Genomic DNA, 528,492 nt, shown 5'->3' with positions numbered 1-528,492 from the left:
TGTTCTACCAGTGAACTGCCTGCTTGCTCTTTTTCTATTTCTGTCTTCATAGTGTCTTGATTATATTAAAGTTGAACCTAAAACTCTTAATACTTTGGAGGAGATGGGCAGCCACTCCAGGTGGGTTCAGCACCTGCCCTGGTTTTATGTATCTTTGAATCTCCCCTTAACTGTATTCACAGCTCTGATTAGTCAGAACGGATCAGAGAAGATCTCTCTGTAAATTTTATTCCATATAAATATACATGAATACAAACAATACCTATTTTCTCTGATGTTGCTTTTCAAGAAATGTCCTCTACATATTGTTTCCCTCTTTCCTCTTTTCCCCCCTTTATTCTCCCTGTCCGTTTTTAATTAAGAACTAGGTATCTTGGGGCACCTGGGTGGCTCAGTCGGTTAAGCGTCCCACTCTTGCTTTCAGCTCAGGTCATGATCTCATGGTTTGTGAGATCGAACCCTGTGTTGGGCTCTGTGCTGACCATGTACAGCCTGCTTGAGATTCTCTCACCCCCCTCCCCTCTTTCTCTGTCCTTCCCCACTCATGCTTGTGTGTGCGCTTGCTCGCTCTCTCTCTCTCTCAAAATAAACTTAAAAAGAACCTAGGTATCTTTTCATTGCTGTTAGTATCTACCTAATTTCATTAATCTTTATGATCAATTCTTAGCTTTTACTTCATACAGTAAAAGGTAAGTGGTTTCCGTGACTTTCCATTTCTGACAGAAGAGGGAGAGGCAGAAATCCTAGCATAATCAAGACAGGCTCTGAAGGTACAGACCCCAAAAAGAGGGGAGGGAGGGAGGGAGGGAGGGAAGGAAGGAATGAAAGAAGGAAAGTATGTACTTATGCCTTTCCTGTTAAGCTGGTTGCCAGGAGAGGTGTCAAATCGTTTCAGGTGTCAGAGTCTATCTGCCGCAGAAAGAAGACGAATTTTCCATCTGTCTCCCTTTTGCTAGGAAAGATCTTTGTCTTAAGGATGACTTTCCAGTATACTTCATGCTCCAAACTGTGATTGTAAGAAAGAGAAGGAGAAAAGCAGGCTGGCAAAGATGGAAATATCCATGGGCCCCTGGAGTCAGAAGGCCTTCTCAAGAAAACTGTCCTATTGTAGCCCATGGGTCCTTCCAATGATCCAGTCTCTGAGTAGGTGATGGTGACAGTCCTTTCCTAGGAGCCCAGTTCCATGTTGGTGTAACTGCTCTGCAGAGCAGATCTGACAACTGTAGGTCACTAAAGGGGGAGAGGCTGCAATGCCAATGAGTGGATGGGGAAGAGCTGCTTAGAGAACCAGAGGATCTCACCTAGGGTTTTTCCATCAGCCGGTAGCTCAAAGACCGCTTTCTACAGGAAGGTTCCTCCATCCCCATGTGCATCAAGCTTCAGCAGGCACGTCTTCTCCATCTGTCCTGTGTTTCATGGGCACGGCTATGTCTGTTTCACCTCAGGACCTTTTGGAACCTGGATCCAGTGACTCTCTCATCCATTTCTCAGGTCCACTGGGGCCCCTTTCCCATCCAAGTACTAACCACACCTGACCCTGCTTAGCTTCCAAGATCAGACGAAGTCTGGCATGCTCAGGGTGGTGTGGCCAGAGACTGGGGCCTCTCTAATTTTTGCTGGTTGGGTACATGCTATCTTACTGCACTGTATACAGTGCATTGCCTTCAGCAAGAGAGGAGTAGTCAGCCTGCAGTGTAAAGTATTATAAAAGATCAAAACAGTTAAAGGTTCGTTACTGGCATGCAGCCAAAAGAGAAGACCTATTAGAAAAAGAATCCGTTAGAAGCGCTTTATTAGACCAGCCAATTAGACCTACAAGGTAAGAAGAGACCAGAAGCTTGATGACAAGAAGTGAAGACTAGTCGATACGAATTAAACATTCTAAATCCTGAGTTAGAAAAGTGAATAATTTGAAAGAAACACAATATCGGCTGTACTGAATGTTTTTTGCAGAAATAAAAAAGGAACCAGAGAATGTTCCAAAGATAGGCCATTGTTGAATATCTTACTTAACTGTACTACTTGGAAAATGAATAAATAGAAATGGAGGCTTCAGACACAAAATTAGAAGATCTGAGAAAACCTAATCCAATGCTTCTCTAAAGGAAACGTCAACACCGAAGCAAAACAAAAACAAAAAACTCTCCTTGTAATGGGTCTTGGAACGTGTTCATGGAGTATGATTTAGGAGTTTCACTGGCTACAGTACTATGAGTGCAACTGTTGACAAAAAAAAAAAGTTCTAAAAGGAACAAGAGCAGATTTACTCTACCAGATTCCTGCAGGCATAGAGACACACAGGCCAGCCTGTATCCACACAGGATAGAAAAGGAATCAACGTTTGCATATTTGTGACCCATTGAGCTCCCAGCCTCTCTGGTTTGGTTAGGCAGCGCTCCCTGACACAGCCCAGCGTCTCTCCATCCCCCCTGGGCCGCTGAAGATGTGGCTTCTGCCCTGAAACTCAGTTTCTCTAAATTCCTGTTGGAACCAGGAAGCTGGGGCCTGGGCAGAGCACACAATGCTCAAGAGGCACCAAAGCCACACTTGGTCTTCCAGAAAATTTTGCTTCCAAGAGAAGGGACCTAGATGCCCACTGCCGTGGAACTCCCTGGTCTTTGGGTACTAGCTGATTGCAAAGAATCATTTGCTCTTTGACCCAAAGGAGCACGACTGAATAAAGACAAAGATCTATAACCGCACTATTATGTAGATAATACAAGTTTACACAATTCATAAGACTACGGGGAAATAAATAAATACACAAGTGTTGGACCACTTACCTGGCGGGGGACAAGGTGGCAAGGGGAACACAGTGGGAGGACAGGAATGAGGAATAAACGCGTGAAACCAGACCAGGGACTGGAAAACCTAACGATGTAAAACGTGCCATGAACTGAGGAGTGCAATTAACTCAACTTCCTGCATCTGAGGTTAAAAATAAAAAGATAATAATAGTTATTAACACTCCTAGATCTTCCACATCCTTTCAACTGTGAAATATTGGAATACCCTTCAGATGGCACCCTTCTTGAACTTGCTCAGGCAGGGGAGCATTTCTCTCCGGCTTTCTGGGTGATTTAACACATCGGGGAACCAGTAGATCAAAAGGCACGGTGCTCTCCTGTGTAACCATTCTGGACTTCAGAGCTAAATTGCTGAAGTCGGTTCTGCACATGTGATTTCATCTATGAAATTAGGGCAAGGTGGGAAACTGACACAGAAAAATGATTTATTATATTGTTACTATCCCTCATGAGTAGAGGGTCACGTGCCTCTTTTTTTGCCCATTAGTTTAAGGCACAATCAACTTAATGTGGCTATTATCACATCCCTTCAAAAGCCCCCTCTCTGGTCCAGGGTCTGTGGGAGCCGCGCACCTCGCCCACCTGCAGGGACAGCGTGAGCGACCGTGGCATCTTGACGCTGCAAACTTTTGCAGTCAGCTAGCTCCGTGCTGACACAGCAGAAGGCCATGGATCGAGAAACGTTTGGATTTCAAAGGTAACGGAAAGAGGCTGGAAAACAACTACTGGCCAAGCCTGAGAGGTTTGGTGGAGGCGGGTGCTGAGCTCCACTTTTCTGCCAGCTGAAAATGAGCCTGCCTTCAGGGCAGGGTTCTCTCTTCCTTCCTCAAGGTTACCTGCATGTCTAACGATGGGCTCTCTCGGGAAAGCAAGAAAATGGATACGGGGGTTTAGGTGCGTTGTTGTTCCATCATGCGTTGTGGGACTGAAAATGTATCCCGCCGCCACCACCACCACCACCACCAGCAAGTTTTCTGCTTGTAAGTTTTCCTGGCACTGCACCAGACCCTCTGGTACTGGTACTGAGCTGAACAGGCACTTGGCAGCTCCCGGAGGGATCCTGCTTTGCTGCATCCCACACGAGGGCCGCGCTCTCCTTGGACCAGACCTCTCCCCTCCAGCGCTTTGCCCACAAAGTCCTGTCCCCATTCGTGTCTCTCCGTCTCTGCCAGCCGCTGCCTTTAACAGCTCATTCTGTTCAACTTTGTCGCCCTATCGGCGGCATCACAGATACTCGTGTGTGTGTGTGTGTGTGTGTGTGTGTGTGTGTGTGTGGTCAGTCTGTGTATACAGACATGTCAGAATCTGAGAGAGGGCGTACAATTTGAAACCAAAGCAGCACTTTGTCCCATGGCCTTGATTTCAATCACAATATTTAATGACTTAGATTAGAAAGAACATTCAAGGGAGGATATAAAGTCTTGTGCTCATCAAAGAGGATGCAAATGTTTAAGAAAGTCTAAGAAACCTGTGTCTAATCTGTATATAATAATTGTAAGGGTTTAGCCCCCCACCAGGGATAAGCTCCCCGCCTCTGCTATTGGTGTTTCTCCGTGTCTCCTGTGCTCTTCCTTTCTGATTTCACCTGCTCGGACTGCTTTCATTTTTACTTCCATGTGAACACATCCTAATTCTCTGGTCCAGAGGTGTGCACCCGCTCTCTGCTGGCAGATGCCATGGTCCTCTGTGAGCATCAGTCTCCTAATTAAGAGCATGGGCTCTGGAGTCACGCGGTGTGGGGTTTGAATCGTAGCTCTGCACTAGTCAGCTGGTGTAACCTTAGGCAAACGGCTCCATTTCTGGGCCTCAGTGTCCTCATCTGTAAGATGGGGATGATGGTACTGAACTTACAGGGTTTCTCTGAAACTTAAATGGGAGTAACACTGTGCCAGACATGTAGGAACTGCCCACTAAGGATTTGTTGGTTTTCTTTTTTTTTTTTAACTTAATGTTTTATTTGAGAGTGTGTGCGTGCGCACAAGTGGGGGAGGGGGGCCGAGAAAGAGAATCTCAAGCAGCCTCCATGCTTACCATGGAGCTGGACGCAGGGCTCGATCCCACAACTCTAGGATCACGATCTGAGCCCAAAATCAAGAGTTGGATGTTCAACTGACTGAGCCACCCAGGTGCCCCAGATTTGTTGGTTTTCTGGTCTCTTTTGTGCACACCCAACAAATATTGCAAATAACTTTGGGGGTTTTCAAGATTACTAACAAACTCCAGCTCTCCAGGACCAATGACTGCCTCTCTGTTGGTCTTATTAGTTCCCTCAGCAGCACTGACCAGTCCCTCCTTGAAGTACTTTACCCCTCGATCCTCAAGATCCCATGGTCCCTGGGCTTTCTTCCTACTACATTGGACTGATGTGGAATGACTAAGGACTCCAAAGCTGTCTAGCTTCTCCATCTATGCATGGAGATGACCTAGATGCTGACCTGATCCCATCCCTTGGTTGTAAACACCTGTCATACACAAGTATCTCAGCGCTTCCACCCCCATATCTCTCTTGACAGGAGTCAGAGGAGTCTGACTATCAAGTCGTGAATATCTAACGCTTCACTTCTCAAGCAAGCATATGCACAACAGTGTCTCACTCTCCTCTGCACTTTCACGCCTGTTTCTCCCCCAGTCCCTCCTCTGCCAGTTGTGCAGAGAACAGACTTGTGCAAGAGAGAGAAGGGAACCCACGGCAGGCGTGCAGTCAAGACAGGTGTGGAGCTTGGACTGAGTTGTGCCATGGAAAGATGGCCAACAGGAATGTCCCCAGATTGTCCCAGCAGGTGACGGAGCCAGCAGGAAGGTCGCCCTGGAGCCAGGTGCCAAAACTCAATGCCCGTGACACAGGCAAGGTTAAGAGAGAAAGGCAGAGCACATGAAAGACTGTTAAGACAAAATAGGGAAGGTCCTGGGCATCCAAAAGAACATGTGTTTGGCTGCCTACCGTTGAAAAGGTGTGTGAGAAAGCAGTCCCTTTTCATAAGGAGATTTTAGAGAAGCCACGTTACAGTGAAAGTGAATAGAATACAGCAGGAAAAGTCATCCTCACAGATCCTTACAGCCAGCTGTGATTTCCCACGTCTCTAAACTCCATGGTACCACATACATACAGATCCCTCTTAAGATGTTTCTTTTTTTTCTTTCATTTCTTTCCTTGTAGTAATCTCTATACCCAACATGGGGCTTGAACTCAAGAGATTGACTCACGTGCTCTTCCAAATGAGTCAAGCAGGTGTCCACAAAATGTTTTGAAATTATAAGATATTTCAAACATGCAGAAAGTTATTGTAGACTAATGTTATAAATATGTTTATTCCTACACCCACCTTTAATGTATGTCCTTTGTTAATGGTACGTTCTACGTCCTAATCGTGTTTTTCTTTATTCACCTTATTTCCTTGTATTATAGAAAAAATACTGTGAGGGAAGGGGTCACTCTCCCCTTTGTATCTTAGAAGCATCTTACATCGTGACTTACAGTAGGTCCCCTTAATATTTGCTGAACTGAAAGATTCCATGTGTTCTGGCAAGATCTCAGAAACCTTCAGGAAAAAGGAACGTGTGGCAAGCAGCATATCCCATTCTTACGGATTTGAGGAGCTGCAGCTATTTTAAGGTATATTAATTCAGAAGGAATTACTGTAAGTGAAAACGGGACAGGAGCTGCGTCTCGTGGCATAGAACAGTGAAAACCTACTTCATTTGCGGACATCCTTGGCTAATGTTTCTGACTCTGGAATCAAAGTCCTAGGCAACCCAAATCCCAGCTCTCCCAGTGGGCAGTCAATTCCTGTGCCCTCGTACATACTAAGTGCATTTTATTTATTAAGAAAGATGTTTAGCCGATAACCATAATCTACCATCAGCTGGAGCAGGTTTATCAGACAATGTTTACACCCTCTGTTAAGTCCCAGTTGCTTTGTCTTCTGTCCTAACATGCCTCTTACCTGCCACAAATCCGGAAAGCATAGCATTGCCTGATGTATTAGAATTCCCACCAGATCAGAGGCTCCTGGGTGGTTCAGTCCGTTAAGCATCTGACTTTGGCTCAGGTCATGATCTCACAGCTTGTGAGTTCAAGCCCCACGTCAGGCTCTGTGCTGACGGCTCAGAGCCTGGAGCCTGCTTGGGATTCTGTGTCTCCGTCTCTCTCTCTGCCTCTCTCTCTCTCTCTCTCTCTCTCTCTCTCTCTCTCTCTCAAAACAAACGTGAAGAAATTTTTAACTAAAAAATAAATATATAAAAACAAAGAATTCCTACCATATCAGTCTTTGAAACAGAGCTACATCAATGACTTACCAGAACTTAGGATTCCCAAAAGAATTTGCTATAGATTATGGTAAATGAGACTTTTAATGGTAGTGGTGAACTTCCCAGTTAGGGTGACAATGGCATCCAGTTTGTCCTGGATGGTCCCAGTTTATGCCTGTTGTAGATCAAGTAACATCTCCTAATTATCTAGCGTTCCCCTCTCAATCTCTGGGTTTAGATGATAAGGTATACGGTCATCCTATTAATCTCTCCACCTAAATTTTTCACATCACCTGACTGCCCCATGTGGATAGACTTCCTTTTTTTTTTTTCATTTATCCAATGTCCTGACGAATGGATTAAATAAAATCCTTTGCTTTGTTATAGAGAGCCACGCTAGACCTCACAAACAAGTCTCTGTTTTTGACAAGCTTTCTGAACATAACACGAACTAAAATAAATCCATTCACCCAGCTGTTACCATCCCAAATTGTGCTGATAACACAGCTGCCTTTCCATGGGGAGAGAGTAAACCGTCAAAAACAATAGGAACTAAAACTTAAATTACATAGTAAAAATGTTCAACATTTAAAGTCAAGGACTCTGCTTACTGAATTTAAGTCAAAACCAGCTTAAATTTTAAAAACAAAAATCCAGGATGGCTTCTTATTAGACACAAGCTCTCTCCCTCTTATTTCATTGGCATCAGTTCCGAAAAAGGAAAAAGGATGATACAACATTAGAATAATATGTAGTTATAACTATATCTTCAGCCCAGCAATTCCAGTCCAATTTCCAGCAGTAATGTTCATTAGAATCAAACATTTCCTAGATGGTTTAAAAACACAATGAATATCTGGCACTTTGGGAGCTTATGTGAATACAGCTTTAACTTATTTTCAAAGAAAAATGAGATTTAACATTAAGAAAAAGAAATAAAGCAATGTCCCCAAAGCTTCTTTAAAAAAAAAAATAAAAGGAAACTCAACTTGCTGTACACATTAAATAATTCAAATCAATGATCCTTTTAAGCCCTTAGCAATGCATGAACCAATGGGGGCAAGCAATCTAATACTTCATGCATTTAGGGGATTGCATTAGAAAGACTTTTAGTCTGTCTCTGCTTTTATAAATGCAAATGTATGCAGAGCAGACAGACGGGGATCTGTACAATTTAGCAATGATCAAAACTTGTAATTTTTGAAAATGGGACAGATGTCCAGACTAGTTTTATTAAGATGCTTCTTATTGAAGAAGAAACCAAACAAACAATCCAATTCCGCCGCCTCCTTAAAAAGGAAACAAACAAACGATGCTACCACAAATTAGAATAAGTTACATATCATCTTGTTTCTTTCATACTACAGACAGGAAAGCAGCCTGCATAAGAAGTAAACAGTCAGTATATATGTGCTGAATAAATAAATGCCTCTTTATTCACTCAAACTTGTTGAGTGCCTACCATCTTCTCCTATGTGGAACATACTAGCTCCCAAGGTTTATCTGATGATAATGAGCACCTAGACTGTATCAGGCACTGGAGAAATAGAGATGAAAACATAGCATGTGCTCTCAAAAGGCCCACTTGGGGCTGGGGGGACAGGAAAATGTATGATTAAAATGGGGTGCTAAGTACAGTAATGAATGTATATAGGAGGTGCCATGGGAACCGAGATGCGGATCGGTTAATTCGGACTGGATGGTCAAAAAAGACTTCATTACGATAAACTCTAACTTGAGTCTTAAAAAAATTGCTGGGTGGACAAGGGAAATAGCCATGTTCTGGGCAGAAGTTAAGTACAAAGACACGGAGAGGCGACTGGGAGCAGGGGAGGCATTGAGGCTGCAGGCATTTAATCAGCCCTTCATCGAAGAATGTCTACAGGCCAGGCAAGGTATGCAGTACCTGGGAAATAGTAAAAAAAATAAAATAAAATAAGATACAGTCCTTGTCCTGCTTTACTCTGTGAGTGCTAAGAATTTAAACAGAGGAATGACCCAATCAGCTGTGTTTCAGAACCACCACTCTGGGGGGAAGGTGGAGGATAAAGGCATAAGAGACTGGAGCTGAGGAAACCCAATGATAGCTACTTCAATAGCTCCAGGAAGAAATGATAAGGGCCCCGGCCAAGATAATGACCCTGGGATGCAGAAAGGACGTCTGGTCATGGGATAGACTCTACCAAATACGTCTGCCATTCAGCCTCTGCTTCATTTTCAGACAGCCCCAGTGGTTACAGGGTCCATGTTTACACCGAGCTGGAATCAGCCTCACTCCAACTGCCATTTGTTGGCCTACTTGTGCACTCTGGAAAAATTCAGACATGACAGGTCCTCAAATACTGGGTCTGTGTTCATGCTTGATTGCCACCAGTGAAATTCAGATAAAATATTTATATTCCTCTACAAACAAAAGAGCAGAGTGAGGGCACACATTCCAAAAGCATCCTAAATCTCTGGCCCTAAACATTCATATCTGCCTAGAGAAGCCACAGGAGAGAAGATGGTTTTTTTAAATCTTTTTTTTTTTAATTTCCATTTCATAGATGATTGGTTTTGAAATCTTTCACTTTACCTTATGAATTACCCCTCTTTTTGTTTTTCAAATTCAACAAACGAAAGGCAAAGTGTTTCTTCATTCAGGAGGATAAGATTTGGTCATCCCAAGGCATGTAGACCTCTACTCAATAGCCAGTATTTTCTGTGAACAAGAGACAGAAGAGGTCGGTTGCTAATGGTTCAACAATCCAGCTCTCTGTTCTTGCATCTTAGAAATTCTACCTCCTGAAGCTACAACCAGAGGCCTACAATTCTAATAATTTTCTTGGATTTACTATCTACAGTTTTAGAGTCCTTCAGTCCACTCAGTCCGCAATGCCAGAGCAAGATGGTGGACACACTTACCCCTACGTTGCAGGCCTTGGTCAACCAGAAGTCTGCCTGCCTGTGTGGCAGGAAGGCCTTTCTATTAAAGGAGGCCAGGGGTTCATACGCTACCAAGTTTTGTTCAGAAAAACAGAATTAAACATTTTTATTATGAAAGTTTTCAAACATATGTAAAAGCAAAGAAAAAAGTAAAATGAACTCACCCATTGCCTTCCTTCAGATTCAACATTATCAGCACTTTGACATACTTGCTTCATCGACTCTTTTCCTTTGATCTTTCTCCCTCCCTCTCTTCCTTTTCTTTCTTCCTCCCTCTTTTTCTTGATGTTTTTAAGCAAATCTCTCCCATCATATTATTCTCCTATATTTCAGAATAACTCTAAAAAATGCCATTTTCTTATATTACTACTATTGCTGTGGTTATACAATAGTACTACACCTGACTAAATGAACAACGATCCTCTGACGTCATGTAATAGCTAGAAGAAGGCCTAAGACTTGAGATTTCTATTGCTTCTCTATGGAAAGGCTATGCCACAGATAGTCTTCATCGGTTATCAAACAATTTTCCTTTATACTTTGCTTAAATCTTCATCCTATTGCATATCATACTCATGTATCACGCTAAATAATCTTCCTTTTTAATGTTTACACACTTCAGATATTTGTATACATTTAGCTTGTTTTGCCTTCGTCTTTGCTTGGCTGAGCTATACATATCTAATACTTTTAGTCTTTCCTTATTAATCAATGCCATCAGCCTCTTAATCATTTCGGAGCTTGGCTTTGAACTTCGTCCAGCTGGTTTCCATAAGCCTAGTAATGAGTAGCCCAGAACCAGATGCAGCGTTCCAAGGGCAGTGTCACCCAAATCAAACCACTCCCCATTTCTTCTCTGAATGCTCAGTCCCAAACCACAAGGGCCTTATTTTCTGTCATATTAGAACAGAAACAAATGTCTTATTTTCTGCTTTTGTGCCCAGTTATTTTTTGGCATTACTGCATGCGCTTCATTCCTCCCACTAAACATCTGTGCTTCAGATCACTTTTCTCCAGATGTAATAGAAACAGTATTTTGGAACCAGAAGAGTACAGAGACCCAGCTCTGCCACGCTGGCGATGTGACCCTTGGCAAGTCACCTAGTGCTCAACGCGACTCCAAGTTCTTCACCTAAATGACAAGTAAAGACTGAGCCTTCCTACTTCACAGGACTGTTGGAGGGTCACATATGACGACAGAAATGCAAAAGATTTATTGACTTTAATGGCATGTATGTTTGTGTGTGTATGTGTGTGTAGATATATCTACACATATTTAGTATGCTTTAGTACACTTAATATACAAGAGGTAAACATCTACATTCTCTAACAACTTTTTCTACTTGCACCAATGGCCTATTGCACCATTTAATAATCTGTGTTGCCAGGAGTTCTTTGTTTCAACTCCGTTCTTCCTATCAAAACAATATCTTATAAAGCATGGTTGAAGTGTATACTTTGAACCATATGCCATGAGAATTTCAGGTTTATCCTTACGTATCAATCAGGTATATGGCATTTGCTTCTGTTTTCTATTTACTAAGTTCTAAGAGTCATACTAAACACTTAACCTGAATGACCCAATTGAGACTTCACAAGTCTACGAAGCAGACACTATTAATACCCCCACTTTACAAATGAGGCAACGGGAGCTCAGAGAAGTTAATTAACTTGCCTAAGGTTAATAGTTGGTGAAAAGCAGTAGAGCTTGGAAGAGCTACAACATCAGAGCCCATGTTCCCTACCACGAGCATGACTTAATATTTCAAATAATAATTGGGAATCTTTAACCATAGATTAAATTCAACAAACCTACTATGTGCCAGACACTGGAGAGAAGTGAGGAGGTGTGGTTCTTTCTAGGAGGCTCTTTGGTTAGGGGAGAACTATTAGTGGTTTCAAAAGGAACAAAGCACAATAGCTGTTGTTAGCATAGATGCCTCTACCGATTACCCGGCACCCAAGAAAATGCTACTCTTCTACAAAGATTCAATTCATTCCCTTTAGATACAGTATTTGATGGCTATTGCTAATCATCTTGTCCTCCAATTCCCTAACCCTCAACTACCTAATAAGTCATTGAATAAGGTCAATTTTCCTTTAAACTGTCCCTTTGAACATAGATTAGCTGATGATACTCTAGTTTGGAGTTTTTTGTCTCAGTCCTGAATCCGTGCACCCAATTCCATTCAAACTGGGCTGTCTGCTTCCTGTTTCAACCTCTTCAGCTCTTGCCACACATCACTACCAGAGTAATCTCCTTAAAATAAAGCACCCATGTAAACCAGTCCCTCCTCTGGAGCTTTAGTCATTTCTGGCTTCCAAGGTTCCAAATGACCTAATGCCAGTCTGCCTTTCAGACCACATCTTAATGCAACTGCTCTTCTCCACCTGGACCTTCTCTTTCCTGACTGAATAGGCCCGGTACACTGCCCTCTTGGCTGGAACTACTCCCCCCTCCTTTCTTAATGCTTTGAATATTATCTACTGTTCAAGGCCCTCCTCCTTGATGCACCTATCGTCATCGCTAGATAGGTGATCTCCCTCCTCTGTTCTCATTTGGAGATCAACAGATGTTTGCAAAACCAATCATTGCTCCACGAAACATCATTAGCACTTTTTGGCAAATACCAATACTCATGGGTATCAGTATTGGACCATACTCCTCTTTTTATATGTAGGGAGTAAGTGAACTAAGTGAGTGAAAACCTCTTAAAGGCTTGGACTATATCTTCAAGACTTCTTTTGTATGTTATATATGGTTTTCCCATGCAAAAGTAGTCATGAATATTTGACAATTGACATATTTAAATTGTATAAAATAAAATCACCTATTCGTCACCTTTAGGTTCACATGGTCAATTCTGTGAACCAAAAGATTATTAATGACTTAAGATACCTGGTCTCTAAGTTCTGTTCTGACTAATGCATTAATTTGGAGTTGAGAAAAGTTACTTTTCTACGCCCTAATTTTCTCACTTATACTGGAAGAATCAAAAGTCATATGATTTCAAAGCACCTTAAACACATGAATGCTAACTTATGACATGCTCTGCCATGAGTCAATGGAGCAACATATTTTCTAAGGATATAAAATTAACTACAACATTAGAGTTTTGCAACTCAGGTAAGCTCATCAAAGCAGGTAAGAGGAAAACAGCTGAAATTGTAATAAATTCTTGAAGGCCAAGAATGACAATTAGGAATTTGGAGAGTTCCAGACAGAAAGGAAGTCTCTTTCTAGTTCTTTTCCATGGGTCTCCACTTGGTGCACATAAGAAAGATTGAGGGCAGGGCAGGAGTCCTGAGAGAGACCCTGTGGGTAGCATACAGGCACGAAACCCACCCACTACATGAACCCTTCCCTTATAAGAAGAAAAACCATAAACTTTGAGGGGAGAAAAAAGAGGCCCAAGCAAAGATCCATTGCCTTTGGTAGAAGGGCAGAAGCAAAAGCTGCCCGCCACTTCCGGAAGGGTAAAAAATGAGCTTGGCTCAAGATCCTGCACTGATACAAAGTGGAGATCTGTTACTACTGGGAAAGGGCAGAATTGCTAAACAACAACAACACACACACAAAAACAAAAACCAAGAAACAAAACCCCAAAAAAACCCACTCCTGAAGTCCAAGAGCACAAGACTGAGGCTGGAGTGAGAGAACCAAGAAATCCCTCCTTGAAGCCCACCGAGTAACCAGCAACAGCAGTTCACCCCTGGGAGAGGTGAAAAAGCATAGGTCACACTCCTTCTGTGGCATAGGTATGAAGGACTTGTTGAAATGTGAGCATGCAGGGAAACACTGAGAAAAATCATCCCACGGTTCACGACTCCACTAAACACAGTGGCAGCAGCTTACTCACCTCTATAGCAATTAGAAGTCTGGTACATTAATGGTAAGAATAACAACAAACCCAAACCCATTTCAACCATTGATTAGACTGCCCTAATGTCACACACTAATGGCTGGATAGAGGATGTGTGCCCATTTCCAGATGTAAATACTATTTACCTCAGTCCACTTTATGCACAGTACTTGGCATTGAATCAAGAACTATGAAACACACACACAAGAAAAGAAAAAGACTTTGATGAAACAATCAGCAGAACTAGACTAAGGTATGACCCAGATGGTAGCACTATCAGGCAAAGACTTTAAAATAACTGTAATATGTTAATGGACTCAGTGGAAAAGGTAGACAACGTGTATGAACAGAAAGGGAATTTCGGTAGAGAGATAAAAACCAGAAAAAAAGGAACTGAATCAAAATGTTAAAATTAAAAACATGCTATCAGAGATGAATTTAATAGGTGTATCTACACACTGGACTGAGGAAAGAATTAGTGAACTTCAAGACAGGTCACTAGAAGTTACCCAAACTGAAATCTAAATTAAAAAAAAAAAACAACAGAGCATCCAATAGCGGCATGCCAATCTTACTTAAATGGTTGAATATAATAATAGTTTGAGTCCCAGGAGAAAAAAGAGAGCATGGAGTAGAATAAATATCTGAAAAGAAAATGGCTGAGAATTTTCCAAAACTGACAAAACAAACTAAAATGCAAGAAATTCAGAAGCCCCCAAAAGGGCAAATACAAAGAAAAATACACCTAGATCCATCAGGGTCAAACTGCTAAAAATAAAAAATAAAACCTTATAGACAACAGAGAAACTACACAATTCAGAAGATCATTAAATGACACCATTTAAGTGCCGAATGAAAAAAAATGTTAACCAACCCAGATTTATATACCCAGCAAAAATCTTTCAAAAATGAAGATGAAATAAACATTTTTCAGACAAAAGCTGAGAGAATTCATTGCTCTTAGACCTGTGCTAAAAATATATTAAAGGAATTTACTCAGGAGGAAGGAGCATGACAGCAGAAAGAAATTTGGTTCTGCATAAGAAAAATGAAGAACACCAGCACATAGATAAATATACTTTTTTTTTTTTTACAATTTTTAATCTTAAAGATAACTGTCAGACTAAAGCAGTGGTCAGCAAGCTACAGTATGAGGGTAAATATATTTTATTGGAACATAATTCATTTACGTGTATTGTCTGTGGCTGCTTTCGCGCTAGTGGCAAAGGTGAATAGCTGCAAGAGAGAGAAACCATACGCCTGCAAACTCTAAAATATTTACAATTGACTTTTACAGAAAAGGTTTGCTTGAACCATGGTCTAAAGAGATAAAGTAAAAACAAAGAACAACAAAAGCCCAACATATTATAGGGTTTATATGTTAAAGTAAGATATATGAAAACAGCACAAAAGACTGGAGATAAGAAATGGAAATATACTATTATAAGGTGTCTACATGATAGATGAGGTGGTACAATGAAGGGAATTTGTGATAAGTTGAAGACGTGTATCATAAATCCTACGTCAAACACTAAGACATCTTTTAAAAGAGGCGGAAGTAGCAAGCCAAAATTGAGATAGAATGAGTAAGATATAATGGAATACTAAAAAAAAATACCCAAAGCTGAAAGCTAATAAAGTGCCTATCATTCAGTACAATGAATAAAGGATGGTATATTCACACAATGGAATACTAAACAATAAGGAGAATAAATAGCCTACAACCATAGGCAACCAGATGGCAGAATCTCACAAATGTAATTTTGAGCAAAAGAGGCCAGACATCAGGTGAGAATGCAAACTGGTGCAGCCACTCTGGAAAATAGTGTGGAGGGTCCTCAAAAAATTAAAAATACAACTACCCTACAACCCACCAATTGCACTACTAGGTATTTATCCAAAGGATACAGGTGTACTGTTTCGAAGGGGCACAAGCACCCCAATGTTTATAGCAGTGCTATCAGCAATAGCCAAAGTATGGAAAGAGCCCAAATGTCCATCAATGGATGAATGGATAAAGAAGATGTGGTATCTATATACAATGGAGTATTACTTGGCAAGCAAAAAGAATGAAATCTTGCCATTTGCAACAACACGGATGGAACTAGAGTGTATTATGCTAAGCAAAATAAGTCAGAGAAAGACAAATACATGACTTCACTCATATGAGGAATTTAAGATACAAAACAGATGAACGTAAGGGAAGGGAAGCAAAAATAATACAAAAACGGAGGGGGACAAAACAGAAGAGACTCTTAAATATAGAGAACAGAGGGTTGCTGGAGGGGTTGTGGGAGGGGGGGATGGGCTAAAATGGGTAAGGAGCATTACAGAATCTACTCCTGAAATCGTTGCACAATATGCTAACTTGGAAGTAGATTAAAAAATACATATAAAAAGCCAGACATCAGAGTATATATTGCATGCTTCTGTATATATAAAGCACAAAAGAAAATTAATAATTTATAATGTTAGAAGTGATTACCCTTGGTGGTAGGGTGGGGGTCAGTGGCTAGTGACTGGAAGAGAACTTCAGGCGCCTTCTGGTGGGCTAGTAATGGTCAGTTTCTTGATTTGGTCACTGGTTACACGTGTGTTTGCCTTGTGAAAATTCATCAGGCTATACATTTATGATATGTGCAATTTTCTGTATAGATATTTTCAGCAAAAGTAAAAAAAAATACCTATTTAAGCTGTACTTAAATATATATATATTTAAACTAAAATCTGATGAAAGAACAAGACGGCACACAAGAGGGATTTTGAAAGAAAAGATATTCTAGAAATTTTCTAAAAATACAATAATCCTTAAAATGAATATATTAAGCAGTAAACTGAAATAGCAGAAGGGATTCATTACGTGCAAAAGATTCAAGAAAATTCCCCATGCTACAGCACAGAGGGCAGAGAGAGAAAATATGAAAGAGTAATTAGACACATAAAACAAAATGAGAAGATGGGACGTAAATCTAATACAACTGGATGGAAGAGATGCACTATTCAAAGTGACAAAGGAAGAGAATTTAATGAACAACACAAATTCAGGTTATGAGTTTCTGAACAGAAGAAATACACATTTATTTTGTACTCAGAAGCCTACTATTTTAGAGATGGAAAAGTTCTTAGAGATGGACTGGTCCGCCCCCTTTGTTTCAAAGATAAGAAAACTGGGGCCCTGAAAGATTGATTTGCCTGGATCAAAAAGCTGATTAATAGTGGAGACAGAAACTATCTTAATGTTATATTTTAAGAGTCATGGGTAAGAAGAACAAAATAGTAAATTCTGACTTCAACTTTCCTGCTGGTATCACCATTTATAACAGCAATCTGAAATATTCCTGTTCATCAAGAGAATTGAACTCAAGTTGAAAATATGAGGCATTATTGATTCAAATGCCATATAGTAAGTGTTTAACAAATGATACTTAATGATTAGGCCAGGCTAGGGCTGCCCACACATACTGTAAGGAAATAGTGTCGGACAAGTCTTCTAAAGATTTGACTACAAGGCCATCATAATGATTTCAATACATAAGCTATCTATTATATTCCTCTCTTTAAATTCTTTTCAACATTTTAGAGTGCCTCTTCAATGACATTTTCTCTATTATATACATAATGACAGAAGGTAAATTACTTTCTTCCTTTGAAATAGAACTCACAATCTAAATGAACCTCTAAGTGCCCATTTTAAGTCTGACACAAATTTCAAACTGGTCAGAGAAGTATAAAATGCACTGAAGACCTGATATATAAAGCACTATTTTTTTTTTTTTTACAAAATTAATCATTTCTGATGATGGATCAGTAGCTTGTATTAATTCAAGTATTTAAGAGGAAAAGATCTAGTCAGCATAAGAAAATGTGAGCTTAGCCCTTATTCAAATTTTATGATTTTGAATTAGAAAATCTGTATTATTTTAATGCTCATAAATTTCAAAATCATACATAAAACAATCCTATGACTACCTGTGATGACTTTTAAGACGAAAATATTTTTCAGAAATACAAAAAAATCTGAAGTGTAGACAGTAATTTGGTATGTTCCAGGTTGAAACATTTTCAGGAAGAAGTTCTTACAAGTAAAACAACTTTACCATGTCAGTAAATTTAGGCCTAGAACTACATAATGAAAAAAAACAAAACAATCAGTACTTAAATTCATTTTCTCCTGAGAGTCTAGTATTTATCGATGAGTTTGGAACTTTTCAGAGCATTTTGATCAGTTTCAGCTGTGTATGAGTTAAGAATACTTTAAAGTTAAAATAATTTTAACTATTCATATATTCATATATTCATAAATCTGACCACTATAAGAGGGGAACAGTTATTAACATTCGTAAATCTAGTTAGCAAAAATGAAAAATGAAATGAAAATTAAAAAGACAACAGGCCACGAAAATACTTGCTGCCAAGTGTTTACTGCAGAAATAACTCCTACAAATGTATAAAGAAACCATTAAGACATTTACTTATATAAATGAACAAAGTATACAAAAAAGTCACACAAAAGCAAATTAAGAGCAGTTTTGAACTCTTATACTTACTACCTTAGCAACAACATATGAAACATCCACCCAAAGCTGTAAACTTTTAATGAACGGAGATACTTAAATGGTGCCAGTGTAAAATGTTATAACTCTTTGGGAAGCAATAAGGCAAACATACGAAGAGCCATAAAAGTGTTCTTATTCTGCCAATAATCCCACTCCCAGGAATTGATCCTAGTAAAACTGAAAATAACTTCAGAGTTCAAGGATTACGATAATGGTTTAAGTAAACTGAATATGAAGTGATATGATTAAAATAATAATTATCAAAAGTAAATACAAGGCATCTCAGAACATGAAATGAAAAAATAGTCGATTAGAAAATATAGGTGTCTTAAGACTGTAATTATGTAAACCAAAAAAGGGGAAATGGTAATACAAAATTAAAGTTCTGAAGTCCCTGCGTCAGGATGGTGAGGATTGTGGGTAATTTTTCTATTTGGCAAAATTTTCTTCAATGTTTTCAATATTAAGAAAAAGATACATAATCTCTACTCTTCTCCACCAGTAAATTTATACATGGCAATTTTTAAGTTGAGAAATAGAGCAGAAATGCCCCAACTGTTTCCTAAAACCTAAATTTCCCTCTATTTGGACCTTAACTGGCAATGCCTGACGACCTATCACCTGGGCCACCCCAGCAGACAGGCGGACTCCACTTCTGAGTGGGACAAACTGCGGGGCACAAGATAAGTAAAGTTGTAAACTTACAAATTTGTGTGTTTGGTATTTTATGTTAATGCATTGAGATAGCAAACTCTTTTCCTTACAGTTTTGTGTGTCAGAATTACTTTTAATATTTTCATTTAAGATACCTTGCCAATGTGATAAAACGCTCCATATATAAAAAGCTATATAGGCTTTATAAATTTTCGTACTGAATTTATATTCAGTTAACTACAAATAAAATCCCATGATTTTACAGGTTTGAAATTTTTGGAGATTGCAGACAGGCAACTACTTTTAAAAGAGAGGCAATCCATAAAAATCTAGAAACATCTGATTTATGAAATTTTAAACTATTCTTCCTTTAGGAACTATATTTATCTGAATAAATGAAGCAGAATTTGGACATTTCTAAAGACTGGCCACATAATATATTGCTTTCCCATAATAAAAATATGAAGGATTCGTTATATGTGAAACGTACCATTTTGTGACTACATTTGCAAAATTATGTTAAAAAGGGTTAGGGAACTTTCAGTAACCTACTTGAATGAAAATGTTGGAGAATAACTTTAAAAATATGTAGAGCAGAAGGGATTAGCTAGACATGTATGGCAGCTATCTCGACGTCTATAAATATAATTTGAAAGAGCAAACTAAAGAAAAAAAAAACAGTATCACAGGGATTAATGCCCTGTAGAGGTATAAATAAATACTAAAAAATAGACAAAAGAAATTTTAAACTGAAGACACATTCCTTGGCTTACTTTTTAAAAAATTATGCTATTTAGTAACTTGGTACAGGGCGGTTGATTGTATGGATGAAATCATCAGGAAAAGATCACGTAGCTGCCAAATATAAGCCACGGGGCTGTCCTTTGCACTCATGGTAGACGTGAATTTAACTAAATATTTAGTCTTCTTACATTCTGTTAGTGGTAGCAGCAACAATTTGGTTTATTTACAAATATTTATTATAAAAGTTTATTCGTTTCCAAGAGCTAAACAAACATAGCTATTACCAGGTTAAGTACAAGTCTTGTCAAATAAATGTTAATAACTGTAAACTCCAAAATGTAAGTTAAATAATGGTCTTTTCAAACATAAGAACTTCAAAATAATAGAGCCACTAGGAAGCCAAAATAAAGTCAAAGTTACATTCAGTCTTGTGACACCAAAGAAACATATAGCTTGTATTTCTTTTTCTTTGATTAGAAAAAGACTCTGAAGAAAGATCAAAATCAGAAGGTTGATTTTCCTGAATCCAACTGAACAACATAATAACATCCTAAAACAACATTTCACAGTGAGCCAAAGAACTGAATAAGTCACTGCAAAGCTATTTATAATGTAGAGCACATAAATTGTACACCACGGAAACTGTCAATGATGGACATTTTTCTTCATGCGAAAAAAAAATCATGCGGGAAGAAAAAAAGAAACAGTTGTTCATCTCTTGCATGTAGCTTGCCATTCTGTACACAGGACTCAAATGTCAACCAAGAAATGACGACAACCCCAAGCCAATCTTAAGAGGCCTTAATTATATCCTCTTCTCCCTTTGTCTCATTTAGGGTTATATATTCACAGCTCAAAACTTGTTCATTAGACTCCTCAGGTTTTGACTTTTTAAGTGCCAGCTCTGCCGGGAGAAGAGACGAGCAATGTTCCAGAGACTGGGCGATGTCATCAATTGTCCACTTGTCTTCAGGAAGGGCATGCTCTTCTAGCGTAAACGGCCCCTGCTTGGTTCGGGTCAGCTCTAGGACGTTGGCACAGGAAGACAGTTCTACGGCAACAAAAGGCGAAAAGAAAATCCACAGGGTCAACGATTCAGTAGTCCACAGTCATCATAATTTTTCAAATGACAGAACACCTCGGATTCCAACCTCTCAAAACCACCCCAAATGTAAAACTGTAATGAGCTAATCTAAGATCCAAGAGCCTTGACAAATGACGAAGTAGCAAAATGGTATTTAGTAACTCACCTTATAAACTGCTTCAAAGGCCACAAGGAACTTACACAGACTTTTCTTACTTAACCGTGAAGCAAGCCCAGGAGGGAACTATTAATCTCATCTGCAGATGAGGTAACCTGACCTGTCCGGTGCCACAACCGCCAGGAAATGGCAGGGCCAGGACTGCAACTTTCTAGCTGTTTGTAGGACTATGCCTTCCAGTTTCTAAAAAAAAATGCTACTTGCATCAATGAAAGTAACTTTTAGACGGATCCATCTTTTTATCTTATCCCATTTGAGTTAAAATCTTTCATACTTGCAATTATGTTGGCTCTTGCCTTCATTATTCCCATCTTCATTTTCTCCTCTCTCTCTCTGTCTCCTGTTGTTACAAGCATCTCACTGCAGCTGCTGATGCTGATAATTGTATGCCATAAACCTACAATGCTTTTGAAGCTGGAGGCAGCAAGGGTACAGTTCCCTAAGGCCGGCACTCAGAGATAGGAAAAATAGAAAATTCCCTCTTCCCATCAAAAGCGAGTATTACTCTCTAAATGATAATTCATAATTCATCTTTATGCTTACCTTTGCCAATGTCACTGACCAAGCTTCTGATATAAAAACCTCCTCCACATTCAACATCTGGAATGTTAACAGTGACATGGTAAATTGCTAACCTCCCATGAAATCCACTTTACATAGAAATGATGCCCCTAAACAAATGTAAAAATGCACTATGCAAACAATCGAGTGATAAAATATTTATGTGCTAAAACATAAATTATTCATCCAATAGCATATGTGTTTGTGAGATTGAAAAGTCAGTGTGGAGAGAGCAAACAGCAGAACCTCACCAACACATTTTTAAAAAAACTGGCAAGTTACACCACGTAATTCCTTTAGCCTTGTTCCTTTAATAGGTTTTAAATAGTGAGGAGTCTCAGCTTTGATATTATGAGCTGGACGCTTAAAAAAACATTTTCAGATTTCTACACCTTTTCCATTTTGTCGGTTTTAAATAGGTGGGACATCTCAGCTTCGCTATCAGAAACTGTAGATTTTTAAGATATTGTCAGATGGGTACACTCAAAAAATACAACAAAAACCCCGTATCAGGGATGGTAATTATGTTTGGGAAAATATACTACATGGAGAGCTCAATCTATGTAAATGTTCTCTTGGAAATATTCCTGAAGAAGTCATAAAATAACTAAAACTACACAATGTTCCAGAGTGACTGCATATGTAAACATCTCCACAGTAGATTATGTGCTTATTGGTTAAGAGCAGGGCTCCGGATTATTTTCATTCGTCCACAAGACATCCTGAATTTCCACACAAAGAACTACATTCCTGGTGCTTATAGTCTTATCCTACAAAGAAAGCCACTTGAGGGAATTAATCAAAACTCACTACCTGGGGATTTTCTTTTTTCTTCCCCATCGGCTCAAGGTTGGGGACCACAGCTGAGATTAAAAAACGAGCACGAGGATCAAAGTAGGTATATAATCGCTCTTGCACTATATTTGACGTTGGTGAAAAGACAACTCTTTGGGCCTATTACAAAATAAGTGAACATAATAACTATTTACAACTAAAATGCAATCAGAAAAATTCAAGCTTCTCCTCCTTTCATAGATAATATCTACCGTGCCGACCCAGCTGCTTTGTTTTCATGGAATGAGGTATTTTTTAGTATGTTTTTCTCATTATTTGTCAAATATTTTAGAATCAGGAAACTAAAGAAGTGACTTCACTTTTTTAACTGTACAAAAACCACATTCTATAGGAACTTGATACACCTTAAATAGTATGTCAAAGCAATAGAATATAGGGAAAAAAAAGTTTTGGGAAATTATTTCTCAAGGGAATCCTAGTTAGTAGTCACTGTGAAATTAAGAAAGAGCAGGATCAGTTTAAGGAAGCCTGAGAATTCAGAAGAACCACAGCTTTCAATTCTTCACAGCTCATAGATGTTCGTGGCTTCAGCTACTACTTTCTGCAACTAAGAGATCATCAAATTCCCAAACAATAGAGACAAACGTTTTGGTTTTTAAATTTATTTCAAATATAAATTGTAGACACATTCAAATTGATAACCTGAATTAAAATGTACCCCATGTGTAAGCAAACACTTGTGCCTTACCCATTGTCTCCATATTGTCAAGATCTTTAGCAGTAACTTGCAGGTAACAAAGAAGGGGGAGAAATAATGACTCTATCCTTAGAATTTCTTGTCCAAAAACTAAAAATGCTTTGTTTTAAAGGACAAATTAAATTTTAAAGCTGAATGTAAACTACCAGGTACTAGCCAAAATGGGGGAACAACCATCCATAATAGAGTAAAAACACAAGATATAAAATTTTGAAAGTGTATATCCCTTACCTACTCTTTGCCATTAGAGATCGAAGGTATGTTTATTTCCAACTTTATAATATAATAGGTATATTACAATGTAGAGATATTTATATTATATATAAGATAATAAGAAAAGCATTTAGAAAAGCATTTGTGAACTTCCATGTAGCTATCAGTATGTTCGTCAAATGTGTTTTCGAAAAGGTATTAACAAGTCCTAACCTTACCTAAATTCAAGTTTAAAAAAATCTCCAATATCGTAGGGATCCATTAAACTACACGAAAGCAGCCGAATGCAAGATAAAAGTACATGTAACTAGCTACACATGATTTCAAGTCTTTCCACCTTACCTAATGTGAAAAATGGTGGCTGGAATTTCTGAAGGGAGAGACTGTACACCGTAACTGGCCTGGCAGGTTTCGCTTCTACTATTTCACCTCTCTTCATCAAGGTTGAAAGTCTCTGTCCGTCTTTCTTTAATGCAGAATAGCTTGCAAGATGAGGGAGAGAGACAGAGAGGGCGTGAAGGAGAGAGAAAAGGTTAAGAAAGAATGAGAGAGCATAACTCCAGATTACAGCATGGAAAGAAAGGATGACGAGCGGCACTTAAATGGAAAATCTCTCTAACAGGCGGACTCCTTTTTTCCTTCCCATCTGTTCCGTGATGGTGCCAGGGACGGAATTCCTAAATATCTTAGAAGCGAAAGCTTAATCTGGTACCCAATGAGCAATATTGTCAATTTTACCCTTCCACCTTCTCTGTGGAGGTGGTCTATACAAATGTTTGTTCATTGGTCCGGGTTCTGGGTCAAGGACACGGTGACAAGGCCTCTGGTCACAATGGTCTCAACTATGTTTCCTTGAAACAGTTTCCATTACAATAATATTCATTTTCACATACGAGTTGTCAAAACATTTCAAAATGCAAAGAAGCAGATAATCTACTTAACAGATCTTAGCTTTGTGTGATAAAATTTTATTAGACTACGAAATCCTTGGAACAGTCCCGGGAAGAAATTTCTAAAACTGCTCTTAAAATAAATTAAACATACTTATATTTTATTTATAACAATAATGATCAAAAATAACATTTATCCATATCCTACAAAATTTTTAAAACTTTCATTTGAAGCAAAATTATGAAGACCCATTTCCCTGTTAGATATTTCAGCGATCTTGAAAAAAATCAAGATTTTAAAATAAAAAGTACTAAATGCTAAAAGAACTGTCAGTAACTTTGCCTGACACATAACGATACAGCCATTTTTTAAAATAAAAAGCAATTTGCTTGAAATAGTAATGTGCACAAAAAATATGGTTAAGTGGTAAATCAATATTCTTATACTTTTAATAAATTGTAACTTTCATCTGTCTCATTTGTTGCTGAGAAGTGTGAAGCATAAGATTCTGGGCCCACAGGAAATGGTCCCGATGCCTGAACAAAAGTAGCCACTGGATTACAAATCACAGCTCTGACAGCAGCACTGGACAGGACCGGGCCCCTCGCAGCAGTTCGGGGAAAACTGACCTCTCTGCGCTCCAGACCTGCCCTGAGGCGTGTGGGTGCAAATCACAGAAGCCCATCAGCACTGGACCGGCACGGATGTCAGGCCGTGGCAGCATCCAGGGCCAGAGGAGACGGCATCGCGCCGCCCCAGAGAGTGCCGGAAGCTCTGCAAGCTGCCTAAGTCAGTCCCACCTCTACTGGAGCAGACGCTGTGTCGGATCAAAACGTGCTTCACCATACACAGAAAGAAGGAAGCAGTTTTGTTTGTTTGTTTGTTTTCTCATTAAAGTGATGTTAAACACTGAAAAATAAAAATTAAACATTTCTTCAAATTCAGTAAGTGAACTTACAGGGGAGGTACCTGCATTATATTCCCAGTAAATTTCTGCAGAATGCCTTCAATATCTTCTTGTGTTATTTTATCTGCCAAAAAATGAAAAAGATAACAAACAACTACAGAATATGTGCTATTTTCACAGCATTGAACGCTCTGAAATTTCAATTAATTTTTTTTTTAATTTTTTTAATGTTTATTTTTGAGAGACAGACAGAGCACGAGCAGGGAAGGGGCAGAGAGAGGGGGAGACACAGAATCCGAAGCAGGCTCCAGGCTCTGAGCTGTCAGCACAGAGCCCGACGCAGCTCAAACCCACAAGCTGTGAGCTTATAAACTGAGCCGAAGTCAGGTGCTTAACTGAGCCACTCAGGAGCCCCGCAATTAAAAATTTTCTATCAACACATATTTGTAGGCCAAATTCTACCTTGTTGAGATGAATAAAATACACATTAATGAGATAAGAGGGGGAGAAAGTCTTATACTGTCTAATATTAAGACTAAATTTCCTTTGCTTCAATTTTTTCTCCAATAAATGACTCCATCATCTTATATGCATTTAGCTGGTGCTTACTACAGCCTTTAGAAAAGCTGAGAAAAATGGCGCATTAGCTATAGAAAAGGTACCGCAGCATTAAAAAATGAGGGGATCAGAAAACAAGTAGAAAAATTCATATAAGTTTTTTTTTTTTAAATAACTGAAGTATAATTGGCATACGATGCTAATATTAGCTTCAGGTGTGCAATGCAGCGATCTGACATATACATTACACAGTGCTCACCACGGCAAGTGGTAATGAGCAAAATAGGTGAAGGGTATTAAGAAATACAAGCTTCCAGTTATGAAATAAGTAAATTACGGGAATGAAATGTACCGCATAGAGAATAGAGTCAATAATACTGTGGTAACTTCGTATCATGACAGATGGTAAGCATTGTTGTGCACCTGAAACTAATGTAACACTGAATGTCAACTAAAAAATCAATTTAAAAGTTTAATTTAAAAATTAAAAAAAAAATATGCTTAAGTTATCTAAGTTTCTCCAGGCATCAAATACTATAAATAATGTACACGGTATTGAAGATTATTTTTTTCAAGATTTAAAAAAAAAAATTTTTTTTAATGTTTATTTTTGAGAGAGAGAGAGACAGAGACAGCATGAGTGGGGGAGGGGCAGTAAGAGAGAGGGAGAACACAGAATCAGAAACAGGCTTCAGGGTCTGCGCTGTCAGCACAGAGCCTGACGTGGGGCTCGAACCCAAGAACTGCAAGATCATGACCTGAGCTGAAGTCGGATGCTTAACGGACTGAGTCACCCAGGTGCCCCCAGTATTGAAGATTATTAAGTAGCAACCACATCAAAAACTTTACCTGCTAGTTCTACGGTGGAATAAAACTGACACACTTACATTCAGTTCTGTCCCCAAGAAAACTTGTATTTGTCTCCTTCCCTCCTTTCACTGTTTTTGGAATTTCTCTGTTCTTTTTCATCAAACACTCTTAGGAGTCTGACTTTTGCCTCAAAATAAGCCAGTGTGAAAAGACAATATACACAGCAAGGATACCATGATTATTAAGCATTTTTTAACAATGATTTTAGAAAATTTGAATGAAGACATACAAGTTTTCGGTAGGTTACTTAATCATGTTTCCAGCCTTTAATACTCTTTCACACAAAATATCAACTGTATTAACTATAAAATATTAGTACTATAATATTATAGTTCTATAATTTTAACAAATGAAAACTATAACACATTGAAACTCAGTATTTGGGATTTTCGTATTTATAGATGACTATGTATATTTCATATTCAATAATTATAGAAATAGTCTATAACTTGTTTAGGTCACAGTCAATGGAAGGAAATTACAGAGCTTCTTTTTCACTTTGTAGGACGTTTATTTCAACTTTTTATTCTGATACATAGTTACATTTGATTTTACGAAATAACATTAAGCAAAACCTAATTAATGTGCCTTGAATTATCACTGTATCACCGGAAAAAAAATTAAACAACAGCATGGAATACTGTGTCCAGGTTTCAATATCAACACAGCGAGACAGTCTTAACCTCGGTGTGACCTTGAGTCTCAGGTTAAACAAAAGACCAGAATCTACTAGACTCACACAGAGAAGAGCCACAGAACTCAAAAGAATTTCTCCAACACCTAACAGTCCAAAAAGACAGTTCTCAGATGGGTATTCTGTTCATACTGTTTTTCAAACAGATGTAGCTCATGACAGGGTAAGGATTTTTCCGTGAGAAATTTTTGCTCTACCGCAACATTAAAACAATTACTGGTGCCACCTTAGTGACGCAACGCTTTCAAATCTAGGCGGCCAGTGCTACCACCAAGCATGGCTGCTGAAGAAATGTCACTGCTGATACCACTGCAGAGCAATTGCAACGTACTGTTAAGTTCATGGCTTAGCCACACATCTTCAAAATAAGACTAAATGAAACTGAAACGGCTCTCTACTTCTGCTAGGCTGGCCTCTTTCCTAACATTCCTGTGAATGTATACTCCTTTTCCTGCTTCAGTTGTTGTCTTTTACTCACACTCCCCAACATAAGATGACAAGACGTGTTCTTTGTCATTACTTCTGCCAGGGTCTCTTTCTCTGACTTAACATCTCAGGCATTTTAGGTTTGTGCTGTTCATTCTGCAATTAACCATACACAATTTGTAAATGTTACCTACTATACATAGGCAGGTATTATCTCACCAATTAAATTCCAAGGCCCTTAAAGGCAAAGGCAGCTTTTCTTCTTATATAAGGTACACAATTACAGTGGCACTCAAGACATTCTTGCTGAATCAGCTGAGGAATAATAGAATCTCAAGGTCAAAAGGACATTTAAAAGTCACCCAGGCCAATGATTCTTCTGAAGTTTGAATCACCAGACGCAAGGTCTATGCAACAAGTTGTTTTACAATAAAGGTGAATATACTATTTTAGAATAAAATAAGTATTTTTTTATCATATGATTATTATGTTCACTACGTGAGTATGTAGTGAAGCATGCTGGCTATCTCTAAATCTTGCCATTAGTCCAATCCAAACAATAATTATTAAGAATAAAGACTCTACCTCCAAAGGATTTAAAAAGAAATGGAGAATAAAATCTCTAAAGCAATTATATCCAATAACTATCCAAGAAATACATTTGGTAAAAGAAGATGGGTATGATAAAAGTGTCATAGGACTTGGGTAATTATTCTTTGTTTAGAATCATCAATGTGCCAGCAGTATTCATTTGAAATTAATATATTTTTTTTAATGTTTATTTTTGAGAGAGATACAGAGCATGAGCAGGAGGGGCAGAGAGAGAGAGGGAGACACTGAATCCGAAGCAGGCACCAGGCTCTGAGCTGTCAGCACAGAGCCTGAAGCAGGGCTCAAACTCACAAACTGTGAGATCATGACCTGAGCTGATGTCCGACACTTAATCAACTGAGCCACTTATGTACCCCTGAAATTAATATTTTTTTTTTGAGAGAGAGAGAGAGAGATAGTGAGCAAGTGGGGGAGGGGCAGAGAGAGAATCCCAAGCAGGTTCCATGCTGGGCATGAAGCCCGATGTCGGGCTTGATCCCACCATTGTGAGATCATGATCATGAGCCAATATCAAGAGTCAGACACTTAAACAACCTAGCCACCCAGGTGCCCCTGAAATTAATTTTAAGAAGTCATTCTCATAAAATTAATATATGTAAGATCATATCACATATTATTTGCTTAAAATCTGTTGACTCTACCTGTGAACTTACAATAGTCGATACTTAACTATGGATTTAAAAATAATATTCAACCATGACAGAGTAACTGTTACTGGATAAGTCCTACCACTATAAACTGTTTAATTGGGAAAATACATAATACACAATTGTTTTCAAACCTTAGACAACAGACAGCTGGGACTATCATCCCTGAGAGAAGAGAAAGAAACAGGCAGGGCCTTTCTGAGGATCACTTGTTTTGCTTGGAGGTACTTTCTGAACTGTGATGTAAGGAAGGGAATCCCAAAAGAGCACTGTAATCTTGCTACTGGAGGCAGCTAGACAGACCTGAGCAGGAGGGGAGAAAGGAGGATGGCAGGTAGGAAACTGTCAGGGACTACCCAGTCTCTGCCCAGACACCGCATCATCTCGCGTAGACCAAGCTCTTTTGCTACCTTTCTGGAGTGTACTCTCCCTTTGCTAAATAAAACCTTTGTTTAATTCTCTATGGAGTCTCTCGACTGAATTCTTTCCTTCAAGAAGACAAGAACCAAGGAATTTTACAATCCACCAGCCAGTAACAATCTCACTGAATAAAAATCAGAATTTGGGGAAGCAGCAGCAACTGGAATTTGGGAGAACCAAACAGAGAAGGAGATGTCTACAGGGGTCCACTTGAGCCCAGCTCAATTCCAAGCTGCACATAAGACAGACGCCAGAAAATTAACCAAAGAACTGCCACCAAAGCTCTTGCAAGCTCTTATAAGGTTGGATGAATTCCAACCATCCAGAAGGAAGAAACTTGGCTGAACACACAGGGAATGTGACAGGGACCCCAGAGAAGCCGTGTCTGAGGAGTAGAACTAATGGAGACCTGGAAAAATGTCTACTTTAGATCCACACTAACAAGGAATCTACACAAAAGTGACTCAAATTAGTGAGGTTAGCAAGGGCAAATGACATAAGACCAATATTTAAAAATTAACTCCATTTCTCTATACTAAGAATGAACTATCAGAAACTGAAATTTTTAAAATTCAACTTATAATAGCATTCAAAAATATGGAGTATTTAGGGATTTCATATACAAAAGAAGTGAAAGATCTACATACTAAAAACTACAAAAATATGTCTGATATCATTTCAAAATAAAAAGGTCATAAAGGAACGTTATAAACAACTCTATACCAATAAGTTTGAAAATTTAGGTGAAATGGACAAATTCCTAGGGAAAACATTATCTAGAATGACACAAGAAATAAAAAAATACTAAATTTTATATTTAGAAAAGAAATCCAATCCATGATTAAAACCTTCCTAACAAAGAAAACCCCAGATGTCTACCAATAAATTCTACTAAACGTTTGAAAAAGAAATGATGCCAACCTTACACAAATTCTAGAGAATAAGAGAATACCACCCCCCCCAACCTATTTTATGAAGTCAGCATAACTCTGATATTAAAACCAGTCAAGGACATTAACAGGAAGGAAGAACAGAAGGTAATCTCATTCACAGACAAAAATGCAAAAATCCTAAACTAAATATTAGCAAACTAAATCCAACAATTTATATAAAGGATAACAGATCATGATCAATTTGGGCTTACTCTAGAAATGTAAAGTTAGTTTAATATTTGAGTAAGGAGAAAAATCAACAGCTAAAGAAAAAGTATTTGATAAAATTCAATGTGTGCTCATGATATAAAAAAATAAATAAACAGTTGGGGTGCCTAACTGGCTCAGTCAGCAGAGCATGTGACTCTCGATCTCAGGATTGTTGAGTTCAGGCCTCACACTGGACATAGAGCTTATTTAAAACAAACAGAAGCACCTGGGTGGCTCAGTCAGCTAAGCATCCGACTTCGGCTCAGGTCATAATCTCATGATTGGTGGGTTCGATCCCCACGTCCAGCTCTGTGCTGACAGCTCGGAGCCTAGAGCCTGCTTCAGATTCTGTGTCTCCCTCTCTCTCTGCCCTTCCCCCTCTGGAGCTCTAGCTCTCTCTCTCTCTCTCAAAAATAAATAAAACCTTAAAAAAACTGTTTAAATAAAAAAAATAAACAAAAAACAGTAAGTTAGGTACAGAAAGCAACTTTCTTACTTTGAGAAGAAAGCTATAAAAAACCTATAGGGAAAATCTATAAAAAATCAGATAGACTTGCTCTTTCAGATATCAAGATCTAGTCTAAAACCATAGTAATTAAGATAGTTCAGTGTTAGCACAAGAATAGACAGACCCGTGTGACAAAATGGATTCCAAACAAACCCATTATCTATGAAGTGCGTGACGGTGACCAAAGAAGCAATGCAGTAGGGAAAAGTGCTGGGCCATACAGGAATATGCATACAAGAGGGGGGAAAAAGGTGGATCATAGATGTAACGTGAAAGGCGAAACAATAAAGCTTCTGGAATACAGAAAAATATCTTCATGCTTTTGGGGGAGGATTTTTTTTTTTTTTAAGTGGGTACCAAAAGGGCTGGACTAATCACAAAGGGAAAGACTTAATAAAGTAAACTAAACTTGAGCTAAAAACTTCTGTTTTCCATGACACAATCAAGAGAGGTAGAAAATATGCCACAGGGTAGGAAAACACACGTAACAAAAGAAGAACACATACCCAGAGTATACAAAGATCTCATACAAATTACAATTTTTAAAAAGGCAACTCAATACAGAAAGAAAAAAAAAAAAAACCAAAAAGCAAATGGGCAAGAGACCTGAACAATACACAAAAGAATATGGCTAAGAAGCCAAAACACACGATAAAGTGCTGAATCCCATTAGTAATCAAATTAATACCACAATGAAATACAACTACACATTCATCAGAATGGCCAACATTAAAAACACTGTTAATGCCATGTGTTGCCCAGGATGTAGAGCAAGTGAAACTCCATTTATTGGTGGTAAAAATCCAAAGTTACACAATTACTTTGAAAATCGTTGATAATTTCCAGTACAGGAGGATCGCCCTATGACCCAGCAATTGCACTTGGGTGTCTTTCCCAGAGAAATGAGTACAAGTCCACCAACAAACAGGCACAAAATACACATGGCAGCTTTATTCATAAAGTCCAAATGTCAACAGAAGAATGTGATATATGGAATGCGGCTCGAAAGGAGTTTCTAGGAATCTTCTATTTCTTGACTGGTAGCTGCACTGAGGTTTGCTTCGTGATAGTTCACTGAGCTGTAAATTTAAGTTTCGCTCACTTTTCTTTATTTGTGTAATATTTTGTAATAAAAAGGTTTAAATACAAACAAAAGGCACCACAAGATGACTGATACTTATCTACACAGCAGCCGTACTAGAGCGTGTGCCCTAGTTGTTTAAATTGCAATCTGAGATCCAATTCAACTCCTCAGCTTCCTCCAGGAAGTGTGGGCAGCAAACCACAGTCCGAGAAGAGCCACTCCCATGAGATACATTAGCTGCACCCACTGGAAAAGACCTTGTAACATCCTATCTTGGGACCTAGGGGTTGCAGTGTTTAGAACAGAGGATTAGCATGAGATACCACTTTCCTTTCACCTTTCTTGCCTCCCAATAAAAAAGCCACAAGAGAGAGAAACCTATTCTTCTCACAGGAGCAGTCAGGCCTTCCCAGAAGCTTGGCTCACATCTAAGATAGCCCGGGAAGCCATGGTCCTCACGCCCTGAGCTCACTGAAGAGCAGATCAACACAATGAAGCCAAGTGTCCTCAGGCCAGCAATTGTGCCCAAGACTCAATACCTGGATGGGGATAAGAAAAGAGCAGCACAAGGCAGGAGGATGCTCTGCCTTTTGTGCGACTCGGCTGCCGTCTTGCCGTCCTCTATTGCCTGCCTTATTTATCCGTACACTGTGCTTTATTCTATATGCCACACGTTGTCCTAGACACCAAGAATATAGTGAGGACCAAAAGAGATAGGTCTCAGCCCCACAGTTTCGGGATTGACACGCAAATGTGTATTTACAAACAGTCAAAAGCTATTTAGGGATAAAGGAAGGTGCGTGAAAGAACAGAAGGGCCCTATTATTAATATAGTTTGAGCTTTGAGTCTACTGAGCCACACTTCTTTTCTTATTCTTCTGAGCGAACTTTCAGGTATCTGAAACAACAGCTAAAAATAGCATTTGTCTAGATAGAACAAAAATGACTTAAGAGCATTCATTTGCCATTTACTGCATACTGTCTTAGCTACCTGACCTATATGTCAGCTGTTCTCAAAAGTCAATTAAAAACTGCATTTTTATTGTTACAGTGATGTGGGAGGGTGGCAACATCAGCAGCATTTAATATTCGAGGACCAGGGATGCTGGATGTCTCACAACATGCAGGACAGGTAGCACGATGAATTGTTCTGTGTACTAGATCACTTCTGGATGTCTGCCAGATAGTCATGTGGGTGAAAACCTGTTTAGAATCGCCTGAGGCTAGAATCTAAGACCATTTTCCATTTAAACACAAAAGTTCTCCATAGGACACAAGTTCCTAAAGAACACAGGCTAGGTCTCATTTACCTTCCCCTTGGTACCTGTTTAAGTTTGTACCTGTTTAAGCTTAAGTAGATAACAAATATTTGCTAATTTATTTAAATCACAAAGAAAACTCATGTCAATAAGCAAACCCGATGAGCTGTCATTTTTTCTGGGACTACAAATACTATTCAATAAACTACAGGGAGGTCTCCCTTTCAGGGCCTGAAGAAAGTTACTTAGTTTTTCCATGACTTAGTTCAACATATATTCAGATGATTTTAACAAACTAAGTTTTCTTTAAAGTAAGTAAGGTTACAAACTGCACAATACAAAGAAGAGGTTTTTTTAACTCCAAAATGCTTAAGGGCAGGGAGAAAGGGTATGTTTAAGTACAGCTAACTCTTGAACAACACAGGGGTTAGGGTTATGGAACCTGCATGAAGTAAAAAACTTATGTATAACTTCTGACTCCCCCAAAACTTAGCTACTAATAGCCTGTTGACTGAAAGCCTTGCCAATAATATAAACAAATGATTAACATATATTTTGTATATTATATATTATATATAGCTTGTAGTAAGCTAGAATGTTTCTAAGGAAATCATAATGAAAACATGCACAGTACTGTATTGTATTTATTTTAAAAAATCATTTATAGGGGCGCCTGGGTGCCTCAGCTGTTTGAGCATCCAACTCTTGATTTCAGCTCAGGTCATGATCCCAAAGGATTGTGGGATTGAGCCCCACATCAGACTCTGTGCTGAGTGTGGAGCTTGCTTAAGATTCTCTCTCTCCCTCTATCCTGCTCTTACACTTTCTCTCTCTCTCTCTCTCTCTCTCAAATACATAAATATATATCTAGGTATGAGTGGACCCACATAAGACAAACCTGTGCTATTCAAGGGTCAACTGTATTTTCATCACCTTGGTCCTATTCTAGTATCCCCTACTCAATGAACTGCTCCATCACATGACCAGCTTTAAAACCTAGAAACCTAGGTCATGGTTGACAACGTCCTCCCCTTCACTACCCCATCCCATCAAGAAGTCTTATCAACTTTACCTTCTCACCATTTTTATGATTATATAGGTACTTTATATACTCTGGAAATCTCTGACATCATCCTATTGCCCTGTGCTTTTTTAAAAGCATTCTGGTTGAAAATTATGGTTGGGTTTCCATTAAGTGAGGGTCTGCTATTTCCTAATAATTTCAAGGAGAATTCAACATCTGTTTCTTTAAAAAATCAACATAAATCAGTGATTTGTCTTTTGATTATGTTGCTTGATTTATCAAGTAGGATCCTAAGTTATATATAAATCTTATCAGGACAAGTGAAGCTACTATGACCAAGGAGAAGGTTGGCCTAAGTACTGGGGCAATACATAATATATAGTAAGTGCATTCGACACAAACACAGGACAGCCAGATGGCTAAATTAAGAAGGGGTAACATTAAACACAAGCAGAAAACAAAACAAAAAAACAAACCCAACACAGCAGAAAGCCTACAAATAATTCACGACTGATGACATTATAACGTAGGTGAACGGACTGTACAAAACGTCAAGGGCTGCATTACGAATAGCGCTGCACTCTGAGAGTTGCTAGGAAACCATCTCACTTATCTATCCTTACTTAAAGGAGGAAAAGAAGGAATGGTAGAAAAATTAAGGTGGGCCCCAGTGAGTTGTGTTTTACTTCCAGAGAAATAGCTTTCCCTCTGTCATATTGTCTTATATGCTGCAAAAGCACAGGAACATAATTAGTTGTAAAGCACTAAACTTGGTGCATTTCAAAAGCTAAGAAATAACTGCAAAATAAATAAATAAGCCATGGGAAGGCACAGGTAAAATCTAACAAGATAGTGTCTCCGCATTTTCGTTTACTAGGGAAAATGTCCTAATTCCTAGCTATAAATCGTTTTTTGGCAAGAGAATTATTTGGAAGAATTCCAAACACTAAAGGAAACTGATTATAGGAAAAGAGGCAATTATGACAAATGATAAATCTTTAGAAACAAACCCATACCAAATAAGCAACAATGTGATCAAAACTGTCAATTTTATTAACCCAAAGAAATGTACTAAAAGCTATCATAATCACTGGTAACATCAGGTAAGAGATTTATTTTTAAAACTCTGAATTCACAGGGGCACCTGGGTGGCTCAGTCGGTTAAGTGTCTGACTTCGGCTCAGGTCATGATCTCACGCTTTGTGAGTTCAAGCCCCACATCAGGCTCTGTGCTGACAGCTCAGAGCCTGGAGCCTGCTTTGGATTCTGTGTGTGTCTCTCTCTGCCCCTCCCCTGCTCACACACTGTATCTCTCTCTCTTAAAAATAAACATTAAAAAAAAAAATTCTGGATTCACAGAAACTTTGTCTAAACGTGAACGAAGAGGACTACGTTAGACGAACGTCATACCGTAAGGCTTTTCTTCTGTTACTTTGCCAGTGGAATCTAGCGTGTCAGTAGCTTTCCCCAGCTCCCCAATGGCGGTGTACCTCTAGAGGAAAAGAAGAAGCGAGGGAGAAAATAGGTCATCAGGTAAAGAAAAACTTACGCACGTCTTAAAGCTTTACACAGAATTTTACCAATCCTACCAACTTGAGACAAAATAAAGGCAAAAATAAGCGACTGCAGCTGTTTTGTTAATCTGTGACACGTGGGAAGCACTTATGTAAACTGAGGAGTGCTCACGAACTTCCCACACCAGCCCACACGACACACAAGAGCCGGATTTTACTGACAATTATGGCTCATAAACATACGCTTGTTACAAACCAATTTCTAAGACCAGTTCTGGGAACTGGGAAGTTTTGATTCTGGAAGAAAAATTTCAGATATACCTACGAGTAGAGAGAATGGTACAATGGCGTGGCCAATGGTATGTGGCCATCAGAAGACTCAACAATTTTACCACACATACAATTAAAATTAATTTTTAAATATGTCCATTTACTACTTCTTACAGGAAATACTAAGACTAATCTTAGTAGCCTCGTTAGATGTTTAAACAAAAGCTAAATATGCAGAAAGTGAGCCAAGCTAGTACAGCAGAGCTGGTGTCCTTAATATTACATGCGTTTTCTTAAAGAGAAATAGCTACTTCTCAAGCTCTCTGAAAGGAAAAAAGTCACATCTAAGAACTGATCATTCACAGTTAACTGAGGACTATTTTCCTCCTCACCTCAGGGCACATTTGTATTATATACTGTTTACACTACTTTCTTTTGGTCAAATTCAAGTTTTATTTGGAACAGCTCATGAAGCAGTGAGAAAAATGCCAGGAATATAATTCCCACTGAAAAGATTCTGTAGTTATGTGGACGACTGTTTAAAGAGGAAGCTCAAAGTACTTTGTAGAAATATAAGTTTATTAATGACAAGTTTATTATGTTAGCAAAGGAACCAGAGACAAAAATGAGAAAAATACTAGAACTTCAAATTGCCACGAACAAGCATTTTATACCAGTCCAAGCTGCCCGTGGATGAAATCGTCTGCTATTACATAGCTCAAAATAATGTTTTCAAACAATGTAATATAGGGGGAATGTTCTAATGCATTTGAATTAACTTTTTAAAAATGTCAGAGAAAGACAAATACCCTGTGATTTCACTCATATGTGAAAACAAAACAAATAAACCCGGGGGGGGGGGGGGGGGGGGAGACAAACTAAAAAACAGACTCTTAAATACAGAGAACAAACTGGTGGTTACCAGAGGGAAGGTGGGGGCGGGTATGGGAGAAACAGATAAAGGGCATCAAGAGTACATTTATCATGATGAGCAGAGAGATGTACAGAATTTTTGAATCACTGTGTTGTATACCTGAAACTAATATAACACTGGATGCTAACCACACTAGAATTAAAATAAAATTTTAAAAGTTCAAAAAAAATTTTTCATTAGTATCGACAAAAATTAGTTTCTTGTAACTAAAGAAACAGTCTCATCACCCGAGATGCTCCACTCCTGCTTCCATGTTTTACAACAGTCAACCTGGATTAAGCAAACCATGGGGAGAAGTATATACAGCAGGGTGAATGGGAAGAATGTGGACTCAAAGGGTTGAATCCTGATGCCATCACAAAAAGTAGATTAAGTGAGCCTTTCATGCTGGAGCCTTGTTTTCCTGATCTTAGAATGGAGATGATAATAGTACCTCAGGAGGGCCGAGTTTAGAACAGTACCTGGCCACAGTAAGCAACAGAAAACAATACTATTATCATCATTATTATTTAAAAAAGAAAAAGAGCGAGAGATACAAAATGATTCACAGTAACAGTGGTTTGAGTGACTCATCTGGTTACAGTGAGTTCCCATAAGAAACAGGAAAGCAAGAAAATGCTCTAATTTTTGCCTTAATCATCTGGTTGCATAAGAAAAACAGTGCAATCTATATACATCACTAGAAATCATCACTGTTTTCTGGTTTTCCCTGAACCTTGAAATTTTTTGCATTATTCTATGTAACAAGTTTTAACCAGGCACCTTTTAATTCTGGAACATGCTTTCCAAGCATGCAATGCTCACTCTAGTCTCTGAGCTCCAGGGATGCTTGGCACATGCAATTTCCCTAGCCTTGAGCTTCCTCTCTTCTCCAGCAATCAAACCCTAAACCCTGTTATCTTTCAAAGCCACTCTATTAATTTATCTCAACTTCCAATCGCTCACCTGGCAGCAGAGCTAAGAGTAGGTGTTCAATACATAAGAAGAATGGAGGCCTATATCAAGCCCACATTGTATATTCATTCATTCACTAGTGTATTCATTCAGTCAATCATGTTTAAGGATTGTGAATGTACCAAATATTCTCCTAAGTGCCTGTGAGAGATGCAAAGATATATATTGACCCTTATCTTCCCCAATTACAAACTGTTAGCTTGGATTTTGCAATGCTGTTCTATTGTGTTTCTCACTAGACGGAAACATGGTAGCAGCTTAATAAAAAAGTTGTTGATAGAATTATATACATGCTGGAGAAGTTCCTATCTGTGCAATTCACATTTCACCACAGTTTTGCACATCCACATGGTACCTGTCAAGTTTCAAACCCTTTCAGGTTCTGCAGTTACACTGAATCTGGCTACATGTTGGATTCTTCTAAAGGGAAATATTACTTAAACCAGTAATTCTCAAACACTGTGGTTTTAGAACCCTTATAAACACTTGGAAGTTACTGAGAAACCCTGGTGCAAGTGTTTTTTTTCATATGAGTTATATCTGTTGATACTGACTGTATTAGAAATTAAAGCTCAACAATGTTTAAAACACTAAAATACATGCACACATTCCATTAACTATCAGACCCATGCTACCATCAGGTAACCTCTGAAAAACCACAATATACCTGTGTGATGGCAAAGCTCTGAGGACGGTTTTGACCTCAACAGACCACCCCCTCAGAAGTCCCCGGAACACAGTTGGTGAACTGCTCATCTAAATTATAGGTGTTTTCTAGTTTTCCCTTGTCTTGGCGTCTAGTGATAATTATCTTTTAATTCTAGTCAATGGTCCACAAGCTACTTAGTAAAATCCACCCGGACAGTTAAGCCTCCTAGTGAAACAAAACCTTACCACCAAAAAGATATGGGTTAAAAGGAAAAAAAAAAACAAAAACAAAAACAAAAAACATGGCAAGGTAGATCTATAATGCTACCATTTTATCCTGTGGGATCTAAAGTATTTCTATTCACTGGCCTAAATTCGACACAGACACAGGATGCATACCTGGGAATTCTGAAATCTATTAACGGATACGTTACAACATAATTTGACTACACGAAAATGGAGGTCCTGTGGAATTTTTAAAGAGGTTTCCACTGAACTGTGTGCTCTTTGAGATTCATGGTTTCTCACTGATACTAGCACTACTCTCCTCTCTCCTTCACCCCTCTTCAAGCTCCCTGAACCCCCCAGCAAGACACTAGCTAGACAGCTTAAGAGCTAACCGGCTTCTGTACTCTTCAGAAGAAAGGAAACTGTTTTTGTATTACAGAAAGATAATCATTTCCATCTCAACTAGGCAACTGCTTTTTTTGAGGCTTATTTTGAAAGCTTGTGATTCGAAGTTTCATGAACAAACAAAGGAATATTATTTACGATGAGGAAGAACATTTTTTTTTTAAATCTACCAAACCAACAACATGTGACTTTGAATGTCTTCATTAAAAAGGAGTAGCTCTTCATAGATCCTAAGTGGAAGCCCTTCAAATTTTCAATATAGTACTTATGGAATATATGAATATTAATAGACTGTAAAGACAAGGTACAAATTGGACCATGCTCTGGAGAAAATGAGGGAAATGCACAAGTCCTGGAAAGTTGGCTTATGTTTCATAGGAGCAATAGTGACATCACAGTTCAGAGTTGTCATTGATTGGTTAACCTAAAAATGCCACTGTATACTTGGGGAAAGTTACTATCCTTTGAACACATCCAGGGTGGAAAAGTTTGGATACCCCAATAATAATACTTGTTCAATTGTTGGAGGGATACAAAGCTGCTTTCTGAGGAAACACTGGCTTTGCCTACAGGTACCACTTCAGTTTATCTCCACAGTGATAGGAAAATAGTCTTACCTCTGGATAATGCCAGTTAGTCTTTAAATGGCACCAGTGATTTCAAAATAGGACAGCAATCTTCCACCTGCTCATGTGGTTTCTAAAGCACATATATAAGTAACTGACTTTAATTAGCAATACAGGATGCTAATAAAGGTAATACTGCAAAACCTCATCAAAGTCCGTTACTTCAAAGTACATCTGCTACCCAGCTTCTGCTCAATGATTGGCTCAAAGAAAGTATAATTTAGGGAAGCTAGCAGAGGAACATGCACGCGGCCTTCTAGGCACTTAGATCAAGTGAGGCCAAAAGGACACATGAGTCTAACCTCTCTCAGAATCATTTTACCTAAGTTACATTTTATATAGATCCACTTCTACATCTGTTGTAAAACTATATTTGAGAACCACGGTCTATCATGCGATATCCCTCACAGTAAGAAATTTCTTTCTCACTTTAATGCCCAGAGCTGGAAGCTGATGCTGCGTCTTTCTGATGAGTGCCACGTTTTGCCTAGGCTACCAGAAATCAATGATAAGGAAAAGGAATGAAATTAACTGTACTCAAGGTCTCCAACAGAACTTGCTCAGATAAAATAAATGTCAGTGTCTATGGGACATATAGTTAGAAATCCAACAGGCCTGGAACTCAGGAGAGAGATTTGGGGATTCGTGAAATACTTGGGAACAGTAATATTAATCACCCTTGAATAACAAGGGTTTGAACTGCATGGGTCCACTTACATGCAATTTTTCACAATATAGTTCTATAATGTATTTTCTCTCCCTTATGGTTTTCTCAATACCATTTTCTTTTCTCTAGCTTACTTTGTATATGTATTTTATACTGTATTATTAAAGTATGTATTAATCAACTGTTTATGACATCACTCAAAGTTATATGGTGATTTCTGACTGTGTACGGGACCAGTGCCCCTAACCCCCACATTTTTCAAGGGCCAACTATAATAGGATTTATTGATCAACTTCTGTATGCAATGCATTATTTGGAAAACCTACAGGCTCTGTATACACACTAGACATGGAATCCAAAAGAGCATGCAGTGAAAGCAAAAAAGGACTCAAGAGAAACATGATCATTGGCAAAGCAAAGAGCACCATAAGATAGGAGAGGAAGCAATGAAGAACACAGAGAGGGACCCTTAAATCTTACACTGATCTGAACTGGAAGGAATGCAAGAAAGAAACTGGGTGGTCTGAATGGTCTCTGGTCTTCAAAGAATGGGAGGAAAATAATCTGATGGCATAGAGATTTTATTTAAAAGGTCAGCACTCCACCCATTAAATGAGAGTAGCTGTATGAAGTGGCACTGTGTTGAAATGGATTCGAAGGACGTGCCTCGGTTCAGCAGGGAAGAGTGTTAGGCCACGTTCACTTAACAGTATCTCTGATCATGACTGGATGGCGAGGGAAGGATGAACAGTGATACGGCTGTCATGTGAACATCGAGTATCTGCCATCCAAGAACCAAGTAATTCTACTCTTGAGGTAACTCCACCCTACCCCTACCAGAAGTCTAATTTTTCTAGTAGCGTTGTGATGTGAATAGGAAGTGGAGAAAGAGAAAGCATTGGGTCAAACTGCAGGTCCGTGCCTAGCTAGGCACAATCTGCAGGCACCAATTATTTTTAATGAAGTAGAAGGACAAATATCAAGAGGACATCATACATAGAGTTACGGCTGTTGGATGAAACTCTTGTTTTTTATACATGGATGTGTATAGAGGGCCACAATGTAGAATGAATTTCTTACTATGGGTCTTGGGAAAAAAAGTTTAAAAGCCATCTCTGGAATCGCTTCCAGTGATACAGACAAAATCTATTTTTAAAAAATTTATTCATGGAGCACCTGGGTGGCTCAGCCGGTTGGGCTTCCGACTTCGGCTCAGGTCATGATCTCACAGCTTGTGAGTTCAAGCCCCACGTCAGGCTCTCTGCTGACAGCTCAGAGTCTGGAGCCTGCTTTGGATTCTATGTCTCCCTCTCTCTTTGCCCCTACCCTGCTTGTGCGCTCTCTCTCTCTCTCTCTCTCTCTCTCTCTCTCGAAAATAAACATTAAAAAAATTTTTAATTTATTAACAATTTTTAACTACTTTTGATAAAAAATGTAATATTCCACATAATTAAATTTAAATGACTTATCTTTTTAACAGATACATAACCTAAAATTAAAAGTATAAAAAAACAAATAGCTAATAAGATAATAATGCCTACTTTTGAAATGTGAGGCACCCAAGAGCTAGGTTTCTGTAATAAGATGCACCTGGGATTTTCTATTTGGGATACAGTCATCTGAGGATCAGCAATTTCACTGTATGACATTCTGCTTTCTAAGCTGAATACCAAAATGCTTTGTGATAAATAAAGCTTAAACCAGAGCCAATGATGTATTTATATTTCCGGTCATATTTCTAGAAATATGCCTGGAATTTTTATGTAAAACCTTTCAATACTGTGTTGTATTTGTAGTTTCCAGAGGAGGGGAGAGGTGAATAATGAATATTCGAAAAAGAACAAATCCTTAATGCAAACATATCTTTTTTGTTATTATAAAAGTGACTTCTTCATTGTAAAGATTTGGGAAAATACTAAATAAAGTGAAAAAAGAAAAGAAAAATCATCCATAATCCTGTATCAAAGTAACCACTTAGATATTGAAGAAACAAATATTAAGCAAACGGCAAAACCCTGTATCAGAAACAAATTCTAGACTTCATGTGGAGGTATTTAAGCACAAAGGTACAAATTTAGCAAAACAGTCAAACTCTGCCATTGCAACACAATTTTGGTATTCTGTGATTTTTCAACACCAACATTTTAAAGGTTACACAGCAAGCCACACTGTAATGTTTACACTTATCTGAGGTATTAAGATCCTTTCCAACTGAAAGATACAGGTTTCTATTCCAGTTGATAACTAAAAAGGGGCTATCAAAGACCGTGTGTTCTCCAGGGCTTTTATTTTAAGAAAAGCTTACTTAGGCCGCTGCCACTCAAAGTGTGTCTATGATGAGGTGAGTTCAGAAAACGAGGCTGCTGAGAAACGTACTTAGCAATCTGACATTGCTATAACATTTAAATTATATTTTACAAAAGTCATCAATTAGTCTGCAACAAACTGGAAGCTTTTTTTTAAAACAGTCTTTGACCATTATAGATATTTTAAGAAGCAATTGTGACAAATTCACCTTACCAACTATTAAATAAAAGGTTAGTCTAGGGACTTGCCGAAATTCTTCTCCACCTAGCAGCTTATTAATCTTCCCTCCAAAGGCATTTTCACTGGTCCTTAGCCCCAATTATTATAACCAGCACCTCACTGCTAATTAGGACACAGATACTATTGTCTCTTTCAGAGCTGGAAGAGACATGTAGAGGGGATCAAATCATTCTTCCTAATGAAAAACTGAGAGGCTCTGAGAGGTTAATCCCTTTGACACGTTGACTCCTGTTTCAATGCTCCTTCTGCCCTGAGGTTTTGGGTTTTGCGTGAGGATTCTCACTGAATGCCTGAAGCGACACACAGATTTACAGCTTTTCCTGCCCCTGCATAACGCTTCCTCTCTCTCCCATCAAATGCCTCAAAATGTGGTTTTGGATTTAGTCAAGGTAACGCTCACAGATGAATGATGTAACTTATCATCCTAAAGAAGCCTCACTTTTCTTTAGTAAACATTTTCTAACCATTAAACAAAGCAAGTCTTTTGTTGAAACGTGCATGGGAAGGGCGCCTGGGTGGCTCAGTCGGTTAAGCATCCGACTTCGGCTCAGGTCATGATCTCACAGTCCATGAGTTCGAGCCCCGCGTTGGGCTCTGTGCTGACAGCTCAGAGCCTGGAGCCCGCTTCGGATTCTGTGTCTCCCTTTCTCTCTGCCCCTCCCCTGCTCATGCTCTGTCTCTCTGTGTCTCAAAAATAAATAAAAACATTAAAAAAACATTTAAAAAAAAGAAAAGAAAAGTGCATGGGTTACAAAGTGGTATTGTTTCTATAAAAATTCCAAGGTTAAAAAAAAACCCTACCAATAGAAGTTAGGATCTGTAAGTTCTCTTGCATCTAAGAAACAGATTTATATAAAAAGTATAATTTTTAAAACTTATAGGCACTGCAGAATTTTTGCTTCTATAAATCAATTTGCTTTTCAATTAAGATCTTCCAACTTATAGGGGTGCCTGGGTGGCTCGGTTGGTTAGGCATCCAACTTCAGCTCAAGTCATGATCTCATAGTTTGTGAGTACGAGCCCCACATTGGGCTCTGTGCTGACAGCTCGGAGCCTAGAGCCTGCTTTGGATTCTGTGTCTCCCTCTCTCTCTGCCGCCTCTGCTCCCACCCCACCCCTGCCTCGCTCGCACTCTGTCTCTCTCTCAAAAAATATACAAACATTGAAAAAAAAATTTCCAATTTATAGTCTCAACATTTCAAATCTCAGATATCATGACATGTAATTAATGTTCAGGAATGACACCTATAAATGCACACAGTTTATTTTTTAATTGATCAAAATCCAAAACATAGGTCATTAAAAACATTCAAGAAAAAAGAAAAACAAAGGTTTTCCAGTATTCTTACCTTGGACCCTGACAACATACTGGTCAACATTTTTGTTCCCCTTCCGATTCCAACCACTATAAACCAAAGAAAGAAATATTATGACACTCTATTCTGAAAACTAGGTTTTTAAAATATCTATATATTTTGGTCACAATTTCTTGGCACGTATAATAAAAAGTTGGAGGGAACATCTATTTAGCATAATTAGAGGGCTCCTCTTACTCCAATCAGTTTAACCTGTCATGCAACTTAGACATTCTGAAGACACTATGGGAGACACACGCTTTTCCTCTCGAAGTGTTAAACGTGAGAGAAGACTCAACCTAGACAATTAGATAATGAAGTTTTAGAAGAATCTCCAAAGACTCACTGGAATTTTATATGGGCATCAGTGAAAAATACATGGCACAATTTAACCACGGTATATAAAAGCCTTTTGACAGAGTTCATTACCAAGCAAACCAAAAGCCATCATCATAGCTAATGAACCATTTAGAGATGATTCGTGTCCAGTAGTATACAATCAAGAAAACAGAAACATAACAGATCAACCAAACAGGCCCAAACAACAATGGCCCACCTATCTCTTCAATTTCAAACATTATTTATCCTTATGACAACACATTTCACCAGGTGAGAATGGGAGTTTACGATGATTTCTGCACTTAAGAGCAAGAAGCTTTTGTAAGAATTGAAGTATTTCTCATTAATGGATGTGACTTTGCAAAAGAACACAATATAAACACCACAATTCAGAATTACAAGAAAAAACAAGGAGAAATGCCTGGCAAGCTGAAAGAATTATTATGAATATTTACAGTGGATATCATTCATTGAGTTTACCATGTATCAAATTCCACTCTAAATGCTTCCATTTGTTGGCTCATTTAATCCTTATAACAATGCTAAAAAATAATACAATTATCCCTATTTTATAGATGAGGAAACTGAGAGAGAGACTCTAAGAACGTTGCCTAGAATCTCACAACTAGTAAATAGTAGAGTTAAAATTCGGATCAGACTCTCTAACAGCGGACCCCCTTCCTTTTCATCCTTCGGCTACCTGACTCATCTAGACTTTCTTCCCACTGTCATGAGCCTGAATTAGCCTAAACCAATACCAGTCTGTTCTACATTCTATCCCTTTCTCTTCCAATTCATACCATTTCATAACCACCTCCGATAACCTGTACTGCACACTACAAAGCCCCCACAAAAATACTCAATTGGGTCCCAACGTCTACGGTACCAACACTTTTTTATTCAAAATTCATCCTTCGAAACCTAGCTCAAATCTCAACCCCTATACAAAATCATCCCAAACCCTCTCTAAGCTTCTACGGTAGAATCATACTAGTTCAAAGACTAAGATAAAAAACTGTATGCCTTTAGTATCTTCTGTTGAGCACAGTGCTCTCCAGATGACAGCTGCTGCCGTCCAGGCACAAACTTTGTAAAATAACAACAAAGATCCAGCGCACCGGGGTGGCTGGTTAAGCATCCAACTTCGGCTCAGGTCATGATCTCAGGGCTCTTGAGTACGAGCCCCACATCGGGCTTTCTGCTGTCGACAGAGCCCACTTCTGATCCTCGGTCCCCCTCTCTCTGCCCCTCCCCCACTCACTCTCTCTCAAAAATAAATAAACATTAATAATAGTAACAACAAAGATCCAATCCAATTTTGTTCCATTCAAGAATCCCCAATCAATATTTCTGGGGCAGCTACTATGTACTATGTACACAGTCCCAAGAACAACACTTCGATGAAACAGAACATTTCCTGACTTTGAAAGAGTTTATAACCTTATGGGGAAAATAAAATACAGATAAGAGAAATTGCCAAGTGCTCAAAAAAATGGTGCATAATGAGTGAATAACACTAAACAGCAGTATGATAATATATGATTAAGAGTCAAAATGAACGCAGCATAACTGCTGTAGAAGGTCAAGGAAGGGAATACTCTGAACTGCTAAAGAGGCCAGATAATGCTTCTTTCAAGCATTTCAAACAGAGTTTGAGTTGCCTTAAAGGATGTTTAGAATTTGAACATACAGAGAAGAGAGAAGTACATTCTAAAAAAAGAACAAACTGCACACATTCTCAGACACAAGGATGAGCACAGTGGCTTTATCAACCACAGTACAGGTGTCTCAGCGTAGGCTGACATGTTTGACTTTACCATGGTTGAAACGCTGATGTCTCTGCTAGTTCAGTGATCCAGAATGATAGAATTTGAAACAAGAAGGCATCTTAGAGTTATCCAGCTTAACCTTCTTCTCATTTTATACCCAAGAAAACCAAGGTCCACAAGACCTTTGTGATTACACTGGGTCCACCTGGATATTCCAAGATAATCTCTTTACCTTAAAGTTAGCTCATTAGCAACATTAATTCCATCTGCAATTTTCATGCCCCCCCCCTGTGATAGAACCTAACATATTCATAGATTCTGAAGATTATGACATGGGCATATTTAGGGAGTCATTATTCTATTTACCACAGGATTTTTGAGAATCTTGCAAGCCTTCTTTATAGAATTATGTGTCATATATACCATATATAACATAGGTTAACAGAATTATAAACCTAAATTTCAGGTTATATCTTAAATTGTCAGCTAAATTCTTAAATCTGTACCATTAATATTACAAAGGAAAAAAAATAGCAAAAAACAGTCTTTATGTTGAAAGTAAAAGTACATTTTTTCACACAGGTTCAGTTTTGTTTAAAAAACGTTTTATAAAGCACTTTACAGAGTACAGCATACATCATTATGTTATGAATATTTTGTATGGTATTTCCATAAATCTGCTGAGAGTTATGGTAGATGTTACCCCTTTCAAGAGATAAACAAATGGAGATTCAGAGAGATTATAGGTTTTCCCGGGGTGTGTGTACTTAGTAAATAAAGCAGCTAGTTCACAGACTCATGATTAGAACCCAGTGTTTATTCTACCATATAACAAAAATCAACTTCTAACAGTCTCCAGAACTACTAGTTTAGACAATGAATATCCTTTATTCTGTGACTAAATACCTACCTTTTTTAAACTTTATTCCTCATTGGGAACTACAGGCATTAGAAGAAAAATTAATACATTTGACACATGTACAGATTATATCATCATATAAATCCCTGGATGATCAAATATAAATTAAGCCTCCAGACAGGAAATTAATTCCAATGCAACTTCTTCCACTCACACAAATCTCAGCCAAATACCTGTCCTTCATAATTCTAAAATGGAAATTTCAACAAGATCCCTTAGCTTAGGGTAAAAACTAAACTTATTTATTCACTGCCTTGAATGTCATCATCTTCTGCATACCAATGAGTAAAAACCACCAGAAACTAATACAATTGGTCCATTCGTAAATACACAGCAGACCTTATCATGTCTCTTCTTATATTTTGGTGCTGTACCTTGGAAAACAATAGAACAGAATGGTTACAGCAAATAGGCTTCAACTCATGGAGTGCTGAACTGATCAAGAACGGAGAAGCCAGTTGTAGGACCAATCGCTAAGAATGCGGTGACTGATCAGTAATCCTGCAACAGGATGGGTGAAGGGCCAGCCAGGTATCTGCCATGCCGGGTTAGGGCAGAAGCTTTGGAGCTGAGCACATCTGAGTCGAAATCCTGACTCTGCCAAAAACTATGACCATGTATGACTTCTCTGTGTTTTCATTTCTTCTTCTGTAAAATGACAAATAATAACATCTACCTTATAGGACTACAATAGGATTAAAGTATATAATTTATGAATGTCCTAAGCTGAAGACTTTACACATAGTAAGTTGTTCAATAAATGATTATCATTAGTTATGGCAAGAAACAATAACTGTCAGAATTTGCCTATTCAAGTTCTCTAATTCAGGAAAATGGATTTCCTAGTGTTTTAAAAATCTGTTTACACCTTCAGTAAAGATATTTTTGCCAATGTGAATGAAATAAAAACTGTAAGTTTTGAAAGTGCAAACTCCTACATTGTTTCTAACTTTCTTGAAAAATAGAATTTTCTTCATCAATTTTATTCTTTTCTCCTAAATAAGCATTCATTTCCTTTGGATAGCTTAGATTGGGTTTATTGTTTGTATCTAATTTTTTAGCTCTAATAAAATGGATTGGACACTGTAGCACAGTATTTTATAAACCAGTAGGCACAACCCATTAGTGTATTGTGAAATCAATGTAGTGGATTACCAACATTTTAAAAAATGAAACAATATGGCACAAAAACAGATACTCAGATCAATGGAACAGAGTAGAGAACCCAGAAATGGACCCACAAACGTATAGCCAACTAATCTGTGACAAAGCAGGAAAGAATATCCAGTGGAATAAAGACAGTCTCTTCAGCAAAAGGTGCTGGGAAAACTGGACAGCGACATGCAGAAGAATGAACCTGGACCACTTTCTTACACCGCACACAAAAATAAACTCAAAATGGATGACAGACCTAAATGTAAAACAGGAAGCCATCAAATCCTCGAGGAGAAAGCAGGCAAAAACCTCTTTGATCTTGCCCACAGCAACTTCTTACTCAACACGTCTCCGGAGGCAAGAGAAACAAAAGCAAAAATGAACTACTGGGACCTCATCAGAATAAATATCTTCTGCACAGCAAAGGAAACAATCAGCAAAACTAAAAGGCAACCGACAGAATGGGAGAAGATATTTGCAAACGACATATCAGATAAAGGGTTAGTATCCAAAATCTATAAAGAACTTATCAAACTCAACACCCAAAAAACAAATAATTCAGGGAAGAAATGGGCAAAAGACATGGATAGGCACTTTTCCAAAGAAGACATCCAGATGGCCAACCAACACGTGAAAAAAATGTTCAACATCACTCATCATCAGGGAAATACAAATCAAAAACCGCAATGAGATACCACCTTACCCCTGTCAGAATGGCTAACATCAACTACTCAGGCAACAACAGATGTTGGCAAGAATGTGGAGAAAGGGGAACTCTTTTGCATTGCTGGTGGGAATGCAAGCTGGTGCAGCCACTCTGGAAAACAGTATGGAGGTTCCTCAAAAAATTAAAACTAGAACTACCCTACGACCCAGCAATTGCACTGCTAGGTATTTACCCAAGGGATACAGGTATGCTGTTTCGAAGGGACACACGCATCCCAATGTTTATAGCAGCACTATCAACAATAGCCAAAGTATGGAAAGGGCCCAAATGTCCATTGATGGATGAATGGATAAAGAAGATGTGGTATGTGCGTGTGTGTGTCTACACACACGCACGCACACACACACACACACACACACACACACACACACACACACACTGGAATATTACTCGGCAAGCAAAAAGAATGAAATCTTGCCATTTGCAACTACGTGGATGAAACTAGAAGGTATTATGCTAAGTGCAATTAGTCAGAGAAAGACAAATATCATATGACTTCACTCACATGAGGACTTTAAGACACAGAACAGATGAACATAAGGGAAGGGAAGCAAAAATAATATAAAAACAGGGAGGGGGGCAAAACATAAGGGACTCTTAAATATGGAGAACAGAGGGTTACTGGAGGGGTTGTGGGAGGGGGAATGGGCTAAATGGGTAAAGGGCATTAAAGAATCTACTCCTGAAATCATTATTGTACTATATGCTAATTTTGATGTAAATTTAAAAAATAAAATTAAAATAAATAGAGATTCAACAACCTCAAAAAAAAAAAAAAGAAACAATAAAATACAAAACACGAGACCACGTAAAAAGTAAATACTGTCCTATTGAAGTTTTTTTGTAGGATGTAGGGATAGGAATCCTAACTTATGTATTTTTGTGACTATGGACATAGTTATACAAAAAGTTTGTACCACATAAACTATGTGGATACACACTTTAGCAGTCCATGAAGGTAAACTTTAGAACCTCAACCAGAGGCATAAATAAATAAATAAATAAATAGGGATAAATTATTTTTCTCCCATTAATCAATTCTACCAATCTGCCTCAACAAACAATAAGATGCTCACTATATCTCCAAAAGAAAGTGTGACTTCCTCTCAGGAACCATAAGGCTCACTTTCTCAAGAGAGCTGTACTCTGAGATTAAATGTGATATAGGCAGAAAAAAGAGCCAAATGTCTTATCAGGAATCCCCATGACCACACCCCATGTTGGAAGATCCATACATGGCTAAGACTTACAATGTAACATAGTAACGTTACACGGCAGGATCAAATGGGAAAAGGACACCAGAGAAATTCATGCATGGGTTTCCTTATTCTCTCTTCCTCCTATGAGCGGGACACTTGAGCATGCTCCTTCCTCCAAAATGTAAACAGCAGTAACATGTGTGCGATGTTCCCACTCAGGGAAGCCTGCTGGAAACTCAGCACCCAAAGTTCTTATTGGAGGGGATGAGAGGGATGGTTACTCAGGCACATCTGCCTGAGTGGAAAGACAAAACTCCAGACTCCTAAAAGGAAAGCAGGTGTTCAACATAAACCACACTGTTCACACCAACAGCCGAGGGACAGCAAGCACCCTTATCAGATAGAGAAGGGAGGGAACACTCTCAAAATCCAAGTTCCCAGATGCCTTCCAAGGGCAAGCCTTGTAAGCAGGCCTTTCTAAACACAGCGATTTCAGACCTGCTATGTTACATGTTAGCTCTTCTTCACAGATACAACACCCTTTTTCAAAGTCCCATCCACACACAAAAGTGGCTATTTCTAAAAGTTTCTAACAGTTTGTACCAGTTCAGAGCTTCTTTAGAAGACGGCATTATAAATCCAGTGGATCTAAAATACTCCAAAGCAGACTGGAAATGGCACAGCTTTAGTCAATCTTATCTGTTCTCAATCAGTATTTCCTTCTTCTTTTTTTTCTTTAAGTTTATTTATTAGAGAGAGAGAGAGAGAGAGAGAGAGAGAAAGCACATGTGTACACGAGAAGGGGCAGAGAGGGAGAGAAAGAATCACAAGCAGGTCCCATACTGTCAGCGCAGAGCCCACATGGAGGCTTGGTCTCGTGAACCATGAGATTATAACCTGAGCTGAAAATCGAGAGTTGGATGCTTAACTGACGGAGCCATCCAGGCACTCCGATATTTCTTTCTATAATAAGTGATAGTTACATCAAACTTCCATTCACATCTCTTACCCAGAACTCCTCGGGCAGCACTGTCTAGTGTCCCTCCATGTCCAATTTTCAAAGTCTGCTTTTTCCTTTTGGCCCATTCTGGAGAAGGCATTCCAGCTTCTATGAAAGTAATTGAGATGAGAAATAGCAATTAGCAAGAAAAATGAAATAGAATCTCTATAATAAGGGGTGAGGGTAGATGGAATACTCAAAACAAAAGTACTACAGAAACTTAACAGATTAAGATGATAACATTACTAGCAAAGAACATACTTAAAAATGTACAGACACTCCCTAAATTACAAAGAAATAGTATCCCAAAATTAGTTGTTTAGAATCTAGAATTCATTTCTGAAGGGAAAAAAAAATTTTTAAACATGAGCAAAGATCCAGGCTAACGCTGAAACACCTAGTAAATTCCTAGTAATAGTGAGCTGTTGGAGAATGATGAAAAGAAATTAGTTCTTACATAGGCAGCTAGTTTTACAGGTCCTCAATTTCATTTCTAATTCTCTCGTTTCCCGGTATTCTTTGCTGGTGCCCCCAGTTACCTAATGTCGGGAGTACCTCTCACACGGCTACTTCTAAGAATGCTAAGTTCCCAAAGTATCTTCATTGCCCTTTGCTCCAAATCAAAATCCTCACTATTCCTTCAAGAAGCTAATCTCAACAAAAGGTTATGTGGGAAGTGGGTAACAGTTAGGTTGCCTCTCAACCTCTGAAGCATTGAGACTTAAGAAAATGCCAACCCAGCCCCTCTCATCCTCCTAGTGTGAAGATACACTGAAATCATGTTATCTGACAGTGCTTTGGAAACCACAAGACATTCTGACAATAAATTATTACTATTTTCAGCAGTATTATTGTTATATATATCAACATATTGATAGAATATTGGCTACTAAAGTTCAAATGAGAAAGGGCAGGAGCAGAACAGCTCTATTGATCTCCATCTCCCAAACCCATCAAACTTCCCTTATAACCACTGACACCAAGAAGATAAAAAAGAGAGCCAAAGAAAATGGAAAGAGGGAACAGAGAAAGGAAAAGAACGGAAGCTGAACAATAATGGAGAAGCCAGATTAGATGGCCAAAAGATGTGCTGGGCTGCTCAGCCTGACCACGTAATTACAGAACACAGTGTGTTAGAACACAGTCCTAAGGCCCCTCTCTGATTATATCACCATGTTTGGAAAGGCATGGCTGCTGCTGTAACACAAACCCATAAGCCTAGGTCCAGGTTTCGAACCCTTCACCTTTCACTCGTAATGCATTATGGATTTCTCATCTATAAGTTTATAGAAAACTTTTGGAGAACTCTTTGGATTTTTCAACTTGACACTCCTTCAAGTAAGAAGGCCCCCAAGTTTGCTTCTTCCCTTTGTGTCCAAATTTGCCTCTTTCAAGTCCAAAGACACACCACCTCTATTGGAATTTTGTTCACCTTATCGGTAACATTTATGGAAGAATATTTGTTAAGGTCTTTCCCAATGTTTTGGGCCTTGAAGGATTCAGATAGACAAAGAAGAGGAAGGACTTTAGTATAATATGAATCACTATAGGGAAAGGCCAGAAATGTTAATAGAGGCGATTTCCATTAACGGTGGTCTAAATGAGCGGGTGTCAAACCTGGCTAGCATCAGAATGTGGTGCCTTGGAATCTGTGTCTTTTAGAATCTTACCAGGTAATTCTGACAGCCAGTTACAATGGCATTTGGGAAAGCCTGGTCTAGCTAACATAAATACAGAATAGACCAATCAAAGCAATATAGAAATGGAGTAATGAGAATATCTGCACCCGAGTGACAGGCTTCTGGAAGATAGCCTAGCCGCAGTCTTGAAACAATGTTTTAACCAAGTTTCAACAAGAAACTTCAGTGGCTTGGAGGCAGATTCACCAGAAGGCAGGGGTATGGCTTTGATCATATGAAAATCTGTCTGAGTCGCAGTGTAGCTAACAAATCAGGCCAAATGAAAGCAATTCTATGAGGGAAACAACCCTATGATGACACCACAAAGCTTGCTCTGGATGCATTTCCTTCCTTCAACATTCCCTGTTGAAGGACCCTTCCTTAACATTCCCTGTTGTAAGACCCATTCTTACAGGTAACAAAGTGCAAGGAAAGTGGAACAAAAGAACGAGTAGATAGAACACGGCAATTAAACATCCTCAAGAGTGTACCTACTGCCATTAAACATCTGAATCTGGAGTGTGTCCATTTTAATTAACAAATTCCTATAAGCATAATGTTTTTGCATCAAAAAAAAAAAAAAAAAAGTATAATAAACTTTGCCCAGGGACTCCAAACAATGTTAAGAAGAAAGTTTCCCATGTGCAAAGACAGGCCAGAGCCAAATTCAGGACAGCCTTGAATTTGCCACATAGTTTTATCACCAAAGGCTGCAGGAATGTCTATGCTTTGAGCACAGCTAAGAGAAAAGACAGGTATCTTTCACCTTCACTTCTCTATAGGCTAGCATAGATCTGGCTTAATGTAGGTGTCCAATAAATCTAAGGTTCCTGGATGCCACTGTCTGAAATAATCTACTGGGCTGATGAACTGAGAGATCCTGCAGGCTTTTCTGATATTCCCTCAGTGCGCGTGAAGAAACAAAAAGAATGCTCTTAAGTTATGGTGTTCCTCAAAACGCGGTCCGCAGACTACCTACAACAGAATCACCCGGAACAACACTTTAAAAATGGTTTCCTAAAAATACCCCAGAACCTCAAAATCACAACCTCTGGGTTTCAGGAATCTGCATTTGTACAAGGGACTCCAAATAATTCCTATGCCCACTATGTGAAAACCACTGCATTAAAGCCTTGGTTAGTTAAGTGATATATGCATATCCAAACTATTTTTAAGGATGCAACTTTGGCAACTTTGGGGGTAGAGAGCCAGTTCTGCCTTCAGGAGAGGTTCATCAACGTGAACCAAAGAAAAGGCTTCTGGGCGATCAGATCACAGAATATTGGCCGGCCTGCCCAAGGGAAGAGATGTGTTTGTGTAAGTGTGGGGTTTTTGTGTTCTGTTTTTTGTTCTTCCCTTGAGAACGACAACTGCCAACCAGGCTACAGGAGTTCACGTCAGGGCAAGTCCAAGCTCGAGATGCCCCAGATGTCTGTCCAGGGCTAATTCAGTGGTCATCCTACCCTTTACCCTCCTTTTATTTCTTGAGGCACAAACGCGCAAAAAAAAAAAAAAAAAAAAAAAAAAAAAAGCCCATTGGCTCTCTACGGCTTCCGCTCTCGCGACGACCGCCTCAGCCTGGTCCCCACCCGGGCTGCGGTACCTGCTAGCAGCTTCTCCTTCAGCCGATTCAGCAGCTCGGCTGAAGTGGGCCCTTTGGGCTTGTGCACGGCGAACACGCCGCTCAGGGACAGCAGCTTAGTAGCCAAAGCGGCCTTGGAGGCCGTGGCTTCGGATCCGGTCCTGGCGGCGGCCGCAACCGCCGCGGCTGCAGCCGTCGCTGATGAGGTGGCGGCCGTTGCTGCGGCTGCTCCTGCAGTTTCAGGGACCCGGGCCGTGTCTGTTTCCAAAGATGACGATACCACCGCCGCCTCAGCAGCTGCCATACTTTTTCAACCCAGACCAGTTTTGTAGCTGGAGTCGCACGCTAATGACGCAACAGGAGTGCGCCCGACGTTCCTCCATCTTTCCCATACTTCGAAGCTGTGCTGACGGGAGGGGCAGTCGCAAGGGCATGTGGGAATTGTAGTCCATGGCCTTTTGCTGCAGGCTGGGGGTAGCTGCTCCTTCCCGGGGCTCTCATGGAGTATTTTTTTCTCCTGTACTCCTATGTGTCTCTTAGGTCGGGTTAGTTCAGAGCTGCAGGTGTGATTCGGAGTTCCAGTCCCAAACTGCTGAGCCCAAACACAAAGTCTGTGTATATATTCGACGGGCAATCTCTTTGCATCCCACCTGCCCAGAACTAGTAAGAGGACCCAGCTTCCAAGAATAGAAATCTTGAAATACTGTTTTTGCTGCAGTTTGTGAAGAATCATGGCTCCTTGGGATCACTGCTTCATTCGATGTATGGTGCTCTAGGATTCACGATTCAGAATTAAAATACACCTAAATGTAAGCTGTATTAAAGAAAGGAAACTATTCACCTGTTCACTGTTGTATCCCCAGTGCCTCACACAGAGTAGGCACTTAACTAAATATTCGTGAAGGAATAAATGGATACGAGTTCTTCAAATTCCCAAAAGAAACTTCTAGGCCAAGCCAGTGCTAAATCACTTGGGCTTATTTTGGTGCCCTCCTTCCTGTCCACCTTACCTTGCCCCTTATCACCCCCACTGTAATTCGTAATAATTGTAAGATTTTTAATACTAACTCTTCTGTGGATTGCATCCCTGAGTAATACACGGCTTAGATATCAAAAGGCATTATGGCAATTCATAAAATTAAACTTTACTTTTGATTTGAGACTTTCTCTCTGAAAGTTATTTACATATCCATCAAAATGCAGGAACGTTGTTCTGATCCTGGCACAAGGCAGAGTGGAGAAAAATTCTTCATGCTACTTCTGCTTCAGATACATTAAATGGTATTATGAGTATTGTGAAACAGATAAAATTTGGCTCTGTTGTTTCCCCAAGTTTCACATTAATTTTCTTTAGTTTCTCCAAGTTTCTTTACAGCCACCCTTTCTCCTCATCATCCTCTTATACCATAAAACCTAATATACTGGGGTCACATGGGTGGCTCAGTCAGTTAAGCATCTGACTTTGGCTCAGGTCATGATCTCACGGTTTGAGAGTTTGAGCCCCGTGTCAGGTTCTGTGCTGACAGCTCAGAGCCTGGAGCCTGCTTTGGATTCTGTGTCTCCCTCTCTCTCTGCCCCTCCCCCGTTCATGTTCTCCAACCCCCGCCCCCACCGACCTCTCTTAAAAATAAATAAGAACCTAGTATACTAATAATGCCTCGTTGCTACTGAAAATTAGCAATTATGGAACTTGCCCCATTCACTCAACAAGTAATGAAAGAACAATGTTTCAAATAAAGTATTTATTTCTATTGTCATTCTTCCCCATTTCAATCACCAGAATCTCTTAAATCTTTGGGGTACACAACAATGCAAATGTACTTAATGCCGCAGAAATGTACACTTACAAATGGTTAAAGTGGGAAAGTTTCTGTTATGTATGTTATGCCACAAATGGAAAGGCCAAAAAGCTCTTTGGGGAGTTTTTGCAAGGTGGAAAGCTGAATTGGAAGTGGGAGTCACTCTTATGGTCTATTCAAAAGCCTAAACTGCAAGAAAACATGCCTGGGGGTGCCTTGGAGGCCTGAAGAGAATAGAGAGAAACGGAATGCTTTACAGGTCCCATGATTACCCGACTGGATACTTGAGCCTGCTTCACGAGTTTTCCTTTTCCAGAAAGATACCACAACTTCAGAAGGGTTAACTACACCCAGGGAGCAAAGCTTCCTTTAACCTCAGCACAGATTTCTGTACTCTCCTCTTGGCAAGAAGCAGAGAGTCAGGGACTTTAAGAGAAAGTATAAAGCAGAATTGAACAATAACAACTTGGAGATTACAGAGCCTTTCCCCAGTGGTCTAGACATGAGTAAGCTTCCCTAATTCTTTTGTGCCTCCAGGGTGGAGAGAGTGGAGGGAGGACAGAAGTAGAGGTGAAAAATAATGCTTCCATTGGAATTTTCCACAATGCCAGTGCAGACTCAGACTTAATTTGATTAAAGGAAAACAGAAAAGTGGACATTTCTTGCACATTTTATTTCTGGAATGCTAGGGAACAGCACAATTAATTCTATTCTGCCATCAAATCTGTGTCCTTGTCATCAGAAGCATCGAGCTCTAATCTTCTGAGGTAACCAACATCTCCCACATTGGGGAAGCCTTGAATTTACAAGTTATGTTACTTAATATGGGTGTGAGTTAGGATCCTTTAGGTGGGAGAGACAGAAACTGATCCAGTCTAAAATTTATCAAAAGGCTTTTAGAAAAAGGATTTATAGTATACAGGGACATTATGCAGAACCTGAAAAGTTCTCTCTTGGGTTCTCTCTCTCCACCCACATTCTCTTTTTCTGCCACATTTCTCTCTTGTGTCTTCATGCTTCCTTTTGCTTCTAAGAGGCTTTGGGTTTTTTCTACTCCTCATTCCACAGTCTTAGTTTAAACCATCCTGTTTTTATCTAATTCCAAAAACTTCCTGGATGAAGTCCCTCCTGGCCACCTACAGAACATAGTGCCTCTCTCACTCTGTGCCTTACTCTTTCCTTGTTCACGTTCCTGCTTAATTTTTCTCATAGCACGTTTTATGCGACATACCAAATATTTACTTATTGTGTTTAATGTCTTATTTCCTCCATCAGAACGTAAGCTCCATGAGGAATTTTTTGTATATTTTTTTCATTGCTATGTCTCCAGAGCCTGGAATAGTGTCACATATGGCACTCAGTAAGTAGTTGTTGAATAACTGAATGAATAATCGTGGTAGCTCCAGCAGAAACCATGTAGGTACAGGGGAGTGAGTGCCAGTTTCCAGAAAAGTAGAGTGTTGAACACATAAAATAGCTTACCTCGAGTGTAAAACAAGCATAGCTTACCTCAATGCTTTTATCTCCATTTTTGCGTGTGTATGGAACTGATGCAAAGAGAGAATACAATCACTTCATGCTATTTCATAAGACCCTAACTTTCTAAACCAGCTTCTATGCTGCCCTCAACCCAGTCACCTCTCCAAGGATTGTTAAATAATGGGACTTAAAAATTGGTAACACTTTCAGGTTCGATTCTAAACCTCCCACGGGCTCCACCACGGTTGCCTTCTTGGGACACTTCTTTGCTCCTTACCATATGCATGTATGCCTGGGAAGGCTGTTCTTTACAAAGACTTCTCCAATTGTTCACCTGTACAAGTTCCTGTAGATAGCAGACTCCTAGAAAAATAGTGCTTGATGAGAACTTATAGACCATATAGTGCAAGACCCTCATTAAAAAACTGAAACACAGGGGCGCCTGGGTGGCTCAGTGGGTTAAGCGTCCGACTTCGGCCCGGGTCACGATCTCATGGTCCGTGAGTTCGAGCCCCACGTCGGGCTCTGTGCTGACAGCTCAGAGCCTGGAGCCTGCTTCGGATTCTGTGTCTCCCTCTCTCTCTCTGCTCTTCCCCTGTTCATGCTCTGTCTCTCTCTGTCTCAAAAAAAAATAAATAAATAAACATTTAAAATAAAATAAATAAATAAAATTAAAAAATAAAAATAAAATTAAATTAAAAAACTGAAACACAGGGGTGCCTGAGTGGCTCAGTCAGTTGAGCGTCCGACTTCTGCTCAGGTCATGATCTCACAGTTCGTGGGTTTGAGCCCCACATCAGGCTCTGTGCTGCCGCTTGCTCAGAGCCTGGAGCGTGTTTCGGATTCTGTGTCTCCCTCTCTCTCTGCCCCTCCCCCACTCACACTTTGTCTCACTCTGTTTCTCAAAAATAAGTAAATGTAAAAAAAAAAATAATAAAAACTGAAACACAAAAGGGTGTTCCTGGTAACCAAAAAGAGAAAGCCAGAGATGCTCCAATCCATATCATGGCCTTGAGAAAGGCATATTTTTTTTTAAAGTTCAGGAAACAGATGGGCATGTCTCGTAGCATGAGATTTGAGAGACCTGGAAAACTCACCAAACACAGACACACACACACACACACACACACACACACACACACACACCTTCTGCCATTTCAAATTATCCTACTAGAGAAGAAAATTATCCTAATAAGGAAGGTAATTAAAGAAACCAGTGGTTGATTGGACTCTGCTGTGAACTGAGGTATCTAAAGGAAATATATTTGTGGTTTCTTTAGAGGCAGAATTCTGAAACACAGTTTTATTTTCTAAAATATTTTCATAAATATTTTAATGTTTTAATTTTGATCATAAGTTTCTTTAATAATTAAGGAAAAATAGTAGTAATAATTTAAATTTTTAATTAAGCAAAGAATTTTTTTTAAAGAAGGAGCAGATAATAAAAGACTAATACGAGACAGTATCAAAAATGTGCAGGAAGGAGTAAGGCCAGAAAAGTCCAAATGATTTGGGAAGGGAAGGGAAGGAAGGAAGGAAGGAAGGAAGGAAGGAAGACTGAAAGAAAACAAGAAGCTTTTAGAGAAGATCAAGAAAGTTGCATGAAAATGGGAGAAGTCAGCAACTGGTAAGAGGAGAATGATGTTCCTGAGAGCTGAAGAGTTTGGAAGAAGACATTGCCACACTAGTTGAGGTTAGATCTCCTAGTCCAGAAATTATATCTTGGGGTCAGCTTGCGAAAGAGATTGCTTAAGAGAACTCACTTTTGTTGACTATACTTATACTATGGGCTGGCACTTTACATTTTCCTGGAATTTCTAGAGTAATTCTTAAGGGATGCTTATGGAGAAAATAGAGTACTGATGAGGAAAATAAAACTAAATGAGGTTAAATCATTTGACCAAGGGTATATAGCTAGTATAGCATAAATGAATGTGTGTGTGTGTTGGGGGGGGGGGGGTGGGTCCCTAAGACCAACCTCAGAATGGATTCTCTGGAAGGACTCACAGAATTCAGGAAAACTGTGATACTCATGGTCATGGTTTATTACAGTGAAAGGATATAGATCAAAATCAGCAAAAGTAAAAGACACTTAAGATGGAGTCACCAGGAGGGGCGCCTGGGTGGCGCAGTCAGTTAAGCGTCCGACTTCAGCCAGGTCACGATCTCGCGGCCCATGAGTTCAAGCCCCGCGTCAGGCTCTGGGCTGATGGCTCAGAGCCTGGAGCCTGTTTCCGATTCTGTGTCTCCCTCTCTCTCTGCCCCTCCCCCGTTCATGCTCTGTCTCTCTCTGTCCCAAAAATAAATAAACGTTGAAAAAAAAAAAAAAAGATGAAGTCACCAGGAGAAACCAGGCACAAGCTTCTAGTTATCATCTCCTAGTAGGGGCACAAGGACAACACTTAATTCTCCCAGTAATAAAATGTGACAACATGTGTGAAGTGTTGCCCCTCAGGGAAGTTCCTCTGAGCCTTTGTATCCAGGGTTTTAATTGGGGATCTGTCATATAAACATATAGTACCTGCATGACAGACCTCAGCTACACAGTCTCCAAGCCCCCAGAAATCCAACTGATACCATGTGGCCCAGGGCCTCAGGCATACAAGAATAGGCGATCACCCTAAGTTGTCTTGTTAGCATAAACAATCTTGTCCAACTGGTATGGTGTAGTCCAAGACCTCAGGCATACTAAAATATTCTTATCAGGCTGGATATGCCAAGGGTGAGGGGTTATCTCCCTGGAACCAGTCAAGGACTAGTTTTTTCTTTGGAATGTGCAGAATTAGCATAATAATTCATGTAACCCAGATGGAACTCATGTAATGACTCTGAGATGATGAGGTGATTGAGGCTCAAAAAGAGTAAGCAGTTTGCCAAGGTTCCAATAACCAATAAGTGTCAGTTAGAGTTAGTAGAATCCAGGTTTGCCTGACTCCAAAGTTCATAATCTTTTTTTTTTTTTAATTTTTTTTTTTTTAACATTTATTTATTTTTGAGACAGAGAGAGACAGAGCATGAATGGGGGAGGGGCAGAGAGAGAGGGAGACACAGAATCAGAAGCAGGCTCCAGGCTCTGAGCCATCAGCCCAGAGCCCGACGCGGGGCTCGAACTCACGGACCGCGAGATCGTGACCTGAGCCGAAGTCGGACGCTCAACCGACTGAGCCACCCAGGCGCCCCCAAAGTTCATAATCTTAACCAGTATTCAGTAACCACTAACCAGTCTATAGAGGCTGGAGAACTAAGCTGAATTTAAATGATTTTTATAGAGGTGAACATTAAATTCTAGATGTTAAAAACTAATTTTCAGGGACAGGTCAGAGAACACATGGCTTTGAATCAACCTGAATGAACAAATTTGGGAAATTTCTGTCCACACTGAGTCTTACATGAGTGCAATATAAACTTTACATGGATATAAAATAGCCATGTAAGACACACAATCTTGGAAGCAATAACAGAATTATTATGTCTAGAATGACAGAGGTGTCATGGGTCCTGATAACATGGCCAACTCTGGGCAACACTTCATACTCCAGATCTTTCCCTGTCTCAGAGGTTTCTTGTCCTCTCTCTTCTCAGTTTCGTAACAAGGTAATCTGATGAACTATCCCTAGGAAGGTCTGATGTTGAATCAAATAAAAGTACCACTTATGTAGGTGAAAACATTTAACTATCAGAAATTTTAATCTAATATCACACCTGATAATTGTTAATTATTTGCATTTCAGCAAAGGAATCCAAGAGACAACAGTCTAGGTTAGGAAAGGGAGAAACTCACAAACATGAAACATTCTTGATGTTTGCCAATCACACCATACCCAACCTACATTTTCCTGACAGCTCGTTCCATTAAGCTATACCAATACCTCTTTGTAGCATTGTCAACTCATGTCCATTCAAATAAACTAACGTTCCCATCTCAGCTGACTCACTTGGCAGTAAAAGCTAGTTCACCTGCCAGTGCATTAGCTGGCTCATAGGACCTCTCCATCAAGAAAGTATATTTTCACAGGAATAAGCAAAGGAAAATGGCAGTCCCCCTCTCCCCTAGTGTAGCAGTTCAAGTTAAACAATTGTGAAAAAATTTAAGGGCCAAGAGATGAAAAAGAGGGGACATGATACAGAAAGACTCAAGATGATAGGAATATTTTACAATGTTTAAAATAAAAGTACTTGACTTGTGTGTGTGTGTGTGTGTGTGTGTGTGTGTGTGTGTGCTTTTTAGGTCCATAAAGAGATCCCTATAATTACTCCTGAACTCTCAGAACATTCACTCAAGGGACATAATTGATTCCTACAATGTACACACTGTCATCAAGGTACATTAAGGATATTTAATAAATTCTAAATTAAACCAATATACACAATTATAAATATTGAATTTGTATTAAATGGCATTAAAATATAAATATTTATAGTCTAATGTAAACAAAATATATGTGATTATACATGTTAGGTAAATTACCAACACAATAGAATAGTCTACTCTAGGATTGGCCAAATGCTATCTTTAATGCTGCCAAAGTAACATAGTAGATTTGATCATTTTTATGTTTCTTCACCTTCATGTGTTCATCCATTTGTAAAACAAATGTTTGTTATGCATTTGCTCTGTGATAGGCACGTGAAATAACGTTCATATTGACCACTGGTGCAAATAAAGTCATTTATAAACACATGGAGAAAGTGTGATCAGTATCAGCTTTTAAGTAGGCTCTGAGGATTTGGAATATTTAAAACCATTCTATATTCACATTCCAAAGATAATGTACAAATTGTCTTCATTGATTAATCTGTGCTATCAGAAGCTGGGGAAATGTCATTCTGTAATTTCAGTTTTCTTTAAACATTTAATAATGGTCTCCACTTGAGGACGATTTTAAGGCTGAACTCAGAGGTGATGGATGTTTCCCATTAACAGGTTGAATGAAGAACCGCTTATTTAGCCTGGACTATGCTTAGAAGCTATCAGAGGAAGAAGGATTTATGCCCCCCGCCCCCCGTCATTTGTTATCTGAAAACTCCCGAAGGCTTCAACCTTTCCTATTACTACTTAATTGAATTTAGAAAATCATAATCTTCCTTTTAAATATTTTACAGGTTTTTAAATGTATGATTGATTTTTTTTTTTTGCCTGAAGAATGTTTGGATATATTCCTCCTAATCTGTGATTAACATCTATTCCACAATTTAAAAAACATCTGAATGTTTTGGCTAAGTTAGAAAATAAAAATATGTTCTCCTTTTGGAGCCAAGGCATATCTAAGTTTCTTGGTTATGCAGATATGCTTTGGCTCCAGAAATTTCTTGATTCTTGTGGTTAGTCTTAGGTAGGGACAAACATTTCAGAAAAAGTAAAACTTCAGTAGGAAATTCTAAAAGTACTTTTACTATTTGACATTGAATTACATATAATATGCTAGGCATTCATTACTCCATCAACTTTATCATAGGAATCTCAAGGGGTGCCTGGGTGGCTCAGTCGGTTAAGTGGCTGACCTCGGCTCAGGTCATGATCTTACGGTACGTGAGTTCAAGCCCCGTGTCAGGCTCTGGGCTGACAGCTCAGAGCCTGGAGCCTGTTTCAGAATCTGTGTCTCCCTCTCTCTGACCCTCCCCTGTTCATGCTCTGTCTCTCTCTGTCTCAAAAATAAATAAACGTTAGAAAAAATTTTTTTAATAAAAAATAAAAAAATTACAAAAAAGGAACCTCAAGAATAAGTTCTGACCTTCATCTACATCTTATACCAACAATAAATGTTATTTTTTTTCTTATTTTTTTTCTATTCTACCTCCCTACTTTGAACGAGTACTAATTAACCATGAACACCCTGGTCATTCTCTCCAAAAATAAAATTTACTTCTACTTTTAAACATTTCTGAAAGGAAAGAAGACAATTCTTTCTCAGTTCAGTTAAGGTCATACTCAATGTTGCTGAGCTTTGATCTGTTTCTTAAGCTGTAACGTGGGAACCCAGTTAATACCTGGTTTGTGAATTGACCATGACACCTTGTCAGTGGTTGAATTGACTCAGTTTAGCCTATCCTGCTAAAGGTTATATCCCACCTGTAGGGGAGGAAAAAGTTTTCCTTGATCCTATAGGGTTCCTGGCTGGATCTGAAAATTAAACTGACAGAGTAACAGGAAAAAAGCTTACAAATGGTACTGAATTTTTACATGTACACAGGGATCTTCACCAGAGAAGGAATACCTGAAGAAGTGGTCATAGCAGGAAGCTTTTATACCTTTCAGACAAAGAAACAATAACTTTGTGAAAAATTGACAAGACAAAGGGATTTGGTAGAGGTAGTAAATAATGAAGAAATAACTAGAAAGATAAGGCTTAGTTTAAGAGGGTTTGTTTGTACAGATTTCTCAGCCCCAAATTCTCTGTCTCTAGTGATAAGAATGTCTTCCTTCCTCTTGGTTCAGTGAGGGTACTTTTCACATGGGAGATTTATCTCTGGCTTTCAGGGAAAGAGAATGAGCAGGGGAAGGTCAGAGTGACCTTTCTGCAGCTGCCATTTTCTCAAATTTCTTCAGCTTAAGATATTCAATATGCCAAGGTACCATATTTTGGGGTAGCATATCCTGAACCCCATCGTAGCCAACAAATTTATCTTTGATAATAAATAACTATTCCAGGGGGAACATCTCCCCCTCCCCCTCCTCCTCCCTATATGTGTGTGTGTGTGTGTGTGTGTGTGTGTGTGTATCATTTGAAAAAATGAATTGAAATAATGAAATCCTCCTATCTATAGTATACAATACATATTCCATGTTTCATCAGGAAGCTGGGGTACTTACAGTGTTCGTAAAGTTGCCAGTCTGCGTGATTCATCAAACAGATGACCAAACTCATATATGAAATTGTAGCCTTGCTTCATTTCAGAGTCTAAAACAAGCCAGTTTGTTTTATTAAACGTATGTATCTAATATTTACATACATCCTAAACGTAAATTCTATTTTCTGAAATTACTATGAAGGCATACTTAGTAGACACTGTAGCGTATGACAGATGGGGGGGCCAGGTAAGAATTTTTAGATATGGTGTCATTTTATTAAGAGATACTTTCTCTTCTGATAAATGGCACTGAAAGCTGCTATGAGACTTTTCCTTTCCTCATCTCCCCCACCGCACGGAGCTTGTCAGTGCACCTTTGTAACCTGCCTGAAGAGAATTCTAATCTGCTCTGTGACTTTGTCTGCCATTACTCTTCCTCCCATTTTAGGGGTCTGAAAGGAGAAATCCCTAGAGCCTGTTTTCCCCTGGCCCCTGAGTCATCCCGTTAGCTTCCTTAGTCACGGATAAAAGAGCAGTCTTGTGCGCTCACTGCTGGTCTCTGGGGGCAGGGAAGCCACGCAACAACTCCATAGCTCAGATTTTTCCATGAAGGATTCATGCTTGTCGCCGGCCAGCGGAAAATCAACCCTATCAACTTCGGTTAAGGTGTCACTAGACGCAGAAGATGTTTTCATGGCCAGGACACTGCTCTGAAAATAAGGAAGTGACACGTGCAATTGAAGTCCTCAATATATTATCATTCGGGGTGTGGGGAGAGATTTCTTTTAAAAGCTTTCATAAAATAACACTTTCTGCCAGCAGCAGCATTTTATCACCAGTTGCAATAACCAAATCCTTAAATGCATGACTTCCCTTCAAAGTCATGAATAAGCCAATTCTGGTTCCTGGGTACATAAATTGTCCAGGATGTCCCTTCCAAGTACCAAATTATAGGTCTATATTCTGCCCACGGAAGAGCCCTGAGATCATCTTACAGCCTTGTATTATTCCCTGAAATACTCCACCGACGTGGGATGAAGAACACAACTGTGAATCCACCTAGTATGTCAATGGTACCACTTCAATGCGTCCTCCATGTCTGTCACTAAGTCCCCTGATCCAAATTGCTGGAAGGTTCACCGATATGTCCACACTTAATTCTTTTTTCCCCAAGAAATAGGAGTTAAAACTCAGAAGAGACTTTTTACCTCATGGGTCACTGGTCACTAATTGTTCCAGTCAACATTCATCAAGCAGCTCCTGAAAACCCCCTTGGTTCCAGGCACCTGCGAGAGGAGTTTGGGGACAGACATGCTCCTGAGTGGCCTGATCCTGCCAGATGCCACAACGGCAGGTCCAGTAGTCAGCTAGCGGTTTACAGTGCAGGAAGGAGAAAAGATCTATTCTGGGCTTCCTAGTGGTATGTCTGGAAAATCACACTGATAGGTTATTAATGGCATTTAAATTTTACTTACTTATATTCACAGTGACCTAACCCAGTGCTTCTCAAACTATGTGTGGTGAAGGACCGGTTTTTTTTTAATGGCCAATTTATGCAGAATAAGACTTTGTTAAAATACAATAAAAATGCAGTACTAGAAAAGATAAATGTTTTTTAAAAATCCCAAAATAGAATGCTACATTGTATTATCATCATCCTCATTACTGTATATTACTATGTCTTATTATATAATTATTAGTAGTACTCTCTCAAGTTGCTATAAAAGTTCCTAAACGCTTACTCCCAATTTCTGTATTTATCTCATCACAGACTGATAATACATAGTTCACCTGCCGGTGCTGGCCTGTAAGTCAGGCTTTTAAGTAGCACTGATCTAAATCATAGCCTTTGTGCTTTAAATATCCTTACACGCTTTCGGTGTATGCCTTTACGAATTGTAATCAAACTGTGATGCACACATTTTCAGAGAATCTTTCTGCAGAAGAGGGAAGATCACATGCTTGTTAGTGCAGTGGTAAATATCTCCCAACCCCCTCCCTAGGAAGAGAATATTATTGTGCAATAAACATTGGCCTTGGATCTGAACAGACCCGGTTTGAATCCCAGATCAGTCATGTATTAGCTGTGTGAACTTGGCGAGCTAATTAACCATGCTGAGCTTTTGTTCCTATCTGTAAAATGGGCTTGTCAAATGACTCCCTCCCAAGATGGTGGTGAAGATTACATGCAGTGATATATAAAACACACCTGGAATGAAGTAAATGTGCCATAGAGGGAGTTATCATTATTACGAATGGTAGCCCACGAAACCGGGAGCTCCTCTAAGCAGGTTGTGGGGGGAAAAGAAAAACACATCTCTTCTTTGTATATGCCTCAGTAGCTATCTCAATACCCGACAATAAATGCTTATGGGCTTAAATAAAAAGGAAGAAGAGGAGGTGAGTATAAAGGAAGGAAGGAAAAGAGGAAAACAGAAAGCAAAAGAGTAAGACACCGTCAGCAGTAGCAGATCAAGATTTCTCTCCCTTTAATGAGTTTCAGAAGGTGCTTTATTATAACTTGCAGAAATTGGAATGGATGAGACATAAATTCCTTGGTTTGCAGCCAGTGAGGGTTCAAAGGAGGGTCACTATCTTTCATTTGGCATCAGATACCCACTCCGGCTAATCCACAGTGCAATCATTGAGCAATCTATCAGTCAGTGGGTACTTACTGAGCAACGTACCCAGCATTACGCTAGGCATGCAGAACAGGAAGGGGAGTGACTTTGGAACACATCTACTTAATTGGGGAGAAAAAGACGATACAACTCGGTATCATCTTGAAAACTGGAAATTAACCATAGCTTCAAAAAGAGACCTACTTCGCCCCTTTTTGTGTGTGAACAAATACAAAGAAGGTGTATCAGTGGTTTCTCAGGTGTAACTGGAGGTGCGTGTCATTATTCAGAAGGTTGATCTAGTGGCGGAGAGCCTGCTTCACAGACAGAAATGGCAGTGTGGGCTAAGTGAAGTTATTTATAACTGCCACGGTTCAGGATTGCTGATGGAGACAGCAGAACATTATTTCTTTTTGCAGATGACGTCACTTATTTTGGTGTGTGTTCTTGGAACGTGGTCTTTTCTAAATGGTTGTTAACTGGCCGCAGCTGTTATAGGAAATGATATTGGTCTTTGGCCTTTTGTGATTACAGTAATAAAACCTGTAACTGGGTATTAGTGTTCAGTGATTTATTTTAAGACTACAGCCTTTTCTTTGCTCCTCTTTTGTAGGGAGGAACTACATTTTAGTCTTCCCGAGAAGGAACCACCATTTTCAATAGTCCCTAGAATTATATAACACAATGTCTTTTTTTTCTTGCACTTCACACACACACACGTACACACACACACACACACACACACACACACATTTCCGTGATTGTTTTAACTACTTAACGTGGTACGTCCAGTAAGAATAAGATTTTAGTTTTTACCGAAGCTAACGTAAAATATTCACCTGTCATCAATACTGCCATGTTCTATGCTGTAAGAATACTTAATATGGTATTTACTTCTCTGGATAGAATTGATAATGGCCTCTTTTCTCTGAAGTGATTCTCTTTTATCAAGGGATGGGTAAAGGGAAATATACAGGCTTGCCAGGTCACTAAAGAATTCGTCTCCATTCCTACAAGAAATTCTCATTTTCATCCTGTTGAGTTTAGGAAGTTCTTTAGTTGCCTTAGACTTTGATTTTTAAAACATTAATTCTTCAATTGAATAAATTTTTCTCAATTAAATCCGAGAGGGTAAGTCCTAGAAGCTGATAAGTGAAATAAAGGCCTTAATAAAGGTCTTTTCCCCTTCAATGAATTAAACGTTTGTAAGCATCAAAATTCTGTGTGTATAATTAGTAATGTACAATGTAATGCCTCATCTTGAATATCCACATCCTTCAAGCCCGTTACAACGAGAGAACAGGCAGAGCCTGACTCTAGAAGAATCAGATTGCCCAGGGGAAAATGATGAAATACATTTTACAGCCTTTTGATTTCTTCCTAACTCAGTGGGTCTTTGATTCCTGGTTTAAATTTATAAGATTTATTATCATTCTACTTGCAATAAAAGTATGTTCATTTTTCAAGTGGCAATAGTCTAATTAAGAGTCGAGGAAGAAATTACTGTAACACAATGGAATCTGGAGCTTTAAGGGCTTTCAAAAAATTACCCGTATAAACAACTGGCTAGTTAGGGTCGATGATGGATCTTCTTTTGTTCTGGCAAGATATGAGGGAGAAAAATGATTCCTATAGTTATCTTCCTTTGTCAGTGATAAACAAAGATGGAGATTAAGACCTATCCTGGCATGTATACGCGCCATTCATAGTGAGAGTCATTTATGCGAACCCTGGAGCAGGATCTAGCTGCGAGTTGAAGCTGTGATGATCCCCAGCTAGGTCCCTTAAATCACCTAAGGAAGCAGTGTTTAACACTGTCTCCCAGTTTTTTTTTAATTTTTTTTTTCAACGTTTATTTATTTTTGGGACAGAGAGAGACAGAGCATGAATGGGGGAGGGGCAGAGAGAGAGGGAGACACAGAATCGGAAACAGGCTCCAGGCTCTGAGCCATCAGCCCAGAGCCCGACACGGGGCTCGAACTCGCCGACCGCGAGATCGTGACCTGGCTGAAGCCGGACGCTTAACCGACTGCGCCACCCAGGCGCCCCTGTCTCCCAGTTTTTAATGAGATCTGGAGACACCCAGATCACACCCTCTGGATTTGTCTCCAGTGACACTCTCCTGCCTTTCGGTCCTGATTTAAGTCTTCAAAAATGAGAGGCACTCAAGTTGATTTCATATTGTGTGTCAGAAGATGCAAGCTATTTCTCTTTATTGCCTTCTACCTCTCTGAGACAAGGGCCTGGCTGTTTCATTGTCTCAAGAAGTTGAATACTTAAAGGGTATATTTTCATGTATATTTTTAAGTTTGTTTATTTTTTTGAAAGAGAGAGAGAATGCATGAACAGGGGAGGGGCAGAGGGAGATGGAGAAACAGAGAATCCCAGGCAGGCTCTGTTGTGTCAGTGAGGATCCTGACACGGGGCTTGATCTGATGAACTGTGAGATCATGACCTGAGCTGAAATCAAGACACTTGACTGACCGGGCCACCCAGGTGCACCTCTCTTCATACATTTTGTTTCTTTATAAGCTCAGTGCAAGGCCCTGGAGAATGGCGGAGCTGAAGGCTTTTGAGTTTCTCTCCACTGCAGCCTGCCCCTTGGCCCTTCGGGGTTAGGTCCCCTTGCTCTTGAACGTCTCCTCATTCCCTATCAAACTTTTCTTTGGATCCTCATGTATACTAAGGTTCACATTACTGTTAACAACCTAAAGCGATGGTTCTTAACCCACAGTGCACATCAGCATCACATGGGGAGGAAAAAGTCATGTGGCTGGTTCTACTCCAGACTTAGTGAATCAGTATTGCTAGGAATGGAAACAGAAATTTTTATTTTTTAAAAGACTGTATTCCTGATTAAGAATTACTGACCTTTCACTGAATCTGCATTTTAATAGGTTCAAAACCTGCAACTAAAGCCACTCTGATCGACTAGAGAATTTTAAGCAGCCGTGGAAAGGAAATGCAGAAAGCCGAGAATTCCCAGGACGTATGGGTGGAGGACATTGGCTCCAAATTCCTTGTTTGTAACAACTACATTTTTTGAACAATAAAAATGTTTTTATGAAGTCTTTTTTCTGACTAAAAACTGCATGTTTTTTATAAGAAACATGAAAAGATTATAAGGAAGAAAATTAAAACTGTAAGACAGAAAACTTTTAACATTTTGGCTTATTTCCTTCCATTTTTAGGCAATTATTTGTATTTTTTGTTTATTTAATTATTTATTTTAGAGAGAGTGAGCTGGGGAGAGGGGCAGAGGGAGAGACAGAATCTTCAGCAGGCTCCAAACTCAGTTCGGAGCCCAATGCGGGGCTGGATCCTGCCTGAGCTGAAATCCAGAGGTGAATGCTTAACCTACTGAGCCACCCAGGCACGCTCTCTATTTTTTTATTTTATTTTTTTTTTTAAATCAGCCTTAGCTTTTTCATTTTCTTTCCTGCCAGTAAGCATTCATTTTGATCTATGAATATAGAGTCTATATTTGATCATTTCTCTCTCTTTACTCTCTCTCTCTCTCTCTCTTTCTCTCTCTCTCTCTCTCTCTCTCTCGCACACACACACACACACACACACACACACACACACAGTGCCTAACATCGTGTCTCTACTGTTTTATGCACTCAATAAATATGTTTGGACTGAATGTATTTGGTGACCCAGTTTTGGACTCCTTTCTGGGCATTCACAGAAACATAGTAACAAGTATTATAAGGATCTATCTCTATTCCTTGCTTTCTCGATTAGCTCCAAAAGAAAATGTTTTTTTACGATAGTTGTGTAAAAAATATATAATCAAATTATTAAATTCAATTTGAGTGGCTCTTTTTTTTTTTTTTTTTTTTTTAAATTTTTTTCAACGTTTATTTATTTTTGGGACAGAGAGAGACAGAGCATGAACGGGGGAGGGGCAGAGACAGAGGGAGACACAGAATCGGAAGCAGGCTCCAGGCTCTGAGCCAATTTGAGTGGCTCTTTGATCTTTCAAAATAACTGGCAATTTCTTAATTTGAAAAAAATCTGTCTGCCAAAAAAACCCCTTCTGCATCTCAATTTCTTTCAGAAAAGTTTCACTTTTAACGCCATCCAGCAGCTGCAACATTAGAATTAGGCTTGGTTGCATATTCGTAATCCCAAATAATAATGGGTTAAACAAAAAATCCAAAGCTAAATAGTCCAATACCAGCATGGCATTTCTGTGGTCAGTTTCTTCCTTCTCCTCTATCATTTGTATGTGTCTTGCATCCTTAAATAGTCTACCCAGGCAAGAGGGGGCACCTGGGTGGCTCAGTCCGTTGAGCATCAGGCTTCGGCTTAGGTCATGATCTTGCGGTTAGTGAGTTCAAGCCCCGCATTGGGGCTTGCTGCTGTCCAGCATACAGCCTGCTTCTGATCCTCTGTTACCCTCTCTCTGCCTCTCCCCTGCTTGCGCTCTCTCAAAAATAAATAAACATTAAAAAAAAATTTACCCGGTCAAGTTTGGCTATTAGAGTACCACCCTTTACATCCATATTCCTGGCAAGGAGAAAAGGGGAAAAGAGAGCATCTGGACTGAGTTAGTGCCCGTTAGGGAGCAATCCTAGAAGACACACCCATCAACTTCAGTTTACATCTCAGATAAGCCCTAGCTTCAAGGGAAGCTGGGAAATGTGGTCAGCTGCTACTAAGAATACAATCCCAGTTCTGTTAATAAGAAACAATGGACAGCAGATATTGTATAAGCAGCTAGCCCATAAGAGACCACAGCAAACTCTTTTTATGCCATTCACCAGTCAAGGTGCAAATCACAAAACACCTGTCAAGAAGGAACCTACACAGTAAATGCTAACCTACAAATTTAGGATGGTTCAGAGTTGTTTCAGAAGCTCAAGGATGTTATCAAGGTCTGGGCACCTTCCAACTTTCTGCTATGCCATTCAAAAAGATATCAACAATGTCTTTCTCTCTGTGGCCAAAAAAAACGGCTGCATTGTGTCTTCACATTACAACATCCAAACCCTTGAAAAGGCAAGTTTTCATCTGTGTCCCTTCAGGGAAGAAACCTCCCAGCTAACTGGGCATCACATGCCCATGTTTACACCAATCATTAGCGGGAGTAATAAAATTACAGCAGGCTTACAGTAATGAATCAGTGATTCCCTCCTGGGGCTGAGTATGCGGGAAGGTAAATATTTGAACAAAACCAGGGCTCAGCTACCAAGGAAGAAAGGAAGTAGTCAAGGTGGTAGGGAGACTGGCTTTTGGAGAGATAACTATTCATGTCTGCCACACTTATTCTGTGTTTTATAAAACACAGATTTACAACTATTCTGAGTAGTACATACTTAGGAAATTCCATGATACCTCATTTATTACTTAATTAGCATTTCCTTTCAAAAGGGCAAAACACAAGCCTGAGATCAGACAATGAATCATTAAACATTAAACCACACGCACAGATTTCTCTTTCTATAGTTGGATAAAAATAAAAGGAAAGGTACCTTTTGATGGGTAGTATCAGGACTCAATTAAGTGTTATACTTTTAGCATTGCAATGGCACTGGGGAAAAGAAAAAAGTCCCAATTATTCTACACTTCAAATAATCATCAAATGATTTGCATTTCTCCCACATAGATGAAAAAATATTTTTGTTGGATGTTCCACTTAAACTGCTAAGGACATTAACTGATCAATGTAAAATTTTCCTTTATTTTCCCCCCAAATAATAGCATTGCTTGTGTGCTCCCGTGTATGTGTCCCCACCTCTATTGTTCCAAATAAAGAAACCCAGGCTTGTATGTTGACGGTTTGAATTTCCTTAGCTCTAAAAGGAAATATTTGACTTGAATTCTTGAAACGCCGGGGCGCCTGGCTGGCGCAGTCGGTTAAGCGTCCGACTTCAGCCAGGTCACGATCTCGCAGTCCGGGAGTTCGAGCCCCACATCAGGCTCTGGGCTGATGGCTCAGAGCCTGGAGCCTGTTTCCGATTCTGTCTCCCTCTCTCTCTGCCCCTCCCCCGTTCATGCTCTGTCTCTCTCTGTCCCCAAAATAAATAAACGTTGAAAAAAAATTTGAAACGTAGGCCCATAACTGCTATGTTCCTGGGGGGCAATGGTACCTGCTTCTCACACGTGTGGCCAATGAGAGTAAAAATAACTCACTGAGAAACACTTTGAAAAAAGTTTCTTTGCTCTTTGGGCCTTCTGTTCTGCTGGGAATGAGGAAATTATCCAAGTCATCTTTTAACCTGGAAGTTGGAAGCCACTCACTGAAGATTGCAGAGCAGAAATAAAGGAGGTGCTTCGGTTCCTGGGAACTCCCTGGAGCATCCATGCCAGCTCTGGGCTGCCTCCATCTAAAATTCTACGTGAGAAATTAACCTTTATCTTTTAACATTGTGTTTGGGTCCCTGATGTCGGCAAAAGTATTAACACATCTTAACCAATTCATATAACTGTCACGACCACTTTGTAAGTATTATTATGACTGATCTCACCTTTTTATCATGATGAGGGACTGATAAATTACGGGCTCAAAATTAAAACACAGTTTTGTCTGGCTCTAGAGTACATACATTCTGGTCAACCAAGCTAAGATGGTCTATCAGTTTAGGCAGGGATGGAGTGGGGGAGGTGCAGTCGAAAACACCAGGGAAAGAACCGGGTCACCAGAAATCAGAGGAAAGAATCCTTGAGGGTGGATGTGTGTGTGCACGGTAGTAACAAGGCCCAAGAAATATACTCATGCTGATGAGCTCTGCCTCATCTGCTTTTTAGTCCTGATCATTGCACTGGAGGTATTTCTGGGCCAGAAACCTGAAGTCAAAATAAAACATATACCGAACAGTGAGATCCCTAACTGAGTTAATGTAGATGCCGATCCTGATGAGTCAAATCCCGGAGAAGAAATTTTGATCTGAATTAAGCAGTTTAATTGTCTGTGAAATCAAAGTTGACCAAATAATTGCAAGTCAATCCTCTCATTTAATGCTGTGTGGAACCTCCCACTCTGATTGGAAAGGTGCTATTCGTCTGCTTAGAGTTCTCTGCCTGTATGCAACAGGTGTGCCTCCTCTCACTAGTTTGGGGGACGAATGCCAGGGGACATTTGGCAATGTCTGGAGTCATTTTTGGTTGTCGCAAACGAGCGATGTTACTGGCATCTAGTGGAGAGAGGTCAGGAATGCTGCTAAACATCAAGTCTCAGGACTGCGCCCTACCACAGAGAATTATCCAAGCCAAAATGTCAATAGCGTTGCCCTTGAGAAACCACGCTGTAGTCAAACAATACTTAGTGAGGGGAGAACTAGGCACTTAGACCTGTTAATGACAGTCCAATCAGTGATTTCTGGCTCCAAAGTAATATTTAAACCTGGCCTCTTGATTCATCAAATTAAGCAGGTAATTGATCATACTCTATTGCGTGTTTCCCATTGTAGATGCAGCCAAAAAGTGCAGCTGATAGGCTCCTAAAATCCTTCATCCTTTATGTTTCAAGTCTTCGTGTTTACTGGAAGGTCATTAAGTTGCTTTGCTTTTGAAGTCCATTTATTACTTCTAAATCTAGTGCGGTCTATTTAGTCTTTCTTAATGCTGTCTAGTGAAACATTAATGAGGAGCTCAGGCATAGTCATAGAATTTGTCTGATTACCTCATTTATTTTTAATGAGCTTGCTGCTTACACTTCAGGATAACCTAACAGAAATTGGATAATGTAATTCTCTCTAGGTGGAGTGGCCCTAAATTTGGCTCTAAATTATTAATCATGTACGCTGAGGACATTAAAGAGTCTTTTGCCCATAAATTTACCTAAACCTTTGACTACGTAATTCTATCAATATATTCTCTTCCCAGAAATGTCATTTAGCCAATTATTGTGGCTGAAAACATTCAATTTCCTTCAAAGTGAAGCCCTCGGAATTCAAAATCTGAGAAATTGAACTTCATCGTGAGGTCCAAGCTTGAGCCCACTGTTAAGCATTATAATCACATCAGTTTCTTAAGAAGAAAAGTGAATCGGTATTTTAAATATCAATTTGTGGCTTCTAGAATTGAAGTAACATCTTTAATTCAAGATCATCTAAGCTTGTTATACGTGGTTTTAAAATTCTCAACTTATGGATTTGGGCACAAAGTTTCATTAATTTTCTACCAGCTTTACATCTATTGAGTAATCTAAGTCCCATGGTAGCAATGATTATAAGATTACTCAGCCAGTAAAAGTTTATTTGATAACTGGAGACATCTCAGTACAAAATAGGTGAAATCAGTTGTCCCTATCAATAAACCCAAAACTTCTGTATCCCAGCCCTTTTCTAAGAATGGTACTATTTCTTTCCAACAGAGCAAGAGTAATAATGAAAATCAGACTGCAAATGTTACAAAGACTCCTACCTGTATAATCCTCTCTACCCATCCTAACTACCCCATCCTGAAACAATTTGTGGGAGCTAGAAATCAATTCAGGCTGTGTTCATGTGTTTAGCCTAGAATCCTTACAAAACATGACAAAAGAAACCTTCTACTGAATGAATCAACCTCAGCTCATCAACACGAGAGTACAGTGAGGATGACAAACCCTTCCCACCAACATTTCTCTCAGCCCAAACCACTTGGTTTGACTGAGAGCTGCAGGGATAATGTTGTGGCGAGTGCATCGACCCTGCAGCGTGACTTTAGTGGAAACACCACAAATAGGGCAGTCATGCCGGTCATTTTGATCATGGAGATTAAAGTGTTAGGGCTCCAGCGGGCTAATTGGTCTTATTCTTTTGCTGAATCGGTTCAGAAATATACCCAGAAGTCAAATGAAGATCAAAATATGAAATTTACTGCTAGTAAAGCTGGGCCAAAATAAGCTGCTTGCACCTATGACAAAGTCAGACTTCCCGTTCTTTCCTGAGCTGCACACTGAGGGAGGACCCTCTGCAAGGCAAGGTTTGTCATCTGAGGTTAAGAGTGCGCATCATTGGGGCTCCTGGCTGGCTCAGCCAGTTGGGCATGTGACTCTTGATCTCAGGGTTATGGGTTCGAGCCCCACGTTCTAAGTACCTATCTTTAGACAGGCTAGTTGAGAAAAGATGGCTGTCCATAGCTCAACACTCTTCTACAGATCCCACGGTGGAAAGAGCCAGAAAAAGAAGACAGACAGAAGCTTCTATCCAAAACTTCCGTGAGCCATGGCTGGAAAGCCAGGACAAGGAGAAAATGATCCCCAACTACCCAAAAATCCATTGCTTTGCAAAAACGAGGGGCTGAATTTTTCAGTTTTTAGTAGTCTTTAGGTATAGAATCAGAAATTGTCTTTTTCCTTAAAACAGACTTTGTTTTTAAGATCATATGAAGTACACTATTCAATTCATGGCTTAGACAGTGTTGGATGAAACATTTCATTTCATCAACCAGTGCATCTTTGTGTGTGGAGATGACCAGATTATATTAACTTCAATTATTGAGTAAATCTCCAGTGTCTCTTTGATGATAAGGTTTAGATACTTACAGTGTGGTCCCCATCACAAGAAAAAACATTTTGTAGCTGTGTATGGTGATGGAGGTTTACTATTGTGGTGACCACTTTGTAACATATACAAATATTGAATCACTATGTTGTACACCTGAAACTAATAAAATGCTGTATGTTAACTGCACCTCAATTTAAAAAAAAAAAAGCTTGGTAAAGAAAGCTTGGAAATAATTTTGAACAGTGGGTTTTTCTTATTAATTTTTTTAATGTTCATTTATTTTTGAGAGAAAGAGCGAGAACGAGAGCGAGAGCATGAGCAGGGAAGGGGCAGAGAGAGAGGGAGACACAGAATCCCAAGCAGGCTCCAGGCTCTGAGCTGTCAGCACAGAACCTGACGCAGGGCTCGAACTCACCGACCGTGAGACCGTGGCCTGAGCCAAAGTCAGACGCTTCACCGACCGAGCCACCCAGGTGCCCCATGAACTCACGTTGCACTTTAGAATCACCTGGTGAACGTTAAAAGGTAAACATGAATGGCAGTCCCCATTCCCAGAGGTTTTCATCAAATTGGTCTAAGGTGTGGCTCAGACATCAGTATTCGAAAGTCCCCAGCAGGGTCTCCAAATCTGTAAAGGACTCTGTCCTGGCAGATGCCATCCCAAGCCAGGTGTCCAGGGTTGGCTCAGGCTGTGTTCTCTATCCCAACCCCTCAGCAGGGTATTTTTTGATCAGTATAAAACTGCCTGAGCATTCACGCTGGCCCTGCTCCTGAGGCCCTCCCTGCTCCATAGATGCGGAATGTAGAACCCTGAGTTGAGTATGTCTGGAAACGGAAAGGGAACTGAACTGAGTACAGCCATAAAGCCACTGGATGAGAAGCAGCAAATCCGGGGAGCTGGCCTGAGTCTGTTCACTTACAAACTCTTTAACCTCAGAGACTTCTGCTCTCTGGGATTCTGTGCCCTCCTTTGTGAGGAAGTATAACATGACTATGTTGAGTCTCTGTTTCAGCTATGGGAACTCTAGAGCTGGTTTTGTTCAATCTAACGCAAGTAGTCCTATAGGGACTGTATTAGATCAACAACTAGCTTTCTAACTCCAAAAGAGGGGCTAAAAGCAACCCTTCCCCTGAAATAAGTGGCTTTTTAGCCAGAGACACGTTCACAGAGCAAGGGGAAAGCAAAGCAAACTTTATCACTGACCCTCATCCTTCCGAACCCAGTGAGGAAGAAAGGAGAGGATCCCCGACCAAATATGGAGGTTTAAGGGGTACAGAATCTCACCACTCCTGGCAGGACTGGGGGGCATGCCCACGGTGGAGAAGCGAATGTGGGGGCTGTTCTACTGAGTCAGGATCCACGGGGAGACTAGCTCCTTTGCTCAAGGAGGGAATTTCCTTCCTTTGGTAGATCTCAGGAAACATAGAACTGGTAACCAGGCTTTCAGCTTTAGCCACCAGGTCTCAAAACTTAGCATGTGTCAGAATGACTTAGAGAAAGTGCTAAAACCCAGATCACAGGTCTCTGCGCTACCCCATGCCTTCCCCGAGAGTTTCTGATTTATTAGGTCTGAGATGGGGCTTACGAATTTACTGCTTCTGCTGGTCTGGGGAGCACACTCTGAGAACCACTGCTTCAGGCCACTAGGCTCTCATTTCTACAAGGCAGTTCCAATGCCTTTGGGCCACTGTTACCCTCTGAAAACTTCTGAATCCACTTGTGGTTTGGTTTTCGTTTTGTTTTTGGTGTGTGTGTGTGTGTGTGTGTGTGTGTGTGTGTGTGAAAGGTATTTCCAAACTTGAGATTTCATCAGGATTTTTGTATAATATTCTTGTTAACCACAGACAAATCTGTTCCTCCCTGAAGCTACAAATACAAAATATTCCCCCCACACACACCACTTGACCTTTTATTTGACAGATTAATATCACCAATAAAGATCACATGGAGATTTGCCTCTACATATCTTTTTTGATAGTTTTAAAAGTTCCATATGGTGACTATTAGTAAATATGCCCTTTTCTCCACCTGTAGCCAAGAGACTATTTAACTTTTTTTTTTTTTTACTATTACACATAACACCTCAATGAACACTATTTAATATTTTCGGCCAGAATTTTGGATTGCAAATACAGCTACTGTCCTACTGAGCGGAACTATCCTTCATGCACTGTATTAGCCTGGGTTCTCCGGAGAAACAGAACCAATAGGATATAAAGGGAGATTTAGGAAGAGGAAATGGTACATGCAATTATGGAGACTGAGAAGTCCCACCATCTGCCATCTGTAAGCTGCAGACCCAGGAAAGCCGGAGCGGTAATTCAATCTGAGTTTGAAGGCTTGAGAATCAGGGGAGCTGATGATGTAAATCCCAGGCAGAGGATGAGATGAGATGAGATGTCTCAGCTGCAGAAATGAGGCAGAAAAAAAAAGGGGGGAGGGAATCCTCTTTCCTCTGACTTTTGTTATTTTCAGGTCTTCCCCAGACTGGATGATCCCCAGTCACATTAGGGAGGCCATCTACTTTACTGAGTCTACCAATTCAAATACAGATCTCATCCAGAAACACTCTTGTAAACATGGCCAGAGATAATGTTTAACCAGATATCTGGGCATCCTCTGATCCAGTCACATAGACACACAAAATTAACTACCCTATTCACATTAAAAAAAAAAAATTCCTCAGGGCTCCTGGGTGGCTCAGTCAGTGAAGTGTCTGACTTCAGCTCAGGTCATGGTCTCGTGGTTCGTGAGTTCGAGTCCCACATCGGGCTCCACTCTGACAGCTCAGAGCCTGGAGCCTGCTTTGGATTCTGTGTCTCCCTCTCTTGCAGCAACTCCCCTGGTCATATTCTGTCTCTCTCTCTCAAAAATAAATAATAAACATTAAAGAAAAAAAATCCTCTTCCCAGAAAATTGTTCTAACTATCCCCTCAACTTCCAGTCCTGGGGCCTTTTTGGATCACAGCTGTACTAAGTATTCATTCAAACAATAGTTATTGGACACAAACTCTAGTTTTGTGCCAGATGCTGGAGATATAGTGGTAAACAGGACTGATTATGGTCTCTAATTTTATGGAGCTTACATTTTTGAGAGAGACAAAGAAGAGAGAGGTGTATGGGTATGGAGGAGGGGAGATAGCAAGTAATTGCAAGTTCTAGTACCTACTGTGAAAGAAAACATGAGGAGCTAAGATGATGATTAATAGACACGAGTGGTCACCAAGAAAGGCCTCTGCAAGCTAGGTGACTAGCTAGCCATGTTACTGTAGGTAGAAGATTCCAGCTTAAAAAAAATTGCATGTGCAAAGGCCCTGTGGTGGGAAAGAGTTCTAGGTAGAGAAACTGAAAGGAGAACAGTGCGGATAGAACCAAGCAACAGTGAGCAGAGAGAGGCAGGATACAATAGTAAAAATTTGGTAAGCCATTGTAAATATTGGGGTTTTATTCTCAGTGAATGGGTGGTTTTAAGCGGGGGAATTATATAATCAGTTTTTTGTTTTAAGAAGATCACCTTTGCAGGTGGATCAATCAGTTAAGTGTCTGACTTTGGCTCAGGTCATAATCTCACAGCTCATGAGTTCGAGCCCCACACCGGGCTCTGTGCTGACAGCTTGAAGCCTGGGGCCTGCTTCAGATTCTCTGTCTCCCTCTCTTTCTGCCACTCCCCCACTCATGCTCCGCCTCTCTCTCTCAAAAATAAACAAACATAAAAAAATTTTTTTAAAAAGATCACTTTTACTATTGAGTGAAGAACGGATTAGAGAAGGAAGACTGAAAGTGGGGAGACCAATTAGAAGGTTGTTGTGTTGTCCAGGCAAATGATGGTGCATTGGAACTGGTGAATAAAGGACAGAGATGTGGTAAAGGAAAGGTATTTGGTGCTAACCGATCCAGGATTTCCTAATACGTGAAGATGAGAAAGTGAACAAAAGGGAAAAATGGAGGACAATACCTAGATTTCTGGCTTAAGAAATGGAGTAGTTTTGTGAGTTCCAGCTCTGGGTAAGACTTGAGCAGTGAGGACAAGGTTGCCCATGAGGCAAGTGAAGGGATGATTCCTGTGTGGTTTTCCAGGAGGCCTTCTCAGGAAGCGGGCAAGGGGGAGACCGTGACACCATACCCTGATTTCTCTCTCAGATTTGTTTCCTTTGGAACTCTTCTCCCCAAACCAGGCTACAGGATGCAATGGTCTTCCCAGTTGCCTGAATCTCAGGCCCACAGCTCCTCCCATTTACTCTTTCTTGCTACTTTGTGGCTCTTAAAGGATTTCCCTGCTAATCACACACACACAACAGAGATCTTAAGAACTTTCAAATTCCAATTCCTGGTTCCCTTTTTCCAGCCAGTCTTGGTAAATTGAAGCCCAGATGGGTTCCTTGCTCTGAGATTTTACTTCTCAGAGAGGACTTCACCAACTTCTCCTCTTGTCCTCAAAGTTCTCCTTGGACCCACCCCTGGGTTTGATAGACTGTTTCCTCCTGGCATGCTTCACTTCATACACCATGGGCTTAAACGTGCATATTATTTCCTAGGACTGCCATAGCAAGTTACCACAAATTGGGTGGCATTACAACAAGGAAACTTCCTCTCTGATGGTTCTAGAAGTTCAAAATCAAGGTGTCAGCAGGGCAGTGTTCCCTCTGAAGTTTCTGGGGAGGGATCCTTCTTTGTGTCTTCCAGCTCCCGATGTTCCTTGCTTGTGATAACATCACTGCAGTTTTTGCCTCAGTATTCACATGGAAGTCTTCCCTCTGCATCCGAATGCCTGTGTCCAAATTTTCCTCTACTTCTAAGAACGCCAGCCATGTTGGATTAAGGGACCACCCTATTCCAATACTGCCTCATTTTAACTTAATATCTGCAATGACCTATTTCCAACTAAGATCACATTTTGAGGTACTGGGGGGGGGGGTAGGGCTTCAAGGTATCTTTGGGGGGGCACAATTCAACCCATAACAGGGTGAAACTTATGTTTCTTATGGTCACAGACTGCGTGACATCTATCTCTAGAATTTTCCTACCTGCTACTCATGGCAAACCACCGTGGGCTGTCCCATTGAGGCATTTCTTCCATATAAGCCTGATAGTGTCAGAAACCACATGGATATCCAGAAGTGACGTGCCCGTATCGCTGGCTCCACACTATCATATAATCAGGGCACCTGCTTCTACATTTTTAATATGAACAATAATCATTAGACATGCTGATTGTTTTGTCGGCCTGATCAATGCATCCTTCCCCATGTACGCAAGCTGCTGCATGGGAAATTGAGTCATCACACACTTTTTGGAAAGAATGGAATAAGCTGGATGGTGGAGGTTGGGAGGCAGAATTTACAATTTGCATATTTGGTGGCATCCACCCGGGACTACAATTAGAAGGCAATTAGAAGGGCTCCATCTACAATCAGTGCTTAGATGACACAGCTAGTCTTACCTCTGACAAGTGACTTCTACTTCCTTGGCTGAAAAAACCCTCCCCTGTCCCCATTATTTAAATACATATTAATATTTTCTGTATGATTAATGTCCATTCTTACTGCCTTGGGAACCATTTGGTCCCCAGTTAAGATACTCACTAATCTCTCCACTGATCCATTAGGAGTTCATTTATAGTTTCACTGTGAGAAGGCAACTTTATTCCCAAGGTTGTAAGGGACACGGTGACAGTCACACTAAAGAGATTTTGTTTTTCTTCCATGTCTTTGCCTTCACAAGAGCAGGGAACGTATACTCAGATGCGGCAGAGGGAAGGAAGGCAAAGGGCCCAGCAAAGGAGCTACCTTGTACAACATACTGCAAACCCTCAGGAATGTGGGGGACTAAAAGGAAGACTCTAAGGAAGTCTTGCCTGAGAGGCAAGGAAGAGTGAGACGAGAGTGGAGGCAGACGTCAACTTTGCAACTTTCCCGTAGAGCAAATTCTGACAGTATCTTCCCACCCTTTACAAAGAGCAACCAGTGAAAACTGAAATGACAACAGTATGGATTGGTTTTTTTCCTTGTAAGGCCGGGATCAGTTTGAGATGGAATATTAATGGCAAAAGGCTCAATATCTCATTACCAAACCCCATGGGCTTATAGTCCCCAGAAAAGATAAATATTTGAATAGATGATAATAATGTGTATGATAATTTGTAGTCAGCCTGCCACATGCATTTTCATTGAGTCTTTTATTTTAAACTAGTGGTTCTGAGTGAGATTTGCAATAATTAAAATCATATATATTCTGAATTCTGAGCTCAAGATTTGATGATCATGAAGCCCACACCAGCTTTCAAAAAGAGCAGCCTTCATATTGATTTACCCAGGACAGACAACACAATGTCTAGATTCTTTCCCTTTTTTCTTTCAGTTCATTGAGTAAAAATAGATTGAGGCTTACACCGGTTTCCTCAAAATTTTGTTTGAAGGCGAACCTGAGGTCACCTTAATAGCTATCAAAACCCTTCTTATTGTCAAGCTTGGGAAACTTTCCTCAATTTTCTGTTTGAAATTGGGTCTTTGGGAGAACTTTAACCTCCTTCTGACTTCTCATTAGCTTGCCTTCAATGACAAGAGTTCAGTGGGAAGTGAAAACAGTCGGGAGAGGTTGCCTGGGGCACACAGGTTGCAAAAGTAATGGGACTCCTTTCATGTCCTCTCCTGAAGCAATTCCAAGGATTAATATTGTTGTCTTTAAAGTAGGCTTTGGAACCAAGTCTCCCAAAGAAGGTATTGATATATACAAGCAGACACAATTCCCAGATGAGCCATTGGTTGATTTATGCTGATCCATGCATCTACACTGTCACAGATTTGTTTTCAATGACAACTGTTACAAGATGAGTCATTCTTCCATGGGCTCTTCATAGACAGCCTATTACAGATCCTTCCAAATCCCTGCAGTTAGTGCATTCAAGAGTCAAGTACTTTTCCATGAGGTGGGGAAATGGTTCTCAAGTCGAAAGGAAATCTTCCATTTATTTGGACATGAGTACGGATGGTTGGCCAAAGATGCTTTGTCTCAAAAGTCTCCACTGCAAAAGTTCTTTGCTCTATTTTCACATTACTAAAAGACCCAGCCAATTGATTGTTTTTTAAATAAAAAAGAAGTCTGTTCTCAAATATAAATGTATTTATCCTTTGACTCATTCAACAAATATTTACATTGTACCTACTATGTGTCAAGAAAAGGTGCTAGGTTTAAAGTAGGTTTAAAGATACAAACAAGCCCGGTCATTTCCAATAGTGATAGGTTTTGTAGAAAAAAAGAAATGAGTAGGATAATTGGATGTTAACTGGGAAAAGAAGCTTTATATAGAGTGATCATAGAAGGCCTCCCTGGGGAGGTGACATTTTGCCGAAACCTGAAAGATGAGAAGGAGACGGTCATGAGAAGTGAGAGAAAACTATTCCAGGCAGTGGGACCGTCAAGAACAAAGATCATGAAGCCAGAAAGAAGTGAAACTTTTAGAACATAAAGGAGTCAGCCTGCCTGGCTGAAGGTTAGTGAGGATTGAGATTTCTGGGAACTGACAGTGGGAGACCTAGTAGAGTATGGTCAAGACTGTGGAGTTTTGTAAGGCAATGAGGAGCCATTGGACAGATTTCAATCATGTGAGTCATGGGGTCTGATTGATAGGTGACCCATTCAATAAATTTACCCATTGACCAAAACCTTGTTTTAAAAAATTATTTATAGGGGCGCCTGGGTGGCTCAGTTGGTGATGCATCCAACTTTGGCTCAGGTCACGATCTCACAGTTTGTGGGGTTGAGCCCCGCGTCGGGCTGTATGCTGACAGCTCAGAGCCTGGAGCCTGCTTCCGATTCTGTGTCTCCCTCTCTCTGCTCTTCCCGCGCTCATGCTCTGTCTTTCTCTCTCGCTCCTTCAAAAATAAATAAACATTAAACAAAATAAAAAATTATTTATAAAAATTAGAGCAATACATAGTGGAATTTATCAGCCCAGTTTTGCAGCATCTCAAGTTGGATGTGATAGTTTTAGCATTTTTTGAAGATTTCTTGAAGTGTTGGTTGACTGGTTCTGTTTTGTCTCCATAGCAACATGTTACAGAATGGTCAGCTGGTCAACCACTCCTGATGTATACAGTGGTTTAGTCTTCAAGAATCCGTTTAATATCAAAAATTACCCGTAGCTGACCTTTCAACATTGTTTTATGCTTACATTGATTTCTAGTTCTTTTTAATGTCATTTTCAAAGTATAATTTTGTTTTTCTAATGTTTTTGCACTTTTAAGATACTTTCTCCATTATTTCAAGTAACAGATCAGTGTTTGGTAAATTCAACTATTTGTAGCTTGAAATTATTATGTTATGTGATTGCTGTTGTCACTTCCTGGTTTATTTCTCATTTTTAGACTTTTTAGGATTTTTAACCCCTTTTTAAATTCTTCCTTTACAACTTCAGGTTTATTTTTAAGGTAACTCAAGTTTGAAGTATTAATCATACAGTACATTATGCTAACTCCTTCTAGGCATTCTTTCCACTTAGTTAAATAATTTTCCTCTTACCACATTGAGTCTTTCTGCAACTGCTACCAAGTCAATGTATGTAATACCTTGTGGCTAGAAATAAAACTTCCAGCATTTAATATATGACACAATTGTATCATCCACTTCTAATTCATTTGGAATACACTTTAATTTTTTAAATTTTTTTAATGTTTATTTCTGAGAGAGAGAGAGGGAGAGGGAGAGAGAGAGAGAGAGAGAGAGAGAGAGAGAGAAACAGAGTGCGAGCAAGGGAGGGAGGGCAAAGGGAAAGGGAGACACAGAATCTGAAGCAGGCTCCAGGCTCTGAGCTGTCAGCACAGAACCCGATGCAGGACTCAAACCCACAAACCGTGAGATCTTGACCTGGGCGACATCAGACGCTTAACTGAGCCACCTAGGAGCCCCTGGAATACACTTTAATCTAATGTTAATTTAATCTTTGAGAAGTAAGAAATAATGTTGAAAAAATTTTTTTTATAATGTTAAGATGTTATTAACAATGTGTAATGTGCTATCATTGCTATCTTTGTTTTTTTTTTATTTTCAAGTTTATTTATTTGAAAGAGAGAGAGAGAGAGGACAGGAGAGGGGCAGAAAGAGGGAGAAAGAGAATCCCAAGCAGGCTCTGAGCAGCACAGAGTGTGGGGCTCTAACTCACAAACTGAGATCGTGACCTGAGCTGAAAGCAAGAGTTGGACACAACCAAATGAGCCACCCAGGTGCCTCAATATTGAAAAATTGTTACGTTTTTTTGATCAGTAAATTCAATACATTTAGAGGTGTTTATTTGGTAAATTGTCATTGAGCGTATTGGATTTCTGTGAACCAGCATTTGGCAAATGGATTTTCAGATAATTCACCCAGAAGTGGTTCAATTTCCATTAAAGAAGAAAGAACACTGACATAAATGTTGAAAATGTATATTGAATTCAAGCCTCTGCCTTTTGAGAAAAATACAACCTGCTTAGAGAAATAAACGGGTAATTTTTAAAGCTTCCAATGACCAAAGTTGCAAAAACTTTTGAAGTCCACTCCCAGCCAGGCATCTTTTATGTATGGTTTTAAGCATTTATAAAATGTCGTGTTTTCCACTAGACTTTCAGGGCAGACTTTTCAAATGCTCACCTTTCACGAAGAATCCTTTTCTGGTGTGAAAACTCAATTACTAAGGACAATAGATGGCTCCAGTCCAACAGAGACATGCATTTATGAGCGCTTCTCGTGAAATGTCTTCCTGGATTTTTTTCTCCAACAAAGTTCCTGGTATACTGCCGGATGATTACCCAAAATGCTGTTACAATTGTGGTATTTTATGATTTAAAAGTAATTTAAAAATCGATCCTCTTTGCCATTTACTTTAGGAGACACTCACTTACTTTGTATTGTTTTGAAATGTGGTCAAACGAAAGAAGCTCTCCCTGGCCCTCGGCGCCCTCTAAGTCGGAGGTTATTCTTTCCTCTCACTTAAGTTCCGTTTTAGGAGAATGGCAAATATTTTTGGTATGTCTTTGCTTTTTTTCCCTTTCTTCCCTCCCTTTCTGAAGCGGTGCGGAGAAGCTGCTTCTGAAGTTTTGTCTGCCTTCTATTCTGCATCTTGCTCAAATCTTTCTTTCTTTTCTTGTGCTTTATTTTACTTTTCCACACTGCTCAAAGGGCCGTGTACAACTTAAAGTGAGTATATTTTAAGCGAAGAATGAGCAGTATCAGTTCTGCAGAAGAAGCAAATGTGCCTCAAATCTTAGCATCCTTCCTCCCCCCAGGAAAAAACAGAATGACAAACATCTGAGTTAGAGATACTTCTGCTTGGAAGACAAACATTTCCATTAAATGGGTAACTTCAAAATTTTTTAAGTGAATGAGGACACTGGTCCAGTGGTAACCTGAATAATGGCCTCCCTAAAGGTGTCCATGTTCTAATCCCTGGAATCTGTGAATTTGAACCTTACATAGCAAAGGGATCTTGCAGGTGTGACGAAGTTAAGAAGTTGGAGATGGGGAAGTTACCCTGGAATAATCTGGGGAAGCCCAACGCTCCCAAGTGTCCTTAGAAAAGGGAGGTCAAAGTCAAAGGAGATATGGGGGTGTCTGGCTGGCTTAGTTGGTAGAGCATGTGACACTTGATCTCGGGGTCATGAGTTTGAGCCCCATGTTAGGTGTAGAGATTACTCAAGAGAGGAGCTATGATGATGAAAGGAGAGGCTGGAGTGATGACATTTCTGGAAAGGGGTCATGAGCCAAGGACTGTGGGTGGATTTTAGTAAACGGAAGAGGCAAGGAAGCAGATTCTCCTCCTAGAGCCTCCAGATGGAGGTAGCCCTTTACCCTCAGGAAGAGCCTCAGATGGTCAGGATTCTCTACCTGATGAAATTCTATCTTCATTCTATCATAGTCTGAGACCTCAATATGCCTGCTTTTTGTTAGTTTGGTTCTATAGTTTTCCATTAACCTTTACTACCGAGCATGGAAGTATCGAGAGGAATTCTAGAGAATCTTCTGGGTTCCAGACAGTCCTCCTCACCCACGCTGCGTAGCAGCAACCCAATTTCCCCTTGGCAATTGGGGTCAGTCATTCAGCCAGTGGAGCGATGTGTCTATCCACTATTTGGCCCAGTGACATACAGAGACCTGAGAGGCTAGGAGGCAGTCTCATCTTCCAGCATGGCAGTGAAGGGCGGATTTGGAGCTGAGAGATAATAACAAATTGACAAATGGCATGATTATCTCTGTTTTTCAAATGAGAGAAGGTTTGATTGATGTGCCCCATGTCACCTGCTAATAAAAGGCAGGGTCCCAGGTCCTCAGACCTCAGTTCTGAATGTTCCTTTGTGTTCTGCTCTTTTAGGTGTGGTAGTTCAGGCAGACTGGATCAACCACCAGACCTAGGTCTGAATTCTAACACTTTCTCACGGTGAGACCTTGGGCAACTCACTTACATATTCAGAGCCTCTGTTTTCTCAGCTGTAAAGCCAGGATAACGGTCCCCAACTCACAGTATTAGAAGGAGAATTGAATGAGTTAACGGTCTGTGAAAGCACTACGTAAATTCTGGCAGATTTTACAGAGGTAGAGTATCGTTATAAGGCATTGTACAGACTCTCCGTTTACTGCTCACCCTCTGAAGATTTTGATTAATTCCATAGCGCTTCATAGTTTATGAAGAATGACCTCTGTTACGGGGAGTTCCTGCCACCCTGGCAGCAAATGGGGGTAAATTCTAAAATCAGCAGGAAACCTAGAGCAAGTGGGCATAGTCTGGTGTGGAAGAAACTGAGAGAGTTCTTTGTACTAGTGGTCTCTGAATCTCAATTATTTTTGCCAAATATTTCTTTCAAGTCATTTGGGGAAGCGGCTCACTGACTTTTCCTATTTTATTAAACCTAAGAACCTCATTAAGTCAAACTATCAGTGATGCATTGTCAGCAGGAAGAAAATGGGGAAAATCCTCTTTCAGTGTTTGATCATGGAAACCTTTCTAACAAACCCAAGACAAACACATTCTCCTCCTACTGCCTATTCATACGAGATTAACTATTGTGCCTGTTCACAATATTCAATCATCATTTCTTACCCATTTAAGAGCTGCTTGCATGAATTAGGAGATGGAGACCAGCAGGCTCTGGCGAATCTTTCCACATTCTCAGCACCAGACATATGGCTTAATTAAATGCAATTAGGACATTGACACGGTTTTTATTAAGAAGCTAAAGCTCTCTTCCTCCAAAAATAAAGAAAAAGATAGTAGGAGAAATTACAATTTATTTTGCACTCCCTAATACTGCTGCCTTTTTAAAAAATTGTTCCACATTTCATTGATTATGATCCCCAGTCCTGTGTCTAACAAACCCTTACATTTCTCTTCTTGCCTTCACTTGCTTCAATGATGGTCCACACTAATAACAAGTGGCTGAACGTGTCTAAAGGGAAAAGCATTATTTCAGATGCTAGTGCAATTTATGAAAATGTCCCTTACCCAATGGCTTTCAGGGAAGGGTTACGTCATTAAAGTGGGACACTCTCTTAGTACCTGAGTGCCTAATTTGGTGTCCAGTGCAGAAGCATATAATGCATATTTGTTGAATGTAGGCCTTTATATTCATAACATGGCTTGCTTCCTCAATGAAAGAATCTTATCAAAAGGACTCATAAGGAGGTCCTAAACTTTCCAGATGGCGTTTAAAATTAACTGCTTTAGTGCTAAACCAAGATGTTATTTCTGAAACAATCTTCCTCCCTCACTGTGAAAAGTGGTAAAAGGTCATTGTAGACTTTTTGGACAATAAAAGAAAAAACAGAAAGAAGATAAAAATTACCCATAGTCTCACGACACAGATATAATCACTTTTAATATTTTGATGTGTTTTCTTTCTAGCTCTTCTCTCTCTCTCCCTCTCTGTCCCTCTGATTGGAATCATACAATACACAGTTTTGTATTCAGCTTTTCCGCATAATATATTTTGAACAGTTTTACTTGCCATCATAGAGTCTCTGAAAATAAAATTTGTAATGAATGCATTAAGCATGGAATGACATTCCATCATGTTTGTATATATGTATATGTGTGTGTGTGTGTGCTCCCTCAGTGTGAATATACACACAGACACGCATGTGCATGTGCACATACATACACACAGTTGAATTGACTACTATAGTAAGGTACACACACACAAAACACGGCACAATACAAAGCTGAATTTGTTGCCTACTGCAGTAAGGGACAAACGTGCTGGCCAGCCACAATCTCGAGGATCATAACAGACTGACGACTTCATACAGGGTTTCGGGGGAAATGTGGAGTTCAGGGATTGGCAGATTTTCAGGAGCATAAATAGGGTGACATCAACTCCAGAAAGTGACTATTCTAGGGAGACTACTGTTGATTGGTTGGTAATAAGAAACATAGTTATTGACCTAACGTCGTTCCTGATTGGCTGACTGGGATGCAAGAGACGGTTGCTTATTGGTTGGTTTGCCAGAGCACGTTCGTCTAACAGGTTGCATTGAATCATAGAAGGGATTTAAAATAGGGAATAGCAGTACTTGTTACCATGCGTACAGAACAGTAAGCACTTTCCTAGGGATATGAGATATATTTGTATTCTCAATACCGTAATTTGTTTAATCATTTTCTTATCGTGGAGTACTTGTGATAACTGTATGATTTACAATTTTCTTACTCTTATAAATAACGCTGCAGTGACCACCCTAACCAGTCTTTGAGCACACCTCTGGTTATTTTCTTCGGAAAGATTCCTAGAAGTGGATTGTTGATTCCACAGAAGATTTTTTAAAAAACAATCTTAATATTTATTTATTTTTGAGAGCAAGAGAGACAGAGCGTGAGTGGGGGGGGGGAGAGAGAGAGAGAGAGAGAGAGAGAGAGAGAGAGAGAATCTGAAGCAGACTCCAGGCTCCGATCTGTCAAGGTGCCGAACTGTCAGGGCATAGCCCCAGGCTGGGCTCGAACTCACAAACCTCGAGATCATGACCTGAGCCGAAGTCCAAGGCTTAACCGACTGAGCCACCTAGGCACCTGAGCAGAAGATTTTTTTTTTTTTAATTTATGGGGCACCTGGGTGGCTCAGTTGGTTAAGCAGGAGACTTCAGTTCAGGTCATGATCTCCCGGTCTGTGGGTTCGAGCCCCGGGTCAGTCTCTGTGCTGACAATTCAGAGCCTGGACCCTGCTTCCGATTCTGTGTCTCCCTCTCTCTCTCTGCCCCACCCCCTGCTTGTGCTCTGTCTCTCTTGCTCTCAAAAATAAATAAACATAATTTTTTTTTAATTTTTATAATAGTAATACAGGCTCATTATAGAACATTTAGAAAATATAAATGCATAAAAAGAAGGAAATTAAAATCATCTGTAAGCCACCCACCTCCCCACCATATCATCACTGTTTAATGTTTAGTGCTTACCCTTCTAGTCCATTTTCTGTGCTTCTGTAGAAGTATACAAACAAACACAAATAAGAATCCTGGTAGTTTCTTTCAGTTTGTTTCTTCACCTAATTAGTTGTCCTGGATATCTTTCCTTGCCATCCATACTAGAGTCTGATTTAATAGCCAAAAAATACTGTGTGTATCTGTATCTGTATGTAGTACAATTTCTTTACCTTTTATTTATTATTGTATACTCAGGTCTCCGTTTCTCTTTCTTGGTGTTCATACCTGCCTGCCTATCTTCCTGCTTTTCTTTTTATTTTATTATAATTAATATTATGATGTATACTTTAATGCTATGACTTACTGCACGTATTTGTAACTAGATGTTTGCATGTATCTCTGTGTATTGTCTTAAGATAGAGTCATAGAAGTTGAATTTCTTTTTTTTAAATGTTATTTATTTATTTATTTTGAGAGAGAGAGAGAAAGAGAGAGCACAAGCAGAGGAAGGGGAGAGAGAGAGAATCCCAAGCAGACTCCACACCCTCAGTGCAGAGCCCGACTCGGAACTTGAAGTCACAAACCACAAGATCACGACCTGAGCCAAAACCAAGAGTCGGACGCTTAGCCAACTGAGCCACGTAGGCACCTTATAGAAGTTGAATTTCTGAGTCAAGTAGTAGGGCAAAGTTTTAAGCCTTTGAATAAACATGTCACCGTCCCTGGGGAGTGGGGCACACACAATCGATAGCAGCTCGGTTACTAAAGATTTCAACTGTGGTGACCTGGAAAAATGTCCTGGTAGAAGGAACGAATTTTGAGGGTGACTGATGAGGTGACTGGTTTGGAGCCACTTTCTCAGCACGTGGGATTTAACGCCCGTGCAAGGTGTTTTATTTTTCTCTCACAACTGCTGTGATGCTCACAACACTTCTGACACTAGGTGTGTAGGTTTTCGGCACAAAGCGATTCTGTGACACCAGCTGGGTGTCCTATAAGTCAATGCGGTTCTGACGCTATCTACCTGGAGTTAGCATCAGATCCCACAAGACTGCCCCCCTTCAGACAGCAACCACCAGGTCGCAGGTTGTCACAGGTACTTCTGACTGATTGTAAATCACTTAGAGTTCCCGTGACCTTTTCCTGGGTTCAATAATTTGCTGGGCTGGCTCACAGCACTCAAGGAAATACTTACATCTACTGGTTTAGTATATAATAAAAGGTATGATAAAGGATACAGATGAACAGACAGATAAAGAGATACATCGGGCAAGGTTTGGAAGCTTCCTGAGCACAGGAACTTATGTCCCTGGGGTGTTGGAATGTCCCTTCCAGCACGTAGATGTGTTCACCAACTTGGAAGCTCTCTGAAGCCAGTGCTTTTGGGATTTTATGGAGGCTTCAGCATGTAGGCATGATCGATCATTTATTCAATCTCCAGCCTCTCTCCCCTTCCTGGAGGATGGGGCCGGGGGTGGGGGGTGGGGGGTGGCAGGCAGGGGACAGGGGGCTCCAAGTTCCAAGCTAGTCATGGCTTGAATTTTCTGGTGACCAGCCCCCCTCAGGTTATTCAGGAACCCAGCATGAGTTGCCTCATTATAACAAAAGATGCTCCTATCCCCCAGGAAATTCCAAGGGACTTAGGCACTCTATGCCAGGAACCGAAGATAAAGACCAAATACTAGGATGAAAGATGTTCCTAATGCTGTTATTACTTAGGAAATTCCAAGGGTTTGAGGAGCTCTGCCAGGAGCTGAGGGCGGAGACCAATATATATATTTTTCTATTATTTCACGACACCTAGCAAGAACCTCAGGGGATGGGGAAAACCCAGGGACGGGTGGTTCTTGGAAGCCTGGCAAAAGCAATGACCAACACTGAGAATGTGGAAATGCCAGAGCTTCCCTGACCAATGCTTGAGGAAGGAAGGAATGCTAAGGGACAGAGGCTAAGAGAAGAAGGCATGGCAGAATGGCTGCTAAGTGTAAGGCTAGCGGACCCACCTGCCGAGTGTAATCCTCAGAGGGCCAGAGGACATGCCATTTACCCAGAGAGCCAGAGGACGTCCCATTTACCAAACCCGTTGGGAATGTGCCAATGAGGGGACATGAGCATTGCTAACAAGTTCAGTGGTGGTGCTTCTCAGATGGTGGAAAAGATGGTCTCCAAGTTGGGCTTATAATATTCATAGGGGTGATGGGGCCCCCGGAGCTATTTAGGCTAAGTGGTAGCACTTATCCACCGGAAACTACGCCATAATTACTGTCATGACTAGTGATGTAGAAGGGGCGGCCAAGGTGGCTGGAATGTAAGGAATTGTGGAAATAACTAATAGGGCATGGCGTCTATAGGCATTTTATTTAAAATAAACAGGAAGCCAACAAGGGTGGTGTTTAACATCCATAACCAAAAAAAAAAAAAAAGCAAGAAGAGGGGGATAGTATAAGACAGTAGAAGAAAGGATCTATCTCCTGTCTCCTCATCAGAACTCAGTATTATTTTTAAATGGTATTTGCCAATAATTCAGGTGTGTTTTACTAAGGATTATACAAATAAAGGCAGGGAGCAAGGCTTCTTCTGTAATATTGAGCATTGATTGATTGCCCCTTTTTCCTCAGAGCTCTCCTTTGCTGATTCTTCGTGTCCAAATCATTCGTCCGAAATGAGCTTTGTTGGTCTCATCCATTATCCACGCCCACAGCTCTGTATCAGCAGTGGTATGTGTGGCCTCATAAATTTTGGAATCTGACAGAGCAATCCAAAATCTATGGCCAGATTACCCCCATGCTCTCCATGCCACCAGTCTCAGCACTTCATCTCCCTCAGCTTCCCCAAACACAATTCCAGAACTTCCGGTAAGTCATAGAGATTTTACTGAATGCTTTGTAAGGAAATGCAAGGAATGGTTACATGACAAACCATCGAGCAAAATGTCATCAGAGTCCCAGCCTTCATGATTTGAAACCTGCTTATGTAGGCTTAATTTTTTCTGCTCTCCATCCTGAACGGTATCTTGGAGCCACCTGTGGTTTTTTGGAGCGTCTACGCTCTAGCTTTCTTCTCTTTCCTCTTGCTATGCTCTCCTTTTCCAATCTGGATAATTCCTACTTGTCCTTTAGAAGTCATCTTAGGGGCACCTGGGTGGTTCAGTTGGTTAAGCGTTCCGACTTTGGCTCAGGTCATGATCTCACAGTTCATGAGTTTGAACCCTGCATCAGGCTCTATGTTGTCAGCACAGAGCCCGCTTCAGAACCTCTGTCTCTCGCTCTCTCTGCCCCACCCCAGCTTTTTCGCTCTCTCTCTCTCAAAAATAAATAAACGTTAAAAATAAATAAATAAAATAATCCTCTAAAAAAAAAGAAGTCATCTTAGATTTTACTTCTTCTGCGGAGCCTCCCTCTCCCTCTGAGTCTAGGTTAGGTACCTTTCTGTATGTTCCTCCCACAATATCCTCTGCTCACACCCGGTATCAGTCAGATTCCCTGCAGGAAACAAACGTACACTTGAAGAGCTAAGGAATCCAACAAGGGATGATAAAGCCACCCGTAAGCTCCTAGCCTTCAGCCTGAAGGAGAAAAGGGAGGAAATGGTGTTACAGGTGCCCCGGCAAGAGCTGGGCCATGGGAGAGTAGTCACCCAACAGAAGTTACAGCCATAGAAGGTCCTAACACTGCCAGAACTGAGGTCAGGCAGTGCTGGGTGGCTGGAGAATAAATATACTATCTTCTGTCTCCTTCCATAAGCTGTACCTAAAAAGAAGTCAGAGGGCAACAAAGCCTGGGTCCGTTTCCTGGGACATTGGGTTTGACGGAGAGGTGTAGAGAATAGGTGGGAAATAGGTAACAGCCAAATAGTGCTGCTATCGTTCTCCATCACATGTTGTTGTATTTGCTGAGTTGCTGATTTTAGCTCCTTGAAGTCAGGTGTTGCATTCCCAGGTCCTAGTACTGTGCCCCATATATGTAAATGCTCAATAAATACTTAGCTCATTCAGTACACTTATTAGATCACGCACTACACGTGATTAATTCTCATATTAATCTCCATCGCCTAAAGTATGGAGAGAGGAATGAAACTACCATTTCTGAGATAATTAATGAGAGGCAGTGTAGGGCATGGCTGAGAGCCCAGACTTTGGAGGCACACCGCCTGGGTTCAGGTCTGGCTTCTGCGTTGTAACTGGGCAGACTTGGGCAAGTTTTCTGCCTTTTGGTGCCTCAGTTTCCATTATAGAAATGGAAGTACTATTAGACCTACTTCATAGGTTTTTTTTAATCCCTTCATAGGGATTAAATGATTTAATACACGTGAAATACTTGGAACAGTATCAGTAAGCAAGCAGATGTGCATAGTAAGCATCGTGAAAATGCAAGGTGCTTATTAGTAATGAAATTATAATGCAAACATGTAAAATGTTGTAATTATTGGTATTGTTTTCTATGGCTGTGATTGTGGTCCATCTTGAAAAGGAACTGCTTTTCTAGTATTGAGGTGCTTCTGGATCTTTTGGCTGGTGTTTACACAGTCTAGTAATAGTGGCAATGTGCATATATAGAAAAGTATCTATTTAAGCTCGTGTCCTCGAAAGGACAGTGCTGTGAAAAGTTTACAGAAAATGGCTCCATGGTTTCCATCTGTGAGGCAAAGCCAGCAGCTGCAGGAAATGCATGGAATTATGGCCTTTGGGCCAGGCAGCCTTATGAGTATTCAAAGCCCGTCCCCACCTTCCCTACTAGCTATATAATCTTAAGAACATCCTTTCCTTCTCTGGTCCTTGGTGTCCAATGGACATAGAATAGCAAATAGCAGCGTCGCTACTTTGTAGAGTTACTCAAAGACAAAGCGAGATAAAGTTAACACGTTATGCCATATTTGATCTATGACAGATAATAAATATTTCCTTTCTTTCTTTATGAGAAAATGGTAAAGGACAGTTTACAGATAAAAAGAAAATAAAAAATAAGAATAATCCGTCAATAAGTATCTCCTAAATGTCTGCTGTCACGGATTCAAAGTGTGCCGCTGGGGTTGGAAAGCCAGGACTGCCACTGCGAAAGCTGGGTGGCCTTCGGTGAGCTACTCAACCTCTCTGTGTTTCAGTTTCCTCATCTGTACTGTGGGGATAATAACAGTATCCATGTCGTAGAGCTGTTTTGAAATGTAAACAATTTATGATATGCAAAGTGAGTAGAATAATGCCTAGCATCCCTAAGCACTTAGTAAGTGTTGTCTGTTCCTTCTATTATTGTTGTTGTTATTATTTGATCAAAGCACTAAATTAATCACTAGAGGAGATACTAAGACAATACCACTGGTAATCAAGAAGATTATTGTCTTTGACCTGAGAAGCCCCTCTCATGGAACCACGTCCATGCTCCCTTTCATGTTGCCAGGAAGGTTTTCTTTGACAACTACTAATGACAGGTAAACTACCAGGATAAACAAAGCCCTGAGATACCCCATGCACCATGGTAGCAAAACCCGATGCCTTCTCTACACTCTTTTTTGCCACAGGCTGTATGCAGGCCAGAGTTGAGGGAGAGATTGGGTCTTGCAATCCCCACGGCTATAGAAGAGAAAAATGGGGGAGGATTATTCCTGAAGGGGCTTCCGAAAGTGCATCAACACCATCAGTGTAAGGGCAACACAACAGGGCTAATTAAGTGGCATGAACAACATGGGGAATATGAACAAAGTGCACAGTGATTACATCTGAGACAAGATGGCAGCACAGCTGTTTGATTCTACCTTGGCTTCGTTGGCATAAAAATGTTTCGTGTCAAAGAGCTGGCACAACAACACCAACATCATTAATTAATATTGACTAAGCGTCCAGAGGCTGTTAGGTATTGCACAGCAAGAACAATTCCTGGCGTTAAGGTGAAAAGAGAATAGAGAAAGGTCACCATCTTGTCATGTCGACTTCTCCCAGGAAGGTGGGCAGTATTGGAAGCCAATGGACTCATTCAGGGGTATTCTTACAGGGAAATGGAAACAAGCATCAAAAAGATGATAACCACAGCAACATTTATTGAGCTCTTGCCAAAAGTGTGAGCACTTTCCACACACCGAGCCATTTAATCAGGTGGCTAATCCTCATTTCCTAATGAACAGAGAAATGGCACTAACATCTATTAAGCTCAGTAAGTCTCTGGCACTGTGCTAGGTTTTTTTAAATACACTCTCACTAAATCTTTAAATGGTCTTTTTTCCTTTTCAGCTGAAGAAAAGCACGTCTAGAGAGTTTATATTATTTGCTAAGGTCTCAGCACTAATAAGTAACAGATTAGTGGTTCAAATTCAGTTGTGTCTGACCCCAAAGAGTCATGCTCTTCCTTACCACACTGTGTTCTTCTGATAACGTTATGGAACAAGCCCCAAAGTTTAAACAGTAGACCCCTATAGTTGACATTAACTTTTTTTGTCTAGAGAAGACCTCCTTTTTCCTGAGAAGGGCTCGTTCTAACCGTGTGGGAGTCACCATCTTTATTCAGAGCCTACCTTCTTGGCCTTCCTCACCATACCAGGAATCTTCCTGCAAATTGGCTTTTTTCTTAGGGGAACTCAAGTTGAGTTTCTGACACTCGCAACCTAATGTATTCCAATTCCTTCCCCACTGCAATTTTAATGACGGGGTAGGGCATTAATTCATTCTTGGAATATTACACAGTAAGATGAACGTATTAATCTGTACATGACACAACCATAATCAGATAGATCTCTGTGTGTGAAGGGAACCAGTCTTTACACTATATAGTCACACGTTTCAGGGGGAAGTATAAGTGGACCTGTAGAATAAGAAAATCTATTGTGTAGTCCGTCAAGCTGGGATGGAATATTCCTTTTATTTTTATCCAGTTCAGACCAATCAGATGCCTGATCTTTACTACTCACAGAGAGAGGCATAATCAACAATTGCTTACACAGAGAGTAAATCCCTAGGGCTGTAGGGGGTGCATTTTGGGGGGAGAATGTTCTAAAGAGCATGACGTCTTTGAAGCCAAGGCATTACACCGTAGATAAGAAGATAAGATACACAGATATGAAAAGATGAGAACGGGCACAATTAGTAGAGACACCCTACAGCTTAGCAATTGGTTGGCGGTGTTCCAACTGTCCCTTGGGAAATAAACTGTGTGAAATTTGGACTATTTCCCCATAGGAAGAATGTTAAAGAAGGTCCTGCTGTTTCAAGTAGCATCTGCAAAAAAATGATTTAACCCTGTAATATCACAAAATGATCCCAAATCCTTAGCTTCCAAGGCCTTCCCCAGTCTGGATCCTGCTCTCCCTTCCAATCTCTCGGCTCTCTCCCTTACTTTGTCCACCAAGTACATCACGCTGAACTTCTTCGTGCCTCCAATGCTCTGCTCTGCTACAAGCTTCACGCTCCTGAGTCCTTCCCTTGGATCGTTCCTTCCTGCCCCATCTTTATCTCACACCTTCCTTATCCCTTAGTCATCCTTCTGAATCTAGCTATAAATGTGACTTTGACCTTCAGACCGAACCTTCCCTGTAAATACTACTGCAGCACCCCCGGCATGTCTTTTGTATTCCTTACTGCACGAGTAGGAATTTATTTCGTGTCTGTGTCCTCTCGCAGAGCCCGCGTCCTCATCTGGATGTTGGAAGTGTGCATCATGTGAGGTTGGTAACAGGATAGAAGGAAATAAGGCAAGTGAAGAGCGTGGCACATGGTAGGCTCTCCCACCCCGTGAGCTCCTCCTGTCCGGTGAAAGGAACAGCAATGCGGAAGCTGGGTTCTGTCTCCCCCTTTGCTGAGAGGTGCGTGGCTGAGTGGCTGCTGGAGCTTTCCTGGCTCCCTGAAGCTGGTGAGCGATTGCTACCCGGCTGAGGCTGCTCAGAAAAAGCCCACGAGCATCCCTTCTGTTCACGGGTGGGCAGACATGTGCACACAGCAGTGCGCAGTGCTGATTCCAGCCGGCGAGGCCTGGCTCGCTGCTTACGTTCGGGCCAGACAGGAAGAGCCGTAAACAGCCTCAGTAAGCCAAAAGACGTTACAAACAAATACACAAAAATACACACCCAGACACACACACGTGTGTGCTCACAAATACGATTCAATGACTAGGTCTTGACTGTTTTGGAAACTGACTGGCCACTGGGCTTTTAAGTAAACCTACAAATAAAACAGGTCATGTTTGGTTTTTCCAGGAGACAGAGAGAGAAAGAGAGAGGATGTGACCGTCTCTGTGTGTGTACATGTGTATGTATGTGTGTATCCGGCTGTGTGTATGTATGTGTCTGTTTGTGTGTGTGTGTGTGTGTGTGTGTGTGTGTGTGTCTAGCAGAGCTGTGAGATGCATCTGGGGAGGACCACTGGGCTGTATCTGGGCATCTGGGGAGGACCACTGGGCTGGCCATTCTCGAAATCTACTGATCTTCCTCCTTCTTCCTGCTGAAGCTCTGTGGAGCACAAGGCGCTGCCAGGTTAATTAGTGGCTCTGTAAACCCAGCCTCCGTGGCTAAACAGCTGGGACAAAAATCTTTGAAGTCTCCTACATCCTGGCAGGCTTCTCTATAATATTTATGGGAGGGAGGCAACATGGGAAGCCCACAGGCTTGCAGATCTGGGACGAAAGCCGAGGAGGAGGCTACCGCTGGCCAACTGGATAATGTTGGGCAAATCTCTTAACTTCTCCGACTCTCCTTTCTTCATCCATAGAAAGTAGCTTAAAAATCCCTATCAAGTTCATAAGATGATGGTGAGGAGCCACGATAGGATAGGTGTCTCAGCCCCTGGGAGAGTGAGAGACGAGCGACAGGAATTATTTTGCAAGTACTGTTCCAGTTTATCTTCCTTACCCTCGAAGGCTTCTGGAAAGCTCTTTAGAGGCTGTGACCTAGTAATCAACTGTATTTATTTGTTGGGAAGCTTCTGTAAGTCAGAGTCATAAAAAGGGACTCAGCTAAGGAAGCATTTCCGTTCACTGGGAGAATGAGGTTCAGGCCCAGGAAGGGGCGCTGGGAGGCTAAGGGGAAATTTCAGGCACCTTAAGCTCCCTAAACACTCACATCAGTTCAGGCACAATGATTGTTTGAAGTCCCTAAGCCACCCTCCAGCAAATCCGTAACATTCAGCGGGTCAGCAGTTTGCAATTGTTTCCAGGGATTTCTGTTATTTTTGTACTTGAAAGTTTCCTCTGGTCTCCGGAAGAATGGAATTTCCATATAGTAATTGAGGTGGCCTCGTACAGTCAAGTCCCTGTTGCAGGGACTGCAAAGAAAGAAAGACAGATTGACAAAGGGGAGTGTAGGAGCAAAGGAAGCTTTTGTCTGGTCTCTGAAACAGAACCTCTTATAGTGATTCCCTAATGCCTGATGCCCCACATGCAGAATCACCGGAGAACTTAAAACACAGGTACCTGGACCCCTTGCAGGATACACTGAATCTGAGAATGGGCCCAGGACTCTGTGTTCTTAACAAGCCCTTCAGGTGATTCAATTGCCCAGTAGGGCCAAAAAAACAGCAGGTGAGAGCTTTCCCTTGGATGTTTTGTGCTCGAAGGACCCTTGGCGACTGCTTGGGGTAATCCAGGGCTAGATCCACAGGGGTCCCGGCAAGATGAGTGTTTGGCCTCCTTCAAGCCAATGTTTTAAAAATATTGCATTCAACACCTGATTAGAGGAGAGACGCCTGTTGTTAAGTGGAGAAGACTTTCCCCTGCTGCCTGTAGCAAATCTGCTCTTGTCCCAAACTGGCAAATTTTGCTCAGCAACCACATATTGTATGTTTCCTTTTTGATGAAGTGTCCAGAATAGACAAATCCATACAGACAGGAAGTAGATTTGTGACTGCCTAGGGCTAGGGGTTGGGGTTAGGGGAGTTGGGGGGTGATGGCTAAGGGAAGTGGGGTTTCTTTCCGGGATAATGAAAATGTTATAAAGCTGTGGACATGGACTCACAGCCCTGTGACCATACTGAAAGTCACTGAATTATATCCTTTAAGTGGGTGAACTACATCTTGAGAAAACTATTGAAAAACAAACAAAATTTTGCTCAGAGAGACCAAAACCCCACAAGTTAACCATGCCTCCTGCTCCTTGCAAGGCAGGTGAGCAACCATCTCTGGATATTGGGGGGAGGGGGGGAGACTCCATTCCAGAGTTTCAATAAATCTCCTGTGGGGCCCAGATATCTGGGCAACTGCGTCTGATGATTCTCATGTAGGGAGTGTACCCACAGGTATTTGGGAATCACTACGAAATGCTCTAACTCAGAGATGTATTTTCCCATATCATTACCTTTCTAGAAAAGTGTTAGTGCTCCAGTGTGTCTGTGTGTTGTGTGTGTGTGTGTGTGTGTGTGTGTGTGTGTTACCATTCCATAAACAGTCACCTATGCTTTAGTCTCGAGCTAGTCTTTTACAGATGAGGTCAGTTTGCCTCTATAACATGATTTGGGGGTTTGCCTAAGCCAAATCCCGGGGAAGGAGATAAGATGGGAATGAAGAACAGGTCGCTACATAATTATGAGCTACTTGAAATTTCCTGGCATTATGGAAATCATGAGAGCACTGGCTGTCTGGCTTAAAATTCTGGTCTACACTTCTCTAAAGAAGACATCCGGATGGCCAACAGGCACATGAAAAGATGCTCAACGTCGCTCCTCATCAGGGAAATACAAATCAAAACCACACTTAGATATCACCTCACGCCAGTCAGAATGGCCAAAGTGAACAAATCAGGAGACTACAGATGCTGGAGAGGATGTGGAGAAACGGGAACCCTCTTGCACTGTTGGTGGGAATGCAAATTGGTGCAGCCACTCTGGAAAACAGTGTGGAGGTTCCTCAAAAAATTAAAAATAGACCTACCCTATGACCCAGCAATAGCCCTGCTAGGAATTTACCCAAGGGATACAGGAGTACTGATGCACAGGGGCACTTGTACCCCAATGTTTATAGCAGCACTCTCAACAATAGCCAAATTATGGAAAGAGCCTAAATGTCCATCAACTGATGAATGGATAAAGAAATTGGGGTTTATATACACGATGGAATACTACGTGGCAATGAGAAAGAATGAAATATGGCCCTTTGTAGCAACGTGGACGGAACTGGAGAGAGTTATGCTAAGTGAAATAAGCCATACAGAGAAAGACAGATACCATATGTTTTCACTCTTATGTGGATCCTGAGAAACTTAACAGAAACCCATGGTGGAGGGGAAGGGAAAAAAAAAGAAGAGGTTAGAGTGGGAGAGAGCCAAAGCATAAGAGACTCTTAAAAACTGAGAACAAACTGAGGGTTGATGGGGGGTGGGAGGGAGGGGAGGGTGGGTGATGGGTATTGAGGAGGGCACCTGTTGGGATGAGCACTGGGTGTTTTATGGAAACCAATTTGACAATAAACTTCATATATTGAATAAATAAATAAATAAATAAATAAATAAATAAATAAAATTCTGGTCTACCTTTAATAACTGTTACCTCTCTCAACCAAGAGGTTTGGAATATTGGTGCCTTGCCCATAGAATGATTCTGAAGAGGGGTGCCCGGGTGGTGCAGTCGGTTAAGCATCTGACTCTTGATCTCGGTTCAGGTCACGATCTCACAGTTCGCTAGTTCAAGCCCGCATTGGGCTCTGTGCTGTTGATGCAGAGCCTGCTTGGGATTCTGTCTCTCCTTCTCTCTGCCCCTCCCCTGCCCGTTCTCTCTCTCTCTCTCTCTCTCTCTCTCTCTGTCTTAAAATAAATAAACTTAAAAAAATTCAAATGATTCTGAAGAGCAAATGACATAATAAATATATATAACAGGCACAAAATATCTATCCAGTAAAAAGTAGCAAATGTTACTGTTTCTTAACTTCTCATTTCATACACCTTATGTTTCCTCATTTGGATTCTAACTCCTTTGAGGATAGTCCTTTGATCCCCACATAGTTCCTATTATAGTTTACATAGTTCCTATATAAACCTAATATGTAGTTTTATATATTCCTATTATGAGCAAAAGACAAGAGAGTCAAGGAGGAAGGACAGGTTATAGAGGACACCCCTGAGCCACTTGTCCCGGCTCTCCTTTCCGAAGGGTTACCCTGACCGCATCATCCATCTGGAAGGTTATAGAAGTGGGTTTCCAGCAGCTCTCATAACAGTGTGACCCCCTCCCCCCCTGCCCCCCCCCCCACCAACCACCAACTGTAATTGGTTGGACTAAGTGGGGACACTCAATCCACACTTGGCCAATGAGTCCCTGTCCTGGGACCAAAGGACTCTAGTCAGTGTCTCTGGGGAAGAGAATATGTAAACCTATGATAGTAGGCAGCTATTTTCTGCTAGAAGCATAAAAACAAGGTATGGGCATAACACAGACACTCTCGCCTTCCACCGCAATTGCGTGATTTGCCGTGTCTTCATCCATACAGTGTGATACTGGGCAACAATTCACAATGCTTGGAAAGAATTTTTTAAAGCGTGGGAACATGTTTATATTATAATGTAAAGGTGAAAAAGGATAAAACTAAATTTAGTAGCCCTCACAGCTTTAAAAAATAATACATGTGTGTAAAATACCGGAAATACCTACAAATGTCCATAGGAAGAGTGGGGTTCTGAATGATTTTATTTATTTCTTAATACTTTCTGACGTTTCAGGTTAAGTCTACATCATAGAGGGGAAGAGCGAATGTCAATTCTTCTTCCCCTTTCTCTTTAAAAAACTTACGCTCTTCTGGCCTCATTTCTATCAGAATCCTAGCTTTTGCGGTATCTGGTAAACTAATTTGCACATAGGTGTTAATAACTTATTAGCTCTCTAAGGGTGCTATTGAAAATGGCCTTCCAGGGGGTACCCGGGTGACTCAGTCGGTTGAGAGTCTTGACTTCATTCAGCTCAGGTCATGATCTCATGGTTCTTGAGTTCCAACCCCACGTTGGGATCACTGGTGTCAGCACAGAGCCTATTTTGGATCCTTTGTCCTCCTCTCTCTGCCCCTCTCTGACTCATGCTTGCTCGCTCTCTGTCAAAAAATGAATAAACTTATATTAAAAAAAGAAAAAGAAAATGGGCTTCCAGAGGCAAGAGGACTTCATACAGAAGTTCTCAACCACCGGTTCCTTCCAGGGCTCGGCTAAGCAGGTCTACCTCTAAAGTCAAATATCAGTAGTGATTTCCTAATGTGTGGAAGGAAACATGACAATTTTCTAAAGTTAACATTTTTTCCCATAGAGTTTCCCGCGATGCCTACTACCAATGTCTCAACCAGAATCTCTTAGAACGAACAGGAGAGTGACTGAGGATTTAAAATATGCAAATGCCCTTGCTCCATCTTTGAGAGATTCTGATTTAATTGGCCTTTTGTGGGCTCCAGATAGCTATGTTTTAAAACCTTTTTAGGAGATTCTAATCGTCAGGCAGGTTTGGGAACCGCTAACTGAATATCTAGTTGAATGCAAAATTCTATATTCAATTGTTTCGCTGTCTGAAACTTCATATATCCATATTTGTTAGGGTGTCAGAAGAAGCTTCATGGTTTTCAAACGCCCTACTAACTGAATGAATTGGGAACTCAGGCTGGAACCCACCCCCTGGGCTGCGCCTTTCCTGGTGGTGAGAGACTGTTTGGAGACATCGCCCTCCAGTGGCAGCACTTGGAACTGTTTAGCCAGGCCTGGGTTCACCCTTCCTTCCCATTGATTCTATCTCCAGGAACAGGCCCAAAGGTGGCTCTGAACCTTGCCTGGCACAGCCTCCCATCAGGTCTACGTCCCTTTCAGCCCATGACTGGCGGGGTGGGGGCCTGCCTTTTGCCAGCTCCCTTGAGTTAGTAATATGTTTTCCTCTTTCTGACATGTCGGCACCAGACTTGGAACCGTAAAACCTGGGACAAAATTTCCAGACTGGTCCTTAAGGGTCGGGATTAGCAGTTGCAGAAGAAAGCTGCAGAGTTGCTCTATGCAGAGCTGAGCTAGAACTATTCCTGTAACTTTGTAGGAAAAAAAATCACATCAACAGTTGTAGGGCATGGGAAGGAGGAAAAATGTAAATATTTAACAAAACGAACTCTTTAGAATGTTCAGTTTAGTTCTTTCCCTAGCGTGGGCTGGAAATGCGAGGTTGTTGGGGTGCACTGGAGGGAGGGGACAGCTGAGGAGAGGAAGTGTCACCACGATGGACAAGGACAATGGTCCAGGTTGCACACCTGGGGCGGGGGGGGGGGGGGGGGAGGGGGCGGAGATTAACCTGTGTGACAAAAACTTTATTACTAGAATCGCCCAGGAAGCTTGTCCAGAAGGCTTCTGAAAGGTCCATGCCTCCAGTTATGACTCCATTGGCCTAGGGATCTAAGGGGACTTTGAGAAGCAGTAGAGGGTTCCAGGCCTGGTGCCACAATGTTACTCCCTCACTGAGTCCTTACAACAACCCTCGGAGGCTTTAGGGAGGCCCAGGGAGGTGGCATTAGGTACCTGAAGCCTCCTAGCTGGGGCAGCGATGAAGCAAGCCAGGACGGGGTTGGGAGGGGGAGGAAGCAGATTACAGGAAGGAGTCACAAGAAAAAGCCAAATCCCTAACTGCCAAATGTTAGCGCAGGACCAAGGTGCGACCTGCAAGCTGGGGCCACAGAACTCCTTGGGGACTTTCTACTTTCCTTGAGGACAGGCCTGAGGCCTGGGGTGAGGCCACCCCTAGGTTGGTGGGGAAGAAAAAGCTGGGGTTGAGTTGGGGATGGGGGATGGAGGAGCAGAAGGTAGAGAGGAAGGGGAGGAGGCAGGGCCCAGAAACCAGGTACTGCAGAAATAACCTGGGGAGACCAAGCCCTGGCAAGCTGAGAGGAGGGGGCCTGGGGTCTCCCCTGCCTTCTCCCGCAGTCCTCTCTCCTCCAGCTCCTCAGCTCCCTTCTTTCTTCCGGATCTTTTCATGTTCCTTTCTTCTCCCACATCCTTTCTTCTTGTTTCTTCTCTTCCCCACAGAGGAGGGGTTTTATCTTCCCTCACAGACCCAAGGCATGTCCGCACAGCGTGTCCTCACAGGATGTAAGGGGAGAACAATCAATCGTTTAAGTAAAGAAAAACATCAAAATCAGTGCTGTCTGCATTCAAAGCCTGCACCTGCCTTCCTTCCCCTGGTGCGCCCAGCCTCGGCCTGGCCCCAGGCCCCCTCAGGGCCCTCCCCCCAGAGCTGAGATCATCGTGGCCTCCAAGAGCTGCCTACAATTCCCTGCGGCAACAGCACTTATCAGTGTCTCATGTTTAATGCAAGGGAGCTTCTGAGACAGAAAAGCTTTCAAGATACAGTTTAAGATACATAAATGCTGCCCTTTCCCGAACAAACACAAGTATACAAACCGAGGTGGGTTTTCCTATTTTACAATAATTGTGTTCTCATCTGTACAGATTTAAGCAAACCGGTTCTGTCAGAACAATGGAAAAAAATCCATAGACACATGAGCCCCTGTGGCCTAGAGAGGCCGCGGTCGCTTCCGTTTTTTTTTTGTCTCCCAGAAGTTTTAAAATGAAGGAATGCCAAGAGAAGGTCGTAAAAATTGTAGTGGGCTGTGAACGATTATCATTAGCAGTTTAATGGTTTTAACACAAAAGATATCAGGTAATCTAACTGTCGTGGTTACAGGCCACTTGCAGGATTTGTATGAAGTAATAATTCATAGTGCGCCACAGGAAATGGGATACAGGTGTAAAGTTGTATTTTGAAAAACTTCTTTTGCTCCTGTCAGTTTAGGATTCCTTTGGAAACAACCTAAGTCTAAAATCGAAATCATTTGTCGCAGCTATGTTTGCGCTGATAATGTCGGTGACTGTGGGGGTGTCTGTGCACTTAACATAAACACTCTCGTCCCCGAAAATTCTGCTCTTCTCACCGTGTCACCCATTCTGAACAGTTCTGTCAGTATATCAATGTCCTCTAGCCTGTCTTAAGAATGTTCGGGTTGGAAGGGCTTTACAAATACCACACAACCAGTCCCACAGACTTTCTTAGGCTATTTGGCCCCAGGGCACCATGGCGCGTCAGGGCAATTGCTGTAGAACTCAATTTTTTTAATGGCCCTGGTGCTCCTTGCAGAAACTGCTGATTCCAGGATTGGGGCAGGAAACGCATGAGATGAGCTTGGGGCCCCTTGCAGTGCCAGGAAGTAAGGACATGTTCAAAGACAAACAGAGGAGGGGCGCCTGGGTGGCTCCGTGGGTTGGGCTTCTGACTTCAGCTCGGGTCATGATCTCACGGTTCAAGAGTCCGAGCCTCACACGGGGCTGGCTGTTGTCAGTGCAGAGCCTGCTTGGGATCCTCTGTCTCCCCTCTCTCTCTGCTCCTCCCCTGCTTGTTCTCGGTCACTCTCTCTCTCTCTCAAAAATAAATAAACATTAAAACAAACAAACAGAGGGATGCCTGAGTGGCTCAGTCTGTTGAGTCTCTGATTCTTGATTTCTGCCAGTTTATGATCTCTGGGTCGTGGGATTCAGCCCAGTGTCAGTCTCTGGGCTGAGCACGGAGCCTGCTTGGGATTCTCTCTTTCTTTCTCTCTCTGTCCCTCCTCTACTCATGTGCGCTCTCTCTCTCTCTCTCTCTCTCTCTCTTTTAAAAAGAAACAAACAAACCAAAAAAAAAAAACAAACAAACAAACAAACAGAAGCCCTTTCCTTGTTGGGATATGTCAAAGGGGCATAGAAGCCAACTGAAAAAGCTCCCAATGGCCAGTCTGGAACAATTTAGGCCACAAAACCAATGAAGCTGTATTGGATTATAACCCAAAGTATAAACTAAATATCCAAGAGTTGATGTTGGTATAAACACTTGAATAAATTAAATGGAAGATGGGGATACAAATTTTCCTTAGGGAAGAATTCCAAATCATTTATAACAGCCTCTCCAGCCTCAAGAAGATAGAGTATAACTCCCTAGTTCTTAAGTATGGGCTCTGGGGGTACCTGGCTGGCTCAATCAGTGGAACACAGCACTCTTGATCTCGGGGTCATGAGTTTGAGCCCTACACTGGGGGGTAGAATTTACTTTAAAAAAGAAAAGTATGGGCTCTGCATAGTGACTTGCTTCCAAAGAGGACAGTATGGGATGAGGTGGGGTGTAACTTTACTGGGAACTTTACTGGGAGTCCAACGAAGATAAAATAGAACATTCAATCAGACCAAATGTACGGACTTGGATATACTTATCTGAATTTGGATTTAATGTGTTAGTTCACCTGGTTGGAAGTGGCCCTGGGGGTTTTCTTGGTTGATTCAATGAAATATATACTCATGAGTGGCCTACAGCCAATGAGTTGAGATGCCATAGTTTCCTGGTATAATGAAGAGAACGACTACAAAGATGTAGGGAGATACGAATGTGGATTTATGTGGGGCATGAATACCCAACCATATCTCCTGATAGGGTCCAGGTCACAATGTCCTCACCAAAGGATTAAGAAAGATATTAATGAGGGATCCTTGAAAGTTCTGTGGAGACTATCCTCCCTAGGCTGGGGTTAATAATGGAAGAAGCTTCCACTGAGATGGGTCCTGTCAGGAAAATAGAAACTATGTCATAGGCATTTCATCAGAGGGAATTTATTTATTTATTTTCTCTAATGTTTATTTTTTGAGAGAGAGACAGAGACAGAGATAGAGTGTGAGAGGGGGAAGGGGCAGAGAGAGAGGGAGACACAGAATCTGAAGCGGGCTCCAGGCTCTGAGCTCTCAGCACAGAGCCCTACACGGGGTTGGAACTCACAAACCGTGAGATCATGACCTGAGGCTGAATTCAGATGCTTAACAGACTGAGCCACCCAGGCCCAGGGTCATTTACTGAGTTCACCCAGAAATACTAACCCACGAAGCAGGAACCCGGGGCTGAGATAGCAAAAGGAAGAATCAGGGGTTACAGATCTGAAAGTGTGAAGGAAGCTCTGGCAAGCTGGGGCCCAGGCCCCTCACCAGAGGGTTGCCATGCTGCCTCTGGGAGCGCTTAAGGACTACACAGGCTTGGGGGCACCTGGGGGGTGCCTGGGTGGCACAACCGGTTAAGCGTCTGACTCTTGATCTCAGCTCAGGTCTTGATCTCACAGTTCATGGGTTCGAGTCCCACATTGGGCTCTGAGTTGATGACACAGAGCCTGCTTGGGATTCTGTCTCTTCTTCTCTCTGCCTCTTCCCTGCTTGTGCGTGCTCTCTCTCAAAATAAATAAATACACTTTAAAAAACTTAAAAAAAGGGGCGCCTGGGTGGCGCAGTCGGTTAAGCGTCCGACTTCAGCCAGGTCACGATCTCGCGGTCCGTGAGTTCGAGCCCCGCATCAGGCTCTGGGCTGATGGCTCGGAGCCTAGACCCTGTTTCTGATTCTGTGTCTCCCTCTCTCTCTGCCCCTCCCCCGTTCATGCTCTGTCTCTCTCTGTCCCAAAAATAAATAAAATAAAAAACGTTGAAAAAAAAATATTTAAAAAAAAAAAAAAACTTAAAAAAGGGGCGCCTGGGTAGCTTAGTCGGTTGAGCATCTGACTTCGGCTCAGGTCATGATCTCTCAGTCTGTGAGTTCAAGCCCCACACTGGGATCTGTGCTGACAGCTCGGAGCCTGGAGCCTGCTTCGGATTCTGTGTCTCCCTCCCTCTCTGCCCCTCCCTCGTTCATGCTCTCTCTGTCAAAAATAAATAAACATTAAAAAAAAATTTTTTTAACTTAAAAAAATAAAAAAGAATACAGAGGCTGAGACCAGCTGCTCCAAACCTAGTGCTGAGGAGACAGGTGAAAAGCAGCAAGCCAACTCAAAGAAAGAAATTCCTCCTCCCCTCTTCCTGTGTCCCCTTCTCACTATAGAAACTCCTAGCAACGAAACCGAGTAGAAAGCCAGCTAGTAAAGGAGAAATCTGGCTTGATGGATCCTAGCCCAGCATCATAAAACAGAATTTAGAAGAGTCGATTTGGAACTGGGGGGCGATGGCTCGATAACCTGCACAGAAGTTGCCTTATTCCCTCTACTTTAAAAAGCAATCCTCGGGGCGCCTGGGTGGCGCAGTCGGTTAAGCGTCCGACTTCAGCCAGGTCACGATCTCGCGGTCCGTGAGTTCGAGCCCCGCGTCAGGCTCTGGGCTGATGGCTCAGAGCCTGGAGCCTGTTTCCGATTCTGTGTCTCCCTCTCTCTCTGCCCCTCCCCCGTTCATGCTCTGTCTCTCTCTGTCCCAAAAATAAATAAACGTTGAAAAAAAAAAATAAAAAAAAAAAATAAAAAAGCAATCCTCTCAAAGAGAGGTGCTTTCTTGAAATTCCCCCCTCTTGCCGTAGCCAGACAGGATTTTAGTAAACACCGGTTGAGTTTCACGGATGGTGTTACTGTAATCCTGGGACAAACAATCCATTTTGGACCTCAGACCTCAACATTTATGAACATAGTACTCGATGAATGTTTTCTGTGTCTAGCTAGAAAGTTTTTTCCACTCGAAGCAGGATCGTTTGGGAAAGTCAGGAGGGCAGAGCTCTGTGTTTGTGTAAGTGGAGTAGTTCTTGCTGTCCGTGGCCTGATGAATATGAGTAATGCCTGTGAAATACTTTCTTCTTTTTTAATCATGGTAACAGGCAGGGATCAGCTTCCATGGTGATGTGGGGATTTCTGAAGCGTTTGCAGATAAAAATATAGTACAGAATCTGAGAAACTTGGAAGGTCTTTCCAAATATAATCTGGAAACCGGTAGAAAAAGTCAGCATTTACAGCTGTCCAACATCTTTCTTAACCAAAAAAAGGCGAATAGTGAGGATCTCTGTTCTAAGGAGGTAATGGCTTTAACCGAATGCGTGATCACATAGTTCACTGGAAGAAAGACCAAAATACAATGTTCTTATATCAGAAAGCATAGCAGTGGCACACTGTATGAGGACAAAGAATGGCCTCAAAATGGTGTTGATAGTGAAATGCTCAGCCCAGAATTATCTGTGTCAAATTAATTACATTTCCCTCATCTTTTTCTTTCTATTGAAATAAAAAATGATAATAAATGAGCAACACTACTTGGCAAGATATATATCAGCTTTTTCTTTGAAATACTCAACTCAATGAATATCAATTATGTTATACGCTATGCATGAAAAGACTCCAGCCATTAAGAACTGCAAAATTATTTTTATTTCAATGTCAAATTCCCAAGAAGAACATCCCGAAATTCCTACGCACATTTGCATTTACAGCTCTTATTATTTTTAGGATGTGGTTTTGAACCCAAGTTCCAATGAGTCATGTGCTTTTGTGAACAGTATTCTCAGGGAAAGATATACTTAGAGCTGCACCACATTGGATCATTTTAGGGAAAATGCAAGTCTTTATAAAATGGAAGCTCTTTGTTGTCAAGGAGCCCAAAGGTACCTGGACTATTGGGTTAATATTTATATCCTAAAAGTAGATGGTCTCTCCTCAACTGCCATTTCTGTTGGAGCCCACTACCGATTCAACTGAAATAAAAGATGATCTATTGTCTAATAGTTTCTAAAACAGAACGGAAATAAAGATTGTAGGGCACTCAAATAATTGAAGCAGGCAACAAAGATTTCAGAGCCATAAAATGCTCTGTGACTTGCTACCTTGTTGATAGGAGGAACAGGAAAAAGAGATTTAAGAAGGAAAGCATATTTTAAACACGGAAGAATAATGTTTAAGGAATGGCTAATTTGTTTCCCTCTAGAAATCTTCAGTACATGGTTCTCTGGGGAAGTCTAATCAATTAAAACCCAACATGCTATTCCATTTGTGAGGGGCATGAGAAATACATTTCTCGTGTTATTACATAAATGAATCTCATCTTCAGGGCTTTGAAATACAACTTCATCCAGACCGTAGTGAATTTGTATGCCATCTCATCTGTCTGCATTACAGTGAAATTGATTTTATGATTCCTTACTCATAAATTACAGGCCTAAGGCAGTCACAGACTTGGAAATGCCTTTGCTTTGTCTTTCCTAGTCTCACAGGCTGGGCGTGTCACTTGCTTTTTTTCTGAACTACATCTAAAACTCTTCCAGCTTGCAATTCAGGTTAGAGTTCTCAACCTTAAAAATGTGTTTCGAGAAACAGTGGTCTGCTAGACCCAGAATGTGTTCTTGCCTTGTTTGGATCCTCTAACCTACATGGTATCCCTGAAGGCTTTGGCACCTTATTGGAATTAAACCTTTTCTTAAGAATTAATGGAATGACCACCCTGCCATGCGAATGAACGCACCTAACAACATGGGTACCGTGATGAAACTAACAGCTATAGATGTCCAAGGATGTCTTCCTTCTTTCCTTGCCTTCATCTCCTCAACTGAGAGCAAAGTACCCCATGGTGGTGCTTGAGTTTCTGGCAGTCCCCCTGGGTCCTACTTTCATGTCAGGATCTTGTTAGTCATCAAGAGTCAAGAGAATTATTACCTAATGGCCCCTCCCCCACCTTTTTTAAAAGAGAATTTTTGTGGGTTCCTTGATACACTGACTAGTCTAGCTAGAGTGAAGAATAAGATCATACTATAAAACTATGAAGCATGCTGTATTTCCTTCAATTCCTCAGATTCACCCTTGGGAGATCAGGCTACCTCATGAAGACTGAGATGGGAACGGCAACAGGTCAGGGCTCTTCATGTTGCTCCCTGGCAGGCACGACCCCTAGGTTGTCCTGCCTTGCAGGCTGACCTCAGGCTTGAATGTCAGGATTGGAAGGGAGTATTGAACTGGGAACCAGTGAGGGTTTACACATTCTGTCTCTTCACACATATCCAGCATGTGGCTTCTGAATTCACCTCTCCTGTGCCCATCAACCCCAACTGCTTCTCAATGGGATATGTAGCCACCTTGTGCCCAGTAAAGAATGGGGATCAAGGGAGCAGTGTGTTCAAGCAAGGAGAAGAGTGTGGTTGTTTTACTCAACCAAATCTTACGCCTCATGTTTGGGTCATTTTTTTAAGCCTACTTAAATCTTTTGGTTTTAATATTTCAATGGACTTTTTGCCTTCTCCGTCTAGAATAGTTCTGGAAAGAGATCATTTAAATCAGAACAGTTTATTACTGGTCATCACCTGAGAAATTATGGGCCCGAAAGCACAATTGTGTGGGCTGGTGCTGTATACCAATCTCAAAATAAGAAAGGTAAGGCGAAACAATGGCGGTAAACATCACAGGAAACCGACCCATGTTTCATTTCTTGCTGACTTGACTTTATGGTCATGAGTTCTCAGAATATCCAGCACATCTCTAGGTCCAAGTAAGAATATAATTCGGTCAAGACTTGAGTTTTAGATTTTCCCTTTAGATGATCTGCAACACTACAGTGGACCCTTGAACAACACAGGCTTGAACAGCACAATGTTCACTTACATGCGGGTTTTTTTTTTTTTTGATATAGTGCAGCACTGAAAACATACTCTCTCTTCTTTATGATTTTCTCAGTAATTTTCTTTTCTCTAGCCTACTTTATTGTGACAATACAGTATATCACACACATAACATACAAAATACGTGTTATTGACAATTTTCGTTATTGGTAAGGCCTTCCAGTCAACAGTAGGCTATTAGTAGTTAAGTTTTGGGGGGGAGTCAAACATATACAAAGTTTTGACTTTGTGTGTTGGGCGGGGGCGGGGGTGGTGGTGGAGATCAGCATCCCTAACACTCTGGTGTTGTTCAAGAGTTAACACTACATCCTTCTCCCCGTGCTCTCACAAGAGTTGGGTACTATTTCTCTGACGACCTTCACCCATGTGTGTTGGAATTTATTTGTTGAAGCACAACGAGCCCTCATCTGTGACTGTGACTTCCTAAGGGCAGAAATTGCTTCTTGTTTTCCTGGCACCTTACAACCTGGCTCATGACACGCTCCCAACAAATATGTGCCGAATAAACCAAATTATCGTTTTGGTCTTGATGACATCACATTTCTGATACCTGTTTAGAAATGCTGTTATAAAAGACCTCCAGCGCACACAACAGTCAAACCGTACGAGGAGTGTAGGTAAAACAGACTTAGGTGAGTGTCCCTGATATGGATAGTGGGGTATAGATCAAGTAAAATCAAAAGCCAGCTTCCTAAGAGCAAGGGCCATGAGAAACAACATCCCCGCAACTACAAGTTCTTCCATTTCTTCCATCCATGGCTCCTTCGGCATCAAACTTTCACGCATTGGCTGCCTCTACCTGCTCATTTTTTTCCTGATAAAGAGTTTGAGTCACTCCTATAAAATTTCAACTTGAACAATTTTACATGAATTCTTTAAAGTCCCTTGAGATTAGTTTTCCAGATGAAACACTGCAAATTTCCTAATGAATGGCAGTCTGAACCAGGTTTTTGGTCTAGGGATTGGATTGTGCATTCCTCCAATGCAGTTTTCCTTTAAAGCAGCTCAAAGCAAGGAGGGTAGTTTCAAGTCTTCGATGCCTAAACTTACCTCACTACATCCTCTCAACCTGCTATCCTCTCTGTGTCCTTCTAAAACTGTTTTCAGTAACATTGGCTACAAAGAATCCTGGGTAGGTGGGATTAATAATCCCCTTTTTCTCTCGCTGGCTGTGCCGTGTAGTACGTTTCTTTCAGTTTCCAACTACAGCAATTTGGCAAAAATTCAAACGGATGGAAGAAGCCTAGAGTCTAATGGTCTCAGATGTCAGGGAAAAAGTTTTTATATGTGGTACAAATATATTAAGAAAGATTACTTATAATGAATTGTTTCTCTAAGACTTGTATAAACATCCCTTCCTTTGCAGACGTTATTATCAAGGAGATGGGTGGAGGATATACACTTGGGGGGGGGATTTTTCAAGCTATACATTCCCCCTCCTCAAACATTCTGATTCTATCCCTTCTTGTTCTCTCCTAGGAATCAATGCTATAGTGACCCATTAACTGGTGTGTGTGTGTGTGTGTGTGTGCACGCGCGCACACCTAAGAGAGCTCTACGCCCAGTGTGGGGCTTGAACTCATCACCTTGAGATCGAGAGTCACATCCTCCACTGATTTAGCCAGCCAGGCGCCCCAAGATGTGTCATATCCTTTTGTGTGTTACGAGCGATTGTTTCAGACTCATCAGTGAATAAAATGTTTTCAATTAGAATTCTATAAAAATATAAGACACTTTGCTTAAATTACATTATTTATTTTTAGATTATCCCTCTTAGTCCTGCATGCATCATCAGCACAAAAAGTTGAACTTGATCACAACTTCCTTTTGAAGAGATAGTAGGTACACGATCACCATCTGAAGACTTTTTCTTCATAGGTGGCCCAAGAATTCCAGGCCATGGTAACACTGTCAGTAACCTACACAATGTTTGATAGAAAAATTTACCAAATATCCGTTGTTTAATGTAAACAAGGCAGGAGGCCAAACAGAGCATTACAGTAACACTATTTTTACAGGGCCCAGAAATATGATTATGTTTTAACACATCGAGTGTCTCAATGACATGCATATTTTGATTAATTGTAAAACCCAAAATATAACTACCATATAACTTGTTGTTTTTTCACTTCACTGCAACTTGTCAATGCCTGTGAACTTCATAATTAAATGGTAGTTATATATTAATGCAATAATTTATGGAAATATGTCACCCTGAATTACAAAGTAATTCCATAATTTGTGCCCTGTAAAATGAAGTGTAACAATCTTTACACTAGCAACAGTGTAAGCAAGCTAAGGATTTTGGTCCTTTTATATATATATATATACACATATATATATATACACACACACATATATATATATGTACACATGTACACACACATAATGTACAATTAAACCAAAGTGCTATGAACCCTCTCATAGCTTCCATATTGCACAGACAGATACATTATGAAAACGTTACAGAGTTATAATGGGAGTACTACGTGATAACTGCCTAAGGACAAATCTGAGTTCTATCAAGTAAAGAACGTGGCTCATTACTAAAAACGAAATCAAAGACTCTCCTGTTAGAAGGTTAAAAGAAAACGTGCACACCCACTTCTATTGATATGAAGCAAGGCTAATGTTCGGCTTGGAACCTGCTACGGCGATCGGCTGTGAAGGTGGTACTTTCCACCCAGCACAGTGCGTTTGAGCCACTGGTTTGCAAGCACTGAGTAACAGAGATATTTGGCTTCCACAAGACAGTACGAAAAAGACTAGGAACGTAGCACATTGTTTCACTGACAAATCCAGCTCCCTGGGAGAACTGGCTGGCTCGAGGTCTGTCTGAACTAAATACCAAGAAGAAAGAAGGAAAAGAAACTTAGGAGAGAGACAACTTACACCTTAAGCTTTAGCTGACTACAGATCAAAATCATTACAATAACTTAGGAAAACAATTATGTTTTAAGAAGCAACACACACACACGAGTTAAAGCTTTTCTGAGCTTGGTGTCATATATTCGCTATAAGGTCCCATTGTGAAATCAAGAATAAAGTAGTATTTGGCTTTAGAGGTAATAGCATCGCTATTACATCCACTGAACACTATAAAAACATCAAGAAATATCTAGTATCTCTTCATGCCTTATTTTCAATACACCTACATCAAAGTAGACTACAACTATGTCTAAAAACAGAGATGCTGCAGTGTTCCTTCGCGGGGGCTGATCAATAAACACAGGGAACTGAACAACGCTTTCCCATCATTAAAAAATCATTTGAAGAAAATCATGCACAAAGTGACTATCTCCCACTTTTGCTTTTCCTTGTTTTGCTTAATAAATGTGCTTAGCCTGAGCTAACAAAGATCTGCATTAAATTAGAAATGTCGTCGTCTCGGTTTAACAGGGGTAAGCATTCTAGAGCCAAGAATATTCGTAATCTTTTGATATTCTGCTCTTTAATAAATAGCCAAAACTAACTAGAAAATAAATCAGAAACACAAATACAACAAAATTAGCAGGAGGGGTAAAACAGGCTTGGATGCACATGCCACGTGATGTTGTGTATTCGAACGTGCTCCATAAAACAGCAGGGAGGGCTCCTTCCAGGCTGGGAAGCCGGACAGTCCACTCCCTCAAAGTATCAGTAAACAGAAAGATAAAGAGCAAAGTGCTGCTGCTTAACATTTCAGGAAGAGGAGGAGGAGAGCAAGAAGAGGAAATTAAAAGCCGTATTTGAGTGATAAGCATCACTTAAAAGCACAGAAAGCGGATTAGCAAACACCATTTTGTACATCAAGTATAAGCACGCTGTGCACAGCGCAGCCTTACTGAACTGGTCCTTCATATATACCCAATTTGCCCAAATTCTTTAACATGTAAACAGGACACGCTGGTTTTCTTTTGAAATCTCTGTAGAATCATTGAAAGCGAAAGACTGAACACAATGAAAAAAATAAATGTAAACACTGAGGAGGCCACTGGCATTTTGATTGCTGCCTAAGAGTTATCAGTCAGTTCCCACCTATGTAGTTCAATAAGAAATCAAATTACAAAGCAATTTTATAAAGCAACTTTCAGAGAGGGATAGATAGAAGGAAAAAAAAAAGTTCTCAACCCCATGTATGTTAATTAGCCTAAAAAATACTATTTTAGCAAACATTACCAATGGTGAGCACAAATTCGACATTGTTGCAAAAATGACACGGTTTGAATACACTGGGACCCATACGTGAAAATCAATCGCTAACATGGCTATGTGCACAAAAGAGTAAAAGAACGTTTCTTTAAAAAATATATATATTATATTAATCAAGAATTTCTTCATCATATTAAATTGTTATTCTTAGAAAAGCTGAGGAAAGTTAATGGTGCTCTACACATTTTTATCTCCTAATATTAACTCAACTCACTCGATGGTTCCTGAATTGTATTTTTTCTCATCTACAGTTTTTTTATTTTTCATATTTTGTTTGATAAGAATTCTGACCTTAAAAAGTTATAAAATCAGTTTTGTTTTGTTTTGTTTTGTTGCTACTTATTAATCCAAAAGAACAGAAGCGTTTGAGTCCCAGAGTCAAAATGCCTTGCTACCTAAAAGGATATTAAAACAACAGAAATATCTTCAAAGTCGTGACATCAGAAATTTTGCAGCTTTTCACACAGGCATCAGAGATGCTTATTTCCTGAAGTTCCTTTGATTGTATCCTGGATTCAAGGATGTGCCATCTTATATAGAGAACCATCACGGTAACGCCAATGAAAACAACATTATACAACATTTTACTAAGAATGTCCACTCCATGTGTTCTTAAAGGTTCTGTCCAACTTATAGCAGTGCTTCATTTAAAAAGGCTTTTTTATCCTCTCGGCTGGGTGCAGCTGAGTCTTTTTTTGATGAAACGTGTACTGCAGTTCTGCTCCCTCTGTTCTTTGGAGGATGCTATTTACGGGGTGGAGGAAGCGTGGTATTTCACAAACGCGATGGCCGCCAGCTCCTTACAGAACTCCTCTAGCACGATCACACCCTCCAGCAATGTGATGTGGTCAATACTGGGGAAAGGAAAGCAAGCAAGAATCAAATCGTATCGGCAGATGATGAAGTTTTGGTGAAATTTTTAGATAAAAACATGTAAAACACTGGCTTACATAGGGCCTTCAGGTTCCAAACCAAGCAATCGCTTTCTGACTAACAGAAGCTTGGGAGTAAAGTCTTGAATACGCTGGATTCTAACCATGAGGTCTCCAACAACCTGCATCAGAGACAAAATGAACTGGGTTCTTGAGGTCAACCACCTAGGGTTTTTCAGGATTAAAAAACTGCCTATTACTCGATTTCCTATTACTAAATAAAAAACGTCACCTCTCACTATTCACATAACTGTCTTTGGCAAAGGAGTCCTATCTGTTCCCTAAAATATAAAAGTTACATATGGGGCCCCTGGGTGGCTCAGTCGGTTGAGCATCCGACTCTTGATTTTGGCTCAGGTCATGATCTCTCAGTTCGTGAGACTGAGCCCTACGTCGTCGGGCTCTGCACTGAGAGCACAGAGTCCGCTAGGGATTCTCCCATTCTCTCTCTCTCTGCCCCTCCCTGGCTCATGCTCTCTCTCGCTCTCTCAAAATAAACAAACTTTAAAAAAAAAAAAATCAGGGGCGCCTGGGTGGCGCAGTCGGTTAAGCGTCCGACTTCAGCCAGCTCACGATCTCACGGTCCGGGAGTTCGAGCCCCGCGTCAGGCTCTGGGCTGATGGCTCAGAGCCTGGAGCCTGTTTCCGATTCTCTCCCTCTCTCTCTCTCTCCCTCTCTCTCTGCCCCTCCCCCGTTCATGCTCTGTCTCTCTCTGTCCCAAAAATAAAAATAAAAACGTTGGAAAAAAATAAAAATAAAAATAAATAAATTAATTAATTAATTAAAAATTTTTTAAAAGTTACATGTATTATTGAAAAGAATAAACTGTCTTTTTTCCTCCACACACCATCGTACAACAATGACTTCTAGACGGCAGATGTAAAATCTTTTCCATCACGTGACACTAATGACATACAATGATAAGTAATGTTAATGGACATGTTGACCACGTCTATTAATCATCCACATGTTAAGTGGACAGGGTTGCCAATCCTAGAGAATATAGCAAAACTAAGAACTCACCCTGACGATTACGGAGAAGAGGGATCTACAGCCAGAAGCAAGGTTTACATAAGGATCCAAAAGGTACTCGTGTATGTGTGGATGAGGGAAGAGAGAAAGTCTAGATAACACGGAAGTGACTTGTAAATTTACATCATATGGCTGTGGAGAGGTAAAAAAAAAACAAACAAACAAAGACATTTGACATTGTTTATACATGTATATATACCTGAGCACTTCATTCACCATTTCAATTGGTCTTTTCAAGAAAGGAAAATATCCCATCTTATTCCTCCCTCCAATGAAAACAGTCATTAAGATCTTTTAAAATACGGTAGGCTCATTTTAGAAGCGATACTCTTCATCTTTTAGATTACTCAACTACCACCCATGATCAAGAGCCTGTACACAAAAAAATAAAGCCATATGCATCACCAGCCCAGAACCTTCTGGGCAGAAGGGAAGTATTTGGGGACAGAAATGACCACCAGAAGCCTCACAGCGAATGAGAAGGTTCAAAACAGTGATTACAGACAAGGACCATCTCCTTTATCACAAGAGCATTAACTCTCCCCAAATAATTATACATCTGTGTACAGTTCCTCATCCATTTTTTATATGTAGTATCACAATTTTACTTGAATTCGATTTTTTAAAATGTTTAATCTGTTTCCTCCTCATAGAAAATGGCTTGGAGGTGCTTTACAAAGCGCATCAAATTCAAAGAAAAGGGCACACTGTACAAAACGGTTGCTGTTACCGTCTCTAGAACTTTCAACAGAAAGTTTCCTTCTAGGCAGCCAAAGGAAACGGAGTGGCTGAGACAAAACTGGCTTCCGTGGGAGGGCTGGGGGCGAGCAAGGGACACACGCCAAGCCCAGGGAAAGGAAAAGGGATTCAGGACGAGTGAATGTTAACCATGGACTCTGCCTGTTTCGCTCCCATTCACTGAGCGGACGCTAAGCGCCTGACACAACGAACACCAACTGAGAAGGGAACGTCTGGCATTCGGAGGACAACAAGTGTGAGGGCATAGTGCCAGAAGACAGCAAGGTGCCGTCACGTGAAAAAAGACCTCAAGTCCTGTGTTGTGAGTCCAACTGCACCATTTTTGTTTTTAAACACGAGATCCACGAACATGGATTTTCTGAAAGGGCAGAAAACTATCCCTAAGTCTCTCTTATTCACAATTGGGCCTCAAGCAAGATAAATGAAGGGAGATACAATTCCTACGGAAGGGGAGTTTGGAAAGCATATTCTCCGACTTGATAATATCTGCAACAGAACAGCCTCCAGGACTCAATTCATAAGGAACAATGAACTCCCATTAAATTGTGTTTGAGGCACAAAGGAAACATTTTTGCAAATCCTTAGAAGAATGCATTTGTAAAGCATGTGAACAAAATCCTTTAAAATACAACTTAAGTACAGTTTCGGATGTGACTTGTTTCAGGTAGTTCAGGTTTTTAGGTCACAAATTCTTCCATTTGTAGGAGCTTAAAGAAATAAGTCAAAATTTGGCTTTCGGCAAGGATAGAAATTGCCACTTAAACTGTGTATTTTCTTCATAAGGTGTTACTTTGGTTTTTAGCTTTGTTTGAACAAGAGCTATGTTCTTGAACAAGAACCTATGTCCTACATTGTTTAAGCCGTTTAAGGCTGACTGAGATTATATTTTAACGTGAAAATGAAAACAAATCTCAGCTACATAGAAACTTACCTCTGAAATGGTCTCTACTTCACAATGGTAATAACTTTAAAACAAGTTGGCCTTTTTTCTTTAATACAAATATCCCTTTTTGGGGTTAGTAGAAGTGTTTATACCTATTTTGGACCTCTTTTCTACTTTGTACAGCATTCACCTGAAATTAGCGGCAGTCAATGTTTAATCCCAGACTGGTGAGCCCCGCCCTAGCAGAGATGTACACTAAGAAAATTACAAGCAAACATCACCCTCAGCGAAAACACATTCAAAAAAGAAAGAAAATGAAACGAAACCAAGCACGCTTGGCACGCCGGGGCTCATGATTATCTCTCAGATCTGACTGCATCAGGTTCTTACCAAAAAAGGCTTGGAAAAACCACGCGTTTAAAGACAAAAGGCTTGAGGCTGTGCCCCGCAGCGTACGAGCTTAAGTCACACGAACTGAAACTAGGGATTCCTCCCTGACAAAATTCGAGCAGAAGTCTGTCCTGCCTATCATTCAGGGTTCCGGAAGAATGGTGGAGACAGGGTGGATGAACCGGTTCTGCACCGTGACATGCGACCCGCTGAAATAAGAAAAACTCTGCAGCATTTCAGGATATTTTGTCTCCGAATACCCTTTTATATCGGCACTCTGCAAACTAAAGGGAAAAATACCCAAGATCCAGAGAAAGCCTAGCAAACCAGCTCAAACACCACAACGAACGATAAACCCCGCTTGCAAACCAGGAGGCTTACGCAGCCATCATGCAAACAGCACACCCACCAGATCTGGACTGAACAACCGACCCACCAAACCCGAGAAATACAGCACTTGCTATTAAAAGGTTAAAAGAAAAAAGGACTTACTCTATCTCTTTACTGATTACTACCAGAAACCGTCCTGTCTGAAGTGGAACCCAGTGAAATACTTCTTAAATTATAATTTCTTTATTTGGCTTTCTGGTTATTGAGGACAGCCTGCCTATGGAGTAAATTTCTTTTATTAACTCCCTCTGCTCACATAAATATTTAACTAAAATGCTGAAAAAGAACAACTACTTTAATATACAATTTTAAATTAGTTCCAAATCGGTGAAGTCAATTTCTGCGTTAAGGCAAGTACCATGCCAGGTGGTTTTATTTCAAGCGTACATCCCAGAGTGTAAGGCATTTCAAAGCTGCATCATCACTTTGTTCATTTTTCAAGGAGGGAGGGACAGAGGGAGGGAGGGACAGAGGGAGGGAGGGAGGGGTTCCGTAATCCCAAATTCATTTCTCCTGGCCGTCAGCGAGACAGAGCAACAGACCAGAGGATGCTAGTTTTTTATCTACCTTGGAATAAGTAAATTTACCTTTTTTATTTCACCTCCCCCTTCTGAAAATGAGTCTTATTCCTAAGTCCTTTGTCTGAAGAAGCGGTTTCATCTAATATTGTTCCGTAATTTTAATGAGACCAGAGTGCTGGAGATTCAATTTGAAATGACATTTAAGGTCTTCTGAATTGAAGGTTGACTCAATCTGTATCTGTACTAACTATACTAAAAGGCTTTCTAAGTTCATCGTAAAAGGAAAGCACTCTAATCACCTCCAAAATGTGTTAAGGATATTAAGACAACAGCCTATAATGAGAAGGGAAATATAGAATTTGACAACAGCCGTCAGGCCAAATGAAGGCTTTGAACATAACAAATGCATCAGAAACGCACTGGTTGTTGCCAGCTGAGCTTCACGAAAACAGAACTACTTTATTAAAGATCTAAACTAAGACTAGAGATGAATCCACGGTGAATAGTAACAAAACAATATGACAATTAATATTTTAAAGCTTATTACCTGATCGAGAATTCTTCCCATTCTGTCAAATAAAACTTTCAAAAAATGACCTTCAAAGAACGTAGCTTCTAAATTGCACTTTTCCAATGCTTTTGGAGACCCAGGCCACTCCCATCTTAAGCAGATAGCACAGTAGTCCCGGAACTAGGGAAAAGCATTTGCATCATTAAAGAACAAACCGAAACAAACGGAGATTAAACAGAAAGTATTTCCTCACAGAGGCATGTAAATATCCACCTGCGTGCCCAGCGTTCCCTGTGAGGCGCCCGTGGGAGAGGGAGGGCCAGACGACTTGGGTAACAACACTCTCACTAGAAGCACAGGTAAGACTATAACACCTGTACCAACATATGCTGATGAATAAATAGCATGTGTTTTCCTTTAGAGGAACGTAACTCTTTACTTATTTTTAATCACAGATTTAGAGAATATTTAAAAAGCAAAGTAAGTCCTAGCCACATTTTCAAATTGATTTGGAAACGTTGCATGCAAACGGATGAACAGATGTACGTTATCGGAGAAGGCAGGCTTGGCTTTCCCATGGCGCACCTACAGGGGGCGCGCTGTCACAGGACACATCAGTGCTGCGTGGAGCGTGCTCCGCAAATGGTTTGCTACCCTCACAGTGAAAAGGAGCTGAAAACCCAGAGTAAGCATTTAGACACCTTTATTGGGGGCGCCTGGGTGGCTCAGTCGGTTATGCATCTGACTTCAGCTAAGGTCATTATCTCCCAGCTCGTGGGTTAGAGCCCGGCGTCGGGTGGACAGCTCAGAGCCTGGAACCTGCTTCTGATTCTGTGTCTCCCTCTCTCTCTGCCCCTCCCCCCCTCACGTTCTGTGTCTGTCTCTCTCTCAAAAATAAATAAACATTAAGAAAAATTAAAAAAAAACCAAAAACCTTTATTGCATTTAACTGACTAACTGTTATGTCTGTTGAACATAAAATAATCAGGGCTGGTAGTTTATGTTTTTTCTTTTCACCTTTTTACCAAAGTGTTGGTAAATAGGCTGGAAATAATAAGGAACTGGCCCTTCACTCCTCAGTTTACCACTGGGATAAACAACATGGATTTTCATAAGCATAAGATCTCACATAATAAAAATAAATTTGAAAAGTCTTCCCCAATATACAATTAACTTAAGTTTGAACAAAAGACATTTAGAGCATAGTTTTCTTCCCCATTCTTTCACTTTTCAGATTCTCCTTATTCAATAAAGCGACATTACTTTGACCTCTCTGGTTTGGAAACTACCTGAATTTGAAACAAAACATGTCCTCACCATGAAGCACTAACTTTGATTTTTAAAAGAAAAACATATTTAAAACCACCAAAAAGCCAGCTTCTTCAGTATATTGTGAGTTTTAACTGATTTGGCTTTCAACAGACCATTTTCTATCCTTAACCACTCACCAACATTTAATTAAGCATTTTTCCATTAACATATCTGAAATTCTGACCTAGACAGCAATAGTTTAAAAATTGTTTATCTCTCTTGTCTGTTTTCTAGCACTTCTGAAATAATCCTAATAAGCACATTTGTAGAAAATGGAAATGAAACTTCACAGAAAGAATAAAAGCAGTTTAAACTTCCAGGGGATACTACTGAGATTGGGACCACTATTGTATTGCCTTCACTTTCTCGTTCATGAAAGTGCTAGCTTGATGTGAAATATCGGGGTTCAGGAGCAAACAGTCAAGAAGAATTCTTGAGACATCTTTGGTACAAAGAGGTGGTTTTATTAACGCATGGGGACAGGACCTGTGGGCAGAAAGGCTGCACTGGGGTTGTGAGGAGTGACTGATTCTATACTTTCAAGTTGGGAGCGGGTCAGGGACAGCGTTAAGTCTCTAAGGAATTTGGAAGCAAGGTTTCCAGGACCTTGATGGGGGCTAGCTGTTGTCAGGAAAAGGTCATTTACTACTGTCTAAGAGTAAAAGTTTAGTCACGAGACCCTTCAGATATATATTAGCGGGCCATATGTATGGAGGATGGTTGCTAACATATATTCTTGGGGGGCAGAGATGAAGGAAGTTTGTACAAGGATTTTTATAGAAGACTTACAGGATCCTGGAGGTTGGGATGAGGTTAAGCTGAGACCGCCTTTTGCCCCTAGCAAAGGGTCAACACCGAGGCAGCTGGGTTCCTAGAGGAAGGTCACTCTGCCTGTCTCAAGGACCTGCCGATGGGCTAGTAAGGGAGTTTACTTTTTTTTCTGTATTTCTTTTGCCTTTGTTCTCCACATCACTGGCTACAGAATTACTCTAGTTACTCAAGCAGTAATGTGGACTTGCATTCAGGCTTAAAGTACTGTGAATTAACTATAGGTGCATGCAAATTAATTATACATAACAGCACACTTCAATCTCAAGGATTTAAATGAAAATTAAATGTGCATTGTTCTGACTTGAGACTTCTCAAAACCGGGAATTCTGTGAAATGCTAGAGAGGGAAGAAGACTGACAGAAGGCTGTTTAGTTCACTTCTTCACAGATGACCTCTGAGAGGGTCCTTCCAGACAGGCAGAGAAATCCCGCGCAGGGGCAGGGCATGAGGGGGCGGGCACTTGTAAATAAATAACGGTGTGGGTGAGAACAGAGGTGGAGAGGGGGTCAGGGCAGTGCCTGTGGATTGAGAGCAAGGGTGGGTGGTAGATAGAAACATTTAAAAGTTATGTTTTGGATCAGCAGGGAAGAGGATTGGGGGGAGATACAATTTGAAGTATAGAAAGAAAGAAAAGGAAGGAGGGGTGAGAGATAGAGGGGAAGGGGAAAGTGGGGGGGAGAGAAAGACACAGGAGAAGGGGAAAGTGGGGGGAGGAAGACATAGGGGAAGGGGAAAGGGGGGAAGAGAAGGGTGGGAACGGGGGGGGGGAGAGAAAGAGAAGGGTGGGGACAGAGGGGTAGGGAGACACAGGAAAGGGAGAAAGGGGGAAAGGCAGAGGGATGGGGGGAGGGAAGCAAACATAAAGAAAGAAATCTTGGGGGCGCCTGGGTGGCGCAGTCGGTTAAGCGTTCCACTTCAGCCAGGTCACGATCTCGCGGTCTGCGAGTTCGAGCCCCGCGTCAGGCTCTGGGCTGACGGCTCAGAGCCTGGAGCCTGTTTCCGATTCTGTGTCTCCCTCTCTCTCTGCCCCTCCCCCGTTCATGCTCTGTCTCTCTCTGTCCCAAAAGTAAAATAAAACGTTGGAAAAAAAAAAAAAAAAGAAAGAAATCTTGGGACAGAGACACAGTGAGTAAAAGGCATAGTAAGGTCACCTGCCGGAAGTAATGTCACAGAGGGAGTTCAGGTCTTGCAGAGAAAGGGAAACCTCTGGAGAAATGACCGTGGGTAACAGGACAAGGTGTGTATATACACTCTTACTAGATTTCATGTCCAAAAATAACTACCTCACTTACCTGCCTATGAGCATCTCGGAGGTAGGTGTCATATCCAGTGCCCTCGACATGGTAGGATGATTTTGCTTCATCGGGTACCAGACAGAGAAAACTTCAACAAAAAAAGCCACAAGCAGTAACATAAATACTCTGACAATTCAATATCTTTATGTCTTAAACTATCGAGTGATATCTTCAGTTTAGCCAAACACTGATGCAAATGCAAACCCGAAAAACAAAATGACATAGGCATAAGTACTTAATCTTGAATCGGTTTTACTGATTACGCTTTCATTATCTCAAAGGTTTTATTTAAAAATCACTCATTTCACTTAAAGTAGAAGGAAGCCTAAGACGACAACTTCTTTCTCCATTACAGCACAATGAGAGACCGTTGTCATCTGCTCATCTCAGGAAACCGGCTTCGAAGTAATTGAACCTAAGATTTTTATGCACCCTAATTTTACATCTTGAGCCACAGGCAATCTCTCTAAAGTCACCTGCCAGAACCAGGCATAGCAGTGACAGCACTGCAAAGGCAGAAAGAGAACATCGCCACAGAAAGCGCACTTAAAAAAAAAAAGGTAAAAACCACAGTATCAAAAAGGTAGAGTCCTAGGCTTAGTGTAGGTCAGTACACGTGTACTAAGTACAATCTGTCAAACCGGAAATTCCCCCTGTTGTTCCAACTGGGAATTACTTGCAATGATTGTTATTAAAACAAAGTAGGGTACTCTGAAGGTTTACTTAACCACTATTGTTTTTGTTTCTATATTCAGACAGCTCTTCTCTTCTGCTATTGACTGTTGCCCCTAGGCTGTCACTTGCTACATAAACATGACAAAAAGCTGATATAATCTTTAGATAAAAGCAGGGAAAACTGAATTCACAATGTATCACTAGAACAACCTAAGAACAGAGCTATCATAGGTTATAAAAACAAGCAAAAGAGATGTAAGTCACATTAACATGGCAACTCACCTATTTACAATTTTATGGACTTCGGTTTTCCCATCATTTTTGGGGTGGTCTGGAGTAGCAGGAGGTGAAGAACTAAGCCACTCTTGATTTGAAAGAGTGTTATCTGGTGAAATGTCAGTAAATAACGGGTCTTCTTCGAGATCTCTACGTTTAATTTAATGATGTATTAAAAAAAAAAAGACGAAATTTTAGTACATTTTCTAAACCAGAAGATTGTCTACCATTCTCTTTTCTAATGTCTTAGAAAACATTACATAACTTTACCAGTAAAACAATTACATTTTATAGGGATCTTAGTATCTTACATGAGCATCAAACTCAAGAATGCGTTGATTTTGTTAAGTTTAATGAATACCACTTGTGACTTAAAGGGATGGTGCTATCATGGCATCTAAACTTTATGTTTGAAAATCTTGTAAACAGTAAGAGGTTTTTTTTTGTTTTGTTTTTTTATGAATAAGGGAGAGAAGGAGGAGGAGAGAGAAAATTGCGATTCAATATAAGATGCTGAACTTGCAGAGTTAGATGGGAACTTACACGGCTCCTGCTATCAATCCGTTTTCCACCACATCTTTATCTTCTGGACACACAGGCTTATATTCAGTATAATTTCTTTCTTCTAGGTTTCTCAGGACCAAGTTGTAAAGAATGTGCTCATTGGGTTTTTGTAAGAGATGTTCGAACATTCTTAATGTCATTATGCTTATCTGAAACCAAAAATGATAATAAAGGCTGAGAAGTATGTCTAAATACGTTACTCTTCTTGCCATCCTGTGAGTCATGCTTTCAATTTTCATTTACTGGTGTATTTTTAAATCATTTTTTGAAGTTTATGTATTTATTTTGAGAGAGAGCGAGAGCACACGAGCCAGGGAAGGGCAGAGGGAGAGAGAGAGACAGAGACAGAGAGACAGAGACAGAGAGAGAGAGAGAGACAGAGAGAGAGAGAGAGAGAGAGAATATAAAGCAGGCTCTGCACTGTTAGCACAGAGCCTGATGCAGAGCTCGAACTCACAAACCGTGAGATAGTGACCTGAGCCAAAACCAAGATTAACCCACTGAGCCACCCAGGCGCCCCGCATGCTTTCAATTTTTAAAGCCACGTGAAGAGGCTGCACTCAAAGCATCACAAGTACATTAAAGTCATATTTCCAAGAATGGAAGTCCAATTCTAAATCATTACATACATACCTCATCAGATATGTGATCACAATGTTCTATTAACCTATGTCTTAAAGGGTGTCTGCTAATTTCGGCCAGAGTTTCTGGTTCCCTCTGTTCTCCAAGGATAAAAAACACCATTTCTTGAAGCAAAACGTCAGAGGTTACTTGCCGAACAATGCGATGGAGCAGGGCAGTTGATGTCAGAATACCCATCTCAGAACTGGGCATAACAAACAGGTAATTAGTGGGCAAAAATAACATGAACATAGCAACGTTTTCTTTTTTTAATGGAAAAGGGCCACTCACGTTTGCATCAACTGAGGTTCCATAACGCCAATAAAAAATCTTTCATGAACAGCTTTGGCAAGAGCAACAGCAGCAGTCTAGAATATAGGAGGAGCATCATTATCTTCTTTTGTTTTCATGGAAAAGAGAGATTAATCTGTAACATCGACAAGCCAGTCTGCACCCTCCATCTGAATTAATGTGGAAAAACAAACTTGCCTATTGACCATCTTGTTGATGGCACATAAGCCTGGGTTAGATGTTAGCTACTTGGTCCTTTACATTTCATCTAAATTTCCAAGAACAAGACAGACAGGACAAAAATATTATCCCAATCACATTACAGTATTAACATCTCCCCAAGGAGGTGAAATGGTGGGAGGTCGATGTCACCTTATGAAGCTTTCCATTGTAATACTTACAGACATATAAGGTCAGAGCTTGAGCTGTGATTTATTCCAGAGTTGCAACACAAACACACACACACACACACACACACACACACACACACGTTTTTTTGTTTATTTGTATTTATTTTACTGTGCTATCCTAAGATAATTAAGATATATTTGGGGATAGAAACTGAGGAAATTTGACTTAATATACATTCACATTTAAAAATTATCAATAAATAACAAAAAAATTCACACCTTTTGTGCTTCCTTTATGAGTTGATCACAGTAATCAAACCAGGAAAGAAATGAAATTAAGGCTCGTTTTCCTGGAAATGCTGAAGCATCTTCTTTATGACTGTATGAGTCCAAGCTGTAGGACATGGGAGAGAAATGTTTAGTCCAAAGTTATCTGAAAGCATTCATCCAGTTCAGTACATATGGAAAGATGAAGGTATGTGAATGAACTTACACAGTAAGATATATTTACACAGGCAACACCGGATGACTGAAGAAAGCCAAGGAGAAAAGAAAACCTTTTAAATCAAAAGTTGTAAATACTTTCACTCATTAAGTGGAAACAGAGAGACTAACAAGAACGCAGCTGTGGAGGAAAAAAACACACAGACAGCTCCTCATGCTTCTGCCATAAATATGACCAAGTGGCAGGAATGAAGTGTCTGAGGTTCTCAGCCGCTGGGATGGAAGAAAAGGAAGGTAAAGGAAGGTGTGCAAAAAGAAACAAGCAGCCTGCTTCTCTTCCTGCCTTGCAACACAGTAGTAAAGTAAACCCATGGGTCTGCCCTAAGGATGTTGGCAGAATATCAGGGGGAAAAGACAAGTAGGGGGGTCTGGATAGCTCAGTTTATGGAGCGTCCCAATTCTTGATTTCGGCTTTGGTCATGGCCCCAGGGTCACAGGATGGAGGCCCACGTGGGGGTCAGCTGAGTATGGAGCCTACTTGGGATTCTCTTGCCCTCTCCCTCTGCCCCTACCTGGCTCACACTTGCTCTCTCTCTCTCTCTCTCAAATAAATATTTTAAAAAGTGAAAAAAAAAGACAGGTAAAAACCAAGGAAGAGTTAAAAATACACAGAAAAATTATAACAGGTTATTATACTAAAATATTAGGCTGCTTATAGATGATGGGATTAGGAGCAATTTTCCTCATGCTGCTTTATAAACTTACAAATGTTCTGTGATAATCACATCTAACAATGAGAATCAGGGGGAGCCCCAAAAGATGGGTAAAGGGGGTAAAAAAATAAGGGAGGAGGAGAGAGTCCATATACACAGGCCACCAAACATGAGACTCCCCTAGAGGCTGCAGAAAGTATTTATAAAAGGGTGTTCTGTCTTTGGGAGGGAAAAAAAAAAATTAGATACCGTTATTGGTTTTAATGTCATTAAGGTCTTAATTGATCAGTATAACGGAAAAATAACTACGCAGAAGCTCTATTGTTCCCATACCAACTCATTCCTGATTGGTAACAAATTTAAAATGGGTCTCCGAACATAATCCCATTTAATGATCGCAAGTAACGTCCCTCTTTCCAAAACTAAACGTTTATGTCACTGCAAACAGAAGTGAACTTAAAAGTGTAGGTGGAAGAAGCCACGTCTAGGGGAAAACACAAGTAACGGTGCTCACCCCCAGTTAATTGCCTCCACGGTCTCGATATCTAGCGGATCCACTGACTGAGGTAGGGCCTTGTACAGCGAGGCGAGTCTGTCGGTCAGCAGTTCGCACAAGCAAGTGCTCTGTGTGAGGCACCTGGCGGCCGCAGGCTCCGGCAGACTTACTAACAACATCAAGCCCTCGCAGGCTTTCACAGCTATTCGGCCATCCTGATGGGAAGAACACACACCCTTTCAATTTTTGAATTAGATGTATGTGAAGCAAGTTGCCTGGAAAAAATTCAACTTAAATAGATTTAATGTTTTACACGAAAATAAGGATCTATATATATGTATATATATTTTTTTTCTATTTCAAATGCATGTAACTGTGATCAGGATGTGGGGCGGGGGGTGGGGGGGAAGAGTAAAGGAGACTCACGGGACTTCTAGTAAGATTTAACAGGGAATTCACTAAGTTGTAATCCTGGTTGGGACGAATGACGGTGGCCTCCGGCAGTGAGGTGACGGTGAGATTATCCAGGCTCGTGGACAGGTCATCTAGCTGGTGAGGAGGCTCATCATCTAACTCTGCGTGCTCCAGCCCCGTGGCACCAGACAGTTCCTCTGGCTGACACGACTGTCCCGTGTCTGTTGACAAGGAATCCTGACCTTGACCTTTCGATGTGTCTTCTGAAATTACATCTGGTGTTCCTTTGGAAGCCAGTGATTTCAACTTATTCTGAAAGAGAATACATGTTCTGTAAGATTCCTTTCAAAACACTTATAAAACAGAAGTCACATTTTTATTGGTTTTTCTGTAATTAACATTCTATAATTCTATAGAATTACAATTCCATAATTAACATAAAGTCTAGCCAACGTAGCAACAGATAGAAGAAGTGTTAGAACAAATGAAAATATTCGGACTTCAACAAACTGTGTTTTAAATATTTTATTTTACTTACTTATTTTAGATTTTTTTTAATGTTTATTTATTTATGAGAGAGAGAGACAGAGGGCGAGCTGGGCGGGGGCAGAGAGAAAGGGAGACACAGAATCTGAAGCAGGCTCCAGGCTCCGAGCTGTCAGCACAGAGCCGGACGTGAGGCTCGAACCCACCAGCTGTGAGATCATGACCTGAGCCGAAGTTGGACGCCCAACTGACTGCACCACCCAAGCACTCCTAAATATTTTTAAATTGCAGAGGCATCTAGAACACTTTTCACACTAACTGCAGAATGTACCATGACCACAGCAATGAACAGTACTAGTGATAACTATTTGACTACTGCTACAAACAACTCATGTTAGTGGGGGAAAAAAAGAAGATTCAGGAGTTTTCAATTGCAATTAAATGTTTCCTCCTCACTGGGTTACTGAAAATACATAGCCTTCACATTGATTCTTTTAGGACTGGTTTTCTAAGATGATTTTTCTATGTTTTCCTTTGTTTCCTATGTTTACTTTAGAAAAAGGACTCAATATTCTCAGGACTTTTTTTTTTTTTAACATTTATTTATTTTGAGAGAGGGAGAGGGAGACAGAGAGACTCTCAAGCAGGCTCTGTGCTGTCAGCATGGAGCCCGACACCAGAACTCGATCCCATGGGCTGTGAGATCCTGACCTGAGCTGAAGTCAAGAGTCAGGCGCTTAACTGACTGAGCCACCCAGGTGCCCCTCTTCAGAACCTTTTTATTAGTGTTCTTGATGGAAACAGATTTACTGGACATGTCGGCCCCACCCCCCCGACACACACACCCAGACACAAAGAGAATCTCAACCGAAGCTAACCATTCGTTTCGAGGCAAAGAGTATTTTGTTTTCCATTCGAACACAAGAACAAAAATCAAATCACACACACAGGTTAGACGTCATCATAAACCAGCTTCTCCACCGGCCCGATCACCATTATTTCACCTAGCACAGAGGTGCATTAAATGCTGAATGAATTCAAAGTTCTATTTCCAAAGTTAGATGATAGCTATGATAAATCACTTTTATTACAGTTAACAACATAGTTTGGACCAATCTTCTTGAGAAATCGAGCCCGCAGCGCATGTTAAAAGAAAACGCTTCTGCAGAACGACAGAACAACCGTCCCGTTTCCTAGAAAACTGCGTATCACAATCTTTGTGAATGTAAAACATTCGATTCCATCTAAAATTCTACTAATATTGTTGGAAGTGGTATCTCAGATAAGAATGGCAAAGGGCAGAATACTCTTAGGACTGCATTCAATCCTTAAACCAGCGTTTCTCAAAGTAGGACTCAAGACTGTCAGGGTCACGGTCTTCTGTGGGGCTACAGAAAATCGCAGACTCCCGCGTCAGACCCAGACCTGCCGAATGGGAATATTCGGAGGAGGAGCCAACGAAGCCGCATTTTTATTTGTTTGTTTGCGTTACTGAGTATGGTTGACAACGTTAGATTCGTGTCAGTGTCCAACAGTGTGGTGGAACCCGCGTCTCTTAAAAGTTCCGTAGGCGATGAGGAAATGCTGCCTTCTCTTGCACTTTGGTTCTTCCCGAAACTTTCTGCTCTAGGGATCTTAACGACAGCCAAAGCACATTTATACACACAACCCTCAGATCTCCTGAACACAGACTTCTCTCCCAAATCGCAGGTTTGCGAGACCAGATACCTGCCAATTCTCTCCAACAGGACACCAGGAGGACTCGGAACCTCCAGAACCGTAATCACCATCTTTCCCCTCAACAGGAGCTCCCCCAGGGCTCCGTTCTTTCTGTCAGCGGCAGCCTTGCTGGTTCGGGAGTTCACACATTCGTCATCCTTTCTCTTCTTCCTGCACGAGACCCCACCGAACCTACCTCTGGCGTCTCCTCAACATATTCACTTCATTCCAACCCACTGCTTCCCGCTTACAGTCCATGTTACTTTTCGTTGGGGTTACTCCCCCAGCTGCCGAGTTAGTTCCTCTGCTTTTCCTCCTCCACTCAAAGGAACCCACTGTACAAGATGCTGCCGCCAACTGAACTTCAGGCACAGATACCACCGTGTAATAACATCCCTGCTCCAAAATCTTCAATGGCTCCCCAGTGACTGCAGGTACTCTCATTCCTCGTCCTGCCATTCAAAGCCTTTGACCAACTCCTTGTCTATCCCTTCAGGCCCTTCGCTTATCACATATCCTAAGTGTACTGTTTCTTGACCACACCACACACTTCTGTACCTTCCTTCCCTTACTTATGTTCATCTGTTCTTCTCTAAACAGCTCTCAAGGCTCACATCAAAGGTAGTTTCTTCCACGAAGTCTTTCCTGACCACCGAGAGCAGATGTAATCCTTTCAGCCTATCGAGGCTTAAGGTACTTTTACTTTGTACCCTTAGGATACTCACTTTACCTCAGATTATAGTCTGAGTATGAGCCTTACCCGTGTCACCAGACTATACGCTCCTTTAGGACAAAGACTGTTTCTAACTCATTTACCATATGCATTTAAATCACAGGAGATGTAAACTGTGGCCGATATAAATGAAAAGAGAGATTAGACTTCAGGGGACACATGCATGAGAATTATAAAGTACTTTTGTTATCCTCTACACTTACGAGTAATATAGCTGCATTGTTCTGAAGAGTCATTCATTCAATAGTGTTATTTAAGCAGTTATTATACATTATCCCGGATATTAGAGAAGCTGTGGGAACCCAAAGATTAATGAGACAGGGTCCTCGTCCTCAAGGAACTTATTGGCCAGCAGGAGAAAAGAAAATGCACTTAAATAACGCTAATGCCAGGGAGACTGTAAAAATTACATTAAAAGCTCATGAACAGTCTTGAGAAAATGAAGATACCTACCACCTCGGGCTGTGGAGAGGTATGTGCTATAAGACTGGCATATTACAGCAGACATGTCACTGATTCCGAAGGGGGTTCTTTGGAGAGAGGTCTAAATATAAACATTTCTCGGGGCGCCTGGGTGGCTCAGTCGGTTACGTGTCCGACTTGGCTCAGGTCATGATCTCACGGTCCGTGAGTTCGAGCCCCGCGTCGGGCTCTGTGCTGACAGCTCAGAGCCTGGAGCCTGCTTCAGATTCTGTGTCTCCCTCTCTCTGCCCCTCCCCTGCTCATACTCTGTCTCTCTCTGTCTCAAAAATAAATAAAAACATCAAAAAAAATGTTTATAAAAAAATATAAACATTTCTCTGAGGACAGGTAAATAAAGGGTATCTCACCATCACCTTACATATGCCCACAAATTTTCTCTGCTTCTGATCTAAGGCTGTGTACTTCTGAGTAAGTTGCAGAGATTCTGATAAAAAGTCCTTTTTAAAGCTTAAGGTCGGGCAAAAATCCATGCATTTAAGTAACTAGGGTATCTAAGAAAACTTTAGTAAAAGTGCACTTTGAGAAAAACATCTGACTTGGCCAGACTGAGATCCTTGATATATTTATATCGAAAACTAAAGGACTGTAATATCATTCTAATGAATAAGTCCTTGAAATCTGAACTCATAAATGTATTCCAGCCGTTTTGAAGCAAACTTTCAAAATATGAGGCGCATCACGAGAAACTGGCATTCACAATCCTCATCTTCAACCAGAAACTTAAATTCATGCAATGGTGCAGCTCGGCTGCCTGTCCGTCTTCATCAGGAGCGCAGAAGCGGATCTCGGGTGGCTTAGCTCCGTAAAGTGAGATAGAAAACAGACCCGCCCACTAGACTGGCTCAAGCTTTTAAAGACAAAACCAAACCCTGACAACACTCACTCTGACAAGGCTGTGGAAAACGGGAACTACTCTCATACGTTGTTGACGGGACGCAAAATGATAAGCCCATGTAGTAAAACGGTGCGGCAGTTTCTTACGAAAATCAGAATACACTTGCCACACGATCCCGCAAACCTACTCTCGGGTAGTGACCCAAGTGTGTGAAAAGCTAAATCCACGCACCAAAAAAACTGGGTGTGAATGTTCAGACGGGCTTTATTCATAACTGCCCCACACGGGAAACAACCCCAAGTCCCTCAACTGGTTGAATGCATGAACAACGGTGATGCATCCATACGATGGAATACTACTCAACAATATCAAGGACCAAACTCATCCACGAACCTCCAATGCATTCTGCCAAGGAAAAACAGCCAGACCCCAAAGGCTGATTACACTTCTGTGACTTTCTGTACAAGAGGAAACCTGGGACGGAGACACATCAGTGATTGCCGGGGACAGGGGTGGAGACAGGATGGCTACAAGGGACGTGCCGGAGGGCGGCGCGACTGTTGTGTAGCTCGACTGTGGTGGTGGCCACGTGACTGTGTGTCAAACTCAGAGAACTGTAGACCCAAAGAGGGGAAACTGCACTGTATGTAATTTATACCTAATCTAGGGGAAAAAAAAGAAAAGAGAGAAAAAGATTTTTTAAAAAACTAAAAAATCAAAACTGTTTTTTCTACCATATTCCTAATAATTTCACTGCTGAAAACAAAAAAAAAAGTTAATGAAAGAAGAAAGTACACAAAAATTGTCTGATTTAGGGGCACCTGGATGACTCAGTCAGTTAAGCATCTGACTCTTAACTTCAGCTCCCGTCATGCTATTACAGTTTGTGGGTTCAAGCCCCGCATTGGGCTCCGTGCTGACAGCATGGAGCCTGCTTGGAATTCTCTCTCTCTCTCTCTCTCTCTCTCTCTCGCTCTGCCCCACCCCTGCTCATATGCACACGCGTGCTCGTTCTCTCTCAAAATAAATTAACTTAAAAAAAATCGTCTAATTTAAAACTAGAAGTAAAACCCAAAATATCAGTTGATGTAATAAGTAAAGTATGATTCAATGACTATGGCTAAGAAAAGACAGTACGGAACATGAAAGCAATCCCAACTGTGATCCCAGGCTGGAGAGGTAACTCGTGACTTTGTACATCTGTCCAAATCTGCACACACCATCCCTGCCCCAGTCCGGGTCACCCATGCTCCACGCTAGAGCTTGCCTGGCTGAAAACATGATAGCTTATAAACTTCTGTGACTTCTCTCTCCCTGATTTCCCCCTTCAAGCTGCATTCCTGCTAAGCCTTGATTCTATGTGTCGAGACCCTGTGCTGCCCTATGTATCTGGCTCAACTATTTTCTCTGAAAATTGTTCTCCTCAGAAGATTCAAGTTAAAACAGTGATCTTAAGTGAAAAATAATTCTAGGAGGTAAAACAAGCCATATGATACCCACAAATGTAATTCCTTCTAATATTACTTACAGAATTCAATTCTCAAAATAATTTTAATGTAAGCATGCTTTGAAGGTTGACAAGAAGCGTACCGTACCTCCAGAAAAAAATTAACCAAGTAGGGATTTTGTTTCAGCTTTGCACACACGATACAGAGAAACTGGATTTCTTCATTTTCCGTTGGTGTTGCAAGGACTTCACCGCACAGTCGAATTAATTTCTGTCAAAAAATTTAAAACAAATTTTGGAACTTGGGTTACTTTTTACAAGTATGTAAACAGTCGTCTGTTTGCCTTAAGTGTATTTAAATTTTTCAAATAATGCAAATACCTTGCATTTTTCAGACAGAACGCTATTTAAAATCACCTATAACAAAACAGATTTACTAATTTTTCAATTGCCCTAAGAAAGCAATAAGGCGCACAAGAAACTCTCCTTGAGGTATCACAGAGGTAAGTTAAAGGAAAAATTGATGTATAAATTTTTAAGAGAAAAACATCAAGAGCATATATAATACCATGTCGGGTAGACAAAAAGCTCAAGGATTTGCTCATTTACATGTTATTTTGAGAATAACTTCATGATTTTTACTCTCAGAAAAATTGTATTAAATAATTTATACGCTCAAAGAAATCCAATCAAATTTAAGGGGGAGAAAATACCTGCACTGGCCTGTGTACATTAATGTGTGGGAGTAGTGGCTGCTGGATTCTTCCCAGAAGTTTAGTGTAGAATACCAACACCTGCTGTCTCATTCCTGGAGGACACTGGGTATGCGAAAAAAGAAACACGAACAAGAAGAAAACAGGCAATACAGACACACTCAAAAGCCTTTAAATTAAAGACGAGGAGAAATACACACGTGAATATATTTCACCCTCAAAAGCCAAGGCAATCGGCCAACTAATGAGTTCGTCAGAATCAAATTCTCAACCCAATATTAATGACTGGTATTCTGGAAATAAAATTACATCTGGGACTATAATATAGTTTATGGAACCACAGGCTAATGTAATTACAAGCAGCGTGATAGTAACACGTTGTTGAGATCAGAGCTGGTTCGGGCAACATCAACCTGTTTATGTTCTAAATACTACAGAAACATGAAACTACTATGGTCAAATCCACGGCTAAAGCAAAAGCAGAATCTTGTTACTTACACTAGTGATGGGTGATCAATAACCCTCCATCATAGAGATGCAGGAGTAAACAAAGCCTTCCAACACGTATATGTAAATAAAAGGAACCCTCTGGTATAAAATGCTGTGATTCATTCTAACAATGCTGCTTTACATTAGTTGCAAAATTATTTACATTAGATTATTATAAACAAGGAAGAAGTGTTTATGACATGCCAGCTGTTTTCGATCTTTGCTGAAAAGGAGGTAAATGATTACTTACTTGGTGGGTTAAGAGAGCACGAACTAACAAGGTTCTATGTTCTATGATTGACCTGCTTATGCTGCCTCGCAATGAAAACAGTCACAAAATGAATATATTTCCACAGCATCATCACAGACACGCTATCTGGAAACAGTATAAACTATAATCTTAAGCACAGTATTTTTTTTGATAGCAAATACCTTGCATTATTCAGATAAAACATTAATAATGTTTCAATCACCAATATAAAAATTAATTTGCCAGTGGTACAATCATTAACATTCACTCAAAAACCAATTAATCTATATTCAAGTTAGTGTTGCAAAGCCCCTCTCTCCACATGACAGGAGAAAGAAGGGAGGAAGGAAATGAATTGCAGGGCACTGGAAGCAGATGTCCTGTCTCTACAATATAAATTACATGAATTTAACTTAAAATGAATTGCGAGTATTACAGACTCGGTTAAAAGCAAACTGTCCTTAACACCACTGTTCGTGACTCTGTCTGGTGTTTCAAGATGTCTATTAATTTTTTCGTCAGTTGGATTTTCACACATATTACAGAAATTCACAGAACAAAACCCACAGGCTTTGAAACTTGCCTTCATACACAATTTGAAAGTTTCTTGGTAAAGAATATTATTTATACCATAACATCAGTTTTGCAAAGATTTCTCAAGATTCACGAGGCCTAAAAAGTTAACCTGGCTCCACTCATCAGTAGAGGTCATGTCAGAACAATCAGTGACATTCTCTTTCAGGACCGTGAAAAAGAATTCCTATTGTCATAACACAACGTTCACTGGGTTCCTTCTCGTGTCCTATGGCTCTGAGTGTGTGCACTTGACTTTATTTTCACAAATGTTTACACTGTAATTCTAAGCAGCCTAAGTACCCGTTGTTGTCTAGAGCATTTGGAGGCTTTGCTAGCTCTACGGAGAGTCACATTCGTACAGCCTGCATGCTTTCTGTTTTTCACAATCCTGACTTGAATCCCGCCATGCTTAATAAGTACCTCTATAATTAAATTTAGTACTTGGCAGCTTCTCTGTCTCTAAGACATTAATGCATGTATTACATGCCCAAGAACACGATGTGGATTAGGAACTTACGTCAGCTTTCCCTAAGGTATATAACGTTTCCAAGATCTTGTGATGAAGCAAATATTCCATGCATGGCCCTGTCACTCCGAATTCTCGCTCACGTTCTTCTTGTAGCAAAATACCTAACATCTGGTCCAGATGAGAAGGGATATTTGTATCTGTCACTGGGGCTTTATCATCTAAATAATAATAAAAAAAAAATTCATCAAACATTCAAACATTGTAAAACTGCATATTTGTACCCAAATACTCTTGATATTTCCCCTATTCTAATTCAAACTGAGAAAAATCTCAACTCCACACTTAAGTTTATATTCATGGTATAATTATCTTTGCCGGGATTCAGATGATTCTTTTTGCCATATTCTTACAAAAAAACTGAATCAATATTCTGAAATATATTCTATTAGCTAACGTCCATGCACGAGAATTCAAAATAAGAGCCATTTATATGGAAATGGGAACTTGACCAAGAAAAAATACATGTAAATCAGTATTTTGTATGCACTTGCAATTAAAGTTGTTTTTTTTTTTTCAATCAGCCAGTTCAGAAGATCTGAATTTTAAGTCTATATAGAAACAGGTTGGCCTTTAGATCTGAATTTTAAGTCTATATAGAAACAGGTTGGCCTTTAAACACTGAGCCGAATCGGGCAGGATGTGTAGAAAAGGCAGGTTCTGTTTTGGACTGCTACTGAATCACACCGTAACACTGGCAAGTCAGACATTTATAGCCCCTAATTAATCTCCATTTGTGAACGCATGAGGAGCTCAAAGAAAAATTGTGGACATCTCTCATTAACAGACAACTATTCACAAAGCTAAAGCTTCTCCTCAGGAGAGTTCTTATAAACCCTATTGATATTTTAAGATAAAATTTCATCGATACTTTTCAGAGTTCACAGTTCAACTTGAAAATCACATGGTTTTATCAACCTGTCCTTATTGTTAAAATTACTCTTAATAAAGGGGTTAAATTACTCTTAATAAAATGTGAAGTTTTCTAGAATATTGAAATGCAAAATATACTTGGAGGGGGGCATGGGTGGCTCAGTTAGTTAAGCGTCCAACTCTTGATTTCAGCTCAGGTCATCTCACAGTTTGTGAGATCAGGTCCTGTGGAGCCTGCTTGGGATTCTCTCTGCCCCTCCTCTGCTTGCATGCACGCTCTCTCTCTCAAAATAAATAAAAATAAATAAACATCAAAATATACTTGGAAATGCCAAGTTCTTACTTACATTTCTATTGTCATTTACTTACTACCGTCATAGTATGTACAACACAATCCTAGTATGCTATATATTTATTTGATGACATGTTGCTTTGTCTGTATGCGTGCACATTTTTGTAAACACACAGTTTAAACCATAACACTAAGCCCTACAGAGAAAACAATGGAAAGACAAGAGTCACCCTTGTTTCCAAGGAGGACATATGTACCACGTTTGATATAATATCTGGCAGGTATTAAAAGCATGGCACCTGGAGGGATACCTGGGTGGCTCAGTCAGTTCAGCGTCCGACCTCGGCTCAGGTCATGATCTCCCAGTTTGTGAGTTCAAGGCCTGTGTTGGACTCTGGGCTGATAGCTCAGAGCCTGGAGCCTGCTTCAGATTCTGTGTCTCATTGTCTCTGCCCCTCCCCCACTTGTGCTCTGTCTCTCTCTCTCTCTCTCTGTCTGTCTCTCTCTTTCTCTCTCAAAAATTAAATGTAAAAAAAAAAATTTAAACAAAACAAACAAAAAAAGCATGGGGCCTGGAATTAGACAACTTGCATTCAAATCTTGGCTCAGTCACTTGTAGTTGGATGACCTTGGCAAACTATTCAAGCCTCAGTCACCAACACCTGTAAAATGGGGCTAATCAACACCAGTAGGTGTTTTTGAATGATTTCAATGAAATGACGTGTGTACAGTTCCATGCCTTAGCACACAGTAAGAATTCAAGAAATGTGAACTTACGGTGTCTCATTTTGTATTCTTCTAAAGTGAGTAGTCTGGCGCTAATAGACGAGAAGTAAGTTTATTTGAAATCTATTTTTTTTAATGATTTTTCTCCTTTAATTGCTGACTTGATATAAACATTCCAGGGAAGAATGAATGTTCAAGCATCGTCTGTTTACAGTCATTAAGGGAGAAAAATGACCAGAAAGACTGTTTAAATCGAGAAGCAAATAAATTGTAAATTTGACTTGACAAATTAAAATCTTTGCTCCCTAGAAGGCAACACGTAGTTTCTGCCGTCTACCCTCATCCCTCCGAAGCTGTATGTAGGTCTCCGTGTGCCGCATTTGCTATTCCTTCCACCTGAAATGCCTTTGTCCTCCTTATCTATCTTGGAACCTCCTACTCATCCTTTAAGATCCAGGTTAGAGGGGCGCCTGGCTGGCTCAGTCAGCCGAGCGTCTGACTCTTGATTTCAGCTCAGGTCATGATCCCAGGATCGTGGGATGGAGCTCCACCCTGGGCTCTGCGCTGACGGTGCAGAGCCTGTTTGAGGTCCTCTCCCTCTCAAAATAAATAAATAAAAATTAAAAAATAAAATCCAGGTTCTAGACTCTGCCTCTTCCCATTTCTCCCTTCTTTGTTTTCTCTCTGTGCCTGATGCAGACGCGCTTGTCCCATACTTTATTATAAAGTACATACTTATTTCTGCTCCTGCAGTGTAAAAAAATCATTTAAAGCAAGAACTTAAGGGGCGCCTGGGTGGCTCAGTCGGTTAAGCGGCCGACTTCGGCTCGGGTCACGATCTCGCGGTCCGGGAGTTCGAGCCCCGCGTCGGGCTCTGGGCTGCCAGCTCAGAGCCTGGAGCCTGTTTCGGATTCTGTGTCTCCCTCTCTCTGACCCTCCCCTGTTCATGCTCTGTCTCAAAAATAAATTAAAAAAACATTAAAAAAATAAATAAATAAAGCAAGAACTTAAGGCCCTTCCTTTAAAGTATTTCCTTTAAAGCTATGGAGGGATGAAAACTTGGGCAAGAATAGTCATTTGAAAAGGCAGCTCCTCTCAAAAAAACTTTCCTATAGGTCTGCTGTCTAAATATCCAAATTAAGGTAGAGATCCCATTTGACATGGAAAGGTATACATATTTTTTGTCTAATTTTTACTTATTACACACCTGTAAAGGATTTTTTCCTTTAAAGAAGAATTACCTGTGACCCCATTGGCTTGCCTGAATACTCTATCGCAGGAGTTGCCAGACTTTGGCCTATGGGACAAATCCAGTCTTGCCATGTGTTTAAGGTGTATCGGAACAAAGGAAAGCTATTGTTTTATATATTGTTGATGGCTACCTTTGCATTACAACAACAGAACTGAGTCGTTGCAACAGAGGCCACAGGGCCCACAAAGCCTAAAATAGTTACCATCTGGCCCTTTACCGGAAAATTTGTCCACCTTTGACCTAATTTATTTCATATTCCCCTTAATCTCCATCCTTCCTATTCACTAAGAAAGACAGAAGCAACCAGAAAATAACTTTTGAAGACTTCGTACATCAACCACATCCACCCTTTCTGAATCTATACCTATATGTTCTGCTTTCTACCTTATTTAATGGATGGCCTGTCCACATGCCTATTAAGGCTAAGCCTGCACGTGTGCCCTAGACCCCATCCCCTTGCCTAGTTAAGGGTATTGCTCAGAAATGATCGCATCTAACTCTTGTTGTCCACCTTTCCCTCCCTGCTACATCATTCCAACAATGTATAAATTGCACTATCTTCCATCTTTAAAAACATATTTTAAGCCCTCTCTTGAAGGGCATCTGGCTGGCTCTGTTGGAAGAGCATGTGACTCTTGATCTCTGGATTGTGGGTTCAAGCCCCACATTGGGTGTAGAGATTACATACATACACACATACATAAATCCGTCTCTTGATATCACATCTCCCTCCGGCTACTGCTCCGCTTCTCAGCCCCCCTTTCCACTGACGTAACAGAGCAGTCCACACACATTGTCTACACAGGTTCTCTGCCCATTTTCTTTTAAACCTACTGCAATCAGGTCTTCTCTCTCCTCCTTGCTATCAAAATGCCTCTTATCAAGTCCACTAATGAGCTCCTCGTGGCTGAGTCCAAAGATCCTTTCTTAGACTTCATTACCCTGACATCACCGTCAATTGACATAATTAATCTCTCTCTTCTAAATCCCAGGACACCATTCTACCTTGGGTGTCTTCTACCCCATGGGCAAACGCAGTACCTTTTGCTATTATTCTCATCATCCTCACCTCTGAACATTGAGCCCCAGGGCTCCATTTCTGAACCCTTTCTCTCTTCCATCTATCCTTACTCCCTACAACATCTCATCCAATCCCAAGGCTTCAAACCCTACTTAAAGGTGATGATTTCAGTTTCACATCTCTGGTTTAGACCCCCACCTTAAATTCCAAATTCCTACTTCCAACTGTCTACCTGACACATCCAACTGGATCTGTAATTGGCATCTCAAATTTAACACGTCCAAAACATTCTTACAAACCTGCTCCTCCTACAGTCGGCCTGTTCTGCTAAGTGGTCTATTTTCCAACTGCCCGAGTCCACAAATTTGGAGTTTCCTTCACTCAGTCTCTCATACCCAACATTCAACCCATCAACAAAGCTTTCTGCAAAACAGATCCAGAATACCATCACTTCTTACCAGCTCCGCCCTGGCTTCAGCCACCACCATTGCTTACAGCATTCCAAAAGTCCCCTAAGGGTTCTACAGTTTCACCTCTGCATCCTTTCGATCTCATTTTTTTCACAGAAGCCAAAGTGGTCCCTTTACGATAGATTACGTTACACCGCCACTCAAAACCCTCTAACCCAAGCTTCCCACCTTGGAGTAAAAGCTAAAGCCCTTATAACAGCTTACAAGGCCCTTCGCAACGGCACCCGGCTCCTGTCTGATGTCACCCCCTCACACTTTTTTCCTTGTTCACGTTGCTCTAGCCACACTGGCTTCCTTGAGGTTCCTAGACTATGCCAAGCATGCTGCATGCTCCAGCCTCAGGGTTTTTGCATTAGGTCCTCCTCCTGAAACCAACCCCCCAGATTTGCTCTCTCTCTCCTTCCGATTCCAACTGAGAGGTCGGCTTGGGCAATGAGGCTTTCTCTAACCTACAATAGCCAGCTGTACCCTTTCCTCCCATGTATACACTTCTATCCTCTCAGCCTGCTTCATTTTCCCCTTAGTACCTACCATCTGACACACTATGTGTATTGGTCGAGTTATTGTTCGCTTCTACGTAGTCAATATATAAACTCTATTAGGACAGGGATTTTGCCTGTTTGATCTACTGTTCATTCTATCACCCAGTGCCTAGAACAATGCCTATGCATAGCAGGTGCTCAACAGACACATTTTTTAAATGAATCTAAAAGAGGAATTAGAAGTACAATAACTTGGCTATAACTTTACATATAAAACAACTTTGAAAACTAATTTGAAACGTATTTTAGTATTTCATAAATTTTCTGTTCAATTAACATTAGCTCTGTTTCTTACCCGAAGTCTCTATGTAGTAATGGGTAATTGCCTTCCAGTGATAAACAAAATCTTCTTGCAAAGGAAGAGAAGGTGCAAGCTGCACAAACACACACACACACACAAAAAGACCACAACGATTAAGAAAATGGCATGAAACGTTTCCTGTACAGTATAACTCTGTATTTGTCTACTAATAATACCAAAGCAGCATAAAAATAAAGGATGAGCTTTAATTCAATTCTATATGTCAGATATCAAAGAGAAACACAGTCAAGAAAGTAACAATGATTTATTAAGAACGAGGAAAAACACATTTATCACATTTATCAATATTATTATTAAACTACAAGAAGTGGGATTCTTTTTTTCCTCCCTGAAACTAGTAACTACGTACGGCTTCAAAAGTAACAGTGTGAAATGAAAAGATGCAATATCCTATTTAAATTATCAGTAAAATGAAATGATCAATAACCAGGGATCTTCGTACCCAGGACTTTGAAATGCAAAACTGTACAAGCTGCTGTGTAATTAGTTACACGTCACCATTACGAACACATATGCCAAAGTCAACCCTGTAATCAGATTAAAACTGTTCCCTACGTTCAGTGACACACAGATGTGAATCTTTTCAAGCCTGGATTAGGCAGCGCATATTTTTAGCAAAATACCTATGTGAACAAGACACTACCAATTTAAATTCCACAGAGCCATAAATGTTTTACATTTTGGCTTTAAAATTTACTTCAGGGGCACCCGGGTGGCTCAGTCGATTGAGCGTCCGACTTCGGCTCAGATCATGATCTCACGGTGCGTGGGTTCGAGGCCCGCGTCCGGCTCTGTGCTGACAGCTCGGAGCCTGGAGCCTGCTTCGGATTCTGTGTCTCCCTCTCTCTCTGCCCCTCCCCTGCTCATGCTCTATCTCTCAAAACTAAATAAATCGTTGGAAAAAAAAATTTTTTTTAAATAAAATTTACTTCAAATGTTTTTAAGACCAAAATTATATCCCTTTGGCCGTTTCACTGCAAACCTGCCAAGTATTTCAAATGTGTGTTAAACAGATGGAAAAAGACCTGGATGCACCTTCCACAACATTGTCTTTTCCTAAAATAGAGAGAATGCACCCCCACCCACCACCCCAGTCCTACTATCGCCCACAAATTTTGGTCAGAATGTTCACAGTTGCCCCGGCTTATTTAAAAACAAATGGGTTTCGGGGCGCCTGGGTGGCGCAGTCGGTTAAGCGTCCGACTTCAGCCAGGTCACGATCTCGCCGTCCGTGAGTTCGAGCCCCGCGTCAGGCTCTGGGCTGATGGCTCGGAGCCTGGAGCCTGATTCCGATTCTGTGTCTCCCTCTCTCTCTGCCCCTCCCCCGTTCATGCTCTGTCTCTCTCTGTCCCAAAAATAAATAAACAAACGTTGAAAAAAAAAAATTTAAAAACAAATGGGTTTCTATTCTGGGAACCTAAAACATGGCACAGCCGACTATCTTTCATTTCCATCTACTTCATCTAAACCGATGACCTAAGAGGTCATGTTACTCCTAGGTCATGTTACTCCTGTCCTACCTGTTCCGTTTTGATTTCTTGGTGGCCTCAAGCAGAGAGACCTTAAATTCTCTTCAAGTTCGAAATCCTGTCAAAACAACCTCAGAACTATTGGGCAAGTTATACACATTGGTCCTGGACACCTTCAGCGTGTCAACCCAGAAGATGAAATGTCTTTAGGAAAGAACATTTCTCGCCATCGCCAACGTTTTCACGCTCGCTCTCATGCTTGCCTGTGTGCACCATTCTGAATCGCGCTGGGTTAAGAGATGCACCTCATTTCCAAATGGAGAGCTGTGAAATTCTTAAAAAGGCTTTCAGATCTTTAACAAAAGGAATTTAAACCTTTGGGATTATTATCCCTGAAGAAGAACATGGGGAGGGACAGTATTTGGGAGACATTGAGAAAAAAATTAGAAAGAAAATTAGAAAGTGTGACCTTTGGAAAACAGAATAACGTTCCTGAAACTTTTAGATTTAAAAAAAAAAAATCTGTTTTAATCAGCTACTTGTTTTTAGGATCGTCTTCAAAGATATCAACACTCTCTTGTTTTGGGGGACCTGGTTTTTTATTCACCACCTTTTATAAAGTTAAATGTATTAACAGTTGGGACAAACTCAAATGAAATCTGGTGTTTCAAAAAAAAAAAAAGAAAGAAAAAACGTACTTAATTTCTTAAGTGTAAATATTGCGATCTGTTAAATTTTTCCAAGGGCATCTCCTTGGTATATAAGTAATTACAGCATCCTTGTTCCAGATTATTTTACCTGTGGGACTTAACTCCATTTCCAAGTCACTAAATCAGAGGATCTTACAGGATTGATGTTGCGACCTTTGTTGTTCTAGTCAAATTCAAAGCAGGCTAGTGTTGCTTACCTGTGACTCTCTCTCTCCCAGGAGTTTGATTTAAATAAGAAACCTATTTATATTTAAGTAGCCGGTGAGACAGTTCCAAACTGCTAATAACTTAGTTTAATAACAATCTTGTTACAACATGAATAAATTTCCTTATATATGTAAAACTTCCTACTAAAATTGTCTTTCACTACTAATTCTAACATGCAAATCACCTGTTTTACCACTATGTAAAATAAACATTTATGCAATGGGTAAAAATTTTAAAATTTAGAATCAGCATGAGGGGATTCTAATTTGCATTAACTTTTTACAAAACAGAGATCAAATTTTTGAAAATTCATGCAGTAACACTCTCGACCAAAACTTGACACGAAGGCCTACCTTGGACATGGCTTTCCCGGGGAAGCCTTGCCAGACTTCTGGCCAAGGATACAGTTCTCTGCACATGCTCTGTGGCACCCTCTCTGAGGCTCGCTCTCTCTTAGCCCTGATCCCACATCTGTCATTGCTGACTTCCACTGCATCGTCAACTCTACAAGGGCTGGGACCGCTTATGGCATCTTTTTCATCACTGAATTCCCGGTTTCCGACTCGTGGCACAGAGTAGGCACTCCATAGTATTTACAGAGTGAAGAAGCAAATGACACAGCAGTTGTTCCCATTTAATGAGCAGTTATGTGCCGGGCACAGTGCTGCAAAGTTTACACTTCCTAGATGGTCTTAAATTATCTTACAATAAACTCCGATTTTTTCCAAACCCCTATTAAGATCCAAAGCCAGTTCACTGCCTCACCCAAGGGAAACACTGCTTGTAACCAGACACTCAGACCATCTTTTTCCAAAAGCCGGAGCACACAGAAAGACCCACAGCGGTAACCCAGAGGAGAGCTCCCCATCTGCCACCAAAGCCCCATCTGCTCACTCTCCCACGTGCATCGTGAACACTCCACGCCCTAATCGTCTAAGTGCTTCTTCCTCCTAACCTCTTCCCTAAGGCCTCTCCTACCTTCCCTGCCTTTCCCAAGGCCAGCCCCAGCCTCCCTTCCTCCAGAGAGCCTTCTCCAAGCCCTGCGATCCTGTGTGCCCCCACAGAACTCCTTGGCTGAACAATCATCCAAAAATTAATAATAATGGTTCACATTTATGAAGCACGTACAATGTACCAGGTACCGCACTAGGCATTTCATATATATTGTCTCGTTTAAATTTCACAATAATCCCATGAGATAGGTATCATTATTTCCATTTTACAATGAGGAAGTTGAAATGTACAAGGATTAAGTAACTTGTCCTGCAAGGGAGGAAAGGGTCGGCCGTAGAACTGAGACCCTGTTCTATACAGCTCTAGGGGCTAGGCCGCACTCTTGTGCACTGTTTGATCTTTAATTTGTGTATTTGTTTTGTCTGCTAAATTAGACTGTAAGCATTGTGAGCAAGGACGCAGGTATACCTTCTTTCCTCTGCGCTGTGCCACGCTTTCATGGTAGGCTCATAAAACATCTGCTGAACAACTAAAGTTAGAGATCCTGTCAGAAAAGAATACGCCTAAGAAAACACTACAGATGTTTGATTTGAAGTTTTAATTGCCAGGGCAGAATAGTTTTTCAAAAATTACTGGTTTCAACAATCATCAACTCTTCACTCTACTTTGAAAAGATACACACCCTGAAAAATGACTTCCATTGAATTAATTAGCTAAAGTTGATAAAACTTCCTTCCCTTATCCTCTTGGAATAAATCTGCCCCCGAAAGGGTGAAACTGGCTGAAATTTAAAAAGAACCAGCCCCTGGCAGATTACCTAGGACAGACCAGGCCCTCAACAAACATTGAATTGTACTAAATGGAAAGTGTTTTACTTGTACTTTGGAGAAATTGGACTAGCATGATCCTGTCCAACCTCGGAACTAACTACCAGAGAGGCCTGATTTCACCCTTGTGACATGTGGCAACAGGCTAAACAAAATGGATTCACTGCAAAACGTACTGGCCGATCATTTTTACTTTGAGGGAAGATTCATTTCTGAAAAGGGAAGCAAGAGGTATGTTACAGTTCTTGTTTTTGATCAAGGTATGAATTTGTCTCCTAAACTCAAAATGCAGTCTATCCACTTAACAACTCATTTTCAAATATTAATCTTGAAAATACCTCATATATTTTTTCCTTACAATGTTAACAGGAAGCGAGGAGAAACCATTAAGTAAACAAAAAGGAAAACTCTGCCTGTAAACCTCATTTAAATGTTAATCTGGTCAACTCTAAAAAACCATTTGAAGGCTGAAGGCTGATCCAATTGAACAAAGAAACCTATAAAGTAATAATATCAAAATGGTTGAAAACAGCAACACAATTGAAAAAAAGGTCATGTCAGCATCTGCACAGAGGATAATGTCCCACCTCTGAAAAACAGGGATAATTATGTTAATTGCAAAACTGTTATCAGAAAATACTCATCGGACAGAAAAGAACATGCTAATTGGGCGTACAAATTAAAAGGAGTACAGAGAAAAGCTAGTGAAATGAACTGATGAGTGGTAAAAGTAGTTTATAGAAGAAAACGCCCGGCAAATAAAATAGAACTGAAAAAATGGAAACCAATCTTCGGCTAGGAAAAAACATTCTTCAAATACCACAAAGATGGCTTACTTATCATTATGTATGAGTTCATTCCCAAGAGGGAATGTAAAAAGGAAAAAGAAAAGTTAGTACGGCCAAAATGTTTTCAGATTTAACCTCCTATCAAGGTAAACTGGAAGGTATCACAGCTAAAAACATTAACTCTAAGAAAATAAAAACATTAGTTTTCTAAATGCAATGTATCAGTTACTAGGACTAGATGATTATAATCCACTCTTAACTTTTTCTCACTTCAGCAAAGTAGGGGAGCTGGATATTACAGAGCCAGTCAGACAACTGACATGCATAATTTGGTAGATGCTAGCATATAGTTACAAAAAGAAAACAAGGACAGAAAACACAGGCCTCGGGATAAAAATGACTCTTTACTGGGAGAATACGAAAACCATCTTTCTTTTTCTAACTACTTATTTCTGTAATAAGGCAGGATCAGCCTGATAGGTAAAGAATGTAAATAATGAAATACATTTTTTAATTCCAATTCCCATTTTTTAATTCAATATTAACCTGTATTCAATGTTAAAATTAAAGGATTCTTGGCATTTTAAGTTAAAAAATAATATAAAATGTAAATGTCACCGTTTTCAGAAATTTCGGTTACGTTCTTCTAACATAAAGGTGCTGCAGACTGTGTATAAGAAAGGAAAATTAAAAGCTGTCCTCAAGTCTAAAACCGTCATCTCCCTCAGTGTAATAACTGCTCTTCATTCAAGAAAACGCTTTCTTGATTTGATACACGTTTTCCCAAGAGCTTGTAGTAGAGCTTAAATGATTTTTAAACATTTCCCACATATCACTTAAAATAACAACTGTACTAAATTTGTTTTTGTTCTCATACTTAATTTAAAAAACCCACTTGATTTTTATCTGACCATAAAAACTATTCTATTGCAGTTAGTTTATTGTTTTTGTTTTTTAAGTTGGGTGAATTTTAGTGTGCTATATCACACACTCTAAACACAGAAAGAGAATGACATTTTTTTAAATTAGCAAAGTACTGCTTTCTCCCACAGGATGCATTTTTCAGTTTGGGCAACTCTCCCTGAGGAAAGAGAAACAACCAAAGTAGAGCAAACTGGACCTCTTATTATTAAAAAGGCAGCGAGACATTCATTTCCTCTTTAGTTACTACTCTTGGGTTAGGCTGTTAGGGTATCTGAATGTCTGTCTACGCTGGTGTCTAAAATCCTCAAAGGAGAGCGTCCAGGAAGAGAGAACAAGAAAGGAAACAGATGGCCTCGCTGCTCTGCGAAGGCTTGGAAGCGGTCTAGACCACGTACTCGACCAGACCCTCCAAACTCCCATTTCACAACAATCAATACGATGCAGCTGAGTTGGGCCGCGAGGCCAACGAAGGCAAGGCCGGCAGGATTAGGAAACCGGGTCCGCGGGCGGCCTCCTCGCAGAGTCGCCCCCCGCTCCCTCCCCCACGCCCCCGGCAGGGGCACACCTTCCTCCCCACCCCACCTTCCAAAGTCAACACGACAGCAAGCCAAACCCAAGCCTGAGCCGTGTCTGGCCGTTTCTTTTGTCCTGTTCCACGGTGATCACTTTTTTCCAGAGCAGGTTAACGGTCCGGGAGTCCTACGGGGTGCGCCCTACGGCCCCGCCAGGTGCTCCCGATCCCCCGGCCCATCAAGGAATCAGGCGACCCCGCTCCGGCCGGGGCACCCGCCCACCCCCTCCCCCGTGGACGCACAGGGACCCGCGCCGGCGCGGGGCAGGACGGCGAGGAGGGGGCCTGCTCCGAGCCAGGCCGCTCGGCCCGGGCGCCCCGACGGCCCCGCCGTGCCCCGGAGCGCCAGCCCCGGCCTCGCCCCTCCGCGGAAACCGGGCCGCCGAGGCCCCGGGCCGAGGCCGCAGGGAGCGTAGGCCGCCGCCATCCCCGGCCTGTCGTGCGCCCGCTGCCCCGCGGCCTTACCGCCTCCACGGCGTGCTGCAGGATGGAGGTGAACTTGGAGAACATCTTGTCCCGGGACTGCAGCAGCCTCTCCCGGGACGACCTGGAGAGCTCCTCGATCCGCCGCCGCCGCCCCTGCTGCGGCTGCCGGGGCCGCTCCAGAGTGAAGGCCGGTGCGGGCGGAGAGGACGAGCAGAGGGCCGAGGCGGGCCCGGGCCCGGCCGCTTCCGGGGTGTGCGGGCGGCGCGGCGGCTCCGGCGGGCGCTGGGACGCGGCGGGCGGCGAGGAGGGCGTTCGGCACGGACTCGGGGGTCCCGCGACGCTCCGGCGGCGGTTGCGGCTCCGGCTCGGACACGGTGGCAGCCCGGCTCGGGTTCCTTCCGCCCGCTCTGCCCGCCGCGGCCTGCAGGGGGCGCCGCCGCGGCCCGGGGAGGCCCGGACCGGGCCTGACCAGCGGCGGGGCGGCCGGACACCGCGGGGGCGGGGGAGGCGCGGGAGGCCGCGGCCGGCTGGGGGCGGGAGCCGGGCGAGCGGACACGGTCGTCCTCACGTTTGAAAAATTCAGCCAGCCTCCGTTTTGTTTCTCCAGGGGAAGTGGCAGGTGTATTTTGTAGGGAAACGTAGCCATACCCGTACGTAATATTCCGAGGTTCGTCTTTTAAGGGCAGATTTGGGAGACTGGTAAGAAACAGCAAAGTATTCCTAAGGCAAAAATGGACCGTGCATTTAAATGCTAAGAAGGAGAACAAATCAACTCATGTTGGTGAAATGGCTTTGCTGATTGGAAATTACATTATTGTTAATTGTTGATTATTCAACATTAAGACAGGAAGCCCCAAATGGACCCATAGTAAGGTGGTTCAGTTAATAGTTGGTAACATGTTTGATTGGTGCAGGGCATTCAGTATTGCATCTTCTATTCTGTTTATCAGATGAAACTGGAAAACAGGGAAAGAATCTGAAGGGCTTCTGTCTGCTAAATGCCTAGAACAGGTAAGAGGGGCTACGATGTAAGCACTAGGCTGGAGGTTTCTTAAAACTACCATGTGACAGGGTATTAGTCAAGCTCTGAAAAACACAATTCGGGCTGGTAAATTTTAGGTTGGGTTGATACAAGTTATGAAAATGTTCAGATCCTGGAGAACTTCCTGTTTGTTTTTGCTAGTATTGGTATTTTATCAAAAGGACCGTTAAGTTCTCGATAAGGTGAGGGTGGAGTAAGTTTTGCATAACCGGTGATGAAACTGTGTATTTGTAATTGAATTAGTTGAATAGGAAACACAAGCAGAAAAGTGGCAGCAGTGTGGAGTGGTGTTAAGAGCCAGTCTCTGGAGGCGAGTAGCCTAAATTTAAATCCCGGCTCTGCCACTCACCATGGCAAATTACTTTATCTCTATGCGCTTTAGTTTCTTCACCTGAAGAATTGGGGAGAAGAGCACCTATCACAGGAGGTTGTGTGGGATTTGTTAACATATGTAGGATGCTTTACGTAGACATGTCCAGTAAATAGCAAAGCAATACATTGGCATTTGCTATTACCATTATTAGTAGTAGTAATAGTAGTATTTAACAAAATAATATGACCAGAAATCAAGGTTAAGGAGGAGGTTTAACTACAGATCTCCCCTGACCTTCGGTGGGGTTATGTCCCCATAATTACATCCTAAGTTGAAAAGGTCTGAAGTCAAAATGCATTTAATACACTTAACCTACTGAACATCAGTCTGCCTACCTACCTGCCTACCTAAATGCGCTCAGAACACCTACGCCTACACCTACATTAACTACCCTTGGTCAAAATCATCTAACGCAAAGCCTGTTTTATAATAGTGTTTGGATACCTCATGTAATTTATTGAAAACTGTACTGAAAGGGAAAAGCAGAATGATTTTAAGTGCATCCTTTGTTTACTCTTGTGATCTAGTGGCTGACTGGGAGCTGCTGCCCAGCGTCCCGAGAATACCCTACGGCACGTCACTAGCCTGGGAACAGATCCACATAAGATTCGAAGTATGGTTTCTACTGAATGCGTATCACTCTCACACCATCAAAAAGTCAAAAGATCTTAAGTCTAACTGTTGTAAACAAGGGACTATCTGTAGTTTTGTCTTCTTTTCTCCTCTGTTTCTGTTGCTTGTATCCTTGCAGATAAATCTGACTTTAATTTTCTGTGTACAGGTCTCCAGAGTGCTGGAGGCATCCTCTGTCGTTTGCTAAAAATGAAAATGTGCTCCCTACCAAATTTTGGCTAATTGTGTCTGCTTCAACCAAGAGTGCATATCTTTTTTTATTATGCATACAGCTTAAGGTGGTTAGTCATATTATTAGCCATAATTATTTTCCTGACCTAATTGTCATACAGTTATGTGGTGTCTTGTATTTTCATAATGCCTCACAACCACTAATTGTATAAAGGGGTCTGTTTAACACAGGCTTACTTAGAGTTGTTTGGATTTGATGATGCCCGTCTTTCTATACTTATTATAAACGTAATAAAAAATGTTTTGTTCCAGATTAATATCAATATTTGGGATGATGATGTCTCTACCTGATTATCTCAGTTCCAAGACACACAGGTTGGGACTAGAATTGTCATTGAGCAGCATCCCTTACTTCTTCTCATCCTAGAAAGCCTATAGTGATGCCAACATTATCACCTGCCTTATGCATGGGCACAGCTGGACCTCCTTCAACAAAGTGTGATTTCAGGGAAGCATACAGGCTTCCCTGGCTTCCAAAACACTTAGAAATGGGAACTTAACGTTTCTTAATTAGAACTGTATTTCTTTATTCCTTTGGCTTAAGCCAGATAAGAAATTTAGTCCATGCTAAAAATTAAAATACTCTTGGGAGAGAGAACACATCAAATCCTATCATTCCTTACACTTCAGGATGAATGAACTTGTGAAGTTTTTTTCTGAATGATCAGTGAGGACACAGAAAAATCCACAAAATTGAAATGCAGGCTGAAGTTGAAAAAAGAGGAAGGAGAGTCAGATGATACCTACTTCCAAAGTTTGGCAGACTTCTGGTTCAGTTGAATTTAACAACATTTCTTTCCAAAGTGCCACTACAGCTACCATAAAGGGACTTCTCAGAGTATGAGCCAGACGAAGAACACACAAATTAAGACAGGAAATGGTAACAAAAAATTGAAAATTGGAAATTTATGGTAAAGGGAATAATTGACAGGGTACCTTAAGAAAGCTGAATCCTACGGCAACAATTAAGAAAACTAAGACCCAAAATGATATATTAACATATTCACAGAACCTCCCAATAGCTCTGAAATTCGTAGCAGTAAGAATCTCTGGAAATAGAGGTAAAAGTGAGACTGAATATAGCAGGATGGACTGAAAGTTTGTTTGGAAGTAGATCGATCCATTACCACTGCACAAGATTGCCCCCTTTTAACCCTAGTTTTAGATTTGAGACCAATTCCAGGAAAGATCAGAGGCTCCATGTTGACCAGGTGGGAGGGAAGAAGAGGGTGAAGTGAAGGTCGAAATTGTATATATTGAGCACACATCCCCAACCCTCATCCTCTTTTTGGCCCCCAGAATAAAGGCATCAGGCTGATCCCCCCACCGGAAGAAGATAGGGAGAGTCTTCTCTGGAGAATCTGATTTGTCTAAGGGAAAAGACCTAGAGTCTGAAGAGAACCCAGATAATTCTACAGTACAGTTTCCAGTTGACAAGCTCTGTATGCATGCTTGGAGCTCACACTGAGTTTTTTCATGCACTTCTCTTAAATGCAATCAGAGAGTCTGGGGTCCTCAACAGTTTGAGGAAAGTTAATGATAGAGAACAAAGAAAAGGTAGGACAAGGAAAAAACTCGGAAGAAACAGAATTGATTACACTCAATAGATAGAGATGGAAAAGAAAACTTAAAAAAAAATACATACGATCATTAATATTCTCAGATAAAAGATACAGCATCTGTAAAACAAGAAGGGCATTGCTATTTTTTAAAAGCAGCATTTAGAATACAAAAAAAGGAAATCTTAGAGATCAAGAATATGATAACAGAAATGAAAAATAACATCAAAAGGATAGAAAATAAACTTGAAAATTTTTCTCCAAGACTAGAGCAAAAATGATATGGAGATGAAAAATGGGAAATTTTTTCAAAAGTCAGACTGCTAGTTTAAAGGATCCAACATCTGAATAATTGTAGTCAAGAGACAAAATCATTGAACTAATAATTCAGTATAATTTTATAGATCTGAAAGACATGAATTTTCTTTTTTTTTTTAATTTTTTTTCAACGTTTATTTATTTTTGGGACAGAGAGAGACAGAGCATGAACGGGGGAGGGGCAGAGAGAGAGGGAGACACAGAATCAGAAACAGGCTCCAGGCTCTGAGCCATCAGCCCAGAGCCCGATGCGGGGCTCGAACTCACAGACCGCGAGATTGTGACCTGGCGGAAGTCGGACGCTTAACCGACTGCGCCACCCAGGCGCCCCAAAAGACATGAATTTTCAATTAAATACCAGAACGATGAATGAAAATGGACTCACTCCAGTGGTTGTTATTGTGAAATTCAGAACACTGAGTTCAAAGAAACATCCTACACGATTTCCAGTGACAGAAAAAAAGAAGTCCCTACAAAGAGTTAAGAATTACAATGGCATGACACTTTTCAACAACATCATGAGAAATGGGCAGGCATTGGGGCAATGCCTTTAAAATTCTGAGGTAGGGGCACCTGGGTGGCTCAGTCAGTTAAGCGTCCAACTTTTGGTTTCGGGTCAGGTCTTGATCACATGGTTCAGAGTTTGAACCCCACATTGGACTCTGTGCTGATAGTGAGGAGTCTGCTTTGGATTCTCTTTCTCTCCCTCTCTCTTTCTCCCCCTCCTGCTCTCTTTCTCTCTCTCTCGAAATAAATTATATATATATATATATTATATGTATATATAAATATATATATATATACACACACATACATACATATATATGTATATTTCTGAGGTAAAATAATTTCAATCCAGAATTCTATACCAAGAAACGGTCAGTGAAGTATGAGGATAAAAAATATCTTTTCGGACATACAAGTTATTGAAAATTTCTTCTACCTTGCAGTTTTTCTCAGGAAGCTATCAGAAGATGTGTTCCATCAAAACTCAGGGAGTAAACCTAAGGGAAAAAAAGATAAAGGAATCAGATAACAGAGCCCATCATAAAAGGGAGGCGAAGGAAATTCCTAGGATGATGGTGAAGCAGAATTCCAGCATGACAACTATGCATCAGATTGGGACAGCTAACCAACCAGTCCAGATTGGAGCAGGTCTGAAGGTGAAACTGATAGATGAATTGTCTATGTGTTTGAGGAAATTTACAAAATAGGAGAGTCTGATGTTGAATTAGTGATAAATACAACGAGAACCAAGCAGAGAAAAAAACTAGATCATTATGAACACGAAGAAAAATAAAATACTCTATTGGAATAAGTAATCATAGTAGATACATGGCTTAACTGTAAATACATCTGTATAAACATAGTAATGTAAACACTAAATTTATGGTGTTGCTGCCATATGTGGAAGATGAAAGAATGGATATGTGTTGAAGTGGGGGGGTGGGTAATGTGTGTGAGAAAGAGGTGGGGAGGGGAGAGAGAGAGGGAAGCTAAATCCTCATCATCTGTAGGGAGGAAACATTAGATATTGCTTAAAACTGAAATATCATGAAGTGAAATTACAGGCATATTATTTAAAGAAAGTAAGTAAATAATAAGAGTCTACTCAAGGTGTTGAAATAGATTGCCTCTCTGGAGCAGGAAATTGGGAATTTTGGAGGAAGGATAGGGGCTTTCAAAACAAACCATGTGAAGTTTCTTGACTAAACCATATCCTGGTGTGACTGATCTCCTCTTTGTTTGGCAAGGGGAGAAAGGAGAGGCAAGAGACCATTTTTCGTCCTTTAAAAAAGCTCGTACAAAATTATAAAGGTTAATTACTATACGAATAAAGAAGAGGGTACACTTGAAAGATGTAAGAGCAACCAAATTTTTGCAAGTGATTAAATAGGAGTGAAGGAAGAAGAAAGCAGAGATGTTGCTAGCTTGGAGTTTCTAGCTTGGATGAGTTAGGTGAAGATGCCATTAATTGAGATATAGAAAGATAATGAGTTTTGGTTTTTTTTTTTTTTTAGACATGTTAGATTTGCTTACCTATATGGTGAATCTAGGTGACCACATCTAGTACAGGATGATGAATTTGGGTTAGGAAGTCAGGAGCTCTGGACTGGAAATAAAGATTGGTTAAGTTCTCTTTATAGGTGGTAAATGAGATAGAGAAATAAGTGAGATATTTCAGTGAGATGGTACAGTGAAAGAAAAAAAGAATCAATACAAACTTGAGGACTCCCTGCAATTTAAGGGTTGCAATATAGAGGAGGAATTCATTGGAAAAGAGCAAAGAGATGAGGAAACATGTCGTGAAAAAGTTCAGGGAGAAGTGACCTTCTAAAACTGGGAATTTGGTTCAAGATAAAATGGTGAATTTGTCTAGGCTATAGGTTTCATTTCCTGAACTCAACCCTATAGCTGCCATAGAAACAAAAGGGAAGCCAATAGAGCTCAGAAAATCACATAGCAGCTGTGAAAACTCCTTGGTCAGAGCAGAGAGCTCTGGTATCTGGTGCCACATTCCCTTCGCCCATTTCTCATTGTAGTTGTAGCTGCAGTGGGCAGTTCTGTGCAACAAGCTCAGACTCACCTCGCGGGGACAGCATCTCATCTCGGTCTCATGACACCCTCTTTAGAATTTCTGCCACCGAAAATTCTGCATGGGGAGCTTGCTCCTTCCAAATGCATGTTGGAGAACCCATGAGGTTCTTAGCCGACAACTCTTAGCCGACAGGGGATGGGGTCTAGTAGATAAATACTCCAGTGCCCTGTCTATCTGGTGAGAAGCAATTTTAAGAGGTGTTCTGAGCACTTTTCAGGAGGTCCCAGTGAAATCAAGTACCCCACAGTAGTGACCTCAGTAGCCTTCTTATGCCTTTCTTCCTTCCTTCTTATTCTGTCTCACCCTCATTTCCCAAGATCTGAAGTCAACTACTTACAGTCAGGTCTTCGTCTCGGGCTCTGCTTTTGAGGAAACCCACCATGTGTGGGAATTAGAGTAGCAGAAGTCCAGAGGAGAAGGCCAAGTGCCATAAATTGGGTAAGGACCAAGGAAGATACACCTTCATCCCATAGGCTAGAAAATTAATTACAGTAAAGGCAACAATTCCTGGAATTGAGCCATGCCCTATTAGGTCCAGTGGCACGTGATTAAGAAAAAAAATCCCAAATAATAGCGACTTTTAAAGAAGTTTCTTTCTCGTTCAGGTGAAAGAATTTTGCCTGGTAGGTAGCCAGGACTAGTATCAGGACATTATCATGGAGAGACACACTCAACTGTCTGCGTACCACTCAGCACTGCCACACTCATGATCACTTCAGGGTCCCATGTAGGTGTTCCAGTTTCCAGTTTGGGGGAAAGTAGCAGGAGGAAGCAAGGGGGAAAGGGGAACCTCTTCCCTTTTAACAAATTCTTTCTGGAAGTTCCACACTTCTGCTTATATTTCATCAGCCAGAATTTATGTAACCACACCTGGTAGTTGGGAAATGTAGTGTTTAATTCTGAGTAACCACCAGAAAAATAAAGATGCAAAGCATAACTTTTGGATTCAGTACAAAAAATTTTGCTCAATCCAATGCTCAATATGGGAAAAAAGAAAAAAATCTATATAAAAGCATGAAAAAGAGAAAACATAAAATGGGCTTTTGTATTAATTATAATAAACATAAATGGACTAAACTCACCAGTTGAAAGCCAGAGACATATAGATTGGATTTTTGAAAATATCTAGTACTATGTTTTCTAGAAGAGGTATGTTTAAAAAAATTTTTTTTAACGTTTACTTATTTTTGAGACAGAGACAGAGCATGAACGGGGGAGGGTCAGAGACAGGGAGACACAGAATCTGAAACAGACTCCGGACTCTGAGCTGTCAGCACAGAGCCCGACGCAGGGCTCGAACTCACGTACCGTGAGATCATGACCTGGGCCGAAGTCAGCCGCTTAACCGACTGAGCCACCCAGCCGCCCCAGAAGAGATATGTTTAAAAAGGGAAGAGAAAGGCTGCAATAAAGGAATAGAAAAAGATATACCATAGAAATATGAATCAAAGAAAAACTAGGGTAACAACTATAGACAGAATTGAAGATGAAAATCATCACAAAGGTAAAAACAGATATAACGTATTGATAAAATAATAATGGATCAAGAAGACACAATGCTTATGTTCGTAAGTATACTTGATATAGACACAAAATATATAAGGCAGTAACTGACTGAACTACAAAGAGAATAAGCTAGAGTAAGGGGAGAGATGATTTGGGGAAGTCTTTCTTTTATTTTTTAAATGTGAATTTATTTTTGAGAGAGAGAGAGAGAGCCCTACGAGTGGGGGAGAGGCAGAGACAGAGGGAGACAGAAGCTCCAAAGTGACTTCTGCACTAACAGCAGAGAACCAGATGCGGGCTCAGTCAAATTCACAAACCATGAGATCATGACCTGAGCCAAAAAGTTGGACGCATAACCAACTGAGTCACCCAGGTGCCTCAGGGGAAGTCTTACCTTACATAAAGTGGCCAAAGAAGTCTTCTCTGAGGAGGTGCCATATGAATGAAGCAAGGGAATTAGCTTTGTGAATAGGAGAGAGAACATTTCTGGCGGAGAGAACAGCAAACGCCTTATGATGGGAAAGACTTTGTGGCATATGTGAGGAAGGCAGGGTGGCTGGAGTCCGTAGGTGATTGAGGAGAGGAAAATAGTTGAATATGCAATTAGGGAGGTGGCAGGGAGTCAGAACAGTAGAGTAGAGCAGTGATTTTCAATGCTGTCAAATCCAAAGGTTCCCCCCTTTCTTCATGCAAAAATGTTAATAGAAGTATAACAAACACAGAAAACTCAGATGTGTAAAACACAATGAATAATCACAAAGTGAACATCCAGGACCGTCGGCACCCACATCAAGAGAGAGCACTCCCTGCACTTCAGAAGCCTCTTTTTTTTTTTTCTTTTAATGTTTATTTTTGAGAGAGAGTGTGAGCAGAGAGGTGCAGGGAGAGAGGGAGACACGGAATCCGAAGCAGGCTTCAGGCTCTAAGCTGTCAGCACAGAGCCCGACGAAGGACTCGACCTCATGGACCACGAGATCATGACCTGAGCTGAAGTTAGCCACTTAACTGAGCCTCCCGGGAGCCCCTTGCTTCAGAAGCCTCTTAATGCCCATTTCCAACCATTAACGCTTGCCATGAGCTATCACTATTCTGACTTCTAACACCATATGTTAGTTTTGCCTCAGTTTGAACTTTACATACACGAAATAATGTAAGATATATTCTGTCATTGTTGGGTGTAGTGTTCTAAAAGTCAAGTTTATGGTTCTGATCTTCTATATCCTTAGTGGTTGCTTGTTGTGTCAGCTTTTGAGAGATGTGATGAAGTCATCCACTATGATTGTAGCTTTTTTTTTTTTAACTGTCATGACAATTTTTGTTCTATATATTTTAAAGCTATGTTATATGTATATTCAGATTTTGACTTTTGGTAACTTATTGATGGATTGACTCCTTTATCCTTATGCATGTCCCTTTTATGAGAATAATGCTTCTTGCCTTAAACTCTGTGTTTCATGTAAGTATAGTTGGTTACTGTTTGCATTGTGTGTTTCCCCATTTCATTACTTTCAAACTTTGTGTGCTTAAAAAATAAGATGGGTCTGTTAACAACATATTACGTTTTTTTTTTCCACCCAGTATGACAGTCTTAGTTCTTTACTTGGAATATTTAATCCTTTTAATGTAATTGCTGATCTATTTGGGATTTTTGTCTATCATCTGTTTTCTCTGTTATCTGTTTTTTGTTTCCTTTTCATTCATGTCTTACCTTCCTTGGATTAATCAAGACCTTTTTTTATTTCCATTTTTTCTTTTTGTTTGTTAATTTGTTAGTTATAATTATTTAATATTAATATTTTAATATTGTGATGTTTATGTAACAAATTAACAAAATTTGTTACTTATACTTTTTTCTTTTTCTTTTATTTTTTTTGTTCTTTTTTTAAAATGTTTATTTATTTTTGAAAGAGAGTGAGAGACAAGTGTGAGCAGGGGAGGGGCAGAGAGAGGGGAGACAAAGAATCCAATGCAGTCACTAGGTTCTGAGCTGTCAGCACAGAGCCCAACATGGGGCTCAAACCCATGAACCATGAGATTGTGACCTGAGCTGAAGTCGGACGCTCAACTGAGCCACCCAGGTGCGCCCCGAACTTTATGTATTTTTTTTTTATGTTTATTTATTTTTGAAAGAGAGAGACAGAGAGACAGAGCACAAGCAGGGGAGGAGCAGAGAGACAGGGAAACACAGAATCTGAAGCAGGCGCCAGGCTCTGAGCTGTCAGCACAGAGCGCGACGCAGGGCTCAAACTCATGATCCTTGAGATCATGATCTGAGCCAAAGTTGGTTGCTTAACCGACTGAGCCACCCAAGTGCTTACTCTTTTTCTTTTAATAGTTAGCTTAGAGATTATAAGATATATCTTTGACATATTTTAATATAAATTATTACCTTTGTCACTTCTATGATAATGCTAGGACCTTAGAATACTGTAATTTCACCAATTACCTTTTGGAATTGTCTTTGGATCGTTGTCAGACATTGTATACAAATATATATAGTTTAAACCATAAGACATTACTATCATTATTATGAGCAGTGAATATCCACTTATATTTACTATGTATTTATTTGCTCCTCATTCTTCCCTTCAATTCCTGATTTCTCTCTAGGTTATTTTCTTTCTACCCTAAAGAAATTCCTTGAGTTTTGTTTTTTGGGGTTTTTTTTTATTTTTTTGCTTGAAAACATCCTTATTTCACCTTTATTTTGAAGGATATTGTTACCGTTATGTATTATTTTGTCTTTATCCGTTTATTCACTTATTTCACTTTCAATGCTGAATAATATTTTGCTGAGATTTTTGATTGGTACATAGTTTTTTATTTTAGCATCCTAAAGATGTTATTCCATTTTTTTGACTTCCATTCCTTTTTTTGAGAAGTCAGATGTCAGTTTTACTATTGTTTTATTGAAGGTAATGTATCCCGCAGCATGATTTTGCCAATTTATAAGGAAACCTAGAGAATATGGGAATATTTTTATTTTTATTTATTTATTTATGTTTTAAAAAAAATTTTTTTTAACGTTTATTTATTTTTGAGACAGGGAGAGACAGAGCATGAACGGGGGAGGGTCACAGAGAGAGGGAGACACAGAATCTGAAACAGGCTCCAGGCTCTGAGCTGTCAGCACAGAGCCCGACGCGGGGCTCGAACCCACCGACCGCGAGATCGTGACCTGAGCCGAAGTCAGACGCTTAACCGACTAAGCCACCCAGGCACCCCAATTTATTTATGTTTTAAATATAATATATTGTCAAATTGGTTTACATACAACACCCAGTGTTCATCCCAACAGGTGCCCTCCTCAATGCCCAACACCTGTTTCCCCCTTTCCTCCACCCCTCCATCTACCCTCAGTTTGTTCTCTGTATTTAAGAGTCTCTTATGGTTTGCCTCCCTCCCTCTCTGTTTGTAACTATTTGTTCCCCTTCCCTTCCCCCATGGTCTTCTGTTAAGTTTCTCAAGATGAGAAACTTTCACTCGTATGAGTGAAAACATATGATATCTGTCCTTCTCTGACTGACTTATTTCACTCAACGTAATACCTTCCAGTTTCATCCACATTGCTGCAAATGGCATGATTTTATTCTTTCTCATTGCCAAGTAGTATCCCATTGTTATGTATGGAAATAGATCTTAAGGATGCAAGGTCAGGATGGAAGGAATATAAAGTTGGATGAGGCCAAATATTGGGCCATTAATGAGAGATTCCGGATTCAGTGTGTTGGATAAGCATGGAATAGATCTGATTATTTGGTTTGTTGGTTGGTTGGTTGACTCAAAATCTGGACCCAAAGGTACCTTCCATTAAATGAAATAGAAATGTCAAATTTCTTTCATATATTGTAGAGGAAGCTATTCAGGAAATTGGAAGGTTGAAGGAAATTGGAATACTAGTGGATTAATCATGTCAAAGCTGCTCACCCACCCTCCCATTATATCCAAGAGGACCCACAGGACACAATCTTTACCAAAGCAGTGAGAAATAGAGTCATGAGGGGAGACCCACATCCTTGAAGGGTTCTGTGGTGGTTCTTCTCTAGGCCAGTAACTGCAGTTGGGAACTACTAGCATCCCCTGAATGAAATGGGGATGATGGGATCTAGGTTGGCAGGCACCAAGTGCAGCATTTAATTACCAAAGTCAAGGTAGATGTAGCTACCATAATGGGCAACAGAGGGAAAGCAGTAATTACAGTAGCCTAATCTGAAGAGATGTTTGGCATTAGCTAGTTAATTATGGTGTCCCTACAGTTAAGGCAGATGGGTACCCCTACTAAGTCTTACTTGATCTCTTACTCAAAGTCTAATGAACAGAAGTCTGTCTTGAATCATCAAGACAGAGAGCCTCATCTCCTCAGTTGTTTCACAGATCTGAGTCATTTCCCAGACTTGAGTCATTTTACTGATCTGAAGTCACTTAAATGAAGGTGGCGGGGGGGGGAAGCCAGGCAGTCTTGAGAAAGGACCATGCCATGCTGCCAAATATTTATATTGTTGGTATTCTTTCTAACCTTCCTCCAAGGGATGTGTTTTCTTTCTAGCAGGGTGACTATGTGCTGGGGAAAGAGAAAAAGTAAGACTTAAAGGGATTACTAGATCCTAGCTCTGAACTAACACTAATTCTTAGACACCCAACAGACTGTAGCCCAACAGTCAGAGTAGGGCCTTAAAAAAAATCATTGTCATGTGATCAATGGATTTTTGGCTCAGGTTCTTTTCGTAGTGATCCCAGTGGGTGTCTGGATCTACCCTGTGGGTATTTGCTCAGTTTTACAATGCATAACTGGAGTAGATGCACTCAGCAACTGGCAGAATCCACACTGATTCCCTTATTCATGGAGTGAGTGCTATTATGGCAGAAGAGACCAGGTAGAAGCTACCAGAACTGCCTCTAGAGTGCCAGAGATTAGTGCCACTATTAAGGATTGAAAGGATGCGGTGATGGTGATTCCAACCATGTCTCCATTCAACTTGCCTATTTACCTTACAGAAAGCAGATGAAACTTATACAACCACAGTGGATTTTTGTAAACTTAATCAGGTGGTAACTCTGATTGCAGCTGTTGTTCCAGATGTGCTTTCATCGCTAAAGCAAATCAGTAGATCCTCTTGCACCTGGCTCACAGCTATTAATAAGGCAAATGTATTTTCCTCTATAGCAGAGATCAGCAACTTTTCTGTAAATGGCCAGATGGAAAATATTTTAGGATTTATGGGCCATAGATCTGTGTCACAGATACTCAAATCTGCATTGTAGTGCAAAAGCATCTATAGACGATATGTAAATAAACGGGCATGGTTGTGTTCCAATAAAACTTTATTAACAAAAACAGGTGGTGGGCCAGATTTTGTCTTTGGGCCACGGTTTGCTGACCTTTTGTAAAGATCAAAGTACGATCTGTTTTCAGCAGATAGAGCCAGCAATACACCTTCACTGTTCTAGCTGAAAGATATATAAACTCTCTACCTCTCTGTCATAATCTGGTGTGCAGAGACTTTGATTACCCCTCCATTCCATAGCACATCATGCTACTTTAATACATTGATGATATTCTGCTGACTGCCGAACAGCCAGTAATAACAACTTCATGCATATTGTTAGGATACATGGGAAATAAAGCCCCCCAAAGTGGAGAGGTTTGCCACCTTGGTGACATTACTAAGGAATCAGAGGTCTGGGGCACATCACGATATCTTTCCATGTGAAGAACAAGTTGCGACATCTGGCCCCATGCTACCAGCGATAAAGATGTAGAATGCCTAGTAGGCCTCTTTGGAGTCTGGAAACAATATACACCTCATTTTTGCCCACTACTCTGACCCATTTACTAAATGACCCAAAAAGCTGCCAATTTTGAGTTGGTCCTCAAACAACAGAAGGTTTGTAACTGGTTCAGGCTGTGGTATAAGCTGCTTTGCCACATGGGCCATAAGACCCAACAGATTCAATGGTGTATGAAATGTCAGCAGAAGATTTTTGACTGTATGGAGCATTTGGAAGGCTCTTATACATGAACTGCAGTACAGACTCTCAGGATTTTGGAGCAAAGCCATACAACATTCTATATATAACTATACTTTTTTTTTTCTTTTTAAGCAACTTCTTGCTTACTATGAGGCCTTAGTATAGACTGAATACTTGGCAGTGGACCACTAAATTACCATGAGATCTGAGCTTTGCTTTATGACCTGCGTGTTGTGTGATGCATGAAGTCAGCCATTAATTTGGGCATGCATAGCAGCACTCCATATATACAAGACAGGGCTCAAGAAGATTCTGAAGATGCAAGTTAAGTTGCATGAGGGAGTGGCCCAGATGACCACGGACTGACTTCAACGACAGTATTTTTTCCCATTTATTACTTATGGCCTCATGAAGAATTCTCTGACCAGTTTGCCAAGGAAGAAGAAATTCTGGTTTGGTTTACAGATGGTTTTACATGATACCACCTGACAGTGGACGGCTATAGCACTACAGCCCCACTCCAAGATGAGCCTGCAAAACAGTGAAGGGAAGCCTCATGGAGAGCACAACCTAGAACAGGACACCAGGTCGTTTGCTTTTCCTGAAAGTAGAGGTGGCCAGAGATATGGGTGGGTCTCCACTGATTCCTGGGTTTGGCTGCATGGTCAGAAACTTGGAAAGAACACGACTGAAAGACTGGTGACAAGGAGGACTAGACAAGAAATATGCAGAGAGAGCTCTCGAAAGGGGAGCAGAGTATAAATATATTTGCATCCCATGTAAATGCTCTTCAGAAGTAGCTGTACAGAGTTTTAATCAGCTGGAGAAGGTGATCCATTTTGTGGACATCAGTCAGCCTATGTCTCCAACCACTCCTATCGTTTCCCAGTGGGTTTACAAGGTGGCCACCTCAGCAAGGATGGGAGGTTAACATAGGATAAGAAACGTGGACTTCCATTCACCAAGACCAATATAGCAAAGCCACCGTAGCGTGTCCAACCTGCCAATAGCAGAGACCAACACTGAGTCCCTGATATAAACCCATTCCCTGTGAGCATAAGTCAATTTCCTGTGGCAGCTTGATTCAACTGCGCTATTTTCATCATGGAAGGGGCAGCATTTTGTGCCCACTGGAATGGACACTTGCTCTGGATATGGATTTGCTTTTCATCCCTCAGTGCTTTGGCAAGAACCATAATTTATGGACTTAAAAATCTATTTACTGTTATTGTGTTGCATACAGCATTGCTTCTGATCAAATAACTTATTTTACAGCAAATGAAATGTGGCAATTGGTCCACGCTGCTCATGCAATTCCCGGAGCTTACCATATTTCTTATAATCCTGAGGCAGCTGGCTTGCTAAACAGTGGTATCACATTTTAAAAGCTCGGTGACAGTGAAGTGACGGTGTCATGCAGTGTTGAGGCAGCGTGTTCTAGGATGCAGTGTATGCGCCAATAAATCAGCAATATTTGGAGCTGTTTCTCCTGGAACACGATTTATGGGTCTGGAAATTAAGGGTGGAAATGGGTGTGTAAAATTTGTTTTTCATCTGCATAACTTTAGACTCTGCTGGCTTAAAAGTCTTAGCTGTAAAGAGAGGAATGTTTCCAAAAAGGAGACACAATAGCAATTCCATTGACCTGGAAGTTAGGATTGCGACCTGCCCACTCTGGGTTTCTTGCCAATGAGTTAACAAGCAAACAAGGAGGGGATTGCACTGGCTGGGGTCATTTATCCTGACTCTAAAAGGAGAGTTGGGTTGCTACTACTCAGTAGGAGCAAGGAGAAATATGTCTAGAACGCAGGATATCCCCTGGGCTGCTTCCATGTCCTATGATAACAGTCAGTGGAAAATTACAACAATCAATTCAGGCTGTATTGCCAATGGCCCAGTCTCTTCTGGAACAAAGGTTTGAGTCAAAAGAAACCACAGCCAGCCTGAGGCACTTGATGAGGGTAAGGGAAATATGAAATTAGTAGTAGCAGGTGGTATACACAAGTTACAACCATATGACCAGTTGCAGAAATAAGGGCTAAAGCAGTGATGAGTAATTCTTCCTTATTTTTATATATATTGGTGCAGGTGTGTGGGTACCAAGAAGTTTTCTCCCCCCCTCTTATTCCCCTATCATCTCAGTATTTAAATTATAGCACATATATAATAGAGAGAGCATAAATTAGCTCAAAGAAGAATGAACATCACCCGTAGCCTCTCTGGGAAATATGGTTTATGTGGTTTTAGTTATATATGGGATAATTGTACATGTTAGGTAGAAACTCGATGTTTTAATTGTCTTCATTTGGAAATTGTAATTTAAAGAGATGTGTATGTGTGCTAAGGTGACAAGGAATCCATTGACTGCTGGAGGCTTTGTAGTGTGGGGAATCGGTGGCTGAACTACATCTCCCATAATTCCCTCCCTTCTATGTTTCCAGCTACGGTGTGCCACGAGAGACATTTTTGTGTGAGATTTGCAGGGCAAACGCACTGCAGCAGCCATGTAATTGTTTATGCTCAGAGGGTTGGGGAAGGGTCTCTGGGGGTGCTTCTGTAGCTCATGCACATTGTTGTTTACCTGCTGACTCACCTCCAGGGTGTGGGCAGCCAGGCCACGGCTGTGTCACCTCACCTGGATCTCCCCTCAGCTGGCTCCTCCTCCAGGTGTGCTTTCTATCTCTTTGACACAGGACGATAGCAGGGTACCCCCACCATTGGAATTGGAGACAGTGATTGACACAGGTCCCCGTCAGTCCTCATGAGTTCCCATTCATGTTCATGGGTTTCAGTTTGTCCCTGCTTGACATCCTTTTTCTCAACTGCCTGCCCTGCAGATTTCAAGCTCTAACATCAGATATGAAGACAGCCTTACAGACTGTTTTATCAGCTCCCACTACAGCATAAGGTCCAGTCCCTGAAATAAATCTGTGGGTATGTGTGTGTGTGTGTGTGTGTGTGTGGCATCCTAATGGTTCTGGACTTCTGATTGAATCCTGACTGATTCAGACCTACAGAAAATGCTATTTAAGGAAGTGTTATTTTTTCCTTCCCCTATTGTCCTCCTATTTTTCTCACTCCTGCTCTAAGAAACATTTTTATAGGTTTTTGCAATTTCGTTAAAGTTTTCTAAGGTACAACTTGAGAAAATGAAGCCGAGTTAGCAGTGATGAGGCTGTTTTGGGTCCCCGTATTTGTGGATTAATCAGACCTGTAGTTGTTGCAAGAACTGACTTGACAGCTGTGAACCGAGAAAGTGGGATCTACACTGTGCACCTTGACACTGACACTGTTTAAGGAGCCATGGTAGGGAAACAGAAGCAGTGGGTCTGCTACTAACAACACTGACCTTTAGCAGAAACTAGTCTTCCTAAGAAAAGTCCCTTTTAAGGTAAGGACCTCAGGGTGCCTGGGTGGCTCAGTCAGTTAAGCATCCAACTTTGGCTCAGGTTGTGCTCTCGCAGTTTGTGAGTTCACGTCCCGCATCGGGCTCCCTGCTGTCAGTGCAAAGCCCACTTCGGATCCTCTGTCTCCCCTCCCCTGCGCACGCACCTCCTCTCTCTCTCAAAAATAAATAAACATTAAACAATAAATAAGATAAGGACCTCATCCTGAAGTTTGTCACTATTGAGCGGTATCTGCCAGGTAACAAACTTAGTCCTGCATTTGGCTTAATCTGTGATTAGGGGTTTGAGTTTTCTGCCTTGTAATCATCAAGCAGTCAAGCAGTTCCAGCAGTGTGGTGGGAAGCTGATAGGTTTGCTAGTTTATACATTATCTCCAGAATCTCTTGCAAGGGCATTTGTATCAGTACATTGCCCTAATCCTATTTTGTATTCTTTCCTCTTTGGAGTAGCACTCTTCAAATCCATTTCCAATACATATTAGTTTTAGTCTTTACATGCATTACTTTTTATCTCTCTATATGTTAGAAAAATCTGGAAATTCTTGGAGAATATAAGCTATGTCATCCTAGGCCAAGCTTTGTATTCATGTCCTTGGAGTATGCTGAGATCTGACTATACTTTGGAGTCTAGAGTCATTCAGGGCTGGTCAGGGTGTCTTGAGAATGATAGGCATGTCTTTGCGAGGCAACTTCCCTAAGGTGAGGTTGCACAAGATCTTTGAGCAAATCACCTCTCGTCAGACACAGGAGAGCCGGCAAGAGGGACTGCTGTGCTGGCAAGAGGGACTCAGAGGGAATTGGAAGTTCAAATTCTCATCTTTGTTTGATTCCATCCAAGGTACCCATTTCAAGCATCAGGTCTGCTCCTTCTTAATGCCATCAGTTTAACATAAGAGGCATGCATAGTCTGTGAATTCAGCTCAAATTATTGTTTTACAACCCAGACAACTAAATTTTGGATATGATTTTTGACCCTGCAGCTATAAGAAATAGATTATCTTAGGGCCACCATAGATACTCTAGTTCCTTGGCTGTGATCTGAGATGAAAATTTAAAACCCTGATCTTGTATTTCCTTTCCATAAGCTCTCCAGCATGGTTAGAAGCAGCCATTGAGCCCACAGTTCTTGTAGTCATCATTATTACCATAGCAGTCACGTGCAACCACCACTTGGTCCTCCAGGCCACTTGTTTCAGTGGGCACTTTTTCACAGTCAACTATAGGTGACACGTTAGGTAATCATGATGCCTTGTATGACCACAGATAACCAGATCCCCACTTTTTATCAGCAAAGAGCTCAGCACTGATTGCAAAGCTATGAACATAACCAAACAATCCCAAATGCCATCTTTGAGGGTCTGTTTCCTGGAACCACTCTGGCATCAAGTATTCATGAGAATGCAGTTAGGAAAACAGAGACTACACCAGTCAGTTCAGCAGAGAGAATTTGATATAAGACATGTGTTGCAATGGAGCTTAGAGAACTAAAAAAAAAAAGCAAGCATTGAGGCCCAGATATAATAACCTGTCAGAGGAACAAAGAGAAGACACTGGTGTTTTCAGAGACTAGAGGCTTGGAAGAGAAGCCCCATACAGCTAGGGCTTAGATCCCTGAGAAAGAGGTGCTTTTCTGCTCATAACCAGTACAGGGGAACGCCTTAAGGTTCACTTCGGAAGTGCCAAGGAAGCGAAAGACTGTAGCCGAGGGCTGCCACCAGAGGGAAGCAGTGTTGTTGAAGTCGCAATGGCAGGAACTGCTCAGGACAGGAAGAGGCAGTCTCTTTTCTTCTTCTGCCTCTAGCATCCCCTGCTGGTAGAAGTGAAGACAGCGTTACCTGGAAAAGGGAAATGCAGTTTGCAAAGACCTACACCTATACCAGAAAGTGGAATTGAGGAGAGTGGGTTTGGACCAAATTTAAGAGGATTATGTGGGTCCTAACACATAAATGCAGAGACTGAATTACAATAGAGAACATGATAAAAGATGTTCATATCTACATGTGAAATCAGCGTGAAGATGATAGCTATAAATTTGTTCGGGTATGTTATACAAAGGACGCAAATAGCACACGGTGTCGCCAAGAATAATGTGATTCTGCAAAGTGGTGAGCAAAATTGTTGGTAATGTTCCAAACAAAATAATGTGCCACTTCCCCTTAATTTACAGAGCCGTGCATGCCTGGACATCTTATTACATATTAAGTACTCAAGTAATACTAAATAAGTTTTTCACCTGCATGAATATCCAGCCAGAAATTCAAGAATTCTATAGGACAAGAGACAATTCTTTCTTTTATGGGAATATCCTGTATATTGCAGGATGTCTAATACTGTTCCCCGCCATAGTCCTCCATGAATTTCCAAAACACCTGCTCAGTTATGGTAACACCTCTCAATTGGACCAACTGCCAGAGTATCTTAGCACAGGGCAAAGGCATAGGGATTTGGAATTTTATTTTGAGTGAAACTGGAAACTATTGAAGGGTTTTGAACAGAAATGTTTAACTTATGTTTTTAAAAAGATCTCTCTGATTGCTGCTATGTGGAAAATAGACTGTGGGGAAAGCAAAAATAGAAGCAGGGAGTCCAGATGGGAGGCTCACGTTATTCCAGTAGGAGGCAATGTGGCTTGAGTGGTAGAGGAAGTGTTGAGTAGTTGGACTTTGGATACATTTCAAGGGTACGGCAGACAAGATTTGCTAAAAAATTGGATATGGATGGGGGGAAAAGCAAGATCAAGGGAGGGCACCAAAGTGTTGGCCTGAATGACCGTAATAATGTGATCGTTTTAAAATATGGAAATACTGAGGGAGAAGTGGACTCTCATAGGAGGGGAATAAAGAGTTCTGTTTTCAGACTGCGAGCTCTCTAGTAGGCCTCCCAGTGAAGATGCTGCATAAGCAGTTGGAAATGTCAGTCTAGAGCTCAGTGGGGAGGTCAAGGCTTCCATGAAAATTTGAATACATGAATCTGGATGCAGTCACCAAGGGGATGTATGTAGATAGGGAAGAGAAGAGGTTGAAGAAACAAGACCAGAGCTACTACAAGATACAGAGTCTGGAAGAGGCAGAGGTGCTGACAAAAGATAATAACATCATGGGGTACCTGGGTGGCTCAGTCGGTTGAGCGTCTGACCCCGGCCCAGGTCATGATCTTGCGGTTCGTGTGTTCGAGCCCCGCATCGGGCTCTGTGCTGACTGCTCAGAGCCTGAAGCCTGCTTCTGATTCTATGTCTCCCTCTCTCTCTGCCCTTGCCCCGCCCATACTCTATTGCTCTCAAAATGAGAATAAACATTAAAAAAACAAAGATAATAATATCACTCATCTTGTACTGTTTTTTTTACCATATTGCAATAATATGATATAATAATATTATAATAACTAATACCAAGCCCAATTCTAAGCACTTAATATATACTGCTTTTAAAAAATATTAATAGCCACTCTATGAGTTAGGTTATGTCATTGTCTTTGTTTAAGGATGAGGAGACTGAGGCAAAGTTGAACATATCCTACCAGATATTAAAAGCAACTGTTGGGGCGCCTGGGTGGTGCAGTCGGTTAAGCGTCCGACTTCAGCCAGGTCACGATCTCGCCGTCCGTGAGTTCGAGCCCTGCGTCGGGCTCTGGGCTGATGGCTCAGAGCCTGGAGCCTGTTTCCGATTCTGTGTCTCCCTCTCTCTCTGCCCCTCCCCCGTTCATGCTCTGTCTCTCTCTGTCCCAAAAATAAATAAACGTTGAAAAAAAAATTAAAAAAAAAAAAAGCAACTGTATACATAGGGGTAGTGGTTGCATAACACTGTGAATGTACTGAAAGCCACTGAATTGTTCACTTAAAAAACTTTTTTTTAACGTTTATTTATTTTTGAGAGAGAAAGAGAAATAGAGTGAGAGCAGGGAAGGGGCAGAGAGAGGGAGACACAGAATCCCTGCAGACTCCAGGTTCGGAACTGTCAGCACAGAGCCTGACGCGGGGCTCAAACTCATGAACTGCAAGATCGTGACCTGAGTTGAAGTCAGACACTTAACTGACTGAACCAGCCAGGTGCCCCTCACTTTAAAATGTTTGATTTTCTGTTGTGTGAATTTTGCCTCAATTTAAAAAAACGAACTGTAAAGCCAAAGCAACAAGATTGCGTAGTTATAATGGAGGAAGGGCCCGATAAACCAATATAACAATGCAGACCATTAAAAAAATCTGTATGGCTATAAGGAACAAAATTGTGCTAAATCTCTTTATCACAACGTATATATAAACAAACACCAAATGGTTTAAAGGCATAGACATGAAAGGAAAATCTGTATAAACAAATGAAAGAAAATGTAGGGGACTATACAATGGGAAGATTTTCTTCAACAAGACCCCAAAAGTCAACATAAAGAGGAACATTGAGGGATTTTACCAGATCAAAATTAACTCTCTCTGTTCAGCAATAGACATAATGTACAAACTATTGGATAGGTAACAACTGTCAAAAGACTATTTAGAGTCTACCTCAAGAAGCACGAAAAATCTCAAACCAACAACCTAACCTTACACCTAAAGGAGCTAGAAAAAAGAGCAAACGAAACTCAAACCCGGCAAAAGGAAGGAGATAATAAAGATTAGAACAGAACCAAATGATATAGAAACTTTAAAAAAAAACAATAGAACAGATCAATGAAACCAGGGGCTAGTTCTTTAAATCCGACTTTGGCTCAGATCATGATCTCGTGGTTCATGGGTTTGAGCCCCACTTTGGGTTCTGTGCTGACGGCTTAGAGCCTGGAGCCTGCTTCAGATTCTGTCTCCATCTCCCTCTGCCCCTCCCCCACCCACGCTCTCTCTCTTTCTCTCTCATAAATAAACATCAAAAAAAATTTTTTTTTAATTTTTTTTAAAACGGAGAGGACCCTAATAAACAAAATCACTAATGAAAAAGGAGAAATAACAACCAACACCACAGAAATACAAGCAGTTGTAACAGAGTATTATGAAAACCTATATGCCAACAAATTGGGCAACTTAGAAGAAATGGACAAATTCCTAGAAACATATAACTTGCCAAAACAATGGCAGGAAAAAATGGAAAATTTGAACAGGCCAATTACCAGCAGTGAAATGGAATCAGTAATCAAAAAATGCCCCCAAAACAAAAGTCCAGGGCCAGATGACTTCACAGGCAAATTCTACGAAACATTTAAAGAAGAGTTAGTCCTAATTCTTCTCAAACTATTCCAGAAAGTAGAAGATGAAGGAAAAGTTCCAAATTCCTTCTATGAGGGCAGTATCGTCCTGCTACCCAAACCAGATAAAGACACCACAAAAAAAACAGAACCATTAACAATTAAAAAGAACAGAACAAAACAAAAAACAAACAAACAAAAAACACCTCTGCAAAGTAGGTCTAGAGGGAATATACCTCAACATAATAAAGATCTTATATGAAAAACCCACAGCCAACATCATACTCAATGGTGAAAAATTGAAAGCTTTTCTCCTAAGGTCAGGAACAAGACAAGGATGTCCACTGTCACCACTTTTATTCAACAGAGTACCGGAAGGCCTAGCCATAGCAATTAGACAACAGAAAGAAACAAGAGGCATCCAAATTGGTAAGGAAGAAGTAAAACTCACTATTTGTGGGTGCCATGATTCTATACATAGAAAATCCTAAGGACTCCACTATTAGAACCGATAAAGGAATTCAGTAAAGTCAAAGTATACAAAATCAATGTACAGGAATCTCTTGCCTTCCTATATACTCATAATGAAGCAGAAGAAAGTGCAATTAAGAAAATAATCCCTTTTACAACTGCACCAAAGACAATAAAACATCGAGGAATAAACTTAAGAGGTGAAAGACCTGTAGAACACTGATGGAAGAAATTCAAGATGACACATGGAAAGACGTTCCATGCTCATGAACTGGAAGAACAAATTTATTGTTAAAATGTCTATACCACCCAAAGCAATCTACACTTTTAACGTAATCCCTACGAAAATACCAACAGCATTTTTCACAGAGCTAAAACAAACAATCCTATAATTTGTATGGAACCATAAAAGATCTAGAATAGCCAAAGTAATCTCGAAAAAAGAAAAACAAAACTGGAGATACCACAATTCTAGATTTCAAGTTATATTAGAAAGCAGTAGTAATCAAAACAGTATTGTACTGGCGTAAAAATGGACACATAGGATACAAAACCCAATTACATGGTCAATTAATCTTTGACAAAGGAGGAATGAATATATAGTCTCTTCAACAAAGGTGTTGGGGAAACTGGGCAGCTACATGCAAAAGAATGAAACCTAACCACTTTCTTACACCATACACAAAATAAACTCAAAATGGATTAAAGACCTAAATATGAGACCTAAACCAATAAAAATCCTTGGAAGAGAGCACAGGCAGTAATTTCTCTGACATTGGCCATAGCAATGTTTTTCTAGATATGTCTCCTGAGGCGAGGGAGATAAAAGCAAAAATAGGGGCACCTGGCTGGCTCAGTCAGAGGAGTATGTGACTCTAGATCTCAGGGTCATGAGCACGAGCCCCACATTGAGTCTAGAGATTAAACAAACAAACAAACAAACTTTAAAAAAGGCAAAAGTGACCTATTGGGACTACATCAAAATAATAAGTTTCAGCAAAGGAAACAGTCCACAAAACTAAAAGGCAACCTACTGAATGGGAGAAGGTATTTGCAAGGGACACATCTAATAAAGGGTTAGCATCCAAAATATGTAAAGAAATGATACAACTCAGTACCTCAAAATCACATAATCCCAATTTAAAAAATGGGCAGAAGACATGAATAGACATTTCCCCAAAGAAGACATACAGATGGCCAACAGACACATCAAAAGATGCTCAACATCACTGATCACGAGGGAAATGCAAATCAAAACCACAAGGAGATATCACTTCACACCTGTCAGGATGGCTAAAATAAAAAACACAAGAAACAACCAGTGTTGGCGAGGATGTGGATAAGAAGGAACCCTCTTCCACTGTTCAAAGGAATGCAAACTGGTGCAGCCACTGAGGAAAATAGTATGGAATAAAAATAGAACTATCCTATGACCCAGTGATCAAACTACTGAGTATTTACCCAAAAAATACAAAAACACTAAATCAACGGGACACATGTACCCTTATATTTACAATAGCCAAATTATGGATGCAGCCCAAGTATCCATCAATGGATGAATGGATATGTAAGATGTGGTATATATATAATGGAATATTATTCAGCCAGAAAAAAGAATGAAATCTTGCTATTTGCACCAACATGGATAGAGCTAGGGTGTATAATGCCAAGTGAAATAAGTCAGAAAAAGACAAATACCATGTGATCTCACTCATATGTGGAATTTAAGAAATAAAACAGAAGGAAAGGGGGAAAAAAGAGAGAGACAAACCAAGAAACAGACTGTTAACTATAGAGAACAAACTATAGGAAATAGTTTGTGTGGGGCATGTATGTGGCCGGGGGGGGGGGGGGTGTTGAGTAAAATAGGTGATGGGGATTAAAGAGTACACTTATCATGATGAAAAAATTTAAAAGAAATCTGCATCTAGAGGTCAGAGTGATTCTCATGCTAGCCTGGAAGAATCAGATAGCCATGTTGTGAGAGGGTCCCATGACAAGGAACTTTGGGGGCCTCTGGGAGCTGAGAGCAGCCCCTGAATGAAAACCAGCAAGAAAGCATGGCGAGGCCAATGCCTGAGTGCAGTCTGCAAGACCCTGAGCAGAAGATCAGTCTAAACTAGGCCACCTCCTGGCCCACGGAAACTTTGTAATAATAAATGCATGTTGTTAAATAAAAAAGAAAAAGACTTCAGAATCTAAAATTAGTATGTTAGTTTCCTATTGCTGCTTTAACAGTTTACTACACACTCAGTAGCTTAAAGGAACAAAAAATTATTATCTTATTGTTCGGGAGGTCAAAGGTCTGGAAGGGGCTCCATTGGGCTAAAATTCAAAAAAGCCCTATGTTCAAATACCAGTAGCATCTGCAGCATTATTAATCTCACATATAAATATTGCACATAGAATAGTGTGCCATACTATGCACTGTATATAATATGGCGTATCATAGTATATGATATAAGTGAGATAAAGGATAAAATAGTCACTTCAGTCTGCTGGAAAAAATAGTCATTACATAGTTATTTACTTTATGAACACAGTTAATATAACAGATAACTAATTTTTTAATATTTTTTAATGTTTATTTTTGAGAGAGAGAGACAGAGTGAGAATAGGGGAGGGACAGAGAGAGAGAGAGAGAGAGAGAGACAGAATTTGAAGCAGGCTCCAGGCTCTGAGCTGTCAGCACAGAGCCCGATGCGGGGCTCAAACCCATGGACTGGACCGCAAGATCATGACCTGACCCGAAGTAAGACACTTAACTGACTGAGCCACCCAGGCACCCCACTAATTTTTTTCTTCATGAATAAAGATAGCATATTTTATGATGGGTTCAACTGTGTGACGAATTTATCTTTGTGCGTATATATATATATATATATATATATATATATAATATATTTCTGTATATATACAGAAAAAAAATGTTGTGTCATTCAGATATAGTAGACCAGATGACTTCATAATGCCAGATCAAAGAATAGAATATTTAGGAATTCGCCAGTCTAGCTCTCCTGTCCCGCTCGACTCCTCCCACCTCCCCAGAAAGTGATTATATATAATCAATATAGAAAGTGACTAAAGAGATAATGCACATTCTTTTCTTTTTTTTTTAATGATAAGTTTTTGAAACCTGGTGAGGATTTACCATTCGGGACTAGCTACTTGTGGCTAGTGGTACCATAACGGACAGTAGTTTTAGACAAAAGAGGAAGTCAACAGAATAAACTAAGAGACTACTCCAGGGAAGATGGGAGGGTGGAAGTGAGATTGCACCGGGTTAAAAAAGTCAGAGTTTCTGAGGAGGTGAGAGGGAATGGAGTTTTAGGCACCGGCAGAAGGACTGACTTCAGATCAGAGGTGAAGCTCCTCTTTCATTAAGAGGAAAGGAGGAAAGAGTAGGTCTGGACACAAAGAGTCTCAGCTCATGGATTCTCTTTTCTTTGGAAAGTCAAAATGCACATGAGGATGATGGGAGAGGTGGCAGAAGCAGATACGGAGTTTTGAGGAAAGTGGAGAGTATCTGAAAGAGCCTGTATGGAGACCAGAAAGAGAGAGTTGACTAGAGGACTTTGACTATGAAACTGGCGGACAACTTTGGAAGCCTGTGTGAATATGATAACCATCTATCCCGTCCACACTAGCATGCGATCTTCTCCAGAAGCCTTCAGTGACCTGGTTGTAGGTTATAGAGAAGATGTAAGATAATCTGTTGAAATCAATCAGAACTAAGGCTCTTCCAGGCAGATGTGAAAGAAAGACTGTGAGACAAAGGGTGTGAGGTATCTATCCAGAAAGTGGTTCATGGAAGGCCATGGGTCATCAAGGATGGGCCATCCATGAGGATGTGGCAGTCTTAGGATAATGTTAGGACTTGGAGTGAGAAGGACAACTGTAGGGCAGGTGCTAAGTTCCCGAGATGAAGGAGAGTGACCAGGAAGTCTATAAATGACAGCAACATGGACAGGTGGAGGTTGGTACAGCCATATGGCTTAAAGCTAAGAGGCTTAGCATTTTCTATGTGAGAGGTGAAAATCAAGGTCTGGGAGTGGCACTGGGGAGAGAGGAAGTCACTAACCTTCAAGATCATCTAGTTAGGGGCGCCTGGGTGGCTCAGGTGATTTCTTGATTTCAGTTCAGGCCATGATGTCATAGTTCATGAGTTTGAGCCCCACATCAGGCTCTGTGCTGACAGTGCAGAGCCTGCTTGGGATTCTCTCTCTCCCTCTCTCTCTGCCCCTCCCCTGCTCATGCTCTCCCTCTCTCTCTTTCAAAATAAATAAATAAACCTTAAAAAATCATCTAGTTAGAAGACCTCACTCTATAGATGAAGAAAATGAGATCAGAGAATGTGGTAGACAGCTTTCAAGATTCCCATCTTTTGTTGTTCACACCCTCATATAGTCCTCCCAGAGTGCACCAGGGTTAGCTTACGTGAGCGGCAGAATACAGCAGAATTGGTCGTAGTTGTTTCTGAGGTTAGGTGACAAAGGGTATCACAGCACCTGCCTACTTTTTCACTCTTGGGGTCACTCACTTTGAGGGAAGCCAGCTGCCATATAATGAACAACCCTATGGAGAAGCCCACACGGTGGGGAACTGAAGCCTCTTCCATCGGACATCTGAGTAAGTCTAGCAGCAAAGCCTCGAGCCCCAGGCGAGCCGTCAAATGACTGCTGCTCTAGCTGACATCTTGACTGCAAAGTCATGTGAATCCCTGAGCCAGAACCAGTGAAGGAACTCCAGAATCCCTCCCAGAAACTCGGAGATAATACACACTCGCTGTTGTTTTAGGACACTAGATTTGGGATGATTTGTTAACAACAGATAAATAATACTGAGAGTTTTTGTAACTTCCTCGAAGTCAGAAAGCTAGTTAGTGTCCAGTCTGAAATGGGAACAGAGGGCTCCAGACTCTCAACTCAATATTCGGTTAGATCATGCTGTATTCTGATATATCTTGGACTTCTTTTGCACTGAACACACACTGAACACACTGAGGAGTTGCTAGGAACTAAAAAAACCTCAATGGATCATAGTTTTGAAAATCAAATGAAAACTGGACGATGCTTCCTCCTGGAATGCAGAATAAAATTCAGTGAGGTAAATATTTTCTTCGTCTCCAGCATATAATAATACTTAAGCATTTCTAAAGCATACTCACATCTTTTTTGCCATCATTTTTGGAAGGATTGAGAGGACGAATTCAGATGTGTGCAATAGCTTGGCGATAAAACCAGAAATGCAATTTCTACTTGGCTTCTTTGAATCACTTGAAAAAATAGCATAGACTCCCAGTAGTAGTTATATCACTGAAATACTTCAGTAATTCTGACCTTCCTGTGCAGTGAATCAATGACAGGACCTAGAGTCTGCATTTCTGTCTGTTGTCTCTAAATGTGATATTCAGAAAAGGGCCGATTGCCAGAAAGGCACTTTGTGGCTTCTATTTCCATGCCATGGAGTCTGCCATTTGGATGCACATGACTATTATGTCAGAGAAATGTTGAGTCACCCATTGACTTACAGTTTGGGACTCAGATTTTCCAAGTGTGATTAGGTAACATTTTGATTTTACTTCTCCTTCCTTAAGACTATAGTTAGAAAAGTAAAATGTTAAAAAAAGAAAAGGAGAGGAAAAGGAGAAAAGTAGGGGAAAAGTAGAAAAATAGGTTTGGGTGTCATGAGAACACAGACCCTTTGAAAAATTAACCTCAAGTGTGTTCAAGACTCGAATTTCATTAAATCTCACAAAAATTCAGATATATTTCCAATTACTTCTCATTACAGTTAGTAAGTTAATTTGCTGTCATATATTCCCAGCATTAGGGAGATTTTTGAATGTTTTCCTATATATTTTTCTCTCTAGGCTTGAAAAAAAATAGATTTGCTAAATATTCCATGGTATCACTTATTCTCTCAAAAATCATAGAAAGACGTCTACTCCCTTGACATTTTAGCACTTCCCTGGTTATAATCCAGGTAATTAAGTATGGCTTGAGCTTGCTTGAGATAAAATACTATTTCATGTTTTACATTAAGTAGGTTAGTGATAAATGTGAAGTTTGAATTTTGTTTTGAAAAAATAGCATTGTTTTTTATAATCAGCAAGAAAAGAAAAGAAAAGAAAAGAAAAGAAAAGAAAAATGTGTGTCCTTAATTACTTATGGTACTAATTTTTCTAGTTGTGTTCTCATTCTTCAGAATATTCAGATGTTCCTGGGGTGCCTGGGTGACTTAGCAGGTTAAATGTCCAACTCTGGATTTTGGCTCAGGTCATGATCTCACGGTTCGTGAGTTCGAGCCCATATCAGGCTCTGTGCTGACAGGTGGAGCCTGCTTGGGATTCTCTCTCTCTCTCTCTCTCTCTCTCTTGCTCTCGCTCTCTCTCTTTTCCTCTCTTTCTGCCCCTCCCCAACTTTCTCTCTCTCTCTCTCTCTCTCAAAGTAAATAAACAGAAACTTAAAAAAATTGTTTTTAATGTTTATTAATTTTTGAGAGACACAGAGACAGAAAGCAAGTGGGTTAGGGGCAGAGAGAGAGGGAGACACAGAATCCAAAGCAGGCTCCAGGTTCCAAGCTGTCAGCACGGAGCCCGATGCGGGGCTTGAACTCATGAGCTGTGAGATCATGACCTGAGCCGAAGTTGGTCGCTCAACCAACTGAGCCACCCAGGCACCCCAATAAATAGAAACTTAAAAATAATAATAATAATGATAATAAAGAAAACTCAGATGTTCCTAATCAAACTTATGTTTGTAAATTCCTTTGGTTTTTATGACCCTACATGATTTTTAATAAGTTTATTATTCATTCAATAGAATTTATTAAGTACTTATATGCCAGGCACTTCTATTCGTGTTAGGGGTATGGGAGTGAATACCAAGTCTCTGTTTTCATGGCACTTGTATTGTAGTGGGGAGAGAGAGTCAGCAAGCAAATAAATAATCAAAATAGATATATCATATATCAAATGGTGATTAAATACTATGAAGGAAAAATAAAGCAGGATAAGATGATAGAGAGTGACAGACCTGAATGATGAGAAGGATCAAGCTATGTATATGTCTGGGACACAAGCATTCTAGAGGGAAAGACAAGTGCAAAGGGAAGCAAACTATACATAAAAGGTTAAGAATATCCAGGAGATTTGTGGGGCCAAAGCAGAGTCAGCAAAGAGGAGATGAGATCCATGGGGGAATCAAGGGCCAGATCTTGTAGAGCCTAGAGCCTGAGGCGAAGAGTTTGGTTTTCACGTGATCCCTTCTGGCTACTATGTGAAGAGACTGTCGGAGTGTAATTGTGGAAGCAGGAAGACCAATGAACAGCCTGTGAGAAGGCCTGTGAGAAGGCCTGTTGGGATTAGGTGTGTGAGAGATTCATTAAGAGGGACACCTGGAAGGGCACATGGAGAGGGGCCAGAATAGGCATTAAGAGCCTCCGGACTACAATGTAGGTCTGACCCAGGTCAGGGACAGAACAGGGCAGGAAGGTTAGATGGGGCAGTCTGAAACTATAGTGCAAATCTATGAAAAGTTGGCAAGGCCAACAGAGAGTCCTTGAGTTAAAGTCACCCATCAGGGAAACCCCCCATCTCCCAGGAATGGGCCAGCCCCAGTGCTCCTGACTGGCCAGAAGCTGGAAACAGTCTGTGGGAAGTGCGGCCTCCATGTGAACTCACTGATGGATGGGACCACCAATCAAGTATCCTTCCACACTGGGAGCTCTGAGAAGCATATTCTCATGATCACACAGGCTTTGCCATAATCCAGGTAAGAGAGATAATGGTGACTCGGGTTAAGAAAGGTAGATGGATTTTGGCTTTCTATTCATCTGGACATATTTTGAAGGTTAAATTGACCTCATTTGCCAATAGATTTGGCATGGGGTATGAGAGAGGGAGAAGAGATACCGATGGCTCCAAACGTTTTTGCTCTAACTGAAGAATGAGGTTGCCATTTTCTGAATGGGGAAGACTGTGGGAGTCTTGATGGGGGTGGGGAGTAGCATTTGTTTTGGCCATGTTTAGTTTGAGATGTTGAATAGACCCCAGATGGAGAGGTTTAGAAGGCAGCTGAATACATGAATCTAGAGTTCAAGGAAGTGTCCCAACCTGGAAATACAAATTTGAAAATCATCAACATATGGACAGCATTTAGAGTCATGGGACTGGATTAGTTTGCCTAAGGAGTATATATAGTGTATATAGTTGGAGAGAATAGGTTCAAGGGCTGACGGGGAGAAGGGGAGATTCCCACACAAAGACTGAGAAGACTCAGCCAGGCAGAGACAGGAGGAAACCCACCGAGGAGTGGTATCCTGGGAGCCGAGTGAAAAATGTTTTCTGGAAGGATACATTTTCAGTGTTCTAATTCTTTAATCTTCATACTGCCTAATTGGAAGCTCTATGAACTATTGATATCTAAGTGGACCTACTAAATAATGAGGGGGAAAAAAGCTTATAAGGAATATTGACTTTGTGGCCAGTGGTCCACCATTCACTATGTGTAACTGGGCAAGTTTCTTAACATGTTTGCTTCTGATTCCTCATTTCTACAATGGAGACTATAGGGTTGTTAAGAGGATTGAGTGAGTTAGGGTTGTAAATGATTATTGGGACAGTGCCCAATACATGGTAAATGTTGTATATTATAACACGAGAAATATTGCAATTAAAGATCAATTTTACTATCTCAAGCTTTCTGATGGCAGCAGCTAAGATGTAAGGGTTTAATGTAGATCCTTTCAGACTTCATTTCTCTGACAGGGACCCTGATATACCTGTTTATTCCTTATATTTCTCTTTTTCTATTTCTTTTCTATATTTTGAAATAAATGCAGTTTTAAAAATCTGCACCAATCCCTTTCATTTCAAAAACTTTAAACCAGTTACCAGCAGAGTTTTCTTTAAGCAGAACATGGCTGGCCATAGAGATAAAGCCAAAATAAAGAGAAATAATTTCAAAGAACAGTGGTTCCTATGTCCTTTTGGGTTATTTATCCCTTTGAAAATTAGATGAAAGCTCTTTCCTGAAGAATGCACATGTACACACACACACACACACACACACACACACACACACAATTTTGATTATAATTACAGGGAGTCTGTGGATCCCTAAAGCCAACCAATGAGTCCTCCAGGCTGCCATGAAACCAGGCCTTGAATTGACTGCAAAGTCCACATTGTTATAAGCTTAATTTTCTTCTTAATTGTCTCCATTTAGAAAGATCTCAAAACATCACAAACTTTACGTTACTCCTATACTTCTAGTTTAAGCAAAAAGGAACTTCCTTTAGAGAAATTTCCATTCTAAATACATTCAGATGGGGGGAAAATGCATATATAGAGCAGGTGACCTGACTAGTCAGGACCCTGCTCTTAGAAGGGTCCCATGCTTGAGTTAATGCTGAGCCATCACCATGCTGAAATTCTTAATCATTTTTGAACAAAAGATTCCACATTTTAATATTGCACAGGGATTTGCAAGTTATAGAGCCAGATACATACAAACATGCACTGTAAGTTCAATAGGACTTTTCTTTCATTAACATTTAAATAAGGACATGAAATTCTCTGGAGATAAAATATTTTCCAGCGTGTCTTTCCAAAGATACAGAAAAACATGACTTTGGAAAGTCACGCTGGAAAATATTAGTTTTTATCTTGGAGTATCGTTCAATCGTAATCTGCTATGATAATTTTGACATTCACTTAAGAAGTCCTGAGGTAAGATGTGACTACATAATAAAATTATCACAAGCAATATTAAAAGACAAACGAGGAACCTTTGTATTCTAAGCCACACAAGGTACCTAAGGAAAAGAAAGATTCTGATGTTGATGCGAAGCTTGTACTAGGGATAGAGGAGCAAAAATGGGAGCAGAGACAGGAATGTTCTTACATTAAGATGCTCCAACCCTCCCCTGAGGCCAATGAAACGTTTTATGCTGCAGGCAGAGTGTAGTCAACGTTATTATCTTTATTTTCAAAGGTTGCCAGATTTTGCAAATAAAACTACAGATGCCCAGTTAAATTTGAATTTCAGATAAACCGTGAATAATTTTCCAGTATAGATATGTTATAGGCAATATTTGGGACACACTTCTACAGAAGTACTGATAATTAACTGAAAGCAATTTTAAGTGAGAGTCCTGTATTTTATCTGGCAACCTTATGATTAATACCATTCCTGATACATGGTAGGTGATATTTCCGGGAGACTGTGCTTTTCCTGCCACCTGTAGGTGGCAGTCTGATCAAATCATTTCATGGGACCCGTTTGGCCAATCCAAGTGTAACACTGTATTGTTTGTCCATCTATTAATAAGGTTGTTTTTTAAGTAAAAAAAAACAAAACAAAACAAAAAAAACAAAAACAAAAACAAAACAGCATTTGCTTTTCATACAAAGTAAGTTTTCCTAAAAGAAAGATAAATTTTGAAGGTGCACAAACCTAAAGATAAGCCAGTCCTCACCCAACTTTCCCACAACTCACCATCAAACAGATTCAAATGCACAGGTGGTCTAATCCTAGTGGGTGACAGAGCCTTTAACACTTCTAATGATATTTTGAGAAATTTGTAGTTTTTCATGACACCATAAATAGGATCTTTTTCCCTTATATCTTCTAACACACTACCTCTGATGTGTAAGATAGGTATTGACTTCTATATGTTTATTTTTGTTTTAAACCATACTCTATAGTTCAAGTACTATTAGGGTAAATACTCTTGGATTTTCTAGTAGATGAATTATCAGCAAGTAATATACTTTTCTCTCGTTTAAAAAAATAGCACTTAATTTGTTCTTCTACTTAAAAAAAATTAATGTGGGGCACCTGTGTGGCTATTCGGTTAAATGGCTGACTCCTGATTTCGGCTCAGGTCATGATCTCATGGTTCGTGAGACCAAGCTGAGATGGGCTCCGTGCTAGTAGCAAGGAGCCTGCTTGGGATTCTCTCTCTCTCTCTCTCTCTCTCTCTCTCTCTCTCTCTCCTCTCTCTCTCTCTGCCCCTCCCCTGTGTGCACTCTCACTCTCTTTCTCTCAAAATAAATAAATAAACATTAAAAAAGCTAAATGTAATTCTATTAAATGTAGTATTAAAAGGAAAAGAAATGATTATATGGATGCTCCTAAAATCTATTCTATTATGAAATTTTACAGATGACGTATGTATGACATTATGTATTATGAAATTCTAGTATGACATGTTATATACACTCAAAATTATCGCCATAATAGTTTAATACTATAATCTAAAAATACAGCATAACCTGAAAGTTTGTATTTAGCCATGAATGATACAATATACAATTATAAAATGCAACTGCAATTGTTCCTTGTATCTACATCCTTGTCCCAACTCCCAACCTGGTCTAAGAATGCTTACCCTGATCACAGAAATCCATCTGATTGCAAAGCCAAAGGAAAAACATCCTCATGAAATCCAAGTCCCCAAGTAACTAATTCTAGAGAGAAATAATTATAATTTATTTTGAATTTCAATGCAAGAGACTTCAATTTTTTTACAGAAGAGCTACATCACTTTCTGGTTCCTACCATTATTCATTACCTTTTTCAGCTGTTGACAGTGTACTTAGCACTACACAAAACACAGGACACAGTCCTTTCCCATATCTAATGTGAAACCACCTAAGAATTAGAATCTATGAAATCATGAGTTTTGAAGGTCGCACCCTTAGGTATTTTAGTTCACAGATAGTTTAATGTGTTGATTTATAAGCCATAAAATGGAATCAAAGTTTAAATATTTATCTGAGAAGTAAGCTTTGCACTAGGTGGCATTGTTTGCTAATATGCTGTTTATGTTTAACTTGACTAACTAATGGTTTTCATATACTTTGCTGTATCTCAGTAGTTACTCTGCAAATATAAAATCCACTATCGTTTTATAAGAATTTTTATGATTATAAAAGTAATTTATTCTGGGGGTGCCTGGGTGGCGCAGTCGGTTGAGCGTCCGACTTCAGCCAGGTCACGATCTCGCGGTCCGTGAGTTCGAGCCCCGCATCGGGCTCTGGGCTGATGGCTCGGAGCCTGGAGCCTGTTTCCGATTCTGTGTCTCCCTCTCTCTCTGCCCCTCCCCCGTTCATGCTCTGTCTCTCTCTGTCCCAAAAATAAATAAACGTTGAAAAAAAAAAAATTTTTTTTTTAAAAAGTAATTTATTCTGTTAATGAAAAATTGGAAAACGCAGAAAAGGATTTTAAAAATCATCTATAATTCTATGGTTAGATAGCTTACGCACAACTTTTTTCTCTAAGGTCCAGGAATCTCCAAATAAGGCATAAGCTCTAGAGTCAAACAAAGCTGGGTTCAAATCCTATCCCCTTCACTTATGCCTATTTGATGCATTTTAAGGCAAAAATCATTAAAAAAATTTTTTGATGTTTACTTTTGACAGACAGAGAGAGATACAGCACGAGCAGGGGAGGGGCAGAGAGAGTGGGAGACACAGAATCCGAAGCAGACTCCAGGCTCTGAGCTGTCAGCACAGAGTCCAATGTAGGGCTCAGACCTGCAAACTGTGATATCATGACCTGAGCTGAAGTCGGACACTTAACCGACTGGGCCACCCAGGGGCCCCTATAATACTAAAAAATAAATAATTTAAGGCAAAACTCTTAATCTCATTGAGTTAAATTTATTTTTTTTATCTTGACTCCTCTTCTTCCTTTAGCTTCCATCCATTTCTTTAGGAAAGTGATGCACTGTCTTTCCTTTCTTACCTTCATCGTGCTCCTCTACCCACTTCAAACTGACTTCTATCCCCGGAATCTGAAAACGCCCCTTATTAAAGTCACTAATGACCTGCATTTTGTCAAGTTCAAGGCACACTTTCCTGACGGCGTCTCTTGCTCCTGCTCAGCGGCAGTGTTGTCCTGGAGCCCAGTAGTAACGGTACCTGACAGCTAATTCTGTGTGGCTTTTTCCAGTTCCAAGCTCAGCGGAAGACACGTTGGTAGTATGAAATTCGCCAAGATGAGTGTGTTCACATCACAGAAATCAGCAAATGTCACAAATCAGAGCCTTTCCTCCATTTGTTTAACATTCACCCTCATGCTGCTGCATATACGTGACCATTTTCCCTTTCATGGGACTCCCTTTTTTCTTGTCTACTCAGTACCACGTCTTCCTGGTTTCCTCCCATTTTAGCTTTTCTATCTTCTCCTTTGCTGGCCCTTCCTCTGTCTCATGACTACATGTTAGCATTCCTGGCGAGTCAGTCCTGGACCCTCTCTTCTTCCTTTCATACACTAGCCTCAAAAAATAATCTCTCTAATTTCCATGTATTTCAATACTACCATTATGCTGATCAGTTTCAGATTTGTATCTGCAGCCCAGACCTCCCGTCTAAGGTTCGAATGCAAATGTCATGCTACTTATTTAAATTTGTGCCGGATGTCTCACAGACATCTCAAACTCATGACCAAAACGAAGTTCCGGATTGAATTCCACACACCCTTCCCTTTCTTCTCTTCTCCATCCCAACATTCTCCATTTCAGTAAGTGGATCCACCATCTACTTGATTACTCCAACATCAACTATGGTTCTTCCACATCCATTCTTGTATCTGTCAATTCTGTCAATTCTAATTCCAAAATATCTTCTGACTTTTTTTATATTAAATATAATTTATTGTCAGATTGGTTTCCATACAAAACCCAGTGCTCATCCCAATAGGTGCCCTCCTCAATGCCCATCACCCACTTTCCCCTCTCCCCCACCCCCCCATCACCACTCAGTTTGTTCTCAGTAATTAAGTCTCTTATAGTTTGCCTCCCTCCCTCCCTCTCTGTAACTTCCCCCCCCCTTCCCCTCCCCCATGGTTCTCTGTTAAGTTTCTCAGGATCCACATATGTGTGAAAACATATGGTAACTGTCTTTCTCTGCCTGACTTATTTCATTTAGCATAATACCCTCCAGTTCCACCCACGTTGCTACAAATGGCCAGATTTCATTCTTTCTCGTTGCCAAGTAGTATTCCATTGTATGTATAAACCACATCTTCTTTATCCATTCATCAGTTGATGGACATTTAGGCTCTTTCCATAATTTGGCTATCGTTGAAAGTGCTGGTATAAACATTGGGGTACAAGTGCCCCCATGTATCAGCACTCCTGTATCCCGTGGGTAAATTCCTAGCAGTGCTATTGCTGGGTCATAGGGTAGATCTATTTTTCATTTTTTGAGGAACCTCCACACTGTTTTCCAGAGCAGCTGCACCAGTTTGCATTCCCACCAACAGTGCAAGAGAGTTCCCGTTTCTCCACATCCTCTCCAGCATCTGTAGTCTCCTGATTTGTTCATTTTAGCCACTCTGACTGGCATGAGGTGATATCTGAGTGTGGTTTTGATTTGTATTTCCCTGATGAGGAGTGACGTTGAGCATCTTGTCATGTGTCTTTTGGCCATCTGGATGACTTCTTTAGAGAAGTGTCTATTCATGTCTCTGCCCATTTCTTCACTGGATTATTTGTTTTTTTGGGTGTGGAGTTTGGTGAGTTCTTTATTTTTGACTCTTGTTTTTATCCCTCATTTCTATTGCCATCACATTTTGGGCTGCCATTATCTCTCAACTCAATGCCTGTGATGGCCTCCAAACTGATCTCTGAACTTCAATTCTCTCCCCTCCCCTCAGTTGATCTCCACATAGCAAAAAATGAGCATAAGAGGTAAATCAGATGACCATTTCCCTGCTTAAAATCTTTTAAGTGGTCTTCAATTACATTTAGTTTAAAAATCTGCTTTCAGAGCACTCTCAACAATAGCCAAATTATGGAAAGAGCCTAAATGTCCATCAACTGATGAATGGATAAAGAAATTGTGGTTTATATACACAATGGAGTACTACGTGGCAATGAGAAAGAATGAAATATGGCCCTTTGTAGCAACATGGAGGGAACTGGAGAGTGTTATGCTAAGTGAAATAAGCCATATAGAGAAAGACAGATACCATATGGTTTCACTCTTATGTGGATCCTGAGAAACTTAACAGAAACCCATGGGGGAGGGAAAGGAAAAAAAAAAAAAAGAGGTTAGAGTGGAAAAGAGCCAAAGCATAAGAGACTCTTAAAAACTGAGAACAAACTGAGGGTTGATGGGGGGTGGGAGGGAGGGGAGGGTGGGTGATGGGCATTGAGGAGGGCACCTTTTGGGATGAGCACTGGGTGTTGCATGGAAACCAATTTGACAATAAACTTCATATATTGAAAAATAAATAAATAAATAAAATAAAAATCTGCTTTCAGGTTTTTGAACTGGTCCCTGCTTACCTGTCCGACTTGAAGTGTGATCATTCAAGTTCATTATGTTCTGCTCAAGCTCACAGTGGTTACTTTTCTAGTCCTTGAATGGGCCAAGTACCCCTCCCACCCCCATACACCGCTTTTGTATATGTACCCCCTGTCTAAAATGATATTTTCCTGGGCCTCCTGGGTGGCTCAGTCAATTAAGCATCTGACTCTCGGTTTTGGCTCAGGTCATGATCTCATGGTTCACGAGTTCGAGCCCCGATTCAGGCTCTGCACTGACAGTATGGAACCTGCTTCAGATTCTCTTTCTCCTTCTCTCTCTGTGCCTCCCCAGCTTGTGCTCCCACCCCCCACCTCAAAATAAATAAATAAACTTTAAAAACCATAAAACGATCTTTTCCTTACTCTCTTTGTGGTTAACTCTGTTTCTTTAATTACAAATCAATTTAAATCTATCTTTTCATTGTTCCTTATCTTTATCTCAGCCCCTTATTTTTTCCATTTTAAGTTTATTTATATTGAAGGAGAGAGAATGCTCTCAAGCAAAAGTGGGGGAGGGCATAGAGAAAGGAAGAGAGAGATTCCCGAGCATGTTCTGCACTCTCAGTGCAGAGCTCAAGGTAGAATTCGAACTCGTGAACCGTGAGATCATGACCTGAGCCAAAACCAAGAGTCAGGTGTTTAATTGACTGAACCACCCAGGTGCTGCCCTATTTATTTCTTGGTTGAATGAATGAAGGAATCTACTTATATAAATAAGGATTCCTCTTACAGATATAAATAGTGAAAGAAATATTAAGTTCTTAGCATAAGGCCTGGTACAGAGTCTGGGTTAAATAAATGGCAACTTTTTTTTTTTTTTTTTAGAGGGGGACAACTGTTTTAAAATTTAATTTAATTTTCAGCATTTCAGAGTTCTGAATAAAGATTCATGTCCTGAAGGTGGCAGTATTAAGTCTCAGGATGTTCTTGCTTCCCAGTTGCACGGATGGGTAACCTTCCTTAAACAGAACATCCCTAGCATTTCTGCTTTGAATTACTAATGTGTACTTATGAAACAGAGAGCTAGAATTGCTGATAGGAATTGAAATATTTATGGTAACCCAAATAGGATAAGAGGGGGAAAAAACACCAATTAAAGAATTAGGCCATAAATACCTTTTGTTTTTCCCTGATCAAACACATATGGAAAGCGCATATTTGGATTTTGGCAATGTGATAGGTTAGACAGTGATGATGATATACTTTAGTTATATGATTACTAAATTAGTCATTTAGTTGCTGTCAGAGAGTTCTGCAGCTTTAGTCTTATATTTAAAATGCAGCGGGGCGCCTGGGTGGCGCAGTCGGTTAAGCGTCCGACTTCAGCCAGGTCACGATCTCGCGGTCCGTGAGTTCGAGCCCCGCGTCGGGCTCTGGGCTGATGGCTCAGAGCCTGGAGCCTGTTTCCGATTCTGTGTCTCCCTCTCTCTCTGCCCCTCCCCCGTTCATGCTCTGTCTCTCTCTGTCCCAAAAATAAATAAACGTTGAAAAAAAAATTTAAGAAAAAATAAAATAAAATGCAGCATGTTTAACCTTAGAGCATGCAGCAAACTCTTGCTGTATTTATAATTTTTTTTAAAAAAAAGGGCCTCAGAGAGTAATATCAACTCACTATACTCAGAGTAAATTCAAGTAAGATAAAATTAAAAATAGCATTGTAAATAATGTTTAAAATAACATAAATGACATCTAAAATAATACCAATACTTGCATCACGTTTTAAAGCCATTTAAGGAAAGATGTTTATTTAAGTATTTGTTGGTTGTGTCTCGTGAGAGGTGGTTCTGATGCCACCAAGAATCACTAGCCACTACCTCTGTGACTTTCCTAGAGTGGTGGACCCTCCAGGCAATTGCACACTATTTCTAGCCAAGTCCTCAGTCCTCTTCGTCTCTTGTCTCTTGCCATCATCTTCCTTAAGGGATTGGAGTAGAATTTTCCTGAACTGCTCACCCTGTGCTCTCTTCACCCTGCACCTTGCACCATCCAGTGTGACCTTTCAAGGGTAAAGGGACACGCTTTTTGTTTGGTCTCACCACACAGGTCACAAAATATAGAAAAGAGAGACTCAAGAGGAAAAAGAAAGCTTTGACCTACTTCATTTGTTTCCCCACAGAAAATTCACTTCCTTCTGGCCTGCCGCCTCCTTTTTTTGGGAATCCCATTGTGTGTTCTCAAGGACCCCATTTGTTCTACAACCTAGATCAAAACCCTTCCTGAAGATGAAGTTGTTGAGAGAAGACCTGGGCTTTCTTTCATGTATTAGAGACTGACAATGTTTATATACAGAATTGATTTCCTGGAAACACAGCAGCCTCAACCCTTTTTATCTGTGAATGACAAAGAATAACAGTTACATTCTCACTGGAGGGCTGCTTGTGAGTGGCCATTAAAAAAATGTTGACACAACCTTCCTCCCTAGCAATTTTATTTTTTAAGTGTTTTTTCTAGACATACACTTGCAAACAATTGTCAAGAAACGTGTTCAAGGGTATTCAGCTGCAGCACAGTTTGTAGCAGTGAAATTAGAAACAAAGGAGAAATGGTTGGGGTGCCTGGATGGCTCAGTTGGTTAAGCGTCTGACTTTGGCTCAGGTCATGATCTCCCAGTTCATGATTTCGAGCCCCACGTCCAGCTCTGTGCTGACAGCTCAGAACCTGGAGTCTGCTTCAGATTCTATGACTCCCTCTCTCTCTCTCTGCCCCTCTCTGGCTTGTGCTCTGTCTCTCTCTCTCAAAAATAAATAAACATTAAAAATTTAAAAAAAGAAACAAAAGAAAAATGGTTAATTGTACTATAATACATCCATACTAAAGAAGATGTCCACACTATGCAGCATTCAAAGAATGAGATAGATCTACAGATACTGACAAGGAAAGATCCTGAAGACAAATTGTAGCAATCTGTAGAGAAATATTTCTCTGTGTTTATGTAACACATATACACGATGTATATTTGTATGTAAACAAAGAAAAATGGCTCTAGAAGGACACCCATCAAACAAACAGCAGTGAGTACCTCTGCAGAAGAAATCTGGACTTCAGTAGAAGCTAGATAAAAGGGGGCTTTGTTTTTGAATTTTTCACACAATGAATGTACTAATGTACTATTTATATAATTTTTAAAAATTTTTTTAATGTTTATTTATTTTTGAGAGAGAGAGAGCATGAGCAGGGGAGGGGCAGAGAGAGAGGGAGACACAGAATCCGAAGCAGCTCCAGGCTCCGAGCTGTCAGCACAGAGCCCGACGCGGGGCTCGAACCCATGACACGTGAGATCATGACCTGAGCCGGAGTCGAGGCTCAACCGACTGAGCCGCCCAGGCGCCCCCATCCTATTTACATAATTAACATTTAAAAGAAAGAGGCAAGAGGGAAAGGAAGACAACAAAACGTGCAGTGCCGTGTAGTGGTTAATTTTACGGTCCCTGGAACCAGATAACCTACGTCCAGGTAGTAGCCTGCCACTTACTTAACCTCTCTGTGCTTCAGATTTTTCCTTTGAAAAATGGCAGTAACAAGAGTGCCAACCTCAGAAAGTGGCTGTAAAGAATGAAATAAGATGCTGTATGTAAAATGCTTGGCACCTTGTATGAGTGATGTAAGTGTTAGCTAGTGTTATTGATTAGGTAAAGAATAAGTCATTAGTTATCCCACTTGAGTCAGAGAGAAATTATTCCTTTCTTCATCTTTTGGCACTGCTGAGACCTCAGGAAATGTGCCTTTAAAAAATCAATGTCAAACGGCCTTGGAGATCAGGCTTCTAATGGCTTTGCTTTTGTCTAGTCATCCTGGAACAAAATGCATTATAGCCCAATCGACATTCACACCAACCTGTTCCACTGGGCGTTGGAGACAAAAAGACCAATGAGACAAATGTCCTCCTCTTAAGGATCCCACCTTCTGTGATGGGGGGTGTGGTGGAGGGAAGAATCAATCAGTAAACAGATCATTTCAACACAGTGTAGTGCTGTGCTAGGAGTTACAGAAGGAAGGAATGGCTGGAAACAAGGAAAGCTTCCAGTAAGAGGCGAAGCTTCTAGAAGGATGAAGAAGAGTTACCTTTGAAAATAAGGAAGAAATGGGCATTCTAGGCAGAGGAAACGCCATGATTTATCTGAGAGAACTACAGTGGTTTGGTTTTGCTAAAATGTAGTATGTGTGTTTGAGTAGCAAATGGATTGGGGTGGGAACGAATGGTTGGAAGAAGTGAAGAGTAACATATTTAGAAAGATGGTGACGACGAAAGGTGATCTTAAATATGTAATACCAGTGTGAAACAAGAGCAGAAAGATTGCAGTGGAAGGATTGTTGAAAACAACCTGCCTGTTCAGACAGATCAAGGGACTCTATGTAAGAGGTCTCAATTTTGACAAACTTTAGAAGAAGTATTATAGGCCGATTTCTGACTTTTGCGTCTAGATAGAATAAAATATGGCATTACAGGTCAGGGCCCTTGCTGCAATAGCTGGGGAGGGGGAAAGGATGTTACAAAATTCACGGTTTAAAAGACATCAGAGAGCTATGGATACAATAAGACTACGTGAACTAAAATTCCAGAGAGGGAAGAGCCCTTCTTAGGTGAGCTGACAATCTCTGGCCATTTTACTCCTCCGGGATATTGGCCAGTTCTAGGTGAGGAGTAAGAATCAGGCATGACCCCTCCAGAGAAAAGAGAAGGCAGTGGAGCTTTTGGTGGTTGCGTGGGGCTGGCTTGACAGACAGTAAACTAATGGAGCATTTGCTTATTCCTCGATACTGCAGGACTTGGCTGGGAGCTTCTAAAAGGCAGACTGAGGGGAGCCTGGGTGGCTCAGTCGGTTAAGCATCAACTTCGGCTCAGGTCATGATTCATGGTTCGTGAGTTCGAGCCCCGCATCGGGCTCTGTGCTGTCAGCTCAGAGCCTGGAGCCTGCTTCGGATTCTGTGTCTCCCTCTCTCTCTGCCCTTCCCCCACTCGTACTCTGTCTCTCTCTCTCTCTCTCTCTCAAAAATAAATAAAACATTAAACAAAATTAAAAAATAAATAAATAAAAAGGACAATGAAATATCCTGGTTTCATAGAACTTGGGAGACAAAGTCCCACCAGCAGGAGACATCGTCCTATAAATATACAGTCAAGTTACCCCCTTAAAACATTTGCTAAATATTGAAGGTGCAAGGGGTCAGAAGGCAAAAAGCTAAACTCCAAACCTCTAAATGGCAGAACTGATTCTGAAGAACTGATGAGACAGAGACCCAGTAAGTAGGCTCTCAATCAAAATCCAGGAGAGCCACACCTGAGGAATAAGGACAAAGATATCCCTATTTTGGGTGAGGTGATCTACCTGCTTAATCGAGGAGGACAATCTGAAGCCTCTGGATTCCTGTATACAGAGTCTGGCATACAATAAAAATTAGCAAACGTATGGAAAGACAGGAAAATATGGTCAATAACCAAGAGAAAAAATACAAGCAAAGCCACAGATGTTTATGTATTATGGTTAACCGACAAGGACATGAAATAGAATAATGATTAACAAGTTAGCAAAAATATGGGAAAATGAATAAAAAGATGGAGAAGTCCAACAGAAAATTGGACTCTGTAAGAAAGAATCAAGGGCACCTTCTAGAAATGAAAAATACACTACACGAAGTTCAAAACACTTTGGATGAGTTTGATAGGACAGAAGAAAGCAGAGTTTGTGAATTTGAAGACAGGTTGACAGAAATCATCTGAAATATATAAAGGAAAAGTTATAAAAGAAAAAGAGCAGGGCGTATGAGACACGTGGAACACAAATGGTCTGAAAACGGTCTAGCTTATTTATTACTTGAGAGAGAGAGAATAGAGAATGGGGCAGAAGAAATTTGTAAAAACATTAACCCAAAGATTAACAAGAAAGGTTACTGAACCCCAATAGGGTAAAAGAAAAGAAAATCACACAGAGACATGTCATAGCCAACCTGATGCTAACCAAGAAAGATAAAGACAAATCTTAAAAATAGACAGGAAAAAAAAATACATTCCCCTTCAAAGAAAACAACAGGAAGACTAATTGAAATCTTCTCAACAGAAACTATGGGGAAAGATAGTGGAATGGCTTCTCTTTTTTTTTTTTTAATTTTTTTTAACGTTTATTCATTTTTTGAGAGACAGAGAGAGACAGAGCATGAGTGAGTGGGGGAGGGGCAGAGAGCGAGAGAGGGAGACACAGAATCCAAAGCAGGTTCCAGGCTCTGAACTGACAGCACTGAGCCCAACGTGGGGCTCAAACCCACAGACCACAAGATCATGACCTGAGCCGAAGTCAGACTCTTACCTGACTGAGCCACCAGGGCGCCCCTGGAATGGCATCCTTAAACTGGTGGAAGGATGTTTTATAGGGTGTCTCGAATGATCTTACCTGCACTAACTATGGATTTGTTTCTTGTCCACCATCTCATACGTAGGACCGGTTATAGGTCCCCTGAAACTGAGTTACTTGGGGTCCCACCCTCTAAATATTATGTAACTTGGCCTTTTGCAAATGCGTGGCGCAAAGATCACCTACAGCAGGTTATGCAGACTGGAGCTCTATGCTCCTTTACTCTTGAAGTTCACGGGCTTGACTCCACAATCACATCATAGCATCAGTGTGCTCTCAGCAGGGGTGACATTGCTTCGACCCAACTAGCCAGACCTTTCTGCCTAGATATCAGGAATATTACTTATCTTGGAAGCGTTTATTCTGATTTTTGTAACATAGAACGTTGATTTTTAGTGATTAGGAACATTTTTTTAGGCCATTAAAACAAAAAAAAATCATTTCTTTTTCATGTTACTTAAGAATTTCCTACACTTGCAGTGTTATGAGCAGCAATGCCATCGTTGGGCTATAGGCTTTAGGCAAAGATTTAATGAGTCTAAACACTGACTGTGAGAGGGTGTGTAAAATGCGTGTCTTTAAAACTCCTATAGATGTGTTGTAAGTGAAGCAGAACAGTGAGAGCTTCCTGTGGCTAATGTACCCTTTCTGGCCTATCTATGGTGTTAGGAACGAGCCTCCAGTTACAGACTGTTTGGGTGCCTCCTCTCTTTTCTGGAACTAGCTAGGGGATACTAGTCCGCAGATGTGTAGCCCCTGATGGTTTGAATTAGCCAGTCACCACTCCCCACCCCTCAAATGTCCCATTCAGCATCCAGATCCCTTCTTGGGCTGTGTGAATACCTTGTTTCTTGTTGTGGGCTTTTTGGCTTTTTTCTTTAAGGACACTAGTCCCTGGGGTGGGTGCCTTTGGACAGCTAATACTTTTTTGCCGGTCTCCTGCTAAAGAATAAACTTTTTTCTTACTTCTACCTTGATTCCCTTGTGCTGATTTCCTTCAATGACAGAGCCTACATCTGAAACAGTTAACATCCCCACCCTGCTAAATAAACCCTGTCGCTGGCCCTCCTGCCTAAATTAAAGGCCCTTCAAGTTTCACGTTCTGGCTTGGATCTGGACTCAATTAGTCCTTCCTCTGTTTTGACTTTCTCTCCCCGTTTTTGGTCCAATTTCTCTCTCAATTTCCCCCCAGTGACTGTCAACTTATGCATAACTTTTTCAGCATGCTGCGTGACCAGCCTCCAATTGTCTGCTTCAAACTAACAGTGTCGTTATGGTAGGCCCCCCACATAATCAGAAGTAAAGCATTTACTATTTTACTGAATAGAACAGAGCCCATTCAGAACATAATTCCCAAGAAATTGGCTGATCTCAGACACAGCGATAGGCTTCGCATCCAGCCATTTTAAGCATGAGATCACTTAAGTTTCTGAAACGTGGGCAGTTAGAGGCTGAGATGAACTGAACAGAGATTCCAGAATGGAGTCTACCTAAGTAGACACTTAGGTTGATGTCTTCATGCATTAGTGCAGAAGCTCCCTGGGTGAAAAATAGGACTCTGCTGAGGGTATAGAGGGGTAAGATGCACAAAAAGTGCCCATTATTAACCAAGCAAATAATTACCATCTGTCCAATGGTTGATATGAAAAAGCTGTTTCAAATACATTATTGCAATTTCGGTTCCCGATAACCTTGCGAGGTGGATATTATTTTTATTATGTGCATTTTGAATTTTTTTCAACATTTATTTATTTTTGGGACAGAGAGAGACAGAGCATGAACGGGGGAGGGGCAGAGAGAGGGAGACACAGAATCGGAAGCAGGCTCCAGGCTCTGAGCCATCAGCCCAGAGCCTGACGCGGGGCTCGAACTCACGGACCGTGAGATCGTGACCTGGCTGAAGTCGGACGCTTAACCGACTGCGCCACCCAGGCGCCCCTATTATGTGCATTTTGAACCCAGCAAATAACAGCTAATTTTATGGAGTATTTACCATATACCAGATTATGGCAATATACTTAACAATGTTACCTCATTTAATCCATTAAAAATCCCAGAGAGGAAGCACCTAGTTTTCCAATGAGGAAACCTGAGGCTTACAGAGGTTGTGCCTAAGGAGGTGGCAAGTGAGAGAGAGCCAGAATTTAAAGATCCTAAGCAATTAATCATTAAGTTTGGAAGTTCAAGGATTTACCCAAGGTCTCCCAGCCAGGAAGCTTAAGACTGGAATTGAGCCCAGGGCTTCTGGTGATTTATTTCAAAACGGCTTTACTCACATACCATACAATTCACCTATTTAAAATGTAAAATTCATTGTCTTTTTGTATATTCACAGAGTTGTGTATCCGTTTTTAGTTAGCTCAGGCTGCCATAACAAAATACCACAGACTGGGTGGCTCATACCAAAGAAATTAATTTTCTCACAGGTCTGGAGACCAAAGTCCAAGGTCAAGTACCAGTATGGTTTATTTCTGCTGGGAGCTCTCTTCCTGGGTGACGGATGGCAGTTTTCCTCTTGGTTGGAGGAAAGAGAGGGCAAACTCTCTGGTGTTTCTTTTTATAAGAGTACTAGTCCTATCATGAGGATCCTACCCTCATGACCTTGTCTAAACCGAATTATCTCCCAAACGGCCCCTGTCCAAATACCATCACGCCGGAGACTAGGACTTTAACATCTAATTTGGGGGGACACAATTCAGTCCACAACACCTCACTTCTCAGGTCAGAGGCCAAACAGTAGAATAATGTGTCCTCTCTCCCAATCAATCTAAACTCTCTAGAGAGAGAACTGGATTGGCCCAGCCTGGGTCAAGTCTTCACTCCAGTCCAGTCAGCTATTATCAAGCAGACACTGCTACATCACTGAGTTATAGTGTGGTTTAAAGAATTCTCTTGTTTAAAAAAGTATTTACCATACAAGTATGTATTCCTAATGATACGATACATTTTCTTTTTCTTTCTTTCTTTCTTTTTTTTTTTTTAGAGAGATAGAACATGAGCAGAGGGGAAAGGGGCAGAGGAAGAAAGAGAATTTTAAGCAGACTCCACACTCAGCATGGAACCTGACGTGGAACTCAATCCCGTGACCCTGGAATCAAGACCTGAGCCAAAATCAAGAGTTGGATGCTCAACCCACTGAGCCACCCAGGGGCCCCTGGATGATACGTTTTCTAGTTTGGCTTGTTTCTAACATTATGTTTCTATGATCCAACCATGTTGTTGGGTACAGCTGTGGTACATTCATTATCATAAATGTATACTATTCCAAGATGTGACTGAACCATACCTTGTTTTACATATCTTCAAATTGGCTGATTCTTCAGATGTGTCCAATCTACTGATGAGCTCACTGAAGAAATTCTCATCTCAGATGTATCTAGCATTTGCATTTGACTTTTCTTATTGTTTCCATCTTGTTGCGGAAATTCCCCATCTCTTTGTACATGTTGTCTGTCCTTCTTTTCCACCGGATTCAGATTCATAGTTATTTTAAGGCCCTTGTCTGGTCATTCCAAAACTTGGGTTCTGTCTCAATCCGGTTCTATTGATTCTATTTGGTATTTTCTTTCTTCCTAAAGAACTTCAACATTCTTAGAGTACTGGTCTGCTGGTAATGCATTTTCTCAGCTTTTGTTTGTTGAAGAAAGTTTTTAATGTTATTGAAGAATACTTTTGCTGGACACGGAAGTCTGGTATGAGGGTTTTTTTTTCTTTCAGCACTTACAAGATTCTTTCCATTGTCTTGTGTGTTGCTTAGTTCCGTTATGTAGTCTGTTCTGCTTCTTATCCTTGTTGCTTTGCATATAGTTTATCTTTTTACTCTAGCCACTTATTTGATTTTCTCTTTATTACTGGTGTTCAGCAATTTGATTACGATATGTCTGGGTGTATTTTGTTTTGTATGTAGGTTTATGTTTATCCTGCTAGGGAATCCTTGAGTTCCTTGTAATTGTGGGTTTATTATTTTCTTCAAATTTGAGATGTTACCTGCCATTATCTCTTCATATATATTTTCTGCTCCTCTCCCTTCTAGGATTCAAGCATACATATGTTAGACCATTTGTTATTGTCTCATGAGTCACTGAAAGTCTGTTGATTATTTTTTCAGTGTTTTTTTTTTTTCTGTGTTTCACTTCAAATGGATTTTATTGACTACATGCTCACTGATGGTTCCTTCTGAAGAGTCTTATTTGCTATTTACTCCATTTGGTGAACTTTTTTAAGATACTGTATTTTCATTTCTAAAGCCTCAATTCATTTGTTCTTTAATCTTTCATTTTCCCTCTTGCCTTCTTCTTGTCTTCCTTTAAATACTGGAATGTAGTTAATATAGATATTTTAACATCTTTGTTAATTCCATCATCTCTGTCATTCTGAGTCTGCTTTAATGATTGGCTTTACTTTGAGTTATGGGCTACATTTTCCTGTTTCTTGGCATGCTTAGTAACCATTGACTGGATGTTGAACATGGTAACAATTACTTTGTTGAGTGCTGGATTTTGTTATCTTCCTTTAAGATTGTTCTCTCTTCTACAAGCAAGAGTCACATCCTCTTCTGACTGAGCTAGCCAGGCACCCCTGGTCCATAGCCTCTTTTGAACATCTTATCTGCCTGTAGTTAATTACCTCTTTCTATTTCTAATATTGCTTATTTATGCCTGCTTTTTTATATTAATCATTTTCACTAAATATTCTACATTTTCTTTATCTTTTAAAAAACTTTATCTTTTAATTTTTTATCCTAATTTTTTCTGTAAAATGTGTTAACAGTTAAATTTGTCTACATGTAAACAAATATTTTCCTCTCATTCTATCTCATACCTATTAACGGGGGTCATTTCTTTCTGTATGTATGTACTTACATTATATATATAATAATTTATGTATGTATATATAATAATTTATGTATGTATGTATGTATATATAATAATTTATGTATATATGTATATATAAGAATTTATGTATGTATATACTTACATTATATATATAATAAATATATAATTTCTTTCTGTATGTATATACTTACATTATATATATAACGTAGAATTACTTTAGTGGAAAAATAATTATTTGTTTAATCTCAACATATCTTTATTTTGCCCTCATTTTTGAAAGGTATTATTGTTGTTCGTGCAATTTTATTTTTTTAATTTTTTATGAAAAAAAAATTTAATCTTTATTTATTTTTGAGAGAGAGACAGCTTGTGAGCAGGGAAGGAGTAGAGAGAGAGGGAGACACAGAATCCGAAGCAGGCTCCAGGCTCTGAGCTATCAGTACAGAGCCTGACGCGGGGCTCGAACTCACAAACTGTGAGATCATGACCCGAGCTGAAGTCGGACACTCAACTGACTGAGCCACCAAGGTGCCCCAGTTGTTTGTGCAATTTTAAATGGCTAGTGATAGTCTAATCAGAATTTCATTGTCCTCTGGTTTTCATCATTCCCAGTAAGAAGTCAATTGTCAGTCTGTTATTTCTTTGTAGGCTATGTCTTTTCTCTTCGTCTTCTTTTCAGATCTTCTCTTTGTCTTTAGTGTTGTTCAGTTTCAAGACAATGTGTCTAGGTCTGGATTGATTTTTATTCATCCTGCTTGATATATGTTGTATTCCCTTAATCTATGGGATTATGTCTTTTTATAAAGTTCTCAGCTGTTATTTGTTCAAATGGTGTGTCTCCTCCAGGTTTTCTATTCTCTTGTAAGACTCCTCTTAATTATAAACAAGTATTAATTATACATTAGATCTTCTCATCCTATTCTCCATATATCTTAACCTTTCTTGTATTATCCATCTCCTTTTATTTCAGAGCTGTAGTCTTACTAATTTTTAAATATCTACTTTCCATTTCAGTAATTCTTCCTTTCATTCCAACTAACTTTCTGTTTTCCCTATCCACTGATTCTTTTCAAAAAAATCTAAATTGATATGTTAAATTTCAATTTGGCTCTTTTTGAAATTTACTTGATCATTTTCGATAGTCTCTTATGGGCTCATTTTTGTGGCATATCTTTTATTATTTTATTGTATTACCTTATATATTTCATTTCTTATTTTACATTTGTTATCTGGGAACTACAATATCAGAAGTACTTAGTATCTATAGCGGCTATTTGCTGTTTCTGCTGACTCTCACTCAGAGTGGCTTGTTTCCTTGTGTATTTTGTAATTTTTTATTCTGACCTCATTTTTAGTTGATCATCTGTGGAAGCCAGGGGGCCTAAATCGGAATACTGTTATCAAAATAGGATGGTTGCTTACTTCTTTTGAGAGCCAGGGATGCTCCTGCCCTTTAGTGGCCTGGTGTAATGAAGAGTCTTAGGTTTAGCTTCTCCAGTTTGTATATTTGTCTGTATATTTGGCTTTCCTACTAGAATGTAAATGTCATGAGGACAGGGACTTTGTCTAACTTGTTTGGCATACCTTCCCCACTGGCTTGTACATGGCAGATTTTACAAAGATATTTGCTAAAAAAATCATTGAGTAGCTCAGTCTGCCTTTTGTTTTTTACTTGAAGTTATGAAAAATGCAAAGTTATTCTCATGCTACTCATGAGACATGTAGGTTCAGAATGAGAAACGATGGTGAGTCAGCAATTGAAAAGCTGTGGGAGTGAAAATCCATACTCAATCATTTCAAAAAATCAATAAGGAAGACGGTTACCAGGTGGGGGGATCAGTGAACTAAGTGATGGGGATTAAAGAGTACACTTATCATGATGAGCACAAAGTAATGTATAGAACTGTTGAATCACCATATTGTACATCTGACACTAACATAACACTGTATGTTAACTATACTGGAATTAAATTCTAAACTTTAAAAAATCAATAAAGAATAGAAATTGCCGATAATGTACACTAACATTCCTTCCTTTAGAAGTTGAGAGGGTATTTTTGGGCAAGAGTCTAATAGTAACACCTTTTTTCAAACACAGACAGAAATGTGTGTTTTCCCTTTGGTCTATGTAAACTCCTTTTTTATAATCTCAACCAGCAGCATATACTATATTTTCTGATCTTAAAAAGTGGCGCTTAGAATTTCTCTTAAAATTCCTTGCAACTTACAGCTTGTTTTTACAATGATCTCTAAAGTATTATCAGTTATTTTAGATGAGGAATTTGTTGGAATGTTAAGCTACTAACAGGAACTTGGTTGCTGTATGGTTGGAAGAACTAGTTTCAGATTTCTAAGATTCTCTAAGAAGAGAAGAAACCATGACTGACCCTAAAAGGTATTTCAAAGTATCATAACTCTAAAATATAATCAAATAATACATAATTTAAAATCTGAACTGATACATAACCTGAAGGTTAAAGCTAAATTCATAGGGAAAACTTTATTTAGTCAAAGATGCTCTTTGATAATAGACTTAGTTTTCTAACCTGACAGTCAATCAGGTATTGAATTCCAGCGGTGTGCCTAAAAGTATTGTGTAAGGTGTCTTATTTCAGACTTATAGTTATATACATTGGAGTATGTTTTTGTTTTTTTTTTTTTGGGACAGAGAGAGACAGAGCATGAACGGGGGAGGGGCAGAGAGAGAGGGAGACACAGAATCAGAAACAGGCTCCAGGCTCTGAGCCATCAGCCCAGAGCCCGACGCGGGGCTCAAACTCCCGGACCGCGAGATCGTGACCTGGCTGAAGTCGGCCGCTTAACCGACTGCGCCACCCAGGCGCCCCTACATTGGAGTATGTTTTACAGGCATCTGTGTAGTCTAATATAAGCCCCTTAAGGATAAGAGTAGGATCTGTTCATTATGAGGCTTTTGCACTGTACCTGTATTTTGAGTGTGAGGTTATAAGGGCCAGAACTATTGTGGCAGTTTGATAAAAGGACTGGATATTAACTAAAGGATGAAGGTAGAAAAGCACACAGTCCTGGACCTCCCTATCTTACTAGTATGGTGTCTGCTCTAAAATATGGCCTGTAATAGACTTCCAGGACAAATTCAATTCAACAAGACTCTCCAGAAACTTACAACAGTTGGGGAGATAGGAAACACATATAACAAAACCATTAAGTAGCGACGCACAGCATTGCATTAAGTAATGCAGGCTGCAGAAGTTAAGAGAATCAGGAGATCAGTGTGGTTAAGGTAGCTGGAGAACATTTCATGAGGAGCCAATCTACAAGTTAATTTGGGGAAGAAGGGAATTTGGGAAGAGCAATAAGAATGAGTAATGGGAATGAGGGAGACAGGATATTATGATATTGAGAAACAGAAGGGATAGTATTCTGTCTGTGACAGTGTTTATTTAGGGGATTAGCTAGAAATGGTGTTGGACAGGTAGGAGAGCACAGATTACGGAAGACTTTAAAAATCTCTGTAGTCCTTAAACTTCATATAGACATTTCTATCTTGTTCACCATCGTAGCTCTAGTACTTACCATAGTGAATGGTATATAGTAGATGTTCAATTACATTCTATTGAATGGATTCAACGCATAGATGAAAACACTGCAATGTTGAGGCTTTATCCGGAGATCAGCGGAAATTCCCTGGCGGTTTTAGACTACGAAGATGTCAGAGTATAAATAGTGTTTTAGGAAAACTATTCTCAGGGCAATAAGCAGAATGACGAGAAGGAGGTGGAGGCTGGATGTAGGGAGAGAAGCTAGGCTACTCATGTACTCAGCCTTTGGGTGAGAAGGGTTAATAGTGGACTGAGGATAGCAGGAAAGAAGAGTTATTTTGAGACTGAACCAACTGGATTGTGATTTACTGGCAAATTTCTCACCTAGAAGACAGGGACAAAGATGCTGTCAAGGTAGATAAGTGAGTTAAATTTTGTAGTTGGCAGTTGCATTCGAGAACTTCTATTCTCGTTACTTCTCTTTTCTAGTATTTCCTTCTCCACATGATCATTTGGTTGGGCATTCTTTGATGATGCTCAATTATCCACCAATTCATTACTTTTCTAGAGCTATTATGTTCACCCGTTCTTTGAATACTTCTCGGTTGCCGGACGTATTATACGAAGTCTATCGCATCAGGATAGATTTGGGAAATGCCTACACAGGAAATAACTAGAATATCTGCTGTGAGAGTGTACAGAGGAACAGTTGCCAGAGAAGGGAGTGTGAATTCCTGAAACTAGGAATTCTTCCACCAGTCTTACAGGTTTGAGTGTTCTCAAAGCTTAGAATCCCACCTCTTCGGTTTATAGCTTGTGGATCTGGTGGTGGTTGTTAGGTTGCTTACTACCACCAAGCTCTATCATTGAGGTTTATCTCAGAACAGTAGGGGACTTAGTGTTTTTCTCGTTTTTTGTTTTTCACCCTGGTATATAGGAAACGTGTATTGGTTTGGAGCGTTCTCCCTACTCTCCAACCCAGCCCAGCCCTGACGCTTCAGGGTAGAAACCATGAATCAAATGTGTCTACTGACCTTAGTTGAGGGCCTGCTGACCTCAGATGCCAAGGGGGCTCAGCCCTTCTCTGCAGGGCTTACCTCTAAGGTTGCTGAAGAAAAGTCCCGCCCAGCCCCCCCAGACGACTTTGAAGGAGCTCCTTGGTCGCTAATTTGGCATTGACACCCCCAGCCCCACCCCCCCTCCCGTGAACTGCCCAAGGCCTTCTTCCCACTGAGGGCCAAGCCCCCTGGGGGCAGTCGTGGCCTAACCCTCCGGTCAAGGGCATCACTTAGGAGAGGGAGCAGAACAGCTCGTTCCCACTTTCTTTCTCTGGGACCAAAGCAGAAGGCTGGAAAGTCACTAATAATAGCAACAATATTATTACTAATTATTTTAAATTAAGAATTCCAGCCGGGGAGAGGGAAGACGCAGACCCTTACTGCACGCCCCACCTCGTCGGGGGACAAAAGCCCCGCCCGGCGCCGCAGCCGCTGGACCGGGTGGGCCCGGCCGGGAGGCGGGGGAGGCGGGGGAGGCCGGAGCGGCGGGCCCCGCCCAGCTCGGGCCGCTGGCTGTCAGCGTTGCCGCGCCCGGCGGCGGGTCCCCGCGATCGCCGCGTCCCCGCCCGCCCGCCCGCCCGCCGCGCTGCGCCCAGCGGGCGGCCAGGTGTCCTGCGGGCGGCGTCCCCGCGCTGCCAGCCGCCTCCCCACGGCGGGCGGCGGGCGAGGGCGCGCTGGTGTGCGTCTCGAGGATATTTTCCTCCCCACGCCCTGCCGGGCTCTCGCCTCTGCCCTCCCTGCTTCGGCTCCTGCCGCCTGAACCATGTCCGCAAGGGGTGAGTGGGGACCAGGTGGGCACCGTCTCCGGACCCCGCGCCAGGCCCGGCGGGGCAGGGCGCGGACCGGGGCGGGCCGGGCAGGTGCGGAAGGGCGAGGGGGCTGCGGGAGCCGCGCCGGCCCCGACCCGGCCTGAAACTTTGGCAGCGGATCCGTGGGCTCTGGGTGGCTGGGGGCGGGAGGGTGGAAGGAAGCCCTCGCCCTTGACCTTGATCCCCGGATGCGGGCAAAGCCTGAGGGCCGAGGTCGGTGCCTGGCTCACCTGTACCAGCTGTAAGGCGGGGCTGGGAGGGCGTGGGGGATGGGCTTCCCGTTGCCCGTCCTGCTGGGGAGCCGCCTGAAGGGCTGTCCAGGGGAGAGGAAGAGGTATTTTTTTCCTCCTTTCTTGTTACCATTTTGCAGCTCGGTTATGGAAGGAATCCAGGGTTTGATGCAGTATGATTTAAAGCTGCAGTGCTTATACCCCATTAAAAAAAAAAAAAAAAAAAGTAAATTCCCTACCTGTACTTCTCTTAGCATTAATCTTCGTCCGCCACCCATTTTTCTTTCGGGGGTGAAACAATCACTGCAGGTAAAACTGGGTGAAAGTAAAAAAAAAAAAAATCCCAATCGCTTTCCAGGCAGGAGTGAAGGGAATGTATTTCTTGCCATCTGGAGCCAGTGGTGATGCTGGGGAGAGTGGGTTAGTCATAGCTCAGTGGCTGCTACTATGAGTGAAATATTAAAGAGATCAAGTCATTGTGCACTTTGCCAGCTATTAAAATGAAGGGACTTGGTGGTTTTGCCATAAGCACTTAAGGAAAATATTGATTATCTTTCGATAGCGTATTTGCAAAGCAATGAGGACCACCCCCTTTTGATGCCCTAAAGCTTATAAGAGGAATTGCACACTTGCTTTTGTGTCTGTTTCTTTTCTTTTCTTTTCAACTCTGAAGGGTTAAAACGCTGCTTTTGGAGGGGGACAGTTTAGGAATTCAGTAACATCTGTTGGATAAGTTCGTGTTGCTTTTGAGGGTTCATTCTGGGGCATGTAATGAATAGACTAATTTCTAACGCTTAAATTCCTTTTTAAGGAGACTGGTCTTTGTCGATCTGGCAGTAAGGTTGGCTGGTTCCATACCTGGTGGTAATGACAGAATTTACATTTGTAAATACTGGGCTACCGGGGTGACAGGAGGCCCTGAGATACTACCTGCTTAATGATTTGTGATTAAAGGAAAAAAAAGAGGGTGGAACCGATATGATTATTAGGGGGCTGGGCGTGTAGATGGGATGTTTCAAGTGACTCCAGCTGTACAATCTCTGAACTGTGTTCTAACACTGAGGCTTTTGGTCCTGATCTCTGTCTTCGGTACCACAAGGAACATGTGAGGAATATCTCTCGTAGGTGTAAAAGCTCTCTGTGGTCAGAGTCCACTTCTGATCCAGCTTTACATCACCCAAACCCCTTAGTATAGTACCTTGCACACTGTAGGTGCCACGTGACTACCGGGAACCTGCTACGTTCTAGGGACCGTGAAGTTCATTAAGTACCGCCCCCCCACCCCCCACCCCCCACCCCAAACACACACATGTGGAAGTTTTACCTTGTCTCTGGCCCTTCTATTTCAGGATCTCTGTGCTTTATCTGAGGATATGAATGAGGATGGCCCCAGGGATTCAGAGGGCTAGAGCCCTGGGTTGGGCTCAAATATTTCTCAATGTTTCTCAAATATTTCTTCTTGAACCTGGTTTCAAGCAGGATGATTTGTAGTCGTAGACATGTCACTCAGTTGTCTTGTTTCCTTTTCAAACTATGTTGATAATTTTGTATTTAACAGTTTACAGGCTGGGGCACCCAGGTGGCTCAGCTGGTTGAGCGTCCGACTTCCATTCAGGTCATGATTTCATGGCTCGTGAGTTTGAGCTCCACATGGGGCTCACTGCTGTCAGCGAAGAGCCTGCACCAGAGCCTCTGTCCCCGCCCCCCCATCACCCTTCCCCTCTTCTTGCTCTCTCAAAAATAAATAAACATTTCAGAACAAAACAAAAAAGAAAACAGTTTAAAGTCTTAAGAATACTGCAGGGGCAAAACCGCATGATAATTAATATCAGTTATTGCATTCTTACCATGTGCCAAATACTTTGCGTGTATTAAATCATGTAAGCTTCAGGGGCGCCTGGGTGGCGCAGTCGGTTAAGCGTCCAACTTCAGCTCAGGTCACGATCTCGCGGTCCGTGGGTTCAAGCCCCGCGTCGGGCTCTGGGCTGATGGCTCAGAGCCTGGAGCCTGTTTCCGATTCAGTGTCTTCCTCTCTCTCTGCCCCTCCCCCGTTCATGCTCTGTCTCTCTCTGTCCCAAAAATAAATAAACGTTAAAAAAAAAAAATTGGTTAAATCATGTAAGCTTCATAATAACAAGATCAAGTCGATACTGTTATTACCTCCCCATTTCCCAGATGAAGGAACTGAGGTTTTGAAAGAGTCTGTAACTTGCCTGAGCCCAAACGGTTGGTAAGTGGCAGATCCTGATTTCCAGTCCAGGTCTGCCTGACTTCTGGTCACATCACTGGTCACATTTGAGATGTCAAAACTGTGAGCTTTGCTATGGTTTTCTAATTCAGTAACTACTTTCACCTGTACTCCTGAAAGGAGCGCTAAAGCTTCAGGGTCAGAAGGTTAATGTCTTTATTTAAATACCTAATTTATAAATAGGAAGGTCGTTAGATATTTGGAAAGATAAATTTCATTAATCTAAGAAATGATCTGCTTATTGCTAATATCTAGGCTTGTAGGTTATGGTAGGGGTGGGAATATTTTTTGAACATTGAAAACTGTTGCATTTCATTAAAAAAGTGAATTTATTAAAAAATTTTAGGGAGAAAATTACCATTATTTAATTCATCTGGTCTTTAAGATATAAATGGAGTCCTAGGGGCACCTGGGTGGCTCAATCAGTTAAGCGTCAGACTTGGTTTCAGCTCAGGTCATGATCTCCTGGTTCCTGAGATCAAGCCCTCCATCGTGCTCTGTGCTGACAGTGTGGAGCCCGCTTGGGATTCTTTCTCTCCTTCTCTCTCTGCCTGCTCCCTGTTCATGTTCTATCTCTCTCAAAATACATAAACTTAAGCAAAAAAAAACATAAACAGAGTCCTAAAATTTAATTCACTTTTCAAACTAACAATAAAAAGTATTCTTTAATTCCATGATACAGCAAGTTAAGACATTCCCATCTTGTAGTCTTTTAGAATATTTTCATCAAAGATTTTTAATCTGGTGTTGTATTTTTACTACTACAGGCCGAAATGGAGCTTCCATATCTTTGATTTTTGGATTGACGGCTAGAGGAAATTATAACACTTAGAGTAGAATTTCCAAAACTGGGGAGAATAGTCTAGGCAACCATTTAAAAATGTTGTTTCCCAGGATTCATTCCAGATCTAATGGCTCAAAAACTCTGAAGGCAGAGCACCCAGATCCATGTATGTGAAAAGCTCCTCAGGTAATTCTAAAAACCATTACAATACAGCAGGATCATAGGAATCACCTGGAATACTTAACTGTGATATGAGGGCTCTTTTTCAGATCTACTGAGTCAGAATATTCAGGGCCGGGCCTGGGAATCTGAATGGTTCATAAGCCCCCAGTTAATTCTTATGTATAGGCAGAGTTGGCAGCTATTAAATTAGAGCTTGTTTCCTCTAAGTCAGGGTTCTGTATTATCCAGCAAGTTTTGAAAAAAGCTGCTTATGAATTATGAAAGCAATATATTAGGATTCACTAGTGACATATTAATATCGTCAAAATACCTCCTATTAGCAAATTAATGGATATACTAAATGTTTAAGTTATAAAGTAATATAAACTCAAACAGAAATATATAAGGTTAAAAATGAAAATTCCCTATTTTTACTCTCTTCCTACCAAATCCTCAGAATTAAGCATGGCAAGCATTACATACTGTGCATACTGTCTGGAAGTTTCTCTCTAATTAGATTTGGTTAAATATAATAAATATTAAATACGTAGTATGTACAAGACACATGGCAGTGTAACGTAAGAGATCACTCATGAGCCCACTGGCTTTTCAGAAGCTTGAGTCTTGAAAAAAAAGATGCAGGTATGTGTGGATAGAGTCCATTGCACTGGGCAGGGAAATACCTCAACCTATGTGTGCTGTAGAAACGCTAGATCATTATCTTTGTTTTCAGAACTTCCATAAAACTGGAAGAAATATGAATGTCCATCCATTGGGGAATGAGTGACTAAGTTATGGTACATTCATACCATGGACTGTTTTGCAACTATTAGAAAGAATGAGTTAGATCCATAATGTGTTTGGTCTGGAGGGATGGTCATGATACACTGTCAAATGAAAAAGGGTAAGTTTTAGAATAAAGTGTATATAATACAGAATCCCAATTTTGTAAACTGAGAAAAATCCATATGTGTGCAAATGTGTGGGCTCTGTGGGCATAGAGAATATCATAGAAACAGTATACACCAAGGTTACCACAAAGGCAAGGGTGAGGAGAGGAGACAGCTGAATTTTCTATGAATATATCTTTGTGTTGTTTGCTAGCAGGTAGACATAGCTTTAATAGACTGCGAGAAAAATCCAGTAAAGAAAAAATGTATTGGGGCACTTGGGTAGCTCAGATGGTTAAGCGTGGACTCTTGGTCTTTGGCTCAGGTTATGATCTCACGGTTCATGAGATTGAGCCCCACAGCGGGCTCTGCAGTGACAGCATGGAGCCTGCTTGGGATTCTCTCTCCCTTTCTCTCTGCCCCTCCCCTGTTCATGCATTCTCTCTCTCTCTCTCTCTCTCTCTCTCTCTCTCTTTCTCTTCTTTCTCTCAAAATAAATAAACATTTTTAAGAAGTTTTAAAAAATGCATAGTGCCTCCCCATTTGTTCATTTATTTAAGTCAGGGACATAGGTTTTTATTCAATCATTCAACACAACTTATTGAACACCTGTTATGTACCAGCAATTGGTGAAAATAGGACCCAGTATATACCCTCAGGGAGCTCACAGTTTTGTGGAAGAAACAAATACATACATTCTTATAATAGGATATACTGAGTGCAGAGGGAAAGAGGGGATAACACGGGATATGTAGAGAGAGTCTTATGGTGATACAAAAGTGGCCCTGAACGCAGCTGTTGGGGTAAGGACCATGGGATCTTGAAAAAAAAAAGGGGGGGATTGTTTTCTTGGAGAATGAGTTGGATTCTTGGATGAGCCAGCTGACAGAAGATGGGATTGAGGAATGGGTTTTTTAGGGAAAGGGGCACAGAAAAGAAACAGTACAATGTGTGTTGACCTGGAAAGCATATTGGTGCCGGACGGCAGGCTTGCCAGGGAAAGGAGAGCCAAATCTGAGCTGAGTCAGGAGGTGCAGAGGGCACTTTGGGGAAAGGCCGACGAGGCAGGGAATTTTGTGTACAAGGAGCTGTAGTTCTAGACAGCACAGTGGAAGCTTGTGAGTGGTGGGAGATGGGCACAAGGGAAGAAGCACAAGGCAGAGAGAGATTAGAAGGGAGAGGAAATGAGCAGGGACGAGGGCTCTTCATAATTTCCAGGAGGCGGACTGCAGGAATGAGGGAGACGGTTGGGCAAGATTGGCCTCAAGTGTCCCCACTTTGGCATTAGGGACTTCGGTTGCAGACCGTGCTGAGTCGTGGGCAGCACCTGCTGAAGGCAGCGGGCGGTGAGGGCTGTTGTCAGCTTTCTAGGGTAGCAGCAAAGCCCTGTGCTGGACAATGGTTCTTCTGCAGGGGTGGGGTGCAGAGGGACTGTGAGAATCAGAGCTACACTCGTTTTCGCTGACTTCTTCGGCTTCCGTGCTTACAGCGGGGTTTACAGTGGGGCTCAGCAAACTTGCATCTGTTAGTTGGTGAAGGGGCCACTTCCATTTTTTCTGCTTTCTCTCTCTGACTTCTTCCTGGAACTGGATGGCTCTGGCTGTTATACTACCCGCTGCATTACTCAAACTTTATCGTTTTCTCTCATGGTGATGCTGCACAGATTAACGCACGGGGGGTTCTTATTTAGTGTTCTATGGGGCCCATTTCTCTGGCCTGTATTAGCTACGGTTTTTCTTCTCTTTGAGTTACAGAGCCTCAAGGAGTTTATCCAACTGCAGACAAGTGAGATATCTGTGAAAGCCAAGTTTAGCCATTAATAACTTCGATATGAAAAAAAAATTCAAAAGAGCAACACATTTCACTTCCTGGAAGTCTGTTTTTTTTTTTTTTTTTTTTGCCTTTAAAATAAATGGGTTGTAATTCAATAAATAGATTTTTTTTTACCTGAGAGAAATAATTTTTGACATCAAAATCAAGAATTATGTTTCAGAAGGTTAAATTGTTCCCACATTCTATCTATAAACAACATTACCATTTTTTAGTTTTGATTCTTCAGGTGGAGAAGTTTGATTTAATCGTATTTCTTTTTTTTTTTTTTCTTAAGATTTATTCATTTTTGAGAGACAGAGTGTGAGCAGGGGAGGAGCAGAGAGAGAGGGAGACACAGAATCTGAAACAGGGTCCAGGCTCCGAGCTGTCAGCACAGAGCCTGACGCGGGGCTTGAACTCACAAGCTGTGAGATCATGACCTGAGCCTAAGTTGGATGCTTAATCCACTGAGGCCCCCCAGGTGCCCTGAGTTAATCATATTTCTTAGCTTATAGCTCCCTCTTCTCTTCAGTTCATCAGACCCTTATCTCATCATCTTAGGCCTCACCTCAGAGGAATGTAAACTGAGTTAGGTGTGTGTGTGTGTGTGTGTGTGTGTGTGTGTGTGTGTGTGTGTGTGTGTGTATAAAGTTATGCACTCAGCTGACAGAATAGAATGTGACAAAGTGGTAAAGATGATCATCTAGGAATGATCATACTGATAAACTAATTGTGGCTGCTGATAACAAGGGCACTTTCACTTCAGGAAAGAGGTGGACTTTGAGTTGGACCTTGAAGGATGAGTGGGAATACAGCAGGTGGAATGCGGAGAGATGTGCTTTTCTTTCAGAAGGGACAGTGCAGGGGAGGGGTGGAAGTGCAGGGTGTGTGGGGAGGAAGAAGTCTGGGATATATGAGGGGGCCAAGATTTGCGTGGGGAGAGGAAGAACAGGAAGACAAGGGGAGACGTGTGAACCTAGTAAGCCTTTACATCAAAGTCTTTTCCTAAACAGAGAAACACAAAGGCAGAGAAGGGAAGTGGGAGGTCTGTTCTTGGTAACACTAAGAGTAACTCATCCCTGGTTGAGCAACTGCCCACAATACATATTAGAGATGGTATTTTATTGCCAAATAATGCTGCAGTGAGTTACGTTTCATCCTGACCAGCGTTCTCATGGAGGTAGAAATCTTGCCGAAAGCCTGCTCTTGTGTTTCCTTTCATATGGCAGATTAGGCTATCTGAGCCTTATCTTTAGCACCAGATCATCCCAGAACTGAGGATGCTGGCACCTGGGAAGGCTGAATACAGAATAGCCAAGCAACATGTTTGACTATAGCAAGAGGAAGGAGTGAGGCCATCCCCCCAGAGAAGTGTGTGTTCTTAACTTGATCCTATTTTTATATCCACATTACTAGTTCCCTCGGTTCTAGGGAAGAACAACACAGCACTAATTAATAGAGACTGTTAAAATCAAAGATGAAATTTTGTAGAATTTATGGAATATTTCCTCTGAGATGGTAAATTGGTCTTTATCTCCTTTTATGGGAGAGGTATTTCTTTTTCATGAGCCTGTAGTTTCAGGTTCTTCTCTATCTTGGTCTCTATTAGTATTCACTGATATAAGTAGTACTAATCACTTGATACAGTTTGATGTTTTCTTGTTCCGTTCACAAGATGCTGCTTGTTGAGACCTCAAGTGTACTTCACTTGGGGCTGCCATTTTCTGCTTAATCACTGGTTTCCAATGTACTTGGGTAGAGAAAGGGAAAAGGTTGTGAGTGGTTAGCGTTTCACCCTGGTTCAAGTAGCAGTCTCTAGGAATATCATCCACCTGTCTGTCCATCTATCCATCCATCCATCCATCCATCCATCCCATAGACATCTATTGAGCCTTCCTAGAGTTCACATTCAAACACATCATTGAAAATCCAGCTGTCTGTACTCATTGTATTTTATATTGTCACGAGGAGTTGACATGTTGCTTTCCCTCTACTGGTATTTGGGATTGTTCTCTCTCAGAATGTGCAGCTTGTGCCAAAAGAACCTGCTTTGTTCAGTTCTCTCAAGGGCTTTTTGAGAAGCATTTTGAAGCTTGGTGGTCTTCTCCTGTAGCCTATCTTGTCCACCCATCTTGGAGACAGCATGGCAAGTCTACATGGGTACCTGTGACTCTACCCTATGGAAAGAGCAATCCTCTGTTTCCTGCAGGCTCACCTGAGGCACTCCCATTCTTACCTCTTGTTTTCTCCCATGCAGGGTAGGGTATGCTCTTTGCTGCCTTTGTGAGTGCCTCGTGGTCTAGAGCACAAATGTCATCATTCTGTCACAGACAACAGCTGGAGGCCCAAACCAACCCATGTACAAACTGGAGAAGAAGCTGTTTTAAGGGTTAACAAGAGAGAGAGAGACAGAGACAGAGAATGAGGGAGGAAGAGAGAGAAGGAGAAGATATGAGACCGACAGAGGGATTAATGTCGCTCAAACGAGATTATTAAAAATTGAAAATAGATTGGATAGGAGTAAAAAAGTGTTTGCTAGTATAAGTTAATTGTTACCTTTGTTCTTTATTGAGAAGGGAATAGAAGCCCATGGAGTTGTAATTTATGTTCGTTATAAAAAGGATGCCACAATTCAGAAAATATATGCTTTCTTTTCTCTTCCACTAAGAACAGAAATGTCAACCATTTATCTGTAAATTTTTTCAGAGCAAGCAAGACAATTGTGATGGACAGTAGTTAATCTTTTGATCTTTTGACCTTTTCCACGGATACTCAATCAGATAATGTTCATTGAACCTTTTTCCTAAAGTAGCCAAATTTATTCCAATTCTCATCTATTTCTGCACCAATGATACTAATATATTAATTAATGAAGTATTATAGCAAATATTTATTGAACACTCTGGGGTGAGGATTGTCATGATTTGGAGGTGGAAAAATATTAAAGGATGTTAGAATTTGTGATTGAATGAGGCTTGGGCAATTAGGGGCTGATCAATGTATATTGCTTACATTTAAATATATAGTATATTTTGCATGTACCATATAGGTCATCCAAAGAGGGTATTTCTTTTTTTTTTAATTAAAAAAAAATTTATTTGGGGCGCCTGGGTGGCACAGTCGGTTAAGCGTCCGACTTCAGCCAGGTCACGATCTCGCGGTCCGTGAGTTCGAGCCCCGCGTCGGGCTCTGGGCTGATGGCTCAGAGCCTAGAGCCTGTTTCTGATTCTGTGTCTCCCTCTCTCTCTGCCCCTCGCCCATTCATGCTCTGTCTCTCTCTGTCCCAAAAATAAATAAACGTTGAAAAAAAATTTAAAAAAAATATTTATTCACTTTTTTGAGAGAGAGAGAGAGAGCAAGCAGGGGAGGGGCAGAGAGAGACATACACAGAATCTGAAGCAGGCTCCAGGCTCTGAGCTGTCAGCACCGAGCCCATCGCGGGGCTCGAACCCACGAACCATGAGATTATGACCTGAGCCGGAGTGGGCCAATTAACCGAGTGAGCCACCCAGGTGCCTCCAAATGGAATATTTCTGTCTAGGACAAATGCTAAACCTGATGGGATACTGGGACAATAGATTAATAGTGGAATTATCCCAGGCAAGTTGGAACTGTGGCTTTCCTAACTAATAGTTTCTGGCCAGAACATGCTTTGGTGGAAATGTATCCCTTTGTCTCAAAAGGTAGAATTTTGGTCAATTTCTGAATATCTATTTGTAGTATTAGCTACATTGTGTATTATCATCATCAACATTTAAATTAAATCCTAGGCTGGCTATTTCCTGCCCTTCAATACAGCACTTTTCCGGGTTATTTCCTCTCATGGGAACTTGGTATGTATATTCAGATATACTTACTACTATAGACAAACAATAACATTTAGTACAGAGTCAAACCCAAATGAATTTTTGGAGCGTTTGTGGGTTTTTTGGGGGGAGGGGAATGATAATTCACATTCTAAAATAGAATTCACCTTATATCGGTTAAACTATCTACTGCAAAGCTGTCGTGGAATGGAAATGTTTAGTTCGTAGTCATGTTAAATGAATGGCTCTGTTTCCTCCAGTTAATGCAGTTTTGAAGCAGCTTTAAAATGTTCAATTTACTTGTGGTTATTCTTGGGCTCACTAGATGATGACTTGATGACTCTGTCCAGTGTATCGGAGATGTATTTCCCCAACACACTGCATTATTTTATTGGGAAAATTATGTAATGTGCATTTACCACTTAAAGGAATTTGTCCATATTTTGTTTTATGATTATAGGATGGGCAAGTTCTTATTCAGTAAATGTACATATAAAATCCTTTGTCTTGGGACACCTGGGTGGCTCAGTCAGTTAAGCGTCCGACTTTGGCTCAGGTCATGATCTCATGGTTTGTGGGTTCAAACCCCGCATCGGGCTCTGTGCTGACAGCTCAGAGCCTGGAACCTGCTTCAGATTCTGGGTCTCCCTTTTTTTTTTTTTTTTGCCCCTTCCCCACTCATCCTCTGTCTCTCTCTCTCAAAAGTAAACAAACATTAAAAAAAATAATAAAATAAAATCCTTTGTCTTACTGAGCCCTCCATTAGAATAAAAAAGAAAGCAGGAGTTGTGGGTCAAGCACTCAAAAATTACTTGCTGATTGACTAGAGATGATACGACTTTGGTCCTTTGTTAGGTAATTTTTTTCAGGCTTATAAGAGGAAGCACTCTACCTATAAAATTATTTTTATTCACATTTTAATAAATTCTTGTTCCTGTACAGAGTGTTCCTTCTCCGGCTCTAGACTATCATTACCTGTGAAAATAATATTTGATGGTTATCTCTGAAACTGTTCGAGTCAGTTTATAGTTTTTCCTAAAGAAAATATCCTGTAATGGGTTTTGCCTTTAAGACTGGGTCCAAGGTCTTTACTCATGCTTTTCTTCTCCAACTTATTGAGAATTCATTTACAAAACACATCCACACCAGGGTAGCCACCGGAGAACTTTGTGGTAACAATGAAAGGAAATGAAGACAATGAAGTAAACAGCTATTCCTGGCTTTCAGCTCCGAATGGGAATGAACAGAAGGAGGGGAGTCCCAGAGTCTGGGGGGGAGGAGGGGAGAGGGGGAAAGCCATAAGCTTTAAATGTTACCAAAAATGTTGAAAAGAGATGTAGGTTGGCAATCTCTAATGGACTCCTGGGAGACTTTTGTTGTTGTTGTTCTGTGTAAAACAAGGACAGCTTTATTTTGATTCATTTAAGCAATTGGGTTAAGTAATGAGCGTGAGCATCCATGATGGTTCGGTTCTCTCACCAGCTTCTTAGGAGAGTCTATTCTGTAGATTCAGATACATTGTAGAATTGTAGTTGTAGATGATGTTTTCGTGTATCCAGTCATTCAGTAAGTGTTAGTTGAACACCCACTAAGTGCTCAGTTTGTGCCAGGTATTGGGGTAAGACAGCCACTTACCAAATAAATATATAATGGGACAGGTGGTGAGGAAGTGCTGTAAATAAAAATACAGAAGAACAAGTAGAAGAGAGGATGCTGGGCAGGTGGGGGACAGGAAGGGGCTATTTTACATGGGATGATAGTGGAAGGCCTCTTTGATAAACTGACATTTGAGCAGGGACCCAGTGGAAGTGAGGAGGGCCATGCAGGCTCCGGTGGAGGGTTTTCTAGACAGTGAGGTAAACAATGCAAAGACCTTGAGGTCTATCATGAGGACTCCCAGGGAGGCCAGTGTGGTTGGATCAGAGAGGACAGGCGAGAGGGTTGAAGATGAAATCGGAGAGATGGGGTGGGGGTGGGGGCTGTCATATTGATCCTTGCAGGTTACTGTGAGGTTTGCATCTAAGTGAGACTGACAGAGATAGGACATCCCTGGGATAGTTCTGAGCAGCGTTGTGACTTTATTTGATGTAGTGTGAAAGGATCCCTTGGTCAACAACGTGGAGAATAGACTGTAGTGAGCGGAAAGATTGGTTAGGAGGCTATTATAATGATCAGAACAAGAGAAAGTGGTGATTTAGACCAGATGGTAGGAGAGCAACTGGTGAGAAGTCACTGGGTTCTGGAAATATCTCAGAGGAGGTGCTTATAGCACTTGGTGGATTGGAAGCATGGAGGAAAAGGGAGAAAATTGAGGATGCTTCCTCCTTTTTTCTCTTCTCTTCTCTTCTCTTCTCTTCTCTTCTCTTCTCTTCTCCTCTCCCCTTCCCTCCACTCCCCTTACCTCCCCTCGTCTCCCCTCGCCTCCCTGCCCTCCCCTCTGCTTCCCTTTCCTTCCCTTCCCTTCCCTTCTCCCTTCTCTTCCCTTCCTTCCCTTCCTTCCCTTCCCTGCCCTTCCCTGCCCTGCCCTTCCCTCCCCTCCCCTCCCCTCCCCTCCCCTCCCCTCCCCTCCCCTTCCCTATCCTAGCACCTGGGAGAACAACATGTAATTTCCTGGGATGGGGAAGAGTGTAGGAGGAGCAGGTTTGGGGAGCGGGGAATCAAGCACCTTGTTTGGACATTTAAGTTGGAGGCGCTTCTTAGACATTCTATCATGAAGGTATTTATTGTGCCCATTTTAGAGACAGAGGAAATGAGGCAGAGAAGAAGTAACTTGCCTGAGTTCACCTAGCATAAGGGGTTGATCTAAGATTTAAATTCAGGTCTTGTTAATGCCGGAGAGTGCTGTACCCACCACAACGCTGCCTCTTTATATTAGGCTGAAATACATGCCAGGAAAATGATGTGTCTAACTTTTATTTCTTAATTATTTATGACTTGTCATTATGAGCTAATGTTTTTGCATTTTCAAGCATGGCTTCTATTTCAGGAAAAGAAACCTCATATCCCATTATTGCAAATTCTACCATTTATCAATATTATTGTTGTCACTGCAGAATTGCTACTGAAACATGTGAAAGCATATGGCATTCATTCATTCATTCATTCATTCACTCATTTGCCCGATGGAATCACTGAGCGCTTGCTAGGAGCCAGGCTTGGGGGTGGAGGGCGATTTCAAGCTCCTTCACTTGCAGAGCTCCCAGACAAAGCAAGGGGAGAGACCTGTGTACAGAAGTTGCAACCCACTGGGACCAGTGGTGTGATGGTGGTACACGCGAGATGTCGTAGGAGCACCAAGGAAGGGCAGCGGTCCCTCCTGATGGGTATTCGGCCAAGGAAAACTTTACAAGCGGGTCACATTGGAATAGGGCCTTGAAAAATGAGTGGCGTTTGCGAAATGGAGAAATGGTAGAAAAGCGTTCCCCAAACGGGAAACAGTGTGTTATTAGAATTTTTAAAATGCTAATGAAGTGTATTAAACATTAAGAGCACGTTTGAAGTGAAGTGTAGCATACGGGAATGCCATGAGGAGAGTTGAAAAACTACCTTTGGGAATTTGCAATGGTTAAGCCATTGGAGAGAGCCACCTTGCTCCTGGGCACCAAGCCGCCATATTGTAAAAATGTTCATTTCCTCTAAATCTCCCTATGAAAGAAGTGAAATCCTGAGTAAAATACCAACAGAATCTTTTTTTTAGAGAGATGGCATTTCGCACGATGAAGTGTGTGAAATTCTGAGACGGAAGTGTAATTAAGAGAGATGAGCCTAACTGAATATTAAAACGATAGGACACTGCAATAATTAAAACAATTTATTTTGGAGAAAAATTCGAGCAGTGGAAAAAAGATTAGTGAATTCATGGATGTGGAATTTGGTTAGAGTGAAGGGGCATTTTAAGATCTCTGTGAGAAGAGAGATTATTCCCTTAATGTTGGTACAGCTGGCTGTTTAGAAAAAAATCAACCTGGACCCGTTTCTGATCGCCCGCGCACGCAAAATTCCTAATGTATTAAATAATTAAGTGTAAAATAAATGAAGCGACAGAAGCCCTGGAAGAAAACACAGGTGAATTTATGACCTGAGAGCGTTAGAAGGTTCCTGACCTTTTCTACGGGATACCAAGCCTTAAAGTCATAAAAGAAGAGGGAGATAAATTTAGCTACATAAGAATAAAAGACTGTTGTGTGGTTAAAAATACCACATTCTTCCTTCTGGCTTGCAGTTCTCACAAGACCCCAGCAGAGCTGGCTTGAACCGGGCCTCCTGTACCAGAAAAGTCCAGCCAGCGGGGAGCAGGGAAAGAGGCAGAGACAGCCACAGGTACCACTGAGGGCCTTTTTGAAAGCTTGGCAAATGCTTTGACAGCGTTATTAGTCTTAGGGATCACCTGAGGGCTTGACTGAAGTTTTACTGTCTGCCCAAAGCAGGCTGCACAAGACTCGTAAGGATGGCCTTCACTTATTCATTCCACAAACACGGAGGGAGAGTTTGTAGCATTAAAGGGGATAGCAAGGGGTACAGCAGCGACAAAGGCACAGTCGTTGCCTCAAGAGGCCACATTGGACCAGGGATTGATGTCCGTGAATGGAAGATTATGGTCACTTCCACTCTGTCCTGACTTCCGGAACATTCACTCTCTTTAGGCTAGTGCGGTCTGAGGCCTTAATCCTTTTCCAGGCAGTTGTAGGAAGGAACCCTAGGGGTTGTCTACTTTAAGGTCAATATCAGGCTTCCCTGTGACCCTAGCACGCCTATGTCATAGAAAGAGAGGTAGCAAGGTGGGTATGCTCTACTCCTGGAACGTCGACTCCTAAGAAAGGTGACAAAAGGGGGGGGGGGGGTGGCGTTGGAGAGGTGGGGAGGACCGGCTAGAAGTGGCAGCCTAAGGAAATCATTTAGCTCAGCCTTTTCTCCTGCCACAGCCAAGCTGTCTGAAGGGGTAAAGGATATTTGTTCATTTGCTTTAAGTGAGTGAGCATCTTGTTAGTGTCTCTTGAAGATTAGCCTGCCCTGGTTCCCTGAACGCCCTTGATTAAATCAGGGCCTTGCTGCGGACACACCCTTTTGCCCTGATTTCTCTGCTAATACACATAACTTGAACTCGGTGGTATCATGGCTTATTTTCTGACAGCTGCACTTCCTCCCCGCCCAGGACTCTTACGTTTTTGTGTCTATTATGCTGACACGTATACAGAGTTCTCTAGGTGGCTGTACCCTCTGTGACTGTGAATTCCAAAGAGCCAGGAACCGAGTGGCACCTGCGTTTTTCCAGATCCTGGCCTTCCCAAGAACCTGAACCTGAGTAGACGTTTGATGAGCCGTCCTTGAGGGAACTGAGAGAAAAAGGGTTGCTGTGCACACAACCCACAGCCTGTCGGGATAGACACATGAAGGGAATGGGCAGAGGAGGTTTCATTCTAGAAATTTCTTAGTCCTTTGAGCTGAATTCTTCTAAGTTGGATGTGATTTGGAAGTTCGTTTGCTCGTGTGCCTCTGCCCTTATACCTGACCGAGGACACAGTTGTGTTTTTCCTACTTGAGTGAGGAGTGATGACACGCAGATTCCAGCCTGGCCAGTTAGGTTCTTGAGTGGGCTGCGTCCTACAAGGGGTGAGGCTGGGCACGGAGATGTGGTTGTCTGACGATCCTGCATTTCACCTCGCTATGTTACGGGTACTCCTGGCATCCTGAACCTCTCCCCTTGCCCCTGCTTACGCCCACGCTCCCCATTCCCACCCATCCGCAGGGTCCAGGATGTGTCCGTGATACTGGGGTATGCATTTGTTCTGTTGTTGTGGTTGGGACCCACTGCATTGCAGCTGGAGAGTAGCCCCTTGCTAGTGTCCCTCAGCTCTTTCTAAAAGATCCCTGAGGCACCGTCTCCCATATGTCTGGGAACGAGCTATGTTCAGACTTCCAGCTTAGCAGAAACCCCGCTGCATTGGTGTATACCACTTTCTTGGGAACTGCTGGTTTGCGGGGGCCTCTGGTCACTCCCCACCAGTCTGGCCACTAGTCTCCCTGAACTGGTTTGAGCCAAGCATGGCCCAAATCTCTTCCCTGTAGCATAACCAAGACTAAGGTATAACTTAGGAAAGGAAAAGGTTGTTTTAATCCTACAAGGTATAATCTTAACCATCCAGGGAAACTTTTTTTTTTTTAACATTTATTTATTTTGGGGAGAGTACAAGCAGGAGACGGGCAGGGGGGTGGAGGGCAGAGGATCTGAAGTGGGTTCTGCACTGAGAGGCTGACAGTGCGAATCCACGAATCCGATGTGGGGTCAAATTCACGAACAAACTGAGATCATGACCTGAGCTGATGCGGGACGCTCAACCAGCTAAGCCACTCAGGTGCCCCGGGGAAACTCTTTCTGATGTAAAAAAGGAATATACACATATACTTAAGTCCAAACAGAAATATTTGAATAACATAAATGAGAAGTGACAGGTTCCCATCCCCTGAAGTAACCACTGTTAACATTCTCTGGAGAGTCTCTTCTAGAGAAAAGTTATGTATATACTAGGACACTAAAGTCAATCCATCCATTACCTATAAAACTATGATCTGCCTACCAGCTTCCTTAAAAAAAACCCACTTTGCCTTTTTACATAATATATCTTGAGATTTTTCCATACCAGTACATACAGAAATAGCTCATTTTTTATGATTGCGTGTTCAAGCATATGGGTGCACCATACCTGATTTAATAGTCCTCTCTTGACAGATATACTTTGCTTGTTTGCTTTAATAGACCGTGCGACACTGAACATCTTTGTGCGTATATCTTGTTGAGATTTTAAGAACACAGCCAGAGGTATTAGACTGTAACTTTTAATGAGGCTTTGCTGATGGTTCGGAGAAACTGGAAAGAGAGCATGTCCAGAGAATACCTCAAATACTCCTCTGTGGTTGACTTGCCCTACACTCTTTCCTATGCTGCTTCCTGCCTTCCCTCGACTCAGTGTCTGCCCAGCGAGGAGGACCTTATTTCTTCGCACTAGAAAATGTTACAGACACTTCCTTCATTTATACCAAGGCACAGACCACTTGTAGCCCTGAGGAAAAGAAAGGATATTTATGACTCCTCACTTCATCGAAAGCCAGCCTCGTGGCCTGTTATGGGATTAATTTCCCCAGAGCGATTGACAGCAAGAGATCCATCGCTTTCAGGACAAGATAATCACAAAATAGTCTGGTGCTGATGTATTTCTCAACGGCTGGGTCCTTTATTCTTATTCACGGTCTCTTATTACATTCAGTTAAAAAAAAAAACCCCAAAATTAATTCTTTTTAAGGATGACTCCAAATGCGCCCCCTTAAAAAGAATCAAAATGTCAGGGGCTCCACAGCAGGTGTGGAAAGATTGGACGGTGAAGTGGGAGACCTGAGTTCTGCCTTGAGCTCTGCTCTCCTGCGATGTGATGCGATCACGGGCACAGCATAGGACAGACCCGCTCTTAGAGCCCCATCTCCTCTTGCCATGTGTTTCCTAGATAACCTCCCACTTGGCAAGTCCTGAAACCGAAAATGAATTTCCAGATCAGATGACTCCATATTACGTTGACCACATTCCTGTGATGCTTAACTCTCAGCTGGAGTTTCAGCAAACAGGGGCCAAGACTGGCAGCATCTTGTGGAATGCTACTTGGGCAAAGGGGTTGGGGAAGGGCCTGACTGTCATCTTGAGTCACAGCACTAAAGTTTTAGGCTGTTCATCACTTTTGCTTTTGCAAGAGGTGACTCCTAGTTTACCAGGAGAGCTGATAGAATTCCCGAGAAGTCTGGGATGTGTTCGATGCTGTCAACCCAACAAAAATGAAAATGAAATGTAAGGGAAATGAGAGCATCCTTCTTGAGTTTGGTTGTTGTGCACCATTTGAAATGATGCCCATGACATAGTCAGGTCAAGGAGCCCAAATATTAAACTAACAGAGAGCCTACTTTGATCTTAGAAAGGGTCGTGTGATGTTCATTAGGCTTGCTGGATGCATTCAATTGGGAGCATTGACTGATAAGACTTAATATAAGAATATCATATCTAACTTATAAAAGACTTTGAATGTCAACCTTTGTATGGAATAGAACCAGCAAAATGTCATTATCTTCTTTGTGTTTCTTTTTTAATTTTTTTAAACTTTTATTCAGTTTTGAGAGACAGAGTGTGAACGGGGGAGGGGCAGAGAGAGAGGGAGACACAGAATCCGAAGCAGGCTCCAGGCTCCGAGCTGTTGGCTCAGAGCCTGACATAGGGCTCGAACTCACGAAAGGTGAGATCATGAGGACGCTTAACCAACTGAGCCACCCAGGCGCCCCTTCTGTATTTTTTCCATTTTTTGTTTGTTTGTTTGTTTTTTTACATGCCTCCTCCTGCTGTTTTTGGTACAAATCACACAAACAAACAAACAAAAGACCAAAATTTTATTTGGCAAAGAGGAAATGCACATTTGGGAGGTGAGGGTCACCTGGTTGAGCGTCCGTTCAGAGCAGCACTAGTCTACCGTATACAGCCCTTTGACTTTGCAGTAAAGCGTCAGTGACTGAACATGTTTCTTTCTCTTCCTTTGATGAATTTATTAGTAAAGAGAGGTTCTCCATCAGCACTGCAGTCTTCAGGATCGTGGTAGTCAAATTATACAGCAAATTTCTCAATTAAGAAAAGGAAGCATTAATAGATAGGTGAGGGGAAGAAGGCTCCTGTACACTTGTTGACTGTTTTATAGTAAACACCACGATTTCTACCTTGGTATTAGCCATGGCAGGAGAAAATATTCCTCGTGAACTTGATGCTGGGATGCTAAATGTAACCTGTAAAATATGACGTTAATGCCTGTGAAGACGCATTTATTTTGAAAAACTATTTTTACTATCTTATTGACTAGGTCATAAAAAAGGGATGACATTTAGGGGAAATATATTTCATTAATAGAATGCCCGAAGAAAGATGTTTCATGGGAAATTGTTGTCACGTGTAATATACTTTTAAAATTCAGTAGAATGTTTCTGGAGCTTATGAATATTGATGATACGAACTATGGCTGAAGGGACGTACTCCGCCTTCCGCTTTGTTGAGAATATCAGCAACAACATTTTTACTTGCCTAAACTGTCTCTTTTCACATTTCGTTCCTAGTCACTCTTTGGGTTTTGTGTTCTGCTTAAACTAGATTATGCATATGTGTGCACTGACTATGGAGAGTGTTTATATTCGCTTCTTTAAAGAAGCTTTGATATTGATTTAATAAGGTTGACATCACCAGGCTGATGGAGACCCGAGTGCAGATAATTTGACAGGCTTGACTTTATTTGGGGAGCGATATTTGTGGATACTGTTGCCACCTGGATAGTAGAAATAATATCTTAATTAAACCTGTCTGCCCAGCACCTAGTACATTCACTCCGCAAATATTTATTAAGCACCTGCTATTCTGGAGCAGTAGAGGCAGCAATGCACAAAAGAGATTTAAGAAATCCTTACCAATGAGAACTTACAAGGGAGCATTACGTTTTGAGTTGTGTTATTTCATTTATGTAAAAACTACATGGAATATACGTAAGTAAGATGGGTAGCGTGTCATCTGGTGATAAGTGCTCTGGAGAAAATGTAGCAGGGGTGGTGATGGGGGCCGGAGGGGGCAGGACAGGGGAGATCAGGGATGGTTTTGTTGAGAAGGTGGCATTTAAGCAAAGAGAAGGGGAGAGCGCAAGCCATGTGAGTATGTGCAGTAAGGGTGTTCTAGGTGGAGGGAACAGCGACTGCAGCCCCAAGCAGGAAATGTGCAGGCAGGCACAGTGAGGCCGGTAGGAGGGGTGGTCAGAGAGGTGGTGGGGGCTTGGGGGACTGGTCATGTGCTGTCTTGTGACCCACCGTAAGGACTTTGGCTTTTACTCTGAGTGAGATGTGAACCATTGGAAGATGTTGAGTGGATGAACACACTCAGTTAAGCATTGACCTGAACTGAACGTTCCTTGTAAGAGCACATGAGAAACCCTGATCTGTGGCTTTAGGCTTATGTTCGGTCATCTTTGGTTTTTGTGGTGTGTGAATATGCATGCGCACAGAGCCAGGACGAGGGTGAGGGGAGTAAGCCATGACCCTGAGAATGATGCTTTCTTATCTTTCGTACTCTAGACCTCTAATTCCCCTCCCCTCATCCTACTCTGCCTGCCTGTGTGTGTGTGCGCGCGTATGTGTGTGTTGTTTTAATTTGTGAATACCTGTGTGAATAAAATTTAGCTCCGGCTACTGTTACAATTTGTAGCTAGCGAACAAAGCATATATCCTGTATTGCAAATCACTTCCATTGTGGGAGCAAGAAAAAAGCAAATGTAGCCAATGGATAATGGGTAGCCATTGCCTAACATTTGGCCGAGAGTGCTTGCTATAGTCCAGAAGAATAGCTAGGGGAGGAAGGCAAACCCCTTCCTTCTGTGGTTTCAGAAAGGAAAAGCTGTAAAACAAGATAACCATGCTGTGAAGGGTGTGACCAAGCTTAGAAATCAAGATGTGTGACGATAAATCATTATATTCTCAATGTACCCATGGATTTTGGAATGATATACATCGATGAAATTACTAGGCGGTCTTAATTCTAGCATGTGATGTGAGCTAGAGACTAATCCCCCGGGACAGAGATTACATACAGGTGTGACTGCTGTCAAACCTCTCAGCTGCCGTCCTTGCCTAGTCTTTCCTGATATGTACCAGGACGTTCCAATTTTTTTTTTTTTTTTGAAAGCAAACAAAACGGAGGGAAGAGGTGAATTTATCGGACATGCATACACATTGAACGGAGCCAGAGCTGGGCACACACAGCAGATAGGACTTCCGACGGCCTGGGGCTATATTAAAACATGCTCGGATAACATTGACGTTGTTGTCTTTGCATCTGTCTTTGCATCTGTCTCTGCATATCTGACAGTTGAAGCATGACTTCAGAATTGAACTACCTTTTTCCCTCCAGATCACTTTCGTATACATTGTAAGCTGGCCGGCCAGAGACAGTAGCTAATTCCGTGTCTGTTTCCTATTATGTGTGTTTTTTAAGAACTGAAGAAATAACAGATGAATGATAGCTAAACATAAAATCAGCCCAGCTCGCCAAACTTCGTCCGTGATTCCCATGAAAATGAAAGTTATTCAAGCACAGGATTTCCCATGGTTTTTCTCATTGTTTTGGCAGTTCAGTAGTTCAAGTGCTATCACGTCGTGGTTTTCAGTCTAATAAAACCTACTGAGTGATTAATTTCAGGTAATCGCTCTTCCTAAATTTTGAGAATGTGTAAAGAAAGCAATTGGAACATCCAGACCGCTGCTATCAATATCATTCATAGTCTCTTTCTATTTCATTATAGGTATCATGGTTATGAATTTCTTACAACTTGGCCTTGATTGCATGGCTCCCCCAGCAAAAGCTTTCATGACCCCAGTTGCCTCTTGAACTGCCTTTAGATTCCTCTCACATGGCATTCAAGGCTCTTCGTGGCCTGGATAGCCCACTTCACTTTTCTGTCTTTGAAACCTTTGCTTAGGAAAAGCTAGACTGTTCATCTTTTTCCATACACGACTAAGCTGTTGACTGTTTCCACCTGGAATGCCCTTTTTTCACCAGTTTCTGACAAAACGGTGACTAGCTTTTAAGGTCCATTTAATATGCTATAAAGTCTTTTCTTCTGAGAGAGATCTCTTCTGCTTTTTTTCATCTCGTGAGTAACAATCTGCTTTGCATCCTGAAGATTTGTGTGCTGGTTTTAATTGTATTCCTTGTATTTAGAAAGGAAACATTGTTACTAGTTATTGAGTCCTCACTGTGTGCCAGGCTGTGAGAGGCATTATAGCACTAGAGTTAAAACAAGTCTAGAGCCAGATTGCCTGGGTTCAAATCCCAGCACTGATGCTTACAGCGGGGTGACCCTGGACAAGTGCCATCACCTCATAAGTGCCTGTTTCCTTACAAATAGCAAGTGTCTCATAGGATTGTTGAGAGAATTACATGAATTCACACCCGAAAGCCCATTTAGGACAGTGCTTAGCGCACGGTAAACACTCCATTAATATTAGTGTTTGCAAACGTCATAATATTTCATCCTAACAAAAATTCTATGAGGTTTATAGTATCCCCGTTTTATTTATTTAAAAAAAATCTTTTTTTTAATGTTTATTTTTGAGAGAGAGAAACAGATTGTGATCAGGGGAGGGGCGGGACACAGAATCTGAAGTGGGCTCTAGGCTCCAAGCTGTCAGCTTGGAGCCTGACACGGGGCTCAAACCCATGAACTGTGAGGTCATGACCTGAGCCAAAGTCAGACGCCCAACCAACTGAGTCACCCAGTCGCCCCTATAGTATCCCCATTTTAAAAATAAGTGAGTGTAAAGATACAGCTAATACGAGGCCGAGCCAAGATTCAGACCTTGGTTTGTTTGACTTCCCTGTAGTTCCTGCCCTCACTTCCATTATTATTATTACTGTTATTATTAAATTATTGTCACTGTGTTAGTCAAGTTGAAATACCACGAGAGACATAATTCCAATAAGACTCATCAATCTTTCAGGAAAAAGAAATGCTGGTCATTGTTGTTTTAGTGATGGCCATGCAACATGAGGGGGGAAGTCTTCTGTTAGGGAGCACGATTTAGAAGTTTGGGGTTGGGCTGGCCAATATCCTCTTTCAAAATGCAGTGACACGGAAAGTTCCTTTCATCTGCTTGTTCTTCTTTTGACTTAGTTTAAATTTTTTTTTTTTTGCAACGTTTATTTATTTTTGGGACAGAGAGAGAGACAGAGCATGAACGGGGGAGGGGCAGAGAGAGACGGAGACACAGAATCGGAAACTGGCTCCAGGCTCTGAGCCATCAGCCCAGAGCCTGACGCGGGGCTCGAACTCCCGGATCGCGAGATCGTGACCTGGCTGAAGTCGGACGCTTAACCGACTGCGCCACCCAGGCGCCCCTTCTTTTGACTTAGTTTAAAGCAGCCAGCGCTGAGGAGAAATGAGCTTTAGTTTGGAGGAGGAAGCAAGAGGGAAACCGAGTTTTTAAGTTACAAGGAGAAACCTACACAGGAACTAAAGGAGGGGGCCTAGAAGAGGGATGAGAGAGAATTGACAGCCAGAGTAACCCTGCAATTGGACCATTAACCCTTACATAACATTTGACCGCAATACCGAGCTCCCTTTTCCACCTGATCCCATGGGACACATCCATCTAACAGAAATAGCTCCTCCCCGGGGCACCTGGGTGGCTCAGTCGGTTGAGTGTCCAACGTTGACTCAGGTCATGATCTCACAGTTTGTGAGTTCGAACCCCGCGTCGGGCTGTGTGCTGACAGCTCAGAGCCCGGAGCCTGCTTCCCATTCGGTCTCCCTGTCTCTCGGCCCCTCCCCTACTCATGCTCTGTCTCTCTCTGTCTCTCAATAATAAATAAATGTTAAAAAAAAAAAATAGCTCCTCCCTGTAATAGGGCCTTCAAGTATTCGTGAGTAAAATATGCGTCTCGCTAAACATTTGTAGCAACATGAAGTCGATGAAGTCTAGACTTCACTTTGATTTTTCTCTCACCTAAAAAAGAGCAGTGGAGAGTTTGGTTGTCGTCTTCGTCCTTCTTGGAATCCGCCCATTTTGTAACAATGCTGCTGTTATTCTACTCATCTTCACATTTCATATGGTGTCTTCTGATTTAACGTGTCAGGCGCCGCCTTTTACGAACCGACAGGTGCGTGTTTCCCTCCGTCTGATGTGCCTGTGGGTTGAAGAAGGAGAGCCTGGGCCCGGCTCTCTGAGTGTCTAATCGAGTTGCATCAGTCACGTTGCAATGCCAGGACTGGGAGGCCGAAATGCGATTTGTTGAAATACTGAGTCCTGCAGTCACAGTTTTCGCAAATGCTCCTAATTTACCATTCTCTCTTCTTTAGGCACGAAAAAAAATCAGCCAGTTTGCACAGATGCACGCCTGTGCCTTGTCTGCTGTAACCAGCAAGGGGACAACTCAGAAAGGCGTCAGCACCCCAGGGAATTTTTGAATTGTGACCATCGTCCCTTCTCTAATATGCTTGATGTATCCCTGTGTACCGCATTAGCTGGGGACTTCTAATCTTGTCTAATTCGCTAAAATTCACTCAAGTAAAATTAGTGATAAACACAGATTTATAAAAGTATAATAAAAATATACCAAAGGGCAAAGGAAGGATAGGTCATTTTAAGGGCGAGGTGTCACTGAATGAAGTAAGCTGGCCCTCGGTCAGATCTGTTCTGGAGGGTGGGCGGGATCAGGCGGGTTGAGGAGGGAAGGCATGAGTTCCTGACGTTGCTGGAGTGACACTATTACTCCTGGCTGGATGTAGTGATGCAATGCGATAGCACTTTGAATTTTATGAAAGGATGAATTGAGGAAACCGTAGAGTACACGTGTTCTATTTTCCCTGCTGCTTTTCATATAATTTAGATGTTGCAGAAAAGGGCATGATTGTTTATCACCTGTTTCCCCGCGAAGAAAGATTCTAAAATCGGAGTCCTATTTCTATATTGGCACATTGGAGAAAAACAGGAGGTTGTCAAGTAAGGTTCCTTCTAAATATAAAACTAAATGAAATCTCCGGGTTCTGTCCAGATGTCTGCAAACCTAGGATTTTAGTATGAAGGATGTATATGGGGCACCTGGGTGGCGCAGTCGGTTAAGCGTCCGACTTCAGCCAGGTCACGATCTCGCGGTCTGTGAGTTCGAGCCCCGCGTCAGGCTCTGGGCTGGTGGCTCAGAGCCTGGAGCCTGCTTCCGATTCTGTGTCTCCCTCTCTCTCTGCCCCTCCCCCGTTCATGCTCTGTCTCTCTCTGTCCCAAAAAGAAATAAAAACGTTGAAAAAAAAATTAAAAAAAAAAAAAGAAAGATGTATAAATGCAGATGCATTCCAAGTTCCCCCAGGGTCCACCAGCCTGCGAATCCAGCCTTATTTTCCACCCTGAATCTGTCTCCACTTTTTCTGTCCGAGCAAGGGGGTGTCTCCCCTGTGCTGTGAATGAGCTTACTCTCTTCTAGTGTAAGCTCCGTATTGCTGACCACTGCACACAGTGTAGGCACTGACCACTGACCACTGACCACTTTTTAGGCACCATCGACAGAATGTTCCCGCCAGGCCCCGTGCCCGGCACACATTATTTCGTTCATGAATGAATGAATTCTCACAGCCGCCTGGCAGGGTAGGCATTAGCATTTCTGTTTTACAGATGAAGAAACAGGCACTGAGATTAAAGACTTTTACAGGGTTCTTAAAGTGGCATTGGTCAGAATCACTCATTTACTGACGCAACAGATATTTTGGGGGGGAAACCAACCGTTCACGCGTCGGGCCGTAGCAGTGAACAGTGCAGGTAGGTGGGGGGGTCCCCTGTTCTCAGGTTTGTAACCGTTAGGGGGTGTGAAACAAAACGTGGAGTTTCAGACTGTGATGAGGGTGCAGGCGGGAGAGGGAGCGGGAGGTCATCTTACTGCCTTTTACAACAGTATCATTTGTCAGTGGATTGGGCCTCTCTGGAGGTGTCGGGGAAGCCGTTTTTGTTTTTGTTTTTTTTAAATTAAAAAAAAAATTTTTTTTTCAACGTTTATTTATTTTTTTGGGGGGACAGAGAGAGACAGAGCATGAACGGGGGAGGGGCAGAGAGAGAGGGAGACACAGAATCGGAAACAGGCTCCAGACCCTGAGCCATCAGCCCAGAGCCCGACGCGGGGCTTGAACTCACGGACTGCGAGATCGTGACCTGGCTGAAGTCGGATGCTCAACCGACTGCGCCACCCAGGCGCCCCGGGGAAGCCGTTTTGAGAAGGAGGCTTTGAGCTGAGATCAGAACGAGAAGAAGGAGCTCGCCACCTCGAGATCTGGAGAACCGTGCGAGAGGCCACGGGAGCGACGAATGTCAAGGTCCTGATGCAGAAAGGAGCCTGGTGTGTCAGGAACAGAAAGGTGTGTGTAGCCAGAACATTGTTGCCCAGGGGAATGAAATCAGAGAGAAAGCTGGAGGGAAGCAGAGCCCAGGCCAGGTCGGGTCTCGTGTGCCGTGGTTGAACAGACTTTGATTTTATTCGGCCAGTAATGAAAACCCACTGGAGGGTTTTGGGATCCGATTCACGACTCGCGTCTTAAAACTTCCCTTTGTGGATTGTCAGTTTCAGGTAGGCAGGAGAGAAATCGGAGAGAAGAGCTGCGATGCCTCTTCAGTGACGTAGGCGAGAAAGGATGGCAGTGTGGAGGCGGGGGCGGTGAAGGGAGGTCAAGCGGACAGATGGGTGGAATTTTGGAGACGGGAATTACCGACGGAGGGGGTTACCGTCTAGTGAGGGAGAGGGCACCTGGAGGAAGGAGGGTTCTGTTCAGGGAGAGGAGAGAACAGGTTTCCGGGTGGGGACAATATCGCGAGTTCTGGCAGCACGTTCATTTGAGATGCCCCGATTTCCACGGTCAGGCAGGTGGCAGGACATCGGAGTCTCCATTGTAGAGACGGGTTGAGGGGAGAGCTTTCAACTGGGGATTTATCAGCGTAAAGTTTGGGGACTATACCTAGGAAGGGCACGTGGATGGAGAACTACGTTCTCCAGAGCGACACTACTGAAAGGTGGCCCACCGCCCGGTGCCTGCCCACACCCTGTTTGTGGTCCCCAGTGGGATAAAAACAGAAGGAAGAGTAAATTTGGGGGACTTTTATAGCAGTTGCAGCAAAGGCCTGGTCAGTGGCTTCTATTCCGCATGACTCTTGGTTTCACTGTTTTGGTAATCTGTTTTTATCACGTTTTACAACAGCGTCAGCCTGCCGTGGATTGGAAATTGAAACAAAAAAACACCCGGCCCGTCTCCCCAGGCAGTTGAAAGACAGTGCTCAGAAATTTAGAAGTTGAGCAGAGAAGGGAAACACAGAAGCAGAGCCAGAGAATCGAAGGCCAGTGAGGCAGAAGGAAGACTGATTCTCCTTTGATTTGAACCCAATCTGTCTGTCTGCAGGGTGTCTGCAATTTTTTTTTAATGTGTATTTATTTTTGCGAGAAACAGAGAGACAGAGTGCAAGCAGTGGAGGGGCAGAGAGAGAGGGAGATACAGAATGTGAAGCAGGCTCCAGGCTCTGAGATGTCAGCGCAGAGCCTGATGTGGGGTTCGAACTCACAAACTGCAAGATTATGACCTGAGCTGAAGTCAGCTGCTTAACCGACTGAGCCACCTTTCACTGCAATTTTGTACTGCCTTCTTTCCCAGGCAGGGGCCGAAACGAGGCCCATGACACAACAACAGAGCTGTGAGCTCTGAGTCCATGTCCAGGTGATGTCTCTTGGTGTCCACGCTGGTCCTTCTCCCCACCTTCTTGTCCCCGCTTTGTCATGTGAGTCACCAGAGAAACCCTATTTAAACTTTAGGGTTTCTTAAATATTTTATAAAGTCCCTGAAGAAAGCAGCCTTTTTCTTCTCTTACATCAGCACTTGTGTTTATAGGGGTCAGACCCTGTCATTATAGCAGAGCTGAGCAACAGGGCATCCTGTCTCCTTTCCCCAGGACTCGTTCTCTCTCTCTCCTGCATATCAGCCCATGCGCATGAGGTCCGTGATCGGGAACAGGAGGCAGAGGCAGCTGGCAGCCTCGATCAGCCTGGCCTGATCTTTAATACAAACTCTAGGGTTTGTTTGTCTGTTTGTTGGTTTATGTTTATTTATTTATTTTGAGAGACACAGAGCACACAAGCGGGGGAGGGGCGGAGAGAGGGGGAGAGAGAGAATTCCAAGCAGGTTCCGCACTGTCAGCGCAGAGCTTGAGGCAGGGCTTGAACTCACAAACCGTGAGATCACGACCTGAGCTGAAGTCAAGAAAGAACTGGACGCTTAACGGACTGAGCCACCCACGTGCCCCGGGGTTTTGTTTTCTAAACGTATTATTGGCTAACGCAGTTACTTCCCTGAAATAGTTGTGACACGGACAGATTTGGTTTTTAGAGGTTTAAGATTTTCTCATGCTTTGGAAAAAGAAAAAATAAAGAGAAGCACGAAAAAGTGTACTATCTTATCACTTGCAGTGCTTAAAAATTTGAGTTTAAGACCATTATTATTTCACAGAAAGATCCAAGATGATTTTGTCTAATTTATGCAAGAAATCTGGCAGGGTGTCAGAGTTTGGCAATTTGAACTTAAAAAAGTACAAGTGGTTCTAACTATTGGCTTTTTAGTGTTCCTGAGTTCTAAAATATGGCAATTTAGTGGCTAATTGAGTCACTTACTCTGAGAGTCCTTCCTTACAGATGTCTAGGACATGTTGTCTACAACCTGAATACTATGTAGGCTTTCTTGCTCCTAAGTCAACTCCAATGGAATGTAAATCCTTAATTCTAGAAACGATTCTCGAGCTTCGTTTTTAGGCAAAATTACCTTGATGTTCCTTTTTCTAGTTGCTTTCCATGTGCTTTTACCACATGACTTCGATTACTTATATCCTCACATATAATAACAGTAATAATAACTTTAGAAGCATGCTGGATCTTAGTAGTTGCAGTAATGGTAATAATTGCAAACACTGATGTCAACTACGTTTCAATTAAAAAATAATTATGCAAACGAACGTTTATCTATTTACTTATTTATTCTGAAAACTAACATTCATTGAAATGCCAGGTGCCAAGCAAGGTTGGAAGATTTTTTACATGGGTTAATTTACAATCCTTGAGGTACGTCTTAGTCTGTTTGAGCTGCTGTCACAAAATACTACGGATGGGGTGGCTTATAGACAACTGAAATTTATTGCCCATAGTACTGGAGGCTGGGAAGTCCAAGATCAGGATGCCAGCATGGCCACGTTTTGATAAAAGGCCTCTTTCTGATTTACAGCCAGCCCTTTTCTTGCTGTGCCATCATAAGGTGGAAAGGAGTTGTTTGTGGCCTGTTTTATCAGGGCACTAATCCCATCGTGAGAATTCCACCCACGTGACCTAATCGGCTACCAAAAGTCCCACCTACTAACACCATCACCTTTGGGGGGTTAGCATTTTAACATATGAATTTGGGGGCCGGATACAAGCGTGTATACCTTGACAAGGTAGATACTATTATGGCCCCATTAGCCCAGGAATCTGAAGCATTGCAAAGTTAACTAACTGGCTCAAAGTCACTGAGTCAGGAGGAGGTTTTTTTCCATATTCACTTTGCTTTGCTGGTCTGGATGTTTTACTGTTGGAAGTAGGTCATATGTAGAGTGCAAATGATGGCATTTTTTGTTTTGTTTTGCTTGCTAATGCTTGGAAATAAAAAGTGCAGTGATGGGACACAAAGACAAATTGTACCTTGGGGCACCTGGGTGGCTCAGTTGGTTAAGCGTCTGACTTCAGCTCAGGTCATGATCTCAGGGCTTGTGAGTTTGAGACCCACATTGGGCTCTCTGCCGTCAGCACTGGCCCGCTTCAGACCCTCTGTCCCCCTCTCTCTGCTCCTCACCCCCTGGCATGTGCTCTCTCTCTCTCTCTCTCTCTCAATAATAAATAAACATAAAAAAAAAATAAGAAAAAATTGTACCTCTCCACATATTTCTTTTTTTTTTTTGGTGTGGGGCCCAATTGTACTTTTGGCAATTGTTAATCATTAGAGATACTAACATATTTTGCAATTAATTGATCTGAGAATGTCTAAAATAAAACAAACACACCAAATAAAAATATTCAAGGACTTTCACAGCATACTTCCAGCATTTGTTTTATAATGAGAAAAATAAAAACTGAGTACTGTCTTGTCTTAGAGCATTCATATTTCATAAGAAGGGAATCAGCTTGAGATGAGCAAGCTTTCTACCCAAATCTATGAGAATGATGGGTAGAAGCAATCTGCTTTGTCCTAATAGTAACCCGGACCATTGTTAGTAAGTGTAGAATGTCCACAAGTTATGAATCGGTTGTGTTTCGTGTATTTGACAAAAAGGTAATTCTCCCGTACTTAACATTTTTTTAATAGTTTTCCACACACAAGTGTACATGTGTATGAAAATTTCCACAGGATTCTTTTCATGACTGCATAGTATTGCAGTGAACGAATGTAACGTAATTTGAAGACATATTGCCATCTTGCAATATGAAAGGCTGTGTCATTTTAGGCTTATGCCAACAGTGTGTAATAGCACCCTCCCAGTTTCTGGCTTTTAACTTACAATAATCTCTGTCAGTTACTTGGAAGGGAATGAAAACAATCTTACTCGAATTTACATGATTTCGATTAGGAATGATTCTGACCTTTTCCCATATACTCTATTTAGTGAATTGGCTGCTTTTTTTTTTTTTATGGGGGGGCAGTTCGCAGAGGATGGGGGTGGAGACTGGGGATGTCTCTCCATTTCTCTTCCCAAAGATATTATTCATTTGGGGGGCACCTGGGTGGCTCAGTCCGTTAGGTATCCAACTCTTGATTTCGGCTCACAGTTTGTAAGACTGAGCCCCGTGTCGAGCTCTTGGAGCCTGCTTAGAATTCTCTCTCTCTGTATCTCTGCCCACCTCCCACTCACTCTCTTTCTTTCTCGCTCTCAAAATAAATAAATAAGCTTTTAATAAGTATCTAAAATAAAAAAAATATATTACCTTTTTTTCTGGTATACATGGTACCTATACCTTCCCATTTATCGGCAGGTCTTTTGATTTTAAGTCTAAGGCTCTTTCATTCTTTTAAAGGATTCATATTAAGAATAAGCCTATGGAGTTGTCTCCTAGGACTCATGAGGGTGACTCGAAAGGAGTGCACCGCTGTCGTGAAGCGGTTTCCAGATGGCTGAGACAGCATCTTCCCTGATTTGCCATCTGCACATCACCTCAGAAAGCAGAACTTTTCCTTATTTCAAAAGTCTGTTTCCATATCAGCTCTGTCCAAGAGACGATCCACTTCTAATCGGTATAGTACTAATTTTCTCGTAAATTTGAAGTTGAGGCTATAGTCACTTCCTTTCCGTACCCACAGTTTTCCATTTTAACAAGTCCCCCAGGAGGCTATGTAGGAATTGAGATTTAATCATGCCCGGGTAGATTTCCTCCTGGGTAGAATAAGAAGGATTTCCAGGGGAAGTGATGGCAGTCCCCGAGGATCGCTTATTTCTACACAGTCCCAAGCAAAGCAACAACAGATTTCCCTGAGAGAATGTAGAGAAGGGGTAAAGCTTCTGCTAAAACCTGGGACTGTCCATTTCTGTCAGCGTGCCAGCTTTTTTCTTCCATGCAGTATAAGCTACATGGATGAAAAGCCTAAAATATCCACTCTTAAAAGGAACTCTTATGAATAACTATACAAAATGGGTATTTTTATTTAAAAAAAATTTTTTTAACGTTTTTTTTAAATTTATTTATTTATTTTTTTAATTTTTTTTTTCAACGTTTATTTATTTTTGGGACAGAGAGAGACAGAGCATGAACGGGGGAGGGGCAGAGAGAGAGGGAGACACAGAATCGGAAACAGGCTCCAGGCTCTGAGTCATCAGCCCAGAGCCCGACGCGGGGCTCGAACTCACGGACCGCGAGACTGTGACCTGGCTGAAGTCGGACGCTTAACGGACTGCGCCACCCAGGCGCCCCTAAATTTATTTTTGAGACAGGGAGAGACACAGCATGAACAGGGGAGGGTCAGAGAGAGGGAGACACAGAATCCAAAACAGGCTCCAGGCTCTGAGCTGTCAGCACAGAGCCCGACGCAGGGCTCAAACTCATGGACCGCGAGATCATGACCTGAGCCGAAGTCGGCTGCTCAACCGACTAAGCCACCCAGGCGCCCCAAAATGGGTATTTTTAAAAATTTGAGGCACATCCTCGCATTTGCCAGGTTTAGTGAAGAATCATGTAAGTGTTTATTAAACTACTACATCATCAGGGGCTCTCCATTTATTGCCAGAAGCACGGTTAAATCATTTTGGTGACAATTCTTTCGGTGTGTGCCATAACCGCATTCTGTCTGCTCCGATCAGGACTTTAAAACACTGGTGCTACCAGATTTGCTGTTATTTTAGAAACAGCTGTCCTTATCCTCGCTGAAAATCGGGAGTCTGTCCATTATACTCAAGGCCACTGCATTTATTGCTTCTTTCTTTTTACTTTATTTTTTACCCATAGAAATAGGCCTTACCAAGAAAATATCTTGCTTGAACTTCCTCTGAGCCTGTTAGCCTGCATTCCGTTTATTTTGTAGTGTCGAAGCAACAGCCCCGTTGGCATTTGACCGTCTGCATTGACGTAGGAAATTGCCATATCCAGAGGATTCGTGTTTTTGATGGCAAAAATGCCTTCACTGTGCTAGTTGTTATGTAGATCGTTTTTTCCCTTGATTCTGTGAGTTAAGAATCAAGTAAGTATTATAAAAACAATGTATGTATAAGCAGAAAAAAAAAATCAAGCAATACTGAGTGGTATTAGGTAAAAAGAAAAAATATCCCAGCCCCATTGCTCTGCACATCAGAAGTTAACTCTTTAAAAACAATGTGTCGTTCTGGAGCGTAACATCTAAAAACCACGTTGCTCTTTTTTTCGTTCGTTAACTTTAGACTCCTCATTAAGAAAAGTAAAGATTTAGTATGCTTTGGGTGCCTGGGTGGCTCGGTCGGTGAAGCATCTGACTTCAGCTCACGTCATGATCTCACATGACCTGTGGGTTCGAGCCCCGCATTGGGCTCTGTGCCGACAGCTCAGAGCCTGGAGCCCGCTTCGGATTCCGTGTCTCCCTCTCCCTCTGCCCCTCCCCTGTTTGCACTCTGATTTTCTCTCTCTCTCTCAAAAATAAAATAAACAACAACAACAAATGATTTAGTATGCCTCTTATATGTCTACCTCTCTTTGCCCTACGTGGTATTTTATTATTTTTATAACATACATTATTTTTAATTTTAACAATTATATGTTAATCCCAACTTCCTGTGCTATCAACTCTAAACTGTGCAGACTCACTAGGTTGTAAGTGGGAGAACTAGTGTTTCTAAATCACTGTCAACTTTTTCACTCAACTCCTGAAATCTGTCAACTCTATCACTATTTTTACATTATCAAAATTTAACATTTACATTCTGATGTTATTCAACTTACCTTGTTTTGTCTATAGGCTCGTTCTACACATTGCAGCCTGGAGAAGGAAATGCAATTCCATGTAACCAAACCTGTCCTTCTTTTTTTATTTTATTAAAAAAAATTTTTTTAATGTTTATTTATTTTTGAGAGAGAGAGACAGAGACAGAGTGAGAGTGTGTGTGTGGAGGGGGGGGTGCGGTGCAGAGAGAGAGGGAGACACGGAATCCGAAGCAGGATCCAGGCTCTAAGCTGTCAGCACAGAGCCCAACACGGGGCTCAAACTCACAAACCGGGTGATCGTGACCTCAGCTGAGGTCAGATGCTTAACTGACTGAGCCACCCAGGCGCCCCCAAACCTGTCCTTCTTAAAGAATGTTCAAAGTATTAAGCTCAAACAGATTTCCTTTCCTTGCATTCCACAATTACTCAAAATCACATCACCTTTTTTATTGGTTTCTATTCAGAGAGGGGCTTTCTTGTACCTTCTCTGCCTCTTCCGAAGGTTTTAGGTGCCTTTCTTATTTTGTGATTAGAGAAGACATGTTGTGTTTTCCCCATACCCCTAAGATTTGGTTTCTTAATCCTATTCTCATTGCAAGAGAGTTGCTTCCCCTATTTGTCTTACACAGAGTATGTTCTGGAACATCCTTACAAAACCAGCAAGTCTGTCTTCCCTTCCTTTGTCGTCTGGCTGTCCCAATTTTCCTTACTGTGCTTTAGTTTCTATTTCTTATACAGCCAAGTAGGAGTTTATTCATGAAGTTGTTCTCTTTTCTTCCTTTTCGGTTTCCCACTAGTCAAGGGGAAGGGCCTACGGAAGACCCTGTCTATTCATGACAAGTCACCGAGGGCTGGTGGCCGTCTTCTGAACTTTTTGGAGGAGACTGTGCACCAAACCCAGAGAATGAGAGGATTTTGTAATTATTCTTTCTCTTTAATTGAAAGCCTGGAGGGGACAAAGTGCTGCATTAGATTTTGTCCACATTTGCACATTTTCCCCTGGATGCCCTATTTGGCTTTAAACAGATGACTTTATTTCTCCATATGCTTCAAATTTTCTCCCATCTCCAGTCTGGAAAGCAAAATGCTTTATTATTTTTTTTTCTTATTGGGATCTAATTTGCACTTAAAATTCACCCTTTTAAAGTATACAGTGTAGTTATTTTTGGTAAAGTCACAAGATTATGTGACTTAATTTTTTTAGTAAAATATTTTAATATCCACCAAAGTGGATACAGGAGTAGTGTGAATATGTATCCATTATCCAGGGATGAACAGCTATAATAGTATCTTTTTTTTTTTTTTTTTACTAGTTCTGAGGCTAGTAAATTTTTTGGAAAGAGAGAGAGAGCGAGTAGGGGAAAGGGACAGAGGGAGAGAGAGAATCTGAAGCAGGCTGCATGGTCAGTACAGAGCCTAACCAAGGGGCTCAGTCTCCATCTCACAACCGTGAGATCATGATCTGAGTTGAAATCAAGAGAGAGAAGCTTAAATGACTGCTCCACCCAGGCGCCCCAAAGGCTGAACTACTGTTGCGAACCATTAGCTTTTGAGAACTGCATTTCTTTTAAGAATGCAGAGTATTTTATTGTGTGGATATGTAAGTGTGAAATCACTCCATTTTTGGCCACTGTCTCCTAAGACTATAATCATTCAGATCTGTTTGAGTGTTCTCTGCCTTGTGTAGCAACAAGCTACACAACTGGGTGGCTTTGAACTCTATTTTTTTTTTTTAATTTTTTTTTTCCAACGTTTTATTTATTTTTGGGACAGAGAGAGACAGAGCATGAACAGGGGAGGGGCGGAGAGAGAGGGAGACACAGAATCGGAAACAGGCTCCAGGCTCTGAGCCATCAGCCCAGAGCCCGACGCGGGGCTCGAACTCACGGACCGCGAGATCGTGACCTGGCTGAAGTCGGACGCTTAACCGACTGCGCCACCCAGGCGCCCCTTGAACTCTATTTTTTGTGTGTGTCTTTAACACCTCATCTTCAAATGTGAGATAAAATTCTTAGAATAAAATTTTAAGTGATATTTGTATTTGTATGTGTTGATCATACAAGGGTAGAATCTTTCTTCATTTAGGGTAAGGATTCAGCAGGCTAGGAGTAAGCCCATTTACAGGGTTAGGATTCAGAGCCCTGGGGTGAGTAAGGTTCAGGTTAGGAGGAGTTTGGATTTAGAACTGCCATTGTGTGGAAATGGGGAAGTCAGGAAGCGCGGAGGATGATGCAAGTCGCAAAGATCAAGGTGAAGAGTGCCTGGAGTTCAAGAGGTCAGAAAAAGTGGCTCTCCCAAACTAATCAGGGACTGTCCACTTTCTGCCTTTTCACTTCGTGTGGATGGTAGCTGCCACTGTCCCACAGATGGATCTGGGACGTGCCAGGGTGTCTTCTTTTTCTGGAGTTACTAGATGTTCAGCAACGTATAGTCTGAAACTGATCTCAGATACCTATAGTGTAAGCATCACGGCATTAAATTGGCTTTTGAAAAAAGCACAAAGCAGTAAAATGATAGGTCTGTCTACGTGTCGGTCAGTAGATTTAAGGGCATTGTATATTTTTATAGTCTACCCTGTCCATTGTACTGTTAATCTCAAGATTGTCCCTGAATTTGTGTTCAGATAGCCGCCACTGGAGGTACCATTTACATATGTCCCAGCACAAATGTCTCCTTTATTATTTATAAACAGTGGTTAATGAAAGTGTATAATTGTCAGTTTTATTGCTTTTTAAGCAGGGACTAAAATGGTGATCTTATGGCTGTTTTTTTTTTGTTTTTGTTTTTGTTAATGTACAACCCAGTCAGCCAACACACCTTCATCTAATTCTTTGTTTGGCTCGGCTTGATAATCAAACCCCGAATGGCAATGAGGATTAAATCACTATGACCCATTCGTTACATTCTTATTTATGAGGTCTTTGCTTAACTGCAAGCACTATCTTTGTTTTACCTCATGTCCTAGGGCCAGGCTATTCTTTACAGAGGACAGAGAGTATAATAGTGGACTTCAGAACCCGTGTCTTCTGCTGGTTCCTCGGGGGGTCATCTTAGGCTTACAGAAATGGTTCTAGAAAACCACCACCTGTCAAAATCTCTTTTGCACAGAAACTCACACTCTCTTTGTGGGCGTATTATGTAAAAACATTCCTTTGCTGGCTACACTGCTCCACGGATGGTCAGGCAGGAAGCTCTCTGGCCCTCTGTTGGTAAAGGATGTGTGGTTTGATATTTTGAGGGTTATGAAGAGATTTGTGATTACCTGTCCATATTTCTTCACCTAGTCTTCTTAGCGACAGAGGCACACACATTGTGTTGTAATATTGGACTATTGGGTTCCTGTTTCAGCTTTGCAAGCACAACTTGGACTTGGCCACATAGCAGTTTTACTAATATGTTTTTTCGTCCCAAGGCCAATTACATATATTTATTAATATTGTAAAAACTATAAATGAAAAAAAATAGATGGGGCTCCAGTTGGCTCCCGAATCCTTGGAACATATTGAAAATGGAAATTTTTTTTGTTTATCTGTGTCCAAAGGAAATTAAGGACAGGACTTGATGGGCTCTACAGATAACAAAATAAATACTCTTAGATTCGTGGGAAAATCATTGCTCTTCAGGCTGAGACCATCCAGTACTACTCTAAGGAGCCTGACTGTCTCCCTTCCTGCCATTCCCTTTACCTGGAACATATTCTATACGGGAATTAAGTGGGGGCTTGAGCAAGCTTACTAGATTTCAAACTTCTTGAGGTCAGGGACTCAAGGACCTACCTTAGCTTTGTAAACCTTTGCAGTTTACAGTTGCATCAGCGGGGAGAGAAACAAAAAGAATCCCATGGGTGCCTGGGTGGCTCAGTCAGTTGAGTGTCCGACTTAGGCTCAGGCCATGATCTCACGGTCTGTGAGTTCCAGCCCCACATCGGGCTCTCTGCTGTCAGCACAGAGCCCGCTTCGGATCCTCTGTCCCCCTCTCTCTCTGCCGCTCCCCTGCTCATGCTCTCTCTCTCAAAAATAAATAAAACATTAAAAAGAAAAAAGAGTTCCAAAGCTGTACTTGCTAACTTGCCATATTTTATGCAGTCCCGTGAGCTGCTTTAAATCCCTTCCAGGGATTTAATCCCCATGTAAATAGCATGTCCTCACTTAACAACTATTCCAGGCAAGAACTTTCTTAACTTCTTGAGTAAATTTACTTCTTAGATATTTACTAAGTTTTTACTAGATGAAAGGCATACTAAAGGGACTTTGCCCTCAGGAAACTTACCATTTTGTTGTAAAGAGAAGACTTAACCCTTTTGAAAATGAAAGAATCCATGTAAAATGACTTGTTGAGAATTTGCTGCCATGATAAGTCAAGTCATAGACAGGAAAGCACATAACTGTATGATGTGCCCAGTGGTCAGGGAAGGCTTCCTCCCTCAGGGAGCCGAGCTGGGTGTCAATGGGTTGGATGGATTTGCAAGATGCAGATGTGAGGAGGGCCTTCCAGAAAAGGAAGATGAAGGGAGCAAAGTGTGGTAGTTGGGGGTGAATAGACAAACTGTTGAGGAGAACCTGAAGACCAATTTGACCAGAGTGGAGACTTTCAGAGAGGGAATCATGGTAGAAGATTGGAAAAGTGAGTCAAGAGTTATGGAGGTCCACGAGTATAAGGTTATGCTGTTTGGACTTTGCCGTGTAGACCGATGACCATTTTGAAGGTTTTTGAACAAAAGATTGATAAGCGAAGTGGTGTTTTGGGAAGATCTGGTGGGGAGCCAGAAACAGGGCAATTTAAATCAGGTGGCAGAGGTGGGAAGGATCAGAGGTGGGAAGACCAGTGAGGGTCACTGCACCCACCTCGTAAAGTCCCAATGCCCGGGGAACAGGGAGTTAGTGGTGAAGAATACAAAGGAAGAACGGGATGCCAAAACCATTTACTAGAACATGACACAGCAGGAGTGTGTTTCTGATACAGGTAGTATTTGGCAGAAATACCTGGTCTCCTACTTACTGGGAGCAAACGAGTCCTTTATCTAATTCTAAGGAGACTGGATTTGGGTGTTGTAAATCAGCTTTCCCATGCACCGCTTCTGTTCCTTGGGTCCTGAAGAAAATGGGGTGAGACATCTCTAAGGATTTATCTCAGCAGGCTCCAGTTCAGTACATAAATAAGTAACTTCAGCCCAGCATGCTACAAGAAGGCTGACTTCTAGATTGTTTAGTATGGCTGATTAAGTTAATCCCAGAGACTAAACTTTAGATCTTCAAAGAGCATGTTTTCGCTTGGGGTGCATCATTGCGGTGGCCGAGTTACGTGCGATCAAGCCGCGTGAGCAACGGGTTACAATATTTTTGTGCCAAAGGGCAATTCGTTTGACCGGCTTTGCATTGTTAGACAACTCAGCCAAAGGGTTCAGAACAGTTTGCGGTTTTCCCTGCAGCTCTTATTTAGGGCTGTCTTCCCTGTGTTCCCCACCTAGCTCCACACCCAACTAACACACCCTGTGCCTGGCAGCCCACCAGCTCTTCCTAAAACACCACAGAGAATGTGTCCCTCCCTCCCTCACGCAGAAACCTTCCAAATGGTTTCGTTTGCACAGCAAAGTCCCAAGTCTGTAACCTCACACTGATGGCCCTCTGCAACATGGTCCTCATCCACTCTTAGGATTTACAACATGAGATCAATGTTGCCTGCGTACTCTTAATTATTATGCTTATACTAAACGAACACAATAATATAGACTAGAGAATCTGAACATTAAACGAGGTGTATATCACCTGAAGTTCAACTGGAGCCCAAGGTCAATGTTAAAAATTCACTTTCGAGGCGCCTGGGTGGCGCAGTCGGTTGAGCGTCCAACTTCAGCCAGGTCACGATCTCACGGTCCGTGAGTTCGAGCCCCGCGTCGGGCTCTGGGCTGATGGCTCGGAGCCTGGAGCCTGTTTCCGATTCTGTGTCTCCCTCTCTCTCTGCCCCTCCCCCGTTCATGCTCTGTCTCTCTCTGTCCCCCCCCAAAAAATAAATAAACGTTGAAAAAAAAAATTAAAAAAAAAATTCACTTTCGTATTTGAGTTTTAGACTTTTTTAGTCTAAGTATTTGTCACAGATATTTTCCATATGTTAAAGTAATTAACATAGTTATCTCTTTCAGTGACTGTACCTTCTTAAAAATTTAATTCATTAACAGCTTGCTTTTTTCTTGAAGTAATTTAAGGTGGTTTGTAAGGATACACAAAATATACCCACATAGCATAATTTAAAGTAGGTGAGATAGAACATACAGGCATAAATCTTCACGACCTTAGATTGGGCAACAATTTTTTAGATATGACACCAAAAGCCTAAGCATCCGAGGAAAAATAAATAAAACGGACCGTATCAAAATTAAAATCATTTGTGTTTCAAAGCACATTATCCAGAAAGTGAAAACACAACCCACAAAGTGGGAGGAAATATACACAAATCATATATCTGATATGAGTCTATCTGTCAGAATATATAAAGAACTCTTAAAATTCAACCAAAAAACCCACAAGTAACCTCATTTTAAAATGCGCAAAGGGTTTGAATAGGCCTTTTTCCAAAGAAGATATACAAGTGGCCAATAAATACATGAAGAGATGCTCCACATCGTAGGCATTAGGGAAATGCAAATCAAAACAGCAAGATTCTACTTCACACCCACTAGGATGGCTATAATAGAAAAGACAGAAAAGTGTTGGTGAGGATATGGAAAAGTTGGAACCCTAGTACATTGCTAGCAGAAACGTGAAATGGTGCCGCGACTTTGGAGAACTGTTTGGCAGTTTCTCAAAAAGTCAAATACAGAATTACCATAGGAGACAGTGACGCCTCTCCAAGCTGTCTAGCCAAGAGGGCTGAAAATGTATGTTCACCCAAAAACCTGTACAGGAATATTCATAGCAGCATTATCATACTGGTCCCAAAGTGCAAACAGCCAAAACAGACATCAACTGATGAGTGGAGAAAGAAAATATGGCCTATCTGTACCACGAGATATTTTTCAGCAATAAAAAAAAAAAAAAAAAAGAATGAAGCACCGATACATGCTAGAGCATGCAGGAAGCTTGAAAACATGCTCAGCGAAAGAAGCCAGACATAAGAGGTGACATAGTGTGTAATTCCATTTATATGAAATATTCAGAATAGGTAAATCCATAGAGACAGACAGCAGACCAGTAATTAATTGCCAGGAGCTGGGGTGAGGGAGAAATGGGGGAGGGACTATAATAGACACAGGGGTATTTTTTGTTTGGGGTTTTTTTTTTCAGGGGTGTTTTTGGGATGATGAAAATGTTCTGAAATTACATGTGATGGGTGTACAGCTTTTTGACTATCCTAAAACCCACTGATTTATACACTTTAAAAGAGTGAATTACATACAGTGTGTGTATTACATCTCAAAACAAAGTAGGTGAGAGTATTGAAACAAGCATACAGACATCAGTTGGATCAGGGAATAAAACCGGTATTATCCTCTAAAGGTTCATATACTTACAACTGGTTGGCTACGAGCTTAGCTTTAATTTGTGTAAATTATGGATCAGATACATAATCCATAGTGTCATTAGTCCAGTGGCTCAGTATTTTATCACGGTGACCAATCAGCCATTCTACTCTAAGTGGAATTCTGTATTTCGCCAGAGGAAACAGCACTGCAGCTATTTATTTTCCACATTTTTCGTCAAGGAATATATTTTTTTGTTTACATGGTATTTTAGGAAAGAAACATAACCCAGCAGTATGAACAGCAGTGCAGTTTTTGAATGAAGAATGAAAAGCTACTGAATTAGGCTGATTTGTGTGCATGAAAGTTTACTGATAGAATAATACCTGTGTTCTCAAAATGTTTATGTTTTAGTGAAGTGGCTGAAAGAGAGGACACTGTTACTTTTTAATTGGCTGATAGTTTTACACAGTAATGGTGCTGACGGAGCCAACCGGCATGGCTTTTAACTAGAACAACAGTAGAACCTGAAGCAAAACAATCAGATCAGAAAAGAGTTCTGCAGAGCAGACCTCTATTCCATCAACTGGTGTCTTTTCCCTATTTCCAATAACACTGTACTACAGTCTCATTTTCTCAGGCCTGGATTTAAGAAACACCCTAGATTTGGGACATCTGGGTGCCTCAGTTGGTTAAGCATCCAACTTTGGCTCAGGTCATGATCTCAGGGCTTGTGAGTTTGAGCCCGCGTTGGGCTCTGGGCTGACAGCTGGGAGCCTGTTTTGCGTTCTCTGTCTCCCTCTCTCTCTAGCCCTCCCCTGCTTGCATTCTCTCTCTCTCTCTTTCTCTCTCTCAAAAATAAATAAACATTTGGGAAAAAAAGAACCACCCTACATTTATGTTTGGACTCTATTCCTTAGGCATGCCACATAGTTTCCTATGCTCTATGTTCTGAGAGCAGCTATGGACATTCACAGAGGACTTAAAAACTCCTTCAGCTCTTTCTTGTTTCGATTTGAGAATCAGACCCTGCAGAGGACTTTCTCCTTTGGTCTATTTTTATACCAGAGATAATTAGCTCTGGCCATGACAGAACAGAAGTTTTTAATCTTTTTAAAAAAGGATCCCCTTTTCCCTGAGGCATTGATATCACCCCAGAGCTTGATGGGGCGGTCAGCTTTGGGAGCAAGGCAGGTGGCACCGTGTTGAACAGAAAACCCTTGCCTGTTTGGGAGTTCGGAGTCTATCCATATCTTGAAACCTCTGGAGGCAGACAGGGAGTGCCTTGGGGAGAGCACTGGCTTTGGAGTCGCCCTGAGTTCTTGACTCCACTACTTGCTAGCTCTAAGGACTCGGTCAAGTACTTCCCCTAAGCCTCAGTTTCCTCACTAGCAAAATAAGGTAAATAACAGCATGGGAGTGAAGTGATGAGTCAAGGGTTAAACATGAAAGGTATTGAGTACAATGCCCGGCACACATTACACAGAGTGAATGATGCTGTTGCTGTACCTAGAACCGGGGCTTGCACATGCTCAGTGAGTAAGTGTTGAGTGAAGGCGTGAGTGGATGAATGGAGTCCTAACTACTGGTTGGGAAACATGAACACTTTAGAAAGTATTTGGCACATACAAAAAAGAAAGAAAAACCTAATATGCACACTGATGTATGGAGCTATATAACTTGGTTATACTTCAGATTTTTTTTTTTTAAGAAATCAAATGGCACAAATACAGGTGAGTTCCCCTAGGCACCCCTCTCAGACCTCTTTAATCCTCTCTCCCCAGAGATAAGTGCTATCACAAATGTGTTATTGTTGCCATCATGCTTTTACAGAGTTCCCGCGTATGTATGTAAATGAACAACATAGAACACAGCTTTGCATATTTCACTGTTTATATAAAAGCATTATGTACTAATCTGTAGCTTGCTTTTTTTTTTTTTTTTGGCTTACCATTAGGTCTTTGAAATTAATTCATGTTGATATAGGTTACTATAGTTCATTCTTTTTTTTTAAACTGCTTTATAGTATTTTATGATTATATCAATTTATCTACTTTTGCTGTTGCTGGATGGTTAGGCTCCCTTCTCCCCAGTTTCTTGCTATCATAACATTGCAATAAACATTCTTATATGTGTCCTGATGCAGGGTGCATAAACAGAAGAGGAACCACCAGGGCTTTGGGCGTGTGTATCTTCAATTTCAATAGATATTAAAGAAATGCTCTCCTCAATGCTCGTCTGGGTTTATATTACCAGCATTGTAAGAACATTCTTAGTTCTTCACAAATTTGCCAACACTTGTCATTGTCAGGCTGAGTGTGAAATAACTCATGTTAGTTTTAACTTGCATTTTCCTGATTAGTGATGAATCTGAACATTTTTCATACATTCATATAAGATCATTTGTTTTCCCTCCATTGTGAATTACCTGTAAATATATGTATCCATTTTTTCTGTGGATTACTATGTCTTTTTATTATTATTATTAATTTGTAGGTGTTGTTTATAAGTTCTGGGTACTAGTCTTTATCATATTTTTACAAATCTCTCAATTTGTTTTTATTTATGGTGTCTGGTTTTGAACAGAAAGTTTAAATGTTAATGTTTTTTAATTTAATTTAATTTAATTTTAATTTTAATTTAATTTAATTTTTAAATGTTTATTTTTGAGAGAGAGAGAGAGAGAGAGAGAAATAGAGTGTAAGCAGGAGAGGGGCAGAAAGAGAGGGAGACACAGAATCCGAAGCAGGCTCCAGGCTCTGAGCTATCAACACAGAGCCTGAGGCGGGGCTTGAACTCACAAACCATGAGATCATGGCCCCAGCCAAAGTCGGATGCTTAACCAACTGGGCCACTCAGACACCCTTAAATTTTAATGTTTTTTAAAGCTTTTCCTTTATGACCTGCGCTCTTGGACCCCTACTTAAGAAGTCCTTTCTAACCCCAAGCTCATTAAAACCATATTCTCTTGTAAAAGCTTTACAGTTTTGCTTTTATTATTAGGATTTTTAATCCATTTGGGGGATTTACTTGTGTATATATATAACGTAGGCATCTGGCTTTTTTCCCTTTGGGTGGGCATAAACCAACTGACAGGAGACCGCTTTATTGAACATTGAGGAAGTTCTCAGTTTGTGGATGGCAGATAGTAATACTTGTCTGCATTTGTTTTAGGTATTTGACAAGGTTCAGGACATGCTACCCCAAAATATGGCACCTTGACATATTGACTATTTTAAGCTGAAAAAATTTGAGAAATGCAGGTGCAGGAAGGACTTTCTGACCTTCCCTTGGAGCAGGTCACAAGACCTTCTTGTGAGAGGTGTCTTCCTCTGCCCAGAGGTACCTACCTGTTTCCGAGACCAGGGATGCTGAGAGTAATCTGAACGAACAAATCTTGCTGTTTCCTCATTTCCTACAGTTAGCTCATATCCTCTGTTCTATTTTCCCACAGCTTTCCACTCTTCTTCAAACCTAGCAAAAACACGGAAGTCATAAATACAGAGAGCAGATAGGTGGTTGCCAGGGGCAGGGAGTGGTGGGCGGATGAAGTAGGTGAAGGGGGTCAAAAGGTACCAACTTTCAGTTATAAAATAGTAAGTCCTAGAGATGTAATGGTAACAATAGTTAATAATACTGTATTATATATTTGAAGGTTGCTAAGAGAGTAAATCTTAAATGGTCTTATCACAAAAAAAAATTTGTAACTATGGACTTTTAACTAGACTCATTGTATGGGTCATTTCACAACGCATGCAAATACCGATTCATTATGTTGTACGCCTGAAACTAACATAATGTTATACGTCAGTTACACCTCAATTAAAAAGAAAACCTGCTGTAAAAAACACTCAGGTTTAACCGCTTTGCGGGGAGGTCTTCATTTCCTTATTGAAGGTTCCTGTGTCACGTAGAATTTCTGTCAAATGAATTTGTTCACTTTCCTCTGGTTCATCTGTCTTTTGTTATAGAGACTCAACCCAGATGAATAGAACAAAGGTGTTTTTCCTCCCCCACATATTCTGAAGTCCCATATTCTACTTTTTTGATATCATATCAAAACACAAACAGAAACTTTTGAATTGTCACTTGAAATTTTATCTCGTTCCTGGGGTGAAGCTATTCTTTCCTGGTGAGAGCTTTTAAACTATTCATCTGTTTTGATGGGGTGACACCATACTTTTATCTTAGTAGGCTATCACACTGGAAAAGACGGCAAGGCAGTGAAATGGGCCTGTTGATTTGTTTATGCCCTGGGACATGTCAGCCTCCCAAAGGGACATAAATATCTTTGATGATGACATTTTGAGATTCTTTAGAATTTGGGGTGTTGCTTTATCGCTATTATCTGTATGAATTCACATTTAACATTGTTTCTGCAAGGTAGACAGAGTTGATTTGCTAGAGCTCACAAAAACCTTTTGCCCACTGGCAAAATGAAGCGTTTTTGTAAAAACTGCAGAAAATAGCTTTCCCACATACTTGTAACAGCTGTTTTGTTTTGTAACCAGCACAACAAATCTCTAAGCCTGTTCCTTAAAACTCTGTACAAACCACACACTGATATTCTTTAGAGGTATGAAAAAATAGCAATTAAATATGGAAGGGCACAGAAGAGAAAATGAACTCAAGTCTCCCAGTCCAGATAATGCCTACGGATGTTTAAAAACAAGAAACGTGATAGACATGTATGACTTACATCTGAACAGACTTCTTCCTTTCCTGACATCCACTGTATTTCCACCGAGAGAGTTTTCTTTGTATTCTAAAAAGTAGTTCTGGGGATGCCTGGGTGGCTCAGTCGGTTAAGCGTCCGACTTCGGCTCAGGTCATGATCTCATGGCTTGTGAGTTCTTTCCCCGCGTCGGGCTCTGAGCCTGGAGCCTGCTTTGGATTCTGTGTCTCCCTTTCTCTCTGGCCCTCCCCTGCTCATGCTCTGTCTCTCTGTCTCTCTGTCTCTCTCTCTCTCTCAAAAATAATTTTTTAAAAACTACTTTTGTAGTCCCTATTGATGGATATTTAGGTGTTTCTAGGATTTTTCATTTTGTTTCTGTTTGAGTTTTGCTTTTTCCATGTCATGCTTCAGGAAACATCGTTGTACATGTATCTTCGACCCATCTTTTCTGGTATATCTGTACGTCAGTTGCTAGCGGTGGGATTTTTGAATTCTCCAGCGATGTGCTTTTGAAATTTTTCAGTTTTAATGCTGGAGATTGAAAAAAAATACATTCCCAAATGTTAATTTTGGATCGAAGGCCTGATGCTCATTGAGGAAGCTTTCTTCTTTTTTTAAAAAAACAAAACATTGAGTTATTTTGTGTGGTTAGGGGTGTAGGGAGAGAAGAGAAAAGAGAAACATAATTTTACTCATGGAGAATCTAAATATATGAAAACGTGAAGCATATTTTCACTTAATGTGCTTCACTTTGCAGTAAGGGCGCGCAGGCTCGTTTCCCAGCAGAAGCATCGCAGGCATTGAGTAGCTGGTGGCTGGTTTCTTGCGTGGCTCAGGAGCTCACTGAGGCCCAGCTGCCTCTCCCCTGGTGAGGCAATCGCCCTCACTGCCCCCCAGCCCGCCCAGCCTCTCCTTAGGGTTGGACGATGCAGGTGAGGGCCTAGCCCTAGAAGGTCTTTGTCAGATGTTCCTGCTGCGCTCTTGGAGGAAGGTGGGACTTCTCAAGGCTTCCTGGGCTCTATTCCGTTCATTGGGTGGGAATACTCTTCACCTTGGAAGGCCTTGAATGAGTTAAGTACAAAATAGATACCTTTCAGTGTAGTTTCCAGGCAAGGAAGGGAAGGAGAAGGGACCTGGGAGAAAGAAGGCCAGGCTTGATGCTAGGGAGTGTGTTGCCAAAGGCAATTTACCTCCTTTGTCCTTGGGCAGAAACAGAAGGGGGGTGGAGTTTTTCCAGTTTTAAGACTTCCTGACTTGCATAAAGATGAAGATGATGCCACAGGTCACGACTCCTGTTTGAGGTACTCTGCAGACTGGCTCACGCTTCCATACACATTTTCCTCGCATCCTCCCACTGACTCTGTTTTACGATGAAGAAACAGGGGCCCCAAGACGTCAACTGACTTAGTCAAGGACACACAACAATAAGTGGCAGAACTGGCAGGAATCTCTTATCGAGGACTCCTTCCACTGTGCGGTAATAAAGAATGCCCAATCTACCTATCATCAGGAACCCTCCAGATGTGAAATGGGGGGGGGGGGGGTCTTCCGGTTCAAAAGCAACTGAAATTTTGAGCAGAGGCCATAACAACTGTTAAAAGATCGTTTTCAGGAAAGGGTAAAATCGTGACCCTCCTACAGATATCACAACGAATACATGTCACAGGGTTTATTTTACTCATTAATCAGTGACGGAAGCGTGCAGATGTTATAACCAGTCTAAAAGAGAGTTGAAAACCAGATACGTCTCTGGATTCGGGAATATCGAAACGAGTATGTTAACGGAGGCGGACTGAGGTTTCCACCGGGCCGGAGGGAGGACACTTCAATCTCTGCCAAACAGCCCAAGAGATTGTGTGTCTCTTGGTCAGCTGTAACGCAAAAAAGTTCAGAAGGACTCAAAGACCGTGAAAAAGGCTGGAATCGAATAGCCCTCTTGCTCGTGATGTATGTAGCCAGTGCCTCAGTTTTACAGGAAACACTACAATTTCTGTAGGCGCATCAGACAGGCTGAAAAAGCAGAGTGGCCGCCTCCCTGCTAGATTGGCAGTAAGGAGGGTGATGGGCAAGACTCGGCCCCAGGTAGATTGATGATGCTTTTCAAGGCTCTGAAAAGGTCAAGATGCACGCTGACCTTTCCTCCAGGCCTTTCATGCTTGTCTGCTTCGGCCCTACAGTGTCATCCCGTCCAAACGTGCCCTCCCGGCTGGTGGCCTGTGTTTTCATTTATTCCTCTTTTCAGCCGTTAACATTTGCCGGCTCCGCATTCCATTTCCAGAGACCCCAGCTTTCGGCCAGCGTACAGCTTGCTCTTCGATAGAACCTGAGTGTTTTCAGTAGGGGCCTGTCCCCAACTCATTGCATGTCCCTCCTGGCACCACAGAAGTCCTGGGCCTGCTGTAGCCCTGGCCCCCTCCTGAGCTTGCCTCCCCTGGGAATTCCTGTCCTTTGGATCTGTCACTTTCTCTTCCTTGCCAAAATCTAAGTCAGACACTTGGAAATACTGAGTAAGCAAACCGTATTAGGTAAGCATCCATTTAGTCAACGGAGAGGGGTTCTGCCGCGCTGTGGCCGTGCACCGTCCAAGGTGCTGGAGGAACAAAAGCTAGGGCAGGGATTCATGGTCTGCTGGACATGGATTATTTACAGCTATGTAAATAATCATTACAGGACAGGGTGCTCCTCGGTATATACACCTCGAGCCATGATTACAGAAGAGGGAGGGGTGGGCTCAGCCTGAACTAGTCTTCAAGCATGAGTGGAATTTTGCTGGTCAGAAAAGGAGCTCCAGGTGCTGAGCTGACGGCCCTCCTAGCCTGCCAGTGACAGGCAGCCGGCCACTCCCTCAGTTCTGCAGCCATCTGCCCAGGCAAAGACAGAGCATCTCTGCGTAGAGAGGCCTCTTGGGGCACCAGTGGGATTCCTGTAAGCAAAATGATATGGAGATAAAAGAAATCCCAGGAAAACAAATTTTCTTCCTCCCCTTGTCCTGTGAAGTGCGTATGTGTGTGTGTGTGTGTGTGTGTGTGTGTGTGTGCGTGTAATATGAGATGGAGGCTGTGAGTAAATGACAAGTATTTTTTATTTATTTATGTTAAATTTTAACCTTTTTTTAATGTTTATTTATTTTTGTGTGTGAGAGAGAGAGAGAGAGACAGACAGACAGACAGACAGACAGACATGTGAGCAGGGGAGGGGGAGAGGGAGACACAGAATCCCAAGCAGGCTCCAGGCTCTGAGCTGTCAGCACAGAGCCTGACGCGGGGCTCGAACTCACCAACCGTGGGACCATGGCCTGAGCCAAAGTCAGATGCTTAACCGACTGAACCACCCGGGTGCCCCATTTTTTATTTCTTAATTAAGGCTAATCGATTAATTTAGAAGTTAGATCTCTGAAATTTTATCTCCAGAGCTGAGATCTCTGCAATTGTATCAGAAAAAAAAAAAAAATGTGACTGGACATTGAGATCTGATTACAAGACTTGAAAAGTCTCTTCTAAGTGCAGGTAGTTATTCTCAGGGCCTGCTGGCGCATTCACTGAGAATGACCCTCCACACTGACTTGTCTGCATCTAGTGGGGAGACATTGCTTAGACACCTCGGTAGACGTCAGTGCTCAGTGGAGTCAGTCCTCGGACCTGGCAGGGCCCACCAGCCAACGTTCCCGGAACTGTAGCAGTGCTTATTCCTGATGCCCAGATTTCCTGAGAGGAAGTTGCCCCAAAAGGGATCAGGCCAGTAACGTGCTTGGAGAAGAAACCGTTAATCCCCGTTGCCACCAAAGCAGATTTTGAAAAGCTACTTGACCTATTAATAAACAGTGTGGCATCCCTCCTTATCTTAACTGAGCACAATTTCCAATTAATTCCCCAAACAGCCTTTTGGAGGGTAATTGACTTGTGGTGTGACCAGATTTATCAGGTGGGCTGACCCTGGCTCAGGACTCTGGAGGAGCAGAGGAGGGACTGGGGACTCGGACATTCTGTGTTTGGTTTTAAGCCATGATGGGAAAAGGTTTTCATTTAGACACACTGTTTATTACCCTTGTTTGTTTCTTTGCACAGTGGGAACCGAAGACTGAAGGTAAATGACGGGCAAATGCCCAATAGAGAATGGGAAGGACTACGTTTTATGGTTCATGTTGTGTGGAAAGTGGACTTGGTTGTCTTATTGTCAGATCAAAGTTTTCATGCTTGTTGTTGTTGACCTGAATGCAACTCCCTGGCCTTGCCACCTCCTTAAGGGACTGGGAAGAGTGGTCAACAAAGAGGTTTCAGGATGAGTGAGCATTGTGATTCAGAGAGTACTAGAAGCTGTTCTTTCCTAAAGACGTCTCCCTGTATTTACCCATTGACCAGAGTGGCCTTTGAGTCTCCTAGAAGTCCTGTAACCATATATTACTGAAGAAGTGTTTAGTTGGACATGTGTGGATTTTTCACAGGCTCTTTTTTTTTTGTTTAAGTTTCTTTATTTTGAGAGAGGGGGGAGGGGCAGAGAGAGAAGGAGACAGAGACTCTCAAGCAGGCTCCACACTGTCAGTACAGAGCCCATCGCGGGGCTTCATCTCAGGAACTGTGAGATCACGACCTGAGCCGAATTCAAGAATTGGACGTTTGACTGACTGAGCCACCCAGATGCTCCTCATAGACACTTCTTCATGGCTTAGTGTATAGGATAAATTATTGGGAATTCCTCTGAAGGAATGGAAGAAAAGGCAGGTATATCTGTTTAAAAAATGGAGATTCTGAAAATGCTAACCATCGGGAAATAAGATCGTTCACAGAGGCCACGAGAATGCCAAAGCAGGGGGCCCCAGACTTCAGGCAGAACAGCCAGCAAAGAGCAGCTGGGATTGTCCTGCCGACGATGGGAGTATGATGAGCACAAACATAAGACTTTCTATTTCCTGCGGCCTGTCCTACCACATACAAACTTTGATGCAAAGGTGGACGCCCTCGTAACTGCAACACCTAGAATTAGATTGGGAGCCTGATTCCAGCCATGGGAAGGCCACTGATCTGTCAAATATATTCTAAGGAGCAGTGAGGTCAATGGCTTTGATAGCTTATGTTCACCCAGCCACTCTGAAGACGTGCGGTGAAGTAGAAGGAGAGGATTTGGCATCAAGCTCAAGGCTCACTGTGGCCATTTAACCAACTAAGCGACCTAGGGCAAAGTCCTGCGGCTCACATGAGAACAGAGATTCTGCTTCCCAGGGTTAAGGTTAAACTGAGCTCATTTGTGTGAACTGCCTAATATCATCATAGCGTGGACATAGCAGATTGTCTAAAATTGTTTATTATGCTTTTTATGGAGAACGTGTAGATATTTAATTTTCAGACACTGTGGAACTATAGCCAACAGAAATTCTGTCATTCAAAGCATGGTGATCAGGGCGCCTGGGTGGCTCAGGTCATTAAGTGGCCGACTTCGGCTCTGGTCATGATCTCACAGTTCATGAGTTTGAGCCCCCCGTTGGGCTCTGTGCTGACAGCTCAGAGCCTGGGGCCTGTTTCAGATTCTGTGTCTCCCTCTCTCTCTTCCCCCTTCCCTACTCGCACTCTGTCTATCTGTCTCTCTCTCTCAAAAATAAATAAAACATTAAAAAAAATTTAAAGCATGGAAATCAATGGCCTTTGCAGGGGGTGGGACAGCATGGAATCCATTGGTTTTCTATTATCTTTCCTACTTTTTATTATATCCCAGGCCATTGTTGCCAAGTTTGCCCCATGATGGTTGGTCATTATTATCTAATAGAATTTGCATGGGAACAAAAGTTCAAACAGCATGAAAGGCTGTGTGGTGGGTGAAATGAGCTTCCTATGACCCCACTTCTATTTCTTGGAGGTAGCCATGTTAACAGTTCCTTGTTTCCTTCCAAACATTTTTTCCCTTTATTTGTGCACATATGGGCCTCGTTCTTTATAAAAATGAGAGCAGCACAAACACTCCCTCCTCCACCTTTGCTTTTTTTTTTGTTTTGTTTTTAACTTTACAGTACTTGAATATTGTGTAACACAAAACTAGATTGTTTGGAAAATCTTGGGAAAAATGGGAAGAGAACGGAAGGTTCAAGGCAAAGATAAATATTGTTGAGAATCTAGGACTTGAGCACCTTTAAAACTGCAAGGGATTTAATTATATTCCTTTGGCTTCTAGTCTGATTCCCTCTGGAAGACCTTCTGGTTAATTATGGGTCCCAGGGACACTTGGCAGACACAGCTGCTGCTTTGCTGTTCCACAGAAGTAATTAATCATCCAGCCTGAATCAGGAGAGAATGCTCCATTCTTTGCCCTCATTACCAATAGTTTTTGGAGAAGGAAACTTTTCTTACAAAATGGAACCACATATGATTCTTTTTAGAATATGCAGCAGTTCATAATAAAGGTGTTTCCATATTGGGCTTCCTATCATAAAATAGAGAATAAAAAGTGTGTGGGGTAAGGTAACTCACTGGGATCATCTACTGATAATTTGGAAGTCTTATTCGATGGGACACTGTCTGCATTTTCCCTCTTTCCAGCCTCCTGCCTTTTAAAATATCACAAAATCCCTATTTCAAGAGATGTTGGTGATTATCTGTTTCAATGGTACTCAACTGGAGGCAATTTTGTCCTCCAGGTGACATATGACAATGAAGACATTATGTGCTTTCACAACTAGGGTAAGGGTGCATCTCGTAGGCAGAAGCCAGGGATGTAGCTTCATGTCCTTCGATGTGCAGACATCCCCCACAACAAAAGATTATCTGGTCCAAAGTGTCAAAGGTGCTAAGAGTGAAGACTCCTAGTTGATCGATCCAGTTCAGCGCTCTCTTTGCATGATTTCAAATTTGTTGTTCTGGAGTTTTTTCTTTTCTTTTTTTTTTTTAATTGGGGTGGAACTGACATAAAACATTACATTAGTTTCAGGTGTGTAACATAACGATTCGCTATTTGTATATATTGCAAAGTGATCACGACAGCAATTCTAGTTAATATCTGTCATCATAGCTAATTATAGAATTTTTTTCTTATGATGAAGGCTTTGAAGACCTACTTTCTTATGGTATTATTAACTGTACTCACCATGCCACAGATTACATCTTCATGACTTATTTGGTTCATAACTGGAAGTTTGTACCTTTTAATCCCCTTCACCCATTTCTCCCACCCTCAGCCCCCACCTCTGTCAACCACCAATCTGTTCTCTGTATCTGTATCTATCTCTTGTTTTGTTGTTGTTTTTAAATTCCACATATAAGTGAGATCATAAGGTATTCATCTTTCTCTATCTGACTTATTTCATTTAGCGTAATGCCCTCAAGGTCCATCTATGTTGTCACAAATGGCAAGATTTCATTCTTTTTTTACGGCAGAAGAGTGCCCCATTATGCATCGATCGATCAATGGACACGTAGATTGTTTCCATATCTTGTATTGAAAATAATGCTGCAGTGAACATGAGGGTGCGTGTATCTTCACAAATTAGTGTTTTCATTTTGTTTGGATAAAGTCCCAGAAGTGGAGTTGCTGGGTCATATGGTAATTCTGTTTTTAATTATTTGAGGAACCTCCGTCCTGTCTTCTATAGTGGCTACACAAATTTCCATTTCCATTGGGGCACATGGGTGGCGCAACTGATTGAGAGTCTGACTCTTGATTTCGGCTCAGGTCATGATCCCAGGGTTGTGGGATTGAGCCCTGCGTTGGGCTCTGCGCTGAGTGTGGAGCCTGCTTAAGATTCTCTCTGTCTCCCTCTGCCTCTCTCCCCTGCTCTCTCTCTCTCTCAAATAAAAAAAAAAATTACATTCCCATTGACAGTGCATAAAGGTTCCCTTTTCTCTACATCCTCAGCAACCCCCATGGTTTCTTGTCTTTTTAATAATAGCCATTCTAACAGGTGTGAAATTATATCTCATTGTGATTTTGATTTGCATTTCCCTGATGATTAGTCACGTTAAGTATTGTTTCATATACCTGTTGGGCATCTGTATGTCTCCTTTGGAAAAATGATTATTTAGATCTTCTGCCCATTTTTAATTGGATTGTTTTTCTTGCTGTTGAGTTGTATGAATTCGTTATGTATTGCAGCCGTTAACCCCATACCAGGTATGTAATTTGCAAATATTTTCTCCCACTCAGAGGTCACCTTTTCACTTTGTTGGTGGTTTGCTTTGCTGTGCAGAATCACTTTTGTTGTTTTTGCATATACCTTCGGACCGCAAACATTCCCTCCAGGTGTAAGATTCTCAGAATCTCTTCGTATCAGTAGATATAGACCTTAGGGCAGAGCACTTCACTTGCTCCTAACAAACATCGATGGAAAGAATTACCCTACCGGTGAATCGATCATGGATGAGGCTTCTCATCTGCTGTAATGTCCCCAGTGCCAGATCCTACTAGGGTCTCAGTAGTAGATGCTTTGGCATCAGCTGATGGGCTGGAGGCACTGACCTGAGTAGACATTTGGCACCTGCATACGCTTGGCTTCATGGTGACTGTGACTTCCATGACAGCTCTCTGTTCATCTGGTAGTTTCCGTTAATGGAGGTGACCATTTCTCCTTTATTTTCCTGCTGTTCCTGGTGATTAACAATTCCAAACAAGTGCAAGCAATGACAGAGGAAACGTATACATAACTGGCACCTGCAAAAGTAACTAACACATGATGAACTTGTTGTTGAAGACTTGCATAAAAACCACTCAGGAAGAAGATCATTTATTCTTGGAGGTTTAAAGGATTCAACTTTCCCTTGGATTCCCAAATCGTCGATATCACTTAAACAGGAGGATTCTAACTTGGACGATTTACATGATCTTAACAGTTAGCATATGTGTTCCAGATGAAGTCCGTCAACCAGAAGAAAAGGGATTATCCTTAAGATAATATAAATCCAGGAGGTGGGGGTCCCTGCGTAAGAAAATCAGAAGGACACGTTTGCCTTGGCATCATTTCTTTTTTTCTTTTTGAGACTCTGGGGACTTTTTGTTTGTCTGTTTGTTTGTTCTTCTCTCTTTCTACTAATTTTAGACCCTATCTGTGAATTTGCATACATCTACCTACCACCCTTAGTTACTGTAGCTGAAGAATGACAACCAGAGCTAGAGCAACAAACAATTTGAACACCATATGGCCATAAAAGATAGCAGGATCAAATTGTCTTTACATTGAAGGACATGCTGGATAATGATGAAATGTTCTGTGTTTTCTCCACTTCTCGTTGGATAGCTACCCCCCTGGCCTAGAGGACCCTAGAAGAGAGTCTAAGAGAGAATATAGTGACTCTTGGGGTAGGCAGAAAATGCACTACCAATGGCACCAGGGAGATTTTCTGCATTATCTTCACACTATCTGTGTGTGGAAACACTTGATTGATCGGGTTGGTAAACGGAGGGACGAGGGACAGATAGAACTTCTATGACCTGGCTCCAGATGGTGATATAGTAGAATTTGATTGCTCTGACCTGTGTACCTAACTCTTAGGACTAATTTTAAAGGTAGTCTATAACGTGTTCATTTTATTTATGTTTCTTTCCATATTATACTTCTGTTAACATTTCCTTATCCTTGGTATGTCGATGAAAGAATTCAGAAGTGGGGCACCTGGGTAGCTCAGTCGGTTGGGTGTCTGATTTCAGCTCAGGTCATGATCTCGCAGTTTGTGAGTTAGAACCCCGAGCCCCGCGTCGGGTTCTGTGCTGACAGCTCAGAGCCTGGAGCCTGCTTCGGATTCTGTGTCTCCCTCTTTCTCTGCCCCTTTCCTGCTCCGTCTCTCTGTCTCTCAAAAATAAATAGTACTGCTAGGAATTTACCCAAGGGATACAGGAGTGCTGATGCATAGGGGCACTTGTACCCCAATGTTTATAGCAGCACTTTCAACAATAGCCAAATGATGGAAAGAGCCCAAATGTCCATCAACTGATGAATGGATAAAGAAGCTGTGGTTCATATACACAATGGAATACTACGTGGCAATGAGAAAGAATAAAATATGGCCCTTTGTAGCAACGTGGATGGAACTGGAGAGTGTGATGCTAAGTGGAATAAGTCATACAGAGAAAGACAGATACTATACATTTTCACTCTTGTGTGGATCCTGAGAAACTTAACAGAAGACCATGGCGGAGGGGAAGGAAAAAAAAAAGTTAGAGAGGGAAGGAGCCAAACTATAAGAGACTCTTAAAAACTGTGAACAATCTGAGGGGTTGATGGGGGGTGGGAGGGAGGGGAGGGTGGGTGATGGGTATTGAGGAGGGCACCCGTTGGGATGAGCACTGGGTGTTGTATGGAAACCAATTTGATAATAAATTTCATATTAAAATAAATAAATAATAAATAAATAAATAAACAAACATAAAAGAAAAAAAGGAATTCAGAAGTATCATATTTGGTTGAAAATTGAAAATTAGTGTTCAGAAGAGTGTTTTAGATGAATGTACTTGAATTTTAAGCCTAACCAGCCCCCAAATTCTAAGTATTAAATATGTTTATCATGGAAAGGGAAGGTCAGAGTGAAGGTGGAGGTCAAGAAGAATGCGGTCCCCTCTGCACTGTGTCTTCCTGGGAGAACTGACTGTGTGTGACTAGCTGGGCAGTGCTCCCCACTGGGCTGAGTGGCCGAGCGTCGGCAGGTTAACCACGCTGTTAGCCCGGATCGCTTATCAGGGAGGAGGCATCATTAGGAAATACGTGTCTTTGAAGGAATGTAATTTGTTTTTTGTTTTGTTTTTCTAAATGTGTTCTTACTAGGGAAAGAGCAGAAGATTCCCAAATTCCCAGGCTTGTCCTTTTCTAGCAACTGATTTTACTAGGAAAGAATTCAAGGAAGAGAGTTAGATACTTATCCTAGGTGTGTTTGTAAAAATTAATGGTGTTTGGCTAGCTAATTAGGAGGAAAGGGCAATGCTCTGTAATTGCAGCTGCAAAGATGACTGGAATTTTCATTCTTGGCTCTCTCTTTCAGTTCCCTTGGCCTTCAGCCTGTCTGGGAAATCTTTTTGCCTTTTTCCCTTGCATCCCGTAAGAAAAGTCTGTGCTTCCATGAAAGTTAGTAAGTTTATTAAGAACAATATTATTTTAAACATGGGTAACTTTTCAAAGTATTGAAATTAGATTTGTTTATATATATATATATATATATATATTTTTTTTTTTTTTTTTTTTTTTTTTTTTTTGAGAGAGTGAGAAAGAGAGAGAGAAAGAGAGAGCAAGCCAGGGAGGGGCAGAGAAAGAGAGAGAGAGAGAAATCCCAAGCATGACCCTTGCCATCAGGGCAGAGCCCGATGTAGAGCTTGAACTCATGAACCGTGAGATCATGATCTGAGCCGAAACCAAGAGTTGGACGCTTAACCAACTGAGCCACCCAGGGGCCCCTCATAGTATTGAAATTTTAGAGGTAGTTTCAGCTTTGGCTTTTGTGGGTGTTTTCTTTCCTTTTCCTTTCTTTCTTTCCTCCTTTCTGTCTTTCTTTAGGAATACTCAAAGGTCTATGTTAGAATACTTTTGCCTTCAGAATAGGGAAGTAGAGAGAGGGAGGGAGAGAGAGGAAGGAGAGAGAAAGAGAAAGTCCAATGTTTTAAATTGTTTTATTTATTTATTTTTTTTCAACATTTATTTATTTTGGGGACAGAGAGAGACAGAGCATGAACGGGGGAGGGGCAGAGAGAGAGGGAGACACAGAATCGGAAACAGGCTCCAGGCTCCGAGCCATCAGCCCAGAGCCCGACGCGGGGCTCGAACTCACGGACCGCGAGATCGTGACCTGGCTGAAGTCGGACGCTTAACCGACTGTGCCACCCAGGCGCCCCTTAAATTGTTTTAAATAACAATCTTTTTTTCTATTTATTGTAAAAGTATAACGAGTCAATTTATTTACTTCTCGTTATGGCAGATGGATAATTGCCTTCAGGCTTTCCCTTCGTTTTCAGAATCTGAAATAGTTTACGTAAAGTCATCTACTATTGACTTCTGTGCAGGCTGCATTGAAACAAACCAAAACAAACTCCTCCAAGTGGATGTGAAATTCCAAGATAAACGGAAGGAGTGTTTTACATTCCGTGGGTCTGCCTCCTTGGGTTGGAGAGCGGCACAGTGTCAGTAGTTGTTGGACACATCCAGCTCCGACTCTGGGATCTTTGGGTAACATTAGTCACAAGGATGTCAGACCTCCAGAGTCCCCAAATCTTTGCCAAGTGCAGCTTTCAACTTCTAACGCCAGGATTGCCGGCTCCTTTCAAGGCTGGTTGTTGACGGCCTCTTTTTGAATGGCTGTGTTTGGCTAGGGACCCAGAAGTATTACATCAGAAAAAAGCGCTTGAGTCCATGTCCAAAGACCTGTGTTCCAGGCTTACTCTCATCGGCTGTCTGATCTGCAGCGAGTCCCTTAACTGCAGTGAACTTTGGTTTTCTCATCTGTCAAATGAGATGTAAAGTCCATGCTCCCAAATGGATGATTTCATGATCTAAATGAAGTTAATTAAAAAACCAGCTCCAATCCTGTGATTAATAAACAGGAAGAGAAGGCACTCGATCGCAGGCTAAACGTAACAGGAGGGCCATTCAAAGAATGTTCTTTTGGGAAGAATGTTCCGGAAAAATAAAATGTTTGTGAGGCCTGATTATGGTATATTTATTGACGTTACTCTGAGGCATTTCTGGGAGAGGAGTTTCAGGTCCATCTTGGTGTGTTGACCAAGTAAATGCAGCACCTTACGGCACAGAGTGCATTTAGCACAGTGTAGGGGGAAGGCAGCGTCCCATTTTTGTCCCATTTGAGTCCCTTCTAGTTGTCACTCAATCCATTGTGTGCATTGAAAAAAAAATGTTTAACGTTTATTTATTAATGAGAGAGAGAGAGACAGAGAGAGAGACAGAGCATGAGCAGGGGAGGGGCAGAGAGAGAGAGGGAGATACAGAATCTGAAGCAGGCTCCAGGCTCTGAGCTGTCAGCCCAGAGCCTGACGCGGGGCTCAAACTAGTGAACCGTGAGATCCTGACCCGACTGAAGCCAGATGCCCAACCGACTGAGCCACCCAGGCGCCCCAAGTGCATTTTTTTTAAAGCAGGGAGACATGGTGTTCTGTGCAATAGTGATACTTATCAACGACTATTGTTTGCACTTAGAGAAAGATGTATGTGAATTACTCACTGTTTTTATTACTTTTGCTGGAGGAGTATAATTTTCTTCAAAGCTGCCCATTGAGGGGAAACGATCCTGTTGAACGAAGCTGACTGGTTGGAACAGGAAACAAGTTATGACTCCCTGAGAGTTCTTTAGCATTACTAAAAAAAGACAGACAGAGATGTCTTTCCCTCTACGAGGTAAGAGAAGAACTGAGGGGTGCTTTCTTGACCATCTCTTTTTTTTAACCTTCCCTTTCTCTTCATCTTGCCCTTGAGTTTGATTTCTTTGAGACATGTAGTGTATTGCCAGATCTTATTTTGGGTACTTAAAAAACATGGTCCCTTGTTTCTTCATGACCGATTCAGAGTTTTATAACACCCCGCAAAGTGTAGAGGTTTTTAGTGGGCAGTCTTGGGCATTCCATCTGAAGGCGGTTGTTTCATACTAGTTCCAGAGCAGAGAGCTCACTCCTGTTCTTTGGCCATCCTTGGCAAGTAACCCGTGTGTCTCAGGAAGAGGCCGCCATAGGAGAAACTGGCTTCTTCCTTCCCAGGCAGTTTCTTATACCAGGAGAATGTATCCTCAGCTACTCTTCTCCTCCTTATTAAATCCTGAGTCATGTGCCAAAATGCTCTGTCCAGTCAGCTTATGAAAATAAGCGGGAGAGAAGATGTGTAGTATTTCCTTAGTGGATGGAACTGTTGGCAAGGGAGGCACTTCATTGCCCTAGGGTTTGATTGGTAATAAGTAAGGACAAACTATAAAATCACTGATAGTTTTGTTGAGCAGATTCACACTTGCCCTACATCCATTGCCTTATAACAACTAGAAATAAGATGATTTCTGTTACTCTTGTTCTTGTGACGGGTAAAAATCCACTTGTGACAGGTGAATATATGATTCCTTGGGGCAGAGACACCTTATAGGGACTAGAGACTCCAAAACGGAAGAAGAATTGCCTGAATATTATCATTATAATCACCGACTGGCCTTTTTGGGCTTGCATGATAGTTATGAGCTTGTAGGCCATCTTTGAGTAGGACACATCAGAATGTCTTTGGACTGTTAAGGAGTGGGTGAGGGACAAGCAAATGTTCCAGAACTTCACCTTTTCTACAGAGATGATGGAACTCAAACAGGATGCAAGTAATGGACCCATGTATTTCCTTCTGCAAAGCTAAAGTGTGTGTTTTGTCAAGATTGCATTTTCTTTAATACAATTCTGATAGTTTCCAAAGCCCTACTGACTCACTTAACTCTGGATCAGTTGGGCCATTGAATCTGTGAAAGGAGTGGATAGGAAGTCTAGTGGATATCCTTGACCTGGGTAAACCATTTGCTTCAGAGAGTCACAGATTTTAGTTACACGGTTTTTCTTGCCCAAGTAGACGTGTGCGTGTCTTGTGCGTGTGTGTGTGTGTTCATGTGTCTCCATATGCGTGGGCGTGGTGGGGATGATGCTATATGTCGTTATTTTTGCTAATTAGGGGCAGATGCAGGTTTTATGAAGCCTGAAGCTTATATAATTTGAGGAGCCTCCTTTAGGTAAAAGAATGGCAAATTATGAATACAAAAGTAGGCATAAAAGGGAATGTTTGTTCAGGATGAGGAAAAACAAATCACAGGAAATACCAAATATTTTTAAAGGCCAATGATCAAGTATCAGAAAACATAGAATAACAGACCGTGAATAATCATATGATGACGTGCCTTTATAATAATTTTCCCCCTCCATTTTCAGTGCATACTCTTTGATCACCTCTTCACGTGACAATGGTTTTCTAATATTTTCTGTGTGGAGAAAAGAAAAGTACGTTTGTCCTCCTTCTAACATAGTGTGTCAGCATTTGTGTTACTGCTAGCTGGAATACATAAAACGAGCAGTATCACCGCTACAGTTTGGGGTCTACAAAACCCAGAATTTTGGTCAATTCTATTTCACACAGTGCTCACTTAAAAATATCTGCTAGATTTCTAATTCTATCTGTTTCATTACCAAGTATATTCATGATAGGAGAGAACCCCTCTGCTTCTGACTTTACATGTCTGATTGCTGGAAGATTCTTTTCCATAGACCGTTTTTCTCCTTTGAACGATTCAACCTTTGTTTCCCTCCTAGTACCTGTGTCATTCTTGTGCTGGATGCCATGGGCCACTGGGACACATTTGTATCATATGACCACGGGTCTCACATCATCATGTCATGACAGGAGGTGAGTCAGCGTCACAGGTGGTGGGAGTGTTCCTGAAAGTCCTTCTTACACTTTGCAATAATAGCCAGCAATCGTGTGACCAAACCCAGAAGTGACCGTGAACCCCAGAGATATATCCCATGAAACCCTGAACTAAACATTTCTGACTCGGCTTCTCCACAGCCAGATTCTTCAAACATGGCCTGTGCCACGTCAGTACAAACCTACAGAAGGGGTGTGCACGGGGGTCAATGTGCAAAGAGATGACCGTCTTAAAAGAGTTTTTTTTAAGGATCCCGATTAAAATATCTGTGTGTGTGTGTGTGTGCGCGCATGCATGCACACGCACAAATTTGATGAACATGTGACCATATGAAAAATATTAGGGCTCCTCCTAGGACTTTGAAAGGTGTCCTTGCAAGGGAGAGTCCCTGAAGCTTAAGCATCATTAGCCTCATGGTAAAACCACTTCTGTTAATTATATTAGAAAGCTTGTGGGCTCCCTCACTCAACCGTGAAGAAACTGACCCTAGATTTTTATTATTACCTTGAGTTGACTTTTAGGATAGGTAGATTTTATGGCTTCCGTTCCCTCTTCCCTCCCACCCTCTTCCCTCACTCCTTCCCTCTCTCCCTTCCTTCCTCTCCTTCTTCCCCAAATATAGGGGAGAGAATAAGTGTTTCTTTTTAAAATTGATGCATCTGCTATGCTTTCCTTCACTTTTTTTTTTTTTTTTGCATTTTTTCCACTTTTCCTTCTCCCCTCGCTTGACCTCTTCTTTCACCAGAAATACGCCATTTTCATGTGTGTCACTTCTGCCTCTACTTACCAGTCCCATATGGTTCGGGGTCCCATGAAAGGAGGGTCCCTCACTCTTGCCTTAGGCTTGGCAAGATGTTTGCGGCAGAGAGAGTCCGGGAGAGGACTTGACAGGTGGGAGGAAACATTTTCGGGGAAGCATCTGCTGTTTTTTAGGCCAAGAGTTTTTGTGCCAGCTTCGGAGGGTGAGGCTGCCACCCCGTCACACGATGGCCTTGGGACGCTGCCCGTTGACATGGTTTTGCCGCAGAGCGTGCCCGCGGCTGGGTCACTTCTGAGATAGCTCAGCATGCTTTTCACCCTTGTCATCCTTCTCTTCGTCCTTCCTTTTGAAGACACCTTTTTTCCTGGTGGCTAAAGAAGCTTTTAATATGGTTTCCCGTCACCAACACAGTGGAGTTGTCCAAGTTTTGTCTGCACCACCACAGGTGGACCGATAACACGACCCGCCATCCCAACAGGCTTTGCAGACTAGCGATGAGCAAAAGAGCGTAGTGAGACCCGTTGAAACCTCTGTTGGTGATCAGTTGGCAGTAAGTGACTGGTATTCGGGAAGATTTGTCCTCGAAACCAAAACCAAATCCTAACAACTGGAGAACACTGAGGTATCGTGGCCTCTGACTGCAGTGGCCATAGAGTTGCCGTTAGCCATACGTGGCTATTGAGTATTTGTTGAAGAGACAGTATATTTTGATATGTTGGCTTAGATGAAGCGGTTGTTGTAATTAATCTCACTTGTGTTTTTCTTTTTAAATGCGGCTATGAGGAAAACTTAAATGACATCAGTGGCTTGCGTTAATTTTCTATCAGCAGAGCTGGCCTCCCATGTGCCATTCTGTATGTGTGAAAGTGTATAGGCTTCCTGGAAGTCAAGGGAGATGATGTTCTGGTTTTCCATGGGACTAGGCAGGGTTTTCAATCTTTTTTTTTTTTTTTTTTTTTTTACTGTTGGACAAAATTCTGAAACATTTAACAAATCAGAGTAGCAGGCCATTCTCTTTATATAGACTTAGGATAATGAAACTCCTTGGGGGATGTAGCAGGTCACGCAAGAGACCTTGTTCTGAAAATATTTCCCCTGAAGGTCATCTCTTATGACCTTTCTTCTGCCGATCCTAATTGAGCAGTTGCCTTGGATGTCTTTAGCCTCAGGCGTCATCATGTTGGTGTCTGTGTTTGCTTATCCCCAAACCACCCCCAGCTCCTTTTTCCTTCATCCTTATTCATCAGGTTCAACCTCTGTAAACAGTGTTTTTGGGAACCTTCCCTCCAGTTTCCACTATTCCAGGTCTTTGCCTTTCCCTCCTAGTTTGCATCCTGCCCACGAGGGACCTGTCGCCTGGCGAATCATAGCAAGATCCTCATGGGCGCCCACAGTTGACTTTGGGCTATAGGATGATGGCCAGCAAGCACACTTGTTGACTTCATAGCCTAATCTTAAGCGTTTGTCAATAAATTGCTGCTTTAAAACATGGCTCAGGCTGGTACGTTTCAGATACTTCAGTGAGCTCAGAAAGGTTTGGCACAATTACCCAATCCTTTGAAAAAGTCTTAAGACTAGTATACATGAAAGGAATTATAAAGCAGCTTTTCTATTTTGGCTTATGAACTCTTCATGAGTTTGTCTTTGAGAATCAGAACTCACTGAAGTTGGACTTGACTCCTTATTAGAGTCAGTGATCCACTAAATATTTATCCTTGGAAACAATCTGTGGATTCTCTTTGTAGAAATAGCCTATAACGAAGTGTACTTTCACTTTTCCGGGCATGCCAGAAAAAAGACATTGGACCCCACTGCCGCTCAGGATGGGGGAGACTGATTTGCCCTGCCATTAAGTTAATCTTTTTCCCCCTCAGAATGAGCAAAGGCAGGCTTTGCCGGTGAGTCACTTTATTGAAAATGATATGAAAAATAAATGGGCTATAATCAATTTAAGGAAAGCTTGAAATTGGGCGTTAGGAAATCTCTGCCAATATGTAATGCATATCCTAGCTTCTCATTTAGTAGCCGGCTACAGCAGCCTTATAGATAATCTCCTTTTTGAAAATATTCTACTGAGAAGCACTATCCGCTTAATTTTTCATAGGTTGTATGGTAACAATTTAAGCTCTCGTTACTCCAAGGTACCTTAGAGATGTAATGTTGTGAGAGAGAGTGTGTGTGGCAGAGGGAGACAGAGGGAGAGAGGGAAGGAAGAAGAGGGAGAGAGAGAGAGAGAGAGAGAGAGAGAGAGAGAGAGAGAGAAACTGTTCGAGTCATTGAGTACCTAGAAAAGTCAAACCACAGAAATGCCTGGTGAATCACAGGTAGCAGCCTGAATTTAGACACAGAGTCTCACAGGCATAGAGTGTCCCTATTCTTCAAAAGTCGGTCCTTGCTGATCCAACCACACTGTTGAGAAGTGGTTCATGTTTCATGGGAGCATAAGTCTAGTAGCTTTTGTCTTCCAGCATTCCTGGACACGGGAGTATACACTTCACACACTAGTTCTACAAAGAGAATCCACAGATTTCTCTGGGGATAAAGACTGAGTGAGTACATTGACTCTAAAAAGGAGTCCAGCTCACTCTGGGGAGAAGGCTTGCAAGTGTCATGTGACAAGCTGATCCTCCAGTAGAGGGTGGTAGTGGACCATGCCCCCAGCCCTGGTTTGGGAGCCTTCTGCGCTCTGCTTAAACGAGTGAACTGAGAAGCTATTTTAATTAAACATCTTATTCTCAAGGCACTTGATGTGAACGAAGACCAAATTCAACATATAGAACGTGTAATGTGTAAAGCACAGGTCAGGTACTTGGGAGGCAATGAAGAATGAACTCTGAGCTGCTGAGGCAGCTCAGAGGGCAGTCTTCCTGTGGTCTTTAAGAGCGCGGGCTTGGGACACAGCTTGTGCTGGGATCCTGGTGCTGCCACTGAAGGCTGTGGGACCTTAGGAAAAGTTGTTTCATCTTTCTCAGTCTTTGGTTTCTCGTCTGTAGAATGGGTACAATCATGCCTACCGCTTCTTCCACCATTCCTGAAAATATACATCCGTTGGAAGACACACACAGAGACAAGTGATCCTATAACGTAAATGTGCTACAATTGAGGTTAGATAAACCGCCATAGTGACAGAGGTAGAGTGATGAATTAGAGTAGGATCCAAAGGGACAGCTTCAAGGAAGAAGTGGTCATTGAGCTTTGTGTTGAAGGTGAGTAAAATCCTTTGGATCAGTAGGTAAAGAGTATGTCTGTGAAGGGAGTTGAAGGGCGTTCCGGGCTGGAGGCACATAGATGATTTTATTTTGTTGATATCTAAGATCGTCGGAATCATAGTGTTTCACAAAGGCGGTTCCATACATGGTAACTAACAAGTTTTACTCAGCACAAATTATATGTGGGAGAATTTCCCTATTACCGTTTACAAATGTCTGAATTAGTTTATCTAGATACTCCTCAAATTCGTGGGGCGCCTGGGTGGCGCAGTCGGTTAAGCGTCCGACTTCAGCCAGGTCACGATCTCGCGGTCCGCGAGTTCGAGCCCCGCGTCGGGCTCTGGGCGGATGGCTCGGAGCCTGGAGCCTGTTTCCGATTCTGTGTCTCCCTCTCTCTCTGCCCCTCCCCCGTTCATGCTCTGTCTCTCTCTGTCCCAAAAATAAATAAAAACGTTGAAAAAAAATTTCAAATTCATGTATTTAATTTTTTTTTAACGTTTATTTATTTTTGAGACAGAGAGAGACAGAGCATGAACGGGGGAGGGTCAGAGAGAGGGAGACACAGAATCCAAAACAGGCTCCGGGCTCTGAGCCGTCAGCACAGGGGCCTGATGCAGGGCTCGAACTCATGGACCGTGAGATGGTGACCTGAGTCGAAGTCGGCGCTCAACCGACTGAGCCACCCAGGGCGCCCCTCAAATTCATGTATTTAAAAGCAATAATGGTATCTGATATAATTTCTATTTAAGAAATTAACAAATGAAGTAATCATTTAAATACTATTATTCTTAAGAATGAATGGTTTGAGAGCTTCTGCATTTTAATTGGTGAGGGTGACTTACTATTTATGTGAACACTTTTAGTGATACTGAGTGTTATGCAAGTTTAAAGTGTTTTTACTTTTTCTTACGTACTCTTCAATGTACAGTCATGACAGATCATCAGTTAAAGGCAAGAAATATAGAAAACATTGATGTTAAAATACAAGCAGGTCATTTTTATCATTCAAATGTGTAATTCTGCAAACTCTATTCTCAAGTAGATATAAGTTGTACTCATCTAATTAAAAGTCTCCTATAACTCATTGAACTATCTATGGTATTTCAAAAGCCAATGTTTTAGAAAGGTAATATATTAGTGATTGTCTGCAATGTCTCTTTTTGATTACTAGCTATAAAGACTTCCTTCATTTACAATGTTGTGTTGAGAGAGAAAGCTTGAAAATAGAAGACTGAAATCTTAGTTTTTAGCTTGTCATTCAAACAAGAAAGCATAAAAAGAATAAAAATCAGCCAGTTGAATTTTTTAAGCTCAAAATATTAGAGTTCTAAACATCTGATCACGTTGCTGTAATATAAAGTTAAAATTCGGTGAACGTTTTTTACTCTGTATATGTTTGAAGATTTCTCTCATAAAAATAAACAAAATAATATATAATGACCCTCACATAGCCATCGTTTAGTTTCAACAGTCATTAATATTCTGTTCTTGTTTTATCTAAACTTCTACTCCCCTTATTATTTTTTTAGACTTTTTTTGATGTTTATTTATTTTTGAGAGAGAGAGAGCAGGGGAGGAGCAGAGAGAGGGAGACAGAGAATCAATTCCAAGCAGGCTCTGCACTATTCGCTCAGAGCTCGATACAGGGCTCGAACTCAGGAACCATGAGATCATGACCTAAGGGAAACCACGAGTCAGATGCTTAACCATTCAGGAGCCCCCCTCTATTGTTACTTTTTAAAGGTATAATTGATGGACATTGAAATGTACAGATCTTGCCTACACAATTTTTACAAATGGATACATCATGTAACCCATACTTTTATCACAATATTGAATAGTTCCGTATCTCTAGATAGTCCCTATGTCCCTTGGCAGAGAAGTCTCTTATTCCCAGACAACTACAGTTCTAGTTACATTTGCTTGTCTTAGAATTTCATATAAATGAATTCATACATTATGTACCATTTTTTGTAGGGTTCAGCATAAGGACTGTGTGATTCATCAACATTGTTGCATATAGAAATAGTTTATCCCTTTATATTGCTGCGTAGTATTCCACTGTAAAGCTATGCCACAGTTTGTTTATCCATACTATTCATAGACGGTTGACTTGTTTAATTTTGTGGCTAACGTGAGTAAAGCTGCTATGAACATTCTCAATGTCTTTTTGTGGATTTGTGTTTTCATTTCTCTTAGATAACCATACAGATGTAGAATTAGGTCAAAGGGTAGGTGTACATTTAACTTTATAAGAAAATTCCAAACCTTTTTTTTCCCCAAATTATCATGATATATTCTCATTAGCATTGTATTAGTGTTCTGGTTGTTTTATATCCTCACTAACATTCAGTACTTTCATTGGGTATAGTGGCATCTTATTGTGATTTCAGTTTGCATTTTACTGGTGGCTAATTATTTGTGAACTTTTTCATGTACTCAATGGTCATTTGCTCATCTATCCTTTTTTTTTTAGGTTTATTTATTTATTAAGAGAGAGTGAGAGAGAGCACGCACATGCACATGAACCAGTGGGGGAGGGGCAGAGAGAGAAGGGGACAAAGGATCCGAAGCGGGCTCTGTGCTGACAGCAGAGAGCCCAATGTGGGGCTTGAACCCACAAACCATGAGATCATGACCTGAGCGGAAGTTGGATGCTTAACTGACTGAGCCACCCATGCATTTGCTTATCTGTCTTTTGAAGTGCCTGTTCAGCTCTTCCCCCCCCCCCCCCCGCACTTTTTTGATTATGTTGTTTGTCTTCTCGCTTTGTAGGATTTTTAAAAAGCATTCTGGATAGAAGTTCTTTGTCCACATTATGCTTTACAAATTTTTTTCCTGGTAGCCTGCTGTTTGCCCATTTATTTTCTTAAGAGTGTCTTTTGATATAAAGAAGTCTTCATTTTGATGAAGTTTGATTTATCAACTTTTTATGGCTTGTGTTGTTTGTATCCTGTCTGATAAAACTTTGCTTAGCCCTAGGTAACACAGGCATTCTCTTTTCTTCTAAAAGGTTTACAGGTTTAGGTTTTAGGTTTCCATCTATGATCCAGCTTAGAATAATGTTGTGTGTGCTGTGAGGTAGGGATTGAGGCTCATTTTTCCCCCATGGATGCCAATTGCTTCAGCATCATTTATTAAAAAGACCCCTTCCTTCATTAAATCGCACTGGGGCCTTTGTGAAAAGTCAATTGATCATATGATATGCAATGAATTAACTTATTGCTTATACAATCTGGAAATGTATTAGGGAATCACTTATATGTGGAATCTAAAAAAAAAAAAAAAATCCAACTCATCAAAACAAAAAGTACATTGTTGGTTCCCGGGGGTGGGAGAAATGGGGAGAGATTGGTAAAAGAGCACAAACTTTCAACTGTAGGTTTAATAAGTTCTGAGGATCAAACATATAGTGTGATGACTGTAGCTGGTACTGCTGTAATGTATAACTGAAATTTGCTAAGAGAGTGGATCTTAAACATTCTCACTGGGGGAAAAAAAGGTAGCTATGTGATGTATTAATGAACTTGAGGGTGGGAATCTTTTATACACCATGCCATCCCGGTGTATACTTTAAATACCTTACAATTTTATTTGTCAATGATTATCTCAGTGAAGCTGGAAAAAGAAAAGAATAGATTAGCTTGGTAGAATCCTCTGGTAGAATTAAGAATATGATCACTCAGGGGCGCCTGAGTGGCTCAGTTGGTTAAGCTTCCGACTTCACCTCAGGTCATGATCTCGTAGTTCATGGGTTCAAGCCCCGTGTTGGTCTCTGTGCTGACAGCTCGGAGCCTGGAGCCCGCTCGGGATTCTGTGTCTCCCACTCTCTCTGCCCCTCCCCTGCTCTCACTCTATCTCTTAATAATAAATAAATGTTAAAAAAATATTTTAAAAAAAGGATATACTCACTTAAGTAACTTTTTTGCCTCCTTCTGTCTTGGAACTGGACAGCACCTTGCAACAATGTAGTAAAATATCACAACCAGTATATTGACCTTGATTCAGTCCAGACACAGAACAGCTCCACCACCGCAAGGATCCTTGTGTTTGCCCTTTTATAACATATGTAACTGTCTTGGACAAGTTTAGTTTTTACTCTCAGTGGGCACCACTGTAATTGTAATAATATTCTAAGTAACTCTTACACTTCTTTCAACAATATTTCTTAACTAGATTTAATACTCATGTCCAGAGTTTCATTAGTTTTAAATTTACGATTGGTTGTCTTTATACCTCTAAATGACGTGCTGGTTTTCTTCTGACTTTAGACAATACCCCTCGACTCCCTGGGATATAAAATGAGCGAGTTAGCCCCACTCCCTATCTCTTTTTCCTCCAACCCCCATTTGCCCTGCCTTCCCACTGCTCTCTGCTTACCCTGTCAAGGTTTATAATATTCGAAATCTTCTAACTTTTATGCTTTCTTATTCATTATAAGTTGATTTTTTAGCTCTGAAAACCAGCAGAAAGCATTTGTAATATTGAAATTTTGTAAATGTTCTTAACTTCAGAAGGGGTATGTGATTGGACCTGTCGAGAAGGAATTATAATTTTGTGCACTCAGTCTGTTTTACTGTGAGGGAATGTTCTGGCATTATTATCAAAGCATCATCATCAAAGTGCCCTTTTCCAAAATTCTTTTTTTTTTTTTTTGCTCAAAATTATGTTATTTTTTAGTTTGCTTCATATTTGGACTGTGATTTTCTTCTTCAGATTTTTAATTTACATACAGCTTTTAATTCCAGCTCTTGTTTCTTTTTGTAAGCAAAATGTATGTGTCAATAATATCACCACGATCTTCCACCCTCTTAATCATACTAACTTGTTGAATGAAATATACTTTCTTAAAGACTCTTTCTTGGAGCCCTCTGACCATGTTCTAATTTGGACTCACTGGCTTCTAGATCTATTGCAGAAAAGCCATTATGGGATTCCCACCCCTCCCCATTTGACTCTTAACCTAATTCTACGTTTTCTTGGAATTAGTAGCTTTATGTTTGAAGATTAATTTTCCCTTCTGTTTGAGTTAAGCTTCAGCTAATTTTTTCAGTAAGGGTGCGTGAGAGGTCCCTCGAATCCTTGCATGTCTGAAAATGTCTTACTTTGCCCACATGCTTGATGGACCTGGTAAAGATATCCAGATGCAAGGCTGTGTTTTCCTTAAAACCTGAAAGGCTTTTTGTTCTAACTGTCTTCTGACATCCAGAGACTCGGCCAAGTCTGGTGGCGGCTTGAATCCCTTTCTTTCTTGGTAACCTGATTTGGTCTCTGATAGATACTCTTGATCTCTTTGTAGATATTCTCTGTACCTTCAGAATTTTGAAATTCCACCAGGACCTGTCTTGTAGTTTATCTTTTTTCTTCATCTTATTTGGCACCTGGCTTCTCCAATTCTACGTGAAGACCAATGTCTCCAGGAGTGGGGAATTTTCTTTTATTATTTTCTCCCCTCTGCTTTGTTCTTTTTTTCTGAGACTCCTAATAAATGGATGCTATAGACACTGCTCATCTCTCTTAATTCTTCTTTCATATTGGCAATGCCTTTTATATTTTGCTCTACCTTGTTGGAGATCGTGACATTTTCTTTCTAGCCTGTCCATTGCATTTCTTTTTATTTTCATAATGATTTTTAATTTCCCAAAACTCTGTTTATCTCGGGCCCCTTTAAATTTTTCCCCATTTTAATTCCATGGATGCAATGTGTTCTCAAATACCTTAGAGGTATGACTTGAGTGTGAATTTGTACTTAGGTCCTCTCATGTTGCATAAATTGTATGTTTTCTCTAGAATCCTGTGGTTGTATTTTCATCTTGGTCCCACTTTGTGCTGTTTGTTTTCCTGAAACATCTAGTAATTCTTAGTCGTTTCTTCATCTGTGTTAATGAATTAATAAGGAAATTTCTATTTGGGGGATTAATTTTTTTGTTTCCTCACTGGTGTTATTTTCCCCTATAGTTGTGTGGGTCTGCATGTACAAGAGGTTTCTAAAATGTAATCTTTAATACATTTAATATATTAATCTAAAATAATTTTTACTTTAATTTTTTTTAACGTTTATTTTTATTTTTGAGAGAGAGAGTGAGAGAGCGAGACAGAGCATGAGCAGGGGAGGGGCAGAGAGAGAGGGAGACACAGAATCTGAAGCAGGTTCCAGGCTCTGAGTTGTCAGCCCAGAGCCTGACATGGGGCTCGAACTCACAAACTGCAAGATCATGACCTGAGCTGAAGTTGGACGCTTAAGCGACTGAGCCACCCGGGCGCCCCCAAAATGATCTTTTAAAACCCTAAGGAAGATTATAGCATTTTATATTAATATGAACGGGTTTTGAGAACCAACGTTAAAAATTGATGATGTAAAGAATGGCTGGATTACTGGGCCCCTGGGTGGCTCAGTCTGTTGAGCCACTGACCCTTGATTTCAGCTCAGATCATGATCTGAAAATCCCAGAAATCCTGAAATCCCAGAGTCTTGGGATTGAGCCCTGTGTTTGTCTCTGTGCTGAGCGTGGAGCCTGCTTGAGTTTCTCTCTCTCTCTTTCTCTGTCTCTCTGTCTCTCTCTCTCTCTCTCTCTCTCTCTCTCTCCTTCTGCCCCTGTCCCCACTGGCATATCCACTTTCTCTCTAGGAAAAAAAAAAAAAGCTGAATTACTAAAATTGAAATTTAGAGCAATCTAAGTTAAGGTTTATTAGATTAAACGATGCATGTGGGTTTTCTTTTTTCACAGCAAGTGCCACTCTTGCTTTTGTCTTGCTCTGTTCTTATTGCGTCGTGATTTAGGTGCCCACGAACACATAATGTCCAATCCGTTGTTAGAAGCCGTTTGCACACGCCCTGCATGAGCCCGGAACCTCCTGCCGTGCTCGCACCGGGTTGATTTTTTTCCTCCCTCCTACTGGCTGGCATTTGCTGGTGCGAGTGGGCCAGCCTGGGGCTGACTCTGGCCGCTTGGCTGTCCTGCTGTGCGGGACAGCTGTCCAGGAAGCCCAAGGTGGGGGCGCCGGCCCCCCAGGACTCACACACCCCCTGCTCCCCGGGGCACGAGAGGCCTCGCGGGCTGCCAGATCCCAGCCCTTCATTCCAGCGTGTACCGATACGTACTCCGGAGCAACCGTTCATCTCTGACCCAGACTGTTTTACGAGCAGCGCTCACACCGTTTAAAAACCCCCGTCAGCGTGACCTTCCATAAGCATGTGAGGAGAGGGGGTGGGGAAGAAGATAGGCCACATGGTAAACGGTGAGGCCAGGGATTGTTGGTCTCTGATAACACAGACCGGAAAAGCAAAGGTCTGGCCTGGAACCCTGTTCTCTTCTTTCCTCCTGCGGAGTGCTCCGAGTCGTGGGCCTGAGAGGTTCAGATCACTAGGAATTCATGTGCTTACTGAACCCAGACTGGGGGAGTCGGCCTCAGCGCAGCACTAGGGTTTGGTGAGAATGGACGACAAGGTCCCGTCGGCGTGTGTTATAAGCTGGATTGCGTCCTCCCCAAATTCACATACCGAAGCCCTTCCCCCACCCCAGTACCTCAGAATGTGGCCGTTTGGGGAAATTGGGTCCTTAAAGATGCAATTGTTAAAGTGGGGTCATTAGGGCGGTCTCTCGTCTCCCATGACCGGTGTCCCTGTAAGAAGAGGAAATTCGGACACAGGGAGAGACAGCAACTACGTGCCCTGGCAGAGCAACGGGCGTGTGAGGAGCCCAGAGAAGACTCGAGTCTGCAAGCCCAGGAGAGAGGCCTCTGAAGCCAAACCCGCCGGCCGACACCTTGACGCTGGACCTCTGGCCTCCGGAACCGTGAGGAAAGGCATTTCTGTTGCTTAAGAGCCCCAGTGTGTGGTAGGTGGTGGTCGTGACCCTCACACACTGGTACAGAATCCTAAGCCAACGAATCCTGACTCCTTTCCCTGCTGCCCTCAGGGATGAAGATGGAAAGTCTGGGGGGGCCTGGACGGTAGCCCCGACCTCTTGATTCTAAAACCGGTGTCTTTGGGGCACCTGGGTGGCTCAGTCGGTTAAGCGTCCGACTTCGGCTCAGGTCACGATCTCGCGGTCTGGAGTTCGAGCCCCGCGTCAGGCTCTGGGCTGATGGCTCAGAGCCTGGAGCCTGCTTCCGATTCTGTGTCTTCCTCTCTCTCTGCCCCTTCCCTGCTCATGCTCTGTCTCTCTCTGTCTCAAAAATAAATAAAAACATTAAACAAAATAATAAATAAATAAAACCGGTGTCTTTGTCTTTCCGATGCTGGCGCTATCAGGGAAAGATTCGGACGAATCTCGCCGAGTCCTCAGCGATTTGGGGTCAAAGATGTATAGAGCCGTAGCGAGGGAAATCAAGAGAGACCGTAATTAGAATTTCACGGGTGCGCGAGAATAATTGTGCGGGGTGTCAACTGAGAAATGCGACCAGTTGCCACAAATGATGGCGATACGGGGCGCCTGGGTGGCTCGGTCGGTTGAGCGTCCGACTTCAGCTCAGGTCGTGATCTCACGGTCCGTGGGTTCGAGCCCCACATCGGGCTCTGTGCTGACGGCTCGGAGCCTGGGGCCTGCTTCTGATTCTGTGTCTCCTTCTTCTCTCCGCCCGTCCCCCACTCGCACTCTGTCCCTGTCTCTCAATAACGACTAAATGTTAAATTTTTTTTTTTAATCATGGCAGTGAAAATCTGGATGTTCTGGTTTGCCAAAGACTCTGACACCCCAGTGGGCTACTGACCGCTGAGATGAAAATTGGAAGCCCTTTGGTTTGGTTGTGCAAAGCTTCCTGAATGGAAACTGTCCTTTTCACTTCATATGGGGTTTCCCTCCCCGTGTCTTCAGTGCCGTTGCATTATCGTTGGCATTTCTCGCAGCGGAATTCTTTAATTTGAAAAACCTGAACCCTCATGGACCTAGTTCCGACCTCAGTCTCCGGCTGTTGATTCTACATAGCTCTTGCACCCCGTGCTCTCAGTTTTCCTTACAGAAAAAGGGAGATACTTGCTACTCCCCATGTCACAGAGATGTGATTTGGATGTTGTAGGCATTAATTTGTAATAAGAGAGTGGACTTCAGAAAGGCCCTTTTCCCCCATCGAACTTGGCCTTGAGAAAGTGTGATGTTGCCTCCCTGAGCCTGGGTTCCCTCATCTGTGAAATGGGGATAGTCATGCCCACTTGGAAGGGCAATGCGAGTAACCCAGCAAGAACATATGGAAAGCACCTTGTGTTAATCCTCGCGTACGTAAGAGCTTGGTAAGCGTTAGCCATCGACCGATGATCATGATAATGACATTTTTAAATCATGGACATGATTAACAAGCGGTGACTTTGTGGCTCTGGATGCTGTCCTGAACTATCATTCTGTCCCATAAGAGGAACATCTGCCTTGAGACTCAGGTTAGTGAAACTAGGTAACATGAGGGCTAATGGACAGAGGTGTAGGATTTAGGATAATGTATGGAAATGTAACTATAGAATGAGGTCTTCTACCTTTCACCCACAAACGGTGAAATCACAGTAGATGCCATAAAGCAGCCTTTCGCCAGCTTTTACACGCATGTAAATTGCCTGGAGACCTCGTTAAAAGGCAGGTTCTGATTTGGTAGGTGGGAGTAGGGGCTGGTGCTGAGGTTGTACAGTTCTCGAGAGTTCCCAGGTGACGGCCATGCTGTTGCCCCAGGGGTCTTGGAACAGTAGGGCCCTAGAGTAGATGGTAAGGCTGACTAGGATCCCAGTTGGTTTGTAAACTCCACTATTATCAACCAATGGTTATTTCCTGTTGATTTACCTTAAACTTCAGAACAATTTTGTTTTCATTTCTCTTTTTAAATTGGCAGGGGTCTTGCTACTTCCTTGCCCTGGCCTCTCTGTCTAGTACTTAATTTAAAAAAAAAAAAAAAAGAATAACTACGATAATAACTAGTATTTATACAGAGGTCACTATGTACCAGGAACTGTTTATTTCGATTCTCAGAATACCCCATAAAGTAGGTGCCATAGTTATCCCCCATCTTACAGGTAAGAAAACTGAGGCACACATAGATAAAATAACTTGCTCAGAGCACTCACGTGGTGCATGGCAACCAGGATCATTTTGTGAGTTTATGTAAAGGAGCCCGGTGTAAATGAGAGCCCTTAGGAATAGCTGGAATGGTTCACTCTAATTTATCAGTTTTTGTGACTCCCACTTTGGTTTCCTCACGTTTTACAAAATGCACGTCCACCCTGCTAAAGCCAGTGACTGTGGCGTTTATTGGAAAGGCAATCCCAGACTACCTGCAGAGGCCTGGAATTGTGGAGGGCACCTGGGGCTAGACCCCACACCGTCAGCTCAGCTGTGGTTTGCCCAGTAACAAAAACTTTGAGCGTGAAGGTCACAGTAAGCAGGACAGATCCTGCTTCCACCTAATGTGAGTGTAAATTCAACCTTTATCAACGAAATGTGACTTCTTTTTTTTTTTAATGTTCACTTATTTTTGAGGGAGGGAGAGAGAGCGAGAGGGAGTGCGCATGCGAGCAGGGGAAGGGCAGAGAGAGGGAGACAGAGGAGGAGTCAAAGCAGGCTCTGCCCTGACAGCAGAAAGTCCGATGCCAGGCTGGAAATCAGGAACCATGAGGTCATGCCCTGACCCGAAGTCGGATGCTCAACCGACTGAACCACCCAGGTGCCCCCTCCCCAATATTATTTTTTATTGATTTCCATTAAACTTAAGAAAGTTTTCATTTTTCACTTTACATTGGCAGGACTCTTGCCACTGTCCTGCCCCCACCTCGTATTCTAAAAATGCCAAAGTAAGAATAAGAATACAGATAAATATTAGAATAAGAACAAGAGTAAGACCACCAGCACACCTGCAAGCCTGCACTGTAGGGCCGTGGGCGGTTCCGGCAAGAGCCGCAGCGGGCAGACCTGAGCGCATTCATGGACAAGGACAGGGGGCCTGTCAGTTGGGGGCTGTGCACTTGGCAGTTCGGGGATAGCACGTGCAGCGGAGAATGCTGCCGAGAGTCTGTGGCTGTTGTAACCCCTGCCTGAACCGCTCACTCATCCTGGGACCTGGGACGAGTCACTAACTCACTGACCTTCCTTCTCCTCCTTTCCAAAATGGAAAGAATTGACAGGATGTGCATTTTTCAAAGAGTATGTTTTGTTTTTAGCTGTGGAACCCTTTCTCCCAAGAAAGGCTCATCTGGAAGCTCAGAAAATGAAGCAGACGAGGGGCAGTTTCTTCGGTGCAAGTTGGGGTGGAACCCAGAATCAACCCTACACCCCCAGTCCCTCACCAAACCCTGAAAAGCCTGATTATGCATATATGAGCTTCAAAACACCCAGACTAGATGATCTAAAGGCCCCCCAAGTTCCACACCCTCTTGGTCTGTGTGCTTAAAGGAAGGGAACACGGGGTGTCCAGAAGCTTCTGTTTGCAAGGGATGTTTGACTGCTAAAGGCAATTTTGTCTTGACCCCAGAGGTTGGATTTTAGGAAGCCTAAAAACATTTAGCAAGGCATCCGCAGTGTTGGCTTATTTTGAAAGGCTTAATGCATGCCGTTGTTTTTGCTGCATCCTTAAAATGCCTAAACTAGACTTACCTCTTGAGTTTGGAACAGGGTGGAAAGATTTTTGTTTTGACTTTCGATTGTATGTGTAAAATTGTCATATCTGTAGTTAGAGACTTGTCCAACTCCCTTTGGATTTTCAAAGGAAAGTTGAAAGTGGGCAGAGACAAACCATTAAGACTTTCAAAAGTCAACGACTTTGACTCTCAAGGAAAGTCTTTGGAATAATTAGTCTGCATGAGACCATAAGTAAATGGTTGCTTGCATTAGAGACTAAGTATGAATGTTTTACTGTCAGTAAACTGTGAAGTAGGTGGGATCATACAGAATGTTAAATGAAATTTACAGTTCCCCACACTAAGCTGCGAAGTTGAATCAGAGCCAGTGGTTTGAAGAGGCGTTCTCATCCTTATTGAAATGTGGCGTATTTTCTCTTCCCACTAACTTTGAATGTAGCTTCCAAAGAGGTGGAGGACCAGCGCGGGAGTCATACACACGGTGGAAGGTATAGGTGAGATGGAGCGATGTAGTAGCATTGCCAGGGCAGGTATGTGTCTTTTGGGTGTTTATTCTGTTTTCTTATGCTCCAACAACAAAAAATGCTGCCTTCCGTGTATAGCGCAGTCATTAAATGTCCTCCTTCATCCCCTAGGGGTGAAGCTACGTGTGAATGAATACTTTGCGCTTACTGTGCTCATATATCACTTGTGGGCCGAGTGGTAATTAGTGTAGAAATTATAAAAATCCCGACTCTCGCAGGGCGCCTGGGAGGCTCAGTCAGTTAAGCGACCGACTTCGGCTCAGGTCATGATGTCGCGGTTCGTGGGTTCGAGCCCTGAGTCGGGCTCTGGGCTGACAGTTCAGAGCCTGGAGCCTGGTTTGGATTCCGTCTCCCTCTTTCTCTGCCCCCTCCCCTGCTTGCGCTCTGTCTCTGCCTCTCAAAAATAAACAAACATTAAAAAAATTAAAAAAAAAATCCAGACTCTAGTAAATCATTATGATTTAACCTAATCTTTGATCCTCTTACCACGAAAGCAGGGTAGAATCTCTTCATTCTGCAGTAATTTTCTTCCATTCAGACTTTATCTTCACCACTTTTTCAAAGGCACAGAAAGATCGGAATTCCCCACTTCCTACAGCTTATTTATATCAAATGAGTCACTGAAGAGAAATGCCTGTTGCTTTTGTAGGGGATACAGAATACCTTTTAATCCCGTTTCCCAGCTAGGCAGGTGGGTGTGAGAGTCAACGCAGACGAAATGATAAGGGGGTGAGGAGATAACAAGTCCCTTGCTGTCAACTCCTTAGCTCTGGGTGGACAACAGAGAATTCTGTTCCTACTTCTTGCCTCTTTGTTTGAAAAGGTTTGCATGCAACAACAGATGTTGGCGAGGATGCGGAGAAAGAGGATCTCTTTTGCGTTGTTGGTGGCAATGCCAGCTGGTGCAGCCACTCTGGAAAACAGTATGGAGGTTCCTCAAAAAACTAAAAATAGAACCACCCGACGACCCAGCAATTGCACTACTAGGCATTTATCCACGGGATACAGGTGTGCTGTTTCGAAGGGACACATGCACCCCCACGTTTATAGCAGCACTAGCAACAATAGCCAAAGTATGGAAAGAGCCCAAATGTCTCCCGATGGATGAATGGATAAAGAAGATGTGGTATATATATATACAATGGAGTATTACTCGGCAATCAAAAAGAGTGAAATCTTGCCATTTGCAACTACGTGGATGGAACTAGAGGGTATTATGCTAAGTGAATTAGTCAGAGAAAGACAAAAATCATAGGACTTCACTCCTATGAGGACTTTAAGGGACAAAACAGATGAACATAAGGGAAGGGAAACAAAAATAATATAAAAACAGGGAGGGGGACAAGACAGAAGAGACTCATAAATATGGAGAACAAACTGAGGGTTACCGGAGGGGTTGTGGGAGGGGGGATGGGCTAAATGGGGAAGGGGCACTAAGGAATCTACTCCTGAAATCATTGTTGCACGATACGCTAACTAATTTGGATGTAAATTTTAAAAAGTAAAAAATAAAATACAATAAAAAAAGGAAGAACTCCATTGAAATATTTGTAACCTTAATAAATTGAATATTTCTTTATCAAGAAAAAAAAAAAGAAAAGGTTTGCATGAACAACATCCCTGATATTGGTTAGGTGGTAATTGTGGGTTTTTTCAGCAGGACAACGGGGCGAAGGCTGAGAGAAGTTCAGACTGAGTCATTGCATCACATCTCACTATAGTCCCTGATCTTCTGCCTACACGCGGTCTTGAGAAAAATTACTTTCTCTCTCGGCTTCATTTTCTCATCTGTGAAAGAGGAATTAGTAACACCCGTCTTCTACGTCCTTACCTTCTAAGGTTGCTGTGAGGAAAAAACTGAGAGAGGCACGTGAGAAATGCTTATCATAGTCCCTGGGACAGAATAACCATTAGGAAGATAGCGGCCCCATTTCGGGGTTGTGGCAGCAGATGTCAAGAGGCATCGTCACGCAGTGATTGGGATAAGCAGAAGGTCAGGTGACGGAGCCCCACGTACTAACTACCCTGTCCCATCCAGCGTATTGTTTCATGTGGGGACTCCAGTGTCTGTGTGCTGGAGATTTTGTCTCAAATCCTTTTTGACAAATAGTGGCCCCCCCCCAAAAAAAGGAATAAAGAAAGGGAAAATAAAAAGAGAAAAAGAAAGAGAGGGAGGAAGGAGGAGAGAGAAAGGAGAGAAGAAAAAGCTGACAGAAAATATGGGCAAACTCTGTCAGCTCTCACGTCTTCTGATGTAGATAGACCAGGAGATAGACCAGGTTATTAGTGGCCCGCTTTCTAGATTTAGAAGACAGCTTGGTGATTTGCCCAGGATCGTTGGTGAGTTAGCAATAGAGCCAGGCCAAGCATTTGGGTCTTCTGCCTCCCCCTGGTCTAGTGAGTGTTGGTTGGCAACTCCAACCTGAACATGGAAGGCTAATGGGCATAAGGTGTGGGGAGCAGTCTGCCATGTTGGTTCTCCCCTCACCACAGCCCTAGCGGAGACCAGCGCTAGCCATCGGCTGGGTCTCTTTGTGAATGAGATTAGTTCAGGAGAATCTCATGAAAACAGAAGATGGCTCAGAAAAATGATTCTTTCAACATCAATAATAAGAATGCCCCTCCTCCCTGTCCCCCGTTCCCCACCACACACGTTTTTCCGTATTTAGACTTTTTGCCAACAAGCATTAGCAGCCGTTGGGTATATGCTAACTCTTCTAGTGCTAAACTCGTGTTTTGGATCAACCCTTCATAATTTCAGGTGTGGAGATGGCTTGGCATTTTCTCTGATGTAACGATCCCTCCCTGAGCTGTTTTAGGATTTGTGAGGAAACTTTTAGCATCCAGAGTGTGGCCTCTGATTCAGAATCCTTGTGCCCAAGCCCCAGCTGTGTCTCTCATGGTGGGGGGGGGGGGGGGGAGTGACCTTGGACAATTTCTTTAACTTCTCTCGGCTTCAGTTGCCTCATCTTTGAGATGGAGATGGTAACGGGGCCCTGCCTCGGAGAGTTAGAAGAAATCCGTGAGGGAGTCTCTGTTCAGTGCCTGCAGAGAGTGAGCTCAGTAAATGTGAGCTATGACTAGTGATGAGGCTGTTCTATCTGCAATTTACAAAGCTGATAGACATGACCATATGTAATCTGCGTTGATATTATTTTAGTAAAGCCCGTAAAATTTCATTTCCCGTCGTAACGATCATTACATGGGATCCACCTGGAGATCATAAGCAGAAACTAGGCTTGATAGCACAGAGACAGTCGTGTGATGTCAAGACCGTTTCTAGATTCAGCCACCAGCAAGAGCGCTTTGTGTTTAAGAGCTGAGCGAACAGCGGCTTCTTTTAGTTCTTAAAGTTGATCCTTCCAACGGAGTCACATTGCTGAGCTTGGAATGGCGCCAGCGATCCGGGCTGCTAACAGAGTTATCATCAGAATCCAAGCTAAGGGAAATGACAAGTGAGTTCTTAACTTTTTTTTCCCTATGCCTTTCTAGTTAGGGTCTGGAAGGGCCTTCTTCCTTATTGAATATGACCTTTGAAGAAATGTAGTTTGCGTCTTTCCCAACGGAATCAGCTTTCGCATGGAATTCAATTTGCTGTATGTTTCTTTCTCTTCTGCTGAGTTTGAAAGGTGAGGTCAGTGCCCCGTGAATGTTTTGCTCCCGATAACCTGCTATTTTTCTCTCTCAGCTCTCGTCGTAAATTGTATTATGGTAGGCCTCATCTCCTTGGCCAGGTCTTTTAACGTGATCTGTTGTCAGATGTCCTGTTTGCCAAGAGAACATGGGCATCTCTGTCACCAGAGTGTGGTAGCATGCTGGGGACCGCACCTTCCCTGCAGTTGGAGCCAGGCACTGTGGCCCGTTGAAGCCCCCCGAACAGCAGAACTGAACATTCCCAGGCAGAATTGACCTGCTTGTACATTCTCTGCAGCCTTGAGAAAGTCCCTAAATGCCTCTGGCTTTCAGATTTTTCATCTCTGATGCTATGAAGTGAGTGATCTCAAAAATCCCTTCTAGCATTCTTCCTATGAACGGCGTGTTGTGCTAAGTTATGATTTGTGCCGGGGCTAAGGTTCTCTGGCCAAATAAATTTAGGAAATGCTTCTTACCCTATTCATCTCTTACAGAGTTAACAAGGCACACATGCCTATTAATGTCTCTGAGAAGTCCTGTGGTTAAGAAACCTGTCTAACGATGCACAATCAAGCATTTCTTGACTGTAGGTGAACACGCAAATGAAAGCGTTTTTTACTTATTAATTTTGCTGACTGATGACCGCTTTCCTGGGAAGAGTTTCGAGGGGTTCTGAGGGAGACACTTGTACTCCAGGTTCCTAAATGACTGATACAAGGAAAAGAACACACAGCAGTATCCCTGATCTTGAAATGACCTTGTAGAAGTACTGTTGCCATGTTAATTAGAAAATCATTGTGCATTTTAGTTTCTTATTATGTTTTCAGTTTGTTTACTTTGAGAGAGACAGAGACAAGTGCGAGTGGGGGAGGGGCAGAGAGGGAGTGAGAGAGAGAATCCCAAGCAGGCTCCGGGCTGCCAGCACAGGGCTCGATGTGGGGCTCGGACCCACGAAACTGCAAAATCAGTACCTAAGCTGAAACCAAAAGTCAGACGCTTAATCAACTGAGTCACCCAGGCTCCCCTGTTGTTGAACATTTTAAACAGTCTTTAAGCAGTTGGTTTCTGGGTTCTAATAAATCACAAGTATCGGAAGCCAAATCTGGGGGGTTCATGGCTTGGAAGGAACTACTTTATGGGCTAACTGTTCAAAACGCCAAAGTTTCAATACTGGATTGCCCCTGGCAGCCTTCCGTTGCAAAAAGGAAAGAACCCATGCAAGTTGCTTTCAACTAGAGTCCCGGTTTGGCCCCAGAAAATAGGTCGCGCACTACACATGGTTTCTCCTCCCCCCTTTCCTTTAAAATCCAGTAGGAATCAGAATCTGAGATTTCAAGGGAGTAGAAAAAACCAGCTTCCATTACATTTGAAACAAAGCTTATTTAAAAAAAAAAATGTAGTCGTGGGGCACCTGGGTGGCTCAGTCCGTTAAGCGTCCAACTTCGGCTCAGGTCATGATCTCGTGGTCTGTGAGTTCGAGCCCCGCATCTGGCTCTGTGCCGACAGCTCGGAGCCTGGAGCCTGCTTCGGATTCTGTGCCTCCCTCTCTCTGCCCCTCCCTTGGTCTCTCTCTCTCTCTCTCTCTCTCTCTCTCTCAAAAATAAACATTAAACAATATTTTATGCAGTCATGAAAGACTTTTGTTCCATCATTTGGTAGAATCCCAAGACACTCAGCAAAAAAACATTCGGGTGAAGCATGAAATCACAGTCATGAGAATGTTAGGCATTAGGCATAATCAGAAGATTTCAATCAATGTGACTGGCCTTTCGGCAGCAGCTGACAAAAGTCAGCTCTGCAGATGCCAAGCATTTTATCGATGAGTGGTCCAGTTGTGATACCGTGTCTGGCGCCTGGTGCTTCGGCCAAGTCAGGAGGACATTATCAAAGGCACAGAGTTCCAGGCAGTGGCCTGGACTAGGAGGAGGGCCGATGGGGTAATCCGGGAGCATGGCTATCTCCAGAGCCATTTCAAAACAAAACCAAAAAGCCACCTACACAAGGAAGAAAGTAAGCCGGGGACGTGCAGTTAATCAAACTTTGCATTGAAACAAGTGATCCTGTGGTCTTTCCTTCCAGTGGATAGATTATGGGCTTTCGATTAACCTGATATCTCAGAATGGGTGCTGGTGCCTGTGTCTTTATGACCGTTATTAAATGTTTACCCTCACGCTTAAAACAATTAGACCAGTTTCCTTCCTCGTGGCCCCGTAAATGTATCCGACGCTGGGGATATTTATCCGAAGTGTCTTTTTCCATTTAAACTGGCTCCTCATAACGTTTCCATTTTGCAAAAGCCCTGGTGTTCAAAAAAGGCTGGACCGTGGGTGGCAGGTAATCCAACCCAGCATCAGGGCATTCTGGACTAAAGGGAAAAATGCCTCTTTCCTGAGCCTTTCCGGATGAGGTCATTGTTTTCAGACAGCCTGTACCTAATATAAACGGGCTCAAAGTCCATGGCTTGCCTCATACCAGTGTTTTGTCAGGGAACAACATCCAAAGCCACGAGGAATAGTCAGGCTGCTAGTAAAAGGAACCCCCCGGAGTTGGAGTATTTTTGTGAAATCCTTGTATTTTAAAAAAAAGCAGTAAGAGCCCATCTGGTGAGATAATAATTCATTAAGTGAAAAAAGAAGGCAGAAGGCTTGGGAAGATCAATCTTTTCTCTCCTGGCCTCATGTGTTTGAGTTATTGTGAAATGATGGGGACCAAAATCTGGATTCTGGATTGTGCAGAATGGAGGAAAATCCTAGGACTCTTCTGGGCGTATTTTAATGGTGGCTTCCCAGGAAGGATGGTTTTCTGCAGGTGAAAGGATGTGTTCTTAAGACTGGTCTTTAGAATTGGTAGGAGACAGAGCAGGGAGAAGGGGGTGAGGATTCTGTATGGGAGGAAGGAGCTCGGATCCTGCAGGAAACTTCTCGTTCTTCCTGAGCTGGCTGCGGCACACCCTCTGGATGGCACACCCCTCTCTGGAGTCCAGCTCAGCCCACGAACTCCTGGGAGGAACGCCAGGGCGCCAGCCTTTCCTTTGAGGAGTGGATGTAGTCCTTCCGTGTGCCCAGCCACCTCGCGAAGAAAAGCTGAAATCTTAGCTCTAAGGTTTGTGCATGTAAATGACCTGGGAGCAGACTGAGTTCATGGATCCTCATCAAACGGTCGAAGACAACCAAGGTTTGTTTGACTGTTCATTTTGTAAACCTGGCCACATGTGCCGCCTGGGGTAGACCACGTCTTTAGAGATGGGGACAGGGGCGTCTGGGTGGCTTAGTCAGTGAAGTGTCCCACTCTTGGTTTGGCTCAGGTCATGATCTCACAGGTTTGTGGGATCGAGCCCCGCTTTGAACTCTGCTGGCAGCACAGAGCCTGCTTGGGATTCTCTTGCCCTCCCTCTCTGCCCCATCCCCCGCTCACTCGTGTGTGTGTGTGTGTGTGTGTGTGTGTGTGTGTGTGCGCGCGCGCGCGCACTCTGTCTCTCCCTCTCTCTCTAAATAAATAAATATTAAAAGAAAAGTAAAAAAAAAAAAAAGGGAGAGATTCAGGGACATTTCCATTGGTTAAAATAGTTTTATGCTTATTATAATACGTTAATACTCTGTTTATGTGCATAATATGTTTTTGTATAAAATACATATATATCAGCATATTAATATAATGGGGTTTTACAACCAACATGAGCATTTTGTAGCAGGAATCCAGCTAAATTAAATTAACTTTAGATTGGTTTGTTGAAGCGCATTTTTTTTTATTAAAAAAAATTTTTTTATGTTTATTTAATTTTGAGAGAGAGAGAGAGAGAGAGAAGAGAGTGACAGAGCGTGAGGAGGGGAGGGGCAGAGGAGGAGGGAGACATAGAATCTGAAGCAGGCTCCAGGCTCCGAGCTGTCAGCACAGGGCTCGAGATCACGACCTGATATAGAACGCTTGAAGACTGAGCCAACCCAGGTGCCCGGAGCACTTTAAAAAGAGCCCTTAGTGACTGTGAGTAAATCTGTGATTCCCCTTTCTGCTCCCGTACTCTCTTTTTCTTTTATAACCCATTTCCATGACAATACTTCTGTGTTAACTTAGCTTTGAGATGAATTCTTTCCTTTTTATGAAGCAGTTTTTCTGCCCCTGCCTGAGGCACGTAGGTGCTTTGATTTTGGAGGCCATCTCTAGAAAGCTTCCCCTTACAGTTGTGTTTTGTGGGAGTTTGTTCCCCGGTGAGGCTGGCTTCAGGAGTGACCCAGCTTATCCTGATCAGCGTCGCCAGGGACTGGCAGACAACTCCCCAACTTCAGAGGCGGCCCGACACAATCTTTTGGGCTGCTCCATCGAAACCACCAGACTGTGTCGATTCATTTGATGCTTCTTTTGAGGCTGGACCCCTTAAGATAAGGGATGGTGACTTATTTTGGCTTCTGGCGAATAGGCTGGTGGGTAAATCCGTGGAAGGCAGAGACGCCCTGGACCCTCCCACCTTCGCTTGTGATCACGCTGCTCTTCTCGGTTTACCAGGCCCTCCAGTGAGCTCGGGTTTGCCTTCCTACCCGGGACAGGTGGGACCGGGGAGCCCGGCCGCGTTGCACTTCACAAGTACACGCTTGTTGAGACACACACAGGGACCGCAGGTTGGCACACTCTATACGTGATGAAGTGTTCGTGCTGGCTTCTTGTGCCGCGAAACTTTCTCCGGCAAATGAACATTATTTCGAAAGACGGCGCTGACTTAAAAATCTGGAAATGTTTCATATTCTTTATTGACCTGCCTTAGACCTTTCCTGGGAAGACAAAAGTGGACACACATCAGAATAAGAACGTTTAAAGCTGACAGCGGGCGGTAAGCCAGCTGTGCCAAAACTAGTTCCCCCTAGGGTAACATCACCTGATGTCACAAAAGGCCCCTAAATTCTTGGGTAATCTCTGGGCTCTCCTCAAAGATAGAATCTAAATGCTAATGATGATACCGTGCATATTAATGAGTATTAATGTATTACTTGTATTCAGAGTTGGAAACTAGGGTTCTATCCCTTCTCCTAAGCGAAAGGGATAAAATTAGAAGATCTCAAGATGTCTGCATGTGTCTATTTGAATGAACTTGAAGCCCTCTGTTTTCCCTGGACTGTAAGAAGAGTGATTGTTAGTTTTGATTTCCAGGAAAGATAGGGCAGGTTTTAGAAAATCTTACGTGATAGAGAGATTATAAGTAAACAGAGTGAGCCATGTATCTGATTATATTTTTTGAGGTCAAACTGGCGGGAGGGGTGGGGGGAAGAAATTTCTTCAAAAGAATTTCATTTCTTTTTGCCTTTTCTTGACTACTCTCTTTCTACTCCATGGCATATTTTTAAGGGATTTGGAGTCTTTCCACTTGCTGCCAGCTGGAATTTACAGAAAGTGTGTATCTCTAGAACACTCAACAGTTGACTTGAATCTCGGTCATAATTAACTTGGAAGGTTGGCAGATTATTCTGAGACTCAAAAACAGGCACACCTTATGTTTGAAACAGAAGGAGTTTCACTACTCTGCATTGTTTTAAAAGCGTTTTCCATTGGGAAAATTGATAATATATTTTAAGTACCTATTTTTTAAAGAGAAGGATATTCTGAATGGCTATGTAATGAACAAGTTTAACCATGCTTAAATTTTGTCTCTTATTGTAGCTGGATCCCTCCCTGGTGCTTTAAAGTTCTAACAAAGCTTTCCCTGCCCACCCATCCCTCTTTAATAAGAGTACATCATCCTGTCCTTTCTCTCCTGGCACACCTTAAAAGCATTAGCTAGTTAGATGACTTGATTTACTACCTTCTGCTCCAAACGATATGCTTACAGCTGGTGTTTGCATACAATTAATAGTACTTTCGGCATTGGAGACACCCAGCCTTCCCTTTTATATTAAAATCTAACCATTGGGGCACTTGGCTGGCTCAGCCAGGGGAGCATGTGATTCTTGATTTGGGGGGTTGTGGGTTTGGCTTGAGCTCCATGTTGGGTTAGCGATGACTTAGAAATGAAATCTTTTAAAAGATCTGTTTGTCGACATGTACCTCTCCATCGTAACGTATTTTAAAGGTTGGGGTGAGAGTCAGGATATCAATTCAGAACATCGGGATTTTGCAGGGCCTGTCTCTAAATGCCATTCCTTTCCAAAAAGGGGGGAAAGGGGAACGTGCTGATGAACACGCCTCTTAGATTTCATCTGAGAGGGTGGAATGCTGGACAGGTTTTTCTGCTTTAAGAGGCAGTTACAGCTGCCACAGCAAATGAGCTCTGCCAAGGTCGGTGACCAGTGGGTCAGTTAGAGCATGACATTGCCAGGGACGTGCCCCAGCAGTGGGAGCGGGCTTCAGGAACACTGGCGATTGGGTTTTCATGGAACAGTCGACAACAGAATGGGCCTTGAGAGGTCTTGTCCCTGTCTCTCCTCCCCCCCTGCACTCGATGCTTGCAGGCTCCCTAGCTTCTGACTGCACCACATTACCTTGACCGCCCTTGAAGACCACGTATCTTGAAGATCTTAATAGAATAGAAACTCCGAGCCTGGTATTACTCTTCTTTATAATACTTTTCACGGGAATCATACCTCATGCTGACACATGGATTAAAGTGTAGAGAGAGCTAGAAGGTGAACTGGGCTGCACCGTGTTCTTAGAAAAAAGGTCACTGTGTTAGTGGGGTGTATTATTTTGTGGAAGGCACATCTCTGGACTATTTTTAAGTGACTTAAATGGTCTGTTTTCCCTATTTTTCCTATATAAGGTGTTGTTGGCTATGTGAACCCTGAAATGCGTGTACAGATTCATGAATGTAATTAGCCATTTAACTTTTGAGGCTCTTGGCCCCACCCATGTCTCCTTTCTTTTTTTTTTTTTCAACTTTAAAGGCACTCTCGCTGTAATAGTTTCTCTCTAATTGGTAGCTCTTCCTTCTCCAGGAGGGTCTACTGATGTGTCATTGAGCCCTCCCTGGCCTTGGCAGGAAAGCAGGTCTTTAATGTTCTCTGTGTTATCATTAATTTACTAAGCATCTCTCAGCAGGTGGCAGGTACTGTGCTAGGAGCTAGGTACTGTGCAGGATAAATCTCGGTCATTCAGAATCTATACCCTTGGAAGGACCACTGGCATCATGAGCCAGAGATGAGCGGGGCACCTAACCTACATGATAAATTAACAAGTGCCTGATTCGGGTGAAGAATGCAAGTGTTGGAATATAAGGCGAAAGGGGAGGGAGTCACCTAAGGAGATTCGGATCCTGGGAAGGCCCGGGGTTCTCTGGGATAGAGATGAGTCCAGTGGTTTTAAGGGCCACAACCTGACCACAGATCTCTTCTCACCATGGCTCTAGCACGGGGGGAGTTTGCCTCTTGTTCTCAGGGACCATCTGTGCCCATCATTACTGCCAGTGCCTCAAGGATTGGGGACTTATTTTCCCCTTCCTAAAAAGTGGTATTCTTTGAATTTCCAGGTTATTTTTTCTAGCGTAAACCTATAATTTTGGAGTTGCAGAAGGAAAGCAGGTTACTTCTGGACACAGTGTCAAGCTCTTGAGCTCTAGGGACAGAGAGATTTGGTTCCCATCATGGCTTGGATACCTACTATCTTGAGCAATGCCTCAGTTTCTCCAAGCCTCAGTCTCCACCTCTATAAAATGGAGCCAATAGTACTACCTGCTTTATAAGATTGTGGGCATTAAATGAGGATGTTTATGTTCATAAAACCCACAATACAATGCCCTGCATGTAATAATGAATGACTTATGGAGCGCCTGGGTGGCTCAGTCGGTTGAGTGCCCGACTTCGGCTCAGGTCATGGTCTCGAGGTTGGTGAATTTGGGCCCCGCGTCGGGCTCTGTGCTGACAGCTCGGAGCCTGGAGCCTGCTTTGGATTCTGTGTCTCCCTCTCTCTCTGCCCCTCCCCCACTTGTGCTCTGTCTCTATCAAAAATAAATAAATGTAAAAAAAATAATAATAATAATGACTGACTTCTACGGTTACCGATTGTAGTTTCACCTGAGAAATGTAGGTGCTTCCAAATTGTTTATTTTGTTGAAGAGTGCTTTGGAATCCAAGCCCTTGGTTCTAGTCTGGTTTTATTTTTATGTGTGCGTTTTATTTTATTTACTTTTAATTATGCAAATCGAGCAGAAGCTTTTGCTGTAAACATCTCAGTGTAGGAAAGGCAAAAGCTTCCCTTGACCACCATCCAAACCAAGGGGGTAACTAGGATTATTGGCTATATTTATTTATTTTATTTTCATCAAAGTAATTCATGCTCCTAGTTTTAAAAATGAAATAGTGTCTTCTCCCATGAACGGAAGACAGAGGAATGACAGCCAAGGATTCCAGCGTGTTTCTGGCCTGACTTCCTGGGATGACGCATCCCTCCCTGTTCCTAAGTTCAGCTCTTTGTGTATCGATTTCAGTAGTTTCTTTGGACACAGGACACACTGTGGTTTTTAAAAGTTGGGGGTGCCATTTCTTGCCTTTGTGTTTCAGACGTTGTCAGTTGTTAAGAGTAGAGAAGAGTTACTCCTAACCTCGCGTTTGTAGTAAATCAACGGATAATGTCGACAATGAAAAAACAGTATCAAGAGACGGCCATGCAAACGTCTTATTTAGAGAGATGGACTTAAGTACCAGGCGAAATAGCGAAAAAGAGTTCAGATAGGCAGCCCCCTCTCTCTTACCCCATTTGCACACGCAGGGAAAAGGACTTTCCTGCCCGTCGCAGCATCTCACGTTCTCTTCGGCTGCTGCCTGTGAGGATTAGTCTCCAGGCAGAAAGAAGGTGAGGAGGGGAAAGGGGGGCTCAACTCCTTCCCACAAAGACGGTCAAGTCTGCTCCGTCTTATCCTTCATCCCTGCCTTCAGCGGTTGTCTGGTGCCCCCAATCTAGGCCCTTCCTGGTTTGCCCCTAGTTGACATCGCTCCCCTCAGCTTAAGCGACAGCCTCCCCGTCTTCGCATTTATCGTTCATTCAGTTTCTAGCGTCCAGAACTGCGTTGAGATCTCGTCTGCAGTTCCTCCTCTCTTGTTCTTTTTGGGGCTTCGTGAAGATGCAGAGATAAGCACATGATCAAAGCACCATGTTGAGCCAGAAGCTCCACGTTTGTGTAGATTCGGGCACTCAGTTCCTGTCTGATGCTCTAACTACCTCACATTTAATGGTCTTTCCTACAGCAGAATCGTAAGGTCATGGATATGAGAAACTGTGATGTTTATGTCTTTCAGAAATCTCAGTACTGAGCACATGGTGGGAGCTCACCAAATCTTATTGACTGGTTACTGATCTTCGGTTATTGGGCTGGCAAGAGACATTGATGTACCCTACCTTTAACAGTAGAGTCACATAAAAACCAGGTCACCAAGAAAATTGCAACTTTCTCATTTTTGCCTTGAAGATTCCAAGGAAACATCAGTGTTAGCAGCAAGGATTTTCAGACAGGGTAAACTGCTATCAGTTACATATTGCTGTTTCAGAACCATTCCAAAATTCAAAAACTTAAAGCAACGATCATATGTTATGTTTCGCGCGCGTGCGAGCCTGCAGGCCGAGGACCAGCTGCTCTCGGTGGAATTAGTGGGCAGTTTGGCCGACTTGCACGTTTGGAGCTGGCTCCGCTCCGTGCGTCCCTCCCCCTCCTCTTGGGATCAGCAGGTTATCCCAGTCATGTCCGCATCTCTGTGACGGAGAAGGACGAGAGAGCAAGCACAGACACGCATGATGTCTTACGGCCTAAGTTCAGAACTGGCGCGGGGGCACATTCTCCTTCCTCTTCCCGCCCCAGCAAGTCACGTGGGCGAGTCCCGTCTCAAAGTGAGCGGGCGTCGGAAACCGACGAGGCAAAAGACTTGGCCACAAGGAGGGATGCATTGGAGTCACTAATGCAATGTCCTACCTTCGATGCCGTAGCGGTGGCATTGGTACAAACGAGCGCTATGACACCCAGTTACCCTGACAGTGCCTTTATTTTTGGCTTCTAAGAAAAGAAAGATAATTTTAGCCCCCAGAGACCTTACCTACCATACTTGAGGAAAGGATCTACAAGATGAAGCCAATGAATAAGATGTTTGTTGAGCAAAAAGCTAAGACATAGAAGTTTGAGCATCTTGTGTGGCCAGGCTAAGAAAACTCTTTGGAAACGACAAGGTAGAAACTATTTTAGCCTTCGTCGCAACTCCCCGACTGTGATTACACCACGGAAGCAGCCACGGAAGACACCGAAATGAATGGACACAATTGTGTTCCAGTAAAACTATTTGCAAAAACAGACCGCAGGCGTTAGCTTCATAGCCTGTTGACCTAGAATAATGAAGGAAATGAGAAAACGTCAGCTAGGGGAAGGCTTTTTGAAAAAGGCACAACTATTTTATTTAAATTTTTTTTTAATGTTTATTTACTTTTGAGACAGAGAGAGCCAGAGCATGAACAGGGAAGGGGCAGAGAGAGGGAGACACAGAATGTGAAGCAGGCTCCAGGCTCTGAGCTGTCGGCACAGAGCCCGATGTGGGGCTCGAACTCACGAACTGTGAGATCATGAGCTGAAGTCGGACGCTCAACCGACTGAGCCACCCAGGCGCCCCAGGAACAACTATTTTAAAGGCCGTAAAGATTAATTTAACTTAGCAAGATATGCTTTACAGAAGCCAGTAAAACCTGTCTGGTCATTCCATAGATAAATTTTCCAACAGGTTAATGCGGTCCAGTCGGAGTGAAAAGGCCACACTTTTCAACAGTGTTACTGCTTGTGACAAATCATTTCTGCTTTTAAAAGTTGGTTTGAAAACACGCTTATCAAGAATGTTAATGTTTTTGTTTTAGCTGGAGAATGAGGGGGGAAAAGGTTTAGAAAGAAAGTAACAGGAATACCTAATTAAAATGATTTGGCTTTATGCCATTTTGAAAATTTTATTTGACCGATGTGACCTAGATTTGTAGAAGGCAACTAAGGGGATTAATAGAGATGATTTATTTTTAACTGTTAAGAATATGCAGGAGTCAAGTGGGCATTTTCCCACCACGGTTGTACTTCACTTAGCATTTACTTAGCAATAGTCATGTTTTCTCCCGTATTTGAAGATAGAAAAAAATCTCAGAATATTGTGGGAAATAAAGGGTTTTGTGTTTTGTTTTGCGTGGTTTTTTTTTCCTCTCTCAAAATCTTCAGTACCTGTTTATTCATTTACATTCAGCTTGTCAGTAGCCTGTACTTGGGTAGGTTTCCGCTCATTAAATCCAGATACAGAAACTTGGAGTGTAGCTTTTGGAAAGGTGGGAAGAAGAAATGCCCCCTGGATAAGAGTCTTAATTCCGTTAAGTGTTTCCCAAAGCTTCATATTTTTCTTGGGTGCTTCTTGGTTTTTCTTTCCCCGTGGAAGATGTCAAAATATACAAGGAAGACACGGACCGGACCGTATTGTTCGATTTCAGTCATTTTGTACTTATTTTTGAGCCCTCGCTTCCTGGCAGTCACTGTCCTAGGACGTGGAGTCATCACAAGGAAAAAGCTTAAGCGACCCCCAACCTTTGTGGTGCTCACAGGACAGCAGTAGCTGTAGACAAGTGGACCACAGCATGTCAGATGTGCCCGTGGGTCCCAGGGGGACGCAACCGGTCTCCTTCAGAAATAAGAGGGATTTGGGGCGCCTGGGTGGCTCAGTCGGTTAAGCGGCCGACTTCAGCTCAGGTCACGATCTCACGGTCCGTGAGTTCGAGCCCCGCGTCGGGCTCTGGGCTGATGGCTCAGAGCCTGGAGCCTGCTTCCGATTCTGTGTCTCCCTCTCTCTCTGCCCCTCCCCCGTTCGTGCTGTCTCTCTCTGTCCCAAAAATAAATAAATGTTAAAAAAAAAAAATTAAAAAAAAAAAAAAAGAAATAAGAGGGATTTTTCCCAGGTAAATAAACTCCCTCCTGATTTTACATACAGAGGATTGAAATAAAACTGCACCTTAAAAAGGATTTAGAATTTTCCATTCCTAGTCTTTATACCTGAAGTTGGTGATAAAATTAAAAAGAAATACCTCGGGAGGTTTCGAGGGCACAATAATTTGAAATCCCGTGAGTTTCTTGGAAAAACACCATTTTCCAGGGTAACGCAATCATGTAAGTCTACTCTGTTACTGATTATTATCTTACATCTTTATGTAAGACACATTTATATACATGTTTTTCTTCTTTTCTTGGGGAGTTCTCTTTCTGCTACGTCAGCCACTTTCCTAGTGTTATGCGTTGAATTGTCACCCTATAAAAGTTTTTGAGTTCTCGGGGTGCCTCGGTGGCTCAGTCAGCTAAGCATCTGACTTTGGCTCGGGTCATGATCTCGCAGTTCATGCGTTCAAGCCCCGCGTCGGGCTCTGTGCTGACAGCTCGGATCCTGGAGCCTGCTTCAGATTCTGTCTCCCTCTCTGTCTGCCCCTCCCCAGCTCATGCTCTCTCTCTCAAAGATACACCTTAAAAAAAAAAGATGTTGAGTTCTAACCCCTACCACCTGGGAATGTAACCCTATTTGGCTGTAGGGTCTTTGCAGATAGTCCAGATCAGATGAGGTCATTAGGGTGGGCCCTAATTCAGTGTGATGAGCTTCTAAAAATGGGAAATGTGGACACAGAGACAGACAGTGAGGTTAAACAATGTGAAGCCTCAGGGAGGAAAAAGCCATTTACAAGCCAAGGAACACCTGAGGCCACCGTGAACCAAGGGCCAGGCTGGGTACAGATTCTCCCTCTCAGTTCTTAGAAGAAACCAGCCCTGCTGACACCCTGAGCTCAGACTTGTAGCCTCCAGAAGTGTGAGACAATACATTTCTGTCATTTAAGCAATTCAATTTGTGCTACTTTCTTAAGGCAGCCCCAGGAAGCGAAAACCTTTACTTAGTGCATAGTGTCGTGGTAAGCATTCCAGAGCTAATGTATGTAAATAAATGTGCACAAAAGTGGCTGTCACACAGTATTATTTTGTGACACTGTGGGTTTCAGCCTGGGTGGCACCAACATGGGGCCGTCGACCCAATGATGACAGCTCTCCAATGACTGTGGATACCTAGGTCCCCCTGGGACACAGGGGACCTCTGGTTATCACCAAGCAGATAAAGAGGATTCGCTGCCATCATGTGAGATCCGTGGAGGGAGCTGTGTGTTCAGAGAACAGGAGAGCCACAGAGAGGTTACAAGAAGGATTAGGACAAGGATATGCCAAGAAACTTCCTAGGATCCAGCCTTCCAATAAACTTGCAGATGTTCTGTCTTTACGAAGAAGGAATATTTGGTTTTAGTCTCTTTATGATCCTCAGAGCATTTTAATAAATTTCTGGCTTTAAAGTTTTCTGTTTGTTGCTTTTCTGCACCATTCACACCCATATTCACGTTTAGAGTAACGAGAATTAAGATAGCTAAAATGTTTTGAGTGCCTCTTGTGTGGCACACGCATTGCCAAGTGGTTATATATCGTATCATCTCATTTAATTGTCTCAACAACTCTGGGATGGACACACTAGTATTATCCCCATTTTATAGACGAGGAAACTGTCGTTTCCAGAAATATCTTGTCCGACACCATGGTGAGTGGCAGACCCAGACCTTGAACCCAAGTTTAATTGTAAAGTTTATTCTCTCATTAACTCTCAAATCCCTAAATATGAAATGGTTAGGAGTATAAGATTTTCATAGCTACAGTGTACATTTTAAATGGTAACTATTCAACTTACTTTTTAGGCCAAAGGGGCATATAGAATGCCCCTCCTAAACCAACATCTGCTAACCAGCTAAGCTGCTTCACCTTTAAATTTTTTTTCCTCTGAATACATTTGTGGGAACTTTTGTCCACAATGCCTGTTTTTCAATAAATTTAAAAAAAACAACCCTAGGGATTTCATCTTTAATGAAAATAAAAATAGACTTAAATAACTGTTGAACACCTGCTGTAGACTACAGTGGCTAGGTAACTGGAGATACAATAGATGTGGTCCCTACTCTAGTGGTGACCTTTGCGGGAAAATATATAGTATAATAGAATTTAATTGGGATGCCTGGGTGGCTCAGTCAGTTGGGCATCTGACTTCAGCCTAGGTCATGATCTCACTGGTCTTGAGTTCTAGCCCCACGTCAGGCTCTGTGCTGACAGCTCGGAGCCTGGAGCCTGTTTCAGATCCTGTGTCTCCCTCTCTCTCTCTCTGCTCCTCCCTCACTCACACTCTGTCTCTCTCAAAAATAAATAACCATTGAAAAACAATGTTAGATTGGGCACCCTGGAAGGCCTCACAGAGGAGGTGACATTTAAGCTGAGGCCTAACTGATAAATAGGAGTGAGCATGGCGGCGGTGGGAACCATACGGATTGCCTGGAAGAGGGAAGAGCGTGCGTGAGGTCTCTGATGTGGAAACAAAGTGTGGCTTGTTCAAAGAACTGAAAGATAACCTCCGTGACCGTAGCACAGTGAGAAAGGATGAAGAGATGAAGGCAGGGACACTTCATAGTGCATGCCACAGTAAGAGCTTTGGATTGCATTGTGCAATGACCAGCTGTTGAAGGGTTGTTGTACAAGTTAATGTGGTAACGTTTTGGGGTTTTTTTTATTTTTTTTTAATTTTGAAAGTGATTAAAAGTTAATTGAGAGGCATTGTGATGTTGGTGGAAAGATCTTTGAAAATGGGAGAGAATGGATTCTAGAAATAGTCCCCAACGCACGTGGTCATTTGATTTACAACGAAGGGGCCGCTGCGATTCAATAAATGGTGCTGGAGCCGCTGGGTATTCATGTGGGGGGGAAATGAACCTTGATCCCTATCTCACGCCATTTGTAAAAATTCATTTGAGATAGAACATAAAAACTAAAACAATCAACTTCTGGGATAAAACATGGGATATCTTTGTAACCATCACTTAACGCTGCTTTCTTTTTTTTTTTAAAGAACCAAAAGCAAGCACTAGCCATAAAAGGCAAACGTTGTTTAATTGAATTTTCTTAAAATTAGGAACTGTTCATCAAAAGCCATCAGGAAGAAAATGAATAGGCAAGCCACCATCTAGGAGAAAGTAGTTGCATTAGGTTTACCTGAAAAAGTACTCATATCTGATGTGTATAAGGAACTCCTACAAATCAGTAAAGAAAAAGCAGATAATCCATACTTTACAAAGGCATATATGTCAGGGGCACCTAGCTAGCTCAGTCGGTTAAGTGTCTGATTTCGGCTCAGGTCATGATCTCATGGTTGGTGAGCTTGAGCCCCATGTCGAGCTGTGTGAGGCCAGCTCAGAGCCTAGAGCCTGCTTCCGATTCTGTGTCTCCCCCTCTCTCTGCTCCTCCCCTGCTCGTGCTGTGTCTCTCAAAAAATAAACATTTAAAAAAAATTTTTTAAAGGCATATACTTCACAAAAGAGGATATCCAAAATGGCTGATAAGCATATGGAAAAAGTCTCACCATTGTGAGTCTTCAAAATGTAAGTTAAAGCCCCAATGAGGTACCATTATTCATCTACCAGAATGGCTAAAATTAGAAGGACTGATAACACTAAGTCTTGGCGAGGGTCTGGGACAACTGGAATTCTTCTGCAATGTTGATGGGAGTATGCACTGAAGCAATCACTTTGGAAAAACGTTTGCCAATACCTTCAAAAGCTAATCCACACCGACCATACCCTAGGTGTATCCTCAAGAGAAATGAGCATGAATGTCCACAAATGGACACGTCCAGTAATATTCATAATAATAGTCCCAAACTGGAAAAACCCAAACATCCCCGAACAGGAGAATGGATAAATTAGTTGTGGTTATGGTGTACTATTTGGGTGGAAGATTACCCGGGGGGAAGAACTGTTGATTACACATGGATGAATGAACAGGTATTATGCTGAACAAAAGGGTACATGGAAGGGAACACACTGTGTGAATTATCTTGAGGTTCAAATGCAAGCAAAACGGATCTCGTATGATAATAGTGGTTACCTGGAGGGAGTATGGCAGTATTACAATGCATATTTTCGAGGCACAAAGGACCTTCCGGGGTGTTAGGAATGTTCTAGATGTTGATCTGGGAAGTAGTTACATGGTTGAACACATGTAAAAATTCACCGAGCTGTGTACTTGAGAGTTAATGAACGTTACCATAAGAAGTATTTCAATGAAAAATTTAACATTGGAAATGATCACAAAAGGTTTGAATGACATGGGAGACATTTTTGATAATAGTTGTAAGTTGCACATGTAATGTGATTTGAACTACGTAAAAAATTAATGGGAAAAAACTGAAAGAAAATATACCGACGTATTAACAGTGGTTTCTGGATGGTGGGTTCATGTTAGTTCCATTTCTTTATAGTTTTCAGTGTTTCTCAAACTTTCTCTAATGAAGTATATTACTTCAATATCAGAAAATGAAACGGAAGGAACTATAGCCGGGAAGATATTTGACATACAGCACATAGCCTGCTTTGGATCCTCTGTCCCCCCGTTACTGGCCCCCCTCCGGCACCTCCCCTACTCATGCTGTCTCTCTCTCTTTCTCTCAAAAATAAACATTAAAAAAAATTTTTTTTAGGGGCGCCTGGGTGGCGCAGTCGGTTAAGCGTCCGACTTCAGCCAGGTCACGATCTCGCGGCCCGTGAGTTCGAGCCCCGCGTCAGGCTCTGGGCTGATGGCTCGGAGCCTGGAGCCTGTTTCTGATTCTGTGTCTCCCTCTCTCTCTGCCCCTCCCCCGTTCATGCTCTGTCTCTCTCTGTCCCAGAAATAAAATAAAACGTTGAAAAAAAAAATTAAAAAAAAATCCTACTCATTTCTTTAAAAAAAAAAAATTTTTTTTTAAAGAAGATATTTGACATAACTTGTCCCTCAATTAGAAATGAAGTTTGCAATTTAAGGGGTGAATGAACAATTCAGAGATGGGTGAATTCATAGGGTCGTGGAGTTACAGAGGCCTTCGCCATGGAGTAAGCCCACAGAGGAGGAACAGCTTTGAGGGAGGGGTATGGTTGAAATCAGGGATGGTGGTTAGCCAGTTAACCTTGTGTGATGTTTCTTTCACCCTGGTCTGACTTTGTTTCTATCCACTTGGTGGACTCTGTGGACCTTCAAGTATGTAATTGCTTTTTCTACAACTCTAACGTGATGATCTTTTAAACCATTTGTAATTCATATTCTTAAAAAGCTCTTTTTCTATCCTTTTACATCCTTAGGCATTGCCATTTGCTCTGTTCTCTATTTTGAGGCTCCTTCCCCACACCCCCCACTCTGCTTCTCCATATGCCAATGTGAGTTTAAAAATTGTGCCAAGCCATTCTCTCCTCCTGAAAAAAAAATCAATAAATAAAAGACCCACGGAAACGCACACACACACTCACACACATACAGAGACACACACGGAGCTCCAAATGATCCATCTGTCCTGTTGAAGATATTCACCACCCACTTCATCCTGGTGCAGGCTATTTTTGTTTGCTCTGTCCTGAGAGCTCCTATATTGGAAGCCTTTATAGAGGACTTTGGTGTCCACCAGAAAATGGAAAGCAAAGCACTTTGTTTTTCTATTTTATACCTATTGCAGGGCTGTGCACAAAGAGATGTTCAATAAATGCTGATCGAATTGCCATTATACACATCACGGTTTATGCTACATTCGGATTTTCCCAGGCACAGCTTCACTGATGGGTGCACATTTATAATTACGAAGTGAATTGTGGGAAGGGTACTATTTTTTAGAATCCAGTATTTTTCCTCATCTGTTCTCTGCAAACCTATATCCTCTTAGGTGAGTTTAATTACTACGTTTTCAAATGATCTGTGATGAGTTGAAGGATGAACTGAAGCCTTCTCTGAGTGGGGCTTTTTTTTTTTTAACTGCTTTTCTCCTTTTCTTGGCAAGATAAGTAATAGCATTATGCTATGTTACTGGAAATTTTAATCAATAAAATGCATGTGTCTTTAATTAGAAGGCTAGGAAGTGCTGCTGAGTTGGATCATTTTGTTAATGCGATGAGCTGAGAAGGTCAAGCGTTTCTGCACAGAGGGTCAATTTGAGTAACTCGAGTCTAGATGGGCAATTCTAATATTTTTCCCAGATAACCTCCATGAAGATTCATCTTCAGGTCCAATGTTCATAAATATTTGTGAAGCAGCTCCGCAGAAGCAGACACAGAGATGGAAGGCTACCTTTGCCTTCAAGAAGTTCATGGTCCAGTGATATCCCCCCCCCCCTTTCATCTATTCCTATGGCTCCAGTCTTCACTTTGATGGACATTGCCAAAGATACAGCCCCAGCTTCGACCTTTCCCCTGAGACTCAGAGGAGCAGTCCTATTTCCTGCAGGAGACCACTCCAGAGATATTCTGGTGACATCTCGAGCTCATTATTATATCTGAACTTAGTTCATCGTCAACAAAATTCAGTCTCTTTCCTGTGTTTCTTGTCTCAACAGCTCTATTTTTTTTCCCAGTCACTCAGGCTCTATTCTTTGGAGCTCTAACCAAACCCCTTCTATCTCAGATTTATTTCCTCCTTTGTAAGTATCCATATCTTTGTATTGTGGCCATCTGTACACTGGAGTCAACTCCTGTAAATAAACACTGCCCATCCTCAGTGTGACTGGGGGTAGGAATCCACACAAGAAGGGGATGGCTCCATTGGGTACTCTATATTTGTGGGAAGTTGTTAGAGCTATCTTGTGTTCCTTAGCTACTAATCACTTTGTCTTAACCCACTTGCCCCATGGTTGTCAAAGCTCATCTGTCTCTCTTCCCATCTCAACCTGAGCCCAGCACTACCCCTCGTCTTCCTTCTCCCACGTGCTGACACATCACTGACTACTTCCCCATTTCCACCTTCCTTTTAGATTCAATATTTCCAGAGACAGACAGCTCTTCCTCCCCCAAGAACTGCCCCTTCTAATTTGGCACAGTCTGAAGTCTTCCTATCCCCAAATACTGCCCATCCAGGCAGCCCTCCCAAGTCATGGCCTGCCCCAAACAGTGACATGGTACCGATACCAGTATGCTTTGGGATGCCAAAAGTAGGCATTGCATTTGTCAGCAGTTCCAAAAGTTCATGGAATGGGTGTTTACCATGGGGTAATAACACCAGATTATGATTTATGGCATACTGGAGAGAAGCTATGGTTTTTGCATCAAGAGAAATATTAGAGGTAAAACATCACAGGGAAACATGGATGAATTTCAAACACGTGCTGAGCAGAAGAAGCTAGAGGCAAAGGGGTACAAACTGGATAATCTATGTTTATGAAGTTCTAAGAACTGCAGAAATGGTGTTAGAAATCAGAACGGTGGTTGTCTCTGGTGTGGAGGTGGGCATAACCGGGAAGGAGCAAAAGGAACTTTCCGGAGTGACGAAAGTATTCTGTATCTTGACAGAGATGTGGGTTACAAGGGTGAATGCATTTGGCAAACCTCATTGACTTGTATACCTAAGATCTATGCTTTTCACTGTGTGTGAGTTAGACCTTAATTTTATAAAAGAAACAAAAAATTAATATGTATACTAGTATCCTACTAGTGATGAAAGAGAAAGGGCTATATAATGTGGAGATAAACAAAATAATATCATGGAGAAGGGACATGTTCTTACATTTGTGGCAAGGAAGAAAGTGCGATAGATAAACTTTGCTCTGAAAGTCCAGCTAGGATCATATTCTTAGCTGTTGGGGAGTACGTGGACCCTTATGAGTGGTTCACAGCAGAGATGTCTGATTTTACAAGCGAGAAGGTATGAATCTCTTCTGTGAAAATTTCCAATATTTCTCAAAACTTTGCACCCCACTGCCTTCCTCCAGTACCTGAAATAAATCACAGCTGTTGGGCTAAGCTTGGTGGGTGGGAGGGTTTACACCACAGGTATCCATAACTTACACGTTCCACATCGGTAGCCCACAGGCCACGGTAGGCCTGTAAGCATGTTTTCTTTTCTTTCTTTGTGTGTGGGGGGACGTGGGGATGGATGTAGACAGGTTTTGGTTTTTTTTTTTTAAACTTAGTTGCAAATGTTTGAAATTTGGGGAGATTTCACATAAAAATCTGAACAGCTGGCAATTCTTGGGCTGCATTCCCAAAATAGCAATGATTGCCTGGATCTGAGTAGGGGACGTACTTTACACATATCCTACCACTCAAGTATCTCAGAACCAACCTACAGCCTCAGTCGTTGTTTTCATTTCTATTTTTAGCCCCATGAGTCTTTGAATTTGCAGCCTTTGCCCTAATATGTATAGAGTCCCTCCTATGTACTAGGAAGTGCTAAGGGCTTTAGTAGATACAAAAGGGAGATACTATTATTACATCCATTTTACAGACAAGGTAATCAAGGTAATAAGTGAAACACTCACCTGAGGTTGCCCAGCAGTAAGGAGCAAAGTCAGCGTCTAAATGAGGTTTTCTTACTCCAGAGCCCAGGCGTTTGCCCACCACATTGTTCTTCTTTATGTATTAAAAAAAAAAAAATGCTTATTTCTTTGAGAGAGAGAGAGAGTGGGGGAGGGGCAGAGGGAGATAGGGACAGAAGAGGATCCAAAGTCGGCTCCCCACTGACAGCAGAGAGCCCAATGTGCGGCTTGAACTCACAAACCACGAGATCATGACCTGAGCCAAAGTCAGACGCTTAACAAGCCACCCAGGCCCTCCTTCTTCATGTATTTTTTAAAAAAGTTTTTAATGTTTAATATTTTTGAGGCAGAGAGAGCCAGCAGGGGAGGGGCAGAGAGAGAGGGAGACACAGAATCGGAAGCAGGCTCCAGGCTCTGGGTGGTCAGCACAGAGCCCGATGCGGGGCTCGAACTCATAATCCATGAGATCATGACCTGAGCTGTAGTCAGCCGCACAACCAATTGAGCCACCCAGGCGCCCCTTTTTCGTGTATTTTTAATTCATCCACTATTTCGTACTTACCTCTGGTTAGTCAAATTCTTGTAAGTTTCCTTACAGTTTATTTTGATAGAATAATACCTGGTCTCCAAAGTCTCTTGATTGCATCCCTAGCATTAAAAAAGAAACCCCCCCACATATTTATGTATGTTATTTACTGATAAATAATACACTTGACTATATTAATGTTGTGTACATTCAGAGGCATACACATTTAAAAATGTTAAAAAGATTATATACATATATATGTGTGTGTGTGTATATATATATATATATACACACAATTTTCTTTCTATATCGTGATAAGTTATCTTTTAGCCATTGCCTGTTTTGGCAAACAATATATAAAATATAAAATGACGCCTGGATGATGATTCTTCCTGAAAGCATCTTTCACATCAGAAACTCCCAATTTTGTATCCAGTGAAATCATCCCTTCCAGATTGAGGGTGGGGTCGAAAGTCACCAGAGCTGGTCACACTATGGAGACGAGAAGCATAAATTCCCCTTTGTTAGAAAAGTAGTTGTCGGTCTGGAGCCACACTTAAAACACTGCGTTCTAAATCCGGAAATTCCAAATAGCCAGAGGCATCCTTTATTCATATTAAGGTCTCGGATTTGCCTTTGGGGAATGTAGCTACTCTGCAAACATCTGATTCTGACAGTGGGTTTAGTATCTTTTTTTCTTTCTTTCTTCTTTCTTTCTTTCTTTCTTTCTTTCTTTCGTTCGTTCTTTCTTTTTTAATATAATTTATTGTCAAATTGGCTTACATACAACACCCAGTGCTCATCCCAACAAGCGCCCTCCTCAATGCCCATCACAGCGGGTTTAGTTTCAAAGGGAGCAGTAACCCCCGGGTCTCAGTTTCTCAGTCTGAGATGTGGGGGCTTCGTGTGGCGAGCTCCACCCTTCATCTGTCAGGACTGCTGCTGTGATTAACACATTCATGGTGATAATGTACTTGGACAAAAACAAGTACTGAGAGACGCAGTTGATAATGAATCAGGGTGAAATGCATCTGTGGATGTGTGCCAGGTTTTCCCAGAGTTCTGACATTCTAAAGAAAGAATGGCAGTGAGCAGGTTGTTGGGAGGCATTTTTTTTTTTTTTGTGCTCGCTCAAAGGCAATGCCATGTCATTTCTCTCAATAGAGTTGTTCATATGTGGATGGATAGGTTCTTCCTTCTAAGACCTTCCCAGTTTCCTGAGCTTCCTTCCCATCGTCAGTTGTGATCTGAATAAAGCTTTCTTCAAGAGCATCCTCTCTTTGAATTGTTCTTTCTGCCTTCCCCCAATCCACTTATTTTCTTAATAAGTTTTTTCTTCAAGGTTCAGATCGAACTTCATATTTTCCATAATCCCACCAGTACCAGGCTGACTCAGTCTTTCCCTCCCATGCGTTTTTATAATGTCAGAGCATGGCATTGAGAGCGTGGTTGAAGGAACACATTGGACACATACCCCCTGCAGACTCCCCAAGGGAAACACGTTTTGTGTACTGTTGCTGGGAATGTAATTGAAATACATAAAAATGGTCCATGTAGGATGTGAAACCCAAGGGGCGCCTGGTGGCTCAGTCAGTTAAACGTTCGACTTCGGCTCAGGTCATGAGCTCATGGTTTGTGAGTTCGAGCTCTGTGTGGGGCTCTGTGCTGACAGCTTAGAGCCTGGAGCCTACTTTGGATTCTGTGTCTCCTTCTCTCTCTGCCCATCCCCTGCTAGCATGCTCTCTCTCTCTCAAAAATAAACAAACATTAAAAAAAAAAAAAAGATGTGGAAGACAAACCACTTGTCTTTCTGAAACACGTTTTCTTTAAGACACAAAATTAAGAGGCACCACTCACCATATCCGAAAATCTCTAAGCCAACCCCGAACTATTGCTATTTTTTTATTGCTATTAAGTCTACACTGTGGTGGTGTTTACTATGTTGCATTACAGTTGGGCCTGTATCTCCTGAATCGCCCACTAATTTACATGCTCTTTGAGTGCCCCGGTCTTATTCACCATTAAGGCAGCTAACGCCTGACCTGTCATATTATAGGTGCTGAGTAAGTATTTGTAGAATGAAGATATCTCCTTTACGCGATGGATGGAGAAAAACCTGGCACTGATTTTAATCAGGTCTCCTATTCTCTTCCTCATCTGTCTTGCATATTTCTTATGACCATAAACTACAAGCAGTTCCTCTTTGAAGTCCAAGTTTAGGTCCAGAGGTGAATGATTGCAAGAAAAGGCCCTGGGGAGCAAGAGGCCCTGATGGCAGCATAGTCAGGAAATAGATTATTGGGAGATGGTTGACGTTTTCTAGTAAGCCGACAGTGAACATGAGGTTTGCCAGGGTGAGCTGGAGCTATTCTGTGTTGAGATAGATGAATTATAAATACCTCAAATTGTGTCACTGGAAACGGTCCCCTCTGCATTTTCCTCTGGGAGGGCCGTGGAGGGGGAAGCAGGATCAGGCAGGCTCCGTGCACCTGCTCCAGGGCCAGCACCTCCGGCGGAGGAGGTCCCAAGAAACGCTGACGCTGGGGCTTCTGGGTCCACGTTCATCTATTTATCCCACCAGCAAGGACAGCTTGTCTCCTAATAACCAACCACTGGGACAACTTCTTGTGGCCACAGCTGGCTTGGGCCTCCCGGGCTTGTGCCCGTCACTTACTGCCTTCCAGTTCAGTGGCACTTTGATAAGCTGTGATCTGCGGGAAGGTAATCACATCCTGCCTGTGTAGGAATAGGAGTTCTTAGGCCAATCGGTATAAAATGTTTTTATTGTCCACCCCTATTTAAGCAGTTAATAATGGCCGAAGTGTGTTTTGTCTTTGATACTTGCCTTCGACCCAAGTATTGGATATTCACGTTTCACTCGGAGTTCTTACCGAGAATGGTCAAATTCTCTTTACAAGGCTTTGAACACCTAGTGTGGGGGGCATACAGGTCGGATGCAGGGTGACAAGACAAGACTCCTGCCCTCTAGAAGCTTAGCAGGAAATAACAGGCTACAGATAACCATATGACAGTGCAGGGTGTAATAAATTCCACAGTGGTCAGAAATTTGGTGCTCTGACCCTATGGAACAGATTCATGGCGCAGCCCGGTCTAACATACGGGCCTTGAGCTCCGGGATGCGTGTGACCCTCCCAGAGCTGATCCCCGTCTGCGGCTTCTTCCTTGAAGGCCCTCCAAGCCTGGCTCTCATTGCCGTTTGGAAATCTTGCCTGTGGGGGGTATTGTCAGAGAGTGATCTGAGAGGCTTGCTGTCTGTTCAACTAATTATGCTTCAGTCCTCAGAGTGCCTCAGTGCTCTCAATCCTGAATGCTCAGCAGATTTTGTGTAGTATTTGAATTATTAATGGAGATGATATGGGAGAGGGGGCTGGGCTGCTGGTTCTGTTCTGAGCAGGTCCTGGGCGGGTGGCATTACGGGAAGAGAGGCAGCCACTTGCAGAGTGAGGGAAGAAGCAGGCCTTCCCGAGGAGCCCTCCCCAGGCGGGAGCCTGGGCCAGTATGCTCAGAAAATCACAGCCTGCTTTGGAGGAAAGGGTAAGACCCCTTCAACAGTGGGCTTCGCACAAGAGATGCCCAGGGCTGACAATGCAGATGAAGAGAAGGAAGAAACTTGAGGCCGGCCGGTAGCAGGGGGAGGTGGGTCGAGGCGTATCTCGAGGTCCCACTGTGCCCCCTCGGCGGACCTTTCCCACTTGTAAAGCTGTTTCTCCACTTCTTCTGTTCCGTCCAGCAGCAAAGATCAACCTGATTATTGGAAGCTACTGCAGGTGTTTTCAGTGTGCTTGCTGAGCTCGTTTGTTTGCTCGTTTCTGATGAAAAGCAAAACAAAAAACTGAAAAGCAAGGGACCCTCTTACCACTGATGAAGCCACAGGCTGCCAATTCAGACCATTCCTTTAGAGAACGAAATCCCCTAAATAGTCACACTATAAGGTGGTGATTTTCCTCTCTTAAAAGTTGTCTTTCTTAGCAAGAAGCAGGTGGATCTCAGCAGTTATTTTCAAGGGAGAGGTAGGCATTTGTCTGGGAGCCGGTGGGGGGGTGGCGTGTGGGAAAGACTTAAACCATAACAGAGCAAAAGGAAGGTCAGGGTTCATTTGTGAAAAACATGGCTGCGGGAATTGACCTGTGACTGGCACATTAAGAGCAGTAATGAAGGCATCCGTCCCCTGAACACTGTGTGGCCTCAAAACGCCTGGCTCTGGGGTTGGGGTCTGCCTCGTGGTTGAGCAACGGTAGCACGCAGACAGCTCAGGGCCTCTCGGTGCGGGTCGGAGCCACTGGGAGAATTTGCCCACTGATGGTTTCTTTTCATAGTTTATCTTAGAAGAAGGGCTTGTGCAGGTGCCGTGGAACTGTTACCAGAGGAATTAGAAACGTCCCACCCAATGAGACATGCAGGCCACCCGATCTTGGGCGAACGTTAAGCGTTTGTAATTAACACTAGCTTTGCCGTGTAACGCCCTGTGATACTTTGTCGTACAACCACAGCAACTGTCCCCAAACGCACCGCACCTCTTCGTAAATGCTCTGACTGTAATTTTCCATGGGCTGTGGCAAGAGGCTGATATTCACGCAGCAGTGGAAGAAAGGGATCCACTGATGTTTCTTCAGGGATCTTCTCCATACTGTGCTCTCATGGCTGAAGGCATTGCCATCAGGCAGATACCCCTGCCAGCATATCTTTAAGTTTGGAGGCTTGGCTGAGGGGAGCGGGGCAGGGGGCTGGGTAACATGGGGGGAAAGGATTAAAAGGTATGAGCTTCCAGTTATAAGAGACAGGATACAGTACAGCATAGGGAATATAGTTAATATCGCAACCACTGTGCATGGTGATGGATGTTAGCTAGATTTATTGTGATTCCTTCATCATATATGTAAATATTGAATCACCATGTTGTACTCCTGAAACTAACATAATATTGTATGTCAACTATAATTTTAAAAAATGTGTAGGTCTTTGTTTAAAAAAAAAACAGGAGACTTGGCCTCTATTGGTCATTTACCCTGAACTATGTAAATGAGGTTAGATTAAGAGCTCCGGACATCCTGGTGAGTGGAAATTAGTTCGTGAGTGTCCAATGTCAGCACTGACTCTGAGTCCCAACCACCCATCATCTGAGCTTTACCTTCTCCACCACCTGAGAAAGGAGCCACCCTGTCATCTACACGTAGTCAGACTATCGTTAAACACAAACAAACCTTGGGGCGCCTGGGTGGCTTAGTCAGTTTAGCATCTGACTCTCGGTTTAGGCTCAGGTCATGATATCATGGTTCATGGGATTGAACCCTGCATCGGGCTTTGTGCTGACAGTGCAGAGCCTGCTTGGGATCCTCTCTCTCTCTCTCTCTCTCTCTCTCTCTCTCTGCCCGTCCCCCACTTGTGCTTTCTCTCTTCCTCAAAATAAATAAATAAACATTTAAAAGCAAACAAGCCTCCGTTATTTTCATCAGCCACATATGGCTCACTTTCCACCCTGATCTAAGATTCGTAAAATAGATCAAGCTTCTTACATATAGTCCTTTCATTGAAGAAGAACTCAATGCTTTCCTCCATATAATCTATTGGAACACAGTTGCTTCTTGAACTGTAGGGGTGGCCTGAAATATGTTCTGCTGATACAACAGATAGGTGTTGAGGTAGAAGCCATATTATAGAATTTGTTTTAGGGGGCAGTGCTCGACAAGTTTAGGGACCAAGAAGGCACAACAGCTTTGCCGTGGAATAAGAATTCCACGGTTACACGTTAGCCTGGTCAGGAAGACGCTGGATTTGAAGAAAGCAATCATCGTATCAGTCCAAAGTCTATGTTGGTACATTGTTAATGTATACTAGAGCCTGTGTTTAAAGTGGCTACATCTAGACTCTCTCTATAAACACACACACACGCGCACACACACACACACACACACACACACACACACACATACACAGACCACAAACAAGCCATGTGAACATACCTAAACAGATAGAGGTGCTTGGATTCTCAGTTTGCAAAGAGCAGGGCTATAGAAAACTAACCATAGGAAGAAGCAATTAATGGTATAGGGCAGAGGTTCCCACTCTATGATGTTTATTAGAGAAACATTCTAGAAGAACCTAGGTCTGAGATGGGCATCAGACACCTGTGTTTTAAACAAATTGGTTGAGTAACCACACTTAGGGAAACATTGCTAAAATACCTTACATTGTATATCCTAAGGATTTTGAAATAGACAAGCAAGAAACAGAATACCTACAGATGATTGTACCTGCTCTGTAAACTGTTTTTAGAGGGAGACCTTGGAAGGATTTATTTTCTGGGGGGCATTGTTGGTCTAGGGCTTCATTCCCCAAATTTGAGAACAGAAATTTCACTACATGACTGTGATCGTAGACGGTTCCCGTATTTCCACCCTCCCAACTCCGTCCTAAATCTGGAAGACCTCTGGGATTGAGTCTACCCCTCCCTTCCTACTGTGCCTTCCATTGGGCTAGAGTCATTCTAAGCAAATTTGGATTCTCTGGTTCTTGAGTTCTGTTGCCAAATCTTGCATTATAGATCAAAAACCAGTGCCCTTTCTGTGCTTCATCTATCTATAGCTTTTGTGGAAGGATGTGATGCCTGGTAGGAACGATCATAACCTGGGAGTCAGGAGACCTAGATCCACCATGGGCTGGCTGTATTGTCGTGGGCAAGTCACTTAGCATCTCTGAGACTTACCTTCCTCATTTTAAAGTCAAAGGGCTGAAGTAGATCAGTGTTTCCTGAATGCTGGTCCTAGTCTGGGGAACTTTGAGGAATAAAGTTCCCGGGCCTCACCCCTGCAGCATCTCATGCACAGGTCTTGGGCTAGTGCTCCAGACTTTGTTTTTCAAAAGCTCAACGGAAGATTCTTAGGCACAATGACATTTGAGAAGCACTGGACTAGATCATCTCTGAAGGCCTTTCCAGCTCTATAATTCTGTTTAGAGTGTGTAAGGGTTTTAATGAAAAGAAAATGATATTAGAACACAGTGGCCCAATGACACTCTGATGTGTGGCGTTTAAGACTGTCATGCATTGCGCTTAATATTCCTGAGTGGATGTCAGAGGGCAAATGCTCCTTACTAGGGTTGCCCGTATATATATCAGCACCCCAGTTGAGTGAGAGTCCAGCTCGCTTGTCACTTTGTGAAAACACACAGCTACCTCCATGGTAATTCTGCCTCCGTCATGTGATTCAGCTAGAGATTCGGCAACAGCAGGCAACCAAAGAAGCAACATTAAGCATATTATTAGCATTGCATTAATGGAACAAGGCAAAAAGATTCTCATGGCACTGTAGCAGATGGAAAGGATTGTGGGGCACCGGGGTGGCTAAGTCGGTTGAGCTCAGGTCATGATCCCAGGGTCGTGGGATCGAGCCCTGTGTCAGGCTCCACACTGACTGAGTGTGGGGGCTGCTTAAGATTCTTTCCCTCCCTTTGTCTCTCTCTCTTTCTCTCTCTCATTCTCAAAATTAAATTTAAAAAAAAAAAAAAAAGACAATGGAAAGGATTGTTTTCTATGGCCAGGAGCTAGATTTGCTGCTAGTTGAACGTGAAGATCTCCCTTGAGGTCTCTCTTCCGTGAGATCTGAAAGACTGAAGAATCTGGAATTCTCTTCTGAGTTTTTTCTGCCGTGCATTTTTAGATTACATACAAGAGGTGCATATATGCTTAGACCTGTTCACAGTACCTGCGGTAATGGCACAGTAATGCCAGGTGATGTTACTGTACTAGGAATAGTTACAGGTGAATTCTTCTAGATATTGCAACTGGCCTTTCTCTTGCTCTGCATTTTGCTCTGGTTTTTGAATACGCAGTCACGTCGCACGCAGACTGACCTAGCTTCGAGTTCCCGGTGGCGACTGTTTTTATACCTGATCAGCCCTAAGCTCTCGAGGGTAATCACTTAAATCCATCTCCCCTAATCTTCCTTCCCGGGCAGTGAGGTTTGAAAAACAAAACGAGACGAAACCAGAAGGAGCCAGAAGAGTTGAAGGGCGAGCACAGCTTCTTGGGCTCCTGGTGTCCATTTTCTTTTTTTTTTTTTTCTTAAAAAAAATTTTTATTTTATTTTTTTTTTTTTTAAATTTTTTTTTTCAACGTTTTTTATTTATTTTTGGGACAGAGAGAGACAGAGCATGAACGGGGGAGGGGCAGAGAGAGAGGGAGACACAGAATCGGAAGCAGGCTCCAGGCTCTGAGCCATCAGCCCAGAGCCCGACGCGGGGCTCGAACTCACAGACCGCGAGATCGTGACCTGGCTGAAGTCGGACGCTTAACCGACTGCGCCACCCAGGCGCCCCCCAAAAATTTTTTTTTATGTTTATTTCTGAGAGAGAGAGAGTTTATTTATTTCAGAGCATGAGCGGGGGAGGGGCAGAGAGAGAGGGAGACACAGAATCGGAAGCAGGCTCCAGGCTCTGAGCTGACGGCCCAGAGCCCGACGCGGGGGCTCGAACCCGCGAACCGCGAGATCGTGACCTGAGCCGAAGTCGGTCGTTCAACCGACTGAGCCACCCAGGCGCCCCTCGTTTTCTCATTTGTAATCCGTGCCGAGATGCCCTCCTTCCTCGGTCTCAAGTGTCTGGGGAAACTGTGCAGCTCTGAGAAGAGCGGCCTGTCCTCCTCCGAGAGAGCCAGCACCACGGGCTGGTGCAGAAGGACGCGGGTTGTCGAGGATGTGCGTGTCACCAGCACCCCCCAGCCTGCGCACAGGCGTGCCACCATCACTCACTTGTTGTACCTGCACCCCGAGGCCTACTGCACGCTGGAGCACTTGATTAGCAACTTGGATCCTTCCGGTAAGTGAAGGAGCCCACTCTGCTCACGGCGTTGTGTTTCATGATTGGCTTCTGTAAGGAAGTACTGTGTAGAGCCGTTCGGTACTGTGTTCCTCAAAAGAAACACTATCCCTTGTATATAATTGATGGGGTGAGGGTGGGAGGAAAGGAGACTGTGACAAAAGTACAGCTGCAGAGCTAAGTTCTGAGGATATTTTTGTCTATGATTTTATAATCTCAGTAACCAGGGTGTCTCTTTCCAAACTTGGTACTCGCATTCGTCTATAATAGGAAGCGTGAGGAAAAGGAAAGCTCTCTATCCACGCACGCTGTTCTGTCATATGTTAAGGCGTGGATCGGAAGGATACATCCGAGGCAGCCAATCGACCATGGGAAAGAATGACCTACGTGAAGGCGAGATCGCAGTTGTGTTACCGCCCAGGGTGTGCTCCTCTTGTGCAATGTTTAGAAACAAAGATCTGTAATATTTGGAGAACGCGTGGAGGCTTCTTTTCAGGGAAGCGCGTTAGAACGGGGCCACTCGTCCACCTCCAGAGATGGAGCAGACGTAGCCTATGGGCAAGGGTTTCCGCACCAGGGACTTGGCACACTTGGAATGTGTGATTGATGAAGATGGTACCTAGTTGCTCGCTCCTGGTCAAAATCAGGCTAGAATCAGTACAGGAGGCAAAGGCTATTAGACACGGTCCCTGCAAACATGGGGACATGAGCCAAAGGAGCCAGAAAGTCAAATACACACCTGGTGATTCTTGGACAGCTAAGAGGAAGGCAGCGTTGGATTAAGGCGAGGTGAGGTAGGTGAGTCAACCTATATTGGGGTGTTTTATTTTGCTTTTCACAATTAATTTTTAACAGCTTTTCTGAGATATAATTCATACACCATGCAATTTCCCCCATTTGAAGTATACACGATTTTAGTATATTCACCGATACACACTGACATGGGCCACCATCGTCACGGTGAATTTTGGAATATTTGTGTTGTCTCAGAAAGAAACACTGGACCTTTCGGTATTATCCCACCACCCTCCCTTAGGCTTAGGCAACCAGTAATCTATTTTCTGTCTCTATAGATTTCCCTATTCTGGACATTTCGTATGAGTGGAACCATATGACATGTGGTCTTTTGTGCCTGGCTTCTTTCACTCAGCATGTTTTCAAGACCCATCCATGTTGTGTCATATATCACTGCTTTGTGCCAATAGTGATGGCTAAATATTATTGCACTGCACGGTGAAGCCACATTTGGTTTATCCATTCATCAGTCGATGGACATCTGGGTGGTTTCCACCATTTTGGCTTTTGTGAATAATGCCGCTAGGAACACTCATGTACAAGTTTTTGTGTAGATGTGTAGATGTTTTCATTTCTCTTGGGTGTATAGACAGGAGGGAGACGCGTGGGTCCCGTGATAACCATGTTTAACCTTCTGAGGAACTTCCGGGCTGTTTTCCAAAGCAGCTACACCACTTTACATTCTTACCGGCAGCGTATGATGGCTGCAACTTCTCCCCATCCTTGCCAGCACTTGTAATTATCTGACTTGTGATTCTACCCATCCTAGTGGGGATGCAGTGGCATTTCACTGTGGCTATACTGAGTGTTGGCTGGGACGGGGAGGAGTGGCCAGCAGATCAGCGCTAAGGCAGGACCGTGTGGGGACCTGACAGATGCTGACGGGATGGTTTCTTGGTTCTTTCATTCTCCACTTCATCCTTTTCAGGGGAGCCTAAGCGGGGGTGGAGAAACCATGACCTCTGCTCCCAGCCACCTCATTAGCTACCCTAGAAGGACTTTATTCAGAACCAGCAGACCACACCTCTTGCAGTTCAGGCTGAGAGAGGTGCCCTGAACTGCAAGATATCACACCTCCACGCTGGCAGATACCCAAATCCCTTTACTGAGGGAAAAACCCAGTCTATTCCACAGCCAAGGATAAAAACTAAACATGTAGGTTTCTCTCGGAGCTAATACTTTATTGTGAACGTTGTTTGGTGCTTCTACTGAATGCCTCCCCTGAAAGAGATTGGAATCGGAATTTGGAATGAACTGTTGATGCCCATGAAAGAGATAAGGTCTGCTGGTGGGAGAAGGCAGGAAGTCAAGGGGAGACCAGTAAACTGTGGTTGAGTGAGAGCGTGCTGGACAATTGCTTGTCAGCAGGTTCGATGACATGGGAACAAGAGAACAAACCATATTAGAGAGAGCCCTGGGTAGAGGAAAGAATAACCATCATTGGGATATCCATATCTTAGTGAAGGCAGATAAGGAAATCTGGGGGATCGGTTTAGTGTGTGGCTTTGGAGTTGGACCTTCCAGAATTTCAATCCCAGCTCTTCAACTTACTAAATGTGTTATTTGGGGAAATTAGTGTCTCTAAGTCACAGTTTCTCTATTTTAGAAGGAAGAATGCATACCTTCTGAATGCTGTGAGTAGGTCCACCTCTAGGGTATATGAGTCCCTGGGCAAATAGTGTTTTGTGGAGCCCCTGTGTACATGAACACTCTGAGTCACCACAAATCTGTGTGTCAACAGCCTGATCTTGTTCAATCATGGGAAAGTAATATCATGCCAGCCTGAAGGAGTGATCACTCATCAAAATCCCTTCCTGGAATCAAGTCAGCTCCAGGCCCCTATGATAATCCCATTGACAGGAGTCCTAGAGCTCCTCCAGGAGCTCCTCCAGATGCCCCCAGGGCATCTGGTCAACCTCTCCCCCCCACTCCCCCTTGCACAGCATGGGAGAGACAGAGAGGATCATCAGCGAGAGCTCCAAAGAGCAGAACAGGCTGGGATGCCCCACCCGGACATCACTGCTGGCCCTAGCTGATCCCAGGCACCAGAAGGGGACTTAGACATTTTTGAGGGAGGTGAGGTTTGGGACCAGGGGCCGGATCTAAGGGCAGTGTTGATTATGGGGATTCAATGAGCACATGCATCTCCCAGCTGTGTGGTATCGTGGCGCATAGAAGCATCCACTAAATTTTAGCTACGATAATAATACGATAAAATAGTTTATTATTTAAAAAATAATTGCTATTGTTTGTCTTCCACTGCTGTGAAGGAATAAAGGCCCAGACTTCGTGCTGGTGGGGCCCAGGGCAGTACATGAGGTGAGATTCCCAAGAAGCCACCATGTGTGCTCAGAATATCCCGTCTAAGACAGGTGCTTGGAGGAAGTGCCCCCTCCCGCAGCCATGTATTAGCAGTATTAGCAAAGCCAAGTGCTCAGAAGCAAGCAGCTCCCGGCAGGATGCTCGGGGTATTTGGCAAAGGCCTCCTGCAGCTGCCAGAAAGACCTCAAGATGCTACAGCATCCTGTTGTTGTCTGGTGCTCAACTATTATTTATTTTTGAGAGACACAGAGAAAGAGACAGAGCTCAAGTGGGGGAGGGGCAGAGAGAGGGAGACACAGAATCTGAAGCAGGCTCCTGGCTCCGAGCTGTCAGCACAGGGCCCGACGCAGGGCTCGAACTCACGAACACACGGCGAGATCATGACCTGAGCCGAAGTCGAGCGCTTAACCGACTGAGCCACCCGAGTGCCCCTCAACTCCTACTTTGAGTTGTACAGGGCTCCATGCTCTTCAAAGTGTCCCTACGTATATCTTGCCTTTGTCGCGCTCAAAACAAACCTTGGAAGTCAATAGGCAAGGGACTGTTTTGTCCATTTAAGAGCAGGGAGGGAATTGGTCCAAAGATGAGACACGGCAACAAAACAAACATACAAGTGAATGTGCAAAATAGCTTCTGCATGTGGATATGACTCTCTCTCTCTGATCATCAACGAGGATTCTAGAAGAATGAAGGAAGCTATCCTTCACTGAGGGCCTGCTAGATCTCAGGCACTGTGCCAATCGCTTTATAATGTTTCCTCATTAAGTATTCATAATAACGCAACAAAGGGAGTACTGCTTTTATCCTCACTTTATCAGTGGGGAAACCAAGGCATCTGATGTGAAAAGAAACCTGCTGAAAGTCACAGAGGTAGTGAGTGGAAGAGCTAGACTTGGACTTGATACCCAAGTTTGGGGTCTTACCCATTTTACTGCGTGGCCTCAGCCCCTATGAGCCTGAGGACAGATCATCCATGAGATCTGGTGAGTTTCGGCGCTCTTAAAATTTGTTTCTGGTAGGGGGCGCCTGGGTGGCACAGTCGGTTAAGCGTCCGACTTCAGCCAGGTCACGATCTCACGGTCCGTGAGTTCGAGCCCCGCGTCGGGCTCTGGGCTGATGGCTCAGAGCCTGGAGCCTGTTTCCGATTCTGTGTCTCCCTCTCTCTCTGCCCCTCGCCTGTTCATGCTCTGTCTCTCTCTGTCCCAAAAATAAATAAACGTTGAAAAAAAAAAAAATTTGTTTCTGGTAGGGCCGACTAAGTACTGTAGCAACTCAAATGTGATGACTTTCTTATAAAATAAATTGTTTTTCCCAGGAAAATTAGGAAATATTTCTTTTCCCTGGTTCACGAATACAAGCTATCTGTGTGGGTTTTTCTCTTTCTTTTCCTGTAGGAACTTAGAGTAGTTTTTGAAACTGTGTTTCTTTCTTGAAAAAAAATTTTTTTAACATTTATTTAATTTTGAGAGACAGAGCGTGAGTGGGGAGGGGCAGAGAGAGAGAGGGAGACACAGAATCCGGAGCCGGTTCCAGGCTCTGAGCTGTCAGCGCAGAGCCCGACGCGGGGTTGCAACCCACGAACCGCGAGATCATGACCTGAGCCGAAGTCGGACGCTCAACCAACTGAGCCACCCGGGCGCCCCAAACCTGTGTTTCTTTCTGTCTCTCTGAGCTACCGCGTCTGGTAAAAATGAAGGAGCATATTTAGGGCAAGTATCTTCTTGACAAACAGGAAGAGACTGGCACTGTTTTCAAAAGCCCTAAGGATATCTGGAAAGGGTTCAGTGATTATGTTGTCAGCTGAGTCCAAATCCCAAAGCAGAATGTTCTGGACTGGAGACCAGGGACCAAAGTAGACTTGGCAGTCCTCTCCCCAGAAAAATAATTCGTATCCCTGAAGATAGAAAGGTGTTTTTGCTTTGGTTCAAGCACCTGCTGTGTTCTCCTCGTTATGTTTACTAGAGCCCTAGGGGCTGTCTTCACTTGGGATGGTCTCCCCAAGACTCAAACACTCACATGACTGAGAGAACCTCCTGGGTGTTTGCACACTCTTGTTTCTTAAAGTGATATCAACCTGTTTTCAAACTGACCATGACATAGAATACTATGATTCTGTAACATTGCTTTTTGTGTCCCTTTCTCCCTCCATTTCCTGTCACTAATCCCAACCCCATAGGTCAGACATGTATGTCAAATGGCCAGGGGAAGGGCTTAGGTATTGAGGGACTTTGTTGTCTAGTTCAAGGAGATATCCCGCGAGACTCTATAGAGCTTTTCAGTTGTATCTTCCTGGTGATACTGAGGCACCATGTTGGGAAAATGTTTTTTTTTTTTTAAATACTTTGCAAACCTCAGACTCATTTGTAAAGACCCTCCCTTCAATTTGAGAGAAGTGTTTGACCTGGCCATGAAAAATATGTATCCCGAGACATACTGCAAGAAAGCGCATCTCCTTCCTCCCTTCAGCCCTGCTGTCCTGACTGGCGGCTTTGACAAGGGGCTGTCCCGAACACAAAGTACTAACAGGAATCTGGTGCTCTCCAGGAGCTGGCCTCAATTCCCCTGGCACCCCGGGCCACCAGGGCCACGTCCAGTTTGATGATGGGATGTGGTTCCCTTACAACAGCAGTCTTACTTTGACTTTTATTCTTTTGGAGATGGAAATGATGGATGGTGGACAGTTTCTTCTGTCTCGGGAAGGCACCGAAGGAGACTGGAGATTTCCAGTCTTTACTGTATGGTAAAGCTTTCTTTGAGCTACAGTTCTCAAGGCTTCGTATTGCAGTAGTTTAATTCTATTTCCCAGGATCATAGTTTTACGCTCTTGACGGTCAGGCCCTGCCTTTCTATCGCGTGCAACCATTAACCCCCAAACGCCCACATCAGACATCCTTGCCACAGATGTTTGAAGGCCCCTTTCCCCGTCGGCCTCTCTCTGCACATGCTGCTCTGCTGCCTGGCGTAACTCTCCTGGTACCTCGCAATCTCCAGCAAGATTGGGCTTAAGCTTTTCCTCCTCTGGGCAGGTTTGTCTCCCTTCTGGCCTCATCGCCCTCTGTGCTGCCATGGCATCCTGTGTGGATTTCTGCTAGCGTTGCCTATTTACAAGCCTCTCTTCTAATGTGCTGTGAGTTCCTCACCGAGGGTGGGGAGAGATCCACATTCCTATTTTTATTTTATTATAGTACCTGGCATGGAAGAGCCCGTAAGCGTACAAGTAAACGAATGAATGAACGTTTGCCGAAATCAGATCACCGCGTTCGAACACAAGGGGCATAAGATTGTCTCCCTGCCTTCGAGTAGCTGAGGTTGGGTGAGGCTCCGTGGTGCAGGGGCTGCGGGGTCAGACTGCCCGGCCAAGTTCAAAGTCCAGCACTGCTCCTCATGAGATGTGCGACCGCATGTTATTTAACATCTCTGAGCCTTGGCTGTATCACGTGGCAAATGTGATGATCCTGCCTACATGACAGTAATACTATGAAGACTAAAAGAAGATGTAAACATAGAAGAAGAAAATATACCAGCAGGTTCTCAATCAGTGTCGCCCCCTTTTCTGTGGCTCTCAACCCCAAAAGTGCGAGAAGCCAAATAAATGGCAAGGTAATACATGCCACTCGTTGTCAAAGGAAGGAAAAGTAACTCGGGCCTGGGGTGGCCTGGGCAAGAGGAGATAGGACTTGAGCTGGAAGATAGAAAAGATATACCCAAAATATGAACAGAAGGGAAACATCTCAGTAGTATGAAAGTGCTAAGAAAAAAAATCGAGGACATCTTTCACGTAGTCACCCTGCCTGACGCTGCTTGGTCCAGCCTTTTTGTTTTTTGTTTCTTTGTCGTTCATTCATTCATTCATTCATTCATGTTCAGGAATGTGGACAAGTAACTATTTTCACAGGAGATGTTCCCATCTAATTTACTTCCTTGAGTCACTAAGTATGCTGAAATGCTCCATTGGTTTTAATTATATGTACTTAAAAATGAGTCTTATTTAAAGTCAGAGGATAAGGCAGTCTGTTTAAATTTATTGTCTGGCATTGTTTTTATACTGACTTTTAAAAAATTTGTTTTTATCCTGGCTTTAAAAAACTTTTTAAGAAGGTTCTTACTAAGAGTGGCCTACCTTCACAGAAACCCCTGAGTTAGCATCATTCGATCCTAATGATTGTGGGGTATAGCCCAGTGCTTAGGATTGTAGACTCCTGTTAACTTAGTGAGTCAGACATGAGTCTGGAATGGCCCCGGGATGCAAGACGAAGGCTGCCAATGGGAAAGCAATGGGAGATGATGTGTTATTCATTAGAGTAGACAGGTAGACAAACCCAGGAGTGACTCTGTCCTTGGAATGCATGATGAAGGCTGCCAGTGCGAAGGTAGCATAGTTGTGTGCTGTTAGGAGGCAGAGATAGCCAGGAGAGCGAGGCCTCTTTTGTCAGCCTTGGGAAGACACCACACAGAATGCAGTAGAGGAATCCTTTGCAAAATCAGAATTCATGGGACCTTCAAATTTAAATATGTTAGAATTCTAGATGGACTCTGGTGTGCCTTAGAATTCTAGATGCTTTTTTTTTTTGAGAGAGAGAGAGTGAGCATGGCCACACGAGTGGGGGGACCGAGAGTGGGGGGAGAGAGAGAGAGAGAATTTTTTTTTTTTACATTTATTTATTTTTGAGACAGAGAGAGACAGAGCATGAACAGGGGAGGGGCAGAGAGAGAGGGAGACACAGAATCTGAAACAGGCTCCAGGCTCTGAGCGGTCAGCACAGAGCCCGACGCGGGGCTTGAACTCACGGACCGTGAGATCATGACCTAAGCCGAAGTCGGACGCCTAACCGACCAAGCCACCCAGGCGCCCCAAAGAGAGAGAGAATTTTAAGCAGGTCCCACACTCAGCGTGAAGCCAGTCACAGGGCCCAAAACCCACGACCCCGGGATCATGACCTGAGCTGAAATCAAGAGTCAGACGCTTAACCGATTGAGCCACCCAGGTGCCTCTTACAGGTAGAAATAAAACTCTGATATCAACACCCTCTTAAGGGCCTGGGAGATTGAGGCTCAGAGAAGTGAAACGACTTTCCCAGGTCTGTCATATAAGACCCTCCCCTCTTTGGGGGCACTTCCTGTACCACACAGATGGTTATGTGTGTACGTGTCTCTCTCCCTACCAGGTAGTAAGGCTCTTAAAGGCAGGAACATGGCCTCATTTCTCCAGCGTATAACAGTGCTTAGTACATTTCATACATTTTAAAAATTCAGGTATAATTCGCACACCATGAAAACAGACCATTTTAACAGACAATTCTGTGGCTTGTTTAGGATATTCGGAGCGTCGTGTAACCATTACTCCTGCCTAATCCCAGGACATTTTTATCCCCCCTAAAACAACTCTGTATCCATTAGCAGTCACACCCTGTTGTCAGCACTCTCCAGACCCCGGCGGTTAGCGATCTACTTTCTGTCTCTGTGGGCTTGCCTCTTCTGGAATTTCATATAATTGGAATCACACAGCCTGTGGCCTCCTGTGTCTGGCTTCTTTCACTCAGCATCATGTGTCCACGGTTGATCCATGTTGTGGCAGGTGTCAGTACTTCATTCCTTTTTGTGGCCAAATAATATTTCATTGTATGGATATACCACACATGTTGCTTATGTATTTATCAGATGATGGACATTTGAGTTTCTGCTTTTTGGGTATTATGAATCTGCTGTGAACACATAAGTACAAGTTTTTATATGGACATTTTTTTTTAATATTTATTTTGAGGGAGAGAGCACGTACACACACACACACACACACACACACACACACACACACACACACGTGCGAGTGGGGGAGGGGCAGAGAGAGAGAGGTAGAGAGAGAATCCCAAGCAGGCTCTGCACTGTCAGCAAGTAACCTCACGTGGGGCTCGAACCCACAAACTGTGAGATCATGATCTGAGCCAAAACCAAGGGCTGGATGCTTAACTGATTGAGCCACCCAGGCACCCCTGGACATATGCTTTCAATTCTCTTGGGTATGTCTCTAATAGTGGGATTGTTGGGTCATATGGGCACTATATGTTTAACTTTTTGAGGACCTGTCAAACCACTTTCCCCCGTGACTGCACTGTTTTGCATTAACATTCCACTTAATACAATTCTAAATGAAGTCAAAGCTCTTCCCCAAAAGTGGAATAACCAGTTTTCACTACAATAAAAAAATCTCATATGGACATTCATGTCTGTTTACATCCCATGTCTTGACCTTCAAAACCCCTTATATCCCTACCACTTAAGGGTCTACAGACACATGACGCAGAGGTAGGTAGGATCTTTGTTCTGAGACATTATTTCTCTGGTTTCTTTATTCTGCAGGTGCCCCCAAGTTTTGTTTGGTTGCTGTTTAGAGTAGAGAGCTTTCCTCATCTAAGTTCTGTAGCCATAGATAGCAACTGAAATGGATCAGAGGACGTCAGAGATGGTCTGACTCACAGTGCCCAGAAAAATCCAGCTCACAAAGGTCTGCGTACGGCCAAGTGGAGAGGGAGAATTCTCATGACATAGAATGAGTCCCTATGGGAAAAAGATAAGCTTGGGAAGAAACGCCAAGTACTTGGGGCCACTGCCAGCACCCTTCCTCCTCCCTTTCTGTCCATCACAACCCAGATCATTTTCTAAGGTCATTTTTGACATCACCAGAATATTCCAGGGCGTTTAACATTTGCTCCTCTTGTGGGACAATCCCCAGTTCTGTTTCCTATCACCATTTTCCCTGAAGTGCTATCATGTGATTCTAGTATGTAGCTGGGTACATTCATCTGTTATCTTTTCCTCGGGCCAGACTTGTCCTTGAAGGGTACAGTCAATCTCTGTAAATCACTTGGTAGCCAGCTACTGCAGAGGTACAGGCTGCTTAATAAATAACTGCCTAATTGTTGAGGTCATCAATTGGTCCAGTATTATCCTTGACAGAAATACTAGGTGCTGTTAATTTGTTTAGTAATACTATCAGCTGAACGTGATCTAGCATAGATCATGGTTCAGTTGGTCTATTTTAAGAGTTTCAAGAGGATATCAGCAGCTGGTTCCAACACATTTTTGGTTAGCTTCTTTATCTAGGTACCGGGAGTGGTCTAATTGATTTTCTGTGTGTAGCAGCTGGTGAGATGTTGAGCTCAATGCGGCATTTGTAGCATTTTCTCAGTCTTTCTGATTCCAGCCCCTTGCGAACCTCTTTTTAGAGTTATTTATGTACTTGTGCTATTTGCCTAGTAGAATGTGAGCTCACTGAGGGCTTAATCTAGGCATCCTTGATCTGTACGCCTCTTTCAGTCCCTCAGAGGTGATGTTACGCATATTACAGATGCTCGGTAAATATTTGTTAGCATAATTAATAAGTCAACTCTAACTTATTTCTCCTCATTATTCCCCAATTTTTGCTCGCTTTGCTTTCAATCGCAGGATGCTATGGTTTAATGCTACTCGTGAGGCTTACTGCTTTTTTCTGGGTACAAATGCAATAGCCAGTGAAGCATACTGGTAAATGTTCAGCACTCTTAGTATATTTTATTTAGGAAGGGAAAAACTGTATTGTGTAATCCAGAGCCAAAAGCAAGAAGAATTTAGGTTCTAAATGTTTCTCTTCCTGTCCTCCCTTCTAGTCTTCTCAAACCCTAAGAAATCCAATATACACACAGAGTGTTTTCTGTATAGCTGGGGAGCAGTGAGAAGGGAGGAAGGGAATAAAACGACTTTGTATACCTCTTTCAGAAACACAGCCAACTTGACACATGGCATATAATACTAGCACAAACTTTGGTTGGATTGTAGAAATGTGCAGCTGTTTAGAAATTTTTATTTTTTTTTTATTTTTTTTTTAAATCTTTTTTTTCAACGTTTATTTATTTTTGGGACAGAGAGAGACAGAGCATGAACGGGGGAGGGGCAGAGAGAGAGGGAGACACAGAATCGGAAACAGGCTCCAGGCTCTGAGCCATCAGCCCAGAGCCCGACGCGGGGCTCGAACTCACAGACCGCGAGATCGTGACCTGGCTGAAGTCGGCCGCTTAACCGACTGCGCCACCCAGGCGCCCTTGTTTAGAAATTTTTAAAGAGAGCTCATGGATATATGTAAATATAATAGGACATCATTATGAAATGACTCATTTCTGTAGAACTTGATAAAGGTTATAAATCACATCCTTCCCCCTAAAACACAATTGCAGGCTTAACGGAAATTTGGGGTCATATTTGTTTATGAGGCAGTTGTTACCAGAGTTCATCCGAGTAGGTTCATTTACTATTTTAAAGGAAGAGACGCATTAGCACAGTGTGTGGGCATACAAATTCCATTATGTCTGTACAACAAAATGACCCAATTCATCATTGATTCTCTTAAGAAAAAAAAAAAAATATGTTCTGCCTGATGGGCATATCTGGTTACTTCAGGGTATTGTTTTATTTAGAAGTTGTCTCTGATTTAAAGTAAAGGACTAGTTGAAAATGATCGGAGGATCGAGACAATTTTTTTTTGTTAAACTTAAAAGATGAAATGGATAACTTAAATTCTCTTTTGTTTTGAGCTCCACTAAAAGCAGACCCTGAGACAAGAATTTGAGGACAAGTTATCTATTTAGAAGGTGATCCCAAGAGGGGTGCCTGGGTGGCTCAGTCAGTTAAGTGTCTGACTCCTGATTTTGGCTCAGGTCATGATCTCATGGTTCATGAGTTTGAGCCCTGCATCAGTCATGAGCCCTGCTTGGGATTCTCTGTCTCCCTCACTCTCTGTCTTTTCGCCCCCCTTCGTGTTCCCTCTCCCCCCGCCCTCTCTCTCTCTCTCTCTCTCTCTCTCTCTCTCTCTATATATATATATATATATATATACACAGTAAATAAATAAGCATTAAAAAAAAAGAAGGTGATCTCAGGAAACACTCGTAGGGGAGTAAAGGTAATAAAAGGTGAATTATCAAACTACTAACCAGTGTGGGCAGCCAAAGCTGAACTACTTGGGAACTTGGGGAGATAAGTGCAGAACGTACCTCAGAGACAGTCCCGCTGACTATCCCCATGTGTCATCTGTTGAAAGCTGCTTCCAGGGGCATTAAATCACTGAGATGTTTCTAGTAACTGGGTTTGAATTGTAGAAGTGAATGCCAAAGAGAAATGAGCAAAACAAAAAAGGAGAGAATGTATATGTCTAAGAACAGAAAGAAGTTTCATAGGAACCCGGGAAAGCTGAACAGCCAGGTCTCAGAAGTATAAAGTTCCAGTCCCCTCCAGGACCAGCAGCTGAGTTTTGGGAAATGTCCTTTTCTCCTCCCTCCCAGTCGGCTTCCTCTGATGCTCTACCCCTCAGAATTTTGGTATTCACATGGTTCTGCGATGTGTACCCTTGGCCTGGCCTCACTTGACCTTTCAATGCAAGTACCCACCTCTAATTGGAACTTTTCTATATATCTCTTAGCACAGATTCCCAAGAGTGAAAACCCAGTTGGCCCAGCTCATCTTTTTCTTTTCTTTTTTTTTTTTTAAGGTTTATTTATTTTGAGAGAGCGAGAGAGTGCATGTGTGAGTGGGGGAGGGGCAGAGAGAGAGACTCCAAAGCAGGCTCCAGGCTGAGCATAGATCTGTGAGATCATGACCTGAGCTGAAATCAAGAGTCAGATGCTTAACCAGCTGAGCCACCCGGGTGTCCCCCGGCTCATCTTTTTCCAGACAGAATGTAAATTGTAAGTGTTTGGCCGGCTGATATATGGGTTTCCCAATCCCACTCCCCTCCCCCGCCCCTGCCCATCCAGAGTCTACTAATAATCCAGTCAGCCACGGCCAAGGCGACAAGTCATATGGCTCAGTGCCTATTCAAAAGAGGGGGAGAAAGGGAACAGAAGGGGAATGGATGGGGCAAGGTCCCCCAAGGCATAGCATTAACACCTGGACATATGTTGACAAATAAAAGTCTTGTCATGAGGAATTTCATGGCATTTTCATGAATTTGTAGGCTAAATAACTAGAAAGATAAAATAAAACCCCACGTGGCTCTCCTTTGTCATCTTTCTGGAGGAAAGATGCAATGGACATCCTAGATATAAGAAATTAGCAATAATTTCGGTTCTTGGGCTAATAATCTGGGGGGAAAAATCCGTAAAAAGGCAAAAGGCATGCCATCTCTCTTTTCTTTTCTTTTTCTTTTTAAACATTTATTTATTTTTGAGAGAGAGAGAGAGAGAGAGAGAGAGCAAGTGGGGGAGGGGTAGAGAGAGTTGGAGGCACAGAATCCGAAGCAGGCTCCAGGCTCTGAGCTGTCAGCGCAAAGCCCGCCGACGCGGGGTTGGAACCCACAAAGCAGAAGAGCATGACCTGAGCGGAGGTCGGACGGATGCTCAACCAACTGAACCACCTGGGCGCCCTTGTCACCTCCCTTAGAACTTCCTTCTCACTGCCAATCCTTTTACTAAAATATCTGCACCCCTGAGTTTATTTGGACTCATCTCTCAATTGGCTAGGTGTTGTGGTCAAGCTGTTTGCTCAAGAAGGTTGTGTGGTGTTGTATCTCCTGAGCACCTCTGTGTCTGTGATGGTTTTACCCATTGCCTTTCTGTCTGAACATTTTGGCTGCGTGGAAGGTACTTGGGATACACACCTTCTTTCTTGAAGATTTCCAGGTATTGCCCCCTGGTCTTCTACACATCCCTGTTGCCGTTGAGACGTCTGAGGTGAGCCCAACCTTTTCTCTTTTCTATAGGTTTCTTTCTGCCTGGATAAATGGAGAATGATACCCTTGGAAGTTCAGAAGCTTGGGCTAGGACTTGGACTTCGCATTCTGTATCAAATTTTGCCAAAATATTATGTCTATACTCTTTAAGTCTGCCATTTCATACCTATTTTCATTTCCAGGAAGTCCTGGTGGGTTCATCTTTGAATATAGCCTCTGCTTCTTATGTGCACATCTAGGACATAAAGTTTTGGTTTCCTTTTTAAGTCTTCCTTTATTTCGAACATCTATTGGTTTTCTCTCTTGGTTTTAGATGCTTTGTTCTGCATCCATTGAAATCGTTTCAAGCTTTTTCCTAGGCTAGGAATTAGATATTTTATCAGTGTCTGTTCTGTTCTTTAGTGTTTCATTCCTTGCTATTGATACTCTGTTGGTCCTCAGTTTTCATTCCTTATTTCTATAATCCTTTCCTTCATCTCATTGTATCGTATCACCCTCTCACTCTTAAGCTCTTTTTTTAATCTCACGCACAAATTCAACACTCTACATCTGTGCCCACTCTGCTTTACTCTGGTTACCACACAGAAGCCGGGAGCATCCTGGCCAGGAAATGACCAGTCGACAGTACGACTTTCTCTGCCCAAACCCTCCAGGTCTTTCCACCTCACTCACATTTAAAGCCCAAGTTCCTTGCAAGGTCCCTGCCTCCAGCCTCGCTGGCCTCCTCAGTGCCTTGAACATACCAAGTGAGCTCGACTTTATGGCCTTTGGGCTTATTGTTCACTCTGTCTGAGATGCTCTTTCCTCAGATGACACTTTGCTTACGCTCCTACCTACGTCAGCTTATTCAAATGGTACTTTCTCAAAGAGGGTTTCCTAGGCCACCCACTCGGAACCCCAATTCCTTTCCCCAACACGTTATCCCCTAGTCTTGATTTTTTCCCATAGTTCTTATCATTTATATCCTATATATATTTTTTGCGTATATATTTTATTATATCAGCCCCCCTCCCCCTCCTCAACTAGAATGTAAACTCCATCCAGCAAAGATTTCTGGTTTGTTCACTGTGATATCCCAGCTCCTAGAACAGGCACTGACCCTTAGGAAGCGTTCAATAAATACTTGCTGAATGAGTGCATGGGCTGAGGAAAGTAATTTTGTCTTCCTGGGAGGATTCCTCACATCGATGGCCATTCTTTCTTTAATGGTTGGCATCACATGCCTTGTCTCATTTGGCAGCAAAGGTCATATACCGAGGGATCAGGAGGTACTAAAATCCTTCAGGGCGTTGTAAGTTAAATCCCCCAGATTCGATGTTTTCAAAAGGCTCCTGATATCCTATAATGGTTTTGAAAACTGGAATTTTACAGTTTTCAAGCCTATCCTATTTTGTTGTCAATCGAGGAGGCAATGAGAAACTAAACGATAACATTCGTTACTGCCTTTTCTCATTGTGGGTCTCAGCGCAGGGCTCTTCTGTCTCGTGTCCCTAATCCTCACCCCGAGCCCAGCACAGAATTTGCAGAGCCCGGTGCAAAAGGAAAACGTGGGGCCCCTTGTGTAAAGTGCAGGAATAAAGTCCCGTTAAAGGGACCAAAATATAAAGCCTTTTCCCTTATTTCACACCCTCTCTCTCACCTTGGCATAGTGTTTTCCTTTGCTAGTTAATGTCCCGAGTGAAATTTTATAGTATTAACATGAATTGGACCTTTCATGTTCGTATTGTGCAGTGCCCGTTTTAAATACAAGTAGGAGAGCATCAAATATGAGGTAGAATCACCGAAGTTACACAATTTATATCTCGTAGGTCGTAGACACATATGCATTTCATTCTTTAAAGAAGAGCGGGAATTCTGCACACAACTAACTCAGCTGTTTTTTCTTTTGCTTCGTGATGCATGCACGTCCCAGCGCTCTCTGTCTTTGGCTTGTTGATGGAGGGAAGGAGGAAATGGGTCGTCCTGCCTTTCCCTTTGTTTGATGTCATCATGTTCAGTAAATGGTTGGCTAACACAGGTAACAGGAGTCGGAAAGGATAAGATAGGGTTCCTTGGTTGATTGTTTTCCAGAAGACCATTCACCGTTGCCTTCTTTCCGCACTTGAAGTGAGTGTTCCGATCTGAATGGAGACCGACCTCTCAGCACCCCTGGTTATTCGGTGGTGGGTGTAACACCGTTGCCTTGCCATCGCCTGGAGTCTCCGTGAGCTCCCAGCATGAACCTTGGTCCCCTGGAGTTCTGTACTCATGGAGCCCTGCAAATACCACATGCAAAGGAATGGCATTACCATTCTGAGTCTGTCTCCTCTGCTCACACACATGCTCCACTCTCCCAGTGGATGTCACTTGTAAAACACAAGTTCAGAGATAAAATTATTACAGACATCAGTGTGATGCGATCAAAGCATCACACCAAATGGAGGGCCCTTCTGAGCCCGGGCCCTGTGTAATTGCACAGGCCGCGTGCCCTCGAAGCAGCCCTGTTCTCACCTCCTTACAAGTGGAGCGTATTACTACCATTCCCGGATGAGACTGCTGAAACCCGGAGACAGAAAATCCTGTGCCCAAGGTTACTCTGCCTCTGGCGGAGCTGGAATTCAAACCCTGGCTGTGTCTGATCAGGCCACCCATGTGGGCAGTGTGACAAAGCAGACTAACCGCTGGGTAGAGAGAGGTAAGACATCAGGAGTCTTGACCCATTTCTAAGTAACCGTGTAACCTTGGGCAGGTTTGTCTCAGGACTTCGTTTTCCCTTACATGTGCGTGAAACTAATGCCTATGTTTTCGTACGTGTTCTAGTGTTGCCTACACCGGAGTTCCCATGGCCCCTTCTCTCCTTGCACCAAGAACTGGAGACACCCACTGAGACGTGTGTTGGGTGACAATGCCACCCTTTTTGGTGGCAGCAAATGCGCTAATGGCTGTGCACTTTGCGTGCCTTCTTTGGCCTGTCCCACAGATGATGGCGGAGATGTCTGGGGAGAATGAGAGAGAAGTTGTTTTCCGGGAGCGTGCCAGGGAGTAATTAAGAGTTGCAAGGTGAAACAAAGGGTGGGGGGCAAACGTAGGCTTTGTAAACCCTGCAAAAATTCTCTGATCCACCCCCCCCCCACACACCACAAATTTGTAAAATTCTCTTTCTACGGAAACCATAGGAATGCTAGTCCTTGAGAATGATTCCACAGGGTGAGTGAATTATACCTTAAAGGCGTGATCTGTTGGGGCACCTGGGTGGCTCAGTTGGTTAAGCATCCGACTTCGGCTCAGGTCAAGATCTCACGGCTCGTGGGTTTCAGCCCCACATCAGGTTCTGTGCTGACAGCTCAGAGCCCGGAGCCTGCTTTGAATTCTGTGTCTCCCTCTCTCTCTGCCCCTCCCCCGCCCATGCTCTGTGTCTCTCAAAAATAAACATTAAAACATTTTTTTTAACGTTTATTCATTTTTGAGGCAGACAGAGAACAGAGCATGAACGGGGGAGGGTCACAGAGAGGGAGACACAGAACCTGAAACAGGCTCCAGGCTCCGAGCTGTCAGCACAGAGCCCGACGCGGGGCTCGAACTCACGGACCGCGAGGTCGTGACCTGAGCCGAAGTCGGCCGTTCAACCGACTGAGCCACCCAGGCGCCCCTAAAAAAATTTTTAAATAAAGACGTGATATGTGGATCTGGGTACACCGTGCTCCCCTGGCCAGCCAAGGATGAACTCACCGGGCCAAGGTTAGGATGCTGTTCACCTAGCAGGTCGTCTCATAAGAAGTTCAGCTAACAAAGGATAAGCTATCAAGAGAAGACTGTTCTGTACAAAGAAGGCAAAAATGCAACGTCATTTCTATTGTGCCAAGTTTGAAGGAAATGCCAAAGAAGTCAATGTACATTGAGAGCATCTTGACTCAGAAAAATGTGTGTGTGTGTGGTTGGGTCAGGGAAGGAAAGGCTCTTTCACCACCTCTGTGGAAGGGAAGGCCCGACAAAGCTTTGGATTCTGACAGATCTCTTCCCTCATGTGCGAGGCTGTACTAACATTATCTCATCCAGTTGTTACAAGGATTAAATGAGGTGATAGAATGGTGGCTGACGCATTGCAAACATTCTGTAAATGGTGACAAAAGTGATATCGAGGGCTAGTTACTAACCGGACTCGGTAAGACAACTGCCTGGTTACATTTCTTTTCAGCTTGCTTTCTCTCCAAGGTGAATTATGGCTTTGCATCTTTCACGCAACTGCTAGGTTGACTTACCTATGAGACTGAATTTACTTTTATTGTATTTCAGTTAGATTTTTTAAATCGGTCTATTTGATTATCAAACTGAAAAAAAATAAAATGAATACTTACTTTGACTTACTATGATAAGCTAGGGCCATTTATTCTTAATATTCATCAAATATTGCGTTCCTACTTTGCTCCTGTCACTGCGTGAATACAGATACTCACAGGTGACCCCTTCCCTCAGAAAGCCCAGAGCCTTTTGCAAAAATAGACATGTAAATCCTTCACTGCAATGTAGTCAAGCTCAGGGCGCTGGCGGCACTAAGTACCAGAAAAAAGAGAACGTTGCTCGGGAAGCCATTGGATTTCTAGATGATGTAGCATCTGGATTGTTCTTGCCCACTCATTGTATTTCTACCTAGAAACTATTAAGGAAAGAAGATAAAGCTAAAAACAAACTGCCTTTTTTTTTTGAGGGGTCTTTTCCCAAGTAATTCAGACCTATTTCTGTATTTCTTGTGAACTTGTCACATGCCTCTATTAGGCTAAACTCCTCCGCGAAATGCTTTTACTATCAAGAGATCCTGTGAATTCTGGTAATAGGTTCTGGGACACACGTAGGAAAATGGCTTGTTTTATGCTCACTCTGCAGTTTATATCTTTAGTGGATTATTTATAGGGAGCTTTATACCTTAGTAGTTTTTCTTAAGCTGCAAACTATTGCTCAGATCCAAATTCAACATTGGCTTCTGAGAAGGACGGTGGGGGGAGTTTTGCATACAAATGTGAAATAATTCAACTTGAAGAATTCATGGAAAAGAACTTTGCTGGGCCTCGAGTCAGTGAGATTCATATGGAAAAAATCCTAGGAATTCTCTGTTGAGGACATGAGAGTAAGATCAAGAGGGCCTGGACATTTAGGAATTTGTCTCGGGCCATAAGAAACTCTGGAATCCTCACTTCCAATAAGTTTCCATTAAGTTCGCAGTGAATGTCCGGATGATTGTTATTTTAGCTAACCAAGAGGCATTGCTTTTTATTTTTTACTTATTTTTTTAAAGTTTATTTTATTTATTTATTTTGAGAGAGAGAGCACAGGGGGTTGGGGGGGTAGGGGGAGAGAGGGAGAGAGAGGATCCCAAGTAGGCTCCTCACTGTCAGTGCAGAGCCTAATGCGGGCCTCGAACTCACCAACCACAAGATCATGACATGAGCTGAAATTAAGAGTCTGATGCTTAACTGACTGCGCTGTTGCTATTTATTTAGTTTTTAACGTTTATTTATTTTTGAGAGAAAGAGAGAGACAGAGCTCCAGGGGGAAGGGGGTGGGCAGAGAGAGAGGGAGACACGGAATCCGAAGCAGGCTCCAGGCTCCGAGCTGTCAGCACAGAGCCCGACACGGGGCTCGAACTCACGAACCGTGAGATCGTGACCTGAGCCGAAGTCGGACACTTAACCAACTGGGCTGTTGCTCTTTAGATGCGGCAGCAGGGTGTGTAGATGTGTTTGTGCATCTCACATCCGCCTGCTTTACAGGCCAGCGTGCTAGGGTGGTGATTCTTGGTCACTTAGAGAACTGGCTATAGCTCCAGCCTCCTCTGCAGAGAATCTGAATCATCAGATCTTGGGTGGGGACCAAGATGTCTTGGTGTTTACATTCAAAGCACCCCTAGTATTTCTATCCCCGGGGGCCTGCAGCGTGTACCCTTGGGAAGGGAGAAAAATGTGAAACCCTACTTGCCTTCATGGAGCTCACAGCCTACATGGCTGTGACATGAAGCCATGGACATGAAGCCATCACTACAATCCCATATGGTCCAAGTTACTTAAAATGCTGTGTGTGAGATGTACATGGCTACCGTTTCCTTCTATTTATCAGGGAAATATATTTCTAGTATAGTTTATTGTCAAATTGGCTTCCATACAACACCCAGTGCTCATCCCAACTGGTGCCCTCCTCAATGCCCATCGCCCCCACTTTCCCCTCTCCCTCACCCCCCATCAACCCTCAGTTTGTTCCCTGTATTTAAGAGTCTCTTATGGTTTGCCTCCCTCCCTCTCTGTTTGTAACTTTTTTCTCCTTCCCCTCCCCCATGGTCTTCTGTTAAGTTTCTCAAGATCCACATAGGAGTGAAAACATATGGTATCTGTCTTTCTCTGTATGGCTTATTTCACTTAGCATGACACTCTCCAGTTCCATCCACGTTGCTGCAAAAGGCCATTATTTCATTCTTTCTCATTGCCACGTAGTATTCCGTTGTGTATATAAACCACAGCTTCTTTATCCATTCATCAGTTGATGGACATTTAGGCTCTTTCCATCATTTGGCTGTTGTTGAAAGTGCTGCTATAAACACTGGGGTACATGTACCCCTATACATCAGCACTCCTGTATCCCTTGGGTAAATTCCTAGCAGTGCTATTGCTGGGTCATAGGGTAGATCTGTTTTCAATTTTTTGAAGAAACTCCACACTGTTTTCCAGAGCGGCTGCACCAGTTTCCTTCCCACCAACAGTGCAAGAGGGTTCCCGTTTCTCCACATCCTCTCCGGCATCTATAGTCTCCCGATTTGTTCATTTTAACCACTCTGACCGGTGTGAGGTGGTATCTCAGTGTGGCTTTGATTTGAATTTCTATCAGGGAAATATTTAAATAAACTAGTAAACATAGACATTCCCTGGATATGCATACACCCGCATACCTAATTTGGAGGAAGGGGGCAATGTTGTTGGAAACAGACCGCAGCAGACTTTGAGATGAAGCGAAAGTGTTTTGAACTTAATTTGGAAAGAAACAGGTAGCCCAGGTTTGAGACTGTAACCACATCAATTCTAGGGTCCAGCCTGCTTAGTGCAGCATTCAGAGCCCTCTGTGAACTACCACCCCAGCCCTAGCTTGAGCCTTTTCCTCTTCTCCATGAGCAGTGAGCTACTTGACGTCTTCTTGCTCCCCGCTACCTCTGCCTGGAATGAATGATCTTACCCCCTTTCTTCACTTGGCAGCTTTTGCTTGCCTTCTCACTCTCTCTGGAAGCTTCTCCCGGCTCCCAGTTGGTGCTCAGCACTGCCTGGAAGCCGTTGCACCCTACTTCTATCTTTAACACCTTCCTTATTTTATTGAGAATATTAGTGTGTGTGCATTTCCTCCACTAGATGTTAAGCAACCCCAGAGCAGTGGTTTCTCTCCTCTTGTGTTTGACCTGCCAGCCCCATTGTACCTGGCACACAGGCGGTGCTCCATAAATGTCTGCAGTGAGGTTGATCGATGTCAACATCAAACAGAAAGCAAATAAGGAACTCCATCTTGAGTTTTCTTTCAGCTGGATTCTGCTAGAAAGGAGTCTGCACACTCTTGTGCCAGTGGGTCCTAATGTGTTGAGGGATGTGCGATACCTAGAAGCCTGGGGTCCAGGAGTCACAGAGGGGTCCTGAAATTCCCGCCGTACAGGTGCCCAAGCAATAGGCAATCGGTGGCTCTGTTGACGAGAGAGGACAACGAGGAAGAGGGCTCCGCCAGGTTGTCTGTTTTCTGGTTGCAACATTTCCCTTTCGATTGGCGTGGCTTCTATTGAAATGATGCACTCTTGTATTTTTGCCAAGAGTGGCTGTGTGCTAGCATAGCTTTTCTCTCCCACAAAATGGTTGCTGCCCTTTGGTCGCTTGTAGACAACGCTTGCTTCATTTTGTGAGTGAATGAAAAAGGAAGACAGCACTGAGTGAGTTTGGGTGAATAAAACAACAAATAAAACCTTGGGTTGGTGTCAGTTATTAGGAAGTCTTATCTCATTTGAGTGGAATGAGATTGAGATAAGTTCTCTGGAAACCATCTCTAAAAATAAGAATAAGAGGGCCTGCCATCTTGTGAACCTTACATTTTTCATAGTTTTCTTGCATTTTATTTTGCTGCACCGCTTGTAGCTTCAACTGGTAAGGGAGAAAATATCCAGGCTTTGGTTCTGTTCTCTAAGCTCTTAACCAGTCGGCCAGAGGCAAGGAGACAAAAACAATTTAGTTTTACTCTCCCACATTCCAAAAATAACTTTAGTAATACCCTCTTTGGTTATCTTAAAAGTACCCAGTGGGTGCTTTTATCCTAAAGTAGCAGTGCCTGATTGTTGGGGGGAACTTATGACTGCTATTTAGCAACTGAATGCCCGGTGACTCATTCACTTTGTGGTGCAGGAAAATTCTTTCCATGGAAAACACAGGAGGGAGGGAATCTCTCTGAACCACTATGTAGTATTTTCCTTTAGGAAAGGCTTCTCTGAAAATGAATAGGCACCGTCACTCTGTTAGCTTAGTCTCTAAAGCTGCCAGAGAGCCTTTCTAAATCAGGTTTTCTGTGCACTTTATCCACCGAGGTATACAGGAAGGTTCAGAACTGTACTAGGGGCCAATTTGGTTAGTAAATCTCAGTATTAAAAATGGTCATCCCGAGTAAGAGAGAAGTTGAACTAATTGCATTTACAATATCGGGAACATTGAGGTAGGATTGGATTTGGACTAGAAACCCAGTGGTGTTTTTCTGTCTCATTCCAATCGGGAGAGAGGGACAGAGTGAGCGGCAGAAGGAAGGAGAAGGATGAGAGAGCCCTGTTCCCTTAGCTTTGAGCTGAATAACATGAAAGCCTCGGAGAGAAGTGCCTCGGTGCCTATGCAGCAAAAATACAATAAAATAAATTCACCTGCTAGGCTCACAGCACCAAACTAACTCCACTTCTCTGAGGTTAATTTTGCTTGCCAGCGTCTCTTTACGAGCTCTGGGGGTGACCGGGGGGAGAGGGGCAGGAGCAGACAGGTGAAGTTTTAGTGCATGAAAACTGGGGACTCTCAACGACTCTTTCCCTGCTCCCTGCACCGCTCTTGAGCCCCGCCCATCTCCCTGGACTTGCGGGGCGTTGCTCTAATGCTTGGCTCCTGTGTATGAATGGAGGTTGGTAAAGCTGCTTCAAGGAGCACTTAGACTCCAGCTGGCTGCTGACTTAGGAAAAACATGACCCGTGGGGCTGCAGCGGGGGCAGGGAGCAGTGGGAGCAAAGTACGTTTTGTAGAAAAGACGATTCAGGGGTTGGAGGGGACTTAGCCCTTCCCGGCTGAGACACTCAAGCTATTAATAGTAAAGCCCTGAGTCACAGATGTAGGAATGTCACAGCTGCTCGAGATCTGCTACTGTTACCCATCAGAAAACCAGCAGGAAAGGGCCTCCCCACCCCACTAAACCTCACGTCGGCTATAAACAACCTCCCAGGCAGGTTGCTTGACTTCATTCCTTTCTGTTACCCTGGCTCTCTTAGACCCAACACGTTACAATATTTGCAGTAAATACAGTCTAATACTGGCTGTGCATTCCAGTTCGGAAAGATGTGTTGGCCATCTGCTGTTCTCCCCGAGTGGGGCTGCGTCTGCCTTTTTGTCTCTTGCTCGTCACGTTTCTCCCACATGGTGGAGATGTGTAACGTGGGGCCCGGCTGGGGGTGGGGCCGGAGGATCTGGGTTCGGGAGACAGGTGCTGGATTGGGGTGGGCGTGGACTTTGGGAACCCAGAAGCCCCCTGCTCTTCGGAGACTGACCTGTGACCCCGTGGGTCAGAAATCCAAAGCCTTGTCAGCAGCCAGTGCGGCTGCGCGCCAGGCTCAGGGGCTTGAGGGGCGCGGGTGTGGCTGTTTGCCTCCGACTTTGCGGATAGTGTCCCTCCGGCTCGCATACACATATCCGAGGGGCTTGTCTAGAAAACGCTAATGAAGCAGAGAGAAGGTGGAAGTCGGAATCCTACCTAACTGGATAAGTCAGATTTTTGCTTCGATCCTGAATATGATCCTGGAAGGAACTGAATCCTGAAAGATCCTCTTCCCGGGCTGGCTCTCATTGTCTCGATCCCCTCCGGCTTCTGTCCCCCATTCAGGAAAACCAAGGAGGGGGGGGGGGCGGGGAGCCGGGCGGGGGGGGGGGGCGCGCCGGGGGTGGGGGCGGGGGAGGGGGTGGAAGAGCCAGGGCCAATCTTCACTCATTATAGTTGAGCCTCCAAAGTTGAAGAAAATGAGCTTGGAGTCACTAGCATTATTTCTCGATTTTTCTACTACGGTTAATTTTATTTATTCCGTGTGTCCGAACGAAGCCGGAATAAGAATAGGGAGCAGCGGTGATAGGAAACTAATGAGCTAACAATTGACTAGTTTTATTGAAACAGTCCCTTGGCCGTTCCTCGGCCCCCCTCTTCTGGCAATGATTTATCAGGCTCCGGGAAGGGAGCGTTTTGTTGCCCGTTCTCCCGGGCCTGGGCGCGAGGAATGCAAAGTGGTGTCAGTGACCAGAGATTAGGACAGTGGAATTTTGCATTTGTTACGGCAGCAGCTGCTGTAGCTTTCGGCTCAAGGGCAGAGTCCCCGAGCTGGGCGCGGCCGCCACTCGGCGGCGATCGCGGGGCGGGCGCGGGAGCTCGGCCCCCCGGGATGGGGGCGGGATTTTAGAAAGAAGCCCCAGACCCCGCGAGTGGATGCGGGGGGCTTTTCCTCGCAGCGTCTGCACCGCGGATCTGTCCGCCCAGGAGCGCTCCCGCTCCCAGACTTTACTGCTGTTTCTTTCGGCGCTGCTCGCCAGAGGACCCGGTTGCCATGGTGAAGGAGAAAGGTAATTATAAATATCGATCCCTGTGCATGCTTGCAGGAGTTGCAATGGTGCTGCGGGGCTCGGCCACCTCATGGGGGACGATCAGTCGAAAGCCAGGCAGACATATTCTTGGGGCGAGACCCTCTGTATTGTGAAGTCATTAAGAACCTTTAATTTAGCCGCGGCGTCTGAAGCGCATCCTATTTCTGGAGTGTTTGTACAGCTGAGCTCCTTAATGTGTGTCTCTTTTGATTTGGAATTGCATCTTGAATGTTTCGCTGTGTTTGAGAGTTGCCTTCCTGCCCCCCCCCCCAGCCTAGCGAGCCTTCATTCTCTTCCTCACCACCCGCCCCCCTCAAATCAATAAGTTACTGACGATGTGTAACGAAGGGGTCCTTTTGCCAGATTTGTGCCGTGTTGGGCCGTGACCCGGCCTAGCTGGGACCGGCTGAGCAGAGAAGCGGGCTGTTTGGAGGGTCTCAGGTGTGCTGTTTTAATCCCCTGGCCTTCCCACGGTATTCCCTGATCACCCCTCCAGACACCTTTGTGAAGGATGCGCTCTCAAAGGTGGCAAATCAGGTGGCGAGGAGAATGTCAAAAGGGAGAAGGCGGGGCACTCCGCGCAGGTGTGCGTTATTTTTTGAACTGGGTGTGGTCCTGAATTGTAAATTTTTCAGAATTGAATTCTAGTTTAATTATTAGCTTATCTGAAAAATGTAAAAAGAACACAGCAATCCTTGGTTTTAATGATCCAACTAATACCTAAAATATATCTTAAGAAAGTGAAATGCTACAGGAGAATAGAGAGCGAAAAGTGGAAGCGTCTTGCCCCTACCCTGTCCACCTCAATCCCCCCTTATCATTCGTCAATATTGTGTATCTTTCTACAGAGGTTAAGAGAGAGAGAGGGAGAGAGATAGTCAGAAGGAGTATAAAAACGGGACCATTCTGTCGTTTTTCTGTGACTTGATTTTTTTCCCCCTCTTAATAATATGTCTTAGGGACCTTAAACACATGATTTTTAAATGTGAGTAACCACCCTTTAATTTTGCTCTTTGGTAAGCTTGGATTTATTCTGCCACGCTTTCTTGCTGTGGGACATGACTTTCTCCGTCAACACGGATGTCTGTTCTTTTGGGGCTTCCTTGAACCATTTCAATGATGTATCTGCATCCGTTTTCACTGAGAGCCCCTACACGGAGTAACTTTGAGGTAAACACGCCAAACGCAAATGGATTCTTGTTGCTGGAAACTCGGTTCGGTTTTGTTATACTAACGGATGGCTGGAGAAATGGGATCATGACAGCTAACCGTGCTAAGGCTGCACCTTGGGACAAAGAGAAACGTGGTTCTGCTCTATCCATTCTGCTCCTGTGTGTCTTGAATAATCCCTTGAATTAGCTTTGGTCTTTCACTGAGGAGGTGGTAATCGAGTGAAATGTTTTGGTATGAACAAAGATGCTTCTAATGGTGTTCCCTCTCTTTGGGGGATGTTTTCAGGAACTTTCAGAGTAGCATAAACAGATGCTGACATTTCATAAAGGCCGGGGTTCTCCGTTTGTACCTTCCACCCGACTAGAATAACCCCAGCCCTGATCTCTGTTGCTCACGGATTGGAGTTTGTTTCCCCCATATAAGTAATTTGTGGGTGATGGGAAAGAGGATTACAAAAGCCGCTTCTTGATTCCATTCCCACGGAGCCCAGGAAAGCCCCAGACCTGCTCTAAACCACGGATCGGGGATCTCCAAAGAGCAACTCCTTTTCTGAGTCATTGCAGGTGTCCCCAAACTCAGATTGATCGGTTGGGCTCACGCTCACTTTACAAGTGAGTAGCCACTTTCTAACTGGAACGTGGGGATGGGCCACTGAGAGGTCACATACGAGTACTATCTTTGCCCTTAGCCACCGATTAAAGGCTGTTCCTTTTTTATTTTGAGGTCTGTGCCAGTCCGTGCTGCCACCTCCCAGCTCTCCGATTGCACCAGCCTCAGCCAACAACGGAGGAAGGCAGGATGTGGGGCAGGTACACGAGAGATTCTGTGGAAAGAAAGCCACCACCGTAGCTTTTAAAGTGGGACGGGCACAGGGGAGCACGTGGTCCAGGCATTCATCCTGGAGAGGAGAAAACGGGGGTTCAGAAAGGGTCAGGAAATTGTTCAAGGTCACACAGCGGGTGGTTGGACCAAGGGTTCATCCTCTGTGTTCCATCAGATGGCGTGCGTGGAGCGGTGACTGCACTTAGGACAGTGTGTGGACGTCCGCTGGCTCTCTCACTAGATGGCGAGCCCCTCTGAAGCAGCACCGCGTCTCCATCTGTAATTTTCTCGTGCACAGCTTACCTAGTATCCGCCCATCCTAGATTCTCACCAGTTGAAACAGACTGGCTTGTGCTCAGAGGTGGGACCCGAACCTTTGTCTTCTCCATCCCCGGACTCTTCTAGTCCTCTCCGTTCCCTCTTGCTCCCAGAGACGCCTCGCTTCTTCCTCCCGGAGCCGACACAGGTCTCCCCTGAGCAGGTTTAGTTCATGGCACGTCCGTCCTGAGGAACGCGGGGGCCCTTGTGAAGGAGTGATAATGGATGCTGCGTTGTGCTCACCACTTAGGATGGCTTAGCTCGCATTGGTTCGAGAGCCCTTATTTTCTCTCCTGGGTAAAGTTTGCATGTATCTGGTTTGGGGTTGACCCTGACGGGAGAGAAAGGTTGCTTGTAGATAACACCTCTCCTAGTGTGGAATAGCATTTGCTGATACATTTGGACCCTCGCTATCTTTTCTTCTGCTAACCGGTCGCCCATCCACCTCCAGTTGTAGAGGCTTATTGATCCCGGAATCTTGATGAAATGGTTATTTCTCTGATGTGTTCAAGGACGCCTTACCCTTGCTGCATCCTGTGACAGATGAGCAGGAGAGAGTTTGGCGGGTTTATCAGTCAATATGTGCCTTCCTGAATATGCTCTCATCGACCTAAACTCCAGAGGCCCACTCTCCTCATTTAAAAGCTCTAATCGTCTAGCTTCTGTGTGTGTTCTAGTGCCCGCTTTAAAAGTACGAGAGGGATTTATGATTTTTGTCAGAGAAAACAAGAATAAACCCTAGAGATTGAGTTATGTGAACACTCATCTGATTTAAATAATAAGGGAGGCTTATGGTTTGGAAACCATGTGAGAGAATAAAAATTTAGCAGTGAGGGAGACACATCAAGGTAAATAGAGTTTTACATTTGGGCACACCATTTTTTGTTTGGTTTCTGAGAATGTTGGGTGGCTCAACCTGCTCTTAAGGTAGAGTGGGACCCAGTGAAACTCCTTTCAGTCCACCCTCGAGGGAGAAATGTATATTCTCCACCTGACATTCAGGTGAATGGGAGACACACACACACACACACACACACACACACACACACACACACGGCAATCTTGTTTCTTGGTAGCTTCTGAGAACAGTGGTGTTTGTGTCTCCAATGTGTCCTATAGACTGGCACCAAAGTAATCCTCTCAGGGCACCGATGTCCTCATATTTCCGGCTCAAAAACCTAAATGAGTGACAAGGTAAGATTCAGAGCTTCCTACTGATCATTGAGGATTCCTCAAGTCCTTAAATTACCTCCTGCACACTCCTGACCAAGCCCACCTTGTTTTATTCTTATTTTTAATGTTATTATAGCCACTGGTTATTGAACACATACTAAATGGCAGGCTTTGTGTTGAGAGCTTTAAATACATGGTCTCTAATCTCTCAACCGTCAAGGTCAGTGGTATTCCTCCCCTTTAATATATGAGGAAGGGAAGGCTCGCAGGAGTTTAGAAACCTGCCGGAGATCACTTAGCTGGAACGTAGAGAAGCTGATTTTCTACCCAGTCCTATCTGGCTCCCAAACCTCTGCTAATTGTACTTCTGCTCCCCTTCTCCCCACATTGGTCCTATTTGAGTCATCATGGAGGCCATTTCCTCCCTCCAGCCTGTGTCACGCTGCCCCTTTGGCCCTTGCGGGAAATACTTATATTCTCCTTTTCTGTATTTGTCAAAGACCTAATTCCAGTACAGCTTCCTTCTAATGCTTCTCAAGGGCCCATCCCTTCTGTAAATTCTTCTAGAATTACTCTGTACACCTAAGTAAACACCGGGAAAATGAAACAACAGCTGAATCACCTGTGCGACTTAAGAAAGTGCTGTCTCCTCAAGTATTTGTTGACTTCGTATACAGTCTTGTAAAAAACCTTTACAGGCATCTAGTGTTGCTGCCTCTAGTGGTATCTGTCCCCCCCACCCCTCCCCGAAACACACAGCCACTACCCACTCAGGTGTGTGCACACTGCCTGATGTAATTGAAATCCGTTTCTGTTCCATCTCTGGGGAGGTCTGAGAACAGTAGATCTTTCTCTGTGGTGTAGCTATTCCTCATGTCCGAGTTGCCCCTCAGGCCTCTTTTTGGTGTTTAACAGCCTCTTTTCGGTTCAGTTTTCCAACTCGGCTTCCCAGATTAATGCTTAATGCCCCTCCCCTCCCCACTCCTGGGCTTGTCTAGCTTCTTCACTGTTTCCTTAACTTGAAAAGCCCCAAGCTTTTCACCAATGACAACGACACTTCCTAAACAAGGTCTAAAGAGAAGCTGTCTATTAGGGGAGACAACCTGATGTTACAGGTTTTGGAATAAATGGTCTTGATGGGTGACTTATGCACGCAACTCGGTTTTGAACTTTGCGTCTTTGGAAGGAAGGAAGCTCCAGTCATATTCCACCTTAGAGGAAAAAAATCCAAGTGTGAACTGCTCTTACTATGATCTAAATGAAAGTGCTACTCTCATCGGAAGTAGACTCTGCCCAGCCTACCTTCACTACAGTAGGGCTGTCCAGATACTGGGACTTCCAAAGCTACGGAAAAGAATTTCACATTAAAAAAATAATAAACCCATTTCCCTGTGCCATCTACTCACAGATGTCTAAAAGATGTTTACCCAGAAATTCAAGAAGACTTCATTTCTATAATTAGAGTTAAGGCTGCACATATAAGTAAATCTAAGAGGAGGAACACAGTGACTTAAATTTACCTGGAGCTCTTGAGAACGATTTTTGATGAGGGAGTGGACTTAAGAACATGAAGACAGTGAGCATCTAAGCTGCAGGTTGAGCCAGCCACTCCCAGACTTTGGGTGGCCCTGCCTCTTGCCTCTGTAATTACCCAGTCAGGTGGCTAGAAAGGATAAAACAGCTTGTACTCCATCACAAACACCTTCTTTTACAGAACAACAAATGGACTTTTCCAAATTCCCACAGCAACGACCTCCTAAGGTAGACTCACCCGACCAAGATGCAAATCTCATCTGATTCACTTTGAGGAGGCGACCCTCTGTGTGACCTCATATTCACGGCCCTTGGGGGGCAAGAAGGAGAGTCCCGATATTGCCTCTAGTGTGCCAAGGTCAAAATGCCGAGTGTTTTCCTGAGCCAGCATTAGAGAGCCAGAGAACTTTTCAGAAGGTTCAGTGATCGGTGAGTGGTGCAGATTTCTCCCATTGTGGTTGAGCCTGATCTGGGCACACCACAGTAGAAACCAGCCAGCTTCCTATTTCATTGTGTGTTGGCCCGATGGTGACTCATACTGAGAGGTATGTTTATCCCAAATTGGCAGGAGCTGTGTATTCAAGGGCAAATTTTGTTAACACTGGGGAGGGTGAATATTTGTATGCCTGACCTCTTTTCTTTGAAACATTGTATTTGTGTTCACATTGACATGATTAATGCTATTATGGCCCAGTGTGCCCTAGGGGGCACAAGGAGCTAGTTTCTATGCCCTAATGCAATCAAACAGGCTGATTTGTTTGACTATTTGGACTTAACCGTGAAGATCCTGGCTTTCTTAATACTTCCGGCAAATTACTGCCTAGGCCAGTGATCCACAAACATCAGCAGGCGTCAGAACCACCCGGAGAGATTGTGAAAACACGGATTTCTGCGCCCCGCCCCCAGAGTTTTTGATTCAGTAGGTCTGGAGAACGGCTTGAGGTTTTGCAGTTCTAGCAGTTCCCAGGCGGTGTTGATGCTCTTGGTCCAGGGACCACACTTTGACATGGTCTAGCTAATCCACCGTTTCTGTGGGTAAAAGGATCAGCCTTGCAAGCAGGTAAGTGAGAACTCTTCTGCAAGTAGCCTCTCCATTCCATTTCGCTAACCGTGCACAGAAGTCAAAGAGAAACAAGACTGTTATTCTCGCCGCCTCTCCTACAGTGTAGAGTGAGGCTGTATAGTGCGTAATAAACCGGGCCTCCTGTGAGATTCGGGTGGCCAGATACTGCTGTCAGCCTAGGACACTGGTTGGGCAGAGGGTGGGCGGGGTGGGTGTGGGACGAAGGTAACCAAAGCACCTCTTCCCAGGAGTGACTGGGGCTCAGCCTGGCTCGGAGAAGGCGGCACTGATTTGCAGTCAGGCACAGGAGTGCCACTCCGCAGGCATTAATCCTAATCCCCAAAGGGCCAGGTGAGCCTTTTCACTGGGGTTTTAGAGCTCTTTGGAGACCTTTGGTAAAAGATGGCTTCAGTAGACGTGTCTTCGCTCACAAAGGCTACAGCTTCCTGTTTGGTCTTCGAGGAGCTAAAATCTATTATTGAGGCGCGGAGTGTTTTACTCACCCCCACTCTAGCTCCTCTGTATTCTAGCTGTCTGTATTCTTTCTGTTGTTGTCCGTTACGTGAAACATTGTGAAGAAAGACGCTTGAGAAAAATTAAGAACGACCGGAAGTTGGTAGCAAAGGATGACAAGGTTATTTCACAGTGGAGTGGCTGGTGGGAGAGTACCCCTCAGAAAAATGGCGGGGGCTGTGGGTTCCCAGGTCCATGGAGGGTCCGGTAAGTAACCCATGGGATGTATGAGTGTCTACTGGACTGCTGTCTATGCGCCATTCACGGGAACCCTGTCTGGACAGCCACCAAAGAAGAGAGTTTTGGGGGCAATGGCGAGAGCGGTTTCTGCTGGACTGAAGTCCAGTTATGCTGTACCCGCTCATGTGGAAGATACAACTAGTTCTGCCATCTGCAAAGGTCCCCACCTGAAACGATGAACCGTAGCCATGGGCTTATTGATCACATCATAGACTTTCGAAGGCCTACACTCTGCAAGGCGTCTTGGGAGTTGCCTGATACGCTGAAAAGTTCCTACCTTCAGTAGGTTAATGAATTAGCCGGTGCTGGAAGGGGTGCTGACTGAGAATGCAAATCAAGGGGAAATAAGGCAGTAGGATGGGTATAAACAATATTCTTTGGGGGTTCAAAGCAAGAGTTGTGTTTCGAAGGAATAAAAAAAAAAGCAGTCTAGGAAAGGGAGTATTTAAGATTGGCCTTGAGGGGTTCTGTATATTTCTTATGGTTAGGGATGGCATTTAATTCAATTTGTATCCACAACACGGTGTCTTCTCCATAGTAAGTGCTCACTGATGTTGAATGAACTAATACATGAATGAATGGTATGTGTAGGTGGGGGAGATGGTTATATTTATTTAAATGTATGTCTGGAACCTGGGATGCCTGGGTGGCTCAGTCGGTTAAGCCTCTGACTCTTGATATCGGCGCAGGTCGTGATCTCACAGTTGTGGGATCAAGCCCCGTGTCAGGCTCTGTGCTGACAGTGGAGTCTGCTTGGGATTCTCTCTCCCTCCACCCCTCTCCCCTGCTCACGCTCTCTCCCTCAAAATAAATAAACTTTAAAAAATAAAAAATTTGGGGGGGCGCCTGGGTGGCTCAGTCGGTTAAGCATCCGACTTCGGCTCAGGTCGTGATCTCGCGGTCTGTGAGTTCGAGCCCTGCCTCGGGCTCTGTGCTGAGAGCTTGGAGCCTGGAGCCTGTTTCGGATTCTGTGTTTCCCGCTGTCTCTCTCCTCCCCCACTCATGCTCTGTCTCTCTCTTCTCAAAAATACACGCTAAAAAAAATTTTTTTAATTAAAAAAATAATAAATAATAAAATTTTTTTAAAATGTGTAGAACCCAATAAGAGGTACGCCATCAAGAATACAAACAAACAAAATGCAGTTCTTGACCTGAACGCACTCGTATTCTAGCAAGGAACATAGACAAGGAAAGAGATAGTTATGATGCAATGTGAAATATATTTGACAGAGAACTATTAAAGTAGCATGGGACCCCAGTGCAGGGAGTGATTAATTCCACTGAGAGGTCATAGCAGGCTAGGCTTTGAAGGACGAATAACAGTACAACTAGTAGATGAAGAGGAAATGAGAGGTGGTCGAATTGGCAAAAACAGAAGCAATGAAGCACAACCTCTGTCTGAGGAAAGACAGCCAGCTGGGTCTGGCAGGAGCATCTAATGGGTCACTTAGTACAGTGATGGACACAAGCAAGGGGGAACAGAGGGCTTTGTGGGTCAGAATAAGTTGAGGACTGGGCGCCTGGGTGGCTCAGTCGGTTAAGCATCCGACTTTGGTTCGAGTCATGATCTCACAGTGCGCGAGTTCAAGCTCCACGTCAGGTTCTGTGCTGACGGCTCAGAGCCAGGAGCCTGCTTTGGATTCTGTATCTCCCTCTCTCTCTGCCCCTTCCCCACTTCGTGCTCTGTCTCTCTCTCTCTCAAGAATAAATAAATATTTTTAAAGAATTAAACAAAAAAAGAAGGAGTCCAGGATCTGGTTCAAACCAGAGATTGTACAGGCAGATGCCTCCAGTTAGGCAGGTGACCTAACTGAGTGGAGACTGGGGCAAACCAGACCGCGTGGCCCTTGAAAGAGAGAAACTACTCTGTTGCTCCCACCCACTTCTCAGGGGGAGACGTCCACCAAGTGGCCAGAGCTTCCAATTTTCAAGACTGACCAGAAATAGGCATTTTTCTGTAAAATCTCCGGATGTTTAAACGTTGGCAAATGATGCAACTTTCTCTTCAAACACAACAGCGACAAAAAAGTCTTTGTGTGGGCCAAACGAAACACGTCTGTGGGCAGGACTCAGCCTCAGGGCCTCCAGGTTGTGGTCTGGGGTTTAAAACACCACTCACCAAATCTAACCACAGCAGGCAGTGTGTTTGCACACATCAGGACCCAGGACTCCTGCGCATATGCATAGCAATGACTAAAATAAAAGTCACGTGAAACGATACATTTACTCTATATTCTATCTTTTTTATTTACTTTTTTTCACGTTTATCTTGAGAGAGAGAGAGAGAGAGAGAGAGAGAGAGAGAGAGAACGCGTGAGCCAGTGTGCATGAGGAGGGGAGGGGCAGAGAAAGAGAGGAAGAATCCCACGCAGACTCCACACTGTCCGTGTAGAACCCAGTGCCCGGCTGGATCTCACAACCGTGAGATCCCGACCTGAGCCAAAACCAAGACTTGGATGCTTACCCAACTGAGCCACCCAGGCACCTTATTCTCTTCTAGTTTTAAAATACGCTGGTCATGATCCGTTGAACTGATTTCATGTTTCATTAGGTCAAAGTAAAGTTTGAAAACCTAAAGTTTTGTTGGATGAAGACAGAATCAGGTACTTTCCTGGGCACCCCATTCTATCTTGAATACCCCCATTTCTATCTTGGATACTCGTACGATGGGTGTGCTTTGGTGAAGTTGGGTTTCTTCCCTTGCAGCTGGAAAAGTTTTGACAAAATAACCATAGAATCTTTTAGCGATCGTTTTATCCTCAACAGATGTTGGCCAGAATTTGGTGTCCTCTTTTTGGGCGCTTGAAACAATTAAGACTTGACCCCGCTGCTAAATGCCGAGTAAAATGCCACTTGGCTCAGGTTTAGCAGCAAAGCCAAAGGAAACCCCTGTTTAGGCCTCATCAGCTTCTAAGCCTGGTATTTCTGGAACTGCTTTTTCATTTAGGAGCATTTTTCCCTATGTTTCCACATCACCACTTCCTGTCACCTTGCTCACTGGGTTTCCTTGGTTTTGCATCTCAGCCAAGGAGAGAAGGGCAAGTTCAGGGCTGGCACAGCCTGTCGGGCATCGTCTCACCCACCATCAGTGCAGCCGCTCTTCTGCTTGTCTGTGGGGCACCGTGTGCTATATACATAGCATTCCGAGCGCTTCCAGAAATACTGTAGTTTGGGGGCTTTGGAGAGAAGTCACCCCTCACTCAGGAACGTCTGAGAGCTGAGTTGTGATAGCAAGCCTTCAGCATAGCAGGAAAGTCGTGGTCCTTCTTCCGGTTCAGGACACGTCTGCCGTCACTCCCATCTCGAGTGAGAGGCACCCCTGCAGTGTGCAACAGGACTCTCAGTGCGCTGGGACTTTCGAAACAAGAGGCCAAGAGTGGCCTCTTGCCCTCGGAGGGAGCTGGTGTGACTGGAGACGCCCTCAGGGAAAGGCCACGCCCACCGCGAAAGCCACAGGACCACAGGGCGGCGGCGCTAATATTGTGGGTTTGCATAATAAGTGGGCAGAGAAGGCAGAGCCGAAACACGAATCAAGCCAACAAGGCCAGACAGAGAGCTGCAGCTTGCTAGCACAGAGGGAAGCCGATACAAACTATTAGGCAGGGGGCCGGTACCGTGCAAGCAATCTGGGGGCATTTGGAGAGGTGGGAAGGCCCTTTTGTTACACAGCCTGTGCATCGCTTCCCTCCAGGGCGCTGTTCTGATCCTCCTGTAGTGGAGCAGGACCCTCTGGGGTTGTGCAGCCCATAGGCGGTACATCTTATTTACCTGGAGGCGGCGCGCTGCCCAGGGGTGAACGCTGGCAAATAGTATCACATGAACACGTCTCCGCTGCTTACTTCCCAGAGGACAGGGAGCCAAACTCTTACCCTGCCGAAGATTCCATTTTTTCTTCGGTGAACAACGGTACTGAGAATGCCCCTTTTCTCTCCAGGTGGGGGAGGTTTGGTAAGCTATCTGATGAGTTTAAGCATTGGAAAGCCTTATTGCTGTGTCTGCAACAAAAAACCCGCTTAAAAAAATAATAATAGGGACGCCTGGGTGGCTCAGTCGGTTAAGTGTCCGACTTCGGCTCAGGTCACGATCTCACAGTTTGTGAGTTCGAGCCCCACATCGGGCTCTGTGCTGACAGCTTGGAGCTTGGAGCCTGCTTCGGATTTTGTGCCTCCCTCTCTCTCTGCCCCTCCCCTGCTCACAATCTGTCTCTCTCTCAAAAAAAGAAAAAAGAGAAAAAAAGAAATGTAGTGTTGAAGGCCAGAAAAACACCAAACGTTGAACACATCTGCCTGTGGGGCAGGAGGAGGAGTAGAGTGTTGCTGTCATGCATTGGAAACATATTTGGTTTTTTATGAATATAGGCGTATCTAGTCTCTTAAACTTTGATAAAACAATAAAAACACTGGAGAAAAACCATTCGACCATCTCCACATTTTATTGTCAGGATTAATTTAAATGAGATGATATCTGCAAAGGCTTCAAACATGGATCTTGCAGTAGGTGCTCAATAAAGTGAATGAAGGTCAGTTGACCTGGAGAGTTGTTGTTTTTTTAAGTAGCAGGGTAGGTGCACAGTCCAGAGCGAAAGGGAATGGCCCAAGATCCCTTGCAGAGAAAATGAGAGTAACACGTGGGTGGTTAGAAGAATGAAATTTGCAATGGATGGAGGGCAGTGCCACACCGCCTTCGGATAGGATTTCCAGGAGAGACGAGGTTCAGAGCCTGAACTTCCAGCACGCTTCCCCGTGTATGTCCGTTTCTTTCTCATTTGTTGCTTGTGGTATAACTATCCTGCCATTCGCCTTTGTGGCTTTGTAGAATTATCCCCTGAGCCTTCAGGATTTGGAGGTTTACGTGAGAAACAAGTTGTGTTTACGAGTGGGAGATTTGCAGCCAGACCGCCCGGGGTCACATCCCAGCTCTACCCTTTACTGATTATGTGACCCTGGACAAGGCATTTAGCTTCCCTGTGCCTTGATTTCCTCATCAAAAAATAAAGATATTGTAAGCACCAACTTCATAGGGCTATGGTGAGAATTGAATCCATTGATATGTGTGAAGCATTTACAACAATGCCTGGCACATGGCAAGAGCCCCGCGATGGTCTGTTCTTGCTATTACTGTTATCATTCCTCTTGGCTGAGTAAAATCAGGGGCACCGCGTTCGCTGTGGTGGAGTTAAGTCATCAGATTGGTTTCAGGACTCAGGTAAATAAACAGAACTGAGATAGATAAATTAAGGAACTAGGGAAGCCCCCCCCCCCTCCCATTTCTGCTGGGCAATCTCTTTGCAGTTTGCCTCAAGCAGAGCAACACTGTAAACCTTTGTCATGCCAAGCTGCTCCAGGACCACACGAGTGGCTTCCTGTGGCCACTGACCTCCTGTCCTGTGATAGAACTTCACCAAGGAATTCTTCAGCTGGGTTTGTGATGCCCACATGCCCTGGGCAAGCAAACTGATGACTCTACCCTGTCTTTCTGCCGTGGAATGAAATGAGGTATCTAATAATGACTTGGTTTCAGGTCCCTGTGGACCCGGTAAAAGCCGTGGTTTTAAAGTTCTTCCGGATTCTTCCTGGAGGAAGTGGACCACCCACCTGCAGGGGTCCTGCCAACTCTTCCACAGCCTCATGTCATGCCCTGGGGACACCGTAGGGAACATTTCCAAGGTTCTGGGGCCACCTCGGTTCTTCCTCAAAGGTCCGTTCGGTTGGCCATCGTGCTTTGCTGTGTGGTTCTCCGAAACTTAGCCAGACTTGATTTGAGACTGGTCCGTCAGTAAGCTCATCCCTTCAGCTTTTGGTTTTTTTCTGAGCCTGAGACTTAAGCAAGCATTGTATCTTATGTCATTAGTTGAGTGTATTGACATCACCAGAATTACCTAAAGGGTAGACACTGTCGTGAACCCAAGGTATTCAACTTGCTTGCAGTTTCCCCTGGAGGCTGTTGTGAAGAAAGAGAACGAGACTCATGTTCAATGAATGAATGGATTGAACACACATTTAGGGAGCATGGACCTTATGCCAGGACTGTGCGAGACCCTGGGGACACAGTGGCAGTTGCCTTGTGGTGGAGAGCACGGAAAATACACAGAATGTTTAGATTATGAGAATAAAGCAAGGAAGGAGATAGGGTAAGTGGGGAAGCCAGGAGACTGCCTTTATGTAGATAGTTTGGGGAAAGCCCTCTGAGAGCTGTAAGCTGCTTTAGGATGAGACCAGAAGAAGGAAGCAGCTAGGGGACGAGCCTTTTGGGGGCGGGATGGGGGCATCTGGAGATCCTGAAGCTGTGGGAACTGGAGCCTGGGAGCTGGAGACTCCTGGGGAGGCTGAAGAGGTGGGCAGGGCTCCGGGGCCACAGGGGGGCATCCTGGGCAGTGTGATGAAAGCACTTGGAGGGCTTGGTCAGTGGAACGATGCGCTCAGATTTTGTCCTAAACTATCATTGTGGTTGCTGTGTGACACAGGGATTGCGCGAATGAGTCACGGACCCACAGTGAAGACACATTCCCCCTAACTGTTCAGTAAGCCCCCCAGACACCCTGCTTGGTGAGGGCATCAATCACTCCTAGGCATATCTCATTGTGTCTAATTTTCTGACCCATCTCTGGTGCCGACACTGGTGTTGACATCCCTCTGGGCAAGCGGTGAGTGTGAAAATTCCCACATGAGTCATGAACTGGGTCTGATGGTATCTTGCTCATATATTTTTTTTCTTTTCATGGGGTCTTTCCCAAGAGGGCAGCGGAGATGAAATGATAATGAGGGCTTTTTTTTTTTTAGGGTGGGGATGTGCTGGGGACTGGGGAGGATTTCGTGCCTCAATGAGGTATGAGATGTGTAGAGGGTTTGGGTGGATCCTAGCTGCTTATGTATCTACAGTCGTTCCCTTTGATGGCTGAGCAAGTGTGGAAAAGCTGAGACTAACACACACTAGTCAAACCTGCTGGTTGACATCTACAGAGACAGAAAATGGATTGGGGGTTGCCAAGGACTGAACAGGGGCAGGATCTGGGAGTACCTGCTAAGGGGTATGAGATTTCTTTTGGGGGTGATGATAAACGTTCCAAAATTAGATTGATACGCTGGTCACACAGCCCTGTGAATATACCCCAAGCCGTCGAATCGTGCGCTTTAAACAGGTGACTTGTGTGAATTGTATGAAATGTGAATTTGATAAGGCCAATCCTACTGTTTACAGCCCGATGGGATAAACTGGAATGGATACATTGGAAGCTGTAAGGTTCCTTGGGTGAACTGACCATTCGCTGGGTATCGCACAGCAGAAAAGCAAGTGCCATTGCCAATAGTCACAGAAGAGAGCAGGACAGGAAATTCAGCATATTTGACTTTGAGGGTTGAGTGCGTGGGTATTTATGATCAAGGACCTTAAGGTGTGACCCACCATGTTGCTGCATTGAAACTCCACGGAGGGGCGCCTGGGTGGCTCAGTCGGTTGAGCGTCCGACTTCAGCTCAGGTCACGATCTCGCGGTCCGGGAGTTCGAGCCCCGCGTCGGGCTCTGGGCTGATGGCTCGGAGCCTGGAGCCTGTTTCTGATTCTGTGTCTCCCTCTCTCTCTCACCCTCCCCCGTTCATGCTCTGTCTCTCTCTGTCTCAAAAATAAATAAACTTAAAAAATATATATATAAAAAAAAATTAAAAAAAAGAAACTCCACGGAAACAACGATGGCTTCCGTTTCAAGAACACTCACGAGCTGTCAGGAAGAGTGCTGAGCACTTTACATACATTAACTCATGTATCCTCCCAAGTATCAAAAGCAGGATTTATCCTCATTTCACAGGAGGGGAAATTGAGGCTTCGGGAAGAAAGGTAACTTGTTTTGAGATCACATTGCTGAGAGGGGTGCGGCCAGGATTCACACCAAATCTCTCTGACCAGAACCCGTGCGGTGACTGGCTCGCCCACTGGGGTGACCTCTCCCTGCACGCCATCCTGTGAGGGCAGGGGGCTCCCAGTTTGCCTACACTGTGGGCTGAAAAACAGTCCTACCACAGCTCGTCAGAGATAAGCTAGACTATTCTCTGATTCTATCACTCCACTCAAGACCTCCACCCAGAGAGAATTAAGGAACGGTAAAGTTTGTTCCTTAACCTGCCCTCCAAGGAGGCACAGGGGCAAACGTCTTTCACTGTCCTGTATTCCACGATGCCCTTCGCTCTGTGCTCCAGCTAAACCAGATTTCCAGATGTTCCCCCAAACACACCCTGTCCCACCCTTCGTTGTCTAAGATGCCTTCCTCTTCCTTCCCACTCATTTAAGTCCCTCCCTTCCTTTGACGCACAGCCATAGGAGTGCTTCCTTCTTGAAGCATTTTTCTGGTTTCTCTTTCCTCCTCTTATAATTTTCTTCTGGCACACGATTTATTCGCTACCTTGTATTCGTATGCATTCATTCTCATGCATTTTCTCTCTCTCTCTCTCTCTCCCCACCCTCTTCCTTCCATCTCCCTCTATCTACCCTACTAAGCTGTAAGGATCTAGAGTTTATAGGAATGTCAAGGGCTTAGAAACGTTGCCCCTTTCAAATAAACGTTGAAAAAAAATTAAAAAAAAAAAAGGGGGCGCCTGGGTGGCGCAGTCGGTTGAGTGTCCGACTTCAGCCAGGTCACGATCTCGCGGTCCGTGAGTTCGAGCCCCGCGTCAGGCTCTGGGCTGATGGCTCTGAGCCTGGAGCCTGTTTCCGATTCTGTGTCTCCCTCTCTCTCTGCCCCTCCCCCGTCCATGCTCTGTCTCTCTCTGTCCCAAAAATAAATAAACGTTGAAAAAAAAATAAAAAAAAAAAAAAGAAACGTTGCCCCTTTCTCCTTCTGTTGCTCTTGGCCATGAAGCCTCTATTTCAGAAGATGGCCAGGCCTGACTTATCATGCCCCCAGCATGCTCCGGGCTCTCCCCTCTTCAGGCCCGAAGGGCTCATGGCGCCCCTGCTCTCTGAACTGTCCTCCCCATCACCCTGTCACCTGCAGCCCACCCCCCAGTGTCAAATCACACTCTCTCCTCTCTAGCGGAACTTTCTCCACCCATTTGTCCCAGCCTAGTGCTTGCTCGTCTCTTCAGAAGTCCTTACATATTGTCTGTGCCCGTCCTATACCCTTCATCTCCCAGGAAAGCCCCCGAGTGGTTTTCTCTCTGCTCTGATCGGCTCTCCAGGTAGGACTTGCTGCGGGCTGTGCACTTGTCTGGGATCCCCACCTTCAGAGGCAGGGATGGCTTGGTTAGTCTGTCTCTGGAGTCCCCACAGTGCCGGCACAACACAGCACACGCAGCAGCAATCACTCGGTCAACATTTGTTGACTCTGTTGATGAGAGATCATTTCCCGAGGATGGTAAGGTTGCATTTCGTTTTCATGGAGGCATATTTTTAATGTCTCTCTGTTCCCTGTCCCCCAGTCCTGCGTAGGACTTCAAACATATTTTTTCTTTCCCGGTGATAGACTTTGCGAAGTCTCTGCTCTCTTAAACTCCGGGAAGAGAATCTCTTCTCCGTACCCAGAGAGCAGTTCTAGCATTTGTAAAATCGTGTCTGATTTTGCGTGTTGGACGCTGGGAACACGAACTATTTGCGTTTGTCTCCCCCTCCCCGCCTCGCCGTGGGTGCAGACACCAGAGAGAACCAGGGCAAGGTGAGCTGCTGTGTTTGTCCACAAAGTGCGAGTGGGAGTGCCTTTTCAGAAAGGGTTCAAATTCTGATTTCGAGAATTTGGAATTTACCTGAACCAAAAGGCTCATCTTGCTGCTTACTAGCATTATAGCCTGGACACCGTGGTGTGCTGGTAAACGCTCTGGGAGGGGGGGCAGGAGAAAGCCTGGATGTGTAAAGGCTGCCAATAACCATAGTGTAAATCCCCCCCCTCCCCCCCCCCCCCCCCCCGCCGACTCTCCCCCCACGGCCTATCTCAAACTACAAGGTGAAGTCACTGGCCGCACAGTTGGGCGGGCAGTGCACGGCCGGCTCTCCACAGCAAAACCAGCTCCGGCTTCCCACTCGTGGGGCAAGTCCCTTAGCGTCTCTGAAGGTCACTTTTCATGGCTGTAGAATGAGGCGAATTTGAAGTTGATGGGATCAAGGGAGATAATATACTTGGACCCCTTTTATAAATCGTGAAGTACGAATGCACATATCCGTCATTTTCATTAGTTTGTCTAAAATGCTATTTTTAACTAATCGGTCATTCCCGTAGTATCCTGAGCCGTGAGTAAAAGCAGCCAAAACAAAAGGCAAAGACAGCCGGGAGCTTCCTGTGCTGTTGTCAGACTTCAGTTCGTACCTCACAGGGATGCCTGGACCTACGTCTTGGTTCTTTCTATTTTAACCCCTCTAAGGTGTCTGGAGTTGGAAGCCAATATTGGTATCGTGCCTAAGCTAAACCCTGTCCCGTGACCGTAGGCCCGGATGCTAATAGACCGTGATCCTGTCTCTAAACTCGTGTTCCCAGAATGGCTCCAGGGGGACCACGGTCTGTCCCAGTCTCTAGGTCAGCAAGGAGGTCACTCTCTAGCAGCCTGTAAAGATGTAGGGTTTTGCCAGCCCGGTTCCGACTGAAGCCACTGCCCACTTGGTTTGACTTGATCCATTTCTTTTTTTTGCTTTTTTTAATGTCGTTAAATGTTTACTTATTTTGAGAGACAGAGAGATAGAGAGCAAGCAGGGAGGGGCAGAGAGAGGGAGACAGAGAATCCCAAGCAGGCTGTGCACTGTCAGTGCAGAACCCGATGCGGGGCTGGAACTCACGAACCGTGAGATCATGGCCTGAGCCGAAATCAAGAGTTGGATGCTTAAGCGACGGAGCCACCCACGCGCCCCCCGACTCGATCCATTTCTAAATGGGCTTTCCGGGGAAGGGACAATGTGAGATTCCCGGCTGGCCTTAAAAGGCTCTATCAAATTTCAGAAGGGATTTTTGTCATACGTGAGACATGCCTGCTCATGCAGGCTGGTGACAGTTTCTGCTGACGCGGACCTCTGTGCGCTAGGGTAGTACTGGAGGGGATGACGTCATGTGGTCACCTGGGAGGCGAGACCTGTATTCTTAGACCCTCTTTACCGTCTCGGGGGAAGAGAAGCACATGGCGGGAACGCAGGCCCGAGAGGCAGGGATCCGGCCTCCTGATCCAAAGTCCTTTCCAATTACTGTGAGGGAGGGGAGGCGGGACTCTAAGCAAATGACTGCACCCCAAAGTAACATTACTGAGTGCGTCAAAGAAAGGCTAGCGGAGGTCACAGAAGGGTGTTGCCTCAGTGAGTTATCTCAGCCTAGAGGTGTGTCTGAGGACTCACTCTTTTAGGAGGCGGCGAGGGCACCAAGGTGACTTTTAGGTCCCTTTCTGAGACTTGCCTTCCTCTACAGAAGGCAGGTGTAGCACATCCGGGCCAAAGCGTCATGTAATTTACAAGGAGGAAACTTCCTGGCTGAATCATCATAATCCTAGGACCTCTTTGCCTTGCGAGAATCAGATTAACTGGATTTGAGCCTGGGACGTTTCTATAAGCAGGAGCCCGGCTGACCGGTTGCTGACTGTGCCTTTTAGTTGAGAGGAATAGCAAAGACCTGTTGCGCCGCGTCAGAAAGGCGAACTGAGTGTGCGGACATCTTACAAGTGGAGGGTGACAGGTGGCAGGGAAGCCAGAACTCAGCCGTCCTGCTGCCCGCCTGCCGGGAGTGTCAGTGCCAAGGCAGCCCTGCGTTTTGTGCCCACATAATAATCCTGATTAACAAACTAACGTGGTATAAAAAAAAAAATAGGTCGTGGAAGCCCATTAAAGAGGAAGATCATTTTGAGCAGCTAATGACAGGGTTACGGTGTGTAGCTCCAAGGAACTACCACTTGGCACAGCAGGAAATTGACTTTTAGGTAAACTGCAAATTAAGCACTCTGTGCACTTACGTAAACTCTTGAGTTTCTTGTTTCCTGGGCTCAATAGCAGTGCCCTTCTAGCACAAAGAAGGGGAGTAGGAGTGGAGAGAAGCCGGAGCATCTCTGTGATGTGTGTTTACCATTATAATGGGAACTAATGGGGTAGAAGCTCAGAAAATATTTTAGGTAATCCAACAGTCTCGGCAACGTAGACTCCTAGGAGAATAGGAAGCCCACCTTTAAGCGGCAGCCAACCTTACCAGCAGAATATCATTCTGTGATTGCAGATGCAGACGAATCCTCACAAGAGACCTTTTCCAATCCAGGCCCGTGCTCAAGGCGGAGGCCACAGGGACGGCCGTCCTGGTGGCAGGCTGCGTTTCCTCCCTGTATCACCCTCACCCTGTGAGTGTTCTTTTCCCATAAATTGCTGCAGCCTGGACTAATTTCCTTTTATATTTGAAGTGCTATTTCCCATCTGCTTATTTACTAGCAGGTGTTACCTTTGGGATTATGGTGCAGCTGGGTGTTCCCCGCCTGTGAGCTGTGTAATCAGAATTTAGCTAGTATGTTGCACTGGTCTCATTTCCTTCTGTGCTGGATACGGCTTTCCTGTGGAAATCCCCTGTGCAGTGCTCCCAAGCACGGGCTTTGGAGTCAGACTACTTCTTAGCTGTGTGATCTTGAACAAGGGATCCAGTTCAGCGGAGGTACCCTCCTCAGCACTATAGGAATAAGAAGACAGCACCCCCATAAGGCATCTGTGAGAATGATCTGTGATCACAAGGATAAATTAGTCCTCTTAATGCCCGGAACATAGTAAGTCCTCAATAAATAGTACCTGCTGTAATAATAGAGTGGAGTTATCTACTGAGATGCCGTGAATTCAGAACTCCGTAGCTTCACGTGGGAGATGCTCCAGTAACGGTATTGGGTGGCAACCATATTTTCCCTGATCCAGAAATTGAACTGAGAAGTCCAGAGATGGCAACCCGGATTATTTGCTGCGTGAAGCGAGAAGTAACCAGAAATTTGGAGTAATTGACTGTGGAGCTTGCGGTTGCATAAGGCCAGGGTTGACGCATTGTGACACAAAAGCAAAATAAGCACAAAACAAGACAAAGTCAGATGCTGGGTGACAATACAGGTATTAAGTGCGGGAGGACGTGGGGGAGAATGGAATATTGGATCAACACAGACCAGAGTGAGAACTTCAGAGAAGAGCCAGGAGCTGGGCTCGGCCCCATGGGTCAGGTTGGATTTGGACAAGCAGGAAAAGAAGAAAGGGTTCTAGGTGAGGCACAGAGCCATGTGTGAAGGCTCTGGGGATGCTGAAGATCGTAGACCAGGGAGTGGTCAGAGGGCCCAACCAAAAGAGGATTGGCATATTTATATAAACAAGTCATAGAGTACTGTGTGCATTCTTTGCGGTTGGTTCAGAACCACTTTTCACAGTGCTCAGTACTCTGCAAATACTAAATAGCTTAGATATCTAAATAGCTGGTGGGGACCGTGTTATTGAAGATCTCTGAAGCTACTCAGAGCACTTTAGGCTTGATGGACTGGGACTGAGTCCATCAGAAGTATTTTGTTTTTACTTTAAGGAACTTTATTTTGTAGAACACTTTTCAATTTGTAGAAAATGTGAGAAGTTAGTACAGAGAATTTCTGTATACCTGAAATTTCCCAGGTCAGTAACGTTTTACATTAATATAATCCTTGCATTATAATTAACCAATATTGATGCATTATTAACCAAAGTCAATATTGTATCCGTATTTTCTTAGTTTTTCTCCAACGTCCTTTTTCTGTTCTGGGATCTCCTCAGGGTGCCACATTAGGTTTAGTTACCACATCATCTCAGGCTTCTTATGGCTGTGACAAGAGGACTTGCCTCCTTGTCTTTGGTGATTTGGACAATTTTGAAGAGTACTGGTCAGGTCTTTGTAGAATGTCAATCTGGGAATTTTCTCATGCTTAGACTAGGATTATCGGTTTTTTTTGGAAAGAAGATCACAGAGGCAAAGTGCCCATTTTTACCACATCATCTCACAGGTACAGACTATCACTGTGGCTGTCACTGTTGATGTTGACCTTGAGCACCTGGCTGAGGTAGTGCCCACCAGATTTTCCCACTGCAGAGTTCCTCTTTCCCTCCTGTCCCTACTGCCCTCGTTGGAAGAAGTCACCAAGCACAGCCCACACTTAGTGGGGATTTATGTGCCACCTCTTTGCAGGTCACATTGGAGAAGAACCAGGGAGTAGAAAACTCTCCACACTCTGAGAAAAAGGGGTGAAGGGCAGGATCTGGGTGGGAAGAGGAAGGGGGTGCCCAGGCACTGTCTCTCAGACAGCGGAGAGAATTTAGTGGGACATGAAAAGAGGCTGGAATCAAGGATGATTACAGGGTTCCGAGTGGCAGTGATCAGGGGACTGTTTGGGTGTAGAGAGCACTGCATTCATTGGCGGCCAACTCCATTTCTTGGCTGTGTCACCGTGGCGGAGTCACTTCATCCCTCTGAGTCTCTGTCTGCCCATTTGTTAACCGGGGTTGACCGTTCCTGTCCTTCCTGCCTCCTAGTGCTCTTTGAGAGTGAAATGACAAAATGCAGATGTGAGCGCTCAGAAAGCCATCAGGCACAAAGCGTTGTAGTTTCAAAGGCGGCTAAGGGAGTGCTGGGGCCTTTGGGAGAGGAGGGCACCCAGGAGAGGATTCTGAATGTCTTAGATAATCCGGGACAAGTCATGATTCACGCTGCGTACTCTGTCATGGGTTTGTGATTGTCACCTGCTGAGGAGATTTCTATTTCAGATACGCTTTCTCAGATGTTCTGTTTCTGGGGGTCTAGTACCTTGGTCTGTTGGGCAAGACGAGGCTGGTTGTAGATTAAAAGGAAGGACTTCGCCTAGTCTTTGTGGCCTTCTTAATACCTGTAGTGGCCTCTGCTTGGGGACACTGAAGGTTACTGGGATTGCCTTACGGATCTCAGTCCCCCAACCTCACCACCTGCAATATCTCATAGGCATTTTCACAAGTAATGCATCCAAAATGGCACTTTGGTTTCTGTCCTTAATGGAGTTTCAGAGATGTGACTGACTTGCCTTGTCTGCCTGTGACAGGCAGCGTGAAACTTTTCAGCTTGCAGTGGGCTATTTATCTGAGTAGCCAGAATCCCTCCAAACTGGATACCACATAGTGGAGGAATCCCTTTACCTTTATGGGCAAATGGACTCGTGGCTCTTCATATATATTTCCTCACTGTTCAGAAAGTATGCGACCATGCTTTTGGTATTTCATTGTACTATTGTTATTTAAAAATTTTTTTTAACATTTTATTTATTTTTGAGACAGGGAAAGACAGAGCATGAACAGGGGAGGGTCAGAGAGAGGGAGACACAGAATCTGAAACAGGCTCCAGGCTCTGAGCTGTCAGCCCAGAGCCCGACGCGGGGCTCGAACTCGCGGACCGCGAGATCATGACCTGAGCCGAAGTCGGCCGCTTAACCGACTGAGCCACCCAGGCACCCCTGTACTATTCTTATTTTAGCAACGAACTGATGAGCCATGAAAGATTTTAAGCATGTCCATGCAAGTTCCAGGGTAAATCATTGACTTGGTACAGTAGAAAGAGTCAGGAAGCTCGTTAGATGTGACTCTGCCAGTAACTTGCTAGTAACTTTGGGCAAGGGATGTAAGCTCTTTGCCCCCCAGTCTCCCTATCAGTAGAACAAGGGACCAGCCAGGCTCTGAAAGATGGCTCAGTGGCGTAAAAATTAGCAACAGAGCCAGCAGGCGTTAAGAGGAGGGTGGAGTTACTGTCATTGCCATATTGCGACTGACTCGGCGTTATTTCAAAACGTGTAGACTGGAGCCAACGAACATACATGTGGTGTTAGCCAAACTGCCAAAGGCACTTGGGTAAAACGAACTTCTTTATTCTTCTTTAAAAAGGAGCGAGATTCTTTTGTCGATGTTGTTGGGGTGAAATGAACACTCTTCTTTTGGTCTTTGGATTCTGCATTCTCTAATAAGGAAAGCCCATTTCTTCACAAGGGCGTTGTTCTGATATGTGTCTGCCTACCGAGGCTGATGTGTGATGGAAAGGCGAGTAGACACGATATAGGCTGTGCTCATCTCTGGGTGAGCACAAAGGTCACCTCTGGCCAGGAGGACATGGTGTAATATATATTTCCAGAGGGAAATGCTTGCAAAATACAGATGCCGATCCCAATTCTGACCTTTGTGGCTGGTGCCGGCAGTCGGTCTGGCACCTTCGTTGAGACAAAGGGGAAAGCCAAGAAGTGAAATGATATTTTCCTTCCCTCATCATTACTCAGCACGGCTTACTTGCTTAGCTATAAGGAATTCAAGCATCAAGAGAAACTGCACAACAGTATCCAAAAAATGCATTCTCCCTTACGGCCAAGAGATCCGCTCTGCTCCAGTATTGTTTCTGAGGAGGATGGTCTTATGGATTGCTTTTTTCAGTTAACTTTCCTGTAACTTGCTTATCCGTATTGTTTCAATTCTAGAGGAAAATCGTTCTGAAACTAGAATGTGGGTAAGAATCACCTGAGGAGCTGACTAAAATGATAGATCCCTAATTCCCACCCCTCGTTCAGTGGGGCTGAGGAATTTTTGGATATATGGCCCCGGGGGTTCTGATTCAGGGGGTCCGCAGAGCTGCTTTGCAGATTCTCACCGGGTGCCACGCCCACTAGTGATACTTTATCACATACACTGTTTGTTCCCTTCATAAGCCAAGTCCTAGTTGCTGCTTTCAGAACCGCCCTGGAGCTTGGATAAATAAATCCTTGCCTGACTCATAACAGTTTGCAACTCAGACAAATAGTACGGGAGAAGCGTAAGTTTGGGAGGCAGAAAGGCCTGGGTGTCGAGCTTCCAGCTTCTACTTATTGTTCCCTGAGCAGGTTGCTCAAGAACTTGTTCCATTTGCTTATCTGTCAAATGGGAACCGTATTACTCACATCACCGAGAGGCGGGGGCGGTGGTGACGATGGGAGAGAATGACTTGTGCATCAGCACTAAGCACCATGCCTGCCATTTAGTGGATAGATGCTCAATAAATACCCCTTTCCTCCATTCTCACTGGAAGCAGGATTAAGAAACAAAACAAAAATTCATAGTCATATTTTCCACCAGTACTTAAAGCAAATATTGCTAGAGAATCTTTTTTTTTTTTTTTGAGTTTATTTATTTATTCTGGGGAGGGGGCGGAGAGAGACAGACAGACAAAGGATCCAAAGCAGGCTCTGTGCTGACAACAGAGAGCCTCATGGGGGGCTCAAACTCATGAACCGGGAGATCATGACCTGAGCCTGAGTTGGATGCTTAACTGACTGAGCCACCCAGGCGCCCCAAGCGAACCTTTTTTTTTTTTAATGCCCAGGTAAATAGATTCGGGGCCTTGTTACACATCACTTTAAAAGTCAGTGGTTTGTTTTGTTTTGTTTTGTTTTTTAGCAATCTGGAAAGGATGCCCCTCCTTAATTGCCTTTGGTAACGCTGACTTCTGGTGTAAATACACATTTCCAAGAGCGATCCCAGGGGGCAGAGAAGGCCACGCAGGCGTGTCACAATGGTGGTACCTTTGCTGACGCTCCCCAGGTCCGGGGCAGAGAATTCGGATCAGGTGTTTAACCTGAAACCACACCTGCTCCTGGTCAAAATCTCCCAAGGACCACCTTGTTGCTCAGAACTCAGCTAGCAATGGATTATTTGGACTGGGTCGTTCTTCCTCTTTCCAGGTGAAATGACAACGTGAGAGTGGTCTGAGAGAAACAATGCAGCATTATACTTGTGGTGTCCTGTGAGCTCCTTGCCGTAACGGGCTCTCTAAATCAAGTGTCAGCATATCTGCCCACAGCTCTCCCCTGTCCTACCTGGCTTTGCCGTTGCAGGAAAAGAAGTCATCTTTGTTCTTTGTGTTGGCTGATTAATTTTTAGGTTCGCTGTTCTTATCCCATCTCCTGTGTTTGTGGATACTTACGTCATACATTTCTCTATATCACATGGTTCTTCCTCCCGAGGACTCAAATCAGGGAGGAAAAAAAAAAACTAGCAAAAAGTGCCTCTCTGCATTCTTTGGCTGGAGAAATTGCGGGTTACATGAAGACCCTCGGTCAGCTCCAGGCCACAGTGTCATCTCTCTGCCTTTTATGGGCCAGGACAGTCTCAATAACTTCCACGTTCTGAAGGCTAAACTCTGGAAACGGGGAGAACAATGCCAGTGAGACGCAGCGTATGACTTTAGAGCCTGAAAAGACCTTGGCAGTCCCTTGGTCCAACCGATCCCTTTTGGTTTACAGGAAACGAAACTGAGGTTCGGAGAGACCCCCATAGTTATTGGTAACTTCTTTTTTTTAAAAGTTAGCGTCCACACTGTGTGTATCAGGTCATGTGCACACGGCAGGAGGCTCCTCATAGGCCTCCAGCGGGTGAAATGAGCTGCCAGAGGAAGGTCAGGGGTGACTCTGGTAGACCAGATGAGAAACTAGCCAGCACGTGCTATCTAATGAGTCAATAAACCTTTGCTGAGCTCCTTTGGGGCATGAGCATTCTGCTGTGCTCTGACCAGCTGGGGGAAGGAAGAAGAATACAAAATGGGGGGAAAATATGAACTGTAAGAAATTGTCCCCATCCTTGAGGAGCTTACAGTCAATAGTGAACTCCTTACTGAAAGGTGTTTCTAGACCAAAATAAAGACATATGACAAATACATATTACAAAATATTAAACCATACAAGATCATATATTTAATGGCCCAGTTACGTAGTCCTACAGAGGTTTGGGAGGAAGAAAGAGGGTTGCTGGTTCCCAGAGGGACAAGTCAAGTGTTTTCCCCCCTGGACTGTTAAAGCCACAGCTCTCTTATTTTTCAGCGTATCCTCATGATGATGGCACAGGGAAGGGGCTCAGTTCATCCTTCTTGAATCAACGTGTGGCTCATTGGGTAACATAATTATGCGGATATTTATGTACGCCCGTAATTGACCCCTTTTGTAGGAATGCTTTCTACTCACATGGGTCTCTTGTCGGTTTTTTCCAGTGGCGCACCCTCAGGACCCTCACCACCCATCGGAGAAGCCTGTCATTCACTGCCATAAATGTGGGGAGCCATGCAAGGGTGAAGTGCTTCGGGTCCAGACCAAACATTTCCACATAAAATGTTTCACCTGCAAAGGTATGGTGCCTCCAGCTTCCTGGTCTAAAGGCATGTCACAATCTGTGCTCAACCTCAGGATCTGTCCCTTCCCTTTAACCCCATGCCAGGCCACCAGGTGATACGTGAGTGCTCAAAAGCCCTGGCGTCACTTATTTTCTCTAATTTGCTTGGAGCCGACTCATGGGGGAGGCTAAGTCCCCCAAAGACTAATGGTACACAGGCCTTTGAATGTTTACTGAGGGCCCTGATCCTGGGAAGAGGGAGAACAGTAAAAACAGTTTTGTGTTTTTCCCCTGAAATGGGAAACTCTTACCCCAAAGTCACCTTGTCCCAACAGCCATTATTTACAGAAGGGCTGGTAAGCTTGTAAGATTAGGGTTCTAACTCACTGGATCCTGTGGGGTAAGCGGGGAGCATGTGTGTGTGCATGAGCATGTGTGTGTGTGTGTGTGTGTGTGTGTGTGTGTGTGTGTGTGTATTGAGAAGTGAGAATTAATCAACAACACTTGGAAGGCCTCCAAGAAGCTAGCAAGTTGAGACTGATTTCCATTAACAAGTCTCCCTTTTGGGGTTTCTAACTGTTGGCGTCTTGGGATGAAATACGCTGCCCTGTTATTCTGGAGCCAGGGCAGGACTGAGCGGGAAAAGAGAGGAAGAGGAGAGTGGCTTTGTGTGTTTGTTTGAGCTGAGGGCAGGTGGGGAGCTCAGGCTGGGTTGAGGGGTACAGGAGGAGGGACAAGACCATGAGCCTTCTCTGTAGCTCACCCTGCCCTCTGCACACGCTGGCCTCTCTCCTCCCTGGATGAGCATTTCCTTCTTGGTGTCTTCTCACGGTATGAACTCAGCATTGTCATCTTAAGCCATCCATCCTTGGCCATCTTGGTAGGTGGACTCCAGGCTACCGAGTGACTATGAAATACATGAAAACAGGAGGGGCAGGGCCTTATCTGGAGTCCACAGCTGATTGTTTCACGGTGGGTAAACTTTTCAGGAGAAAGAGCACTGACAAATGGCTGGGTGAGAAGATGGAAGGGGAGGGGAGGACATCAGTTTAGCTCCCATTGAGCATGACAAAGGGCTGCAGTGCGCATTCTATAGAGAAGGATTCTTTAGTCCTTCCGCAAACACCTAGGAGTAAGTACCAGACATATCATTTTCAGATGACTCAAGTTGGCCATCCAGAAACATCACGGTCTCACCCAGGGTGCTGACCATGCTGCCACCCTACGTGGCTTGAGTCTTACCATTGCCGCCGAGCAGCTCTGTGATCTCAGGCAACTTACGTCTCTCCGTGGCCCCATGTCCTTATCTGTACAATAAAGAGACTAGACCATGGGATATTTAAGTCATCCTAGGTCCAAGGTTTGCCGATTCTGTATACACATAACAATGTGTACAATAGAGAACCCAGAGGTACTGAATTAGAGCCTCCTACCATGTCAGAGAAGAGGTGTTTTCTGGTTACATCCAGATTGGTTAACTGAGAGCCAGGCATTATATTCTGTTTCATTTTTTGCTCATAAATTGCCTGAGACATGGCTCAAGGAGTAGATTTAGATTTGGTTTGAAATAAATATGGTCCACAAACAATGGTGGCTTTGCATGTATTCTGTATTTCTTTTTTTTTTTTTATGTTTGAGAGAAAGAGTGTGGGGGAGGGGCAGAAAGAGAAGGTGAGAGAGAATCCCAAGCAGGCACCAAGCTGTCAGCACAGTGCCCAACGTGGGGCTCAGACTCGTGCGCTGTGAGATCATGACATGAGCCAAAACGAAGAGTCGGACACTTCACCAACTGAGCCATCCAGGTGCCCTCTGTATTTCTAATGGAAAGTACCAAGCGTTAGTCTCAGGTCTGGGTTGTCACTGTTCAGCACACTAAGGTATTAGAAGACATGTTTGTTTATCCCCCATGGGAAGCTTCCTTGCTTTTTTTTCTTTTCTAGTTTAAACCTAAGGGCTGAATGTAAGTTACTTATGTTGGGACGTTTTCCCATATACTTTATTTCATACTACAAATGTGTTCCTGAAAAGTCGAGTGTTTATATAAATTGAATCATATTTTAGGAGAACTTGCTATTTGTAGGAACTATTTTTAGTTTAACAAAACTTTACTAAAATAAATGTCTTCTATTCCTATAAATTTCTATTTTCTCACACTTGATCTGTCAATGTCTATTTTCCTATGTCCCCAATTCCTGGGGTTACCCTTTTCTTTAATACCCAAAGAAAATGGCGTATGCACCTCATTCCTTATACCCTAGCAAGTCCATTCTTTTTCCCCAAGATTCTAGAGTGATGTTGCCCAAATAGAAATACTCTGCGAGCCATGTACGGAATTGTAAGTTTTTGAATAGCTGTGTTAAAAAGGCATAAAGGGATGGGTGCAATGAACCTTCATAGTGTCTTTTATTTATCTCTACATACGCAAAATGTTATTTCAACATGTAATTAATATAAAAATTATTGAAATATTTGACTTTTTTTTTTCATACGTGCTTAATCGCACATCTCAGTTTGGACTGGTCACGTTTCAAGTGCTCAGTAGCCCTTTGTAGTTAGTGGCTCCAGTATGGGAAGCCCAGCTCTAGAGAGCCCTTGAGATTTGCATTCTTGTGGTCCTCTCTTGCTCCCACTTCTTGCCAATACCAAATTCTTGGTCTCCCTTTTTGAATGCTGCTCCTTGGGCATTGCTTCACCTCACACTGGCCACCATGTCTCTTTATTTCCCAAGATCCCACTAACATAAGGCAGCTGTTTTCGGCAGACTTTACTGAAGGTTTGGGATAATGGAAGGAAGTTATAGCCCAGAACAGGCAAGACTGTCCTGATAGTCTCAGACCATGTCCAAAACAAGAAGTTTCTCATTAGCGGGTGCCCCTCCTATCTGTCTGTCTGTCTGTCTATCTATCTATTAATAGACTTTGATTTTTTTTAATTTTTTTTTTAACGTTTTATTTATTTTTGGGAAAGAGAGAGACAGAGCATGAACGGGGGAGGGGCAGAGAGAGAGGGAGACACAGAATCGGAAGCAGGCTCCAGGCTCTGAGCCATCAGCCCAGAGCCTGACGCGGGGCTCAAACTCACGGACCGTGAGATCGTGACCTGAGCTGAAGTCGGATGCTTAACCGACTGAGCCACCCAGGCGCCCCTAGACTTTTATTTTTAGGGTAGTTTTAGGTTTACATAAAAAGTGAACAGAAAGTACAGACCGGGGCCATTTCTCATACTTACTCAGAACTTCCACCTGCCACTATCTTGGTAGGTCTTCCTCTCTCTACAAAGACCCTTCTGCCCTCCGTCCCTGGGACCCCCATTTCCTTCTCCCTCGCCCTCCTGACTCCACATTGTCTTAGAGTTTCTACTTCTTATGAATCCATTAGGATGGTTTCCCAGAAGAAACAGAAGTCTTCTCCTTAAGGAATGTGGTCTTCCTCTTAACCCCCATGGCCCAGACTGCAGCTAAGTCTTAAAACAAGTTTTTTTCTCTCTTCCCATTACATCTAAAGCAAAAATGCCATGTCCGGATAGTGAGCTAATATCCCAGGACAGAGGATTTGGGGGAGAGAGAAGTTGCTAAAACCAGCCTGGGCTTTTGAGCGAGAGCTGGCCAAGTACGGAGGAAGAACATTCAGGTTCTGACTGTGATTTGGAGGCCAGGCAGAGTTTCTCCCTCAAGTTCTCCCCCCTCCCTCACGCCCTACTCTCCTTCACTCACATACCTTGCTGCCAAAGCCTCATAGTTCTTGAATGGGACCAGAAGTAGCCTTCCACAATTAGAAAGAACGTCCTAAAATGCAGATACCTATGGGAATAAAAAGCAGAAATGAACTCTTTCCTAGGATTGGGTTTTGCAAGGAGACAGAGAAAGAGGACACCAAACATCTTACATGAGAGCCAGATGTGTATGAAGGTAGGAAAGTGTTACTTTGGAGGAACTAGAGTTCAGAGCACAGACTTAAGCCAGTGATCAGTCCATGAGTTCGCAGGGTTAACTCTAACAGAATCAAGGTTGGTGAGCCAGAATTTTGTTGGTGAACCCATCTGACCCCTAAAATGTCTGACATCTTGGGATCTGATGGTGTAGGAGTTATTTATCCGATTAGAAAATGTCAACTGGACACATACTCCTTGTGGGATATTATGCTAAGTGCTAAAAATAGGAAGAGACAGCATACCATGTTTGTCCTCGAAGATCTCATAGGGTATTTGGAGAGACATACAAATAAGCAACATTTATGATACTGGGTAATAAGTGCTGAGATGGAGAAATAGATAAGAGGCAGAGAGACTCGGGGGTGAGAGGATAGTAGTTGATTTGGAAATAGTGTAGGGTAGCAGCAGGAGAATGGGGGGAGATTTAAGAGACACTGAAAGTTAAGGTTGATAGGATTTGGTGACCGTATGTGAGGAATGAAGAAGGATCCAGGGTTCCAGTTGGACTGCCTGTGTGGACAGATGGCTGCTGCCCACTAAAGAAGTACAGGAGCACTGGACAGGGTAGTTCAAGGCAGAGAGTTCAGCCTCTCTGGGCTACACTGAGGTTGAGGACACATGGTGCATTCGGAGTCCAGTAGGTTTAGCACTCAAGAGGTAGATCATGGTTTGTGTTGAGAAGAAGGTTGTTGTTTTTTTTTAAATTATTTCCTTTTATTAAGTAAACTCTACCCCCAGGGTGCCTGGGTGGACCAGGTGGTTAAGCATCTGACTCTTGGTTTCTGCTCAGGTCAGGATGTCACAGGTTCTTGAGTCCGAGCCCTGCATATGGCTCTGTGCTGACAGTGTGGAGGCTGCTTGGGATTCTGTCTGTCTGTCTGTCTGTCTGTCTCTCTCTCTCTCTCTCTGCCACTCCACTCCCCCAAATAAATAAATAAACTTAAATAAATAAAAGTTTCTTCCTTGTATATAAAAAAAGTAAACTCTACCCACAACGTGGGGTTCAAACTCATGACCCTGAGATCCAGAGTCACATGCCCTACTGACCAAGCCAGCCAGGCTCCTCTGGAAGAAGGATTTGACAGTGTTTTGGCATCTAGGTAGTGGCTGAAGCTAGATGATTGCAAGTGGCATTGCCCTCAGAAAGGGCAATAAAGAATGCCAGCATCTGAAGGAAGTAGAACCAGTTTCCATTTGTAACCTTGGGAAACATACCCACCTGCTAACGAGATGAGGAAAATGTTTCAATTAACAGATAGTTTCTATAATTAAAAGAAAAGGAGATCCCCAAAGCTTCTGTTATTCTTCGTAACAACCCGATGGGAGTAAAATACAGCTGCAGGGTTCTGGGCGGTGCTGTGCTCTGTCTTCAGTACTCAGTAGTTGTGTGTCTCGTCTTTTCCAATTAGCAGCGATCATCTCACCAACTTAGAGATTTTTTTCCTCAATGCTCATTCTGATACTGATCCAGTGACATGATAGTTTTTTTTAATTATCACATTGTCTTCATCATAGTTGTAATAATGCTCAACGAGAGAATAAGAAATCCATTTAAATATTATATAGGTAATATTTAGTTAACTATATATGTAATGAATTTTATATGCAATATTTAATTATAATTATATATACAGTTCATCATATTGATACATTACATTGTTTGCTATAATTTTCATTATTTATCTCAAGCATTTGTTTAAAGTAATGCCCTGAATTCATTTTTTTCTGCCCCAAAGTTCTAGAGCATTTAGAAAAGATTGAGGACCAGGGGATCAAGAGGGGCCATTGGGCAAATCTTTTGTTCTCAGTGTGCCTTTCCTCTACTGTCCTATATGAGATTTTAACTATTCCCTGTATCACATTTCTCTCTGAACATTTATCATTATGTAACATATATTACTGATTTATCTTCACCCTCTACTAGAGAGTAAGCTCCTAGAGGGCAGAGATTTTGGTCTGTTTGTTCACTGCCGTATACCCGGAGCCTCGCACAATGCCCAACATGGTAGATGCTCAATAAGGGGAATGAATGACTGAGTGAATGAACGGAAGAACGATGACCATGTATTTCTTTGGATGAGTATTCGTAAGTGTTTCCCATGGCATAGCTAGTCAACGAGACTGATCAAGTGCTTAACGTGATAAATGTCCTCACCTGGTTATTAGACAATAACATCATCTTCCAAAAAGAAGTGGTGTGACCCCAATGTTTATAGCAGCATTATCGACAAAAGCCAAAGTATGGAAAAGAGCCCAAATGTCCATCGACGGATGAATGGATAAAGAAGACGTGGTGTATACACACACACACACACACACACACACACACACACACACACAACGGAGTATGACTCAGCAGTAACAAAGAATGAAATCTTGCCATTTGCAACAATGTGGATGGAACCAGAGTGCATTATGCTAAGGGAAATTAGAGAAAGACAAATATCGTATGACTTCACTCATGTGGAATTTAAGATACAAAACAGATGAACTTAAGGGAAGGGAAGTAAAAATAATATAAAAAGACTCTTAAATACAAAGCATAAACTGAGGGCTGCTGGCGGGGTTGCAGGGGTGGGGGTTGGGCTAAATGGGCGAGGGGCATTAAGGAAGACACTTGTTGGGATGAGCACTGGGTGTGCGCACATAGGGGATAAATCACGGGAATCTACTCCTGACATCATTAGTGCAGTGTGTGCGAACTAACTTGGATGTAAATTAAATAAATAATGCAATAAAATACAATACAAGAAGGGGTGTGAGCACAGCTTTCTGTCATTGACGACAGAGCTGCGTGTCCGCTGACAGGTAGGACAGCTAAGAGACTGTGCCGAAGGCTCCAGCCAGGCAGCTTTTGGGGTGGGTGTTGCTGCTGCTGAGTTTTTTTTTATACTGCTCTAGATCCTATGCTTTCCCCTCCGGGTTTGCCTGGGCAGACCGGATATGGGTTATTTTCAGGCCCAAGTAGAAAGCCGATGAAACCCCAGTGAGTAGAGTGGAAGCAGTTTCTTGTATCTCCTAAGAGCCGAGGTTGGGCTTTTAATACCTATTTAGAGAATATTAGTCATTCAGAAATTGATTAAAAGGCAGAATTAACCAGCATGCAGGGAAAACGATTCTTTTACAAATATGGTCCCTTCTCACAGCAAACGAGAAACCACTTGTATGCCATCTTTTGTCTATAAAGGACAATCCTTTTGAATTTTGTACCATCTGAAAGTGTTACCCATGAAGTAAATACAAGGTAGATTTTTTTAAAGAGTTGAGGTTTTGAATTCCAAGCTGGAACAGAATGAGCGCTCCTAAGTTCTCCAAAATACGCTGCTTAACTGACTCTTACTGGGACGGAATTATCCAGGGGCCTCTTGTGAGCAGGGGTGCCAGTAAGCCATTTGTTCTGAATTTTCTTTTCAAGGTTGTTTGTACAGCCAACAGCCTTGGAAGATAGAGATAGGGTCTCCGCCTGGAGCAGAGGGTAGATTTGTTTGCTGCCTCGTGTCGTAGAGATCATATCTGCACCTGGAGCAAAGGTTGGACAGGTTTGCTTGTAGCTCATTATAAAAGATTGGGATTTCCTAAAGCTCACGATTCTTCAGCTGTGACATACACTCATCGCACATGCATTTACTTCTCTTGCTTCTGGGAACTTACCGGGCTTGGAAAACCAGTAAGGGACACGGAGCTTACACTGACTGCTGTAAGTACTGAAGACTTTCACTTCTGACCCAGGGGTCGATGTCTTCTGCCGGCACCCATAAAACTAGGGCAGGCTCATTTGTTAGCCTCTAAGGCAAATCTCATGTTCTTTACGGTTCTTGACAACTCTCAGTTCACGTCCTTGAAAACTTACTTTTTTTTTTTGAAATTTTTTAAATGTTTTTATTTATTTTTGAAAGAGAGAATGAAACCGAGAGTGAGCGGGGGAGGGGCAGAGGGAGAGGGGGAGACACAGAATCTGAGGCAGGCTCCAGGCTCTGAGCTGTCAGCGCAGAGCCCGACGCAGGGCTCGAACTCGCGAACCGCAAGATCATGACCTGGGCCGAAGTCGGATGCCTAACCGACGGAGACACCCTGGCGCCCCTTGAAAACTTATTTCTTGAGACAGGGTAGGCTGAAGTTGACCCAGCTTGATTGAAAAAGTAGATTATTTCTAAGAAAATGATTTGTACAACAGAGGTTATGGGAGTGCTTATAGAGGAGGGAGGAAAACTGAGACTTTGCGTAGGCATTTTTTTAATGTTTGTTAAACATTAAAGAGAGAGAGAGAGAGAGAATGAGCAGGGGAGGGGCAGAGAAAGAGAGAGAGAGAGGGAGAGAGAGAATCCCAAGCAGGCTCTATACTGACAGCATAGAGCCTGACTCAGGGCTCCAACTCACAAACCATGAGATCGTGACCTGAGCTGAGATCCAGAGTCGGATGCTCAACTGACTGGGCCCTGCTAGGTCCCCCTCCTCAGGCATTTTTAAAGCAAGCCTTGAGCCAGTTATATGGTGGTTCTTTTCATCTCCTGACACTGAACCCTTAGAGCGCCTCATGCTCAGGCCTCACCTGTTTGTCTGTCTGCTTCCTCGGACTTCCCAGCCTGCAAAACTGTTGTTCATAAAGCACCCAGTCTACAGTATTTTGCAATAGCAACCTGAATGGACGAAGACAGGACATTAATCAGACATTCAAATAATCATACAAATGTGACTTACCAACTGTGATCAGTCCAACAAAGGGAAAATAAAAAGCTGCATGAACAAAGACCGCGAGCCTGCGGCAGGACGATCTTGGTGTGTTGGTGGTGGGGGGAGGGGGCAGGTGGTCAGGAACGACCCCACCCCCACCCCCACCTCTCGAAAAAGAGCAGTTTGAGCCAACAGATAATGGCTAAAAATCCAGCCACCACTTAATTCCTCCGAGTAATAAAAGTCAACTAAATGGACTTCATTATTCCAAAGAATAGCATTCTTTTCTTACTAAAAGTCCCTTGATCTTTGTGTAAATCAACCCAGGAATGTTGACGCTTGAGGCCTTCAGATCTTTACCATGTGAAATGTTTATAGAGCATCTATCACATACCCATTTGGCGTGCCATTCTGTAGAGGGTTGAGAGGTATATATGACACGGTACCTACCTCTAAAGAACCCGTGATCTCGTGGCAAGCTATGTGCCTACTAGTGGGACCGTCACTGGCCACAGACAGGTGCAAGCGAGTGGTCCAGGGTCCAGGCGTGCTGAGTCGGGGGCTGCAGAGGCCACCCGAGCTCAGTGGTCTGGATGTTGCCAGGGAGGAAACAGCATCTAATAAAGCACGGACCCTCCAGAAAACTTAATAACCTTCCCAGGACTGGAAGTGGGGCACGTGCTAGTTTGGTTCAGGGGTAGGGGCTGCATTATTCAAGGCAGCGGATGGTGAAGACAGAGGGTGCAGCGAGAGGTGACACTGGCCTTTGTTCAGGTGAACACCTGCCTACAAAAGCAAATGGGACCACGATGTTCCCATTGCCATTTGAAAGATGGCATTTTTAAACATTAATTATAGTAGCTATTCCTTTTCAAAAATGGAATTACTGTTAATGTTATTTATAGCCACATAGCTTTAAAAAGACTTCTGAACATTGGGTGTCTGTGGAAAATTTTTAAACTCTGATCATGTAAACCCTTCCCTCAAGGTAGCATTGCAGAAATTGTCATATCGGATTATGTTTTAATAGAGACCGTTACCGCATAGCAATATGAGTCTCGGCTCTGTGTTAGAGGATATGGAAAATGCGGCCTTCTGATGGCTTTTAAAAACCCTTTGGCCCCTATAATGTTCAGTTCACCAAGAGAGCCTGTAAACATCAAACTTATTTTTGTTTATTTATTTATATACTGAGAGAGAGGGAGAGAAAGAAAGAGAGAGGGGAGCGGAGAGAGAGAATCCCCCAGCAGGCTGCATGCTGTCAGTGCAGAGCCCGACTCAGGGCTCGATCTCATGAACCTTGAGATCATGACTTGAGCCGAAGTCGAGAGTCAGACATTTAACCGACTGAGCCACCCAGGCTCCCCAACATCAAACTATTTTTAAAAAGTTTATGTAGAACTGTTAGAAAATTCAGGCTACAACTCTTAACTAATGTCAACGATTTGCAATACATTTTTTTAGGAATTACTCTTTAAAGCCTGGGTTTTGTAAAGGGTCTTGGGATAAACATCCCATCTCTAATAGCACCTTGCATATTTGCCATCTTAGGATTTGGAGATGTTTACCAGGTCAGGATCATTCCACGTTGAATATGTGCGTTTATATAATGCAAGGATCTTTATGGAGTAAGATGGATGAAAGTTGTAAGGTGGGGAGTTGAATGTACAGATTCGGGATTTTCTGTATTTCGTTTGTCACAAGGAAAATTGTATCAGCTAATTTATATGCTGTAAGAACTAACTCTTTAGGTTTATATCTCATTTCCAAAGTGGAACTTTAGGAAGTGGTGAAATTATGAATTCGGTTCTCTTTCCGTTCCGGTGTAATCCCCGTGATTGGACCTAGCAAAAAGGGCCGACAAAGTGATACTATCACATTGTCCATATCCGAAAGAATAAGGGCGTTTGCCATCCTGGATAGAGAGGCCATTCGTTCCATCATAAAAATTTCCCAGCCGTAGAGTCAGTACAGCCTCCTTCAGCTGTTACTATAGCTGTAATCACCTCTGTGGCGAGAGCCGTGAGTTTATCTAACCTCCATCTCTTGGTACATATAAAACAAACTTTCCCCCCGTGTTGTCCTCCTTAGCTGGAAAAGAGCTGATTATTCATTGGCTTAAAGTAACTCACTGTACACGTAAAGACCATTATTGCCCTGACCTCTTTTTCTTTAGACTAATTCCAGTTTCATCTGCTTTGTTTTTTTCTTAAGCGTTCTCTCCCCGCCCTTTAATTGTTCCTCTGGCCACCCTGTGAACCCATTCCAGTTCCTTCTCGTGCGCCTGAGATGGTGGAGCGCTTAGCCAGTCACCGTCTTACTGTGTGTCATCGGGTCCTTCCTGGTACTGCTAAATGCAAAGTGGGGCAGGGTCTGGTCCTGTATAGAGCACATGTGCATTGGAAGGTCTCTTGATTGTTGGGTTGCAGTTAATATTAGTTGCTAAGAACGTTCAGAGTCTTAAAACACTTGAGAAGTTGGGGAGGGTGGGGTTGCTGTCTCGGCACCACTGTCATGATGCCAGTTAGGTGCTTTCAGGAGTAGGGATAGTGAACTGGGGCGCCTGGGTGGCTCAGTCGGTTAAGCGTCCGACTTCGGCTCAGGGCATGATCTCGCGGTTCGTGAGTTCGAGCCCCGCGTTGGACTCTGTGCTGACCGCTCAGAGCCTGGAGCCTGCTTCGGATTCTGTGTCTCCCTCCCTCTCTGCCCCTGCTCATGCTCTGTCTCTGTCTCTCCACAATAAATAAACGTTTAAAAAAAAGTATGGTCAAAAATTTTATTAATAAAGAGGTTCCAAAGTCATTTCTTTCCATCTAAAGCTCTTGGCTTATTATTATAAGTTCAGACTCTGAATTCAATACAAGTCCTCAAGTGTCTTGCTTTGGGGACTCATTCGGCTATCTGGATCGACCTGTGACTATCTTCTTTCTCAGATATGATGCAGGGGTGCTTGGGTGGCTCGGTTGGTTGAGTGTCCAACTCTTGATTTCCGCTCAGGTCATGATCCCAGGGTTGTAGGATCAAGCCCCACATCGGGCTCTGCCCTGGATGGAGCCAGGACTGTCTCCCTCTCCCTTTCTCCCTCTGCTCCTCCCCTGCTTGCATTCTCTCTCTGCTTGCTCTCTCTCTCTCTCTCTCTCTCTCTCTCTCAAAAAAAAAAAAAATCCAAGATCATTTAGAAATTAACGTAAAAAAACTATTTAATTATGTTTTTTGAGGCTTGGTATTTGCTTCCACGATGGTGCATTAGCAAATAGTTATTTCTGGTGAGAATCTGCCCCCTCACATTATTGTTTGAGTCTCTGTTCTGCTATTTTGAGCTCTGGGTTACAGCAGATAGTACTTCTGAGCTTCAGGGTATGGTATTTTCAAACACATAGCTCTCCATTTCGGAGCAAAAGCAGACTCAATGCGACCCCACACTGTAATGGAATTTTTGTGGTTTGGGAAGACTCTATGTTGAAGTCTACTTTTATATTTTCAATGAAGAAAGGATTTGAGGAAATGGAAATGAATAGAATAACATCTTGGATGAAAAAGATTCTTTTAACATGTAGTTGGAGTAGAGGATAGAGGCAGAGAACAGGAAGTATTTGGTATTCACACCACTAATCCACCATGAAGAGCTGGGGAGGTCTACACCCCGCGTCCATCCCACCCCCAGCTCTAGTGCATGGCGCCCTAGGAGGAGTCAGGAGCGGTGCTGGCCCACACAGGATAGGACAGGGTTTTGAGGGGTTTTGAGGACAGGGTTTTGAGTGCTACTGGTAAAGCAGCACTTCTGGAGCACGTGGTCTTGATCACCAGAAATGAACGGCCACGGCCATGGCCCAGCAGCCATGCTGGCAAGTTCAGAGGGGCCCCTCACAGCCTGTGATGGGCTGACCGCTGGCAGAGTGCCAGACCAAAACCCCATGCCTGCCCTAAAAAAAAGAGAAGAAAGGACCCCACCCCCACGGCTCCTGGCCCCCAAGTAAAATTCTTGTGTCACCACATTGAAGACACTGGTCCCGTTTGCTTAACAACCCTCCCTCTCTTGCTGGTATGACTTGATTAAAGCCCCCATGTGAGCAGTAGCCCAGCAGAGATGCTCCGTCTGCTGATATAAAAGAAGAAAACATTTGCATTTTACCCCCAAGCCCACCTTTGGGTAGAGTTTTAAGTATTACCTATTCTAAGTTCTTGGCAACGTGAGCTGCTTGGCAGGCAGTTGGAATGTGACTGCAATGAGTCTGTTGTAACATAAAATGTTAACTGCTGTTTTTAGAAAGTTGAAGTAGTCGTTGGTACCACAGCCCCGTTCATGCCTCTAAACTACTGTTCTGTTTTTCCCCTTTTCTGGCACCTCCGTACTTTGTTCCCCTCCTATTCCATGGGATGTTTACAAACCGGGCAGCTCTCGTATTTTTTTTTTTTTTTTTTTTTTTTTTAAGATTTAAGAGCTTAAAACATGCCCGTTACTAATTTCACGGCTTTTATATGAAATTTCTTGGACATACATATTCTTACCCAGTTCATGGGGGTCAGTAGTTTGCAGACAGTGAATTCAAGAGCGGACGATCGACAAGGCTCATGGCCAATGGTGGCCATGCCATGCGATGGCAAAGCAGGCAGGGTTCAGTGGGGCCTCGACTGGGGCGTGTTTTAAGTAATTGATCATTGAGAAAAAAGCAGTTAATCTCTTTCACTGGCGGCTCCTTCTTTTTAATGAAACGAATCTGTGCATTTCCCTGGGCCGATGTTAACTATCAACTAGAACAAAGACAAATCGAGCACCCAACGCTAAAGATCTAAATATATCCTACTGAAGTTTGACCTTCCTAATGGAGACTTTGTGATCATGTCGATGGGAAAGTTTTGCTTTGTGCCATCAGTTAGAAGTATTTGCTAAGCTGTTAGTGTGAAACACACCGAAGGGTTCTTAAAGCTTTGGATATTTTTGGTTAGTATATATGCTGTGGAAGCGAGCCCTGGATATTTTTGGCTAAGGAGAGGAATCCCTTTGTCAAAGTGTTATTTTCTTTCCTTTTTTAACTTAATTTTTTAATTGTTATTTTAGAGAGAGCGTGAGCAGGGGAGAGGAGCAGAGAGAAAGAGAAAGAGAAGCAGGCTCCACGCGTAGCGGAACCTGACTAACGTGGAACCAACTATTTTCCTACTGGTTGTTTCCTGTTGTGTTGTGTTTTGTTTGCTAGTACACTGTATTATAAAATTATTTATAATTGGTGAAGGCCAGAATCTCAGTAGTGACAGCAAGAAGGCAGAGGAGGGAATGGTTCAAAGGAACATTTTGTTGGGAAAACAAATAGGATTTCGGGGGGGTAGTTGAACATTTTGGTATTAAGAGTGGAGAATGAACAGTGCTGGCATGTTATTGAAAGAAGGGCTAGAAGAAGAACAGAAGGTTATAGAGAGATGACGTAGAAGCAAGAGGATGGACTTTGTTTTATTTTATTTTTTTTAATGTTTATTTATTTTTGAGGTAGATAATGAGCAGGCGAGGGGCAGAGAGAGAGGGAGACACAGAATCTGAAACAGGTTCCAGGCTCTGGGCTGTCAGTACAGAGCCCGACACAGGGCTTGAACTCACGAACCGTGGTATCATAACCTGAGCCAAAGTTGGATGCTTAGCTGACTGAGCCACCCAGGCGCCCCATAGAGTATGCTTTTAAAATGCCAGGCTTGAGATAGGCATGCTGTCCATGCCCACTGGGCAGCGAAAAATAAGTGTCTACAGGCTTAGGGAAGACATCAGAGATAGAGACATTGGTCCTTTGCACAAAGTCGTTGTTGAAGCCTATGAGAGTAGATGAGATCTGTTCCCAGGGTGGCCTTCTTCTAGAGGAAGGAAGTAGCATTCATGGCAGTTACCTGCGTCTAAGGGCCTGGCTAAGGGGACTGAGAAGCTGTGTCAGAGGAGGAATAGCGAGTAAAGGCCTTTGATGACCCCTGCCTGTGAGCCTTTCTTCAAATGCTGGTTTCCTTGTGTATAAACCACCAAAACCAATGACACGATTTGATAAGCCAGTTTGGGCCACTGCTTTGAATTTAAGAACTAGGCCATATCAAATCTCAAAGGGGTTCAGAGTTCAATTGTAATTTGGCCAACTCTCAACAGAAGTTACAAAGTCATTTTTTAAGACTACATTAGGATTATATCGACTAGGACCTTTAAAGGAGGGTGCGTGTCAGTTTCACAAGCCCATGTGATGTAGAAAGGCTGCACCAAATACAGTGAATTTCTACATTTACAAGTAGCTCTGAAGCTATCTCACAATCTGGATTGGCATAAAGATCACCCTGTTGCCACCGGATCTTTCTTTTTATAAAGGATCTGTGAATTTTTATTTTATTTTATTAAAAAAAATTTTTTTTACATTTATTTATTTTTTGAGAGACACAGAGACAGAGCACAAATTGGGGAGGGGCAGAGAGAGAAGAGGACACAGAATCAGAAGCAGGCTCCAGGCTCTGAGCTGTCAGCACAGAGCCCAACGCGGGGCTCGAACTCACAGACGGCGAGATCATGCCCTGAGCCGAAGTCGGACGCTTAACCGACTGAGCCACCCAGGTGCCCCTGTGAATTTTTAAACTTACCCAAGGTGATTGGAGGGGAAAATAAAGAGAGTTACCAGTAGTCAAAATCATTATTTTGTCACTTCTCATGGCTTTAAGAAATACCCATGTTTGCAAGAGCAAGAGAGTCCTCAAAACTGCTGATGCCACGGAGGAGTGACATCACGGGGAGCTTGCCAAGTTTGATGCCGGATTCAAGTTAATTCACTGTGTTCCTAGTAATACCTTAGATACCACGGTTGAAGATTCCTGAAGAAGAATCAAAAGGAGTGAAGATGAGGACTCTTACCATAAAATGCTCTGTCATCTTGGGGGAAAAAAAGATATGTACGTAGAGCAATATTGAAGAAACCTCTCTGGGGCGTTCTGTGAACCCCAGGATTGTGTTTGTTGCCACTGAAGGAATTGGCGGTCAGAGTGCAGTCAGTCCATCCCTGAGCTCCTCCCACCCGGAGGACCCGTTCGTTAAGGAAGAAGCAGGTGTGTGAACAGTGGGGGCACTGGCAGGTTAGAGGAGGCAGCAGGTGGTGAACGAGCTGTTTTCCAGGTAATGTGATCAGAGTCATATTTATAGGGGTGGTCATTTTCAGGCATGATGGACTCAGGCCATCATCTTGGGTTACTTGATTATAAATTGCAAAGAAAGAGGTCGTAGCTGTGGAGTGTTGATGTAAACAAAGGCTGATGATTCCACAGCGGAAAGCTTCTTTGTGGCTTCTGTGTCACCTTGAAAATCTCTAATGGCTTGGAGTAGGAAAGATTGCTACCGGAGGGGTGGGAGAGTAGGCACCATATTCTGGCAGAACCTCGCTGTGCTCAGCACTAGGTCGTCCGGAGGCATTGATGAGTCACGGGAACTAATTAGAGGAACACTGCAGGTGTTCCAGCAGGATTCTTAGGAAAGCAAGTTTAGTGGTCGAGCTCCCCTTCTCCCTGCCCACTGGGTGCCTGTTCCAGCTGCTTGCAGGAAGAATCAGGAAGAATCCGGGATTCTTTGCCTAAGGCCCTTAACTGTATGGAGTCACCCAACCCTGGGCATCGAGAGGTTGAGACTGGAGGTTCCCGGCCATGGCTGCTGCTTCCCAGGCCTTTGACAGTGCAAACTCTTTACTCTGCGGGTCAGCCTTGGGCTTTATTTTTGGACAAGTGGCCGTGCCCTCTTCTGGTCTTGTCTCAACACGTAGGCCACGCCCAAGCCCCTGGCACCCGGGGACCTGCTTCTCTGCACCGTGTCCATCGTCCACAGCTGCACAAGAGACACCAAAATCCGGACGCAGTAAAGCATTCCCTTTTGCGTGTACTGAGGTCCTGAACGATGGTTTTATCTTGGACATGTTCCCGTTTCTTCCCCCTTTTGCCTGTTCATTTTTATCTCTCCCTATAATATATAAACAATCGACTTATCCTATTTAACGCACAAAGAGAAAATTAAACGTCCAAATTATTCATAGCTGTGGCAAAGTATTTCCAGAGTGTGAAAAAAATGGACTCAGACATTTCTGCTGCTGCTTTTGGTATGGTGGGAATTTATTACTCAGCCCAGTAATCGTCTTGGCCCAAAGCAAACAGTTGTGTGGGCCAGCAGTGGGTCCCTTTCCTAAATCGCTCTGCCAGAGATACCTTTGTTCCTATTCGAGACAGCGTGAACCAACAGCATCTTTCCATCAGAGACGGATTATCTCTGAATCTTAGACATACCGCACAAGTCGTTGAGACCCAGCCAATGAATTTTACTCGTATGAGATATTCCATCCCTCCCGAAAGGAGGGATACGAAATGGGAAGGAGGCAAGAGAGAACTCAGAGCCCCACAATAAATAGCTCTTTGTACCAGTCCCCTCCCCTCACCCCAGCCCACTGAGATCATGGAGTAAGTTCGCAGCATGCAGTGGAAGGCATTTGCTGCCCGGCAGCGTGGCAGACGATGACCAAATGTGAACTTGTCTTTCCACAGTGTGCGGCTGTGACCTGGCACAAGGGGGCTTCTTCATAAAGAACGGCGAGTATCTCTGCACCCTGGACTACCAGAGGATGTATGGGACACGCTGCCATGGCTGTGGGGAGTTCGTGGAAGGAGAGGTGGTCACTGCCCTGGGCAAGACCTATCATCCCAACTGCTTTGCGTGTACAATCTGCAAGTAAGTGGGGGCTCCCCTAACGGAGAAGTGCTGGGTTCTGCTCTTCAGGCCTGGGATATACGCCTCTTGTCTGGAGTTGTACTGTCTTGACATACTCTTTTTCTGATGTATCCTTAAAGTTTTTAAAAAAATCTTCCTATTATTTTATCAGTCTTAGTCAAAAAAGTAATTTAGTTGGGAAACTTTACCCGTGATGTCCTCTGCTAAATAATAGGACTGATTTTAAGGGGCTTGAAGGCAGCTGGAAAGTGGCTCTAGGTCTTGAAACTTTTTTACATTTATTATTATTATTATTATTATTTTGAGAAACAGAGTGAGACAAAGCGTGAGCGGGGGAGGGGCAGAGAGAGAAGGAGACACAGAATCTGAGGCAGGCTCCAGGCTCTGGGCAAGCGGTCAGCACAGAGCCTGATGCGGGACTTGAACCCACGAACTGTGAGATCATGACCTGAGCCGAAGTCGGACGCTTGACCTACTGAGCCACCCAGGCACCCCTAGGTCTTGAAACTTTTTGAGCAGTGAAAACATTAGGAGGAAATAGCATAACTGCTCGGAAAGATAAAGCTGATTTGGAAGAAGAAGTTCATATGGGTGTGTGTGTTTGAAATAGTCTCCCTTACAGTGGAGCGAGGCAAACTCTGCCCCGTGTCCCAAATGAGACCCAACACCTGTCTCTGTAAATAAAGTTTTATTGGGACACAGCCACCCCCGTTTGTTTCCAGATGGCTGCTGATGGGCTGTGTTTGGCTACAGGGTCAGAGCTGGGCAGTTGTGACAGACTCCATAGGATCTGCAGAGTCTAAAAAATTATTTGCAATCTGAACTTTCAGGCGGAAACGTATACCAACCCCTGTGCTCTAGGCTTCTATCACCTGGCAAGGTTAAATCTTAATTGCCCAAACCAGCTTGGTTACAATGATCAGTCAGAGAGAAGAAGGCAAGTATGTGAAGTGTGAGTGGGGAAATGTGGTTTCATCGTTGTGTTGTGTTGAATGCTACACATAATTGAACTTAAGATGACTTTGATTCCTGTGCGAGGAGAGTCACCAACAAGGGTCGGCTACTTTATGGATCGATCCTAGTCGGGCAGCCCCATTCCTTTTAGTGTGGTGTTGACTGCTGTGTGGTCCGGTTCTATGGCTTTGTTAAAAGCTACAGTTCAGAGGAGGTGAATTTGCTTTGTTTTTCAACATTTCAGGTTTCTAGGCCAGAGAGATGTAAACTCTAAAAAAGGTAAACTTAATTTTATATAATTAACCAACAAGGTAATACTCAGAGACAAATCCTAAGATTCAGATGCAATAGTCATGGTGAAATTATTATTGTAACTTTTTATAGCCATCAGTCCATTTCTCAATTATATTTTTTTAAATCCTAATTTTCAAATTCTGAATTATTGGGCTGAAAATTGTTCTGCATTTAATCCAAAGTAAAGTTTCCTCTTGACCTGTCCCTTTTCAGACTGTAGCCCACAGCCTGGTTAAAAGCCCTTGCCTGGCGTTTGAGTCCCAAGTTCTGGTCCAGCTTCCTGGGCTGATTTGAGACCTATGTGAATTAACTTTCCCAAGGCAATTGCTTCCTCTATAAAATAGGAGGCCGTGATCCGAGTGATCCCCCAAGCCAGGATGAGCGTTGGACTTCTTCTGTGGGGAAGGTCTCTTTACAAATATCTGTTTCTTGGGGCGCCTGGGTGGCGCAGTCGGTTAAGCGTCCGACTTCAGCCAGGTCACGATCTCACAGTCCGTGAGTTCAAGCCCCACGTCAGGTTCTGGGCTGATGGCTCAGAGCCTGGAGCCTACTTCCGATTCTGTGTCTCCCTCTCTCTCTGCCCCTCCCCCGTTCATGCTCTGTCTCTCTCTGTCCCAAAAATAAATAAACGTTGAAAAACAAAGATCTGTTTCTAGCTTCCCCCGCCCCCCCCCCCCCAAACTCTCCTGCTGACTTAGTGCTTTCTGGAGGATTCCTAAGTATGATGTATTTATCCAACTCACCAGGTTGGAAGGCCCTGGCCCAGATACACTCTAAGAGCCCTCCCGATCCTGGCCTTGAGAGATCATTGTTTTAAATTTGGTGATGAAGGAAAAACATCTATTAGTGTCAGTCCCATCTCTGGACGTTTGAGCCAGTGAACAGCTACTCAATGCTGCTACCGCTGACCCGACAACATTCTACCTGAAGTGGAGAGGCCTCCTTTATGGGTTACAAACTTTAACCCACGTAGCAATTCTGTGAAGTCAGCCAGGAATTAGTGTCCCTGATTATGAGTGCCGCTGAGTGTCGGAGCTTAACGGACGTTCCCAAGGTAACACTGCAAGATTTGAACTCAGGTTTCCTGACTCCAAATCCAGTTCTCTTTGTGTTTACACAGAAGGAAGTGAACCCATGTGGGCAGAGGACCCAGTGGGCAGAAGGGGGCGGTATGCGGATCATTTATAAAATTACAAAGCCCCAAATTTAAAAGACCCGGCCTCATGTTGAGACCTGGACTCGGATGTATCCCCTCGTGGATCCAGGTGGGATTCAAGTCTGAAAATACAAGCTTGGCTCAGAGGCTAGAGAGGCGGCTTAGGGGGCACAGTTTGAGGGGGTGCTCACGCTCAGGGCCGTGCATTGCGAGGCCTGTACCTCCTTAAAGCCTGTGCCCCAGGCGCCTCACTGGCCTCACCCTAGTCCTGGCCCTCATCAGAGGCAAAGAACCTGTGCTTGCTTTGATCTGGCTCCCCAACTCCCGGTGCCTCGCCCACAGAGCCGACTGGGGGCCTGTTCAGGTTTCATTAATGACGCAATAGGCCCACTGGCATCCACCAGAGTGCAGTTTTGATTGTTAAAGATAGAGAAGTCCTGAGTTGGATGGCACCTGTACCTGCGGGTGGCCCAGTCTCCCGAGCTGGTCAATCCAGGGAAGTCACTTAACCTCTCTGGGCCTTATCTGAACAATGGAAAGTAACACAGCACCATGAGACGGGAGGAGACTGCCTCAGCTCAGCACTTGTAAAATGAGGTGGGGGGTGGGGAGCGTAAGAACTTACAGCTCTCCACCACGCACCTCTGTGGCGTGGTTTTGAGTCCAGATTTACTGCCTGTGTGTGCATGACGGTTCATTACCAAGTGTGAGGCAGCCGAAGGGCCACTTTAAGGAGCGATCGCAGCTGTGAAAGTAATATTCCTGTCAAGGAGCTGGAGTTTGTTCTTAAGTAATTGCTCCTGACTCACACGTGGGGGGACGTTTTGCTTGGGAGTTTTGCATTCCCTAGCTGACAGAATCACACATTTGAAAACTCCTGTTAATGAAGAGTATCGGCAAATTGCCAATTACAAGTAAGCAGGTGTGGAAACTGTCATATACCTATTTGTTAATGACTTTTGTTTTTGAAAAGCTAGCTGCCGGCTGAACTGGCAGGAGAACAGACTGGTAACATACATGGAGAGGCAACATGTTTGGAAAATGTCTGTTACTGATAAATGTCTAAAGCAAAAGGAAATTCTCTCTCTGGAAAGAAGCTAACAGATTTTTTTTTTTTTTTTTAATTTTTAGAAGCTAACGGTTTTTAAACAAGTATTTACAGCACTGTTGTGTTTCTCCACGAGGCACTGGGTCTCCAGCACTCCAGCTCTGGAGGGAAACATCCAGTTCACCCACTCAGATGTCTAGGACAAAGTCTAGTTGGGCACCGTGGCCCCGTAGCTCTAGGGAACTGAAGGAGTTAATGTTTGACCTGTAACCAGTTCTCCTGGGGAGGGGCCTTAAGCTTGAATAGGAATTTATGGCATTTAAAATATTTCTTCTTGAAGGATTTTCCATTTGGAAAATGGAAAATTTTTGTGTGTTTACCTGGCTAGGTGACTTGCTGGAACATCCCTCCACTAATGAGCAGAGGTAAATTATTCCATTTTACTGTCTGGTTGCCGGTAGAAGCAATACGTTCCCGCTTCTTCTCAAAACGAGGCGCGTTTATTTGTTTGGACTATATCCAGCTGGCTGGCTCGGTTAGGACCGCATTTCAGACATTTTGGCTGGTGCTCCTCAAAGAAATGGATTGGCACCGGAGGGCAGCAAGCCGAAGGAGCAGGGAAAGAAATTAAATTGCTGGAATAACCTTGAGGGCAATGTCTTTCTGTCTCCAGGCGCCCGTTTCCACCCGGAGACCGAGTCACGTTCAATGGGAGAGACTGCCTCTGTCAACTGTGTGCGCAGCCAATGTCGTCCAGCCCTAAAGAAGCCTCCTGCCCCAGCAGTAAGTGCCCTGGCCACCTGTTGACCTGAGCTCCTCGTAGGTCAAAGGTAGCTTAGGCAAGTGCCTTCCTTTTTCTGAAGCTGCTATAGCTGGAGACAAGCACAGTCGTGTCTAAAGCATTGGCAATCGTAAAACGTGAAGCCTTTGCTAAAACCCATGAGTGAGAAGCATCTCCCTTATTTCAAAGACATAAATAGAACTGGATGTCAAATTGTGCATTTTGAGGGTAAATAAAGGAAAAAGAATGATAAAACTTTACGTGAGAAATGCCCATTCCCTTAGTCTCAGAGGTTGAGATGTGCGGACATCTGGTGGCAAAGCGATCGATAGCTCTGTGTGTTAAAGAAGCTGTCCCCAGCGGTGATTTATCCTTAGCCTTAATTCTTTATATTTGTTATCTTTAAATATGTATTCACTTAGAGGGTTTCTGACACTCATTGAACAGATAGGGTTTTTTAAAATATTTCTTCACCTTTGTTCATTTTTGAGAGACAGAGTGTGAGTGGTAGAGGGGCAGAGAGAGAGAGAGAGAGGCAGAGAGAGAGAGAGAGAGAGACAGAATCCGAAGCAGGCTCCAGGCTCTGAGCTGTCAGCACAGAGCCAGACACGGGGCTCGAACTCATGAACTGTGAGATCATGACCTGAGCCGGACGCTTAACCAACTGAGCCACCCAGGCGTCCCTGAACAGATAGTTTGTTGAGCACCTACAGTGTGTAGTGTTGTTCCCACTGGAGATACAGGCTGTGAACAAAGACTCAGCATCCTTGGGAAGCTTACTTGCCAGCAGGAAAGAGCAGACCATAAATGCATACACAAAAATACTTAATATGTGAAGAAAAAGAAAGTAGGAAGAAAAAGCAGGGTAAAGGGGCTGCATTCATAGGGGGTAGTTGGGGGAGACCTCTCTTAAAAACCTAAGGAGCATCTGAAGAAAGTGTGGGAACGAGATACATATGTGTCATGGGATTTATCATTCTTCGTGATGAGGTCTTGTCTGACCTGTGGGAATCTGGAGAAAACTAACTTGCCCCCAATCCTTCCCCCAACTAACTTCCCTGATAGGCCGGTCACACTATTTCTTCTGATAAATAACATTGGGTAAGTCAGTTAACTTACTTACAATCAATGAACCTCTACCTCTGTCTCCTCCCTGGGACATTAGGAAGTAGACCAGACGTTTGCCTTAGTTTCTGGGGATTTTGCCAGTCTTTGGGAGGTTGGAATAAATTATTCCACTAAGTCCCCCCAGTCTCAGTACATAAGAATGAACTCAGCCACTTCTGGTCTGGAGGAATTCTATGCAATCTATAGCAGGGATTCTAAATCTTTTTGTTAAAGAATAATCCTTATACTTAGAGAAAGAGAGAGAGAGAGAATGTTCTGACCAAAGCATTTGCATAGAAATTGGATTTGACCATTGGGTGTCTGATTCAACACAACCGGATCCTTAGCATGAATTTATATGTCCTGCTGATAAATATTAGCAGCCTGAATAGCACAAGAGCTATAAAGTAGACCCCAGTCTTTGACACCTAGGGGAGTTTGTAGTGCTTCACTTTTCATATCTACCCTGCCCGAAGCAGGTCACTGGGAAGGTTATCTGGGAAGGTCACTGGGAAGGTTATCACCCCGTTATCTGGGAAGGCCTGCTTTGAAAGTGCACTACTAAAAACTTTGGAGGAGTTCTTCAGTCTAGCTAAGAAGCAAAGGATTTGGGGCTCCTGGGTGGCTCAGTTGGTTCAGCATCTGGCTTCAGCTTAGGTCATGATCTCATGGTTCATGAGTTCGAGCCCCACATCATGCTTGCTGCTGTCAGCACAGAGCCCGCTTTGGATCCTCTGTGTCCCCCTCTCTCTCTGCCCCTCCCCTGCTCATGCTCTCTCTGTCTCAAAAATAAACAAACCTTAAAAAAAGAGAAAGAAACAGAAATAGATATTTTTCAAGGCCCCCGTCCTCTTTGCCCATGCAATTTGGGAATGGGTTTCCTCATCAGAGTGCTACCAAAATGGTTATTCCAATTTTTATCAAACATGTTTTTGCTTTACCTGTATTTTCTATCTTATATGACGTACATGTTATGCACACAATAAAGAAATAAAAATTCTAAGCGTAAAAATGTATCATACTCCAATTCATTATATCCTTAATGCTAGATGTAATAACAATTGCTTGTGTGCAAATTGTTGGACAAAATCATATTTTCTCCTTTGCTCTCAAAGGATGAAATCTCTTTTCTATGCAACTGCCTTGGTCAGAACAGTTTTATTTTCAACAAGTACTGGTCTATTTAGATCAGTACTCAGATAACATTTATGGGGCATGTGGGTGTCTGTTAAAAAAAGAGTTCTTGTATATGGATACACACATGCAAAGTACCCAAGCTGGGCGGGCACACAAATACTATGGCAAGGGAATTTTCAGCAAGTTGCTGAAATTCACTGGAGCATGCTTGGAAAACACTTGCTTACTCTTTGTAATTCTTTTAAGAATTGTCGTGTACGTTAAACGATCCTGGTGTGACTTTAATTCTTATTTTGAAAAAATTCTTAAATTTGGAGCACCTGGGTGTCTCAGTCGGTTCAGCCTCTGACTCTTGATCTCGGCTCAGGTCTTGATCTCAGAGCCGTGAGTTCAAGCCCCGTGTTGGGCTCCACACTGGCCTCCGTGCTGGGCTCCACACTGGCCTCCGTGCTGGGCGTGGAGCCTACTTAAAAAAAAAAAAAAATCTTAAACTGGGCCAATCTCCCCTACATCAAAGCAAAAAATGAAACGCCTCTTTGATACTGTTCACAGAGCCAATGAAGTAGATCAGAGAGCCAAGGTCCTCTTTCCCCTTCGAAATGTTCTTTCAAAAACGAATCTGCTCTTCTGAACTGCAATTTTTATTTCATGATCGGTAGCTGGTTTCCCATCATCACTGAACAGGAGGGGAAAGACAGTGGGAGAGGAAGAGAAGTGAGGGGTAGTCAACAGAAGCGACATCAATGATGCGATGAGAATTCACGCAGAACAATTTCTGCTTGAGCTTCCTGGATAGAGGTGCGGTTTCTGCTACAACCAATGAGGAGACCTTGTCTGCACTGCTCTGGTTTAGAGAGGACTCCCGGTGGCGTGCCCGTGACGTCACGGTGCTCCCGTCCACCTTACGTTCTTTTAACGTTTATATGTGTTTTGTCTACTTCATCACACACTCTCCTGGTACTCACTGTGGATCCGGTACTGTGTACCTTGTCCACGAATTTTAACTCATGTAATTCTCAGAACCACCCACCGGGTTGGCACTAAAACTAGCCCCTTTACGCAGAGGAAGAGACGAAGGGCCATGGAGGTGAATTTACCCAGGATCGCAGACAGTAAGCAGTGGGGCTGGGTTTACAGACCTGGGCTGCCTGGCTCCAGATGCCATACCGCGTGCCTGATGATATTCCACAGCATGGGCTTCACTCTCTGCTGAGCCTCAAACGATGGCCTGACTCGTCCGTGTGTTTACCTGAGTGTCCTGCCTCCAGGGGCTGTGCGCTTTCTACACGGCACAGCTGCCTTGCTTTTGTAGCCAGGTTTGATGACTGGAAGCCACCAGGAAGTTTTCTGCAGAAGCAAACAACTTCCCTTAAACATGATCGCCCCTGAATTAGCTAAAACTCTTGCGGCATCCGGTCTGCTGCAATTTGAATTCAATAAGCAGTAAACCTTCCGTACCCTGGAGCGATGGTCAAAATTACCTCAGAGGGTTGTGATGAATGTTAATTAAGTTGTTTTTCCTACTTAAAAAAAATCAATTGCCCATGTCTAGCGGATCCACACTTTAAAAATAAAAAGTGACGTCCAGGAGACGTTAAGTCCTCCCAGAAGGTCACATGCACTCCACTGAGGCTTAATTTTTCTCCAGCCTTCACGTATTTGCCAGCAGTTGGGGAACTGGATTCACACGGGTTAAGGAGCCTGGGGTAGGGGGGACGTACATGTGTGGCATCCTAGAGTGTAGGGAATCGGGTTTGGACCTTCGTTTCCCACACAGCTTCTGTCTATTTCAGGCACCTGAGCAGGAGTGGCTGTTGTCTGCAATGACCTTTTCCATTTCCAAGGGTGTCTGACTAGCATCTGATTGCGTGTGGGTTTGGTGGGTTGACGGGGCGACCACCCCCACACAAAGGCATGCCAGCCCATCTTCCCCTCTCTCCCCCTCTGCACAGCATTGTCACGATTCCAACTGCAGTAGAGACTTCTACAGGTATCGGGGCAAATGCTCGAGTCGGCCCGAATTTAAGTCATTTCAGATAAAGAATCACCTGCATGTTTTCAAAGGGGAGGAAGAACTTTTCCATTAGTTTACATTTCTGTGCGGTGCAGTAGCTTTTGATAGTTGCAAGGTAATTTTTATTTTATCTTAAATTCTCTCCCCCAGATCATCTGCAGGTTGAGTGGGACTTGTCTGCTGAGACACCTAAGAATAGGTCGGTAGTGATAATCTGACGCTGCCGTCAGACTGCCTGGGTCACATCCTAGCTCTGCCACTTGCTAGCAGTCTCTTTACCTCTCCAGCCTCTCCAGCCTCCACTGCCTTATCTGTAAACTGGGATGGTAATAGTTACCTACCTTATAGGATTAAACGGATACATATATGAAAGTGCCGTTTAGTTATAAGACAATAACCTACTGTTCGGGCATTTATTTTTGAATATTTGTGTCAGACCATCACTACTTTTTGTGACCCTGCTTTTTTCACTCTGGTATTCATGATATGTCTTTATGTGCTCATTTGATACTTTGCCCCAGTTTAAAAACCAGTGAAGGTAGGAACACAGATAGCCCCTGGATTCTTGGAGTTTGACTCTTGGTGATGTAGTTTAGGGCAGGGTCTCCAAAATCAGATCTGCTTTAGACACTGCCTGTCGAGAGGATGTATGGGTTCTGGACATGTGGTGGCTGGTTCTAACCCCTTTCTACCACGCACAGGCTGTGTAGCCTTGAGAGTTCAGTCTCCGCCTCCGTTTGTTTGCCTGCAAAACAGGAAACAATAATAGTTCCTTTTTCAGTGGACTGTGCAGATTCATATAAATAACATGTCTGAAAGATTCATGACATTTAATAAGCTCATCTGTATGCTAACCATTATTCTTTACGGAAGTTACAAGACTAGAACTTGAGCTTTAGAGATATTTAGAGCCAGAAAGGAACCAAAGAAGAGGGCACAGCATAATGGTTAAGAATATGGCCTCTCCACTTCAGAAAGCCTGGGTTGGAATCTTCCTCCTCCTTCTGCCTGGCCAGGGAGCCTTGGACAAGTTATTGACATTTTAGAACCTTACCACCCTCATCTAAAAATTGGAAAATAACTACTTCCAAGGGTTATTATGAGAGTTGAATGAAATGCTGCAAGAGAGGACAGTCTAAATATGGAGAGGGTTCTTGTAAAAGCAGTGCAGGGGGAACCCCAAACCCCAAAGGCCTTGTTGTTCTGTGTCCCGAGACGTGAAACTGGAAAGATGGAGTGACAGGGCCAGGTCTCGGGAGGCCTTGAGGAGTTTGGCAAGGTGGAACTTCTGAGAATAGTTTTTGATCTAGAGGACGACCAGATGAAAACAATGTTCTAGAAAGATCAGTATGGTAATGGTGGTAGTGCAAAATCAGTGCAAAGTCAGTGCAAAATTATGATTTTGGTATGCAAAATCAATGCCTGGGGATCAGCGATCTACCCATTGATTGTGGGTGGAGGTAATAGCAGGGAACAAAGATGATGAATGTAAATGTCAAAGAACGATACAGGTTGTCACTCATTCAACAAACATTTCTTTGAGTACCAGCAATGTTCCACCAGGCAAATTCTTTATTATATAGTTAACATATTACCGTAAGACAGTTGTCCCGCCTGAGAAACCAACATTGGGACAAAACCTATTGCATTTTAGTTATTTAGACGTGTGCCCACCCACCTCCAGCACCAAGATAATGAACTCATTAATACAAGGACCCTATTTCCTCTGTCTTCGACAAGGTCTAGCATGTCAAGCCCTGTATAAGCATCCTGGAAACTGAATCAAAGCCATCTCTTTCTCTAAATGGGCTAATGACAATCTTCCCTTTTTTAAGGGGTTTAGGTGTTCCTCGTAAAATAATAAAAATCTTACAGAAAAGTGCAAGGAAGGAGATAGAAATCACCTGAAATCCCATCACCTACAGATCATCTCCACGCATGGATTTTGCTAAGTCCTCCAGATGTGTGCAATTGTACATAAATTTGTCCCATAGCATTTTGTTCACGCGTCTTCTTTTCAAAACCCATTTATTATTTTGATTGTCACACAAAAGACTGAAAGCCTTGCATTTGCTTAGGCCCCTTGGCAACAGGACTAGCATGCATGTGTCCTGGGCAAAGATGCTTTGCCTCTCTATTATGGCCGTTATTACCGTATATTCCTGCTAGTTCTTTGTATGTTTATCTCTCCCACCAGACTGTGAGCTACTTAATAACAAGGACGGTTGTTTTGTTTTGTTTTGTTTGTTTTTTTGGTTTTTGGTCCTTATGAATCTCACTGGGTTCACAGTAAACGCATGAATGTTCATTTAGTGAGTGAATCCATGCCTTCCCTGGGGGGGCTTTGAGAGAGTAAATCTCAGCTCCCAGGTCTGGAATGTTGAGTTCTGACGACTGTTTGAATGAATAAGTGAAATTGAAGACTGGAGATGACTTTTGTGATGTGGTGAAATCATATGGGTACAGCTTGGGTGCATTGGGCAGTAAGGGATAATGGCATGTTTAAACTCACCTTCACGTTCTTATTTACAAGCTTTCTCCCTTGTTTAATAAAAGGGGATGTGGTTATTGCTTCAGATAAATTTGGTGATGACAGTCTTGGGTTCTGGCCCGAGGGGCAGGGGTCTAACCTCGTGTGTCAGTTCCCGTATTGCTGTACTGGCTATGGAGGAGGGTGTTGAGAGAGTTTGGAATGTACACGGTAGCCAGAGGGTCATTGCAGAGAGGCAAAGTACGTTGCAAAAAGGAACATTAATATTCAGACTTTTTTCAGACTGAAATCTATAACGATTATGAGTCAGACATAAAGATCCCAGAGTGACACATCTTTTCACTTAACCAGAGCCTCGATCATCTTAGTTGTAAGAAAGGAGGAGAAGTCTCTGCTTATTAGGGAATGGGTATACCTTACATGGAAGAAAGTGAAAGTGAATACCAAAAGCATCTTAGCAAATGGAAAGTCAATGACATTTTGTTATTCGCTTTGTTTCAATAGCTATGCCTCTTACATAATAAGATCCACACCTTCTAACAATATGTCAGTAAAACTAGGATTTTAATGATTGGACCAGCAGTCATTCTTCAGATTCTTTTTAATTTTTTAGTAGCAGTAAAAATCTAGCTGTGTGTACTTAGAGTTGTATGTCCCTGTAGATTGTCCCAGAAGGATATTTGAGAAATGGCTATTAGTACTTGTCTCCAGCAGGGAGGGAGGGAAGGAAATTATTTTTACTATATGAAAACAAAAATTGTAACCATGTGTATATCTTATCTATTTAAAACCAAAATAGATTAAAAAATAAAATAATGCTAATTTTATGAAGTAAAATGAAAGACCTAGTCCAGACTAAAGTCTCAGTGCATTTTGCCCTTGCTGTGACCTTCAGTGTGTCTGTATTAAGTGATTGGTCACATAATGAAAGTCCTGAAACAGACATCCTACCCCTTCTTTTTTTCTTCCCGTCTCTGGGAGGGAGTGAATGAGCTGATGTTTGCTAATGAGTATTGAACCTTAGAAACTGACGTGGAACTCAAGTGCGATTTCCTCTTTGGCAAGAGCTCCAGTGGGCTGAGTGACTGTAGCCAGTTAAAGATTTATCATAAAACTCTTCACCAGGTTGGGGTGTCTAGGTGGCTCAGTCAGTGAAGCGTCCGACTTCAGCTCAGGTCATGATCTCGCAGTTCATGAGTTCGAGCCCCGCGTCAGGCTCTGTACTGACAGCTTGGAGCCTGGAGCTTGCTTCGGATTCTGTGTCTCCCTCTCTCTCTCTACCCCTCACCTCTCTCTCTCTCTCAAAAATAAATAAACATTAAAAAAAAAAACAAAACTCTTCACCAGGTTAAAGTTTACAACTAAATTAGGGGAATCAGTACAAAAACAACCCTTCTTGGTACATTTTTAATTGAAGTGCAGTTCACATAACAAAATTCACCATTTTCATGTGAACATTTTAGTAAACATTTACAATGTTATACAACCACAACCTCTATCTAGTTCCAAAACATTGTTATCAACCCCAAAAGAAAACCCCATATCCATAAAGCAGTCCCATTTCCTCCTCCCAGCCCCTGCCAACCACCGATCTTCTGTCTATTTCTGGATATTTATGGATTCTCAATATTTCGTATAAATGGAATACCTAAGTGGCCTTTTGTTTCTGTCTTCTCCCACTTAGCTTAATGTATTCAAGGTTCCTACAGGTTGTAGCATTTATCAGTACTACGTTCCTTGTCGTGGCCGAATAATATTCCTTCATGTGGCTAGAACATGATTTGTGTATGTGTGCATCTGTTAACCAGCATTTAGGTCAGATTCATCTTTTTTGGCTGTTATGAATCGTGCTGCTGTGAACATACATGGATGATTATTTGAGCTCCTCTTTTTTTTTTTTCAACGTTTATTTATTTTTGGGACAGAGAGAGACAGAGCATGAACGGGGGAAGGGCAGAGAGAGAGGGAGACACAGAATCGGAAACAGGCTCCAGGCTCTGAGCCATCAGCCCTGAGCCCGACGCGGGGCTCGAACTCACAGACCGTGAGATCGTGACCTGGCTGAAGTCGGCCGCTTAACCGACTGCGCCACCCAGGCGCCCCTGAGCTCCTCTTTTTAACTCACATGGCTCCTTGTACAGTTTTAAGAGGGGTTGGCTGAGGACTGTCCCAAATGTCAAAAACAGTGAATCTCCCCCTGGAGAGTGTTGGGCTGGAGTCCACTAATGTTTCACAGTGTGGCAGGCTGAGGCGTGACCACCGCTGAATGGCCGCAGGGGGCAGCCTTCGTCTGGGGCACCTTGTTTGTTCCCTCTCCTAGTCTTTCTTCTTCTTTCCCACTCGTTTTCTTCCTCCATTGCTGGCCGTAACTTGAGCAGAGGACTACTTCGTCCTGCTGGTGGAAGTCTGACCCCTAGTTTTCTGAACCCTGTCTAGCAGAGTATCAGCGGTGCCGAGGACTCAGGTTTTGAACTTCAGACATGTCAGTTCTGTCTTCCTGCACGCATCCGTCTCACCGTTCCCCGTTTGAGGGGTGGCTCAGGGATCGAGCAGTGTTCACAAGGCCTGTCTGGATTATTCACTGTAGGCAGAAAGAACTGCCGCAAGCCCACGGAGCCGAGGGCTGGGGGAGCAGTCATTTACTCTCTCCCGAGGGAGGCCCCGTGGCAAGGATGCCCACTCCACTGAAGCCACGGCCTGAACTCTTCACCCGCGCAGGTTGGAAATCGGTATCCTTGAGGCCGCCATGTGACCGTAACCTTTTCCAGGAGCATCCCATGATCGGGTAGTGTTCGGCTCTGTTTCCATGATGCCCCAATTTCCTCTGGCCGTCCTGGTGGCATTTGCAGTCAAAAGAGAATCCTACTCTTGATCTCCGGTGAATCCCGGTGATGTTTGCATCATCAGAAACGACGCGGAGCGACCACACGAGACAGATGGAGGCTGACAGTGGAGGGGACGGGCCCGAAAAGCAGTGAGCCTTCGGGCCTGTCCTCCACCCGCTGGGCTTTTGAAATTGTTAGCTAGGAATTTTGAAGTTGTGAATGTATCGAACAGGGTGATGGTTTACTCTATGAACGTAGCCCTCCCCCTCCATTTTTTAGTTAGAGTTCTGAAGACGGGCATGGGAACATGCAGACACACCGAGTTCTCTTTCAGAGGACCTTAACCTAAAAATTAGAGTAGATGACAAACAGAACTAATGTTTTATGCTCAGTTTTTTATTTCCCCTCAAAGAATCTCATCCCATCTCTGGAAAGTACAAGCATGTGATAATTTTTATTCGTAGCTTGGAGAATGGCAGAGGGGCTGTTCAGGAGATTGTTACGCAAGGCAGAGGATGTTAACGTCCTAACCAGTTCTAACCAGCTTTCGATACCCTTTCCGAAGTACATGCTCAGTCTCAAATATGCATGGTCTCAAATATCTGGCATTCTCCCTGTACATAAGGCACCCGGCGCGCTCACCCATGGCAAGCAAGCCACGGGAAGCACAGTGGGATACAAGGCCCATTGGAACCAGTGCTGAGTCCGGTGCCGAGGGCCATGGCATGTCTATGGGCCGTTCGAAGCCATCATCCAAAGGCAACTAGCAGAGATTCTCAGACTCCCCAGTCTGATGCTTTCGGGGTGCAGGTCTGGGCTGGTACCAAATCCATGGAGAAGAAAGGCAAACGGTCTGGCTCCTTTGAATTTCCTGTTCAGATCCTGGTCATGAACATGGGAAAAACACACACACGGTACTAGGTAGAGGAGAGGGCTTCCTAACCCTGAGAATCCATAATAACTCTCCGCAGAATTCTGTGAGTGCTGGCCTAGGGATCAGAACTGGAAGTTTTCAATGGGTAAATGGTCTGTATTTATGAAGATTATGGGCCAAGTAACTGAAATTCCTTGAGCATATATGATACTCCGTTTAAAAGAATGAAAGATAGGATTTATAGGACTTGGAAAATGGCTTGCCAGGCCTGCCTTCAGCTTTCCTGAGGAAGGCTGACAAAGTGTTGCTATTATGGCCCATGAAAACGTGTTTTGTTGCGCGGTATTGTTTTCCAAAGACAACCAGAACCTTCACTTAAAATAGCAGGTCCGAGGCTGCTCTGGCTTGTGATGTTTCCACCGTGGCCATCGAGACCGCAAAGGGAACAGCTGACCTAAGCAGGGACATGAGAGATTACGGAAAAGTCCGGTTCAAGGTGACATATTTAGGCAGCACATCACCTCTTAAAATAATTCATTTTTAGTGACTTGAGATGTACATTACTTATGGCATTGAGACCCCTTTGGCCACAGAGTGGCAAGTATGTTGTACCTTCCTGAACTTTCCCACCTACCCCCTGCCCCCGCCAGTATTTATCTTATGACCTCATACTGCTTTTTGGTTACTGGCAGCATAGAATTTCAGAAGTCAGGAAGTGCTTTTTATTTTTTTATTTAAAAAAAAAATTTTTTTTTTAACGTTTATTTTTGAGACAGAGACAGAGCATGAACGGGGGAGGGTCAGAGAGAGGGAGACACAGAATCGGAAACAGGCTCCAGGCTCTGAGCTGTCAGCACAGAGCCCGACGCGGGGCTCAAACTCACGGACCGCGAGATCATGACCTGAGCCGAAGTCGGCCGCTTAACCGACTGAGCCACCCAGGCGCCCCCAGAAAGTGCTTTTTAAAACCAATTCTTGAGAAGTGCTTAGCCTAACATGCTCAGTTTCACTTTGTGTTTGGGCCTCTCCCTGTCCTTTCTTACGGTGACCCCACACCCATGGTATCTGCCATGACATGCTAGAAAAGTGAATTGTGGGCTCATTTCTGTGACTTGGTTGTTTTTCCAAAACTGGCCTGTGGACAGTCAACATCCGTCTACTCAGAGAGGTCTGGTCTGGAACGTGACCACACTGAACAGCCTAGACGATGAAAGGAAATCAACATTCCACCCTATCCATGTGTTCGATTGACATTCCTGTCACTACTCAGTATAATGTGCCCTTTTTGGTCAAGGAGAAGTGTTTTCAAACACCCAAATCTTCTATATCTTAAAGATGTTAAACCCTAGGCCAACTCTTAGTTTTAAAAATAACTTCAGGAGAATCTGGATGTTTTCGTTTTGTAATCTATGGGTTGCAAACTGAAGGGTCTATAAAAAAAAAAAAAAAAAGGCCAGGCTATTAACACAGATTCAGTCAGTGTCAGTTCAAAAGTGACAACAGGTGGCAATTGACATTTAGACTCTGTGGAGGGATGGAAACCCTAGCAAAGTGAGCAGCCACCACAGACCTCCAAAGTGTTATTCCCGTGAAGGAACCCACGTGTCAGAGGCTGACCCGACATGTGTTAAAGGCTTGTGTAGAAGGCAGCTTGTTAACCTAAGAGAATCAGGTCACTCTTCTATTGCGTCCCCCCTTTTCCTCTGTTTTGGATAGAACAGCTGCTCTCTAGCTTTCTGCTGTTACCATGTTATCACACAGATAATGAGAAATCCGTGTCCTGTAGGAACAGTTGAATGACAAGATCCAGTGTCATCAAAATTCAGGATCTGAAGTTAGCCAAACTCTGGAACTTAAATTTGGTTTTTGTTTTCTTTTTCCCGGAGCTCTTGAGTCCTGGCCCAGGGATGAAGTGCCTCTAGTTAGCAGTCTATTAAAAGGACACCACTTGAATATTTTATAGGGTCTCCAAAGCCTTACTCTACTTTCTAATAATAACAATCTAAATCTGAAATGATTTTGCTTCTGTTTATTTTTCCTCCCCGTGTATAGCCATGAACTTGTGTGCTAATCTTCGGTGATGACAAATCGAGTTTCTTTTCCAGTATTATTTTTAAAAAAGGATTCCAGGGAAAGCTTGAATTTTCTGGAACTTACATGGGCAGCAGTTTAAATACTTAAAGGTGATTTCCTTTCGTTCTTAATTAAAAAAATTTTTTTTCAGTAAAGGAAAGAGATACTCGGAACTGACTCAAAATACTTGTGGACGTTTTATTTATTATTTTTTTAAGTTTCTTTATTTATTTTGAGAGAGAGAGAGTGAACTCAGGCGGCAGAGGAGCGGAGAAGTAGACAGAGAATCCCAAGCAGTCTCCGCACCGTCAGCACAGAGCCTGAAGCAGGGCTCGAACTCAGGAACTGTGAGATGGTGACCTGAGCTGAAATCAAGAGTTGGACGCTGAATCGGCTGAGCCACCCAGGCGCCCCTCTGTGGACTTTTTATAACCTCACAGGATCTCAGCAAGCATCAGTTAAATTGGGAAAGTCTTTTTCTGGTCCCTTTTATGATTTACGTCATTTTCACAATAATTCTCCACTTACACAGGCTTTCCCCTCCGGTGAACACTTCGTATTCCAGTTCCCCCCTGGCTGGTTTTGCCCACTGATAGCACAAGAGACTAGAATCAGGAAAACAAACCTGTGATTGGACGTCTAGGTTCTGAGAAGCCCCGCCCACTGTAAAGTCCTGGGTTCATGTGCATTTGCAAATAGAAGATTCCCACTGTGCAGTTAATTGGACACTGTTGAGCTGTGTGGCTGCATGCAAAGCCAAGGCTCACCCTGGGCCTTCGTTGGCTGTGTGTAAAGTGAAGCGTTTGCATCACATGGGCTTGAAGGTCCCTCGGGCTCTCAAATGCTCTGTGATCTGTAAAATCCAGATAATCACCGCCCTTCTAGGTGAGCGTGAGCCCTGAGAGGGGGTTGAGAGAACAGACGCACAAGACCTTTCAAAAGTTACAAGCTGAACAATAACTATAATGATAGTAATGTTAATATGATGATGATGATGGATCCAGAGAAACCAAAATGCCTCCCCCAGAGGCTGACAGTGGGCCTTGCCTGTTTGTTAAGGGGGAGATGAAATGCAGGTTTTGTGAGACTATTGCACCTTTGAGAATAGACGCTGAGTGTTTACGTGTGCCCACACTCTCTCCAGTCTTCACAGCGGCCCAGGAAGGCGGGTGCTGCCAGCCTACCCATTTTCCAGATGAAGAAACTGATGGCCAGTGGTTACCTAGCCTGCCCAAGGTCCCTTGGCTCAGTGTCTGAGCTGGACTTCCACTCCAGGTCTCTCTGCCTCCAAAGCCCTTGACCGCTGGGACAGGCACAATTTGTGTGTAGAACAGGCCAAAGCACACATTGGACACAACAGTGAACAGCCTTCTTTTTCCCTATCATTACTTTTATTATCCAGAATTCCCTTTCCCACCCTTGATCATGTCTTAGATCCCATAGCTTTCTGGTCACCTTCGGCTCCTAGAAGTCCTCGCCTATTGGAAACTCGATTCTCTCATTCATCCCAGAGCCACACCTTTTCCCAGCTCAGATCCGACCCAAACCGGAGACCTACAGTGGGCATAAGCTCTTCTTTACCTCCTTCTATACCTCCTTCCTATCCTGTGGCTCTTTGGGGACCAGGCAGGGGCAGGGATTTGGAGGTAGAAGGGACAAGGTGTTAGAAATCTGGTATTGTCATGCTTCTGTCTCCGCTAACACGGCTGGAGACCTTTTTCTATGGGGTGCAATTTGAGTTCTTGAACAAAAGCATGCAATTTCTGGTTAACCTCTTGCAACGAACTCAGGTCCTGCTGCCTAGTGGTCTCCTAGCCTCTTACTAATGAAGTCCCACACCCTCCGCAGACAGTTTTCTCCTGTGGGTTCATTCCAGATGCTTGGGCGTAGGCACCAGCCACAGGACACAAGTGCATCCCCAGGGAGCCAAATGGTGGAAATGTATGCCATTCCCACTCCAGCCTCTCCTTAGCCTGCCATTCGGGGGGGCTCCAACCAGCTTCCTGCTTTCCAAATCTTCCAAATTCATCAGGCTCTAGGTTTTTTGTTTATGAATGCTTCCAGGCTCCGGGACACCCCAATCGGTTTGTTCTAAGAACTCTAACATCAAGCTTCTCTCGGACCCACAGCAGCACTAGAGCCTGAGCTTTCCCACTCAGTAAACATCTAGGTCCTTCTCCCCGGGGCCTCTAAATCCCTGTCACAGCAGAGGGGAGAGAACACCACCACACTCCTGCTGTGTGGACAGCTCCCCGCTGACTCCTCTGTGCCCTTCCAAATCTCTGATTTCAGAGGTAGGTGGGTAATAGGGGTTGGTAGTCATCAGATGGATCCTACTGTCTTTTGGAAAGTCCTGTAGGGATTCCGGGCACCCTTCCGTGGGAGATGGAATATTTATTACCATCGTCTTCAGCTCTGAGACCGTGGCCCCAAATGCCAAGACACTAGGAAAATTCCCATTCTGTCTTCTAAAAGTTTTGATCCCAGCTGCGTAGCTACTATGAATGTCAGTGTCCAGCTTCGTCAATGGTTCTGGGCATGACTGAAGCCGGCAGGCCTAGGAAGGTGGGGGTGGGGATTTCGTTACCACATGGTTTTCTTTCCTAGACCTCCGTGTCCTCAACCGCCATCTCCAGAGAGGCATCTTCACAGAGTAAGACGTCTTTTGGGCCCTTACTTTTCCCAAGTGAGGAATTCTGAGAAGACAGAAGTAGTTCTCAAGGAGATCAGAGGTACCCAATCTGATAGGACCTTAAGTGCTGCCCAAGTGATGACATCTTTTTCAGCTTGGGAATGCAAGTTTATTTTCTGAGAGCCATTTGTCACCTTCTCCGACTTCAAAACTTTTGAAGCCCAGGTGTCCATGACCCTATGCCAAAAAAAAAAAAAAAAAAAAAAAGAGAGAGAGAGAGAGAGACAGGACCCCTGTTCTCAAGGATATTTATTGCCTTTGAACAAAATGATACAAATATCGAAGCAGGTGTGTAGTTGGATGTTAGTTTAACATGGACATAAGTAGCCAAATTCTTGCTCTTCTCTTGGCTCTTATTGCCAAGAATGAAAGGCTTGGGGCAGAATATTTACAGTTGGTTTTTTTTTTTTTTCTATTGACACGTTTGGTCATTAGTTGTTTTTGCTGGGATATTGGCGAGTTGCTAGAGGATTTGAATTCCTTGATGCTGCTTCACATTCACCTATTTCTGACTTTGGCAATAATTCCAGCACCAATCACCAGCTTTCTATATTTATCAGCAGCTGCTTCAGTGATGTGGAAACAATTTTCTCAACAGCTGAAAAACATGAAGATACAGAGTAGGACATTTTGTTCTTTATAAAAGAGCTTAGTTGGGATGAGCATGGGAGAAGGGAACAATCCAGCACGAATCATTTTGTCCCTGCATCTTTCCCACTTTGCCCATCAGGCCATGTGTGACATCAGGCTTAAGTGGAGAATTTATGGTTTGCCCAGAGAGGAATGAATGGGTAGCCTCTGTGACATGTACCAGAATCCTTTGAACCAGATGATATGAACCAGTATTCTACTTTCTTAGAAGGTGGTCTTTGATTTGCTTGATTTATGACTTAAGGTTTGGGATGAAGGAGGCTCATCCCCAGCCTCTCTTTCCAGCCCAGCTTTACCAGCTGCCTGGCTCTAGGCATTCGGCATTCGGTGAATGCTTTTCTACAGACCATTATCAAAATCAGTTCCGGAACATCTGCCTTCCATGGGACACTGCAGGGCACAGAGGATCTGAGAAGTATGGGACACCACCTGTGAGGTCAGAGGCTTCCAGACTGCAAGGTACTTGGACTAAACTGATTGAATAATAAATGGTACCAGGTCTCCGTAGCCCTCACATGGTGCCTGGTTCATCCAAAGCCCTCCATGCAGAATGATCAGAGATGTCGCTGTTGCTCTTGAATTGTGTCTCATCTGCTTTCAGAGCTCCGAGACATCTAGGCATTAATGCGTTTGCACAGAGAACAAGACTTAGAACCCAGAAACGTGGTTTCTAGTCCCAGCTCTGCTCCTACCGAGGAAAGGTGGAGCCACGTTGAGAAGCTAACATGAACCGAGGGTTCCAAATGTCGTGCAAAGCACATCCCAGTGCAGGGTCTTTGTCCTCATTGCAACCTAGGAAGAGGGCCAGCATTTCACAGATGAAGAAGGGAGTGTTCAGAGACTGTCACTTTCCCAAGTTAACGTCGAGTTAACGTCGATGCCAACTCCAAAGCCTGGACTCTTACCATTCCAGGCCTCCCATCTCCCAAGATCTCAGCGCTGCGCAAGAGGAGACCCCATATGGCTCCACCAACCCCCCCCCCCGAGCCCAACTGTCTTCAGTTTGTAGAATTGAAAGCCATCTCTAAAATTTATTTTCTGACTTAAAAAAAAAATCTACCAACCAGCAGCTTCCTTGTTACTCTAAATCTTTACTGCCACCTAGTGGACGTATCTAATCAGAGGAATGAAAAATTCAGTTCAACTTGGATTAAAAACTGTCAATTCATCTTAAACTCATCCTGTGTTCCTAACCTTTAAAAATTGTATTTATGGACAAATATCATGGCCTTCCATTTTTATCCTTGCAGTAAACTACCAGGAGTTTCTGGGAAACCTATAAACTCCTCCTGCTTTAAAAAATAATAATAATAATGCTTTGTGATCATATAATACACACTCAGCTAATAATGGGCTATACTTACAGAAGTTCTAATCTGAAATATTTAGAACTTGTATAGCAATTATGTTTTTAACTTTATAAATATTTGCTTAACTTTTTTTTTCTTTTTTACATTCTCAGGGTAACAAAAAAATAATAATTCAAACAACACAGAGGATGTGAAGTAAAAAAGTCCTTCTCCACAGAAGGAACTATCTTAGGAATTTCTTTTTTTTTTTTTTTCCAAGAAATGTTTTATTTCATATACAGGCATGTGTACAAACACGTACAGTTTGCTAATTTTTTATAAAGGAGCTTCTGTTACGCATACTGTTCCACAGGTTGCCTTTTTCAACTTCGTCTGTTATGGACATGTTTCCATGTCAGACACAAATCAACTTCATTCTTTTCAATAGGATATAGTATTCCGTTACGGACTGTACTATAATTAATTTCACCAGTTCGTCATTAACGTCCATATAGGCTATTTTTGGTTTTGTTGTTACAAAAGTGCCGCAGGGAATACGTTTATTTTCTTCAGGGAAAACATACACGCCAGGCACACACGCACGCACGCTCATTTGCAAGCGTATTTGTAGACTGAAGTATTAGACGTGAACTTGCCGGATCCAAAGGTGTGTTAATACCCACTGGCCAAGATCACCAGAAACACGCCTGTAGTCACAAAGATAAAGGAGGAGAGGAGAGGAGGAGGAGGACGAGGACGAGGACCAGGAGGAGGAGAAGCCCAGTTAACTGAAACTGCTCCAAGGGAGAGCACAGGGGAATGGTGAGCCATCCCCGGAGGACTGTCCTAGGGTTCGAGCTCTTGCTGAGTGGTAGCAGGGAGGAGTCAGGGCCGCGGGAGCAGTTCTGGGCCGTGTACCGGCAAGATGCCGAGGCAGGTCACTGGGCATCTCTGTAAGTTTTTCTGGGAGGAGGGAGAGTTAAAGTAGGGTCAGGAGTGTCACCAGCAAAGAAGCAGCAGTCACACGTGTGGTCGGAAGAGGGGGGTGTTTCATCGTTTTGTGTGCCCGAGTGGCCTTGTCTGGGCATCGCTTCATTCCATGGGTGTTTCCTACGATCAGCTGGGGACGTGCTGGCCAGTCTCCCAGCAATGCGCCGTTTCATTTGCTCAGATACATTGACTTTAAATGTCTGTGGACGTTTATGTTGCTTTTCAAAAAGGTTGCATTAGTTGACATTCTCCTGGGTTCTTTTAAATGCTCAACTTCTCTAACAATGAAGTATTTAATAATCAGAATAATGGCAATTACAACACTGGGAAACGTTTATAGGGCCACTTCCCATGTGCCAGCCACTGCGTTAACTCCATTATTTCATCGAATCCTCATTGGAGGCTTGAGACACGTGTTAGTGGCATCCCAGCTTCCATCCGAGGAAACCAAGGCTTAGAGAGGGGGAGAACCGGCCCGGTCACGTGGCTGGCCAGCAAGTTGCTGAGCTGGGTTCAGAACCAGACCTTGCTCCTTCCAGAGCCCACGCCCTTTCCCACAAAGAAACACTTTCTCCTTCCTCTGCTTCACGGGAGCCTGCCATGGAGAATTTAAAGCTAGGGCATTAAGAGCTGTTAAACTGATGATCGCAAATCTTCCAAAGTCTGGTTTAGGATGATAAGGAAGTCGAGAGGCCCATTTACAAGAATGAGATTCATGGGCTCCTTTCCAGGAATCACATATATATTGTGAAGTGAGGCATCCTGCCTGAGATCTTTAGCTTCTCACATGTGCCCTCAATTAATAAAGGCCTATGAGAGCTTCCTGAAAAATCACAGCCAAGACCACGTAATTAAATATCCTCTGGGCCAGCTGGAGCTCAGAGGGTATTTAAATAATCCCCAAGGAAATAAACGGATGAAGGACATCCCTCCCCGTGGATCCACTGAGGTTCGTGAAGGTTCCGTGCTATGTGAGGATGGCAAGGACTCGGTGCAGGAAAGAGGGGAAGGACGTGGTGCCTCGGTAAATATCTGTTGAGTGTGGGACGGGCGCGGGCCGGGCTTCAGAGCTGGCCCACGTGCGTGGACTTAGCTGAACAAACGTGGGAGTCACTGCTGGCTTCTGCTCTTTTCCAGATTGTGCTGGCTGTGGAAGGGACATCAAGAACGGGCAGGCGCTGCTGGCCCTGGAGAAGCAGTGGCACTTGGGGTGCTTTAAATGCAAGTCCTGTGGGAAGGTTCTCACCGGGGAGTACATCAGCAAGTAAGATCGGGGCACAGGCCGCGGGATCCTTCCAGTGGGGCCTGCTCTGGGGAGGGGAACCCCCACCCCACCCCATTGGACATAAAGGCATTCACACCCCATAATCAATATGAACTTTCACTGTGCTACGTTTTTGTTTTTATAAAAGGAATTTTATTCTTCCGCTGTCCCTATAGTTTGCCTACGATGAATTTAATGAGACGTCAGTCACTGCCTAATTTAACGAACAAAACTGACATAATGTTACACTGTATGTTATAATCAATTCTTCAGTAATTTTACTTTCCCTAACCTTTTTTCTTTTCCTGTTTGGAACTAGTAGACCTTGCTCCTCCTCTAGGTCTTGAATGTGTTTGACACCTCCCCCCACCCCGCCCTGCCCTAAAAAAAACACACACGCAGGGTCTAAGCACTGAGCGCATTGGGACCAATGCATAATCCAACCCACCAGGGACGGGGTTCGTGTTAGAGTCAGTTAGAGCTGGTGTAACAGCTAAAGTGAAGTTTTATTTTGTTTTGTTTTTATAACGTAGCCTGGAGAAACTAGTTACAGCCGTTACCTTTCTTTTTTAAGTTTGTAAAATTTATTTTGAGAGAGACAGCGGGGGAGGGGCAGAGGGAGAGGAGGAATCCCAAGCAGGCTCCACACCGTCAGCGTGGAGCTCGGCACGGGGCTCGATCCCACAAACCACGAGATCGCGACCTGAGCCGAAACCAAGAGTGGGACGCTCAACTGACAGGAGCCACCCAGGCGCCCCTACAGTGGCTCCCTTTTGATTGAAGGAGGGAAGAATGAGGGGGGGGGGCGTCCAAAGGCAATGAGGGAAAATTTATTTTCGTCACTAAACCTTTCTATGCTTAAAAAATATTCTCCAACCAGGTAAATACATATCCGCTCTTCAAAAAACAATTTAAGAATACAGTGAAACAAAAAACAAACAAAAAAGTAGCGGGGGCCCCACCGCCTAGAAATCTAATTCTGTAGTCCTGGGTGAAGCTGAAACGCCTGTATCAGAAGGAAAAAGCTTCACGGGTGATTCTGACACACAGCCAGGGTAAGAGGAAAGAGAAAGATGCCCAGCCATTAAGCGAACGCAGAAGGCTGTGCGGGGGTAGGCCATTGGGATGTCTACCGTGGTGCTTCTGAACTTTTGCACTCAAGGGCACGCATAGAAAACAGTATTTTTTCTGTGCTCAGAGGTAAATAAATAAGGAGGGTTGGAGAGGCTGAGTGAGAAGGCCCTGTGCCCCTGGGGCCTCCTGAGGGCTGAGGACTTGGCGTCCCAGGCTCTGGCCTGTGAGCTCCAGGAGGTGGTGGGGGGCGGGTGCACGCTGACACCACGTCTGAAGCCCATCTGGCCTGGTGGTGAAAGAGAATGGCGCCCGTGTTTTGCTCGTTGGGTCCGAGACAACGGGGAAGCAGCCGTGGTAATCAGGTGGCGATTTGGCTGTTCTTTCTGTGGAGCCCGGAGAACCACAGCCGTCCCTCCACGTCGTGTGGCTTCGTGCACTTTGATCACGCCTGACCAGATCTCCCGGCCTGTGAATGCTGGGTGGGAGAGCATCACGCCCTACCACCTTCTGTGGCAAAGGGCCCCGGGAAGTGTGGGTCTGGCGTCTTCCAGGCCCCTCGGCCCTCTCAGGACCTGAAAACTCTTGTGTTGCAGGGACGGCGCTCCCTACTGTGAAAAGGACTACCAGGGGCTCTTTGGGGTGAAATGTGAAGCCTGTCACCAGTTTATCACAGGGAAAGTCCTGGAGGTAAGTGACACACGGGATGCCTTCGAAGCTACCATCGTCTTCCTCAGAGGTCGGCAGAACCACAAAAGAGGCTCTTCCACCGTTTTGTTTTTTTTCTTTCATCTTTACCCGCGGAGGAAAGAAAGTACTGGGAGCTGACTGATCTCTTCGCGATTTAACGTGTATTGTCTTCACAGGCGGTTGCTGCCAACTGTTCATGTGGAAATTGGAGTGAGGGACAATTTATCCAAAGAGATAAGGGGACTGTTAGGAACTATGTAGAAGGAAGAGGTATATTAGACTGTTTTTAGGAGTCAGAAAATGGGAAAGAGCGCGTTCGAGCCGCCTGTGTGGGAGCGCACGTGTGTGGGCTTGTGGGGGGGGGGTGCGCGTGCACGTGAGAGTGCACGGACTCGGGGGGCAAGGGCTCAGAATCGAAGTGAGGAAAAGAAAGGGCAGGTGGAAAGTGAAGGCCTACACCTCGCCACCCTTAAGAAAACCACATCCTGCGTGACCCAGAACTCCCTGCGGCTCGGGCCGAACCAGAGCCTGGCGGGTTCAGGTGTGACTGCCTTGTGCCACCGAGCCTGCTTCCTGCTTTCTCCGCAGCGGCCCCACCAGCTGCCGCCTCTGGGCTGAGCGGAGCCCGTGCTGTGGAATTAGGGGCCGGAGTTCAGAGGCAGAGGGAGTCACTGCCCGCCCCCCCCCGGCTTCTTACAGGCCTGTGGGGTGTTAACCCGCTCTGATACTAAAGAAAAGATTGCCTCATACCCATCACACATTTCAGGGTGGAGAATGTGTCCTGGGCAGAGGTGAGTCAGGACGCCTATAGCAGCTTGGGAAGGCCACCAACTGGTCCTGCAGCTTTGACAGACACAGGCCACCGAGTCCACATGACCACATTCAAACCCCCCCAGCGGGGCGTTTCCGAGACCTAAATCTGAGAGGCCCCCCAAGTGTCTCTGGGCAGCCTCCGTGGGATTGCACAGCAAGGTCTAGTTTAGTTTTCCTAATCCCACAGCAAGCTCTGGGGTGCCTTTCTTTCCAGGAAACACGGAGGGGCCGGCGTTGGCTCTGCACCAGGGCCCAGGGTAGCTAATTGGATTCGGGTGATAAGGAAGTGACTGTTAACTCGCACTTGCCTCTTACCCAGGGGAAGGGTGTTCCAGGAAGAGGGAACAGCCTCCCTAGAGGCCCAGAGGCGAGGACAGGCACAGCAGAGCGTGAAACAAAAAGCCAGATGGGCAGGAGTGCAGGTGTGAGAGATGATGCTAGAGGAGTGGGGAGGGGTCAGAGCAAGAGGACCTCCAGAGTCCTATTCAGGAATTTGGGCTTTATCTAAGAATGCTGGGAAGCCACTGAAGCCCTGATGGCTGGAGCTGAAAGCGACTGGATTACATCGCTGTATAAAGGAATGCGCGGGAGTCCTCAGATGCACGTAAAACCACACCCATAGCAGCTCTGTTCACAACAGCCAGCAGGTGGAAAAGACCCAGTGTCCACGCATGGATGAACGGACCAACAACACGTAGTATATACAGACAAGGAATAATACTCAGCCTTAAAATGGAAGGGGTTATGATACCTGCTACAGCATGGATGAACCTTGAAAACGTCATGCTAAGTGAGGGAAGCCAGACACAAAAGGCTACCCGTGGTTTGCTTGCATGCATGTACGTGAAATACCCAGAACAGGTAAATCCATAGAGACAGAAAGCAAATTAATGGTTGCCTGGGGTTGGGGGAGGGGGGAATAAGAGTAGCTTGTTGGTACCCAACTGGAGGTATGAGGTGTTCTGGAACAAGTCAGAGGCAGCAAATGCACAGCATCGTACCTGTCCTAAATGCCGCAGTCAGGGAGGCCAGTTTGGAGACGACGGTAGGACTCAGGGCGCAAAGCAATGGGAGCACTGGCGGCAGGGAGACCTGAGAGGAGGGCCCACTCTTCCACGTAGTTGGGGGCTCAAGAGGAGTTTCCGTGGCCTTTCCAACAATAGTTTTCATTGTCAGCCCAAGCGTGGTCGGTGCTGAGTTTTTGGCCCTCCGTGAAGTACGTCGCAGGAAAGCTATTGGGGAAGTTGGTCGTGGCTTATCCAAAGTGCAGCATGAAGTCCAGGTGGTCAGATCACAAGAGTCAAAGTGCAGCGGGCGTGTGCTCCCCACCTGTCCCCTGAACATGTCCCTTGTTCCTCCCCGGAGCCCAGGGGGAGAGGCCCACGGCATTTCCATAGGGGTTCCCAAGTGTGATCTGTGCAGGGCTGAAATAAACCTGTTGAGTTGGGAGCAATTGGGAAATTGCATTTCGAAAGAGTAATAATAAAATATCAGGACCATCTCGCGGATGTTCAGCTGTAGGAAAACGGTGGGAGGATCCCGAGCATAGCCCCCAAATTTGAGCCACGTTTACGGAAGGCGCGGAGCGAAACCGCTGTCTCGGTCCACGTATGCAACCGTGTTCCCCAACAAGAGTTGAGCAGGCAGTAGGCAGGGCGGGGGCGCTGTCGATGACCTCCGGTTTAGTTCAACAGCTGTGAGAAGGGATATGTAAAATAAACTCGATCCAGGAACATGCCATTTTGAAGAAACATCTGCTTAGTCAAGTTCCTCCCCGGAGCGGGTGTTGGCTGTGGCTGCTGGAGCCTCTCGCCAGATTGGCCTCGGGTTTCGGCGAGAGCCTTCTGGAAGGTGCAAGTCGTGGAGGCTTTCCACACGGTGCCTTCGGATTTGGGACTTCTGGGAGTCATTTGCACTGGCTTCATAGCAGAATCAAGACCCACCCAGTGGGCGTACTGACCGCTGATGGGTGTGATCTAGAAAAATGTAATGCCTGTGTAGCACCCTGACATGGGACCGCCTCTGAGTCAGCTTGGCTTGGTTACCAATATAAAGCAGGACGGGTCTCAACACTCCGCCCTCCTCCTGTGCCTTTGTTCTCAGACCCCATTGTTGCAACATGGTGACTGTGAATTTGTAAATGCTGTGATCCTTGCCTTTTGGGATTCTTTCCCCTCAGTTTTAAAAATGCGGTAAAACGCACGTAGCATGAAATTTACCATCTTAATCCTTTTTAAGTGTACATTTCGGCGGTATGAAATGTATCCGTAATTTCGTGCAACCATGACGGCCACTCACCTCCATGATGCTTTGCATCTTGTAACCTTGAAACCCTATACGTAACACTAAATCTCAACTCCCCTCTCCCCCTCGTGCCCTGACCACCACCATCCTATTTTCTGTCTCTATGAATTTGACTGCTTTAGGCATGCCGTACAGGTGGAATCATACGGTATTTGGGGTTTTGTGCGTGTGACTGGCTTATGTTATTTTGCACAATGTCCTGAAGATTCATCCGTGTTGTAGCACGTGCCAGAATTTCCTTCCTTTCTGAGTGGTATTCCGTTATATGGATATACCGCGTTTCGCTTGTCCATCCGTGATCCTTATTTTTGTTGTTAATGTTTTTTTCTGATTGATGTTATTCATAAAGATTGTAAATGTATTCGTTTCCTACATCTCCAACAGCAAGGGCTTAAAAACGCAGAAATTTATTCTCTCACAGTGTGCTAGAGGCTAGAAGTCCAAAATTGAGGTGCAGCAGGGCCATGCTCCCTCCAGGCTCTCGCGGGGAGCTCTTCCTTGCCCCTTCCAGCTTGTGGTGGCCTGTGGCATTGTGACCCTGATCCCTGCCTTTATCTTCACATGACCTTCCCTCTGTGTCTTCTCTCTGTATCGCCCCTCCCTCTGCTTTGCTGTTAGGAGGACACTTGTCATTGGATTTAGGGCTCACCCAGATAATCCAGGATGATCTTGTCTCAAGATCCTTAGCTTAATTATTATATCGGCGAAGATCCTTTTCCCAAACGTTCACAGGCTCCAGAAATTTTTTGGGCCACTCTTCGAACCCACTCCAGTAAAGCTGGGAACTTATACAAGTGTCCTCCAGGGACTGTCACGAAGTATCAGGTGCTATACAGCCTCTTGTCTGGGTGGTTTCGCCTGAGATGTCGCCACACACCCGAAGAAGTTTTGAGAAGGAGCGAGGTCACTGGGGAATGATCGAGAAGGTCCGGGCTCAGCTATGTCACTCATTTCTAATGTAATAGCCATAAACCCCACTGATCACATTGGCTTGACAGGCTGGGTAGAGAGCCTTCGTGTGTTTTAGTGCAAAGGGCTCCACGTGACAGGGAATTAGGGATCTACTCTTGGCTCTGGAACTCCCAGCTGTGGGACCTCAGGCCAATCTCTCAACTTCTTCGAGCCTCAGTTTTCCAAGACAAGCATTAAAAATGTGTACGTAAATCCAAGCCTGGACTGCTTGACTCCAAGTTTCTCTGGCTCTTAGGACCCAAGTTCCGTAATTCTCGTGTCTTCGGTCTAAGGAGTCAGAGTTAGCAGTTCTTTCTCCTGGAGAGATTTTCCTGGAAGCCGGCATGCAGCATGCACTCAAAGTGTAGCTTTATTTATCATCGGCTGGCTTTCAATTTTGTTTTCAGCAACGAGAGTCTCTCTTTTGAGAGGTCTTGCTGTAAATGGCCCATCTTTAAAAGCTTATGCTAATTAACCTATAAATTCAGGAGCATTCTGAAGATGTTTGCCACCTGCCTCCTAATTAAGTCCGGAATCAAATTAGTGTGAAATACTCGAGTCTGCCAATAGCCTGCTAGCTCCATCTGTACCTCTAACCTCTCCTCTGGAGCAACCTTCTTCCTCCTTTTACTTCCCACCCCTGACCACGCCTCTCCCCTGCTCGTGCTTTAGCAGACTAATGGTACAGGAAGCCACCCGAGACCTTGGATGTAGGTTACAGATGTCAGTAGACATCGGGCTTCCCTTGGTGTAAATTTCCTTCCATCTTTGCCGAATGGCCCTCAGAGATCTTTGACTCTAGCAAAATCCCTTTCCTGGGTATGGGAACGTTTTTACCTGCCATCTTCATAAAGAAAGAAAACAGCAAAATAGTTCCAAAATGAAGGCAGCCCTGGGAAAAAAGAAAAAGAAAGAAAGAAAAGAAAGAAAGAAAAGTAAATGTCAGACTGGAGACAGAAGTGTGGAAGGTAAAGGAAAGGGTTTGTCCCAGGTCCCTCCCCTTGGTCTTGGGCTGTTGTATCAGCAAACCAAGGGTGAACTTGACTCTCTCAGCTCTCGCACAATTCCCTCCCCCCAGGGGCTCCATGTTTACCCGGCACTCCACTGATCCTTTCAAGACAAATGCTTGCATCCCCAGGGAGCTCGGCTCCCTCTGCAGATGGTGCCTCCCCGAGCAGACACCTGCTAGACCACAAGCCACCCCACCCCGGAGCCTTCCTCTTGCAACTCTTCTCTCGGGGACAAAGCAAAGTTGTGTTGTCTGCATTCTTACAGGAGGAGGGCGGAGCTCTGCTTTTCTTGCTCGGGTCTCCTATCCTTTGCCTTTCCCTTCTTCCCCATGTCACACACCCGGGAAATCCGTTCTCCGCCCTGGGTGTCTTTCTTTCCAGAAAGGCTGGTGGCACATGTCTTTATGTGGTGTGGTCTTTACGGTGCTACTGGGGCCCTCTGGGGACAAGCGCGTGATGGTGCAGCCTGCATACTGCAGAGACCCTTGTACTGTAAGAGAGAGGCCCTCGCATGCGACCTGAGTGGCTCTTCTGTCCCTTTAATGCCCTTCCACTTCTACCTCCTGGGTGACGCTCTCCCGTCTTTTCTGTTAGCTTGGGAACGATGGACACACAAAAGGACAGGACTTAGACTTGCTTTAGACCCCTCCTGCTGAACTCCTGCAGTGGAGGAAATGGAATCACAACATGATTCCGCCAAATCCTTTTTCTTGATTCTCGGAGGGATTAAACACAAGTGGCTTTTTTGTTTAACTTTCTGACTGCTTTTTCATAAAGCCCAGGGACAAATGCTTATAATATTCCTGTGAAACGAATTCATGTTATAAACTGAAGGCCTTCGGCCCCTTCTTAACTTTTGGTGCAAGTATTCTAAGCATGTTATGCTGTGTTAGCCACAAGCAGGGGGGTCGGTCTTGTTCTGGGCTAACCTGGTTTCTAGTGAGCAGAAACGCAGTTATTCCATGGCACTTGCATGATCGGTGGTCTGTTTGTAACCACCAGAGATCTAACTTGCAAAAGAGAGGCTGAAATGCCAACTCCCCCTTCCTTACTCGGGGTATGTCATATACATGCAAAGCAGGTGCAGTGACCCACGACCACCGAAAACTGAACGCACCCTTTTCATTCCCACTGTGCTCAAAGGAATTCGTACTCTCTTCCACTTAACTCTGAACCCAAATGTTTTTGAGGATTAGGGAGAGGAAAAGAATCAGGGAATCTTAGTAGTTTTGGTTGAGATGGTCCATGTCCCGGGGGGGCAGTGAAACACCACGGTATCTTGCTTTTACATAATATTAAAAAATTTTTTAATGTTAATTTTATTTTTGAGAGAGAGACAGAGTGCGAGTGGGGGAGAGGCAGAGAGACAGAGGGAGACACAGAAAGTGAAGCAGGCTCCAGGCTCCGAGCTGTCAGCACAGAGCCCAACGCGGGGCTCAAACCCACGAACCGTGAGATCGTGACCTGAGCCGAAGTCGGACGCCTAACCGACTGAGCCACCCAGGCACCCCTTGCGTAATATTTTTAACACTTGCAAATGATCTCATAAATACTTAATTCTCACAACAGGCCTATAAAGTGGTCAAGGCAGTTACTACTGACCTTCATTTATAGATGAGGCTACTGAGTGCCAGCAACTTGGGGGCTAATTAGTAACAGACCACGATGAAAAGCCAGGTCTGGCGGTTCTCAGAAGACAGGAACTGCTTCATGAACCACCTGGCAGTAATCATTGCAGAACACGAGTAATTTGCTTCCCAAAATAACATGCTGAATGACCAAAATTTATCATTCCTGGTGAAATGGAGAAAGTCTGTTTCACTAGCAGCCCTGTTACACCTATTTTCAGGATGATAAACATTTGCTGTTTGTTTGGTTTACTTTTTTACCAGTATAAAATGTCACTGAAAGTCAGCGACCCCTGTCATGGAGTCTGTGGTACTTCTGGGCAGTCATAGCTCCCAGTGTCTCTGTCTATGGAGTCATGGGTCCCAGGGTCTCATCTATGCAGTCATACCTCATAGTGTCTTGTCTTCTTTAATCAACCATTGGCTCCCCGAGGGCACCTGGCATGGCCCTTGGAGAATAGTATAGATGGATGAAGCTGTCTCAGGTTAGCTCCTCAAAGAGCTCTAGCCTAGAACTCTCCAGAGCTCAGTAGATAGACAAGAAGGTCCTGGGAAGCAGGACCAATATAGGGACACCAGTCATCTTTCCGAATTTAAAACTTAACAATACACGTAAACTTAACAATACATTTATAAAAATGGCCTCATTTCATATATGAATTAAGGAAAATGTGGTACATCCAGCCACACAACAGAATATTACTCAGCAGTAAAAAGTGCCAATGGCGTGCTACCACAGGGATGAGCCTTGGACACATGATGCCAAGTGAAAGGAGCCAAGCACAGAAGACTTCATTTATATGATCCCATCCATATGAAACATCTAGAATAGGCAAACCCACAGAAACAGTAGATTAGTGGTTGCTGGGGGAACGGGGAGACTAGAATGGCTGCTAATGGGTACAGGGTGTCTTTGTGGGGGTTGACGAAGACATTCCAGAAGTAGATAGTGGTGATGGTTGGAAAACTCTGAATAGACTCAAAACCATTGAATTATAGACTTTAAAAGGATGAATTTTAAAGTATGTGGATAATGCCCCAATGTAAACATACATGCATATATACATGTACATCTGTCTGTCTATGCAGAGACATCCAAGGTGATAGGGAGCTGGAATCCTGTTACTCTGTTTCCTTCTCCGTGAAATGAGAACACTAATCACTGCCTCTTCGGGGTGCAGGATTTGGAAAAAAGAAAGCAGGCGAAACCACTGGCATAGTCGGGGAAGCTCCCTCTCTTCCCTCTCTCTCCTCCTTCCTTCCAGTCTTTGACAGTTTAACTTACTATATAGAAGAACTGCGGGTAAAGGACAAGAATTGGGGATTCAGTCAATACCTGTCTTCCCGCAACGTCGTACTCCAGGTCTTTCCCCTTCCTGAGCACTGGGACTTGTTCTCTTGCATGGCCACAGGCCGCCATCGCGCAGAAATGTGCCCTTGATGACAAAGTATGAGTTGGTTAATATAAAATCTTCCTGGTGCAGGAGAGAGACCTCAAGTTTAAATTCATCGAATGGTTTCTGCTTATTTGCAAAGAATAACTCTGGTGCTAATATGTTGTCCCCTCCGTCGTTAACAGATTTGGAATGAACCCAGGAGGGCATAAACACATTGACACAACAAATGATTTGAGGAAAATCTATCTGATTCGCCCAAAGTTATCCTCCTTCTCCTACATTAATGACAAAAGGAAATGTTTTGCTAGGGTGACAGACGACTATGTTCACAGGCAGTGAAGTTTCGATAGTTACGAAAAAAATCACCCCATTTCCTGTCAGCACAAATAGAAGGGCTTCCTTACCCGGAAATGACATTTTGAAAAGAATTTGTACTTTGAGTTCAAACAATGTTCTGTGTTGCAGCGTTAACTTCAGAGAGTTTAGCTTATTGCTGGTGAAATGGGGGTGGGGGGGGGGGGAGGGAGTGACAGCTGAACCAAGAGGCAGAATGTAACTCTTGCAGAGAAGTGGACAAATAGTATTGAGGTTATGCTGGTGGCCCAACATTGGGAGCCGCAGAAGAAAATGTAAGATTTAGGACTTGTTCTTTGTTTTTAATTTTTTTTTAATGTTTATTTATTTCTGAGGCAGAGACAGAGCATGAGTGGGGGAGGGGCAGAGAGAGAGGGAGACACAGAATCCAAAGCAGGCTCCAGGCTCTGAGCTGTCAGCACAGAGCCCGATGTGGGGAGATCATGACCTGAGCCAAAGTCAAGAAGCTCAACCGACTGAGCCACCCAGGTGCCCCTAGGACTTGTTCTTAGATGAAATGTGCATTTCTAAAAGTAATAGGGTGTTCAAGTCTAAAACCATACCCCCTGTAGTGTCCCGGCAACCCTCCAGCACTCAAGTGACAACGGCCATCACAGCATCTTCAGAGTCTGAGGATGACTGTCAGCGGTGGTTTTGAACTTGAGAAATGATTAGGATCCAACAGCAGAGAGACCGCTTTCCTAGATAGGTTGCCGCCCAGCACAGTGAGGCGATGAGTCTCCTGGTGTGGCCAGTGTTCTGGGTACAGAAGTGATGACCCCTCAGAGTTGTCCTTTCTACTCTCCAGGACCCTTCCTGGGCCTCAGAAGGGCTCACGCGTCTGCTTTCTCACAGACCCAGAGCTTCAGCTGGTGCTCACCTGCCCCCACCCCCCACCCTGTTCACGACTTCTTTTACCGCTCTTCACCTCAAGGATTGTCATACTCCTTCTTCTAAGTGATCGATTCCAACGTGCCTCACCCGCCCTACGCAGGTGACATGCAGTGAATTCCAAGGTAATTTCCGCGACCTTTTCTTGGTGGAGCAGAAAAAGAGCTTCATCTTGGGCAATGTATATCAGCACACAAGAGATAAGCGGGGACCCACAGTAGTGTGAGGGCCAAGTAAGAGGGACACACGGTAAATGCCCTGGGTTTAAAAGAAATTCTTGTCAACTACTAGAAAAGCAGTCAGCTTTGGATTTTGAGGCATGGGTAGTTACAGACAGGTGCAAGTGGGGAGCTCATGCCCATTTGCTGTTGTTATTGAAGTCTTAGGTCATTTTTTGCAGCTTTATTTCTTTGGTTTAAACGTATGATTTGATTTTACCGTTTGGTTTAATATGCTGTTTTCTACTTCAAATCATGTTTGTATGTAGTCAGGTTATAAATTTTAAAAAATTAAAAAAAAAATACTTTCCATTACAGCCTAGCATTATTTGAGTTTGATTACGATGAAAACTGGCTTTTGTAGGCTCGCCTGGACCCACTGTCCACCTGAAAGGTCATCCCTATTAGAAAGTGCTTACCATCACTTGGATTTGCCTACCTGGCCAATAGTGGATGGCAAAAGAGCCCAGTGGCTCTCCACATCCTTTGTCCTGGAGTCTGGGTTGTGCCTCTGGTGGGCATTATGGCAGTCCTTTGGGTCTCAAGCCATCTTCTCTAGCTTCCGGATTCATGATAACTCAGACAAAAGGTGGCGTCTCAAGCTACCTCTGCTCTATTCGGTCCTAGTGCTTTTGTCCACAAAGCCTCTTGCAGTGAGCATTGAACTTGGGGGCGTACACTGAAAAATGGTGCCACCCAAAGGTCACCAGGACAACTTCCATACTGGGCATAGCTTTCTCTAAGTAAGGATGTGAAATTTGCCGTGAAGCCCAGGAGATGAATGCTCCAGGGGACATGGGAGCATTTGGTCCGCTTGGCCCCAAGCGGCAATGCTGCCCTCCTCCCTGTCCTATTGGGAACAGGCTTCCTTCTCTTCTGCTTTCCACGTGAATGTGCTTGCTTCCTGAACCTCACGGCTTCCCACCTTGTGAGGGATATGATGCCAGTTCCAGCAGATGGACCTGCTTAGGTTTGCCAGCTAGTCAGGAAAAGTGAGGGTGAGGGCTGGGGCCCATACAGCCCAGCGGAAATGAACTGGTACAGTTACTCCTCCCCCAAAAGGGCACTTTGGAGTGGCCTTCCAACGAAAACGATTTATAAACTACCTATTCCATGGCTCTGCCACAAAACTCAAAACTGGAGGCATCGTGGAAACGTGGATGGATTCTGGAATCACCTCCAACAGATCCCTGTGCCCTTCCTTTGATACTTGATTCTTTATTTTCTTTCCCAAATCACATCCATGTGTATGGACAAGAGGCAGGTCAACAGGAAAGCCTTCTCATTATCGCTCCACAATGGCTGTCCAACCAGGCAGACTTCTCAGACCTCTTGACTCCGCGTGGTGATTATCTTGGGCCCCTGTTACTTGGAAACTCACCAGTTTGGAAATTTGCTTGGTGAATTTGCAGACGAACCATCTTCTCTTTCCCCATCCCGGAAGATATAGAGGTAGTTAAATAAAATCTGAAAGAGGGACCAATACTCTGAATACAGGAGAGTAGAAAGATAAAATCTGGGGATCAGTGATCCCAGTTCTGATGTTCCAGTGCTTCTAGTCATGACTGAGAGCCCAATTAAGTTTCCCCTTTGCCTTTGTAAGGAGGGACTCCTTCACTCCTCAGGCAGTTGACTGCCTGCTGATGTCCCAAACACGGGACAAAGTTCTGGGGCACAGAAGTAAAAGGTATAGTCCCTGACTGCCAAGGTTTTAAGGCTGGGATCCTAAAACCTCTGTGCATAAGAATCCCCTGGATACCTGGTATAAAGTGTGGATCCCCAGGCCTCACCCAGAAATTCTGATTCCCGGAGTCCAGGCCCCAGGCCCGGGAATCTGCCCTGCTCTGGGTGACTTGGGGGCAGGGGGTAGGGGGGGCAGCATGTGGGAGGGCAGCAACAGATCCCACTGGGAGAAACTGGCCCTGCAAGGGTGCGGTGAAGGCACAATCATGGATGCTTTTGACTTCTTGAAAGAAAAATGCACTAAAAAATGCTAATTATTATGGTGTGCAATCCAGTAGCTTCCTCTTCATTTAGAAGCACTGTTTTGTTGCTAAACACCATACATTCCTGGAGCAATGTTAGGAATTGCCTCCAAACCAGCTTAGAGAGATTCCACACATACACAAGGGGTCTTTCTACTAGCTGATTTTGTGGGCAAATAATCTCCAGGAAAATTTTCCCTAAATCACTTCAGTCACATTGAAAATGACAAGAGTTGTAACAGAATTCTGCCCTCGTCCCGAGGAAGGGGTACATGAAAAGCGCTGTGCTATCACAGGAGACGGTTTCTGGCTCCTTCTCTCTGTTCACGTATATGAAAAGTCTGTGGCTTCACCTTCTGTCACTGGCTCACCCAGGATTTCTGCAGAATGGTTTAGTTGGCCGTGAGGTTGTGTGTATAGGGTGCCTGGAATATAGAAGGTATCTATTGATTTTGGGTTTTTTGGTCTGCCGTAGAAAGAGCACAATGCAAAATGTACCAAAAATATGTCTCAGGGAAGCTTGATAAGCACAGTTGTTTTTTGGTCACGCTTCCCTGAAAAATATGTGAACCTGAAAAAGAAAATTCTGAATCACTAATGGGAACCCAAACCAAGTTGCTGTTTTACCGCATAAAGGATTTCGTAATATGGGCCTCCAGAGCAGTGACTTGAGGGAGCAGGTTGCCAGCTGTTTGATCGCTGTGTTCAGCTGAACACCTTTCTGTCCTCCCGACCCCAAGAAAGAAACTTCCAAAGCCCACGAACCTGGTTTCGGCGCAAGCCTCTGCCTTGGGGACAATTACTGTCAGATTTGTGGTGCAGGCAGTTGTTCAGCGGCTGTGAAGGAATGGTACTTTCCCCCAACCTGCCTCCAAACTAAGAAAAGCTCCCCCCCTCCTTTCCGTGGGAACTTGGACTGGCCCGTAGTGGTTTACTGGTGTGTGTAACTAGTGAGGACAGCGCGGGGAGGGAGGCGTGAGAACGCCGGCCCCATTCTGTTCTGTTTTCCGGCGTGTGCCCCTAGGGAGATGCGGGCTGCCTTCGCCTAGCTTCCGAGAGAAGCCTGCTTAGGTGACCCAGGCAGGCAGGGACCCCCCCCCCCCGGGTCTGTCGGAGCCGAGGTCTGGCGTTCGCAAGCCTCTCGCCCGTGTTCTGAGTTTGAAGCCCGGAGGCGTTCCCAGCTCAGCACAGCCAAGGAGCAGAAATAGAAGAAAAGGAACCCTGGCATCAGGTAAAGCAGGCAGTGCGCAAGGGGTCCTTGGCTTTGCAGGACACACGTGGAATTCCTGGCTTCCTCGGTGACCAGAGACCCCGAGGGGCCCGCAGATGTGCTCGGCTTGATGCTGGCGACGGAAGCCACTTTGCATTGGCCTGAGATACATTTTACTTAAACTTCTTGTTTTTCTTAGGATACGAAATGAGCTACAGAGCTTTTTTTCATTGGTACAGTGCTGGAGTAAAGAGCAGGAAAGGCAGGTTATTTGAGAGTTCTGGTATATTGACCTTTTAACAGTGTGTGTGTTTTTTCAGGCTACTCCCCCCATGATTGAAAGGAGAGCGTGGCTTCCAGAGTTTGTGTGTGTGTGTGTGTGTGTGTGTGTGTGTGTGTGTGTGTGTGTGTGTTTGGTCTGTGGCTTGTGGAGCTCTGTGGGATTTATATTTGAGATGAAAAGGGTTTTGGAGTCCTGTTTGAGGATTTAGTGGCATGGAGAATTGAGTAGATGTATCTGTTACTATAAATGTGTGGGTATTTTTTTTTCCTTAAGAAGTTCCCCATGAATGAAAATGAGGAAGCAAAATGTTTGGGGGATTATTCCTATTTTGTTGTGGCTACAGATGGAAAAAGCTCTATGGTGACCTGTCCCACCATCTTTGAACATGAAGTGCGAGCTGCCTAGAGCTTCTTGCCCTTAGGGTGAAAACAGTATTCCTGTTTATTAAACCATGCTCTGAAATTTATTTTTTAGGAAAAAAAAAGTTTTAGGGGCACCTGGGTGGCTCGGTCGGTAAAGCGTCCAATTTCGGCTCAGGTCATGATCTCGCGTTCCGTGAGTTCGAGCCCCGCATTGGGCTCTGTGCTGACAGCTCAGAGCCTGGAGCCTGTTTCAGATTCTGTGTCTCCCTCTCTCTCTCACCCTCCCCTGTTCATGTTCTGTCTCTCTCTGTCTCAAAAATAAATAAAACGTTAAAAAAATTTTTTTTAAAAAAAAAGTTTTAAAGTATGCTATGCTAGCTCTAAGGAAGGAAGGAGGCAAGAAAAATCTCAACTGTGAAAGAAACAGAGTTATGATTTTGGAAAAGGTGGGGGGAAAGAGTAGGTTTCAACCCCAACAGGAGACTGGTCGCCATAGCAGCTACATCTGTCACTTAACCAGGATTGGGGATCGAAAAGAAAACTGAGCCTCTTTTGCCTAAGACTGCCTCCCAAGGAATGTTAAGAGGATGTGAAGTTATTTAGATTATCCAAACAGGTTCTGACAAGTAAGTGAAAATAACTCATTAAACTATAATTGTTGCTGTTCTATAATGGATCAAAAGGCTTGTTGAGTCAGGATGTACTTAGAGAATAGGTGAATTTGCCACGGCTCATTGGTATAAATTACTTTCGAGAAGGCTTTTTAAGACCAAGTATGTGGCTTTGCCAAGCCTCTCATTGTTGCTCTTTGAATGCATGTTTTGACCAAATGTTTTCAAGTGGGTGCTTAGCCATTTTAATGTGTCCCTGAGTCTAACTCTTACATCAGTGCCTTATCCAGGGGACTCAGGGCATATCGTATCAAGACAACAGCTCTGCAGGTTTTCCCCTCCAGCTAAATAATAGCTCACTTAAAAGGAGAGCAAAGTCCGAACTACTTAGTACCTGCATCCCACCTCTATAGAGGGACCATCATGATCTTGCCTCCTGTAGACCAGAGTTTCTCAGCCTCAGCACCATTGACATTTTGGACGGAATGATTCTTTGTTGCAGAGGACGGTCCTATGGAATGGTTAGCAGCATCCCTGGCCTCTACCCACTATTGGCCATAGCACTTCCTCCCCAGTTGTGACAACCAAAAATGTCTCCAGACGTTGCCAAGCATTCCCCACAGGGCAAAATTGCCCGCCAGTTGAACCACTGCTGTAAAGAAACCACTTTCGAGGCCAACTATCACAGAGAGGAAGAGAGGGCTTTGAAGAGGAAGGGCAGACCCCAAGGGAGGGTGGTTGAGTCAAACAAAGAATGACAAGACAGATACTTTACCCTGATCATGTTGGTTTTTATTTTGTTCTGCTTTTGTTTGAAGCCACATCCTGCGCTGGGTGGGGAAGCAGGGGTTAAACACTGTTCTGGATATACATTCTTCTGCTCCTGGCCGCCTGCCTTGTGATCCCTTATGGCCCTTGTTTGATACACTGCCTTGCTGGCATAGTAGTCAGACTTCTCTAAAGTGAATTGCATCTTAAGTGCATCCCAGGAATGTACTATTTTTTAAGAAAGAATCCCGTGTAATCGCCCACTTTATAAAGCAAATAATTACCCGTAACTTATCAAGTCTGCAAATACGGGTTTTTTGATATGTGGGCTTTGAGTAAATCTGGGCACGCCTATTTGGGTTTTTCTTTTGGAACCTGCAGCTGAGTGCTTTTGTTTCTCTTTCCTTTCCCCTTCTGTTCCAATGGGTCTCAAACCTTCTAGAAATTAGGTTTCTTTTGTCGATGAAATAGAATAGTCACAGCCTTTTCCCCTTTCAAAGATAATAGTAAAGTCCATAGCTAGAATTTTCTCTTCATTAAAAACATTTTTTTAAGTTTATTTATTTATTTTTGAGAGCGGGGGGGGGGGAGAATATGAATGAGCAGGGGCAGAGAGAGAGGGAGAGAGGAATCCTAAGCAGGCTCCACATTGTCAGCATGGAGCCCAGTGCTGGGCTCAAACTCACAAACTTTAAAATCATGACCTGAGCCAAAATCAAGAGCTGGACGCTTAATGGACTGAGCCCCCAGGTGCCCGTTCATTTAAAATTTTTCTTAAAACTTTAGCGTAAGCTGCTGCTTGTTCGCTCCCAAAGGTTAACAGATTTCCAAATGAATGAAGCTGTTGCAAACAAATACTGATATAAGACATGTGGAACAGCGAATTTCCCATAGTTCTCCTTTACTTCTTTTGGTGGACCCATGTTCAATTTCATAAGTGTACCTTCATAACCTCACAAAATAATTAAGTTATATGTGTTATATTTTCAGGGCGTTTCTCCAAGAACATGATACATTGCACTCAGCACCATGACTTCCAGGAGCTACTACCCAAACAGGATGAGACAGGTTACTCTGGGGAGCACTCCCCTCAAGCCCAGCTGGGGTAGGGGGCAGCACTTGACATTGGCTGAAAATATCAGGAAATGCCTCTGCTAGTCGGAGTCCATTCTCGGTGATATGGTTGGACTGGCCCATGGCGTTATCAACGAATTATGTTTTCTGCTTTTCGATTCCAAAGCAAACCTTCCTTTTATCTCCAAAACCTTTCTTTTACCTCTACCTAGGGGTGCCAGTGTATCATATTCATGTACTCTCTTGGAAACATTTTCTCATTGTTAAAATTCACTTCCTCCCCGCCCTCCCCCTGCCCCACTTACTAGACCTGAGATCCATGAGCACAGAGAATGCTAGTAATTTAGGTCCACTTTATCCCCAAGATATGGCACAGTCTCTACCCATATTGGTTGCTCAGTAGTTGATGAATACACAAGTGAATGTCAATGATTTCGATAGAAAGACCACCCAGGAGCTTATCTGTGAGAAGCTCGCATGCCGTGTTCATATAGTCTGTCTGTATTTTTTTTCAAAAGGACAAATCGAATCCCCGTGAAAGCAGCTTTTAGCGTTTGAGGGACTACCAGCGGAATCTTTTAAGAATACCGCAAAAGCAGGTCTACGTATTGCAGGATATGGAACGGGGGAGCCTTATAAATTTTTCTGCATGAGGCCTGGAAATTAAACTTCTGCTATTATTTAAAATCCCACCTGCGAAAGCTGCCACGTGGATTTAACAGCCTAAAAAGCATGACCAACCCTGAGGTTTGACCCAAAGGCGTGGTATTCTCAGCCTCTTTGTTGAAAACTATCCAGTCCAAAGAAAGAACTTGTAGGTCACAAACGAGAAGAATCTACCTGCTTTACTCTTCGTATCCTAACATGACATCTTCGAGGATTGGGTGTGTCTCCTAAGACATTGGACAGGTTTTGCTCAAAGAGCCCCCGTTTCCTGAACCAGATGTCAGGACCTGGGGTGTCCAGATGAGGCAGGTGGCTTGAAATGGGGGAGATAAAGAAGCAGAAGGTAGTCTTCGTGCTGTAATGGGTGTATTGACCCCGGCTCCGCTTTCCCAAGAGAAGCCCCTGGTATGAGCCCATATGAATGAGTAAGGACGAGTCTTGTCAGCAGCTTAAGGTGTGGCCTTGGGGGAGAGAGGGCCCCAGTAAAAAAGGAAGCATACACCGCCACTCTTCCTATCCGTCAAGCCCCGAATGGTTGGGGCAAATACGTGTCTGTGTCCTCCTCGGCGCTGCGTCACATCGGGGTCGTGTTTTGCTCAGAAACGTTAGAGGAGGCAGAAACGTTTGCTTATGCTTAAGACTGCTTTTATCTTTTCCTCCTGCTAAATAATCATTTTGTTAGTTTGTCTTGCTTCTCTGCAGCTGGCTCCTTGCATCCGTGCTTATATCCGTATACCTTGTCCAAATAAACATACTTGAAAGATAAAGCAATGTGTTTTGCAGAGTTTAGAACATCCTCTAACAGAGAGTTTAAGCCCAGCTTTCTGCTTTGTTTTGGCAGCTTGTTTAGGATGCAAAGTGTATCTGGTTCTGGCAATAGATTAAAGAAGGTGTTGGTTCTTACATAACAAAGTTGGGGGCCTAAGGACTGTCGGGGGGGGGGGGGGGGAGGGTAGATTTCCAGGCTTCCTTTGTGTTTTTTTAAAGAGTTTGAAAGCATTAAAAAAAATGCTATCGACTGGGTATTTTGTTTTGACTTTAACCTCAGAATTATATTGAAAAATCTTATCTCGGCTTACACAGCCCTCTGTGAGTAAGCTCCTGGTCACTTACATCTGTCCTCCTCATTCCCACCAGCCCCACTGGCCTTCTTTCTGTGCCCCAAGCACTTGCGGTCTCCATCTCGGGGTCTTTGCGCTCCCTGTCCCTCCGCCTGGAACATCCTTCCGCCAAGTCTTGGTGTCCCCATTATTCAACCTGCCTGCCATTCCTTAGAGAAGCCTCCCCTGACCACCCTGTCCGCAGCTGCCTCCACCTCCAACCTCCAGGTCCCTTTCTACCCCTGGACCTGCCTTATTTTCTTCATCACACTTCCCCCCCCCCCCCACAACGATCTGAAACTCTTCTGTGTTTGCATACATGTCTACTCTCTGTCACCTGTTGCTATACTGTAGTTAACTTCATGACAGGTGCAGCCATATCCCCGGCACCTAAAACATGATCTGACAGAAGGCAGGTGCTCCATAAATGGGTGGGTGGATGGATGGATGGATGGGACGGGATAGTGGGAGGAAGAGCTTTCTGCCTAGTAGACGCCTAACTCCTCTTTAAGTCTAGGTGCCACGCTTCTGTGATGTCTCCCTGACTCCCCTTCACAGTAGTCTTGGACAACTTTCTCTCTGACGCCCACCTCACTTGGTGCATAACTTAACAGTCTGACCCTGTGGTAGGCACTTGTTTCCGGCTCAGCTACCCCTCTGCAGGGTGAGCTCCTTGAGGACAGGAGTTTCTAATGAAGGGTGGTTACGGCTGGAGTTACTGTTGTAAACCTTACTGCCTTTGGTACTTTATCAACCTGTCTCATACGAGTCCCTTTTACCAACTCGGTGCGTGGGACTCCATGAGTTTCACCCTCCTCTCTGTTTTGCAAAGGACAAAACTGAGGCTCAGAGCAGCTGCCTGATGGCATATAGGTGATTACTGGCAGGGTCAGAGTTTGAATCCAAGATGTCTGCCTTCAAAGCCCAGATTCTATGGCCTTTTTCTCCTCATCAGGCATCTGGTTCACAGGTCCGTCATATTTGCCCAATGAAGGAAACCTAAGGCTTCACCTTCTCCCTCCCTTCCTTATTGTTTGAGCTCATAAATATCATTTACAATATCTGTAATATCATATAAATATTATAAATGTGAGCTTAGTTGTCTCTAAGGAGCTGGTTTGTGGATCATGTCACTTCCTTTTAACTGACAACTTAATTGGTTGTTTAAAATCTGATTTTTCTCATGTGAGCAAATCTATTCGTAAAAATGCCGGCTGCCATTGAGTCACACGTGTGTACTTGAACTGAGGGGTTCCACTGAGCAGCCCTGGGAACCGGCTTTCCTCCCTTTGGCTCTCAACATCACCCTGATTTCCCTTAGCTTTAAAACATAAGGCTTATACTGAGAAAAACACCACAGCTAGAAATTTGGGGGGAAGTGACTGGGAAAAAGCCTAAAAGTTTTTAAAGTATCAGCATTTCTTCTGTATTTTTCACGTCTCCAAGTGCTTCCAATTGTCTGGTTTTCCTCAACACCGGTCTGGACACCCGTCCTTATGAGTTGGGTTGGCCCTAGGAAGTTCCGCTGCTGAAGTAGAAAGCCAAGATCAGAAGCCTTTGCTGACCTAGAGATGTAATTCTCTAAGCGCATTCTCAGCTGGTAAAACTGTGGTCTCTCCACAGAGCTGACGCCCAGAGGTTTCCACATCTGTGGCGCGAGTCTCCAGCTGGCACACGGGTAGCCTGTGCTGGCGTGTCGGGTGTGGGTCCCTCATTGTCTGATGGCACGGGACAAGTCCTGATGACAGCTCTAGGAGCTCAGAGTCCGCAGCCTTGTCAGGCTGGTCCGTCAACGCTTTCCTTGGCATATAACCAGTTTCACCCAGGTTTGGGCCAACCCAGCTGGTTCCCATTTCCCTCAGTGGGAGGCATGATAAGCAGGAAGGTGGTGCCACATGCAATTCGTGGATGGGACAAAACTCCAGAGGCCCTCCAGCACTGGGATAGGACCGCGGAGTGCTCAGCTGTGGCATGGGTGGCATCTGTGGGTGAACCCCAATGGGTCATCCAGCTTCTCTATCCATCCCAAAGAAAACAGCCACTTACTGGCCCTTTAACCATCCCTGAGCAAGGCAGGGGCCGGGGGGCGGTGGGGAGCGGGAGATGGGGGAGACTTTGACTTTTAGCACAGCTTCTCAAGTGGCTTAATGGCCTTGGATACGCTCCCTAGTAAATGTCTTGTGATTTGCAATTTAACTTACTGGGCGATGAGAGTATTAGGAAGCAGTTTCTGACTGGTTAATTGTTCACTCATGCCACGCCCAGACCAGAGCCCCTTGGTAATTGGGGCCTTGCCTAATCTGAACTCACACCGATATGAGCTGCAGCTCAGTTGGCTGGTTCCCAGACTTGGTCTTGCACCAGCGAGAAAGATCTCTTCTCAAACCGCTTCTCTGTATTAAAGGTAAAACCTGCTCAAGACCGAACTCTGATGGCAGAAGAAGTCCCATAGATCTAATCCGGTCCGTCCTTCTTAAAACTGAGGACGCTGAAACCTAAGAAACACGAGAAGGCGGAGCTCATTGGCGAGAGAGCCAAGAGTAGGCCTCAGAGCAGTTCAGTGCTCCCCCAACCTGGGCGACACGCTTCAACTTCTCTGCTTACTGTACCCAAAAAAGCAGAGGGCAGCAAACTCACTCTGTAGTGGGCCAGATGGTAAAGATTTTCATCTTCGTGGACCATACCGTTTCTGTCCTAGCTACTCCAGTCTGCTGGGTAAGGCCAGAGCAGCCGGGGACACCAGGTAAATAGATGCGCGTGACCGTGTTCCAACGAAGCTTCATTTGTAAAAGCAGGCTGTGAGCCAGATTTGGCCCGCAGGCTACAGTTTGCTGACCCTGGTCTAAGGTAAAAGCAAACATCCTCCATTCACTCCCCAACCCCGCTCCCCAGAAGTGGCTGTTGTCGAGCGTCCAGTCTGTTCTCCCTGGCATGCATCACGGTGTTTACAGATATGGGGTTTTGTCACATAAATTCGGTCCCACAGGATATGTAGTTCTGTATCTTGCTTTGCTGCTGTCAACAGGGGAGGGCATATATTCTTTTGTACACGAATATGACCACGTTGTGCATATTTTCCTGCAGTCTCCTTTTCTTCTCTTGGCAGTGACTCAGAGTCCGTGCTTACTGGTTTGTGACTCCTTTTTGAGGGGTACACCGTGGCCTCAATCTTTATCTTCTGCCGAGAAGTACGAAAGAATAGCCGTATATGAAAATAATGACTGGCCGACGGTCAAAGATGATGCCTTGTTTGCTTCACATTGTCCCATGTGTTTGGTGACACTCCACGGTGGCCTTTCTGAAGGGGGGACTGATGGCTTTAGCTCGAGTTACTCCCAGCCCAGCGCCCTATCCATGTGGTGTGTTAATAAGTGATTTTGCGTGACTGTGAAGGGTTCAGAGCAAGTTTGGGGGCTGGCATCATCGTTGAATATGGGGAGATTTCTGTGAAATCTTGAAAATTCCAAGGGTTTTGTAATGCTGTAGACTGTGGGTCGTGGTGAGCAGGAGAAACCCATAGCACACCTTGTGCTCTCCCTTTAAGGCCTGTGCATTTTTTTTTAATTTTTTTTTAACGTTTATTTTTGAGACAGAGAGAGACAGAGCATGAACGGGGGAGGGTCAGAGAGAGAGGGAGACACAGAATCGGAAACAGGCTCCAGGCTCTGAGCCATCAGCACAGAGCCCGACGCGGGGCTTGAACTCATGAACTGCGAGATCATGACCGGAGCCGAAGTCGGCCGCTTAACTGACTGAGCCACCCAGGCGCCCCAAGGCCTGCACATTTAGAGATGCCCTGTGTTTGTTTCCCAGAGCTGCCACAACAGAGTGCCATAAACCTGGTGGCTTAAAACAACAGAAACTTTGGGGCGCCTGGGTGGTTCAGTCGGTTAAGCGTCTGACTTCTGCTCATGTCATGAACTAGCGGTTTGTGGGTCAAGCCCCGCGTCGGGCTCTGTGCTGACAGCTCGGAGCCTGGAGCCTGCTTCGGATTCTCTGTCTCCCTCTCTCTCTGCCCCTCCCCTGCTCACACTCTGTCTCTCTCTTCCTCAAAAAGAAATAAACATTAAAAAAAATTTAAACAGAACAACCAGAAACCTTATTATCTCACAGTTCTGGGAGCCAGACAGCTGAGATTAAGGTGTAGGCAGGTGTTGGTTCCTTCTGGAAGCTCTGATGGGAAGCCGATCCCCAGCTCTCTCCTAGCCCCTGATGGCCTCCAACGATCCTGGGCGTTCCTTGGCTTGCGGACACATCGTTCCAGTCTTTGGCCTTCCTCTCTGCATCTCTGGATCTGTCTCCCCTTCTCTTGCCACTGGATTTAGGGCCCACCTGAATCCAGGATGACCTCATCTCAAGATCCTTCCCTTAATGACATCTGCACAATCCCTTATTCCAAGCAAGATTACCTTCTGAAGTTCCAGGTAGACGTATTTTGTGAGGACCACGATTCTACCCGCTGCATGCCCTCTATCTGAAAACTGGGGTTCTTCCCCCCTCAGGCTCTTCCTCCAGTTTGCGAGGAAAAGGGCAAACGCCTTATTCTCTTCCTCGTAAGCAGCCCTGGGAGTCCAGGGGATGGCATCTGCTGTCAGTCATTTACAAATCTCAACCCAGTTGCAAAACACCACCAGGCAGAATTGCAAGGCTTCTAGGAATTTTCTTACAGACTTTAGCAAAATGAGAAGCTAATGAGAAAAGTGTTTGCGTGCCTGCTAGCTTAACTGAAAAGGAAGCAGAAGGAAACTGTCTTTTGTAATCCCCAGGGGTTCTTAGTTCGGTGGGTGCCAGCCTTTCCCTGGAAGTCACCAGCACTAATTGTTGGGTTCTGAAGTCTGAATCCAGCGTGGGGCCTGGATAACCAAACCGCTCATTTGTGCATACATTTTATGTGTGTAACTTCTCAGGAGAAAGTTATATTAATGAGGAAATAAAAGACCGTGCCTGGGTGTGTGATCTGCCTTTGAGAGTTTGAAGAAACAGCTGTTACTCGGGTGGCCCAAGGCACTTGGATACAAAAACGTTTTCGTTTGTAACAGCGAGGAATGCCTTCGCACCTCAGGCCGGGCGACGGCACCTTTGGTCACAAGTGACAGAAACTCCCTCTCAGGGCAGCTGAATTAGTGTCCTGGGGCTGCCGTAGGAAAGTACTGCAAAGCGGGTGGCCCTAAAGCAGCAGAAGTGTATTCTTTCACCATTCCGGGGGCCGGAGGTCTGAAATCAAGGTTTGGGTAGGGCCAGGCTGTCGGAGGCCTCCCGGGGAGGATCCCTCTTGCTTTCTCCAACTTCTGATAGCCCCAGGCGTTGGTTGGCTTCTGGCAACATAGCTCCGGTCTCTGCCTCCTTGTCACTTGGCATCCTCTCTTTGTCGAGCTCTCCTCCCTCCTCTTATGAGGACATCAGTCGTATTGGATCAGGGCCTCCTCTAGAACATCCTCTTCTTAACTGATTACATCTGCAACAACCCACTTTCCAAATAAGGTCCCATCCTGAGGTATTGGGGGTTAGAATTTCAAAATTATGTTTCCAGGAAACACAGTTCAACCCGTAACATCAGTTAGAGCAGGAAGGGACTAACATCACCAAGCTGTGGGGGACAGAAAGGACCAAAGCCGGGGCCTGAGGCGCCATGGGCGTGCCCTCAGCTTTGCCAGCTTGTGTCTTGAGTGTGCATTCGTGCCCCCTGTGTGGAAAGGGCAAGGCTGCAGCAGCTCAGAGCTGTGCTACTTCTGTGGTGGTGGCACCTCTCTCCCCTGCTCCCATCGGGAAGCCCTGGGGAAGATGCCACTGCAGTGTGGTCACCTGTCCAGCCCTGACCATTCATCATGGCCGGAGGCCGTCATGGAGAAAATGGCAGCTCCTGTGTCGGGAGCTGGGGGAGGAATGAGGCTCCCCTCAAAAAGCAGGGTAGCCTCGACGTGACCACAGGGGGATTGTGAGCTTGGTGTAGCTGTAGTCACGTGTTACTTTATAATGACCCTTGTCTTGCTGTTAATGTGATCTTGTGCATGGATTTGTTCTTTTTCATCCCCTGTGCATTAACCTAGACTAACCCACTTTCGGGTTCTGGGAGATGTCCTCAGATTTATTATTAGATTTTTAATTTCTCTAAAAGGTCAGTTCATTTGCATTCAAGCAGAAAGCACACCAAGACTAGTAATTTCATCTTTAATCCCTAAGGACTCGACGGTGTGAGGTACCCACAACAGGCACTTCATGTCTCTTTAGTTTTTAAACTTCTCAATAGGATCACACTAGTGCAGCAACCATTTTAAACTCTGCTAAATGGCCTGTGGGAAGAAAAGGTACTGTTCCGTTTCAACTGTTAAAATTAATTCAGAGGAATGACTGCATAAATTATCAAAATAGCTCGTAATTCAGAAAGCTGATTTCACTTCTTAATTATGTTTGCCTCTAGCTGATATTGGAAAATAACTTTTATTCTGAGTCTCCTGTGATCAGCGTAGAGAAAGCCACCTGAGATAAACAATCGGTAGGCAATCCCAGAAACGTCCATACAGCCTAAAGGCCAGACATAGCAACTTCTTGGGTATCATCATTTGAGGGATGGCATCATTTGAAAACTTTTCAGGCTTGTGATGACATTTTCAGGAGTTTAAATTTAAATTTAAAACATGACCCCAACGTGACCATCCCCGTAACTAAGTAGACTCCACCAGGGCACTAATCCTTACTGTCTCTTTGGTAAGGGATATATTTCTTGGTACTATCAAGTTCATCACCTCGCAGGGAAAAACCGGTTGCTCATACCTACGAGCTCTGGACTAGGCAGGAATTGCTAAGAACTGTTCAGTGGTTTTCTCATTCCTGTTTGATGAAGGTCACCCTTTGCTCTCGCCAGCCACCGGAATTAGGGAAGGGCTTTCAATTCACCTTGACTCTAAGCACACAGGTGCCACAGGCTGGGCTGGACTTTTACTATTGGTCCTTTACGGTAGGTTGGTGGGGGGCGGGGGTTGTAAACTGAAGTGTGTTGACCTGACGAAATTGCTGTGAGGTGGTATAAACCAGCTCAGGATAAATTGAGTGTGAAACCATTACTGTCAGATGTTGCCTGCCAGTGAGCTGTGTGTGTGTGCGTGTGTGTGTGTGTGTGTGTGTGTGAGAGAGAGAGAGAGAGAGAGAGAGAGAGAGAGAGAGAGAGAGAATTGCTTTTGCTTGATTTAAGAAGCAGTAGAAAACAGGCTATTACTAGCTACTAAAGCTAATTTCTTCTTGTTCTCAGGCATTATATTGTCTGGTAGTGACATTGGAAATACAGTGTCCTCCTAAGATAGCTGCTTTTCTGCAATAAAGAACCAGTATTCTTCTGTCTTCTCTTCCTATCCCTTCTTTAATTTTTTGTTTTGTAAATCATCCTGTTTATCAGTTAAAGGTACAAGGGGTAAGAAATGAACTTTCAGGTGATCGTTGTCCATGGAAATTCCATAGAAAAGTAACTTTAGGTGAAGAAATGTCTGGCTTTCTGGGTCCACTTTTGTTGGTTGGGGAAACAGAGGGTGAATGGGATAGCAATGTAGCAGGATTCCCACACAGAGAGTCGAGACACGGAGGCTTTTTAATTTCCAGGAAGCAACTTTATTCGTGCCGGCACTGCTCAGTGGGGTTCGTACCCGAAGAACTGAGCACCAAACGTCACGTGGCCTAGTTTTTTATACATTTTCTATTTCTTTGTCTCCCATATATGGTAACACACACACAAACATGTAGTCTGATTAAGCAGTCTCAGTTTACAAGGTCACGAGGGATATTGTCACGTAGGCGCATAGCCAGGTTACCTTGAAGTTTTCTCTCCCTTTTTTTCTCTCTCCTTAGGGAGGGGACCCCACCATAGTACGCGTGATATTTTCTTTTTCTTTTTACAGGTGATATTTTCTTGACTACCGCACAAGTGATAGGAAAAAAAATTGCAGTGTTTCGGTACATACAGAATGAAAGGGAGAGTCTGCTTCTCTTTCTAATCTCCGTGTAAAGGTCCACTTTCCATGAAGCCTGCTCTGACCTCTTGAGTCGTAATGAGCCACTGTCCCCTCCTCTTGACCCACCGGCAGAGTCCTCCATTCAGTGAATGCTTATTGAGCACTTCTTGTTTGCACGAGTTAGGGGGGCAAAGACGAATTAGGCTCCTGCCTAAAGGCTTTTGGCCTCCTGCGGACAGGCCTCTGGCCCGAGAGGAGGTAGCATAACATAAGGTATTCAGCATGGGTGCGCTGCGTTGGGTTGCAGTGCATTTTCTTTCCTCAGCTCGCGAACACTGGCCCTCTTTACGCACAAGAGAAAACGGCCTTTTGTCCACACTCCTGCCTCTAATAGCCTGATCGCTTTTGATATAAGCATTCCCCGCCTCCCTGCAATGTTCATCTGAGTCATCTCGGGCTCATCACGGCCGGCCTGCAGCAAGGAAGTGGGACAGCTGTACTGTCCTAATTGGACAGAAGGCAACTGACTTGTCTTGGATGAGGATCGCCTGAGCTGGCTTTTCTGCTCCAGAAAGACACTGAGAGAGCATCTGTCCACCTAGGATAGCGTGTCGCTAAAAAGTGATGCCGCCGTGGTCAAGTTTGAGAGAGTGGCAGAGGGAGACCTGCTTGGTCCGATATGAAAGGGAGGCTGTTAAATTTTATGATGTTCCGGGCAGCGGGAGGGGAATATTGGAGACTACAGACGGTGTTTTTTCCGCTGCGAGTTGTGAGTATTTTGTGCAGGTGACCTAGTTGTTGCTTACTGGAAGAATGAGAATTACTCTTTTCCAGGAAGGGCAGGAGGAGAAAATTTACAGGAGGTAGGATTATTCTAGAAAGAGGTGAGGAGGTCTAAAGAGAGTTTTTAAAAGGAAAACAGCTTAGAATAGAACAAAATCCTAACGTGGCTTCGCCAGAATAACCCGCTCTCAAAAATTTACTCTGCGATTACTCTTTAGTGCTATAGTTTTTCCCCACACTATACTTAGATGACATATTTTTGGTCTACTAGTTTGATGTATAATGCGTTCTTTAAACAAGAACTTAATATTTCATACTTGTACTATGCTAGCTGATTGCATAATTGTAGTTATAATATGCAATTATAAAAGACACAGTCACTGCCTAACACATAAATATCTACAAGCTCAAGGCCATTTGAGTGGAATAAATAAATGCCATCAGAGTATAGAGGAGGGAGGGATCATCTCCAGATGAGACCGATGAGAAAGAGTCCCTAGAAAAGGCAGCATTCAAAGCAAGCTTGGAACACTGGTATTCTATCATATAAAATACACTGTTTTTACGAAAAATACCTAATAGGTGCTCAACATCTATTGGACTCTGGAAATACAAAATTGAACATGGTGATGTTCTTGCTTTTTTTTGGAACATTTTATTTTTTTAAGTAATCTCTACACTCAACATGGGGCTCAGACTCACAACCCCGAGATCAAGAGTCACGCTCTACCGACTGAGCCAGTCAGGCACCCTACAGTGTCCTTGCTTTTGAGAAGTTAAAGTCTAGTAGGAAAACCTGTTACATAACCAGAAGTTACGGTATAATTTATTGTATTAGATAAATGTGTGTCTACTTCATAGTAATGTATTAAAAATATTTGGAACAAGAAAAAATGCAAATAGAAGGGAGTGCCTAAGTTGAGGAAGCTGGGGAAGGCTCATTCTCACCTGTAAGTGTTCAACCTTGGCACACCTAGGAATCACTTGGGGAGATTTTTATTTTTTATTATTTTTCTTTAAATTTTTTAATCCTTATTTATTTTTCAAAGAGAGAGAGAGAAAGGGAGCACAAGCAGGGGAAGGACAGAGAGAGAGAGGGAGACATAGAATCTGAAGCAGGCTCCAGCCTCTGAGCTGGCAGCACAGAGCCTGATGCAGGGCTCGAACCCACGAACCATGAGATCATGACCTGAGCCAAAGTCAGACACTCAACTGACTGAGCCATCCAGGCACCGCAGGAGGCTTTTTAAAAAAATTTTTTTAATGTTTATTTATTTTTTGAGAGAGAGAGAGACCAAGTGTGAGCAGGGAGGGGCAGAGAGAGAGGGAGACACAGAATCCAAAGTAGGCTCCAGGCTCTGAGCTGTCAGCACAGAGCCCCACGTGGGGCTTGAACCCATGAACTGTGAGATCATGACCTGAGGTGAAGTCAGATGGTTAACTGAGCCATGCAGGCGCCCCTTGGGGAGCTTTTTTTTTTTTAAATATTTTTTAATGTTTTATTTTATATTTGAGAGAGAGAGCATGAGCAGGGGAGGGCAGAGAGAGACGAAGACAGAATCTGAAGTAGGCCCCGATGCGGGGTTCAAACCTATGAGCAGTGAAATCGTGACCTGAGCCAAAGATGGACGTTCACCTGACTGAGCCACCCAGGTGCCCCTTTTTAAAAAATTTTTTTAAATATTTTATTTTATATTCGAGAGAGCATGAGCAGGGGAGGGACAGAGAGGGACGGGGACAGAATCTGACTTCCTGGGGAGCTTTTTAAAGGTGCTGATGGCCAAGCCTTTCCCCAGACCTACTCCATCTGTCTCCAGGGCTCCCCGTAACTTTTGACAGCGGGACAGGTAGCTGAGACCAGATTGCAGAGGGTGTTGAATGCCAGAGTTAGGATGTTTAACCTTGACCGTAGGCAATGGACAATGTTAAAGACTTCTTACCTAGAGTTAAGAACTGTGTATTGTGATCCATGGGATGTTTAATAAAAGTTAACCTGGTGTTTAAATGTCCCTAGCTCAGTAAAAGGCCTCTGAGTCTATGTCGATTAGCAGTGGGGAGAGAGGACTGACCCAAGCGGCACACCTGGGTGGCAGGGCTTTTCCTGTCTGTCTGTCTGTCATCAGAGGAGCTGGCCGGCTCTGACTTTGATGTTTGGTGGACTTTGCTAAGGAGCACTTAGAGAGCTGCACCGAAGAACTCAGGCTGGTCTGCTGCCCTGCGGCCAAAATGCAGGCTTACATCAGCTCTGGCTGTGCAGTCTGATACTTAGAGTGTTACAGAGCTGTGTGGACTACACAGAGTGGAACCCCGAATGCACAAAATCACTGGGTGATGTATACGGCTCCGGCTGTCATCTGGGTCCCAGCATCCAGCCATGGCACGGTCACTGGTTCCTCCTGGCAGGTCCCTTGTCACCTGACCACAACTGGTTGAGGTGTGGTGGGTACTTTTGGGGGGCAACCTGGCCGCACAGCACTCACCACTTATCCTGGCTCCACTCCCTGAGGCCTGCCCTTCCAGAGGAATCCAGAGGACTCAGCACAGGGAAGGCACGCAGCCGGCGTGTAGAGTCTGGAACGTAGACCCGCGTGTCTGTTTCTTTGCGGGATGCAGAAATGCCGTAGTGGTCATCCAGAGGTATGAGCCTTGCCTTCAGTGGGCTCTGATTTGTGGTATTTCCAAACCCGGGGGTCCTGAATTCTTTCATATGCCTCCCCTCTTAGAATTTACTTCTCACCCTGTTTTTTCTTCCTCCTGGCAATTAGAACTGACACCCAGTGATGGGGTGAGGGGTAGAAGCACCCCTACTATTCCCAGCGAAATGACAGAGCCTGGGCTCTGTAGATTCGGGGCTGGAAGGCGGAGTTGTTTATTAAAGGGGGTGAAGTCCAGCCACAACGGGATAAGAAATCAGACAAGGATGTTTTTCAAAGCAAGCTGTGTTTTTCTGACTGCTCCAGTATTGGTTTCCACCCTGAAGGCTCCTCTAACCCTGGGGAGGAAAAAATATTTTTAGTCTGATAGTGTGCTTTCGGCAGCCCAAGAGCTGAACCATCTGCACAGGAGTTGATAACTCAGAGCAATGGTTTTAGTGGAAATAACATGTAAGGGATCACCCAGGACTCCAAATTGAGGCACGGGCCACGTACAACGCTCTGTGTCTTACCCAACTTCTACAAAGTACTTTAAGAATTGTTTTAGAATAGAAATACTGAGGAAGGAAAAGAGAGGGGTGGGATGGGGCATCCGTTGTAATTCCTGGAGAAAGAAATGACAGAACCAGAATGTATTTTATTTTATTTTATTATTTTTTTTAACGTTTATTTATTTTTGAGACAGAGACAGAGCATGAATGGGGGAGGGTCAGAGAGAGGGAGACACAGAATCTGAAACAGGCTCCAGGCTCTGAGCTGTCAGCACAGAGCCTGACGCGGGGCTCGAGCTCATGGACCGCGAGATCATGACCTGAGCTGAAGTCGGCCGCTTAACCGACTGAGCCACCCAGGCGCCCCCGGAATGTATTTTAGAGATAGCAACTTGGCTAAGAAAAGCAGTTGACAAACTGGAATCTTGCTGAGTTGGGATAACACATTTGCTGTGCACTATATAACAAACTTAAAAGTTTTAATAATAATAATAATAATTTAAAAAAAAAACCTCCTGCCTTCTGTATGTTTCCTACGGGTCATAAAGTCATTACCAAGACATTAAATAAAGGGTACCAGTCCTGTAATCTGATACTGCCATACTTCTTCCCACCCACCTTCCATGCATTTGATTGTGCCATTTGGCCACCAGGACATGTATATTGATCACTGATTCCCTTGGAGCAGCTCTCATGGAAGAGACCCTTTGGATTGCTATTATTGTACATTCCTGACTCCAACATGCTCTGGTGTTGGCAAGGAGACCAGGAATGAGATCATGAGTAATAAGGAACCTTAAGTGTTTGCCCTTGCGCAAGACACAAAAAATTATCCAGTTGGGAGTAGGCTTCAGGAGTGTTGAACTTGGAGGCAAATATTTATCTTCTGGTGTTAAGAAAGGAAAGGATGTAAAACCTCTGACCTTGACTGTAGGGTGGTGTCTGAGTTTGGAAAGTGAATCGTATTGAGCCGGAAGCATGATGTATTTTTCACTGTTCCTTCCCAGGAACTATGCTAATAGTTTTTACCACATGCAGAGCGGCACCTGATTTTGCTATCCTACTACGTATGTCCAGTAACATTCCATCGGATTCCAAGAGTCTCTCCCTCTGGGGTTCAGCTTCCTGAAGAGACCCCTTTAAAATTCCCTTCAGGGTATAGTGTTTGGAAAGAAAATGGCCCAGAGTCATCCAGTGTTTTGGAACCTTGTCCATCCCTTCCCTGTGTCATATTGCTCAAAGTGAATTTATGTATAATTAACATTTCTTTACCTACACAGCAGTCTTGCAAGCTGGGTAGAACCAGCCTCCGACACCTTTTTTAACACTCTAGAACATACAAATCTTTTCAGAAAGTACACAGGATTGAGGGACATGAGCATTTGGGTCCCAGTGTATCCATTCATTCTGAAAGCTCAACGTAACAGATTTCTCAGACATCCACCTTTTTAATCTTTCCTGACATTGCACACATAGCAACTGAGGCAGCCTAATAATATGTCTAAAACAGGCCAATTGACTTGCTCCTACCGAGTCTATAGGAACCAAGATCCCTTTCTTGTCAATGATCTCAAATTAGCATCCTCAGGTGAGTTGCTATTTGTGTGAAGGATAGACTTACGAAGTTCCACTGATTTTTACCTGGGTGGTTAGCTTCTGGACGGCTTCATGGTAATTTGTGAAAAGGAGGGAGGATAGAAGCTTCTTATTTTTAAGCTGTCCAAGCTACCAAAGTAATTTTCAGTGTTTCTGACGCTTGAAATATAGCAGGATGTGTGTGTTGGGGGGGGGGGGGGGGGGACGGGGAGAGGAGGGAAGAGTAGACTTAATAAAACAAACAAACAAACAAAACCAAAAAAACGTAGATTTGAACACTAGCTCTGTCACTTGAAGACTTTTCTGAGCCCGTAATTAGGCATAAAAGTGATACCCTCCAAAGCACTGGGTGAATTAAATGGGAACATGCTTTCTAAATGTTCTGCTCTGGAACAGATGTAAAGGGTATTATTAACAGTAAAAATAATGGATAAGAAATATTTGAACTCATGAGAGGAAAACTTAGATCTTTTAGTAGCCACTGAAGCCCCCAACCTTCCAAACTCAATTTCTGCTTACTCTTTCCACTGTGCCTTGGCCCGAACTAGAAGCCACTCTGGAGGCTTTAAGGTAAAGCCTTCTGCAAAACGATCCAGGCAACACCAGCCATTGTCTGCTGATTTTGAGTCAGTTTAGGATTGAGATATAAGCATTATTTGCATTCCATCCACATGTCCCCATCAGTTGAAAGGATACAGCAGACAGAAGGACAAGGATGAAAGAAGGATTGAAAATGGCTCAGTGGCACTCTGGAGGGCCTGCAATAATGGAGACCTGAGGGGATTAAGCTACAGAGCTTCAGAGCTTCGACTGAGAGGCCATTTTATGTTAAAAAAAAAAAAAAAAAAATCATTCACTTCACAGAGGTTAGAAAAACACTTTGGGAATCCATTTGGCAGAGAGCTCTTAATTTGATTCTTCTTATTTAATTCCTTCAAATTCCTCTCAGATTAAAAATGTAATAAAAGGAAAACCACTCTGGACAACTGTTTGGCAGTGGCTGCTGAAGTTCAGCATAAACATGCCCGGTGACCTTGCCATATGCCGTCTGCTCCTACGTATAAGCACAACTGGAACTCGTATATAATTCAGCGAAAGACGTGGGCAGGAATTTTCACAGCAACAGTGTTTAAAACAGCCAACGCTTTCAAACCACCCAAATGTCCATCAGGAGTGGAATGGGTAAATAAATGTAGCATGTTGACATAAGGGAGTACTATGCAATCATGAGATGTCGTGAGGTACAACTACATACAGCATCATGGATAATTCTCGCAGGAAATCAAGTAAAAGAAGCCAGACGTATTTGCTTCCATTTATGTAAACTTCGAAACCAGGTAAAACTAGCATGTGGAGTTAGAAGTCAGCATAGTGAATAGGAGTCATGGGACCAGGAGAGGGCATGAGGGGGGCTTCTGCGTGCAGATAACGTTCTCTTTCTTGCTTTGGATGCATTCATGAAAATTCACTCAAATGTACACAATGTGTGCATTTGTCTTAGCGCCTGTTATACCTCAACAAAGAAGTCTACCTAAATGAAAAAATAAAGGCATTCCTCCTTCCTACTCCAAAGAAGAGGCGGGAAAGTATATTCAAGACTTCCTACCTACCTTGTAAGGGAGAACAATCTGATATGATACATAAAATGGGATTTTTGATAGCTAAGAAAAACAAAGCATAGACTAGATTGCACCAACTGCTGACAAAGCACCTGGTCGGGGAATGCCAAATTCAGCTAACACCCAAGGAAATTCAACACCAGATCCTCAGGTCACTGGTTACCCTCTAAACTATGCTGTATTTCTTAATAACTTACTTACCAGAAGAGAATAATGGGATGATGTTTTCCATGCTATTTAGTCAGTTCCATGCTATTTAATCAGTTTCAAGGAAGTTTCGCACCTGGGAGACATGACCTTGCTATTATTGAATCTGAAAACGACAGGCAGGCTGGAACTACCAGGCCTGCTTTGTAAGGGTTTAGGGTCACACTGTCCCGTACCGTGAAGATCGCCTATGTCAGGAAATAACATTTAGGATAGTTGGCCTTAAAGGCCTTGGTATTATTTACAGTGCTTTTTTTAAAGTTTTTTTTAAATATATTTGGGGGGGGGGGTAGAGAGAGTGGAGGGAGAGAAACCCAAACAGGCTCCACGCTGTCAGCACAGAGCCCGACACAGGGCTCAATTTCATGAACCGTGAGATCCTGACCTGAGCTTAAATCAAGAGTCAGTTGCTTAACCAACTGAGCCACTTAGGTGCCCCCATTTATGGTGTTTTTTTTAAATAACATTTGAGTGGGTGATGGGCATTGAAGAGGGCACTTGTTGGGATGAGCCCTGGATGTTGTATAGAAACCAATTTGACAATAAATTATATATATATATATTTTTTTTTAAAGTGAAAAAAGAAAGAAAGAAAAAATAAATAGATAACACTTGATCACACTGTTGATGGCTGGGAGCAGGAGGGACAGTGGAAGTAAAGTTTTTGTTAAGAACTTAAATTATCTAGTCTTTCTTTAGCATTAGCAAATTGTAAAATGCGAAGGCCTTGATTTTGTATGATGCACTATTATTTGTATTCTTAGAGAAAGGAAAAGAAGTTGAAAGATGATCCTAAGAGCCAGGGTGGACCTCAGCAGGGGCCTCCCTTGTAACCTGAACAACCGAGGGCTAGGAAAGCTGCAGGACCTGGGGGTTCTACACAGCTTGGAGTTGGACAGACCTGAATTCAGATGACAGATCTATCCCTTGCTAACCAAGTAACCTCGGACAATTTCTTGGTCTTGCTAATGTTTGATTTCCTCACCTGTTAAACTGGGTGTAGCACCGACCTCACAGTGCTGCAGGAAGGGTCAGAAGGGATATGGCTTATGGGGTGCTCAGCACAGTGTCTGGAAACAAGTAAATAATGAAATTATAGCTGAAGCACTGAAGTGCATCCATCACTTCTCTTTGGGCGGCCGTAATGGTGCGGGGAATAGTAGGCTCATCAACGTAGAGGTTTTCTGATAAGGGTTTCTGATCCTAACTCGCCAGACGTTGCGAGAGCACTTGCTGTGCGGAAAGCAAGAGCGATCCTAGAGTTATGGAGATAGCGGTGGGACCGATGTCTTCAAAGGCATGCATAATCCAACATGAAAGAAAAAGAAAAATCTCACCTTGCGTCGACTGGTACTAGGTACTCGGTGATCAACATGCCTTTGGTTGTTTCATTTTCATAATAATCCTACCTGGCCGCTTTTCTAATGCCAGTTGGTACAGATAAAGAAATGATTCCAGAGGAGAACCCAAGGCCACAGTGTTTGCAAGACCAGCAGGCAGACCTCCGGGTTCTCTTGATGCCAAAGCCCATCTCTTTCCCTTCCGTGTTGCACAGTGGGGTGGGGCAGACAGTCCAGCCATAATAGCTAGAGGCAAAATTAAAAAAGGCAAAATTCCACTGACAGTGGAAGCACAGAGCCGTGGGAACGTCAGGGAGAGGTGAGGTTCAGATGTAGACACTCCCCTTGATTAGTTTCAGATTTGCGTTTTGTCGTCAACGTAGTTATTTGCTCTGCCTTCGGTTTGGCAAAATAGCCAAGATAGATGTTATGTTAGTAAGGTGTCTCTTACCACTCATCCTAACCATCTTTTTGCATCATACAGGAATCACTTTTCTAGTTGCCTAAGATTTCTGAAAAAGAAACAACGCAGGTGTTGTGATGGTATTGATCCAAGAGAGTCGAATTTGTATCCTAAGATCTGGGATATTTCCCAGTTCTGACACTTAGCCGTGTGACCTTGGTGCAGCACATCATCTGTCCTCTGAGCCTGTTTAACCAGCATAAAACAAAAAGAATGATGTCATCTATTTCAAAGGGTCAGAAAAGAATCCAATTAGATATTGTGTGTGAAAGCACACAGCCAAAGAGCCAACCCGGGAGAGTCCCAGGAGCTACGCTAAGGGGAGTCACCCAGGTTTTCATTTCTACTTCTCATGTGGTTCTGGGAAAATTACTTCATCTGTCTGTAGTCTGCTTTCTCTTCTTATACGAAAAGAATGGTACTTCTTCTGAAGACAGAGAAATAATAATGAGATTAGTGAACTACTTTTTGTAAGCCCTTTGTAAACATTCAAATCTTCAGATAATTGCTAACAATGCAATATTATATATGCATATCTAGCTTTCTATATATAAAGGCACATTTGATTCTGGAGAAAGAATCCATTCCTTTCAACAACTCTCCAGAAGAATCTGAACTCCCCACCCCCACCCCAAAAGGAACGAAGGCATGTGTCATTGCAGACAGTGAATAGAGCAATTCCTCCTATCTTCCCAGTCAGGTCCCTTGCACACCACCCCACTGTTCCCACTGTTCACTGTTTTCCTTCTTCCCTTCCCTTCCCTTCCCTTCCCTTCTTTATTTCTGTTGGCATGTCTCTTTATCAAGGAATAGTTTACACACCATAAAATTCACTCATTGTAAGTGTGTGGTCTGATTATTTTTATTACACGTATACAGTTGTGCAGCTATCACTATAATGCAATGTTAGGACTTTTCAGCCACCCCATCTCGACTGCTCATCTGCAGTCCGTCCTACTCCCGTCCTACCCCAATCCCATTTCCAACAACCACTCACCTACTTTATATTGCCTTCATCTTTCCGTTCCTAGAAACTTCACATAAATGGAACCATACAATCCATCTGTTTGTTGCATAGATCGATAGTTTGTTCCTTTCAATACGAACAACAGCTTTGCAGTATTCCATTACTCCACATTTTGTTTGTTCACCAGCTGAGAGCCATTTGGATTGTTTCCAATTTGGGGTTATTAGGAATAACCCTGCTGTGAACTTTTGCACAGAAGCCTTTGTGTGGACATATGTTATCATTTCTCTTAGTTTAAAACCTAGTAGTATGCTGGGTCGCAAGGTATATTTATGTTCAACCTTTTGAGAAACTTCCAGAAGTTTCCAAACTAGCTATACCATTTTACATTCTCATCAGCAGTGGATGAGTGTATCACTTTCCCCACATCCTCCTCAGCACTTGGTATGGTCAGTCTTTTTAATTATAGCCATTGTAACCAGTGTGCATGTGCTTATTCAGCATGCATATATCTCCTTTTGTGAAGTGTTTATTTAAATCTTTGCTCATTTTTTTCAATTGAGTTGCTTGGCCACTTATTTTGCATTGTCATCGTTCTTTGTATATTCTAGATACCAGTCTTTTTTTTTAGAAATGCGATTTGCCGCGATGTCTTCCAATCTGTGACTCCAGAGGTATCACGATACCTTTTGAAGAGAAAAAGATTTTAATCATGACGACATTCAGCTTATCAATCTTTTTCTTTTATGAATTATGTTTTTGTAGACTAAGAAATATTAAACCAAGGTCACAAAATTCTTCTTTGATGTTTTTGTCTAGAAGCATTATAGTTTTAGCTTGTATATTTAGGTCTGTGATTCATTTTAAGTTAATTTTTTGTTTATGGTGTGAGGTAGGGTTTGCTTGAATATATAGATCTAATTGTCCCCTCATCATTTTTTGGAAAGACGACGCCTTCCCCATCAAATTGCCTTGGCATTTTACTTAAAATTAATTAACCATGAATGTGGCAATTTATTTTGGAATTCTCTCTTCTATTCCGTTGACCTATAAGTCTATCCCAATACCAGTCCATGCTATCTTGATAACTTCTAGCTTTATAGTAACTTTTGAAATCATATAGTTTAAGTCTTCTGACTTTATCCTATTCTTTAAAAAAATTTTTTTTTACTCTCTTGGGTCCTCTGCATTGCCACATAAGTCGTAGGTCAGCTTTTCAATCTCTACAAATAATCCGGCTTGGATTTTGTAGAGATTGCACTGAACGTATAGGTCGATTTAAAGAGACTGGTTATGTCCCGTGGGAATGCACACATTTACAGATAACATGTATCTAACACTGTTAAATTGTAAAGACTGCTTTAAAGTTTTTGCACTTGATTCCCTGGAAGGAGATGAGAAAGCACTAACCATCTGCAAAAATCCAATATGCATTTACACTGAGATGTTGCCACTTTTTTCATTCTTTACCCCTCATTAAAAGAAGGGAGTTGGTGTTCTGTCTTTTATATTTTGAGCAGCTGGTCAAAGGGAACCAGATCATTGGGAGGCGGTGGTGTATTTGTCTCCGCTCTGTTTTGTGCATCTTCACTGGAGTAGATGAGCTGTGACCCCTCCCTCTGACACAGCACACGTGTTTGGAGCAAACACTCCAGGTTGCAGCCGCAGTTGGGTGGCTAAGGCCGTCTGGCTGCAGGATGTTCTCATCTGTGCAGGTTGGCTTTGCACAGACTTGTGTAGAACCCTCCGGGCTTTGGGAAAGCTGCCTGGGCAAACTGATTTGTTCACCTTTGCCCAGGATACAAAATTTGGGCCAGGGCACACCCTCATTATCCTGCCTCTTCGGGGTGCTGCATTATGGGAAACACCCTCCTGGAACAGGTGAGTGTTCAACTTGGAGATCAAGCCAGTCCAGTCACATTGGAAACCTCTCCCATTTCAAGAGAAAAAACCAGCAGACTTAAAGACGGCTGAGTCAGCCCCCACACTGCCCTTCTGCAGGAGTAAAACAGGGAACTTGCGTGCTTCTGCCTCTCCCTCCCCACCCATGCACCTGCCATGTAAGCAACAAATCCTTGTTACACCTTTGGCTTCTTCATCTACCATCAGGTTGAGGGTTTGGGGACCACCCAGACGGGTGTTTCCTCAGTTCTTGATGATTTGTATACTCATCTCAGTGCTTATAAAACAAAAAAAAAAGAAGCTGATTTCTTAAATCCCCCGCCTTAAAGCCATTGAACCCATTTTTGAAAGAATCTTGGGTGTTGCTTCTGCACAGTACCATTAGAAAACTCCTGGTCTAGGCCAACATACTTACCTCACGTGTTTATATGTCCTTCATCTAAAGTCACTGTCAATCAGAGCTGTATTTGCAAGAGTCTTGGGGACAGAAAAGCAATTTGTTTATTCCTTTGGGTATTCTAAGCAAATCATCTGTAAATCAAGTTAGATCTTTTAGAAACAACGGCATCCTAGACCTTGATAGTTTAACTTCCCCATATGGAAATGACTACATTCAGTTATCTTTCAGTACCACACCATTGGTTTTTCTCAGGGGTCTATATAAGAAACTACCTGAACGTTTCCAACCATCGGCGAAATTAGCGTGGAAGATGATTTTCCATTCCAGAGCCAGGGTCCTCCATAAGAATTTTCTTGGTGCTTTTAGAGGGCAGGCCTGGACACAAAGCCGAGCTCTACTTTTTGGAAGCACCAGGGACTTTGAGTGTTGGACATTGTCCACTTTGAGCATTAGTTTCTTTGCTTACCGGTATAAGACAATAAAATAGCACCTACATCACGGGAGTGTAGTGAGACCGGTCCCTTAAAGTCCTTGATGCAATGCCTTGCACAGAGTAAGACCCAATGGCAGTTCAGCCTACAATGACTGTTCGTTTATTTAGAATAGGAAACCTCACCTCTCTAGTCACAGTTGTATGTGGCCATTTTTTTCACACAGTGAGACTTTTGTGGCTCATTTTCCCTTTTGTCTTCATCTAGTGAGAAACTCAGATCACAGTAGGTTTGTCTGAGTGTGGAGCCTTGATATTTTCTTTTCCCCTAAGGTTTTTGTCCAGTTGTTCACAGATCATGACCTTCTCTGATAAGAATCTGCAAGTCCTTTTTGGAAGAAGGTAGGGCATAAGTTATAAATGGCTGAAGGTTGACTTCAGGAGCCATCATTCACATCGCCTAGGCTCGTGTCGGGAGTAGGACACTCTGAGGGAAAGAGGGTAAAGAAAAACTAAAAAGGACAGTTGGTCATCCAGGAGCTAAGCAGATTATCAGGCAAGCAGATTATCTGTCCAAGGATGGGTTCTGTAATTACAGTTCTCTTTCGCCACTCCCAGAGGGCTGTTACAGTCAGCACAGGGCGTAGGGCATCCAGAAATCCTCCTGGGTATAAGGCACTATGGAGTCATTGCTTAAACTCCATTCCCTACCATCAAGAATTTCCTCTCTCTACCCAAATTGCTTTTCTGTTAACACTGTTGTGTGAGCTCGTAGAGCTATGGGGTTTCACGCAGAATCACAGAATTTTATGGCTGCATGGGACTTGCAATTGTTTAGTTCAGCCCTTCGCTTTTTACAGATGAGGGGCCTGGGGCTTGGAGAGGGTATGTAGTGGCATCCTTGAGGTCTTATGGGTAACACATTAACGAATGACACCCATTCTCTTGATTCCAAACATGGTAACCCTTTCCCAGGGGACCCCCTCATCCACAAGGAGTTCAGAACTATCTGCTCTGCTAGACGATGGATTTTATCAAAAGCTTGGTGCCTTCAATTAAATCCTGCCTTACAGTAGATAGTATTACTCCAGATGGTATTCTAGTCTGTATGCTAAAGTTCCTACTCCAATTTAGAGTTTAACCAAATAGTAATAATTACCACAGAAGTCTGACATAATCAGCACTATGAAAGGCAAGCAGTTTTTTGCACTTTGAATGTGCAGGCAGGTGCTTTATAAAACTCAGCTACATAAGCAAGTTGTCTATTTTCCAGAGAGTTTAATGCCAGCCAGAATGTAGATGCTTAACATGTGCACTTTGAATATGTGAAAAAGAAGAAAATAGGTTAGAAGTTTTTTTACACAGCAGGATACAGAGACGGGCGGAGAACAGTGATTGCAGAGCTCTGGTGAGCCCCACGGCACATCTGGTCCCACAGGCTCAGGCACAGCTAGAGTTGCAGGGTGTGGGCTTGAGGCCAGGTACCTGGTTAACTGTCACTTAGGAAGTCACCTGTCATAACAAAGCCCACACTGTGCTGTAAAACTTGATGATCAATAGCCGCCTCTCCACAATGAATCGTACGTTTACTATCTGTTCTAACGTAGGCACTATATACTCTTCCATTTTACTCATGATCCGAAATACTTTTCCTTCTTCTACAAACGACTGCAGTGTAAACGATTTTGATTCAACTGTGTCCGTTTGGGGAGTTAGTTTGCATATGAGCCCACGTCTTTGTTCAGCTCTGATCCTTTTCCTGGCCCTGTGCGCAGGGCTTGACTGTGAACCGTCACGGTGCCGGTATAAGAAGAAATGAAAGAGAAGAGGTGGCTCACACATGCAAAGCAGAGGCTCCCTTGGCCTTGAGCCCCTGGCCCCGTGGTCCCCTAGGATGCACTGCCACAAAAACAGACTTTTCAATGGCCGTGAAATGGCCCTTGAGTCTGGCCGACCGCATTACTTGACATGTTCAGCGTTGGGAGACGAAGCAGGTACATGAGTCAAGACCAATGTCCCTGGCATTACGATAGTATTGTTTCTTAGCAGTGCTTTCTGCCAGTAATTCATAGACCACAGCCTGGCACATGGGGCCTTGGCATATCTTCCATCCACCTTGTGTGACAGCTCAGGTGGCACCATTACTCTTCTGTGCTTGTCCTTGGGCAAGAACAGGCACCGAGAAGGCCTTTTACGAGCATCCCAAACTGCACTAAGAAGCCTTTTTGTGAATGGCCCTGAGACCACCTCTGTGCTGAGGATTACTGCTGTTGTTCCTATGATTTATGATGATAGTGTGCCACACCGTTTTCAAAATAATACATCATCGCTCCCCCTCACAACGTCACTCCGAGGTGGTTCTAGCAGTGTGGTGCTGTATGGTTAGAGAGGCTGCAACCTTCACAAGACCCCCCAGTGCCAAAACTGGATTTGAATCCAGTGCCACCTACCCCAGCGTCTCCACACTTTCAACTAGTGGTTTATGCGTCTACATTATAGGCATTCCTTTTCTGCATGATTTTTTCCCTTGGTAACGTTAGTTTTGAACTCTTTCCATGTAAGTTTATTTCATTCTTTTAATGGCCACGTAGGATTGAATGTTTTGTCTGACTACTTTCTGATTTAGGTTGCTTTCTGTTTCTTTGTTCTTTCCTGTTGTAAATAATCTTGAAGACCGTCGATACAAACGCCGTTAAGCACGGGTATGAGAATTTCTGTAGGATGGCTTCCTAGAAATGGAATTGTGTGTCAGAGAGTTTGTGCATATTAAATGTTAATAAATATTGCCAGAGTTTCCTTCCAAAAAGAATTTTGCTCACCGACAGTGTGTGAGAAGCCTATTTCCTGACATTAGTCTTTTTGTCATTGCCAGTTTGGTGAAGAAAAAAAATTTTTTTTTCTAAATTGTGTTTCCCTGATTCCTGGTGGAGCTGAGCTAATTTTTATTTGAGGGGTCATCTACATGTCTTCTGGAAATTGCCTTTTGCCCTTATTGCCACTTATTTTTTATTAGAGACACTCTTTATATATTATGGGTAATAATCTTGTATCTGAAATGTGTGCCAAGTATTTTTCTCCCTGTTACTTCTCTTTTAACTTTATGTCTAGACATTTTTCTGTGTGTACGCTGTCATTATTTGTGTTTATTGTGTTTCTGGATTTTGCCTTGTTCAGGAAGCCATTCCTACCCCAAGTTTCCTAAATTATCTCCTATATATCCTTCTAATATTTCTACATTTTTGTTTCTGTTTAGCTCTGTAACTCTCTAGAACTCTTTTTTGGATAAGTTATGAGTCAGGAATCTAGATTTACTTTTCTTTACATGGAGAGTCCATTGTTCTCACCATTAATGGAATAATCCATTCTGTAACTCATTTGAAATGCCACCATAATCATAGACTAAATTCTCTTGTGTGTAGTGTGCAATGGGTTCCTCTGACTTACCTGTTTCGCCAATTTATTTTCTATTCCTGTACCAACATTGAAGCACTTTAATTATTTGCGCCTTTAGAATACTTTTCATGGGGCACCTGGGTGGCTCTGTCAGTTAAGCATCTGACTTTAGCTCAGTTTCAACTCACGGTCTATGAGTTTGAGCCCAGTGTCGGGCTCTGTGCTGACAGCTCAGAGCCTGGAGCCTACCTCGGATTCTGTGTCTCCCTCTCTCTCTGCCCGGCCCCCTCTCAAAAATAAACAAACATTAAAAAAAATTTTTTTTAAGAGTAACTTTTTATGTCAGGAAAGGAAAATCTTTATTGATGCTCTGTCTTTCAAAAAATGTCTGTATATTTGTGTATTTTTTTTCCATATGAACTTACAGAATCAGCTTGTCTATAGACAAAACCCCTGTGAGCATTTTCATTGGGAATGCATTGCAATAATAGATTTATTTTAGATAATTTTAGATAAATTGACATCTTTAAATATTTGGTTTTCTCATCCAGAAATATTGCATGTTTTTTAGCCTTTTATGTCCGTCAACTAGGTTCTACCATTTTCTTTATGTCAGTCTCACGTTGAAGGCTTTGTGTGTTGTGATTTAGAAACGGAGTCCCATTTTCCCATTATGCTGACCGAATTTGTATTGCTAGTCAGTAGGAAAGCTATTGGGTTTTCTGTGTTAATTTTTAATCTAGCTATTGGAACTCTTTCATTAGTAATCTTTATACGTCTCTTATCACGTTGGCTAGGACTAGACCAAGGTAGAAAACCTTTGGTGAAAGTGTAAGTCATTGTCTTGGTGTTATCTTTGTTGAGAATGCACCTAATGTTGCACCACTAACTAGGATAGATACACCATATCAGTTTGGAGAACTTTCTTCCCACTCCCAGCTTACTGAGGAGTGTGCTTTTCACTAGAGACCACCCAAGATTCCCGTCAAGGTGCCTTCTTTCACTCACATTTGACCCTGGATGGTCTAAGGGAAGGAGCTACTTGGTGCGACATTTCCTATGCTTCCTTCATCCCCTGAGGGAAAAATAAGTAAGTAAGTAAGTAAGTGTGAACCAAAACAAGAATGCCTCTTCTAGAATTTTCTGACTGGGCACCATTGGCCAGATTTCATTCCTGGCTTCTATTTTGAAATAACTTCCTTTTTTTTTTTCCCACTTGATTGTCTTAAGCAACCAACCAGCATCTCACGCTCTGGTTGCTAAGTGGCTTTTGCAGTTTCTACTGGAGGGTGTGAGAAAGGAATCACTACCTGACCTCTGGTTTCCTGTTGAGATTTCATGCAGGCGCAGGGTGCAGCTACTTCTGACTCTGTGCTCTCAGCCCTGCCTTGCATGTGGCCCGTGCGAAAGAAGTGTTGCACGGTTGGTTGAGAAAATGATTTCATCGCAGAGTACCTTTGGTAATTTTTAGGGGGTAAGGATTTTTTGCTAAGTGATAAAAAAGATTTCATTTTGTCAGGCATGCATTTGGAGCGTGATTCTAATGTGACTTGGCACCTGTCTGGAGAATTGTCCCTGTGTCCAGTGACATTTTGCTTTGGGGAAGTCAACACCTGCTGTGCTGGCATCTGTCATATTCAGGAATGTGAAATGCTCATGAATAATGCAGGGCCAACCTCAGTAAAGTGCCTTCTTCAGAAACCACTTAATGTAAGACTTTGATAAAAGATCGTTGTAAGCAACACAGAAGAGACTTTGGGGTCCTTCTGAGGTAAAAGTTGTGGATGATGCCTCTTACCATGGTTTTTCTCCTCTTGATGCAAGCTAGATTTTATTATTTTTAGACAGTTTAGCTAAGGAAGCAAAAAAACCTGCTAAATATGAGAATCCTGTCTTTTTATTGCTTTAATACAAACCAATATTAGTCTTTGCCTCCATTTGGGTGTTGTTTTGTGGGGGTAGGGTTTTTTGGAGATGGAGTGGGCTTATCACAGGCACATGGCGAGTCACTGGCAACCATCCATGGGTACCCAGGCCAGGGGACAAACGGGCTCCAGAAACCCCGAGAAGCAAAGCTGCCCCATCATCCAGGCACAAGTAGCTGGTCTGTGAGCCCCTTCCTGTTCTAATGGGGCGGCCTCAGCTTCCAGGGCTGTTGACGTAGGAGGCGTTGGTCAACTGGGCACTTACTTTTCCCGCCTCAGCTGTTTCTTTTTTTCCTCCAAATCCCGAGTCCAGAAAAGAGGCTGAGAGCTGTGACAGGGTGTAAACTAAGAGCCCCTACCTCTTCTCTTGCAGGCAGGTGACAAACATTACCACCCCAGCTGTGCACGATGCAGCAGGTGCAACCAGATGTTCACAGAAGGAGAGGAAATGTATCTTCAAGGTAAGATGGGCTCGAGAAGCCAGTAAGTTCTCCCCACCGGAGGAAAGAAAACCTTGCTTTGTCTGCTCGTTTTCAGAGAAGGAGGCCTTTCATTAGCCGCAAGGCTCCCCAGATCCAAAATGAACGTGGCCAAAAGTTACCTCAGCAATTAGTATTCATCAGCCAAGCAGTGGGCATGCTGGCAGTGAGCCCCTGAGTCTGTTGAACAAAGGAATGCGATGCTTCTGGAATGAACAAATAGGACTTGATGTTTGGTGCCGTGGAGGTGAGGCAAGGATGAAAATCAGCAACACCTCCTTCCAGCCCCCTCCCCCCAGGAATAGGCTTGGGAAAAAAGGCAAAAAGAAAGCATTTCTAGATGCTACTTGGTCTTTGCTTCTTTCACTGTCCTGTGAGAAGGATTTTATTTTTTTTTGCAAGCTCCAGGCGGCTCTTTCTTAACCGACTGAGCCACCCAGGCGCCCCTTGCAGGCGGCTCTTTCTTATGCACGCTTTCAGGAAGAAGAAATTTGGTGCAATATTTGGTGAATTGCATCACAGAAGTATTTCATCCCATTAAGATAGCATAGCTCTCATCCTGAAAGAAAGAGAGACGGCAAAAGAAGGAGAGAGAACATACCCAGAGTCCCTGAAAGAGAAATGGAGAGATTTCTGGTGGCGAAGAAATTTTTTTATTACCAGAGGGCCATTAGATGTTTTTTTTCATCGAAAATCATTCTGAGAAACATTGCCAGTGTTCAACCATGACTAGTTTTTATCTCCCCTAAAATGCTGAAACTTCTCAGAGAGAAGCTTAGGGAAGGATTCTCTTCCAGTCAAACGGCACCATCTGCACAAACATTTTTCTATTTTTAGCTGGAAAAAGAGCCGTTAAATAGACAAGGGCTTATCAGTAAAATTAGCAAGAACCATGAGAGCTGGTACTCATTCGGTTTGGTAATTACTGGGTCTCATCTGCCTTCACATTCATTTCTTTGTTTCTCTGCACGTACCATTATGTGTATTTTTAATGAATGGTTTGCTTTGCTCTCTGTCTTGTTCTTATACAACTAAGAAAAGTCTACAGAAAAGATTCTTGAGTATTAAAGCAAAGCCTTAGCTACCGTCCTCTAAAAAGTGCTCACGGTAGGAGAACTGGACAACCCAAACATCCCTTCGTTTTAATGATCACTCTGGAAAATCTTGACTTAAGACGCCACTCAATTTTAAAGGGCCCGATGAAGGCAAGTGACAAGCTCTCAAATCCGTGGTCTCATGTGGACTTTATATGACACATTTCCCCGGGGGCAGGCTGTGAATCTGTGTAGCAATAGGCAGGTGTCGCTTTGCATTTTCAGCATGGAGCAGATTTATTCTCCATTTGGTGTCCAGGCTTTGTTTTAGATTTTAGTGTGTCGATTGCAGCCCGCAAACACAAAGACACCGAGTGCGTGTCAACCCCGTGTCCGTGAGACCCTGAGACTGAAAGGCTCTGGGCACAGCTCTGCACGTGCACATGGTTCTGGGACCTGAATAGGGAGTGGGTTCAAGCTGTGCACAAATACAGCACGTTCGTGCTACAAATAAACAACTACCCGTCCAGATGGGCTGTGTTCAGAACTCCAGCGGTTGTCCTGAACATCTTCTGGAGCTGGGCTTCGGCACTCTTTGCCTGCCCTCTCGACACATCCTTGGCGAATGAGTAGTTCGTCTTCCTCAGTATCTCATATTCTCCCTGAGTCACATTCCTTGTGTGTCTGACCCCTGGAGAACAATGTGACGCTGTGTGCAAACCCAGTGTTCTGGCCAACAACTCCCGCTTGGTAGAACCTTCACAGCGAATGCTGTCCGTGAGCCCACCCCTGCCCCTTAGCTCTCCACACTGGGCGGGTTTCCTGCGCTTTGTGGCCAGCCTCCGAGTAAATGTTAATGCTGACGGGACTATGAATCTGACTTGTTTCATTTTCTTCTTTTTATTTTATTTTATTTTATTTTATTTTATTTTATTTTATTTTATTTTATTTTATTTTAGTGTTTATTTTTTGGCTCTGGGTAAAGCAAGATAGAAATGATTGTTAAAGAGGGATTAAAGTAGTCCTCTGATAATAAAGGGTATTATCCTTGTCATTAATATTATCTTAGCTATTTTAGCTCAGTGGTATAAAATGACTCAAGAGGTACTTTAGTGATTTTTCGAGGACACACAGTTTGTTGCTTGAAGAAAGATTTAACAGTGAAATGTGGGAAGTCTAATATTCATACCAAGACTGAACAGATTCGTATCATTTACTCTCTGCTGTCACCTTAGTAACTTCATTTGCTCGTCTTTTTATTTTTTTTTATTTATTTTTTTTACATTTTATTTATTTTTGAGAAACAGAGTGAGACAAAGTGTGAGTGGGGGAGGGGCAGAGAGAGAAGGAGACAGAATCTGAAGCAGGCTCCAGGCTCTGAGCAAGCAGTCAGCACAGAGCCTGATGTGGGGCTTGAACCCACAAACTGTGAGATCATGACCTGAGCCGAAGTCGGACGCTCAACCGACTGAGCCACCCAGGCACCCCTGCTCAAGTCTTTTTAAGTCCTTCAGTTCTGCCCGTAGCCTTGTGTAAACATAGGATTTACATACAGGTCTTTGCCACAACCGGATAAATGACATATATATCTAGGTATACAAAATCATGTAGGCGGGCGTGGATTCTTACTAGAGTTTTCTAGTGGATATAAGTGTTTTGCTTAGTTCTGTGATACTTGTACCATCCACGGAAGAGCTTCGTCCTCTGGGAACATGAGGCATTGACACCGAAACAGAAAATGACAGGTAGTATTTCCACTCGTTTCAGAGCGAAGGCTTTTTTTGGTTAATTAAAGGGTTAAAAGTTAAAGGAAACTTCTGCATTTGTACCATAACTTTCAACCTTTCTACTAGTCGGCTTGATTTTCCCTATCTTTGTAGATGACCAAGTATCATTGGATCAACAAAAAATTCAGTGAGTTTTGCTTCTGGATATGGTTTGGCTTTATTCCCCTCTAAATTGCTTAGTTGTTTGGATGTTCTAGAAACATGGCTTATAACTTAGACTCAAATTCAACGCAGCTTATGGGAAGCACACAGACATGACTTTGAAAGGATAATAGTATGGCCCAAAACAAGAACAGCACTCAGTCAAGAACTAAACATCTCTCCCATCAAAACACGTGTGCCCAGGTAGTGGTCTAGAATTATGGTCTAGAATTATGGTCTAGACCATAGTGGTCTAGAATTATGACCTTTATAGAGCAAGCTCAGACTGGATGAGGAAGACTCACCTGGAGGTTGGAGTTGTCATAATTCACTTGGGCACAGGGCTTTAACACTCCCCTGTGTTAGGGAGAGAAGGATCTGAGCCATTCTCTGAAGTTCTATCTAATATGACTATGGCTTCTTTCCATTTCTCTTAACTCTTTGCGGGGCACTGTGTCTTTCCAGGTTCCACCGTTTGGCATCCCGACTGTAAGCAATCTACCAAGACGGAGGAAAAGTTGCGGGTAAGGAGACAATTAGAGCTGTAATGCCAGCTGCGTTTATTGGCCGTCAGTGTCACAGTCACTAGTTTTCAGGGCTGGAATTTGGGGGAAATTACTTTCTCATGATCTTTTTTTTTCTCTCATTAACAAACCAAGCTGAAAGACCATTTAGCCAGAGAAGGAAGTTCCCTTCCCTCCTTCGTTAAATCGATTGTGGTTTTTATTCCAAACGCTCGTGTTGGGGAGAAAGTAAGCCTTGCCTCACTAGTCCGGTTCGTAGGAAAGCATTCAAGGGAAAAATCAAACCATACGCACGTGAAAAAATGATTCATCCAGTTCTAGGCCCAACATCTGGTGACCTCACCTGACTTTTTTGTACTTCGGTCCATAATGTACCACCTCAACCCAAATTCTGCATCCGTGCTTAGCTCCTGGTGCGTTTTACTGACCTCTGAAATCCAAATTCACCGAGGGGCCTCTGTCTCCAGAAGCTGACGGCTTGTCGGATAAAATCTTTGGGGAAATAATGATGAGCCCAGAAGGGTCAATGTGAATAAGCATCCTGGATGGTCTTGTAACTTAACTCTTAGGGGACATCAGAATGGTTTAGTAACTATCCCTGAACACTGAGCACACGGGCAAAAGGGTAGACGCTCTTCATCTCTCCCTTCTGAAACCTTTTCCCGGCCTTGCTCAAGCCTGACAACACCTCTAGGTGACACTATTTTATCTGTTTCAGAAGCAAAGAGCTGTGCACACGTGTAAGGCATCATCATTATCTGTATCCTGTTCGGAGGCCCCTAGTTTTTTCCCCTGGACTGTGAAATATTTCCTGAGTAATAATCACACTGGATCCCAGTCCACAGCCTCCTGGTTTAGCCAACCCTTGGAAAAACTAGTTTCTGCTCCACTTGGCGTCTCAGGGAAAATAATGGTCTGAATTGCTTTTGGAAGCCAAACTCTAGCGTGTGGTGTCACGTCTTCTTGAATTGCCATTGGTAGGCATCAGCAGCTATGTATTGTAATCCCATCAGCATCATACTTTTATGGAGGAGAACAAAAAAAAAAAAACCCACCTTTTCTCAGAATAACTGAGTAAAACCCAGACAAACTGAAAAGGAATTTGTCCACCAATACCAGGATGGCTTTGGTCTCTGTTTCTACAAAACAACTCCAGCTTGAACACGTGGGTGTAACCCTCAAGTCCATCGACCAGGCTGATGCCCGCTGGAATGGTCACCCATGTTGGGCACCAGAGTCTGCGAGTTTGGAGGAACCATGGATGCTTTGGAAATGGGTTATCTTTATAAAATCCTAGACCGTGAAAGATAGTTATTGTCACTTTTATCGTAAGAATGTAAAATTCATAGTGTAGCTTGGGGCTGCTGCCCAGAAACCACCCAAGTAGCTAGTGACTTTATGCCATCTCTACAGTGTTATTTTCAGTTTTTTGAATAATCATTTTCACTTCATCCCTGATGAACTCTTTTGGGACATGAGGAGAAGAATGTTAATGAGACCAGAGTACATGGAATGTGCGTCTTTTCCCTGTAAGGATTGCTTGAGTTTGCAGATAGTGTTGCTAAAATAATATTAAAAAAAAAAAAAGAAAGAAAAAGAAAAAAACACTCTTGATTGCATCTTGATAGAACTCTCTGTATAAGCTTATGAAAACAACTGGTGAAATATTTCTACTCGTTCTGGCCAAGAAGAGCTATTAGTTTTTCTTCCTTTAGTAAAGTTTTCCAGAAAATTCCAAAACGTTTCTCCTAAAGCCAACATTCAACCACTTGGGCGGTCAGGCCAGCCCTCAGCTCGCTCACCTTTGGGAAGCTCAGTAGTGCGAAGGATGGAGCATTCCAGAGGGGAGGAGGTCCCTGTGTGCCCGGAGTGGGGCACTTGCTGACTGACGCTCTTGGGGCTGAAAGGGGAATCAGTTTTTGAATAAGGGAGTAAACGTTGTGCTCTCTTAAGGGTGTGTCTACAAATCACAGACCTTGAGCCAAGATCTCCAAGCCTTTCACAGGGTGTCACATCAGTGCAGTTACCATAGCAAAATGAAAATGTTTTAAGACTCTTTCTGCCACCCCACTGAGTAATCCACATTCTTGGTATTTAAGAACTCACAGGGCGTTTGTAATGACAGAGTCTAAAAGATATCTGTCAATGGCTCCACTGGTTTCTTACTCTTCATATATAAAAATGTCTCAGCCAAAATAAATGGAAAGAAATCATGGGAAGTTAGAATGTGGGTAAATAAACTGTAACTTGAAGGCCAGTTAATATGCTTTTAAACATGCCCCCCCCAACACACACACACACACACACACACACACACACACACCCCAACTCTAAAGTGATGCCACTTGATGTTTAGTATCAAATTTGTTTTCCCAAAGGTTTTGTGTTGTGTTGTTTTTTGTGCAGTGTTTCTAAATGGAGGGTATTTCTTTGTTCATTCTTTCCTTGTCTCATGTTTTGTGGCAGCCGCCAAACATTCATCGTTCTTCATCCGATTTCTCTTATCCCAAAAGTCTGGTTCGACGCACAGGACGGTCTCCGTCTCTGCAGGTTGGCACTGTGTCTAAGGCTGAGGCTTAGAGCCGCTGTCCTGGCCCCAGGCTTCTGTGGCTTGCCGTCCCCGTGCTGCTAGTCCCACATAACTTCTCCGGCTCCTGCAGAGGCAGATGCTTTTTCTCACCCCACAGAGTGCATCTCACATTCCGATTCTGGCTGTTTTCTTCTCTCATTATTGTTTTCATTTAGAGTACTGGCTAAAGCGTCACCTTCCTTAAAGCGAGCACATTAGAAGCTCCCCTTTGGGTCCCGGGTTCACACATTTGTTCGTTGAACAAATGTTTGCCAGGCACCCAGGTATAGTTAGTGCTGGGCTGGATGCTGGTGAATAGCAGGGAAGACAGACACGTCGTTATAAAATGGTACAGAAGCACATCACCCAGACCAAGGCGTGTCAGGTGAGAGAAAGGGTCCCAAGGGGCACTCCCTGGGAACAGTGGTCCTTGAGTTGAATTGTGGAGCCTGGACGGACATGATGAGAAAGGGGTGGGGCTGCTGAGGGGGATCGCAGCAGCATGGAACTAGGGGAACGCAATGCTTGGGTAGGGAGTGGTTCATCTCAAGAAAGCAGCAGGGAAGTGGAGAAAGGAAACGAGAGACCAGGCACCTACTCTGCAGAGGCCAAAGGATTTAAATGTACTCTATTTGCTCTCCCTAAGAATCCCTGGGAGGTAGCTATCCTCACTTCCATTTTACAGATGGAGAGGCTGAGACCGATCACAGTTAGGTACTTGCCCCAGAGGTACACCACCGGTCAGGAGTAGAGCTGAGACTGGAAGCCGGGTCTCTGAGCCCATAACTCATGCTCTTTCCAGCACACCACCGGGCATCAGAGAGGAAGTCAGGAAAGCAGAAGGAGAGGAGCATGACACACGGACTAAGTCCGCTGGGGTAAGCAGGAGAGCAGCATGCCCCGCAGGACGACGCAGAAGCAAGGCGAGAGCTCAGCCAGCCCTCCAGATGAGCAGTCACACACACACACAATATCTTCCGTGGGGGTCTTGAGAACCCACTGCAAGCTGTGAAATGATAATAACTTTCCACAATCCTCTCTCTGCCCAGATGAAACCCAGTTTTTAGCTCTGCTAGCAGTTCAAGGTTACACTAGAGCATTTTAGCCTGGGCTCCGTGTGTGCCTGCCAGAACGGCACTAAGGCTGAGAGGTGTTGCTCAGTCTACTTTTATTAAAAGTTTACCTTCTTTTATTAAACGGTTTGGAAGATAGTTAGAAGCATATATTTTTAGAGTGGAAAGAAACCTTTTAGACATCAACCCGCTCAGTTTCCTCATCTATAGCAGGAGGTCAGCCCAAGGCTCCCCGGGCATCAGCGGGCAAGATTTAACTGCAGATTCCAGGCCTCGGCTACGTGGTGTTGGCCCATGATAGCAGCTTGCTCTCCAACTTGCATTTGTCACGTGATCTTCATTCTGTCTTAAAGCTTCAGCTCCAGTAGCAGGGTTTTCACACGCAATGAAGTTCTAGTCTCATGAATCTAGCACAACAGCCAAAGATTGCCCCCCACTGCAAATAGTACCTCCGTTTGGCAAGAAGTTGCTTTTTCAACGGTTTGGGGGTCTTTTCCCCAAAAGTATACGTTATAACTCAAATAGGATTCTATTTTGTTAGCCTAAGGCTATAGCCAAATGATGCATTTTCACGACTTGAGCAAAAATACCATCATCAAGTGTGAAATTCTTGGTTTGCTCCAGACCCTTAAATTTTAAAGATGGGGCGCATCGTAAGCAGTGGTGAGTTAGAGGAGAGAGAGAGAGCTCTGTTTTTAATAACCACTCTCTTCCTATCCTGTTCAAAAGGGACATCTGATTCCCATTATCCAGCCATAAATCTCAATGAAGTCAGCTTGAGCTCCATCACAGAAAGTTGTAAACAGCTTGGGACCTGGCAAAGAAATAGGCCATTTGACAAGGTCTCCCTTCACCCATTGGCCACTGAGGAACAGCTCACCAGCACTTTGAAGAAGCCTGGAAACTCAGGTCACACAGATATGTTGATCTTTCAGATGCCTCATACAAGCGGCTCATTTCACCAAGTAATACCAAACCTTTTTAGTTATTAGGTAAACCAACTGTACTCCTACAGGATAGTCAGCACCCTGTGCCCCGGGAGGAAATGTGTAGGAGGAAAGACATTTCATTATTTATATAATAATGAATTGTTATATTCATTATCGTTCCTTCTTTCCTCATGCTGAGGTATAGGCAAAAGAAAATGATGAAAAGAAAATTACCTAAGGAAGACATGTTCCAGTCTTATTTACTTGGAAAAGTTTTATATGAATAGCAAATTTTGTCTATAGGTAAAACTCAGTACTAACCTTTGTAATGTCTGCTGTAATTCATTATAGACAAAGCACATGATATTCCCAGGACTCAGTTTGTAATAATCTGGAGTGGATCATTTGCTATATTCTTAAAAGGAGCTTCTCTGATGTGCCTTTGGAGACTAAAGCATGAACGGACTGCCGTACAAAATGGGCATGAGATTTTTGTCTTTTGAAACTAACATTCCCTAGCATAACGTATGCACCTGCAAACCTATAATATACCAAACATGTACCGTGTGTGTATATTTTTTTAAAAAGAGCTAATTAGAATCTGTACATACATCTCAAAGGGACAAGGTTGGTTTTTGTCTTATTAGCATCACTACAATAACATACCGCCTCGTTCCAGGCTTTCACTTTATTCGAATATTTCATTCTTCTTTGGTGTGTTTTTATAATTCAGGAGTATGTTTAGGGGCTATGACTTATAGCAAAAAGACATTGAGGCTCTTGGCCATAGTAAAGGCTGATGGCATTTGTCACACCGCAGAGAAGGGAATGTGTGCCCCCGGTCCTTCCTGCTTCCTCTGAAACATAAAGTTCCTTTCTCCAAAGGAGTTAATTTCACCCTTTCTGGACTTAGCACTGAACGCTCAATGTGTGTAGATTTTAAAAGTATTCCTTCTTCTGCAGCTGTTATCACCACCTTGTCTAGTGAACTGGGACAAAAACCCAAGGCAGGTACTGTCAATCACAGCAGCACTTCGTATAAGGTGGCAGTCACCTTATATCATTAGTTGTCCCCTAGACGTTCCATAAACTCTTTCCCTTGTGGCTGCCAGTTGCCTGTAGTTTCTCTCCCTTCTTAGAGCATGGCTTCGGGGGAATGCAAAGTAGATGGGTAGTCGTTGCACCCCTGCTCCTGCTGAAAGGGGGGGGGGGAGGGCAGGGAAGCAGAGAGCTTTTCCAGCACCCCCCGACTGAGAGGGGACCAGACATTGTGGTGGCCCGTAATGAAAGCAAATGGAAAATATAATTTCTCTGCTTCTTCACCAGGCAGAGCTCTGGTAAGTGTTTCATGGTCAGTAGAATGATGAGAGCTGGATGGGAACATAAAACGATGTCTTCAGGGTGATTTTCACTTTGTGACTGTGCCTTTTAATGGTAGGACAGATGGACCAAGTCAAGGCTTAGAGGAAAAGTCAGCTGCAAGGTAGTTAGAGGGCTTTTAAAAAAGATTTCATGCAGAAAACAAAAAGACGGGTGTTTTCAAAAGACGTGTGTTTACTATAAGTGATCAAAGGCCGTGGGGTTTTTCTCTTCCCCATTGGAATGAGCCACTACTAGTCTTCTGGTGAGACTTCTCTTGGTTGATTTTTTTTTTTTTGAGAAAAATGAAAAACTATTTTGAAATCAAAACTGAGTCCCTGAACATGTGCTGGGGAAATAAATGTAGGTCATATGGACCCTTTGCTTGCTGAGTATGAGTGTGGACAACCACGTACAATAGAAGGTTCTCAGTGAAGTTCCTTTCCTTCTGTAGCCAAAATAAAGATTCAATTATTTGCCTAATTTCATTAGAAAAATCCTTTGAGACATCACAGCCAGTCTATAATCCTTTCTCTATCTACTGTCCCTTCTCCACTCTCGCCTTTTTTTTTTCCAAAGATGGCATTAAAAAAAAAAGAACCGAACTTTCCCACTGTGCTTTCAAATTGGGTTTTTCCATAAGGCATGAAGGAAAAGGTGCTTAAAGGAAAATAAGTAAATTGCATCAGCTTCTAATAGCTTAATCACAGATCCTGCTTCCTTCCTCTGTAGGACAGAAATGGGCATACCTTTGAGGATACACATTTGAAATTACCTTCATATATAATACAGCTGACTCTGGAAGAGCATAGGTTTGAACTGCATGGGCACACTCATACACTTTTTTAAGGCACAAATATGCTGCAGCACTGTAAATGCATTTTCTCTTCTTTGGGATTTTCTTAATTACGTTTCTTTAGCTTACTTTCTTGTATGAATATAGTATGTGACACATATGACATACAAAACATGTCGCATTCAACTGTTGACGTTCTCAGTAAGGCTTCCTGCTCAACAGTGGGCTAGTGGTAATTAAGTTTTGGAGGAGTCAAAAGCTACACGTGGATTTTCCCCCGCACAGTGGGTCGATGCTGTGAACCTGGGCACTGTTCAAGGGAGAGCAGTGTAGGCAAGAGAGTCCTTCAGTTCCTCATAACTCTCCTAGAGGCTTCCAAAGCCTGCTGACCCATCGGGCTATTGTTTAGTAATTGCTGGGTCACTGTTGTTAACCTGGATACCAGAACAGGTTGAAATAGTAACGTAGGTTAAATAATTGCATATACGGGTCATCTGTGGAAATGGGGATCCTCTTGTAAAACTTTGCTGTAGCCCAGCACGGTGAGACTAGGGTTCTGTTCCAGGTAAAGAAGAAACCGTCAGCGGGATTTGAGAGAGGGAAAGCGTGGTGGTTAAGGTGTCGCTGTTCAAGTGAAATGAGTTTCAATTGGAGTAGATTTGGGCTGCTCTATTAGAAGATAGCTGTGTGCCTTTTGAACCTGTCTCGGCCGTCAGAGACGCCCAGCAAGTTATTTATCGGTTAATCAGGGGGCAAAATACAGCTGAAAGAATTGAAGGGTTTCTTTTTTTAACATTTATTTATTTTTGAGAGTGCAAGTGGGGGAGAGGCAGAGAGAGAGAGAGAGAGGAAGACACAGAATCGGAAGCAGGCTCCAGGCTCCGAGCTGTCAGCACAGAGCCCGACGTGGGATTAGAACTCACTCACTGTGAGATCATGACGTGAGCCAAAATCGGACACTTAACTGAGCCACACAAGCACCCCAAAAGGGTTTCTTTTAAAAATAAAGATGTTCATTTAAAAAGTTCAACCTGTTTCAAACTCGAGACATTTAGCATTGAAATGTAGAACTCCAAATATTTTAAGATTAAAAGACCCCCTGTAAAAACACCCAAAACAATAGTTCAGTTTTAAAAGCTATCGTAAAGGAGGGACCTCTAACCTCCGCTGGTGGAGCACGTACGCTTCAGGAGCCGTGAGGAACTGTGGCGAACAGGCAAGAATTCACGTGTGCTGTTTAAGCCTTGAGCATAGTTGAAGAAGCCGCAAACCAAGAACCGTTCTGGCAGATAAGACAGGCCTGTGCAAGGTCTTTGCCATCAGGCATGGAAAGGGCATTGATCGGTAAAGCTGAGACCTAAGCAGGAAGTCACCATCGCCGAAGGATGTACAGTCACTTCACAGAGCTCTCAGAAAAGGGGAAGGGCATTTGTCAGTTTGTTCGTCCGACATACTTGACACATCGGAGTTCTGATGGGAAAGTATGCAAGTGCAGTAGCCGTAGACAGCTCTAGAGACATCTAGTCCATGTAGCTCACATTTGAAAGGACTATTCTATCGTGAAGAGCAAAACAGGCAGTGCTCTCCTAAACTATGTGAGATGAACAGACTTAGGAAATCCAGTCTAATGTCCAATGTCTGGAAAATGCTGAAAGTGGGTACTTGCCATATGCTGGGCAGGGTGTTTGAAGCTTTGTAGCTATTGGTTCCTTTGTCCCTCTATTAGGCGTTAGTACCCTCTCCTCCATTCTATAAATGAGAAGCTGAAGCTCAAGAAAGTCCAAAGAAAAACGGAGAGAACGCGAGAAAGGAAAGAAAGAGGAAAACTCCTCTGATGTCACACAAGTAGGGAAGCCAGGATTTGAACCAAATTTCTTGACCCAAAACCAGCCTTTTCACCCCCCTGTCCTATACTACACAGTTGTGTTTTCTCCCATTATTTCATTTTAGACAGGAAAACGGAAGAAGGGCCATTGTAAGAAAAGAAGGATGTAACTCAACCCATACGCAGGATTCCTATGGAAATAGAGTTTACAGGAAGGTTAGGAGACCAGAACGAAACAAAAGCAGCAACAGTAAATGCAATGAAACAAGGAGAAGTTTCTGAACCTCCAGGAGACGTCTTGAGCATTTCCCAGTGCTACATGGTCTGAAGGTACTCACGGAAGATTGGTATCTCCACAAGAGCCAGAACATCATTGGATTTGGCGAAGAGCCGAACTGATTTTGAACCCTGTCTGCCTATAAAAATCTAAAATATGTATTTTAGAATCAGAGAACCCAGGGCAGGTGTATGCCAGATGGAGGTGGTTCAGATCTGAAAACCCCGAAGAATGAAATGGGACTTGACGGGAATTCAGATCGACCGACAACCCTTCAAACCTTGAGCTCCGCCATATTAATGGTGCAAATGAACCAGCCGAATGCTTCAGAGGGAACCTGCACAACTCAGGTTCCCTAATCTGGTGAAGAAGGACGGAAAGAGAGCCTGAACGGAAACAGGCTGGTTCGGCCAAGGGACCTTTCTCTTCCATGGAGTTCCTCATCCTGGAAGAGAGCATTACAGACCCCGTCCGGGGCATGTGTTCATGTGGCTCTCCAGCGACATTCCTCTCCGTATGCGCAGTACACGAGGGAGCAAGATACCTCAGAGCCATCCCCAGGTGCATCACTACGGGAAAGGCAGAAAGTGTCCCCTGACCCATGTTTGGCAGAGATAGGGTGACTGACATGGGCGAGACCCCAAAGCTCAGCATGTTCCTTGGCTGTTCACACAATGTCCTAATTGTTAATGAAAACAATACTTTGTCATAGCAACACCAGTAGACTGAAGACGTCTGGCTGTCCCATACTGTACCCTCTCCTGTCGCACCCCGACACGGTGAGCCACAGCAGGGTTCCTCTGGCGTTAATGGCAATGAAAACATTTTCAGTTGGCAGACTCTTCTGGTAGTTAATCTCCAGTTTTTTTCTGTTTTTTTTTTCTCATCTGTCCCATAGCTGTGTTAATGAGAAATAAATGGCGGCATTTACCTTCCAATAGGGGGGAGATTGTAGTGCAGGGGCTAAGAGCTTGGGCTCTGTCTCTAGGGTGTCTGGCTTCATATCCGGACACTTGAGGACTTGTGGAGCCTGGGGCCCGCGTCCTTCTTCCTCATCTGTAAAACAGATGTCTTCCTCAAGGGGTTATGGAGGAGACTGAAGTGAGATCAAGCCTGGGAGATGGTCTGCACGGACCCTGCCACATAGTAAGCAGACGACCCACGTTAGCTCCTGTTAATATTCTTGGGTGGTTACTTACCAGGTTTCATTCTGATATTGAGTTGGCACGTCTTCGCTCCTGGCCACTTGAAGCTGAAGGGCTACCTGTAGTGAACAGTTCCCCCACAGAGAGGCGTCCTAGCTCAGCTTTATTAAGGGGTGGCCTCTCTTTTTAAAGAAGGGCGACGCTTTGGTTGAGTCACCCTTACATTTCATTGGGAAGCAGATCGAGGAACTGGGCTTCTTGAGTAGCGTTGTTATGTGAATCCTTCCTTTCTCTGTATACTTAGAATTGAGAATTTCCTCAAATCGAGATAGGCACGTGATTTGAAAATTGAAGTCTAGGAGGAAGGTAGTTGTACGTGGCAGGTTTGGGGGAAGGGGACCAGAAGCAGTGGGCCAGCGTGCACAATGTGATTTCTCCAACCCCTCTCCACCCTGAGTATCTCAAAGACATGAGAACGATACTTCACACCCCTCGAGTGAATTTTATTAGAGTCTAATCACTGCCTGACTTGACTTGGCCGGCTGGGTTTGCTCTCATTACTTCAGACGTGAATTACGTAGTGATGCAACATCCTTATTTTTCGAGGAGGTTTTTGGCTCAGTTACACTCATGTTCAAGGTGACAAATATCAGTAGAAACAGTACCGAAGAGGAAAAATCCCATTTCTAATGTAGAACTGCAAATTTTCATCTCCAAGAAGTATCTGTACAGAGGGCAGCAAGTCTTTCAAGACTAGTCCTTGGGTTTTCTTTGCAGAGCTTTCCAGAATGTGCTGGGCAGGGTGGGAGGCAGTTAACTCTACTTTATACGTTTCCAGCCCACTACCGTCACCACCCCTCACTCTCAGGGTCCTCGAGGCATATATTATAAAGTCTGGTTTCTTTTCTCTTTCTGAGTGGCCAGCCACTAACCTTACCTCAGTGACTCAGTGACTGTGGGGATAGGCTGGAGTCACGGAATTAACGTGAGTCAAGTATCCACAAACCGAGTGTTTACAGACAACAAATTCTGGCTCATTCCCTCAACTAATATTTACGCCTTCTACTTACCTGCATGAAACATTAGGCATGTCCTGTGAGGTCAGAGGTGGTAACTAAAGTTCGTAAGGAAAATACACATGATCCAGAAAACCAACCAACCCACCAGCAAAAAACATGGGAATTATAAATTGTATTCATGAGGGAAAACTAAGAGTAACACTGAGAGAAGATAAGGGTAACCATTCTGGATTGAGAGATCAGGGAGGGCTTCTTTGAGGAGGTGATATTTAAAGCCAAGACTGAAGGAGGAAAAAAAAATCCAGTAAAACTGGGGCTCAGAGCATTTCAGGCAGAGGGAAGAGCTGAGATAAGAACCCTGAAGCAGGGACGTGCACCGTGTTCCATGAGTGATGGTGGGTAGTGAGTGAGAAAGGGGAGAGGAAGGCAGAAGCAAAACCCTGAGGCTTCATTCTAAATGGTTGCTGAAGCCAAAAACAGGGTAGTAACCATCTAAACCCTGTTTTTAAAAGAGTTCTCTGGCCCTTGGGCTCCAGGGGATTTGAAGAGGGCAAGAACAAAGGCAGGAAACCTGCAGAGAAGGTCATTGGAATCGTCCAGATGAGCGGAGGTGGTGACTGGGGCTGGGGTTGTGGCAACAGAGGTGGAGGGAAACGTGTGTGCCTGACGGTAGAGCCAGAAGGCATTGGAGGGGACCAGGAAGAGACGGTAAAAGGAAAAGTCCCCAAATGCATTTTCAAGGCTGATTGCACAGCCATTTCTCCTTTTTCTGTCTTTCTAGGTTATATTTTCCCTTCTTCGGAATAGTCACAAATCTTTTTTTTAGCCAGCTTAGTGTTCAGTAAATGCTAGGGATGCAGGCCAGTCTTGATTCTGAAGCCATGGTGTGAAATCTTACAAGGTGCCGTTTACTTTACAGCCTACCAGGACTTCCTCTGAAAGCATTTATTCTAGACCAGGTTCCAGTATCCCTGGCTCCCCAGGTCATACTATCTATGTAAGTATTTGCTTCTGGAAAAGATGCTTCCGGGGCAGGTAAAGTAGCAGATTGTGATAGTGGAGGGGGTAATCCAAAATAGAATAATTGGAAATGACTTCTGTTTCTGTTATGAGATCCAGTTTTCATTTTTGAAGATCAGCCTTCTCAATCGTGTTTTCCTTCGGGTAATTAAATTGATATGCGAATGTGGCCATCAATGTCAGTGACCCATAAAATGCAATAATGCTATGCAGGAGTTTAAAAATTGCTGTGCCTAAGTGGGTATAGATACTTGGGGATTAATTATACCTTCCAGAATGCTGATACTGAGTATTCTTAAATTCTGCCGCAAAGGTATTTAAATATTTAGTTGATCAAATATGCAGTTCTTGTTTTTAGCCATCTGGGAGGATTTGTTTTGACCATCTGTTTGAGCTTTTCCATCTCTGTAATAAATTTAGGAAAATTATCCTGAAGGTTTTTAGGCTTTTCTACTTGGTTTATTCTGCATAGACTTTTTCCTAAGCTTCTGATGACTTAAAAAAAAAAGTGATTAATATGTGGTATAAATTGGCAACTTTCTAAAGCAGAATGCTTTTGTTTTTAAAACTAAGCAAAATGTTGCGGGTTTTGTTTATTTTTAAGGTCTTCACCTTTTGAGCAGGATGTGAAATGTACTAACAATAGTTCCCCAAAGAAATGAGACTTCTTTCTGTTTAACTTTGCCAGGCAAAGGTGGACAATGAAATCCTGGATTATAAGGATTTAGCAGCCATTCCCAAGGTCAAGGCAATATATGATATCGAACGTCCAGATCTTATTACCTATGAGCCTTTCTACACTTCGGGCTATGAGGACAAACAGGAGAGGCAGAGCCTGGGAGAGGTAATAAATTCTAGAAGCTGTGAGTTATACAACAACCTCTCTTTTATGACGTGTGTAAGAAAAACTGATTGGAATCAAAATAAGGCCAGAGGGTCCTTTGGACTGCCCATTATGTACAGACTTCCCTACCAGCTTTGAGGTACCCAAAAACCTATCACACCATCCCTGGGCTCAGGAGGTGACAGAGGAGTGAAAGAGTAGGCCAGCCAGAGAAAACAGTGAAGGTTGAATAAGCGTTAGTACTAGGTTGTGGGATAGCAGAACGGGCAGGCTGGGAAGGAAGTCAAAGTTGTCAGGGGAGAATCTGTGAACTGGGCAGACGGAATAATGGAGGGAGAGTCTTCTGGGGTCTCGATCTGGGGACAAACTGAAGTCTCTTCACGGGGATCATGAGGAAAGAGAACACACACCCTAAATTATGACAGCTACAGTCTGCAGCACCTTAAGACAGTTAGAATGTGCAAGAACAGGAAGAGTAGAGAGGGGGAGACCGCGATATGGCACAGTGATGTGAGCCAGGGTTCTGGAATCAAATTACCTGGGATCAACCTGGGAACTCCCACATGCTGCTTGTATGACTTTGGCCATGTAACCACCATTCTGACCCCTAGTTTGTTCATCTATAAAACAGGATGACAGAATTCACCTCATAGGATGTTAGTAAGGATTAAATAAACTGTCTGTTAAAGGTTAATATCTATATAATAACTAGATAATTTATTATCTATTAAAACTAATCCATATAAACTCATCTATTAAAGCACTTGGCCGAGCCAGACTCCTGGTAAATGTTCAGCAAGTGACAGCTACAACTGAAGTCGTTACCTGTGGCCTTGGGGCTTATTCATGCTCTCCCAACATCAATGGTCCAGAGGCTGGAGCACAGCCTCTCAGCCCCTTAGGGTCCTTCTCATCCCTTCCCAGGGTTGGGGGCTCCGGGCTCTCACCTCCTGCCTGAGTCATGTGGGCTCTGGTCTGTTTTCTCTGGCATTTTCAACTTGATCTAAACTTGTTTCCCTTTTTATTTTGAAAATTGGAATCATCTGTAGACTCTTTTGAGTCCAATCAGAGAGATGTTGCCCGAGTACCGAACTGAAATTAGCTGTTCAACCAAGGTTAAAACAGACTGTAAACTATTGAACAGCACACGGCGCTTTGAGATCTTAGATGAAAAAAAAGCCGTGAAAGCACGGTGATTCTGTTTAATTTGTCCTCAATCATATCCATATAGAGTATTTGTTTTATACCGATGCTTGTATTTATTCATAACTGTAATATATCTTGTTCTTTTTATTTACTTATGTTTCAGTTTGGGTTTCATTCCAGAGCATAGCTCGGCCTTGAAATGGCCCCCGGGGCAGAAGGGGTATCCATTTTCGTGTAGTTCCCCCTAGTGGTCACATGTCTGTAACTGCATCTACAGCTGTTCAAATGCAGGTTGATTGGCCTGCGTTGTTCAGTTCCCACTGGCCCCTGGAGAGTTGCATAGGGGGATAAAGGAAAAAGGAAAGTTCCTGAACAGAGTGCGCAGGAGCTGGTCCTGGAGCAAGTGGATGAGAATTTGCTAATATTCAAGTCAGATAAGTGGGGGGAGGTGAGTTGTAATATGGCGTTTTAGGTTTTGGGGGTATGTGTGTGTGTTTCCCAGCGGTTCCGTTTTGAGCAGTAAAACATCAAGCGCCAAAAGTTTGGGCTTTGAAGCGCACATTTTAGGGTTTCAAGTCAGACTCCGATATTCACTAACCGTACGACTTTGGGAAAAGTACGTGTTTCAGTGTCATGTGTAAACTCAAGATAGTAATTAATGCCTGCCTCAGAGACCTCTGTGAGGATTAAGTGAAATATTTCGATTAGAACAGTACCCGGCACGTACGTGCTCGACAGAAATGCTGGCTTCTCTCATAGCGGGGATCTCAGCATCGATACCGTCCTTACCCGGTGTGGTGACCTGTGCGTTTCTCTGAGGACCGAATCTCGGTGGGAGGATGGCCCCGGATCAGAAATCAGACATATTTGGGAACTCTTCCCCAACACATGAATCTTGCGACTTAGAAAACTTTACAAGCTATGTGATTATTTATTCCTTTAGCTGTTATTAACACGTTCCCCAAAGAATCCCTATGGTGCCAATTTAGAAGCACCGCAGGAATGAACTTGACATTCTGTGTAGCCATTTGTGCCTTCAGAAGGCATGAGTAGGGAAGATCCAGAAGCCTCTGTCAGCAGGGTCAGGCCTGGCTCCTGCCCTCACGGGGCCCATCCTCACCCGGCTAAGACGCCCCAGGGATAGGTTGTCGCTGCAGCCGAGACCGCGGGTCTCGAAGAATCTACAGCGCAAGAGAGCCCAAGTGCTTTTTGCGAACTGGGCGTAAGAGGCAAATTCTGAAGCTGACAAGTCCACCACTGGCCAGGTGCTTCGTTTACATTTCATTCTATCTGAATACTTTTGGCATTTTAATTGTAAACATTTCATTCATTCATTTAGGAAATATTTGTTGAGCACCTCACACGTGCCAGGAGCCTCTCTAGTCACTGTAATACTTCATCGTAAAGGGGCAGAGTTCTTGCCCTCGTGGAGCCTGCAGCGGAATGTGGGAGACAGACAACAAACGATACCTAATACAGGCGTACAGGGTATCGTGCTAGACGAAAAATGAAATAGAGTGAGGAACAAGCAGGTGGGGCCGGCTCGCTCCTTTAAATAGGAGTCACAGAAAGCACTGTGTGGCACCACATGTGAGTCGAGACCTCACGAGGAAGGGGAGTGAGTCCTACAGGTGTCCCAATGAAAAAGGGCTCGATGCCACAGACCTGGTTATTACTAGCCGGTTAGCAAACAATTTTACATGATTGCCGTGGTGGTACCTCAGTCGACAGCCACGTTTATAGAAGTCTGTGTTCGGGCAGACACGGTGACTCATACTAGTAAATTGAGCATAGTTTGAGCCTAGAGGGGAAAATAGTTCCAATCTGTGTAGCTTAAGCATCTCAAGCACGATAACCTATTTATCAGGACTCACCGTCCTCAGGCAGGGATGTGCGCCAGCCTCCCGGAATCTTGGTTTCCGTGTCCCTGTCTGAGCCCCATTCTCAACTCACTGAACCAGAAGAGGGGATGGGCAAAGGGAGCTGGCATTGGAGTTTGAATACTGTTTCCAGGTGAGTCTGATAAACAGCTAAGGAAACTGAAAACGAATTAACACGCGCTGTGACTTTAAATTCTCTTTTCTTCTTCCAGTCTCCAAGGACTTTATCTCCGACTCCATCAGCAGAAGTAAGTACCGTTTTTGAAAATTGTAATGGGTGGGATTTGGGGAATAACTTGGACTTTTCCTAGACTGGAATTTTTGAAGGAGGACATTCAACGAAACCACAACAGAAATACCACTAGTCTGTAAAACACTAGTGGTGGTATATTATTCCGTTGAATTGATATGACTGATTCACTTAATTATTCCCCGATTTGTTGAGGAAGTTTTATCCTTGTAAGTGGTGGTATGATAGATATTTTTGAGTGCATTTTTCCATTCGAAGATCCTTTTTTGTTTTTCCTGGGGATATGTTTCACAAAGTGGGAAGTAGAATTTCCTGGGTCTGAGGCCACTACCGGCTTGTTCTCCAGGCAAATCAACTTAAAGTGTCACCAGATCAATGTTAGGGACAGTGTGGGCTGGCAGTCAGAACAAGGAGTAAGATGAGAGCCGGGAAGCTGGTCCTGAAGCGGGCTCTGCCTTCATGAGCTACACGCCTACACAGGGGTCTCCTGCCTGCTCTGAAACATTCTGCTTTTGTGGACAAGGGAGGTCAGCCCTTGTGTTCTACCTTCCTTGTTACACAAATCAGATGAAATGACGTATGTGAACACACTTTGTAAAACCGAAAAGCACAGTATAAACGTGACCATCGGAGTTACTTTCCCCAGAGCTCTGTCGACACTGGGATTTATCATTTTCCTTCTTAAAAGTTGGCTGAATGCGGGTACTACTGGTTTCAAACAAAGTGCTTTAACCACAGAATGCTCCTCTGCATACGTATTTAAGGATATGGCCCTCAAATGTGCACATGAACAGGCAGGCATGATAGTTCCGGGGCAGCCTTTGTAGAACTTGACTTCCCTTGGACCTGATGATAGGGTGAATGAGTGTCTTACGCTCCTGCTTTCTCGTACTCTCTTTCCAGGGCTACCAGGATGCTCGGGACCGGGTGATCCACCGGTCCACCAGCCAGGGCTCCATCAACTCCCCCGTCTACAGCCGCCATAGCTACACTCCAACCACGTCTCGCTCTCCCCAGCATTTTCACAGACCTGGTAAGGGCACCTGTTCCCGAGATTCACTCTATATGATAGTCTGTGTTGGCTGTGTGATTTTTCTTTTCCCCACCACTGACAGTGTGTTAAGAATCTAGCTGCCAAATAGATCTCTTCTTTTCCCAGAAAAAAAAAAAAACAACACTTAAATCCAACTACAGTTTGTGTTATTTTATGGTTCTATTCATTATGATTTATTAAATAATTACATTTTGACAGTGAACAACAAGAAGCAAGGGAGCCTTTTTAAAAAATATTTTTAGACTTGAAGAAAATCCCATCACTTGGAGACTTAGAATGAAGATCTCCAAAGAAAATAATTTGATGTACCCCTTAGGCACATCAGCATCATCTAAAATCCAGCATTAGCCATTTGCTGGTGTGTTTATTGTGTTTCCCTGGTCCAGGCACACGGTGTTACTAAGCATGCTGGGGTAAGCACCTTCTAGAAGGAAGTATTATATATAACCTCAGGGTTGTATTTGATAACTTTTCAGATCCTTTCTACCCTTAGATTTTTAGCCAGACTTGGAAAACAGAAAAACAACAGAGACATATTGTGATAGAGAGTATCAAATAGTTGTGGACTTCAGGTGACTATGCACAGTGTAGTCCCTATGACTATTAGTGGGTGTCTCATGTGTGGAACAGAAGAATGGAGATCCCAGCACGGATTCAGGGTTCTCTGGGAAGTAGATTCCCACAAGGAGATTCTGGCCTTCTAGACAAACTTGGTGGCCGTGTACATCTTCGAAGACTTCATGTTAAGCTTCTTGTTCTGCACAGGCTGATGAGAACAGAACATGTGCTAACTTATTTTGTAAAATCAAACCAGAGGAAATGAACAGAATATAAAAAGGCTGCAGTCTTTTCCTTAAGGCTATAGATTTAATACTCCTAGAGGACCGAATTTTTAGTATATGATTCTTCAGTAATGTATAGTTCCCCCTAGGTCATAAGTACTTGGTATTTGTTGAGTTATGTTACATGAGAATTTTTCAGGAAATGGATTCTTTTTTTTTTTTTTTTTTTTTTTGGTATGCAGCTATGTTCATTTTATTCACATCCCGGACCTGGGTCTAGATTTAAGCCCTTGTCTACGTGGGGGACAAGAAATCCTCTATGTGACTGCCTGTCCTTATAGGGCATATGTTGAGGTCACTGAGGCCATGGCCATGACCTTGTCAGGATGACGTGGGGCTACAGGGAAATTATTGTTCTATAGACCCCCGATTAGCGAGGGGGCGGTCAGCCAGGGAAATTATTTCCCTAAAAGATCATGTCATTGTTGAGCACTGAAAGATTTGTCTGTTCCAGCCGTGGTTCTGATGTTAGCAGCCTTTAGGACGTTCCCCATTCTAAGTGCACTTCCCCCTCTCCACGGTATATTATGGACATCTGATTATTAGGGCTTACGGTTATTTTTTCAAGATCTCTCCTTGTCACGTGGAGTCGGCGGGGTTCTGACAGCAGAGTTATGGTCGGTATCGGATACCTCTGGTTATCCACTCCGTGGGTCCTAGATGCCGGGTAGTGGTGCGCACCCCCTCCCAGGGCCGGGTTTGGTTTTAATGGCCCATTCTCCTTCCAAGATCAGGAAGCCGCCGGTCCCCCAGTGCCGCCACCACGCCATTCGCAGGATCCTAAGTAGCTCTCCGCCACTGGGGGAGCACCAACAGGTCCCTCCTTCTCCGCAGGCAGAATAAAATTAAACTTCTAATGGGAGAAGTTTGCAGCTTAAAAACAAACAAACAAACAAAAAGAATCTGACCCTTACAGATAAGTACTTCTTTTCAAGGTTCTTGAAATTATTGTCTTTTTTTTTTTTCACATGTGCGTCAGGGGGGTTCTGTTTGGCCAGGTGTCTTTTTTTAAAAGCAGCTATTTCTGAATCTAGATGATGCACCGGTACTGGCTCAACAGTAGCTGGTGTCATCCTGACAGAGAATGTCCCGGTGGCCATTCCTTCTCATAAAGCCATTTATTCTCAGAGAGTGACTCTCTACCGACCTGAACCTATTTGCACATTCTCCCCACTTTGCCTGACCCTTAGCAGGTGCGTTCTTAACCCTTTTTCCTTCCTCCTTTTTCAGACTCCTGATTAACGTTCTTTATTTCCCGCCCCGCCCCCTCCCTTGGAACGAGGATGCTGTCCCTGCTCCTGTGTTAATTTCTGTTCTTCTTTTCTGTTTCCACCTTGCCCTGCCCCTGACTCCTTGCCGCACAGAGCTGCTGTCTCCTGGTGTGCGCCTGCGCACCAGCAGCCTCAGCTCCACCCACAGCGACTCCCGCCCCAACTCCCCCTTCCGACACCACTTCATTCCCCATATCAAAGGTAAGGAGGCAGGCTTCCCCAGGCGGCACCCCGCATAGTGGAGATTTATTAGCACCCTGGGAAGGCTAATAAGGTGGATCTCCAAGAGTTAGCTCCCAGCTTTCGACCTCTCCGCATGCCTGCGTGTGTCGTAACTACACCCAGCGTCTTAGAACTGGCATGGCATCTCTCAGTAGGAGAAATATGTCATTTCTAAGGGCTCTAGATGAAGAAACAGGAAGTATGTTTAAGACCAGAAGATTCATTATCTACTGCTTAGGGGGGGAAAAAAACCCATATATTATCATTTTGTTTTTCCGTGTGTCAAAAACAAAATATAATATATAGCTGGGGTATGCTCCTGGTTTTGATGCGTGACGTGGCTCAGCAAAACGTACCACTGTTTAGCAACAAATCTCCAAAACTTGTCTTAATGGTAAGAAGCCATTTAACCACTCGGTGGTATTGAAACACTTGGAGAGTATAAAAAGATCGATGGCAGTGTAACTTAAATGTCTCTCCTTGAGCCAACCCTAAGGGTAATCCTCTTTTGACTGGTCCTGATTTCTGCGTGACATTGAAGAGAAGCCGTGACTTCTGTTTTCTGTTTCTGCCCCCACATTCCTGCCCATTCCCTTTATGGCATTCCCATTGTTTTCCTCATTGCCCGTTATGCTTCTGAAGCAGCCCTCAACTGGGGCCCTTGTTCCCCTCCGTATGTTGGGGGAGCCGAGAGCCTTGAAGGGGCTTCAAAGGGGCCATCATTTAAAATAAGTATGAGCTCCCAGAAGGATGCTAACTTTTTCCATAGTCTTGAATTGAACCAAAGTAACCAATGACAGTAGCTGAAGGAGGGAGTGCCAGGCCAGTACATTGTTATAACCGGACTGTTATATTAAGTGTCTTGGTAGAAGGCTTGAGGCAGACCTAACCAGATCCCAACTCGGTGTTCCAAAGTGCTCAGATCACGAGCGCGGCTACTGAGTACGCAAAATGCTGTTCCAGCTGACCGAGCGTTCATTTACCGTCTACCCAAGCTATTTTCTTATGGCTCACTTGGATTTTTGAGCCACCGAGTCCTAAAATATAGATGCACTGCCCTTAATCCGCATGCAGTTATCCTATGTGTGCCACTTTAGCATTCTCTGTGCTGTAAAAATAATGTTGCTCACATGCTTGTCGAAGTCACACACGCTTTGTCATTAGCAAAGAGATGAGCATTTTCCAGTTGGAGCAGCACTTTCTAAAATTCTTGACAGATTACTTAAAATTATTATTGCTAATTAGTATTTGGGGGGCCTTTTGTTCTCTAGATACCAAAATACTTTAGAGGATGTTTATAAAGCCATAAGAAATTACTGAAAAACTTCAGAGATGTATTTTAAAGAGACTTTAATATAGAAACCAATCTTGGCCAAACTAAGATTTGTTTGCTTCGAATATGACAGAGGAAAGAGGTTTTTGATTCAAAGAGGTAAACTGCCTTGCTTGGTTATTACATGTTTTACCTTTCAAAAGAGATGCTTCCCGTAGGAAGAAAAACACCACGCGCCCTGTAAAGTTACACAAAGTCTGTACACATACACACATCACGAGCTATCGAGACACAAAATCTTGTGTCTGTGAGCAGCTTTATGGAGAGTTGGAAGACGCAAATGAACGCCGGAGTCCTAGGTTCAAATATTATCTGTGTCCTGTGCCTGCGGTGGCACCTTGGATTGTCAACTTAACCTTTGGGGTGTCACTTGCTACCTCACCTACGACACCTCTCCTAGGTCACTGGGGGTACGTGAGGTCAAGTGCCCTAGTGTGTAACAAGCACTGGGCTCACCTTGTCTGTGATGGTTTCCCCCTCGGCTTCGTGCCCTTAAAGCACCTTTGACTGCGCTGTTTCACTCCATTCTCTGGTGAAGGGGCCCTGGTCAAGGGTCACACCGATGGAGTGACAGGGCCCCCCCATCCCTCACTCATATTAGGGGCGTCTGTTTCAGTATAAATATACATGAAATATCATTTTGAAAGCAAACTTTTTTTTGCCATCTCTATTTAACTAGCAAATTGCATTCTTATTGAGCCTAAGGCAAACAGCTGCTTTCAGCCACTTAAATTTTTATTTCTCAACAGTACCTTTGTGTGCCTAAATGGCACCTTATTAAAAATGTAGATATGTTGTCGGCCTTTGAACAACGTGGAGGTTAGGGGTACCGACCCCACCCCCCACCCCGCGCAGTGGAAAAATCTTGGTATAACTTTTGACTCCCCAAAAACTTAACTACAGATCGCCTACTGTTGACTGGAACACTTACCAATAACACAGTCAATTAACGCGTTGAACACAGTTAACACAATGAACGCATATTAACACATACACATATAACACCTATGTTATATGTATTATATGCTATATTCTTATAGTAAAGTAAGCTAGAGAAAAGGAAGATAACTTACAGTCAAAACACATCCACGCATATGTGGACCCATGCCATTCAAACCTGGATCGTTCAAGGCTCAGAGGTCCATTCTTTTCTGTCTTCAGACTGAATTTGAACTTTTTGACACAAATATTCTAGGTTTAAGTTGTAGAGAGCATTAGGCCAAGAGGCATTAGGTTGAGCTTGACCTCACACTTAAAAGACATCTAATGGTCCATTTCCATATGTCTATAGTCTGTTCCTATAAAATAGTCTATGTACATCAGATGCGAAATGTAATGTACATAACAGTACAATGCTTAGTTTCAAAATCAGATGAGCTTTTTGCTAAACTACAAAATCAATCATGGAGAATTTGTACATTAAAGATACTTCTCTAAGAGCTTAATATAGTCGATTGGCTAAATACTGATTCTTTAAGGAATGACTTCTTAGTGATTCTGAAAAGCACGTATCCATCTATTAGACCAGGAAGGCCTCTCTAGCACTTGGAAAATTTAGCACAGAGGGAACGTATGACCACTTGAGAAGCAAATCTAAGGCATCTTTAAAATGGAACCAAGTCCTCCAGGGCCCTTCATGGGAACGTTCACTTTTTATCGTGGAGCTCGCCTTATGATCTCGGGGCAGTTACTTATAAAGCCAATGTAATCTGGGCAGTCTGAGGATGCCAGGATAGGATGTCCACCGCAGGAATGTGTATCTCAAAGCACTAGAAGCACCACTCTGGCAACCAGAAGTTCAGCCCCCCCATTTCCCAAGTCCACTTCCTGGTCCTTATTGCTGATGCACGGGCCCCGGCCCCCAGGGTTCATGGCACCGGGGATGCTGCATGTTGGAAAGCTGAGATGCACATCACAGGCTGTCTTTCTATTTCATTGGCTTCTCCATCCATTTTCTGTAATGTCCATCTTGTTTTCCGGTGTGTCTTTGTTTCTCTTCTCTAACCTTCCCTGCAGCCGCATTTTGTATTGGTCTGTCATTGTCGGGCCATTTGGACAAGTGCATGCTTAGAGATTTGGAAAGCTTTTCACTTTGTTTTGGGCTTGGTCTGTGCTATGTTTGCTGAGTTCCTCTTCCCTCCCCTTTGAAATACTCTTAGACATTATGTTCTGTGTTCACAAAGTATAAATCAGATTTGTGAACAGGAGGGCTACATATATTCAGTCTCTTTGAAAGGAATCTTTTCTGTTTCACCATAGAAGTGACTTACTGTGATGCAAATACCTGACACTTGCTCAAGAAAACCATGATGCTTATTGAAACTTTAGACAAGAACCAGCAATCCTGAAACTCTGTCACGAAATTCTAGATGCTGCCAACTTTAAGGTCCCCTCAAAGGACTCATTTATATTTTGGAATATAAGCACTTAGAGTCCAGAAAATTAGGCAGCATTCTAGCATGTTCCCCTAGCAGACACATGCATGGCCATTTTGATCTACTTGTCTTAGGATTTGTCACTTGGGCTCTCAGGTACCAAAAAGAAGATTGAAAATAAGGACAGAGCATTTGAATGTGTTAAGGACAGTGAGAATCCTGTAAGTGATTGATCTCTCAAGGACTGAAAAATTGGCTTAGTAGGCTGATATGGAAGGAGCTAAAAATGAAGGCTAAGAAATATAAATACACGGTAGCTTCTTTTTCAGTATTGATTTTTGGGTGAGTGCAAGCGTGGGAGGGACAGAGAGCGAGGGACAGAGGATCCAAAGCGGGCTCCATGCTAACAGGTGGACAGTCTGACAGCACTGAGCCCGACGTGGGGCTCGAACTCTGAAACCACGAGATCCCGACCTGAGCCAAAGTCGGACGCTCAACCGACTGAGCCACCCAGGTAACCCACGTGGTAGATTCTCATCATAGTAGCTAAGATCACTCACAACTAAGAACAATCCAGTACAAGGAAGGACTTATTTAAGGAACAAAATGGCTATGAATGTGATACATAGCAATATTCTACGACAGATACGCTATTATATAATTTTTAAACAGTGTCTCCATTCCAAGCTAATGGTGATGATAATGTTGATGGTGGAAATACCTTCCGTATATCCTCTTTCATCTAACACCTCATGTATTACTTTGCCTAAGTAATGAACTAAGCGTCCAAGTAACTGTTTTAGGGCCCTTATCAGTTATTTCCTTCTAGAATAAAGTTTTACCACTTCAAGATAGGGTGTTGAAGTTAGAATAAGGAAAGAGGGCTCATCTTGAGGGTTTTGCTTTTTTAAAAAACACCAAAAAAATGTTTAATGCCTTTGGTATTTCAAGGGCTAAGAATTTGGTATCTAGCAAGAGTATTCTGAGACCTTGTCCCTAATGAGCCACGGTGACATGTGGAAATCATACTCCACAGAATCCCTTAAATGGATGTGTTGCTGAGTCTCTCTTCACCTAGTGTTTGAAAATGTTTTGTGGGAGGTTTTAAGTGATTTTAGCATTAAGTCTATTTACAAGGACTTGAACATAGGAGTAAGGGTTTGTTGTTTTTTTTTTTTTTTAAGCAACTAGAAAGGTCACTAGTTACTGAAATATGCAGCCAAATAAAGAACTATGCCCAACAAGAGACAGCATTCGGCCCGAATTCCCCCATCCGGAGCTCAGACAACCACTCATCACAGCCTCCACATGAGAGACTTTAATGCTTGGGCAAATGCTGATTCTGATACCCTTCAACCTTTGCACCCCACATATGCAGATATTTTTGTGTGTGCATGACACCGGCTAATAATTGTCAAAACAAATGTAACGGCGTCTCATCCGATTGGGTATTGTAACCCAAATCTGTGAGAACATTTCCCTGAGGTATCTGACATTCTTCTACAAGTACAGGAAGGTTAGAGTTGACGGGCAGGAAGCAGGGTGGTTCAGAAGCCATAGCAGCCAGTGCTCAGGATATGCAAAAAGAGTCTTCAAAAGGCAACCTTCGGGGCGCCTGGGTGGCTCAGTCGGTTGAGCGTCTGACATCGGCTCGGGTCATGATCTCGCAGTTCGTGAGTTCGAGCCCCGCATCGGGCTCTCTGCTGGCAGCTCGGAGCCTGGAGCCTGCTTCGGATTCTGTGTCTCCCTCTCTCTCTGCCCCTCCCCCACTCATGCTCTGTCTCTCTCTGTCTCAGAAATAAATAAACATTAAAAATTAAAAAAAAAAAAGGCAACCTCAAATTAGGCGAGAAAACCGTTTTTCTAGACCTTCTTTTGAGAACAGCTCACAAGAAGTATTCTGGTTTTCAATTCTGGATTACTCTTGTGAATGATTTCTGATGTTTACAGGAGTAAATAATTCCTCTGCAGTGAAATGGTTACATGGGGGTTATCGAGGATCTAGTGGGAAAGTTATAAAAAGGGGGTGCTGTTGTGACCCCATGGTTCTATACAAACATTTGGCTGCCTTTAATCAAGAGCAGCATGATGGTTAATCCTGCAGTGGTGCCTGACTAAATTAGGCCATTAATAGCTATAGAATTCTCTAGCAGGCAACTTCAGTCATTCATTTGCAGACATTAATTAGGACCTATTTCTAGGCTGCGCACTAGACTCAGCTCACGAAGATGAATGAGACCTAGTTCTAATTCACTCTGCGATTGAAAACAGGATTTACTTCTAAATGTAAAACCACATTCTTCCTTCCCCTCCTTGCCTCTACCTGTGTCTTTTATACTCATTTTTTTTTTCAGACACGAGCTGGTTATTTCTCGTTAGGAGAGTGATAGTAAATGAAACTTAAAAAAAAATAAAACAGATATAAAATTAAAAATAAAAGAAAAAGAAAAAGAAAAAATAACTTAAAAAAATTAACCATAATAGATCAGAAGTTTGGGGTGAAGCATCATCATTTTTGGAAGCTGATATCTAACTTAAATAAAGTCTACATTATAATGTATCGGGAGCTAGATGTGAAAGTGACTCTTGAGGAAAAAAAGAGAAAGGCTTCAGACCATAACAACTAAAAACCTGGCATCTACATTTAAGCCAGGGACAAATTCAGATCGTATTGGAAAGATCGCACTGCCCATTCAGTCCAGATATGTGCTCCGGTTACCTCAAAATACACGTGTTAAAAAATTAAAACCCTGGTAAGCACGTCATTTTAAAACTCCAGCAATTGACATCTTTCATACTTTGCGGGCCAGATTTAGAACGGCGTGGCTTATTTAAAGAAATCGGCTCGTGCTCTGTTTTGTAAAGATCTAGAGTTATTTCAAACTGTTAGCCTTAACTGATAGATAAATTACACATTATCAAAACGTACAACTTTTTTGCTTCAACGGACCCTATCGAGACAGTGAAAGACAACCCGCAGAATGGGAGGAAATGTTTGCAAATCATAACATCTGACAAGGGACTTACATCCAGAATATGTAAAGAAGTCCTATAACTCAGTAACAAAAGTAGTTGCATTTTAATCCGTTACTTTTTGCTAGTACATCTTCTGGTGTGTTCTCGGGGCCGATGTTTACTCAGACACGAGGTGGGAGGACAATTTAGGGCAGTAGCTGATCTCTGGCCAGTTGAGCCCAGGTCTCAGTTCATCCTGGTCACAAGGGAGCGATGGTGGCTTTGGTGGCACTCAAGGCTTTGCAGCCACCTGCCAGCAATCTTTTCTAGCCCCTTCGCTATTCTCCCATCCAAGAGCAGCCTGCTGTCCAGCCACAGTGTTGCTCCCACACACCATGGCCCTTCCTTCCTCATGATGTTCAAGCCCTCTGGAATCTGGGTCTGGTTATCCCTTGACCCATCCATCCACCCACCCACCTGGTGTGCTTACTCTTTGACACCCCACTCCGTCTAATATCTCAGCTTTCTGAAAGAACTCAGGGCCCCTTCCCCTAGGTATGCATTTACGTGTCACAGTCTATCTCCTTAGGTAGATTCTGAGCCCCACTCCCCACCACAGTGACGTCTCATTCACCTGCGTGTCCCCAGTCATATAGCTCAGTGCCCAGCCACGGTAGCTGTCCATTCGCAGAGGGAATTGCTGGACTGAGTGGCATCTGAGTGGAGCGGAGCCTTTAAAGAGAAAGGCGGAGAGTGCTATAAGCGGTCCTTGAAGTTCCTAAAAGAAAGGGCTCTGTCTCCGTGGTGTGTATTTCAAAGTGGGGCAACAGAAACGTTGGCTGTAGTGCAGGCACTTTGCACTGCTGAGGGGAGGGACTGGGTGGCCACGCGGGCTCCCAGACGTGGCCTTCCGTTTGGAGAAATATATTGCAATTGCCAGCCTCTGCCATCATGCCTGGAAGTGATCGTATTTGGGTTTGCGTATCCTGCCCCTTCACGTGCTTGGGATTTCGTCGTCCGACAACTGATCCTGAATCATTAGCAAGTGACCTTCCATGACTCTTCATGTACTTTCCATCTAATCAGTTTGCTGCTAGCTCACGGCCTTCAACCGCATGCCATCGGAATGACGCCCCCTACCGCTAGCTGCTTCTAACCCAGTCCCACGTGAGCTCAAGTCTCTCCTGCCCCCAAACGTAACCTTCTATCACCTTGTGAGCCAAGTTGATAAACTGAGTTTGTTTCTTTTGTTTCTCCTTTTTGGTATACCTCCTCCCGGTCTGTCGTGTTGAAGTTTGATTATGCTTGCTCTGTTTTCTTTATTGCTGTCCCTTCCCTCATTTTGTTTTCTCCATTCTTCTCATTGGAGGCAATGAGCCGTCCAGCGGCCGGAACTCCCCTCTCCCTTCCCGGCCAGACAGCCGCCCTGTCACTCCAACTTACGCTCAGGCCCCTAAACATTTCCATGTTCCAGGTAGGAGCTGACACGGTCTTTGTTGGGGTGTCCTGTCACGGTGTAGAACGTAGCCCTGTTACCTGTCTCGTCTCATTTCTCATGCTCTCGTCATTGGGATGCACACAGTCGACAAACCCTAAATTGCACGATCTGACCTAGAGGGCCTTTCAGGAGTTTTGGATGCGAAATGCCAGGATTGTATGGAAGGTTTACGTTTTCTCAAAATTTTTTGAAGGGAGGTCGGAGGCAGAGGGTGAAGGAGGAAGGGTTGAGTTGCTTTGGGGTTTTTTTTTTTTTTGGGTTTTTTTTTTTTTTTTGGACTAAGATTTTAATTTTACCTTTATATTAGTGCCTCCTGAGATATCACTCTGTGGTTTGGTGTCATTGACAATTCTCGCAATGGCAACCTAGTTACCTTCTCATCCTAAAGGTGAACCTTTAGGTGAACCACAACATCTCGAGAATACTTTTGTTTTTTTCTCCTGTTTGTCTCCCATGCGGAGAATCTTTCTATGGACTTTTCAGAGAGGTGTAAATTTGGATCAGTTAGTTGGATGGCCCTTCTGCAGTACGTAACCAACTGACTACCTCCTTAGCCCACAATGATATCTTGCAATTTAGGCTTGGTGCTGTAAGCTTTGCTGAAGTCATAAGCATCTGCTGTCACGGTACAAATGGTAATTTGCCATCAAGAACTGGGAATCTCAGGACCCATCATTCTCTTAATGTTTAGGGTCAGCTCAATTTGTAAGGGCAAGATTGGCCATCCAAGGTCACGATGTTATTTTTCCGTGGGAAGTACATTGTTTTACTTCTTTAGCTACTGAAAGTGGTTCAATACCTTACCCATTAGGGGTAACATATTCAGAATCTATAATCGTTTTTTTTTCTTTTGCATTCCAAACTTACCTGATAAAACAGAGGAAAGCTCAACGAGATTCATACCACTAAGATAGAGCTGCCTTTTAAAATAAAGCTTCACTGAACTTTAAAATCAGTGTTGTGTACATTTGCAACTTTTTTTGCATGAAGAATGCCCCCACCAAGATACAGTGGCCATGATTCTGAGGAAGCAAACCTTTTGAAATTTCCTGAGCATTTGCAGTCAAAGTGAAATGGTAGCATAATCAGATGCAGTCCTGTATAACAAATGAATAATATTTGGCTTCTTTCTTTCTTTCTTTCTTTCTTTCTTTCTTTCTTTCTTTCTTTTTTAAATTTGCCCTCTACAAGTTGGAATTTTCTCAGACGTTCATCCTGTCAGGACATCAGACTAGCCTTGCACATAAGAACTATTTCTATGTTTTAAAATGACTACTCTTAACTATATGACATTGCTTTCCACTGTTCCACTCATTAGCTAAAAAGTAAATTGAGCCCCTGGTATCTACTGGGAGCTCAATTTCTAGACAGTAGCAATTTGGGGATCTTCCCCAAACTGGTTATGTCTTCCTCACCACTAGACTCCCTTCCACTGCTTGCGTTTCTTCCTGTTTTAATCTCACTTTTAGTGAAGTGTGTATTTGCAATAAATGGCTCATGAATGAATTGCATCTCTATCTATCCTAAGATGTATTACAAAGGATTCCATATCACTTGTCTATAGCGATTCACTCATTCCTGTGACCTCTTCTTCTAGTAACCTCAATCTTTGTAATACAAAAGTTAACCTTCTGGGTTGATTTTGTTCAAGAGTCTTCAGTTTGGTTTGCCTCTTGGTTGATCTATTTTTCCCCACCGCTGAACCGGTTCCCATAATCACACACCTTTGCTTTTCATTTCCACAGATCAAGGGATCAACATTTACCGAAAACCACCCATCTACAAACAGCATGGTAAAACCCTCTTTCCTCCGCGTAGCTTTTAAGTAGTGATATCAGCTGAACTCTCTGCTGTCTGTCCTCTGAAAGGCTTCCCTGCTGCTGCTTTTGAGAATCAAACTGGGGCACCCAGCGTGTTATGCCTTTATGGTTCCCTAACACGCAAATGTGAGATTGGTTTTCCTAGATGGAGAACGCTTAGTTTGGTTAGGAAACTCCTAGGCAATCTTTGAGCCCATGAAACCGTGTATCGTTGCATTCCTAAAGAAGGGAAGGTACTGCTCACACAATAATTCACAAATACCGTTTTTTTGTATGTGCCATCAAATAATGTAACCAGCCTCTATAGTAATTTTGTTGAGCTTCTAATTAGTTTAAGTAATTAAAATAGTGAAGGCCAGCAACCTAGAAAACTTAGCTGGACTAAGTCTACATTAACTTGACTGTCCAATTCCCCAGATGTCTGCACCTTGCAGTGGAATGGATAGGACACACCCAAGACCAAGGCCCTGGGCCCCAGCCCTTCCCCTCAATGGCTCTATGATATCACGGACATGATTTCTCTGCCCCTCAGTTTTCTTTTAGACAAAAACCAGTAAGTTAGGCCAGCCACTCTCTGAAATTCCTGCAAACGAAAATCCCTAATACGGATTTATAACTGTGTTTTCCTTTTCTGGAAATAAAGAATTTTTAAACCCAGGAAATCATATTACCATAGGTAGATCACATTTCCCTCCACCGTTATTAGGTCTCTATAGATTAGATGCCATAAATCTTTGTGAATGGATAGAAAGCCAAGACTGGTCTTCAGGTGACGTCAGAAAATTATACACATAACATGCCTGGAAAGTTGAAGGCTGCCATTAAAATCTAGTTGACATTAATGAGTCCTTAAGGATTAGGATGACCTGAAAAGCAAAGAAAGTTGAAAATGCACACAGGAAAAAATTGAGGCCAACATTCTAGGGGGAAAAAAAAAAGATTGTACATATTGTAATGGTTCTACCACTGTGATTTTTTTTCTCTCTTTTTTTTTTTTTAAGATTTTACACCGTGTGCTCGCTTTTTTAAGTTTGTTAACATTGTTTTTGTTTGTTTTTTTATGGTTTAATGTCTTCTCACCCACTCATTAACATGTGAATGTTTACTGACTTCACCAATTCTAATGCGTAAGTACTTACTGTTTGAAGTCATGCTTTTTTTTTTCTAAATTTACAAATGAGACTCCAAGAGTTTGATTTATCAATGTAGAAACTGTTTTTATTACTAAAATCTCTAAGGCCCTGCCTCTCTAAACAAAAATAATCAAATGATTAAGATTTAAAGAGATTGGATAGGGTTGGCTTATTTATTTAAAAGAGATTGGCTTTTTTTTTTTAATGAAATGTACTCTGACTTGACTCTCAGTTTGTTGTAATTAAGAATAGCACAGCCAGAGTGGCAGTTCCCAAAGAACATTCTGCAAAAGAGCAGTTCCATGTGATAGAAATAGAAGGTACATCAAACCTGGTGTCTGGGCCCCAGTGCATTTGGAAAACGCTAGATTTAAATACAGTCACTGTGTTTTTGTTTTGTAATGCAGAACATCTCAGTCCTTAATATGCTAACACATCTTTAAGAAGGTGACGTAGTAGGCAGTGTTTTCCCAGCTGAATTTTTTATTTTTTCTCAAGAGGTTAGAGACTCAGAAGCGCTACCCCGTACTTGGCCAACACTTCACCCCTTAGGAGCATATAGGGTGACCGTGGTCAAGTCACTTAAGGAAAACAAGACCCAGAGGGTTACTAAAAGAATGGGGAATTTGAGCTAAGGGTTCAAAAAATTATTTCCAGATTTTAAAAGAGGTGAGCCCAGAGAGGGGGGATAGTTTTTATTTAAAGCATTATAACTATATTTTAAATGTTTAGTAGCATCCCAGGCCAGTCTGCCAAATTAGCCAGAATCAGGTCCTGACCATTTAGCCTGGTTTGTTTTGTTGCAGCTCTGGGATTAGATTTGGAGTTCTAAGCCAGAGACAACTCTAAGCAGAGCCATTGAGAACCCTGTGAACTGAGGCCATTGTTAGTCTGGCTTTTGTTGTCTTGAAGTTGGAAGGCTCACTTAGGCGTGCAGACCCTTGAGGGAAATAAGGGGTGTTTTGCAAACATTCATAAGTCAACATACAAAAGGCACAATGCTAAATTCCTACAAGGCACAATGCTAAATTCCTAGAAGCTAAGCGTGGATTTTCCCACTGCCGTTTCTCCTAGGACTCCAGACACATATATAATATGTAAGGAGTAAAATGAACTGGACAGACGATCGCTAAAATGAACAGATACAAATACACAAACATACAAAGCCAGCCCTCTTATGGTTAACAGCTACAGTCAATGGACGGCGTCATGCTTTTAACTTAGCTCTTTAATTTCAAACTACTAATTCAAATTTCTGATTGCTCTAGAAGAGTATCATCTGATGGAACTTTCTGTGATGACAGAAATGTTTGTTCTACGATGGCGCTTCCAATATGGTGGCCACTCATTACACGTGGCTATTGAGCGCTTAAAATGTAGCTCGTGCAACTGAGGAACTGGATTTTAAGTTTATTCATTTTCTGGTTTCATTTAATTTTGTTAATTGAAGTAGCCATGCGTAGCTAGAGCTAGTATCGGATGGCCCAGCTCTACAATGAGGTATTTCAGATGTAGAATGAAATTTTGCATCCAACGGAACATAAGGAAAATCACTTGTCACTAGGTGCCACTGAGTGACTGGGCAATTGCTAAGAGCCATAAACAGCTTTCTGCAGTTGAAACTTTTGCCAGAAAACAAGACAACTATGGAAGTGGGTTGTACCACCACGGCCTTGCAGACCGATAGCTAAGCTCCCCCCCCCCCATCCCCGATTCCCGCCTAGATGCAGCTGCCTTAGCAGCCCAGAGCAAGTCTTCAGAAGACATCATCAAGTTTTCCAAGTTCCCAGCAGCCCAAGCTCCAGATCCCAGCGAGATACCAAAGATTGAGACGGATCACTGGCCTGGGCCCCCCTCACTTGCCGCCGTAGGTATGCAACTGCTGTGGCTAAGCCAAAATGGACAAATTGGTAGGAGATCACAAAACGAAATGCTTAAAACTATGCAAGAAAATGTGTCCTATCGTAAAGACATTTAGGAAAAGTATGACCAGAGCATTCGGGTGCCAAATGCTTCAAAATTACAAAAACCCAATCACGAGAGCCTTGCACTCACCAACCCGCTGAGAGACAGCCAGAACTGGTCTAAAACAGATGATCTGCAGGGACTCTCAGAGTTACTGCAGAATCAGTAACTTTTGAACTAGTTGAACCAAAGCCTCCCGCCAAGAACACCGTTTATAAGTAGAGTCTAGTGGGTGACTTTACCAAGTGTCCACAGAGGTGTGACTTCTTTCAGTGACATTTGTTTTAGGTTATTTCTGGGTTGAAGTTACAGTTCTCTTAACAGCCAGTCCTAACACTGAAGCACTTCTGCCTTACTCGTGAGATCACGTTCTCCTTTACTAAGAAAGGCTGTCACCGAGTAGTAGGTGTTCTGGAATAACCACTCGTATGAAGTTGTGTGATTTTCCATCTCATTTCCATGAATTCTGTGCTAAAATGTCACGTTCGGAGCTGCTTCATTCTTTGCTTTGAACCACAAATTTATGCTTTAGAACCATGTCTGTGTCTTTCCTGTTTTGCAAGTTGCGAAATCACTTGGCCTAAAGAGGGGTATTTAGCAAACACAGAAGCTAATACTGAAGATTTAGTGAGTCAGTTTTGCAAAGATAGAGCTATCTTCTCACATGTCTGTTGACAACCTTTTTTAAAAGGCCTTCAGTGTTCCAAATTTTCTTCATCATGCTTTTTCTCATCAAGCCATTTTCCGGAATAATTTTTGCAAACAGTATAAGTGGACTTTAAAGCAATCTATATTCACAGAAATACTTGAGGGAAAATCTCCCTCCTTAGTTCATTATTCCCAAGTACTCTGTATATTATGCTGACTTAAGATTTATTTAATTCTTGCAAACTTGTGTCTTTTCATTTTTATTAGCATAGATTAAAGAGAGTAAATTCACATTGACATTGATGATTTTAGGAACTAAGAATCAATCAGTCCTCAGCTTGTCCCTGCCAGTTTGTGCCCTGCAGGCACTTCTTGTGGCCTTTGAGGTTCGGTTCAGTCATGTTGCTTTGTGGGGACACATACAGCTAAATTTGGGGCAGAGGAAGAAGAATGTTTTGTGATTAAAATCATCACCACTAAATAGTTTTTGGGTTCCAAAGTGAAGCAAATTTCTGGCCCATTAATCAAAAGGGTAAAAACTGAGACTATAGGTTAAAGTTTATTTTGATTAGATTAGCAAGCTTGCCTGTTTCCTCCCACAGCCAGATTAATCCAAGCAATTTAGGAAAAACAATAATTATCTTAATTTTACAACCATTCGGACAGATTCCTCCCTTTCACTCCCTGGCTCCCCTTTTCCAAGAAGCTTAAAAATTGTAAGTGATTTGCTAGATTGGAATGAAATAAGTAACTTTTGAGCTGTATTAATGCTCTTTTATTGACCTATTAGCATAAAACTCTCTCGTGACCATTTTTGCCAAGGATTGAGGGAAGGAAAACATTGGAGACTCATCCCTTAAAAGGAAAATAAAAGCATGCTCTTTAGTGAATTTAAGGGCAGAGGGAGGGTGATTGTATGACAAGTCTGTTCAGAAAAAGAAAACACGAGAGAGTGACGATCTTACCTATTGGGCGGTATGTACGTGACCTTGGGTTCCCCTCTTTGAAACTTGACCTCCAAGAGATCCAAATAATAACTCTAGATGCCTTCCCACCTATGACAGAGGGCTGCGGCCAGTGGCTGATGGGATGACTGAGCCCCAGCCGTAAGGGCACGCCAAGTTCTAACTGAGCAGATCAGTTGTCGGGAGGCCAAAGGTCATGCCTTACCAGATCACGCGTTGAGCTGGCCTGTCAAAGGAGGCCCCCGTCGCGAGAAACCCACCCGCAGGGCTCAGTCGGCGGTGGGCCCCCTTTTCCTTGTGTTGTTCGTGAACGTTAAAGACTGCTGCCGATTTTGCCATCGGGACAAGTTGAGCGCAGGTGGACTAGTGCCTTAAGATCCCCTTGCCATGGGGCTCATGTGAGAAGTTGTCTTTGCTGTGGAATTAGGAGCCGACATGAGACGCAGACCTAGTGGCAGAGAGGAAGATGACGAGGAGCTTCTGAGGCGCCGGCAGCTGCAGGAAGAGCAACTGATGAAGGTTTGTCCTTAAGCTACTTTGCTGCAAAGTCTCCAATTCAGTTCCATAGACCCGGAAGTTTCAGTGAATGCGATGGGTGAGCCACCAAGGGAGTGAGAGGTGGTCCCGGCCCTCAAAGGGCCCGAAATCCGGTAGGCGACCGAAGACCGGCCTCAGGTGACTATAAGACAGGGTACTTAGTGGGTTCCGGAAGCGATGGCCTGGAAGCTGGAGGTCAGGGGGACGTGGAATGTTCGAGCTTCTGTGAGGAGAGCGTGACCGCGTGGGGCGTGTGTGTGCAGTGCACGCGTTGAAAGGGTGCCGAAGGGCCGGGTGGAGCCACGCTGTCACCCATGTGGTGCAACACCTGCCTTCCTTCCCCCAGGGCAGCTTCTGCTGAAGGAATTCCCTTGGGACTGAGTATTTGTCCAAGTCTTTCCTCGGGCCTTGTAGGACCTAATATGTTGATGTGGGCCAGGAGGGAAGGGACAAAATGGACTGCCACCAAGAAACCCGCATTATACCCCTCCCACAACATCCCAGAAGACCAAAAGAAGGATAGTCCATTATAGCCTGGGGTAGAGGGAGCCAGGAAATTATATACCCTCCCGCCAATAAGAAACTAATGAATCCGCTCCAATGACATTTTCCAAAGACACTTAAGCATATGGGAAACGCACAAGATACTAGTTGTATGGAGGGAAAGGATACAAAGTTGCACTTATAGCATGAGCCCAGTTTTGTATAATATGCGCATGGAAAAATACAGGATGGATAAAAATCAAAATGTAAATGGTGGTTATCTCTGAGTGGTGGACTATGGGCTACTCTTCTCTCCTTCGAGATTTTCTAAAGTCTGTGCAACGAGCATACACTACTTGTGTTTTCTTGTTTTTAAACAAATCAGCGTAATTTCTTTTTTTAAAGATACTCTCCCCAAACTCCCCTCTGTGCTTCAAAAATCGGCATACGCACATGCCTCCTGAGGTCACCTCAGGGCACGCTGGGCAGGGCGGAGGAGAGAGAACATTCTTCTGACATGGCCGAGGGGAATGGTATCTTGACATTAAAAAAGGCGAAGAGGGGTTCAAGGTTCAAAACCTGGCCTACCCGCTGGGGAACCACCGGCCTCTGGGTGGTTCACTCTAGAGTCAGAAACTTCTTGCAGGACCTTCTCAAACAGAAACTGCCATCTGTGACCATAATTGTGGACTCCTCTTTTACGTGTCTTTTCTCTGTGAATAGCTCAACTCGGGCCTGGGGCAGTTGATATTGAAAGAGGAGATGGAGAAGGAGAGCCGGGAGAGGTCGTCCCTGTCAGCCAGTCGCTACGATTCTCCCATCAACTCAGGTGAGCAGCGAACCCACTGCCTTCTCCCAGCAGGAGCCAGACCCCTGCCTGCAGGGAGCCTGCCTGGCCTGTTCCAGGAGAGGCAGGGACACTTCTGGTGTGTTCTCGGTGAAAGGAAGTACAGGAAACCCACTGCGTGTCAGCTTAGCTTACGAGGATGCCGTAGTTCTTCCTTAAATGTGTATCTTCTTCATGACGGAAGTGGCGGGGGGGCCTGGGAGGATTTTCTGAGGGTCTTTTCAGAATATTCATCTTAGAGGGAATCCATGAAAGGAAATCCTTACAGAGAACAGATGCTTTTGGAGCATTTAGAGACACGGGTGTATCACGTATATCTGTAATGTATGGAATACACACACACACACACACACACACACAATTAGAAGTAAACATAAAGGAAAAGCTCAATCACTGAGAGGTCTAGATCAGGCAGGGAAGGAAGAAGGTACATAATCAGGATCTTCTGTCTTTCTGGGTTTTATGCCCCCTGCTGGGAGAGGAGGACATCCACATACACAGAAGTAGCCACTGATATTCTCTTACCCTAGAAAGGGTCTCAGACTTTCTAAACCCATGTACTTTCAACTCCTCTTACCTTATTTCCGTTAGAGAAGAACTATGATTTTTGGCTCAAGGGAACTTGATTTTGCAAGAGACTTCTTAACATTTGATGAAATTGATTTACCCTTTTAATCTGGAACACTGTATGACAATGTGAATCAAGCCCTTATAGTTCATTTCATTTTGACTATTCTACTCTTTAAAAAAAAGAGGAAGGCAGGGCACCTGGATGGCTCAGTTGGTTAAGCGTCCAACTTCGGCTCAGGTCATGATCTCCCAGTTCCTAAGTTCAAGCCCTGCATCGGGCTCTCTGCTATCAGCACAGAGCCTACTTTGGATCCTCTGTCCCCCTCTCTCTGTCTCTCTACAGCTTGTTCTGTCTCTCTCTCTGTCAAAATAAACAAACTTTTAAAAAAAAGAAAGGGAGGGAGAGAATAGAATGCTTTTTGATTATAGAGACCTTGAACAACATTTTGAAGACATTGTGATTTTACATTCAGATATTCACTGAAAGAGCTGAAGACAAGCAGAGTTGTTTTTGATACTTTTGAAGGAGATTACTTACACACTGGGCTGGAATAGTTGATCAGTATATTTCCCCCTGCTTATATTTGTCGTAAGTCAGTGCCCTCTTAACCCACAATATTTCTTCTCCCGTGTTCTCAACTAGTGTGTACTTGTCCCTCTTAAAGTCTCTTTAACAGTGTGTTTAATGTTCACTACATTCAAGCCCTTGTGTTAAACATTATTTCATTTATTCTCACAACATGCCATTGAAGTCGATGATGTTATTATTATCATCCCCATTTCATAGATCAGAAGACGGGAGCAGGAAATTTAGGTAACTTACCCAATGTCACATTATTAGTAACTAGCAAAACTAGGATTCAGGAGTCCAAGTGTTATAACCCCGGAGTGCACGGGAATGCCCAGCTGCCTCTCCGAGATGCCTCACTGGCATCCATCTTGCACTGAGTGGTTTGCTAATCTTCAGAGCTCCGTCTAACTCTATAGCCCTGTTCTATAAGAATATATAGCACTATGTCTACATGAGTCAAGAAACAAAGACTAACAGAGATGAAATCCCGAGAGGTGCCAAGTTGCAGAGCCAGAACTCAAACCCAGGTCTGCTCCCCCGAAAGCCCCATAGTTGATGTAGTGCGAGGCTGTTGATTAATGGGATATTAATGGAGAGACTCCATGAATGGGGTGGCTTATCCCTCGCCTCTCCTGGTGGGCCAGGAGAGCATGACGTTTACACGGTTGGCTTTCAGGTCACTTATTGCTGCCAGACCAATGGGGCATGAACGTATGCATCCAGGTAGCCCTGGGTTCAGATCATCGCTTCGCGGTTTATAAGACGAGTGACCTTGGGCAAGATACTTAACTTCTCTTAGCCCCTATTTCTCCTATGAAATGGAAATAATAATGGTATCATTAGGTTGTATCGAGGATTCGGAGATAAAGCAGCATCAGGGAACTCTTTCCTTCTCCGTCCATTCCCTGCATGACCCAAATGTGGTGGCCTTTCGGGAACATTAGAGCCCAACATTATCTGGGTTATTTTTTTCCATTTTTCTATGGATCTTCTCTTCTGTAAGGTAGAAGATAAGTTGTCAGTTTCGTTACAGAACTGGACTTCTGGGGGCACCTGGCTGGCTGAGTCGGTACAGCATGCGACTCTTGATCTTGGGGTCGTGAGTTCAAGCCCCACATTAGGGATAGAGTTTACTTTTAAAAGAAAGAAGCTTTTAAGAATTGGACTTCTGATTTCCTCTTTTTTTTCTTTTTTTGCCTTTTCTCATTCAGCTTCACATGCTCTATCATCTAAAACCTCATCTCTCCCAGGCTATGGAAAAAATGGGCTTCACCGGGTAAGATTTCTCAATGAATTGTTCCTGAGTTTATTCCTTCTTCAGACCTGGTACGAAGTGCTGACATACTGTCTGAGTATGTCTGATAATATGATCTCAGTCCTAGGATATGAAGAAAATTGTAATCTCTGATATCGTGGCAAATCACTTTGAGTTACAGGCAGAATAAAATAGTTCTATTGAGAGAAAGAGAAATTGACTGTAGATGGAAAAATAACCTCTATAAGCTCGTGGGAAGACTACATTAATTGATCGTGTGGCAAATATTTCAAGCTAAAAGTAATAACTTGAGCCCTTGTCTCTGCTGTGAAAAGATACGGGAAAGTTCCTTGCAATCGCCCGCCCCCCAAAGCATAGGACAAATGTAATTGCGTAGCTGTGTGAAGAAACGTATTGTTATTTATTGGCAAAAGATAACCTGCTTATCCAGGTCCTGCTGCCATCAGAGGCATCACGAAAGACAAAGAGATTCCATAATAGAAGAAAAATAACAAGGGCCCAGGAATTCAGCTCGGGAAGAACTCTTAGGATTCTGTAAATCCTTTCTTTCTTTTCGCCTGGCTCTAAAACCGTCACGGTGGAGTGGATTTTCTAACCATGTGTTGTTCTTCCTCATCTCAGCCTGTTTCCACAGACTTTGCTCAGTACAACAGCTATGGGGACGTCAGCGGCGGAGTCCGAGGTAAGGCCATCGCGGTCACACTGCTGACTGACTGGCTGTGCAGTCACAAATACATGGTCTCTGTTCGTGCAGTCTGCCCTCCGAAAGTCGGATCGCAGCTAGCCTGTGGGAGCTCACGGAGCATGTACTAAAATCGCAAAGCGTCACCCCTGAAATGAGACCAGAGAAGCAGAGTTTGTAAGAATGCATTCATTGCTCCTGCCGTGTGCCGAGCACTCCACCACATAGATCTCTGGAGTTACGGCACACTCTAAGCAAGACACGGCCCTCCTGTCAAAAATGCACATGAGGGGCGCCTGGGTGGCTCAGTCGGTTGAGCGTCCGACTCCGGCTCAGGTCACGATCTCACAGTTCACGAGTTCGAGCCCCGCGTCGGGCTCTGTGCTGACGGTTCGGAGCCTGGAGCCTGCTTCAGATTCTGTGTCTCCCTCTCTCTCTGCCCCTTCCCTGCTCACGCTGTGCCTCTCTCTCCTCTCTCTCTCTCTCTCAAAAATAAATAAACATTAAAAAAAAAATGCACACGAGTGGGGCACCTGGGTGGCTCAGTCGGTTGAGTGTCTGACTTCAGCCCAAGGTCATGATCCCGCACTTTGTGGGTTCGAGTCCCGCGTCGGGCTCTGTGCTGACAGCTCAGAGCCTGGAGCCTGCTTCGGATTCTGTGTCTCCCTCTTTCTATGCCCCTCCCCCACTCTGTCTATCTCCGAAAAATAAATCAACATTAAAAAAAATTATTAAAAAAAAAAATGCACATGACCGAGTGAGACACAGGGACAGGTTGAGGTGACGAGAGAGAAGCTTCCAGAGATTCATGCTGTAAGCAGAGAAGGCGGAAATACCTTCAGGGTGTCGGGGAAAGCCTCAGTGAAAAAAAGGGTGTTTTAACTGATAACTGAAACAGGAGTAGCATCTCCTAGCTTCAGGGAGACAGCGTGTCCAGAGACCCCAGCAGAGAGAAGAACACGGTGCCTTGTAGAATGTCTGCGGAATTGCAGTAGAATATTGTATATTAATGTGCCGTGTTTTTCTCGGATCTTTCTCTTCTGAAATTTTCTTTTTCTTTCCTTTCTAGACTACCAGGTATGGAACACTGTCTTTCTCAAGTTGTTGACCACGCCAGCAAAACAGCCATTTACCAGTCCAGACTCGTGTGGCGGCTCGAGGGAAGGGTTTCTGTCGAGAAGATTCTTAACTTGGGTTGACTGGTCTGATTCATTAGCCCGGAGATGTGAGGAGCCGTAAGGATCAGGAATGCCCGATGCCCACGTCAAGCTGACCCCGCTGGCCTTGGGGACGTGGCATGAACCAAGCCAGGTGTCCGAGGACTCTTGCTCTGGCCTCAGAGCATCCTCTCTGTGGCAGAAGTGGACCAACATCAAGGGTCTGCCCACATACAGTTTTCCCTTTCAGTTTTAACCACTCCGAGCTTTGGGTCCTCCCCTCCTTCCCATGGTCCCAAATGAAAAGAAATTCCTGTCCTGTCTGGTACCATTTCTTTTTTCCTAGACCCTAGCCTTATAAAATCATGATGGAGGATGGGGGCGGGGGGAGGGAGGGATACAAAGAAAACTCAGAGTAAAGTAAGAAAATAATCACAGACTTGGAAATTTTTTAATATACTGTATACTTTCGTGTGTGGAGCCTAAATTAGGAATTAATAGTTGTTGTTTTTAAAGTTTATTTCCTTATTTGGAAAGAGAGAGCATGAGCAGGGGAGGGGTGGAGAGGGAGAAGGAGAGAATCCCAAACAAGCTCCGCATTGTCAGTGCAGAGCTGGACCTGGGACTTGATCTCAAGAACCAGGAGATCCTGACCTGAGCCGAAATCAAGAGTCGGATGCTTAACCGACTGAACCACCCAGGGGCCCCTCAATAGTTATTAAGCCAGGGTCTTTCCCCACTTAATGACAGAAGAACAGTATTCCCAGTATCCCTGCTCTTATGCAGCAAGGCTTTCATTTTTGAAATATTTATGGTGATCACAATGGCACATCTGAAAAACAGGATTTGAGACAGAAACCGGGAGTTTGGGGAGGCCACACGGTTCCCCCCTCAGCTCCCCACGCTGTCATGTGCTCCTTAAAGCGGCTTTTCTGTTGCAGACTCTCCCAGACGGCCACATGTCCGGGACAAGAATGGACCGGGGGGTGTCCATGCCCAACATGTTGGAACCAAAGGCAAGTGGAGCCATTCTCCTGGCTCTCATACGGGAATAGCACACCGGGCCATCACCCTGAAGAGATTTGGTCTTCTGCCGTTCCATCACACTCGGTGTTGAGGTCCACTTGCTTCCAGGCTGCTACATCACACAAGCCACATCACAGAGTACCCTGACTCTCCACTGGTTTTGTCACACTGAGTCAACAGGTTTAAGCCCTCACTGGGTGCGGTATGATGTATCCACAGTGAAATACAGCACACCTCTCCTACGAGCTCTGTACTTGGCCCCTGGTACAAGCACTGCGAGGCACGCCCAGTGCAAAGTGGGGCACCCACAGACCGCCCCAGATGGGGTGACCAACACATCCCGCTTGCCCAGGATGCTCCCAGCCTGAGTCTGAAAGTCTGGCATTCCAGGAACCTCCTCCGTGCCGAGCAAACTGGGATGATTGGTTACCCTAGCTCCAGACCATCCTGAAACTCCAGAGGTGTCCAAGGCTGTGCTCCCTGGTGACCATAACTGGGACTTATTTCAGTGTCCTCCACCAGAGGGCTTCTGGGCCTGCCTGGCTGCATGGAATCATGAGCCGGTCATGGAACAAGACCATTGAACCCTGCAAGGGTACCCTGTCATATAAACCACATTCCTGTCATTTCACTTCTAATTTTTACCTTTACCCCCAAGACATAATAGGTTTGTATTCTTTCACTCTACAAAGCCCTCCAAAGGCGCAGGGTCACATGAGACATGGTGAGTTGAGAATGTATGAGAACTGGTCCCTGTCCATTGGATATTTGAGGAACACCCATCATTCAGATTCTATAATTACAATGTCTTAGAAGCTCTATCTTGGGAGTGCTAGATTTTAGGTAGATTCTGCTTGTTCATAAAATGGACAACGGTGTTCTAGAAGAGGTATTTTTCTTTGCTTCTCAGATATTTCCATATGAAATGCTGATGGTGACCAACAGAGGGCGCAACAAAATCCTAAGAGACGTGGACAGAACCAGGCTGGAGGTAAACTAACTAACTAACTAACTAACTAAATACATAAATAACTAGTCCCAACTGCAGATACCTGTGCACTTCCCCCAACTTTCCCCAGGCAAAAAAAAAAAAGAAAGAAAAGAAAAGAATCAACCTCGTATGTTAGGTAGAACTACGATAACTTGGGATGAAAACCCAAATATACACTTAAGAGATCAGCCTAAATGTGTGGTGAAACCCCAAAGATGACCCAGGAGGCACAGTATGATTTTAGTCATTTTCTGTGGAAACGATGTCGTCATCCTGATGGCCGGGGTTGTAGAGTGGAATGCATCCTTCTTCAGATACCCCAGAGCCTGACCTTTCCCTGAGCCTGGGCCCAGCTCGTCGCGAGAGGGAAGGGAGTGCTGGACGAAGAGTGTCTCTCTTGGCTGTTCCCACATGCCTTGTTGAAGGGTTCTCTGGGTGCACACACCCGAGACCTCCTCCGACATGGAATGCTGATCTTTATACTTTTCCATCTGAGTGATTTTAATTAAGAAAAACTCTGGCTGCCAGTCTTAAAAAGCATCATTACTTCTCCCTGACAAAAGGCAGTACCTGTGTATGTGAAGTCAGTCTGGCACAGAGAATAAAGGCTCTACTATCCTGAGGGAACTTTTTAGGAGAGACAACAGATGGAGTCTGTCCTCCTCACAGACCAGGCATCCACCAAAACTCCTGCCGCTGAGCCAGGAGGGAGCCCCTGGGCTCCCCGGAGACCATTCTGGAAGTCTCTCTCTGGCTTTCTTATTACTATGGTCCATGTTCCCTGCATCTCCTCAACATCCCAGCGACCTGAAATGGAGTTGCCTCTGGGGTGATGGGTCACCTTCCTATGTCCCATCACCATTAAGTATATTCAATAACCATCAATACTCTATGAGCTCTTTTGTCTCCTGGCGAGGGTGCCTCCCCTGGGCCAACCAGGTCAGGATCCAGTGAGGCCAGGGCCTGCTAACAAGCTCAAGAAGTAAGCTCCTCTGCCATCATTCTGTCTTGCTCTTCACAATGATCCCCTGTAGACTTGAGAGCAACTCTCAAGGCTCAAGGCCATTCGGGTGGCCACCGGAACTTAACCACTGATCTTTTCTCCCTTCTCAGCGCCACTTAGCCCCAGAAGTGTTTCGGGAAATCTTTGGAATGTCCATACAGGAATTTGACAAGTTACCTCTTTGGAGACGCAACGACATGAAGAAGAAAGCGAGACTCTTCTAGGCCTCCCCCACCCCCTGCCCGCCCCCGCCCCGCGTAGACAGCAGGTAGAAAAAGGACTAACGTGGCGGTGACACATAAGATGTTGTGTTAAGGCCCAAACTTGATTGGAGAACTTTCAAGCTACTGTCCCTCAGCAACGACGAAAGGGGAAACCTGGTGAAAACGCCCACGAGCCACACTTCGGACCCACCACCGGCAACACTTGCCAAGAAGCAACAGGATAGAAATTTCTGTGTTCCCCACACTCGTGACCTTTTTCCATCACCTTATGTACGCAATAGTTCCTATAACTGTTGTCTCACAATAGTGCTGACCGTATGGGTAAGAGCCAGCAAGTGCCCTTAGGACGCCGCATGGAGAAAAGGCAGCTGTAGTAATTCCGAGGTAGGAATATATTTATTATGTAGCACTGTGGCTAAGAAGGAAGAGCCTGAGGGACATATCCATGCGGGCACACCACTTTGCGCACCCGTGTCCTCACTGGCCTCGCGAAGCCCGACCTGCGCCCCCCAGCAGGATGGAGATCAGCGTCGGGCCACCGGGCAAGCTCTGCTCTGAGGGGGCTGAATAGCAGCCAGAGTCACTTTTAACACGCTCCTTTTTCTCTACTGTTTGCTAGGACCTGGTTGGCAAATTACTTAGCTATTATTTAAAAACAAAAAAAAAAAATTTTTTTTTTAAGAGAAAGAGAGGGAAATGGCACGAAAGGAATATCTCCCTTCATTCTTTTCCTGCTTCAGACTGTGTGCTTCATTCAGCCTCCCCACCACGGACAGCAGCTGTCCCCCGGCCCCACCGCCCAGAAAGGAAAGGGAGAGGTTCTCTCCGGTTGTGTGCTGTTGGATGACTTTTGCCCAGGGGGGCCGCGGCACTCTTGGCAAAAAGAAAAAAAACAAAAAAACAAAAAAACACAAAGAAATGTGTCCCGCCCACGCTAGTCCTTCTTCCACCCAGCATCCTCTGAATCCGATCAAGCCCACCGGCGTTTTGGGGGGGTTTTTGAGGTCTTTTCAGTAGTCGGCTAAGGAAAGGGCACGCTTTTCTCTCTGCAATCTCTGCAACTCCAGGGTACATTGCTTCAGACTGATTTAATTTGGCCTTTTCAGCTTTCCTTCTTTGCCTAGCTCTGTTGACTTCATGGTGTGTGTGTGTGTGTGTGTGTGTGTGTGCGCGCGCGCGCACGTACGTGGACGCACCCAGGGTAGTTTGGGGATTACATCTCATTTCTGCTTGAACGTTTGTCCGGCCGGGCGGCAGCTTTTCCAAGGAACATTTGCACACGTGCGCCTGACTCAAAGGGCGAGAGTGAGGCTACACCGCACCCAACAAGGCATCCTTCTTGGAAGGGTGTTGGTGTCAGAAGCCAGCATCCTCCGTGATTGATGGAGCTCAGGTCAGCAGCACGCTGAGGAGGAAACAGACCTCCGATCGGGCTGTGTGTGGAGCTCGGAGCATCGCACCAGAGTTCACCAATTTGGCAACACGAGATTTAAAGCGGGGCCTGGGATTTCACCAAAACGTGCGTGTAAGACCGCTCAAGGGCGAGAGTGAGGCTACACCCCACCCAACAAGGCATCCTTCTTGGAAGGGTGTTGGTGTCAGAAGCCAGCATCCTCCGTGATTGATGGAGCTCAGGTCAGCAGCACGCCGAGGAGGAAACAGACCTCCGATCGGGCTGTGTGTGGAGCTCGGAGCATCGCACCAGAGTTCACCAATTTGGCAACACGAGATTTAAAGCGGGGCCTGGGATTTCACCAAAACGCGTGTGTAAGACCGCATCACGGTTCCCGGCAGCTTCCGGCCGTGGCTCAAATGACCTGTGAGTCGGATGAGGGAGGGTCTCTCCAGCTCCACACACGGGAGGCTTTCACATTTATTCATGTGCACTGGGGGCTCTGCCTAGGAATTGAAACTCTGTTTTAAAGCCAAAGGAGAAATCATGCGAATTCTCTTCCTATGCCTCCGATAATAAAGGCTCAGAAGTTCTTCCTGCTGGCACCAAGTATTTGAACTAGTTGGTAACTGACTCCAGTGGTAAAAAGCAAGGAAACTTGTTCCAGGGCCTGTACTGCGAACCTCTAACTTGTGACGCACTCCATCACCCGGGTGCTGTGCTGAGCTCTGGGCCTGCTCAGTAGCACTGTCCTGCACCCTCCCCAAGGGGATCGAAAGCCGCCTGCCCTTTCAGTGCTAGACACTGAATGTTTGAGGACTGTTCTCACAAATAGGAGTGTGTGTGTGTGTGTGTGTGTGTGTGTGTGTGCGCATTGGACCTACTAACGCGTTTTGCAAGTGGCTCTGATGGAGTGGACGAAAGAAGACCGGCTCCTCCTGGGTCTGAAGCCTCCGGACCGCAGCTCGCAGTTTAGTGCCTCTTGCCTCGTTCAGTATTTCTGCCGCCCCGACTTCCCTCCGACCTCTCCTGCACCTGCCGCCTCAGGCCCGCGTATCCTAGTCCTTGCTTTGCCCTGGCCCAGTGGGAGGAGTGGAGACCAGAGGGTATTCCCAGTAATCAGTCACAAGCACGGCCAAATGGGTGCCCGTGCTAGGCTGGTGGAGAGAAGTTTTTCATTACGGGGATAAGAAAGGGCCCTCCATGTTTTCATTGGTTAATGAATTATGACCCATGTGCACATAGATCAAATGTCAGTGGGAGAAAAATCGCAGTGGTAGTTAAAAGATCCGAACCAAAACCTCCCACCAATGAAACTCTACTTCTGTTGTATCTTCTGAATTCAATTCTGCATCCAACTTGGGGATAGGGGGTGGGAAGCTTCTTTCCGTATTGAGCGTACGAGCTCATTTAAACTGCACCATACAAAAATGCATTACCAGAAAACGTCAGTAGCCTCCCGTCTGCGGGCAGAGCAGCGCTGTGCTCTGGGGAGGGGTTGTAGACAACCATATCGTGGAGCGGGTTCCCCGACTCCACTCCCGGCAGAAGACTCCAGCTGGAGGGATGGGCCGTGGGGCAACCTGGTTCTCCTAACTGCCAAATCTATTCTATAGGCTACAATGGCCTCTCTGTTTTTTTTAAAAACCGGGCTCAGCATGCTTGTCCTCGGCACGTCCAGGCCACCGTGCAGGACAATCCGCGTTCTCTGCTTGAACCCCACTCTGCACCGCACATAAAAATTCCACTTGTTAACGCAGCCAAAGGAACAGAGATTGTTCCCTCTAGGGAAGGACTCCCACAGCTGGCAAACTTTCCTGGCACGTCCCCCAAGGGCTCCATTTTTGAGGGTTGGGCCTACTTGCAATTCCTTAAGCACACACCGATTGCATGAAGCAAAAGAGGCCTCTGGCAACATGAAAGTCAGGGCTTCCTTTCCGGTTTCTCCCAGGAGAGCCAGGATACCATTTAGTCTTCCTGTGTGGTGTAAAAGGAGACGTGAAGATCATTTGGGAACTTGTACAGCCCACTGTGCACCCACATTTTGGTTTGGGTTAGTTAGGAAATGTTCTTCATGTGACTCGTTCAATAACTAGCAGTAAACTGCCTGTTCTGTGCAACCTCACGCAGAAGAGCCAGAGTTCATGGGCACTGTGGCCCGCACTCCCCGTGCAGCTCACGTTCTCAGTCTGGCTGTGCCCGTCAACTCTACCTAGAGAAGTCTTGCTGGAAATGTTTATAAAACTTTCACCTAATTTCTTTACACTTGAAAGCAAACACCTTTTTCTAAAGAATTGCTTCTCAGATGATTATATCAAATATATACGCTTTTGCAAGTTAAAAAAAAAAAAATTCAAACTCACTACTTTTGACTAGGTAGGTCTTTCTAAAAATTCTTTCAAAAAGCTTGGTGTTAGCGTCCTGCGCGTCGAAGGGGCAGGTGAGCCCTCTCTCTGACTGTCAGGAAAGATGGTGGAAGGAAAGGAACTCCGTGTCGTCCCCCCTTCTGTGTCCTCTGAGGCAAGCTCGATTTTTAGATCACGTCTTCTGCATTCCTGGTCACTGTTCAGTCTACACTTCCTCGGCCAGCCTTGACCTTCTTGATCTTTGAAATTGTTTTCTTTTGATAAACCAAGTGTTTGTGAGTAAGCCCCTACAACTCACTCATTAGTACTCCCTTTTGAAGAATGTTCTCTTAAAAAAAGATGATTTCAGGCTTGAGATTTACAGTTGACGCCACCTTAGAGTGTAATGTACATTAAGGAAACTACCCGACTGTGTCGTAATGAAAGAAAGCGAAACGTTGACTCTGGCCTTTAAAAAAAAAAAAAAATCGCTTTCCATTTGTTGCCCAGGAAGCAATGAGGAGATGGCGATGGATATGCTTTGCATGTGGATTTTTGTGTTTTCATTTGGGCAAATGTAACTTATGGCAAACTCAGAAAGGGGGAGGTGGTCCGTTTAAGCTGAAAGAAACTTTCGAAACAATGTATGCAGACACAACAAAATCGAATCCAACATTTTCTGACGCTTGATGTAATCGACTGGCAATTGTTATTAAATAAAATTCTTCCCCAAAGTGTCTTTCTCAAGAGTGAAGATCCCGTGAGTCACTTTTGGAACCTATTCACCAAAGGTAGCAGGAGACAATACTATTTACGCCAACATCCAGAAAGGCGGTGAGCCACTTGATGATGGTCTATGCCCATGTTTCTTTATCCTGTGGAAGAGAAAACGGTTGTCCACGATATCGATGTTCCTCTTGGGTTCCGTGTACAGACCCGTCCGGTAACAAATGCGTGTGGTTTCTGTGAGTGGCCGACAAACCTCTTACCATCCTTTCCTTTTGAGTTTGGTTTAATGGAGTTTTTTTTTTTTTTGCAAGTGTCAAAAGACGTCCAGTTCTTCCCTCCCTTTCAGAAATATGAAAGTGAATATTTGGAAGAGCTGCTGTTGGAAAGATGTGTCGTGTCCCCCGTGAAAGTGAGTGGGTGTCCGTCTGTGCCCCGAATACCACATACTAGTATGCAGAGGCAGGGGCGGCCAGCTGGCCCCACGTCGCTGTGCTTTATGGCCCCGACCTGCCCCACGCTCCTGTCGCAAGCAGCACTTGCCGCTTCCCTGCCCCATACTCTGTGTCACTGTTGTGCACTCGCCACTCAGTGAATAAAGTGTGTGCTTTATTCTGTTCATAAATGCCTCCACGCCGTGTTGCCTTTCTTGCTCCCCTGCTCCCTTGAAAGGTCTGTCCCATTTGAACAAGTACCAGCCTGACTTATGACCAGAACAAAATCAGAATACCAAAGCTTTAGGAATGCATTTTTGTCACATAGGAAGGCCGTTGGGGGGTGGGGGGTGGGGGGGAATGCAACAAATAGCAATGGTGTGTTCCAGGACAGTCCAGGAATCCAGACCGGATTGGCCAAGTTGACTAAAGGAAAAATATTGAAAAGAGCTTTGGGGCTGTGCTGGTCTACCTGGTATTTGGTTTTGTGACACAGAACAGTGACAGTCTCATCATCTGGACAAGAAGGGGGATTGATGAACCTTGAGGACAAGAGCTTCTGAACTAGCGTGAGTGGTTCACCATTTACTAAGAAACTGCAGTGCATTGGTAGAAACCCATCTTTCAAAGCACCGACTTTAAGTGAAGAAAGTCTTCTAGATTTTGATTTACTTGTTTTCACTGCCACAATTTTGGGCTCGCTGGAAAATACAAGGGTGTATGTAGACTCGAGATGCCCTATTCTGACCAGAGCCATTCTACTGTGGGTCTGTCAAGCCGGTTGTCGTAGTGAACTCAGGCTGCTATTAACAGAGTTCCATAGACTGGGTGGCTGGAACAGCAAACATTCATTTCGTACAGTTCTGGAGGCTGGGAAGTCCAAGATCCAGGCAGATCTGGTGTCTGGTGAGAATCTGCTTAGGTCTGTAGATAGCCATCTCTGGTTGTGTCCCCACATGGCAGGGAGAGAGGAAGCAAGCTCTCATGTCCCTTCTTATAAGGGTGCCAATCCAGGACACCTGGGTGGCTCGGTCAGTTGAGCGTCGACTTCAGCTTGGGTCATGATCTCGAAGTTCACGAGTTTGAGCCCCGAGTAGGGCTCTGTGCTGACAGCTCAGAGCCTGGAGCTTGCTTTGGATTCTGCGTCTCTCTCTCTGCCCCTCCCCCACTTGTGCTCTGTCTCTCTCTCTCTCTCTCAAAAATAAAAACATTTAAAAAAATAATAAGAATGCTAATCCTATCATGAGGGCTCTGTGCTCGTGATCTAATTACCCAAGGCCCCGCCTCCTGAGGCCATGCCATCGGGGATTAGGATTTCAGTGTATAAATTCGTGGAGAGCCACGGGGGGGGGGGGGGGGGGGGGGGGGAGGGGACACAAACGTGCCACCGGTAACACCTGTGCAGGGGCCAGTCACCCTAGCATTCACGCGGACCCTCATCACCAAGCTGGAAACCGAGACTGTGCTCCAGACAGTTGGTACCTTGAGTGTACTAGTGTAGAAAACAGGTCAGGAGGTCCAGCTTGAGGTCTGTGTTCTGGTCGCTTCTGTTTCCACCTGCACCAGCATCACCTCTCTGGGCTGATTACCACAGCCAGCGTTTACCTGCAGCCCTTATCTTGAGCTCTCTGTGGCTTTTGCCGCTGTGATCACCATTGCATTGAAGACTGACTCCCTGTGTCGCGTCAGCGGTTAGCCCTCACACGCTGACAGCCAAGTTCACAGCCTATGCCGGGAGTCCAGGGCCTCTCGTAATGGCACTTGCCCCGCCCACTGCTCAGCTTTTCCTCCCACGATGCCCCGCCTTCGAATCTTGCCCTCCGGCTCTCCCAAACCTCTGCAGGTTCCCTGAACACACCATGCTCTCTCCTTCCTCTGCAGCCTTGACAATGGCTTTCCTCCTGTACAACGTCCAATTCTTCAAGGAGGTAGAGAGCAGGAGGATCTGGCCCCAGGAACGAGAGGTAATGGCAACATTAACTATTTGAGATCAGTCATCCATAGCTCCTTGGAGTTGCCCGTGGGAATTTCCCAGAGGCTCCGTTTGCCCTGAATCAAAGACAAGCCTGAGTTCACACCCTAAGAACCTCCTTGATGGGCCCAGCCCAACCTGCCCCAGAAAATTCTTTGCAGGCCTATGGTTGAACATCATGTGTGACGCTGTTCAAACGCTGCCTAGTACTATGAGCTTCGCATGTGTCTCCGCTCTTCAGGTCAACTGAAATGAGGCCTCTATTGAGTGCCAGGGTTTAAGTTAACCGAATTTCTCATGTCGGGCCTATAAGACAGATCACTGTGGCTCTACCCTACAGGTGAGGAGAGCAAACTCAGTCAGTGGCTAATGAAACCTTGATCACCAGCCAGTAAGGAGCAAAACTGGGATTCCTGAGGCCTGTCTTCAAATCCCACACTGTTTGCTTCCATCTTCATGACCTCCCGAAGGCAAGGACTGCGTCTCCCACATTCTAAATCCCCCGGGGCACGTTGCACAGAGGAGGGTCTCCCTGTGAGACCAGCCAGTTCCCTCCAGTAGGCTGTGAGCCCCAGCACCGCCCGCCAAGGTGCTGTTATGAGCAACGGTTGGGAGGTGCTCACTAGCTCTGTATCTTAAAGCCAATTATTTAGACTCCCTAGTCCTCAACTTGTTCATCTGTAAAATGGACCGAATACTAGTACCCATCAGAAGATCATTGCTACATTATAACGCACGTCGAGCGCTGCACAGCACTCAGGACGTAGTAATTACTCAAAAACATCAGTGGTCTTTGTTAAGAGCAGTCACCCACTTCGATTTCAAGACCCCCATACACTCTGAGCCTCAGTTTCCTCATCAATACATTAGGAGTGAATACTTGCTCTCTGGCTACGTTCTGGGCTCGTTAGGCTCAGGCACGGGAAAGCATTGTATCGATAGGTGATATTGGCTATGGAGAGTTTCTAGGTACTACTTTAAATAGTTCAGTCGTTCAAGAAGTTTAGTTTTTGTTTTGGGCTTTTTCTCCCCCAGCCTTTATATGAATACTGCAGCATGAAAGCAAGCCCACAACTTCTTTTATACGCTTCAAAAACGGCCCTCTCTTTGTCCAATAATAGTCTAAGATTGAGATCCTCTGAAGATGTGCCAAGGCATCGTAACAACAGAAAGGATTACACGGCAGTTAAGTGCAGGCTATGGGGTCAAACTGTCTGGGTTTGAGTTCCAGCTCCACCAATAATCGGTTGTGTAACTACTGGCAATTTGCTTAACTTCTCTCAGCTTCGATTTCCACGTCTAGAAAATAGGAATAATAATAGCTACCTCCAAGGGTTATTGTGAGCCTCAGGGAGAGCAGGACCTGGCATAAATGCAAGATGGAGTGCCCAAACATAAGCTTTTATTAATAAAGTTGCTGCCGTGTAATAAAGACCTTTATGTGCCCAGTCCCAAGCTAAGTGTATTATGTGGTTTATTCCAGGCTGCTCTTTACCTTCCCCTGCCACCCTCGCTCCCCAGCTCCCCAGTTTCAAGTTCAGCGTGTAGGCAAGTGTCCTGCAGAGAAAGGCTCAGGGGCCCCCACAGGCACCGTGGCCAGCCAGGGTGGTAGGTGCCCAACATAGAAGCATCCAAAGATGTCAGCTCAGGACTCAGTTCCTCCCGAGGGGCTTCATAGCTGTTGGTCCCCAGTGTTTCCTCGGTCAGGAGAATTCTCTTCAGCTACCTGAGGGATGCTTAGAAACGCCACCTGCAGAAGAGCGGAGACTCGTTTTCATGAAAGATGGCTTTGTTTCCGGAAAGATCTTTCTGTTTTGCTTCAAAACAACCAAGGCGGCAAAGGCTGAGCTGCCAGTCCTTCCAGTGTTTGGGCATACTTCCTCAGTTCCAGAAAGCCACCGGTCCTCCTCGGCCCCTCCTGCCCATCACTGGAAGGGAGGGGGGGGTCTCCTCCCTACAGGCCAGCCTTGCCTGGGTGTGCCTCCAGCCCTGCCCTGTTGGACGTGCTCATTGTTGGCCGGAAAGCCCTGGGAAGGGTGGAGACTTGGTGCTGGCAGCTTTTGAGAAAGCCCAGGGTGGTCAGAGGACCGGTGCCCAAAGCTTCTGGGAATCCCAACCCCAGGCTTGAGAACCTACCTCCACACCCTAGATTTCCTTCTCCCCCATGGTAGGCCAGGACTCTCACAAAAACTCAGAGCGTTCTCCCTTTTCACTTCTACAGCCTTCAGGGGTGGGCTGTAATGAGTCAGGCCTCTGGAGGAGGGTGTAATATGTCTACGTTTATTTTACATTCTCATCTCAACTGGATAAAAATGCTCTCCGGGGCCCACCATTGTACTAAGCACAATGGCAGCCCCTGGAGAGGGTTTTCCGTATTTATTTGTGCTGTCCCCCTGTGGCTGTCTCTTACCTCACCCCTTCCCCTCGGCTAAAAAGAAAAGTTGGCTTGGGAAAACCTCTCCTCCAAAGCAGAGGCAGTCTCTGCTTTGCCCACAGCATGTTTTAGTGGCGGGACCTCCCGGAACATCCCGAAGGGCAAAGACTTGGGTGGCTTCCAGACGCAGACCTGGGGAATCTAGCTCAAGTGCACGTGAGTCCAGATGATGAGGAAAGGACAGATGGTGGCAGCAGCAGACATTTGGTGAAGGCCTCTAGAACTCCTGAGTACTTTGTGTAGAGTATTTCACTTAATCTGCGGAGGTTAACCCGAGACTGGCAGGTGGGTAGGCTTCTCACCCCTCCCATCAAGTCCAAAAGCTACATTCCTCTGAAGGCTGCCTGCCTTCTCTGGGGTCTCCACGTTGGCACACGTGATTCTCTGACGATTTGTCAAAAGGACCATCTTTGCAAAGACAGACACCAGCCTCTCTCAGCAAAGTAGAGCCTGGCCATGAACAACATTTTGTTCTACACTGGACAGATGTTGGCACAGAAAAGAGTATGCGTCCTTCCACTCCCGCTATTGTCTCGGAACATACTTTTCTTAATGAAAGCGAGGAAATATTCGTGGCAGTGACTTCCCATCAGGTAGGAGCAAAAATCAGCTGGATTCTCCTGGGGATTTTTTTTGTTGTTGTTTTCATTTTTGTTTCAATAGAACAATTACTTCTTCCCACAAAAACAAGGTGTTTCAGGCAACTCAGAGTAAAACGCTGGCGTGTCTTAATCATAATCAGATGCCTGCCACCAGATGCACACTTTTACATGCATTTCCAGTGATTCCCCACCAGCAATCCGGGTAAGGGTTAACCTTGGATACACAGATCAGAGGTTGCCTGGTTTGCCCAGGCTCTCGGGCTGGGGGAGGAGCCAAGAAGGTTGGACCCAGGTCTAACTGCAAAGCTCATGCTTCAGTCCACAAGGAGATTCTGATTCCCTAGTTCTAGGGTGGGAGCTGGGAAGCTGTATCTTTAAACCAAATTGAAAAGCTTCTGTGCAATTTGTTTTTAATGTTTATTTATTTATTTTTGTAAGAGAGAGAAACAGAGCGTGGGGGGGGGGGGTGGGGCATAGAGAAAGAGACACAGAATCCAAAGCAGGCTCCGAGCTGTCAGCCCAGAGCCCAACACGGGGCTTGAACCCACAAACCGTGGGATCATGACCTGAGCCGAAGTCAGATGCTTAACCAACTGAGCCACCCAGGCGTCCCCCATATGACTCTGATGATCAACCAGCTTTGGGAACACCCTGCCTCACATGGCGGCATAGTCTCAGGTCAAGATCGGAGCTGGTCTGTGACTAAGCGAGCATCTATCACCGGTCTTTGTTACTCATTGTCACCCTAATTCATGGAACCAGCAGTCAGACCAGGCCTGGAAGTTTGCCCTTACAGAGAGGCAGGCAGTCCCTGGTGGCCTCCCACAGAGTCACCAAGTCACCCACATCCCAGTCCTCTGAACAGATTACATCAGAACCGGCTCAGATGTCGCCTCATTTGCAAGGAGATTAAGGAGGCTGAAAGAAGACTGAACGAAGCATGAGATGGGAGGGAAGCAGTCAGGCTCACTTGTGCTCAAAGGGAAAGCAATCCACTGTCATCCATTCTCCTTTCTCCACTCACAACTTTAAGAAACCTCTGAATGTTGAAAAAATGACCTAGAAATCCCGTTGCTGTAACCAGAAGACGTATTTTTCCCCCCAGTGTGCTCACTGTTTCTTCAGCCTATTGTGTGCTAGGGAGAGAGTGGATAGAACTCCACTCTTAAATTTTCTATCGAGATAGTCACTTCGAGAAATTTCATAACTCTCTTCAGGGCCTGGCTGGAGTGGAAATAAGAACCAGGAAGCCAGGAGTTGTGATTACAGATTCTTCTTTTACATGAAAGCACTTGTAAGTATGTGTGTGTATATGTATGGTCTATATTTCAAGTCATCTCTATGCCCAGCATGAGGCTTGAACTCATGACCCCGATATCAAGAGTTACATGTTCTACCAACTGAGCCCGCCAGGTGCCCCCAGTTGTTTTTATTTTTGAACCCTAACATATGAGAGCATTTATCGTGGGTTGAAATAGTGACCCCTACCCCCAGAAGGTATGTCCACCCAGAACCTCAGAATATGCCCTTATTTGGAATAAAGGTCTTTGCAGATGTAATGAAGAGGATCTGGAGATGAGATCATTCTAGATTCAGGTGAGCCCTAACTCTGACGATGAGGATCCTTATAAGACTGAAAAGAAGACACAGGGACATGCAGAGAAGAAGCCCGTGTGAGGACAGAGGCCTAGATTCCAGCTGTGTGGCCACACGCTGACGAATCCAGGAGCCACCAGAAGCTGGAAGAGGCAAGGAGGATCTTCCAAAGGATTTAGGGGGAGCACGGCCCTGCCTACACCTTGATTTCGGACTTTTGGACTCTAGAACCACGTAAGAGAATAAATGTGGATCTGCGACCCTTGACCGGAGAAGTTTCCTTCCCTCTTCCCCATGTAGCCAAAAAGTGGATGGTACGTGAAAACTCTTTCGTGATGGGGGGATAAAAGTACAATGAGTGGGGCGATAGAGGGAAAACTTGTGAGAAGTGGCCCTGAAAGCCGGGCCCTTATCGCTCCATTTTTAGGGCCCACACATTATTTCGTATCCATTGCTACTTGTATTTCAGAGTTTAAAAACGTCCTGTCAGGGCACTTTGGTTGGTCGTACAACTTCGTTGAGCGTCCGACTTCAGCCAGGTCACGATCTCGAGGTCCGGGAGTTCGAGCCCCACGTCGGGCTCTGGGCTGACGGCTCGGAGCCTGGAGCCTGTTTCCGATTCTGTGTCTCCCTCTCTCTCTCTGCCCCTCCCCCGTTCAGGCTCTGTCTCTCTCTGTCCCAAAAAAAATAAACGTTGAAAAAAAAAAATTTTTTTTTTAAATAAATTAAAAAAAAAAAAGAAAAGAAGGTCACCTAGGATGAAATAACTTCCTGGAGGTCTGAGCCACCGGGAGGTGTTCAAGTCTCTGGCACATAGTAGGTGCCCAATGCAGTCAGTGCTTGTTGAAGGACTAGAAATGATTTTACTAGTTGTGTTAATTTTCCTGAATTCTCAATGGCATGAACAGCCCTAAAGCCATCCTAATATCTCATTTTAAAATTTCAATAACAGGGGCGCCTGGGTGGCTCAGTCGGTTACGCGTCCGACTTCGGCTCAGGTCATGATCTCCCAGTTCACGAGTTCGAGCCCTGCGTCAGGCTCTGTGCTGACAGCTCAGAGCCTGGAGCCCGTTTCAGATTCTGTGTCTCCCCCTCTCTCTTCCCCTCCCCTGCTCATGCTCTGTCTCTCTCTCTCTCAAAAATTAAAAAAATTTTTTTTTAATTTAAATATATAATAAAATAAAATTTCAGTAACATTGGGGTGCCTAGGTGGCTCAGTGGGTTAAGCATCTGACTCTTGATTTCGTCTCATGTCATGATCCCAGGATGAGATCGAACCTCGCCTTGGGGTCCCTGCTGAGCATGGAGCTCGATTAGGATTCTCTCTCCCTCTCCCTCTCTCCACCACTTGCGCTCCAAATATATATATATATATATGTATATATATATATATATATATTTGCGCTCCAAATATATATATATGATTTCAGTGACATCTATTATCTAAAGTGAGAAATACAATGCTTGGTGTTGTGGAAAATACGAACTTGAATAAAATCAGGGGCGGGACGAGGGTGAGTCACTTGAGCAGCCGGACTCACAGCTTAAGAAGGGCTTCCTCTCAGGGTCATGCACCGGCCACCCGAGAAGACTCAATCCCTCCCCTCCATAAGCTTAAAGCTGGAGAGCAACATAGAGGAGTAAACTGTAGCTTAGATTTGGGACCTAGAGCGGATGAAAAGTTCACAAGATACAAAAAAAGAAAAAAAATTGACCAAAGACCTGAACCTATAAAATTTCTGGGAGAAAATTTTCGCGACCCTGAGTTAAGCCAAAAAAAACCTCTTAGATGTGACATCAAAAGCATGATGCGTAAAAGCTTAAAAAGTAATAAATTGGTCTTAATCAAAATTAGGAACTTCTGGCCCATCACATATTTTGCCCTCCTACCCTTTTGCATATAGCAATGAGTCTGAGCCACCTTTTCCAAGGAAGAACCAATGTGTGTGGGGAAAAAAAAAATTCAAGAACTTGTGCTCTTGGAAACATGTCCTAAAGAGAATGAAATTACAAGCCTCAGGTGGGAAAAAAACAAACAACAACAACAACAACAAAAACACTTGCAAATCACATATCTGATAAAGGACTGGAATCCAGACTGGAATTGAGAATTCTCAATACCATGCACTGGTGGGGATACACTCACACACTGCTGGCAGGGATGTAAAATGATACAACCACTTTGGAAAATAGTTTGACAGCTTCCTATGAAGTTACGCAATTATCACATGACCCCCAAGTCCCACTGTATTCGTCCAAGTAAAAACCAAATGTCTCGCTTCACGTAAAAACTTGTACATCAGTATTTACACTGACTTAATTCAAACTGCAGAACCTGGAAACACCCCAAATGTTCCTTAACTGGGAGATGGATAAGCAAGCGATAGTTCATCCGTATGTGGACTAGTACTCAGCGATAGAAGGGAATATGCCACCTGCAAAAACATGGGTGAAGTGCAAATGCGTTATGCCAAGTGAAAGAAAAGCCAGAATCACAAAAGCTGCATAACATATGATTAGATCGGTATGATACTCTGGAAAAGGCAAAGCTGTAAGAACAAAAAAAAAACCCCAAAACCCCCACAAATCAGACATTTTCAGGAAACAGGGGAGGGGAAGGGTTGACTACAAAGGGGCACATGGAAATTTGGGGAGTGGTAAAATGTTCTGCATCTTAACTGTGGTGGTGGTTACCTGACTGTAGACATTTGTCAAAATTCACAGAACAGGGGGCACCTCGTTAGCTCAGTCGGTAGAGCATGTGACTCAATCTCAGGGTCGTGAGTTCAAGCCCCATATTGGGCGTGGAGCCTACTTAAAATCAATCCTCGGGGCGCCTGGGTGGCGCAGTCAGTTAAGCGTCCGACTTCAGCCAGGTCCCGATCTCGCGGTCCGTGGGTTCAAGCCCCGCGTCGGGCTCTGGGCTGATGGCTCAGAGCCTGGAGCCTGTTTCCGATTCTGTGTCTCCCTCTCTCTCTGCCCCTCACCCGTTCATGCTCTGTCTCTCTCTGTTCCAAAAATAAATAAACGTTGAAAAAAAAATTTAATAAAAAAAAAAATCAATCCTCACAGAACTGTACCCCAAAAAGGGTGAACTTTGCCGTATATAAATGATAACTTAATTTTTTTAATTAAAAAAAAAAAAAGACGGAAAAGCAGTTCAAGTCAACAAGTGTTCATTGACAATAATATTGTCTTGGGATCTGGGAGATGTTATAAAAGAGATGTGATCCACATCCAATCGTGAGAGGCTGAGAGCCTTGCTCTAAAGTAGGCATTATGCTAAGCTCTTGAAATAAAATAGTGAGCAAACAGATATTGATCTAATAATCCCACAAATGTAAGTGGAGGGGTACAAATGCGTGAATAACTGATTAATTCCGATTGATTCTAGGTCAGCAAAGGCTTCTCTGGGGAACGCTTCTCTCTGGGTTGCTTGAACTGGACAGAGGCGGCAGTGGGGTGGAGGCTGGGGGAGCTGAGGGCGGTGCAAAGGATGGCTGGTAAGTTTCTGGATTGCGCAACAAGATAGATGGCGGAACGGGTCGTGTACTTTGGAGGAGCAGATTTGGGGCAGGGAGGAAGACCACGAATTCAGCGTATGAACAAGAGGCTGCAGGAAACACCTGATTAAGAGCAAAACTATGCAGTGGACCCAATAGAAATGAAAACATGCGTCCACAGAAACACTTGTACATCAATGTTTATAACGGCATTATTCATAATAGACAAAAAGTGGAAACAACTCAAATGTCCATCAACTGATGAATGGATAAATAAAATGCGAGCTATCCATACAATGGAGTATTATTTGGCAACGTAAAAGAATGGAGTACTGATACATTTCACCACGTGGGTGAACTTGAAAACATAATGCTAAGTGAAAGAAGCCAGACACGAAAGACCATGGAATGGAATGGTCTTTAGGAATATTGTATTATATGACATTTCCAGGATAGGCAAATCTATTGAGTCAGGAAATAGATTAGAGGTTGCCTAAGGCTGGGGACACGGGGAGAATACAGGGACTGCTAATGGATATGAGCGTTCTTTTCAGAGTGATGAAGACTTTTGAATGATTAATTGTAGTGATGGTTGCACAACTCTGTTAATATATTTTTTTAATTTTTTTAACGCTTATTTATTATTGAGAAACAGAGAGAGAGCATGAGCATGGGAGGGGCAGAGAGAGGGGGAGACACAGAATCTGAAGCAGGCTCTAGGCTGCGAGCTGTCAGCACAGAGCCGACGCGGGTTTCAAATTCACAAACCGCGAGATCATGACCTGGGCCGAAGTCGGGCACTTAACTGACTGAGCCACCCGGGCACCCCATAACTCTGTTAATATTTTCAAAACCACTAAGTTGTATACTTTAATTGAGTGACTTGTATGGCATGACAATTATAGCTCAATAAAACTGTCCTTTAAAAAGGAAGAAAGATAACTCATGTAAAGATATGTTAGATGCTCTATTTAGAATCTTGAAATCTAGAAACATCCCTTCACGGAAGAACGGTTATAGAAATTATGACATCTCAAGATGTAATGGACAAAACAATCAAAAACACATCCAATGACAAAGAAGGGCAATTAATTTGGAAAGATGTAAATAAAGTTTATTGTAAACAACAAAATCTATGCAGTGGAGAAAGGTGCAATCGATTTGGAGGAGATCGAGATCCAGCCACGTGTCAGCCAGAGATGAACAAAGGGGAGGATATTGGCAAAGGTGGAAACCAGGAGCAAGGCCAGTGCGTGTCCAGAGCTCTGACATGAGAGGCTCAGGAGTGGCTGTGTTGGCTTTTTCCCTGACGGAGAATGGGCAAGAAGCTCAGGCAGGTGGCAGGTACATATATGGCTTAGGGTGAGGGGTGCTGAATTTGATCCTCTGCGCACGGAGGAAGGTGTTAGAAAAGCAGATTTCTAAGTTCTCAGCTCTTTCTTCCACCTGTTCCTTCACCACCACCCTCAAGAACTGAGCACTTCTGAAGGCACCCACTACCGTTCTTTGAGCACTCACTCAATGCCAAGTATGTTGTGCGCTTCATCCTGTAGCATCCTTACAACGTGTGTATGAAGTAGGTATTATCATTCCCATCTTACACATGAAGAACCACGCCCAGTGGTGTCCAGATCATAAACGATGGCGCTGGGACTCGAACCCAGACACTCCAGTCTTCAGCCGGAAGGACATGTGTTTTGTTTCAGGTAGTCTCCACGCCCAGTGTGGGGCTTGAACTCACAATCCCATGATCATGAGTCTCAAGCTCTACCAACTGGGCCAGCTAAGCACCCTTAAGACATGTTTGAATCAAGACAGGACCCTGCTCGGGAAAACCTCTCTCATAGCTTCCCAAGCTGTCCCACCTGTACAGCACCCTCTGGAGGATGCCCACGTGTTGACCAGACCAGGGATTCTAGGGCAGGCTTGGTGTTTCCAGTTTGATTCGAGGGACCAAGCAATAATAGTTGTGTGCGGTAGGATTGGGATGCTACCCATAGCCCTCAATCCACGAGTCAAACACACTTGCAACTTCGTTCTCTGTAAGCTCCACGTGGCCACATCTTTATGTGTTAACCAGGTTCCTCTTTTTTTCTGAGGAAACTGCTCTTCAAATGCATTAGTAATAACAATAATGATTAATAATAAAAGATCGCTGTTCTTTGCCATCTAGGACTTGTCTGTTCTTGGCTCCGAACTCCACACCACAATCCCTTCTGCTCTGGGACTTTCCATAAACATTACTTGAGTTACACTTAAAATTCTAATCGAGTGACGGGGCGAGATCCCCAGACACTGCATGATTGTAGTGGCCTGATTTCAAGTGTCCTGCCCGAGGTTCCTCTACAAAGGATTCCCATTTACATTCTCTCAGTTGTTTCTGCCAGGAGAAATTGTGGCTACCTGAGGCTGTTTCCAAAAGGATGTCGGGAAGCTGCATTACAATGATCCTCTTCTCTCTCCTGGCCTCTTTGTCTTTTCCCCCTCCCTCTCCCTTAAGTATTTTGATCATGAAAGAAAAACAAGTTACCTCTGTGTGATCCAGCAGGAGCACTGAAGCGAACTCCTTGTAACACGGCGTTCAAAGTACTCAGAGACCGGCCGTGACCCCAGGGTTGCAAGATGAACCCGCCTGGACGATTTTCCAGGATTTACCAGTGTAAGCGCGTCGACACCCTTTATTGTGGGCCCCATAAGACGTCAAAGCAAGGTGCAGCCATCAGTAGAGAAAGGGAAACACCATTTCCTCAGTTCAGCTGACTGTGGGAAAGAAAAGAGCAGCTTCTTTAATACGTGGCTCTTCCATTTGTGGATTTGTGGTCCTGGCCCAGTGGCTTCGGGGCACCCGGGAGCTTGGTGGAAATGCAGACAGCTGGAAAACAAAGATTTAAATTTGAACGTGAAAAAAAAAAAGAGAACTGCAGAATTTCTGGTCCCACCCCAGACTTGCTGAATCAGAATATGAATGTTAACAGGATCCCCAGGTGAGCCCTATGTTAATGTTTGAAAGCACAGGCTTAGTAGTATAAAGAAAACCACAGATCCAAAAACGGACTCGCTGACGTTAAGGCCTCACATCGGCAAACCAAGACTCGATAACTAACCTAACTGCAGTTTCACCACCACCCCCCCTCCCCCAGGAATGTAACCTTTAACCAATCAGCATGGAATTTCCTGGTCAGCATTAGGAAATTTACTGATCGACCCCTTCCTCTCCCCTTAGGAGGGCGACCTTGCCTAAAACAATACGTTCTTTGCTAATAATTCCCTTTTTTTCACTCCCTCTCTGCCTTTAAGACCTTTCTTTTTCTACAGCTCAACAGACCTCCTTTCTGTTTGCTAGATGGGACGCTGCCCGATTCGCGAATGGTTCAATAAAGCCAATTTAATCCTTTAAATTATTCAGTTGAATTTTTTTGTTTAACAGTAGATGAGGCTCTTTTGCCAGGAACGGCGGAGGCTTTGGTTTCCCCTTCGAGGGCCCTTAAGGGCTTTGTGCACTTTATTATCCAACAAAGCACCTGGTACCAGCTCACTGGGGAGTGGAGCCCTGAGTGGGTGAGCCGGTAGAGGGTAGGTGGTTGAAATCATAACATCAATTCCAATCCTTGGCACCGACTAGGGCCCTTCTGCATGTAGAGTGATTGCAGAAAAACGATAGCCCTGTTTGAGGTGAATATAATTTTTGTTCCCACTTGACTGAGAGGAAAGTGGGGTCCAGAAAGGTTAAGTAAGGGGCACAAGGTCACTCAGCTAGAACAAGATGGAGGGGAGAGTCTGGCCAGAACCTATAGTCTGGTGTTTCTCACCACGTTTATTATCACCTCCCTCCAGGAGCCTTTTTTAAGCATTTTGTCCTAATTGCTGCCAGTGACGTTGTGATTCATAATAAGAAATAGATCTTTCGGGGGGGGGGGGGGGGGGCGCCTGGGTGGCGCAGTCGGTTGAGCGTCTGACTTCAGCCAGGTCACGATCTCGCGGTCCGGGAGTTCGAGCCCCGCATCAGGCTCTGGGCTGATGGCTCAGAGCCTAGAGCCTGTTTCCAATTCTGTGTCTCCCTCTCTCTCTGCCTCTCCCCCGTTCATGCTCTGTCTCTCTCTGTCCCAAAAATAAATAAACGTTGGAAAAAAAAAATTAAAAAAAAAAGAAATAGATCTTTGGTCTGGATCCCGTTTCTGGCAGCAATCTCCTAAAACCCTTGGAATCTCCTACGTGATAAGAGCAATCAAGGTGTCCAGATCCATAATAGGCCTCTTTCAACCACACCTGAGTTCACGTTAACTTAGTGACTTTGGGAAAGCACCTGAGGATGGGCTGGTTGCCAAGGAAACCAACCGGTGATTGGAGGCTCGGAACTTTCAGTCCCACCCTCCTGAACTCTGGGGAGAGAAGCGGGGCTGGACGTGGAATCAATCACCAGCGACCGGTGAGTTAATCAACTTTGCCTACGGAAGGAGGTCTCCATAAAAACCCCAAAGGAGCGATTTCTCCGAGCTTCCAGGTCAGTGAAGACTTGGGGAGAGTGGCCGGAAGGGGGCATGGAGCTCCCATGCCTTCCTTTCCCAAACCGTGCCCTGTGTATCTCTTCCTTATGGTTGCTCCTGAATTACGTCCTTTTATGATAAAGCAGTAATCTAGTAAGCAAAATGTATCTCTAAGCTCTGTGAGCTGCTCTAGCAAAGTAATCAGACCTGAGGAGGTTGGTCAGAAGCACAGGTGACAGCCTGGTCTTGGGTTTGGCATCTGAAGGGGGACTAGGGCTCGGACAGTCTTGCAGGCCTGAGCCCTTAACCTGTGGGATCTGATGCTGTCTCCGGAGAGATATTGTCAGAATGGAGGTGAATTGTAGGACCCCCAGCTGGTATCTGAGAATCACTTGGTGGGGCTGGGAACCCCCCTCACCCCATACACATTGTAATTGGTGGCCAGGATCTTACTCCTCCAAGAGATTTTAATGCCACGGACATACTGTATTGGTTATATTCTCCCTGTGTGTGTGTTTATGTACGTTGTTGGTTTTTTTTTTTTCACTCTCCCTGAAGAACCAACTTTTGTCCCCTTGGGGATACGATCACTCCCGTGGAAAATGCTTCCATTTTTTTTTTTAAACATTTATTTATTTTTGAGAGAGACAGAGACTGTGCGAGCTGGGGAGGGGCAGAAAGAGAGGGAGATACAGAATCCAAAGCAGGCTCCAGGCTCTGAGCTGTCAGCACAGAGCCCGACGCGGGGCTCGAACTCACGAACTGCGAGATCATGACCTGAGCCGAAGTCGGAGGCTTAACCGACTGAGCCACCCAGATGCCCCTTGCTTCCATTTTTTATGAATAACTTGCGGGCACTTACTATGTGCTAAGCTGTCCTCATAGTAGGTGTGTAGTCTTTGGGGCCCTAGAAAGGCTGGTTTTGAGCAAAAGAACAGGGTTAGGGGTCTTGGCCAGATGCAGTAACATCTCCCGGCATGGAGAGCCTGGGTTTACCCTGAGCACAGTGACTGCCACAGGAAGAGCCCCGGACTGGGTGAATCAGGAGACCGAAAGTCCTGCCCCAGTTCTGCCACTACCTGTTCCCGTGCCTCTGGGTCAGTCATTCCATCTCTGTTTCCAGACTTGGAAACCTCTGTTTCCAGACTTGAAACTGAGGGGTTTGGACTGAATTGGCACTTTGAAAGAAAAATCATGCCGTGACTCCAAGGGGAGGCAGATCCGTGAGCTGGAAATAGCACACAGGACCTATGTTTCCCATCACCCCATGCCTTCCAGAGCTTTCCACCTCACCCCCGCCTGCCCCAGGGGCTGCTTGGCCAGGAACCTCGATTTTCCTTGGATACTAATAAAATCTTGTTTTGAACATAGTCGGTAATATTGTAATAATGTTGTACGGTGACAGGTGGTGACTCCACTTCTCGTGGGGAGCATGAGTAATGTGTAGAATCGTTGACTCACTAAGCTGTACACCTGAGGCTAATATAACATTGTTTGTCAACTATATTTCCATTTTTTAAAATCTTGTTCCTGCAAGATTGGGTCAATCCCTAAATAATTCTTCCCCTTTCTACCCCCTTCTCCCAGTCAATGACTTTGGGGAAGAGACATCAGTTTCCACTCCATCCATCCAACCGCCCGAAAGGGACCCAAGAGGAGCGTGTCAAGGAGCTGGGAGAGGTAGCAGCCGGGCATGGCAAACAGGAGGCAGTGGTGGTTCTGACCCTCAGAATGAGGGTTGGAGGAAGCCCAGCCATGCTGGATGGACAAGGACCAAGCCCAGCCATGCTGGATGGACAAGGACCAAGGCTGGGCTGCTCTGGCCTGTTGAGGCACCCAGGCAGCCTCCAGAGACCGGGGGGGGGGGGGGGGGGGTTACGGGGAGCCAACCTGGCTGTCAGCTCAGCGCCAGGGAGGCACCCAGGGCAGAGAGGCCCATGGCTCAGTGTGAGCGGCTGCCAGCTGGCAGCGGGGGTCCACGGACCCACCACAAACCTATAAACCAAAACACCCGAGGCTTGCCAGCCCTGACTGGCTACCAAGGGGCCTTTACTGAGTTCCTGCTCACGTGATCCTAGAGTCTATTTGGAGAGATAAGACCTAAAATGATGGCCATTATTTTCTGTTATTAAATGAGAAATGACTCTTAGGGGAAAGTGTTGCAGGACTGTGAGGATCCTTTCAATTCTCTGATCCTTTCAAGACGTTCTGGGAAGCCTTGATGGAGGAGAGAGATGTCTGGGTTGGGCCCGGAAGGACCCGCTGGGACTCTGCCCAGGTAGGGAAGGGCATTCCGGAAGGGGAAAACAGGAAGCGCTTTCTGCTTCTGGGCATGAATGAATGATTCCTCTCCAAGGTCTTCTCTGGGGGTCCGTGGAGCCGGTGGGGCTGCCAGATCTGGTCCGGCTGCATTTCTGCCTGAGCCTCCTCGGGGAAGTGGTGATCTGAGCAATCTCAAGAAAAGTCAGCAAAGACAATCAAGGAAGATTCAGACCCTGGCAACCGCCCAGAGGCTAGAATGCTGGCAAACTGCAGGAGCACTGTATGACTCACTCAGGATGACACCGGCTTGTACTCCCCCAGGGAGCACAGGCAGCTGAGCCCTGGGGAGAAGCATTTGGAAGAACAGCTCTTGCTGGAGACTGTGTTTGGGCTCTGATGGCACCCACCCGCTGCGGGGACCCTTGGGCAGGCGCTGGCATCTCTCTGGGTCGCTGCATCCTTAACATCAGGTCACACGGTTGGATTCGCTATTGGTCCCAAGTTTCCAAACAGCTCTGAAATCTTCTACATGGATGGATTCAGGATCATGGCAGAAAATGGGAGGCAAAGAGCCTGGAGGTAGGCTGGGGAAGTGTTAGGCAGAGACAAAAGGGAAATGGGCCAAGACAAAGAACAGGGATGCGTTTGTCCATGGAGTTACAGAGCCTCTGATCCAGGTGAGAAGATGACCGGGGAACCGGTGCTTTTGCTCTCCCTGACCCCAGCTGACTGGAGAGAAGCCCCGACAGAGCACTGCAGACTCCTACCTCTTAACTAAGATGTGTGATTTGGGGTGGAAGGTGAGAAAGGTGATGAGGGAGCCGATCCTTGGTCCCTCCCGGAGAGTGGGGGAGACACATCAGCATCTGGAGGGTGGTGGGAGCAGCAGTAACATTGGTGGGATTTTCTAGAGTGGGAGAGAAAAGGTGGGAGCTAGTTAGCAGCGCAGAGCTTTGAGAAGAGAGCACAGCCTTTGTACACAGAGTTAGGAAACCCAGCAGCCCTGCCCATCCATGGTCCTGGGGACCAAGGAGGGGACAGGACACTCAGGCCACAGGAGAGGAACCCGCTGGAGCCTTTGACTCTGGGCTGTGAGCGCCTGCCCCACTGTAGCCCGGACAAGCATGCTCATTCCTGGAATCGCTGTCGTCCCCGTAGGAAATGGGGCGTCCCGTGTCCACCACTCCCCAAACCGACATCCTTGGATGCTTTGATTCAATTATGTACGTCTTTAGAGCATCACTTTTCATTTACTTTACCTCATAGGAGTATTTTAAGGAAATGTATAAGAGGGGCACCTGGGTGACTCAGTTGGTTAAGCATCCAACTTCAGCTCAGGTCAGGATCTCACAGTTTGTGTGTTTGAGCCCCTCATTGGGTTCTGTGCTGACAGCTCAGAGCATGGAGTCTGCTTCAGATTCTGTCTCCTTCTCTCTATGCTCCTCCTCTGCTTATGCTCTCTCTTCTCTGTCTCAAAAATAAACATTTTAAAAAAAGGAAATGTATAAGATAAATAGCCCCTTTACATAAACTCAATCATTATAGAATAGTGACCAGAATAGACTAGGGGTGTTTTTCTACACTGGTTTCTCTAGAGATGCAGCTAAAAGCGATTATTTGTAGACTTCTAACCTTCGGCTGTGCCAGCTAGACCTGGGGACATGTGCAGGTGAAGATGCCGGGAGGGGTGACAACGGTGCCCATGTTTCTTTTCCCTGTTGTCCCCCACTGTGGGCTCTGGTGCAGAGCCCAACTCGGAGGGTCGCCCAGGAGCCCCCTCCTCCGGCCTCCTTGTCCTCCTCTCCTCCATCTATCTACTCCCCTTCCTGCCAGCCTTTGCTTTCTTTCTTTAAGCCAAATATTTATTGGTGTTTTTCTGGAGTTTTTCAAACATGCTGGGGGGGGGGGGGCATCACCTGGGTATTTAATGAACACTTCCATCTTCGAGATCCCGGGCCTCTGTTTCCTCAAGTGGACACTCGGAAAGGATCAGACCCCCACCAGGGGTCCTCACTATATAATATCAAACCCACGCGTGTAGCGACCACGCAGATTTAAGAAGTGTTAACTTTATGCTATATTGACCTCAGAGTCTTCAATGGGAAAGAACCCACTAAGATGGGAATAAAAACTGGCAAACAACAAATGTTGGAGAGAATGGGGAGAAATTGGAACCTTTGTGCACTCCTGGTGGGAATGTAAAAGGGTGCGGCCATTGTGGAAAACCAGGATGGTGACTGCGCAAAAAGTTAAACACAATTACCACATGACTCAGCAATTCTCCCCGCTATACACCCAAAGGACTTGAAAGTGGGGACCTGAACAGATATTTATACATCAGTGCTCATAACAGCATTATTCCCAGCAGCCCAAAGATCGAAAGAGCACAAATGTCCATTGATAGATGAGTAGGTAAACAACATGTGGTATATCCATACAAGGAAATATTATTCGCCCTTAAGAAGGAAGAGATTCTGATACATGCTACACCATGCCTGAGTCTTGGACATTACAGGAAGTGAAATAAACCAGATGAAAGGTCACATATTGTATATAATTCCATTTATATGAGAGGCACCGGGAATAGCCAAATCCATACAGACAGAAAGTGGATTAGGGGTTACCACGGGCTGGGGTGGGGGGACGGGGAGTTATCATTTAATGGGTAGAGTTTCAGATTGGAACGATAAAAGTGTTCTGGAGGTAGATGGTTCCGATGGTTGCATAACGTGTATGGACTTCATGCTGCTGAACTGAACACTTAAAAGTGGTCTAAATGGTAAATTTTCTGTATATTTTACTGCAACGACAACAAAAAAGAATTAATTCAACTCTTCAAGGCTTGATTCAAATGGTACCTTCCTCTGGCTCCATCCCACCCCATGCCCAAACACGTCTAATATTTGGTGATGATTTGTTTCATCAAACTGAACCAGAGGAGACGTGTGTGTGTGTGTGTGTGTGTGTGTGTGTGTGTCCTTTTCGCAAAAGCCCCAAGAGGGGAAAAAAAAGGAAAAGTCGTTCATTAATTCATTCAACAGGCATGATGGAGCACGTGCTGTGGGGGGTGCTATGTCAAGCTCAGGGACAGAGGATTGACACAGTACAACTCAGAGGGCTCTGGTAGGAGTAGGGACAGGACTATGCTGAGGACGGGATGGAGGCTGATGGGGGAGGGGGCCGTCCTCAGAGCGGGTGGCTTTTGAGCTGGCTATTGAAGAGTGACAAGGGACGAAGTAAAGAATAGTTGCTGCCCTGGCTGGTGACCCCACAGGATTACAAAAGAGAGCCTGGGTGGGGAAGCTGGGTCAGAGATGTCACTCAAACTCATCTGGCTCGGGCCCTGCCCAGCAGTGACCTTGGGCAATTACTTAAGGTCTCCACGTGTGAAGTGAGGGACAAGAGTTTCTGCCTGGACCATTGTGAGAATTAAACAGGATAAATGTGGCAAAGCAAGACTTCACCCCCCTGCCTCACTCACTGCGTCAGCAGGAGAAGCCCCCTTGTGGTTGAAGAAAGCTCTCTGCTGCTGAGAATTTGTTTAGGAATTGCCAGAGAGTAAAGCCTGCTGTTGGGTTGTGTGTCCCTGATACCTTCGGCCACACATCCAAGAGGGCCCTATGCACCCCCACCCCAACTGAGCTCTGTGGGAACACCCCACCTTCTAGATTCCAGGGTAGGGCACTCGATTTGGTTTCGGGGCTGTCTGCATCAGAACAGCCCATTTCAGACCCTCTGGGTCTGGGCTGGGGTCAGTTGTAGCTCCTAGAGGGTTGAGACTGAGTTGGATCCTGGAGACCAGAAGCTCAATGACTCGGGGTATGAATGTGAGCGGCCCATGTGGGGAAGGTGCAAAGCCACTAATGCTGAGGGGTTGAATGGCACCCAGGTTTCGGAGAGAGGGGGAAACGGTGCCTAAGATTTCTATTGATGGTTTTAAGTAGTGTTTCGGTTTCGTTCTTGGAAATGGCAGTGCATTCCCATTTTAAATTCACTCTGCATATGTCTCTGATTGATTTGTGTTTGTCTAGAGGCTCTGGGATTTGCCAAGTCTCCATCGATAAACTAGAATGGACTTTGGAAGAAGTAATTAAAGGGCTGGAGCCAGTAGGGGGAAAGGGAGGGGGAATGTGCATGATGGAGATACCAAGCTGCCCGCTGCCAACCCCCCCCCCCCCCCCCGGCCCCAGCCTGCAGAGAGCAGGTGCAGTTAAGGGAAGGGGCTGCAGAAATGGCCACCAAAGGACCTGCTGGGGTAGAGTCCTGTCCGGTTAGAGCCCTGACTCAAGGGTGTGACAAAACACAGGGTTTGGAATGGGGAAACCTGATTTTTGAGTCCTGCTTCGGAACGAGAGAGATTACTTGGCTTTGTGACTTGACTTTGTGACTTAGGGCCAGGCCCCTAATTTGTGGCCTCATTCGTAGGATGCAGATAGTTTAATCCCTGTCTTTTGTTCTTAGTGACCTCAGCCAGAGCCAGACTGGACCTCAGCCCCTCTGAGAGGGTCACCCCTGACAAAAGCCCCTGCTGACCGGTTAGAGCTGGAATCCGGCCGAGAGTGACTGGCTAGTTTCAGAAGGAGGAGCTACACAATCAGATTCTCTCTGAGCATCAGAAAGGAAACCGGATACCCCGTGACAGTGTCTGGAGACACTGGAGACTGGAGGGTGGGCACCACGTAGGGCCCTTAGCAAGAGGAGAAAAGGGAGGGAGGAAGGGAGAGAGGGAAAAAGAGAACACAAAAAGGTAAGAGCCCCTCCCGTCCTCCCATCCTGAGACAGATGCATTTCCAGCTTGCAGGTGGCCCGCTGAGCACTATCGTCTGGCCTGTGATGCCCTGCGATGTCCAAATTCTTGCCTCCACCTCCCCTTTTTCTATCTCTTGACTCCCCAAGGGCCCAGCCCACCGGGAAGAGTGGCTGAGAGAACTGAGTAAACTAACGGATGAATCTGAGA

The 528,492-nt window shown here is 43.4% G+C and overlaps 3 protein-coding genes across 21 annotated transcripts; 1 reads left to right on the top strand and 2 right to left on the bottom strand.

Moving 5' to 3' along the window:
* Positions 1-18,245: 18,245 nt before the first annotated feature.
* TRUB1 (TruB pseudouridine synthase family member 1) lies at positions 18,246-55,308 on the bottom strand. Its single transcript, XM_047825598.1, has 8 exons — positions 54,966-55,308; positions 51,693-51,791; positions 44,570-44,625; positions 35,838-35,919; positions 25,235-25,307; positions 23,728-23,867; positions 21,603-21,659; positions 18,246-20,848 (listed from the first exon to the last, which is right to left on the bottom strand). Exons 1-8 carry the CDS (start codon positions 55,246-55,248, stop codon positions 20,589-20,591), a joined length of 1,050 nt encoding a protein of 349 aa, XP_047681554.1. The 5' UTR covers positions 55,249-55,308; the 3' UTR covers positions 18,246-20,588.
* Positions 55,309-115,509: 60,201 nt separating this feature from the next.
* Positions 115,510-152,686, bottom strand: FHIP2A (FHF complex subunit HOOK interacting protein 2A). Of its 4 annotated transcripts, none has more exons than XM_047824911.1 (17): positions 152,331-152,686; positions 145,389-145,467; positions 139,909-140,078; positions 138,077-138,181; positions 137,512-137,634; positions 131,673-131,972; positions 131,265-131,461; positions 129,873-129,987; positions 129,244-129,320; positions 128,965-129,157; positions 128,311-128,480; positions 127,774-127,917; positions 126,814-126,904; positions 123,416-123,559; positions 119,917-120,057; positions 118,912-119,015; positions 115,510-118,815 (listed from the first exon to the last, which is right to left on the bottom strand). In XM_047824911.1, the coding sequence occupies exons 1-17, from the start codon at positions 152,373-152,375 to the stop codon at positions 118,710-118,712; spliced, it is 2,304 nt and encodes a 767-aa protein (XP_047680867.1). In that variant the 5' UTR covers positions 152,376-152,686; the 3' UTR covers positions 115,510-118,709. The 4 variants fall into 4 exon arrangements, with proteins under 4 accessions (XP_047680867.1, XP_047680870.1, XP_047680868.1 ...); XM_047824914.1 differs by lacking the exon at positions 152,331-152,686 and adding an exon at positions 151,877-152,126; XM_047824912.1 differs by lacking the exon at positions 138,077-138,181.
* A 54,545-nt stretch (positions 152,687-207,231) lies between these two features.
* On the top strand, positions 207,232-506,873 carry ABLIM1 (actin binding LIM protein 1). 16 transcript variants are annotated; one of them, XM_047826492.1, is made up of 24 exons: positions 207,232-207,426; positions 367,671-367,805; positions 384,920-385,103; positions 389,229-389,338; positions 408,617-408,743; positions 410,411-410,504; positions 454,613-454,700; positions 458,146-458,204; positions 460,671-460,754; positions 470,116-470,193; positions 470,905-471,060; positions 474,299-474,334; positions 475,240-475,369; positions 485,758-485,862; positions 487,632-487,679; positions 490,564-490,710; positions 492,845-492,936; positions 494,161-494,266; positions 496,637-496,701; positions 497,323-497,383; positions 498,453-498,460; positions 499,482-499,556; positions 500,477-500,557; positions 501,671-506,873. In XM_047826492.1, the coding sequence occupies exons 1-24, from the start codon at positions 207,414-207,416 to the stop codon at positions 501,782-501,784; spliced, it is 2,196 nt and encodes a 731-aa protein (XP_047682448.1). In that variant the 5' UTR covers positions 207,232-207,413; the 3' UTR covers positions 501,785-506,873. The 16 variants fall into 16 exon arrangements, with proteins under 16 accessions (XP_047682448.1, XP_047682443.1, XP_047682456.1 ...); XM_047826487.1 differs by lacking the exon at positions 207,232-207,426 and adding an exon at positions 290,564-290,746; XM_047826500.1 differs by lacking the exon at positions 207,232-207,426 and adding an exon at positions 291,441-291,553.
* The last annotated feature ends 21,619 nt before the right edge of the window (positions 506,874-528,492 follow it).

This window comes from Prionailurus viverrinus, chromosome D2 (assembly GCF_022837055.1).
Source record: "Prionailurus viverrinus isolate Anna chromosome D2, UM_Priviv_1.0, whole genome shotgun sequence".
Classification (NCBI taxonomy): domain Eukaryota; kingdom Metazoa; phylum Chordata; class Mammalia; order Carnivora; family Felidae; genus Prionailurus; species Prionailurus viverrinus.
The sequence above is the reverse complement of the archived record's forward strand: the minus strand, read 5'-3'. Positions and strand labels throughout refer to the sequence as shown.

What these genes read in the sequence shown, in the direction of transcription:
- TRUB1 (XM_047825598.1), bottom strand. Translation starts at nt 55,248, where the DNA reads ATGGCAGCTGCTGAGGCGGCGGTGGTATCGTCATCTTTGGAAACAGAC. An exon ending in AACAGAAGAAAAGCCTTACG is followed by an intron (nt 25,308 to 35,837) that starts GTATGACGTTCG and finishes ATTTTTTGGCAG; the next exon opens with ATAAAATAACACAAGAAGAT. An exon ending in ATAATGCAGGTACCTCCCCT is followed by an intron (nt 23,868 to 25,234) that starts GTAAGTTCACTT and finishes TCATCTTGCAAG; the next exon opens with CTATTCTGCATTAAAGAAAG.
- FHIP2A (XM_047824911.1), bottom strand. Translation starts at nt 152,375, where the DNA reads ATGTTCTCCAAGTTCACCTCCATCCTGCAGCACGCCGTGGAGGCG. An exon ending in ATACCTTAGGGAAAGCTGAC is followed by an intron (nt 138,182 to 139,908) that starts GTAAGTTCCTAA and finishes TCGCATACCCAG; the next exon opens with TGTCCTCCAGGAATGAGACA. An exon ending in TAAATCTTACTAGAAGTCCC is followed by an intron (nt 131,462 to 131,672) that starts GTGAGTCTCCTT and finishes TCTTCCCATCAG; the next exon opens with GATGGCCGAATAGCTGTGAA.
- ABLIM1 (XM_047826487.1), top strand. Translation starts at nt 290,689, where the DNA reads ATGACCTGGGAGCAGACTGAGTTCATGGATCCTCATCAAACGGTCGAA. An exon ending in AGAAGCCTCCTGCCCCAGCA is followed by an intron (nt 389,339 to 408,616) that starts GTAAGTGCCCTG and finishes GCTCTTTTCCAG; the next exon opens with ATTGTGCTGGCTGTGGAAGG. An exon ending in AGAGGCAGAGCCTGGGAGAG is followed by an intron (nt 471,061 to 474,298) that starts GTAATAAATTCT and finishes TTCTTCTTCCAG; the next exon opens with TCTCCAAGGACTTTATCTCC.